At 51.0% G+C, this 558,012-nt stretch overlaps 3 protein-coding genes and 7 long non-coding RNA genes across 24 annotated transcripts, besides 4 other annotated features; 5 read left to right on the top strand and 5 right to left on the bottom strand.

Moving 5' to 3' along the window:
* Positions 32,684–33,933: an enhancer, noted in NCBI's record as "VISTA enhancer mm1090". NCBI's record gives its function as "enhancer in: limb[5/8] | branchial arch[8/8] | nose[8/8] | facial mesenchyme[8/8]" and the evidence as "EXISTENCE:transgenic organism evidence [ECO:0001131][PMID:17130149]".
* Positions 63,489–64,729: an enhancer, noted in NCBI's record as "VISTA enhancer mm1088". NCBI's record gives its function as "enhancer in: forebrain[4/7] | limb[7/7] | branchial arch[6/7]" and the evidence as "EXISTENCE:transgenic organism evidence [ECO:0001131][PMID:17130149]".
* Positions 124,672–128,419: an enhancer, noted in NCBI's record as "VISTA enhancer mm1492". NCBI's record gives its function as "enhancer in: limb[5/5] | facial mesenchyme[5/5]" and the evidence as "EXISTENCE:transgenic organism evidence [ECO:0001131][PMID:17130149]".
* Positions 167,967–169,406, top strand: Actrt2 (actin-related protein T2). The gene has a single exon (NM_028513.3). The coding sequence runs from the start codon at positions 168,157–168,159 to the stop codon at positions 169,288–169,290; it is 1,134 nt and encodes a 377-aa protein (NP_082789.1). The 5' UTR covers positions 167,967–168,156; the 3' UTR covers positions 169,291–169,406.
* Positions 169,407–180,091: 10,685 nt separating this feature from the next.
* On the top strand, positions 180,092–189,204 carry Gm13110. 2 transcript variants are annotated; one of them, XR_003955189.1, is made up of 3 exons: positions 180,092–181,045; positions 187,197–187,365; positions 188,011–189,204. It is a non-coding gene; the product is annotated as a predicted gene 13110 (long non-coding RNA). The 2 variants fall into 2 exon arrangements; XR_001784517.2 differs by having other exon boundaries at positions 187,197–189,204.
* A 1,911-nt stretch (positions 189,205–191,115) lies between these two features.
* Positions 191,116–198,254, bottom strand: Prdm16os (Prdm16 opposite strand transcript). Its single transcript, NR_168731.1, has 2 exons — positions 198,032–198,254; positions 191,116–194,424 (listed from the first exon to the last, which is right to left on the bottom strand). It is a non-coding gene; the product is annotated as a Prdm16 opposite strand transcript (long non-coding RNA).
* Positions 198,255–198,473: 219 nt separating this feature from the next.
* Positions 198,474–519,712, top strand: Prdm16 (PR domain containing 16). 11 transcript variants are annotated; one of them, XM_006539174.4, is made up of 17 exons: positions 198,474–199,111; positions 306,903–307,252; positions 359,145–359,195; positions 468,519–468,656; positions 480,485–480,587; positions 487,700–487,910; positions 489,692–489,839; positions 490,359–490,512; positions 493,697–495,113; positions 498,107–498,191; positions 500,572–500,741; positions 501,382–501,459; positions 507,001–507,170; positions 507,400–507,574; positions 512,354–512,587; positions 513,389–513,563; positions 514,912–519,712. In XM_006539174.4, exons 1-17 carry the CDS (start codon positions 199,075–199,077, stop codon positions 515,044–515,046), a joined length of 3,831 nt encoding a protein of 1,276 aa, XP_006539237.1. In that variant the 5' UTR covers positions 198,474–199,074; the 3' UTR covers positions 515,047–519,712. The 11 variants fall into 11 exon arrangements, with proteins under 11 accessions (XP_006539237.1, XP_006539238.1, XP_006539236.1 ...); XM_006539175.4 differs by having other exon boundaries at positions 198,475–199,111; positions 359,148–359,195; positions 468,522–468,656; positions 498,104–498,191; XM_006539173.4 differs by having other exon boundaries at positions 198,475–199,111; positions 359,148–359,195; positions 498,104–498,191.
* Positions 199,467–205,143, top strand: 5930403L14Rik (RIKEN cDNA 5930403L14 gene). The gene has a single exon (NR_045643.1). It is a non-coding gene; the product is annotated as an RIKEN cDNA 5930403L14 gene (long non-coding RNA).
* On the bottom strand, positions 212,795–216,676 carry Gm52689. Its single transcript, XR_003955187.1, has 3 exons — positions 215,840–216,676; positions 215,098–215,228; positions 212,795–214,250 (listed from the first exon to the last, which is right to left on the bottom strand). It is a non-coding gene; the product is annotated as a predicted gene, 52689 (long non-coding RNA).
* On the bottom strand, positions 278,189–285,552 carry Gm13133 (predicted gene 13133). Its single transcript, NR_151634.1, has 4 exons — positions 285,387–285,552; positions 279,405–279,709; positions 278,537–278,747; positions 278,189–278,242 (listed from the first exon to the last, which is right to left on the bottom strand). It is a non-coding gene; the product is annotated as a predicted gene 13133 (long non-coding RNA).
* On the bottom strand, positions 327,887–328,920 carry Gm52688 (predicted gene, 52688). The gene is made up of 3 exons (NR_168681.1): positions 328,744–328,920; positions 328,550–328,642; positions 327,887–328,460 (listed from the first exon to the last, which is right to left on the bottom strand). It is a non-coding gene; the product is annotated as a predicted gene, 52688 (long non-coding RNA).
* Positions 361,716–364,406: an enhancer, noted in NCBI's record as "VISTA enhancer mm1087". NCBI's record gives its function as "enhancer in: neural tube[5/7] | hindbrain (rhombencephalon)[5/7] | midbrain (mesencephalon)[5/7] | forebrain[5/7] | limb[5/7]" and the evidence as "EXISTENCE:transgenic organism evidence [ECO:0001131][PMID:17130149]".
* Positions 519,713–534,578: 14,866 nt separating the features above from the next.
* Positions 534,579–536,190, bottom strand: Gm52687 (predicted gene, 52687). The gene is made up of 3 exons (NR_168682.1): positions 536,109–536,190; positions 535,359–535,644; positions 534,579–534,867 (listed from the first exon to the last, which is right to left on the bottom strand). It is a non-coding gene; the product is annotated as a predicted gene, 52687 (long non-coding RNA).
* Arhgef16 (Rho guanine nucleotide exchange factor (GEF) 16) lies at positions 535,727–557,365 on the top strand. 4 transcript variants are annotated; one of them, XM_011250242.3, is made up of 16 exons: positions 535,727–536,009; positions 542,936–543,002; positions 544,281–544,898; positions 547,821–547,866; positions 548,746–548,915; positions 550,164–550,220; positions 550,689–550,849; positions 552,922–553,074; positions 553,189–553,318; positions 553,754–553,828; positions 553,918–554,010; positions 554,365–554,516; positions 554,815–555,003; positions 555,525–555,598; positions 556,035–556,136; positions 556,739–557,365. In XM_011250242.3, the coding sequence occupies exons 3-16, from the start codon at positions 544,299–544,301 to the stop codon at positions 556,876–556,878; spliced, it is 2,142 nt and encodes a 713-aa protein (XP_011248544.1). In that variant the 5' UTR covers positions 535,727–536,009; positions 542,936–543,002; positions 544,281–544,298; the 3' UTR covers positions 556,879–557,365. The 4 variants fall into 4 exon arrangements, with proteins under 4 accessions (XP_011248544.1, XP_006538892.1, XP_011248543.1 ...); XM_006538829.4 differs by having other exon boundaries at positions 542,892–543,002; XM_011250241.3 differs by lacking the exon at positions 542,936–543,002 and adding an exon at positions 538,308–538,361.
* Positions 557,366–558,012: the final 647 nt, after the last annotated feature.

Genomic DNA, 558,012 nt, shown 5'->3' with positions numbered 1-558,012 from the left:
AGTCACTGTAGCTCCCAATGTAGCTTTCTGCATACAGTGTTTAAGCAGGCCCTTGGGATGCCCTTCATTGGAAAGAGCACTGGGCTAGTGACCAGGGTCTTCTCAGATGAGCAGGGAACAGGGCAGACGTTGCGAAAACTCCGAATCAAACCTTGTTGGGTGTGGGTCTGATAATTGTGAGTTGCTGTTCTGGGACAGTACTCACAGGGCCTGTAGGGAGCTCTTTCTCAGCTCTCCAGAGGAAGAGTGGGAGTGGCTGTTCCCATGAAAAGGTCTTTATGGATCCTCTTCCCAGATCCCCAGTGTCCCCCCCAAGAGGGCTGCATTAGAAAGATCTGTTGTGGGTTGGTGAGATGGCTCAGTGGGTAAGAGCACCCGACTGCTCTTCCAAAGGTCCGGAGTTCAAATCCCAGGAACCACGTGGTGGCTCACAACCATCTGTAACAAGATCTGACGCCCTCTTCTGGAGTGTCTGAAGACAGCTACAGTGTACTTACATATAATAAATAAATAAATCTTTTAAGAAAGAAAGAAAGAAAGAAAGAAAGAAAGAAAGAAAGAAAGAAAGAAAGAAAGAAAGGAAGAAAGAAAGAAAGAAAGAAAGGAAGAAAGAAAGAAAGAGATCTGTTGCATCTTTCCAGAATTCATTTGTGTCGCCCATGCAGTGGGTAGTGGTCACCCTTTCCTGCAAAGTGCCCCTCAGATACTGATGTGTCCCTGGTGACTAGCTTTAACCCCAGGGGCTGGGAAAATGGTCCCCCTTCCTGGTGAGGACCTGAGCCCTCCTGACCCTGAAAGCTGGTAGTGGTGCTGGATACAGGGTAGAGAGGCCTTGGCTCAGTTCATAGGTGAGTTGGCCAGTTTGTCTGTCCATCCCCAAGGGAATCTGAGCATCTCTTTACCACTGACATGTTTTCCCTAAGGGCTTCCCAGGGCACTTCATCCACCTGCCTCCCATAGGGGCCTCCCATAGGGGCTCATTGTGTCTGAGCCACCAAGAATCAGAACAGGTCTGCAGCCAGGATTCCTCAAAGGGCAACCTTGGGCTCTTGGGTGCTTTTCACTCCCCACTGCCTTGAGAGCCAGGCACAACATTGGCTAATTCTATGAGCTTTGTCCCTGCTCATGCCCACCAGGGCCATCTGCACCACCAAGCATATGGAGTGTTCTTCCAGGCTGTGTAAGCTATCCCTAGCCACCAGGGCTTTGGATACCCTCCCCCATCAGGGTTCTATGTGACCCCACTCAGTAGAGGTTTCAGAAAATTTACCTGATGCAGTCTGGAAGTTACCTGGTGGAGTTTCAACCTGCCTTCTCTGTTGACAGCCAGCAGGAATTGTGCACAAATGGTAGGCCTCTCCTCTCTTCTCCTCTCTTCACCTCTCTTCACCTCTCTTCTCCTCTCTTCTCCTCTCTTCACCTCTCTTCTCCTCTCTTCTCTCTTCTCCTCTCTTCTCCTCTCTTCTCCCCTCTTCTCCCCTCTTCTCCCCTCTTCTCCCCTCTTCTCCCCTCTTCTCCCCTCTTCTCCTCTCTTCTCCTCTCTTCTCCTCTCTTCTCCTCTCTTCTCCTCTCTTCTCCTCTCTTCTCCTCTCTTCTCCTCTCTTCTCCTCTCTTCTCCTCTCTTCTCCTCTCTTCTCCTCTCTTCTCCTCTCTTCTCCCCTCTTCTCCCCTCTTCTCCCCTCCTCTCCCCTCCTCTCCCCTCCTCTCCTCTCCTCTCCTCTCCTCTCCTCTCCTCTCCTCTCCTCTCCTCTCCTCTCCTCTCCTCTCCTCTCCTCTCCTCTCCTCTCCTCTCCTCTCCTCTCCTTCCTCCTCATCAGCCTAGACCCTGCACCAGTGAAGCTCAGCTCTTGGCAGGCCCTGCAGCTGGCAGACACGCCCAATCCACACCTGCCAGGGCGCTAGCTCCTCTTGTTCCCTGGGGCTCTTGTTCCATTCTGAGATCAATAATGTAGTAGGATTGGGTTGTTCCCCTTTTCCCAGTTACCTGCCCACCTGTTTCTCCTGGCTGCTTCTGTCTCTCTTACAGGCATAGGAGACTGTACCCGGGAGGTGGGTGAAACACTTTTCCTGAATAGGGAAAGTGATACAGGGGCTATGTCTGAGCATTTGTGCAGGTTGTCCATCTGGGGATTCCAGGCTCCTCTGGCAGACAGTTCAGCTGCAGACAGGGTCGTGTTCATGGAGGGGAAGCCATGGCCCCCCACGGCTGCTTTGCTCAGCAGGCACCCCATCTTACCAATGAGAACTGGGTTATGAGGTCAAGTGGTGTGTCCAGGCCCTTAAAGGGAACGCTTGGCTCAGAAGTGTCCTGCTGGAGCATTAGATACCTGGCCACGGCATCCAGGGTCCCTCAGACAGGCCTTCCATGCAGCTCCTTTGCTCCCGCCCCCATTGCCTCATCACCATCAAAGCAAAACACATGTTCAATGGTATCAGGGTCTCAGCATCTGCGTGTCTGCAGCCCATCTGTGACACGTCCGAAGCACAGCTCACAAAGCCCACTCAGATCTCAACCTAGGGATCGGCCCTGCCCCTTCTCAGCCATCTCAGCACCTGAATTATGCAGGCCACTCACAGCAGCCCCTTGTAGGGTCCTACCACAAATGCCCAGGAAACTCTACCCTTGTCCCTTATAAGCTGGTCCTTCTCCAGTACCACTGAGTGAGGTTTCCTCCATGTATCCACCAGGCTCAGTCACCCCCACTTAGACAGACCCTCTTACATGAAATAATTTCCCTGGTTCTTTTTGCCACCGTCACCATCAGCCCTGTGCTCACTCAGATATAGTTGGCTTCCTCTCTGGGATTGCAGTTGAAGATTCCAATCACTCAATTGAGGAGGTCAGGGCTGGGTTACCATCACCCAGCAGATGCCTGGCAGGCAGCTAGAATGGAAAAGAGCAAGGGGACTAGTGAGGGAGAGAAGGAGGAAGGAAGGAAGGAAGGAAGGAAGGAAGGAAGGAAGGAAGGGAGGGAGGAAGGAAGGAAGGAAGGAAGGAAGGAAGGGAGGAAGGAAGGAAGGAAGGGACAGTATTGTACAGGTTCCATCTAAGATCTTCATGTGGCACTGTGCAGGGGACATCCTGGAATCCTTAAGTTCAGCCCTGAGACACACAGATCTCCTCAAATGTGACCGTATAAGCAAACAGTGCCCACTGTTGCTGGGCAGAGTGCATTCTGGAACCTGTCCTTTTAACACCAAGAAATACTCTGGCCCCAAGAACTGCCCAACTTTCTCCTTTGCTTCCTTTTTCCCCAGAAACTTTGTCATCTACAGGGGTTGGGGAGCTCACAAGGAGAGATTGATGGCGCTGAGCTGGGAGCCGCTCTGCAGTCTGTGTACACAGCCTAGATTGGCTAGAACTAACGAAGTTTATCAACCAGGCCACCAGGAACCATTAATCACACAGAAAAATAACAGAGTGAAATGACTTTTCAAAATGCCGTGGGTATAATGATCATCTTGGCCATTCTGCTAACTGCTGCCATTTGTGTCTGAGATACTTAAGTATGCAAACAGTAATTAACGTGGTAATGAACGGGGGCTCAGAGCCTCCCCTCCCCAAGCTCATTTGCATGTTAATTATCATCAGCGACCAGGGAAACAAGTTATAAACAGCCTAATTAGCAGCCGAATCATTTTTACAAGAAATCACATGCACTTTGACACAAGAGTCAGCATGAGATTAATGATGCTGGGCAGAGCTGCACCCCCTGCTGGGGTGTGCATGCTGGGGTGTATAGGGTGCCCTCCCTGCCATGGCCTTGGTAGTCTGGACGACAGGGAGTAGGTTGGCTGTGGGCTCAGTGTGGACCAGAAGTGTCCAGATCAGCCAGAGAGGACAAGGGCAGAGGGCAACTGGTAAGGAGATGATCCTGGTCCTGTCAAAACAGCAAGGGAGCCTGCACTTAAGGCTGGTGCCACAGCTGGAGGGAGGGAGTCTCCAGCCTGTTACAAGGACGACTTAGGTTCTTGATGGTGGAAAACAGGATGGTCCCTAGAGTTGTCTAGGGTCCATAGGGCTTTTGCTCCCGACAGCAGAGGTGACTGACTGGTGCCTCTGACTAGCAGGAGTTTGCTAAAACAATTAAGCTGGTTAGAGGCAGTATCAGTTGAGGCTTGGCCACACTGGACCTGTCTAATGTCTATCATCACAAGGTCTAAGATCTCTCTCTCTCTCTCTCTCTCTCTCTCTCTCTCTCTCTCTCTCTCTCTCTCTCTCTCTCTCTCTCTCTCTCTCTCTCTCTCTCTCTCTCTCCCTCCATGGGAATCCTAAGCCTAGCAGGCTGTGTTTGCCACCAGAAGCATCTATTGGCGTCTTGTACCAGCCTTGGCCTGTACAACAGCTCTGTGAAGTGCAAGGTAGACCCAGAATCAGCTCCTGCCCTCAGACGGCTACACTAACTCTTGCACTTTGCAAAGTTACAAAGTATCCTTGATCCTAGCAGATGTGTTACTTGGCTGGAACTTCTTCTTGATGCCCCTTCTTTAGAAAATCAGCCTGACTACCGCCCTAGATCCCCATCGCTCTGGCCTGACCTGTCTTTTCTCAGGCCCTTGCCTGTTCCCACAGTTTTGTCTGTTTTGAATCTTTCTGATGCCCTCCTTGGTACACAGTAGGTCCAGCGAATGGTGAAACTGATACTCCAGTACCATCCTGCACTGCATTCTCCTAAGAGGGGTTGGCAGATATTTCCTGGAAGGCTTCTCTTATGATGCTCACGTTTTTTTTGAGCCTTGTGGTCTCTGCAAAAGCTTTTCTTTCATTTCCACGGAGCAGAAGCCATCAGACAGCACTTGAGTGAGGGGGCCGACACACTCTGGGGCTGAGCTTTGTCTATGACAAGGTACCCTCCCCTGTCTAATCACATGGCCATAAAGCCCCTACTAACACGCTCCCCTCCCCCCAGTTCCAAACAGATCTTAGGGTCTCACATAGGTGCCACCTGATTAGTAGGAAGATTATCTCACCTCCTTTGCTCTTGTGGCTATTGAAGGGCTGTGCCCACACCTGTAGGAAAGCCACCATCCCTTGGCATGAGGAGTCGTGGGTCAGGGAACAACCATTTGTTCTTTTGTAGGCACCAAGAGGGTCCTAGCATAGGCCACTGCTCTGGTACCTACCCTACTCCCAACCCCAACCCCTGGTCCATCACACTTCCTGAGGCTGCTTCTGGACAGGAAGTGGTTCCCAAGTTTCCTCCTGTTGGGTGTTTGTGTCTCTGACCTCAGGAGGGAGGTCTGAGAGTCTTGGGTGCTGGTGGCAGTGAGAAGGTGACAACCCTGGATAGATGGTCTCAAGTAATCAGGCTGCCATCTGGCTGGCTTGGATGAGATGCAGGTGGAGGTGAGTTTCAGGAAGCTGGTCATAGTGGTCTTGTTAGGAAGGGTGGTGGCTGGCTCGCTGTTGGCTGCCTGCTTTGGAAACATGCAGAAAAACAGAGGTTTGGGAGCTCAGGATGCAATTTCTATGTACTCTACAAGCTATATGGTGTTTCCTGATGAAAACTAGGCTAGGATCCCAGGGAGCTGGGGGGGGGGCAGAGCTGCAGTGGGGAAATCAAGGTCCTAGAGCAAAGGGAAGAACCCCTAAGAAGTGAAGAGGCTCCCCAGGATCCCTGGGCAGAAGCTGCCTCACTGATATCTTGCTGCAGTTGTATGCTTGGGACGTCCAACGCAGTAGGAAACTCTCAAGCTGTCCTGTGCTTCTTAGTTCTTGCCTGTCCCTCATTTTTGGGGGGGGGGGTTGCTAGTCAGGGCCAACACATCACAGCTCATGAGTCTTAAGGATGTTTAGGCCCTGCAAGAACAGGTTCCTGCTGGAGGAGCAAGAGGGCAGTCTCAAGTGGATGGGGAACTCTGGGGCCCCTGCAGTAGTGAGCCAGCGGCAGTGGGCACAGAGGGTGCGATGTGAGGTTGAGGGCGTGCTTTGGTCCTGGGCCTGCAAGACTGTTGGGACATGAGAGAAAAGACTAGGTCATAAGGACTCTGGGAGGTGAGCATGGGCGTCAGAGAACTCAGAAAGGTCAAGGGGCACACTGCAGCAGGGCTCCTGGGCCACGGTATGGCTCCTCGCTGTGGTCAGGGTAGGTGATGCTGGTGCAGAGCTCTGCTAATGTCTTAGTGTAGGCGAGGTTGGGTATAGCACAGTAGGTACCATCCAAATGGGAGCAGAGGGGGCTGGAGAGATGGCTCAGTTGTTAAGAGCACTGACTGCTCTTCCAGAGGTCCTGAGTTCAATTCCCAGCAACCACGTGGTGACTGACAACCATCTGTAATGGGATCTGATGCCCTCTTCTGGTGGGTCTGAGAACAGCTACAGTGTATCCAAATGTGAGCTCATTGTGGTGCATGACCAAGTCCTTCTCAGTAATGGAGCCAGGAGAAACCCAAGCTCATGGCTTAGCCCACCTTTAACCTCATAGCTATACTTTGCCTGGGAGCTGCAATCTGTTTTACAGGCCTTCCTGTTTTGTTGAGACCCAGGGACAGCCATGCAGACCGTCGTGGACAAGCTGCCGTCCATAGGCAGCTGTTATTGCCTGTGGTAGTGTATCAGGACTAGAGGGTAGTCAGGCTCTGGGTGAGCCTCAGCTGGTGTTGTATTCCCATGGGATACACGTGGGGGAAGGCACCCTTGTTAAGGGTGAGGACACAGAGCCAAAGAAGAAAGGGGACCTTCAAGAGCAAAGCCACCTGCTCTGTGCCTTAAGGAGGCTGCAGCCTCCTGGGAAGTCACATGTAGCAAGGTTGGTTGGAAGTCCAGACTAGAATTTGCTTCTTGTGTCTTAAGCCTTGTCAGAAAGGTCCTGAAAGTGGATTCTCATATCAGTGAGTGTGTGTCTGGGACCCTGAATCTACATAATTGAGTGATACTCTCCAAGGAGTCTGGTGTTGATGCTCCATGCTGTCATAGAGACATGTATGGAACCCACAAAAGGTAGCGGGTCACCTATGTGGTGGGGGCTCAGCCTACAACTCCTCCTTTCTTGCAGTGGTTCAGCACTGGACTCCTGCAACAGCCAACTCCTTTTCTGATACCTCATCCTGGCTTTCCCGTTCCTCATCAAGAAACACAGAACCTTGCTCTTCTTCTTTTTTTTTTAAAAGATTTATTTATTTATTTATTTATTTATTTATTTAATATATGCAAGTACACTGTTGCTGTCTTCAGACACATCAGAAGAGAGCATCAGAACCCATTTTTTATGGTTGTGAGCCACCATGTGGTTACTGGGAATTGAACTCAGGACCTCTGGAAGAACAGTCGGTGCTCTTAACCACTGAGCCATCTCTCCAGCCTGAGGTGGCCTTCTTAATAAGCCCACTTAGCACTGTCCCTGTACCTTTCAGGCAATCTGAAGCCTTGTCCGTCCTTGCTGTGCCCCACTTGGCGGTTAGCCAATCCTCCCTTACCCCTCCCTGAGGTGGGAAGGCTGGTGGGCCCCTCAAGGTGGGGACATGTGTCTGTGCAGGAGAAATTCTCCATCCAGGCTCAGCTGAACTTCCCTCTGACCCCCGTGGGTCTGCTATTGCTTTTGCTCCTCCAACCCCCTTTAAGGCCCCCGTCTTTGTTCTCCCTGTGATGTCCCTACTCCCTGTTCAGCCTGGCAGCTTTCTTGTGGTCAGGACAATGGCCGGGATGGATGAGCGTCTGGGTGCATAGCTCACGATGAACCACAGGAGTGGCAGGGTGTGAATGACATGCCTGGGATCTGCCCCTGACTCCTCAGCCAATTGCTGCTTAAGGAGGTTGTGGCTGTAGGTCATCAGATCTGCCCACTGGAGCTTTTAGCCTGTGGCCACCTTTGCTCAGCACTAGGAGCAGTTCTGCAGGGCAGGGCGATCCTTGTCCTCTGAGCACTACCTCCAGGGAGTCATGACTTCCTCAAGAACTAGGTCTGAGCTGGCTCCTGTCTGTTCCCTTTGACCTGGCTAGTGCGTGCCATAGGATACAACAGGGCTCTTAGTGATAGGCAGGAGGCTGGGCTCTGGGACCGGGGATCTTAAGTGCAGCTTGTCCTCAAAGCTGTTCACTCTTGCCTGTGACCCTGGCCTCCCGGAGGGGTTTCCGGGTCAGACCTAGCCCAGGGCAGTATCTGAAACCGGGAGGAGTAGACTTTTGAGTGTCTGATTGTTCAGTGTCAGAAGAAGTCTCCGCTAGCTTCTGCTGCCATCACAAGATCTTAGTAACTGAAGATACCAGCTTTTCTTCTGGGTGGCATTCCCTGATGGCTGGATATCTGAGCCCTTCTGGGCTCTGTTGGATCCTCTTGTCTTTACTGAGCTCATTTTGAAGCCAGGAAACAAGGCCAGCCTCCGCACGAGGGTGATATTCTCCCCTAGCTTGGACTCAGAGGTCTTTTTATGGTTTGAGAGTCTTGTGGTTATAAAAAGCCTCAGATCATGAGAAAGGTCACGTGGACCCACAACCCATTACCCTGGGGAGCAACTGTCCCTGTCCCCTTGGAGAATGGGACTGGAGCCCAGAATTGGCACACTGAGGCAGAGCTGTTGGTTCCAATTTGGCTGTTCAGATATAATCTCTGTATTTGGCATCGTGAATATTCAGGATGCTGAAGAGGCGCTGTCTGCCGCACTGTCCAGGAGATCAGCCCGTGACTGTTGTTCAGTTATTTACTAATGTATTAGCTGAGGAATAGTTAAATTTTCAGTGGAGCAGCATAAGGCAGCTTTCCTAGGGCTGTAAAAAGTGTTGCCATTTTAAGGGAACATGAAGGTTTTCTTAGTCATTGAGGCCATCAGCATTTGGAAAGGTTTGTTTATTGAGGTAACAGAAATCATCTAGAAGGAATACATTGTATTCATAAATATCTGATGTATTTAAAGCAGCTCCCCGGCCCCACACCTGAACAAAAATAATGGTGGCAACTTTGAAATTGTAGAAGAGTCAGGTGATGGTACACAGGCTACTGTGATGGTGTTCACCTTTAACCCCAGCACTGGGGAGGCAGAGGCAGGCCAGTCTCTGAGTTTGAGAATAGCTTGGTCTACAGAGTGAGTTCCAGGACAGCCAGGGCTACACAGAGAAACCCTGTCTGGAAAAACAAAAACAAAAGCAAGGAAAAGAAAAGAAAGAAATTAGTAAAAGAACAGTGTGGCAGAGATGACTCAGCCCCTAAGCACAAAGGCTCAGAGACTCATAGGTGCCTTACAACTCTCTGAAACTCTAACTCCAAGGGATATGATGCCCTGTTTTGGTCTCTGTGGACGCTTGCATGTCTCCCTCCCCTAAGAAACAAACACAAAGGCTGGTGGGGAGCAGCAGGAAGTTCCTGTGTTGCTTAGGCTTAGAGAGGACTGGTTGCCTCACTTCACAGGAAGTTGGACCAAGGCCCAAGGAGCCAGGGAAGACCTCATGGACCCCAAGCACTGAAGTATTGGGGGAGGTGGTGGTGGGTGCCTCCTTGTAATCTGACTCCTGTCCCTGGCTAGACTGAAGGCGGAGGCTGAGACTTTCTGAGCTGCGGCCTCTATCTGGAGGATAGTGAGACTGTGTCTAACCACGTGGGACTTAGGCTCCGGAGGGCCTGGCTGGGCCTTCAGATCTCCTAAGGCTTCTAGAGATCTTATGCGTTAGAGACTACGGGTTTGGGAGCTTTTGGGAACTGGGGGATCCAGGCCCTGAGCACAGCACAGGGTCTTGACTTGGTGTGAAGCAGTCTCCATGTAGACAGTGATTTCTTGCCTGCAACTGTCTACTTTCAGACAAAATAAATCCTTATACATGCCTCGAGGCTGTGGGAAGGCGACGCCTAGTGTCCACCTGTCCTACTCAGAGTGGTTGGTCACTTGGAGGGATTTGCTTTGCTGGCTGGAGTCCATTGTGGTCATTACTCAGAGTTGCCAGCAGAGGGCAGCCACACTCCATATCCTGGGCTGCTCTTCGCACTATAAGCGGGTCTCTCCATCCCGAGGTCAGCAGAAGAGCAGGGAGGGGCTCCCATACCACAAAACTTCACCCTCTTAGGCTCAGGTGATCCTGGGCTTGGTCTTACAGGATCACCACAGAAAGGGTGAAAGGCCCAATGGTTCCTCTGGACCAGGCCTGCTCTGCAGTGTCCACAAATGGTTGTATGGGTCAGGACAGAGCGCACAGCGGGGCAGAGGGAGGCAAGATAGGTAGTAGGGCAAAGGCTCACTTGGGACTGCTTAGTCTGCTACTCAGAGGTTGCTCTGCGGACCAAGGTGGCCAATTCTGTCCTGCAGCCGTTCCTGACATTTGTCACCATCAGAATAGAGTTCCAAGGTGATTGTGTTCTGGTAGAAAACTCCCCCTTATTGTCCCTATACAGGCAGAAGAACAAGCTGGAAACAAGCTTGGATAGAGGGTGCTGGTCTCTCCCACCATGACCCCCATGACCTGGTGTGGATACCTACTTCTGGCTGGGGTACTCAGAAAGGACCAAAAGCATGGAAGCTCATCTGTCATGAGAAGGTGGAGCCTGTCCGATTCCCAGGGCAGAAGAGCCTGTGTGGAATGTGAGTATGACTGATGTTTGGGGTTGGAGGTCAGGTTTCTAGATGGTTCCTTGAGGAGTCTGGTGTCTCCAGTGTCTTTCCTGCAGGAGAGGCGGTGAGCACTGAGGAGATGTGTGCAGATTGCATGAAGGGTAGGTCAGAGCAAGGGTTGTCCTGTGGCTCCAGGGAAAGCAAGACAATCCCCTCCAAGTGTCCAGGCCAAGGTTGAAGCAAGCGGTCCTTCAAAACTGTCAAGCGCACTTGATATGTGCAGAATAACCAGCCCACCTTCCTCTCAGCTGCTGGGACAAGGCTGGGATGGTGTGACAGCCACTAAGGCTAATCCAGCAGTAGTGTTCAGACCTGGTGCTTTGCTGTTGGGACTCCAAGAAAAGGACATGCCACAGACACCCCTAGGCTCTGGGCATGAACAGAACCAGCTACTCAGCTCTGTGTATAGTGCCTGTACTCAGAAAAACAAACAAACAAACAAACAAACAAACAAACAAGCAAACACAAGCGTCAGCCCTGAAGGAAGAGCTAAGCAGGTGTGATGAGCGCCAGACAATGCTGCTTGAAAGCAGAACCAATTTATTATCTCACACTCTGGAGATCGGGGTCCTGAAATGGAGGTGTGAGCAGGACATATGCCCTCTGAGGATTCTAGCAGAGAAATAATTTTTTTTGCCCCTTCCATTGTTCAGAGGTCACCCACATCTTGTACCCCAGCAGTCGGGCCAGTGTCTTCCAATCTTCAGTTCTTTTTTTTGTTGTTGTTGTTTTTTGTTTTTTGTTTTTTGTTTTTTGTTTTTTGTTTGTTTGTTTGTTTTTCGAGACAGGGTTTCTCTGTGTAGCTCTGGCTGTCCTGGAACTCACTCTGTAGACCAGGCTGGCCTCAAACTCAGTGATCTGCCTGCCTCTGCCTCCCAAGTGCTGGGATTAAAGGCGTGTGCCACCACGCCCGGCCAATCTTCAGTTCTTGCTCCATCTGCACAGGGCCTCCTTTGCTTCTCTCCTCTCTCCCTCTCCCTCTTGCTCCCCTCCCCCTCTCTCTAGGCTTATTTGTTCATTTTTATTTTACATGTATGATGAGTGTTTTGCCTGTGTGTGTGTCTGAGCACTGAATGTGTCCCTGGTGCCCATAGAGGTCAGAAGAAGGTGTTAGGTCTCTTGGAACTGGAATTACAAATGTGGCTGTGAGCCGGGGATTGAACCCAGGTTCTCGGCAAGAGCAAATGCTTTTACCCACTGAGTCATCTTTCTAGCCATACATTTATTGTTTTAAGAGACACGTTTTCACTGTGTAGAACTTCCCTGGAATTCATGATCCTCCTGCCTCAGCCTCCTGAGTACTTGGACAACAGGCCTGACCACCAGACCCAGCTTGTCCATTTTGATCCTCCTACCTCCCTCTGGTAGGCTCTTGTGGTGGCTCTGCCCCATACAGATAATCCAGGACATTTCTCATGGCAAGGCTGTTGGCTTAGTCCCATTTGCAATGTTAATTTTGTGTTTGGCTAGGGGTGCCAGGCATTTGTAGGAAGGTCCTTCAAGCATGTCTGAGACATGAAATAAACATTTCAATCTGGGGACTGGCTGCTTATAATGTGTTGGGTCATCAATAGTCAATTGATGGTCTTAAAAGAACTAAAGGGGTTACTACCCCAAATGACGTGGCATCCACTGTGCCTTCAGATGTAAGCTCAAAAATGGGCCCTTTACAAGTCCTGAGCCAGCTGAGTTTCAGATCCGAGTGACACCTGAGGCTCTCCTGGTCTCCAGCATTCGCAGATTGCCAGCTCGTGAGTCTCCTCACATTTGCTCCTTGTCTCAAAGCTGTGGGTTCCACCTCAGGGGAGTCCCACGAGCTAGCAAGCTGGCCACATGTTCTCTGTTCTGGGATCTGGACATGGGTGTCGTGGGCACCATTATCCCACTGACCACACACAGGCAAAGCTGATCAGGGTGATCAGGACATTTCAGAGCAGAACAGGGGGCCTGTGGGAGCTTACAGTCTGTCTGTGCAGTGGAGACTGAGTTCCCTTCCTCAACACATCTAGCTTCTTTTGCCTTTTTGTCTTGGTGGAAAATTTTAATGCATACATACTGATATACTGGTTAGTTTTTATTGCTGAGCTGACCCAAAGTGTCACAGAGAAGAGAAAACTTCAATCGAGGAATTGCTTACTTCAGATTGGTTTATGGGCATGTCTGTAGGGCATCTTTGTCTTGATTGCTAATTAATGTAGGAAGGCCCACTGTGGGTGGTTCTATCCCGTGACAGGTAGTCCTGACCTGTATAAGAAAGCTAGCTGAGCAGAAGCCAGGAGTAAGCTAGTCAGCACTGTCCCATCGTGGTCCCTGCCTCTAGGTTCTTGGCTTAACGTCCCTCTTTGATAGACTATAACCTGTAAGATGAAATAAATCCCTTCATCTCAAGTTGCTTTTGGTTATGGTATTTATCACAGCGATAGGAAGCAAGGCAAGGTGCAGCAAATGCATCAGGGCCACTTGGTGGGCCAGTGTCATATTGGGCTGCCTGGTGTAACTATCTGCATGTGCGCACAGTCAGTGTTTTTCTGCCTTTTATGTCTAGATGCTCTGATGAATCCTGAGAGTTATTCTGCCAAAGAGCATTTCAGGGAGCAGGGAAGAGAAGCATTGCTAGGGTTGCTATCTCATTACCTCCCACAAGCTCTGGGCAGTTCAGTTCCTGTCTGAAGATCCCCAGGGCCAGGGCCAGGGCCAGGGCCAGGGCCAGGTTAGGGCCTCCTTGGGGAGGGACATCTTACCTGTGTTGTCATCTGCTTTAGATCAGGGATCTTAGGGGCTGAGTTCTGCTGGGCTATATACCAAGCTTGCCACTCAGGGCCAGATGTGAGTGCTGGAGGAAAGGCGGAGTGCCAGAGAGGAGCCTGGAGCCCCACCCAGTCAGCTGTAAGATACAAAGTCATAGGATTCCCCACGAAGGGAAGAGGCTGTTGAATATCGAGGAAACCGTGTCTGGCGGTGGCTCAGGTTCACACAGAAGGAATGGTGGTGAGGCCAGAGTCAAGCATCCGCTCATACGGGGCAGGCTCTGCTCAGAGCGTTCTCTGTTCTCTGTAAGCTTCAGCAGACATAGGACATAAGTGCCCAACATGTTGGTTTGGGGACATGGGAACAGACAGGGCTGTGCCCTCACAATCTGGGGTGAGGTCCAAGATCAAGGTGTTGGCCTGCTGGTTCCTCCCAAGGCCTGTCCTGCCTTGTGGTGGAGTCTTCACCCTGTGTTCTCACACAGCCTTCCACGCTGTGTATACATTGCCCTCTCTCTTCTCAGAGGTCACCCATCAGTAGGGTTGCCCAATGACCCTATTTTTCCTCAATGAACTCTTTCAAGACCCCATCTCTGAATTTAGTCATAGTCTGAGGTGCTGAGGGTGGGCGGTTCAGGATCAACATGCTTTCTGTGGGAGACCTTGATGCAAACAGGGCTTCTCTAAAGCCTGTGAGAGGCCAGCTGGTTGTGGGGCCTTTGCCTCGGTGGTCTGTGGAAAGGTCCCTTCCAGAGTTTCCTGCCTTAAAGGGCTAAGAGCCATGGAACTTTTGCTCAGGACCCTATGGGCTTCCCATGGTCTGGGGCAAGTTTTCCTGTATTGGCTTTTTGTGGTCCTTGCAAAGACATTGTCTTGTCTGTGTTGACAGCTTATGAACTGTAAACTTTTATAAAAGCTGACTATTCTATGGAAAGGAGCCGATGTAGCCTGGGACTGCTACCATCATAGCTGCTACCTTCTTGAGTTGTTTGTGGATTACAGCAGGGGCTCAAAGGCCAGGGTAGATGCTCACTGGACCGGGCTGTGTACAGAGCGAACATACTTACACTCTGGGAACAGACTAGGCAAGAGCTCCCTCCCTCCCTATGTAACCTATTCTTGCACCATGGGATTCCCTAAAGCCTGGTGGGCACCACAGAAGCCCGCCCTTGCTTCTAACCCACCTGGGCTAGAAGATCCAGCCAGATTCTTTTTCCTTGAGGAACTGTGGGAAATGGGCAAAGGTTGAGGCTTACCTGTATCTCTTGAGTTCCTGCCAGAAAACTAGAGAAATAGAGAGTGGGTGAGATGGGCCAGTTTGGTCCCCGTCTAGGCAGGAGCCCTGGCTGAAGTGTGGGATAATGAGAGGCTGGATCTGCACTAGAGAAGTTTGTGGTACCCACCCCAGCACTGGGCAATGCCCGGCACTGGTGGCAAGGTGCCTGGCTCTGAGCTGCCTCATGCTGTCCCAACTTGAAGACTGGAGTGTCCCTGGAGTGCCAGCCCCCCATGTCATATCATTGTCAACAGGGCTGAGTCTGATGTGTTGTCCAGATGGCTGCCTCTGGATCTAGTCTCACCTGGAGCTATCATGAGCCCCACTCAACATGACAGAGCCATCAGGAGACCCATCCAATGTGTCAGGGGTGGCTGGACCGCAGGCCCCGGGGATCCTGACTGGGAGAGAAAATTGTAACTACCCTGACTTAGTTCCTGTAGTAGGGCTGAAGGGAAACGGTTGTTGAAGGTAACTTCTTGTCACTGTGACAGTGCCAGGTATGGGTTCTATTTCACGGAGTGGGCCTAAAATCTGATCAGAAAGGGTTTATTACTCCCTTAATATTTGTGCTACGCTTGCTCCAGAGTAACATATAGGCAGGTTACTGCTGTGGGTCTCAGAGTATGTAACTGGGTGATGTTGATGGCTAATTTCCTACTCTGGTAGGAAAGCATACAGCATATCCACAGAAAAACCTTAAAGCACCTCTAATTCCAGTCAGCAGGGTGAAACATCTGTTTAGGTGCTGGCTCTCTTTCTCCATGATCAATGGCATAAGTGAGTTGTAGCTTCAGCAAGAGAGCCTTGCTCACAAGTTGTGGAAGGTAACCAATAGCCTTGGGCAATAGTCAGTGGTGCTTTGGAGAGTCCATAGGACCCCTTTAGCCAACAACACAGCAAGACGTACCCAGACTCGAGTTGGAGGTTCCTTGCGTTAGAGGTGGCACTCAGCAGCATAAGATGGTCCTCTAGACTCAAGATCTCTTCAGATGGCAAGAGCCAGAGGTGATGTTTGACACCAAGGAAACTATCTTCACAGAGACCACGGCAGCTTGCACAAGACCTGCACAAAGCTCAGACCAGACAGCAAACAGCACAAAGTCCCACCCCTAACCAAGAACCTATTTGCAGTTACCATTGAGAAAGGCAACTCAGTCACTGGCTATACTAAACAGGTCAGAGCAGGCACTATGCCTGGGCCAACACAAAACAAACTCCAGTTTTCTCTTTGCATGTGTGTGTGTATGAGAGTTTTTGTTGTTTTATTTATTTGTTTTGATTTCTGTTTTATTTAGTTTTTGAGTGAGACAGAGATAGAGAAACAGAGATGGGGAGATGGACAGAGAGAGACTGAGTGGAAAGGGAAGTGGGGAAGGTCTAGGAGAAGTTGGGAGAGCAGAAAGAATATGATCAAATTCTATCGCGTGTTAAATCTTCTTTCCTTTTTAAAAAGGTGGCTTCTGGTGACTAAATCAACTGGAGGGGTGTGGCTCTGTTCCCAGGGAAGTCCTGGCTTGGGGAGGAAGGGGTGTTTGGGGAACTCTCATTACTCTACATCTCAGCCACTGGAAGAGACAAGTGTGCTGAGCCCCAGACCTCAGACAGATAACAGGCCATCTATCCCATTACTCCCCGAGAGGCATTTGGGACATACGTGTGCTAGCAAATGAATCCTTGCTGACCTGATTCAATTTTCAGTGGGTAGCTGTCTCATTCGCAGCAGTTCCATCTGCAGGGAATTGGCTCACAGATGTTCCTTTTCTGCCAGGAAATCCGAAGTGACTCTCAGGAGTCCTCTCTCTGGAGTCCTCCCTCAGGAGTCCCCTCTGAGGAGTTGGTTCTGAACCATAGGCTGTGCTCCTGGAAATTCCTGCAGAGCTGGGGAAGGGAGGATGGAGGAAGCAAGGAGGGGGGGAGGAAGGAAGGAAAAAGGGGGAAAGGGAGGGATAGAAGGGGAAAGGGTGGAGGAAGGAACAAGGAAGCTCTAGAGTCAGGGATGCTGCAGCTCTACCAGTTCCTTAGGACATTCATTCAGCAACCATTTTCTGAGCATCTTGGCTGTCCTAGGTGAAACCCTCCCTGTGGAACTGCTGCCTACAGCCTGGCCCGGGTGTCCTCCAGTCCTCCAGGCCTGGCTATGGCTATGTCCTGCTCTCCCTGTCCTTCAGTGTGATGAGGGACCCAGACAGAGTCATGCCTGCATGTGACAAGGCATGTCATCTGAGGACGGGCTGTCCGGTGGGTGCTGTGTGACGGCCTCTGCGAGAGCTCAATGTCAGCGCTCAGAGTCCCCGAAAGATCTCAGGGAGGCAAAGCCCACAGGTGCACCCTAGTTACTGTCCTTAGGGTCCCCATCAGGGTCAGGGTTATGTTCCTGCAGGGCAGTTAGGCACATCAAGGTCACATGGGCACGAAGGCATCAGGCCGTATGTCTGATTCTGGTCTCTTCTCCTCATATTGGTGTCCTGGGGAAGGCACAAGGCCTTCAGCATAGCTGCTTGTCCCTCCCACACACCTCTGGGCTCTTTGGCTTAGGACCCTGGGGTCACCTGAGGTTGCCAGCTTGGGAAAGGGTCTTTAGGATTGGCAGCTACTGCCATTACAAAGGCTCTGCCTAACTAGCATAGGCCTGATCACAACTAGCACAGACCTGACCACAGCTGGCACAGGCTTGACCACAGCTGGCACAGGCTTGACCACAGCTGGCACAGGCTTGACCACAGTTGGCACAGGCTTGACCACAGCTGGCACAGGCTTGACCACAGCTGGCACAGGCTTGACCACAGCTGGCACAGGCTTGACCACAGCTGGCACAGGCTTGACCACAGTTGGCACAGGCTTGACCACAGCTCTGGTTCTGCATGTGGAGCACAAAAGTACCAATGTTTGGTGGCAACAAGAGACTCTGGCTGCTCTCCCTGGGTCCCTGCCTGGGGTCTCCTGCTCTGGCAGCAAGGGCCTTGGCATCAGAGTTTGCCAAACAGGCAGGGAGGTGTGGGTAGGTCAGCCCGTGGTTGGAGTGCAATCCAAATTCGGGTGGGAATCCAAGTCGGATTGAGAGATGCCTGTGCGTAGCAGCCATTAACTACCAGGTAACAGATTTGATTAATTTTGTGCCTGGAGGTTTTTTTTTTTTTTCTTAGTTTTTTTGCCCCCCCCTTCCTAAAGAAATCAGAGAAAACAAAATATTTTTCTAATTAAATAAATCTACGGTGCTCGCTAATGGAGCCCGTCTGTGGGCTTGTGACAGGGCAGGGGGAGCTGTGGAATAATGATTTTATTTTTTCATTAAATAGAATTATAGGCAGTTACTCAAAGCAGCGCTGAGCCTAATTGAAAGAAACCCATTTCTTCTTAATTTACTTTCACGGTTTTGGATGATAAAAGAGTGTGTTCGTTGGAAAATTAAATAAAAAACACAACACAGGGAAAGAACTCTGTTTAGGTGAGTTATTCTTTCCCCTGTCCCCAGGCTCAGGTGAGGAAAAGGGAGACGCAGGCTCTGGGGATCTATCTGGGGGTCAGTGGCTGCAGCAGGGAGGTCCCGAGTTCTCCCTGGTCTGAGGGGTTTCGGCTCAGTTCCTGGGGGGTGCTCACAGCCCCTTGCCCCAGCCAGCAGGGATTGTACCATTGCTTGGGCCTCTGTCCTGCGTCTCTAGCAGCTGGACCACCTATTGCAAGTGGTTTCCACTCCTGGGAATGGTGAACATGACTGCAGGCCTGATGTATGAGACTGTGGAGTCAGGCCTGGGTCAGCGGGGCACCTGGTGACTGGGTGTCCACTGAGAGCTCTCACCCCTGTGTCTGTGTGGATGTCCTGGCTGTGACCCATAGCCTTCTGACACTTTTGTCACCTATCCAGTTGCCATGGCTCCCCTCTTCCAGGCAGCCTTCCTGGATCAGCACCTCTCTTGCACTTATCACTAGCAATTAGTGGGTCCAGGTCACAGGGTGGTCAAGGTTACCCACCATCCTATCCTGTTCTTCCAGTTAGGTAGAGTATGTGCCTGCAAAGACAGAGAGCCTAATCACAGAGGTACTCTACAAGGCACTGTTCCAACTGTGAGCCTGCTCTGTCCTTTTCTAACCTATCAGGTTGTGGAGGCTTCAGAGGAACTGATGCAGGGCAAAGGGCTGCTCTGTCCCTGACAGCCAGTGTGATAATGCCTGGGTTCCCCGGCCCTCCTTAGTCTCTCAGGGCCACCCCAGCTCTGCTCTCTTGCAGAGTCTGCACCTGGCTGTGCCTTAGGGTCACCTCTGGGTGAGGTCCTAGCTGATTCCATGGGGGCTACAGCTGCTAAGGTCTCTTTCTGTTCACAGCTTCTGCTGCTTTCTACACTGATTACTTCTCAGGAAGGGCTAGGTGACCGAGATAATGTCTCCAGTGTGTGAAACCCTCGGGTATTCACAGTCCTCTCTTCGTCCACTCCTCTAGCCTGCAACTATCAGAGGTCCTGTCCCTTGAGGTGGTCTGAACCTGGGTTGGGGTATTGTCTTAGTTAGGGTTTTACTGCTGTGAACAGACACCATGACCAAGGCAACTCTTATGAGGACAACATTTAATTGGTGCTGGCTTATAGATTCAGAGATTCAGTCCATAATAATCAAGGCCGGAGCATGGCAGCATCCAGGCAGGCATGGTGCAGGAAGAGCTGAGAGTTCAACATCTTCATCTGAAGACTGCTAGTGGAAGACTGAGTTCCAGGCAGCTAGGACGAGGGTCTTAAAGCCCACAGTGACACAGCTATTCGAACAAGGCCACACCTACTCCAACAAAGCCCCACGTCCAAATAGTGCTACTCCCTGGGCCAAGCATGTTTAACCCACGACAGGTGACAGGTATCTTCCAGCAGACCCTGAGCATGAACACTGGAGTCTCCATTTAGGATGGCTCCTCACCCAGGCTACTTATAGGTACTTACCTGTTATATATGGGGCTGAACCCCAGAGACTCCTGGGCCCCCCTCTCTTCCCACAGCTAATTCAGCCCCAGCCAGACACTTCACTGACAGAGTGGCATTTCTGGTTATTTGGGGAGGGTTCTGTCAGGGTCTAAGTTCAGTAGCAATCGGTTAGTGATACCTGCTCTGTGTGAGATGTGCCATGGGTACCAGCGGCAGGCATCGGCCATCGGCTGACTGATTTTTGTTTTGTTTTGTTTGTTTGTTTGTTTGTTTTTGTTTTGTCTTTTGCCATGGTTAGAATGTGTCCCCCCCAAAGTCCAAGCATTGAAACACATGACCAACAGGATGGTGTTGAGTGCCTTTAAGAAGAAACTGGGAGACAGAGCCTTTCTCCCCAACAGCAGGATCCAAATGAGCCCTTACAAAAGGGCTGACCCGTGCTGTCCTTGTTCCCTGCTCTTGCCCTGTGAGGACCAGCTCTGCTGCCCCTCTGTACTGACTGGTTTTGTGTGTCAACTTGACACAGGCTGGAGTTGTCACAGAGAAAGGAGCTTCAGTTGGGGAAGTGCCTCCATGAGATCCAGCTGTAAGGCATTTTCTCAGTTGGTGGGGGGTGGGGGGAAGGGCATTGTGGGTGGTGCCATCCCTGAGCTGGTAGACCTGGGTCTGTTACAAAGCAAGCTGAGCAAGTTAGGGGAAGCAAGCCAGTAAGTAACATCCCTCCATGGCCTCTGCATCAGCTCCTGCTTCCTGACCTGCTTGAGTTCCAGTCTTGATTTCCTTTGGTGATGAACAGCAAGGTGGAAATGTAAGCCGAATAAACCATTTCCTCCCCAATTTGCTTCTTGGTCATAATGTTTGTGCAGGAATAGAAACCCTGACTAAGACCACCCTCTGGAGGACACAGACCTCTCTCCAATGCTGAGCCTTCTAGCATCTTGGTCTGGACCAGCGTATCTTTAAAATCTTCCATTTGTGACCAACCCCTTCTTGCTTAAGAAATTTTTATGTGACCCTGGGAATATAGGTGTACAAGTCAAACACTTACAGAGACTCAAAGAAATATACTGTTTTTAAACAATTCTTTGGAATAAATATAATTTTGGTAAAGGTGGGAGCACGTTTGCATACTAATGAGATATATACTAATGAAACAGATGTGTTGTTTATTTCTCTCTGTGTGTGCATGTGCACGTGTGTGTAGTATGCATGTGTATACATGTGTATATGCCCATGCACACCTTGTGTAGAGGCCTGAAGAGGATACCTCATGTCTTTCTCTGTTATTCCCCAGAGACAGGATCTCTCCCTGAACGTGGAGTGATTTGGGGGAAGTCTAGTTGGCCATTGAGCCTCAATCGATCTTCTTGCCTGCAGCCCCACCCCACTCCCAGCTAAAGGGTTATAGGTACATGGGCACACCCATCTTTTTATGTGGGTGCTGGGATTTGAACTCAAGTCTGCATGCTGTGTGGCTAGTGCTCTTATTCACAGAGCATCTCTCCTGCTCCTGGGTTACATCTACATGAATTTTGGCCGGGTATTTGCTACTGCAGGGCACATATGGCCTTCAGCATCTTTTAGAGTTGACAGACTCTTGTTTTTTATTTTTTTGTTTTTCCAATCCCCAGCGTTGAAAACCACGCTCTGCATAAATATGCAGCACAAAGAAGAGGCAGAGGAGTGTCTAGGCTCCTTTCAGAAGTCGATAGAGAGTCTGTCCTTACCCTAAGACAAAACTCACTGAATGGTTTTTTTTTCATAGAACTCATTATCAACTAAAAAAAGGGACATTTAAAATCAAACACTCTAACACAACCTAATCTAAAGAAATAGTCATTTCATACTTATGTGCTGAAGAATGAGGGTAGGAAGGTATTGAAATCTTTTTTTCTTCTTCTGCAATTAACCCTCTCTTAACAAGCTGAAGGCTAACTTCCTATGTAGCTGAGGCTGCCCTTGAACGCCTGATCCTCCTGCCTCCACTCCCAAGTTCGGAGATGACAATTGTGTATCTCCACTCGCAGCTTATTGACATGTTTCTGCAATGGCAGAAAGGGTTGTATGTGGGGTGAAAACACTCTAAGTCCTAACATCAAATACTTCCTATGCTGAGCTGAGACATTTTGGTGTGTGTGTGTGCGTGTGATCCTTGGAGATCCCTTCCATGACGGCACTCACACAAGGCCTCAGTGAAGCCTTGAGGAAACACCACCAGATACACCTTGGGTACATGACACATTTGATTTTGAATTAATTGTTGGTCTCTCCAGGACTGAGAGACAGTTTTCTCACCAGCCACCAGGCCTGGTTTGTGGCTCTGTCAGGTGGGTCTAATCAATGGGATAGCCACACCCTCTCAGCAATGTCCACCCAATTCACTGACTCACAATGACAAACATGGCTGACTAGCACTGAGTGCTAATCATGGGGTGGGGAGGGGAGGGCAGGACATCAGGGAGAAGATGAAGGCTCTTTGAAACTAGGCTCTTTTGAATAGTTGACAGGGGTGTCTGGCGTCCCTACTGCAGTGTGAGAAGTCAGGGTGAGGGGGGACCTGTGGCTACAAGGGTTGGGTGAGCTGTGGCTGGCCTCAGAGTAGACTTTGAATATTTGCCCAGTCGTACTGTCCAGGGCAGCATTGACTCTGCTTATTTTGAGCCCTCTATCAGCAACCAGCCAATCATCTTTACTCTCTGGCTTCTAGGGGGTACACCCCTGCACTCTGATCACTGCTCCCAGATTGTAAGAAAGACCCTCATTTCCCCATGGTGCCATGACACCCCACTTTCTTGTCATAAAACCGGGGGACTGGCTTTGTCTCTGTCCCATCCAGGGGTACTGAGTTACGAGGACCCTCTTTGGGTCTTGGTGCCCCTGACTCATTTGCACACTCTCCCAGGTGGCTCCATCCCCCTTCCCAGCGCTGGGGGCAATTAGGACATTCAGCTTCACTGGCCAGCTATGGGTGCTCGCCCAGGGCATGATGGATGGGAGAGACCATCTGCAGAGCTGTGACAAATGTCCCTCTCACTCACGGGCTCTCTTTGGAATCCTCTAATACTCCTCGAAGGTGAAGTTCCATTTTTCGCTGTAATCACAGTATTAAACTTTAATATCCAATATTAATAAAACATACTCTCCCTGATAGAACCCACAAGGCGGGGGCTGAATGCGATGAAGACGAGGCCCCTGCTGGGTCGGTACTGGGGGCAGCAGTGCTGGGAGAGGGCTTACGGGGGAGGGGAAGAGCTGAGGGCATCGTCTGTCCGTCTGTCTGTCTGTCTGTCTGTCTGCTGGTGCACATTCTAAACTAGGCTCTTTTGAATAGTGGGCAGAGATGTTGGACCTCATGGGTACCAGGTGTAGACCCTGCCCTGCAGCAGGGAGTGAGCCAGTGTCCGAAGCAGCCTATGTCCCCGCCGAGGGCCCCACAGAAGGAGGGTGAACCTCCTGTCCTGTCCACTGTGCCCCAGCCCTCCTGGACTGATGAACCACTTGGAGTTGCTTTGCTATGCTTTACTAAGCTGGGGTGCTGCTAACGGGGAGAGCAGCCAGCCAGTGGCTGCTCCCCAGAACACTGGTACAATGGAGACATCCAGGTACTGACTCTTCACTCAATTCCTGTGTCTGTCTCACCTGGCCTTGGCTCAGGGGGCTCTTTCCTGATGTCTGATCCCTCAGGGTTCCTCCTTTAGAGTCCTCCCCAAGTGCAGGAGCTTATGAGCCCTGGAGCTGCCCTCTGGGTTGCTGAGGGCTGATCTTAGATGTGGTCTGAGGATGCTGTCTGCCCTGTGGTCAGGAGACCAGGCAGTGGAGAAGATAGAGCAGAGCTAATGAGGGCATTGCTGTCTGCAGTGAGGACCTAGCTGGTACTGGGGGCTGGAGCAGCAGGTAGGTACCATGGAAGGGAGACCAGACGCCTTTGTGGTGGCAGTACATGCTGTCTTGATTCTAGGATGCTTCATTTTTTCCCCCAGACAAGGCTGTGGGGCAAGGAATTGTATGGAAGAGGTGTGTTATCACTCGGTTGACCCTGCCAAGGTGAGCTGTGGTAAGGAGTCAGCAGCTGGACCTTCTTATTCGCAGGTTCCTTATTTATATGCTTGCCTGTTGGCCAAAAGGCATTTATGGTCCCCAGGCCAGTTCTCCTGGTACACTGAAGGTCATTCACAGACAACTAAGGGTGGTGATAAATTTGAGTACCATTAGCTCACGTTCTCAGGTGAGGCTCTTAGTCCATAAACAAGAGCCAGCCTCCAGGTCTATCGACTGGGCGCCAAGTGGTTTGTATTTTTATGCTTTTCTGCAATGGCCCCCACAGCTGAGAGGTGGCTCAATGGATAAAGGATTTGCCGAATGAGCAAAGGGGCAACGGATCTCTAGACCCTGAGCACCCACAAAAAAGCTGTGTGAGAATGAAGGTTTGGCTGTAATCCTAGAGCTCTGGCAATGGAGATGGGCTGGGATGGAGATAAAAGATTCCAGATCAGCACCTCTCTGGCCTGACGGTTGATCAAGGAGAAATCAAGAGCAGGAGAAACCCCAGACCCTGAAGCTACCTTGGAGATACCCCCACCTATGCAAAGTGCCAGTCCACATCTGTCTGACCGCCTTTGGGGGGAGGAGCAGTTTTATTTTCTTTTGAAGATAAAGAAGTCAGGTGTAGAGGAGCCATGCCACTTCCTCTGGTTACCCGTATCCAAGACAGGTGTGTTGTCCTGCGTCAGTGTCTCCTTGGCTTCCTCTTGTCCCTTTTCCTCAAATACTGGCTTTGCATGGGTAAGTAGGTGCAGTTAGGGATATCTGCGTGTGTAAGAATATGATGTTCGCAGTTACTGACAGGCATCCTGACTCTCATCTTCGTGAGGCCTGAGACAGCTCACCTGGGAAGTGAGTTTACATCAAAGAGGAGTAGCATCCTGCTCCCCAGCAGCTTCCTGCTTCCTGCCTGGAAACCAGAGAGCCAGGCTGCAGGCCCTTGCTATGATCCTCTCCTCAGTAGGTATAAGAAGCCCTGCTTCCTCAGCTACATGGGTCCTGAGTCTCTTCAGAGTCCATCCCTCATCTACACCAGGCTGTCTCCTTTCCTAGGAGCCCCCCTACCCCCTGCCCTGCTGCCCCTCTGTCTGTCCTTGGTGTTAATAATGTGAAGAAATCCCTTATTCTGTAGTAATGCATCTCTGTGCTCCCTTGAACCACTAGCCCCAAACGGAACCTAGTGGTGAGTTCAGGGTGAAAAGGAAGAGGACGAGGACTCTCTCTATTCAGAGGTCTCTAGGCTGGCAGGTGCCCACTGAAGGATCAGAGTCTGCTGCCCACCAGCCCAGAGGTTGAGTGGGTTTTCCAGAGCTGCCTGGAGAGAGATAGGTTTGCCAGGAAGCTAGGGACAGAGTTTTGCTGGTAGGCTGAGGGAGCTGGGGTAGGGATGGGGCAGGCCTAAGGCAGGACTGGGCCAGGCTGGGGCCAGGCTGGGGTGGGGGTAGGGCAGGGTGGGCAGACAGTTAGGGCAGGGATAGGGCAGAGGTGGGGGAGGGGTGAGAGGGGGTTAAGGCAGACCGTTAGCAGTTCCCTAGAAGGAGGTATAATGGAGAAGAGAGTATTTACCCCCTCATCTTGAACCTGGGCTGGCCTTACTCTGGCCGTCTTCATGCCCACCAGGCTCAGAGCAACAGACTTTCCGAAGCCTTCCTTTCAGAAGCCTGACTTCCTTCTTGTCAGACCTGGGTTTTGTAATCATGAACGAGGGTCCCAGATCAAGGGTTCTGAATTTAAGATCGGAAGTCCGGGTATATGAGGCGTTATCCTGGTGGTTTGACTGGCTGGCCGGTGGGAGGGAGGGGCACAGATATTGGGGATCAGGAGGGGTCTGGCCACCCAGAAGTCACCAGGACACTCCCTGGAATCTGAGAATCACCTGACAAAATTCCTGAAGCTGATAGACGTTTTCACCCCGGGCTCTCAGCTGATTATTGAGCACCTGACTAAGGGGAGTTCTGGCTACTGTTTCTGTTCCCGTACCTACTAAGACATTGCTTCCCAGACTGGGCCACAGCCAACCTGAGCCCTGGAACTAAAGCCCACAGAGCCACTGAAAACTCTGACTACAAGCCCAGCTCTCTCCCTGGCTGTAATTCTTCCTTTTGGGCTCTGGGCTCCTGTTTCTTGAAGGACATCCCTGGGTCACTGGTCTCAGCCACTGGTGAGGTGGGCTTTTGGCAGCCGAGTGCTAGCGCTCTCTCTCTCTCTCTCTCTCTCTCTCTCTCTTTCTGTATGAAAAAGGTTGCTATGTATCCACTAATGTGAAGTTTAAGATTAATTATGATTCCCACAGAAACCCCATTATGTAAAACATCATTTTCCCTGGAAGGGCCTCACTGTGGTCTGGAGGTGCCTCACCCCACCGCCCCCTCCCCCATCTCCAGGGTACTCTCCCCCATCTGTTAGGAACTTTGTCAGATGCAAGCACGGAGCCCCTGAGCAGGAGAAACCCCTGTCCCCACCACATGCCTAGAGTCAGCAGCAAGGTGCCTTTCAAAACCTTGCAGAGGCTGAGAAAGAATCATAACTCCATTAATGATGGCGCAGAGCACATTGCCTTGCTTTAGTCATGGGACAGACAGACTGTGAAGACAGACCCAGGGTACAGAGCCTTTGGCACACAACCCTGTCTGCTTTATCAGGGCCAGCCTTTGTCCCCCTGACCAGTGCCTGCCCATGTCCTGAGGGGCAGGTTGGAGTCAGCGGCTCTGCTCTGTGACTCAGAATCCTCCGTTTTGTTGCTGTTGGGAACTCTGCACAGGAGAGGGCAACTTTGTTCTGTGGACAGTGTTGCCTTGGGGCCAGAGGACTGTGAGCACAGAAGAGGGAGTCAGGGGGTGGCCTGGAGGGAACAGAGTAACCGTGTCCACTGCTTTTAGTCACTGTTCTGTTGCTGTGAAGAGGCACCATGACCAAGACCGCTCTTATAAAAGAAAGCATCTAAGTGAGGCTTGCTTACAGTTTCAGAGACCATTGTCATCGTGGTAAAGCAGGAGTTAACTGTTACACCCTGGTCTGCAGGCTGAGAGGGAGTGAGCCTGGGCCTGGAACAGGCTTTTGAAACCTCAAAGCCCACCCATGGTGACACAGTTCCTCCAATATGGCCTCCCTTCCTCATCCTTCTAATCCTTTAGAATGGTGTCTTTCCCTGGTGACTAAACATCCAAATCTATGAGCCCATTGGGAATTCTCACCCCAACTACCACACTCACAGGAAGAGCAAGGCAGGCAAAGTCCCTGCTCATTTTAACGCACAGATAAAATGTGTCCAGAAATGACAGTGGAGACCCTGTGGTCACAGGGTGTTCCCCTCAGTGTGCTGCTTAGGCAGGGAGTGTGCACGGCACATGACTCTTTCACATTCACAGGCTCATGGGTCTGTGTGTGCTGGGAATGATTAATGCTTTTTCAGTAAGTTGAAGAGCCATGAGTCCATGGTGACAGTCATTCTACAGGGGGAGGTGGCAAGATCCCAGGATAGCGAAAGGAATTGAAGGAGGTAGTTACATGTGCAGAAGTGTAAAGGGAGAGGGAAGTGTGTGTACGCCCAACCTCAGACACCACCAACGCCATCACAGCACATAGGCTGTCCCACCCACAGTGGCTTCACTGTGGTTATTAATTTGCATTTCTTGGTGATTGGTGACGTTGAGTGCTTTTTCACCCAAACGTCAGCCGTTTGCATGCTTTCTTTTGAGAAATGTCTGTTTAGGTCCTTCGCCCATTTTTAAATTAGGTCATTTGTTTTCTGGCTGTTGAACTGAGTTTCTTGTATATGTTGGATGTCTGCCCCTTCACAGATGTTGTGCTATTTGCAAATGTCTTCTCTTGTTTGTCAGACAGTTTCTTTACTTGGTGGATCATTTCCTTTGTTGGGCAGAAGTTTCCTGGTTTGATGCGACCCCTTTTTAGTTGGGTATCTCTAGTTACTCATGGTTTCTGAAAAGAAAACCAGGCTGGGGAAATGACTCAGTGGGTAAAACACTTGGCGTGTAAGCATGAGGGTCCTGAGTTCAAACACCCAGGATTCAGTTGAATCTGTTACAAAATGGGCTCTCTGGAAACATTTAGGCTCAAATGACTTTTGTGAACCATTATGCTATTAGAAACAGGGAGGGGACACCACAGGGGCATATGTATGATGTTGTCACATGAGTATAAAATGCTCCCATAGGCTCAGAGGGTTGCTGGTCTCCAGATAGCAGCACTGTTGAGTCTCTCTCTCTCTGCATCTGTGTCTTTCTGTTTGTCTCTCTGTTCTCCTATCTCCTCTTTCTCTCTCTCCCACCCATATATGTGTGTATATCTTTCTGTCTGTCTCTGTCTCTGTCCCTCTCAGTCTGTCTGTTCCTCTATGTCTCTGTCTCTGTCTCTCTCTGACTCTTTCTCTGTCTGTCTGTCTCTGTCTCTGTCTCTCTCTGACCGTCTCTGTCTCTGTCTCTGTCTGTCTGTCTGTCTATCTGTCTGTCTGTCTGTCTGTCTGTCTGTCTTTCTCTCTCCTCCCTCTCTGTCTCTCTCCTTGGCTTTCATGTGGTGAGCATCCTGGTTCCACTATGATATTCTGCAATAGGGAGAAGCAGCCGAGGTCAGGGAGACTGTGGACTGAAACCTCTTTAACTCTAGACAAGATTTCTTTCTTACTTAAAACAGTTTTTCTTGGGTACCCTGTCACAGTGGTGGAAGGCTGGCTAACACTAAGATGGTCTTGGAATGGGGACATAGGTTCCTCCCTTAACCCAGCCTTGCATCTTGGCTTCACTGCCACGTTCTTCCTGATGCCCACTGGGCTGAGCTGTCCAGCTTGAGCGATCCACTATCATGGCCTTTGCTTCTTCTAGGAGATTAGCATGGTCCCTGAGGTTCCCACAACCTTCCCTAATGGAAGGAAAGAGTCACAGAGAAAACCTCCGACTTTAATCTTTTCTCCCCATTCCAGTCCCTAGTGACCTGCAGAATCTGTATCAATAGAGAAAGATCCTGCTGGGGCTTAGTCTGAGAGGAATTTGAGCTCAGTCTCCTTGAAATTCACAGAAGTCATTTGTGCCCCTACCCCTCCAAGAGAATGTGGCTCTTTTGGGTTGGTGTGGGCTGATAGTCCTGGGGACCCCTCAACCCTGGACAATTTGGGACAGCTGACCACCCCATATCTGCCTCCTTGTCCTCCTTGTCTGCTGCTCTGAAGGCATGTTCTGGAGCTCAGAATAGGGAAGGAGATTACCCTGTGCTGGCCCTGCCTGTGTACAGAAGCTTAGCTGACTCTTGTTCTTTGGGTGTTAGCTGGAGACTTTCTCCTTAGGGCTCTCCACCTGCCCCTCTTGACGTATACTCTGTCGCGTCTCTTAGGCTTGCTGATAAAGCTCATGTTGGGAGATGCAGGCACTGGTTTCCATCTCTTCAGTTCTGTGGGCTCCTGGGATCTGTTTAGCCAGCACCGTGGCCAGTAGAGCATATAGGTCTCATCTCGGGGCAGCAGTGCTGAGTCCCAGGAGGGAGGGTGAAGCTCACTGTGCCTTGAGTGGCCTGACGTGAGTCTTAGTCTTGCACTGGGAATCAGCATGCAAAGACAAGCTTGGGGTACCTGCTAATAGCACATCCAGCTCATTGTGCCGTGGCGTGTCGAAGCTGGTTGTAGCACCTCTCCAGTTGTAAGGCTCTTTCAGCCCTTGAACTTGTCAGTCCCAGTAGAGCTGTGATTGCTCAGAGGATGGGCAGTGGTCTGCCGTGGGACAAGCATCTTGCTACATTCACTCTGCGTAGCCACCACAAAGACCTGTCTCCAAGGCTTGATTTGAACACTGGGCAAGAAGAATCCAGACAAAGGTTTCCCATATCTGGTGCCACAGAAGGGATGGAGACATGGGAGGGGATAGATGGGGGCGTCTTAGCTTCTGTGAGGACATTGTCTGTGCCATGTGTCTAGAACTTTGCACTGTCTATTCAGATGCCAAAGCACCTAATAGGGCTAGAACCCCTCCCTGGGTTTAGGAATAGTGTACAGGGCTTTACTTCATCTTTCTTTTTGGTTATCTTATTGAGACATCCTTTAGTACTAAAATTATCCACTGAAATGTATTCTATTAGGGTGGCTAATTAATAGCCAGAAAGGCAAAATGCAAAACCATACTCCAAGCAGTAAGTATTAAGTGTAGTTAGGCTGTAGAAAAACTGTATCTCCTTCATATTGCTGAGGGAGATGGGTAACAAAGAAGCCAGGACAGAAGACAGCACGGTGTTCTCTCAAAAATAGCGAACAGAACTACCATGCGTGTGTGCCAGCAATCCTATTCTTTGGGTATGCACACACCAAAAAAGGCCCGAAAGGTGTCTCTCAGGCATGTTATCAGCACAGCTTCTAACACCAAAAGGAAGAAGCAATCTAAATGTCCTTGAGTAGGTAAGTAGAAAGGCAACCTGCATGGAGTCACTCAGCACTGCATGGAATATTACTCAGCAAGGGACTCACATCACAAGCTTCAACATGGAAAAGCTTTAAGTAAGAACACTAAGGATTTACAGAAACAAAAGACAGGCAGCAGAAGCTGAGGACTTCATGTTTAATGGGGACAGAGTTCCAGCTTGGGAAGATGCAAGACTCTGGAGATTGAAGGGTAGTCCTATAACATGAATGTACTGTTTGTTTGTTTGTTGAGATAGGGCCATGTTACAAAGTTCTGACTGACCCAGCGCACACTATATGGCCCTGCTTGGCTTTAGACTCTGGATAATTCTCTTGCCTTAGTTTCCCAAGAGTGAGATTACAGATGTTCATGGTCATGCTTGGCATTTGTGGATGGACTTAATGCCACTGGACTGTTTACTTAAGAATGGCCAGTGTAGTAACTTTAAAATTCTGTTTATTTTATGTGTATGGGTGTTTCGCCCATAGGTATGTTTGTGCATCACATGCGTGCAGACCCTGAGAGTGTCAGATCATCTGGAACTGGAGTTACAGACTGTTGTGGGTCATGTTGTGGGAGCTGGGAACCAAACCCAGTGCTCTGAAAGAGCAGCCAGTGTTCCTAATTGCTAAGCTATCTTGCCAGTCCTAGATACAGTAACTTTTATGTGTATTTTTTTAACCACAATTATACAATGTATCCAGTTAACTGTCCAGCTCTCTGAATTTTCTGTCCTTCAAGTTACATACTTGGCCAAATCCCTTGAAAGTTCTTCCTTCCCCTCCACCGCAGGCACCCCAAGGTCAGATTCCCACCATTTTGGATGAGTTTACATTCTTTTGGAGTTTTACAGGAGTCTAAGTGTGTCCGCTGAAGTCCGGATCCTTTTTCACAGTGTAATTGGTTTTTGATGCACTTGTGTAACTAGGTGCCGGCAAGTTTCTATTATTAAACAGTCATCCTGCCTGCCTGTGATGCACACATTGTATCTCAGAATCTCTGTGGCTCCCAACTTCTGAGCAGAATCAGTCCCACCATGGGCTTGGTTCTGCCAGATGGGTCCGGAGTGGAGTGTGGCAGAGCCTGGAGGCTAGAGAAGTGTCTAACAGACGGGAGGGACTTCTTGTGGGGTTGCTACATACTGCTAACTCAGGTCATGACTAGAAATGTGCTGCTGGCCATTCCTTTATCTGTTCCCTACCTGGCCAGGGGAGGGAGCCAAGGCCCCATATACACGTGGGAAAGCCAGACTTGGGACTAACTATATGATCAGCCTAGGGTTTCCAGGAAGGAGATACTATATAGCTCAATGGGCTTGGGACCCAGGAGGTGCCTACAACATATATCTTTATGCTGTTCAGGGCTTCCTTAGGCTCACATGTGTGTGTGTGCATGCACTGGTGTGTGTGTGTGTGTGTGTGTGTGTCTGACCTCACCTTCAGTTTCACAACTTATCTGGGAAGTCAGTATCTAGAACCCAGAACTCTACACCCTGCTCTGATTGGTGGAGGAATAGGCTTCCTAAGTTGATGGGGAAGCAGGGGTCTTGGTGGGACTTTCCCATGGGACCTTTTTGCCCTGTAGCTGCTGTGGAGAGGCTTTGCCTGGCTTCTGAAGGCTCTGCTGAGGGTGGAGGTGGGTGATGGCGTCATGACGGCCTCATGGTCAATCAATGAGGAGGTCATCAAGCAGGGTGAGCTCTTGCTCAAGATCCTCAGAGGGGCCTCACAGGACTTTGATAATGATGTCTTTTTATAGACATTAAAAAATTTTTTTAATGTTAATAGATTTTGTGTGTGTGTAAGTGTTGTATGTTGTCTCTACATGCACTGGTGTTGTGCACATGCACTGGTGTGTGTGTGTGTGTGTGTGTGTGTGAATGTGTATGTGTGTGTACATGCATTGGTGTGTGTATGTGAGTGTGTGTGTGTGAGAATGTGTGTGTATGTGAGTGTGTGTGAGTGAGTGTGAGAGTGTGTGTATGTGTGTGAGTGTATGTGAGTGTGTATATGGGAGTGTGTGAGAGTGTGTGTGTGTATGTGAGTGAGTGTGTGAGTGTGTATGTATGTGAGTGTGTGTGTATGAGTGTGTGAGTATGTGTATATGAGTGTGTGAGTGTGTGTGTATGTGAGTGTGTGTATATGAGTATGTGTGAGCATGTATGTGACTGTGTGAGTATGTGAGCGTGTATGAGTGTGTGTATATGAGTGTGTGTGAGTGTGTGTGAGTGTGTGAGTGTGAGAATGTGTGTGTATGTGAGTGTGTGTGAGTGAGTGTGAGAGTGTGTGTATGTGTGTGAGTGTATGTGAGTGTGTATATGGGAGTGTGTGAGAGTGTGTGTGTGTATGTGAGTGAGTGTGTGAGTGTGTATGTATGTGAGTGTGTGTGTATGAGTGTGTGAGTATGTGTATATGAGTGTGTGAGTGTGTGTGTATGTGAGTGTGTGTATATGAGTATGTGTGAGCATGTATGTGACTGTGTGAGTATGTGAGCGTGTATGAGTGTGTGTATATGAGTGTGTGTGAGTGTGTGTGAGTGTGTGAGTGTGAGTGAGCATGTAGGTTACAGGTCAGTATCTGTGTCATTCTTTATTACTTTCCTCCTTACTTTCCGAGATAGAATCTCTTTGGAGCCCTCTGATTTGGCTTTACTAATTGACCAGCAAGCCCGAGGGATCTCCCTCCTACTCACCGCTGCCCCTCCATAGTGCCACTATGTCAAGCTTTTTACATGGGGGTTGAGGGTTAAACTTAGGCCTTCATGGAAGTACTTCACTGCCTCATCAGTTGGCCTGTGGTCTGGGGACTGGTCAGCTCAGACCCTCCCTCCTCACCCACGGGGTCACCCTGTGGTGGTCCATTTCGTTGCTTTCTCTCCCGTAGTTCTGGAATTTGGGCCCAGATGTCTTCATTAACTAATGATTATTTCAGTTTCTTTAGAAAAAAAAAAACTAATCAGAGACATCCCAAGCTGCCAATCTGAGGTTTGATCAGCCACGATAACCAGCGTGCCCACACGGTGCTGGTGGGATTCCAGCCTGGAGCACGGAAACTTGACATTCTCGACAGCCTGGAAATGTAGGATTTCCGTTTGCCTTGTAATGTGGAGCCAGCTCAAGGGACCCCCATCTCCCACTTTGCAGCCCTCCAGCGGGGGGCCTCTTGGGACCATATGGCTTGGCGGTGGGGTAATGTGCTCTCTGGGGATACTCGATGCCCCTCTTCCCTCTTTGCTCCTCCAGGATGCTTCCAGAGCCCTTTCTGGGCTCCCCAGCCTGCAGGTTGCAAGCAGGGGATCTGAGGCCCAGGGCTGGCAGTGCCGGCCCCCTCCCCCTCGGAGCTCACCGGTTCTGCGCTATCATGCCCTCTATCGCCTTTGTGTGAAACGTAACCCACAAAATGCTTTCGTGGTAACCTTATCCATCGGCAGCCAGCGATAGCATCTTGCGGCCCGTGACGGGCAGGAACTCGAAAGCATGGAGTTAATAACGCAGACTTTCAAAAAATGAGGCTGGCAGAGGGAGACGAGGGCGGGAATAAAGGGGGCCGGTGTGGTTGTAATTGGGACCATGTGAACTTCCTCGGAGGAGGATTAGGAGGAGAGACAGGCCTTGCCCGCGAAGATTAGTTTCAATTAGATGGGCTGGAGGCGAAAGGCCGGGCTCGGTGAAAGATTAAAACAAGAAGGAGAAAGTTTCCGCGGCGGAGGCTCCGGGCCTGCAGCAGGGGCCGGCGAGATCCGCTAATTGAAGGCAAAGCGTGCACCGGGCTCGGAAGAACGCCCATTAATTGATTCGATGCTGGTCTGCTCCTAGGCCTTTCCCGCTCACCCCCATTCTTAACTTACTTCCAGATACTCATTTGTGTTTGAAATCAGGGGGGTGGGGCAGGGCCTGCCCTGCCTGAGCCCCTCAGGTAGGGGGAGGTGAGAAGGGCTGTGGTCAGTGGGCCAGACACCAGCCTGGTCATTTGGGGGTTCTTTCCTCTGCCTGGGGCCACTGGGTTTCCCAAGTGGAGGTGTGAAGGTTTATCCTGGCTGCACTCGATCAGCCACCATCAGGCTCCTGAGAGGCTTCAGTGGGACCCTCAAACAGACTGTGCCTCTGGGCTTGGGGTTTCTCTATGCTTTCAGAGCTAACCTGTATTTCTCCTTCCATGTTTCCATCTACCTACCCCCCTCACTGCCCTCCCATTCACTCAACCGTTCACCTTTCCAAAATCATGAATTCACCTTTAACCCTCTTCTCCAGTTCTCCTTCTTTCTTAACCTCTGGCCTCTATTCCTTTGAAAACAGCTTTCTCAATAAACATGTCTCCATTCGAATGTTTTCCGTCCTATGCTCTGAGTCCCCATGCATGGCTGGTGACTTGAAGCGCCATCTTGAATACTTGGGCTGAGGACAGGAGGGTGACACCCCTCTCTCTCTAGTCCCATGTTGTCTCCCCTTTTCCTTTGAGACCCAGCTATCTGCCAGGTGGTCTCCTCTATCCCAAAACCATCCGTATTTTCTTCCAGATGTTATGGAAAGGTGAAAACTATGACACGTGAGGAACTTCAGAGAGAGGAGGAGCCAAGAGCCGAGGGGTATATGGTGCCGGTGGCTCTGAAGGAGCCTGGTTCTTGGGTCTTGAGTTCTAGCTCCAGAGAGGAAGGAACAGGGATTGTCCAGGGGATGGTGTGACCTCTGTTGTCCTTGTTTCTTAAAGAGGCAGAAAAGAAACCTGGTCCCAATTCATGGTCCACAGATTCAGTCCTGCCTTCCACCTGATGAGGTACAGAGTCCAGGGGATGGCTGTGCTCTGCTGCAGGGTGCTCTCAGCAACATCCTATCCTGGCTTGGGGGTCCAAGCCAGGTGGCCAGGTGTGGCCAGCAGAATGCATTTCACAGGGAGGCCAGCTGCTTCTAGGCCTTTCCTGGACAGCTCCCCTCCAGGGCCTCAGAGCACGTTGTGTGTGCGTGTGTTTTATAAATCCTTCCCATTGTAATGACAGCTAAATTATGGAAAATGCATTTTCACAGCTGGTGAGAAAACCCATTAGCATTAATCAAGGACCAGGCCTCGTTGGGGATTCTCAGGCTGGGGCTCTGTTGGTAAAGTTATGGACGTGCTAAATAGTCATTAGTGGTACTCGTTTGCAACGGACCAATCTTTCATCTCACAGCACGTGGGTGCCTCCCTGCCTGTGACTGAGGGTGGAGCTCTATGCAGGGCTTCTGTGGCTGCTGTGGTCTCCACCTTGGTGTGGGTGGGGCCCAGGGGAGACTGTCATGGTGATGGCTATGGAGCCAGTTCAGTCACACTAAGGAGAGGTGGCCCCCTCTGTCCCTGTACCAGTGGCCCTGATGGCACCAGGCAGGCCTGTATAGAAGTCATGCAACCAGGAGCCTCACTGTCCTCTGGGCTCCTTGTATTCTGGGGGTCCATGGTCCCAAACTGACACATGTCTCTGAGCTGGACAGCCCAGTGTAGCACAGAGAATCTGGCTTGTGGGTGTAGAGTAATGGCTGAGCTGCCAGCGGAATCAAGTCTGAACACTTAGCGCTGGTCCTTGGTCCTTAAGTTCTAGCTATGAACCAGGGCACCAGAGAGGAACTGGAACTGCCCAAAGGATGGTCTGGCTCCTGCTGTCATGCCAGGGTAACTTTTTATGTGTGTGCTGTATGTGTTCATGGGCACATATGTGCACATACCACTGTGAGTACCCTTGAAGGCCTGAAGAGAACACTGGGTGTCTTCACACCTCTGCCGTATCTCCCTGAGACAGGGCCTCTCACTGAATGTAGACTCACTGATCCAGCTAGGCTGACTAACCCACTAGTATCCGGGATCCGCCCATCTCTCCCTCCCACTGCTGGGATTATATGTGCATCCCGCCACTTCTGGCTTTTACGTGATTTTACAATTGTGAACTTGGCTCCTCATGATGGCTCAGCAATCGTTCTCACTACTGAGCCATCTCCCCAGCTCCTGGGGAACTTTTAAGACAGTGTTTTATACTGAAACAACTTCAGAGAGCATAAAGAAAAAGAATAGCTGGTTTAATTCCAGTATCCCACACTTCTGGGGTTTCTCACCAATATTCGTCAACGAAGGTGACTCACAGAAACATGTTAGTTAGATCCAGGTAGGTGGCTTTTCAGGGCAGCCAGTTGGTCCTTCCAAAGACTGACTGTCTTGATATCTTCAAGGAATCTTTGTTACAATGAGGGTCAGCGTTGTGGAAGTCATAGGAAGGCATACAGTATGTCAAATACCCATGAGGCAAAGTAGCCACTGGCTCCCCGATCCTAGACTCTCCCCTTTCTTCCTCCCCATCAACACTGGGGTCTATGTTCTTGTCCAGTTCTCTAGCTTTGTCAGAGCCTTCCCCACATTCTTCCTATGGACGTATAGATATATGCATATAAATGAGTTAGTGTATACCCACACATATACATGCACAGATAGACATACCTGTATATAGATAGGTATGTCAATACATGACTACAGTCTGCACACACACACACACACACACACACAATCTATATAGGCATGCACTTGTAGTGACTTGTGCACACAGACTGGTACATGTACTTGGTCACATAGGGGCAGGTGTCCGCTCCCTTTTACTAGTTCAATATACCAAGGGCCTACAAGGTCACCCAGCAGCATAAGAACAGCAGCATCCTAGATGTCCATCATCCTGTAAGGAAGAACAGCCATCCCAGAGGTGGGGAAGGGAGCCTGGAACATCTTGTAGTGTCCAAAAAGAAGGAAACAGTTGAGTATAGACTGCTGGGCATGTTAAGGGAAATAGGCTGGAATGGAACTCCTAATTGCCTAGGCTGGGGCAGGGAGAAAGGAAGAAAAGAAAAGGGAGAGAGGGCACTGTCTGGTTGAAGGGGCAGTGTGCAGCTGTCCTATCCCTCAGAGAGGTGGATCCATCCCAAGCATCCACCAGGAGATACCTGGGGTCTTTCATCTTAAAGATGGTGGTCATGGGCTCTTCCTCCTTGGGAGAGTGCCACAGGGTCACTGTGAGGCAGTGAGGGATTCCAGAGGCTGGGTTACCTGCCTGGGTCATGCAGCAGACACCCGGGGTCCGACAGGTCTCACCTATTTATAACCAGCCACGGGGCTCACCCTTGAAGTGTCAAGAAGGGGTTGGCTAAGGAAAACGCCCAACTTAAGTGCAAGTTGGTAGCTTCTTGTGGACCGGGGGTGGGGGTCGGGGGGGGGGGGAGGGATAGCTCTGGGCTTTCAGAGCCGGTATCCTCGGGACCAGGAAGCCTGTGTGTGCAGGGCCGGGCTGGGGCCCCATCCTGAACGGGGCCTTTGTATTGGGTCCTGGATCTGAGATATAACTTACTTTCATTTCTTCATATGCAAGTTGGAGAGGCCAATACCTTCTTGCCACCCCTCTGGGCTGCTCAGGTTAGGGTTCAGGAAAACATGAGGTCTACTGAAGGGACAGTATGTGGGATTTTGTTTTTGTTTTTTGTCTTTGTAACCAAATCATCACAGTTTTAGAGATGGAGGGAAGTTTTTTTTCCCCATCTCTATTGGCAAGTGCTATTGGTCCCACATCACTGATCTCTGTTGTCCTAGGGAGTGGCCTTAACTTGCAATCACTTCACTGGGTTCAAGGGCCTTGGAGCCTCTTCGTGAGACTGTCAGTTCCCCCCTCCTGGTCATATGCTACAGCTAGAGAGGGCCCAACCTAACACATGCCAAAGTCAGAGAGAGCTTCAGTAGTTTCCTTGAAAACCTGGGTGAAGCCTCCGTGCTCAAACCAGCTCACACATGGAAACCTGCTCTGTGACTACCAGGAGGGACAGCATAAGGCCACCAACCTAGCATTGGTGATCTAAAGGCCCCTGGCAGGTCCTTCTCCCAAACCTTGAACAGCTACCGTGAAGGCGCTGCTTATCTTGTCCACTAGAGGGCAGCATAGTTACCCAGTGGGCAGGACGTCTTCCCACATCTAGGTACCTTTTGTTGGGAATCCAGGATCTCTCTCTCTCTCTCTCTCTCTCTCTCTCTCTCTCTCTCTCTCTCTCTCTCTCTCCCTCTCCCTCCCTCCCTCCCTCTCTCTCTCTCTCTCTCTCTCTCTCTCTCTCTCTCTCTCTCTCTCTCATCTGTGAACAGGGTTTGAGGTGTGTGATTGCCTAGTCTGCTAGACAGATGTTTTCTGGGGCAATGATCACTCACATCTATTCACTCTCAATAAAGCTGCATTTATCAGCCCTCCAGAGAATAGGTGTTAAGCCATCTGTGAACTCAGATGGATGTCCAAAGGGCACGGATGTGGCATCGTCCGTGTTAGGCTGGAGTGAGAGACACAATTGCCCTAATTAGGAGGTGGCACTCTGGTGGGTGCTAAGATTCACACCTGGTGGCATCAGAGCTTGTGGTGCACATGGGCACCTGGAAGGGCTGGGCACTCTGTGGAGCCAGTGGGTCAGAGATATACTCCATTTGCTAAATTTAGTGTAAACTCAGATGAGATTGATTTGAATTTTAAAGGTTCTGTTCATTTGGGGGCTGAATCTATCTATGGCTCACTGGGATTTGAGCTCAAACTCTTAAAAATCAACGTGGTAATGATCAATTTGTTAGCGATAGCCACAATGAGTACCTGGCTTTCCATCTGGCTGGTTGCTCAAAGCCTGTTGATAGTAACTAATTGCCCAGAGAGGTCCCCGCATCCCCACACCTGGTGTGTTGCTTTGGCTGGGAACAGACTCCTGCTCTGACCCAGGCCACACTGAAAGTTTCCCAGGAGACAGGAAGACGAGGCTGCCAGGAGCCCTTCCTTCAGATAGGACCAGAGGCTTGGTGGGTCTTGGAGAGAAGCCACAAAAGGTCTGTAGGACCTTACCTCCCTCAGGTGGAGTCTCTATATTTCCTAGATGAGCTGTGAGGTGACCCATCCCACAGATGAGAAACCTGTTAGAAGATTCCGAACCTCTAGTGAGTATCTCCCACAAAAGTGACATAAGAGGGCCAGCGTCCAGCTGACTCTCTAAGCTGCTTCTTGCATCTTGGGGCCACCTTCAGTCCCAGGGCCAGCATGTTCTTATCTATTACTCTCTGAAGCCTTCAGCTCTCAGGGTCTTCTCTACAGCCCAGGCTAGCTTGGAACTCTTGACTCTGTTTCCCCAAACTCCCGAGAGTTTGCTTGGGTTACAGGAGTTTTCTACCATATCTAGTTTCTCCTGAAGGTCTGGTGAAATCTGTGATCTTTATGGAGGACACATTTAATGGAAGAAGAGGAGGTGAGGGGGTTTGAGTCCAGCTGTTGAACAGTTAGGGACAGACAGACAGCTCAACAGACTAAAGCTAGACAAACAGGTGGGCTTCCTGGGATCAGCCCTGCCCTCCTCTCACCTCTTTGGCCCAAGGTTCATGAGAAATGAATCTTTGAAAGCACAGAGTGACTCCAAACTAACGAGGAAGAACAGCGAGGGACATAATCTGAGCTTTGGGGTGGGGGTTTCGGCCCTCCTCTGTTCCACTGGGATCATGAGTCTGGAGCCCTCCGTGCCACCAAGAGCCCCCTGATGATGATTCAAAGCTATCTTTCTTTGTGGAGGGGTGCATGGGGCAGCTGGAACCCAGCCGAGGGCTGAAGGCTCACTAGGCTTGGGGGTGGGGTAGTAACATCCGTCACAGCAAGAGGCCGTGACCGTGAATGGATGCTACAGAAAATGCATTTTGTTTAAGGGCATAGAAGTTAGCAGAGGGTGAGTGCTCCTCCCCAGAATCGCCAGGCTCAGGATGACATTCGAGTGATCACCTAGCTCCAAGATGGCGGCTGTTGCCGGAGAGTAAGCATCCTCTTCCAGAATGTCAAGAGAGTGTGTGCCTAGCTCCAGGCATCTTGGGCTAACCTGTGCTGCCAAGCATGGGGATGCCAAGCAAGGAAGCAGGCAAGCGCGCTTGAGCTCCACTCAGGTGGGCAATGCATCCGCTCTCTTCCTTTGCCATCTGGCTTTGAATTCTTTCAAAGGTGGGGGTGTTCTTCTGAACCCCATGAAGGGAAATGTATATCAACAATCTTCTTACATCCCGGAGACTAAGCGGCTTCTTCCCCGACACGCTGTCTCCTTGCTACGCTGACACCGATCCTCCCGCTCCCAGCCCTGCCCACAGGTGCTTTCCCCATCCAGGGACGGCTAAGGAGACCTTCAGAGAAGTGGTCGGTGGTGAAGGTGGATATGGGGTGAGTTGAGCCCTCTGTGGAGAAAGTTTAAATTTAACTTTCAAACACTGGCAGAGTCAGTGGGGTTCTCCAGGGAACAGTGGAGGAAGCTCGAGAGCCTCGGGCCTCTCCAGGCAAACCTTCTATAGTAGATCACAGACGAGAAGGCTAGCACTCTCAATTCTCATAGACCTCTCTGGTGGGACCACCTCTGTTCCTGCCCTCAGACTGACAGGTCTTATTAAGGCTCTCATGAGTCTTTGATAACATTGACTGGGTCGTCTCCCACCTGTGTGGAAGGGATGGCATCTGGCCATGCACAAACGCCCTGGGATCCAGAGTGAGAGGCTGTGTTTTCCCCTCATCCACTGTCCTGAGCATCAGTCAGGGGCACTGCTGGAGGCAGAGGAAGAAAGTCCTGGCACCTCCCCTGGGCACAATGGGAGGGGCTCCCAAGGGCTGAACTATGGGGAAGGCATGTGGTCACCATGGCCTCCCACACTTTCACAGTCCTGTCCTTTCATTTTTCTTTTCTTTTTGTTTGTTTTTCAAGACAGGGTTTCTCTGTGTAGTCCTGGCTGTCCTGGAACTCACTCTGTAGACCAGGCTGGCCTCAAACTCAGAAATCTGCCTGCCTTTGCCTCCCAAGTGCTGGGATTAAAGGCATGTGCCACTACTGCTCAGCGGTCCTGTCCTTTCTTGAGTTAGACCTTCGAAGGTGCTTGTGCCTAGGCAGAAAGCCACTCACTAGACGTTCACGCTCTGAACACACCCTGGACCCACACTGTCAGCCCAGCAGAGTGCTGTGGCTTCTATCTGGGAATGCTCCTAGTATTGGTCAGATACCATGGGCTCCTCTCTGGGCCCTGGGAAGTAGCTGAGTTCGTAGAAGGTACCAGTGGGATTTCTTGCAGATCAGCGTAGTGAGAGAGGGAGCCACAGCCCCTCCCTCCCCCAAGGCTTTGATAGTTAGCCCTCAGCCCAGGTATGTCCACCCTGGACTGGCTTTAGAGTATGGGTAAGGAGGTACAGCTGCTATCTGAAGATGAGTGGGATGAGGGAGGGATGGATGGGGACAGTGATAGGAAGAAATAAGTACAGACGTGGAGGTGCTGCTGATGGGGATGCTGATGGTGATGATGAAGGTGGAGGTGATGATGATAGCAGCCTTGAGGCCTTGCTCCAGAGTGGCACCTCCCCAGGGCTCTCCCCACAGTTCTTGTTGGGGTTAAGCATCCCAGGAAAGTTAGCTAACGCAGAGAGCTGAAAATGGCATAAATAGGCAATCAACCAGGGTGTCTGGCCATCCCACCCGCCCCGGTCCTGGTGACAGACAGGCTACCTGGTGCCATGTAGGACCGTCCTGACTCTGACAGCCACAGACATTCACAAGTATGAGCTTGGAGGGACTTGAGCCTTCTGTCACAGGCACTCTGGTCTGGAAGATGAGACTCAGCCCCATCTTCCACCCAGCGATGGAGCGGGATGCAAGTAGCGAGTGAACCTGTGGGACCGTGGCAGAGAGCTTTCTCACCATGTTCCACCGCGGTAACTCGGCACAGTGAGGGGCTTAGGAGGCCCTGTCAACCCTGCCCTGCAGCAGAGAAGTCTGATGCTGTTCATGGGGTTACCAGAGTCACCTAGGGCCCGGTCTCTGACCTTGGGGCCTCCAGGGCAGCATGCATACCCTGTCATCCAAGGCTGATGCTCAGGACCATGGAGGCCCACGGATTAGCTCTGAAGTCTGGCGCCCCATGGTGTCCTCACCCCTTCCTATGCCGGGAAGAGCCGGAGCCCTGTTTATTTAGACTTTTCCTAAAGCTGACAGCTTGAATCAGGCTAATTCACCTGAAGTATACCAACCGTCCTTATATTTATTTTAGGATACTCCACCGGTGTAACCTAACCCTGCCCTCCCCCGCCTTGTTTACACGGCTTAGGACCATGCATCTGTCTCCTATCCCTTGCAGCCCACTGCCCCACATTCCAAGGACAAGGGCAGGGAAGTTTGCACATGGGGTGGGGGTGGGGGTGGGGGCCAGCTGGTGTCGGACTGCACAAACTCCTTTAGTGTTGGCACAGGGGCCTGTGGCCTTCCGCACGGGAGGTGTGGGGCTTGTGCCTTGGGATGGTCTCAAGGTGAGCAGAGCTGGTGGCAGTGACTTGCACAGAGGGCCTTGCCTCTCCTGGGTGAGGATGGGGAGGAAGGACAGGCAGGCCCCAAAGGGATGCTGGAGCTTCATAAGGCCACGCTGTTGGTCACTGGGCATTCTGATGCTACAGGAAGGAAATGGCCACTCAGAGCAACCTGCTGACAGCAGCATCGGATGGAGCTGGATACTCGTCCAGCCCAGGCCACTCTAGAATGATGTTCCCAGGCGTGGGGGCTGAGCTGAGGGAGACCCAGAGCCTAGCAGAGGCTAGGCCTCTGTTCTGGTAGCTGAATCAGAAAGCCACAGAGGTGAGGACCCCTCCTTGAGGGGTTTTTTGCGGTTGTTATCAACAGAAAATAAAGAAGAAACAACTTCCAGGTCAGGAACATTGTTTGCTGACCTTGGTCAGTCATGGCTTGGGTACCAGTTGTCCATTAAAAGGCCATCATAGGCCACATAGGCTGTGTAGACACCAGTTTATAGATCAAAATTCTACATCTCTCTCTGAGGGCTGCGTATGCGAGGTTCTCTGGACCCTGAAAGGCAACTGCCGAGAACCCTCAAGCTTTGAGCTCACCTTCTGTCTGAGAAGTGGCCGTGACCAAGAGCAAAAGCAGAATGGACAGACATCTTTTAGAGAGCAGTTGAGGGGAAAGATGTCATAGCAAACGTGGTATGCGTGGGCCCTGGCCCTGGCAGAAGTGGCCCACGGGCAATCAGGAAGAGCTTCATGGAGAAGGTCACATTTGAAACCGAGCAAGAACTGTTTAGGACTAGCAGGCGTTCCCAGAAGAGGGATCTAAAGTAGACTGGCCTTGATTTGAAGTTGTAGCAGCCAGAGTATATTGCGAGGAGGAAGGCAGAGAGAAGTCAGGCCAACAGATATGGCAGATCCGGATCTCTGGGGCATGCTCCATCCAGACTCGGGACAAAGGCCCAGAAGCCCATGGTCCTTGGGAGGTGAGATGGTGGGTGGTTTAAAAAGAGCTCTCAAGTGGGTCTGAAGCACTCTTGGGGTGCTTTCTCTTACTCTGCTGCCAAAACCAGGAACCTCAGCCAGTGTAGCCATTCTGTTGCCACAGCTCTTCTTGCTGAGGGAGTGCCAGGTTCAGGCTGTCTCCAGCTCTCTGTGGCTCCTTTGCGGCTGCTCACAGGTCCTAGGAGATGGTGGGGACATTTGGGAGAAGGGCTTCAGACATGATCCTCTGTAACCATGGTAGGTTGGTGGCTTTATATGGCCCTACCTTCAGAGCAACTCTGAAGGGAACGATTGGTTATGTACGTGGGGAGGCGGGACTTCACCAAGGCTCTGCCTTTGGTAGAAGGAAGGACAGACTCCCCCAGGAACGGGGTCATTGAGAAGAGAGAGCAGGTTTGTCTAGGCCAGGATGAGCAAGACAGATCCAGGGGCAGTGGGAGGGGTGGGCTAGGCCCCCGATGGACTCTGGCCTGCCTCTCTGTGTAGCACTTGCTTTTCTATGCGCGTGCGCGCTCCCCTGGGCAGGGGCCACGCTGTACTGTGCCATACATCTCTGTCAAAACCCCTATGAATAAATTAACCTTTCTAAAGATTAGCACACTCTAATACCTCAGGGTTTTTAAACAGAACAAATGCTAAAAATATTTTGACAGAGCTCACAGAGTTTGCAGGCTGGCTCATCAACAAAGGCAGGGCCCAGTGTCCCTTAAAGGGCCAGTGGCCTACTGGCTGCACTTGTGAGCGCGGTTGCCACTTACAGAGGTTAGCTCCATCCCTGGACACTGAATGGAGACATAACCCTTTGAGAGGAATGGTGTCTGCCCTGTGGAGTAGGAGCCCGGAAGGGAACAAGGACATGGCCATGGCGGGGTCTCTATGGTGGCTCTGTTTCTCCATATGGATGTCCTTAGCCAGGCCACTGCAGTCCTTGCTAATAAAGCCCTTGACTCTCGGGGTTAGGTGCGGCTTGCAACACAGGTCTTCACCCCATGCCAGCTGCAGGAGACAACTCAGGCTAGTTCCAGGTTCAGGGTGTGGGCTTCTCTCTGGAAGGCAAAGAGAAGCCCGTGTCTCAGGCAGGATCTTCTTCACAAGGGCTGAGAGGAGGGAAACTGGAATTCAGCATCCACAGGGATGCTGTGAGTCTGGGCTGAGGGCATCTTGTGACCTGATCTGTAGGCCACGGTATCTCCAGGCACTGGGAGAGGGGCCTCGGGGGACACTCTGGGGAGCAGCTGGATGCAGGAGAGAAGCTAGCTTCCTGCCCTGAGCTGAAAGGGACCATTGAGGGCTGTGGAGGAGGTGACAGCATAGTCAGACCAGAAGGCACCAGGAGCAGAGGTAGCACAGCTGGTGGGGGCTACAAATGTTCCACGCGAAGCCTTGCTTCGGCATTCGGGGTCTGGAGGAGGTACTCAGACTCTTCCTTATACCAGATACTCTGCTCTATGAAGCTCCTCTTGGCTTACACTGGCCTCAGCATTCAGAGTCAGGCTGACACTGAGCATCTACCTAGGATGGAAGGAAGGCTAGGTATATGTGGGTTCTGGAACCTGGCTCCCTCCTCTGGCCCCAAACCTACCTACACTCCTGGGAGATGGGGTGACAGTGTGCAGGGGTCCTGTGTTCCTGGGGTACCTATGGTACCTCTTTCTACTGTTCAGTTGGGCTAAGGAGGGACCTGTCATTTGACCTGGTAACCAAAAACCTCTTTTCTCGGTAGCGGGCAGATGTCCTTCTAGCACACCTTAGACCCTGTCCCAGACCAGCGTAGGTAGCAGAACTTCAGAAGGTCAACGGTTTCACTGCTGCCTGCAGGAAAGCCCATGAAGCCAGACAAAATAGAGCCTAGCACCTGCCCTTGGGGGCCCCGGGTACAAATGACATCTACGGAATTGATGTTGTATAAGAAAACCAATGCTTAGGTCAGGGCCACCCTGCTGGCACTGTCAGGGCTGAGTTCAAATGCATGTGCCTAACCCTGGTCTGGCTTCCCCTCCTTGGGCTGGAGAGATAAACTCAAGACTACGAGTTTAGAGAACATTCTGATGGTGTCCGCTGGCTGAGCCCTGGTCCAGCCTTTCTGCCATGGATGGCTTTAGATGCAGCCTAGTGACTCAAGGCTGTGTCCCACCTGCCCGGGGGAAAGCCCAGCTCTGAAGCCTCTTTGGAACATTGCTCCTCCATTACATCTTTCTTGGTCTGTGTTTCCTTCTGGAACTACTTTCTACCTGTTGAACATTCTGAGGCACAAAGGGCTGCTAGAACATTCTAAGTGCTCATTGGGCTTGGGGTGGAGTCTGCCAAGAGCTTGTGGTGCTCTTATGGGAGACACCAACCGGCCTTCAGTTTGCCTCTGTGTGCCTCACATCTCATACGCTGCAGGTCCTCAGTGACACTGGGGACAAGATAACAACCCAGGTTATCAGGACAGACTCCCTGAAGTGGTCTTAGACTTTGCAAGGCCTTTATCCATCAGAAGCCCCTCACCTTGGACAGCCTGGGTTTGGTTACTGTCTGGGCTTCTCTGTAATGGTAGGACAATGGCCAGGTTCTATAACAGTACCAGGAGACTTCTGGGAGCCAGGATGGGAGAGAGGAGGCCTTCCCTAGGGCTCTAGGATGGGAAATGGTGGCAAGGCTGAGATGGATAGGTGCTTGTGGATGTGAAATAGAATCATTCAGGTATCTCTGGAACCGACCTTTTTGTCTTTCCACCAGGGACCAAGATTTAGACTCCCTAGATGCCTGAGCATATCTTCTGTGTAGGTATAACTGTCTTGGCCTCATTCTTAGTGGGTGGAGCCTTGGGATGGGATGGGGAGATGGTGATGATGGTGGTGATGGTGGTGATGGTGGTGATGGTGGTGATGGTGGTGTTGGTGTTGGTGATGATGGAGGTGGTGGTGATGGTGATGATGACCACTCTCCTTTGAGTGCTTGCTGTGTTCAGGACGAGTTCTGAGCCCTATCCCGGCTCCTCTCTATGTAATCCCATTACAACCTTTAGGGCAGGCACTGTCACTAACCCCCTTGCCTCAGAGAAATGCCCAGAAGTCCAGGAACGACATGTTTTTATACTTCTAGCTCACACAAAGTGGGACAGGGGTAGCCAGAGGACAGAGGGACAGAGAGACAGAGGGAAGCCCGGGAAAACCCACGAAATTGAAGCAAAGATGCTCCAATCAGTGTGTCCAGGCCACAAGGAGTCAGAGCTCTATAAGCCAGGAGGTCTGGGTTATGCTGGGTGGGACAAACAGGTAAAGTCCCCTCCCCACAGTGTCACCACCTTTCTCCTCAGAGTTCCATGCGGAATGTAGATTAATTTCAGTCAGCAGATGCGTACGTGAGGGTATCACGTGGAGATGCCACCCTCAGACTGGACCAAAGCAAAGCCACCAGTGATATTTTAAATGGTGACTCAAAAGCTTCGGGTAGAAGAAGGGACCATGAAGATTGCTTGGGGGCAAAATCAAATCCTGGTGCTATCCCAGAGCATCTTAGTGGAGGGAGTGGCTGCACTGAGGTGGAGTTAAACTGGGGTGCACACCCTGGGTGAGGTAACTCCGAGAAGAGAGTTTTTCCCCATGGGTAAAACTTGAGGTGGGCGGCACCACAGGCCTGAGCTTATACGACTGAGTCCCGACCGTGGGTGAGACCGTGTTGGGGTCAGCAAACCTGAGGTCTGCCGGCTTTCTGCTCCTTTGACACAGGGGTTCCCACTCTTAGCTGGCATGGTGACCAAGCAGCTGAAGGTGTCAGAAATCAGGGCTCCCCATGGTAAAGTCACAGTATAAGCAAAGGGGACAAACAGGGTCTTGGCATTTCAGAGACACAGAGGTCTAGGGAGACCTCCAGGGACTCCCCATCCCCCTTGCTCATGTCTGAGGGTGATGGGGAAAGGCTGTTTGGAGGAAGTTGGGGTGGCTAGTTTCGTGAGCTCTGACAGACCGTCCCTGCTGGCACCCCCAGGTCAGCCCCACGGCTGACAGGAGTGGTTCCTGTAGGAGTGATCATCTTGAACTCTGGAGCCAGGATGGCCCTTCTCTGGCCAGCTGGCTCCTGTCTGTTCTCAGCCTCTTTGGCTTCTGTCCTCTTGCTTGTTGTCAGAGTGCAGACACTGGCGTAGACACTGGGCCTCTGTGGGTGTCTGTGCTCTGGGGAGGGGCTCACTTTAGGAGGAGCAGACCTTGTGGGGGTACCTCAGGGGGGTGGTGGCATCCCTGGTTCTGCTCTTACCAGCACAGCCGTGTGGCAGCTTTTACAAAAAGGTAATTCAGCAAGCTTTGGAGCAAGCCCTGAGGTTTGCTCACAAGGACCTCTATTTATAGATTCCACTCCTCTCCGGGGTCGATCAGCCATCCGTACACTTCGGAGAGTTTATAACTCTGTTATTAAATTTAGAGCTGGCTTCGGCTTTAATTCAGAGTGAAAACTGCATACCGTGGGGGAATCCCGAGAATGCATTTTTGGGGAGACTGCCAACAGGCCGGTTTCTAGGACTCCTGCCCCCAGAGATGGGCAGTGGGCCCAGGAGACTCCATAATGCCTGGACACCATGCTCAAAGTGCAGCAGCCAGGTATCTCACACCAGGTGTCTGTCACCCCTCAGTAGCCAGGGGTTACAAACTAGAATCTGGTGGCTGGCCTGACATTGCTAGTGTCCTCTAGGTTGAATGGAGCCATTCACTAGCTCCTGAGATTTTTGGAGACTCTAGAGAGGGATGTTCTTATATCCCGGGAGGTGAGGACAATTTGAGGACCTGTTCATGGGACAACTTAGTATCCTTGCTATGGTGTGGAAGTCTGGGTCAGGATGCTGTGTGGGAGGGGCTCACTCTAAGCCCTTGTCCCGACAGCTACCTTCCAAAGCGCCCCTCTTGCCCTCCAGGTGATAAATACATGCTGTGTTTAGGGTGGCTTCTGATCCACACCCAATGCTATTGATGCCTGTCCTTGGGAGGAAAGCTGTGTAGACACCACCCAAGCTTTGTAATCTTAGTGGCTAGTAGGAGACAGAGGCAGCTAGAGAGGGTTTGGCAGAGTGGCCAGGACCCGTGGCCCTGCAGCTTCTGGGCACTGTTGATGGCAGAGTCCCAAGCCACACACAAACACTGTATATCCACAATACAACAGGTATCTGGGGGAGCAAGGAGCCTAGCCTAGATGTTAGGTGCTGCCAGCCACTGGCCAGCAGGTGGTGTTCCTTGCCTACTTTCCCCACCTATACACGGCTCTCCTCCGCCAAGCTGGGCCCATCTGGAAATGTTTGATTTGATAGAGTGTCGCTTTACATTGCAGAAATGAGCGTAAGCGGTTTTTTAACCCACCAAGTGAGAAATGTGATCTGGGTTTTACTGTCGACCCTTTAAATAAAAAACAGATCGCTTATTAAACCATTATCTGTTGTGGATGAGGCATTGAGAGTGGACCCTGACTGGACACCCACGCAAAGGGATGGCTCTATCTTCTGTCTGTGTGAGGGTAACCTGGGCTATTGGACACCACTCTCAGGGGACCAAGCAGGGGCTGGCACCCATCACCCAACCATTCTGCCTTTATGTGCATGTTACTGAAGCTCTCCCTTCCCATCGGGTTGTCTGAAGGAGCTATAGTCTGAATGATGGATCTCCAGAGCCATGGTCATGCATCATAGGGCTTCCTGGGGGATTCATTCCCTTGACCCCTGCTCTGGGGTGCTGGGATTCCACTGTGCTGTGACCCTGGATGGAGCTGTCTGGAAGCTAGGGAAGTGTAGCATCTAGCTTTTGCATTGTGCTGATGGACATGCACATGGTCGGTGCCCAGTATTGCACACAGGGACCTGGAGCTGCAGGCTAGTCAAGCCTCTAAGCAAGGACACAGTGGATGTGGGAGGCGAGGAAGGGGGAGATGATTGGCTCCCACTTCCTGGGCAAGACCAATGCTGAGCTGCCCTGCCTGATGTATGGGGTATCAGCTTTGATCCTCTCTGTTCCTTGAGGTCTGATGCTACATCCCGTTTTTCTGTGCTGGGAAAATGCCTCTTCATCCTGCTTGGAGGAGATGGCCCTGGAAAGCCAACAAAAGGTCTTGTCATTCCAGCATGTGGAGGACAGGTACTGGAGACACACAGTGGCTCCTCACTCCATCCATGCTCCAAGGGCATGACACTGGAGTTGTCCTCAGTGGGAGCACTGTGGGCATCGGTGCCTGTTAGGGTGGGAGTCAGTGGGCCTGGTGGCCCAGTGGCTATCTCTGCAGCAAGCCCAGGTTCTATCTCCCTCAGCCTTGTTGTCCAGTCAAGCTCTGTGTGGCATAGAGACCTGATCTGGGGCCTCACAAATGGTCACCTAAAGTCCCTTTAAGAGTGTGTGTGTGGGGGGGGCACTTCCTGATCACCAGCCTGGCTGTGTCACCTATCCACTGGCCCAAGATTCCTGGGGTTGGAGTTTCAGAGCAGTTAACAGAGAGTACCTTGAGGACTGTGGAAGCCCTTGGGGGACATGGGCAGTGGGGGAGGGAGGCTGGGACTAAGGAGGTTCTAAAGAACCTGAGTTGAGCCAGCAACCAGCAAGTCGGTGCCAGGATGAGGGATGTTATTTTGAGGTCCTGCTCAGTGTCCCAGCATAGTGAGGACAACCCGAAGCTGGTAAAAGCCTGCTGTGGCCGGCTAGCTCTTTGCTGTCCTGCTGCTGGTGCAGTGGGTTTTGTCTTAGGCTTCAACAGCAGTCACTAAGACTTGTGACCCTGCTCTGAGCATGAGAAAAGGGGGCGGGGTTCCAAAAAGACTCCAAGAGTGTCCCAGGGTCGCACAGCCACAAGTGACAGATATAAGCTGGAATTCCCAGAGTGGGGGCAGGGCAGGAGCCCAGTGGTTGGATCTCTTCACAAGCATGCTGGTGGAGTGAGAGGAGAGGTACTTAAGTTCCCAAGGGGCCAGGAAGCAGCAGCTTCCTTCTGTCTCCACGTCTGGCAGCCACTGGGTCAGTGTGAGTACAAGGTCACACACACACCCTGTCCCTACCGTTTGGTCCCCAGTAGCTCCTGCCCCTATTGGTTGTACCTTTATTGCTATGCCTTGCTGCCCATAGTTGATTGGTTGGGGACAGATTTATTTCTGCTGTCACAGCCAATAGAAATATGCTTCTGTCCGAGTTATCATGTGGTTACAGTGACCAAGCCGGGATTGGCTGCTTCAGGAATTTATGGTTCCAGCTGGAGATAGCCAGTCCAGGGAACAGACTTGCAGGCAGGCTCAAAGTCAAGGCAGGGACCCTCACATGTCATGGGTGGGTTGTGGATTACCTTCTCCTAGTGGTTATATCAAGGTGGGGAGACTAGGGTACGGCATCTCCACTCAGCCTGGTGTCCAGGTAGCTCTCAGTCTTACACACACAGCCAGAACATTTTTATTCCTCCATGCTATGACCCAAAGTGCTCTCAGCCATGGCCACCCTTATTCACACATCCTTACTTGCCACCCATCCACGGGACTCTGCTGAGAACCCAGCTCTTGTGCTCTCCTTCCTGGCTGCCTCCCTAACCATATCCTCATTAATCCACTCTCCAAAACCCTGGTGCTATTGACCAATTGGTCTTAACTAGTGTTATTCTGGATGTCTGGAGCCTTCTGGGCCTTTGGTGGCCATGAGCACTAGGCTCCTGGGAATCCCTGTGTGCTACCTTAAGCTGAGAGATAGCAAGCAAGAGTGCTTTGGCCTTGTAGCCAGAGTCACCACAAGCCACAGGAAGAGAATTAGACCTATTGTGGCTCCAGCAGCATGAGGTGAGGTGTGTGCAGGGACATCCTGCTCTGCCAGTCTTTTATTTCCCTGTCCTCTTTGACGGCCGTGTCCTCTGATCCAGGAATCCTGCGAGGCGACACGAACTTACTTCTAGAGACTAGAATCCTAAGCAGAAAGCTGAGGACGAGGCCAAGAGACACAGGGATGCTCTCAGCCTTACTGGTCATAGGCAAGGGTGTGGGGGAATCCCAGAGTACCTGGGAGTGGAGGAGGAATTGTCTGTAGGTCCCTTCCTGCCCACTGCATCCCCAGGGACCTTTGGTAGGAGAATCCTGCTATGATCCTGGCACAATGTCTTAGCTACTTGTCTATTACAGTGATAAAATCCCGTGACTCAGGCAACTCACAGGGGGAAGGGCTTACTTGGATGGCAGTCCCAGAGGGTAAGAATCCATCACCATCACCGAGGAGGGATAGTGGAGCAGCAGGCACCAGGTGCCATGGCGGGAAGAGCTGAGTGCTCTTATCCGGAAGCAGAAACAGGCAGGAAACAGAACAGCTTGAAATGGCGCAAGCTCTCAAAACCCACCCTCCATGACGTACCCTCTCAGGAACTACACACCTTTTAGTGATTCCAGGGAGTGCCACCCACTGGGGGACCAAGCACTCCAATGCTCCAGATGGAGGACACCACATTCAGATCGCCACACATGGTAATCACCACACACCCTTGCTTCCTCCGGCAGAGCCTCTTCCGTGTAGATCCTGAGCCCATGTGCAAAAGGAAACGGAGGCTCAGGGATTGGATGCTGCAGCCAGGTACAGAGGTTCCCAAGGTCAGACTCCAGTGTGAGGCTTGCTATCCTCTCCCAGGGACTGTCCTATCTGCAGGATGAGAGCCAAAGGAGACGGAACTGAGCAGGGGCTGGTGGCAGTAATCACAGTGGAAGCCTCCAGCAGTGTCTCCTCATCCCAGTGGCTCCCGTGGAGGGCATCTCCTCTGTACTCAGGTCTAGGAAGGTCCTGGGATGACTGCCACGGTATAGCCCTAGCTGTAGGCTCTGAGGCCTTGTTTACAGTAGTTGGTATTGGAGGCAGGGAAGGGGAATAGGGAAGAGAGGATAATTTCCATAAGGGCACGGGATGACCATGGCTTTGACCTTATAGAGGTTCAAGGATTGGGAGATGGGGTGTGGGGCAAAGGCCCTGGACTATGAGTGTGGTTTCTGTCCTGCAGGCTGGGTGATCACAGATGAACTCATCTAGTCTGACCTGCTGCAATGAAATCCTGAACCACCAGCATAAAAGGGCCTGGAGATGTGGGGTTAGCTTAAGCATGTGTTGGATGCAGTTACCTCTAGGACCACTTACCCTCCTCCTCTTCTGGTTTAGCAGCCCAGCTCCTGGAACCAGATGCAAGGGCATGCTTCGGCAAGCTCCAGCCTGGTAGGCAACACACATATGTGAGCTTTCACATCAGTGTCCCTAGTGCTTCTCATCTGTCTGGCTTCCAACACCATCCCAGGCTAAGAGCTGGCCTGCGTTTGGGAAAGTCGATTCTAATTAGACCAATAGAAACGGTCACTCAGCAGCACTCCTTTGCTGCTGAGGCTGTGGTGTCTGCTGTGAGACCTTGGGTGTAGCTCAGTAGTAGCATCATGCTGCAGAGCCTGGAGGGATACCTAGGGCTTCTGTCTAGAGTGGAGCACAGAGAGTTACACATGGCCCGATAGAAGGACCAGTAGACACATCTGCTTACATGGGCTTCTAAGAAGGGTAGGGATTAGGATCTGGGGCCAGCCAGACTAGGACCTGATTGTTCATGGTTCTTAACAGTAGCCTTGACATGATATTCACAGGCTTATGCAGATAGAGAGCCTCCGAGAGTTTGCAATATTACCAGCACGGCTGACTACTCAGCAAGGTCACTTGGAGAAGCTGAGGCAACCGTCCTTTGTCTAGTCTTACTGCCCAAGACACTCTGACTGTGGGAATACAGGGCCTGAGTAGTTTAAGTACTGATAGGGAAATTGTGGGGGGTCTTGTCTGGCCTGGATGAAGTTCTTGGGGCCACAGCCTGGCTGTGAAGAGGGGCCTGCTCTGCTCCAGAGCCTATCGTAGCTGAAGCTGAGGAGACTCTCTGGCTCCTGGATTTTCAGGGCTCTGCTCACCAAACCCATTGAATTTTTATTTCCTGAAGTCATGTTGTTGCTGATACCTTAAGGGACGCAGTTGCCAAGACTGGGCTCTCCACATCTTTCCCTTTTTGCTGGCCAGCAGGCAGCTTGTGGGCTATGTTTCCAGGACTGGAATCAGCTGCTCCTTAGCGTGGCACCTGGCTTCTCTGTACCCCGTGAGGGAAGAAGCTTAGATGGCAGTGCGGACAGCACGCATCCTTGACTCTCCGCCAAGCTCCTACTGCTTCCCTGACTTGCTCATTCTCAGCTCTCCAGCCCCGGTAAACACGAAACATGAGGTATCCTCATTGTATACTTAAAACCTTAGGGACCAAGGGAACCCAGTGTCTACAGATGAGAGCCCTGAGCCAGGCAAGCTCTCTAAGAGATGGGCAGAGTTTCCATAGCCCCTTTAAGCAGAGAGTCCACAACAGCATGGCGGCTTTGTGGTACCCACTGATGCCGGCAGAGGTCAGGGCCAGTCTCTTACATGGTTTGGGGCTGCTGCCACATGGGGACCTTCTACCCATCTGCACTCTCCCCAGGTCAGCTGCTATGTGGGGGCAGGGTTGGCCAGGAGAACTGGGTTTCATTAACCCCAAGTTTTCCCCAGGCCTGGAAAAACACTGCAAACTTAACCCACGCCCGTGGTGTGATCGTATCAGGCACCCAAAGGCCCAAACTGCTTCCTTCCTCTGTCTTGAAGATTCACAGCTGTGTAGACATAAAGGCATCTAGGATGTTCATCTAGGCCAGCCACATCTGGTTGGATTCTGCTCCTCGGCCTCGCCCAGAAGACAGAGGCAGGAGCATGGGGTCCTTTGCCTAAGGCATGGGGCACTCCACTGTTTTGTGTGGTGCAAACCTTGCTGGAGGCCAGAGCTGGGCGAGGGCGGGGGCGGGGGGCGCGGCTGTCCACATAGAACCACTTATGCTGCAAATGCAAACTGCAGGAGAGACCTGCTGTGGGTCTGAAGGGCCAACCTCAGCCCTGGATGTCAGTGCCTGTCACCCAGGAGGAGGAACATTCAGACCAGGATGGGTGGGTCACTGCCCACAGCCAGCCCCGTATCTGCCATGGGTACCTTGATTTACTGTCCCTGCTTCCTGACTGGCCTTCCCGCACACCCGGCCCCTCCTGCCCCCACGCTGCCCCGTGCGGCTGAGCTTGGGAAAATCTATTACCGCCAAGCCATTAATCTGGGGCTGCCGCCTCAGGCGCTTTCTGGCCCCTCTATTTAATGGCCTCTGCTTCCTGAGCTTCGGAGCCGTGCTGCTTGCCTCTCTTGATCAGCTTTGTTTAATTATCAAAATATTTGATGCAGAAAATTGACATTAGTTCTGAAGGTTCTGCCCTCCTCCCCCCACCCGGCTCCTGGTGACATTGAGCGGTTCAGCCAAGGCACCAATGGCCTTAAAATAGCAAATGGGCGCTAGCCTGTGCCGGGCTAGGTGAACGCGTGAGGATGTAGTGAAGGTTTCCCCTCCTGTTTTTCAAGTGTGTCTGACCTAGCTGCTTCTGGGAACGACTGGAGTGGGGTGTAGCTTTGCTGAGCTGTCGCGGGGACTCACACACCCTTTGTCCTGTCTGAGTTAAGCAAGCATCTGCTCTTCACACCTGGACTCAGGCCTGGCTCAACTTGGGTCCTGCTAAAATAGCTCAGAGATCCGAGGGTACACTGCCTTTTGGGTGTCCTGTGTCCCTTGACTCCTCCTGCAGAAGATTTGAGGGACCTGGTAGATACATTGAGGAGGCCTAGACAGCAGAGCCTCCTGCAGGAGAGGCAGAAGGGATCTCCCAGGACAACTGTGTACTCAGTACCTGTGATAAGTAGAACCCGTGCCTGTGCCTGTGCCTGGCAGGACTATGGGTCCATAGGTCCCAGCTGGGCTTCACTGGTGTGATGATCCCTGAAGGCTTCTGTTCTGGCTAATGCCAGAGCCAGCACCGAACACATTCTCATTAATGTTCCAGGCTATGATGGGTTTTGCTGGGAGTGTGGTCTTGGGGATTCGTGTGTGTGTGTGTGTGTGTGTGTGTGTGTGTGTGTATGTGTGTGTGTGTAGGAGGACATGGGTGCACATGTGAGCTCCTATTGCACAGGCATGTCTGTGGCATGTTTGTCTGTGACCTCATGCACAAATGTACACGTGTGACTTCCATACGTCCCCCTGCGTTTGCCTGCCTCCTCTGTGAACACATCCATAGGCCCTCTGGGTGCCGTGTGAACTTTTAGTCCTGTAATTTGAGTCCCCACCCTGTGATCTGTGTGAGCTGGTTTTTGCTTCCAGAGGTCAGTGACCACTGGAATTGGCTTCTTGGTCCAAGTGGCCAAGCTTAGAGCCCAGGACTCTGTGCTGTAACATCTGGAGTCACGGGCTTCTGAACAGGGACGGCACCAATCACGCCCTGGAGGAATATTGCTATGGTCGTCACTGCATCGGCAGACCCAGAATTCATTTATTGGCTGGCAGTCCCCTAGTCTTCCGTACACAGGTCGGCATTTGTCCTGGAATCAGCGTATTTTCAGATGTCAGATAATTTTCAAAACAGAAACTAGTTTCAAGGTTGAGAAGGTACCATTATGAAAAACAAATAGTGCTCTGGCCGAGACTCCTGGCTTTTCCCTTCCAATCGATGTCCCTGGGGGAGAGAGGGGACAAAGGGAAGGTGTCACAGGCCTGGGGGGGACAGAGCTCAGAAATGACTGCATTTTCAGGAAATGAAGAGGAGGAACAGGCAGGGATGTGGCATCAAACCAGGGCTCCCTGAACCACGCAGAAGCCAAGAGATGTTGGGGAGTCAGGGATGAGCCACTTTGCCTGGCTCTGTCCTGTTCCATTCATTGTGTCTGTGGCTGGCCAGGCCCAGAGAGACAGAGCTATCCTGTCCTGTCCACTCTATCTGGGGTGCAAGATGCCATCCTCTGCTCCCTGGTGTTAAGGGGCCGTATTAGTCAAGGATCCTTAGAGTCACAGAACTTACAGAATCTCTCTCTATATTAAGGGAATTTACCTTAATGATTTACAGTCTGTAGTCTGATTAACCCAACAACGGGAAGTCCAAAAGTTGCTCAGTCCATGAGGCTAGTTGTTTTAGCTGGTCTTAATCCTGAAGAAGCAGGCGCCAACAGGTGTGCTGGCAAGTACGTGCAAGCAGGCGAAGAAGTCTTCCTTCTTCCAGTGTCCTTACGTAGGTCTCCAGCAGAAGGTGTGACCCAGATTAAAGGTGTGTGCCACCACACCTGGATCTGGAACCTGCTTTTTCCAAGGTTGGCCTTGAACTCAGAGATAAGCTTGCCTCAGTCTCCTGGGATTAAAGGTGAGTACTACCTTGCCTGGGCCTAAGCTTTGCATGGCCACTATGCCTCAAGATCTCCATGTCAAGATCTGGGTCAGAAGCCTGTGTCCTTCCAGACTCAAGATCTAGATCACAGGTGTGCCCTCCAATTCTGGATTGTAGTTCATCCCAGATGCAGTCAAGTCCACAGCCAGGACTAGCCATCACAGGCTCTGGACATCTTTCCCATTCTGCCCCTTTCTTCTCTGGCACAGAAGTCAGCACTCTGGGGCTGCAGGGATGGCTCGGTGGATAAAAGTACATCCTGCTCTTGCAGGGGACAGGAATTCAGTTTCCAGAATCCATGCCAGGCAGCTTACAACTCACTGTAACTCCAGGTGATCCTGTCTCCCTCTTCTGGCCTTTGCTGGTACCTGCACTCATGTGGACATATCCCTGTCCACATCCCTGCACAGTACATATAAGTAAAAAAAAAAAAAAAATTTTTTTTTTTTAAGAAGTAGGGACTGGAAAGATAGCTCAGGGTTTATTGCTAATTGCTCTTGCAGAGGACAGGGGTTCAGTTCCCAAGGAATTATCTGTAACTCCAGCTTCAGGGACTCTGACGCCCTCTTCTGGCCTCGAAGGTTACTGCATGTATGTGTGTTGCAAAAATATACTTGCAGGCAAAAACCTCACATAAAGTAAAAATAAATAAATAAATAAATAAATAAATAAATTTGTTAAAAAGTGAGTCAACACTCTGTGTTTAGAACACCACCACTGATGTCCCATCCCAAATTGACTGGCTGGGTCACCTTCACATGGGACCTTCTGGGGATACCTGTTTCCTAGGATAAGGCTTTGGTCCAAGAAGCGGAGAAGGTAGGTGTGTGTGTGTGTGTGTGTGTGTGTGTGTGTGGTGGTAGGGTTGACCACAAGGTTCTCCACGTGGCTGTGGTTTGGGGAGCTTCTGGAAGACACCGATGTCAGTAGAAACCTGCACCGTGACATGGGGTCCTGGAAGCCTCAGTACCAGCCTGGACCCTTGCTGGCCAGTTCCTTGAAACTATGGCACGGATACAAATAGGTAGTAGATACTCCTTTTCTCCAGCACTTCAGTCCTGGAGTATAGGCCACAGCTCCAAGGGAGAGAGCCATCTCTTTCAGCTTCTGGCATCTCTAGATATCCCATGGCACCTGGCTACATGGCTCCAGTCTGGCTTCACTGTCTCATAGGACTCACTACACTCTACCTTTACACAGGACACCAACCATCAGACTAGAGTCACCCCAAACCCAGGGGAGTATTTTACCTTGGAGGTTCTTAGGTAAGATCTGGGTGGTATAGAAGACACCAGGCATTTGGGAGGCTACAGGTCCCTACATAAGACCTGTACTGGAAGTTCAAGATCAAACCTCAGATCAATGCCTCAGCAGCATAGGGACACATTGTTTCAAAGACAAGAAAGGAAGAAAGAAAGAAAGAAAGAAAGAAAGAAAGAAAGAAAGAAAGAAGGAAAGGAAGAAAGAAAGAAAGAAGAAAAGAAGATAAAGAAAGAAAAGAAAGAGGAAAGAAAGTAAAAGGAGGAAGAGAAAATGGACAAGGTGATTGGGAGACCGTTAACTAATCAATTATATATGTGAGTCCTTTTTCCAGCCATTCTCAGAGACTTGGGTGGACATGTTTTTGGTGAAGGTCTAGTTTGTTATTCACCACCCCAGCCTCTTCCCTGCGAGATATCGGCAGGTGTGTCAAGTCATCCAGGAAGAGCTCACTGGGGCTTAGGGGGTTGGGGAGGTGTTCTCCAGCTCTGAGCACTTGAGCCTGCACCATCCATGGGTGTGAGCTATGCACTTAGCCTGGACAGGACTTGGGCTAGGTAACTAATGCCTGATACTGTAGCCTAGCAGGAGTCAAATGAAAAAACTAATCAGTATCTGTGGAAACGACCTGCTACTGCCACCAGTGCCCTGAGGTCTTTGGTCTCATTACACCAGGTGCCTGCTTGGAGGCTGTGGGCAGGTGAACGTCCTGAATATTCACAGATACCTTTGGTTTTCTTTTTTAACTTTTATTTTTGCGGCGGATCATCTAACCTAGAACCTAGCTCACACCAGGCAAACACCATACTACTGAGCCCTCATGAACTTTAATTTCAAGACAGAGAATCACTAAGTTGAACTGGCTTTGTACCTAAGCCAGCCCTGACCTTTGGATTTTTCTGCCTCATTTCCCCAGTGACTGGGATTGCAGGCGTGTGTGTGTGTGCGTGTGTGCATGAATGTGTGTACATGAGTGTGTGTATGCGTGTATGTGTGTGCATGAGTGTGTGTATGAGTGTATGTACATGAGTGTGTGTGCATGAGTGTGTGTATGTGTGTGTATGAGTGTATTTGTATGTGTGTGTGCATGAGTATGTGTGTGCATGAGTGTGTGTATGTGTGTGCATGAGTGTATGTATGTATGTGTGTGTATGAGTGTATGTATGTGTGTGTATGAGTGTGTGTATGTGTGTGTGCATGAGTGTGTATGCATGAGTGTGTGTACATGAGTGTGTGTGCATGAGTGTGTGTGTATGAGTGTGTGTTTGTATGTGTGTGTGCATGAGTGTGTGTGTGCATGAGTGTGTGTATGTGTGTGTGCATGAGTGTGTGTATGTGTGTGTATGAGTGTATGTATGTGTGTGTATGAGTGTGTGTATGTGTGTGTGTGTGCGTGTGTGCATGAGTGTGTGTACATGAGTGTGTGTGTGCATGAGTGTGTGTGTGTGTGTGTGTGTGTGTACATCTGGGAGGCCCTTTGCATTTTCATGGCCAAGCCATGAAGGGCTGCTTCTGTGGCCAAGGTTATCCCTGTAGGTGAAGATGGCTTTGGCCTATGCTTTAACTCTCAGGGTCCTGTGTCCCACTGGCTTCCTACCTGTGTTCCTTGCTGTTCGAACCCCTACCCATTACCCTCACCCTTTCTGGGAATCAAGGCTGGGGTCTTCTGTGTCAGTAATGGGAGACTGCCAGTCTTGGCACGATGGGCCTTTCTGGTTGGAAAGATGAATGGGCAGAGGGACAAACCACTGACTTCTGTATCTCTCAGAGGTGGACCAGTGCATGTGGGCCTGCTGGCCACACCTCCCTCCCATGCACAGGGCCATAGAGCCCCAGGCAGGCCATTGTTTTCATAACTATATTTAATGTGGTCAAAGGCTGTGTCAGACCATGGTTTCCTGACACCTAGAGTCTGGTTAATATGATTATTGCCACTCTGGGAACTCATCTGTGTCGTTAGTGGGAGAGCTGGTTGGTCCTCTCTTCATTCTCCTGTCCACAAAAAGGTTGGGTCCTCCTCTTAGCCCTACCGGCTGCAGCCTCTTCTCCAAAGACCCCTAACTGTGTGACACCTGGTGCCCATTGACTAAGTAGACTGCAGAATCAGGGACCTTGCTGCCCCTCAGGCCACCCTGCTACCCGTGGCTGCTTCCCATTGTCTATCAGCAGGGACTTTCCTGGCTTCTCACATTGCCAAAGCCTTCACATATGGCCTGAGGAAGGGGGACAGGAGGAGGAGATGGGAGACACGTGTATCCACTTGGCCCTTAGCTTCTTACCTGTGCAGAAAGAGGTGCTCATTAACCCTAGCCTCCACCATACTCCCATCCTGCATCCCAACCGCCCCAATCCCACGTACGTACCGTACATACCGGATATCCACTTGGCTAGAGGAGGGGTCTGGCTAGCCCTTCCTACCTCTTAGCTTACAGGAGGGAGGCAGCATTGGTCAGGACCTTTAGTCTGTCCTTAGGGCTGACTGCTGTGACCCTGAAAGTCAGTGGCAGTTCTAGGGAGGGCACTGCCAATTGTGAAATCCCAATCTGCACTATGGATGGTGTGACCATCTCTCAAGGGGTCAGGAAAGTGCAGTCAGACCTGGCCAGCCCCTGCCACCATTGGTGAACAAAGCAGCCCGAACCAGCCCAGCACTGGAGAGCAGGTGGGCACCTCAGAGGATGGTCCTCTTTGAGGAATGGCTGACGGACAGGAGCAAGCCCTGGTCTGCCACCTTCAGTGTCTGCTTTGGCCTTCAGCCCCAATTCTGTGGCTTTTCTGATGAGCGCTGTCTACAAAGGACTGAGGCCCCTCTAATGAGCCTCAGGGTCATGACTTTCCCCATATATACATGGGGGTTCTCCTCTTATCTCAGCCACCCCTGTTACAGTGTGGGAGCCCCATGGCTGTCACATTTGTGTCCCACAGGCAAAGTGTCTTCCCAGCTGCTGAGTCCTCCTCTCCCATCTCATTTTCTTGGCTCAGGTCAGGGTAATATGATTGTTTCCTAGGCCATATACCCTGGTCCCTGCACTTATCCCAGACCTTGTCCCATGCTTACCACTACTTCCTGCTTGGACTCATGAGCCCTCAAGCCCTGCACACCAGAATCAATCTAGTTCTGCCCCAAATCTGCCTCTTTCCTGGTCTTCTAGTGGACTATCTGGTGGTCTCTCTCTCTCTCTCTCTCTCTCTCTCTCTCTCTTCCTCTCTCCATCTCCCTTCCCTTCTCCCTCTCCCTTCCTCCCCCTCCCCTCCCCCTCTTGCCCAGGGACCATCTGGGAATGACAAGGCACAGGGAGAGAACCTACACACACACACACACACACACACACACACACACACACACACACACACACAAACACACACACACATACCCCACCCCCACCCAAGGTTTTCTAGTGGTTATTAGGTCTTAAGTTCAGGACTCAAGAGACCCAGGTATGGAGAGACAGGAGTCTTGTCAAAGCTCCTGCCTGGCCCAGGGCTTGTGGGGATAGGATGTCTGCTGGGTGTTGAGACTGGGGGCAGCTTCCTGAGAATGGCCTACTATGGCTGTACCTCAGCCAACTGGCCTAGGCTGGTCCTGCCCCCCTCGGAGTCTGTTTTGATTTCCACTTAACAGTTTATGGTGTGGAGCTGCACTATGCTAATAGAGCTATACATATTCAATGAAGGTGCCCTGCAAGAGGCAGGTTGCAGTTCAGCCTCTGGCTGGCAGGTTATGAGCCCTGCAGGGGTCCCAGGCTGTGTTGCATTCATCGCTACTCAGTTTTCTGGGGAGTCTTGGCCGGATGTACCCCTAGTGGGGGACACCTTTACCTGTCCCATATGTGCACCTGTTCGGTAAGGGGACCTGGTTCTGAACTTGAGACTGGATCAGGTTCCCCCGGCTCACTTACTGGGTGATTATCATAGCAGCTTACCCCCTTTGACTCCCACATCCTGAGCCATACACACAGCAGGGCACCTGCTTCATGGGTCTGGTGTAGGAAGGAGGAGTAAGGCACCCAGTGGGCTGTTATTAGGGTCATACAAGCTCTAGCAGGCCTGGAGTGGGACTGGGTAAGGCTGGCCCTGTACCAGCCTCTAGGCATTTCCTGTGGCTTTCCTGTGGCCTTCCGACCCGGAGTGGGTGTGGGCTTGTCTGCAGACCCATGTCTCCTTGGCCATTTTAGTTCAGCCCTTTGCTGGGAGGCACAGCCAGAGCCTGGTGCTGCCACATGGAGGTTTGGCAGTGGACAGGGTTAGGTGCTGGTCTGAGGGAAGTTCTCCACCCGTCTTGGCAGTCAGTCCTTACTGGGAACACTGTGGGCTCATCCGTTGGAGAGCGGTTCCCCTCAGCGTCTGCCATGACTGTGGGGAGAGCACAAGTGTTCAGATGTCATAGAACCTACCAATCTGGGAGTGGGGTTCACATGATCTTCTGTTCCTGAACACCACCACAGGACAGACCACAGCACTCTGAGCCTCTTCTTTGGTGTAAACCCAGACCGTGTTGCTTTTGCTCCTGCAGAGACTTCCCCTTGCAAGGGGGGCTTCGGGTCAGCCCTGACCCATGCTGTAAGTGGGCAGCTGGCTCGTGGAAATCACTGTACGTTGACATAGAGTTAATGCATAAAGTGCTGTCTTATCCAGGTGTCAATGTGGCCAGTGGCCTTCACGTTACCAGTTAGGGTAGCCTCCGGCAGGGTCTGGAGGTGACCGGGCTGGTCCTGAACAGCACCAGAGTTCTGGTAGACTATTTACTGAGGGAGGCTGCTGTTGACCCCCTGGGATACCAAGAGGGCTGGAGGTCAAGGAGATGACCCTGGACTGGGAGGTTGCAGTTTCTGGAAGCCACTGATTGCAGGGCAGAGCAGGGACAAATACCTTCTCTGTTTCCTCCCTGGTAAAGTGGGAGACTTGGTCAAACACCACTGATCTTACTTGGCGAACTGGGCTCTTCTTCGATCACTCCCAACTCTAGGGCTCCAAATATGGTCTCTCTGCACGGAGGATTAGAGTTTGTGCGGTAGGGTCTAAAGGGAAACTTAAGTTGGGTGTTCTCCTAGAAGTCTCCCCCCCTGGGTAACCTCTTTCTGATCTCAGAGACAGGCAGAGTCCTCCAGCCTTTTCTGTAGATGGAAGAACCAGGGCTTCGGAGAGTGGGCTCTGCCAGGAGAGTAAGTGGGCTCCGCACGCTGCTCTGGGTGGAGGGGCTGAGGTGAGGTGCTAAGCTTAGCTCCACAGGGTGGGACAACTCTGAAGGGGGCAGAGCAGAGTGGCAGTGAAATGGGCAGACCCCTGGAGTGCTCCGGGCAGCTATCAGAAGGACTAGCTCCACTGGGGACAGACCAATTAAACCATTTCCATCTCCTCCTCCCTGCAGGCTCATGTTGCTCCTGGTAGTCTTAGAGTAGGTCTGGCACAGGTCTCAGTTTGTGAATGTCTCAAGTGAGACATGGTGAGACACACTCAAGGGAACGCTAAATCTGAAATTCTCACCAGAGTGGTGTCCTGGTGGTCCTAGGTCCAGCCACACTGACCCTATCTTGGCTCCTTGTGTCTACCCAGAACCAAAGTAGGGCCTAGAAGATAGCCTTTGATGTCAATTGTCATTTGATGACCCCTTTCCTGGGGTTGAAGTTGTGTGTTGCCCTGCTTCAGGTGGTAGGCCTTCCTCACTTCTGGAAGGGTTCTGGGGTGGCCTGGAGATATAGGAGATTGTCCCTCCAAAGGACTGGCAGTGACTGGAGTGGGGGAGGGGATGCAAGTTGGAGAACCAGAAGTCAATGTTTGGCTGGGGCCAAGGTCCTCCCCTCCTGCCACAGGCCAGAGGCTTTTCGCTCGGGGTTAGGACTGCTCACCACACACCTCCGATCATAGCCAGTTGTGGGGAAGCCAGGACTGAGCCTGTGGCTGCTGGGATGACAGGATGAGGAGCTAGCCTCATGGACCTTGTCCCTTACTGATCACCATCTAGCCTGGCTGAGAATACGTGTGTGTGGGTGTGTGTGTGTGGCAGAGTAAAAGCTGCTCTTCCATGCCAGGTCAGTGGGGCCTCACTGCATGTACCTCAAAACGCTGTGTCCGCGGGCACGGGGACCAGAGTGTAGCCGCACGTCTCAAGCTACTACTGCATTTGATCCGTGGAGCCCAGGACGTCTCTAGAAGAAAAATGTGGAAGCAATTACCCCGAAAGCCGTCGTTTGAGTAATTCCCAAAGAGACACCAGGGCCGGTGCTTGCGAAGCCTGGTGCGCGGCGCCCTAATGAAGCAATTAAGGCAAAGATCCTCTGACTTTGATCTCGATGGGGTAATTTTTACAAAAACATCACGGAGTGATAGATACCCATAACTCAGAGTCCTTAATTGTACTTAATTTGTTTGGAATACGAATGTGCATTTAATTAAACCCCAGCTCGGCCCGCATGCTTCAAGCAGGGCTGTCAAGGAAAATTAAGACCCAGTTTGCTTTGAAAGTTACTGGTTTTTATCAGGCAAGGACAGCAGTCTTCGAACAGAAGGTTCGAGATAATTAGGCCGAGAGCTACAACCCCAGAAAGCAGAGAGGGGCACCATGGTGGGGGGAAGGGCAGGTGAGATGGGGCCACTGTTGTAGGCAGCAGGGCCCCTTCTCACCCAGACCCCAGCTCAGGATGGCGCCTTGGACAAGTAGATTTGTGTGGCAGCTGGTGCAGGGATGATGGCCCTGAGTGTCCCACTTCAGGAATGTTCTCTAGGTCACACTGGCTGTGAGGACACACAGAAGACTTGGTCTGTAACTCTGAAAGGAATGCAATGATGCAGAACCCCCTTCAGAGTCCAGTGGGGAGGGGGAAACTGAGGCACCAGGCAAGCATCTGGTCTTATCCACATGGCCCAGGAAGCTCCAGCAGAGTGTGATGGTCTTCTAACCTCCCCACAGAGTCCTTGCCACCGGGCCTGTCAGCAAACATCCCTGCTTGGAGGCTATCCTGCTTAGTTTGGGGTGCTCTGTCCCTTGAAGTCGCAACTCTACAGGAGGTGGGGGTGATTCTGAGCATGGGACATGCCAGCCAATAGATTAAGGATCTCTCTAAGATGGAGGAGGGGAAGAGAGGCAGGATGCAGCCAATTTTATTATTCAGTCAGTTCCAGGATCCTGGGAATTGCCAGTCCCTGTTGGTTGAGACAGTAGAATGGTCTTATGTGACACAGCAGTCGAGGACTCAGAGTCTGTTTGTGTCTTTCTGCAGAAAGTTAGAGCATAGGCACACAGGTACACCTCTGTCAAGCACCAGACACAAAATACATGTAGCACTGGCTGATACATGTATGTAGACACACAAGCATGCCACACCATGTACATAGACACAGATGCTCGTGCACCACATGCCAGGGAATACATGCAGCACATACAAGACACAAGGTGCACATTTAACACAAGTTAGTAAATCCACACCAGAATACCCCATCATGTACACAGATATATATACATGACACATCTATATACATGTGTAAACCCCTACATAATATACATGCATATATATGCATACAAGGATGTACCTGACACATATGCACGCAAATGACACAATATTGATACTGACACATGCATAGGTACATGCACATTGCTACACATGCACACAGGCATGTGTACATGCACAAACACACATGAACACACATACATACACACGCACACATACACACAATGCACACACATGCATACATATGCACACACATGCACATACATACACATGCACACACACATACATATGCACATACACACACGCACATACACACACATGCACACACACACATACACACACTTGTGACCTTTCACTCTGCTTGTTGGCTCAGGGCCCTGACAGTCTCTTCTCTGCACCAACCCCCTACTCAAGTGTCTTCTTACAAGGTGCTGTGTTTGAGAAGATCTGAGAAGAGTCTACTCACTCTACCTAGAGCTGGCCTTACTTTCTGGTCAACTTGAAGAGGTGAAAAGGCTCACTCAAGGTCCCTGAATACACCTGGCTGGATTGCTGCTTTTCTACCTCAGGGGACAGGGATCTTCACTGTCCCACTGGATCACTTGTATCTCAGCAGGAACCCCTGGCCTTGGAGTCACCCTGGCAAGTCCCGAGTTGGCCTTGGAGAGCAAGCAATACATTTTGGCCCTGGGGTGGTAGCCTGAGGTTCATTTTAAACCTAGCAGGGGGAGAACAGGGAATTCGCTACAGTAGCTATGTTGCTTTGAGCTGTGGTTTTGCCTGCTTCCTGGGCAGTGTGTGGCTTCCTCGTTGTCCTTTGCCCCTGTTCTTAAGCTGCACGGTGTCTTTTCTTAGTAGACAGTGGGTGGCATTTGAAGGTTAATAATTTATTTAGGATGCCCACAGTGAGGGGACACACCATCTCTAAAACTGCACCTTGTGTTGTTGCTTCAGTGGGAGGCATAGTAAGGAGATGGCCCTGGAAAGCCAGAGCCCAGCACAATGTCTGACCCTCTCAGGCCCATGGCTCCTGGTAGGTGCAAACACCTCTGCTTTGGTAGAGAAACAAGGCTTGGATGTAGACACCAGAGAGGGGTTCCTTGTCCTCACCTGGACTCTCTCTCTCTCTCTCTCTCTCTCTTTCTCTCTCTCTCTCTCTCTGTGTGTGTGTGTGTGTGTATGTGTGTGTGTGTGTGTGTGTGTGTGTGTGTGTGTGTTAGTGCATCCTTGCTCTGATCTCCAGGGAGGCTCTTGTTCACTCTGACCCTTACCTTGACAAGCCGGGCATTAGCACAGGTACCACTTCTGTCCTCAGACCATCTCCACACGCCAGTCACACTGGAGTACTTCCTTACCAAGCGTAAAACCAGGTATGGAAGTATCTGTGAGTCACACTGGGTGACTCAGACATGCAGATGCCCATGGCTCTGTGAGCCACACTGGGAGACTCAGACATGCAGATGCCCACACCTGTGTTGTGCCTACAGCTAGAAAAGGTGCTGTGTGTGTGTCCTGAGACCATTGCAGCAAAGTACAGTTAACTGGAGTTAACAGACACTTCCTACTGTCAGGATTGAGGCTGGGAGGCCAAGGTAAGGAACAAGCAGGCTGGTCTCTTGTGGGCTGTGATACTGAGTGTGATGGTTTGTACATGCTTGGCCCAGGGAGTGGCACTATTAGAAGGTGTGGTCCTGTTGCAGTAGGTGTGGCTTTATTGAAGTAGGTGTGTCACCGTGGGTGTGGGCTGCAAGACCCCCAATCCTAGCTGCCTGGAAGTCAGTATTCTGCTAGCAGCCTTCAGATAAAGATGTAGAACTCTCAGCTCCTCCTGCACCATGCCTGCCTGGATGCTGCTATGTTCCTGCCTTGGTGATAATGGACTGAACCTCTGAACCTGTTAGCCAGCCCCAGTGAAATGTTGCCCTTATGAGAGAGTTGCCTTGGTCATGGTGTCTGCTCACAGCCGTGAAACCCTAAGACACTGAGTCAGCTCTGGATCCCTCTGAACTTCTTGTGTTTATGGTCTGGACTCACCCATACCTGCATCTCTCTCTCCATGGCATCCTCCCTGTAGGTCTGTGGGCAGATAGCTCCTTATAAGGGTGCCATTATACAGTGTGACCTTATATAGCCATCCTACCTGCCACAACCCTACTTTTAAATAAGGCGGGACATCAACACATCAGTGCAGAAACACAGTTCAGCGTACAGGAGTCCTCAGAGGTTGTTGTCAGGCTGCTTGAGTTGGGGTGTATTGGGGTGTTTGGAGAAGCTGTGGCATGCGCAAGGCTGCAAACTCTTTAGATATTCCCATCTGACCTCTGAATGCCTTATCAGGGCTCCTAACAATCTACTTGGGAAAAAAAAATAACCGCCTTCTTGAACTGGTGGTCACTGCCAGATCCAAAGGGGTGTCAGGATTCCTGGGAGCACAGTCATGCCAGGCATTTTGACGGATGGGCTTTAAGAAAGGCAATGATCTCAGGAGGACTGGCAGCCAAGGGACCATTAGAGCTAAGAAGCCTTTCCTAATGAGAATGGGGACAGACACCAGCTGACAGTGAGGCTACCATGCTTGCGCTGAGGACAGTCTCGCAGTTCTGGGTCACCTCTTGAGAGGGGTGCTCCTGTGGCTGGTTTTGCAAATGTCAGAGGTTAGAGGCTCAAGTCACTGGGGATGAGCCCCATGCCCTGGAACAAAACCAAAGGGGCCGAAGCAAAAAGCCCTTCTCCTAGATCCAGTGTCCCTTCCTCCTCTCAGTGCTGTCAGGGGACTCGAGGTAAGCAAGGAGAAGAAGTACCTCAAAGAGTGAAGGGTGACCTGGGATGGAGATACCAGGCTATGATAGGCACTCACTGCCTCTCAGGGCTGCGCACACATGTATGTTGGTTGCCAACACTGGAGCAGCCAGTTCACACTGGCCAGAAACACAGTGAGCAATTGTGAGACAAATGGACTATTTTTCTCTCTGGGCAAAGGGAGATGAAAGATGACAGCCAGGGTACTCACTTCCCGACAGTGTTGCAGAACTGTCGCGGGGCCTGGCTGGTTTCTGTCCAGGGTCAGGTGTGACACTGTTCACATATTCTGTAACGTGTAAATTAAACTGTCCTGCTGACCACTGTTAACTTTCACGAGACCCCAAAGCAACAGACATGTGGAGGAGCAAAGGATCATATTTGCACATGGACACGAACATGCAAACATACAATCCACACACTGGCACACAAAATGCATCTCTGCATTTGCACGAGTGCGCACACACTCTTATCTATAAGCAAATGCACACAATGTATGCACACTCACAAGAACAAGCTGCCATGAGTAAATGTGCACATACATGTGTATTCCACCACTGCACACATGCAGGCATGCATGTCTTCCTCACAAGCCTGCACACACATCTGCACATAGCCACACATCTACTCAGACATTAAAATGTATACACACGTGCACAGCAGCCGTGGTTTCACCTCCTAGAGCTGGTGGCGTGCAGTGTCCATATTTATTGTTATCTTCTATGTCTTGTATGCTCATTCTAGCATCTCCACTGACTGGAGTTCATTCCCCTTCCAGTAGCCCCAGAGAATTATTGAAGATGGGTCTGAATCTTTGGAGGTCCTAATATTCTCTTCCTTCCTCATGCTGTAAGTCTCCTTAAGAAGACCTGGCAGCACCCGGAGACACTCTGGGTGTCTCTCACCAGGATAGCAAGGACCCGTTTGTCCAGGATGTGGAGTCCATCTACTCTGCCTGACACACAGCATCCTAATGGACACTTGCTGGCCTCGGCTTTTGTTTCTACATGACCACAGCCGTGTCACTGGTGAAGTGTTCCTCTCTCCCAGGAACTAAAACTCATAAACTGCAGACTCTAAAGCCACCAGGGACAGGAGCAAGAGTCTTGGAGTGAGGGAGCTGAGAGGAAATGATTGTACATCTGAACCTGAGTTTGGCCCTGTCGAGTCTGGCCCCAGGAGGAACAGAGCCTCACCTTGCTTTCCAAAACACAAACCGTAGCAGCAGGTTACAGCAGGGTCATCCCACTGTATCATAACGATAACTGACTCCTACTAGGCTGCTGAGTGAACTACCTGGGTGGGAATCATGCTGCCTGGTTCTCATTGCAGCTAGCCTGGGCACATAACATTGTTATGCTGACATATGACAGTAGGGAGGCCTGGCAATTGGCCACATGTTTTGGCACTGCCCTGGGAAAATCTAGGGAAAATCTTAAGAGGACCTGTGACAGTGAGGATCTAGGAAAGCAACCAGAGTACAGAGGTGACTCAAATCCCAGAGGCTGCCACCAGAGGGCCTGGGGTGGTTTCTGCTTTGACAGGTGAGTCCTAGGTTAGGGCAGAGGTTGGTTGTCCCTGTGTAAAGAGGGTTGCTCTCACGGCTGAGCCTGTGCAGAGCAACTCATGTGCTGCTGGAACGAAGGCCCATGATCTGCCTGGATCAGAGATTCAGAAGTCTGGAGGCTGGAAGGCTAAGATTGAGCTGGGAACAGGGCTGTACTTACGAGGGCTCCCGAGGGGCTCCTAGAGTCCCTGTTTGTGGTTACACTATTCCAGGCTCTGCCTGGGGTATTTGTATTGCTTCTCCCAGGCCACCGTCTTCCTTTAACGTTTCCTTTTCTTAGAGACACACGAGTCACTGAGTCAGGGCCCACTTTAACCTTTTAAGTTTGATTGCACCTGTAGAGACCTTGCTTCAAAATGAGTCTCTGTCACAGGTTCTGGGGTGTAGACCTAAAGATACCTTATTGGTAGACACTGGTGACAGCTCCCATCACTGGGGCAGTACTGTGTAGCTAGGGAAAAAGAACGGGCCTTTTGCTGCGTGATTTTATCTACAGAACTCATGGAATCTGTGGATATTCCAGGCTTGTACAGGCTATAGATGTCCCCCCAAAATGCACCCCGTTCCTTCTCTAAGACAATATGAGCTTCATATCTCTAATCCCTGGATCATGCAGGCTACCTCAGACACATCCACACCTCAGGCTGGCTCTCTATCTCATGGCCTCTGCTTTTCAGGACTTTCCTAGTTAGACCGTTGATCTATTGCAATTCTTCTGGGATGGAGACAGAAAAAGGCTCAATATCCCTCTGAGTCTGGTCTGTGCTTGTCCTTCATCATAAGTCATGAGGGTATATGCTGATAGCACTGAGGTGTGGGAAAGAAAGCAGGCTACATCACAGACACTGTCTGGAGAGTCTGAGTCTGAAGTCTGAGCTGCATGGTTCACCCTGAGCTCTTGATGCCCACAGATTCCTCATCTCCGCGGTTATGGATTGCTGCTGCCATGTTTACCTTCCTGCTAACATGGAAATCTTGGGTCAGAGGGGTGAATGTGTGTGTGCTGAAGGCCTCACTCAGGTGCTGGACCTCAGGCTAACTTTCAGAAGAGTGGAAGAAAAGAAAATAGAGAGACAGACAGGCAGACAGAGACAGACAGAGAGAGGAGAGGGAAGACAGACAGAGAGACAAAGAATGAGAGAGAAGAGAATGATACACACACACACAGAGTGAGAGAGAGAGAGAGAGAGAGAGGAGAGAAGACAGACAGAGACAGAGAGAGAAAGAATGAGATACAGAGATACAGAGACAGAGAGAGAAGATAGAGACAGAGAGACAGAGACAGAGACAGAGGAGAGAGAAGACAGAAAGAGAGAGAGAGAGAGAGAGAGAGAGAGAGAGAGAGGAGAAAAGACAGATAGACAGAGACAGAGAGACAAAGAATGAGAGACAGAAACAGAGAGAGGAGAGAGAAGACAGAGAGGGGAGAGAGAAGACAGAGAGAGACAGATAAAGAGAGACAGAGAGACAAAGAATGAGAGAAATAGAATATGATACTAGGGGAAACAGTCGTGTGATATGGAGAGATCAGGGAGGCCTGTCTTTAGCAGAAATCAAAGATGTCTCCAGCCACCAGAAGCTGGATGTATACAGGATTTTCCCAGAAGCCTCTGGAGGGAGTTTGGCCCCCGTTGGCTCTTTAGTGTGGCTCGGTGAGGCTGATGGCTGACTTCCACCTCCAGAACAGTGAGAGAACGGTGTGTGTGTGTGTGTGTGTGTGTGTGTGTGTGTGTGTGTGTGTGTGTTATATTAAGATTCTCTCTGGCTGTGGGATCTGTGACAGCAGCAGCTGCGAAATCTAGGAGAGGGTGGCTCTCTGCCTCTGTCAGCCCATGGAATGCAGACAGCGGCACCTGGGCAGCTGGGCTCCTTGCCTGCTATTAGCTCTCTTTCTCCAGACAGCTGTGTCTGGGCGGGACCCTCTTCTGGACACAGAACGGTGCATGGCGCCCCTGCAAATGCACCTTACAGGACCTCTTCTCTGAGTCCTCAGCTCACATTCCCTTGTTGGCTCAGGGAAACTTTTGATCTCTGAGAACTTGACTGCTGGCCACTGGGGTCCAGGCCTGTCGATCAATCACCCAGTTTCACTGGATTCCTTTAAGCTGTGTCAGCCAGTGGAGCAGGCCCGCCATGTCTGCTGAGTGAACCCCAGGGGTGATCTCAGACAAATCAGCGCTGTGTCCTAATCCCACCACTGTCCCAGCATCCCCCACACGTGGTCTTCCAGTGCACACCCGTCTTTTAGCATTGTGCGGTCTCCTGGGTCAGATGTGCTGGCCCTCTGAGGGCCCAGAGGCAGAAGGGATAGAGGTATGTGAGATGCATGGCTGAACGGCTTAAAGAGCAGCAACCTCCCATGTGGCCACTGACAAGAGGAGGTGAAGCTGGTATCTCCCATTTGAGGGGACATCTTCTCTGACAAGAGGCCTTGGAGAAATATACAAGATCAAGAATCCTATACCAGTCCAGGTCCATTCTCCTCCACATGCCAAGGCCCGATCCTCCCGAAGAGCACCCTCCTGGACGGAGGGCTTGACAAATCCTGCAGTTCAATTTGCTCTGTTTCCACACTCGATGTGATTACATTCAGGTTTCGTTTCAGTGTTTCTATCCCTGGGGCTAAAAGGAATGAGATTATTTCAGGCCACCACTGTGGTTCTCCGGTTTTCTGACTGTAGCCAGAGTCCTTCTCCTCCTCCTGTAGGCGCTCGGGGCAACCTGAGGCAGCCTGCCCCACCTCTGTGGCTGCCATGGTAAAAGACAGCCATACTCTCTAGGGCAGCCTCCAGCTCATCCCTGCAGCACTAATCCCAGAAGGGTTAATCATTGTCCACATAAGTCTCTGCACTCCTGGGTTCCAGGACTCTGTCTCAAACAACAGCAACAGCAACAAAACAAACAAAATAAGGTAGATGGCTTACAATGTTAGGGTTAGGGTTGGGGTTCTTGAAGTTGACTTGTGGCCTTCACATGCACATACATGCCAACACATGAACACATGTGTTTATGTGCTCAAACACAAGAGAAGGCTACTGTGCTGAACAAGGCCTTCCCCTGACTTCTTGTAAATGCACTGTTCTTTAACTCTGCTCTGGTCAGTTTTCCATTGCTGTGACAAAGTACTTGAGAGAGAAGCTTGAAGGGTTCTCTTGGCCCACGGCTTCATAGTCTTCAGCCCACAGCTTATGGGCCTGTGTGTTGTGGGGGAAGAACATCATGGTGGCATGGTGTGGTAGGGGGAAGGCTGCTTACTATATCAAGGCTAAGAAGCGGAGCAAGAGATCTGTGGATAAGACAAACACTGCAAAGGCAACTTTCTCCAACTAGGTCCCTAGGACCCAGGAGCCCATCCGGTAGGCATAAATCACTGGGCTAACCTAAGACTGTTCACAGTACCATCAACCGGGGACCCAGCTGGCAACACATGAGACTTTGGGGCCATTAGTTATCCAATTAACCACAGGCCACACTAGCAGGATGTGTCATCTGTGAGATCACAGAAAGGCTAAGGCCTTTCCCCAGTGGAGCAGCTTTGGAGAGTGTGATAGTTTGAATGAGAAATGAGAAATGCCTGCCATAAGCTCATGTATTTACACTCTGAGTCCTCAGTGATGCTGTTTGGGGAGGTTATGGGGAAGTGGAGCCTTTCTGGAGAAAGCACACTGCTGGCAACAGGTGCTTTTAGCTCACTCTCTGCTTCTTCCTTGCTGTCAGACATGTTACCTCTCCATTTCCTGCCACCATGCCTTCACCCCTTCATGATTGGACTCTCCCCTAACCCCCAGAACTTTAAGTCAAAATAAAATCTCTCTTCCTTAAGTTGCCTTTGGTCCTAGTATCTTATCACAGCAACAGAAAAGTAGCTAATACAAAAAAAGCAAGAAGGGGGAACCCCAGCAGTATTCATTTACATAATTATTGGGCTCTTGGGATAATTCACTTTAATTAATTAATTAATTTATTTATCCCTCTTGCTTGAATGATGGAGGTTGGTGCCATGTGATATCCTGCCTTCCTTCTGGTGGCTGGTGGCATGAGAACCCTACAGTGGACAGGACCCAAAGGTCAATCTTTTTAAGTCAGTCTCTATCCCAGTTTTGGTGGGCTGGAACTCAAGTGGGGGAACCTACTTGAGCATTGTACATAAGCATTGTATTTATGACGTTTGTCAAAAGCACCAGGCTTGGTGAAAGTTGGGGTTGCAGCCTGAATGTCTGGACAGACGCTGTTGGGTACTGGCGAGTCCCACACGCCATGATGGTGGCAGGGTCCCTGAAGCGAGTTAGGAGGTGCCATGGATAGACAATAGGGGGAAGCAGCTACCACTAGGCTCTGTGTTCTCAGGAGGCTGCCTTGCAGGCTTCTTGCTGTGGCTACCCTCTGTCTCATGATTAGGTTTACTACAGAGGACAGACAGGAATTCCGAGGGCAGAGGAGAGTAGCCAGGGCTTTTTTTGTCTGCTTCCTTGCTAGGGCTGGGCTCCTCCTGTGAAGACCACCGAGGCTTCTGTGTCCTCTCTGGAAGTCCTCTCTCTCCTCTCCTCTAGACCCAGGGACCCGACTCTCTGGTACTGGTCCCTACTGTCCGTTTGGCTTCACAGCACCCCAGTGCCTTTGGGAACTTCCTGTTACATCTGCAAATGTCTGGGCCACTGTCCTCCACCCAGATTCTAACTCATCAAACTGGTCTTGTAAACTGTACCTCTAACCCACAACCTTCAGGAGTTGAGTGAGACACCATCCTTTCTCCCCAAAGCAGCTCATAAGCAGGTCCTCTGGTGCTCAAGGAGGACACAAGGGGCCAGAGCTGGGGAGGCCAGATGCCTCCACCATGAAGAACAATGAGTGCTTTGATGTGGGGGACATATCTGTTTCCACAGATGTGGCCCTTGAGTCCCAACAGAGACATGAGTCCTTAAAGAAGATGTTCCACTAGTTCTCAGGGTGAGCTCCTTGCCCTGAGAGATGATTAGCCAGCTGTGGCTAGGGCGGCCCAGGCCTGGGATGCTTATCTCTGTGGAGAGAGGCACTCTACTGGGGACAGCCCTCACATAATCCTGGGGATTTCCCTAGCGTGTCATTTTAATAGGTGTGATTGTGGTTTGGAGTCTGATGTGCTGGTAATTATCTTCCTGGGCTTAATCCCTGTGCCCCAGTAATGCCATTAGGGTCTCGACATGGAGTCTTAAAACAGTGATTATTTATAGTGTGCTGCTCCGTGCTGCAGGGTGGGGCTGTGGAAGCCCCACTGTCTCTTTTACAGTACTTTGATGGTGGCTGCGCTGGCTTCTGTGAGTAGCTGAGGTGGAATCAGGGTCAGACTTTCTCTCCAAGAGCTATAGTCTGAGTCCCTCTGCCCAGAACAGAGTTGTGTCTAGCCAGGCCATGTTCCCAGAGGCTTTATGTGTGCCAGCCCCACACGTGCCACTCAGAGGCCACTGGACAGTGGAGTGGTCAGGAGTGGAGTCTAGCTGGGTCCCATGATGATTATGTACAAAAGGCTGACCTGCCTTCCTTTCTCCACATCTGTAAAACAGACACAGTGGGAATACCTGCTTACAGCCTCGAGTGTGTGCAACACACTGATAGAAACTGGTACCTAGCCCAGTGGCCCCAGCTGCAGAACATTCTGATAGAGGTAAAACTGATCATAAAAGAACTGGTGATTAAGTCTTGGGGCACAGGGATTTTGAGGGCTGTGGGACTCAATTTTGATGCTACAGTGGATATATACCATTGCCCATGTGCAGCCCACCATAAGCATGTGCCATCCATCCCACCCGGATGTCAAGTGAATAACCCCGGTTTACTGTGTGCTCGTGACAATGTAGCACTGTTCTCACAATAGTGTGACTACATGACACAACAGTGTAACTGTGATAATGTAACCACAGCATCGACAATATGTATGCTACAATGTATCAAAGCACAACAAGCAATTGTGATTGTTCTTGGACTTGGTTAGAACCAGAGTCTGTATGTAGACAGGCAGAGGGGAGCTGGGTATTTCTTCTCACTCCTTTCAATTTTGTTTTGAACACAGCAAATTGCTCTCAGTAATGAGACCTAGGTTTGTTTTTAAGAAGCCTACCTTACTGGGGGCAGTGAGGCACAAATGAGGTAATATGTACAAGCTGTGTACCTGGCACTGGTCATGAACAGTGCTCAATAGCATCAGCCGTTCTGGGTTGCTTGGCTCAGACTCCAGCCCTCTCCCTGCCAAAGCTGAAGGAGAACTACAGATGTCTTCATTGCTGATGGAGTTCTTCAACCCTAGGAGGCAGGCTGGGGAGATGGAGCAATGGGCAGGGACAAAGCTCTGGCTTGATTCTGCAGGATGGCTTCTGTAGTGCTGGCCAGGCTGAGGGTGTGTGGGAGGGGCTGGTATACCCATGCCTACCTCCCCACTTGAGGCCTACCCACTTTGTACCTGGGGAGGATCTGCAGAAGGGAGTTCCCTGGGGCCTCACAAATCTGTTAGGAATCTTTGTTAACAGCTTCACATACGTCTTTTGAATTATAAATCGATAAATAGTTAATCCAGTAATAGAATTCTCCTGCATATTTCATGTGGCCTACACTCTGAGGGGCTTAGGATGCTGATGGCAAAGCAGCAGAAGACTGAGGTTCAAGCTTTTTAAACTCCTGTCAGCACTTCTGGACTCAGCTGGCAGTAGGGTGTGGAACATAGAATGACTCCTCCTGGTTCCAGATTCTTTTCCTCTGGGACCATACAGTGATGAGCCCAGATAAGATCTTGATACCTGGGGACCCTTAGGTACCATTGCTGATCAGTTACGCCCTGCTTGAAGGAAAGATAGAGGTTTATTGTGGCAGAGCTGGGTCCTCAAGTCTGAGTTTTAGAACCTCACTCAGAACACGGCTATCTTTGGACACAGGGCCTTGAAGTTTTTTGGGAACCCTGATCCAGTGTGACACATCCTTATAAGGAGTCTGAGAAGCAGACACGACACAGAAAGTGTGACCCTGGGAGGTCACAGGAAGAAGCCACCATTCATATACTGCATGTGGAGGAGAGGCCTCTGGAAGAACCAGTTCACTCTCAAACTGACCCCAAGCTTCCAGTGCTAGACATTAGGCATGAGCTGCTAAGCTGGAGCCCCTCTGTGTGCCTGGTTCACTTATGGGAGCTCCAGGAGATAGAAGCTGAGACAGTTATGATTTCCTCTTTGATTCTCTGCCCAGCCTATAATGGCTGAGCCTGGAGACTGTTGTCTCTACCACATCCCTAGTCCCCTCCCATCTTACTGTACCATACCTGCAGGGGCAGCACAAACCCAGACCAAGAGGTCTTGCTTACATTCTAAGAATCCATAGGGCAATACTTTCTTGGACACTAGCAGGAGGCCAGGTTCAGTCAAGCAGTTGGTGGCACTAGGTGGTCACCTGGTGATTTGTGCCCAGCGTTACTTGTATAACATCATCTTTAGTTATTGCTAACATCCCCATTAGGCTGACATTCCATCATGCAGGCATAGAAATGGCAGCAAGTTTCCCCCTTGTCCTCTTGGTGCAAGAGAGGGGGATCCCTTTCCAGTTCCCAGGGAGGGAAGGGAATCAAAGCCTCATCAACTTTCCCTCAGACCTCAGTGATTGATAGGTTAGAGTCTAATCAGTATCTTTTCTTCTTTATATGAAGGAATAAGTAACTGTTGCTAAAATAACAACACGAGCTTTGTTATTTGTTTCTCTGGTTACCATGGGCACCTATAAATGGAGAATGGGCAGCGGGGCTCCCTAAACTGGGAGCCCCTGTTCCATTCTAGGGTGGAATACCTAGATCCTGGAGCCTAAGGCCAATAGTATCCCACCCAATTGGCCTGAAATGCACACCTCGCTGTAAGACACATTTTGTAACTGTGATCGGAAGAACCCATACAATGCATGGACAGGATAGTGTAAGTGTCTCCTGGGAAAGTGCCCTTGGAGAGGTGTGAGGGGTTACCCTGTGGCCAATTGGGACTTCCCTGGAGCTGCAGTGGGAAGGAGAGTCTGTGGATTTGTGGGGTTTGTCACTCTCCATGCTTGGACCTTCTCTGGTGTTCTCTGAGGCAGCAAGGAAGAGATGCCATCATGCCTTCCCTCCTGTCGTACTGTGGGATGCTAGACTCTGTGCCCTGAGTGTCCTCCCTGCTTGTGTCCAGGAGTTAGGCTCTGACTACCTTGTGGATGGAGAAGAGGTTCCGGGACCCTGGGGCAGAGCAGACTTTGACCCCACACAGCATTTATAGGGCTGAGACCTTACTGGGGACTCAGGCCCTGTGCTTCACCATGGAATTCGGGCGTGAAGGACTATCAGTGGAGGAGAGATAGTCCCTGGACATCGCATCCTGTATTTGTCTCGGCCATGTCAGGATCCTCAGGAAGTGAGAGGCATGCTGGCCCTGGGCTTTGGCTTGGGAGGTGGTTCAAGACTGTGCTCACAGGCAAGCTGAAATGGTGAAGGATTCAGGGCGTCTCATTATTTTCTCTTCAAGGACACGGCTGGAGGGACCCCATGCCTTTCTGGTGGCTGGGACTTTGGAAGGGAGCATGCGATGGTCCCTCAAGGCCTTTGTATCATGGAACTTGGGTCTGAGGTTTGGGAGTAGGGATGCTATGTGCCATGATTTTCATTCAAGGTCAAAGACATAGGGGCCAGGTATGAAGAATTCTAAATGTCTGTGATGTTTGCTCAACCTGTCTTTCTGTGGCCTGTGTAGACCCAAGCCTGGTAGAAGATGCAGGGGCACTATGCACGTGGCTCCCATCCTCCTTCTGTCCAATGATAGCCTAGCACCATAAGTGAGCCTTTACTAGTTAGAGCTTCATGGAGATGTCGCATACACTTATTAGATATGCCCAGATAACTTCATGGGATGAGGATACCCAGAACCCACAAACTTTATATCTTCAAGACCAGCTATAGCTCATAATGGCTCAGAGACAGCCCAGAGCAGACCCAGCCCTTCCCAGGTGTATATGTAGCCTTGGAACACTTCCCTTTACTGCATGACTAGACCTACACAGCTGTCCCCAAGCTGCAGCCTCATCTCTGCCTCCTGTTGGCTCTCCTGGCAGCTGTGGTGGTGACAGTAGATTAATATTTCTTTAATCAGCCAAAATGAACACAGCACACTGGTGACAGTCCAATTTTCTGCTAACAGATTGTGGCCTATCTCAGCCCGGTGCTTAGTAGATTTTTATTTCTACCAGAGATAATTCAGCTCGGGAGGACCAGCCACCATCACCCCATCCGCTGCCACCCATTCAATAAATCTCGACGCTGAGTGCTCCTCACTGGCCTGTCACTGCTGCTGCTGGGGGAACTGAGCGGCCACCTGAGGCCAGACGCATTTATAGGCTGTTGCTGCGATCAATGCAGGGTCTATTCTGAGTGCCCGGCTGCTGAGTTTCTCAGAGGCAATGGGGAGGCCAGGGCTGGAGAACACGTGAGCACCTGTGAGCTCATGTGTGGGAGTGTGTTTGGCAAGATCAGTGTGTGTGTGTATGTGTGTGTGTGTGTATGTGTGTGAATATGTGTATATGTATTGTATATGTGTGTGTATGTGTGGGTGTATGCATGTGAGTTTATGTGTGTATGTGTGTATATGTGTGTGTGGGTGTATGTGTGTGTATATGTGTAAGTATTGTGTATGTATGTGTGTGTATATGTGTGTATGTGTGTGGGTGTGTATGTGTGGGTGTATGTGTGTGAGTTTATGTGTGTATTGTGTGAGTATGTATGTGTGTGTATATGTGTGTGAGTATGTGTGTGTGTGTATGTATGTATGTGTGCATGTGTGTGTATGTGTGGGTGTATGTGTGTGAGTTTATATGTGTATTGTGTGAGTATGTATGTGTGTGTATATGTATGTGTATATGTGTGTGAGTATGTGTGTATGTATGTATGTATGTGTGCATGTGTGTTTATGTGTATGAGTATATGTTTATGTGTATGACTGTGAGGGCGGCTCCTCACATATGTGTGTGTATATGTATGTGTGTATGTGTGTCAGTATATGTGTATGTATGTATGTATGTATGTGTGTGTGTGTGTGTGTGTGTGTTGGGAGTGGGATATGACCGCAACCTTCAACAGAGGTTACAGAGCTCCTGTGAAGGGTGCTATTCCCAGTGGTGGTTGACATCCTTGGTGGAGGATGCTCTTCAGTGTCATGGAGTCACCTTCATCTCCACTTGCCAGTCTCCTGTGATGGAGTAGAGATACTTTCTCAGAGACTTAGCTCGAGAGTGGCCCCTGACTGCTGGCTGGAGTTCTCAGGGACTTGAGAGGGGCTGTGAACCCACCCTGAAGTCTGGGCTTCCATTTTTATCTTCCCCATGTTTGAGGCTTATTTACAATTGTCAGGGGGAAAGAAGGCCTCTAGATCAGTGTTTCTCAACCTTATTAATGCTGTGGACCTTTAATACAGTTCCTCATGTTGTGGTGACCCCAACCATAAAATTATTTTTGTTGCTACTGTTTCAAATCAATGTAAATATCTGTGTTTTCCAATGGTCTCAAGCAAAAACATTGTTTGCACATGGGGGGTGGGGGTCGTGGCTCACAGGTTGAGAAGGCCTGCTCTAAGTTCCTGGGTCCAGGCCTGCATCACATCCACATTAGCAAAGGGCCCGATAATTCAAATTCCCTTTCAGACCATAGTCACCTTCATACGTTCTCTAGAGATGATGTATGTGAACAGGCATTTGAGGTCATGCTTCTGGAAGTTTCTATTTCACAGGGAGCTAAATCAGGAGGTTCTGATGTTGGGATTTGACACAGGCTTCAGGGTACAGGAAGATAGCACCCACCATGTCCCTGAATTTAAAGCCTCTCACTCCATAAAGGAATGCTTAGGGGCTCTCCCTCAGTGGGCCAGCTTACCTCATCATCTCAGGAAAGTACAGGGATGTACATCACAGACCTGACTCTCTGTCTCTTCCTTCCTCTGGGTTTGACTAGAAGGGGAGGATGCTGGGAGCTGTAGCCCAGCTAGCCTTGGAACACATCACTGGGCTGATGTTCAAGGACTTATTTTCTATTTTTCTCCCCCATGTCACCCTGGCTCCCTGCCTGTCACCTCACTGATTGCCACTTGATAATGCTTTCTGGAAACCAGCAGCCCCAGTTGTCACTTGCCACTGTGGACACCGGGGCATCGAGGAGAAAGTTGGTTCTTGGTGAGGTCTGATATCTACCCACTTGCTTCTTGCCAGTAGGCGGGGCTCCAACCTCATTCTACCTGCAGTGGCTCCCCACTCTCCCCAGCAGAATCTCACTAGGTGAGCTTCCCCAGTAGCCATAGCCAAGGTCCACTCTGGGAGCAACATGGCCCTTGAGCCTTCTGTTCTGGTCCTCCTCAGCAACTTGACCCCAGCATCAAAAAAGCATCTCTATGTACCGGCCAAGAGAGCCTGCCTGTTTCTCTGCAGAATCATTCTGTGAACAAGACAGGCCAATGGCGACAGCGAGGGCTTGTTCCCTGGAGGAAGGCTGGGACTCATCGCACAGGCAGAAGCCCGAGGTTCTGAGAGCGTACAGAAAGTGTGTACACTGCCTGCCCCATTCATAGCCCACAGAAAACATGTAGGACCTGCCAGGATGCTCTGGAGGGAGGCAGAGAGCTGCTGCACCAGAAAGGGCTCCCGGGAAAGACGGAGGAGCAGGTTAACCTCCAGGAGGGAAGAGTCTGTCAGCTAGCCAACCTGGCTGGAGTGGCGTGGGTGTAGGGAGCCTGCCCACACATCACCCTCAATGCCAAGCCCAGAGCAAAACATGAACTTACCCTTAATTACTTTGACTCTGGTCCAGAACCTTGAACCACATACTCAGTTCCCCCTTTCCTTGGGATTGTTTGGGGTGACACGTTCTCTTTCCCCTCAGTCAGTCTGATGTGACATGTGCCCTCCTTCTGAGTCTCTCAGGGATCTTCCAACGTGGACCCAGAGCTGGAGGTGGGAAGCACAGCAGAGTTGATAATGGCTGGAAAATGCTGAACTCAGTGTGTCCAGAACTTCTAGGAGTAAGTGTAAACTATCCAAGCCCGTCCTCAGTGACAGCTTGAGAACAGCCTGGGGTCTAGCTGCAACTGCCCGAGGCTCTGTGGAGACCTCTCCTCACGGGATCACCCCAACCTCTTCACCGTCAGTCTGTTCCTACGTGCACACGGCCATGCTCTTACATGTATACACATAGCCACACACACCACAACACATGCATGCTTTTACATGTATGCGCCTTCCTCTGAATCACACCCACCTATCTACCTGCATTTGTGAATGACCATATGTGTTTGCACACACTTGTTTCTGAGTGTCCCCTCAACGTAGGCCCAAGGCCTTCCCAGCCTTGAAACACTGTGAACTAAGTGTTTACTAAGTCCAGTCACTAAGGCTGGACTCTCTAGCAAGCAAAACCTAGCCTAGGTCGGTACTCCTGGCTGTCTCAGCCACTGTATGCACACGTGTGTGTGTGTGTGTGTGTGTGTGTGTGTGTGTGTGAACAACAGCTGTGTGTGTACATGTGTGGATGCAGAAACAGCTGGTATTAGTGTGTGTGCCTGCTTCCATGGGCACACAGCTGTATCTTCATGCTGGCATCTGTGTGCACCTGGGTCTAGCCCGTTTGGGGTCTATGGGCTGCTCTCCTTGGCTCTCTGGTCTTGCATTCAATCTGCTACTGCCATCAGCCATGGAAAATTTTGTGGTGTGTTTTCTTTGGTGCTTTGGTCCAGCCATCCTAGAATCCAGGCTCCAAGGCCCTGTCCCCACGTGGGTCCTGACCCCGGGCAGTGGCCCCGTCCCACCCCACCGTCTTCGCCCCATGTCGCCTCAGCCCATCACGGCTGGCTGGCTGACAGGCTGGCATTTCCCTTCCTGTTTGGTTCTTTCCCTCCTGTCATGTCGACAAGCACAATCGTGTTCCCTGACAGACGGAAATATCAATCCTCAAGAACAGGGACAAAGCAGGTTTTAAACTTTAACGAGAGGCTTTAATGGAAATAAAATGTAAGTTCCCCTTCAGATGGGGGGTTTCTGCTTTATCAGAGAGAAACCTCCTTTAATAATAAATCAAGGAGGCGCATTTTCATTCTTTTACATGTGTGAATATTTAAAGCATGCAAAAACGCGGGAGAGCCATTTGCTGGAACAAAAGGAAACACTTATTTACCCCTGAAAATAAATAAATGAAGGGAAGGTGTATGCTGACGGGAAAGTGGGCACCAGGACTTAGTGCAGGCAGCTGGGCGGTTGGGAGTGGCTGTCACTTCGGGAGAAGTTTGCAGTGTGAGCTGGCTGGGAGACTGGGAGACTCTGTCTCAGTCTCCTATTGTTATTTATTGTTCCCAATTTTTCTTTATGGGGTGCTAGGAGAGGCATTCAGGGCCCCACAAATACCAGACGTGTTCTACTATTGAGCTATATCCCCGGCCTTGTTTCCAGAGCTTAAAAGCCCAGGTTCCCATCTTGCTTCTTTCACTAAGCATCCTTCACTAAGGAACGCCTGGCCACTCTTCATTCATCAAGCAGCCCCTCTGTTCCCTAGCAGCTGGCTCTTACACACCAGGGTGGGGTGGGGGAATTGGTTCTAAAGCCCAGGTGGGGCGCTGCTTGCTGTGGAGGACCCTTCCTACATTCCCCAGCCTCGGGGGCATTAGCGATCCTTAGCTGTGGCCGCACCTCGCTGTTTTCTGCCTCTTCAGTACACGTCTGTCCCTTTCCAATATAGACAGCAGCCCCTGGATTGGAACCCCTAATCCTTCGTCATCCCGGTTCTATCAAATCTGCAAAGACTCTACTTCCAAATAACTTCCCCCTTTCAGATAAGGACTCCCCAAGCCTGGCTCAGTGGCAGCCGTTGGGAACCTCAGAGTCCACGGCAGAGGAGGATGTGAGTCAAAGCCATGGCTGCCACGGAGTCCCGTCCACAGCTTCCACTTCCCTGACGCACAGAGGACAGCGCCTGGACACCAGGTGCCATCCCATTCATCCCTATTTTTAAAATCATTTTTTAATGTGTGGAATTTTCAAAAAAAATAATGTGGAATCGTTGTCAGCATACAGGAGAGAGAAATGGGGAGATTTTTATGAGATTCAGGGAACAGCTTTTTGAAACACTATCACACATTTTGTTATTTTCAGGCACGGCCAGCTGTTCCTGTTCCAGGTGTGTGGGGCTTTCATTTTACAGAGACCAGAAAAGATAATGTTCTCCTTAAGACCTTGTCCTTGGTGAGACCCGAGGCCTGGGATAGGAACAGAGGGGGCAGAGCTAGAGCGAGTGGGTAGGGCCTGGGCCTAGGTTTAGGCTGTGTTCTGTCCCCTCCAGGAGGGAAGACAGGTACTAACAGATCTACATGTCCCCTCTAGTCATATAGACATGGTTGTCACAGGAGCCTGGCCATGTGCTCATTGATCTTTTTGGCCGAAGAAGACAAGCAGGTGGGAAAAAATAGAAGCTTCTAGACGGATGTCACCCCGTCTGACTGTGGCGAGGAACTTTTAAACATGGTTGAAGAAGGCGTTTCAGGATGTCTGTATGGGCTGTGACTGCTGGTGATAGTGTGTTCTAAGGACGCCACTTTTCTATCTGTGCCTGCCTGCCTGCCTGAAGCCTCAGCAGCAGGAAGCAGGCAGGGACGAAGCTTCCCTCCATGGCAGAGCCAGGACAAAGACCATGTTGCCTGCTCCCAGCTCGACCTTGGGTCTAAGTCACCCTTTCTCCGTTTCCTGGTGATTACTGGCCACTCACGCCTGTCACCTGTGCTTCACTACTACCCTGCCTTATGCAAGGCCAGCGATCATTGTTTCTAATGACGATTCCTTCCACTCACCCACCTTGGAGGTTTCACGAGTGGCCACTCAATTATTCATGCCTTGCCCACCCTGGGATGAAGGCACAGTGGGAGGCTGCGGAGCCTGGAGCAGGCTTTCTGAGGTTGGTGAATTAAATTTTAAACTGAGCCACTTGGGTGGCCAGCTTGAGGTATGCCTCTCTTGCCCTGTTTGTCAAGGTGGAGGGGTGGGGGCCGCAGTGACTGTTCCCTGTGGATGAGAACCACTGGAGAGCATCCTTGATGGAGCAGGAGCGGGCTTCATGTGGATAGCAGTTCCAGACTGACAGCGAGCGGCTTGGCCGGCCACAACTGCCCTCCCAGGATCAGAGTTCAGATCCTTGTGAGGAATGTTGGACGAGCCCAAGAGTAAGACATTGACAGCTTACGCACAGTGAATCAGATCCAGACACTATTCGGGAGGGTCTATACAGAGGTCCATCCTGTCCCCGAGCCCCTCTTAAGATTCCCAGCTCTTGGGCTAGCCCCTCCCGCTGACAGGGAATGTTTCTGCAGACGGCCAGGGTCTTGCAGACAGCCGTGTAGCTCCTGGGATGGCAGTTTGCAAGCCCCAGACCGTTCTCATTAAGGCCAGATAGGACCCTGTGAAATCATAATACTAACAACATCATTTATTTCAGCAGCACTGGGGCAAAACGGCTTTACAATGGTGTTTTATGTGCTGCATGTGCACCATAAATATTTCCATAAAAACATGCATTAAAATATAAAAGTGGGCCCCAAAATATCAAAAGTCGGGAGGGAGAAAACCCACAGCAAAGCCTGTGTAACCGCTGGCTTAGGGCTTAGCCAGCAGCTGCAGCAGGCTCCCTGTGGGTGGGGAGCCAGCAGCAGCACCTCTGCCCGCCTTCTGCTGCTGAGAGGGTGGTGAGCCCCCCGCAGGACTCGGATCTCTGCCTACATAATCAAGAGTCTGCAGAGGCATGTGTAGTATTTAGAGGTGTGGACCCCAAGCCTTGTGGACACACATAGCTTTTCCACTTATCTCTGTAGCATCCACTGACTGCATCCCGGCTATGCTTAGCCAAGCTCTACTGTGGTGGTGGACCTGTGACCCTGAGGTCATGGATTGCCTGTCTGTGGCAGCCCACCCCAAAGCCCTAAGCCTTCTGATTGGACACAGTGATCTCAGACCATGGTACTACCCAATCTGACAGCAACCCTACACTGAGTTAGGAGCAGAGGCCACAGACCCAGGAAGGGTGGGTTGGCTTGGAACTGACTGCTTAGCTACAGAATTCCAAGGCTGCCACTCCCAAATCCCTATGGTTACCAGAGACTCAGAGGTCTTCTCACAGCCATATGCCATGAGGTTCCCTGGCCTTTCCATCCTAGAGCACCCAGAGTAACTTCTCTCTAGTAACCTCTAAGCAGGGCGTCTGGAGTCTGGCCCAAGGAACAACATCTATCCTTGGACATTGCTGTCCCGGAACTGGGCACTCTGTCTGCCCTGAAGCTTCTGCCACCTGAAACCTCCTATCTTTGTGCCTTTCCTCAACTTCCCTCTTCCTGTGGAGTCAACCGAATGAGGGAGATCTCATCTGTAGCAGCCCACGGCAGTGCTCTTCACACACAGTCTTACAGGCCCACAGCTACCTGTTACTCTGTTCTTTCAGCCTTTCTGCTTAGCCTCTTCCCATGGGGAGCTGAGGTCACCCATGGGGAGCTGAGGTCACCCATGGGGAGCTGGAGGTTCGGGGGATGCAGGCAGAGTGTGGGGGTCTGTGCTGACAGATCCCATCACCACTGTGTTCAGCGGATATGGTTGGACAGGCATAGATGCCGTCAGGCTGTGTTGGGTGGTGCCACGGCTTTAGGGGGATCTAAAAACTCTTTAGAAATTGTTTTGAAGCGTGTCTATCTTTTGGAGCCTCACAGTCGAGTGTCATCAAGGTTTGGGGGTGCCCTCCCGTTTTCCTCTCTCAGCATCTGATGTAGGTGCTGAGCTCTAGGCTACACAGAGGACACTCAGGAACAAGGACAGTGCAGAGCAGAGGCCCCAGCTTCTACTCTGGTCCAGGTTCGGGGGCTTGAGCTGGCACCCAGGAAGCCTCAGTACTCAGAGCCCCCTGGTGGTAAGCAGCTGTTAAAGCAGCCACCGGTTTCAGCCTGCCCAGCTGTCCTCCTGGGACCTGTGTTCCTCAGCGTCCTGTGTGTTTGAGGGACATGATTGTGCGTGAAGTGGAAACTCAAGTGTTCTTTGGAAAGTCGGTTGCATGGTGTTTTGCTGGGGCAAACACGTGAAAAAATGTTTCGCTGATTCAGACACATGTTCTGCTAAAGCAAGCACGGGAAAGGACACGTGATGGACTCTTTGCTAACAACACGCATGTATTGGTCTGCCTTACGTTGCGTAGCTGAGCTCCATTTGTCGGTCTCCATAAAGAGAAATGCACCAAAAAAGCTGGTGGTGTGCTTCAGTTTCTTGCTACTTCCTCAGAGTCTGGCTGGTTGGCAGTGATGTCAGCTGAGACAGACAGATGCACATGCTGAGGTAAGACCCACGGGAGACACGTGATGTTTGGAGGGTATACATAGGGTTCAATGGACAGTGACAGAGATTGAGCTTGGCTTGCTGGTACAGCTAGCTGTGCAATGCTTGTGGGTCTCTCGTCTTCACTGATCTTTGCTTCCCAGAGAGAGAAACAGCCAAGAACTTCTGGTGTCCCACTCGGGTTCCTCTTGCTGACTGACTCATGCCAAGGTTGAAGTCTGGCTGTCTCTGCTAGGTCATGTCACCGCTGCTGATTCGTGTTTGCTATCCTTACTCCACTGAACTGGACTGTTGGTGTATCCATGAAGTCTTTCAAAGTGGATCAAGCTGCTGCTGCTGACCTGTGAACTAAACTGCCGATTTCCAGACAACACAGACGGGAGTTGCTCCAAAGAACCTTTCTAAACAGGTCCACTATCCCTGTATCCTTTCTTTTCCATTACCTCTGGAGGGTGGTGGGCTAAAAGGGAGGTTAAATCATTTAAGAACCATCATTAAAAATAGACTTTGAAAAAAAAATTAAAGTTACAGGTGTGGCTCATGGTGGAAGGAGAATGTACCTGATAATCCAGAATGGCACATCCAAGTTTAAATCCAGATTAACAAGGAAAAAATATTTGAGTGTAAATATGTCTATGAAATATTGAGGATATACCAACAACTTAACTATCAACCTAAACACACCCACCTACCCCACCCCACCCCACCCCGCACAGAGATTTTTAATTTTTAAGATTTATTTTATTTTATGTGTGTGATTGATATGCATGTGCCTAGCACCTGGATACCGTTGAAGCTGGAAATACAGATGGATGCGAGTTACCATGTGGGTGCTGGATACTGAATGAGGTCCCCTTAAACTTTCAACTGTAGCATGCTGTACAACCCCGCCTGGCTTGTGGCAGTTGTACTCTTTGCTCTCCTTCTGGACTCACCTGGGTGGGATCACAGGCTCTGAGACCATTTATATCTGGCTTCTCTCAAAGTGAAGGTGAGCCCAGTCACCCGTGGGATTGGGGAGGAGGTACCTGGGTGGACATTCAGGTCTGGCTCTCCATGTTTACTGGTCTTCATCTTCAGCTTGTTTCTGCCTTGACTGGCCTGCGTGTCCCCAGTTGGGACTTGACACAGTGTATTTCCTTTGCGTCCCTGCTTACCACAAAGCCTACATGGCCCGGCTGTGATGTCCCTCTCCAAGGAGCTTTTTAAGATCTCCTACTCCAAAACTAAAAGGAAACATGTCTCTCTCTGTATCTGAAGGTCGGTTAATGCAAGGGACTGAGGACCCCAAGGATTCCCATTGACATCTGAGCCACCATTGAGCTGGGCTGAGTGTGCCTGGGCAAAGGACAGGAGTGTGGGGGCTTCCTGCTCCACCAGTAGCATCTCCTTTTCCTGTGGATCTGCAGGCGGGAGACTTGTCTTTCTGTCTCAAGAGGACACTAGGGTGGGGGATGGTCATGTCCCTCCACATGCTTTGCATTGGATCATTTTTTTTTACTCTAAAACAGGGAGTGCGCATCAGAAACTTCATCACATGATTCCACTGGAAAAGCATGTAGTGCCCACAGTGAAGTCAGGAGGCCAGCTCTAGCCCAGAGCTCACCTGGAGGATTACAACACTGGATGAGTGCTCACAATCTCCCTCTCTCTCGCTCTCTTGCTCTCTCGCTCTCTTGCTCTCTCACTCTCCCCTCCTTCTTCCTCTCCTCCTCTTCCCCTCCCTCCCCTAACCCCAGTATATGTGTGCATACTGGGAGGAGGGCATGCACTGGCTACATGTAGAGGTCAGTGAACAGCCTGGGGGAGTTGGCTTTCTTCTCTACCATGTGGGGATGGAACTCAAGCTAAGCAGCAAGCATCATTATCTGCTAAGCCATGGTTAGCAGTTCCATCTCCCTTCTGTAGGCGGAGAGCGTGAAGGAAGGCTATGGTTCCGAATTTAACAAGAGGTGACACCCCACCTTGGGGTTAGGTCTACACTCTGACCCAGACATCCTGGCAGCCACCACTCACTGTAAAAGGTTAACCCAGGTGCACACAGCACTTGGCCACACAGCACTGCACCCCCGGTCGCCTCCCCAGCTACGAGCGGATGGTGCTGGCAACCTCTGCACACCCCGGCGGCAGCAATTCGACACGCCGCATAAACCTCTCAGAGCTACAGCTTCACAGTTTGTTTTATAGCAAGATGTGGTGTCAATGTTCTTCTGCTTTGAAACATTTAAGCAATGACAGTTTAGAGCCTCAGATCTTTACGGTTCAGAAGGCCGAACACTCTGCTCATGTTGCTGGCCAAATGGGTACGTTAGACTCTAGAAAATCCCATCGCATTAAAACAGCAGAGAATGTCTTGGGAAGACAGCACCCAAATCAGTCCAAGATGTTTGGAGCTTCAAGTCTCCTGTTCTCTATGGAAACATGTTGGTGTTCTTGGGCGTGGAGTCAAAACACACAGAGAGGGGCTATTTTTAGATGAGTGCATTTGGAGAGAAACGGTCTGCTTCCAGAACCTCAGAGGGCATGGAGATGCCATGCCCTGCTGGACATGGGCATAGACAGTCTCTTCCTGGTTCTTAAGTGACATTTTGGTTCCTTTTGGGTGTGTGGAGGACCACACAACTGGCCTAATCTCACATTGATGGCATGGTGGATGCTTGACAGTGGATGAAATGGCCGTGCCAGGAGCCGAGGCCTGCCGTCTGGAGCATCCCAAGTCGGCAGGACACATGAGGTGGAATAGAGAGCCTAAGAGCCCCACCCCAGAGCTCTGCTCCCTTGCAGAGAAGTTGTACTCAGAAGCAGTTAGGACTGGCTGTTCTCATCCAATCTCTCCCAGCTCCTGTGCAAGCCACTTGCTTCCTGGTTGAAGCCAGGTCGTTATAACCAAGCAGGCATGTCCAAGTGAATGCAGATGTGGGCATTGTTTGGCCCATGTTCTATACAGTGCCAGTGCTCTGGTGAAGAGCTGGTACCTCTTCAGTCATGGCATCTACTAGGACTCTGGCATGTTCTTGGTGCTGGCACCTCCTTGGCTCTGGTCTCTCCCTGGCGCTGGCACCTCCTTGACTCTGGTCTCTTCCTGGCATTGGCACCTCCCTACCTCTGGTATCTCCCAGGTTTTGGCACCTCCCTGAATCTGGTATCTCTCTGCTGGGTCTTTCCCCTAGTGCCTGGCTACACCCCAGTAAGAAAGACAGTGTTTTTACTCATAAGCACAACATGAAAACCATTGTGAGTGTAGATACAGGCACCCAAGTTGCCCCTGTGGAACCACCGCTACTTTAATCTCCGCTATAATGAATTTAAACACTGCTACAAGGAACGAAGGCTGCTGTCAGGTGTAGGTGGGCAATGTTGCTGCTACTGTGTATAGGGAACACAGCATGGGGTAGAGGTGTCCTGCTCGGCTCTGCCCTCTGAGCTGCCATTTGGCCCACGTGGAGGATTATGGAAAATCACACTTCTATGAGCTAAGGGGTCACTCATGTAAGATGTCTGTTCTCCAAACTAGAAGCTCCAGAATGAAACACTCCCCCCACTCAGGACTCTTTGCTTGTCCTGAGCCTCTGGATCACCTCTCCTCCTGGGACCAGTGGGTGTATATCCTCCTGACTCAGAAAAGGCATTGCCAGTAGAAGCCAGACATTTTGCTGGTTTCAGCTTCAGAGCTGATGGTATGGATAGCCGCAAAAGGGGCTAAGGAGGGACCTCCTTTGGAGTATTCCGTTGCAGTCTGGATGGAAGCCACAAGGTGTAACTCTGAATGGATACCTCTTCCCAAACTGGGCAGTAATCAGCCATGGGAAGAAACGTCTATACATCAGTCTACCCTGAGCTGTCAGGATATGGAAGGGACAAGTCTTGTGCCAGTAAAGAAATCATGGAGGTGGTGGTCATCAGGGCAGGTTAAAGTGAGGCTTGATATGTTAAGGTCCATACATTAGTGTTTGTAGAGGCCACCCCCATAGACCACCAACAGGGCTCACACTCCAGAGATTGTTCCTTGTGGTCCAGAAGGCTGGGCTCCAACACTAGGTGTCACAGTAGTGTCCCCTGCAAGGAGCTGGTCTCCATGGTGGACAGGCTGTCTTGTGGAGCCTCACGTGGTCATCCTCCTGTGAACCAGTGTCCTTCAGAACGAGGCCCACCTTGCTGAGTTCATTTTTTCTCTTCTCTAAAGACCCTTTCCTGTGGATTCTGGGATGAGGACTTTTCCGTGTTTCCTTGTGGCTATTGGCCCACCGTGTATCTGACACAGTTGGACTCTGGGTATTGTTGTCCAGCATCCAAACCTAGGCATCCTGCATGTTTCTTGGGTGAGCTGGGCCGCCTTCCCCCAAGAGCCTGGGTCTGAGTCCACTCTCTCTTAGTGGGTATCCATAGGATTGGTGAAGCTGGTACCACTCCACACCCCTCACATGACAGCTCAGCATGGGATGGGAACCCTCCATGTGGGAAGAGCTGTGGGTCTGCCTTCATCACATGCAAATGTGTGTGTACTTCTTGCTCACACGTGTCTTGGTGTGTCTGCATGCTCAGGGGTTGCAGTTTCTGGGGGCACCCTAAGGGGATGTGACTCCCACACACTGGGTTGTGGGTAGGTGATTAAGCAACACTCAGGAGTCCACATATAAAGGTGGTGGGGAAAAGCGACCGGTCACAAGGAGAACAGGGTCTTAATAGGGCTTTTAAAAAATCTTGTGTGTCCCTCTTGACACCCCAGCCTATAGCAGACAAGGGGTGCAGAAGAGTGGGACTCTGGATACAAGATTGTAGTAGTCAGGTAGACAAAGTGAGTGAGCCTGGGTAGGGTACCAGTGGCCATGCCACAGTGAGTGGGGGTGTGTGTGGAGCCTTTGGGGTGCTGCCACTCCCACTGGGCCCAGCCAGAAGGTCTGGAAGTGTTAGCACCAAGCACAGATTTTAGCAGAAAACCTCCGATTTATTGAGTTTCCCCCAGAAGCCAATGTGCCTGTCATTTATGCTACTTTGATCTAAAAGCTGTTTGTTTACACTTTATTGGGTTATAAATTCCTCATAAGCAGGCGTGATATTTTTATGTTGCCCACTAAGGATCCTCTGGTGAGTGCATAGAAGGCGCCAAAGGCTTTGCTACCATGCCTGCCTTCCCTTGCACGTAGGAGTTTCCTCTCTTGGGCTCTCTGCCCATCATCTGGACACAGCAGCTTGCAGATGTGTTTCTGCAGAAGGTCTGTGGAGGCTGCGCTACCATCCTGGGTTAGGGGGTGGCTTGCTGCTTCATGGAGCCCTGTGGGCTGGGGCCACCTCTGTGCAGAGTTAAAAAAAAACAACTCTCACTTGCCTGACTCCTGTGCAGGCCTGGGAAGAGTTGTCAGTGGCCTGGCTTTGGCTTGGACCTTGTGTGGCCATTCAACCTCGGTGTGAGCTTGGGACTGGTCCATCTTTGGGACCCATCCATCTTTGGGGTCCTCACAGGTGTGGAAGCCTCTGGCTTACAGCTCACAGGGGTCTTCTTTATCTCCAGTGGGATTTAACTGGAAGCAGAGAGACCAACTGAGGAGCAGGGAGACGCCAGATGCCATGGTGTCAGGCACAGCTGCTAATTGAGGACAGAGAAACAAACAGAGACAGCAGACCAGACAAGAACACAAGAGAGACAGTCAAAGTGCAGTGATACACTTAGTCAACCATATTCCATTGTGGCTGGGGAAACTGAGGCACAGGATCAGCATCTGATCTGGCTGCCAAGTATGTCTGGCTGGATCATGTCTCCAATGTTGGCCCAGCTGCGTCCAGGCCCTCATGATCAGCACTTGAAGCCACTTGGGACCTTGTTCCTAGCCTTCTGTCTCTACCCAGGGTCTTGTCTCTGGGTGAGCTCAGAAGGAGAAACAGGATGGTCAGGTGGTGGGTGTGTGCACCAGGATAGACAGTGCTGTGGATAGAGGCAGAGAATGGACCCAGGTGGCAGGGAGCATCCTTAAGAAGAAATCTGACCTTGGGAGGAGTCCCTGGGAAGGTGAGAAGCTGTGTCCCCCAGTATCTGAGCGATCATTTGAAGCAGAAGGGTGGTGTATCTGGGGGAGCCCAGGGTTCTGGTTCTGGGCAGCTAAGTTGCCAATACTGAGGGGTGATGTGGCTGGCCAAGCTGAAGGCAGCATCTGTGTCTGTCCCAAAGGGCACAGCAAGAAGTGGGTGAGGGTACAGATCTTGAATCCCAAGAGATCTGTGGCCAATGGCAGTAGCTCTTCCCCCAACTTGAGTGCACACATTAGGGCTGAGATGTGTCAGGAGTGTCTCTACACTTCATCATTATTATTATTATTATTATTTATTATATGTATGTGAGTAACCTGTTGCTCTCTTCAGAGACACCAGAAGAGGGCATGGATCCCATTACAGATGGTTGTGAGCCACCATGAATTGAACTCAGGACCTCTGGAAGAGCCAGTCAGTGCTCTTAGCCACTGAGCCATCTCTCCAGCCCCCTCTATGTTTATTATTTAGAGTTTGTTTGTTTGTTTCAGACTGAACAGCAACAGAGCTCCATTTGGTCCCCTGGTTGGCGTCATCTTGCATTAGTGAACCCCATTGGTCACAGCTGAAAAGCCACCACTGTGTGCTGTTATTCCTGGAGGCCGGGCTCCCGGCAGGTGCATCATCACCTGTGCTCCATGCTCAGCACCCGCCCTGCTTTGATTTCTGCCAATTCTTTCCCTACAAGAGCCCCAAGCTAATCCTCCAGGCTCAGGATCATGGTTCTCTCACCTCAAATGCCAAGCTGGGGGCCCCTAGTGCTGACCTCTGATGGTGCAGCCCTGCTCGTGCACGGACTCCCCAGCTGCCCATATCTCTGGTTTTCTGGGACACGGGAGGCAACAGAAAAAGACTTGAGAGTGGGTGGACCAGTTGGGGTAGACCAGTGTGGGGAGGACCTGTGTGCTTCTCCTTCGCCACTGCTTATCTAGAAGACTCTGCGTAAGCTGTTTTCCTTCCATGCGATTCAGTTTCCTCATTCATTCAAGAGCCGCTCCTGGACTCCCGGCACAAGAGGATGAAACAAGGCAGCAGAGGGTGGAGGTGTGGGTGCCCAGGAAAGGCAGTCTTCTCCCCATTCCCTGCCTGCCTCGCACAGTTTCCCGAGGATCACAGAATCCCCTGTTAAACACGGGGAGCTGTGCCCATCTCATCTCTGGACTCAAGAGGGGGCAATATCTCCAGAGCCACGGCGCGAATCAGTGAGACAGAGAACACGGCCCCTGCAGCAGCTGAAGCGGGGCTTGAACTGGGCGGGGCTTGATCTCAGTTTGGGACCCCTTTGTATGCCGGAGATTGGGCTCCACATTTAACCTTTTGCAGGAGGTTAAGCCACGTTTGGCCCAGGAGGACTTTCCCTTCGGCTTTTATGCTTGAAGATTTTCAGGTAGAAAATAAGGATAAACCTAATACTGGGTCATGAAAAGCATTTACAGCCGGAGCGACCCATCTGTGTCTGTGATCTCCTGGACCCGAGCCGGGCGAGCGCACACTCATTACCCATGGGCTTGCATCGGCTGGGCTAGGCCCCGACCTGTCATCAGCTTTCAGGAAACTGGACCCAAAGAATAAGTATCAGATGAGCTGCTAATGTTGGAAAAAACTCGAAGAACATGCTCAGGGTCTCTGTTTTATGGCTGCTCTTGAAGTCAGAATTGGCGATTGTAACCCAACGCCGGCCTCAGCAACGTGTTTTCAGTATTGTTGGGGTAATTGAAAGTCCAGGCCGGTCTGGCTATTAGGACTCTGAGCAGCTGCAGCCCTCGCTGGCCCCTGGCAGGAGGAGCCCACAGAGATCCTGCCTGGTCCCACAGCTACCATGACACTCAAAATCAGGATCTCTCATCGTCCCTTGCCACCACCACAGCTTTACTGGATAGATATGAGGGACTGGGTGCTAGTACCAGGCCTTCTGTTGAGATGTGGACTTGAGGTTTGCTCCCTTGTCAGATCAGGGCACCCAAGCTGGATGCCTTTCCAGGCTTCTGATGCCCGGGGAACTTCCTTGCCTCCTGTTATGGATGAGATTGTGCCCCTAAAAGTTCATATGTCGAATCGCTGGCCTCGAATATCTTAAAAGGAGACTTCATTTGGAAAAAAAAGTTTGTTGCAGGTGGTCAAGTTAAGATGAAGTCATTACTGCGGGCCCTTGTCCAACATGACTGCTGTCCTCGTATAAGGGAGAAATTAGACACACAGGGATGTGTAGCTATAAGGTTATTTGGCCAGAAACCCTCTGGGAGCTGAGCCAGGCCTGAAGATGATGTCTTCTTGTAGTCTAGGAAGGGGCAGCCCAACCTGCACCTCACCCTGCATCCCCAGCATCTAGGTTGGGAGAAGAGAACACCTCCCATTCAGGCTGCTGGTGTATGGCCATAGCACAGTCCCAGGTGGCCTCAATGCTGGCTACTGGGGCCACACATTTCGAGCTACTGGAAAAGTCAGGTTTGCTCTTCCACCCTGGCAGACACCTGAGTTGTGTTAGGAGCCTGGGGAATGTCCTAGTTTATAGTAATTGAGAGTGACCAGGATGGGGGTGGCACTTGGGGGGGTGGCGCTTGCTCTGTACCACACCATAGCCAGAGTCACCATTCACAGCTTCTCCTTGAAGCTGTGCAGGCATTCACCTGAGTCAGACAGAGTTGCCACGCCTGGAGGATGAGAATGAGACTCTCCCTTCTCAGCGGCTGCCTTTGCAGAAAGACACAAGCCCTGGTCACGTGGAGGGAGCAGCTTTGCCCCACGGACCCACCTACACCTACCTCCAGCTAGTCTGGCTTAAGGGCCAGTGGAGTCATGCAGTGACGGTTGGGTGTCTGAAGAAACTTGTCCTGTTGTTTCATTGGATACAACTAACGGAGGCCAGATAGTTCTGAGCGGGAGCACTCAGCAGCCAGCTTCATCTTGTTGGACCACCACAGTGGTGAGGACATTCATGGTGGAGGACATTCTCTCCCCACAACCCACTCGCCAAGACATCTGTGGAGGAGGCGAAGCCGGAGGGAAAGGATAGAGCATCCACGTCCAGCCATGCACAACCCCCTGGGTAACACCCAGCTCAGCAAGGGCAGCACTGGGAGCTCATCCTTTCATGCTCTCTGTCCCTCTTGGACCTCAGTGGCCTGTGTCATCCTGGGGCTTAGGAGGGAGATGAGCAGGCCCTCTGACCCAGCCTGACCCTGAAATGGCTGAAAATGTCCAGATCTGGCAAAGGTTAAGTGGAAATCGACTTGTCTCAGATGTGTGGTGCTATCCCTGCCGTGTCCTGGTCCTGTCCCTAAGGATCTGTATACGCCTTCTAATTTGGTGCAAGCGATGAGATGCAGGGACACACCCAGCAAACCCTCCAAGCCTTCGCAAAACAGGAGTCATGATGCTAGCCCGAGAAGGGGTAAGTGAGAGGGGGTGTGGGAAGGAGAGGCTGGCTTCTACTGTCTCTGCTCTGAGCTCCACACTGTTCCTTCCTGGCTCTGGCATCTTCCTGGAACTGGTACCTCTCCAGGCGTGGCATCTACTTGGACTCTGGCATGTTCTTGGTGCTGGCACCTCCTTGGATCTGGTATCTCCCTGATGTTGATACCTCCCTGATTCTGGTTTCTCTCTGACTCTTGTCTCTCCCTGGTGCTGGAAAGTCATTGGTGCTTGGATTTAGCCCAGGAAATCTGCTGCACAGGAGGGATTGACCCAGATGTCACGTTTGCACAATTGACCATTCTTTATACACCTGGGCTGGGGAATTCCAACGAGGACCAAGAGGCCAGGAGGAAGCAGGGTCTCATGGGGTGGTGGTTGGGTAGGAGAGGAGAGGTGGGGAGGAGAGAGAAAAGAAGGAAAGCCACAGGCCCAGGTGACTTGCAAACCCTCCCACCTGGGCCTCTGGAAAGAAATCTCTGTAGTTCAGTCCTCGGGGCCAGGTCCTCTAGTGAATCAGGCCTTTATGAATAGTGCAGCCTCGACCCGGGAGATTCATGGCCCTGCATCCTGGGCTCTGGACTATGAATAGCGGCCCTCAGCCATTTCCTTCTGAATCAATCTATCACTGTCGCTATCTTTCAACACTAGTACTGCTAGTCTTTCTGGAATGTGAGCCTGCCCAGAAATGTTCCTACAGTGAGCGGTGTACCCAGAAGACAGAGGACACTGGGTGCTGTCCCTCCTTCTGGGAGGCTGGCCCAGCATGGCCTCTCCCAAGTGATCCCACAAAGGAATACCTTGGAGGCAAGCAGTAGCCTTGGGTTCTTTGTCCTGTTATGTGCCTCATCAGCACCGGACGTGATGGTGGGAAATGACCCTGGTTCTCTGAATTTTCCATTTGGTCATCTCTACCTGTCTCCTGAGCCTTACACCACCTTTGGGTGCGTTGAACAAGCATGGTACATGTGAAACCTACACACATTATACATATACAAAGGTAGGTGTGTACACATATTACACATTCTCAGAAAAGCATACTTGTGCTGCCATACACATGTACCTATTGGGCACACACACACATACACAAACCACACACACTACACACACATACACACACACACACACACACACACCACACATACATATATACACACATGTACCCATGATGCACACACACACATACACACACACACACACACACACACACACACACACACATACATGCATCCCTCTACCACCCAACAATATAACTGAGGGGAAAATCATCGCAACATTTGGGCTTTAGAAATAGAGTCTGGCTAGCTAATCCTTTTGGGTGTGACCACTGTGCAAAGCCAAGATGTCACACTGGATCAATCTCTCCATGGATGGTCTGATGCCATCCTGGGTGTGAGTGCACAATGCCTCTACTACTAACCTTTACACTTTTAACTTGTGTGCTTCAGGGCTGGAGATGCGGCATAGTGGGGTAGTGGAGGAGATCTTGTGTAGCCTGAGCCAGACTCTGAGTTCCACCTGTAGAACTGTAAAAACCAAATGAATGCCAAACCAAATGAATGCCAGGTTGCATCTGTGTAGCTCATATAGCACTTGGAGGATTCCCTACTGGACGAATTTCTACCCTCTTCCTTTCTACCTATTCCTTCTGGCCTCCTTACGTAACCTCAGTATTGACAATGTTGGCTTTCAGGGCTGGGTTTTCCTGACAATGTTTACAGCGGAGACAGGGAGAACTGTTTTGTTTCCCTCCACCCCTCTGTGTGTTCCTGCTTGCATTCTGTTTTTCTTTTCCAAGTAGATGGCTGTCAGTAATTGATCTTGAACCATCCAACAGGACATAGCATTTCTCTAAGAATGGGAAGTGCACCAAGGCTCTGCTATTGTCACCAAGGAGCCGATCCTCTTGGAGCCCTGGTCCCCGCATTTTTCTTCCCTGTAGAATACTGGGTGCTTAACAGTGCATATCCTAATCAGGACAGTGAAAGGAATGCTGGGAGATTGGCATGGATCAGCCTGGGCACATGCACACGTGTACACACACACACACACACACACACACACACTCACACTCCTCTGTGTGTCACTGTTCTCTGAGAAACTAATTAATGAAGACTTCCATTCTGGGGACCTGTCTCTCCGTTTCAAACTCTACTGCCTGAGGCTCATTTACACAGTTTACCCCCTTTGGGTTCTATCTTTGGTTGACTGGAGCACACCCTCTGGTAGCTTTTCTGAGAAAGGGATCTAATCTTTGGAAATCTCCGTGTTGCGGCAATGCGTCTGAAGACTGGAGATAGTTGCCTTCAGAGTTCTGAGAGTTGGGTTGAGCTTCTACTTGCTCTGAGGTCAGAAAGTGTTTCTATTCCCCAGCCTCTGCCTTTTCTCCTTCTCTGGCAGCTCCTGGCGGGTGTGTGTGCCCTTTCTCCCCAACTCTCAGGCCTGAGCTGAAACCTCACCATGGGACAGCTGGGTTCTGTTTCCCTGGGTTTAACACCTTTGCACTTCTGCTAGGTTTTCTTTTATCTCCCTGGCAAGATGCCAGACTCCTGAATCTATCTTATAATTTCTCCCACTTCCCTTCTTGACAAGAAGACCGAGTGGGACTTCTGGAGGACCATGGGCTCTTTTTCATGGGTAGTGCAGCTTGTTCAGACTCTTCAGAGTCTTCCTGACTCTATCATGACCTTAGTAGGCAGATCTTTCCTTGGTGGTGCTGGGAACTATGTAGTTAATTCAAGCTGAGGGTAAAGATGAAGCTCTCAAGCGGGAACTAGGTGGGCTTTGTCCCCGTGTGGCTAGCACGGTCCACATACAACATGCACCTGTCCCCGCAGTGGCTTCCCAGCCTGCCTCCACTCTTCCTATCCTGAGGCCAGCTTCCATGCTGGGGTCATGCTCCACCTGAGATCTGAGAGCGGGTTGTACGTCCATATGTTACAATGCTCGGAGGTCTAGGTGTGTAAGCCTCCTCCTTTCATGCCTAAGAATCCAGACACTCTCTCACCTCTGCTCCATGAAGAAGGAATCTCTAGACCTCATTCACAGATGGGGACCCCAAACCCTGGCAGCCCCTCTGTGCAACCCTCTTCCCAACGGCACAATCTTTAATCAGTCCCAAGCCAACCACAAAGTCTCACTGGAGATTAATCTGTCTTGAGTCCCACCAATCGCCGAGCCCCTCTGGACTTAGACTGCCGTGGCCCTTGCTCTCTTAGGCCTCTCTACCCTGGCAGGGTGCCAGCCTCACAAGGCCCTGATTTATTGTCTTCGAAACAACCTGCAGATGTGGACTTGTCTGCTGGCTGTTGCCAATTAAAGTGCTCCTGGACACTGGCCCTTCTGGCCTGCACTGACCGCTCTCCCTGCTTAGAGGACTTCTGCATGCAAGTTTGGTATTGGATGCACCCCCAAGCAATGGGTTGGCTCTGGGTCGGCCCAGGGTGGGTCAGCTCTGGGGTTCAGTCCCCAAAGGGAAGGGTTTCGCTTTCCACATCTGTCCTTTGGTTACCAGTGGCAATGGGCAGGCCTGGAGTCCTCTTCCACCAGCATCAGGACCTACTTATTCTGATTTGGTGGCACAATCCCAGACTCTGGAAAGGTGTGTAACCGACACGGTGTGTGAATAAATCATCTGCATGAAGCTATCGTGAGAATGTAGCACACGCGCGGGCCAGTGAGGGCTGGTGCTCGCCCAGCCTTTGTCCTCTGCAGATGCGCCAAGGCAGGAAAAGCCACTAGTCGCCCAGGTATCCACTCTGAACTCCACAAATTCTGGATGTGTCTGAACTTTTGTTGAAAAAAAAATGAGAGCAACCCATCTAAAAAGCGAGTAAGTACCTTATTTAAAAACACTCGCACATTTCAGGCTAACACACACGTCAGAAGCCCCACCTTGCCAGTCCTGTGTCTTTGGTGATAGACAATTGTGCAGAGTCAGAAGGTGGGATCTACCTCAAAGCATGCCTATGCCAAGTGTAACCCCTTGGAGGACCCCTTGGAGGGTCCTTCTTGCTTGCTGAGCTGTGCCCACTGCAAGGACTCAGGTCGGGTCCCTCTGCTCAGCAGCTGTGTAGTGTGCAGCAGGATTTCTGTTTGAAGGCAGGAGATGGGCATCTGCCTTTGTCCCTCTAAAGCTCCCTCCAATGCTTTGTGTTCCATGGCCCTGGAGAGGTGACTCAGGCTGCCATGTGCTTCCCTCTGTTCGGGCTCAGACAAGCACTTTGCCCTGGATGGAGCCTGGGCTCCAGGGTCAGGTCTGAACAGTCAGGAGAGGTCCCAGGGTGCCTGGTGGCCCAGAGTATCTAGGTGCTCGGTGAGTGGGGCTGAGATCAGGATGGTGACCCGAACAGGTCATATTAGTCTTGGTAGCTTCTATACACAGGAAGTAGAGACATGAGTCTGTATATGTGTGTGAGCATGGCTGTGCTGAAGTGAATGTGAATGTGTGTGTGTGTATATATGTGAGTGTGTATGTGTGTGAGCATGGCTGTGCAGAAGTGCATGTGACTGTGTGTGTATATGTGAGTGTGTATGTGTGTGAGCATGGGTGTGCAGAGTGCATGTGAATGTGTGTGTGAGGACACATACATGTGTATGTATGCGAGTATGTGTGTGTGAAGGCATGTGAGTATGCGTGTGGAGTGTGTACGTGCATGTTTGTGAGAGAGCATGCATGCATGTGAATATTTATGCATGAGTGTGTATGTGTATGTCTGTGGGAGAATAATATGAATGTGAATATGGGAGTGTATATGAATGTACTGTGTCTATATTTCAGGGAATGTATGTGTGCATGCATGTGTGTGTGAGGGAGAAAGAATTAATATGCATGTATGTGGATGTGTGTGTTTATGTGAGTGTACATATGTGTATGAAGGTGTATATGTTGTATGTGTGTGTGTGAGTATGTGTATGTATGTGTTGTGTGAATGTACCTGCATGTGTGTGTGTATGGGGCATTTGTGTATATGAGTGTGTGTATAAGTAAGTATGTGTGAGAGTGTGTGTATATGGTTATGTGTATGTGAGTGTGTGAGTGTGTGTGCATATGTAAGTGTATGTGTGAGTGTGTGTGAGGGTATGTATGTGTGAGTGTGTGTGAGTGTGAGTGTATGTATGTGTGAGTGTGTGTGAGTGTGGGTGTATGTATGTGTGTATGAGGGTGAGTGTATGTATATGTGAGTGTGTGTATGTGGGTGAGTGTGTATGTGAGTATGCATGTGTCTATGTGAGTATGAGTGTGTCTATGTGAGGGTGTGTATGTGAGTGTATGTGTGATTGTATGTGAGGGTGAGTATGTATGTGTGTGTATGTGAGTATACATATGCATATGTGAGTGTACATGTGAGGATATGTGTGTATGTGAGTGTGTATGTGCATGTGTGAGTATATGTGAGTATGTATATGTGGGTAAGTGTGTATGTGAGTATACATGTATATATATGAGGGTGTGTATGTATATGATATATATATATATATGAGAGTGCATATGCATATGTGAGTGTATGTGTGAATGTACAGGAGAGGTTGTGTATATTTAAGTCTGTATGAGGCAAGTGTATGTGACCATGCATGTAAATATATACGAGAATGAGTGTGTATGTGAGTGTGTGTGCATATGTGAGTGTGTATATGGGTGAGTATGAGTGTGTCTATGTGAGGATGTGTGCGTGCGTGTGTGCTGTGTATATTGTGTGTATGAGTGTGAATATGCATATGTGAGTGTATATGTAAATGTACAGGCGAGGCTGTGTGTGGATGTGAGTCTGTGTGAGTGTGTGTGTGTGTGTGTGTGTGTGTGTGTGTGTATGTGGGTGTATGTGCACATCAGTTTTCAGTTCTTTGCTTTCTTGGCAGCAGAAATTTGTGGCTCACATTTCTAGAGTCTGGTTTCAAGTGTAGGCCCAGCAGCCCAGCAACGGCCAACTACTCACTGCACCCTTGTGTGACAGTGCCTCTGGGTTCTGAGTGTGTATGAGTGTGTGTGTGTGTGTGTGTGTGTGCGCACGCGCATTCGAGTATCTGCATGTTTGTCTATATATCAACATGCATGTTGGGGCACATGTTTAGACACATATGTGTTTGTGAGTGCATGTGTCAATGTGTTGGTATGTTCCTGTGTGTGAGCATCATGATGTTATCCAACAGAGGGTGTTACTGTGTTTCAGTATGCATGGGAGTTAGTGTGGGTCCACAACACCAAGAGCAAGGTGTCTTTGTGCATATGTATCAGTGAGGGTATCAGTCACTGTGTACTGGTATGCATGCATGGTGTCACTGTCTATTTGCATACACATATATGTTAGGATACGTGGCACAAGGCTTCTCCCATGAGGACCCTCTCCCTGGAGACTGGCCCTGGGACCTCACACGTGTGCTTTGGCTGGGACAGAGACGCCTTGGTTTATGTCAAATTTCAGAAGGAGTCCTCCCCAGCAGATGCCCGAAATCTGATAACCTGTCTCCACCAAAAACTTAACAGTCGTGTTAAAGGCTCTTAAAACTTTCCCTAGAGATTCACAAGTATTTTTGTTATGAAAATGTGGCTATGGACACCCATAAAGGTTTGAAAGAGCCTGGCCTTTAGCATCTACGAGTCAACAGTTAACTGGGGCACAGTAGGACTTGAGCAAGCCTCAGCCTGGTGGCCACCTTCCCGCAGACCCTCTTCCCATAGGAAAAGGGTTTTCCTGAAGTTCTGGGTCTGTGGCCAGCACCAGGGAGAGCAAGGTCCTGGGGAGAGCTAACCACTCTCAGTACATTATCCTCAAGGCAGGAAGTCTGTACGGAGTGGAGTGGGCACTTCTGTCTGCAGAGGTATGGGTGGGTGGTGGGTGAGCATCCATCTTGCCAGGTGTCATGACCTCATCTAGGTGAGGGGCCTCATTCCCAAGCTGGCCAGGGGCCACTTCAGATCTATCCATTAGAGCAGTGCAGGGTCCCCTCAGCCTCGTCTTGCTGCTACTCAGTCCTGGTGCTCTGGCTGGGCCCTTTCACACCAACAAGCTACATGCTCCCCTAGCCTGGAAGAGGAGGCCGAAGTCCTTCCAGTTCCCTGCCCCAGGGCAATCATGATGGAGACAATAGAGGGACAGGAGTAGTGAGCGTGTCAGTGGCAAGTGGTGATTGGCCATGTGCAGCCGAGACCGGAAGTGGTGACTGGCCGTGGGCAGCCAAGTCTGGACTTCTGTGGGGAATCACAGAAGAGGGTAAGGACGGATGAAACTCAGCAGCCACTACTTCTCAGCTGCAAGTCTGTGGTCCTCCCTGGCGGACACTGTGCCCTCTGTGGCCAGCACAGCTACAAGAAAGTACTTCAGTTACCCGCCGTTACTCTCTGATCATAAAGTGACCCACAGGCTGTGCTGTTGGACTTTAAAAAAACTGAATTCATTAAAAATGCACTTGCACATCCAAGGAATGTGTCCCCCAAATAGTAAATGTCACATTAAATAAGAGCAAACCACACCCCTAACACCCCAAATAGCTGAATCAGAGCCTGTCAGGCTCCCAGATCCCTGTTGTAGCATGCTCCATCATATTTACGAACTGAGCTGGTCTGTTTGAGTTTTCCTGAGGGACCCTGAACTGTGTAAGCAAGGGGTGTCCTTGCTGGCTTTGGGGACAGACAGAGGTGGTGTTTCCTCTGCCACTATACTCCATGCAGAAGCTGCATGGCTTGGCTCCTTAGCACTAGGACTTAAGCTGAAGTTAAGATAGGACCCAGCATGCTCCCTTATCCTGGTGCGCCACGGGGAAACCAGCTATGGATGCTGGAAGGCCAAGCCCACTGCCCTCTGGGCCAGGGTTTTCTTGTTGAGCGTTGCCACGCCCAGCATCTGCGGGCTGAGATGTGCCGCTGCTGCAGTGCCGCCTGCCACAGCTTCTGTCACCGATGGAGCCTTGGGCATCACGATTTAATGGATTAGTTAAAGTGATGTGAAAAACGGGCTCCTGATTTACGACCTGCAATTTTTTGCTGACTGCGGCATGTTTTTTTTCCAAGGCCCAGCTTTAAAATCACGGGTACATAAGGCGAGGTTGTTCCTCCGGCTGCCCTCAGGGCTCATCCGTGGCCCCTTTGCCCAGGGCCCCTCCAGACCTTTAAACAGGAAGTTTAATTTTATAGAATTAAAAAAGAGAAAACGGTACTTAATTATCGGGCTGTGAAACAGCGTTGCCCTTTCTTAATTTTAGTAGCTAATAAAATGCTGAGCCTGGAGTTAACTACTTCTGGTCCAAGCGCCTTACAGTTTGGGCTATTTGAATAGAATATTTTATGAACTGTTAGATATTGCACTATGGTTTTCAAACTCTGCTATGACATATTTCTCTTAAGATTTATTAGGAATTTTTATTTAAAACAATATATTAAACAGGGAAGAAAAAGTAATCTTAGGTAAAATTCAAATATTAGCAAAACATAGCACGGTTCTAAAACCTTGCTCATTTGAAGTTCTCCTCTCTCCGCCCCCACCTCTCCCCACCTACCTTCACCATTTAAAAAAAAAAAACCTGGCCCAGGGAGCAACCACCCCCACAGCTGCGTCATTAATTCAACATGTCTTCCAACCTGACTCCAATCAGGGACCAATCTCAAGGCCAGTTGCCACTTAAGTGACTTTATGGGAACAGAGCAATGAGCTATGCTGTCTAAGGACCTCTGGCCCCTTCCCACTTGCCTGCAGGTTCTGAGGATGGCCACAGAGGCCTGTGTCCGGAGATAGCCCGAGGTCGGGGACTCCTAACACTATCCATGACCCACTTCTCAACATTTGGCACTCAGTCCACAAGAAATGACTGCTTGTTTCTCTACTTTCATCATGGTCCCCTTCTGTAGAGGACCTACTATGTGCCAGCACAGGAATTTCCATCTTGGTGGAATCCATCCTTAGACACAGCAGAGGGAGGGGTGTGAGGCCCAGATCTCCCTACCTGGGAGGTAGAAAGGAGGAAGAAAGAGCTGCCAAGGCTGCCTCTTAGAGATGAGCTCAGGTAGTACAGATTAACAGAGAGAGTGAGGAAGGTTCCCAGAAGGAACAGGCCGTTCCCGGTGGATCCTGTGCTGCGTAAGGTTACCACTCTATGCTGGTTCTGGTGTTCTGGGGAGGAAAAAAGAGGAGAGGCTTGGAACATAGCCAGGTTCTGGGAGGGCCTCACGGGGTAGGAGCCTTGCAAGAAGCACAGGTGGGGACCCCAGGGATAAGTTTGGAGCCCAGGGCCTCCGGCCTCTGCGCTTTGCCCACCTAACAGTTCTCCCTGAGTGCCAGTCTTACTCAAGGCTGGAGATGGTACGAGGGGGCTGGGCAGGCCTGTCCTCATAGCATGGGTGCTAGGTAGGCAAAAAGTATGTTTACAACTTATGGTTTCACTGATAAAGCCAGAATACTGAGAACTCCTTGTTGTGGATAGCCCTGGGGCTAATTATATTTGATGTTTATTCTGTTCTCCTGTGAGGGGTTCTGAACAAGGAATGAGTCAGCACTCAGGTGATTTCCTGTAAACCTGCTTCCCACCTCAATTTGTAAAATAAAGGAGAGCTGATGATTGGACAGATAAAGGGGGGGGGTGGAGCAGAAGTTTCAGAGAGAGAAGAAGGAGAAAATGGAAGAGGGAAAGGATGCAGAGGAGGAGGAAGAAGAAAAGTGGAGCAGAAGCACATGGCTTGGAGAAACCGCAAGTTATAAGGGGTTTCATAGATGTGGAAGATGGTAGTGTCGTGGTAGATGTGCCCAATCTAGGCACACAGCATGTGTTCATATTAATTGAGTTGTGTTTTCATTGCTGGGGCATATTTGGGTTGGAGATTTACCACAACAACTCCTCTTGTGTCTCCACCGACCTGAGGCATTCCTCCTGAGACCTTAAGGCTCAGCCCAGTCTGCCGCTGTCCAGCCATGGTGGCAGGCATGTATGCCGAGAGGGATAAGGGCAGGTGCCTGATGTGAGGGTGACAGGGATTGGTAGAGGCACTGTGCCACAATATTTATGATCTTAGGGAGCCTTAGGCTCAGTCATAGCCTAGGAACAGACAAGTGCTCTGGAAGAAATCATGAATGTCTTCCTGCTCATTCCTGTTTGCACACAGTGCCTTGGAAAGCATCTGCTGCTCTCCATGGTCACTGGGTGTTGGACAGCCCTGGGCTGGCTCAGCTTCCCAACCACACCGGCAAGCTAGGAGGAAGTCATCCTTGTCAATTACAGCCCTCACTGCTTTCGAGAAGCCTCCTCACCAGCTGTGTGCCTACCCGTTAGCCGTGTGTAGCTAGCTAATTTGTGGGCATTTGAGGCTTTGAGCAAATATCAGCAATGGGAGCCTAGCGTCAGGCCCCTAGCATCCACACACAGGTTTTATTGCTCCTCAACCCCCACACACTGGTCAGCCTGCAGGCTCAATACACATAGCCCCCATCCTGCAAAGTTGATACACAGTAACAGGGCCATCTTTGTACAGAGCAGGAGGCAACAATAGCTCTGAGCTGGTACTGTGTTGCCTCTCACTTGGAAGGTGCCAGTGGCTACATAGTGAGCCACAACTGTGCAAGGGGCCTGGGCTTCAGGGGTGATCATGGCCACCTCTGCTGGGTACCCATATGCTGGGAGCTAAAAAGGAAGAGGGTTGCTCTGTTTCATCTCCCTCTGGACCAGTTCTTTCACCCCTCCTACCCTCTCCCCTTCTTTCCCCTCCCCTGCCTTCCCTTTTCCCCTCCCCTCCCCCCCTCTCTGGCCTTGTTTTTTTGTTTGTTTGATTTTGGAAACTCTATTTACTATCCTTCTGCCTTAGCTCCCAAAGCAACAGCGTTACCGTTGAATGCCACCACCCTGCCACCCTCCCGTCATCCTTATTCCTTTTGGGGCCATCAAACTGGGAATAGCCTCTCCCCAAGAAGGAAGCCATGGCACCAAGCTCTCACACACAGGAAGGGGGCTGGGCTGGATATAGGGTCAGAGCAAGGTTCCTCCAGCCGGCTGACCAGTGTCTCCTATTCCTCAATATTCACGCATACTCAGAATCTCAGGATGGGGCCTCACTCAGAAAGAGAAAAGGAGAGGCTTTTAGAAGAAATAAAGATGAGGCCATACTGGATTGGATTGGGGACACTGTCCTAACCCTCAGGACAGTGTCCCGTGACTGTGGATAGGTAGCATGGGGGTGCTATCAAGGAGGAGCTTGGTGACAACGGAGGCAGAGGGGACAGCACGGCCGCAAGCCAAGTGCTGTTGGCAGCTGGGAGAAGCTGGAGGAGGCAGGAAGGGTCCTGCATGGCACCTCAGAAGCTTTCCATCCCGTGGTTGATGTCCAGGACAAAGGTTTCACATGCTTCAGTGACCTTTGACACCCACAGTCATGTAGCTGTGAGATATTGCATAAGAGGGGTGGACTGTCTCCCCAGAGCCCCAACACAACATCTCTCTCCAGGTTGTCCTGGGTGGCAGGATGTTACTGATGTACAGATATAGCTGTCAGCCCAGCCCGATCCAGCCTCTGCCTGAGCAGACCCGAAAGCTGCCCTGCTGTCTGCCGAGGATCTGCTCCTGTGGGGTTTCAGCAGCTCAACCCACAAAGCCAGAAAGAGAGCAGCATGGAGCCTGCTGCCCCGCACTGGTCCAGGCAGGGATTGTTGTCACTTGAGAGACAAGACCATTAGTGCGGAAGCCTCCTCAGACGTGAAGTGTCCTGTGAGCTGCATGGATTTACCCTGGTGCCGGGCTGTGCCAGAGTCGCAGGATTCAAGGGATAGGAGCTTTACCTTGCTCTGGGTTGCCAGGAGGAGGGTGAAAACTTGCCTCAAGGAAGAAATGGAAGGTAGGGACACACCAGAGCTCTCCTGGGGGAGCGAACCCCCAGCAGCCAGTGTAAAGCAGCCCCACACACATCTGGCCGTCTGTGAGGGCTCCCCTTACATTCTAAAGTGCCCGGCATGCCCAGGGGATCTTCCCAAATCTCATAAATGCCCTGCTTTGTTTGGGGCAATGCCTGGGTTGGTTTTGATTTCCTTCGGGCCGGCCCTCCCATCCTCACATGGAAGTAAGTGGAGCCGTCTAGGGTCTATTTTGAGTAACCCCTGAGCTCAAAAATACTTCTGGGATGATAAAAGCCTCTCGCAGAGGCATTTAATGCTGTCTTCAAAGGCGAAATCGGGATGGAAACAGGACCCGCCACCTTGCAGGATCGAGAGAAGGGCAGGCCTTGGGGAAGTCGCAGGCCCTTAGCGAGACTTGAGGGAGATGGAGCCGAGCAACTGTGGGGCTGGAATTCTAACCGGGGCCCAGCACGTCATCTGGGATTAGAAACTTTGCAGAGGAATAGTGGCAGCCGTGGAAAAAGCGTACTTGGCTGGCCCCAACTCACTCCCCCAGGCCGCTCACTGCCATCTCCTCCAAGATCAGTCCTGTCGGAATGGAGGGTGGTGGGCTGGGCAGGAGCTGGGCTTTTGCCAGCAAGAGGATGAGGGCTGGGAAGAGCAAGAGGCAGCCAGCAGAGAGGGGGGTAGTGGGGGAGTGGGGGAGTGGGGCTATTTATAACCCAGATCTGCAGTCAAGACCAGGAGGGAGAAGCCCCCACCACAGCTCTCTCTCCTGCCCCTTCCCACCCCCTGCCACTCCCTCCCAAGCATCCGGAATGTGCTCTGTGGTCAAACATGTCAGAGAGTCTGAGAAGCAGGGGGCCAGTTCGGCAGAGATGGCAGCCCTGTCGGATCCATATGGAGGTCATTACTGGCCCTGGGAGTCTGGGTTGGGGCTCCAATGTCCAGGGTGACAGCCTGAACCATGGAGGATGTGGGGGAGGGTCAAGCAGGAACCAGCCAGGCTGGTCAGGAGCCACATGAAATGCAGTTTATGGCTAGGACAAGGCTGGCAGAAACTGGACCCAAGAGCAGAGGTCTCCATCATGGGTGCCTGGCCAGTGAGGTTGGTGTCCCCTTAGAGAGGGGACAGGAAAACCCAGTGTCCTGGATTCAGGGGAACCAGTCCTATGCAAGCACCTGGCATGTGTGCATCCCCTCTCATTCTGCCCTCTGCCTCCCTGGCTCTTCTTCCTGCACCTCTCACCACTTCCTCTCCTGAACCACTTACCTCCCTTTGGCATTTTGGTTCTGCGCACCTGCCAGGTCCCTCCCTCCCTCCCTCCCTCCCTCCCTCCCTCCCTCTTTTATCCAGTGTGCCTGACCTCTGTGCTCCCTCTCCCATAGCTGGGGCACTCAGAAATTTGGTTTAAGGGGATCTCTTGGTACCTGAGAAACCTGCTGTGGCAGGCCAGAGTATGAGCTACTGGACATTCTTCATTCTTACCACAGGAGTCCTTGTAAGCCCAAGCACACAGCCTAAGTCCAATCAGCTGCACTAACCCTGGCTACACTGCCCTTCCCCAGTACAGCTAATACTGTGTGGCCTCAGCGGGGTCACCTTCCTCTACCATCGGCTCTCCTGTCTGTGTCCCACATGGCCTTTGGGTCTGCCTCAGAGAACTGTAGCCGAGCAGGTGTGCGTTGAGGACAGACAGACAGAGCAGATGTGTGTAGAGGACAGACAGACAGTAAAGACCAACGCTTTACTGAGGACAGCTGGGGAAGGCTGGCAAAGGCGACTTGGAGAGAAATCAAGGAGAAGCAAGGTGTTGAGCAACAACTCTCAGGAGAAGACCCAATCCCAGAGAAGGGATAAAGTGGAAATGTAAGGGTTCTTTGTAAGGTTGGTTTGATGGTGTTTTACCAAGGCAAGCAGGTAAAGGGACATTTCATTAAAGTGAACATAGGTGAAAGGCTAAGGCAGACTTGTGAAGGAACATTGTACTGAAGCACAATGACACAGGAGAGAAGGTGTTCTGCTAAAGCAAGCACGTGAAAGGACACATGATGGATTCTTTGCTAATGACACGCATGTATTGGTCCACCTTACACTATGTATTTGAGCTGCATTTGTCAGGACTCCAGAGAGAGAAATGCACCAAAAACCTTCTGGTGGTGTGCTGCAGTTTCTTGTGGCTTTCTCAGACTCCAGCTGATTGGCAGAGTGATGTCAGCTGAGACAGGCACACGTGCTAAGACAAGATCCATGGAAGACACGTGATGTTTGAAGGGTATAAATAGGACTCGATGGACAGTGATGGAAGCTGAGCTTGGCTTGCTGGTACAGCTAACTGTGCAATGCTTGTGGGTCTCAAGACTTCTTTGATCTTTGCTTCGCTGAGAGAGGGACAGCTGAGAACTGCTCCTGGCATTCCTGCTGGCCTTGGTCCTTCCTGCTGATTCATGGTAAGGCTACCAGGCTACTTCTGTTAGGCAGGGTCACTGCTGCTGATTCTCGTTTGCTATCCCAACTCTACCGAACTGCACTGCTGGTGTATCCGTGAAGTGTTTGTGAGTGGATCGAGCTGCTGCTGCTGACCTGTGAACTGAACTGTCAATTTCTAGACAACATAGAAAGAAGTTGTTCCAAAGAACCTTTCTAAGCAGGTTTACTTCCCTTGTATCCTTTCTTTTCTACTACTTCAGGTAGGTAGCAGGCTAAAAGGGCGGTTAAATCATTAACCATAATTAAAAAGTAGGTTTTGAAAAAAAATTAATGTTAGAAAGGGATCTTAGCCTTGGACAACGCATACTTTATTACTCATCAAATCAACATCTCTGGCCATACACAGGTGTCCAGGTGCCCCTAGGTCCTTAATTTTCCAATTAATCACCAGCAATAAGATAGGTCCTCACTGGAAAAGGCTATCATCATTCGGTTATTTTAGTGAAACACATGATGTCTGGTCTTCAAAAACAACAAAAAATAACTAGATGTACAGAGATAAGCTAGTAACAATAAAGTCTAAGAAAGCAGCGAGCAATATAAACAGACAGAAACCCAAATATTCAGACACTATTCAGACACAAACATTATCCATGTTTAAAATGTGTGTGGATTGGACATAGTACTACCGGAGGATCCAGCAATACCTCTCCTGGGCATATATCCAGAAGAAGCCCCAACTGGTAAGAAGGACACATGCTCCACTATGTTCATAGCAGCCTTATTTATAATAGCCAGAAACTGGAAAGAACCCAGATGCCCCTCAACAGAGGAATGGATACAGAAAATGTGGTACATCTACACAATGGAGTACTACTCAGCTATTAAAAAGAATGAATTTATGAAATTCCTAGCCAAATGGATGGACCTGGAGAGCATCATCCTGAGTGAGGTAACACAATCCCAAAGGAACTCACACAATATGTACTCACTGATAAGTGGATACTAGCCCAAAACCTAGGATACCCACGATATAAGATACAATTTCCTAAACACATGAAACTCAAGAAAAATGAAGACTGAAGTGTGGACACTATGCCCCTCCTTAGAAGTGGGAACAAAACACCCATGGAAGGAGTTACAGAAACAAAGTTTGGAGCTGAGATGAAAGGATGGACCATGTAGAGACTGCCATATCCAGGGATCCACCCCATAATCAGCATCCAAACGCTGACACCATTGCATATACTAGCAAGATTTTATCGAAAGGACCCAGATGTAGCTGTCTCTTGTGAGACTATGCCGGGGCCTAGCAAACACAGAAGTGGATGCTCACAGTCAGCTAATGGATGGATCACAGGGCTCCCAATGGAGGAGCTAGAGAAAGTACCCAAGGAGCTAAAGGGATCTTCAACCCTATAGGTGGAACAACATTATGAACTAACCAGTACCCCTGAGCTCTTGACTCTAGCTGCTTATGTATCAAAAGATGGCCTAGTCGGCCATCACTGGAAAGAGAGGCCCATTGGACACGCAGACTTTGTGTGCCCCGGTACAGGGGAACGCCAGGGCCAAAGGGGGGGAGTGGGTGGGTAGGGGAGTGGGGGTGGGTGGGTAAGGGGGACTTTTGGTATAGCATTGGAAATGTAAATGAGCTAAATACCTAATAAAAAATGGAAAAAAAAAATAAAATGTGTGTGGAGATAAAGTTAATACATTGGAATTTCAATAGAAAACTATAAGCTGTAAGAAAAAAAAGACTGGACGATTGAGGACTGAAGTTTGCAGTAATCGAAATTAAGCGCTTAGTAGGTGTCTTGAACAACACAGTGGACATAGATGGAGAGAATTTAATAGGCAAGAAGGCACATGAGAAAAAAATCTAGACTGAGGCTTGTGGAATTAAAACTGTGAAAAATACAGAGAATTGAAGGTCATGGGATAAAGTGAAATTACACATTTTTCTAATCAGATGCCAAGGGAGAGGCAGGAGAGATCAGATCAGAGAGATCCATGACTGCCAACATTCACATTGGGAAATCACTGAAATTATTCTCAGATTGTTGAATCATTAAAACTTCTAATCTCATTCAAGTCTCTAGCCTCCTCACAGCTGTGAGAGTTGAGGTCTAAATGTGTGTGTGTGTGAGTGATACAGAGATGAAGAGAGAGGACCACCATGCTATGTGACCTTTTTCTATCTGGTTCATTAGACAAAGGTGACCTTTCTCCAGCTCTCTACCCTTCTTTTCTGTACCTTAGTACCTCCTGAGTCACTGTAACAAACCCTGAAAGCTAAAAAAACAAGAGGACTATTTAAACAAACAGAAAAAGAGATCCTTTGCTTTCAAAGGATCCAACTAGACCTAACGTTAATGTACAGACAGGAAGAAGAGGAGGATGAAGCAATCTCAGCTCACACACTGGGGTTCTAAGGCACGAAGATCATAAGGTCAAGACATACTTGAACTACGTAGCGAGAGCCTGTTTCAAGAATTCATCCTAGATTTCTTATTTCTTGAAGTTTGGGCTGCAAATCTCTTTAGCCTCAGCCTAGACTTCTAAGGACCACAAAGATATATTTCAAAAAGAAGCGAAACCAAGGTATTTCCAGCCAACAGAATCCGTTGTGATCATAAACACTCAAGGTTTCAATAGAAAAGGAGAGACTCTTGAAGGTCAAGCATGCAGGTAGGAATAGAAGGCATTTCTTCATTCCAGATGGCAATATGTTGTCTAGTTTATGTAAATACCAATTATTGAAACAAAGATGCTTAATGGATTTAAGAAATATACAATTAGGACCTATACTATATGAGGATATATAATACCTAACACACGTTAAATGGGTAAAATGAAATTATTATTAAACATATTTATGGTTCTGTAAGAGACATTAAATTTGGTCCAGGCAAGGCTGGATGATGTAATCTCTAAGTTAATGTCTAAGTGAGCAGAAATCTATGTGTAACTGATATCTATGCAGATAATAGAAGCTGAGAAATTAAAAAAAATTGAATCAACTCAAAATAAGGCAGGAGAAGGAAGGGAGTGCAGACTCTTCAGGGTGAATAGAAGAAGACTAAATATACAGTAATTACAGTAAGTGTCAATGCATCAAAGATCTAACTAGAGAAAGGGATGGCCACAGCCCGAGGAGACATTTTGTTTACGAAAGGCACAAAATCTAAGTAACTATCTAAAACATATTTCTAAATTTCTCTATTCCTAAAACTTATAAAGATTCAGTCCAATGAGAAGAACATGGAGGAGTTGAAATAAAGGCTAGGAATGGTTGCATTAGAAAGCTGGGGTGACTAAGTAGAGACTGGATAAAGTTATCTTCAAGGTAAAAAAAGAATTAACAGAGAAGATGAGAGAGGAGGGAAGAGAGGGAGGAAGAGAAAGGGGGTGCATAGATGGACGGATGGAGGGAGGGGGGGGGAAAGAGAGCATTTTCTATGAAGAATACCCCTGCTCACTGATCAGAATGATTACATAGTGAAAATGGCCATCCTACCAAAAGCTATCTACAGATTCAATGCAAAACCCATCAAAATTCTTTATGGACCTTAAAAGGACAATCCTAAACGTTGTAGGAAACCAAATCCCCAGGATAATAATCCTGAACAATAAAAGAATTTCTAAAGGTATCACAATCCCTGATTTCAGATGGTAATGCAGAACAACAACAAACCAACCACCCAAACAAACGACAAAGAATGTTAGATATTGTCATAAAAACATATGTATGTTGATCAATAAAATCAAATAAAAGATCCAGACATAAATCCATACACCCATGAATACCTGATCTTTGATAAGCCAGAGAAACATACTGGAGGAAAAGGACAGTATGTTCAACAAATAGTGCTGGTGTAAGTGGATGTCTGCATGGAGAAGAACGTGAATAGAACCATACTTACAAAACTCAAGTCCAGTGGGTCAGAGCCCTCAACACGAAACCAGATACACTGAACCTGAAGAGAAAGTGGGGGACAGACTTGAAGTCATTGGTACAGGAGACAACTTTCTTTTTTAACAGAACACCAATAGTGCAGGCACTAAGATCAATAATTAATAAATGGGACCTCATGAAGCTGAAAAGCTTCTGTAAAGCAAAGGACACCACCATCCATTCTGACAAAGTGGCAGCCTGCAGAATGGGAAAAGATCTTACCGACTCTGCATCTGATAGAGGACTCATATCCAAAATATATAAAGAACTCAAGAAACTTGATATCCACAAGCCAAATTATCCAATTAAAAATGGAGTACAGATCTAAAGGGAATTCTCAACCTAGGAATCTCTGCTGGCTGAGAAACACTTACACCATCCTTAGCCATCAGGAAATGGAAATCAAAAGGACTCTGAGATTCTATCTTACACCCATCAGAATGGCTAAGATCAATAACATAAATGACCGCTCATGCTGGTGAGGATGTAGAGCAAAGGGGACACTCCTCCATTACTGGCAGGTGTGCAAACTTGTAGAGCCACTATGGAAATCAATATGTTCCTCAGAAAATTGGGCATTGATCTTCCTCAAGACCCAAATATACCACTCTTTGGCTTCACCCTCCCATAGGGACACACGCTCCACTATGTTCATAGCAGCTTTATTCATAATACCAGAAACCGGAAACAACCTAGATGTCCCTCAACTGAAGAATGGATACAGAAAATGTAGTACAAAGTTATACATGCATATACACATTCTAGGCTGGAATTAAGAGAGAGAGAGAGAGAGATTGGGAAAGTGTGTCACATTCTTTTTGGGTTGTCAAGGATAAAATATGCAGGCTATAAGGTTGAGAATGCTAACATGTATAAAGTTACAGCTGTGAGATGGAAGGCCACGGGGTTACAGGATTGCTTTCTCACCCTTTACACAACTATGCCCCTTTAAGCTTTCCAACCAGTCACATAATGAGCCCTATACTATCAAAGGTATTATATTTGTCTCAAGCTCTATTGACTAGGATATATCTTGTGTAAAATATGCACTCAGTAATATTTAGGCTGTTTTTTTTTTTTTTTTTTTTTTTTTTTTTTTTTTTTGCTAAGAAACTCTTAGGTATTATGAATACCTAGCTAAATATTCAAAATATACACCTAAACATAACATCATTATGCATTAAATATATGTGCATGTGACTATGTGTGTGACTGTGTTCATTAGTGTGCAACTGTGATGTGAGTGTGTGCATTGAGTCTATATTGTTTCCTGATTTCACAGGGGTAATGTGATATCTCAAATTTTTATACGTGAGACTGTTTTACATGATATATTAATTCTTTCATACTGAAACAATAAGCAGATTACATATGGATATTGAGTAAAACACATTTGTGATATCCGATTCTGTGCCCTTTTGTTTAGGCAGTAGATATGTGATCAAACTATATTCTGGATGTCTTTGAGAGGCTATTGTTTTGGTCATTTAAATTTTCATTTTGTCCAGGAAGCAGGAGTGGGTGGGTTGGGGAACAGGGCGGGGGAGGGTATAGGGGACTTTCGGGATAACATTTGAAATGTAAATGAAGAAAATATCTAATAAAAATTGTTTTTGAAAATAAAAATAAAAATCTATCACTCAAGATAAAAAATTATTTTGGGCAAAATAGAAAATGTGCTACACTCACACAAATGGAGTATTACTCAGCTATTTTTTTTTTTAAAAAATGACATCATGAAAAATTTGCAGGCAAATGGATGGAAATAAAAAAAAAGTCATCCTGAGTGAGGTATCCTAAACTCATAAAGACAAATATGGTATGTGCTAGCTTATAAGTGGATACTAGCTGTTAAGTAAATGATAACCAGGCTGCAATCCATAGACCTGGAGAGGCTGGCTAAAGGGAAGGGCTCTAAGGGGGTCACATGGATCTCCCAGGGAAGGGGAAATAGGATAGATTTGTAGGTGGACTGGGGATAGGTGGGGATGAGAGTGTGAGGGATCACATGATGAGGGAGATGGCTGGAGGAAGAGAGCAGGGGGGAGATGGCTGGAATTGGGGGCATTTGGGGAGCAGCATGGGAACCTATTGTCATGGAAAATTCCTGGAATCTGTGTGGGGGATCCTGGGGGAAGATTCCTAGTAATGGAGGATGTGGAGTTGAACTGGCCATCTTCATGTAGCCAGGCAAGGCTTCCGCTGGGCTGGGGACTGGGTTGCATTCAGTTGAATTGTTGGCGGAGAGGCCCCCCAAACAATCCAGGTTGATGCTTTCCACAAACTGACAGCAGGGTCCCATTGCGGAGGGCAACCTCTGCATGGCTCATTGAGTCAGGAGAGGTTGAGTTGGTGCCTGCATGGAGCCTTCTCCCCTATGTCCTAGTCTCTTTGGTACAGGAAGGTACTCTAAGGCTATGGAAAGAGAAACGTGGACAAACCTGCCTCAAAACCTTTGACCTACATACAGTCTGTCTTGCCTGCAAGATGTACTGAATGGTACAGAAACGGTGGGAGTGTCCAACTACTGTCTCATTTAACTTGAAAGAGTCCATGGGAAGAGAGTCTAAATTCAAGGTCTCCATTGGGTCCCACCCCTTGAATCTTGGGGAATCCCATGGAAGAGGGGGAAGAAAGACTGTAGGATCAGAGAAGATGGAGGACACTAGGAGAACAGGACCTATCGAATCAACTAAGCAGGGTGCCTGCAGGGGTCTGCACCAGGTCCTCTGTGTGTATGTTGTAGCTGTTTGCTTGGTGTTTTCGTGGGACTCCTAACAGTCGGAGTGAGTGTCTTTGACTCTTGCCTGCTCTTGGGGCTCTTTTCAGTGTGAGGGCTTTTGCCCTGTCTTATTATTTTGTTTTGTCTATTTGTCTATTTGGCTGTTGTCTTTTAGAGGCCTCCTGCTCTTTTCTGAAGAGAGGCAGAGGGTGAGCGGATCTGGGGGAGAGCCAAGATCAAGGGGAAGCTTGGAGAAGTGGAGGCAGGGGAAACCGTGGTCATGATGCAGTATACGAGAGAAGAATCTTTTTTTTTTTTTTGATTTAAGAAACGACTTTTCCATGAAGACATGTGGATTTTTAGGTCCATATGTATGCACTCAATAATAGTTTTGGAATACACAAAGCAAAAGATAACAGGATAAAAGGAAGAGACTGATGGGTGCATAAAAAAAAAAACCAGAAGATTTTTCTAACACAAATTACTTTGCAAGTAGCAGGACAAGTAGACAAACTCTAAGGATGTAGAAGACTTAAATAACAGAGTTGCAACTTGAATTCATGAACATAAATACACCTTAGAACGGGAAAACGTCGGGGCTGAGGAGATGGCTCAGTGGTTCAGAGAGCTTGCTCCTCTTGCAGAGAACCTAAGTTCAGCTCCCAGAGCCCACACAGTGGATCACAACCACCTGTGACGACCTCTTCACCAGAGTTCATCTTCATGGGCACTGCACTCACATGTACATGCTCACGAACACACAAACACAACTCCATAAATAAAAATAAGGCCTCTTTAAAAAGAGAGAGAAAACAAAAATTTAAGTAAAGTCACACACACACAGTATTTACAAAATTAAGGTTATGCAAGAACACAAAACAAATCTCAAGCACTTTAAAGAACTGAAATCATGAAAAGAATGTGGTCTGATCACAAGGAACTATGATTATTTGAAAAGAGAAACAAATGTAACAAATACTAATCTTGAAAGACTGGGAATTTATAAAGCTATTTTTAAGAATAGCACCTCATCTAAAGAAATCACATTGGAAACCAAAGTTTTAAAATTTTAATAACAATAAAGTGTATTATACCTGGGTGGGAAGGGTTAACTCACTAAAAGAAAGACAGACAGAAAATCAGTTTATAAATGCAGGAAACCAGTTCTGAAACCAAAGGCAGTAAAAGAAATAAAATAATAAAGAGAAAAATAGATAGAAAATAAAAAGCAAGCAGAGCAGTCTCAGACAGCAGCTGAGAGATGAAAAACCTACAAAGAAAGCCTGGTCTGATCCTTAGGAATGGCTGCAGCCCCACACAAACACCTCCAGAAAATGGAGCAGGAGATGTCTGAAGCTCCATCGTGGGCTCTTCTGGACCAACGGCACTGAGGTCAAGGCTAGCCCTACTGAGGCAACTGAACAGAAGCCAAGGCTAGCTCTCTTGGAAGCCCCAGGTCTTTACCATGTGACTGTCCTTGGCCAGCTCTCTGACTGGAGATGGCCTGTGTGTCTTTCATTCAGAAGGTAGATTGTGAATCATGCTGGTGTTCCTCCTACCTGTGCTTGTGAACTATGTGGTCAGAGGCAGAGCTGGTGACATCAACCGACAGCCATTCCTCATGGGACAGCAGGTGGATCAGGCACAGGGGAGGAGGGAGTATCTATCTCTTGCATTGTCAGAGTGGCAAGGCAAAAATCATGACTTCATTAAACAAATTCCACTTTCTACTCTTGCAGGCACTCACCAACAGTGTGGATCTCCCACTCAGAGCCGTCTCCAGCTCGCATCGGCCTCGGGGAGCCTGGGAAGGGCCCTATACCATTTCTTCAGAACCCCCCTCCACTGCTGTGGTGTAGGTTGGCGATGACTATGCTCTGGTGACTTCTCAGGTAAACTCCTGAGCCTGGGCAGAACTCTAACCTTAGATATTACTTTCAGAAAAGGAGACAGATGGGGCACAGCCTAGAAACAGCTAGACATTTGCTTCCATCACTGTCATCCCCTGGGATGCCTCTTGGTGAGAGTCACTGTTGTCTGGATGCTCAGGTCCTAGGGCACACATCTGGACCTACCCTGAAGCCCCAGCTTTTATTTAAAATCTGGATAAAGGAGAGACTGTAAGGACAGGTAAGGCAAGCCTTGAAGGACTAAGGTTCATCCTACATTTCTCCTCGTAGATGTCTGAGGACTTGCTGCAAGCCCTCCTGTAGGTACCCCTCTTGGGGACATAAAGTTCCCGAAGAGGCATGATTCTAATGTATCCCCAAACAGAAAACTTCATGTCACACATGATAAAACAAAGTCTCTTCCACCAGGAGTTGCAGCAACCTGGAAGACCATGTACTTTCTCGGGGCCCGAGTCTTGCGGCTGTGGATAGCTTGTAGGCATGTGCATCGCTGGCCCTTGCTCACTCAAGGAAGATCCAGCCTCTTTGAGGTGGGTCTCTGAGTGACACTTCCATTTCCCCTGGTTGCTTACACGGCCACTTAATGTCAAGCTGCTTTGACATAGGAAGGCCTGGTTTGCATACTTCAACCATAAGTATCTGTTCCTTCAAGTTACTTTTGGCCATGAAACAAGAAATCCAATGTAGGGTGACAATCTTCATGTACTGTGATGGTCCTGGTCATGCCCTGGGTCCCACTGGTGTTGGGTTGGACACTTGTCCTCTCTCTGATGGGATGTATGGTGTGGTGGTAGTAGACCTCTGGAAACCTGCCTGGTCTATAACTCCACTAGCAAATATAGATCAAGTGGTTCTGAGACTCTCCATATCCATTTCAGGGTCAGAGGTCACCTTTCAGCGGGTTTCTTTATAATGGTCTGAAGTAAACTCCTTTGTCCACTTGCTTAAGTTCTGAACTCCCAAAACACTAGGAAATGGCTGTATTTGGAGACGATGTCCTTACAAGACTACTCTTGTTAAAACAGGCCAAACCGGGCCTGAGATTTATGTCTGTATGAGAAGAAGCCACAAGAGTATATAAGGACGGTGGGAAAAGACAGAATCTACCAGCCAAAGAAAGAGATCTTGGGAGAAGCCGGTGCCACCATGACTTGCCTGTATACTCCAAGTTGCCAGGATCTTGAGCATTCACGGTGTACAGGCAGATCACCCACCCTGCAAGGTTTCACTCTGCCTGGTCAGAGCTGACCAATGCCCCCACCTAGAGGGCCAAACAGAGGAGTCCCTGATGCTGGGCACAGCTGCCAAGGAGTGATGGTGCTGGGATGGGAGGGGTGGTGTAATCATGTAGTGTAAACAGGATCCAGACACGGGGTGTCACTCGCTGGTCAAGCAAATATTTGCTCAGAGCTTTATAAAGGTGAGTAACACACAAGCTCCCATCCTCACGGAGCAGACGGGCTATTAGTGGAATTAATAGTCACTTAGAGGAGCTAATGAGAACATATGCGATCATTAGCACTGTTGCTTAGCAGATACTTGTTGCCTCCCATTGCTGCCGGGTGGGGCAGCTTCCCTGCTGTGCACTGAGGTTCGGCCCCTGTGACTTCTCTGGCCAAAAGGGGTGCTGGTGACATGATGTGACCAGAGTTCTCTTACCTGCTGGGAGAATGTCCTGGCAAGACTTACCACTGTCCTGCAGCCAAGGCCTTAGGGGTGCACACTGCTGGGGTGTCACAAGCCCACTTATGCCCGCAGGTAGAGTTACCCTGTGGAAGCAGGTGAGGCAGGCTTTCCCTCCAACCTGCTTGGGCATGAAGACCATGGGGACCTATCTTTGAGGGACTTTGCTACAAGGGTTATTTTTACCTCATCTGGGACTCTTTTTTTTTTTTTAAGATTTATTTATTATATCTAAGTACACTTAGCTGTCTTCAGACACACAAGAAGAGGGCATCAGATCTCATTACAGATGGTTGTGAGCCACCATGTGGTTGCTGGGATTTGAACTCAGGACCTTTGGAAGAGCAGTCAGTGCTCTTACCCACTGAACCATCTCTCCAGCCCCCTCATCTGGGGACTTTTGGAGGATAAGAAGGACCATGCCAGCATCAGATCCTCCTGAAAGTCTTCCTAGAAGGAGCATGCACAGACAACATATCCTAGAATGTTAGAGACAGACTACTACTCCAAGACAGAGCCCTCAAGTGCATCCTGTCAACCCAATATAGCTCACTGCTATTCCAAATAGCTATTCCAAACAGTCATGAGCCAAGAGTGCCTTCAACAGTGTATATATGTGTGTGTGTGTGTGTGTGTGTGTGTGTGTATTCCTTGAAACTTTCATCCCATGAATTCCCTGTCTGTCATCCTTGACCACTTTCACAAGTAACATGGAATTGAGGCTTCTTTATTCACTTCCTCGGCTTTTCCAGTAAATGTGTGCCCACTATCCACCCAGCCACTCTTTCCACCAAGGGGAGGAAATCTTGAGTCCAAGCATACTATTCCCTCATCACCTGGCTACAACTTGAGACATCTGTGGCCTTGCAGAGCTCCGAGTTGATGGCATCCTAGCACAAGGAAACAAAAGCGTTTCCCCATGAACATCTTGGGGAAGGACCCTCTCTGTGTCCTGAACTTAACTATATATCTGTTGTCCTCCTCCATGCCTGCATGTCCCCTGAGCACTTTTCATATGCAGTGTGTGTGCTAAGAAGATGAAGCACAAAGACAATTGCCCACCCACCCATTCAACACATCCTTGCATCCGTTCTTCTTTCCATTCATCTGTCCATCTACCCATTCATTTGCCCACTTATCTATCCATTCACCTACCCATTCATCTACCATTCACCTATCCACATATTCACCTACCTGCCCCCCGCCCATCATGCATCTATTTACCATTCATCAATCCATGATCATCTATCATTCTACCTACTACCTAAACATCCATCCACTAATCACCTGTCCATCACACATCTATTTATCATTTATCCATCTATCTACCACTATCCACACACCCGTTCTCTTATCCATCTATCCACTCACACCACTCTTCTGTCCACACCCCATTCCTTCACACACACTACCCATCCACTCATCACTTACCCATTCATTCACTCATCGCTCATTTACCCATCATTCTCTCTCCATCTGTCCACCCACCCACTCACCCACCAGCTCACCCCAGCCATCCACACATTCATGCTCGACACATTTATTCAGCAGATGTTATTCAAGGGTCCATTTGCCAAGCTCCATGCTGGCTGGCTCAGGACACACTGCAGGACTAAGAGATGGATCTCTGCTTTGAGAAACGTATACATACGACCTATTCTGTCTTCACAAGCTAACAGAAGGGGCTGTGGAAATGGCTCAGCCCTTGTTACACAAAGGTGAGGATTGGCATCCAGATCTATAGAATCCACATAAAAGCCAGGTAGGATATAATCCAAACCTATGGGAGGTTAGAGACAGGGAAACTCTGGAGCAAGCTGGTATAGCCACATTAGCCCATTTCTCTCTCTCTCTCTCTCACTCTCTCTCTCTCTCTCTCTCTCTCTCTCTCACTCTCTCTCTCTCACTCTCTCTCTCTCTCTCTCTCTCTCTCTCTCTCTCTCTCTCTCTCTCACACACACACACACACACACACACACTAGAGAGTGACCAGGAAGACGCCCAGCACCATCTTTAGATCTTCACCCCCACATGCGTGTGGACCCCCAATGTTGACTTGCCAACATATGAGTACACATGTACACCAAATACATACATACACATACACATTTTTAAAAGCTCCCAGAAAAATTAAGAGAAAACAAACACCCCAGAGATGTCCTGATGGCTAAGGTGGAGGTTAGACCCACACCTGCTGAAGGGTGAAGTCACACAGGATGGCTAAGAGGCTGAGGCTGGACTAAAGTGACTTCTAGTCCTGGGTCAGAGGAGGGCAAAGCACAGGAAAGGCCAGGACCATGTGGAGCTGAGGCTCATGTCCATGACACATGAGTCTGTGTGCTAAAGCCGGAGCAGAGCAGAACTTCTGGAGGCTGAGTGGGGGAACTGTCCCCCATGCTCAGATAAGTAGTGTCCCTGAAAATTCACACACAGTGCGCCCTTATCTGGAACTTAGGGTGCTGCAGATGTAACTAGTTAAAAAGAGCCATGCTGGATTCAGGTGGGTATTAAAAACAGTGATGAGAATCCTTACAGGATTGACTTAGAGCTGCAGAGGAGACACAGGGAGAAGACAGAGCTCAGAGTCAAAGCACTTGCACATGCCAAATGCTGGCCAGAGCCCCAGAAGCTGGAAGGGGAGAGGAAGGAACTGCTGGCCCCGCAGATTCTTCAGTGTGTGCTGCTTCTTGTCTCCAGACTCTGGAGAACGATGGTCTGTTGTTCTAAAGCACCCGCTTTCCAGTAACTGATGCTGTGACCCCTGGGAAGCAACCCTGAGCTCAGGCTCACCTCTCCACAGACACCTTGCACGGAGCCCGCTGCTGGCCCAGGATGCAGCAGCTCATCCCTGAGACGAACTTCTTCACACTGGGAGGCAGGGGACAGAACTGGCTTAGCACAGCGTAGGTACTTTACAACTGATCTCTCCACTTACTGGAAACAAGCAATGCTCGAGTCCTTTTTATCTTGTATTTTAACTTTTCTGTATGTGGTGTGCACATGTATACACATGGATGTGTGTGCGAGTGTGGATATGTGTGTGTCAATGTGTGTGCATGTGTGTGTCCATGAGTGTGTGCACATGTATACGTGTGATTTGTGTGCAAGTGTGTGTGTGTGTGTCAATGTGTGTGTGCATATGAGTGTGCAGGCCGTACATTGATGTCTAGAATCATCTTTGATTGCCCTTCCATTTTATTTATTGAGGCAGAATTTGCCAATCAAACTCAGAGTGTGTCGACATGGTTAGTCTCGCTGACCAGCTTGCTCCTGGCCCAGTCAGCCTTTACACGGGTTTCTTGCAATCCACACTTGGGTCCTCATGTTTACACAGTAAGTTCTTTAACCATTCAGCTTTTTCCCAGTCTACATCCTCATGGTCTAAGACAATCTGCCTCTAGGGACCTTGACCTGGCCACTTCAACCCGTGCTCTGTCCTGAACCCCACAGCTTCTACCATCAAGCCCTGGCTGCTCACTCTGGCAACGCTGATGAAGGTCTTTCCCTGCTGGCTCTGAGGATAAGATGTCTCTCATGAGTTCCCTGCCTGCCTCAGCACTGAGACTTGGGGTGGGGGATGCAGTTTCCCACTCCTGCAGATGATTTAGAAGGGATTCGGAGGCCAAGGAGGTCGTCTTGGAATACTGGCTAGACAAAATAATGTATCAGAAAATTCCAAGCGGCCTTTGGTCACAGCTAGAATGTGCCTAGTGCAGTCTTTCCCAGCCAGGGATGGGGCTCTCGGGGGGTGGGGGGGTGCCTTCCAGCTGGAACTGCCTGGCTGGACTCCCACCTCTGCCATTGACTCTTAGTCCTAGCCTGGTTAAGAGCCCAGTGGATAGGCAGACAACAATCAGCTGTGCCTCAAGCAACCTCTACCCCCGTTGCTTGAAAGCATTCCGTGAGGACTTGCACCTGACAAACCAGGTGGATTTGGAGCTTTGAGGTGCCACCTGTCAGGGCCAGGATTACTGTGGACCCTGGCAGTGGGGAGCTAACAGACAGAGCAATCATTTCTCCTCATAGGAAACATGGGGCAGGAAGTTTGGGAGGAGTGGTGGCCATATCCCAGTAGCAGCGAAGTGACCTGTAGGCTGTGTTCAACCAGATGATAGCTTCCCAGTTGGACCCCACTTTTCCCCCTCTGGCTGTAAACAGCTGTGAACCGAGAGGTACCACACTTGCCCAGATGCTAGCAGCTACAGGTAGTGACTATCTGTGGGGCTGGTAGCCATCATCTTTCTGGTGAAGGGAGCGCTATGGCGTCAGGAGATCAGCAGTACCTTTAGCGTCCTCCCATCTGGGTTCGCGCAGGTAACAGTCCTCCCGGTAGAAAAGTGAACTCTACCGTCTGCACCTCTCAAGGATCCATGCCACTTGTGAAATTAGAATAAAAGTCCAGATGAGCATGGGTATGTCCTAACAAGTGGTCTGGGCCACCTGTTCTCTGACAAAATAAGATGGCACCAGGCGGGTCATCTTTGGTACCAGGTATTCCCATACCACCCTATGGTGAGTGGATGCTTAGTGCTCTCTGTGGCCTGCAGGGGCCTGGCTAGACCCTGTAACCAGATGAGTTGGGTTTCATGGCCATAATGTTTCAGGCTTACATGTACCCTGACTCTGAGGGCAGCGTGCTGTCCTCACAGGAGAAGTAAATGAACATATCTATGCCACAGTGACTCTCAGGTGAATGCCGGCTTGGAAGCCATCCCGATGGGACGGGAGGGAGTTTTAACTTAGAAAAGAGGCCCCTTTTTTCTTCTTTACATGAGTCACTTTCCTGGAGCGTGGAGAGATGGGCAGGCGGTTCTTATCTTTAAACCCCATGTACTTAACGCTTATTAAAATCAATACCGTCCATTAGCCGGCTCCGTTTCCATTTTTAATCATTTATTGATATACGGCCTGTGCTTTTATAGGACTAAGCAAATTTCCGCTCTCCGTGTTCCTCTGCAGCCCGGGGGCAGGCGGTGCGCGGCCGCGGGACGTAAATGTTTATTTACTGCCTGCTTCCTGATTGAGAACATACCTGGTCCAGGCCTTCAGATGGCTTTTACACGGGGGACTCGGGCCACTTCCTGTTCTCCAGACACACAAGGCCATTTTTAAGGAGCATAATGAAAGCAAGGCATTGTGGCCACAGTCACAGGCCGGGCAGCCAAATGGGCGGCAGAGCAGGACACAGAGGGCTTGCTATTTACCAGCCCACTTGCTTCTTGCTGGGGCTGGGTGGGGGGCAGGGGGAGCCCTTCTCAGCTGGGGCTGTGACACCTCCCTGCATATCTATTGCTCCCTCCTGAGATTCAACAGGCTCCAGCCTGTGGCTTTTTGTCTGGAAGGAACCAGGTGACCCATGGCAGGACCAGGTTTCTGCATATCCTCCGTTTACGGAGGAGGTTCGTTGGCCCTAAGGATGGTGACGTCTGTCCTCTCTCACCTTCTTCGTCACATACAACCCAGCCCGCGTCCTGTGTCTTGTCTTACCTCCCTGATTTCTCTGAGCCTCAGAGAGCTGGCCAAGAGACTGAACCCAAACTGTCTGAACACATCTTCAGATCAGATGCTGTGCTCTGTCTAGGGAAGAAATACAGAAGATTCTGCAGAGCTGGAAGTCTTCCACCATAACACCCCTCATAAGGATATATGGGTGTGAGCCAGTTGTCAGGGTGGAGAGACAGACGGATGGGACTGTCTGGCTACAGATGAGGGGCTCCAAGATCTGGGGTAGATGTTCCTCCTTCAGGGTTCCATAAGCTCTGTACCCTAATTTGTCCAGAGGTATCTTACAAGAGCTAGCCCTCAGACCAAGATGTGCTGGCCTCTAACTAGCCCAGGAGGCTGATACTCACCACTTGGCAAAACTCAGATTCACATGGCTGCAAAACCAGCCACATACCCAGATACCAGGTGGGTAGTTTCAGAGGGTATGTGACAAGATTCGTCTTCTTCCTGCTAGGAAACCCGGAGCCCACAGCTGCCCCAAGGGCTGTAGGACTCTCTGTGCCAGTGGGGGGGCTCCAGCCATAGAGCTAGAGGAGGGGCACTCAGGCCCCAACCATTTCCAGACTCCCAGGAAATCTGGGTGCTCTCAGGGCCTCCTGGAGTGGAGTGGGTGAATCTGGTGGCTGTTTTACATGTATGGAATCAGCTTTATTCCTGTATTTTGGGTTTGTTTTTATACCACTTAGTGGTTTGTGGGAAAATGCAGTTGCTGCTGAAAGACACTTGTCAGCCTGGATATCTTTTTGGCCTCACACACAGGAGACCGCGGCTTAGAATGGAGCTGGGGTCTCACAGAGGCGTGACCTAGAGATATTCTGACTTTCTTCAGGAATCTGCCCCCGATTCCCAGTTGCCCCTTCATTAAGGGCTTTGGTTTGGGGGGCAAGTATGAAAGGAGAGGGGCCCTCTCCTTGCCTGGGCATGCAGACATCACCACAGGCATGCCAAAGGCACACTGCTAGCCACCCAACTCAGGACACCAGGCCAACAGTTGTGGGTTGTATGTGCATCTGTGATCGGTGGCTTCATAAAACGCCTTCTAATGAAAGTAACACACACAGAGAGGCAGGCAGCCCAGGATGCGGGGCTGCGTGGTGAAGAAATGCGCTTGTTAAAATGTGTAATGAGAGACAGAACAAATCCCCAATATCGGCCAACGCTGTCGTTAAATCCCTTAATGATAGGGGCATTTTCTCTGGTGCGCCGCACAGTTTGTTATAAACCTCTTTGGCCTGGCGGAGTGGGGGCCAGAGGGTGGGATAAGAGGAGTTGGGGGGTGGGGTGGCTGGAAAAAGTCTTTCCTGGGGGTGGAGGCCAACTTTGCCTCGTCTATTCTCAGCTTTGCCCTCCTGTGCCTGAGCTGGTGTGTTGGGCTTCAACTCAGTCTATAGAGTTGCCAGTAGGTCACCACTGAGGCACACTGGGTGCTGGCTAGGTATTTGAACCTAGGTCTGGGGCCATCTTTTTTTTCCTCATGGCTTATCAACTCACCAGAAAAGGCTCCTGGGTCAAGTGCAGTTGTCTCAAGGGTGCAGCCCAGAACCGCCACATGAATAAAGCTCTCCTGGAGTGTGGAAACTGGCCACTGGCTGTGGAGTAGGGACAAGAAATCACCTGAGTGTTCAGAACCCGAGAGATGGGTAAGAGTCAGAGCCCGTGGTTCAGGGTGACACTTGGTTTCTGAAGCCTGCGCTGGCCACCAGCAGGTGGGGCTGGGAAGATTCACTGTAGTCAGGCTCCTGGCTTGGGAGTCTAGAAGGGAATGGGAACTTTGGCTGGATCAGTATTACTTTCTAGTATCCTTTTCCCCTCTTGGAGCATAGCCCAGTGTCCTTTGGAGGGATCGTCCATGTCCAGTCCTGACCTTTACTGCTCTGCCAAACTTCTGACACAGAGGCCATCCATGCTGTTGTAAGGCAGAAGCAGAAGCTATGCAAGGGGGGGACTATGCAGTCTTTGAACCCTAGAGTATCACCTCAGAGTTTTAACTACCCTGGTTCTTCCAAGCATAGGGTGGGGTGTGGTTCTTGCCTCTTACAACTCCAAGAGTTTGACACTGAAGGGTCTTTGCCTCTGTCCCAGCCCCATGGGTGGAAATAAGCACCATTGTGATGGCCACAAGAACAGGGCACATTTTCCTGTGAGTAGGGACATTGGTCTCAAGACAGAATGGGGTAGACTCCCAAGAGTCCCACACGTGTCCTTGGAAGGAGATGGATACATCTTTACACTGTAGGTGGCCTGAGACCGTGTGGTTGTGAGTGTTGGGTGGCTCTGTTTGGAAGTGGTAGGGCATAACAAGGAAGGAGACACTGGGGCTGACCTGGACCCTGTGGCATCTGGCTCTCACCCCAAGGCTGACGATCAGGCTTAGAATACATCAGTTACCTGTCGTGAGCCTGAGAATAGAGGCTGGGAGTGTCCAACAGAAGTCTTTGTTTATACACTTCACACACCTCTGCACCTTTTCCTAGGCACAGCCTCAAGACCAAAGAGAATATTATATTCAAATTCTTAGGAGTAGGGTACAAAATTTACACAAGGTGCCCGAGGGGCAAAACCACATTTGGGACCCCTGATGGATGTTGCAGCCTTGTGTCTTGTCTCTCCCCTGTGTCCTGCCTCTCCCCATCCTTTACCCACTCCATCACCATCATCCCATCAGCTCTGCCCAGAGCTCTGCTAGCTTCTTGTCGTCCCTCTGGAAATTCAGACCATGCCCAGGCCAAGCTGGGCTGAGTTTGCTCAGTGTCCTCATCCAGGAATTCTGCCTGGAAGAAGACATAGGTGTGTTGTGGAGAGGTGAGGGTGGGTGGGGTGTGTGTGTGCTCCTCATTGCTCTCTTTTGGGGTGTGACTGACAAGGCTCTGTCTGGGTAGGTAGGGCTGGGCTCTTGGGCTCTTGTTCTCCCATGTCCATACAGAAGTCCTCAGAATTTGATTACCCACTGGAGCAGAGCAAAATCCTCCTCACCAGAGGCTCATGAGGGACCCCACACTTCCAGGGACCACATTCTGGAAATTTTGAAGAAAGAGGCTGGTGTTTTATGTGTAACTGTGACAGCCACATGTGGGAGTTGAAAGCCAGGTGGGGTGCAAGCCCTTGCTCTTCTCTGAGGTGGTGGCTGGTTTTCTTTTGTGTCTCTGTTTCTTTGACTGCTCTGTCTACCGGGCAGAGTGGCTGGGAGATGCTGTGGAGCTGCAGCTCTGGGGTAGATGCTCTTGGTGTGGAAAGAGCCCGTGAACACAGATGGACAGGGTCCTTTTCCTTCCAGGGAGGTCAAGCCCTACTCCAGATCCAAAGGCCTGAGTCAGCTGTGGTGATAAGCCAGGGTGCAGGGTTCTGAGGGACACTAAAGTACCTCTGCTGAAGAAACTCTTTATCTATGCCATGGGTAGAATCTAGGTAAAGCTAGGATGTCCTAGCCTTCCCCCAAGCCACTCCAAACCAGAAGATTTGGCACTCCCTGCTCCTCGGGTAATTTCCTGGGCACTGGGGTTAGGAATGCCCATGCGTGCCTCAAGCCCCTTGGCAAAGGACAAGACCACATTGATGACACTAGCAGAGGACTCAGAAAGGCCAGGACAGGCTTGGTCAGGTGTCCTCTTGCCCTCATAAAACTTGCTTGGCAGGCACACGGATCCCCTGGCTGGACTCTCTGCCCAGGGCAGTGGTTAAATGGGCTGCCTGAGGGCCCAGGTGTGGATATTTTTAATAGTCTGTGACCTGCCATCCACTCTTGGCTGGGTGTTAACGGCCAAATGTTTTGCAAGTAAATTACCAGAAAGAATTATTCCTGAGAGGCAGAGATTTGTGGAAAGGTGTTAGAAAACCGGACAGCCAGGAACGTTTGTCTCTGTTCGTCCCTACAGGCGCAGAGGACAGCTGGTGTGGCCAGCTGGGCCACTCCTGAGGCCAGGGTAAGGTGCAGGTTGGAAGGAAGGGTGCTAATCTCTTCTTCATAGGAGTTGCTTTCCTAGAGTGGGGCTGTGGTGAGCTCTCTCTTCAGCCTCCTTCCCCAAGCCAGGGTTGGGGTGGGAATCTGGACAGGTGTCTTGGCAGCAGAAGTCCTTCCCTGAACATGTCCTGAGTATACCTTAGGAGTTGGTATCACTGATTCTGGAGACAGGAGCTAGAGAATCGAGGGGTATGTATGACCGCGCATGTACCTCCTCCAAAGAACAGCTGGGGCTGACCTGCATTCCAGCCAGTCCTGGAGTTCTAAGGAAGGGAGGGTACCCGGATGGAGTTGGGGATAGGCATTCTTCCTTCTAGGAGCCCCCTGGAAGCCCCCGAGAGGAGAGAAGATGTGATCAGGGGCCACTGGTTAATCTTGTGGCCAGGAAAGCTGCAGGGTGTTCCCGGAAGGAGTAGGCTCTCCTCTGTGATGTCCTTGGAGGTAGGCAATAAGGCCAGAGAGGATGGTAGTGGTATGGTTGAAAGCTGTACGAAGTGACAAAAAGGCATACTATACTGTCCCAAGGGGGGGACGCACAGGTGGGTATTCCTGATGGATGTTCCTGCAATGAAAACGTCAAACTCATGACAGGGTTGCTGACCCCAAAACTGACTGGGTAGGTAGGATGAAAGCCCTCACCTGTTGTTATTGATAAAAAGTGATATCACTTCCTAATGCCACGCCAGCGAAGACCACAGGGGTACCCACTCCTCCTGCTCTCTCCCTGGATCAGCTTTGTTCTGGACTTCAAGCACCAGGAGCCATGCTGCTGGCAGCGGGGGTGCGGGTGGCTTGGTCCTCAGCTTTCTCAGCTGCTGATCTGCTGTTTCGTGGGAAGGGAAGACAGGTCATTCTGCGAGGCAGGCCAAGGTTGGTAGCTGGGCTCCATGTTTCTGGCCAGCACTGAACATTCTGGAGAGTTCTCTAATTGCTGAGTGACCCCCTCCCTTTCCCATATGTGCAATGCAAAAGAAAACCTCCACCTTGGAGCTTCGGTGGTCAGTGAGTGATACAAGGCTCAGCACCTGACTCAACACCATACAGGACCAGTGCTGGGTGGGATATGAAACTCCCCATGGCTCCTATGGGGCCAGCTAATGTCCAGCTCCCTGAGACCCTGTCAGTACTTTCCGTGGTTAGGGTTTAATGGTTGTGGGGACACTTTAGTGCCAGGCTACTGACCTCGGTGGGTTTGTGCCCTGTGCTGGGACTGGAGGGTGGGCATTGCTGCTGTGTATAAGAGAGGCATCCTGGTAGGTAAGAACTTAACCTCTGAGGCCCTAGAAGGGGAGTGCCCTGCAGATTGTCTGCACAGCAGGAAGTTAGAGGAGAAAAGGGGGCAAGAGGGTGAGAAACGGGCATCATGAAACTATAGCGGTTCCCCCGCCCCCTCCCCCCCTACCACCACACTTTGAACAAACCCTTTGCCCTCCGCAGACTGGGCTCTGCATCTTTAAGACACTAATGGGCCCTCTTTTTTAAAAAATGACAGTTTGCTCACACACTTACAGGTTCTCGTCTGACATCAGCAGGGAATCAAAGATATTTTATTATTTGGAAATTCCATATAGGGAAGGCAGCCTCGAGGGTCTGTCATGGCTCCAAAACCCACACCTCCCCCGGGAGTTAATTATTTTCTTAAAATGCAACTTGCACTGTTGGTCTAAAACATTCCAACTGTGTTCACAGTCTTTAAATCTTCAGTAAACCTTAGAGTTTAAATCACTTGCAGATAAGAATAATTCTGTTGGGGAGAGGGAGCAAGCCTGCAGCAGAGGTGAAATCGGACGAAATGAAAAGCCCATTGACTGAGGCTCCTTGGGTACCTCCTGTCCAGCTGCTCAGAGCACGGTGGCTGTGGACAGAACCTGGCAGAGCCTGGATCCCAGCGCTCCTGCCAGGGCTTCCCACCTGCCTTCTTGGTAGGCTAGACACAGACCCTTTGGGTTGGACCTGACAGCTGGGCATTGGCTCAGGTGAGAACCTTGAAGGAAAGCTGACATATTTGTCTGATAAGAGCCTCTGTTCTCCATAGTGAATGTTCCCAGAGTGGGGCCTGGGTGTGAGCCTGAATGTCCAAGTGCAGCCTGAATTTCTCCTGGGACCTGATATTTAATTAAGACTTGGTGTCTACCGAGGTCTAGTATCTACTTGTTATATAAGTATTCACCTGGGCCCGAGTGTCCACTGGGGCTTCATATCCACTTGGGGCCTCCTATATACCTGGAGTCTGATGCTCACCTAGACACTGTCTATTGAGGCCTGGGCTTGGAGCCCGTTTGTCATATATTGGAATTGGTTTCTACCTGAAGTCTAGGTATTAACTTAGACCCTGAGGCATGGTCTGATGGGGGTTGATGGATCTTCCAGATTCCCCCAGATGTAACCTCTGACCCTGGGCCCGCCTGACCACTTCAGATCAGAACCCGAAAGGTATTCTCTTATAGTTTACACGAGGCAACTGGTCTTGGGTGGGCAGCCTTCGGGTTGTCACTTTGCCTCTGGTCCCTCTCGGCACAGGTAAGCTACCAGATCACCACGGAGGCTGGTGTTTCCTTCCAAAGGCCTCCCATATTTCAGAGAAAAAGGGAGAGCAACAGCATCCCGGGGTGAGCCAGCGGAGCAACTGGACTGCCTATGCTTTGCTCTAGATCATTCGGGTTTCTGAGGCACCAGTTCTGATGCTTGTTGTACCCATCAAATTGTTATCACCTTCAGCTGACCCTCCTAGGACACCACATCTCAAGGACATCCCTAGCCCAATCTCCAAAGTCAGGTGAAATAACTGCACCCAGTAGGGCAGGGGAAGGAGTAAACGTCATAAGAAAGCCGGCTTGTTCTGTTGGGGCTTGCTGGGTCTTCCAGAACCCTCCAGACTGCAGCCTCTAGCCCTGTGTCCTCATTCAGGGATTTCCCTACACCCTCTTTGTCCCCTCTTGGCAGAGAGGGCAATGCAGGAGGAAGGGGTAGCTAGAAAATGGCAGAGGGGGGCTGTGTGGCCACCAAAGAGCCAGCACACTGAGCACTGACGATTGCTTTCTGGAGGCAGGTGTCCACCAACTTGGCAAGAGGGGAGGTCATGTCCAGAGACAAGGGCCGTCCCTGCTAGTCCCTCCTCCCCAGTACCCACACACACTGAGGGGCGGAGCCTGTCAGCCATGGCTTCCCAGCCTCTGTATTTACAGATGCTTTCACGCCCCATTTCCAGCAGCTTTGCAGCTACTTTGGGGCGAGGGTGTGTTGGTGTCCCTCCTGGTCATCCTGCCCCCAGAGTATGGGAATGTGTTTTCTGCCTCCTCCCCTGGACCCCACCACCAGCCGGCCCTCTCCCAGCAGAGACTATTGATCAGTCTCAGCAGAACATTTGTCAAATGTAGGAGTGTGCTGCCCAGTGGGTGCTGTCTTTAGATGCCACCCAGTAGCACCGGCTACTAGTGGGCACAGGGATGTCTACCTGATGGCACCCCATCCTGGACTTCATGTACCTCTGTGGTTCCCGTTCTTCCTGAGACCATCTGCTGTGTCAAGAAGGCAGACTTCTTTTGTTGCCCATCCCCTCATACCACGTTGTGTTCTCAGCAGCCCCCCTCAACAGCTGGAGTTGGGGAAGCTATAGGGTCCAGATTCTGGGATCCCCGATTCTCTGTAGAAAAGAGGGGTTCCAACCTACATCCCCGAGGGAGCATACGTAGAGATCAGGAAGAAGCAACTCTCATGGAGTGCCACCCCCAGCCCTTTAGCATCCTCCAAGAGAGGTTGTCTGTGCCTTGCCGTGCAGCCCCTGCAAGCAGAGGCTCTACAGGCACCCTTGGTCTGGCCCTGCTCTCACCAAATAGCATTTTGATGAGTTAAGTGTGAGAGAATTAAAAACAACCCGATTAAATTTCCTTTATAAATACACATGGGTTTGGAAATCAAGGGGAAAGCGGCTTTGGGCCATAAAACTCCATGTCCACGTTCCCCAAAAGCCAAGGGCGGGCTACTGGCACGTTCTCAGCCAGTCAGTCGCTCTGTGCTTGGCCCATGCACACGGTCTAAGCCCCCTGAGTCTGAGGGAGTTCAGGCCCCTTCTCCACCCTATTCCTGCTGTGTATCTCTATACCCAGTTTGTATTGCTTGTAGACGCAGCTGGTATCTCTACACCACCCCCAACGGTGACAGTGCCCACAGCTGCCAGCACGACTGTCATTCTCACCTCCAGTGGCCAGGCCAGGCCTATCCCCACTGTTTAGGAAAGTAAACAGAGACAGAGGAGGGTGCCACCGGACACATGTCTTTTGTCCTTTTCTTGTTATGGAAGACATCGCTCACACACCAAGGAGCAGCCGGGAGCGTGGAGGGGGTGGTGTCTCGAGTCCTCGACTTCTTCGCTTGCGGTCTCTCTGGGAAGAAGAGGGCAGGGCAGTTGGGCATGGATGGCAGGAGGAGGGGTCTGGGGCAGTGGAACTTTTGAGGTCATTGGAAAGGCAAACAGAATCATTAACAGTTTCCAAAAATAACCAAGCAAGAGTGAGGTTCCCAGAGTCTTTCCAAGTGGCAGGGCTTGGACAGGGGGCACCTCGAGGGAGCTGGCATAGAGGGAGCCAGACCTGGGGTTGGCCGGATGTCTCCTAATGGACATCAGTCTTCCTGAGCTTCATCTGTAGGATGGGTCGATGCTGGAAAAGGGAACATCTCATGCATTCATTCAGCTCCTTACACAGAAGTTTGCCTGTGTGTTCAAATTTATTGGCTGTGCCTTGTGGTAGGCCAGGCACTACTGTGTGACCTTTTTTTCACTACTTAGTTGGAGTACTGTTGCCACTACTTTCCGAAGGGCTCAGAGTGTGGTTCTGTCTTTGCACTCTGCCCTCAGCATACGCTGGTGTTCGAACATCGGCCTGTGAGACACCATGGCCTGAGATGTCAGGGTGCTCACTGCCTAGCTCCTCTGACCACTGCTAGTCCTTCATCTCCGCTCTACCAGACACACAACTGCTGGTCTTCTTGTTGCTTCTGAGTTAACATTTCCTAAAACTCTGTAAAAAATGGAAGTGATAACATGCACAGCTGGGCTTTATCTGTGGGGATGCTTCTAACGCCCAGAGTATGCCAGACACTGAACACTTAATACTCTTTCTCCTGCATACATATACCACAATACAACTTAATTTCTAAGTTGGGGCTGCCAGTCCTGCTTGAGTTTCTGCCTGGCCTACAGGCTTCTGGCAGAACATTGAGTCCTTCATGGGCTGGAGACGTGGCTCAGTGGTAGAAGACTGTCTTAGCCAGGGTCTATTGCTGTGATCAGAAACCTGAGGAGGGACAGGTGAATTCAACCTACACTTCCATATCTGTTCATCACTGAAGAAAGTCAAGGCAGAGACTCAAACAGTGCAGAAACCTGGAGGCTGGAGCTGATGTAGAGGCCAGGGAGGAAAGCTTCTTACTGGCTTGCTCCCCATAGCTTGCTCAGCCTGGTTTCTTATAGAACCCAGGACCACCTGCTCAGGGGTAGCCACACCCACAATCAGCTGGGCCCTCTCCCACCAATCACTAAATAGGAAAGTGCTCTACAAGCTTGGCTAGCCCGATCTTATGGAGACATTTTCTCAGTCCAGGCTCTGCCCCCTTTCAGATGACTTCAGCTTGTGTCAAGTTGATACAAAACTATCCAGTGCAAAGGACTCACTATAGAAGCCCTCCCCACCCCCACCCCCACCCCCACATGTGTGTGTGTATGGATGCATGTGCACATATATGTCTAGTCCAAAGTTTAACATTGTATGTCATCCACTTTTTTTTGGGGCGGAGGACAGGTCTCTTACTGGTCTTATAAGTGTTGATTGTGATATGCCTACCTGGCTAACAAGCCCACAGACCTTCCTTCTCCACTTCTTCAGTGCATACCATCACACCTGACTTTTTAATGTTGTTGCTGGAGACTGAACTCAATTCATGGTTCCTGTAAGGCCAGCGTTTTGCCCACTGAGCCGCTCCCTGGCTTCCTTGTTGCTGGCTTGGAGCTGAGTCACAGCTGAAAATTTCTCTCTACCTCTGCTGAGTCACCGAGTCTCCTGAAAGTGCCGCTCAGAGTGCCTGCATGGAGTGTTATCTCATCCGGCTCACTTGTCTGGCAAGTTGTCATGAGGATTCAGGGCATGTGCTGTGCCTATAGATGTCCAACCACCCTAGCAAGATGTGCCAAGCCCAGAGTACCAGTTGTGGTTAGGGGGTGTGGGCTCCAAAAACCCAGGCCCGTCCACGAAAAGCAAGAATTTGTCCTGTACACAAATAAAATACGGAGTCCCAGAGGAGGAGAAAGGAGTTATGGGAGCCTCTACATCCATGGCATTATGGGGACAGTAAGGCCCTTGGACTAAGTTCCTGCAACCTACTCACTGGCCTGCAGGCCCACAGGTGGGTGGTAGATGCTGGGAATGTCTACAGCAAAGTTTCCCTTCCTCCAAGTCTTTTCCTACCTGTATTGTGTCAGCTTGAGCTTGCACCAAGTTGCTCTTTACCAGTTCTGATGGCTGATCAAGTCTGGAACCTACTGTGCTCCCTGAAGATGGCATCTTCTGTCCCTTTCCAGGTTACTTCAGAACAAAGAGGTAGAAAGACAAGCTGTCAGGTTACCAGGACCCCAGCCTCTCAGGACAGTCTTTCTGAGCTGCGCTCCAGGTAACAGACCAATCCCCACCCCTTTGCCTATGCTTGTGGGCTGAGGGCCCACCTTCTCTTATACTTGTGGGTCCAGGTGAGCACTACACCCTCTGGCAGGTAGAGAGCAGTGAGAGAACCCTGAGGAGAGAGAGGTGCCTTTGAGATCTTTCACTGGCTGCTCCTAGAAAGCCACTCCTGCTCTAGACACACAGGGGTCCTGGCTACTGAAGAAGGGGCAGTGAGGCCAAGATGGCTAACTGGGTGGCTTCCTTCACAGTTCTTCAGCCCAGGGAGGTGTCAGGTGTAGATGCTGGGCACCCATGATGGTAAGTGTGAATTCTAAAGTCCCAGTGAGGTGCAGGTCCACGGCCTGGGGAGGACTGGTTTGGCCCCACTGGTGCCTGGCCCTCCCTCTGCCTCTGTGTATCACTCGAGGGGTCCACATTTGCCAGTGTGCCAAGAAGTCTTTTTGGATGCAGGGTTGACTTGACCCCTCCCCTGCTGGGCCTGGTCCAGGACTACCAGCGAGCGAGACTGCACCTGAAGAGGCATCTTTGTTTCTGTAATTTTGCCCGTTGGAAAAGTCCCCGGTATTAATATTTATGAGAAATGACCTAATATCCCCGCCGCCTGCCGTGTGTTTGCTTAACATATTTAATGTGATTTGGGGGCTGTGTTACTTTTTAACTGCCTCAGCGAGGGGGCCTGACCTGTCGCTCCCCTCCTGGCCATTTTGCAAAGGCAATGCTTTCCACGATCCCTCCAAATTCCCCATTTTAATGGTTTCAGAAAAGCCCTCCGAGCGCCCTGCCTGCCTGGGCCATGGATGGCCTGGCCCTGCTCGATGGAGGCCTGGTGCTGCGTTTTGGGGGTCTAGGGTCTCTGCAGACCTAAGCAGGCACACAGGGTGGATTGGCAATGGGTTTCTGTGGGATGAGAAGGAAAAGGCATTCACGGGGTTTCTGAAAATAGCTTCCGTGTAGTTCTAAGACAGCAATTTAAATAAGTGCTTTCTCCCATTTCTCTGGAACACAAAGGTGATTGTTTTTACTCTGAAATAGATGGCCCTTCCACTGTAAATTGATTTTTTTTCCTTAGCATCCCTTTGTGTGTTGCATTAGCTAATGCAGGGCAGCAGGCAAGCTCCTGGGGGCGACTGGGACAGTGCCCTGGCCTGCACCCGACTCCAGAGAGACCATATTTTAAGCAGCAATCCTACAAGACCCCGCACTACTTTCAGAAGCTGTGTGGCATTAACTGTGTTTCTTCATTTCTCTGAGCCCAGCTCCTCCGGTGAAAAATTGAGCGCTATAACTGTTTCAGGCTCACAGAGTCATTTGGAAAGTCAGGAAATGGAGCTGGTCCTTCCTCAAAGAGGCAAAAGAAACCCCCATGGAATTAGCTGGGGCTCTCTGGAAGGTCCTGGGCCCTCCCTGGTGCACTGTGTCATGAAGCAACTCAGCTAATATTAGTGCTGAGTGCGGCCATCTGGTCACCTTGGTGACCAGGAGTGGAGAGAGTCAAGGACTTTGAAGAATAAGGGGTGTCTCTGGACCCAGCCACTGCCACATAGTCCTGAGGATCACAAGTGATCTCTCTGACAGAGGCCCCACAGAGCCATCAGGATTGTGGACTATTTATGAGAGGTCCAAGCTCTCTGCCTTTCCTGTAACAAGATGTCCATGGGCCTGGGGACTCAGGCATTGAGAACTTGGGTAATACAAAAAGTAACAGAGAATGCCCATGGCCTGTCACAGAGTGTCCAGTAGGGATGAAAAGAATGTCACGCCTACCTGGTGGAGGGAGGAGGGGGTCCTAGCTCCACCTTACAGGGACAGAGGTGACTAGTTTGGCCCCAGGTGCCAGGCAGAACCGTAAGCACACCACATGCTGCATCTAGGCATCCAGTTGATGGCTTTTGGGTGGACAGTCTCCTATTTTATACTCTGTAACTCTGAGGCTTCCAGAGAGCTCTCAAGAGCAGAGTGGGGAGATGCGCCTGAGTCTCTGAGATGCCCTGACCTGGTCCTCATAAAAATCCACTCATAATCTGACTCCAACAATGGAACAGTAAACAAGGCAGCAGCTCAGGCCTCTCTCCAGGTGTGGGTCCAGCAGCCTGGGTGGCTAGCGCCCACTGCAGGTGACTCGTAAGTTTTGCTTCAGCACCCACGGGTACCTAGACAGCCTCCCCCAGCCCTCCCTGTCTTCTGCCTTTTCTGTGAAGAAAAGACAACAACTGTAGCCCACTCAAGGAGTCAGGCAGGGAGCAGGCAGATAGAGTGGGAAGGAAGCGGGTGGAGACCTTGGGAAGGGACCATGCTCATACATGTGTTTTCTCCAGGGCTATGCCAGTCCCTAGTGTGCTTACTAGAGATGTGACATGCACTCACCAAGTTTTCTTTCCAGTTTCTAGACTGCTGAATGAAGACGCATGCAGCTCCTGTCCCTGTCACTGGTGAGAGACACAGCCAGCTGTTGTCTCAGGCTGGCCCCTCAGCCTCCTGGACACCAGCTCACAGATCAATCAGTTCCAGCACTTCCCACTGCGCTTCTCGAGTTTCACACCATGGGGATGATGTCATGGCAGCGGCTGACAGAGCAAGGGAAGAAAGAGGCCCCTCTATTTCAGACTTGAAGGCTGGGACAGACCACTTCCTGGCATTGGGTGTTGGAATTCCTTTTCCTAGATCCAGGAATGAGAGGCCAATGCTTTCACTCCAGAGTTTGGAATGAAGATTGTCTGTCTGTCTGTCTTTCTATGTCTAAATATATAGATACGTATATATGCTTATTATAGAAGCTATCTATCTATCTATCTATCTATCTATCTATCTATCTATCTACTTGCTATAGAGGACAATGGGAGGGAATAGAAAAAATTAAAAAAACCTTATCTTGTATTTTTATACAACATGTCTCTACTTATAGTTCATACAACTCATCAAATTAGCAAGCAATTGATCCATCCATCAGCCATTCATCATTTCCTTTCATTTCCTTCTTCCATTCAGCCACTTACCCACTTATCTATCATCCATCCATCTACCCACCCACCCATCCATCCACCTACCCATCTACCCACCCATCCACCGTCCCATCATCCATCTGTCCATCCATCCATCCATCCATCCATCCATCCATCCATCCATCCATCTATCAAGCCAGGCATCCATCCATCTACCATGCTTCCATCCATCCATTCATCCATCTATCCATCCATCTGTCCACCCACCCATTTACCCATCTACCCATCCACCCACCCATCTACTGTCCTGTCCATCTGTCCATGCATGCATCCACCAAGTCAGGCATCCATCCATCCATCCACCCACCCATCCATCCACCCATCTACCCATCCACCCATCTACCCATCCACCCATCTACCCATCCACCCATCACCCATCCATCCATCCATCCATCCATCCATCCATCCATCCATCCACCTACCTACCCATTCACTCATCCATCCAACAAGCCAGGCATGTAGCCAGCTCCTATCAAACTATAGGCAGTTATCTCCTTAAATCTCATTCAATCTCTTTAAGTGAGAAAAGTGGTATTTTCATATGGCTTAACCTAATATCAGTGATCTATTTACCACCCCCTCTCTATATATATATATGTATATAATGTGCAGTGCATCCATACACACTGCTGCTATACTGTCCCTTAGTGCTGTTTCTATGACAGTATGAGAACTTTTGTCCTGAGAGTTCTGCAGGAAACGCCAACCTGGCACCAAAGCAGTTGTGAAGGCCTTTGGCAGCTTAGCAGCCCGGCTGAAGCTTCCCTCTGTGGGGCACAGCCTGTGGGATGGGTGAAGGGTGTCTCATACGCTGGTCCCTTCTACTGTGCTGCAGTGGGGGATGGGGGCTAGCATGGTAGCTTTAGGTGGCACAGCGTTCCTTGAGTCAGTGTCAGGGTAAGCAACTTCTCTAAGGAGCAGCCTGAAATCCAGAGATGGGGCTTGTGCTGAGGGCAATGCACTCTGACCTGATCCTAGATTGCTATGTGGTCCTGGATGAAGACAGGCTTCCATCTGCTTAGCTGTGGAATGAGGCTGCCTGTGGCGATTACTTCCCTGGGTGAGAAGAGTTATCTAGCACAGGCTAGGACACCTCAGCAAGGGCTTCTCCAGGAGAGCTCTGCCCACCCACTCTCTACTACTCAGAGAGGTTGGGCCAGCAAATCACACACCATGACACTGGTCACAGGTGACCTGCCCAAGTCATGAAGAGCATGGATCTTAACCAAGTGCACGGTTAAGCCTACTACAGGGACGTTGGGATTCTGATGTTTAACTGGCTGTCGTGTGGGAAGGCACACATTCCCTAAGTGAGCAGCTCAGAGAACAGTCATGAACTGGGCATATGTGTCACCAGCTCCTGGATGGGAATTTCATATGTGGACTTAGCAAAGCCTTAATTTTGTCCATGAGCAAGATGCCCTGGGGTGAGGAGGATCCACAGTCTGCCCAGGCACATGGGCCTTCCAGTTCAGAAACGGGTCCACGCTGGTTCTATGAAGGGAATGTTTCAGCCTGATGAACAAAGAAAGCTGTTTGTAGACTCTGATGGCCAGGAACCTTGGAAACACCAGGTTATGCTTTTATGATTGACATTATGGTAGAAACTAGGCAGGCCATAAAGTGATGTTCTTCTAACCAGGGACACAGGCGTGCATATGGTATGATATGCACAGTGTAAATTGTATGTGTGAGCTCATGATTGGGAGTGCTAGACTGCACATGCATACATGTGAATGTGTGTGTGTGCCCATGTGCATGCCTACATTTCTGAGTGTGAGTGTGTCTGTGTGCTGCTGTGGGCATATGCTGGCTGGGTCCTGCAGCTAGCCTGGAGCCATTGGTCTGGTCTCACACACTGCTGCAGCTGCCCACCCGGCCACCACATTTGAGCAGTGGTCACTTCAAGATGGATGAGTGTCATCACGGAGCCAGGGACCTGCATGCTGAAGCCTACCTTCTCCACACATGGACCGTGTTAGTCGCCCCTCCCCCACACCATGTCTTTTCCAGTGCTGTGCCCTGGTGGTCAGCCCCTGCCCCACAGCCAGCCTACCTCCACTTCTAATTGGGCCGCAAAGCCGTTTAATGGTGTCTGAGCGTCTGCAGGGCCGCTCCGCACAGAACAATGCGCCATTCATGTTCCGAACAGAACACTAGTGATCGGACTAATATCTTTAAGCTAAAAAACAAGACTTAATTGGGACAGATGCTGCAAATTCCAGGGCGAAAGCCCCGTTCCCCTGTGATCTGAACCAGGCATGTGCCAGGGCTTCGATTTTAACAGCGGCTTTTACTTTTTTATCGGCATGCACAAAACCCACTAATGCTCTGTGCAACAGGCCAGTGGTGGGTCCCTGTGGAAACCTCCGTGGGCGCAAGGTCTGTGGAACCTTGTGGCTGGCCTTGTTTGGATGGCAATTTAAAAAATGTCATGCAGTGAACTGTTTTCCTATGGAAACGGGTGGTCTCTTCCTTCCTTCCTTAGGTCAGGGATCTGTGACTTTTGTCCAAATAGAGTTTTGGCAGAGCCTTCTCTGCTAGACCTTCCCACCCTGACTAGGAGCTTCCAGACTTCTCGGATGCGGCCTTTCCATGCTCTGCTCACTGGCTGAGCTCTTCCTCATAGAGGCTACTGCCCTGACAATACACACCTACCTTTTCCCCTATGCTATCTGTCAACACACACTCACTTTTAATACATTCCCAGGAAACTCTTAGAAGCCAGTTGCTGACTCTACTTTACTGTTTCAAATACTTGCTGGATAGTTTTTCTTTGCTTTCTATTTTTCTCCCAGAGGAGAGGAACCTGAGGGGCTGGAGAGATGGCCCAGTGGTTAAGACTGCTTGCTACTTTTGTGAAGGACTGAAATTTGGTTCCCAGGACCCTCACTGGGTGGCTCTCAATTGCCTGCATCTCAGCTCCAGAGGACCCAAAGCCTTCTGGTTTCCATGGGCAACCACATACATGTGCATGTATCCACACAAAACAAATACACATACATATAAATAATTTTTTTAAGAGCTCAAGCTGGCGACCCGAAAGCAATCTTTCCCAATTCCATCAGTCAATGGAAGTTGCTGCTGCTGGTCCTGACTTATCTTGGACACTCTGAGAATATTGTTTCTGATGGAAAGGGTAAAAATGATGAATCTTCCTGCCAGTGTAGATGCTCATTTGCTAGAATTGCTGAAGCTTAGAGAGCTGTTTGTGGGATTCCATTACACAATGAAAGATTCCAGTGGGGGCTTCAGCTTCAGGAAGAGTCCATCCCCTGTCATCCATACATTCGTCATCCACCTGTCCATTCTTCCACTCATCTACCCACCCACCCACCCACCTATCTATCCATACATCCATTCATCCATCCATACATACATACATCTATCCATTCATCTATCCAGCCACCCACCCATCCTTCCATCTATCCACCCACCCATCCTTCCATCTATCCACCCACCCATCCACCCACCCACCCACTCACCCATTCACCCACCCACCCATCCAACCATCCACCCATTCACACACCCACTCCACCCACCCATCCACCCATCCACTCATCCATCCATCTTATTTATCTGGTAATACATCAATCTATCATCCATCCATCAATTATCCATTCAAACATCCATCCATATACCCACCTATCATCCATCTGTCCATCCATCCATCTTATTCCTCTGATAATACATTAATCTATTATCCATCCATCATCCTTCATTCATCTAACCATCTACCCATACAACAACCTGTCCATTCACCCATCATCCATTCAAACATCCATCCATCTACCTACCTAGAATTCATGTGTCTATCCTCTCACCCAATCATCCATCCATTTTTCTATCGATCCATCCATCTGGCAATCCAACCATCTATCAGTCTGTCATCTCTCCATTCTATTCATTCATCTTACATTCATGTAGTCATCAAACGCTTTACCATTCATCTATCTAGTCTGTACATCATATGCTCATCTGTTCATCCACTCACCCATCTCCCTATCATCTACTCACCTATCCATCTGGTAAGCCATCCACACATTTATCTTATTATCTATTATCTACCTACTCAATCCATTCCATCTACCCATCCATTCATTCATCATCCATCCATCTGTCCACCCATTCATTCATCAATCCATCTATCTGTCCACCCATCCATCCATCTACCACCCACCCACCCACTCACCCATCTACCCATCCATCTACCTACCCACCCACCAACCCATCCATCCATCCATCCATCCATCCCTATCCAATAGAGACTTTGCTTCTGCCAAGTGTCACCTTTTTGTGTGCTCTTGTCTATTGGTATCTCCTTATACACAGAGCAGATGTGCTTTTGTGGGTTACTGGGTGGCTCTTGGGATAGGCTGGCAGCTTGAGCAGGTATCATAGAGCCAGAGGAGGCCACAGGGCCTAAACAGCCAGTAAACAAATTCTTAGTAAGACTCTGGTATTCCTTGTTGAAATGTAGGATTTATTTTTAAAACTGATGGATACTTGATGTATTTTTTTGATATATTGGTCAGATTTTAGGGACACTTGCAAATGCCCATCAAAGTGTGTATGTGTGTGTGTGTGTGTGTGTGTGTGTGTGGTGCTTTCTGCCAACACAAACAAGCACAAAGGTTGATCTGGGGTCTGAATTTGTGATACTGGGCGGTTTCTCAGACCGATTTCTCTGAAGAACGGCCGCTCTTAGGTGCTCTCCAGCTTCTCTGGCCTCTGTGTGTGGCACTAGCTCACGGCAGTCAAGCTGTCATTTTCCGCCATGTCAGCGAGGGTGAAGACTTTCTCTTGCCTGCTCCCCATTTGATCATATCCACAGAAGGATGCACCAAGCCTTTGGTGGACTTTCCATGGTGTTCCCTCTCCCTTCCTAATTGCTCTCAGTCTCTGTGAAGCGCAGAGGTGCACCTCATGTTGCCTTCATTGCTTCAGGCTTCTACACATCACACCCAGCTTCTTTTATCAACACTGTTGTCAGGAGAGGTCCTTGATTTCCTGTGATTCCACTTATCAATCTTATGCTGACTGGTAGTGCATCTCCTTTTGTAGCCTTCACAAGGTCACACGTACCCTGTGACCCTACCCCAGCACCTGCGCCCCCTCCCTTTCACATCACTTGTGGGACATCATGGGAATTTTCTCTTGTCTCCCTGTTTGCGTCTATCCAGTGGGCCCAAAATTCTCTTACTATTTTGCACTGCCACCATAAGCAGAACCCACATAAAAGGATCCATGTCCCAGACATGATTCCATCCCTTGAGTCTGAACAGACAAAATCAACCTGGGTAGAGCCTGCTCCTCTCAACAGAGAGAAAGTGTGTTGTATTTCTATGCCCAGATCCCCACAGCTTGGATACCTCCCACCTGTCTACCATCTTGTCAGTTTTACAGGTCAGCAACCAACTGTGTTCTCCGCTCAGGACCTCAGGAGCACTGCCAGTGATGTGAGGAGGGTCGTGTCACTTGCCAAACTTTGGGACCTTCTTTCAGGTTTGCGTGGCTGGTGGCAGATAGTTCCTGGGCCATGTACCTTCATCTCTGGCTTTCAGATCACTTGCTGTTTGGAACTCCTTGCTGTGTAGCCTCCTGTGTCTTCAAAGCCACCTGAAGGGCCATTCCTCATGTTTAATTTCTCATAATCAATTATCTTCCCCTGAAAGAGCCCTGCCCATCTTTAAGGGATCATCTGATTAGGCAAGGCCAGTCAAGAACAGTCTCTCCATCCACTTTTGTTGGCACCCTAATGGCACCCGCAAAGCTCTCTAGCTCCTCTCAATACAGTTAGGGGTACATTCGAGTGTATCTATTTTCTGATACTCTGTGGGGCACCATGCTCAGATCCAGAAAAAGGAGCCACATTCCTGGGATACTGCAGCTGAGAAACAAAGCCACAGTTAGATAAAAATTCAGTCTCTCAAAACAGAAGGCTGTGACCTTAGCCTACACTGGGTCTCTCTGGCAGCCACCCACAGTTGGGTGAGCACTGTCCAATTTCTGAACTGTGTGTCCTGATTTTTCCTCACACCTTCACTTTGGTTGATGTAGGATTGTGGTTGTGAGTCATCTTGGAGCAGACACCTGAGAGGAAAATCTTAGAGGTTAGGACAGAGCAGATTCCTCAGGTGACCTTGAGGGGCCTCTGTGGCTGCTGAGTAGGACATGTCCCTAGTCATCTATCAGGGGAATAAAAACAGTATACCCAGAAGCAAGTCTAATAACACTCACGGTTCCTGACTTTAACTAGACTTTATGATGTGGAATGATCCTCATAGTCCTCTGTTAAGTTTTGGACTTCGCTTGTTTCATATGGACAAGTCTAATTTTTAACAGTTTTACTTATTTAAAAATTCACTCCTACAATTAAATGTGACCTCTGCTTTCCCCCTTTTTGTAATATCCATTTCTGGTACCACATATTAAGACAATTTTAGCCATATTAAATAATTCAGAGGGCTGGGAGATGTCTCAGTGGTTAGCCCAGGACCCATGCTTGCTCTCCATTTCATAATGGCTCATGAACAACCATAACTCCAGGTCCAGAGAATCTCACACCTCATTACAATTCCTCCAGATGCCAGGCACGCATGTGGAGCAGATATATCCATGGAGGCAAAATGCTCATACACATAAAATAGATGAATCTTAGACTGATTTATTGATTGATTGATTGATTGGTTGGTTGGTTAATTATATGTAAGTATACCATAGCTGTCTTCAGATACCCCAGAAGAGGGCATCAGATCTCATAGATGGTTGTATGTCACCATGTGGTTGCTGGGATTTGAACTTAGGACCTTTGGAAGAGCAGTCAATGCTCTTAACCACTGTGCCATCTCTCCAGCCCAAAATAGATGAATCTTAAAAATTAAAAATAGTGGTAGTTGGTAAGTGGCATTTCATTCTATTATCTGGAATTTTTAGACCCAGGGCTTTATGTGTCTTTACTATTTTAGAGACTGTTACAATATTCTGTTCTAAAGAATATTTTAAATTGCCCTTTGGACCATAGTTTCAGTTGTTTACACATCTCATTTAGTCAACTTTTAAACAAAATCATGGACATCGCCTCTAATATGCTTTCCTGTGCCTGCATTCAGGTGTCATGCCCACCTGGCCGCCTTCTGCACAAGAGGTTCTTCTGTTCTTCTCTTGCTTTGTGGATGTTCCTCACTACTGCCTCCTCTGCTGCATCCTCCGCTGCCTCCTCTACTGCCTCCTCTGCTGCCTCCTCCACTGCATCCTCTGCTGCATCCCCTACTGCATCCTCTACTGCATGCTCCACTGCATCCTCTACTGCCTCATCTGCTGTCTCCTCTACTGCATCCTCCACTGCATCCTCTGCTGCATCCTCTACTGCCTCCTCTACTGCAACATCTACTGCCTCCTCTGCTGCCTCCTTTACTGAATCCTCTACTGCATCCTCCAGTGCATCCCCTACTGCATCCTCTACTGCATCCTCCAGTGCATCCCTACTGCCTCCTCCACTGCATCCTCTGCTGCATCCTCTACTGCCTCCTCCACTGCAACATCTACTGCCTCCTTTAGTGAATCCTCTACTGCATCCTTCAGTGCATCCCCTACTGCCTCCTACACTGCATCCTCCACTGCATTCTCTGCTTCATCCTCTACTGCATCCTTCACTGCAACATCTACTGCCTCCTCTGCTGCCTCCTCTACTGAATCCTCCACTGCATGCTCCACTGCATCATCTACTGCATCCTCTGCTGCATCCCCTACTGCATCCTCATGACTCAAACACAGAACAACTTAACAGAGTTTTATTTGGCTCATGTGTTCTGAGCTCAGCTGCATGTATGTATGTGGGCAGCATGCCATGGCAGCTGGGGTGTGTGGTGAGAGGATCCCAGAGTGCAATGAGAACTGAGGGCTGGGGACCACCTTCTGCAGCATGCCCACCTGTTTCACCTCCTACAGCTCCCTTCCAGTTAGAGAACCTGTAGAGGATGCTCCATCTTCCAACCATGATCATGGTCCTCCACACTTTTGAAGAGTAGAGCTCAGGTATTTTGAAGAGTGCACACAGACAAGTTCACTTTGCTTTCTTAGAATTTTGTGGTTATAGATTCTAGTCAAGAATGTCTGAGAACATCATATCCAGAACGTCATATCACTACGTCCTTTGGGTATGTTGACCTTGACCCTAGATTAAAGTGGTACTTGCCTGATTTTTTTTGTAAAGTTAGCTATTTTCCCACTTGCAATTAATTTGAGATAGAATACTTTTAGACTGTTCAAATCTGTTCTTAAAACTCTGCCTACTAACTTCATTGGAGGATATTGCCTATATAGCAATTACTTCTGTGGTTTTTAAATATAAGATTTTATTTGTGTGTGTGTTTCTGAGTCTATGTATCTGTTTCTGTCCATTTCTCTGAGTGTTTTTCTGTGTCTATCTCTGTGTGTCTGCCTTTCTCTGTGTGTGTCTCTTGTCTCTCTCTTTGTCTCTCTCTGACTTTCTCTCTCTCACTCGCTCTGTGTATGCTTCTATGTCTGCCTCTGTGTGTGTATTTGTCCTTGTCTTTCTGTTTGTATGTGTGTATGTTTCTGTGTCTGCCTCTGTCTTTCTCTCTGTGTCTCTGTCTCTCTCTGTATGTATTTGTCTCTGTCTCTCCCTGTCTCTCTGTCTCTGTCTCTCTCTGTCTCTCTGTCTCTGTATGTCTGTCTGTCTGTCTGTCTCTCTCTCTTTCTCTCTCTCTCTGTCTCTGTCTCTGTCTCTCTCTCTCTCTTTCTCTGTCTCTGTCTCTCTCTGTCTCTCTGTCTCTCTCTCTGTCTCTCTGTCTCTGTCTCTCTCTCTGTCTCTGTCTCTGTCTCTCTCTCTGTCTCTGTCTCTGTCTCTCCCTTTTCCTCTCAGCATGTGCCTGCTGGTGCAGATGGCAGATGAAACTGAAAGAGGGCAATCAGGTCCCTTGGAGCCCGAGTTACATGCTGTTGTGAGCTGCTTCATGTGCTGAGAACCAAGCTCATCTCTCCAGCCCCATTAACTGGGGTTTCTAAAAGAGACCTTTGAATTAGCATAGAGTGTCTGAGTTGGCTGCCATGTTGCTTTGGGGGGTGGTTATTGCTTCTCTCATGTTTATTCATTGTTCATGGACTGGTTGGTGTTTCCTCCTCTTGAATCACTGTTGCCAAACCGACAGCTCTGGCCAATGAGAGCTCTTCTTGCTCTGTCCTATATCCTTCAATATCCCAATTCCATTAGGAAACAAACTTCTGTTTGTGTTCATTCATGTTCTCCTCACTGGAGTCTTGGAATCAATCAGATCTCTCTCTTTTATTCCCTGGTCAACTTTTTTCCCCAAAGCTGGAGATGTATTCACTGTTGGTCTCCTGATGGCCCACTGCTGAAGTGGCGAGCTTCATGGTCTGAACCTTGTGGACCATCCTTAAGTCAGGGAACGCAAAGAGATCCAGTGGGAGGTACTAGGTGGTCATTGCTAAGCCAGGCCCTACCCGGCCATTCCAGCCTCTCAGTTCAGGATGTGTCTCCTCCCCTTCCATAAGCTCTGCCACCCACCAGGGGAGCTTCTTAGCCTCTTCCACCCTTGAAACCTGTGAGCAAATCAACCCCTCTTCCTTACAGCCCTAGGTGTTTCATTGATTTTGTATGTTGCACAGGCCGTATGGTCTTGGGCTATATCCCACTAGGTCACACGAGTTTGAGTTGTTAGGAATTTTCATCAATTCTCAGAAGGAATTCTGATCTCTAGTCCTTCCCCTCACCCTCTGCACTCGCTGGCTTTAGGTTTCAGAATAATTTTGACTTGGTGAGTGAGGGTCTGTTTTTGTCTCTCTGCCTCCGGACAGTTGTGAAGTACTCAGGTGTGGATCTCTTTGAGTTCATTCTACCGAAACTTAACCAAGCTTCTGGAATACGTAGACAAATTATTAAATTGATTTTGGAAGTTCTGATCTCAGTTTACCCAGTATCAAGTTCACCAGCTCTATTGTCAATTCAAATCTGCCGTTCATTTCATCTTGTCATTTTTTTTCATTAAGTTATATTTTTCAGCAGCAGAATGTTTATTTGTTGATTTATTGATATCCTCTAATTGGTAAGGCATCTTTCTCATGGTTTTCTTTAGTTTTTAAAACATATTTATAATAGATGACTTAAAGTTTTGCTGAATAAATTTAGTTTTGACTTCCTTGGGGACAGAATCTATAGATTAGAAAAATGCCTACATTTATTGGCTGTATTATCCTGTGTCCTTGAAGGCTTCATCAGCTTTTGCTGGAATGTGGATGTTTTGAGCAACATATTGTGAAGCTCTAGAAATCATATTTTTCCTCCCACACTCCAGAGTTTTGTCTTTTCCTATTTGGTTTTGTTGTTATGTGTTTACCTGGTGCATTTCCTGTGAGATCTGCTTTCTTTATCTTGTGTGGCCATTGAAGTATCTGCTCAGTCCTCCTAGGGCTCAGTTAATGTTGGGATATGAATGTCTTTTCTGTTTTAGACCTTTTATTTAAAGGGTGGGGGTAAGCAGAAGCATGTTGTGGGACATGTATGCAGGCTAGGAGCCAACTTCCAGGGTCTGCACTTGTCTTCCTCCTTGCTGAGACAGCCTCTGGCTGGGAGCTTCTTCACACTGAGCGACCACATCACCAACTGATGATGGCTAGCTGGCCAGAGAGCTTCTGGAAGATTCTTCTACCTCCACTTCCACCTTGCTGGTGGAGGATGGCGTGTTGAGATTACAGATGTGCACTACCACATCTGGTTTTTTTCATGGGTTCTGGGAATCAGGGTTAGGTTATCAGGCTTTGTGGAGAACACTTTTACTGAGAGGTCACCTCACCAACCCTAGATAGAGATTACTTGGAGTGAGAAGTCTTTCAGAATTTGGTGAGTGGGACTTCAGGCTCCTAGCAGGCAGACTCTAATTCCTGCTTCGGTAGGATCTCAAGATCAGTCAGAGATTGATTTTGAATGATTTATTAAGTGTTCTTGATTTCCTAGAATTACAGGATTTAGAGATCTTTAGTCCACTATTCTGGAAGTTTCTTTAGGTGAAACTTAAAAAAAAATATCTGTAACTTTAATTTCTTCAAACCCTATTGTTACTGATGGTTCTTAAATACTTTAACCTCCCTTTTAGCCCACTACCCACCAGAGGTAGTGGGAAAGAAAGGATACAGGGGAAGTGGACCTGTTCAGAGAGGTTTCCTGGAGCAACTCTCATCCGTGTTGTCTGGAAATCGGCAGTTCAGTTCACATGTGAGTTCTCAGTTCACAGCGGCAGCTCGATCCACTTGCAAACACTTCAAAGATAGTTCACTTTAGTACAGTGGGGAATCAGCAGTGGTGACAGGACCTAGCAGAGACAGTCAGGCCTCAGCCTTGGCTGGAGTCAGCAGGAGGGACCTGGAGGGACACCAGGAGAAGTTCTAGCCTATGCCTCTCTCAGGGAAGTGAAGATCAGCATTGTACAGCTGGCTGTACCAGCAAGCCTAGCTCAGCCTCCATCGCTGTCCATCGAGTCCTGTTTATACCCTCCAAACATCACGTGTTCTCTACATGTCTTGCCTCAGCACATGTCTGGCCTCAATTATCTAATCAACCTGAGTCTGTGGAGTTCCAATAAATGGAGCTCAACTACAAAATGTATGGCAGACCAATACATGTGTGCAGTTAGCAAAGAATTCTTCGTCATGTGTCCTTTCACGTGCTTGCTTTAGCAGAACATCCTCTCTCCTGTGTCTGCTTCAGCAAAATGTTCTGTGTCCACTTCAGTGAAACACTCCCTCACATGTTTCCCAAGCAAAACACCATCCAACAAAATTGACTTCCCAAAGAACCCTTAAATTTCCACTTCAATTATATTTATTTTTATTTCTTCTTCTTCTTCTTCTTCTTCTTCTTCTTCTTCTTCTTCTTCTTCTTCTTCTTCTTCTTCTTCTTCTTCTTCTTCTTCTTCTTCTTCTTCTTCTTTATATTTTATATCTATGGGTGTTTACCTGCATGTATATCTGTATACCACATGTGTACAGTCCCTGTGGAGGTTAGTAGAAGAAACTAGATCCCCTAGAATTGGAGTTATAAACACTTGTGAGTGATCATGTAGGAGCAGGGAATCAAACCTGGGTCGTCTGGAGGAGCAAGCAGCCAGTGCTCTTAACCACTTACAGCACCAGGAGACACTTTCAAAATTCCCATCTCTATGTAAGTGTGCTATTACCATGGACTATATGAGACAGGGCCCAGGCCCCATGACCTAAGCTCCTCCCACTAGGACCCCATCTCCTGAAGACTGACAGGCACTGCAAGGCACACCCAGGCTGATGCAGCTGTCAGAGCAGACAATCCTTCCTGATACTCTTTGTTCTGGGGGCAAGTCTGCTAAGTGCCCACCCTTTACTGCAGTCATGGCAGGTACAACAGCTTTATGCAGAAGTCATAGGTCTGAGCTTTGCACCTTGAGGACTAGAGAGAGGGCCTCCCTGTCCTAGGAACCCATTCTAAGTCCCTCGATACCGAGACCAGCATCTGGGAGCCAGCCTGCAGGCAGCACAGCACAGCCTTACCTCACATCATCACTACTTTGGGTTGTGTTATTCATTTTGAGACCCTGAAAATTTCCATTATTACTCTTTGCAAGCTCAGCTCTGCCGTGGAAGATGACTTCTTATCTTACCTGGCCTTTCTAAGCTTGCTTGCCTCTAAATGGGAGTGTTCTCTGGTTACCTTGATTGAAATACAATTGGCGAAAGGAATTCTCTTCTAAAAGTGACACAAGCATTCATCACTGCTTTCAAATCATGATATACAGGCTTTATTTAACACACACGTGTCTAGAGTGCTAGGTGCAAGCAGGAGACCCCGATTCTAGTACCTCAGGCACCTTGATCCCCTCTAGAAGTTTTCATGATGGGAGTGTTGGGGCTCCTCTACTGTCAGGGCTAGAGGAACCTTCCTCGTCTGTCTCATGGCCTCTGTCCAGCCAGACAGGGTCTGCCCGTCCCAGAACAATGCTCTGTTGACCAAGCCAGCAGTCAACAGGTTCTCCAGGGCAAGAGCGAGGATTAAAAAGAAAAAAAGAAAAGGCAATTAGACAACACTGTAGCATGACCCCAGCCAGTTTGAGGCTGAGGCGGGTTTTTTTTTTTTCCAGTTTGCTTTTATACCACTTTAAGTACATGCGAAATAATAAGATCAGTTCTGGGTCAAGGAACAAGCGAGGCAATAAACAAAGTCCCATAAATAACTTTCTAGGGGCGAATCAGGATGACCAAGACAAAAGGATTGCCACACATGCCTCCGCTGAGCCGCTCTGAGCTTTGCATTAACTCAAATGTAAATGTTCTCAATCTGAGCCCGGTTCCGGAGTCCTAGCCCAAAGTCAGATTTCCACCTTGAATTTACTTTGTCCTGGCCCAATGTCAAATTCCCAGCCAAGTTTCTAGAAGCGCGCGCGCGGGGGGGAGGGGGGGGGGTCTCTTCACACTCTATGCCCGAAGAGAGTCAATGGTGTCCTGGGTAATGACTGGCGGAGATGACACTTGCCAGAGTTCAGAGGCTAAACACAAAACAAAACAGAGAAGTTGTTTGTTCAGGACAACCAGACCAAGGGAGCTGTCTGAAGGAAAGGCACCCTGAAGGTAGACAGGTAAAGTATCTGACACCAGATATCAATGTTTCCAAGTTGGAAATGATAGGGGGAACTGGAGGAGCAGCACTGGGGAAGCCTGGGGTGATGGGAAAGGAACATGCCTTACCTTATGGACCTCACTATCCAGCAGGGGACCAGGGTCAGAGTGAATACATCCTCCTTGTAGCCCATGGGTCCTTAGAGAGTCACAGATTTCCCAGTCACCCACAGACACCCACCCTGCCTTACTCAGTGTTCTGCTGCTGTGAAGAGACACCATAACCACAGCTACTCTTATAAAAGAAAGCATTTCAATGAAATGCATTGGGGCTGGCTTACAGTTTCAGAGATTTCATCCATTATCAGCATGGCAGGATGCGTAGAAGCATCCAGACAGATGTGGTGCTAGAGAAGTAGCTGAGAGTTCTACATCTGGATCCATAGGCAGCAGGAAGAGAGAGACTCTGGGCTTGGCTTTTGATTTTGAAACCTCAAGCCCATCCCCAGTGACACATTTTCTCCAACAAGACCACACCCCTCTAATCATTCCAAGTTGTGCTACTCTCTGATGACTATGCATTCAAATATTTAAAATTACAGGAGCCATTCTTATTCAAATCACCACATTCCACTCCCTGGCCCCCATAGGTTTGTAGTCATATCATAATACAAAAATAAAATTTAAAAATGCATTCAGTTCAACATCAAAAGTCTCCATAGTCTGTCACAGTATCAGCACTTTTTAAAAGTCCAAAGCTCAAAGTCTTCTGAGACTCAATCTCTTCACTGTAGCCCCTGTAAAATCAAATTCAAAAAGCAGATCACATACTCACATATACAATGGCACAGGATGTATAATGGCACAGGATATACAATGGCACAGGATGTACAATGGCACAGGATATACAATGGCACAGGATATACAATGGCACAGGATATACAATGGCACAGGATATACAATGGCACAGGATATACAATGGCACAGGATATACAATGGCACAGGACATACAATGGCACAGGATGTACAATGGCACAGGGCATACAATGGCACAGGATGTACAATGGCACAGGATGTACAATGGCACAGGATGTACAATGGCACAGGACATACAATGGCACAGGATATACAATGGCACAGGACGTACAATGGCACAGGACGTACAATGGCACAGGATATACAATGGCACAGGATGTACAATGGCACAGGACGTACAATGGCACAGGATGTACAATGGCACAGGATATACAATGGCACAGGATATACAATGGCACAGGACGTACAATGGCACAGGATGTACAATGGCACAGGATATACAATGGCACAGGATGTACAATGGCACAGGACGTACAATGGCACAGGATGTGCAATGGCACAGGACATACAATGGCACAGGACATACAATGGCACAGGATGTACAATGGCACAGGACATACAATGGCACAGGATGTACAATGGCACAGGATGTACAATGGCACAGGACGTACAATGGCACAGGATGTACAATGGCACAGGACGTACAATGGCACAGGATGTACAATGGCACAGGACGTACAATGGCACAGGATGTACAATGGCACAGGACGTACAATGGCACAGGATGTACAATGGCACAGGATGTACAGTGGCACAGGGCATACAATGGCACAGGATGTACAATGGCATAGGACATACAATGGCACAGGATGTACAATGGCACAGGATGTACAATGGCACAGGACATACAATGGCACAGGATGTACAATGGCACAGGATGTACAGTGGCACAGGATGTACAGTGGCACAGGGCATACAATGGCACAGGATGTACAATGGCACAGGATGTACAATGGCACAGGATGTACATTACTGAAGAAAAGGAGCACAGTGAGGAACAAAGCAAGGCTGAGGTCCAGCAGGGCCAACTCCAAACCCTCTCCATGTTTGATGTCGAAGTTCACTTCAGATCTGTAATTCCCTTCAACCTTGTTGACTTTCAAAGTATGTTGACAACAACACTCTCTCCTCTTGACCTGTTTCTGTGCCCAGTCTGTGGTTTTCAACGACAGCACCAGCTGCTTGGACCATGTTGAGTCCAAAGAACCCTTTGCATGCTGGGAAGGGCAGTGACTTATCCTGACCTGAACCAACATGTGTTCTGGGTACCATGACCAAATGCCAGGTTTGCTCACAGTGGATCCCTGGCAGTGCCACCTCTGGTGACAAAGATGCCAAATGTGGCCAGTGGCTTCCAGCACATCAACCAGGAGATGAAGTCGCTGGTCCAGGTGGAGAGGGTGTGTGCTGATCCCTACACTGAGGTTGCTCCAGTGTTCGCGCCTCCCATAACCGAGTGTCATGGTCTGAAGGTGAAATTCCTCGAGCACTTGGCCCACTGCTCTGGTGCCATTGAAGGTTGAGGAACTTTTAGGGCTTGAAGCCTTGCTGGAGGGAACAGGGCACCGAGAGCAGACCTGGATGTTACAGCCCAGCTCTACTCCCCATTCACTCTGTGCTTCCTGGCAAGTTGAAAAGCTGCCTCCTGCTCCTGTGCCTTAGCCTTTGTGATTAATGGTAAACCCCAAAATGTAAGCCAAAGCAAACCCTCCCTTCTTCCCTCAAGCTGCCTGTCAGGTATTTTTTTTTTTCACAGTAACAGCACAAAAAAAACTAATACAGCTGCTTACTCTCATGCCACATTCCTGGCTGGCTGGACTAGTGAACAGCCCTACTCAAAGCCTGAGTCCTAGTCACTGTGCCTCAGTAAGGCACATCCCTACACTAGAGTATCAAGAGGTGCCCAGGAAGTCACATGACACAGGAACTTCCCTACCTGCTTTGCAGTAGCAGCTCAGCCCCACCCTTGTGACTGAAGTCAACAAACAATTACTGCATTTGCACCTGCTGGATGAGGCAGTGGTAACTGGATGGTCTTTCTGTGACACTTGGGTAAAGGGGACTACCTGGTGTGCAGATGGGCAGCCACCTTCTCAAAGTGAGTCACTGGGGTGATGGTGAGCAGAGCCAATGACTTTCTATACCATCTTTCACTCACCCGGGTGATTCTATACGTGAGTCCACAGCCATGTGCCACAGCCACCCCCCCTACTACACTCATGGTCTCTGTTGACAGAGGTCATGATGCTGGTACCCAGAGCATTTGTCGGCCCAGGTCAGGAGAAATTACTGCCCTTACTAGCATGCACAGGGTTCTACAGACTCAATGTGTCCCAAGCAGCTGTTGCTGGAGGCATGACAAGACTCGATCTTCTTGTGATGAGGGGACATGGGGCCTTCTGCAGAAGCAGTAGTCACATTCACTAATACAAGGAACCACCAGGCTGCTAAGTCACCTCGAGGGTTCCAACACTGCCACCATGCCCACTCTAGGAGTGAAGATTGCTCAGACCTGAGGGGGCAAGAGCAAAGCGGCTTTCCCGCTTCCCCAGGGCACTCACACACTCACACCCCTCTTTGACTTCTGGCATTTCCCCTCAGGCTTGAGATGCACAGTAAGAATTCACTGTGGCACGTGAGCTGATGTCAAGGTTCATGTCGAGCGAGAGATACTCAAGGCTGTCGATTGGGAATGTCCCTGGCCCCTGTCTGAAAGGTCTAGTTTGAGAAGAGAGTAATAGACCTTGTTTTACTTTGCAATGAAAGCCAAGTTTGTAGTTTAAACTTGCCTTTCTTTCAGGAAGTCATGGTGTGAGCCGTGTGAGGGAGATGGGACGGACGGGGATGTGGGGTTGAGACCACCCATCTGGGAAGGAGCATTGTGCCCTCTGGGCTGGCTTGAGCGTGTCTCTAGATAATCCACATCATCTGAGGTTGGTATCTAAGCTCTGACTTGATGAGTCTATCAGCTCCCAGTACTTGATGGGCCCTAAGTCACTGCAGCAGATCAGAGATGATGAACTGCTTAGGCTGCACGGTCTCTTGGTATCCTCCAGAGAGGGTTCCACGCTTGCTAGAGAATGCCAGGGGCTCTTTGGAGAGATGGTGTTAATACAGCACTGTGGGTAACTCTCTGCCTGGCAAAGAAGCACAAATACCATGGGTGAGGCTTACTAGCTGGTTTTCCAGCATCTCTCTCCTGGGAGCCTGGGCCAACAAGGAGAACGAAGCCCTCCCTCCCACCCCCACCCTCCCCTGTAGGCTGGATTCCCTCTGGAAAGCTCCAGGTCTACCTTAAACACAGGCACATGGAGGGCAGTGGTGCTCACCCCTAACAGGACATGGGGACAACCACTATGGTCATTTCTTCCTGTCTCTCTCTTCACAGTTCCAGCCCCTGTGTCACTGTGGAGCCTGAGCCACTGACACTGGCCAGAGACGGACAGCCCAGGTATCAAGCAGATGAGGAAGTAAAGGAATGGGATACCTGGTCTCTGATGCACACAGCGAGGCTGCGTGTGGAAGTGCTCTGTGGTCCTAGAGGAGCTGATCACATGACCAGCCCAACTCCATGAGATCCTGGATCCAGGAAGCACAGGGCTGTGCCTCCTACAAAGCATAGGGCTTGCTACTCAGTGTAGTGTGAGTGTGGGCAGAAGCCTGCACACAGTGTTTCTGATTATTCTGGTCATGGTGACTAGGTGGAAGCCAAACATGACATTCACTACCCTGGCTTCCAAGAGCCCTCACAAAGACAAGCATGCAGATGCAACGTGCTGAGATGCGCCTGAAGCTGGGGAGCCTAGAACCTGCCCCACACCTTCCATGTCCACATTCAGGGACTGTTGGGAGTCTAGACCAGCTGATGGGCAACTATCACCGGCAGATTCCCTCAGAAAGAACAATCCTTAACTGCTCTCTGGAGGATCCAGGGGACTAGGGCAAGGACATTGGTGGCAACATGAGGCTGCATTAGAACCCTGTCCTCACAGTCAGTGGGTGAGCTTTGGAGAGGTGTCCCTTCATCCCCTCTGACGGAGTGGCCTCTGTCCATCAACACTTACCACTCACTCCCTTCCATAAGGAGGCAGAACCAAGCTCTCTGGGAATGGTAAGTCCTTGGGAGCTGGTGAGAGCCCTAGGCATCTCATTTTGAGCTCAACACTGTCATGTTCACTTTTCCAAATCCTGAGTCTGTTGCCTTTAAAGATAGATCTAATCAGGCACAGCGGCACACACACCTTTAACTCCAGCACTCAGGAGGCAGAGGCAGGCAGATATCTGTGAAATACAGGCCAGAGTGGTCTACAAAGGGAGTTCCAGGACAGCCAGGGCAATTATACAAAGAAATTCTTATCTTGGAAAAAACTAAAACCCAAAACAAACAAAAAGCGACCACAGCTCCAACTAAAGTAGAACCTTTTATTGAGACCTCTCTCAGGTGGAGAGATAGAGAAACTGGCTTTGCTTGTTGGGATCACTGCCACTCTGCCAAGTACCTGCCAGCTGCCACACCTCACAAAAGTCCCCCTCAAGCCCTTGTCACCCACGTTGGGATAGCCTCTGGACTGAGATGTTGTCTTTTTGGTACCTTAAGTTCCCGTGGATTTTCTTTAAAAGATGATGTCAGGGCAAGGGAAGATGGCTTTGAAGGATGACCTACCTACCTGGTGTGAGGTCACAGTGAAGACACCTTCAAGAAACCTGAGCATCCAAGGCCCCTCCCAGAAGAGCACAGAATGGGAGGTGCCCTATAGAGTCTGGTGTGCCCTATACAGTCTGGTGCACGTGCATATTCACTTGTTAGATGATTGGCTCTGTGACTTAAGCAAAGAGCTGAGAATCTGATTGACAGACATGTTTCTGTGACCACTTTAACAAGAGACCAGAAATGGAGCAGCTTAGAACAGGAGGATTCCTTATGTCTGGAGTAAAAGGGTGAAAGCCAGGTCCAGGCATCCTCTGAGAATCTGGCCAGGGACTGTCTCTGTCTGTCTGTCTGTCTGTCTGTCTGTCTGTCTGTCTCTCTTTCTGTGTTTTTTTGTTTTGTTTTTTTGAGACAGGGTTTCTCTGTGTAGCCCTGACTGTCCTGGAACTCACTATGCAGACTAGGCTGGCCTCAAACTCAGAAATCCGCCTGTCTCTGCCTCCCAAGTGCTGGGATTAAAGGTGTGCGCCACCACAACCTAGCTGACTTTTCTGTCTCTTGGATACAGGATGCACCTTTGTTTGTAGTCACATGCTCGTTCTACCTTTGTTGTCAAATCCTCCCGACATATCCCTTTCCTTGCTTCTGAGGGTGCCAGAGGCACTTTTTGAGGCCCACCTAGTTCTAGCTTACTTAATTATACTGCGAAGACCCAATTTACAGGTAAATTTGTATTCTGAAATTCTGAGTGATGTAAGTTTGTGTATGTGCTGGGGGGATATAGTCCAACCTCATGAGCACACAAAGGCTTGCAAGCTCCCCGATTCTCAGCATGGTCCAGGCAAAGGCTGGGGAGGTTGCAAGCCTCTGTGTTCAGTCTCTCGGGACCCAAGCCCACTTCTGGTCTAAGACCAGACAAGAAGGAAACAGGTGGCCCCGGAGCTTCCTCCTCTGATGAGCCTTGGGCAGGCAGGGTATATCTGCCAGCCAGTGAGCCCCTGGCACACCCCTTCTCTTCTAAACTAGCAGAACTTGCATGCAGTGCAGGCAAGCCCAAGTGGGATTGCTCGATTCTGCGCCTACTATTGTCAATTTCCTAAGGGCCTCCTAGACCGTGCACATTGGGCCAGGGGGCTCCATCTCCTCTTGGCAGGGGTGGTTAGGCAGCAATCTCACCGTGGACATGGACAAAATCCTTCCACCTGGAGCTGAAACTCCATGGCGACGATAAATCTTCCCCCCCAAGCCCCCCCAACCCGCCCCCTCATCGTGTCTGGCTTTCAGAATCACAGCCTGCCATTTGTAACATGAAAAATGTTGCCGTGCAGGCTGGAAGTGGCAGGCGCATGGTAAGACAGTTAGCGCGCCTACCTCAGCCTCAAACACAAAGCCTTTTCTTTCTCCAGCTGGAAATGGGTACGGCCCGTGAATGCAAAGAGCTCTTTTCAACATTAGATTTTAAATTATTTGAATTAAACCTGGAATCCTTCCGGGCCCTGAGCTCTCTTGGTTATTCATCATTGGCTAAGTGTAGAAGTCTGTTCGGCCTCTCTGGGGACTGCCTGACTTCGAAGCCGCATCTGAAATGCTATAAACTATTTAAAACCCAAAGCTTGGCCGTGTTTAGTTGGAGGGAGCACATTAACACGCACTCCGCCACAGAGCTCTTTGGGGAAAGGACGGCTAGCTCGGCTAGTTCGTGTGTGTTTGCTTACTCGGTGGGACTCTCCTCTGGGTAATCACCGCAATACGCTTGAAAACAGACCTCATCCCCGCTGAGACAGGGTGATGCTTTCCCCTTATTTAGCAAACATTGATTCTTTTTTCTCTCTCCTAGTGTCCCGCGCTGCCCGGAAATTAACAAGCCCACTCGCTCCTGTCCAAGATTCCCCAATTCTTCCACCCCTAGACCCCGCGGCAGTTCCACACGGGCACCAGCAGGGGGCGGAAAATGCTTTTTGTAGTTTAGAGGGTCAGGACGCAGCTCCCTTGGGACTAGCCTGGGATCTTAGGTTCTGTCTTTCGAGTTGCCCCAACTGTCCAAGCTGGGGAAGGGAGGGAAGGGAGGAATCCCGCAGACAGAGTTGGGGCTAGGGACACAGAGACACCTTGAACTGAAGACCAGAAGGGAGGAATCCCATGGACACAGTAACACAGACACAGCCTGGAACTGAAGTAAAAGGAGGTGTCTCTATGAACAAAGCTGAGGCCAGTGGGGCACGAATGACCTGAGCGGAGGAGAGATTCCCACAGACAAAACTGGGACCAGGTGGGCAGGGCTTTCCCTGGGTGCTGAGAGGAAAACCCTCCTTTGTTTGGGTCAGGTCAAGAAAATTTGAAAAAGAAAGAAGTGGGCAGCAGTAGCAGTAGTCATTTAAAATAGTGAGGCCATGGACAATCACTGGGAACATTCTCACTAGGTGTGTCCCTACTGGCTGGCTGTACTCACCAGGGAAGTACTTTGCAAAGCCATATGCCCTTGCCTCCGGGGAAGCGAGGGCCAGAAAGCAGAAAGCAGGCACCTGACATACTGGGCAATGGTGTGGGCTGATGACTGGGGGTTTGGGGGAGGGGAGCAGGGTGGTATATGAGGGGTTCTAACTAGACTGGAATTGCCAAGCTGGGGGCGTAGTCGTCTCACTTCTATTCTGTAGCCCTGACCTCATAGTATGGACTAAAATGGTTTTCACAAATGACAATGAGGACACTGGTTTCCATTTCTCTCTCCATCTCCCTTTTTCTCCATTCTCTCTCCCCCTCCCCCTCCCCCTCCCCTCCCCTCCCCCCCCTCCCCTCCCCCCCCTCCCTGCCCTCAAGGTAAGTCAGATTCCACTTGGTAAAGCTTCTGTGCAGTTCAAAACAGCAATGGACAGAGCCCACGGAAGCTGAGCTCACCTCTCCCTCCCCCTTGAGCCTTACGGTCAGACTTCAGTTCCAGCTTCTATTAACCAGAGACCTCCTCACTCCTGAGGTTTCCAAATTGGGATGCCCACTCGAGTGTCTGAAAGCACGATGTAACTGGTGTCTGTTGATAATTCTAGGAGCAGGACACCTCACAAGGAGAAATCCTGGAGAGTTGCATTTCCAGCAACTCTGGAAATGGGCAGTCATAACTCTTGAGCATGCTACAGCCTGGCTCCATTTTAATAGCATTTGGAACACCCAAACATCAGTGTAGGTTTCCAGCCACACACGTCCATGGGAAAGGACCTAATAACCCATGCCTGACAGTGTTCACCTCTGTCGAGAGAGGTAGAGCCCCCAACTCTGGATGGTATACTTCTTTCAAAGTTCTGATAAATGATACACAATGCTCTCCAAAATTGAAAAGGTGGGGATAATTTCCCAGAGACCAAGCATGGAACTGGTGGTTCGGAAGGGCTGGAGAGTGTTCAGTTGGCTGTGATATATATCCCTCGAGGCTGCTGTAAGTATTCCAGTGCCTAGGCTGTGCCTGTAGGAGGTTGGAGTATCTTCAGGTTCTGTCTTGCCTGACAATGTGATAGGAACCCTAGAATTCCCGATTGCCCCCAATGTTGGTGGTGCACAGAGGTGAGTAGAGCAGCAGGCTTAATGGTCACCACAGGATATCACAATGGGGGGATGGGTAGCCTTAGGAACTCTAGAGAAGTGAGGCTGGAAGGGTAGGTGCTACAAGGGCCAAGCTTAATACACAGGATTGGGTTCCATATATGAGTAGATAGATGGATGAATGAGTGGGTGGACAGATGGGTGGATGGATGGGTGGACATATGGGTAGACAGATGTGCAGATGGATGGATGGATGGATGGATGGATGAATGAATGAATGGGTGGGTGGATAGATGCGGTGGATGGATGGATGGATGTTGGATGGATGGATGGATGGATAGATGGGTGGATGGACAGATGGGTAGACAGATGTGTGGATGGATGGATAGATGGATGGGTGGGTGGATGGATGAATGGATGGACAGGTGGATGGATGGATAGATGGATGTACAGATAAAAGGGTGGATGGGTGAGCAGATAAATGGGCATATGTGTAGGTAAGTTGAGGTATGAAAGGAAAGGTATGTGGATGGATGGATGGATGGATGGATGGATGGATGGATGGATGGATAGGTAAGTGAGGGGGTAGGTGGATAGATGGATGGGTAGGTGGAAGGGTTGGTGGGTAGACAGGAAGATGGGCTGATAGTTATGTAAATTTATAAGTCCATAGATGATTTCAGTATACCTCTGAGACTCAGGAGGGCTTAGTTGCCAGGGAATATGCTTTGGGTTTCTGCCCATTTGTGAGTACCCAGAGCATGAATTTTAAAAGTAGCCTTCCCACAGTGGAGCTATGTATGGCCTCAGAGTGACCCCCTCAGATAGCACTGATCTTACAGTGACAGTGTGTATCCTGTCACTTGAAAGGCCACCCTGTTCCCCTAGGCTGCTGACATGTGGACTGGTCCCCACAAGAGGATCTGGCCACCAGATGTTAGGTCGGCACTAATGAGCCCAGTCTGCTGGTCACTAATTGGCTAAGGCTCTGGGCACTAGTGATAGAATGAACCTCAGATGATGATAACATAGATACATAGGCCTCTCTCAGGGCTTGGGGACCCAGGCACTTCAGGACAGGCTTGTGAGAAACCTGGGATGCTTGGAAGGTCCAGGGTAATCCACTCCTACATAAGAATGCTCAGTACCTTCTCAGGTATCCCAGGGCCTGACCTCCTCCCCACTTCCACCGTGACCTTAAAATGGAGGGTAAGGTCATATGGGAGCAGGGGAAGATGGCCATTGCTACACACAGTGGAGCAGAAACAAGGGCATGTTTGCTGGGTGGAGAAGGAACAGTGGCTCTCTGGAGTGAACACTGGGGAGGGGAATGGCGTTACAGCCAGTTTGTCCATAAACTTGTTCAAGCGATTTATGAGGCTTGGCTGGCTTAGGGTAGGGGCGGCAGACTCAGGCAGCTTCTAATTGGAACTGGGAGAGGAGAGATCCCCGTGTTAATGGCAAACACACCCTTGTTGTGGCTGCCCCTGAAACTGCACTGCTGGCCAGCTACCAGAAATTTCTGTCTTACCGATAACACATCCTTGTTTCCACAGGAAGGCTGAAGGGCCTCAGCCATGCTAAGGTGCATATAGTCCTTCCAAGACACACAGACCCTGGGATTCAGGCTCAGATTCAGGGTCATAGAGTTTCCAAAACAGAGTGCCATGACCTACATCGAGGATTCTAAAGTCAGCAGAGGAGGTTCCTAGCACCTGAGAGGTGGAATTTCTGCCCCGGGGCCACTCCAAACCAGCCCAACATCACACTCACAGGCTATGGCTCATAAACCCAAATGCTTTTTTATATTCAGTAGCCATGTGGTGTTACTCCAGGAATGCCCTTGGCCCCTCCAAGCAGGGTCTTCAGAACACTCTCTGATTCTTTGTCTCTCACCCAGTTAGATGCTGGCGTCAGGACAGAGAATTTGCTGATCCTGTGCTGTCCTCTGGGCTGAACCTTAAACTCTTTGGGCTCTAACATAAACTGGGAAAGATCAGCACTTGGTCTCATCCCAGCATCCAGGAATTCCTTTTGGTGCCCGACAGAGGTATACTCCTGGCCAAGAGGCTATTCACTGTTCCATGTGGATAAGTGATTTTCCTGGGACCACTCAGCTGGGTATGTGGATCCCTGACAGCCACAGCTGTCCTGGGACAGAAAGGAGGTGGCATCATACCTAGGGTGGTGCCTCTCCTGGGCTCAGCATCAAGAATTAAGATACGTAAGGGTCTGGGAATCTGCCCATGGCTGTCTCAAGGCCTCTGCCTGGCCATTTCTGTTCTCAGCTCTTTACTCCTGGATACAGATTTGCTCTCTTAAAAGCAAGGGGATTTGGGATGGGGATAAAGAAAGACCTAGAGCTGGGTTTTTTTCAACCTTCTCAATGCTGCGACCCCTTAATACAGTTCCTCATGTTGTTGTGACCCCCACAACTATAAAATTATTTCATTGCTATTTCATAACCAATTTTGTGAATGTTATGAATCATAATATAAACATCTGACAAGGTGGTAACCCTGAAGGCACTCTGAGGTTGTCCTCTGTCCTACACATCATGTATGTGAGTGAGCACACAGACACTACACAACACACACACTATACACTCTGACACTCTACACATACTATATACCACACACAAACACATTATACACCACACACTGTGTAATACACACATGGACATACAGACACATGCACACAGACACACTATACACTGTGCAACACACAACATGCACTATGCAACACAGAGACACATACCACACACACAAAACACACTCTACACACAGACTACACACTGGGCAACACACACACATAATACAGACAAAGACACACACACACATGTACACATACACACTATACACTGTGCAACACACACCACACACTATACTACACACTGGGCAACCCACACACATAATACAGACAAAGACACACACACACATGTACACATACACACTATACACTGTGCAACACACACCACACACTATACTACACACTGTGCAACACACAGACATACACATACAACACACCAACACACATACATACATACAAACACACTACACACTAGGCAACACACACACACACACACACACACACACACACACACACACACACACACACACACACACACACACACAGTGGTACTGAGGATAAGAGAACTTAGATCAATGACCCTAACTTTGAGCCTTTAGAGGAAAGCTACATCTGGGGAGGGGACAAGGCTGGGCTGCCTGCCTGCACTCCACTGGCCCCTGGGACACTGCTATCATATGCTGTTATCTCAGCAGGGTGCCAAGGAGCCACTGCACCCCAGGACACCTGTATGAAAGGAAGCAGTACCTCCCAGGACTCCCAAAACCTCAGGTAGCCTGTGGCCACTGAGACATTGCCTCAGAGCCCCTGCCCTGAGCACTGCTTCATCCTTTCCCACCACAGACCATGGAATGTCTAGAGAGCTTTACCCCTCATCTGGTTTAGCTGGAGAGCTGTGGCAGCAGCTGGGAGATCAGCACACACACGGGCCTTTTGTGAAGCAAGCAGGATGGAGCCCCAAGTCACAGCATTATGCCACCAAGCCCACAGCAACCAGATAGGACCCTGGTCCTCAAAATGTCACCAAGCCCACAGCAACCAGATAGGACCCTGATCCTCAAAATGCCACCAAGCCCACAGCAACCAGATAGGACCCTGGTCCTCAAAATGTGGGGCTTTAAGTCTTAGGGAATCCAGCAACAAAAGCAAACAGGCAGATTATACAGAGTTGGGTCTACGTAGAAGACAGGATCAGTTCAATAGTCATGGCCACTGGGGTCTTTACAAGGTCCAGGCTGCCTGTTGGGCACGGGACAGAACAGGCCTTAAATAATAGGCAGGACATACTACTGCCAAGTAGGCTCATCTCCCCGGGCCAATATGGCACCCACAAGCATGCAGGACACTTTCACCAATGTGTCCTCAAGCCCTGGTTGAGCCTGTAGTCTGAGGACATGCAGCCTCTGTAGGAGCCTCCCGCTAAGGATATTGCTTAGCATTGCAGAGGATATTGATGCCTGGTTCATGCCTGACCTGGCCTCTGTGCGTTACTATGAGAGCCTGCAGGTGCCTGGCCCATCTCATGGTCTTGGTGAGCATAGAGGCTGGGAGGGTTATGAGCAGCAATAGAGCTGATGTTAAACATGGCTTACCGAAGAGTGAAGATCTCTCTCTGATCCATCTGACCTCAGTCTCGGATGGTTTCCTCTGGGGGTCCTTGACCACCAAAGTTTCACTAAGACTCCTGTAAGGTTCAGCGGGACTCAGAAAACCGCATCTTTAGAGTATGTCCACACTGCCAATTCATAACATGTTTGCTACACATGGCACACGTCTACTACACGTCTTCATGTGAGTCCTTGGCCCACTTCTACATTGTGTCTAGATCATGTGTCTGAATGACAAAGCCTTGTGATAGTTTTTCTTACTAATGCCTACTGATGGGTCAGCATTAAGATCCCAGGCTCTAGAAAGGATGTGACACCAGGAAGTGATACTCTGGAAGAATTTCCTGAAAGGAAGAAGAATCTAGCTTACCTGTATCTGCACACGATGCGGAGGGCGGGAGGGGGGGGACAGCTTATGAACCCACCTTTCCAAGGTTCCCTTCATCATCAGGGAAAAGGGAAACTGTGTCCAGGCTCAGCCCCCAAGTTGAGTGCCAGGTCTCAGAGCTAGCATGTGCCTCTGTGTGTGTGAGGCCATAGTAGGTGGCTCCTCCCAGACACCTCCCCAGTCTCCTCCTTAGCCTCAGCCCTTGTATAGCAGTTTCTGAACATCGTATGCCTTGACTGTCCTGTGGGCCTACACACACACGTGTTACAAATTCCAGAGGGGTCACCTCTGCATGAGCTGATCTTGAACTAGGAATTGCTCTTGGGTGCTTTATGGTGTGTAGGGGGAGACATTACACAGAGAACCAGCGCCAACTAACAGAGCGAGGAGACATTCTGAGGGCTTCCTGGATGAGTGTGTATTCAAAAAGAGATCTTCTGGGGGTCTGCTAGGTACTGCCCTTGAACCAGGGAAGTGAGATGTTCTCCTTTTACAAGGCAGGGCTCTCAGGCTCCTCCATTCTTAAATGAGACCTCTGAGGTGAGGCCCCTAGGCTTATCAACATCACCCAGGGCTTTCTCTGCTTACTACCTCACCCTTGAGAGGACACTGGTGTATAGAGCCACACTGCAGGACTCTGACACCCACTAAGGACAATTGTTACTTCACTGGATTGTTACATACTGGGCAACCACCCTTGAAAAGGCCTCTCAGGTCTGAGGCTCCTGAGAGGAAAGCAGACCACCTCGGAGGATGGAGGGTTCCCGGGCACTGGGGTGGGTTTGCTAGCTGTGCCTGGGAGGCCTCCAGGAACCCTGGAATCCTGTGAACTTCCAGGGCAACCTATTGTGACACGAACTGGTCCAAGAAAACTCACCTGGCTGTATTTTGTGTCACCAGAAGGGATTGCCGCAGACATGTTTAACCCACTGGTACTAGATTCTCCTTCTGTGATTTTTGACAACGGATCTGGACTCTGTAAGGCAGGACTGTCTGGGGAGATTGGGCCCCGTCATGTCACCAGCTCTGTCGTGGGGTACCCGAAGTTCAAGGCGCCCCCCACGGGAGCTAGTCAGAAGAAGTACTTTGTCGGGGAAGAAGCCCTGTACAAACAGGAGGCCTTGAGCCTGCACTACCCCATTGACCGGGGTCTGGTCACGAGCTGGGACGATGTGGAGAAACTCTGGAGACATCTCTTCGAATGGGAACTGGGTGTGAAGCCCTGCGAACGACCCGTGCTCGTGACGGAACCCTCCCTGAACCCCAGGGAGAATCGCGAGAAGACGGCAGAGATGATGTTTGAGACCTTCGAGGTACCTGCCTTCTACCTGTCAGACCAGGCAGTGCTGGCGCTCTACTCCTCTGCCTGTGTCACAGGCCTGGTGGTGGACAGTGGGGATGGGGTCACCTGCACTGTCCCCATCTATGAAGGTTACTCCCTGCCTCACGCAGTCAGCAAGCTTTACGTGGCCGGCAAAGACATCACAGAGCTCCTCACCCGGCTGCTGCTGGCCAGTGGACGAGCCTTTCCATGCCCACTGGAAAAGGCCCTGGCGGATGACATCAAGGAGAAGCTGTGCTATGTGGCCCTGGAGCCTGAGGAGGAGCTGTCTCGGCGGGCAGAAGATGTCTTGAGAGAGTACAAACTGCCCGACGGGAATGTCATTTACATCGGAGACCAGCTGTACCAGGCTCCTGAGGTCCTGTTCTCACCAGACCAGTTGGGCACCCATGGTCCAGGGCTGGCACAGATGGCATCTAACAGCATAACCAAGTGTGATGCTGACATACAGAAGACACTCTTTGGGGAGATTGTCTTGTCGGGGGGAAGCACGCTGTTTCAGGGGCTGGATGACAGGCTCCTGAAAGAACTGGAACAGCTGGCTTCCAAGGGGGTCCCCATCAAAATCACAGCGCCGCCCGACCGCTGGTTCTCTACGTGGATCGGGGCCTCCATTGTCACGTCTCTGAGCAGCTTTAAGCAGATGTGGATCACTGCTGCAGACTTCAAAGAGTTTGGAGTGTCCGTGGTCCAGAGGCGGTGCTTCTGAAGGGCTGCACAGTCCCAGTAGCTGCAGTGTCCCTTGCAAGGGACACCCATGGGAAGAGAGCCTCTCCCATGGCCTTTAGCACCACATTTAATTAAAGATGAATAGTGATACACTTGACCGTGGCAGACTCCATTCTTTCTCTGATATAGCAGGGCTTTTGAGTTTGAGTGTATGCTTGTCTATGTGTGCATCTGTGTGTGTGCCTGTATGTGTGTGTGCATGTTTGTGTGTCTGAGTTTGTGTGTGTGTGTGAGATCGCGTGTACATGTTACATCTGTGTGTGCGTGCAACTGGTGTGTGCACGTGTCTGTGTGTGTGTCTGTGTGACCTCAGCTATCCTTCCTCAGAAGAATCCATACCTTGTCCTCTGACACAAGAGTCTCTCACTAGGATGTGGTGTCCTGTTTCCACTTGCCAGCATGGTGTGGCAAGTACTTTACTAAGCCATTTCTCCAGGATCCTAGCAGAATCTCTGTAGGATCCCTCACCCCTGAGCTTTTTTTTGAGAGATCCCTGAGCCATAGGCCAAAGGTTCTACTCAGGAGCCCTGGAGAATCTGCATCTTAGGGGTCTCAGGTAGGACTGAGAGCTGATCTCCTGAGAGACTCGGAGGTCCAGACTCATGGTGGAGACTAGGCAAAGTTGAAGCAAGAAGATCCAGCCAAGGTGTCCCCCATGGGCCATCACACAGCACAGCTACCACCTGAATGCTACTGTTGAATTGCTTGTCTCAAGATGCTCTGGGTTGCTAAGGCTGGGGCCAGTTCTCCCGCTGCTACCTCCACGCTATCCTGAGATCCCAGCACTCCATGCAAGTTCAGAAGGACAAGACAGGTCCGGTGGCCCCACCACCTCACCCAGGTAGGGCTGGGTTCCAGGACTGCAGATGCCAGTTGATAACTGTCATGAGTGGTGTCTGCCAGAGGCTGTGCAGGAACACAGCAGGAAAACATGGCAACATACAGAGAACATAAAACCTATGGCCACCAGAGCCTCTGGAAGGAACATACCAGACTGCTTAACTTTAGGCTTCTCACGAGGGGCTGGGGTGGGGAGGAAATTCTCCCATGGTGAAGCTGCCTGATTGTGGTCCCTTGTTATAGCAGCTAGGGTGGCTCTCCCTTAAGAACTATTCTCTATTCCCAGCGACCTCATTCTCTCAGGATACCCACGCTAAGAAGCCTGGCTCATGTGCTCACTCACCCATTCACATATCCATTCATTCATACATTCATCCACGAATCCGTCACCTCGTTCACCCACTCATTTCTTCACTTGCATCCTCATCTCACCAGCACTCGAAGGAAGCCGACCGACCAGCCCAAAGCACGGGTGTGTATGCTGCAGGCCCCCGGGGGCAGAAGAGGCTTTAGAAGGCAGGGAGAAGTAACCTAAGAGGCCAGTAAGCGAGGCCGGCTGACCATAGTGGTGACTGATAGAGTAAGACTCGAGAAGCACAGAGTAGGAATCCCGCATCCCTCAGCTGGTCCCCAGCTTTTTTTTTTTTTTTTCTGTGTAGTGCGGGTGCACCCGGGGGGTTTCAGACTCTGCACACCTGTCAGGACCAGATGCTGTCCAGATGTGTGCTGTGAGAACCTAAGAGCCCCAGGTGTAAAGTTCTCCTGGCCCTGGGCCCTGGCCTCCTATGAAGTTTTAGTATCCCATTGGGGATGCTCCCAGGGGCAGAGGAGAGAGAGAGAGAGAGAGAGAGAGAGAGAGAGAGAGAGAGAGAGAGAGAGAGAGACAGAGAGACACAGAGAGAGAGACAGAGAGAGACAGAGAGACAGAGAGGGAGGGAGGGAGGGAGAGGGAAGGAGGGAGGGAGGGAGGGAGGGAGGGAGAGAGAGAGAGAGAGAGAGAGAGAGAGAGAGAGAGAGAGAGAGAACCTGCCAGGGTATGAGCCTGAGAAGCTAGTTATTCGTGTCTCTCTGGATAGAACTGGAGCTAGAATGAGACCAGGCTCTGATGCTCACCTTGAGTCACAGGGTAGGGAAGAACCTCTGGCTCTAAATGCATACCGGTACCCCTCCCCAGCTCCTTTTCCTCCTGGACAGCTGGGCAGAAGAGGACTCTTTGGGGCTTTCCAGGATCCTAGTCTCTGTGCTAGTACAGGAGTCAATGGACCTAACTCACAGCCCATCTAATTCCTCACAAGGGAGATGCTTAAGAGTTCAGGTAGATGCTTGACAATCCAACAGAGGAAAATCAGAGAGGGGGTTGCTGGGAAGCCAGGCCATGTTGATGGCCCAGTATACCGGGGGCCAGGACCTCTTCCCAGGGCTGTCCCTCCTAGGTACCCTTGCAGATTCCATGCTAACTCAGAGGTGGCTTCCATCCTTTCCAAGATGTAGGACAGGGCTATTCCCAGGTGGGCCTGGCTGCAGGAGGAACCATGGCCCTGGGGGCCAGGGCTTCCTGTTCTTCTCCAGCATGATTATTTATAGATGGCTGGCAGTCTAGAGGGAATGGGAGGCTACACGTGGATGGGCTGAATCCTTGGGTGCTGAGCTTGCTGGTCGGTGCTCTCCTACGTGGGAGTATGGGCAGGTTTCCTGGACCTCTGTGTGTGATGGAAAACTAGGGTCTATCCCCTAAATGAGTCAGCAACATGGTGCCTCCCCCACCCCAAACAGCATCCTGTGCCTTCTTTGTTCAGAGACAGAACCTGAGCAATAGGACGATTCCCAGACTCCGGAGGCAGAGACCCAACAGCTCAGCTGGCGGGAGACATCCTCTCACCTGGCCCTAGGTGAGAAATTAAAGCCCATTCCAATCTTGTTTTATCATAGGTAGAAACCTCTACAGCCCAGGACACTGGCTACCAGGGACCCTGCAGTTAGTTCCCTCTGTGCCAGGTCCTGCCTAGCTGTGTGCCTGGCTGTCACCAGGCCACTTGTATAAAACCGCTTTAATCCCTCCCCCTTCCCAGTTTTCATTTTTTCTACAGATGCCCATGGTTTCAAACGTGTGTGGTGCTTCAGGGCACTGTCATCAGATAACAATACCCCAGCAGAGGAAACAATGTGAGTATTGTCATGGCTGGCCTTGGCTCTGGGCAGAAGAAACGTAAGAGTCCTCGGTTATCGGTTATCGCACCCATGGGGAGCAGGGCTGGGCTCCAGCTCACTCGAAGACATAATAATTTTCTCCCATTATTCAAATCTCCTATTTCTCCGGCTCCACCTTTTGGCGACAGCTGTTGGGCTGTGAGGGCCCTGCACACTGGGACATCTTCACACCTGGGCCAGCTGGGCCATGTCCAGGGGCCCATTGGCATGAGGGAGCCAGTTGCTGCTCCCAAAGTTCCTTCAGGGGCCCAGGCAGCAGCAAGGGCACCCTGCAGGCCATTTCCTGAATCTGGCCCCTCCACAACACTGCTGTCTCTTGACCCAGGGCCCACAGTGCTCTGGCAGAGCCAAGGATGACGCGGAGGCTGGGAAGAGATGTGATCAGTGGGTGGAGGCAGCCCCTCGCCCGCCTACACCCACAAGAGCCAACTCTGGCCAGAGGTGGCTGCTCTTGGCTCCTGGAAGCCAAGGCACCGTGTGGCACTGCCAGCTGCTACAGGGTCAAGAGGCCCAAGAGACCCTACCCCTAGCCCGGTGGGGCCGGGTACCTCCCAGGGAGGCTGCTCCACCCAAGGAAGGCTGCCCAGGCCTTGTCGCAAGGAGGGAGCCAGTGTAAGCGGATACCTCACCATTATGCAACCCGGGGTCTGTGAGGATGGGCTGCCTGAGCTGGGCCAGCCAAAACAAGCACCATCCCGGCTCCAGAGTGTGAAATCCTCAGTCCCAATTAGAGGGGGGAGAGTGGGTGAGGGCTGGACACCAATTGCAGAGTCTTCCTTGGACGGGCAGCCTGCTGGGAGGTCTGGCCCATTCTTGCAGTCAGCCTGGCCCTGCAGCCACCCCAGCGCCTCAGGGAAGGCAGGAGGTCTCTTCCAGAGTCTTCTCCTCTTTCCCCTAGTTAGAGAGGGACATTTCACACACAAACCCTGTGCGTGGTGTGGAGGGGGAGGTGACAGCAATGCTTTCTGCTCCCTTTCTCTGCGCTAGGATTGAATGGTGGGTGACGTACTGTGCCTGGCAGTGGGTGTCAGTGATTCCCACAGGGGCCATCTCATTCCAGGTGCTGACAACATGGTTATCACTGGAGAGTTATCATGCAGAGGTGACACAAATGTGAGCCAAGAAAGCAAGACTATGCTTGTTGCGATAGCTCAGGGTATCCTCAAACCGGTCGGGGCTGAGAGCATTGTGAATACCCTGTTGCATGAGGAATGGAGGGCCCAGAGGATGTACTCAAGTTGCCGTTAGGAGCTTGCTTGCCTTTAGAGTGAGAGACTTCTGGGAAACTCTGTGGGGGAGGGGGGTGGAGAGGAGGGAGGGGGTAGACAAAGGAAGAGTGGTGTCCTTGGTGGGACCCTGTTAGAAAAGAGGATGCCAATCATCTCCAGGTACCATCCATGGTCAGCAAGAGGTGGCAGCCACAGGTGAAGGGTGCTGTGTGACAAAACCTTTCCGGGGAAGACCCTCACCTGCCTACTTGACTCAGATGAGTAACCTATAAGAGAACAATGTGAAGCGATCACCAAACTCCAACTTGGTGAGCCATGGGGTTTTTATGGGGTGGAAGGAGGGTTACTTTCAGGAACATAGAGACTGAGGGGTTACATACTGGAGCAGAAAATGACTCAAAGACAGCTATACTACCAGAGCCCACCCTAGCTTAGGTGACAGACCACAAAAGCTGGAACATGGAGAGCACTGCACAGCCTGTAGACAGCTCAACAGGTTGAAGGGTGTTTTTTCCAAGTGATTCAGTTGGTCTAACGTTCTCCTTAGGCAGATGAACTGGCTTTTGCTTCTTCCAGGCAGCTGGTTTGGTCTTGAGTCTCCTTAGCAGCTTTGCTCTTTTTGTCTGAGGGTGACTCTCAGCAGGAAGGGGCCTAGAGAGTCTAGTCAGTTTCAGGGACTTCCTGACGCTCCTTTGAGTTGTTTACCTTCCTGTTTAAGGCGTTTCCCTGTAGGATAAAATGTTTCAATCTCAGAGAAAACTGTTACACAACTAAGATGGGGGTGGGGCATATCCCTGATGGCCTTGACTGCAGAGGAGAGTCTTAAAGGCCATTCATACACGTCAGGCAGAGGTTGATGGGCAGACAGAAGCAGCTTTGTGGGAGGCCGCAGCCCGAGCCGGGAGTGAGAAGATCTATTAGGGGTGGGGTGAGTGTCTCCATCTAGCAGGAGCAGGGGCAGCCTTTTATCTTACAGGAGCTCAGAGACTGTTTCCTATAAAACTCATCCCCAGGAACATAAATCAGAGAAGAGGAAGTGGGGCTCTATAAAAGCCAGGAATATCAGCTCTAGCCAGAGTATGTAGAGGGTAAGGAGAATAGATAGAAAATCCTGTGCTTGGGACAGGCTCATCTTGGGAATAGCTAACTAAAGACAGCCTGCTCTGCAATCTCCGTCCTCCCCCGCCCCCCTCCCCCACCCCACCCCACCCCAAACTCTGTGCCTGAGTGTTCCTGCCTAGAACCAGGGAATGGCCAGAGAAATCTGGCCATGACAGCATGTGGCTCAGAAGCCCTCGGCTGAAAGCTGTAAGGGAACCATGCCAGGCCGGTAAGGAAAGATGGCACCTCCAAACCAACTGATCTTTCAGGGGTCTTCTCTGAGCCTGGGTAAAGGCACTATAATTTCCAGGTTAAAAGCTGTTCACAAGAGGAGGTGGATCCAAGTCATCTGCTTGGCTCTTGAGCACAGCCACCAGGGGCAGGGTGGCCAGAGCAGGGTGCTCCCTTCAGAAACTTTACAATCTTACCCAAAGCCCCTGCTGCTCAGGATGTGTGTGTGTGTGTGTGTGTGTGTGTGTGTGTGTGTGTGTGTTCTTATATGTAGTAGAGGCACACACTGCTCCAGTTCTCTTCCAGCAGAAAGAGGGCCATCCTAAGCCATCCTAGGTGGTCTTCGTCTCCCTGCTCTGTGTCCCCCAAAGCTCCCTGTGACTGGAGGACTTTGACCATCAGCAGACCCCGAATCTATCCATCAGGCCAAGACATAGCCCAGTCTATACATTTCAGCCTTTTCTAAGCCAGACGCCAGGGAAGAGTTTGGGGGCATTAAAGGCAAAGCTGGAGATGAGACTAGAAACAAGGCTGGTGAGCTTAGGAGACATGAGGAGCTTCTGGGATAATGTTGACTCCAGCATAGTCTGGCCCACTGCAGGTCCTGAGGCAATGGGCCCTTATGGTAGTGACCTTCACAGATTAAGAGCCCTGGGCCTCTGTCCAACCACTCATAGAAGCATTCACTCACAATTCCTTGGCTCAGAGGATAAATCCATTCTCCTTGCTTCTCTCAGGGGGCACATCCCTGCTGGGACAGCACTGTCATAGGATCTGTGAACCCTTGCTGAGGGTGCTCAAAAGCCTGAGCTGTCAGACTCCAGGCCTCCTTCTCTACTGTCCCCCTGAAGAGGTAAATGCACCATTCAGATCCAGTCAGCAGCCTGCTCTACCCTCCACCCCCAGGCCAGGCTGTTTACAGAACAGGAGCCCCTTGCTTCTCCTTTGATGGTATGGGCGGTGAGGTAGGAATGTAGTGGGTAGGTCAGGAGGGAGACAGTGCTGAGAATTCAGATTCAGCAGACAAAGGGTTTTACCCTTCACCGAAGCACATGCCAAGGATAAACTGACCATACCTCCACCTCAGTGACCCCTGTGGGGTATGTGGCAGGCCCTCTCTGTCCCTTCCCCTGACTATGTTCCGTGTGACTCGGGCATCTTTCCAGGAGACAGGTGGGCTTTTTGGAGAGAATAGTGGTAAGGCTGAATTCCATGTGACCCAAGTCACACAGGCCCGCTTCAGCTCTGTCTCTGCCCTCAGCTGTCCATGCGGCCATCACATCTCCTGTCCTCAGAGAAGACCAGATATCTTCACTCCCTCTCCTTGGAAGATGCCCCGAGTCCTGTTGGCCAGCCTGTAGGCTCTTCTGCTCCTGCAGCTCCAGGGCCCCAGCTCAAGCTCTGCCCATGAGCAGAGGAGATAAATGTTTATGGCTACATTTTATTTATTGTTTGCCATTTACTTCTTTATTTTTGTACTTTGAATGCTTAGGTAAATGTGGTGTCATCAAGCAACATCCCAGCCACAGCCTTTGTTTGTTTGTTTGCTTGCTTGCTTGTTTGTTTTAAAGAGACCACACTGCTCTCGGCTCACCTGAACCCCCAGGGAGCTGGACGTGCAGTTCCCAGGCGTTGAGGAGTTCAGAGTGATGAAAGGTGGCACCCACGTGTTGAATCAAACAGTGGTTTTGCCATTGCTGGGAAGATCTTTAAAAACATGATCAACACTCGAGTCAGTAGTCTTTGAGGAAAGCAGGGGCTCCTCTGCACTGTGGGTGGCCTCCTAACGTCAGCTGAAGGCCTCATGGGAAATGACAGAGGCCTCTCAAGAAGGAGAGATTGTCCCTTCTGACTCCAGACTGCAACCTCAGCTCTTCCGGGATTTCCATACCAGCACACCTGCCAGGGCTGCAGTCACAGGAGCCAGCTGCTTGAAATAAATCGTGCCATTCACCTGTGCAAACAGACGCATGAATGCTCAGAGTGTATACAGATTACAGCATACATATACAGACACGGAGCTGTGCATTCATGAATACACTCGCACACGCATACATGAATATATAAACTATTACACAAACATGCATGAGAATATCCAGACTATTTCACACATACAATATATACCCAGCATACAGCATACACACAGAGTTAGGCACAGAAAAATGCACCTGTGAACACACATGTACCAGAATATAGAACACGCATAAACATGAGCATATGCAAACCATAACATACACACATCCACAGAGGCACACAGGCATGTATGAACACATTTGTATACTTGTGCATATACATATACAACAATGTATATATACAGGCACATACATATGTAATAAATATGTATTGTATATATGTATAACAATATATATGCATACATACAGACACACACACATATATATAATACATGAGTATTTGAAGACTACAGCACACACATGTGCATAAATGAATAAATAGCATACATTCAATTGACTTTTTTTTTTCCTGGAAACCGGATTGGCTTTGATTTTTTGTATTTTTTTTATTTTTTATTTTTTTTTGAGGAAGAGTCTCATTGCAGTCTTTCTGTTTCAGCCTCCTAAATGCTGAGCTTATGGGTATGAGCAACCAAGTCTGGCTCCAGCTAGATTTTCTGAAACCTGGTAAAGAAGCAGTGGTAGTCAACCTTTCAAGAATACAAATAAAATTTTAATCCTTGCAACAAAACCTCAGCAAAGCCCAGACTTGGAAATCAATCCCAGGTTACCAACAGGACTCGGGTTTCAGGACCTGCTGTGAACCCCCATGTGGCTAGCTAAGCAGTTTAGAGACTCCATCAACTGCCAGATCTTGGTGTCTGGAATGGGTTGTGACTGGCTGTATGGCTGAGAGGTACGTGGAAGCAGCTCCCGAGCTGGCGTTCTGGTCATTCCCTGCTTCTTGGGGTGCTCTAGAAGTGCCAGGGTTCAGCGTGTTTTGTAGACTGGAGAAACATATCAGCTCCAGGCTGATATGCATATATACAAACACCCATACGTTGCATTCCCGCATGGGCTGGCAAGAGAGCACGCTCATTAGTGAGCACACAGGTACAATACATACATGTCAGCACCCAGAGTTATTTTAAAACAATAGCTCTGTGCTCGTTAGCCCTACCTCTACCTGGCCCCACAATGACCATTCCATAGCTGTAAAAATTAGTTCTAGTTCAAACTCAATCTTGCAGCAGGAACTCCTAAACATGGTAAGGTGGAGAGATGGGTAAGATGGGGGACCTCCCAGAGCCTGGAGGCTTCTTGGATAGTGATGTGTTAAGCCTTGGGCTCTGCTCCATTCCCACTGGACAGCATGTCTTCAGAATGCGTGCCCTCCGCTGCCTTTGTCCCCAGATCCTCAGAATGGTGACCTTAAGAAATGGGCTGAAGCCAGGCAGTGGTGGCACATGCCTTTAATCCCAGCACTTGGGAGGCAGAGGCAGGTGGATTTCTGAGTTTGAGGCCAGCCTGGTCTACAAAGTGAGTTTCAGGACAGCCAGGGCTATACAGAGAAACCCTGTCTTGAAAAACCAAAAAATAAAAAAAAAATAAAGAAAATAAAGAAATGGGCTGAAATATCAGGGTTCAGACCCCATTGGCTGTGTATTCTGTATTTGATGCCTGGTCACATATGGAGACAGCAGAATGTTAGAGTTGTCTATTCTTCTGACATGTGGGTCATCACGCCATCAGGGTGAGCCTCTAGTTTCTTGGTCTAGTTCCTCTGGAAAGAGTGAAGAATATTCTGGACCCTCTTCTTTCCCAAAGGGCTCTCTTTTTTTCTTTAGCAGGCTGCACAGAGACAGTCCAGTTGAGGGATTTGGGGAGCACAGGCTGCTCCTGGCCTGACTCCGCCCAGACTCCATCCTGAGCCATAAGCATCCAGGACCTGCACTTTTCTCATATCCAAGGCTCTCTGCTGTTTTGAGGTCAAAGGACTCACTCCAGGGACTACCTATGCAGATGGTGCCAAGAGAATCAGTCCACTCTCGCAGGAGACAGACAATGTGGTACTAATACAGACTCTATGGATGGCCCCCTCCCTTTCCCCTTCTAGTCAGTCCCTCTCTGCTCCAGACCTTAACAGAGCTAGAGTCTGAATAACTTCAGTGTTTCTACTGGGACTTCATGAAGCCAAAGCCATTTCTTCCATCAGGGTTACACAATCAATTTTAATTTCACTGTCTCCCCATTGTGGGACGAGTGAGACCTTCTACCCCTTGGCCACAGACAGAGACATTATGCAGGATAAAGCCATGGAGAAGATAAAGAGGCCTCATCTAGGAGGGTGCTGGAGACAGGGCTTCCTGCTGAGAGAGGCTGCCTGAAAGAGCTGGGCAATGGGTCTGTTCTTCCCCCGGGAAGCTGCTGCTCAAGATGCTTTCGAGACACTTGGGGATGTTCAGAGGTCGGAGTTCAGAGGGTCACTGGAAAATACGGCTAGGCAGTGGGGCCTGTGCAGCTGTGAGGCCCCACGGAAGCAGCCCGTCTTCTCAGTGGCTGCCCTCACTCTGGACAAGGATCTCTCTCTGGGTAGCCTGGCTAGACTCTGAGTGGGCATCAGACAAAGTAAAGTTCTGGCTGTGACCTCAGGGACCACTCGTGAGTGCAGAGAGGTCATGGCTGCCTGTTGTGGTGGGAAATATTTAAAAAAAAAAAAAAAAGTCTCATTCCTGCTCTTGGGTTGGCAACTCTCTGCCTCAGTGGCCTGGCTGGCCATGCACTGGTGGGCAATGGGCAACCTGTTTTTATCTCGTGGAGACTCTGACTCAGAGCTCCAAAATCTCTCCACTCAGTGCCCTAAATTCCCACTGGCGGGTCACTACCACACCAACCCCATGCTTCAAAACCCCCACGGCCTTTACGGTGTATATCTGGCAAACCTACGCTTTGCTGCCATACCTTTCTCTCTTGAACCCAGACAAGTTGCGTGAAAGAAAACACAACACAAACTTACACGATCGCTGGGCACAACTAAAATCGTAATCTTGTAAGCCTTATTAAATCTAAACCCTCCATTGAAACCGGGCCACACTAGTAATTTTATCTTGTCCTCACGCGATCTATCCCCCAATCAAAAGGACCTAACTCTTTCCTTCTTCCTCTCTTCCTCTGTCCAACCTGGAAGTCCCGCCTACTTGCCCAGTGATTGGCTCCTTTATTCATAAGGGGATTGGTTCACAAGAAGTCACCTGAGTATGATTCATTCCTTGTTCAAACCCGTCTCGGGAGAGATGAATTAACATCAAAATACAAACAACGCCAGGCCTATCCACAACACTGTGTGGAGTGACAAGGTGGCCCACAATGTGGGGCTCAGCAGGACCAGTTCTGAGGACCATTCTCAAGATGGGGAAGACGGTAGTGAGGCAACCTTGGCTTTTCACCAGTGGGAACCCTGCTAAGTGGTTTAACAAGTGCTATGATTTCAGAATGGGTTTTCTTTTGAGTGCCTGGTAAAGCCTGGCCCCAGGATGGTAGTCTGGACTGGACTGACATGCTGGAATGGACCCCTCAGGGGTGGCTGGACAAAGGTGAAGGCCTTTCCCAAGAAAGCGAGCTCTGCTGAGAACTGAGTTCACACCAGTGAGGGCAGCTGCCGGGAGAGGCTGCCAGTCCCCTGGTCCGTCTCCTCTGCAAGCTCTACTTACCCTGCCTCCTGCCAGAGGTCGGAGCAGCATGGCTGCTTGCCAGAAGCTGGACCAGTTCTCAGAGTCCCAGCTGCCAAAACCGGAAGCCAAACGAGCCTCTATGTCCACGGTCACTCAGTCTTGGGATTTCTACTCCAGTCACAGGAAACACACCAAGATGGTGGAACTGGCCTTGGACCTGAGACGAGTGGCTGATGGCTGATCCTCATTGTCTGTTTGCCTACATTTGGGAATCACCTAGGAGACTGAAGCTTTTTGGAGAGGATTAAGGGTGGGGGAAGACCCACCTGTGAACTGTGGTCCCGAGGAGAGCCAGACAAGCTCTGGAATTTGTCTGCTTTCTCTGCTCCCTGATCCGCTGAGATATGAACAAGCAGCCCTCTGTTCCTGATGCCACAGCCGCACGTCTCGCACTTCCGTGCTTCCTTTATGGAATGGATAACACCCTCGAATCATGAGCCAAAGTAAGTCATTTCCAATCACAGCAACCAGAAAAGCGGCTGATGCAAACCCCAGCTGAATGGCCCTTCGTGGTGCTCCATTGAGGCCGCCCACCCCTAGCCAACCATTCCTCCTATAAATCTTATGAGAAGCCTGAGTCCTGTCACAGGGCAGCAAGGAACCACCAGTGTGTTTGTCTCACTGGATACCCTAAGCTGGGAAACTGTCAGCTCTCCCCAGGTCTAGCCTCAGCTCAGGTACCTGAAGCCATTCCATCACAGTGTCCTGCTGCTGCTGCAGGGTTGCCCCCTGTGTGACATCTTCTGGTGCTGGTCTTTCACTTAAGTGGCCTGCAGGAGGGACCTGAGGGTAGTGAGATCTCCCCTCAACTCCCAGCTGCTCAAGTATCACCACTGTGAAGAGCTTCGGCTTCTTCCTTGGAGATCCAGAGGCAACAGCAGTGCCTCCCTCCACTCAGACCAGAGTCAATGGATGCTGCAGTGGGATTGGAGACATGGCCACCCATCATTATCACCATCCTGTGCTAGCCTGAGCATGTCAGGGAGAGAAACACAGCCCTTGTTCGCTCAGAGTCTAGCCAGGGCGGTGACAACAGGCTCACTTGAATCAATGGCCCCACTGAGAGATGTCACATGGGGAGGATAAGGGTTATTGAAGCCTGTCAGTAGAAACTTTAGCTTTGAAATGGACACAGTAGTTAAGAGCACTGACTGTTCTTCTAGAGGTCCTGAGTTCAATTCCAGGCAACCACATGGTGGCTCACAACCATCTGTAATGTGATCTGACGCCCTCTTTTGGTGTGTCTGAAGATAGCTACAGTGTACTCATATACATTAAATAAACAATATTTTAAAGAAAGAGAGAGAGAGAAAAGGAAGGAAGAAAAGAAGGAAGGAAGGAAGAAAGAGGAAGGAAGGAAGGAAGGAAGGAGGTTGAAAGAGAACTTTCTAGATGTCCCTCAGAGACCACTTATCTGGCAGGCCCTTTCCAGCGTCTGTGAATTCCAGATCTGTGTTCTCCACACTCTGAGCTGTCCCTTTCCATGAACAGGACGAAGTGAACATGTCTAAGATTCTTGTCTCAGGAGTTAGTGAATATGTACAATGGGTGTCCACAGTGAAGATCCTTAGACTCCTGGTTTCCTCCAGTGAGGATCTACAGTGGATGTCCATGGCAAAGTCCTTAGTCTCCTGGCTGCCCAAAAGGTCTTGACTCCATTTTGTCTTTTGGATTCACCCTTCTCAATGAATTGAGCTAAGTAAAATGGTTGTCCCATTAAAAACATTGTCTCAGAGCGGTGGTTTCAGCCTCTTAAGAGATTACACTTTCATTTCCTTCCAAGAACACTCAGACATGGCATCCTTCCCCAGGTCCTGACAACTAAGTTGGGCAGGAGAAGCAGGAATGACATAATTAGAGCTGGTTGACACCCTCAAACTCAGCATCCTTCAGGTGACCTTGTTCCGAGCCCCTGACCCATCTCCCTGTGTCTCCTCACTGCCACAGAGAAGTTCCCCTTCTTCATATGCCTCAGACTACCACAGACAGCATCTAAGATCCATGTGCCAAGACAGCAAACCAGTCAAGTTTCAGAGCTCAGCTCTGTGACCTTGGTAAGGGCAAGCTCCTCGTGTGGAAAACACAGACAGTGTGAAAATCTTGTTGAGAGGAAGAAGTCAGCTTAGAGACAGATGACAGGGTGGGCACATGAGAATGAAAGAGCACACTGGTGGCCAGCAGGAGGCAAGTTTCAGCTCCAGCTCCTTCCTTCAGCTGTGGAAGCCACTTCGGGAATCTAGAGTCCCCCTCAGCATACCTTGGAGGAAGCTGAAGTGGCTGGTGTGGGTTCCAGCACGAGGGTAAGACAGGACTGGAATAGGGAGGTAGAGAGGACGGGGTGGGGGGAATATCTTCTCATGGTCTCTGTCCCGCTGAGCTGCAGCTGGGACCAGCTGGTCCTTCTGCTCCTAAACCCTGAGACTGGAGGGGGCATCCCCCTGCTGCAGCCTGGGAATGCTGTGGTGTGGCTGTCAGGCTCTGTGCTTCGGGGAGGTAGCCCTGCCCCTCCCACTGGAAATCTACCAGACAGATGCACTGGCTGGAGGGCATCAGGTTTCCGGAGGAGTCAATGTAGCAGACCACCCAGACACTGGTCAAGTGCATTGGGCAAGTTAACAGGATCTGTGGCCCAGGAGCGACCCATGGGGTGGTCACGGGGAGGGAGGACATGCCCTCCTCCTTTCAGCCTTTCAGGACTCCAGGAATGCCAGATTTTGGGAGGCAAAAGGCACACAGGAGGAGAAAGAGACACAGAGACAGATGGTAATGCTGGGTAATTGAGCGCTTCCAGCCAAGCCTGAGGTGTTGTGTCTGCCCCCTGTGCCCCCACCCCCGTTAGAAAACTAAGGAGTCCAGCTACCTGAGTTCCTCACTCATGGATATGGCTGCCACTCCTCAGCACCTGCCTCTGTCATTTTTCATGATCCCATTCTTCCATTCCTCCTCTGCCTTGGGCAGCCATTCTATGGAATATGTGTATATATTATGTGTATGTATCATTACACACACACACATTCACACACACACACACATACATGATTTCTATGGGCTTATTCAATGTATGTCCTGTGCTATGTGCATGGTATGTGTTGTATGTGTGTATGTACATGTGTGTGTGTGTGTGTGTATATATATATATATGTTTTGTGTATGTATGTATACATGTGTGTATATATGTGTGTATATATATGTGTGTATATGTGTATATATGTGTGTTTGTATATGGAAGTTATACAAACAGCTATGTATATTGTATGTACATATTATATTCTCTGCATACATGTTGTGTGTATACTGTATGCTATGTGTATATGTATTCTGATCATATGTTCTGAGTATGTGTTGTGGGTACATGTATGTTATGTATACTTGTGTTGTATGTATATGTGTTATGTACTTGTGTGCTGGGTGTTCATGTGTTGACCTTTTATATAGATTAGTACTGACCTCATGATGATGATGACCATGATGACAATAATGTTTGTCATTATTTAGAATTTTTGCACAGGTCACATTTCATCTACATAAATAGGCTCTTTGTTTCTTTTAGGGATTTTGAGACAAGGTCTTGCTTATATAGGCTTAACTGGCTTTGAACTCTTAACTGGTGTTAAAGGCACAGGCCTTTATCATTTTTTTAAGATTTATTTATTTTATGTATGTAAGTACAATGTAGCTGTACAGATGATTTTGAGCCCTCATGTGGTTGTTGGAAATAGAATTTTAGGACCTTTGCTCACTCCAGTCAGGTCAACTCCGCTTGCTCAGGCCCAAAGAATTAGTTATTATTATGCATAAGTACACTGTAGCTGACTTCAGACACACCAGAAGAGGGTGGCAGATCTCATTACAGGTGGTTGTGAGCCATCATCTGGTTGCTGGGAATTGAACTCAGGACCTCTGGAAGAGCAGTTAGTGCTCTTCACCGCTGAGCCATCTCTCCAGCCCTCAGCCTGCTTTCTTATAAAACTCAGGACAACTGTAAGTGGGAATGGCCCCGCCTACAATTAGCTGGGGCCTCCCCGACCCATCACTAATTAAGAAAATGCCCTACAGCAGATCTTATGGAGGCATTTCCTCAGCTGAGGTTCCTTCCTTTTGATGACTCTAGCTTGTGTCAAGCTGACATAAAACTAGCCAGCACAGTAGCCTAAACAAAACCCCACAGAATTGGAAAGACATGCTATATTTCAAAGCATGGTACAGCTGGGATAATTTTAATCCCAGCACTCTGGAAGCAGAGGCAGAGGCAGGGGCAGGGGCAGGGGCAGGGGCAGGGGCAGGGGCAGGGGCAGGGGCAGGGGCAGGTGTATAGCCATGAGTATGAGGCTAGCCTGGTCTACAAGCTGCAGGCCAACCAGGGGATCTGATGTCTTCTTCTGACCTGGAAGGGCATGGGGTACATACACATGCAAAGCAGGCAAAACCTTCACACATATTTAATAAATAAATAGCACCTTCAACACATAAATACTAGCCCCGTAAGTTTTCCATTTTGGAAAGATCTTGTTTATGACTACGTTTGTGTGTTTATATGAGTGTGCACCCTGTGTACAAAAGAACCCAGAGAGCTCATCAGATCCCTGGACCTGGAGTTTGCAGTTGGTACACAACCACCCGATGTGGGTGCTGAGAATTGAACCCAGGACCTCAGGACCTCTATCAAGAGCAGCCAGTGTTCTTAACCACTGAGCCATTGCTCCGGCCCCTTAACTTTGTCTTAAAGATGGGCTTTCTGCTGTGCTGTCCTAACTTGCCCCCAACTTCCGGGTGCATGTGACCCCCTTGCCTCTTGAGTAGCTGGGGCCATTGATGTATATTTCAGTCTAAACATAAATACATAAGATTTTTAGAGAAAAACATAGTAGGAAGTTTTGGCTTTGTGTTAGGCAAGGATTTTTTAAAGTGTAACAGAAATGCAAACAATTTGTAAGTGAAAAAAATGTAGGGCGTGATTAAAATGTGGATTCCTTAAAAAAAAAAAAAACCACGGGGGTGGGGGAGTCGGTGCGGAGCAGGGGTGGCTTGGTTGGTACAGGTCCAGAAGATGGGAAACTCTGGGTCTGCCTGCAGCACTGAATAAATCCTGGAGGGGGTGTGTGTACTTGTGATCCTAAACACAAGGAAGTGAGTTATCTTCAGTTACAAACACAGCAGGTTCAAGGCTATCATGGGCTACATGAGACCCTCTTTTAATTGTTTTAAAAAGACATGAGAAAATGTAAAGATGGGCCAGGGTGAAGTTCCATGGTGGAGTAATTGCTTAGCACTTGTGAGACCTGGATTAACTTCCCCAGGACCAGGCTGGTGTGATGACAATCCCCAGGACCCACGCGGTAGAAGGAAAGAATAAGCTCTTAGAAACTGTCTTCCGGCTTCTGCTCGAGCGCATGACATGTGCACACCCACATGTACACATGTTAAATACGAACAATAGAAAGAAAAATTTTAATTCCACAGAATACCAAAAACAATTGAGAGAAAGGGCAAGCGGTACGCAAAGAGAACTTACCTATACTCCACGCATGCGCCTGGTGTGGTAGAGGGGAGGGGAGGGTCCTGCCTAGGATCCTTGATAATCTGTGAGAGCATCACTCAGGCTCCTCAGTCTGAGCAGACCCACATTCTGATGCTGTTCAACACAGTTTCGTCTTAATGAAATCCCACTTTCCAGGCTCCGAGCCTCTCTCCAGAGGCACATACTGGCTACAATCCTAGCTGGGCCCGCTGCCCTGCTCTGAGCTACACTCATTCTCTGGTCAAGCCCCTATCACCATTCTTGGGGCAAACTGAGTAGGGGGATCCCCTATTCCCTCACACCTCCACTGGAACGGTTGGCCAGCTGTGGGTCAGCACAAGGACTCCCGGACACAGAGCCTGTTCTCCAGGCTTCCCGAAGCCACCCATCAGGTGGACCTCCAGAAGAGGCCTTGCTCCTCACTGCTGCCAAGAACTGCACGGAGAGGCAGCTGGGCCAGTGCCTGGGCGCCTTTTGGAAGACATCCACCTTTGAGGCGAAAGGGCGAACGATCCCAGTGTGGTCACGCTGGCAGAGACGGGAAGAGAAATAGCACAGCCTTTATAGGGGAGTCAGCTGAACACTTTACGTTCTTCCCAAATTGACTAAGCCGTTTTCACAACATAAAATGAGCAAAAATGTAATTATTTCAAGGTGTCCTTCACCTCGAACTCACTCAAGGCCCACAGCTGAGGGGTTTTTTTTTTTTTTTAAGAAAAAACCATATATTTAAAGCAAATATTATCGCAAACGACTACTCTGTAATTTGAATTAATTGCTTTGGGTTTTTTCTGGAATAAAATCTTTAAGGCAAACCTATAAAAGCCTTGGAGCCTAGGGCAGCTGTTTCTGCCATGGCTCATTTGCAGGGAGTCCAGCATGACCCAACAGGTGACTGTGTGGGATCACAGGGTTATTTGGATAGAGGCTACAGAGAAGATAGCCCCCAACCCAACCACAGTGTCCCTACCACACCTGGCTGGAATCACAGTGAGCCTCAGAGTGACCCAGACTCTACCCAGGAGGGTCTCAGGAGGGGCCTGCTTCAGCTTTATCATCCTTCTTTTCCTCTGCAGGAAAAGGCTGCTTCAGCTTCCAGAGCTGCTGAATTCATCCATGAGGGTCCCATGTAGGACAGAAGACGCCAGAAGCTTGCTGGGAGAGCACTGTTCCCTGACCTACATGAAAACCTGTAGTGACTGAGCATGAGTTAAAGCAGAAGGAGGGTATTATGACAAGAGGAAGGTCTGGGAGACTCCCCTGTCCCAGGCTCCTCCCTTGAGGTCTCCTGCCCTCCTCAGAATGCCCAGGAAGCAGGAGGCTGGAAGACCGGAGTAGACAGTCACCACAAGGTCCTGGAGGGGCTCTGTCCTCTAGACCCAGATGCAAGAACTTCCGGGGGGGGGGGTGTGGTTATGGGGAGGATCACTCAGGGACCTCTGAGAGCTGTTTCACCAGAATGAGGGTGAAGAAGATTTGGGGTACAGGGCAAAGAAGTTACCTTCCCTCCATGCCTTTGGGTTACATCCCTCTGTGCCGTTGGGTTACATCTCACTTCAGTGTTTCATATTCACAGATGTGCCTGCTCCTTCCCTTGCCTGTGTTGGGGCTGGAGTATCAGGGCTGTGACTCCCTCCTACAGGAACTAGCTGGGTCTGGAATCACAGCTGAAGTCTATATAAGTCCTAGAGAACACAGAGAGCAAGAGAAAAATTGCCCTGGGCTGGAGGATAGAGCACCCTAAACTCAGGATTAATAAAAATGTTCCTGGGAGGAGTGTGGGAGTTGCTATAATCAGCAATTTAGACTGGCAGTATGCTATGAGCATATAAATCCCTAGCTCCCCTTCACTTCCCCATGGAGCAACTAACTGTCTTTCTCTTCTGTTAGCAAAAATCCCAAGGTTTATTCTCCAGAGCTGCAGAGACAGCCAGACTCCTCCAGTGGCTCTCTGGAAGATCCCCTGGGAGACCAAATGAGTTCCTCAAGATGACAGCATTCAGGATCCACCACCCAGTGATGGAGCTCAAATATGGACACAACCAGCCCTGAATCTGAGAGTCAGCCAAGGGGCGACAGACATCTGGCATATGCATGTCCTATACGAGGACAGGAAAGTACCTCAACCCTCAAGTTGCAAAATTCAAGGATGGAGAACATAAAGTGGAAGACCACCAATAGTGTGTTTTAAGAAAATTGCCAAAAGTTAAAGTTTCCTCTGCAGATGGAAAGAGATACCCACTCTAGGACACACGCTCAGGAAAACATGGAAACACCTCAGGCGGAAGATTCTACGCTTTTCCAAGAGAAAAAGCAAGTCACACAAAACCTGAGGCAGTGGAATCTCCCTTGGACTTCTCAGCTCCCCTGAAAGAAAAACAATGCTGGCCAACACTCTAGCTCTGAATGAAAAATTTGTCTCCACACACTAGAATTCTATTCCCAGCTCAACTATCCATCAGCTATTGCTGGGGAAAGATGCCTTCTGACATGTGAAGTCCTAAGAGTTATATCCTAAACTTTTCCTGGGCCAAGTCCTCACCCACTCTGTGTCCTCAGTGCACTCGAAACTTTGTAGCCTACTAGGCAAGTCATGCATTCAGCCTTGCCTTTCCATAAAGATGTGACCTCGAGGAAAACTGGAGGCCCTTCTAATTGGGTCACTGCTGTATTCTTGGGGCCTGTAACTGCATAGCACATAAGTGGTGTGCAATGACTTTTTGCCTCTGTGTATGTTTACCATGGAGGCCAGAGGAGGGCCTTAGATCCCCTAGTTACAGAAGCTTGTGAACCACCATGTGGGTGCAGCAAGTGCTCTTAAGAGCTAAGTCATCTTTCCAGCGCTTGCAGTGACTCTTGAAGAATAAAAGCCACACAGTTCAATCTGTTGGGCACCTGATCTGGGTCAGCGATATTTTCCTGTGTTTCCCCCAATGAACCTCTGCCATCGTCGTCTGGAGGCTGAAGAGACACTTGGTGTATGGCTCACCTGCTCTCAGGCCTAGAACTGCCACCTGCCACACAGGGGACATCACTACTTTCTCAGTTGTTCCTTGCAGCCAAAATCTACATTCTGTCTTGGTAGCTTTGCCTCTTCTGGACATTTTTTTTTTAAATCACACACCATGTGACCTTCAGCGACTGGCTCTATTTAACTCTTCATGGAATTGCCAGGGTTCACACACACTGGGGTCAGGGTTAGGGTTATAATAACACTCTCTTACTTGTGGCTGATTGGTAACCCACAGGGAGTGGGTGGAGGACTTTTTACTCACCCCTTAGAAACAGGTAGAAATGGTGACGGGTGTGTCCTCTCTTGCTTTGAGTTTGGTTAATTACATCCAAAGAAGGGATAGGTTAAATTCAAACCTACACAGTAGAGCCCTCCAGCTGCAGGGGTAGCCGTGAAGAATACACTCACGGGCTCACCCTTTTCCTAAGTGTTGGACCTGGTGTCCGTAGGCTACTCTCCAAACTGTTCCAGGATGCTGGGACCATTCTGTATTTGTGTGGTCACTTTGAAAGCTAAAGCTTTGAACATGAGTGTGGAGTTGTGGAGCTTTTTCCTCTGGGCAGAGTATGGACATAGCTGTCTTGAACCCAGAGCTACTGTGATTACATATTAGAAACCCAGAAACCCTTGCAAGCTTGAACCTACTAACACTCTTTCAAGGTGGGAGGGTACTCAGGACCCGTACCATAAAGGCACCATCACTCCCTTCCCGGGATACAGATGCAGTTAACCAGTGCTCAGAGGGGAAGCTTTTAAGTTGCTTGTGATCCTGCAAGCAACCTTAGCCTTGATTTTGGTGGCTCGAAACCTCTGTAACACTAGTTCTAGGGGTCCGTCCTTAGTGCCATATTTGGGGTGAATAGCATTTGTTCATGTCTGTTGGGGAAAGTTAGAAGAAGAGTTCCTTACATTTGAATGCTGATTTCTCATGGAATTATATTTTAATTAAAAAAAAAAACTCAAATGCTGAATAGTGATTTGTAAGTCACAAGTTTATTAGGGTCACACACTGCAACACTCATCTGGGAAAGTGAACGGTGACAGTTTGAATGGTACAGGCTCGACTTTGTGTAGCCTGTACCATGGCTCACTACAGAATGCCTGCATCACAGGGCCCTCCACAAGGCAGTCATCCCTTCGTCCCCCCACCTCCCCTCAATATGTCTCTCTGGATTTTCTGATTCTGGACATTTTGAACTGTGAGCCACAAGATGTGTGGCCTCTAATGACCAGAGTCATCCATTCACGCTTCGGAGGTCCATCCAATTTGTCTCATGTGGCCACACAGTAGTGCTTTAAGGTACAGCTATCCTGACTTTTCCTCTATCTCTCCATGGCTTCAAAGTCCCTCGGTCATTTCAGCAGGGTTAAGCTTCTGTAGGGGAGCCTTCCCTCGAGGGACCTCATTCTAAAACTCACCAGACCTGAGGGGCTGTGAGCAACAACCAGGAGTGGACCGAGCTCTTGGATGAAGCCCAGCCTTCTTCTTCCTCAACTGCAGAGGAAATAGATGTTCTTGCCATTTAGACCTGGCTCTGCCGGGGTGACCCAAGGCAACATTGTTTCTATGACTTGAGACAAACAAAAGAGCATCCAGAATGCTAGAGAGAGGGTGTTCTCTCCCTCCCTCCCTCCCTCCCTCCCTCCCTCCCTCCCTCCCTCCCTCCCTCCCTTCCTCCCTCCCTCCCTCCCTTCCTCCCTCCCTCCCTCCCTCCCTCTCCCTCCTCTCTCTCTCTCTCTCTCTCTCTCTCTCCCTTCCTCCCTCTCCCTCCTCTCTCTCTCTCTCTCTCTCTCTCTCTCTCTCTCTCTCTCACACACACACACACACACAGGAGGAGGGGGAAGGGGAGCAGGAGGGGGAGGGGGAGGGAGGGAGGAAGAGAGAGAGAGAGAGAGAGAGAGAGAGAGAGAGAGAGAGAGAGAACACAATCTGATTGGGAAGGCAGCCTTCAATGAATGACATCACTCCCTGAACATAAATCTTGGTTTGTATGATTTATTTATGTTAAGAAACCCACATATGATGCCGAGTTTTCAATAGCTTTGTTTAAGTGATAGTTCCCCCCCCCTTTTTTTTTAGTGAAAGTTGGAGCGATGATAAACAGCTCCAGCTGTAAAAATTAAAGATGGAAGGGAAGCCAAGGTGATTATTACAGAGAAATGCTGAGTGGGGAGGGGTATCTGGCCCTTCCATCCTCAAAAATGAAAATTACCCTCTGCCACATCGTGCCATGAACAATTACCTGCTGTTTATTAATTAACCTCTTTTTAAAAGTGCTACATTTCTTCAAGAACTGTTATTTCTCTAATGTGAAAACTGGCTTGCTCATGTTCACCAGAACCACCAGGTCCCATGTGCTCCGGGGCTTTGTGAACACTTAACGGACACTTTTTTTTTCTAGTGACATACTTTATAATTTAAAAAATGCCTTACTAGAAGCTTGAATACAGAATATATGCTAGTGTGTCCGAATGTAACCTCAGTGTGTTAGTCCCATGATGAGACCCCCAAAGCTATTGGCTCAGACATGGGGGCTTCCCTCAACCCCGGGCAGCCACAGCTCAGCCCTGAGATGGGAGGTAGGAAAAGGGGTTCCTGGATGCCCATGAATACTGGACTCAGGAAACAGAGAGCCCAAGTGGCTGAGTTTATCCAGTTACAGGCAAGCCTGCAGCTCAGGGGCTGTGAAACCCACACAGCTAAGGTTGCGACGTCTAAGATGAGTGAGACCCACTGCTGCCAGGACCATGAACCCCCACACAGGGTTCCAACTGCCAGCTCTTTGTCCAGCCAGGTGCTTTCCAGGGCTTCAGCTCAGAAGCTCTGAGGACAAACCCTAAGTTCTGCCTGCGAGAGGAATTGGGAAGTAGCAGGAGGGAAATCCTTGCCTCTGCTGTTCTTGATCTCCAGAACTACAGAGAGCTCCTGGCAAGTGTGGCCTTCACCTAAAGGCTGTTGCTAAGGTACTGCCAGGGGCACCCACCCACTCACCCCATGTTACCAGGGAACAAGGCTCTGGAGAGCTGAGGAGCTGACAGAAGGTCCCAAAGAAGTATGGTCTGATTAGATTACAGCTCCCCCCTCCCCCCCCCACACACACGTCCACACCCAGGACAACCTATCCTTAGACACAGCTCTGCCAGGTTTGAGCAGGGATGCAAGGAGTGTGTTTAAAAATCTTTCCTGGGGAGATATAAACATGTACTCCCCCTTACAGGGCTCCAAACTGAATGGAATCCCACAGAAGTTCAACTTGGGGAACCAAGGAAGCACAGGTGGGGGGTTACTTGCGAGAGTGTGACCCCAAAGTCCCACTCCCGCACGGATGATGTCTTCGGAGCTGCATAGACAGAAATGCCAGCCCCTTCAGTCCGTCACCCAGTCTTTGGATTTCAGCCCCCCTGAGACTACCTGTAATTAGGGCAGAATTCCATACAAAAGGTGGGAGTGGCCAGAATCTCCGATGTAGGGGCAATGAGCCTCCCCCATCGCACCCCACCCCCCACTCTCACCTTCCACAAGCCTGATCTCAGGCAGGGGTCTCTTGTAAGTAATCAAGCTGCTCTAATAAAATGGCTTTATGCTGGCTTAGGGATAGTTTCTTCAGCAGAGGACAGGACCCAACACACCCCTCCTCAGTAGGTGCCAGCTCCTCTGCTGATGCCTGATCTATATGTCATAATTATGAAAGCCATGACTGAGAAGATGCTCAAGCGGAGACCCGGTTATTTTTGCCCTGGTCCCTGTGCTCTATACACAGTAAATCCTCATTGAGGGCTGGAGAGAGACTGCTGAATGCGGGTGTGCCTTCTGCAGCTGGGTTACCTTCCTTTCCTGAGGATCCTCACTACCAGGCACGAAGTCAGGTTCCAGCTGTCAGGGGGACGAGGGCAGGATGCCAGCAAGTCAAGGTCACTTAGGATTCACCGTTGCCCTGTCCTAGGCTTTTCCACTTTTCAGGGACTTGGGAACACGTCCCTGAAGGGCATGGCCCACTGACTCCAGCACCTTTAGTGACTCTGCAAAACTGGTAATTTTTCCCAGCCTCGGGCCATACTGGTCTCTGCTCTTTTCTTGCCGGCTCACAGAGCATGTCTCCAGGGTGGTGTTTGGCTGTTATTGGTTTAGTAGAAAGCAGAAGGGGGAGGCAGAGTCCATTTGGGCATCTCCCTGGCCATCACAGCCCTCCCTCAGTGTCTGGATCAGAAGTCTTGGTGCAGAGGGTAGTTTTACAGAGGGAGTCCTCTTCTTTTGCTGACCAGGACTCCCACCTTCTCGCAGAGGGAGAAATTCTTTAGAAGACTAATTCTGGATTGGTCCATCTCTGTACCCACCACACATTTCAGGCCAAGGCAGTCAATGGGAGCTGGGGTGAAGTGAATGTCCGTGCAGAGGACCAGTGTTCTCTGAATAAGCTGTTTCAGCTAGAACTTTCCAGCAGCCCGCACAACCCCCACTAACCTTCTTTAGGCTATGGAGAGCTGGATGGAGAGGCCTTGTTGTTAATTTTTATTTTTTTCTGGCAACTCTATTTTGGACAAGGTCAGATTAACAGAACAAATCTTCTCCCAGGCCAAGAGGAGACACTCTCAGCTCCTCTACCCAACAAGGAATGAGGAAGGTAGAAGGGAGGGAGCCGGGAGTGCAAAGGGATATGCGCATCGCCCCACAGGCACATGGGAAAATTCCTCTCCAAGCACCACTTCTTTTGGGCTTAAACTGTGGCTCATGAGGGTAGGCTGTGCCTGCTAGCCCTCAGCCTGGCCCTGGAACTAACCGTTCTTGCCTGCCAATCACACAGAACTCTGAAGAGAACGATGAATGGCCCCAAGTCACAGAAGGGTAACCGGAGGAGGAGAATTACCTAGCGGCTCCCACCCAACAGTTGCAGCTGTGGGGTGCAGCACCACACAATTCCAAACGCAAAATTTGGTTTCCAAACTGAGTGTCTGCTGTACGGGCGAGTCGCCCCTGAATCACTAAGTAGTAGGTGACTCTGTAAAACGAAATGTAGTTTCGGATTCAACATGAGTTGAAAAGACCAGGTTGCCTTGCTCCACACAGCTTTGGACTTCACTGTGCATGGAAGGCAGGCTCCCGCACTGTGGCTCCGGAGGCTAGAAAGACTCGCAGCTTGGCACTTTCGTTGCTGCCAGGGTCCTCCTCGCTTGCGCTCGCTAAAAGCGGGAGCATCCTAGGCTGGCAGCACCCGCCCGGGAGCCGCGAGCGGGTGCCACGCGGCTTCAATGGGCTCAGCGCACTCCTGGGCTCCAGGGCTTCAAGGCATTACCTGCAACGAAGTTGCTGCTGGTGAGCATGGGTGGAGGGAAGGGAACTACTAGCTGCACTGCTGTATGGTCCGGTACTAGCACGTGCCTCAAGGACTCTCTGGGTGAGAGCCACAGATCTAGATTCGTTGGTGGGTTTTGGAAGGGTTGGGAAATAAAGGGGAAGCGTGGGAAACCGATTCCGTTTATTGCTCTCCCGGTGGCCGCAGCTCCAGTGCAGTTGTAAGAGCCCGGGGCTTCTCTGCATTGGATCCAACACAATGTGTTCTTCGGGCAGGAAGGAGTCCTTAGGGGCTTCCTATGCCTTCTGGAGAGCGTTTTCCCCGCAAGATATAAAAGCCAACTCCCTTCTTTTTTAACTCAAATGGGGAAGGGGTGAGGGAATTCAGGCCGGATCTCTGTGTTTTACAACAAAACAAAACAGTTCCCTCACCATGTCCACAGTCTACACGACCAAGTGTGCAGGCGAATCAACTCCTAATCCTCACCACTGCAGGGGCTCAGGACAGAGAAATTCTGCTGGAATCCCTTAGGCGACTGTAAGTATACCTACCTACACAGGCCTCTAGGATGTGGCCAGTGAAAAGGGGACAGGCATCATCCCTTGATACAAAGAAGTCCCTTTCTGAACATGGTTTGTTCGAAATCGGCTACAAGGTTGCATTCCTGGGAAGTCTTGGTGGAGAGCATCCCATACCTTCCAGAGAGCCACTTGGGAACCAGAAACTGGTGTTGACCTTGGGTGGTCCCAAATCTTCAGAAAGAACCCCTTGGACAGAAATTCTGAACACTTTCATTCTGTTCAGAAGGTCATCCAGGTCTCATCGAGGTTTCCTGAGCTAGGAGGGTAGACCGGCAAAGGGGAATTTGAAAATGGCTCCAGGGCAAAGCATATAAAATGGAGAGTGAGTTCTGAGGACACCCCTCCTCCCCCGCCGCTTTGGAGCCATTCCCCAGGCCTGCATGGGGTCCCAAGCACCCGGTCAGGGTCAGAACCTATCTGCAGGCAGGAAGGTGACTCCCTGCCCCTGTCTCGGCTACAAACACCACCTCCACCAAAGGCAAGGAACATGAAAACACACTCCCATGGTGATGAGACCCTCATTCATCCAGGCTTGTGCCAAGGTAGGGTGAGGACCAGCAGTCTGACAAAGATCCTACTCCCAGCTTGCCTGGAAAGCACACGTGGCAAAGCAAAGAGAGGTGCTTTTGTTTTCTTTGCTCTCGGAGGGGACCTGCGTCTTCACAGCAGGAGGTTGTGACTGAGCGCGTGGAGGCTGAAGTACGCAGAGGACAGAGGACAAGAGACTGTGGTGGTAGACACATCTAGGCAGGCTTACAAGGGGCTAGGGTGAATCCCCACCCCAATACCAGGGGCAAAGGTACCAGTTCTGACTCCTGCACCTCTCCACAGGCTGGCTTCCCCTAAGAAGCCTAGGACTGGGTGTGGCTACAGAAAGGGACTTTGTAGAGCATAGTAGTAGTAAGGAACTAGAAGAGTCGGTGCTCCCTAAGTGACAGAGGACCACTCCCTTAATCTGGTCTTTCTCCAGTCCCCAAGAATGATCTGATATGGTTCTATAGCCTCTTTCTCCATTGGCTTGAAGGGGTGGGCATCTCTGGCCTGGAGCATAACAGAAGTCGGCGGGTGGAAGTCTCTCCACTAGCATACCCCTGCCCTCCCAGCAATGAAGCTGGTTCCCTAACTTGGCCGTGTTAGCAGGGATTTACTCCAAACACAGAGCGGAGTGGGCTGTGCTTCTTACTACAGAGTCTATGGTCCCCAAACTCCCCAGAGCTTGACTGGATTTTAAAATGGTTCTTGAAACATTTAGTAATCACTGTTCCCCAAGAGGACCTCCACTACGTGTCCCCCTAAGTGTCAACTCCCAGTCCTGCCGAAAAATTTCTTGGTGGGATAGAAATACAAGGCAGCCTCCGAGGGGACCTCGGTCTGATTTTCCCTGCCTTTCCACTCTCCTTGAGGAATTCTTCATGTCTGACCGCTCAGCTTCTAAGTCTGGCCACGTGGGGGCAGGGCCTGGCCAGGGCCAGGGCCAGGGCTCTCCCAGACCCGAAGGTCCTGCACCCAGGAGTCATCGCAGCACCTGGGAGGTTCCTGGTCAGCCTTGGTTCCCAGGCAGGTCATCCCCCTAGCTCAGACAGTGGCAGCCAAAGGCAGGAAAGACTTGCTATGGTCAGTTGCCAACACCTCCACTGGCAAGGGTCAGCTCCCTGCTCTTATCTTAGTCTGATCTGGTCCACTCTGGCCAGAATTCTGTGTCCCCCTGAGCAGAGAGGGGACCAGAAGGAGGACTCAAGCAAACTGGACACCCCAGAATTAGGACTGTTATGCCTCTCTCTCTCTCTCTCTCTCTCTCTCTCTCTCTCTCTCTCTCTCTCTCTCTCTCTCTCGTGTGTGTGTGTGTGTGTGTGTGTGTGTGTGTGTGTGTGTGTGTTGGGGGGGGGGTTATGGCAGCCTTCAGGTCTAGAGTAAAAGAAGCCAGGACTGGGCTAGAGTAGAGGAAGATCAGGGTCCCTCGTTAGTAGAGCTCTTTATTAGCACCCCCCTCCCCCAGTTCTCCAAATCTCAAGGGACACCTGGGGTGCTACACCTCTAGGTGACCTTGAGCCTTCTCTGCTGTGTTACTTAAGCCAGGTTAAGCCCACGGGCTAGAGGCCACTGGGGCGGAATCTCCCGTGTAGCTGGGCTCTGTCACCACCCGGTGTGGGTGAGCAGGCCCTCCAAGACCTAACGGCTGCAGTGCTGCCTTAGTCTGCCTAGTACTATAAACGGAGTGGATCTGTGACTCGGCCCAGGTAGAGACTGAGAAAGGGGGATGAGCCAGGCCTTCCCACAACAGGGCCTCCATCTGTGCAGCCAGCTGGGTGCAGGGCTAGGCACCCAAAGCGGTGGGCTCCTCAGATGCGTCTTAATTTTCGCAGGGAAGTGACTCCTTAGGCAGTCAGCGCTGCTACCGCCAGCTCTGAGGCTTTTCTCTGGGGTAGTTTGGGCCCAGCAGCACTCTCCATTGGGTGAGGGAATCTATAGGGAGGACTCTCTGGGGGATTGCTGTTTTAACCGGATTTCGGTGTGTAGATTTCAGTACTAGGAAACCGGTGACAACAAAGAAGGGGTGAGAACTGCGAGAAGCCCCACCTGGGAGGTAGAAAGACCCAAATGGCGCCCACCCCTGCGAGGGCTCAGGTGACACCGTGACAGCTCTGAATCTTGTTGCCTTAGAGGGACCTTGGATTTCGGAGAGAGTGCCCAGGGCAGTGACCCAGCCTGGCAGCGCCTCCGTTTGTTTCCAATTCAAACTCAAATCGTAGCCGTACTCGCAGGAGGAATCCACACTCATCCCATTAGGCCTCTTAGTTGGGGCCACCCTGCTCTTGCCCAGCCAGGCCCCTCGTCGGCCTGAGCTCCGAATGTGAAGGCTTCAGGGAGAGAGCGTCGGCTAGTTTCCTGCTCGCACTCCTCCACCTGTGCCTCGGGTTCTCCAACCCGAGCGGCACCTGGCCCGGGAGGAGCCGGAGGGGAGTGTCCCGAAAGGACCCCAGCTCCTGAAAGGGGCTAGCTCCGGCGCTTCCGCACCCGGTACTCACCTGGGGGCCGCGGCTGCAGCCCAACGGGGCGCGGAGACCGGAGCGCAGCGCACGGGCCCACCCCGGAGGTGCAGAGGTGCAGGACGCCCCGAGACGCCCAGGACAAGATGCCGGCCTTCGCACGGCCGCCCCCCGACGCGGGGCGCGCTAGCCTCAGCCGCCGCGCCCGGCTGAGGACCGACGGCTCCAGCGCCACTCGGCGTCCCGGGCGGTGGCAGAGCTTGGAGCTGGAGGCGCCTCGGCTGTTTGTTTTTGAGCCGCGGAGCCCGAAGCTGCAGCCACCGGGTGGGGGCGGGGGGAGGGGCGGGGGCGGGAGGCCCGCGGGGGGCGGCGGGCGGCGGGGGCTTCGGAGGAGCCGGGTTAGGGCGCGTTGGCCCTGACACCCCCTCCGCGAGCGCGGGGTGCGGGCGGGGACCGAGGGGAGTTCGGGAGGAGAGCGCTCTGGGGCGACGGCGAACGAAAGCTTTTTAATTAGTAATAAAACGCAATAAAACGCAGCAAAAGCAGCCTGGACCCGTGTCCCAACTATCAGCGCGTTTGCGGGGAGATCCAAGGAAGTCGCGCAGAAACCCGCTGCGGGCCAGTCTTCTCTACGGCCCGGCTTGGGCAGGAGCCACAGCGCTGCGCAGCGCAGGGCCAGGGCGGGGAGACGGTCACCTCGCCTCCAGGGCTACCTGGGTCCTTTTAAAGTGTCCAGGGTGCGGGCCCCGGGCGGGAGCGACGAGCAAGGAATGTTTTCTTAAAGGGCCAGTTCCGAGCTGCGCTGAAAAGGGGGGGGGAGGGGGGAGAGAGAGAAGTGAGGTGAAGACCGAGAAGGCCTCGGAGAGCCCCCCAATCCCGCGCCGAGGCGGCGGCGGCGGCGGCGCGACGAAGAGGATGATGAACACATTGCAAAGTTTTTTTGGCCCCGGCGAGGGGTGTCAGATTGAGTGCTCTGTGCGCATGTGCGAAGGTGTCCAAACTGACAATGCTAGGGAGATGAAGATAGTGTGTAGCTGCTTCTGGGCTCAAGGAGGAGGAGAGAGATTCCGCGAGCCGACACCATGCGATCCAAGGCGAGGGCGAGGAAGCTAGCCAAAAGTAAGTCTCCCGCGCTCGACCGCGCCGCGTCGCCGGGCCCGGGCCGCGGGGCCGGGGTACCCGGGCCAGGGGTGCGCGTCGGGGCGCGGTCGGCGCGCCCGCGGCTCCGGCCCCCGGTCGACCGCGCGGTCCGGGGGCTGCTCCGCCTCCCGCGCTCCGGGGCGGCCGGGCTCCGCGCGGAGGCTCGGGGCGCCCGGGCCGCGCGCTCCCCGAAGGCGCCGGCCCCCTCCCCGCAGAACCCCCTCCCCCCCACAGTGTCAGGCGCTCGGGCCCGGGAACCCGAGGCGCGCGGTGGGGGCCGGGGAGGGGGGCCGAGGGGGAGGGCCGGGGGTGGAGGAGCGAGAAAAGCGAAAGTTAGCGAAAAGTTGACGAAAGGGGAGAGTAACTTTTCCTCTTCGCTCGCTCTCTCCCTCTCTCTCTCCGAGTGGCTCTCAGTCCTGGTCAAATCATATTCCGGGCTTTTGAAATAGTGGGCGCTAGAGCACCGCCTTTGGCGTCCGCCAGCCGGGCTCAGAGGAGGGAGACCCTGAGCCGGGGAGGGGGCGGAGGAGGGGGCGCGGGCCGGCGCCCACCCGGCTCCCCGGGAGCAAGGGCAGGACGGCCGCAGCCGCTGGGGAAGCAACATGGAGACTTTTTCCTGCGCTCGAAACTGTGCTCTTGAAGTTTATTCCCAAGTGGTGCCCCGCGTGGTGGCCGGCGCTCCTCTGTGATCCTCGCGATTCGCTCCGGCCGCCCGGTGCCGGCGCCTCCGGCAGCGGGGTCCTCACTGGCCGCTTTGCTACCCGCCGCCCTGCCTCGCTTGGCCTCGCTCCGACCCTCTCGCACATGCTGTCCCCGGCACCCGCGAGCCCCAGAGGGACCAATGTCCCGGCGAGGCTACCCGGGCCCGGGGCTTACTTTCTCTTTCGCGCCGCCTCGAGCCGTGCCTGGGGCTGTGCGCTCAGCCAGCAGCGGGCTGGTCCCCACCGCAGCCCGCCGGCTCCTGCCGTCCGCACTATGGCCACCGTGTCTCGCAGCCGCCCAGCGCGCCCTCCCGTCCCAGTGCCGGCGCCATCCGCAGGAGTCGGGCCCGGGGCTTCGTCCCTTGCAGCCAGCAGGTGGGGACCCGCTGCAGGGCGGCCGGGGGAAGCGCGGCTCGAACAGCTCGGGCCACGGTCCGGCTCCAGCGAAGCGTTGAGCGCTGTACGGAGAGGATCCGAGTCGCTCGCCCCCGCCGCCCCCTCCTCTACCACGGGCCGGCTCCAGGTCCCTGCCTGATCACCAGGCCGTTCGGTCTGCGCCTCCGGGGCAGGATCCTGCCTGGCCCGGCCTCGCGGCTTCCAGAGCCGAACTCTTAAAGAGCGTGAGTCCAGCGAGCCGGTGTGGGATCCGCGATAGTTTTCCGAAAAAGCCAGGCACTTTGAGCTCCGGACCCTACGGAACTTGGCCCCACGGCGGCCCGGCTGTCTTAGGCCGCGCGCCCACTCTGCAGGGAAAAGCAACTTCCAGCCTCCGCCAAGCTTCCCTGAGCTCCGCCGTTGGAGTTCGTGGCCCCTCGGTTAAGAGCCCCTTTCCTGCCGAGCTCCCTGGCCAGCTGCCCTTGACCTCGGCCTTCTGGGCCACCCATGACCTCTGACCCCTCTTGGTGCGAACAGTGCCAGTAGGTTCCCAGCGGATGCGAAGGGGTTGTGTGCGTGTTGGGTGACTCTCCACGACGCGTGGAACGGGTGTGCAGTGTACTGTTAGAGTCCGGTGTGTACCGTGAGCCTTTGGGAGTCTCGACCCCCTGGCTGCAGGTTGGATGGTCAGGCTCTCGCTGAGGAAAGACCAAAGCTTGAAGGAGAGAGACGTAAAGTGACTGCGCTCTTTTTGTTGCCGCCGCCTTCGCTGCAAGCGAGAGACTGGCTCAGCGCACCCAGCGCGGCCCCGGAAACTTCCCAGAGGCCCACACCCGCTCGGCGCCCTGCTGGGCCTCCTGCTCTCCCTCCACCAGGTGGGGAAGGTCACTTGGCTCCGGCCCTATGTAGGGCCAGAACGGGCGTCCAGCGACGATCTTGAGGCCTTCTCTGGAGGCCAAGAACCGAAGGACACAACCGGTGGGAGTCCACAGTTCAGGGCGTTCTTGGAAACAACCCACAGGAGCTTGCCCGACAGACCCAGGGTCTCCACTTGAGTGTCAACCTGGAGACCTGGTTTCAGGCTGTGTGACTGTTACTGCTACTACCAAAACCCCTTCAAGAAGAGGGCGAGGCGGCTCAGGATGGAAGACGGCCCAGGGCTTACTGAAGACTTTCTTATTTCTTTAGACAGCATTTTAAGGGACTGTGGAAGGCTCCTGGGAACCTGACTCAATTACCTGAAGCAAGAGTGACCAGCAGCCAGCCCAGAAGCCTCCTAACTGGCTGACAGGGTCAGGGGATAGAAGAAGGAGCAAGGTCATGGTGGTTCAGGGTTTTGTTCTGCCCTCATACTACTCGGGCCCCTGAGCTGTGACTGAGATGTCCTGAGGACAGAAGGACAGATGGGCCAATGGATGTAACGGCAGGACACAGGGCTTGGGTGTGAGGTTGTCCCAGGGGTGTGCATTTTGAGGTATAATTTCGTTTGTATTTCCTGGTGCTCCTACTCCAGACCTCTGTCTGCATGGCTTGTTTAAGCTGGACCTTTCAGTTGGCCCTTTTGGTAGAATTAGGGGCCCAGAGTAGATCCTTCTGTTGAGCTTCCTAAGGACAGAAATCTCTGAAGCTCCCCAGTGAGGACTGTGATTCAGTTGGTGGGAAGTTTAGCTAAGCCTGAGCCTGGGCAAAGTGAAGATGGTTCAGATCAGGGGTCCCCTTACTCAACCTGGGCCAGTGCTGGCCAGTAAGGACCTGAAGCTGTCTTGACCCCATATTTTAGAACGAAAAATTTAACAATAGCGTATTGTTCCAACACTGGTGTGAGCCAGGTGGGCAGTTGGGGGCTTGGTTGGTGCTGCTGCTCTTCCTATCTCCAGGAACTACACAGCACAGCTAGGATCCCCACTAGAGCCACCCTAGAGACCTGATTTCTATCGAGGTGACAGACCCGGTGGTCCCAAATACCACACATCCCACCCTCCTAGGTGTGGGACTTTGAGTGTTGCCTATGTTGGGGGTGATGAATTGCCAAAGCAGTGTGAAGGATCGGAGGCCCAGCTTAAGGCCTGCGTCCTTCCCGTCCTTCCCGTTGAGACATGCAGAGGTGCAGGTGAGGGGTGGCTAGGCTGGCTGGCTCTTGTCCTCTTTCTGTCCTCCCCAGGGAAGTGAGAGCCCAGGGGCTTTTTCTCTGGGATGGATGAGGGCTGCAAAGGCAGCAAGAACCTGTAGGCGGGAATTGATTGTCTTGCCCGCTTTAGGCGAATGGTGGAGCCCGCTTGGTGGAGGGGTGGAATGCAGGGCTGTCGGCCAGTGCCCTGAGGCTCTGCACTGTGAATGGTGTTAGAGGGACCAGAGGCCTGGTGTGTGTGTGTGTGTGTGTGTGTGTGTGTGTGTGTGTGTGTGTGTGTAGGTCTTGCCAAAGCCAGTTTGTAGACAGGTGTTGGATAGGTCTGTGGGTTGGGGGAAGGCAGCAATGCCCCAGGGTCTCAAACCATCCACTGACTTGGTGCCTGCTTCTCTAGCAGTCTGGAGGCCTGGGAAGAACAGGTGCAGGTTAGACCTCCTAGCCCCTCCTAGTCCTGCAGTTTCCACACTCCCAGCCCCCTACCTGGGCAGTGCTAGGGGCAGAGAACCAAGAGGCTAGGTTAAGGGTAGAGTGAGCGCCCTCCCCAGAGGGCGGCACTGCCTCAGCTGCGACTGCTTACAGGGTTTCTGTGGGGTGTGATTAGTCTTCTGTTTTATTCAATTAGGAGGCAATTAGGGGTCCTTGAGGGGAGGGGGCCTGGTACTGGTAATTAAGGTTATGTATAATTAAGAGTTTCAACAAAATTATCCAGGATTTAAAAAAAAATCTTTTCAGTAATTTCGCTTAAAAATTTCAAATAGCATTAAATACAACTTAACAGGGTTTGAATCAAAACCCAGTTTTAAGCCTTAGGATCGGAAGCTCTCTCCTGAGAAGGTGTGGGGGACACTGGTAGCACCTTCCTAGATCAGGAAAGAACTTCGTGAGATGGAGGGAATCTCTCCCTTTCTCTCTCCCTTCCTCTCTCTCTCTCTCTCTCTCTCACCCCACTCTGTCTGTCTCTGTGTCAATGTCTGTGTTTGTCTGTGTCTCTCTCTGTCTTTCTCTGTCTCTCTCTGTGTCTGTCTCTGTTTTTCTCTGTTCCTCTGTGTGTGTGTTTCTCTCTCTTTCTCTGTGTCTGTCTCTGTTTTTCTCTGTTCCTCTGTGTGTGTGTTTCTCTCTCTTTCTCTCTCTCTCTCTCTCTCTCTCTCTCTCTCTCTCTCTCTCTCTCTCTCTCTGCTTTGCTGAAGGCAGCCTGGGCAGACACCTGCCTAGGCGACCCCCAGCTTCTCCCAGCTCCTTTCCCAAAGTCAGAGACAACAATGGGGCAGCAGTAGTTAGGACATGTCCATACTGCATCAGCTTGTGACTCTGACCCGGTGACCCGGTGACCCGGACGGACGCTACTGCAATGAAGGTGCCTTTCTACTTGGGGGCCACCTTCTAGCTTCCTGGGTGTTCCTGCCCGAATTTTCAGACCCCTCCACCTGGTCCAGAAATCCCCAGTGCAAGGTATTGTCCCTTTACTTGTCCCCAACTTGGGATTTCCAGAGTACACACAGGTGTGCCTGCCCATCCTGGGAAGGGAAGGCGATCCCAGAAACCAAGGAGGAGGGTATCCTGCATTGCGAGTCGCTCTGCCCCTGTTCTGTATGGCAGCAGCCTTGGAAGAGACCCTCAAAGTGCCTTTGGGTGTTCTTTAGCCCTCCTGGGTAGGTGTGAACTGGCCGCTGGTCAGCATCCAGCAGCATCCGGCAGCATCCCCTCCACTGGCCCAGGGAAGGGAAGGAAGGAGTGTGGAACCTTAGACCCCCCTCCTCCAGCTGTTAGGTTAGAGAGCCTAGACAGGTGCAGTAACTCATTCCGTTGCAATCCAGTTCAAGACCTTCAGGGTTTCTTGGTCTGGTACTGCAGACTATAGTTAATTCTGTAGTGTTTTAGTTAGTTAATTAATTAATCAATTAATTAATTTAATGTGTCAGGGTTAAAGTATTTCAAGACCAGTGCTTACCATGGTCTATTCGTAAAGGACAGGTAGATTCCACGCATTATAACCTGTGAATTAAGCCGTCTGGCTTATCCCCCACTTGTCTGCAGATTGGAATTCTATTTGCTCAGGGCTGGACTCTTTCCCCCTCCAGGAAGTGATAACACAGCTTCTCCTCCTCTCGCTGTGGGTACCCTCTCCAAAGGCAGATTCTAGGTAGCCAGTATTGACCAGGAATGGGCCTTGTCTACCCCCTCTCCTCTTCTGCCAAGCACAAGTACAAAAACCTCACACAGAGAAGTGGGGGCTGCCTACTTACCCTATCCCCAAACTATCAGGGAAAAAAATCCACCTGTCTTTCTCAGGAAACTAGGGAGATGCAGTGCCCATACTGCTCCTGCTCCCCAGTAGATCCAAGCTGCAGGTCTATGCAGCATCTCTGATATTGGCCGTTGTTCCTCATGGCCAGAGCCACTGTGACCATCCTGCACCCAGAGTGCCCTCCACCCAAGTGGCCCTGAAGCAAGGAATGGGTGGTCTCTCCCTGTTCTGACCACTCCCTGTTCTCAGATCCTGTACTCTCTAGAGGTGCCTCTCACGAGAAAGAGGAACAATGAATGCCATGAGCAAGCTGAAGATAGGAGTGCTGGCCACTTGAGATACATATTTGTTTAATAGTTAACATTTTGTGTAAAAAAAAAGGGGGGGGAAGGGAAGGCAGATTCTGGTGAAGTGAAAGCTTTGCTTATTTTATATCCACTATAACTATTTCTGTCCGTGAAAATTGGCTTAATTATATCAATGGAATGTTTCTTTTTAAATTCTGTATGCAATTAGTCCATCTTGCCGGCTGCAATTTATTTTAATAAAAAAATAAACCAGTGGTGTGTTCAGTTCCTCGTCCCCTGGGGACAAATGCGATTGGTGTGTTTAATTTCATTAAGTACAATGTGGCCTACTGGAAAAAATGTCTGAAATCAGCTTTATGCAGCTTAAACACTGGCATTTGAAACAAATCATTATTGCATTAGCTGTCATACTGGTAATTCTAGAATCTAAGGAAAAAAATATATTATGGCTGTTTTTATAACCCTTTGCAAATGCACTGTTAAAATAATTTATAATCATTTTAAAACATGGCCGGTCCCAGTGAATATTTCATCTCTAAATACGGGTCTCTGCTTTCCCCGTGCACGTTCACACATCTAGGCTCCTGCGGCTTCCACCCCCAAGTGCTCATCCCTCAAAAACTAAGGCAGTGGAGTCTGTGTTTAAAGGAACCTGATGAAAACCGGGGTCTTTTTCATTGTAGCCGGAGACCCAGATTTGAGAGCACAGAGTGCTGGGCAAAGTTATCTGAAAGCCAGTGCGGCCGGCCAGAGGGCACTCCGTGGGGGCGGTTAGTTCATCCAGCCTTCTGGCTCAGGTGGAAAGGAAAATCGGTGCACATCTGTGAGGTCCTTTATAGTTATGGGAGCAGAACTGTCAGCATCCTGTTTCTGAGTGCAGCAAGCAGGGCTTGCTCTGCTCACACTGGGTTCCTGTTTGGGAAAGCAAGCAAGGCACAATTCTTGATCACTGGCTTTCTCAGAGCAGTATGAGGGTGTAGCCAAATAAACTTGATGAGGGAGTGATGCCGTTCAGTGGAAAACATACGTGCATCAGAAAACGGGTCTTACCTCTGGGTCAGTGCTCTGTGTGTGTGTGTGTGTGCGTGTGCTCGTGTATGTGCACTTCCATGTATGTGTGCTGGATCCTGGATCTACATTGCCTGTGTGAAAAGTCTGAGTTTGCAGTTGCTGGGAGGAGCTATGGATGACCCTGGTTCCCTATTCTGCATCGGAGCAGAATCAGGGGGTCTAGGAGGGAGTAAGTGGATGAGTGTGGGGGGCTTGTGAGGTTCTTGCTTCTTTTAGCTTCTGAGTTGTATGTCCAGGTGGTCTGAGGTGGTGGGTGGAAGGCAGCGCAGCAGTGGCTCAAAGGATGTGTCTCTGTGTGACAGAGCCTGGCTGCATGGAGTCGTTTCATCCTAGGGCATAGGCAGGAGAGCTGTGAGTCCTGGGGTGGTGGGTGTCCCTTTCTCTCCCCAGGCAGTGCTGTGAGACACTGTCAGGAGGAAAAAAGCATCAGGTGATGGAGTAGGACATCAGGGAGCAGGGCTGCTGGGCTGTGCTGGGGTGTGAGGTTTTCCAGGCCTTGGGGATTCCATAGGTAATTTCACAGGGACTGTCTCCTCTATGTTACATTCCTTTTCCTCATTTCCTGATGCATCGAGATGGAGCCAGACAGACTGTTTTCCTCCCTCTGTCGAGCGATATATTCTATATGAATGTCAGTATTGGTGGATTGGGTAGGGCATATGGGGGGAGACACAGCCATCTCTATGTCCCCTGGTAGGGCAGGCAGAGCGTCTGGTGCTGGTTTACACAGACCCATGGTTCTGGGAGCAACCCCTACTGAAGTGACCTCCATATGCCTGCAATTCTGCAATTTGCTTTCCAGTCGGTACATGGTGGAGCTGAGAAAGGAGTGGCTTTGTCTACTTCTCTGCTCTAGAAAGAGTAACAAAGCTGAATGCTCAGTGTCAGTATTGAAGTCTGGCCCAAGAAGCCCCGGAGGCTACCAGTGAGGTTTCATGTGGACCTCGTCTGGCTTCCCATGTCCCCACTGCACAGGCTGGGGGAACATGCTGGGGATTTGCTTCCCTGCTCTCCTGTGCTCTGTGCACTGTCTGTCTTTCTGGGATCCAGAGCCCCATTGCAGCTGGGACTTGCCATGTAAGAGGTGAGAATGCCTTAGAGGGGGAAAAAAAAAGTCAGTTTTAACTTGTGTGTAGCGTTGCAGCATCTGTATGTGTCTGACTCTGCCCCAAACACTTCAACTCCTTGCGTCACCCAGGGAGGACTACCTTGAAGGATCCTGTATTGTTTGGCCACTGCTTCTGTAAAGGAGTCGGGGCCTGTGGGCATCAGGGTATCACTCAGATCTGACAGGGAGTCAGAAATATAAATATATATTTACACACACACACACACACACACACACACACACACACACACAGAGGGAATCAGAAATATAAATATATATTTACACACACACACACACAGGGAATCAGAAATATAAATATATATTTACACACACACACATGTACACATGCACACGCACACCCACACACATACATACACATGCATGCACACATATGTGCTAGCTTCCCTGTTTGGAAATGGCTTTGCTATTCTTCAGCTTCCTACCCTGGAAGACTTTGAGGTCAGGCAGAGACTTTAGACCACCATCATCTCAGGACAGCTGTGAGTGAGAATAAAATCCAATCGTGAGGTCGTGCATGCTGTGGGCCTCTTTCTATTCCAGCACGGTCCTGTTCCGATTCCTGCCAGTTAGCCAAGTCCTGAAATGCAACACAAGATCATTTTCTATTTCTTTGGTTTTCCAACTCAGAGGCACAGGTGCCTGGGCCTGTCATGGACCCTGTGTGTGCAGAGGGGCTCACTGTGTTCAAAGCTATCTCCCTTTATCCCCCTGCCCCCTCCCATTGCCTTTCCTTCTCAGCCAAACAAGCTTTCCAACATTACATCTGTCTTTGGGGCTGAAACAGCTGTTGGCATCTGCCAGCTCTTTCCTTATCAGAGGCCTCCCAGGTTCTGCAGGGGTGGCAGCCTCTGGTTTGCTTTGGCGGTTCCATCTCTCTAAGCTCCTGTTCACCTTTCTTAGAAGTCCAGTGCAAAGTCTGTGTGTCTCCTTTGAGCTGGGCTCTGAACTTGGCTCACCTGGGGTTCGAGGACCTTCCCCGCAGAGTGCTTGCTGTCCAGGAGTTCACTCAGAGAAAGACATTGCCCTTTATTCTGGGTACCCTGTGCCAGGTACTGTCTTAGGGTTTATGCTTCCATGTTCAGTCTCCTCAGACAGGGAGAAAGCCTGAGCCAGACTAATAGCCTGCTGACCTAACCTTGTCTGTCTTGTGGACCTTGACCTGTGCTAGTGGAAGATGCCTGGGCCCTGCCCGTACTTCACACTGGGAAAGCCGGAAAAAAGAGAGAGAGGGAAGGAAGGAGGTTTGTTGGAGAACCTGGCTGGTTTTGTTGTAATGTGCTTCTCTAGCCCCTGGGCAGCAGGGCCTCAGCATCTCAGCAGAGAGCAGACTGGGTCAGCGCATGAAGAATTGGTCGTGAAAGTGATTGGGACTCTTTTCCTGCGATGCCGTTTAATCCTGTGTCTATATTCACAAGCTGACAGTCGATATTACACCAAAATACGGATTTCCATAATAGATTCAGGTTGCTCCTTGCAGCCAAGTCTCCAAGGGAAAGGGGCATGAATTGAAAAGGCTCAGACATTTATATCTGCCCAATGGGCGGCCACAGTCTCCTCAGAGAGGCCTAGTTACATCAGTCCATAAAACATTTAAACAAAGACTGAAAATTACGCTCACCGGAGGAGCCGGAGTGGTGACCACAAAGAGACCACGCTGTCCTGGGGCAAAGAGGAAGATACAGAACTGCCTCAGAAAGCCTGGGCATTAATCTCGGGCACCCCGTTGCCTCCTCCCTTCCCGGAGTCTCTATCAAAACCCTACATGGAGGAAAAGCCATGTGATGGGGTCCTGCACTGGGCTCAGAATTGACATCTCTGGTGTATGCTGGCTTGATGGCATCCCAGGCCACATTAGGAAGGGACTAGGCCTGCCCTCTAGCACACTGGCCACTCTGCCGGGTCACCCCCAGGGTCAGCAGTGGGGTTCCTGGGTTGTCACCGTGCAGGCAATCAGCATGCTTCCTACAGGTCCCTGGATCCCTTGTGGACACCTAAGAATATCTACTGATTTAAGCAGAGTAGTGTGGCTTCAGGTGGCAGCAGCCAGCAGAAAGAGGGACTGCTTGCTGGATAGGGGGAGTACCACACCATTCTCTTTGCCACCTGCATGTCTGAGTCAGTGGCCCCCTAGGAAATTTCTGGCCTTTCTTCCAGATCTCTCCCTGGCTCTTATTCCTGGAAGTGCTGACACATTCCAGAAGTACCAGAGTGCCAGAGTGTCCTGCTGGCCAGAGTCAACAGTACTGGGGGAAAAGTGGCCCCTAAAGTGGATCCTTCATGATCTGTCTCTGTACAGCATGTTGTCACACCAGGGGTGTACATGTGTGTGGCATGTGACACACACACACACACACACACACACACACGTGCACTGATATGCAGGGGAGGATCCGCTGTTTGAATGAGATTTATACTGCAGTTCAGTATATCAGAGGAATCACAAGCTTTCCTGCCCACTTAGTTTTGGGGGACCCTGTGCCTCTGGGTTTGCAAGGTGTGGAGACAGTTGTAGTCAGCAGCTGGTACCAGGCCTGCCTGGAACTGCTTGGCTGTCGCATTGGGAGAAGAGAGGCTTCAGAGATCTGTGAGTGTATATCTTTCTGCATATCTGCAGGCCTGAGGTGAAACGAAGAGGAGATGGGGCTGTTTAGACAATCCCGGGCCTCTGGTGCTCACATTGAGAAAAATTAGGCCTCTTGAAAAATTACAGAATTATGCTGCCGGTGTCAGGTTGCGAGATAATGACGTGTCTCTGTGTGAAAATATTAAATTGCAATAACATGCCGTGTGAGTACCCCTTTGAATAGGGTATTCAGTTCCCAGCTCAGACTGAACATAAGCCAGTGACTGACAGAACACAAATGGTGTCATAAGGCACGGGGGCGGGGGGCGATTTACAGCTGGCCCTGGTCTTCTTGATCGGCCTTTCTATCTCAACCTTCCCCAATGCCCTTTCATTTTATGAAACAACTCGACGATGCAGCTAATTATTTACCTATCACGTTAGCGGGAGGAGACACTATCGGGAGACAGATCAGCCTTTCCTTGGAAGTGATTCGGCATGACTTAGAACGTAATGGCTGTGTTGCTGTGCTGGGTGGCGTCCTCAGACTGCTCAGAGTTCCTTGTGGCATTGATGCTGCCACCGTCCATTTTGTGAAAATCCTGAGGGCCTGCTCCTACTCCTGCAGCTTGAACACAGACGGGTGTCTGCACAGCCAGCTGCTCTGGCAAGGCTGACTTGGCTTGGATCTGGTGCAGAGGTGCACGCTAGATGGCTTCTTCCAGGCAGGTGTCGATGGGGAAGTCAGCGTGACGGGTGGAAGATTTTTAATATCCCCGTGGAACCCGTGGGAGCCAGGCATCCCTGGGAGAAATCTGGAGCATTGATCCTTGATGCTTGAGACTTTTCCAGTCATGTATATGAGAGTGCACCTTGGAGGGGCAGTTTGGTGGCTGCACATTTGGCTGAGTGCCCTTAAGATGAAAGTTCTATAAACTGTGGAAAGTAAGTGCTCAGGAGCCTGGGCAGATAGCCCCAGGAGGCACTCTCCAGTTTCAGGACTGGGAATCAGAATTGCAAAGCAGAGGCCCTGAGGTTTAACTTTCCCTCCATCCCGAGGTGTTAATCTTACCTTTCCAAAGGTTAGGTAAAGCCCCTGAAAGCAGCAACCTGGAATTGAATCTCATCTGCTAATGATGGCGGGCAGTAGCCTCAAGTTCAGCACACCCCATCTGCCCCCCAGCTGCACTTGGTTCCTGGCATCTGCAGCATCCATGGGGAACCCTTCTCTCTCTTGTCCTAGAGCTCTTGTGGCCCAAGGTTTTAGGTTCCCTCCATCTTGACAGACTACCCTCATTCAAAGAGGAACAGGAGCTGGGGAGGAGGGGAGGAGGCTGGTCTTGCTGTTCTGGAGAGTTGCCCTCCCTGGACCACCAGATACCCCTAGGCTGCCTCTCCTGGGATCTGGATAGGTGTGTGGTCTTACCTGTACTGGAGGATGGGAAGGGATATAGACATAGTAGTCCCCATCTATGGGAAGGAGGAGTAGCCAGGTATAATCCCAACAGGGCTGTGGTGGCCATAGCAGACCAACTGAGTCTCCAGCACCCTGATCCTGTGTTGGTCACTAGGGGGTGATTGTAGAGTGTTTCAGGTACAGGGAAGGGCACTTTGAGGCCAGCCAGGTCAGCTTGTCCCCTTCTGCCTTGGATCCGATACTAAATGTGTAAAAACACAACTTAACACCAAGCACTCTCGTGTCATGTCTTACCAGATGGCTCCAGGGCCAGGGAGGACAGACCCAGGGAAGGAGCCAATCCTTGGCACCTGCCAGGCATGGGGAAGAGCCCTATGCATGTCACCCCCGACTTATATACCATCTGCCATTCCAGTGACACCTCTGTGTTGAATCCACCACCTCCAGACTCACTGATGGTCCCTGGCCTTTACTTTCTAAACTTAACCCAGGGGCCACCATCTTGGTTGACCTTGGACCCTCCAATGAGAACTAGATAGACAGGTAGCAGGCTGGCCTTGGGCCCTGGTGTGATTGAATAGTTCCCATGTAGTTAGGTGATGGTAGCCATAGAGGCTCAGCAGCTCCGCCCATCTCCAAGAGGCTATGTTCTATTCTCTGTGACATTTGGGATCTAATGGATGCCCCTCAGGACTGGGTCAGCGGCTATCCTCCATCTGGACATGCCCTTAGGCCAGAAGCTCTGTGCACTTGCTGAGAACTTAGGGAGATAGATCCTCAACTATGGCTCCCAAGCAGGCTCTGGGCAGAGGCTGGGTTTGACTGCTAGAGACAGAGCCCCAAGAATTCACTTTTCAATTATTTACTGCTTAGCTGGAAAATACTAGCCACAGCCCCAGGGCCCTCATCCCTGTAGGTCAGGACCTGGGTGTTCTGCCTCCCCTGCTGGGTCAGACAGAATACAGTGAGAGGCTCTAAGTCAGTGGGAATTTCTCCTTCCCCGGGCTTTGAGCTGGTGTCTCTAGGCAGCAGGGCATAGCCAGGGTTTCTTTCCTTTACCAGTGTGTGAAGGCTCAGACTCACCATCTCTGCCCTTACTCTAGCATCGAGAGGCACCAGGGCAGAGGGTGTGTGTGAATGAGCTGGTGCCCCAGTACTCCATAGAAGTGACGTTCGTACCCTCTTCTTTCCTCTTCCCTAGGAGCAGATGCTCATCTCTGCCTGGGGTATGACCTATCTGAACAATACAGAGGAATCATGGAAGAGGCTGCAGAGGCCTGCATAGCACTTGGCTCAGACAGAGCCTGGCTAGGCCCTGCCTGCTGTGGTAATGGCCAGAACACTTGATCAGTGCTTGTCCTCGGGTGCCAGGTTGTCATTGTTAGTAGCTATTTTGGCTTTCTGGAACACTCTTTGGCTAAGGGGAGGTATGTGTGTGTCTGTGTGTCTGTGTGTATATGAGACTGTGACTGTGTGTGTTTGTCTGACTGTGTGAGTTTGTGTGTGTGAGAGAGTGTGAGTGTCTGAGAGTGTTTGTGTGAGAGTGTATATGTGTATGACTGTGTGTGTGAGACTGCGTATGAGTGTTTGTGTGAGTGTGTGACTATATGTGTTTGACTGTCTGTGTATGTGACTATGTGTGTGTTTGTGTGAGTGTGTATTTGTTTGACAGCATGAGTGTATGACTGTGTGTGTGTTGGTGTGAGTGTGTGTGTATTTGCATGTGTCTGTGTGTGACTGACTCTGTGACTCTGTATATGTGTGTATGCATGTGGGTAGACAGAATTGGGGTACCTCCCTGAATTTCACGTCCATGCTAACACACATGTGCAAGAGCACTTGGTGAGTAGAGTTCAAAGAACAGAGACACACTGAGTCTCCAGAACCATCCCATGAGGGGTGATCTGCTGGCTGATGCTTAGAAACCCAATGTCCTGTGCCTGTGTTAGCTCGGCTCTGGCATGGAAGGAGACATTGGAAGGCCACCATTCATGCTGTGGACAGTTGGCATGAGTGTGGGGCTGGCAGGAAAGGCATCACTGTTGGATTGGGATCCATCCCAGACAAGGTTCTTCATGCTTCCACAGAAGACCATGGGTACCGTGTCAGCCTTTTGCTGAGGTACAGCAGTTTCTCGGGGACACCCGGTACCAGGGCAGATACCACTGAGTCAGAAAGGAGGTGGCCTTTAGCATCCCTGAGAGGAGGAGCAGGGCCCAAAGCTCTAGGCCTGCATCCTTCCTTCAGGGGTCACTTGTCATCTGTGTTCCAAGGGCTCAGGAGGTATGTTTTGCTGGTGTTGCCTCTGTCCCTCCAGTCTCCCTCCTGGGCTTGTGTCATGTGTGTCAGGCTTACTATCTCCTTGGCAGTCAGTTTGTGTTCACACTTGTGCACACTTGTGAATGCTTGTACATGTGAGACACATGCCAGCACATGCATTCACTACTGTGACGAATGCAAGGCACAGCCATGCACATAATGCTCAGAGTACCTTACAGAGACACAATGGCGTGAACCTGATGCGGGAGACCATTCTGTCAAATGTACAGGGTTATTGTTCAGGGAGGGTCAGCCATTCCCAGGGTCTCTATACCCGCGAGGCTGTGGACAGAGCAAGAGGAGCTTCCTGAGGGAGAAGGTGTTGGCATTTGTTGGGACATGATACGGGCCTTTCCCTCCTTTTTTCCTCCTCTCATTACAGGGACCATGGTCTTGGGGAGGCTGGTTTGTCGAGGGGGGCTGTCCTCCTCAATCATAGACCGCTAGATCTGGTGTCAGACAGACCAAGCAGAGCACGGGGGTTGCCTCTGACCCTTTCAAAGGGATATTCGATCTGAACCCTGGGGCCCAGTAAGAAGATTCCAGCAAACCCAAAGACTCCAGGCTGGAGAAAGCACTTTCCAGTGTCCAGACTCTGGCACGAGGCCCTTTGTGGGATTATCTGCCCCCCTGGGAGGCACGGAATGCCAGGGTGAGGGGCCATGGCAATGGAGAGCTGTGCAGGCTGCCGATAAAGCAGGCTGCTTTCTGTGGCTGCTCTGTCTCCGAAACCTGAGGTGCAGCCCCAGAACGGAGGCCACTGTCCCAGGACATTTGAGCCAGGGAGGCACCGACCACTCTGCACTTGCTCTTGGGAATTTGATTTGAAGCCACATCTGCCTCTACCCAAGGCTCTTGCCACCTGGAAAAAAAATGGTAGAAAGAGATCCAGACACACACACACACACACACACACACACATACACACACACACACACACACACACACACACACACACACACACACACACCAGCAGAACTTCACGTGATCACTGCCTCGGACCTCTCCTGGGGCATTTGAGCTGGGCTTGGTGGAGGGTGGACACGGTGGCCAGAGTGGGCCTATTCTTAAACTGGGGTTGGGAAGCCTAAGGGTTCCTGGGTCAAGGATGCTGAGTGGAGAGGGGGCTTATGGGTCTTTGCCCATCAGGCTTCAGGTGCTGTTCGGAGCTGTTCCTGGGAGTTGGTCCACATCCGCCCCTGTTCTTTATCCCTTCATATTTGTCAGGGGTAGCTTAAGGCATATGTAACCCCCACAAGGCTGGTGCTCAGGACCCATCTAATCTATCTGGACATGCTTGTGTGGTGGATCCTCAGGAAGAGAGGTGTTGCTGAGCCACCTGCATGCTTTGTCAGAAACTGAGAGGTGCTCTGAGCCTGGTAAAGATACAGTAACCAGGCCTCCCTGGACCAGAATCATCTTTAGTTAAGAAAGTAGCTTTGTCTTACTGCCAGCAGGACCTGGGAATACCACAGAGGCATGGCTTTCACACTCAGAGTGGCTACAAACCACAGTGGAGGACTCCTGGGACACCCCCCCACCCCCAGACCACAGAGCATCTGCTCTCAGAGTATTGCTGACAGTATACATGCATGCAGTGTAGGCTTGGGACTCAGGCGCAGTGGCTGCGATCCGGACACATCCTGTTTTAAGCTATGTACCCCAGGAAACGAGCCCCCAAATCTCCATCTTCCCAAAGAGTGACACACCTCATGAGCTTGCCTCAAGGCGGTTCCGGTCAACATCTTGTTCAAGTCAAGGGCTTGCTCTTCTCCTGGAAGCCATGATGGAAGGAAGATTCAGCAGGTGCTCTCTAGTTGTCTGACTTGACCTTTGAGGTCTGAGAGGGGGCAGGGGACAGAAGGTCTTGGGTCAGATCCCTTCTTCCAAAGACCACCGGAGCCTCACACGCCCATTGTGGCCTCAGGTGTTGCTTTCTGGTTGTGTGTCTGTGCTTCACCAAGTGCATGGACACCAGCCACCAGGACCTGGTGACAGGCATGTGACCTCTGTGGAAGGTGACAGGGGGCCTTCTGCTGAGGTGTCTCCTCTGGCTCACACATCAGGCTCCATTGCTCTAGGGCAGAAAGATGGGTGGGAGCCTGGTATCTCTGCCGGGCACTTGATTACTTTTTTTATTATGCCTAAGATGCTTGCCTGAGAAAGGGTCCTGTGCTGTCCCAGCCATGGCCTACTGCAACTCCATTTGCTGTCACCTGTTCAGATCCTAGGCTCTTGTGTCCCCACCTGCAGTTGCCGTTGAAGGCCAAGGTTTCGTTGTCTCCAGCTCTGTTCCAGGATGAAGGGAGGAACCCTGACATCCCCAGTCAGGACAGTAGCCTGGCTTCTGTCAGACATTTTCAGTCTACACAGGAGACTCTAAGCTAGCTGCGGTTGTGGGCACGCTTACTTCTCTGGCCCCCTTTCCTCCCTCCTCGCCTGCCTCTTTACCAGATCGTTCCCTGAGCTGGGCATGCGCAGCAGCGGCAGCTGTGGATGAATGAAAGTCTCTCAGGGCTGTGATGCGTACAAAGTGGGCACCTGATAAACCCAAGTTCAGGGTCCCAGTCCTCTACTTTGGGACCCTTTGAGTGTTTTTTTTTCCCCAACTACTGTTTCTTCTGCAGTGACTCAATTATTTGAAACTGGGGGATAACTCTTGGCTCAATCCGTCAGTGTTTGTTTTCCTTATTTCTATGAGTTATGGCTGTTAATTAGTCAAGAGCTCTGTAGAAATACGTCAGCCTTGGAGATTTCCACAAAAATGGGGGGTGGGTGGGGGTGGGAATCTTTCCGAAATTTCCAGGAGCAAGGCTATTAAGTAGTGGAATTCTTCGAGATAGATAGGGCATCGTTCATCTTCAGGGACAGGGGCTTTTAAAGGAGGAAGAGGAAAATCTGAAATCCAAAGTAGTTCTCATGCCAGTACCCGTGTGCTTGTATGGGAAAGCAAAAACTACCCCTGAAATACAGATAACGTTTCTGTCCTTCGTCTTGAAAGCTCTGGTTTCTTGTTGGATGATCTTGCACTCTGGGTGGGTGTCGGCCAGCCAGCCCCTCCTAGAGCTGTGAGCCCAGGCAGGTGAAGAGAGCGTGGATGGCTGGCAGCAGAGGGCACTCGGTTGAGCCAGGCCTGGAAATAAACTTCCCATCTTAGGGTCAGGTCAGCGGACTCTGCTAATGCTCCCCAGGTAACTCAACCACAGATGAGGAAATTCACATTTCTGGGGTTTCTGAGAGGCAGTTTGTAGGTCAGAGATGACCAGTTTTGATTCCTTTGAATGCACGCATGCGCGTGTGGGTATGCGCGCGCATGCGTGCTTGTGTGGATCCTTAGTCTCGAACATCCAGTAAGCCCAGTTTCTTTTCTTTTCTTTTTTCTTTTTGGTTTTTTTTTTGAGACAGGGTTTCTCTGTATAGCCCTGACTGTCCTGGAACTCACTTTGTAGACCAGGCTAGCCTCGAACTCAGAAATCCGCCTCTCTCTGCCTCTCCCAAGTGCTAGGATTAAAGGCGTGCGCCACCACCACCCGGCAATAAGCCCGGTTTCTTGAACATTGTAAGCTTAACATTTCTAAGCATCATATGAAATGCTCAGTGGTGGTTGCCACCTTTTCCAGAAGCCATCTTTTGATTGTGTAACCGTTTATTTGGTTTGCTCGCTTGTTTATTTATCGAGTGACCTTCAGATGCCCTTGGAAAAGTCTCTGGTTATTGGTAAATCATTTTCCCCCCTGGAAGTCCTATGCATTGCTGTAGTCTGGGTATATCCTCCAGTTTGAGGATTAGACTGAATTCCTTCTTGGGACACCTACTTTCCTTCCCCCGCCCTCACACTTTCCTGCTCCCTTTCCCCTCCCCCGCCCCCCATTCTTTCTGTTGTTCTGATTCAGTTTGGTAATGTCTCTCTCACCTCCCAAAGCCCGCAGTGTGGGGATCTATGAGCTCCTGCTCCCCAACAGTATTGTCTGCTTTATGGTTCTTCCCGCCCCCCCCCCCCTGCTGTGTTACTTGACCTCAGCCATGGCACAGCAAGTGTGTGCTGGAGTTTGAGTTGAGAAATCTCTTCCTGGAGGCAGAGGTGGGGTTCTCTGGAGGCTCAATTCAGGCAGGAGCAAGGGGCCTGAGTCACTGGGCTCCGTCCCGAAACCAGTAAGGAACCCCTACCACCTTTCCACATCACCGTGCCAAGTCAGAGAAAGGGGCCTGACTCTGAGCAACCCACAAGAGCAGAAAAACCCAGCAGGCTTCTCAAGCCTGTGTGTTCTTTGTGTGTTTGACCCTCTGGCGGGGTAGCCCAGCATGTGGAAGGGAAATGTAGCAGGGGGGTTTCCTTCCTCTGCTTCTTCAGGGGTAAGAAAGGACAGAGAAAAACATGGAAGCTGAGGCCAGTAGTACCTTTCTGCTGCCTTCTAAGTCCTGTTGGAGTGGGGGGAGCAGGCAGCTCTGTAGCTCTTCACTACAGAGATAGATAGATAGATAGAGAGAGAGAGAGAGAGAGAGAGATGGCGGCCACCCCCTCCCCTGCCTTGCTTCCTCTTCTTCCCTACTCACAGGGGATTGATACATTTTCTAATTCAAAACCCCAAGTCCTCTCCTGGAAATACTTGGAAATTCGGGTACTCCTAAGAATGGCCTGCCCAGCCACTAGCCACCCACTTGCCAAGGGAATTCGTCAGCCTGGCTGGCTAGAGGAGGAGTGGCTTCTGGTTAGCGCTGGAACTACCTGCTAGCTGGTTCCTGGCTAAGCCTTGCCAAGCCTGAGCGTGGACCCTATTCAGCGCTGAAGCCATGGACGGACACTACAGTTGCTTTCCTGGGGCTGGAATCAAGCTGTTGTTGAAAGATGCCAGGCCATCTACCTGGAGGGGTGGATGCCCGTCAGCATGGCAGTCTGTTGTGTGCTTGTTGAGGGAAAATTAAACCCTGCCACAGTGTCTCTAGTCCATAAAATGCATCTTGTTCAGTTGGCCTTTTTGTGGGATTGGCTTCCTCATTTGAACAGAAGCATTCCTGTGGATGTGGGGCTCCTTGGTGGCTTGGTCGGGGGTAGGTAACACCATTGAAGTGTGTGACTGAACCTCTATTGTCCCCGGTGAATTCCCCACCCCTCAAGTCCCCCAGATTCAGGACATGTGCATGAAGCTCAACTCTGCCCACCTTCTCTGTGCTTTTTCCCGTTTAGTCAAAAGCCCAGAGCATACTGGCTGCAGCGTCATTTAAAGCTAACCCATCGGACATATGCTCCATACCCTCTGTGACCCAGCACCTCATCCCGATTCTCTTGTTTGCTTGTTTATTCAGCAGCTGCTGAGGACTCTCCCCTCAAAATCCAGCCTCCCCCACCTTCCACACATATAAATGAGGTGTAAACACTCCGAATTTAGGGCTGAGGAAATGGTTCCCTTGGTAAAGTACTCACCCTGGCAGATGGTAGGACCTCAGTGTGGACTGCCAAGCCCCATGTGAAGAAACCTGGAATGGCAGGAGCAATCCTAACCCAGGGAAGGCAGCGACAACAGGGTCAGCAGAGCTTGCTGGCTATCCAACCTAGCTGAACTCGTCAACTCCAGGTTCAGTGAGAGACCCTGCCTCAAAAAATGAGAGCAAAAGAAGACCCCGCGGATGTGGTCCTACATGAAATACACACTTGTACACACACCAACACATGTACACACATACCACATGAGTACATACACGCAGAGCCAAAACAAAAACAAACAGAAAACAGAACAAAAAGATGAAACCTCATAACGAAACAAAGCAAACAACAATAACAACAAAACCCAGTTTGTGTTCAGTGGTTAGGCAAACCCAAGACTTGGGGGTAGGGGGCTGCCCCAGTCTGTGACACTGGGTGAGAAACCTGATTTTACACCAACCACTACTCTTTGGAAGTACTGCCAGTCCCACTTAACTCTGCTCACTTGTCTCATGGGGCAGGAGGGAAGAATACGTACCATTCAGGGTTACCTACCATTCAGGGTTACAGGAATCTCTCATCTCACAAACTCAGCCCAGGACTGACAGCCAAAGTGCGGGGTGAAGTTAGGGACTGTGGTATCCCCCGGGAGCTGAGGCCCCTCTGACAGAGTCCAGTTGCCAGAGTCTAGTGCCAGGTCTTGGCACACGAGTGTCTTCCCAGGTTGGGCCAAAGGTAGCCTAGGGCTCTAAAGTTGGTCTGCATGTCCTGTCTTCACCTGTGGACTTGCTTCTGCTAGCTGGGTCCTTGACGTCCCTGCTCAGCCCAGGTAAGGTAACACTAACGGTTGCCCTACTTGATCATGGCCATTGATTACCCTCTCACTGAGAACGCTTGCAAACCTGGTTCCACCTCGGATGGGTTTAGGTGAGGCTACTTCTGTATCAACTCTGCCTGGATAAGAGATATGTGCACCTCAGTATTTTCCTTTATGCTGTTCTTGTCCACATGTTGGGGAAACAATTCTCTTTTTTTCTTAAAAGACCAGAGTCCTATAGTTCCCCTGAGGTGTGTGTGTCCCCTCTAGGAGATCAGGCACCCACTCTGAGTCTCAGCCCTCGACTGTGACACAGAGCTACCATCAGATATCCCAAACCCAGCTTAGCTGCCCCCACACTGATTCCAAAGCCCCCTTCTGTCACTACCTGGGAGCCCTTTGGCTTTGGACTTCCTGAACACACGTGAAAGCTGGCGAGATCTTTCTTTGGGGCCCAAGAAGAAAAAGCAGATGTCTGTTCAGATGGCAGAAATGGCCGAAGTTACCTTGTTACTGGTGAGCGCCTAGACTTTTGGAACCTGCTCCCGAGCTTGTGAGTGGGGCAGAGGGTCCCTGAGCATAGCCCCTGGAGAGACTGTGAGGAGAAGTGTCAGCTTCAAAGAGCAAACACAACCAGTTTTCAAGCCCATATCTTGTAGGTGCCACAGGTTGAAGTTACCCTGTAGGTTGGGGCATGGAGAAGCTTCAGGCTCTGGACAAGACAGATGTTTATTCTTTTTGCTTTTCCATGTAGCCCTGGCTGTCCTAGAACTCTCTGTAGGCCAGGCTGGCCTTGAACTCACAGAGATCCACCTGCCTCTGCTACCTGAGTGCTGGGATCAAAGGTGTGTGCCACCACCGCCTGCCTGACTTGTGTTCTCTGTCTCTGTGGTAGAATATACCGTTTGGTATATTTCTAACACCCACTGTCTGTGACCACTGAGTAGACCATAGTCCCCCAGGACTGCTTGTACCTGGTGAGGGGCATGTCTGCCTGCTGGCTGGGCGGCTCCTGTTTGGTAAGAGTTGCTATACTTCCAGTTCTCACTGCTCTAAGCGTGGGGACCCGAGTGGGAGCAGAAGCTATTTCTACTAATCTCAAAGAGTTCTAAGGCCTCAAGCCCAGAGCACCAGTGTGGTCTGACTTATATCGTGGGTAAATGCACAGAAGACTGAGCTGCTGTGCGACATCTGCCCACGGCTCTCCATGGCCTGGATAGCAGTCTCTCCTGGAACTCACTGCCCACTCCCTGGTAGCCAGGAAGCAAAGAGTTTATTGATCCTCCCGTTCTGACCAGTACAGGGGACTCTCACCTTCTAACGACTCCTTCTCACCCCACTTTCCCAAGGCCCTGCTAGCTGACATCAAGAGTTGAGTTCAGACGAGCCCAGTGTGAAGAGCTGAATTTATAATAGCCCATTAGGGTCCAAGCCTGGCACTGTCTGGTCTGGGGAATATTTTAAAGCACAGACAAGTGCTTCACGTCTGCTGAACTCTGCATACGCTTGAGGTGTGCTCTACACGGCCACATAGGTAGAAGGGCAGACCTGAAGCAGAGAATCTACTCAGTTAACCGGATAATCCATGTGGGACCCTGGAGGTGCTCTGAGGAAGCAGGTAAGATGTGAGGTGGTCCAGACAGAGCAGTGCTCAGGCGTCCAGGCATCCTGTCCTTCCTTGTGTCTCAGCATCTCCAGGTGGCCACAGATACCCAGATCAGAGGGAATGAACATCTGCATTTGACAGCTGTGTTTCTGCAGAGAGGAGGGCTGTCCCTGCCCTCCTAGGAAGAGGTGATCTAGGCTTCTGTAGGGAACAGGGCCCTACCCATACCCAAGCAGGGGTCCCAGAGTGCAGACTGAAGGATTGAGTGCTCACAGGAGAGCGTGTAGGGGGCCAGGCCTGTGTACCCCAACACACCTAAGCAGAGAGAAGGTGAGACAGGGAAGGATTCCCTGCCGGCTTTCACGGAGCTCCCAAGAACTTTGTAGAAGAAGGTCACCCCAGGTTTGTGGATTTCTGTGGTCCTGTGGCCAGGTGCCGTGTTTCGGGAAGTGCCAAGCAGAAGTGGAGACTTCTGGCTAGTGACTTTGGTCTGGAGAGAGTGGTGGCTGCAGTCGGTGTGGTCTGTGGCTGCTGGTGACCCAGAAAATGAACACTTGAGGGTGCAGGGTGCAGGGTGGCTGGCTGCTATGTCAGACTGCCGGACTGGGGAATTCTGAGAAGATAGAAGCCAGCGGGCCATAAAGGCAGAAATGGGGAGCTGGGTGGGGCTGGGGCAAGAGGCTACACACAGAACGGAGAGAAAAGGGCTCAAATCTGTATACAGCATGGCTGAGCTGCTGCTATGCAGAAGAGAGGGCTCTCTGAGTCAGTGGTGGGTCCCAAGCTCCCCACTCTAGACCTTTAGGAAAGGACCTACATTCCTTAGTATGGTGTTGGAACCCGGTTTGGCAGAGGTTTATTGTGAAAGCAGGCATGTCCGGGAGAGCAGGCTTTTGGTCCCCTTGAGACTCAGTGTTGAGCCTGGGACGCTATAGTACTTGCCTGTCACTTCCCCTGGGTCATCCAGAGCTGTGATGGGAAGGTGACTTCCACACTGGGGAAACACGGAGGGAGAACACTTTGCTTATTGGTATTAAGAGACTCATTTGGTTGGAAAACATGGGCCGTCCCCTGAGCTCTGGACGACATAGGCTGTTTCAGTTTAAATGAGCAGATCTGCCCAGAGGCTCATGGTTTCTGGGATTTGGTGTAACTGGGAGGTCAGGGTCTTACGAGACCCTGTTGTTGGTGCCAAGCGGGCTCTAGGCAGTCAGCCTTGAGTCTGGGAAGGAGTCAGGATTCTCTTCTGCGTCTTCCCTCCTGTGGATTGGGCCTTGGGGGTCAGAGACCTCGGGCTTTCCATCCAGCACCTTCTGCAGCAAAGGAATACCAGGACAGAGGTAAGGCTGTTGGTCAGCACTGCTGGCTGTCCTCCGACTCTTTAAATTCCTTTCCACAATGCCATGAAATTCCCAGACCCTGTCTTCTGCCCTCACTCTCTCCAGACATGGCTGACCTTGGCACCCAAGGCACTGACCCAGACCAGTTCTCACTGCCCAGCCTGGCTAAGTAAGGAGACCCTCATACACTGGGTGGATGTAGTGGCCATTCCCGGTTGTCACCTTGACTATATCTAGAATGAACTATGACCCAATATTAAAAGGCTCACCTGTGATCCAGATCCTGAGTCTGGAAGACACAAGTTTCTGATCTGGATCTTGGCATGGAGATCTTGAGGAATAGTGGCATGAAAACCTGAGGTGTACTCAGGTGAGGTAGTACATTGCCTTTAATCCCTAGAGACTGACACAAGGAGATCTCTGAGTTCAAGGTCAGCCTGAGACAAGCAAGTCCCAGATCACGGAGTGATGGTACACACCTTTAATCTGAGACACACCTTCTGCTGACAGCCTTCATAAGGATATTGAAAGAAGAAAGACTCGTCTTTGCCTGCTTGCCCTGTGGGACTGAGCAACTGCTAGATCCTTAGACTTCCATCCACAGTTGCTGCTGACCATTGTTGAAAGTTAGACTACACACTGTAAGTCATCAAGAAATTCCCTTACTATATAGAGACTACCCATAAGTTCTGTGACTCTAGAGAACCCTGACTAATAGAGTGGAGGAAGCTTAAGCGTCCCTTTCCACGGCTTGCCCAGAGTTGCTGATGGAGGCAGTTCAGTAGCTGGCTGGGTTTGGCATCTGGGGTTGTGGAGAAGGGCTGGTAGTCACTTTAACTGATTAAAAGTTATTTGGGGGGTATATCTGAGGCTCTCTGCATCCTGGCCTCAGTTTCCCCTCAGTGAACATAGGATGGTAGTATCTTTTCATAGGGTGAGGAGTTCACACTCTTGAGTAAACAGAAACCAATTGAAGGAGTGAAGCAGGCCTGTTCTCCAGGGAGAGGAGGGAGATGGTGGAACTGAGGGACAGTCAGGGGAGATGGCATATGGTAAGACTGGGCTGACTGGCTTCTAGGGTCTGCTTACCATTCAAGGTAGGCATGACGGCTGACCAGGACAGCCTCGAAGACAGTCCCAGGGGTGAACTTTAAGGTTTCTGCTCAGCATGTGGGTTTGGCCTCATCCAGATAGGCCAGGGACCCCTGTGTGCTATAGACAGCTTTGAACTTAGGTGAGGGAGGCAGGGATGCTTTGGGGGTCTGCTCAGGGCTTTGTCCAGGCCCCATCTTCACTGTAGGACCCTGATCACTGTAGCTGATTTCACTACCCAGTGGGTTCAGTGGACCCTGCAGGGGTGGGCTCTTCTCTCACTTTCTCCAGCATACAGAGAGTTTAGCATCTTCTGGCTCAGGATGTCTACCATCCCGCAGAACTATGGGAATTGCCTGCCCCCTCACTGCCCTTCAGCCAATGTGTCTGGGGGTATGCAGTGGGCCCCTAGAAAGTCCCAGCTCCCTCAGAATTCTGAAAGGAAGGGACAGCAGCTCCCTGCCACCTCTCTGGTGCCTCTACTTGGGTTCTCACCACAGTCCCTGTTTGGAGGTTCCCACGCTGTGGCCTCCTCCCTGTCTGACCTCCCTAGCCCAGACCCCCAGCTTCCTTCTCAGCTCCCACTCAGCTTTCTCAGAGTCCCTGGAGCCCCTGTCTGCCTTGCCTCTGCAGAGCTCTGGCCAAATTGGAACCACTGGGAAAGAATGAGGTCATGGGAGGGGCGGCTGGTCGTGCGTGCAGGCCAGAGGGTCTGTTTTTAGAACCTGTACCTCTTGGCTGAAGCTAGAAAAAAAAAAAAAACTCACAAGGCCAGAGCTTCCCCTCTGCACAGCCCTGTTCCTTTTTTGACACATGGGCACCTGCCTTACCCAACCCCAGGTTCAGGGCTTGTCGTGAGTTCCCTTCGGCCCCTTGGAGCCGTCACGGGGAAAGCCGACAGGCCGAGGAACAGGGACTCTCCCTCTCCTGGACCTTGGTCACAGGACTGGCTGCTCTCGGGAGCTTCCAGAACAGTGCAAATGGTGAATGGGCTGTGTGTGTGCCTGGAGATCAAGGTGGGTGTGCCTTTGGCTTTGATTTTCCCCATTTTCCCTGACAGGCCTTCTAGAAGCTTCCAGAGGAGCCTCTTGAGTTTTCATGCTATGTCCCTTGCCCAGTACCCTCACTGAGGTGTCTGTCTTGACTGTGGGAATAGCTGCAGTAAGGCCCCTTGGCCTTTAGATGTTGTCTAATCCCTGACCTGTTTTTCACATTTTCCTGTGTGTGAATGGTGTGTATATATGGATGTGTGTGTTTGTATGTATGTATACATGTGTGTATGTGTATTTATGTGTGCATGCAGGTGTAAATATGTGTATGTATGTGTATATGTATGTATATGTGTATGGATGAGTGCTAAGTGTGTATATATGTGTGTGGATGAGTGTGTGTATATATGTTTGTGTGTGTATATATGTGAATGTATATGCATATGTGTGTTTATATGTGTGTATATATATGCATGTACACATGCATGTGTGTATATGTTTATATGTATGTATGTATATGTATGTATGTGTGCATGTTTGTGTGTATATGTATGCATGTGTGTATGCATGTTTGCATGTATATGTATGCATGTATGTGTGTATTTGCATATATATGCATATGTATGTATGCATGTGTGCATGTATGTGTATATATGTATATGTGTGCTTATATGTGTGTGTATATGTATGCATGTACATATGCATGTATGTGTGTATGTATGCATGTATATGTATGTATATGTGTGTGTAGTGTATGTGTGTGTATTATCTTTGCTCCCTTGAGGTCTTCTTTCCAAGAATGTACTTTTTGGGTGATAGGTACAGTATCAGCATTTGGGATATATGCTTAGGATGTGTGTGCCCTTTGGCAATAGTAAATTGAAACTGAGGCAGAAAGCAGACCCATTTCTCAGGTAAAGAAGAGTCATTCAGAGAACTCCCGCCCAAGTTGCTGAGGTCAGAAAGGGCCAGGGGCAGGACTGGAGACCCTTCCCGTGAGTCGAGGAAGACATCAAGGCTCCACATCGGAAGGGCTTCAGGTGCTTTGAGCTCTTCGCTGGTTATGTTACCTTGGACATCGTTCCTGACCTCTCAGAGTGAATGATGTCCACCTGGTGGGACTTAGAGGCCATGTGTTCAAGAGGACTGAAGATAACCCAGCATGCTCTGGGCCACTGCCAATGAGCCTTTCCTGATGATAACATCAGTAGTAGACAGGCAGTCATGTCTACGTCCTGGTCTATGTTCCACCTTGGGCAGAGCCAGCTGTACCTCCTACAGATTATTGACTATCAAGTCTGTCTGCTTCTCACCCGATGTGCACAGTGTAAAGTTAAAGCTCAGGGGCCTTTCCAGTGTGCAGAGAGGGCTCTCCAGGCCTAGAAAGCCCCATAGTGACCATATTGAAACCTGACCGTGCCCTGAGTCAGGCTGGACTTTGCTGCTGCTAGAGCACCCCATGAGTGGCTTTAGTGCCTTTCTGCTGGATTCAGGTTCCTAACAGATGCGTGGCTGAGGGGACAGTAAGACCTGCCTAGCCTCAGCTCAGTGGGTCTCTTCAGGGCTGTTGTCCCCCTGAAATGGCTCAGGGGCTGCTGTACAGCTACTTGTACTGCCCACCCTGGACTCCCAGAAACACTTGCTGTGCCTGGGTCAGGGGCATATTTATCACGCTCACTCAAACCTCTTCCCATGTATCTTCCCCTCAGACTCCCTTCTGGAAAGCCCAGACTTGCCAAGAACGGGAGAGGAACCAGACCTCAGAGGGCAGAGTTGTTGCATCATTGAACACAAATGACCTTCCAGGTGGCTAGAAAGATGCTGAAGGGTCTGGCTTCTCCATTGGTTCTCATGGAAGAACCACAGAAGGGAGGTATCTACCCAGAGTGGGTGCCCACACTGACCTTGTAAAAGCTATCTGAGTTTCTAAAGAGAGTAAACTGCTTCTGATACCCCGAGATACCCTGAATCCTAAAGACACCAAGGGGCTACTCAGCTGGTCTCCAAGCCCCTTCCTGCTTACCCATTGGAGCTGACCACTCCGTCACTTATACTCCAGGTTTTTGCTAGCAATGGCAGATTCTGGGCTTTTGTTAGCTTCTTCTCTGTCCTGTGTCTTGGAGAACTGGAGGGAGGAACTGTGTCCCTTCAATGGTGACATTGTCACCGTCCCACGTAAAATGGGATGGAGGGTGTTTAGCGAGTGCACGTTTGAATGTGAAGGGGGTAGAGAAGGAACTGGCTGTCCCTTGATGAGTATGGCGGGTCAGTACCCTGCTGTGACAACCCCCCCCCGCCCCGTCCCCTGTCCCCGGTCCTGTTGGCACACCCAGCATATCAGGAGACATCGTGAACGCAGCTACTTGAGATCCAGGACCTCGTGCAGTAGGAATTCCAAAGTGAGATTTCTCGGGGCTTTCTCTTTGTCCCATGAGGTGATGGACCCAGAAGAAGGCAACTTCATGAGACCTTCTCTGTATAGACTGAGATCTTCTCTGCAGCCCTGGGTCCCCAGAGCTTGCAAAATGCCTTGAAAGTATAGGTAGTGCTGCCCCCTGACCCCACCACAGGGAATCCAAGGAGATAGATCTAGATGTTTCTTGGTTCAATTTCTTTAGTAAACACCTTGATGGGCAGTGGGGGATGGGGGTGGCCCTATGCACTGTAGAGTAATTTACTTGACACTGCGACCCACTCAAAGGGGGGCTAAAAGATCGTAAGCTTCAGTACTGATTCTGCTGTGGCTGTCCCTTGGTAATTCGTGAGGCCCTGAAACGTCTTAAGTACATCTGAGGAGGCACCCCCCCCCCCCACCAACCTCAGACCTCTGAAGCCCCACAGATCTATAACTCAGAAACCTGCCACTGAGTCCAGAGAGAATCCAGGAGCAAGCACTCTTATTCCTGCACCCCAGGTGGATTTGTAGGAAATGGAAACTTCATTTGATGCTTATTCATTTACTTTTTAAGGAGTGAGTGTACATAGGTCTCTCTGTGTAGCCGTGGCTGACCCGGGACTCCTATGTAGAACAGCATGGCTTCAGATTTACAGCGGTTAGCCTGCCTCTGCCTCGTGAGTGCTGGGATTAAAGACAGGCACCACCGGAAGTGGCCTAGTGAATGTTTAAAGAAAGGAACGATGGGGGAGAGATAGAGCAGCAGTTAGGAGCATTTGCTGCCCGTGCAGAGGACTGGGATTTGGTTCCTAGTACCCATACACAACTCTCAACTATGTATAACTTAAGTTCCAGAGGATCTGATGCCCTCTCCTGGTCTTCTTGGGTACTACACACATGCCCCACACATACATGCAGGCAAACACACAAACACATAAAACATTTTAAAAAAAAAAAAAAAGAAGAATCTTAACGAAGAAAGAAAGAAAATCTTCCCACCACCCTCCAAACAAGAGGAAGCAGGTATGTCCTACAGCATGAATAATGGAGGGGAGGCAGGCCAGATAGGGGCCCCTTTCTTTTAACCATGTCTTTACTTTATCATCAGGTTAGTAATGGACCCCATAGGATACAAATGAAGCCAGGAACAGGCAGAAGGCGGTTTGCTTGGGGACTCTAGAAATTATAGCATGCTAGTCCAGTTATGTGGCTCTTTGGAGGGATTCTCCTGGGCTCTCAGACACCAGGGTGCTGCTCTCCTTAACTCTGCCCTGAGGGACCGACCCCTGGCCCGGCGGCAGTCATCTTTGTCCCCAGTAGGAAGGAAAGTTGTGAACTTAGCTTTGCTTTCTTTGTTGTTCTGCCCCACTCTAACTGAGAAGTCTGGGAGACCTAGATAGGACCCAAATACTGGCAGAGGGGCTTCCCCTAAAGCCTTCCTCCATTGCTCTTTGGATCAGGGGCCCAGGCAGTGTTGGCCTTCCTGGTTCCTGTCAGCTCCTGTCTCCAGTTACTTTCTTGGGGGTAGAGTCAGAGGTTGTTCTGTCCCTTAAGCTGGTCCTCCGACTGTCAAGTCATTTAAGGTGTGTGGGGAGAGGGGCCTTTGGTCTTACTCCCTGGCTAGACGGTGGGGGCCAGAACAGGACACCCCTGCCCAATGACTTGGCCTCTGCATCCATTCTCTGGAGGCAGGATGGGTAGACATGTGTGATTGGCCTTTCGAGCATCTTTGCAGGGGCTCTTCAGTCATGTCTGGAGTTTCTGGGGCTAGCTGTGTAGAGAGCTCTTCTTGCCTCTTGGGCAATCAAGGTCAGCTCAGCCGCTCAGTAGGCCTGGACAAGGCTGTGGACAGAAGCAACACCCCTACTTGACCACCAGACTTGATTTTTGCCCTTCCATGGGATAGGCTGAAAGTGGGCTTTGGGCTAGCGTGTCTAACACTTACTATGAGTTGAGCTGTGCAGATCTGAAATCTGAGTCAAACACCTAGCTTCAGGAGTGACCAGTGTGGAGGGAGCCCAGCTGTCCCAGTAAAGGGAAGACTGTCTATGGCAGAAGCAGCTATCCCACGGGAGCCTGAACCCCAGCCTGGAGGAACTTTGGAAGAACGATAGCAAGACAGAACTTTGGGGTTGGCAGACAGGTCAGGGAGCAGTATCATGCCTATATGTCTGACATACTTCCCCTCAATGTGCCCAAACCAGGGTTAGAGCTTGCCAGGGTCCTAAACAGCACCAACTGTTCTCTGGACAAGTTTTTTTGTTTGTTTGTTTGTTTTTTTTGTTTGTTTGTTTGTAAAGAAGCTTTCAGAGAAGAAATTCTGGGATGAGGAGATAGCTCAGTGTGTAAAGCACTTGCCATACAAGCCTGAGGTTCTGAGTTCAGATCCCGAGAACCCGTGAGAAGCCAAGCACTGTAGCACACATCTGGAATCACAGTACTCCCAGGAGAGACAGGAGGCAGTAGAGCCCCTGGACTATGTAGATTTGACAAGAGACCCAGTCTCAAACAAGGGGGAAATTGAGGCCCAGCACCTGAGGATGACCTCTGGCTTCTGACCTTTGACCCCCTCACAGCATACAGGCACACATGAGACACACAGGAAGATTTTTGACAATAAGCTTTATTTGTTTGTTTTAAAGACACTGTTGCTGTCTTCAGACACACCCTAGAGGGCATCAGATCCCATTACAGATGGTTGTGAGCCACCATGTGGTTGCTGGGAATTGAATTTGGGACCTTTGGAAGAGCAGTCAGTGCTCTTAATGGCTGAGCCAGCTCTCCAGCTCTGTAGAAAGATTTTCAAAGAGAGGAAACCCCTGTTTTCTCCCAAATATATGCTTTATCAAACAAAACTCCCACTCTTTGTACTTGGACCCTCTTTCATGGTTTTAGATTTTAGAGTGGAAGGCTTTCCTTTATGGCAGCTAAGTGGAGAGATCTCAGACTTGGTCTCTCCAGTCCTACAGGGTGGTTGGTGACCAGTGCAGACCTCGGTCTTCCCACTGGTGTGGACAGCTTAAGATTCTGCTTTTCTGACATGAACAGGGCTGAGTGTGAACCCCACAAGTTGCCTCTGAGAGGCAGCTGCCAAGTCAAATCCTAGTGTATCTGGGGATGGAATGAGGTCCTCGCAGCCGGCTTCAGAATTGACTTATGCTCAGAGACAAGGTTGTGAAGGGGAGGGAGGAGCTATAGGGGCAGCTAGGCAGGTGCATCTGTCTTTGGGGGAGGGATTCAGGTTTGATTTAGAGTCATCCTTTGGAGTTGCCTTTCCCTGTGATAATATGAACAGGCTCTAGCTCATCAGCTGCTTTGGTTTCTGTAGGCAGGTTCCTTAATGTGTCCCTCTGGCCCCAAGGATTGGCCGTTCCTACATCACTGGTCAGAGCCCAATCCAGGAGGTCGGATTTTCAGGGCTTGAGTCTGTGAGCTGAGCCTGCTGGCAGCAGAAGTGGACTATGGGGCTCTGCAGGGCATGTTTCAGGGGCCCATGTAGGGACTGTGTGCAGAGCCTTGCAGGCAGATGAGTAGGAGGAGAGCGGTCTACAGAGGCTGGATCCGGGAGATCCATGGGTTGAACGTCCCGTGGGCTGCAAGCATGTGGTGAAGGAGAGCTGGTGCTCAGGACAGATGGCAATAGAGACTATAAACTCCAAGTGGAAACTGAGTCACACCAGCAGTGCGTGTGGCTCCCACATGCTCTCCACAATTACTTCTGCGGAAACTAGCAGACAGCGTGGAGCCTTGACGATGGATTGCCCGTGCTTCTGTAGACCGGTTGCCACTCTCCCTCCATGAACAAGTCCTCCACAGGGGTCCTAAAGTATCACATGGGCCTTGGAGAACTAGATCATATTTTCCTGTGAGACCCTCAGAACTGTCTCCCCCACCTCCTTCCGTGTTCTTGGATCCCATTTCGCTGCAAGGAATAAGATGCCTCTTGGGATATTTCTGGGCTGGAAAGGTAGATGTGCATCTCTCTGTGGAGTGTCGATTGCTTTTCTTCAGGCGTCCATGGTAGACTCTGCACATCTGAGGCCTTGGCTGAAGTACCCCTGGGTTGTAGTAGGTGGAGAGAAGAAAATCACTGTGGTGACAGAGGTCACAGAGACTCCGCTGACACCCCTTCGGGAGGTGAAGTCCAAGACGTGAGGGCCAAGAGGAGGGTTAGCTTCAAGATATCTAGTCACCTGCCTGACATTCTGACGTCACTTCATGGAGGGGGGCAAGGGGATGGGACAGGTGACGTCTTAAACAGTGGAAGCTCCTGCTCTATCATGGGAGATGTAATTGGAGTTGAGGGACATGACTCTGTCTCCTGGCTGGCACCTTGTGAGGCACAGGGGACCTCCTTGCTGTGCCCCTTGATATGCTGAGATGAGATAGCTCTCTCCTCCCCACAGCCCTGGGCGGAGGAGCAAGCACTTCCTTGAGAGATAGTGGCTTCCATCCAACGCGCACCTCGGCTAATCGGCAGCCATCGTGGGAAAGCTGCGATGAGGGCCGAGAAGCAGCGCATTGTCTGGGTGAGATTAAAGCCCCAGGGCTGTATTGTCTGGCCAGGGGATAAATCTTCGTGCTGTCAGTCAGGCACTGAATTAAATTCCCCCTTGATTCTAAAGGGCTTATCTGTGCTGAATGGGCAGCCGCACCACACCACAAGGCCGAGTGGACGTCCAGGCACCTTCCAAACGGCTGGGGGAGCAGCGGCCGTCGGGGAAGCCAAGGCCGGCAGCTGGTGAGGCCTCAGCGATCCTGGCAGAAAAAAGAGTGGGCTCAGTTTGAGTCTGTCCATCATCTGCCCCCGAGTAACTCACACAGACGAGTCTAGAGCCAGTGGGGATATCTGCTGTAGGCGTGTGGAATAAAATGCTCTGCCCCCCGCAGAAGGGCGATGGAGGACTGTAGGGAGACCTGTCTGAGCTGAAGCATGTTAGCCCAGTTCAAAGGCAAGACCTGGGCCTTTCTTTGTCTGATGACGTCAGTATCAGAGCAAAGCTGGGAAATTACCTCATCCCCCTTGCTCCAGTCTCCCACAGCCTGGCCAGGCCCAGCAGTACTTGTAGGCTGGGCACCATCTCTGTTGGCCAGGCAGTGCAGCCCTTGTCAGTGCCTCCTGGGAGTGTTCAGTGGTTTCCCAGAACTTGGGCACAATGGGACATCGTTTAAGTAGAAGTTCAACTCACAGGGGAGTTAGAGGAAGAGTTGGGGGAGGACCCTCAGCTAGAGCAGAGGCTCAGGTGTCTTTGCCAGGACATCCAGGACTCATGGTCACAGTCAGAGAACACACAGCTCAGAGCAGGTAGACCAAGGTGAGTCCAAGACGCAGACGTAGTCAGGTGTAGGGAGGCAAGGCCAGATGGGAAGGAGAGGAATCTTAGCTGCCTTTAGCTGTTCCCTCTGTGTTCTTGGGGAAGGTGTAACCCAGCTCACGTGTACACAGAACCACCAGGATGGACAAATGTCCCCAAAAAGGAAGTTGAGGGAACAGAGGTTGTCCTGGAAGATACTCCAGGTGTGCAGCAATCGAGGACCTGCTTCTCCAAGACCATCCTGAGCCCTGAGCAGCATTCAGGGCCCCCTCTGCCCACACTCGGTTTGGATACAAAGCAAATTTTGGCCCTGTCTGTGGAGCTTTTCCCTGGCCCGAGGTTTGGGTAAAACTTCTAGCTAAGAAGATAGCTAATTGTCCTTTGGAAGGATCCAAAATGCTTCTATTATTCTAACAGTATTATTAGCACATATTATTCTAATACTTCTAACAAAGAAGATGCTAATTATCCTTTGGAAAGATTCAAAATGCTTTCAGGTCTGGGCTGTTAGTGGTCTCTCAGCACATCCAAGGCAGAACCAGAGCTTATTGAGGATAGGAGCCAAGGGCAGAGGCCACCCTGGGGCCCTGCAAGACTATAGCAGTGGCTTTCAATCTGTGGGTTGTGACCCCATTTGTGTTGAACAGCCCTTTCGCAGATGTTGCCTAAGACCAACGGAAGGCACAGATACTTAACACTATGATTCATAACAGTAGCAAAGTTATAGTTATGAGGTAGCAACGAAAATAATTTTATGGTTGGGGGTCACCACAGGCGAGGAACTGTATGAAAGGGTCGCAGCATTTGGAAGGTTGAGAGCCGCTGCTCTAGAGTCCAGAATGCTGGGCTCCTGTCCAGCTGGCTGCTAGCCTCTCTGAGGAGGTACAGAGGCAGAGGCAATTGTGCGCTTAGCATGTCACCGTACTTCTCCACAGACAGCAGCAATTGAGTGAGTCTAAACACACTTACTGAAGATACCAGTTTCAGACGACCTCAGATGGGACAGAGGCACCAACCTGAGTTCTGAGCATTCGAGGCCGGGGTGGGAATAGGTTGAGTGTGTCTTTCTCTTCCATGGCCTGCCTTGGGACTGTGATGGGGTCTTTCTCTTCCATGGCCTGCCTTGGGACTGTGATGGGGTCTTTCTCTTCCATGGCCTGCCTTGGGACTGTGATGGGATCACAGGAGATCCTGCCCCTCACCTTCATGCTCATGGCGGGGAATTTAGTGCTTTAGGGATTTATTATCTCAAGTCCTGGAGGCTGTAGTCTTAAGATCATGATGTGGCTGGCTCTGTCTCCTGAGACCACTCTGCTTGGCTTATAGACGGTGCCCTGTGTCCTGTGGTGGTTGCTTCCTCTCGTCTGTGTCCTGAGCATCTGTTCTTACAAAAACACTGCCCTTGGCAACCTAAAGATCATGTAATCACTCAGTAAATACCCCCCTCCAAACAGTCACATTCTTGAATATTGAGGGTTAGGGCTTCAACACAGGAGTCTTAGGGAACACAACCCAACCCTGGCAGCCTCCGCTCCATTGCTCCATCGAGAGCCACCTTTGTCTATGACTGTCTTAACGCAACCTCCGCCCCCCCTTCCCCCCAAATCACTGGCAAAGGGCCTGTAGGGCAGTACAACACACCTGAGCATCCCAGGAGTAAGGGGTACTGAGAAGAGCAAGAAAGCTGTAGTCAACCCCCACAAATTTCCTGAAAGCATCCAACCGACTTCAAAGAGAGGCCCGCAGCCTGGAAGCATCGTCTAAGGTCTGAGGAAATCAGCCAGTGCTGCTCTGGAGTGCACAATTTTTCCCATTTTGTGGGGTTGATCCTTTTCACTAAGATTTCAAGGCAGTGAAATCAACAGGCCCCAGGAAATTTGCATACGGCTACTTAACAGCAATTCTGTCTTTTTTTTTTTTTTCTTAAAGAAATAAACAAATCCACAACTCCCGATCCATTGGGCGGGAGGGACGACCCTGGGAGTTAACAGTTCAAACCTTTACAATTTTTAAAAACCCAGCAGCTTTCCATAACAAAGGGCAAAATTCGCAAACAAATTACCTTCCTCTCTGCTCCCGGCCTGGTGTTGATAACACAGTTAGGCCACCACTGAATGGCGATCCCCACAGAGCCAGGTCCCCCAAGGTCTTCAGAGAACAGCATGGCTTGGGATGTAAGAGTGCACTCTGCTTTTCAAGACTCCAGCTAACAAGTGGCATTATGGGAAACAGGGAAGGAGACTGGGCAGAGACAGCCAGGAGCTGTTGTCCTTGTGGAAAGGTCCTGGAAGAGACGGGAAGACAGGTGCATCATGGGTAGGTGTTCCTGTGCACATAGCCCAGGGGGAGACAGGGTTTGAAGACAAGACAGGCCTCTCCAGCAGGCAGTGCCCTTGGGACCTGCTTCTAGAGACTTAACAAGACTTAGGCTCAAGCTGGCCCTTAAGCAGCTCTGAGCCCAGCAAGGACAAGGAACCAGGAAGCCCAGACAACTGAGGAGGCTGAGATACATCTCTCAAAGTTCCTGGGAGCTCAGTCTAAGAGGGAGGTCCCTGTGATGCTGAACCCCAGTTCCTCTCTCCTCAAAGAACATCCTGGCTTTGACAACCCAGTGAAGCCATCTTCAGTCAGGACACACAATCCCTCTCCCATGTGCCTTGTTTCTACTGGGCGTTTCTAAGCTGTAGTCATTCTCACCAGAGCTATGATCACTGAGGGGTAAGGATAATTTTCGAGTTCCCCCCAGCTCCTAGCAGCTTCCAGTTTGTTGGTTCTCAACACATGGATGAAGGATGCTCACCAAGATGAGAGGACACATATTGGAAGATAGGGCCCTTGCAGTCGGGGGACAGATCAGAGCTGTATTACCCAAGGGGGTCTGGTTAAAAATGCCTGGGAAGTAGGAAATTTAGGGCCATTCCCAAAGAGCCAGCCCTCTCACACGCAAAGGAAGTGAATCTTCCCTAGGGGGAGGGGCCTCTGCTGCACATCAGTCTATTGAAGGGTTCGGCTAGACCGTGAGGTCAAGAGCCAGCCAGCCTGTTCTGGCTTTCCTTTTGGTGATGGGTCTCAAAGGTCAGGACCCCCTCTCTCCCACCAGTGTGCTGCAGAGAAAGTGCGATGGAGAACCCAGTTCTTGGACCTGACCGAAGGGACCGTTTAGACAGTCATCGCTCTGGATCCCAAAGGGTTAAGGAGCAAGTGCCGAGGGCTTTGTTCAGGGGCATCTCATCAGATGTTAACCTACAGCCTGTCCCCAATCCCTTCCTTATGACTGTGATTAGTGTTGCGGGGATGAATAGGCCCTCGGATTCCTATGGTAACCTTCAGAATGCATTCCTTGGGCGGGCTCTGCCTCCAACAGTAATTACATTCCTAACTCAGGCCCAAACAGCATGCTAATTAGCTGCTCGGGAGCCTGGCTTCAGGTCCCTGAGAAAGGGGCCGGAGGAGGCCACTTCTGTTTACAAGATCCTCTCCTTCCCTTCCTCATATGAGACAGGATCCTGGGAGATGCCCAGGGCACCAGGGTCAGTCTACAGGGCAGCGCAGCACCAAAGCCTCTCACACATTCTTAGTGACCCGGGGAAATCACCTTGACCATGCCCTTAGGGTGTAAGGGTCTACACAAGGCCTACCCAGCCTCTAACCCCAGGGAGTTACTGTCTGCCCGTTTTCTGATGCTAGACCCCTGGATGCAGGACCCAGGGCCAAGAAGGGACTGGAGCTTACTTTTGGCCCAGTCTCTTTCCAAGGGGTGCCAGCCCCATTCCTTACTTAGCACATTGATCCAGCTATGTTGGCTAAGCCAGGGGAGCCGAGAGCTCATTCTTGGGGGAGAACCACCCCCAGCTGACAGAAAGCCAGGCTGGAAACTGCTTGTGTGAGGGAGGGGCAGGCAGTATTTGCAGACAAGAGATTGGCTCTTCAGATAAGTTGGGGTAGGGGAACATTTTGTCTGGAACCTAAGAAAGAACGGAGGATGTAAAAGACAGGAGCCGGTGTGGCAGAGAGTAGGAGATACCGCCTGGGGGTCATTGAGAGCCTGGTGCCTCCAGAACCGAATGCAGGCCATCAGTGAGGGCTAGAGAGGGTGAGGGGTGGGGGTCAGATGGAGGGCCTGAGGCGAGCGAGTGAAAGGTAGACCTGCTTTGCTCCAGGTGTTAGGGGAGGAGTGGTCTTCAGCAAGGGAGGGGAGTGAGTCAAGTTCCGTTGGTGGAGTGAAACAGTTGGTTCTCCTGCCAGGGCCTGGGGTGCCAGGAAGGGGCAGAGGCTGGGATATTATGGGAGGGCAGGCCATTGAATGGCAGGAAGTGCTGGTGGGACATGCAGAAAGATCTGCTTCTTATTCCTGAATACCAGTCGATGGCCAGAATTGACACGGGAAGGGGCATGTTTGCTGAGCTGTAGGGCCAAATGGGCACCAGGGTGGTGGCACTGCCCATTGCTGGGCCTCCACAGGTGGGCAGCGGGCTTGTAACAGGCCAGCTCTGGCCTGGCAGGTGCTGTTTCCTGCTGGACAGGTCCAGTCCCATGATGCTTATTCTGTTCAACATAGCCTTCCTCACTGTCCCTCAGGGCAAGGACAGTGGGCATCACTGAGTGTTGATGTCTTCTGTTACCCTGTCCTCAGATGAGTGCCCAGGCTGTGGTTTCTATCACTTAGAGTTGTGGAGGGATGGCCTCTGACTGTGCTGTGCGTACAAGAGCCTGTCCAGCTTGGCTCCTGCTGGTGTTTCAGACTGCTGATCTTGGAGACCAGTCGGGTAGGTTGCAGATGGCTCGGCCTACATGCAGCAATGGGGGCTGTGGCTCCTACCTCGAGTAGCCAGGCCCCAAGGAGCTTGGATTTTGCACCCAGGTGGTTTAGCGTATGGGGCTTAAGGAAGGATTAGCTGGCTCAGGATCTGGAAGCCAGCGGATCCTCGGTGTCAGTCTGCACTGCTAATTCTACTGTAAATAGAGCAATCTCTTAAGTATATATCATTTAATGCTCGGCAGGGAGCCCACAGATCTCCCTGACAGCAGTCTCTTCTCTTCACACCTGCTGGTTAACTTCTCTGGTCTCAGCCCATTTCCCTGTGGCAGTGTTTGTGGTGAGCCTGTGAGGGTAACACAGTAATTATAGAAAGTGCTCTGGATAGATTCTCGGCTCCTATTGTCCTTTCCTGCCCGGCTAACACCTTGGCACCACCTTCCCTTGTTAGGAAGACACATGATCCCTGAGAACTCGGCTGGCCAAGTGTGGGCCACCTCCCCAGGGTGCCGGCCCCTGTTCCTAGGTCTTGGTTCCTTCTTCAGTTCAGCCAAGGTTTGGGTCTTACTCAGTTTGACATCTACCAAGCTCCTCACACAGTGGCCACTGCAGGCCCAGCCTGGCACTGGGCTCTGTTGGGTGACCTACCCACACACAGTGCAGGTCAACTTAGGCAAAATCTGAGGCTGAGAGGGGATCAGATGGTTGGGGAGCAGGTTCAGTGTGGCTGGTGACAGGAAGCAAAGAATGAGCCATACTGTCCCTGATCGTGACAAACCCGTGAGTCGGGGGCTCTTACCATCCTGGCTTTATGGCCTGATTTTACACTGAATCATGCCAAGCAGGCACACCAGCTCTGAGCTATGTCCTCAGCCCAGCTGTTGGAGTGTGATCACCACTTGCTAATAACAGGCTGATGGGTGTGTGTATACTGTGTCACCGATCTCTGCCCTGGGAGTGGACAGAGGTCCTGAGAGACCCTGGTATTGCTGTTGCTCGAGGCTTGAACTCAGAGAAACACACATACAGACTGGCTCTGGACTCGCTAATCTGGAAGCCACAGTGTAGCTAGCTCAGACCTAGGCTCCAAAGCAGTTTGATGCAGTTATAAGCCTAAGGACAGAGTACAAGACGACAGCCCTGCGCTTAAGCTCCATGGGTGGAGACGGTGACCCCTTGGTTGCTCCTGCATGGCTTCTTGGAGACAGTATTGGAAATAGAAAAAGGCAAAACAGAGACATGTCAAAAGCAGGTGTGTCTGTGTGACCTTGTGCTAGGCCAAGGGTGGAGTGGGCTCTGGAGGTGAGAATTCTCGGTCCTGGGAATGGTTCTTTCCCTGGCGTTTTGTTTGTTTGTTTGTTTGTTTTTTAAAGATGAATGGGCTGCCAGCACCTTCAGCTGGACTAAAAAACCATCAGATTCCAACGTCTGTTTATTGTCAGTGTGTTTTTACCACTGGTGAAGGGTGGCAGGCCATCCCATACCACCAAGGACACGGGCTCTGCCTTCTTCCTCATGGGTGGCTCAAAGCAGGTACAGAATGAATTCTCTCCAGCGTACCCAGAGATCAGGTGGCTTTTAATAACTGTCTGGTACTTAAAATGCTCACAGAGGCCCTAGTGAGGCGTCCCTTGCATCAGGGGAAGGGAGGTGTGGCTTGGAATTCATTGAAAGGCTGTGTGTGTGTACTCTGATAAGGTGGTCCCCATGAGCAGCCTCCACCTCAATGGAAGCAGCATCGTGTGTGTGTGTGTGTGTGTGTGTGTGTGTGTGTGTGTGTGTGTGTTGCTCCCTCTTACCTGTTACTGAAGAAGAAATCCATCATCCTGCTGTTGGGGCCAGTAGGATTTTATGCTTCTTGTTCCCTTGGACCGGAAGCAGTCATCATTTGCTCAGCAATGCTCATCTTGTGCCCTGCCGTGAACTTCAGAATGTGTTGCCTACAGGTAAAGGGGCTTCCTAGGCTGTGGCCTGATCTCTGCATATAGAAGAAACTCCAGCTGGGCTCTTTAGACATTCTCAGGTGTATTAAGACCCTGGTCCCCCATTTATCAGTCTTTCCCCATTGCTCTGGCTGAGAAGGAGGAAAGCCTGGGCATCTGGGAGTCCTAAGGGACATGAAGTCTGGGCAAAAAGTGAAATGAGGAAATCCACCCTCCGGGGTGTAGATAATTCTGTCCCGCTTTTGTACCCAGAAGGCTTCACAGAGCTTGAGCAGCCTCAGAGAAGAGGGGCTAATTTCATGAAGGTTGAGCAGACAGCAGTGTCCCTGGATGCTGACCCTCTAGACTACTGAATCCCTGGGAACAGCAGAGGTGAGGTCCCCCACATACCTTGATTCCAATCCATACCTGTACCCTGTTTTCGTCCATGTTGGTATTGGGGCAAGAATCAGGAGGCCTCAAAAGGCCACCCATCCCATAGTGTCTCTAGCTGTCTGTCAGGCCTCACCCATCTCTCCTTGACTCCTGATCCTGAAAGGAACATTTTATTTTGTTTTGTTTTAATACTTAACATTTCTTGAATGTTCATGCAGATCAGTACAAAGGCAATGGCTTCTTTCTGGGAGAATCCAGAGTAGCTTGATGTGACAGTCACTTCCTGGTTAACATCTCTGATCTGTGGGGTCCCTATGGTCCTGGATAAGGTAGCCATGGGAGCCAGAGGATTGTTAAGATGAACTGTGGGGGTGTCGTGGGGAGCACACACATGGTTAGATCCTCTGTGGGGGAGTCGGGAGCACACACCTAGAGACAGAACATGAGCTGTGTTGACAGGAACAGTTTCTGTGTTCATGTCTTTAGCAAGGCTCTGCATGCCAGGAGTGGGAGGCCCGAGAGAGAGTGACCAAATCTGTGTAAGATGGTGAACATGAGTGGTGTCTGGCTGGAATGCAAGGAAGGGCTGGGGAAACTCAGTGGGGATGCCCGGTGGAACACGGAGAGCATGGGGAGCACAATGGGGAGCACGGAGAGCACACTCGAGCTGATGAACGTGGAGGGGGTTCCTCCTTGGCTCAGTTCACAGGGCTCCAGACAGTCTTGGGGAGCCTAGCGCTCCCTCTGTTTTCACCCTCAGCTCTGGGCCCCAGTGGCCCAGGCTGGTCCTTGTGCCCACACTCTCAGCCTGCCTGCCAAGTCCCCTGGGAACAGCAGAAAGGAGGGAACAACTTTGCCCTTTGCCACCCTTGGGTGGGGGCAGGTCCTCACAGACTTCTGTGTGTTCTCTGTGCTGGGGAGGGAGGGGCAGCATGGCATGATGGGCAGGATTCTCCCTCTTTCTGAGGGCGAGGCTGAGGAGGGGAGGAATCAACACAGAGGCAGGATTCTTGTGGAAGGGCTGAGAGCCAGGCAGGGCACTGTGAGGGACCCTGGTGTGCAAGGGCCTGCTGTGGGAAGGAAGGGAGGGAGAAGGGAGGAGAGCATGGGAGGAGGGAGGAGGGAAAGATGGGGAGGTTAAGAGACTGGGAGAGCAAGAAGAGGAGGAGGAAGGGGAAGAGGGGAGGAGGGCAGAGCAGAGAGGAGAGGACAAGAAGGAGAGGAATGAGCGGAAGAGAGAAGAGAGGAAGGGGCAGGAGGTGGGGGAGCCTAAGCAAGGTGGGGGCACGGGGCACATGCAGCCACAGCCTGTTAGGGCAGTGTGCACACCCCCTCAGGGCAGGGGCTCGGCCAGCTTTCAGGTACGGCCTTTTGTCTGCTGCCCCAAGCTCGCCTGTCAGCCCCGCCGTCAGAGGCCTAATCTTTTTTCTTCACGGGCTGAAAAGGCCCAGCATCCCATCAGGCGACACACTGCTGCCTATTCTGCGTCCCCGCGGAACCCAATCACTGGACAGCGCGGCTATAATTCACTCCCGGCCCGCCCTTTGAAAAGGTGGGCCGCCTCGGAGCTGCTCCCCAGCAAGATAAATCATGTACTCGGAATTAACTTCCATTGAGAGGGAGACCGGGAAGAAAGGCCGATGGCCCAGCGCGGGCGGCCTGGAGGACGGGCGTTGATAAATGTCAGCCCAGATAATTTGGGGGCTGCGATTAAGATCTTATCTAGGTAGGAAGTGGTGGAAAAGACTGGCATCAGACTCCTGCCCACATCCACGCTTTCCGACTGGCCTTCCCTGTGGTTTTTTTTGGGTGGATTTGATGGCAGCATCAGAAAGTCTTAGAGAAAGAGAAGTTGGATGGAACCTTGGGAAGGCTGGGTTTCTCTCCTGGTGACAAAGGGCGGAGAGACATAGAAGAAAGCAAGTCCGTCTTTGTCTCCAAGTTCCCGCTTGTAAGAAATGTTTAAAATCGGGCACCAGCCCCCGTGTGTCTCAGGGACCAGCCTCCTGCCCTGGTGTTTGTCTCCCTGCCCTGAGTGTGATTTGATGCTTTAAAGTTTCTTCAGAGTACAGTGTTGCTTAAGCCCCCTGGCCCCAGCCTGTGTGTACACAGGCTCTGAAGGCTGTGTGCCGTTCACTTAGAAATGCAGGAGATGAGACATGGTCTGGAGACACACATCGAAGACCTTCTGTTGGAGGCCTGGCCTGGTGGATTTCACTTGGGTATCTGTTTTTGCTACCAGCAGCGTTGGCAACCTACAGTTCAAACTGAGGCTATGTGTGGAGAAGGGAGTGCTTGTGTAGGCTGTCCCTGTGGAGACCACTGGCTGTACTTGCCGCTCCCTTCTATACAACCACATTTGGGGCCTTCGGGAGGGAGGCTTTTGTGGACCCCCTGCCGCTGGCCAGCTGCTAGGGAATGATGGGGAGGGGTCGCGCTTTTATTAACAAACCCATATGATATTGTCAGGGTCCATAATTAGAGTCACTTGGCCTGTGTTCTGTGAGCACAGGCAGCCTGGCTTCCCCGTTCTGCGGTATCCAGAAGGAAGAGGGTGGAGGAGAGGAGGGTCAGGAAGGAATGTGTGAAAGCATCATGACCTTCCAACCCAAGGGTCAGGCCTGAAGGTGACCAAGGGTGACTAGCATACTAGTGTTCAATCAGTGTGTCGAGGAGGGAGGGACAGATGGGGAAGAGGTTAGGTCAGGAGACCAGATCCTTAGACCAAGGCAGGTACTGAGCCCACAAGGGGTGGACAGCAACCAAGGCTCACCCACCAGATACCATTCTTATGCTTTGTTTCCTCCATGCCAAGCTTGTGTACCGTGGTTTTTAATCCCACTGGTAACACACAGGGAAGTTTTGGGGGTCAGTGCTGCCCAGGTTTCAGCATGCGTCTGTGTCCAGGTGCTCATTCATAGGACTGCATTGTAATAAGATAGCAGTTTTTAGGAACACTGCCTCACAGCAAAACACCTATAGTATAGGGTGGGTGGCCTGTTCCCAGATGATCTCAAGTCTCCTGAGCCACACTGACCACTTACTCTCAGCCTCACCAGAAAAAGTTCCCAGGTCAGCTCTGGGAGGGTCACTGTGCACACACAGGACCGAGGCAGGAACCTCAGGTGTGAGAGGGGCTGCACCCCTTTCTTCTCCTGTTTCTGTGCTCACTCACAGCTTGGGCCCCCGGTGTGGGGATGTCATGGAGTTTCAGAATGTGTCCCATGGAGTCGGATTTGTTTTTTAGCCCTAGCTTGGGTGTGTCCTAAGGGAGGTGCTGCCTCTCTCTGTGCCCCTCCATTTACCCTGGATCACCGGACTTTGTCTGATGAGCGGTCAGAGGGATACTTGCTAACCATTCAACTCTTGTTAGTTCAAGACCCTCCAGTGAAGGCCTCATAACTAGGAGGAGAGGAGGGGCTGTGAGAACGGGGTGGCCCATTAGCGTCCACCAGAGAGGACTGCAGGAAAGCTTGGGAAGTGGCGGGGTAAAACAAACACCTGGCTCCTGAGCAAACCCTGCAGGACAGGAGACATGACAAATGGTGGGATTGTGTCAGCGCCGCGCAGGTCCCACTAGCGGCATGCTGGACTTTGCACTCGGAGAATCGATACTCCATCAGGCAGGAGAGCTCCAGGCCCGTGAAAGCATTTATGTAGACAAAAGGGAAGCCAGTGATAGCCTGTGCACACACTGCCCGTGGCACCAGCTTCTCCTATAAGCCAACTGAAGCCGCATGCTGCAGGGGCCTCAGGAGGTGGAAGGGCAGGCTGGTAGCTGCCCCCCTGGCATTCAGTGTCGTCCTCGTACCTCTCAGGCTGATGGGGTGCTGAAAGGGTGTTTAGGTGGCTGGTGATAGGTTCCAGGTTATGCCTTTCAAAGCTTGTCTTGGCTCTAGCTGTTCAATTGACCTACCCCACACCCCCTCCACTGGCTTTTATAAAGGTATGAGCTATGTAGTGTTGGGCAGAGACTAACACTACGGCCTCCTCCCCTGTGGCCCAGCACCTGGAATAGCTATGTGGGCTATCCAGACTTGAGACTCCCTGGCAGGATCCCAGGCAGAGTCCGATCATGGCCATTGTGTGGTATGCATATGTAGGGTGTGCACAGTAGAGGCAGAGCCAGGTCTAGAGAGATGTATATGGTCAGGGCTTCTCACACAAAAGTCCTGAGAAACCTGTAATATAGGGAGGGAGGTCAAGGCAGGCCTAGTTGAGGAGACCACTGGTAGCTAACTGCTGGTCCTGCTGGTCATCTATGGGAGCAGCTTTCATCTCTTACTAACAGCAGGCAGCAAGGGTAGGTGGCTGGCTTATAATGCAGGGGACGGTCCTGGGCCACAGGGTGCCTCAGCTTTCTGACACTGTCCTGAATTTATGCCCAGCTGTACCACACAGACTCTTGGCCCCTCCTCCTAGCTTCCCTTCTTGCTAAAACTGAAAACCAGTATTAACAACTCAGGTACCTAGGTTAGAGACCTCCATCCTCTTCCTTGGTCTTCAGAAGACCCTTACCCCCTAGCCTGGGTGTGGTCAAGTGGGTCATGGACTCAGCTTCTCCCATGTGCCTGACCCCAGGGCTGGCTATAGACACTGCACTGCCTGTCTTTAATCCACCTTAGCTTTGTACCCAGGCCCTGGCCATATGTCAACCAGGGTCTCTACAGGGTTTGTGGAGTAGGGAGGAGAGATAGTAGTGTTGCCCTGCCTGCACCCAGGTTGTGTGGGTTTGCCCTGGCTGCTGACTTAATTTAAGGCTATGGCTCTCACTGCTGATCCAGACATCTTTCCCATGCTCCAACCAGCCCCGGGAACCAGCATGTTTCCTAGCACAACAAGGCACAGTTCAAACCTTGTGTTACTGGCACGTGTGTCCTTTGGCCCACCAGGAGTCCCAGCAGAGGCCGTTCGCAAAGTTCAGAGAGGGAGTTTGAATCTTGGAAAGGGAGAATTGGCCTCCAGCAAGCTGTTGTAGAGAAAGGGGTTACAAGTGTGGGTGATAGACAAGAGTGGATCCCCAAGTAGGACCCATTGAAATACAGTAAGACAGAGTCCTCCTGTTGAGAGCAACGTGTCCTCCTCGGAGGGGGCTCCCCCTTTCTGCATCTATACTTTAAGTTTTTTGGCCACGGTTTTTAGGTTGACATCCTTTAGCATAATTCATTCCTGGTTTTTCACCTCCACCCCTGCCTCTGTGAGCTGCCCCAGGCTGGCCGGGGTTCAAGGGCACTTTAAATACAAATGTGGCAAGCGGAGGCCAGGGGTATTGGCCCCACATTCCGGTGGTCATGGCCGCGGCTTCTTTAGAGTAGGAAATCGGATTAGACCGTGCGTGAACCAGGCCAATTGAAACCAGGGATTTGAGGGTCTATGTAGAGGTGGTTGAGAGGTGGCTGGTGTGTGTGTGTGTGTGTGTGTGTGTGTGTGTATGTGTGTATGTGTGCGTGTGTATGTGTGTGTGTATGTGTGTGTGTGCGTGTGTATGTGTGTGTGTGTATGTGTGTGTGTGCGTGTGTGTGTATGTGTGTGTGTGTGTGTGTATGTGTGTGTGTGTATGTGTGTGTGTGTGTGTGTGTGTGTGTGTGTGTGTGTGTATGTGTGTGTGTGATAAACCTTTTCTCTGCTCTGACATCTGCCTCATCCCAGGAGATCCAGTGAGGTACAGGGCTGGGAGGGGTCTGGAGCGTAGGTGGCCCAAGCCTCCCACGATGGTCTTTGTTTCCCGTTCTCTTCTGCTTCAGTCCTTGAATGGACCAGACCAGAGAATGACTGAATGGCAGATGTCTCTTAGAGATCATTCCCAGTGCCAGGAAGCTACCTAGGCCTGCCTAGGACTCTGAATGTTACAGTACTCCTGATAAGTCTGGTAACATCTCAGAGCTCACAGTTAACTTGGAAATGACCAGCAATGGTTGAGCCAGGGCTACAGGCCACCCTGTCCTTTATCTGATTTCCAGGCTTTCTTTCCATGTAGATTGCAGATCACAATTTTAAGCATTTAATACTCTTCCTTAGGATGCTGAAGGAGCCTCTGTGGGTCCTTATACACACATGTACAACAGACATATAGGCACAAGTACCACACATACCACACAGACCTGTGGACCCTCCTCCTACCTCCCACACCATACACACATAGACACATGGACACCAGCAGATAGATGCACACACAAATAGATGATTTATATAAACGTTTCTACTTATCTACACAGACACATGAACACATATGCACACAGATACATATACTCATGTAAATAAATACAAGCAGACACAGACACATAAACAAACATTCACACTCAGACACACAGATACATATACAGACCCACAACATCGGCACACAGACACACACTGATACACACACACACACACAGATAGATACAGACACACATACACGCAAAGATAAATGCACTTGACACACACGTATAATACCACATTCACAAACACAGAGGTGCACATGCATACAACAAATACACACGCACATTCATACACAGACACAGGCACATATACAAACATGTATACACACAGATAAGCACACACATGTACAACACAAACACAAATACACTTATACATAGACATGGCACATTCTGAGTTGTGTTCAGATCTGCTCAGAAGTGTAGAAACACAGTTGTTCAGAAAAGAACTGGGGACCCAGCGACAAGTCCCCTATCCATTATGTGGGAAAGCACCAGCCCCTTCCAGCCCCTTGTGCTTCCCTGGGTGCCCTGATCAAGCTGAGCTGATGAGAGTACACACTGGAGAGAGATCAGGTTAGATTCTACAGCACCAGAGGATCTGCACCCCAAGTTATGAAGGTCAGTTATCTGCCATGGTGGAATAGCCACCACGGTGCAAAGGACGTGGCTTCTGCCGCAGGGATATATGTAGATGCTCCTCTGGGCGGCTGTGCCCAGGGCCTAATATGGGAAAGTCATCTAGGCTAAGACTGGAGAACTAATAAGCTAGCATGCATGCATACACATATGCACATGTAGATATGCAGGCAGGGTGGGGCAGCATGAAATATTGAAGAGTTTCTTAACAGAGAGGATAGCAGCGATTCCTTTATAACTTTTTGGAGCATTTCACCAAGAGAGGATCCTGGCAGGGTGCACTGTGAAGCCCTCAGGGCTGCCTGGCCTCAAGGTAGATAGTGAGGGGCCATTCTGCCGTTTGAGGGTGTTGGGGACAGTGTGGCCCGGACACCGTTATCCATGTCTTCCATCCATTCCTGTGCTGCCTTCATGCCCAGGGATGTTGTGACTTCCAGTTAGTTGTCCATCGACCCTAGGTCTGGTGTGGATGGTTCCCTGCTTGGCAAACCTCGCTGTTTCCTTTCAGGAACAGCCAAGCCCTTGTTGCCTCTGGACCACAGTGGGGCTCCCTTCCCAGGCGCTGGTAGAGAGCATGTTGCCTGCCTTGTGCAATGTGAGTGGAGTGGTACAGCCTGGCCCTGCACAGTGGTAGCTCTTTGTGTGGCCACACAGGTGACCTACTGCAGGCCTGGCCCTCTGGGGTCAGGTTAATTACCTCTCTCCAGACCTCAGCTTGGAAAGTCATTTTTCCTGAGAGGATGTGGTATATGGTGTGTGGGGGGCGTGGGGGGGGGGAGGATATATCACAGCCTTGGCTCCCCTGATGAAAGTAGGGAGGAGTGTACTCATGGCAGTTTTTTGGCCCAGGACCTGGGGGCATCTCATTGAGAGACTTGGGTTGCTCTTCTAGTGGGTTGTTTTTGGGACAGGGGGTAATGCTATATATGTGTGTGTGTGTGTGTGTGTGTGTGTGCATGCATATGCATGTGTTTTCTGACTCGACTGAGCAAGCACACTGTTGAGGATTCTAGATGCCTGTCTGCAGGCCATGAGGGAGTGGAAGCCCGAGGCCTGAGAGCCCAGGAGTGTTTGCCTGTGCAACATTTTTACACAATGAGATTCTTGTGACAGACTCTTTTTAAGGGAACCCAGGAGATCAGTATTTGGAAATCTCAGCCCAAGCTGAGAAAGGGCTGTCCCTGGTCATACTACCCTGACCCCACTTAGATCTGACATGGCTCATCTGTGCAACCCTAGAGAGAGGCCCCTTAGGTCTCTGCAGCCCCTAGAGTTTTCTCTCCCCACATACACACAGCAAAAGCCATTTATTATTAAGGCGGGGGGGGGGGGGGTTGCTACCCTTTATCCTAGGGAATTTGAGTCCTAGGGATTGCAGGTGCTTACAGGCCCAGAGGAGGGAAACTGAGGCAGGGGTGCTGGACCTCCCTGCTCAAGACAGGTGGAAGTGGTCACCCTGCCCTCTCTCGGCCCTGGCTCCACAGGCAGCCACAGCGATTCCGTGGGGGCATGCTAGGAAGTCGAGGGCCCAACCCAGCTGCTGTGCTGGCTGTTATCAGTGCCAGCTGGAAATCCAAACAATTAAGGAGTCTAAGTTTATAGATGTCTCTATGCTGGCCCTATATCACACTGTCACACAATGACCATGTGTCTCTTTCCCTGTGTCCCAGCCACCCCTCCCATGTCCTGGAATATTCTGGGATTGGGGCTGGGCCTCTCCAGCCTGGTCAGGGTTACTGCCTTGCTTAGGCTACCTCTAGTTGCTACAACATGACTTATATATCAAGAATAGCAGAGAGTAGTTTAAGTGTCCCTCCCTTAAAGGACATCTACATGGCCCAGGAGCTTGGCACAGAGCTGCAAGGGGAGCTCCTGGGGAGAGGAGGCGGCTTTGTTTGTGAATCTAAGGCATTACTGGGTGCCAAAAGACCATCCCAAATGTGAACTTGGCCCTTTGTTATTAGAGACTCCCTAGGGTCTGCTACAACCCTCTAAGCCCCCCACCCCACCCCCAAGAGAGGCAAAGACAAAGAGAATCCTCTGGGAATCCTCGGGCCTTCTCTCATGGCCCTGCCGGGGAGGGCATCTTCTGTAAGGGCAGGACATCTTCTGAATATTTTGTTGCAAAATGCCGATGGATTGGGGATAGGGGTCACCTGGGCAGTGGGTCTGGGGAAGCCATCCCAGCCATGTAGGGTTCTGTCTGTAGTGACCAGGAGGAGGGAAGCTGCCAGCCCAGAGAGAACCGTTGGAGGCCGGCTTCCTACTTCTGCCCAGAGCTCCTTCTGTGTTTAGATTGGAAACAGGATATAATAAACTTGTTAACATGTCAGAATCTCGTGTTGGGACAACATAAGTGGGTGTTTTCTCCTCTTTTCTTTCTGTTGTACAGGAAAACGCTGCAATTAGTGCTGAGCTCTTAGGCAGGGCTGGGGAAGCAGGGGAGACTGGAGGCCGAAGGCAGCCTGCCCTGCAAGGAGCCCGCCCAAACAGGACTGGGACCCTAAGAACTCTGCACTTCAGCAAGGCCCCACAGCAGCAAGAGCAGTAGGGAGCCGGCAGACCCTGACTGGAACAGCCAGGGTCGGGGACATCTATGAGTGGTGGAGCCTTCAGAGGCCCTACAGTGGCTGATCTGAGTTCCTTTCTAGAACTAGCAAGCACGGGACAAAGGGTGGCAGTGAAAAGTGACATGCTTCCAAATGTAGAGAAACAGATGTGAGCCTCTGCCCGTGAATGGCAGACAGGTAGCCAGGTCAGGGAGTTCTGGGCAGGAGCCTGGAAACCCTTGAGGTTGGGGAACCTTGTTTGGTTGCTTGTTTCCTAGTCCAGCTCTGTCAACTATCCACCCATGCAGGACTCTCTTCACACAGCAGTGCCCCCTCCTCTCTGAAAGAACTGAGACCCCTGGGATGTGTGACCCTGGGTGGAGCTGGGAGGGAGGAGAGGCCACATCCACATCAGTAACCCCGTGATGTAGTGAGCGAATCATCACGTGGTATGAAAGCGAGCCCTGCTGTAATCTCCCCGAACAAAGGCCCTTCAGTTGGGCCAGTGCATGGGCCTTGGCCAGGGCTATCACCAGATCTTTTATATTGAATGTGCACCCGGCAGGGTATGGATCTTATTAGGGGAACCACACTGCACCATGAGCCTCTTTCCTGCCCACGGTGACTGGGGAGGTCAGGCGTGTGACGGTTGTATCCTGGTCCGGGCGTAAGGAACCCTCAGGGTGGCACCGCTGGGAAGGCCTGTCTGAAGTTCCTGCCTACCCACCTGCCTCCTCATTTGGCATTGGGAAAAACAAAAGAGGTCTAAATGCTTCTAGGCCTTTCCTGAGACACCCTGGGTTCCATTCCCTCATAGCAGGAGAACCCCTTTGGCGGAGTTGCGGCAACTACGCCCCCCACCCCTGCCCCCAACAGTCCAGGGAAGCCAACTTGCTTAGGCGAGCCCCAGAGTGTTCCATCACGGGAAAACGGTTTTCTCAGTGAGGGCTGTGAGTGGCATCCCCTCTTGCGCCTTCAAGTTTTTCGTAAGCCTGACGCAATGTCTTTAAAAAGCTCTATCCGAGAGGCCCACAGGCCACTTGAAGGTGACCGGCTTGCCCTGGGCCCCTTTGGCAGCTCTGAGCGGCAGTGGGGAAGAGTGCAGGGTTTAGGCAAAGTAAACGAAGCTCAAGAACCTGCAGGGGAAAGAAAGGATCATTCAATGAGCGAGAAAAGTAAAGGGTTTGATTCAACAAATACCAGGACGTTGCCCTTCCTTCAGGCTCAGCCCCCCCGCGCTAAAAACAGCCCAGGAAAGGAAATCAAATTTAGAGTTTCCCTTACTGGCTAGAATTTTTAATTTAATAACAGGGGGTGGGGAGATGCTGTTCTATTTTATTTTATTCCTTCTTTGAACAGGTTGAATCTTCCTGTAGGCTCTAGGAAGGCGGCTGCCAGGGAATGAAAACCAGCCCCAGCCTTGTAAATTCAAACCAGGACTCAAGGACGGGGAGATGGGAGGCAGGAGCACCCACGTGTGGAGCTTGTGGGTCTGAGAAGCACCAGGAGTTTAGTGCTCTGGGCAGCGGGGCACAGAGGGGCAGGACCCCTCGTATCTATCGTGTCCTGGCAGAGAAACCAACCCTCTCTTACAGAGGGCTGAGGCTGAGGCCCAGCGTAGGGTGGAAGTTGAGGTTGTATGTGGTGAGCCGTACGAGAATGCAGTGGACTGACCGGAGGTCTTTAGAGCAGTTCTTGTCTGTTCTGTGGAACCCGGCGTCATTTAACCTCAGTGTTGGTCGCTTAACCTGAGGCCCTCACACAGGAAGGTTGGAGGGGTATTGCTGCAGGCCAGTGTCATGGCTGGGTTCCCAGAGGGGTTCCTGTCCCCTACCAGGGTACCCACAGAGCTGCCTGACTACTGTAGCCAGTCTCCAGTGGAAAGACAGTGGCTGAGGCAGTGTATCCCTGAGCATCTGCCAAAATTATACCCCTAAGTGTCATACTCAGGCCCACTCAAGAATGTAGGGGCCATGGTGGGGGAGGGGAGATGCTTTCCTTCAACAGAGTGGATGGGGCTACCTGCTGCCCCCTAGAGCCCTTCTGAGTTGGGTTGTAACAGATACTGCCACTGTCTCCCCATAGACCCTTCCGGTGTAGAGTCCCACTCCTAGGCTAGAGGCCCAGAATTTTCTCAGGTGGACACAGCTAGACATGGAAGGTGTGGCAGCCCATTCTAGGATCCCGGGAAGGTCAAAAGGTCAGGGCTCTACAGCCGCTGACTTCTGGGAGATGGGGGCCAACACATCTTGAGGGCTTCTTGCTTGCTTCCTGGGAAGTTGCCGAAGAGGGCCCCAAACCTAGCAGAAGCAGTTGGACCACTGACTTTTAAGCGTCTTTTGAGGGTACTTCAGGCAAGTCATGTGACCTGTTGGTTTTAGGGGGAAAGAATGAGGCCAGGCCTCTGGGATGCTTACCAAGCCTTCCTGGAAGGTTACTGTCTGGAAGTTCACGTCTCCCTAGATCCCCTGTGGTGGGGGTTGAAGTGACCTTCCTCTGTACAGATGGTAGCCTGGCCTGAGGAAGAGTCTTCCAGCATTACATCTTCCTACCGTCTCACATCTGTAAGAATCACTGGAAGTGGGAGAGCCAGGCTAGACACAGATACATCCTGAGCCTAGGCCTAATTTCTAATTTCTTCTGAGCCCCAAGTGGCCTTTTTACATCACCCATGACCAGGCTGGGTTAGTCAGGGATTTCCACCAGGGTCGATTGCTTCGCAGCCATTAAAATGTTGTTATCCAGTAAAGCACAGAATCCAGTAACCCCTCCCTGTAGTATTCCAGGTTTGGTCACTCGGGCAACTCCAGTCACACTGCCAAGGCCCTCAGAGCAGGAACCAAGAGGGCTCCATGGACAGACAAGTCTGAGCCTATGTCCCTGTCCTGCCTGGTAGCCATGCTATGTGCTAGCATGGGGGGGGGGGGTGCGATATCAACACTTTTAAGACGTATTGGTTTGAGGTACCATTGAGCATGTGCCCCACCTGAGCTTCCTTCCTCTTCAACTGGACAGGCCCCGTGAAGAAGAGAGGCTAAGGGCGTAAGTGCGGTAAGTGCGTATGCAGGCAGTGATGGCTCTGTGGGGTGCGGCTCCCAGCGCTCGGCTCCTGAAGGCCTGACTCACTCAAGTCTTCTGGCCTTTCTGTTCTCTGGGCTTCTATGCTTCTGGGAAAACCTGCCCACCAGACCAAGACGAACACACCTCTCTCGAGTTTCTCTTTGCCTGATACTCTAGGCTTTTGGTTTGCTGAGGCCAATCAGTGCCAGGGGTTGGCAGCCGTACCTCGTGGTGAAGGCCTGGGCAACCTCTGGCCCTGGTGTTTCCAAGACAGACCACTGCACCACCATACATGCCTGAGTCTGGGCCAGAGAGTCTCAGAGCTGATTGGTGCAGCCTGGGCTTGTGGGCATTGCTGTGGATGGGAGGGGAGGGCAGTTCCAGGAAGGAGCGACCTTCTTTCCTCCTGTATTTTCTGTCAACCACTGATCATGTAGGGTAAACTGAGGCATGGCACTTCTTCTCAGGGCCACTTGATTGGCTGCTGAGTCCTTAAAAGGCAGAGTAACCATTAGGCTGGTGAGCTCTGAACATCTAGGGGTTTGTGTGGCTGGTGTTGGTCCAGGGTCCAGAGGTGTAAGTCTAGGATGATGCACAGCTCTACCAAACCGGGTTGTTTTTGAAGGAGTAAAGAGAGAGTCCTTTCCCTTGGAGCTTGGCTACTGGCTGCTACCAAATCAGGCCATGTCATTTGTAACCTGCTTGGTCCACTTGAGGGGTGCTGACCCTACTGTGCCAGGCCTCTCAGAGCGTTACAGGACAGGCAAGGCGCAGGGCCAATGGAACCAGGTCCCTGCGCTGCCCCAATTCATTAAGGGCTCCAGTCCTTTGTGGGCCCTGAGCTCAGGGACCATTGCTGTCAGGCAAGCTGTTATGGGCATAATGACAGGGGCATTAGAGGCCCGGGAGCAATTAACAGGCTGCTTAATTAGCAGGAGGAATTAGAGTGTGAGCGGCTGATGTTCCCGTAAAGCCTTGCTGAGCGGGGCAGTTATCTGATTATGCATTGATCGCCCAGCGAACCTCGTCCTTAGGTAATCGTCTCTCGTCTTGCAATCTGTGAATATACAACTGTTTAAATATTCTACACTCAACTGTCTCAATCAGCGAAGGGAGAAAGGGGCCATTGTGGGCCTGGGCGCCACTGGCCTCTCTTCCCGGCCTAGCGGGTCCCCGTGGCTCCCACTGCCTGCACAGCTCATCTAGCCTGGGAAAATATCCGCCTGTCTGATGGGGTCCCGAAAACCAAGTTTCACTCCTGCTCAGCCAGTTTCTTCCTCCCTGTGCTTGGGATTCAACAAGCAGGAACGGACCCAATGTACAGATGGATACAGTGAGACCGGAGGTTTTGCTGAGGATTACAGAGTGAGCAATCACTTAGGTTACCTGCTGGCTGCATCTGGGTGTGTCTGACTGGGTGTTCAGATGATATGTCCAAGGAACTTCCAGGAAACAGCATATAGATGACCTGGCAGTTCTTCCAACACCGCAGGGTGCGGTGGAAACCCAGAGGTGAATGCCTAGTACTAAGCTGCAAAGTCCCCCATGCTCAGGAGACAGAGACATTTTCTCCTGGGCTCGTAAGGATTTTCAGGAGGCAGGATCCAGGTCTGGTAGTGGACCCAGCTCATTCCAGAACACAGATGAGCCCACAGGTAAAGGGGTGGGGGTTGCTGAAGGGAAATGCACCATGCGAGGATATAGGGATAGGGAGACACTGGGAATAATTCAGAAAGGCTTTGAATTCGGGTATAAAGGTTGAGATGGGCAGGAGACTAAGATGCCAGACTCGGCTCTCGATAGATATGTCCTATAGACCGTATACCTAGATGCGGTACATCCTGCAAATTCAGGGTAGGGACATGCTTCCCCCAATTCAGTCAGGAGCCCCTACACCTGACCATAAAGCCGCTTGTGGTACCTAGGAGCCTAGCAGCACTGCCTATCTATCTTATACACATTTGCTGAGTCCCCCTTTCATACCAGGCTCAGCCAGGCCTGTATAGGGTTGGAGTCTAGTGATGGGAACTCAGTGTAGATGTTAGTTTTAAACTGAAAGGGGAAATGGAGAGAAAGAGAGAGAGAGAGAGAGAGACTCTGAGAGAGAGAGACTCTGAGAGAGAGACCGAGAGAGACCCAGACAGTCTCTTGTTTTGCAAAACCAAAATAGATTTCAGCACTGTGCTTTTTAAAGACAAATCTTTGCACTCTTTTGCGGTCCTCGCTTGACCTCTCCTGATTCCTGGCAGGGAGAGCCTGCTACGATTTGGCACCAAGTCATTTCAAATGCATAACGGGTGCGCACACTCTGCCAAAAGCTGATATATGTTGGTTTCTTGAACTTTGCTTTTCTTGTTTGCTACATCTGATATCGTCCTACCCAGACGATGCCCCTGTGAGATAGGCCCCCACCCCTCAGCTCGGTGGGTACAGCCAGTATATTTCACTTTTTTTTTTTTCTTCTTGCACGACCCATGTGTCTGGGGAGAAAGGAAACCGGTTGCCTGTGTGACCCAACCCTGGCTTCCCCGGGCACTTGGGGAGTCTTTATCAAGCTCAAATGATTAGACCTGGTTTCTGGTTTCATTTTGGAAGACTAGCTGCTGAGCAGATCCCTTCGGCCTATAAAAGAATCCAGATGCTTTGAGCCCCTGAGCCGGGACAGTAGGCCGGGGGTCAGCAGGCCGCTCTTGGCCGTGCCCACAGCCCGTGAAGATATTGCATCTGCTTCTCTGAGTAGGTTTCCCCATGAGAGTGGGAAAGTCAGAGGGTCCCTGTGGATGTCGAGCATTCGGGGATGCCATGGAACACTGGGACAGAGGCTAGCATGGGATCACGGTGCACAGATGCGTGAGGGCTCTGGCTTCCTCTTGAAGGGCGTGGGTACCCAGAGCAGAGAGGTTTGGTGTGGGGTCCCCCGGGGAGGGTTCGGCGCCAAAGGTCAGGTTCTGGGTTTGGCAGTTACCAAGAGGCTCCTTGTGTCTAGGGACCCTTTCTGGAACCTCTACCTAAGTAGCCAATTCCTGAGAAAAGGGCCACCACACTTCTTTCCATGGAACGAATGAAGCCTTAGGATTTGCCACCAAAGTCTCAGTTCTGAGTGGTTTAAAGGGAAAAGGAAACTGAGGTATCTCTGCTGACACAGTTTGCATCACAGGGACAGATGTGCGGTGATGGAAAGAAAACAAAGAACATGAAGTCTGAAGGGCAGCAAGGGACCTAGTGTATGTCCTACATGTATTTGTTAGGGTTTTACTGCTGTGAACAGACACCATGATCAATTCAAGTCTCATAAAGAACAACATTTTATTGGGGCTGGCTTACAGGTTCAGAGGTTCAGTCCATCGTCATCAAGGCGGGAACATGGCAGCATCCAGGCAGGCATGGTACAGGAAGAGCTGAGAGTTCTACATCTTCATCTGAAGGCTGCTAGAAGACTGGCTTCCAGGCAGCTAGGATGAGGGTCTAAAAGCCCACGCCCACAATGCCATAACTACTTCAACAAGGCCATACCCACTCCAACAGGGCCATACCTTCTAATAGTGCCACTCCCTGGACTGAGCATATGCAAATCATGACATATGGTCTCTATGGCTTTCTTCTTATACCTTCACTTCCTGTTTCTGTCCACGTGAAACCGAGTCCAAACCATTTCCAGGTCACTTCTATGCATTTCTCTATTTACTGTGTTGCCTGAGTAACTGTGGAAAGTAAAGACATTGAAATAGCCCGGGCCCCAACACGCTACATGGCTGTGATAGTGAAATTTTACTCCTGATTGGCCAGGCTGTTAGCATGTTGTCCCCGTGGTATCCATGAGGCCCATCCATACAGTAATGCATAGTAGGTGCCTCTCTATACCTAGAGGCCTGGCTCAGACGCTTCTATCCTGGGTCATCTTCTCTCTATAGCTCTCCAGTTTTGCACAGTATCTCTGAACTGCTGTTCCTTCTGCCCCCAACTCTACGCTCAGGTTTCTAAGCAGTCTCCACTGCTGCTGGGGTATAAGTGGGTAAGGACAGAAAGGGTGGAGGCTGAGTCTGTTGGGATGCCTAGCTGGTAAGTTGCCTTGTGGGGCCTGGGTGGAGAGTCCTTTCTTGTTGTACTAGCCCCCTAAGGGACAATTTTGTGTCCCTGTCTTGCAGTTGCGGGCAGTGTTCTGAGCAGTTGCAGCATCAGCTGTGCCTGCGTGAGTCCCTGGATATGTTCTTCTTGATGAGATAACAGATTCTTATTCTACATAAAAATGTATAAACACACGAGAGAAAGAATCGGGGCCCCACCCTACCCCACATGGGATTAGTGCCAGGGGAGGGTTCCATCCCTGTATCCACCAATGGCTTTGGGGGCTCTTAAGGGGCCACTAGCTTTTCTAGGCAGTAGGGCTCGGAGGACATGGCCCCACCTGCTAGCTGTGGAATAGACTCCTCAAGAATCCAGGAGGGATGGGAGATACCATCTGTGGCCCAGAAAATTTTATACCACCATTTGAAAAAAAAAGAGCTAAGGCCTTAAGCCCCAGTGACATAACCAAGTGTACCTTGCAGGCCCCTGGTTGCATGCCCAATAACCCAGGGTTTTGGGGGTCTTGGGGGGAGGTAATGATGAGGCTGCTGATCTCGGTAAGAAGCTCACAGACCCCTCTGTCCTTGCCCTGACTCTGGCCTGGCCATTCCCCAAGGTCCCTTGTGTCCTAGGCATGAAGGTGTATACGAACTTTGAGGTCTCAACCTGCATGAGGCCTTATCAGTCAGGGTCCAGAGGAAAAAGGGCAGCAGGGGCCACAGGGGCCACTGTGTACTCCCTATGTCTCTCACCCCTGGGATGGTCTTTGTAAGAACACTCTAACACCACATCAATACAAGGATTCTAGAACTAGTTGGCTCCTGGTACAGTCAGGTACATAGTGGGGAGTATCGAGCTGGCTTCTAAACTTAGTTCCACCCCTCCCTACTGTGAAATATCCTGGAGATTTTTGGGGGGCTAGGGAAGTATCCCCCTTAACTCACCCCTTTTCTGCCTCCAGGGGAACCCTTGTATCTGGTTGAACAATGTGGCACCTCCTGTTTACCTTTCTAAACTTGTAGGGTAGTCTTGATTTCCCAACCACGGTGCCTGGTTTCTGGTGTGGGGGATGGGGATGTTTCGGCTCCTCTTCACCCTTGGCGGCGATGCTGTGTCCGTGTGTAGAGAGATGAGGTCTCCCTACCGCCACGCTGTTTCTCCTGTCCTTTCTGGGTTCTGTGCTTTGCTGCAGGGCTCCAGAGAGGCGGAGAAGCCTTTTTGGAACCCTGCAGGAGTCTGCTGACCAGGTTCTCTCTCTTCCAGGGTGGGTAGCTAGGTGTGGCTCACACTGCTGCTCTTACGGGTCACAGCCAAGCATCTGTAATTATTTTTGTATGTACTAACCTTGCTCTCCCCACCAGACACCCCAAAACATGTGGCGAGGCAAGGTTCCTTTTCACTTTTAAACACCCTTTTTATTGCCTACTTTGACTTTTTACCCCCTTTGAGGGAAACTTGAAAGTCTTTTTTTTTTTTCCCCAGTTTAAAGGGAAAACAAAAAGTTTTTTTTTTAATGTAATATTATCACATTACTAGATTAAAGAGAGATTGGGAGTATTATTAATTTTTATCCTTTCATGGAGGAGTGAGACATTTCTCTCTTTTTAGTCAGTTTAAGTGAAACAATTTAAACCTGTATCTCTCTCAACATGCAAATCCTTGTAATATTAGAATTAATCTAGTGGGACAATTCTAGGAACAATAGGCAAATATTCTCATACTACTGGAGGAGAGGCTCCCACGTTGGTCTCCGGTTGGTCCCTGGTAGTAAGAGATGCCCCTATTGTAGGTATGGGTGGCAGCCATACCTACCACCCTATAGGCAGGTACCTCAGTGGGTCCTGTGCAGCTCAGGCAGCCTAGGGCTCCCAACTCAGCAAACCTCAGAGCTTTGGAAGCCAACACCCCCACCCCCACGCCCCTGTGCTCTCTGAGTGATGGGCTTCCTGGAGCCCTCCCCAGTCCCAGGCTTTCAGTGGGCTCTCCCTTGCTTCTCTCCCCTCCAGACCTATGTTCCAGATAAGCTGTTAAATTAGTCCATAATACTTAAAATGCTAGTCCATTTAATATGTAAACAATGACAATTTTTTTCCAAAGGGTTTAGGATTTAAATTAGTTTTTTAAAAAACCCAATTACTGCCATTTAATTCAGAGGAGAGAGTTCTTTACATGCTAATTATATAGTTGGAAAAGAGCAATCAGGGGCACAATGGGGTGTTAAGGGCACTTTTTAAAGGTTTAAACTTACTTATCTGAGTTTAGGGTTTAGAGTCTGCGTTCTGGTTTCTGTAGCGTGGGCCGACAGGATGTTGGGATGCAGAGGGTAAAGTTTGGAACCAGAATGGAGGGCAGCGTGGATGCCCAGCAGACAGACATGGAGGATTGCATTCTGAGCAGAGAGGAAAAGCTGCTAAGTAGCCAAAGGGGATGTGGGCCTGGTCAGAGCTAGACCTAAGGCCCTTGGGGGCAGTTCTAGAACACAGAAATTTTTTTTAGAACATTCCAGACACCTGTAGAACTTTCTAGAACCTTCTAGAGTGCTACACTTATTCTGCCATGTGGTTGAGCTTCAGGGAGAGTTCTCACCATGTGTAGTTTGCCACTGCAGATCCTGGAGGCTAGTGGAGGGTGATGGTTGTATCTTTGATAGGTAAAGGTGGTAGACGTATCTTTAATCTGCTCCAGGTGCCTCTCCCATCCTTTCTGTCTTGCCGCCTTTCCTCCCATGACATCGCTCTATACATCCGGAAGCCGTGAAATCCAGGGCATTCTAGAAGCTGTACGATGCATACTGTTGTCTGGAGGCATCAACACCTCTACTTCCTGACAGAGAGTAGATGGTTCATTTAAAGTAGAATCGTTTTTACCTCTTTGGTCCAGCCTCCCTCCTTTGAGCATAGCCACGTGGGGATCTGCGAGTGGGTTCAGGGGAAACAGCAATGAATTCAGAAAGCCTGAGAAGCAGGACAGGCGAGTACACATTCAGGGTCCTGGCTGCTGGCAACTCATTTCCTACGGTGCAGGAAATGGGTCTACAGTTGACACTTCACTAACTGTACAGGACCCTGTGTATTGACAGGAAGTACCTCAGGGGGGTTAAGAGAGTTTAGCCTGTGGGTCTGTGGGGTGTCAGCGTGGGGCCTCGTGTGTCTTGACTAGAGGCCTGGGTTTGTGAGTGGTCCTGAGCCTAGAGTATCACTAAGGTTGTCTAGTCAGCTAGCAGCCCCAAGGCCCCAGTGTGTTAGCACCACAGCCTGCCTCCTCCAGTTATGCCCAGGATATACATGCCTCTAGAGAAGACACCTGTGCCAGGGCTCTAGTGGAAAGAGCTTTGTGTAACAGAGGAAGGCCGCCCCAGACTCTGACTCCAAGTATCCTAAGCCTGTTTCTGCCGCTGCCAAAGCAGGGTGAGGTGTTTTCAGGCCTGGGGAGTTCTTTCAACAATGTCTTCATACAGGCCATATTCAGGAGGGGGATCAGGAGTGGACAGGACAGCAGGCCTTGGCTCCCTGAAGCATCTCTTCAGAAACACCCAGTTACAAAACCTAGACTCTCACCTGTGCTCGATGTTCTTATAGATGCAGGGCCTTCCACGATAACTCTGCGGTCACTTGAGGCAGGGCTGTCAGGAGTTGCTTCTCAGCATCCATCACCAATGGGAGTGGTTATCAGTGACTATCCCTAGTCCTCACCGAGGCCCCCTGTAAGCCCTAAGCAATTGTGCTAAGCCCTATCTGATTTCTCTCCATTTCCCCCAGAGGCTGACTGACTGCTCATGGGGACTGCTCAGCTAGGGGTGACAAAGTCAGCTGGTGCCATTGTGTGAACCTTTTAACACTCAGAGGACAGTGGAATGAGGCTCTCAAGGAGAAGCTGTGCTGCCTGACAGGGGCAGAAGATGCGGGGGGCGGGGGTTCGGGGGAGAGAAGATGAGAGGGAAAAGACGAGGAGGGGAAGACAAGGGGCTCACAACTTTTTAATGAGAGCTCCTCCTTCCCCAGGAAGCTGGACATCATCTTGATGGGAAAATAGTCAACTTGTCTTGAGAGCAGTCCCGATCAGGAGGGCAGCCGCCATCTTGGTTCCAACTGCAGTTAGAACCTGGGTCCTGGGGGCTGAAGTGTCCTACCCTGCCTCTAGAGAGTAGATGTGGCAACAGGAAGGAAAGAAGCTGCTCTCAGGTGTCCAGCGTACCTGAAAGGCTGGAGTAAAACTAGCCTGGTGAAGAGCAATGGTGTTCTAGAAAGATCCATGGCTAAGGTAGCCATCTTGGTTTCTAAAGACAGAGTTGGTCAGCCAGCAAGTTGGGTAGACAAGGCAGCAGGTGTGACATGCTGGACGCTGTGTTGGGCTGGGGAGATGGCTATCCTTGGGCAGCACCGGGGGCAGGGGTGGGACAAAGCACTCAGCCTGCAGAACCTACCTTCCTGCCCTAGAGAAGCCAGGTCCATTGCAAGCTCAACCGTGAGGCTGTCTGAGGTCTGTGGGACCTGCCTCCCTTGAGTGGGGAAATGGGAGTAATGACTATGAGAGAAACCTAGAGAGCTTGAAGGACCTTGACCCCATCGGCAAGGTAAAGTCAGCCTGGTCACCGACAGTGTTGGGCGGACGAGGTGAGGATTAAACTTAAAGCGATCAGACAACTTATGCTTCTTTTTCAAGACATTAGCTGGTCAAAAATGAGAAAAATGTCCTTAAGCTGAGCTGAGGCAGAGGCGGAAACAGGGCCACCTTTTGTTCTGCTAAGGCCTGACCGCTGAGCCTGCGTGGGGGTATCCAGGACCCACCTCTCTCAGAGCCAGCAGAGGGGATGGACTCAAATTAGTCAAAGATTAGGCGGCCAAGCTGCTAGTGTGGCCCGGAGCCACCGACCACCCACAGGCCAGGGCCTGGGAGTCCAGTGTCCACATGTCAGTTACCAGCTGGGTCAGGGGTGGCTGGGAGAAAGGACACCTTCCCTACATGCCCGGGTCATTCTCCTATTGGAGGACGGCAGAAACCGGTTCAAGAGCAGCAAGGAGACCCCAAGGAGAGGCCCCAACCAGAGTTGAGTCTCCAACTGGGTACAAGGGAGAGGGCCCAGCAGATCCTGGAGAGGTGGGAAGGGTGGACTGGGGGTAGCCTTTTCCCTCCGCACCCAGCGCTTCCTGTCTGGCAGACACCGTCCAGGGACCTGACATTTTCTCAAGGAAAGAAAACACATGAGCCTACATTTCTTATCTGAGGGCAAACAATGAGATCTCGCCGTCCTGGGAGTGTGGGCTCGCAGCAAATTCAATGCACCCAGAGCTTCAGCAGTCATTGCCAAGGTCAGAAACCGACTCTGCCCCCCTCAGAGTGGCTGTAGTGCCCCTGGCTTCCGCAGAGCCTCCCTCTCTGCAGAGGCAGGTGACACACCAGCTGTGAGCCCGGGTAACCCGAGCCCACCTGACTCAATGCACCCTGCCATGGCAGTGGCAATTAGGGGTCTCTTCACCCAGCCTCCAAGTGTAGACATTGTGGGCCCTGCACACCCTCCCAGGGCTTAGCCATAATTACAGGGTCGGGTTACCCGGGAAACAGGTATTTGTGCCATTCAGTCCAAACTTCCACGGAGCTGGACACAGACATCCTTGGCCCTCCATAATTTGCCCCTATACCCTCTCTTCCTATACCCTCTCTGAGATTACTCATTGGTATCCCCCAGACCCAGAGTGGGGTCATGGGGACTGTAAAATACCATCCTGGGGAGCTATATGTGGGCAGCAGAGCCCAAGGATTTTCTTCTGTTTCCCCAGCAGCTGAGACAGAGAGCCCAGGTGCAGGAGCACAATCTCATTGTGTGCCCACATTGTCCAGGAGGCACAGGACACCGGGTAGGTGGGGCTGAGGCTCTCGATCTGCCCCCTGGGAGGAAGGGGGTCCTTGAATGGCTCACCGTGGGACTGCCAGCCTCAAGTCATCCTCCTGCGCAGCACTGGGCAGAGCAGCAGTGCTGATGCCTATGAGTGCAGGAGCCCCATGGTTCCCGTACCGCCCGACCTAACCTCAGCACAGGAGGCTCCTGCACCACCTGTCCCAACCCCAGCATAGGACACCCAGTAAGAGAGAGAGGTGGCACAGGCATGGGACCTGCACGGAGAAGGATCTCACACACAAAGAGGGCAGAGGAGGAAGCTGTGGTCCAGGGAGACAGGTAGATAGACTTGGATGCAGCTAAATTGCCATCTGAACCCAGCACCAGCCACATCTAGGACCCTCAGTGGTCACAGTGACCTCTATGTGGTCACTTAGTTGGAAAACAGGGAGGAACTGGTCTTTGTTGGGCCACACAATAAATTCCCCCTGGTCTCTTTGCCCATAGGTGCCAGTGGGCAGCTATTAAGGCCTCCTAAGGGCATGTAGTTTCCAGGACTAAAGGTCAGACTGGCTGGCTACTATGGACAGAGGAAGAGGTTCAGGAGCTATTTCCCAAATGACACCCCACCTTTTGGCTTCTGACAGGCTCAACTCTGCCGTAGAGATGACTGAAGCCCCCACCCCAGCACAGAAGTCCCGCCCCCTTGGGCCTCTCTTGTCACAAGTCTCATGTTGGGTGATTGGATAACCCTAGGCTCAGGGATGCTGGGAGCTGACATGGCTGTGGACCCCTGTTGGCCCAAATTCCAAGCCATTTCTCCCACTGCCCCTGTCTGGGAAGAGCGGTGCAGAGAGCAGCCGCAGTCTCAGGTGGCTTACTACGCTCTGCAAGGTAGTCTTCAGACAGACGAGGTAGCTAACACTGGTAGACAGAATCTCATCCCATTTTATAGATGGAGAAATAGAGTCAGAGAAAGGCAGTGTGGGAAGTAGGAATCCTTCTCCAGTCTAGGCTCAAGGTATGGGTGACCCTGTCTGTTCCCACGGTGTCCTTCCTAGCCTAACGATCCAGAGGATCCAGAGCAGAGGGCTGGCTCATCTCTCTCTGACCTGGCCACCACCCGGCATGTGTGATCACAAGGTGCAGATTTTGACTGAAGCCTGTCAGTCTCAGCCAGGAATGTAGGTTAGCCTGCTTCACCCTGCAGAGCTATGTGTACGAGGGAAGCTCTAGGAACTTCAGCGGTGGCTGCTGGTGAGGCCGATGGCACATGTCCCTACCTGGATCCAGGGCCTTCGGGCAGCTAGGGGCTGGAGTCAACTCAATCAAGAGGATTTATTAGAGAGACTTTGGGGAGGCAGCCTGGTGTGCATGGCTGGAGACCATGTGTGGAATAGGCTGTTTTCTTAACCCCCACACACACTGGCCCCCAACCCCAGGCATGGCTCACCCTCCCAGGCATGGCTTACCCGCCCCCCAACCCCAGGCATGGCTTACCCTCCACCCAGGTGCATGGCTTTCCACGGAAGTTAATGGAAATACTCCGGGCTAGAATGCCTGTTTCTCAGTTCTTTCTCAGCTATTCCAGAGGGCCTCAGCTCTGAGCTGGCCACCCAGCAGCCCCAGAATCTCCGGTGCTACAGACACTCCTGTAATGAGGTGCTCCGGGATCCCTTAGGTACCCGCTCTAAGGTGGCTGACCGTCTGTCCGTCCTCAGGCCATGTGAGTGATGTAAGTGTGTGGAGCTGACCAGAGAGCAGGTATCCTGCAGAGATTCTGCTAATGGCTCTTGCAGGGGGAGTCTGCCTGGCAGGCCTGGTTCCCTTCACATTGCTCATGGCCATGGGTTTGTCTGTGTTGGTTGGCAATGGACCCTGCTCTCTTTTTCAAATAATCTTTTATGTCTCTCGCCATTTCTTACTGTCACCCCCACCCTGTCCTCAACAGTCTTGGTATGTGCTGTTAGAAACACTGAATCCATATCTAACCCAACGAAGGGGCTTGCTTCACTGTTTTTGTTTTTTTGTTTTATTTATTTATTTATTTTTTAAAGACAAGCTCAAAGCTCGTGTCTGTCGGACACCGGGGCCGAAAGCAGAACCCACCAATTATACACAAAGCTGAGATCCTGGGCCTTAAAGGGACAGGACTCTATGGCTGGCCTAGGGTGACACTAATTCTGGGTCCCAAAGCTAGTTGGGGGTGTCCGTACCCACATCCTAAAGATTAGTTCACATACTCAAGAAGGGAGCGTGCTTCCCTCCCAGCACAGGGGGAAAACCCCACTCTCACGCTTGGCAGTGGGAGATGCTTGTGAGATGATGATGAGCCTGGCAAGACCCAGACCTGTGCCCTGTGAGGAGTGAGAGACGAGATTCTGGTAGGTCCTAGATAGTTACCAAAGGCCTTCTTGCCCTGGCCTCGTGGGTAGCATTTTGCTTGTGTTTGGGTGAGGTGCCTGCCTGAGAGGTCACTCAGTTTGTTTCATGTTGAGTTTTTGAAGGTTGAGCAGGGCACACCCACCACAGGTTGGTTGGCAGATTTGTAGCTCATCGACTGTGTGTTGCCGTTTCTGCGAACTTCTATAAGGAGGAAAAAGTGAGAAGGGTCCCCTGTATGGTCTTTATTTCCTCTCAGACAGTTTTCCTGTGTGTGGCGGGCGTTCATCTTTGCCCTTTGGGTTGGAAAACGGAGCCGCCGTCGAAGGAGGCTTTGGAGCCTGGACTTGAGAGATTCCAGTCTGATTTATCCGAGTAGCTTGCCTAATGCATCAGCAACTTTACAGTGTTTTGATTTTGTTACGAGGGGTGGCGGGTCACGGTGGGCTGCATGGTCTTGGGGCAGATGCCTCGGCCTGGTGGCCATTGTTTTGCTGTGGAGTGCTCTCCTGCCCAGGAGCCATGCCTGTCAGAGATGTGGCACTAGCAACTCTCCCAGCCTGTCAAAGAACCCACCCTTCCCAGGAGACCTATGGTTTGCACAAAGACCTGTGCCAGGAGCAGGGCTCTAGGCTGCTCTCCACGACCCTGGGGTGCAGAGACCCATGTTTAAATAATGAATCACGTGCCCCTTTGCCCAAAGCAGGCAGCACACTGATGGTGGCTTCTGGCTTTTGTGCACGCTGGTCTCCTAGCCGGCAGAGCCAGCTGGATGGAGCAGCCAGCAGGAGTGAAACTGGTTTGGGCTGGAGACCTCTCTATTGTGAATCCTTCTGGGACTTGGTAAGCAGTGGTCTGTCCTGGGGACAGTCAGTATGACCCGCTCACTGCTGCTATGTAACACTGCATTGTTACCCAGGGCCCTCCTCCTCTGGGCTGGGGATTAGCCCTTTCCTTTCCAGCACTGGGGGCCACAAGCACAACCAATTAGAACTGAGTGTGCCCCAGCCTGCTGCGTCTTCCATCCAGGGGGAAGGTTCCTGGGTGAGTGCGATCTGGCTGGGCAGCCAGGCATAAGTGGAGTAGCACACAGCCTCTCTCGTTTCCTGTCTCGTTGCCCTGACCCTTCTCTAGCCTGAGGATTCGTGCGCCCTGACCCCGAGCCTTGACAGGCCACTGTTAATCATGACTGTTGGTCACAAGGGTCAGCCCCGCGTTGCTGTCACTGGCCAGCTACAAATCTCTCTCCAAGAATGGTCTGCTGGAGTCTGGCTTAAACAAAACTGTCATCCGCATGGACATTTGAAATCAGTGAGTTAGGGACTCGGAGGCCCAAAGAGGGGATTATTTATTAGTATGACTAATATTATTATTACTTCTATTTCTATCATTATTTTACTTCAGTCCCGGTATGGGCTGGCAGCACCCACAGTGGCCTCTCCCCGGCGGGTGCAGTCTCCGGATGGTCACACTTGCTATATATCGTTGTTCAGGAACCTGGTTTTTATTAAATTTAATTGCTTCCTTTTCTGGCCTTAAATCAAGGGTGGCCTCAAAAACAGGGACAGCATCAATTTAATTTAATTACTCCGCGCTGCAGCCTTCAGAGCCAAAATGTGGCTACTGGAGCCTCACACGGGGGCCCTGAATTCAGGATGGGCCTAGAGGCCTTGGGAAGATGGGGAGATGTGTGGGCCCTTGAGGAAGGGAAAGCGTCTGGGATCCCAGCCTCAATCTCTCTGCCTCGGCTCCTCCCCCTAGTCCTCTGTGGAGGACCAGACCCTCTGCCACAGTTTCAGTCTCTCATTGACAAGTTTATTTTTTCATTTGCCATTAAAACCGCATCGGGGCTCTAACTCAGAGGCAATTCATTAAGGGCCATTTATTTTTTCCCCACTGATATTTTATCCGCAGAGCCTCCGCACAGGGCTGTAAAGGAGGGGACAGTATAGACATTCTACATTAATGTGTGGGGACATGTTTGTAGCTCCTTCAACCCAGGTGCAAAGGTAGACATGGGAGTGAACCCTTCACGGACCCCATGGCATGTCTGGTCCTCCTCTGGGTTCTGGAGTGTGCGTCTGAGGGCTGGATGGGCTTTATCTTCCTAGTTATGTCAAGGCATCCATCCCTTCTGTAGAAAATCTAGTCTGTCTGCAGCCAGTCCTGGCTGTTAAAGCAGCTGAGCAGGAACACGGGTATGCCCGCCGTCCTCCCTGCGTCTCTCCCTTCCCCTCAGTTCAGCGTCCCATGATCCCATGGCCAGGGCAGCCTCAGAGGCTGGTGTAATCTGGCAAGGTATAATCTGCACCTTGGATGGCGGATGTGCCGCCTGAGTGGACTAGCCTGTTGGGTCACAACAGAACTCCGAGGAAAAACACTGGAAATTATTAAGATGATTTGTTAAATAATAGAAAATGTTTTTCCATTTTTCCAATGCCCAGCTCTTGCTAAACCCATCCTCTGGCTGCCTGTTTCTCATTCCTTAATATTTAGACTTATGGGCCAATTTGAGAGTATTTTCTCTTTCCCCCGTGATTAATGCCTCCATGAAACAATGTCATCACAAGTCACCCACCTGCCCTGTCAGCTCGGCATCAATCTCGCGGGGCTGGACGGTAATTTATGACTGGTGCTGGCAATTTGCAAACCTAATGGGGAGGAGGGTATGAGGAGCCAGCTCGGAGCGCTGTCTGCAGCCTCGTCAGCCTCCCCCCATTAGCAGAACAAATGGCACGGAGATCAGACATCATCTCCAAGGCTCGATAAATATTTTATCAGCCATAATGGGAATTGTCAAATTGATCTAATTGTACAATACGTTATCAGTGAGATATCAAAGGCGGCCCGGCCTCCGTCTGGACCCTCCTCGGACGCCTGGCTGTGGAGTCGGGAGCCAGGAGTTGCTGTGTCCGTCCATCCGGACGAGATGTAAATAACACCCTGGCCACAGAGGCTCTGCCTGTTAAGGAGATGATAAATTCTGTGGAAATGAATGGCCCTATTCCCTTCTGCTTTGCCAAGCTTGGCTTTTGAGAGAGGGGAGGAGAGAGCAGGACAGGGTATGTGAGGTGAGCTCAGAACTTTCTCCAATCCCCCACTTTTAACTTGGGGACAGTGGCAGTCCTTCCTCAGTGACTCACATGGATGCCAAGGGAAGGACCTAACCTGACTGAGACTGCCCTGTGTGGAAGCAGTGCTATACTCAATCCCCCTGGCCCTCAGGAGCCAGTGGCCCTCAGGCCCACCAAGGAAGAAAACATAAACTAAGCTTGCCATTTTCTTAAAAACTGAGGGATCACACTGTATGTCACCACTCAGGGTCTCTCAGCACTAGGGACACAGAGCGGTTGGTCCAAGACAAGCCCAGGCTTCCAGCACCCAGTCTCTGGGAGCTGCCATAGGCTTACAAAGCTGAGCTGCTGAGAAACCAAAAGCCACCTTAGCATCCACCCCTCCTCCTGTCTGGGGGGCGCTCATGGGTCTGGGCTTCCAGGAGGGGGGAGGGACTCGGGGCGGGTGGCGGTCAAGTGTCTTTCGCAGCCAGGCAAGACCTTTTGATTTCTAGAACAAACAGCGACGATTAGGCCTGGAGCAGATTTGCAAAACCGAGTGGAAACATCTGGTTGCTGTAACAATGAGCGTCCCCCTGGACAGGGGAGAGGTGTCCGTGTAGTTGGGGTGAGCATTGGGCCCCCTTGATCTGTTGAACCAAATCTGACTGGAGGCCTCCTGTTCTATCTTATGCTGTCCCTTGGAAGCCTTTTTTTCTCTCTAGCAAAACTACTTCTGGGTCTCAGTATGACGCTAATGGACAGAACACAAGGAAGTCGGGGGACGAATCTCTTCCAAGGACGGTAGCCAAGGCTGATGCCCACAGTGTGCAGCATACAGGGTCTCAAGGAGGTCTAGGCATCGGGAAGAGTGGCCCCAGTCTATGCGTCTTTCTGGAATGCAGTGTGGTGTGAACACACACGGCCCAGCAACATCTGGATTCCCATGCCTCCTTCTCCCGGGAGAACGGGTATTTACCTGAATATATATATATATATATATATATATATATATATATATATATATATATATATATATATATACCTTACCAACCAGGAAGCCCAGGAAATTCATATAATTACCTGCCACCCATGCAGCTGAGAGCAAGCACCATCGGAAGGGGCAAGGGTTCTGAACAGAGGAAATTACTTTAACAGCTTGGCTGAGGCCCTGCGTATTGTATTATGTGTTGAAGAAAGAGGGTTAGCCCAGGGCACTGGGTGGCTGGAATAGCCGCCTGCCATCTCACGCTCCCCAAGCAGGGCACCCCGAGGCAGGATGAAAGTCTCTCGGCAGCAGCTTTTCCGTTAGGGAATCCTAAATGTTTTCTTGGATATAGGCTGTTTCTCATTAGATCATGCAGGGGGCTGGTGGGCTCCTGCATGCACACAGAAGCCTGAAGTCTGTCTTTCTGGTGGCCTGTCATTTTAAATAAAAATAGGAAGGGAGAGTGAGTTGGTGGCTCAGCAGCTGCAAGCACTGGTACTGGGGTCTGTGCCTCTGTAAGGAAGAATCAGTGTGGTTGCAAGGGGGACCTGAGTGTTTTAGGTTCTTGGTTCATCGGCTGCTTGGCCTCCCTGGTTGGTGTCCTGCCCTGGTTGTGACAGAGGAGTCTCCTCACCTGTCAAGGAATCAGGACTCAGAGCACTGGGTGCTCAGAGGCACTTAAGGTGGATGGAAGGCTGCAGCCTCCACTTGGCTTATGTGGCTGGCTCTTCAACTCTCTGTCCCTTTTCTTCTTACAAAAGAATATCTAAGCCTCCACCATGTCATGGTCTGTGCCCCCCAACCTTTAGCTTGAGTTGTCAGGCTCAGGGAAAGGCCCCATGTCTGTCCCCAACTTGCAAAAGGTCATCTGGGCTGCCAGGGGAAGGGATCTGAGACCTGGCCTCAGGAGGGAGCGAGGGGAGACTGTGTGGTTTACATATCTTTGGAGTTTCTCCCCAGGGTCCTGAAGTAACCAGAAATCTGTGAGAATGTTTATACGGGAAGAGAGCCTGGGGCCCCTGGGCTAGACTTGATACAGACTCACTCATGTTAGACTTTCCCCTGCCTGCCTCTCTTTTGCTTCTTCCTCCTTACTCTGGGCCCTCCAATGTCTCTGCTGGCTTCTGTGGATACAACTTAGGGGGAAGAGGTGCTCCTGCCTTCTAGACACTGGCACAATGAGGGAGGCCCAGAGGCACCATCTTTGTCCCACCTTCCTGGGACAGCACATGCCTGACCACCACTGCCCATTGAGGGACGCTGTGAGCACCTTACCCAGGAGTCAGCTTCACAGGAACCTAGAAGCTCTGGAAGGTGGGTGACCTGAGTTCCCAGGGGAAATAGGCCCTAGCCACATGCGGGGTGAACCTGGCTAAGTCTGGACTGCGACACACAGCTCCCAGAGCAGGGTCAGCAGCCCAGCCTCACAGAGCCAACATGACTGTGTGAAATAGGAAGATCCGTCAGTGTTTGTCCAGGCCACAGGTGATCCTTTTGCTAGTGCAGACCTCGATTCCATCCAGGACGATGGTGGTTGAGCCAGATGGTTGAGGGGGGTGAGGAAGAGGAGGCCACTCAGGGTATGTGTAAAGGGCAAGTAAAAACTCCCAGCTCTCCCTGCATCCATCACAGCACCCTGGCTGGACCCTGATCTGTACGCAGCCTGAGGTATAGATGGGCTGGAGTTAGCTCTTCAAAGACTATGTTCTGTTCCTCAATCTCATGGCCTCAAGAACTGCCCAGGAACAGAAATTTGGGACCCAGATATCCCATGTCACTTCAACTCCCAGGGTCCCTTCTGATGCCCACATGGTGAAGGCAGGAAATGCACAGGTAAGGTCTGGAAGCCTGTTCTCCCTTCTTGTTCCTCCCCCAGGGCTACATCAAGGTCTCAGCTGGAAAGATAAAAGCTGTGGACCGAGCTGGGGAGAAGGCTTAGCTGGTAAAGGACCTGCTGTTTGATCCCAAGAACCCATGCAAAAAAAAAAAAAAAAAAAAAAAAAAGCCAGGCCTGGTGGTATGCGCGTGTAATCCCAGGTCTGAGGCAGAGGACTGGGAGTCAGGAAGATCCCTAAGGTTCACAGCCAGCCAGCCTACTCTTATTTGGGCCAGTGAGATACCCTGTCTTAAAGGAAAAGGAGAAGAGAGGAAAGGATGGAGCCAGGAGAGTGGTACCTGGCAACTGAAGTTGTCTCCTGGGTTTTAAACACATGTACGTACATACACATGCATGAGTGCTTATAAACATACAAACACACACAAAGACATACACATACACACCCATAAAGAACCATGCATAACAGTAGAAGTCACACGGGGGAGAAAGGTTCTTTCGTTTACCTTGGCCAGATCAACCTGTAAAACCCTGTCTGAGGTCCAGACAGCTGCGGGTGACTCCCTGAATGCCATCACTGGCTGCTTGGGGAGTAACCCACACTGTGAGAACACCTGCTCTCCCTACCCACAGGAGCTGAAATCCCAAGATGCCACATAAGAAGAATCTCCTAGAGTGCCATAGTGAGTGTGCTGTGGTAGACACAGTGAGCTGATGTGTGAGACACTGGGCTAGGCACTGCTGGCCCCTCCCAGACTTGCATCTACATGGGTGACAGGTGGCTTTGGTTTTCTTTTGGGGGACACTCTCACTGTGTGGCTCATGTTGCCTTTGAACCTCTTACCTTTGCCTCCTGATTTGCCACCAATTTGATTCTGCCATGGTGCCCACTTCAGGGGTGGCGATTCAGGGTCTGGAAGCATGACTTGTGGGCATATTCTTATCAGCTGGGGGCCTCCAATACTGCAGGGGCAGAGTGGCCATGCTGTGTGTTGTGCGTGTCTCTCCAAGCCTGGGTCTCCTATGACCCTGGCAGGTAGGATAGGACTCTGTGCAGTAGCCTGGGCTGGAATCTGTAGAGAAATTTCCCAGTTGTCCTTGGGGGGAATGGGACCTCTAGTGTCCCTGAGGCAAGTGTTCGTCTCTGGGGTCAGCAGAGTCTGCTGCACCTTTCCCCACTTCCTGTCTCCCGAGTCTACCACACAGACATCATGAGAAGGATGGGCGTAGTGTGTCCCTGGGTCTCCAGGCCAACAACAGCTGGCCAGATGAAAACTGGCCCCGGTTGAGTGTGCCTTCAGCTGCGGAGACACTGAGGTCATTGCTGCCCACAAAGGTTCTTGATAATCTCATTTGCAAAGTGCAATTTATCTAGTTGGGTTCCATTTAATTATCTAATTTGTCTGAGTGAGTCCTGGCTCCCTATCGCCCCAGCACGTGAACAGCTCTGTCACCTAGGGGTCAGCTACAGTTCTGAAGGTCCCCAGACAGGCCCCTGGGTCACACAAATCATCAAGGTGTGAGCATCACCTTAGAAGACATGTTCTCGAGACTGCTGAGCTGTGCTAAGAGTGGACAGGACGCAGCTTTCTGCATTCCCGTGAGCTGATCTCCCGTGAGCTCCCCTGGGGTGTGTCGGGTTTCTAAGTGGCAAGCGCTTTACTCCCTGTGCGTTTTAGGGTTTCCCCGTCTCCCATGCACCTTGCCCTGCTTATATTGCATCCTATTCACACCTATGGATAGTTATTAACTTCACATGGAATTCAGATCCTCTCACCAGATACTCCCACCCTGAAAGATGGCTGCCTGGGAGATGGATGTGTAGTTCCTTGTGTGCCTTGAGGACCTGGGGCCCGAGTCCATTGTCTCCGGCGCACTGATGCTGAGTCTGGACCCAGGAGCTCAGGCTTCCAGGTTGTGTGCCTGTGCCCTTGCTCGGCTTTCCAGCCACTTTGCTCCTGTGAGAAGAGGGACCTTGGTGCTTAATGCTTGAGAGTGTCTTGGGAAGAAGGAGATCTCCCCAAGCATAGAGCATTGTTTACAAGTACAATATAGGGTGCTTGGAAGCTGGCACCTCAGTCCTGCGGTCCTCCTCTGTGGAATCTGAAGCAAGCTGTCTCGCCTGAAGCTTCCTGGAGTGCAACCACAGACCTGAGGCGTAGGCCAGTGAGAGGGTCTGTTATCACAAAGGCAAGTCAGAGGTTCCCCAAGGTGGTGGGGAGGTCAAGGGACAGATATTGACCAACTTGGTCCAGCTGAAACAGCGGGCTCCTTCTGTACCTCCAGCGTATTCACAGACCCAGGCCCCGAGGTGTTAGGTGGGCTGTCCTGTGTCCTGGTTGAGATGGTGTCATCAGCTCTCCTCTTGTTCTCTCCGCGGTTCTATTTGTGTCCTAGCAGCTGACACTGAGCCAAGAGCAGTGATGCAGGAGGTTGGCCCAGAGTTGGCCAGCAGGGTTCAGAGGCCCAGAAGGACCAAGTTCACATTTCCAGGTCCATTTCAGATATACTGCAGTCAACACTGCCCAGTGAGCCATGTGGACCAGGGTTAGTGCCTGCCAGAGATCCAGGAAAGACAAGGCCGAGGGCAAGGATGTGATGGGGTGGGGGCAACCACTCAGGAACAAGCCAGGACAATATGTGACAGAGGAAAGGTGGGGTGGGCAGGGCACCTCTAGGGCGTGGCCTTTGGCGCCCTCACAGCTATTCTGGGGTGGGGGGGCCCTGTAGATGTAGAGACTCTTGGTTCTGTGGAACCAGCCCTTGGGGTTGTGAGGAGACCTTGACTTTGGTATTAGGGTTGTTCAGGGTCAAGTCTTCTCCACTGTTGGGAGGGTGTATAGGAAATTACTGATGGGTAGGCAGCACAGGGGCCACCACTCACCCCAATCACCACCTCACTCCTCTACCTAGGTGACACCAGGGGGATCTACAGCCTCAAGCACTCCATACCCAGAAGCTTGGCAATAAGCTGACCACAATGTAGTTGGCATGTCCAGATGCACAATACACACATGCACACGCATGCACACACACATAGAGACACACACAGACACAGACACACACACAGACACACACACACACAGAGCTCTTCCCAAGGAACAGAGGAAGAGTCAGGACTCTGCTCAAAGGCAATTATGGCAAGTATGCCATCATCAAAGGGCAGAGGTCCATCAGGGCTAAAGCTGGGTAACCCTGGGTTTCCATGTCTTTGCTAGGTATGTTCAGGAGTGGTGCAGCATTGATCACATAGGACAGCACATGTGCTGTGTACACCAACGGCAATTGCTTGCGCCCATCTCAGATGGTGCCAGGCTTCCCAGTCAGTCTGTGCCCCGTAGCCCCTCCCTGACTCTGGGCTTCATTTCTCCCCAGACACAGCGTCTGCTACAGAGCTTCTGTGTTTTCCAGTTTAGCAAATGATTAAGAAGTGTCCCTAGCATCTTCAGGAACAGCGCATGGGGTGCCGGGGAGGTTCCTTCTGCTATTTAATTCAGAGACCTTCTTGTGAACAAGACCTTGCTTCTCTTGTCAGAAATCGTCCAAGTCAGTGTATCAGCAGTAGAGTTAGTAATCAGTCTGAGAGCTGCCGCGGTGACCAGGAAAGCCAAGCCACCTTTGAATGTCCCACTGTTCCACCATCTTCTCCTTGAAAGGCTCATGGGACCTGTGCGTCTTTCTCGCCGAGCAAATGAGTTTTCTGGGTGTGTTAACGTTGAATGACCTTGAGGTCTTCAGTGAGGAGAGAAAGTAGAGGGTTGGAACCCGCAGACACTCCTGTTCGTGTTCACCTGCACAAGGGCACCACACAGCTTCTTGCGATCCCTTCAGTGGGCTTTTCCATGACTCTCTCTGACAGAAGCAACAGCAGCTTCATGGGGGAACAACTGAAACACCCAGTGGTTGGTTGGTTTGCTCTGTGTATGTGTGTGCAGGTGAGTGTGTCTAGGTACACATGTGTATGGAGGCCAGAGGTCAGTGGTAGGTGTGTTTTTCAGTTACTCCCTTTTTATAAATAATGAATGAGTTCTATCTCTAAGGCACTTAAACATTTTACGTTAATGTGTAAGTGTATGAGAGGGTTTAGCTGCATGCATGTCTCGCACCATGCAGTTGCCTGGTGCTGCAGTTACAGCAGGCAGGTGTGAGCTGCCACGTGGGTGCTGGGTCTTGAACCTAGGTACTCTGCAGGAGCAGCCAGTGCTGTTAAGTGCTGAGCCGCTGTCCAAGCCCTTTCTACCTTATATTTTAAGATGTGGTCTCTCACTGAGCTGGAGCCTGCAGTTTGGGCTAGAGTGGCTGGCTGTGGAGCTCTGGGGATCTGCCCAGCTCTGCGTTCCTATTGCTGGGGTTATAGATGCAGGCTGCTATGCCTGGTTCTGAGGATCTGAACTCTAATCCCCGTGCTTGTACCTACTGAGCCATATCTCCAACCCTAGTGAGTGGTTAGAGTCTGGTGCTTGATTTTTATCTGTACAGGTGAGAATGGAGACCTCTCTCCTTGCCTACTATGGTCCAACATGAGGGTAGCTCGTACCCTGCTTTGATTCTAGCCTTTGTAACTATGAGAGGTAACTTACAAAAGGAATCAGGATAAAAAGGGAGCGTTCCACCCCACTTCTCTAAATATGGGGGTCACAGAGATGAGACATAGACACTGGTTAGAGCCGGGCCATCAGAGGACTTGGTATTTATAGCCGAATGCCTGGTGATTCACCTGGGGGACTAATCTGCCTCAATCCAAGAGGGCCAGCCTGACTGGTAACCTCCTGCAGCTCGGTTGTCAGGCACCCTGTGCGTTGGTTGTCATAGTGGTTTTTGCCAATCTGACACAAACCTAGAATCACCTAGGAAGAGGGGCCCTCAACTGAAGAATTGCCTTCATCAGATTGGCTGTGAGTCATTTTCTTAAATGACGGCCGATGCAGGAGGACCCAGCTCGCGGTGGCAGTACCATCCCTAGGCATGTGGTCGTGGGATGTACAAGAAAGATAGCTGAACAAGGCAGAGGAAGCAAGTCGTGAGCAGCCTTTCCGTTCCTCTGTGGTCTCTGCTTCAGCTCCTGCCTCGACTTCCCTCAGGGATGGACTGAAGCCTGCGTAAGCCACATAAACCTTTCCCTGTCTATCTTAGTCATGGCTTCTGTTCTGAGACAAAACAAAACATCATGACCAGAAAGCAAGTTGGGGAGAAAGGAGCTTATTCGGCTTATATTTCCGTATTGCTCTTCATTTTCAAAGGGCGTCAGGACAGGAACTCAACAGGCAGGAGCTGATGTGAGGCCACGGAGGGGTGCTGCTTACTGCCTTGCTCCCCATGATTGTCTCAGCCTGCTGTCCTATAGACCCCAGGTCCGAAAGCCCATGGACGGAACCACCCACAATGAACTGGGTCTTTCCTTCTTCCCTCCTTCCCTCATCAATCAGTAATCAAGAAAATGCCTTACAGCTGGATCTTGTGGAGGCATTTTCTCAATTAAGGTCCCTTCCTTTCAGATAACTCTACTCTGTGTGTCAGATTGACACTGTCCAGCACACTGTCCAAGTTGCTTTTGGTTAGTGTTTTCTCACAGGGACAGATATGAGAACTAGATAGAGCATGGCACACACAGAGGAATCTTGGTACCTTGGGGAGGGAAGACCCTCCGCTCCATGTCATCCAGTCCATGTCCTGACTCACCACGTAGCAGATTCTGGTGTCCCACCAGACCTATATCTTAGCCACAGCAGCAGCTGCTCGTGAACACCTGGAAAGCTTCACCTCCCAGCTGTGTGTCTGAGGAAGTCAGGGTCCCTAAGACATGCTTGTTCAGATTTCCCAGATCCATCCTCGACCTGATTCATGTTGGAAGCCATTTCAGAAGGCCAGCTGTTGTTACTATGTTTCCCTAGTTCGTGAGGTCACAGTTCTGACTAAGCATCTCTGGTGTGGAAAGGCAGCAGGGGATGGGTCCAGGTGTTAGTGGGAGCTCTGCTGTCATTTGTGGCTCAGCCCAGTCCTTCAGCTTATGGATTCCCCCTTTTAAGAATGCTGGGAAGCTGATGTGTGTGGACGGAGGCTGGGGACGTGTGGCGGATACAAGTGGTGGTAGGGCCAGGTGGACTTGTAGGGTGAATTAAGATGGAGACACTAAGAGACTTCTCTGGGGATAGAGATATCTGGGGGAGAGAGAAAGCCCACACCTTCAGGATAGAGAAAGCTAGCTAAGTCTACTTGCCAGAAAGGATCGCTCCTTGGGAATCAAGATTCTCCTCAAGATGGGGACAGATCCAGAACCTGGGGAGAGAAAGAGAGAGAGAGGGAGGGAGGGGGAGAGAGCAGGGAACAGGCGGATCCTGTTGTCTCTGAAATTGACCAGCTTGACCCTGGGGGTGACTGAGGAAGTGGCCTGGCTTGCGGGAGAGTGCTTATCAGCTAATCCCACACTGCCCTCTGGGGCTTGCCTCTTTTGGCTAGGCTGGTATGCATGAGCTTCAGGTGGGCACTGAGCCTCTGACAGGGAGCATTGCTTGATGCCGAGGGTTTGCTGGGGCACTGTCCCACTAAAGAAAGCCCACAAAGTCACGGACTTAGCTTTCGTTTTGCTTTGTGGATTAAAACGGAGAGGCCCTGGCCCATCCGGGACACAGTTGATTTTGGGACGCACACTTCTAAGAGGGGCCGTGGCTTTTCTGAAATGGACTCACACTCATTGTTACTTGGAAACAGCCCCTGTGTCTTAGTTAGATTGCGATGAAAAGCCATAACCAAAGAGCAAGTTGGGTGGAAAGGGTTTATCAGGTTTACGCTTCCATATTACTGTTCACCATTGAAGGAAGTCAGGGCAGAAACTCAAACCGGACAGGAACCTGGAGGCAGGAGCTGGTGGAGAGGCCATGGAGGGGTGCTGAATACTTGCTTGCACCCCATGCCTTTCTCAGCTTGCTTGCTTATAAAACCCAAGACCACCAACCTAGCAATAGCACTGTTCATAGTGGCCTGCCCCCGCCCCCCCGCCCAACAGTCATTACATGAATGCCCTACAGGCCTGCTTACAGCCTGATCTTACTGTGGCTTTTTCTCAAGGACGCTAGCTTGTGTCAAGCGGACATAAAGCAAGTCAGCACACCCTGAAACCTGGAGCAGGGATACAGTCTCTTGTAAGTAGCGTTCAGAGCTCAGGGAGGTGTTTTTCTGGACATTGCCATCCAAGAGACCAAGAGACTAAGGTCTGAACTGTGGATATGTCCAGTCTTGATGCAGTACATGGATTTTTACAACACCGTGGCCATGACAGGGAGAGAGAGGACAGTACTCTCACATAGCCAAGATGGGCTGCAGGTGTCTGCAGAGTCTATGAAAAGCCAGCAACTGCAAGAAGCTGCACTAGCCTGAAACATGCATTCCCTGGGGAGTGGCTTGAAGGAACAAGCCAACTTCCAAAAGGTGTTTGCTTCCTGTTGGACAAAGATGGCAGAATTGGACATGGCTCCTAGCTGTCCAAAGAGTAGGGCTGCAAAGATGACTCAGAGGCTCAGAGCACTTGTTGCTCTTACAAAGGAACCAGAGCCCACGTAGTGGCTCACAGCCATCTGTAACTCCGGCTCCAAGGGATCTGATGCCCACTTTATCTTCTGTGGGCACTGCACACATTTGGCACATAGGAATACAAGCCGACAAACGCTCATAGAGGAATGTTAAAATAAAAAATGTAAAATACAGAAGTTAATTTTAAGAGAAGAAAACAGTCTGTCCAGTGTTGTGGGACGGTAGCTCGGTTGGCAGAGTATGTATCTAGAATGAGCAAGGCCCCGATCTAACCCCCAGCGCTGGAATAAAATAGGTGTGGTGGTACACATCTGTAATCCCTGCACTTGGTGGGGTAAAGGCTTGAAAATAGGGAGTTCAAGGTCGTGCTTGGCTACATAGCCAAGCCTGGGCTACATGAAATACCATCAATCAGTCAATCATCAATCAGTCAATTAATAAACCAAAGTATAGTTTAAAGCATACCTGTGCTAGGGCACTAGGATATTCCTTTTTCTTCCATACTAAAGAGTCTTCAAAGGGGGAAGAAAGCAGATCCGCAGAAGGGCCTCTGTGTTGGCAAGTTATCTAGGGAGTTAAGTCAGCCTGAGCCAGCTCTTCCTCACTGCAACTTGCCCAGTGTTTTGCAGAATCTTCAGGTTTCCTTCCCCTCTCGACTTCTCTGTGTTCTCAGACCACTGCTGGAGAGAGGTGTGGGAATGGTGGGTAGGTTCCTGCCACGCGGGATCTGGGAGGGTTGAGGACCATGAGTGAGGAAGGGACAAGGGTAGAGACCTGGGCTAGGTCTGTGCACATGTGTGCACGTGTGTCTTTATCTGTAGAAGCATGCAAGCGCATGCAAGCCTGGGTGCTGAGTCTGTGTCATGTGATTTGAGTCGTGTTCTGTCCAGCTACAAGTACTGGGAATGTGGCCTGTGTACAGCTGAAGCAGACATGCAGCTGACACACAGTCAGTGAGAAATCATACGCACAGACTCCTGAGGCTCCGTTGCTCAGGGCTGACCACAAGGTTGGACCACAGCAGGCTCAGTAGAAGCGACCCGTCTTTCGCTGAAAGGAAACTGGATTGGGGAAGGTTCCTGGATGTCATTTTGGAGGCCGATCCCGACGCTGGCAGTGGTTTCTCCTGCTACCGTTTGGTCCCCGGAGAGCCCCCGATTCACCCTTCCGGAAAAGGCAGTCCTGTTTGGATCAAAAAATAATTAGCCAGGCTTTAAGTGAGGGTTTCAAGTACACATTTAATTTACGTTGATTAACAGTCAGATGTTCAGTAAACACCAGCTGAACATAACCCTTGTACCATTGAGAAGCACGGAGCGCAAAGCGATAGAGCAAAGCGCAATAAATACACCGTTTCTACAACTGGCAATTATATTAATAACACGCGGCACTTGTCTTAAAAATTCAAATTAATATGTGCATATCTGCGTTGCCATCCGCCATCGGCAACTTTTGATTTAGCGTGTTACCAGGGAGTCTTCCCTTGCTTGCTCCGCGTCAAAGAAAGCCACAGCTTCCCAAGCAATTAGGCTGATGAGGGAAATACAAAATGAAACCAGCCTAGGGATTCCTCCCGTTCCCACCGGCCTCGGCATCCCAAGCCCTTTTGTCTGTGAGTTTCTGATTTTAGAGTTGTAGGTCCCACTGGGCCCTACCACTGTTTGCCTGTGTGTGCCGCTGGGCTGTCACCGGGCTGGGTCGGTGATGAATCATTAGCATCTGCCTGACAATCCACCACTGAGTCCCTAAATGGACTGTCGGGCTGTCACTGTGGGCTGGTGCACTCTCCCACGGAGTGGGGGCTGATGAACACTTTGGGCAGAGGGAGCTCCTACTAACCCATCAATCTGGTGGGTGGGTGGCTTTAGGGACAGAGCTGTGCACTTCCTGCTGGACTTCGACGTGTTTCAGAGGAATGGCTTTAAACTTCAGAGAGGAAGATGCTGGAATGTGCGGTACACTGACTCGAGGACGCACCCTCTGCGTCCAGCATCTTTCTGACCGTTCACTTCACCCTTAGGTGGCTTGGAAGGACATGATTCCTACTTCTCTGAGCCCCCGGGGTTCAGCTGGATCCTCAGTTCTCTTGATCCCCTCAAGATGGGCCTTATTACAGCTTCCTGCAGATGAAGAGCCTTGCTGGCCTGGAGAGGAAGATAGCAGAGCCCAGGTTAGGATGCCTGCAGACACAGCCGGCCCAAAGCCCCCAGCAAGCAGTTCAGAGCCAACCCTATGGAAACTGCTGGGGGAAAAATCTTTCTAATTCACGGAGGGAAGCAAGTCTGTGCAAAAAAGAAAGGAAAGGAGGCTCTGGTTATAAACAAAACAAGTAAAATTCCCAAACTAGGTCTTCAGAACATGTGGCTGGTTGGAGGTTTTCTGTTTATCGGCTTCCTAGCCTTCCTATGGTCTTGTTTCAGACTCTATGTGCTGTGGGCTCCTGGCAGGTCCTGACCTCTCCGAGTTCTAGATCTTCTACCACCTCCTAAATCCGTGAGATGCTGCCATACCCCTATGGCTCCCAAGGAAGGTCTCTGGCAGAGATGCATTTCCAGGGAGAGAACAGGGCTGGCATGATCTCTGTGGGCATATCTTGTCTGCCAGAGGCAGGTGTTGAGATCCGGGACCCATGCTTCTTTCTTGGAGGATTTTGAAAGAAAATAGGGGAAAAGAAAAATCCAGGCTTCAGGGTTTGGCGGTGGCTGCCACGGCTGCCCTGATTCGCGTGTGGTCTCTGGGCCTGGGGATGCCTGCATTATTTCTGTTAGCTGTGCTGTTCTGGTCTTTGCAGCCAACAGGCTTGTGGTGAATTCTCTTCAGGAGAAGAAAGGGACCACTCCATTGTTACAACACCTCTGCTCGTGTGCAGCACCTTCTGCCCGCTTCCATTTTTCTCTCTCCTGGTGCGAGCAGTGTTTCTGACTCAAGGCAGGCAAGAGGAGACACCCACTCCCAGCCAGTCTCTATCGCTGTCAGAACCTGGCCTTTGCAGTTACTGAAAAATGGGGTCCTTTCAGATCACACCCGTCCTCCACTTTGCAAAATGAGATTGTGTCTGAGGGAGCAAATGTTTTCTTTTATTAACTAAAAGTGAGGTGGTCGAGAGGCTTCGGGATTTGGTGAAAGGACAGCCCGCACCCCCTCCTCAAGGGGTTGATCTTGCCTTTTCTTTCTCTGACCCCCACGGGCAGAAGCCATATTCTCCCATTACCCTGCTCTCCTCTTCAGAGCTGTTGGGTGTAATGGACTCCTTTAAATTAATAATGCGTAGAGGGAGATTTACAACACATTGCTCAAATATTGTCTTTGCCTTTTATTCATGCATTTGTCACTGTGGCCTCTAATCGAGGTGCACAGAGAAGGGATAAATAATGAAGAGAGAAAAGAGGTCTGTCACAATCCAGAGCCATTTGCAAATTCATCACCGATATTCTTGGGGAAGGAAGGACAGAGGCGATGACGAATACCCCACCACGCTAATATATCTCCTTGATTTCTTCTCCCATTTATTTAGATAACCTACTTTGAGCTGTGATAGAACGAGGGAGGGTCCGGCTGCCCTGAGCAACAGATGGGGCTGGTTGCAGTTCCCGGTAGGCAGGTCCTTGCCCTGTGTTTGGCTGCGGCGCCTTGAATTTTATTTCTTATCAGTCTGATTTTAGGTGGCTTTGGGGGAGGTGATCCTGCCAAGTGCCTATAGCTTCCGTTTTCAAGGTTAGGTTTGTGCTGGTGGCCGTCATTCGAAAGATGCCTTAGCTCAAACCCAAATCTACACCCCCAAGGATGGGCAAAATGTTTTTCTACTTTGGAGAGCTTTTGTTAACGGGTGGAAGCTGAGCTGTGCATTGAGTCGATCTCCCTCTCTGTCTCTCCCAACTGACAGGAACTGGGAAGAGGAAACATAATTCTGCTTTGAGGGTTGTTTTTTCCTTAGACCTGTCTAGTGAGGCCCCAGTCCACAGGCTCCGGGGAAGGACCCAGCGTGTAGCACTGGTTATGATAGGACCTCAGAGTCAGACCCTGGATCCTGAGCCTGACAGCAAGCTTGGTTTCTGTGCTGGGAAGAAAGCAAAGATCAGTTTCACCTGCGACGCCACACCATCCATGTGACGTTCAGGACTCAAGGGTGGGTGTTGGTGGTTCCTAAGTGTCAGGAGCGGGGAGCCGGATGGATTTAAGGCCTGACTGTTGTCCTTGCACACGGTACTATCTGGGGTCAGTAAGCCTCTGGGCAGGGCTGTGGCTAGGACTAAATAGGATGTTCAGAGCTGGCTATCGCTGCCCAGTCTCCCATACAGAGGCCTCAGCACCTGCCTAGCTGATCCACCTTGTTCGCAGAGTTAGATGAGGACACATTGTCACTGGACAATGGCTTAGCTGCAGCCCACCTCTAGGGTGGCCAGACGGAGCAGATGAGTGCAGAATACACAGTCAAATCTAAAATCCAGTAAACAGCTCATGATCTTTTGGTACTCGTATGTCCCAAATGTAGCCTGCGTGTTACGGTATTCACTGGGCCTTGCTGTGTTTTCCTGTGCTTGTGTTTTGTCTGACATTCTTCTCCCAGGCTCCCAGGCCTTTCTTTAACCCCTCAGAGGCTAGGGCATGGCTCTTCTGACTTTCCTTTTTTGTAGAAGGACTGATGTAGGAGCTAGCTACAGGGAAGAAGGTCCAGGGTGTAATGAGAGATTGTAGATGAGAGGGACCAAGCAACAGATTATAAAGTCAGGGCATCAAGTAAGTGGCATGAAGTTCTAGATTCTTCTGCTCCTGGGAATAGTGAGCCGGAACTGACTTCTGAAAGAGTCCCAGACTCAGACCTGCGGAACCCAGTCATCTGTCAGCACACATTATGTCCAGGAGGCCATGCTGAGTGGTTCTAAGTTTGTTGCCCACCAAGATGGCCACATAAAAGATGAGCAGAGTCTCTGGGCTGATTTGGGCCAGCCAATGTTGCCCCAAGCTCCTAGGTTATGCCAGGACCCACTCTGTATCCTGGCAGTAGCATTAGCCCCTTCCCACTGCTGCAGAGGTAGTCCTGTCTGCTCCACCTTCAAAGCTTCATTCCCTCCATTCTTACCATTCTTACCTTTCCTTTGACGTAAATGAAACTTACAACACTATAGACATAACGAATAAATTCCGATCGTAGGAAATGCAGGCACACGGTTCTAAAAATTAAAGCTGGGTCTCTGTCTCTTACATGCTCACGGGGATAATTCCCTTTGAGACAGCGCAGCCGCTCACACCTCAGCTCTTCTGATTTACAGAAGCACACACTGCAAGCTCCCTCATTGAGACATCAGGCTTTTGTATACTTGAAGGGCTTTTGTTCCTTGTAAACAAACTTCCCTGCCCTGGGTGGGACACGACATAGCACCAAGGCTGAAATCAGCTCCAAATGGTCAAACTCAGTCAGATTAAGCAGACACTAGTGTAGGACGCTTAGCCAAAGCTGGATTTCAGTAAACAGCCCATCATCTTTGAGTACACATAAGTCCCCAGGTCAGCCTGCACATTATGACTGTTTTTATGTCACTTGTGACGTTGTTAATTCTGTTTGTAGTGTTGTGTCTGGCAGGGGTTCCCCCAAGTTCCTTTGAGGGGTGAGAGATTTGACCCTCATCATTGTGAGCTGACTCAGGGGTGCCTTGCTTTTCAGAAGAGTCGGCCCTGGCCAGAAACAACCTGCAGATCCCCTCAAGGTGCTGTCTTCCCAAAGCCGGAGTCAGCACTAACTCGGACTTTAGGACCTACCTTGTGTTGAATATGTGGGGGATAACTTAGAGTCACTTAATTATTATTTTTTAACGTATCCTTTTTCCACCTCAGATTTTAAAATCGGTATTTTTAGATTGATCTCACAAAACCTAGAGAAAGCTATGATTTTATATTCTGATTCTAGGAGAGGCTCCAGCGCTCTGGAGGAAGAAGAAGGGGCTGAGCTGAGGGTTTGTTGAGTTTTTTTGTTTTTTTGTTTTTTCTTTAAAAAAGATTAGGAAGTTAGTCTATCTGCAACCCTTAGGGAAGCCAGCAGGCTCTGCCAGGAATGTGGACTTGGGGCCCTAGAGGCAGACAGGTAAACCCCATTGGAAAGAGCACACTGTGTCTGTTTCAGCAGCCATGAGGAACTGACCTGAACACAGGACTGTAAACAGCCCAGATATAGTTCTGGAGGTCAGAAGCCCAAGGTCTCTGGTCTGGCTCTACTGGAGGTTTCTCTCCTTGGCTTGAACATGGTACTTCCCCACATTGCCCTCACAGGACTGTCCTGTGTGGGGGCGTGTGTGTGCGTGCATGCGTGCGTGAGTGTGTCTTGATCTCTTCTTACAAAGCCACACATTATGTTAAAGTCCCCCACTGGCCTCATTCGAACGACAGCCATCTTTAACAAGTACCCCATTTTCAAACAGCCACATTCTGAGGTGTTGGAGTCAGGATTTCACACGGGAACCTGGAGTCAGCATATCTGTCACGGACAGCAAAGGACCAGAGAGAGGCACTGCCTGGAGAAGCAGCCTAGGAAAGGTGTGCTCACCAGAAGTCAGGTTGTTAAAACACAGGGCATATGGAGACATAGGCAGAATAAGCCATGGCTGCTTCTTGAGTAACAAAATACCCCACTCTTTTGTGAACACACTTGCCTAGCAGTTCTCTGCTGTTTATTACAATGTCACAGTCACCTGTGTGTGTGTGTGTGTGTATGTGTGTCTGTCTGTCTATCTATCCATCTGTCTGTCTCACCTTTTTGTTTTCTGTCTAGCTATCTAGACTGGGTGCTTAACAGACTCTACTGGGATCATCTCTGGGGAGTTCTGGGCTATAGGCAGAACTTCATGGCTAGTCTGTGGCCAATAAATGAGTGGGCCCTGCAGGGACTGGCACCCAAACACTAGCAGTGAACCTTAGGTCATTTGGATAGGACAGAAAGAGGACATATGTCCAGTGGATGGCAGGGCCTTTTCTTGGACACTGTATCGACCTCAAATCCCCTACACTCACAGTGTCCTGGATGCCCGGTGCACACCCATTCTGGTGGCATGACCAGGATGGCCTTTCCTGCCTCTCCCTCTCTGCCCCCCCCCCCATCCCCATTTACGAACTCGCCATCCGTTCCCGAATTCCCGTTATACCTACTGTGTGCACAGAAGCTGCTGGCAGTATAAAGGTCACAGTAACTTTGTGACCTTCAGAGCTGCTTTTTCCAATCCTCCTTCCCTCAGAGAACAGGCCCTAAATCTAGGGTCCCTCTCTCTCTCTAGGTGTCCTAGAGTCACATCAAGTGAAAGCTGCAGCTCTTTGTGATAGTGAGCTCTGCCCTGACACAGCCTAGAGGCCGCAGTCACCACCTGTCACCCCCACGCCCCCACACCCACACACACTGCTGTGCAGGTGAGTTCCTCCCTGGGCTTCTGGGAAGAACATCCAGATGTCAGCTGCCTCATCAGATCCAGAGCCACACAGCTGGAAAAGGCCTGAGACCCATGGTGCTATTTGTTGGTCATGATGCCTCTGTGGGCCTGAGCCTTTCCCCTATCCCATCACTGTGCCTCCTGGCAATCTAGAGATCTTAAAAGGCTCAGGAAAATACAGCCGAAATGTAGGTCTCCTGCTCTTCTTCATCACGGAGAGGGGAGCTGGGAGTGTGTTTCCTGTCATTTAAACGAAGGCCCCTTCCTCCTCGGTTCTTTAAGGTTCTAAAGCACCCAGGGTTCAAGAGAGCGGCTGACAGGTGAGGGCATGCAGTGAGAAAGGAGACGACAGGAACAGAGCAGCGTTCAGAGGTTCCTAAGAAGTGGCAAGGGAGCGTTCAGATCTTACCAGAAAATACACACAAAAACACACTTGCTTGGTGCGTCCGGAAAAGTTTACTTGAAACTTGGCCCCCGGATCCGGCGAGGGTTCTTTGTTTTCTGGTCACAGCCACACGGAGCACAAATCGAGGTGGTTTCCCACATCTTGTCAAAGGACGGCATTTCCTCTTTCCTTTCTCCCCGAGCTGATTAGCGGGTCGGGCAATGGTGTGAGGAGATGTTGGGGGTAGGAAAATGGGGGTCATTTTGGAAACCCTCTTTGTGGATGGGTCGGGAATGGGGAGAAAATGAATAGTTATAAGCTCATTTCCATAGAAACTGTCTCATTATCATGCTGGCTGCCCGCTGGACGAGGCAGGGCTTCCTGCCAGCAAACCGGCTCCACAATTAAGTGTCCCCTGCCCGCTCGGCTGCAGGAGAAGCTGGTCACCAAAGATGGCCCCCAGCCGCAAACCCACCCCAGGCCGGGAGGGAGCTGGGATGGTTTTCCTTGAATATTTGTGCAGAAATTGTACCCAGCATGTAAAAATTCACACGCAGTGGCACTTCTTGATTTTAGGCAAAAGTGGCTGCTTCTTGGTCTTGTTTACAAGTTCCGCGGTGTGCGCCTTCGCTGCACTCTCTGCGAGCAGATCTCCAGGCACCCCTAAAGACATTTAACAAAAGGAACTGGAACAATTAGGTTTAAAATCACTTTCTTGGCAGTGTCCTTTGTGTTCTCAGTGACACGGCTGGGCCGCCAGGCCGGCTCAGGAGGCACTTTGTCACGAGCCCCTGGTACACGAAGGGTCTCTGCCAGCTGCTTCCTTTCTGTGTCCCCCCCCCCCCCCCCCAGGCCCCAAGGATCCAGCCTACCCTGGACCTTCTTCATTTCTTGTGCAAAGTCACTTTGTGCTAGCTGTGTTGTCCAAAAACCAAGTGTGACTGACTGTGGCCCGCAGGAGGCCTGATCCCTGGGCCGGGAAGAAGGGCTACTTCTGAAGACCACAGGATAGGTTGTCTGTGATGTGGGGAACAGGCCCGAGAAATGGCTTTGTGTTTTGAATTCTGGAAGACTGCAAGATGTAATATATGCCAATCCAGTTTCCCGGCAGCGTGCCCTTTGGTGGCACCGAGTCTGTCCTGCGGGTTGTGTGGCCGTTACCACTCTGTTACAACAGCCCCCTTATCACATAGAGTTGCCCCCTTTAGCCTTCTCTCTCTGTGGATCTGCCAACCCATGTGTTTAGGAAGATCACTTATACCGGGGCAGCAGACAAGTTCTGAGCTCCTCAGGATTCTCTGTGGTTAGCAGCCTGCTCACTGTCAGGCTCCCCTTTGCTTTTCTGTGCTGGTTCAGGTCATAGGCCCACCAACACTGCCAGGCATCAGCCCCTTCCCCAGCTTTGCGAGTGCCTGGCTAGGAAGATGACACCATTTCCAAGAAGCAAGTCAGTGAGGCTCAATAGCAACCAGGCAGCTGGGTGGAAGGCAGTGATCACACTCAATTAGAAAGAGGTTTGCTTTCTGGTAAATACAGCTGTATCCTCTCCTCCTTTGCTTCTGCTTTGTAGAGGAGGAATGTTAGCAGTCAGAGAGCAAAGTTCAAAGGTGAAAGGGCATTTCACCCACACTTCTGGAACCCTGGGATCCCCAGAGATCTTGAAAGAAGGTATCTGTAGAAACCCCTTCCAGGTCCTCTAATGAGAGTCAGCATCACTGTTTCTACCTGGAAATCTCCAGATGGAGCACGCAGACCACCCCCCCCCCCAGCTTTGCGTAACCACCAGACTACCAAACCCCTTAGCGGCTGATACACCGGGGTTTGTTAAAAAGCTACTACACAAACCCTATCTACTGAGATTGGGGGGGATATTGGTTTTCCAGGGCTGGCTAAGCAAAGTGCCCAGACCAGGGGCCTCAAGCAGCAGGGCTTTATCCTTTGAAGTTCTAGAGTCTGACGTGCAGGTTTCCCAAGAGGCTCTGAAGGCTTCCTTTGCGTCCACGTGAGGTGAATGGTGTCTGTATTTCTCTGTTCATGATGGCACCGTCACATGGGTGACGGATCACCTTGGGAATCCACCTTCAGCCCAAGTACTCAGTCCTGCAAGCATCCTGGTGGCAGACTGAGCTGGGGATAGAGAGCCACAGGTGAACTTGGGGGACACCAGGACACAGGGGCCAGAAATATCCACTGATGTCCTATTTCTTGAGTCTCCAGGGAAGCCCCCGAGGATAGTGTGCTCCTCCCATGCTGAGACATCCTCTGACCATTCCTCTCTACTGCTGTTGCTTCTGAGACATCACCCTTTCTCATGGGCCCCAAGACCCATGTCTCCTGTGGACTTAGGCTTTGGTTTATGCACCAGTCAGACATCTAGCCAAGAGCTAAAGTGTCGTATGTGATACCTATTCTGTTTTCCTGGTTCTCTTAAGATTTAAAAAAAAAAAAATTTAAAATAACTTAGGTTGTCTGAGGTTGGCAAACAATGTAACTAGGCCACCCGAGAAGATAAAAGTTTTGTCGCCTAAAAGGTTTTGCCTCCTTGGTCCTAATTTTTGGAAACATGATCAGTGTCAGTCTTCAGGGGGCAGGAGAGGGATTGGCAGCTTGCAGGAGTGAGTTTCTTGCCTTCTGCGTCACAGACCTTACTAAGTGCGAAAGGGTGAACTCTGCACACGGGTCCTTCTGCCGGGCTCTATCCTAGCGATCCAAATGCCCTGCTGGCCACAGAGCAAGCCTCAGTGGAGGAGTGCCTGGAAGGCAGCATGGCCCATAAGAGATTGCTCTCTAAATACCCGAGGCGGGCGAGTGGCTTGCAAGAGGCATGGTCAAGTGAGCTGACCCGAGAGGGAATGAGGTCACAGCTTTGCTGTGACCGTGGGGCAAGGCTTGCATCATGGGAGGAGTCTGTGCTGTGAAGAGGGGGTACAGAGTTCTGATTTCTGAGTCCCAAGCGAGCCTCATCCTTCAGACAGGTACCCAGCTCCTACGGGGTGTGTTGTGATGAACAAGAACAGACTCTAACTCGTCCCACCCGCAGGCTAGCCCCGCCCTGGCGTTCTAGAGTTCTAGCGTCACATGCCGTCTCCCTGCAGTGTTCTTCCTCACCGTGTTCACCTTTCCTCTGCCATTGGTTGGCTCACGCTTGACAGCTTACCCAGACACAAACCACTTGGATCAATACCAAAGGCTCTGGATGCCCTCTCTGCCTGGTTCCCCTGAAGAGATTGAGACTGGAAACCTTCTGACGTGACCTACCCTCTGACCAAATGAAAGAACAGGTGGAATGGGGGCTCAGGAAGGAGTCATTGTGGGATGTGTTTGGGGTGACTTGCCTGTCTGCTTCCCATCTCCTATTCTGGATGAACACATGGGACGGGTCACCTTGCTTTCTGTTTGGGTGGCATTAATTAACTGCCAGGAAATCATGGATGTGTGGTTCTAGCTTTGCCCATCACCCTTTGCTTAACAGAGAAAATCAAACTGATGCAGGCAGGTAATGAGAAACAAATAGTTCAGGGTGCTGCTCAGTGGTGTGGTTCTTTACTGCTGGGCTGGGGACAGTGGTACCCAGAGATGTATCTCAGGGGCCCAGGGGGCCTAGCCAGGCACAGTGGGACAGGTATGTTAGGCTGAGGAGGAGCAGCACTCCAACGGTCTATGCATAGAAAATTCTAGAGACAAAACGGGCCTCCAGGCAACTCAGGGAGGAGCTCAGATGTTGGGGAACTTCGCTTCTGCTATGCATGGCTGCTTCAGGCCTCATTAAATGTAACCTTCTTGGCCACTGCCATTGCCTTGGGGAAGAGACTCCTTTAGAGGATTTAAAAGAAAGAGCTGAGGGCTCACAAGATAGGTCAATGGGTAAAGGCACTTACTGCCAAAACCCCGTGACCTGAGTTCAATCTCTGGGACGTACACGGTGGAAGGAGAGAACCAACTGCTGAACGATGTCCTCTGACCTCCACACACATATATAAGTACATGGAGAAATAAAGATAAATAATTAATTTTTAAAGAAATTATGATAAAGAAATGTAGTCTTTTTTTTTTTAAGAAAGAGTTAAGGGGATATGACCCCACCCATTACCCACGGTCTGAGTCTGTCCCACCAGCTCATTCTCCTGAACTTCATGGGCCCCTGCAATCACCAGTGGTTGGAGAGGCTGGTGGGTCGAAGCTAGAACCAAGCCTGAGGCAGTGTCTCTTTGAGCAAGCCCAAGGTTCTCCCTTGTAAAGCGAACCCCTTCTCATGCCAGGGCACACTGGGCTCTGGCTAGATGAGGGGCGTAAGTGGAAGCCACTCATTCTCAAGGTGGTCTTGCTGCAGAGATACCAGGAGGCTCAGACACCTCAAGACTCAAGTACCTACAGCTAACCCCTGGAGTAAGGGTACTTAGGCCTTGAACCAGCTTCTGTTCTTCCACTCCCTGCTTCACCCTGGAGGGACCCCTGTGGAGATAGCATGAGCCAGTTCCGATTGTGCCGTGTAAGTGGCAAGGGCTGGGTGGATGCTGGTACTACTGCCATCACCGCTGAGCTTGATAAAGTGTCGTTTTCAAAGACAAAGTGTGAGCTGAGGCGTAAGCCCACCACAGATACCCTTTTATTTGAGAACTTCTGAAGAAGATCCCATCCAAGGTCATTCTCATAACCAGCAAGTGTCCGTGCACAAAGCTGCCTCAGTTCCCTGGGAATCTAGACCTGAGGCTCCAATTCAGGCCACATGACTAGGGGGAGACATAGGTGTCAGGGGAGGGTGTCAGGGTGCTGGCCATGGGAGTCATGTTCATACCGCGGTATGGTCTGGATGAACCGTCTCCCGTCGTGAACCCCCCACAGGAAGAGAAGGGCCCCCTTTTGCCACTTCATGGGGCTTTGGAATTGTCTCTGATCCCACCCAGCATCGGCCCTGTTTTCTGGACGCTAAGAAACCAGCATCGTACAAGTGAGCAAGTGGCTATTTCCAATTTTGCAAAGTTCTCGATGAAAGGGACAGGTGGAAAGAGTGTTGAGACTTGTAAATTAGTTGCTAATGAGGAAAATTAGGAAATTTGCTGAGGCATAAAAAATGAGAAGCTCAGAGAAAGAAGACAAATGGGGGGGGGCTCCCTCCCCTCCCACCTCCCCAGCTCTTTCAAACTCTGATTTAGCCCAGACTAAGATACTGATCTGATGCCTGGGTTAATTTGAAGAAATTGGTTTAAAACGTTGAGCTGATTAATTGAGTTAACGTGGAAAATATGGCGAATGTCAGGGATCGAGGGGAGGAAGGGGCTGGTGGGTGCTGTCATCTGACCTGCCTGTGAGGGGTACTCAGAGTCCTAGAAGGTCCCAGCAGGTGGGTACCATCCCTCCCTTTTGAGGGTGAGCAGCCATGGGCATCCAGACAATTGCCGGAGCTAGTGGGTCTAGCTCTCAAGGCAGATGACTCCCAGCCGTGCTCTCAGAACATGTTTGGAGCTAGTAAGAGGGACGTGTAGCCATAGCCCTGGATCTGTGACCCTCAAAAGATGAGGTCTTGCAAGGCAGAAATCCCAAGGAATGACTGAGATGCACAGCCCTCAGGGTCTTCCTTGGAGAAAGGGTGTCCAGGGACTTTCCCCACCTGAGCCTCTGTGACCCTGCGTGCTCAGTAGAAAGCCCAGCATGCATGTGAAGAAAGTTCTCTCTCTCTCTCTCTCTCTCTCTCTCTCTCTCACACACACACACACACACACACAGAGAGAGAGAGAGAGAGAGAGAGAGAGAGAGAGAGAGAGCTTGGAAAGTAAACTCCACAAGAACAATTCCTAAGACCCTTGATCCTGGGCCTCATCATTTGGTTTAGGAGCAACATGTCTTCTTCTCTGGAAGCCCAGAGAGGAGAACACACTCCAGCCACCCAGTGCCTCCCTTCAAGGCCTCAGGGCAATTGTAAGAGCCAAGATGAGGGGCTATGAAGTCACTGGGCCTAGATAAGAATTCTGGTGACACTCCTTGGGCAGGTCCTGGTCTGTCCTCCGTGTCTGTCTCCTGAACTGCAGAATGGGATGCTAATGGCCGTGCTCCCAGGCTGTGCTCCCAGGCTGGCGGTGAGGAATAAGGGTGTGTCACTATAGCACCTGGGCAGGGAAGGTCACTGAAAAACAGGAAAAGCAGAGACCCTGCTGCTGCCTGCGCTGCCACCACACTGCCGCATCACTGTCACCAGGGCTTGGGGGCTCTCCTGCTTGCTTTGCCAAGACCTTAAGGGCGGTGCAGGGACCGGCCAGGCACCCACTACCACACTGTCACCTCCCCCAGCTCAGGGCCTTCTCCCGGGCTGCTGTGTCCGTGGGCCGTGCTCGGGTCAGTGGCGAGCTAACGCCTTTGTCAGGGTGATTAATAGTGGTGGGGACTGCTGTTAATTCACTGCCTAATGACCGCGGCCGGCGCGCTCCGAGTAATCGGGTGATGTATGTGGAGAGCGCGCACCTCGTGGCAGAGGTGAAAATCATTTCGACAAGTCAAATATTGTCACAGGGAACAAATGGCTCTCCCTGTTAATAAAAATTAATGAATTTTTTTTCTTTCTCTTTCCTTCTCCTCTCCCCCCGCCCCCCTTCTCACCACTGGCTTGCTAAATGAAGCTGCAGAGTGGCAGAGCAGAGAAGAAACAGGAGGAGTTAAGCACTTTATTTGATGGTTAAAACTATAAACGTCTTTATTAGACAGAATGGGCCAGAGGGCCAGGCGGCCATTCACCTGCAGCCTTCTGGAAGGGGAGTGGAGGAGGAGGAAGCAGCTTGGGGGTGGGCAGTAGAGGGTACCGCCCCCAGTCCCATAGGGAGGGGGCTCTGGTCTGTGGAGGGAGGGGTGCGCTCAGGCTGATCTTTCATCCCTGCAAACACCAGACTGCCCCAGCTTGTGGACATCATTTGGAGGGAGAACAGAAAAACAAACAAACAAACAAACAAACATACAAAAACAAAAAATGAAAGCATGTGCCCCCTGGGAAATGTAGCCCCCCCCCCCAACTATCTGCCTGGCCCCTGGGAGCCAGGTCACAAGGTGGCACTGTGTTCCCACAAAGCATATTGGTGGCCCCCTGCCCCAGCCCTGGTGGCAGAGAGGCTCAGCATCCTAGCTCTTTCCCCCTGGTTTGGTGGAAGGCCAGGACAGGGCACAGAGCCAGTGGCCATAGCGCCCAGAAGAGGCGGGGTCTAAGAGTATACAAGAAGGACCCTGAAGACCCAGGTCCAATGCAGACAACAGAGCCACTCCAGCTGCCCCCCTCCCCAGTATCAAGGCCGAAGGCCAGTGAACGTGCCCCTCCCTGATGCTGACCCAACTTCACCAAGCATTCACAGCCATTTGAGGACCTGGGGCTTGCCCTGTCTGCAGCCAAGGCCACAGAGGAAAAGGCTCAGAAACTGGTACCTTTCATCCTCTGCCTCATGGTGCCAATCACACAGGACCACTAATCCTCCCACTGTCCCCCCCACCCCCTGTTAAGAGAGCCTACTGGACTCACCCTACCCCTAAGAGCAGCTTGGGAAAACAGCAAGCCAATCCCAGTACCCATATTTCCAGAAGCCAGCCTTCCAGGCAGAGGGCAGCCACCCCCCTGGCCCCCGCATGCCACCTCACCCCCATTTTCTTGAGGCATACGGGTTTACTTTCGACCTTACTCTGGCCTGTGAATGGCAGCCACAGGCTGTTTGGTAGGAGCTACAGAGATAAATGTGTCTATAAATAGTTTGGTGACAGTTGTCATAGCGTTTGCTCAGCATTTAACCCCTTGCTCCTCCACCATGCTGCTGAGGGCAGAGAGGCAGGGAAACAGAGCAGAGACCAGGTGCTAGGAGAACACGTTCATCTCACCCTGGCCAAGCAACACTGCAGCACCCAGTGGCTCAGAGCCTTCTCTGGGACCCTGCAGCAGGCAGGTGTGGACTCTGGGAAAGGTGGAATTCCTGTACTCCATTTTGCAAATATTCCATCACAGCTTCTGGGTCTGTAGGCAGACAAGGGTGTATGAAGAACTCGGGTTCCCAAGCCTGACCGTGCTGAGTCCTCTCGTGTAGGCCCCTTTAGACTGAGTAGGCCCAGGTCCCTCCTGGGCTCTGGTTGACTCTGTTAAAAAAGTCCTCGAGAACTCTGAAATGCCTGAGCAAGCCTAGCTAAGTACTCAAGAGAGGCTGAGGGGAATGAAGCTTTCCCTCTGTCATGAAGGACTAGGAATCTTCCAAGCACCAAACCCCAAGATAGCAACTCAGCCAGGAGATCTGAGCTTGGGTGTCTGACCTGGGGCCACTGTGCACCAGAATGGGGTGCCCACTGTATAAGCCAGTCACCCAGGCCACTCACCCTAGGTAGCCACGTGGACAAATTGTAGGAACTGCCTAGCTAACTGTGGGAGAGGAGATCAGGCGAGGGTGGGGTGGTGAGGTGGGCATCTTCTCCTCACCTCCTCATTTCAGGAGAGCAGCAGCTGTTGGCCGGAAGCAGGCTTCACTCTGGGGGAAGAGCCTGTTAAACCAAGCGTCCAGAGATACACCTGTGTTCAGCCTTGCAGTATTCACACCAGCCAGAGGGTGGAAGCCACTGTGTCTATGGAGTCAAGCAAGGTTTTACTCACACGGTGGGGCACCACTCAGACCCAGAAAGGAAGTTAGTTACAATGCACCCTGCAACTCGGGAGGGACCTAGAGGACAAGGTGCTCGGTGAGATAAGCCGATCTGCCAAGGCCAAGTCCTGTTCCAGTCTGCTTACGACTGGCCCCTGGAGGAGTCTGCTTCATAAAGACAGATGGCAAAATGGAGGCTGCTCAGACCTGAAGAGGAAAGGGGGGTGGTTCATATTTAATGGACACAGAGTTTCAGATCCAACATGGGAAGTGTTCAAGAGAAGGGCCCACGTGAGTGCATTGTGCTTCCTGATGTGGGTGCTTAATGTCACTGATCCGTCGCTAGAGACAGCTAAGATTTTATGTGATGTGTACTCTGCCGCAACCAGTCAATTTAAAATATTTTTCTTCGCGGCTGGGTGTAGAAATCAGGGCCTTGCCCACGTTAGGCTAGGTCTGGGCCACCGAGCCCTGCTTCATCCTTACTCCAGTTGTTTCTAAACCTTCACCTGGGTTGGAGGTTCCAGAGCTGGTATCTGTAGCCAACCCTCCCAGCCTGAAATTCGAGGTGACAGCATGTTGACCGTTCAGGAGGCAAAGGGTTAAAGAGGGCACCCGCTCAGCCCGCCAACTCAGACTGGGCTCGGCGGGGCCAGGGAGCCTTGCTGTGATTTAGAAGAAAAAAAACACTAAGATTTGAGCGATCCGTGGGCTACCTCGCTGCCCCCGGGGCTCGGGGAAGTGGTATATTAACGAAGGAATAAAGGAGAGGAAGAAAAAGGCCAAATCACATCTCTCTGAAACAAAGAGGCTTTTTACCAGGAACAAGCCTTGATAAAAATTACAGAGGCATCACGGCCATTCAGTGCCTGCCTGCCCCGGGCGATGGAGGCGGCCAGGAAATGGAAGATGCGGGTTTGCCGCAGAGCTCAGTGTCCCCAGAGCATTGCAGGACAAATAATCATGTTGGAATAATGCATCAGGCCTTAAGTGGGGCCAGGTGGCCGGGGCTGGCCAGCGCCTTCCATGGCCCTCAGTAAGGGCTGGGTTCAGGTTGCTGGCCCTGGGCTCCTGGACCCTGGTAGGCTGTGTGCTGGTCCTAGGCTGTGCAGGAGTGGGGGGTGGGGCAGGGTGGGCCTGGCTGTTTACCTTCTCTTTGGATAGATTTGGTTATCTTTGAGCCCAACGCATGCATGCGATTTCTTTGAGGTAGGCTGGGGTTTGTCTGAGCAGGTGGCTCAGACACTAGGAGGAGTGGTCACAGGACACCCTACGTTAGCATGGGCTAATTGGGCTCAGCCATTGGCTTCTAGGCCTGGCTCTTCGTCCTCAACTTGTGGCCTCTTTGACTGTGAAATGGGTTGAATAGTAAATGACAGAAACCACTCAAGGCTGCGGGAAGGGGTTGCCAGCGTGGCTTTTGGAACCGGTGGAACAAACTGTCATTGCCTGGGTGATCTAAGCTGAATGTCTATAGTTCCGGTGTGTCAGGGTTGTGTTCCTCCGGAGACTCACTCTGGGTTACAGTCCGGTCTAATGCCTCATCATAAGTCCATACATTTATAAATAAATTATTTTTAAGTAAAGCCCCATTCTGAGGTATTTGGACTTGAGCTGAGCGAGCCAGCCATTAATAAGGGTAGCCAGAGATCTACTTCAAGGCTAGTGTAGGCCCCTACCAGGGACAGGCCTGGAATTGCTTCGTTCTTCATCTGTAAAGAGGAGGCAGTTCTCGGGTGGGGTCCTTGCTTCCCTTCATAATTATAACAAAGACCGAGGAGTGAATGGCCAGGTCGTGTGGGTGACTTCAGCCAGGATGGAGAAACCAAGTGGGCAGCGCAAGCTCCTTGCCAGGTCATCTCCATACACCCTATCTTTGGAGGAACGGCTCAGAGAGGCCTGTGCCACATTCAGGTCAGCCAGCGCTAACCACCAAGCCACCCAGGCTCCCCCAAGCTCTAATGGCAATTTGGGTTGCATCAGCTCTGCAGCTGGGGCCATCCCTGCGGACAGGGTTGAGAATGTAAACGGCGATTGATTATTATTAACATTTAGCATGTTTGCAGAGCCATCATTCCTTGGCTCTATTAATCTGCTGTGTTAACAGCTGCTGGGATCGGCCCGGCTCTGGAAGAATGCTGACAGGCCGCTCGCTGCAGACGAGGCAGGGCCTTGTCAGGAAGGGGGTGCACAATCTCTTACCAGGACGTACTTGAGAGTTTGAGTCCTTGGGCTTGGGACAATCAACGCAGTATCGGGTGTTTCAAAACAGAGGGCACAAGAATGTGGGATCCCATCAACTCCTGGACATCCCTCCCTAACAACCCATTTTGGGAGTGAGTCTTCGGGGAACTCCTCTGGCATCCCAGAACCCTCTGGAAGAAGTGTCCGTGTCTGGTTTGTCTGTCACAGTGGCTGTGCAGAAACTGCAGAACCCCTCCCCGTTAGGTTTAAGGACCTCTCACTGTCCCCTGAGAATAACGTACCTCAGCGGCTCCTGGAGACCAAGCGGGGTCTGCCCTTTTCCTTCAGCTCAGCAGCGCTCACAGCTCCTGGGATGTGTAGCTTTGCTGGGTTGCCTGAAGGACTTATTCACAGCCCTCCTCCTCACATGTCTCTGAGAGGGAAGAGGAGACAAAAGTTAAAGGCCAAACTCTGCCTTTTCTTCAGGTGGGAGGCAGCATCTCAGAGCCAGGCAGGCCTTGGGTTGAGACCCGTAATTCACAAGCGTAGCCGTGGCATGCTGAACCAGGCAGTCTACCCCACACAAGTGGAAAGAGGGTCAAAGGGCTGGCTTTGAAGGGACATCGAAAAAAAAAAAAAAAACCTCTGGCTCACTTTCAAGAGGAGGGGGTTGTGTGGGCAGAAAAATGTATCTTTCTAGTTTAACCAATCAGTGGAGGAGTGTACTAGTTTAGCCAATCAGAGTGGAGAAGAATGCTAGTTTAACCAATCAGAGTGGAGGAGAATGCTAGTTTAACCAATCAGAGTGGGGGAGAATGGAAGCGGACCTGTGCCAGTGAACTTCCATTCTGAGGAAAGAAAGGCAAGGTCCTGAGGTTCAGCGTCCCCACTGGGAACTTTCTCCATCAACTGAATGTGGTAGCTCACTCCTGTAATCCCTGCACTTTGGAGACAGAGACGGGTAGATTGTGACTTCCAGGAGAGTCTGGGCTACAGAGTAAGTTCACGGCCAGATGGGGGTACATAGTGAGCCTTGCCTCAAAGTCAAAACCAGAACAAACAAAATGACTTGCCTCAGGAGTCTCCCCCACTCCCACCCATTCGTCGGTAGATTCATCCACACTCTGACCTGCCCATTCATTCATATATATGCCTACCCATTCGCCACCTACATATCCATTCATAAATCTATCCACTGAAGCCTATTTACTCATTTAGCCGTCTGCCATCCACTAACTTTACCCATCCATTTAGCCATCTACTCACTCACTTCATCTGAATATCCAACCATCCACCCACCCACCTATCCATATACCCACTCATTCATCCATCCACCCACCATCCACCCATCCACCCATCCACCTACCCATCATCTATCCATCCACCCATCCATCCATCCATCCATCTATCCATCCATCCATCCACCTACCCATCATCTATCCATCCACCCATCCATCCATCCATCCATCCATCCATCTACCCATCCATCCATCCATCATCTATCCATCCATCCATCCATCCATCCACCTACCCATCATCTATCCATCCACCCATCCATCCACCCATCCATCCATCCATCCATCCATCCATCTATCTATCCATCCATCCACCTACCCATCATCTATCCATCTACCCATCCATCCATCCATCATCTATCCATCCATCCATCCACCTACCCATCATCTATCCATCCACCCATCCATCCATCCACCCATCCATCCATCCACCCACCCATTCATCCTCCCATCTACCCATCCATCCATCTGTCCATCCATCCATTTATCCACCCCTCCACTCACCCATACGTCTAACATTCATCTATCCCCTCATCCACCCACCCACTACCCAAACATTTAACATTCATTTACCCCCTCATCCACCCACCCATCCACCCATCCAGTCATCCACTCACCCAACCATCTAGCAGTCATTAAGCACCCATCCTCACCCACCCACACCCATACACTCATTCATCCAGTCTGTCCCCATGGTCAGGCCCTCCGTAAATGCCTCTTGTGAATAGAATAGCTTCTCACTGTAAATGTGGATAAAGTGTGGCTACCTTAGAATGAGTACTGTGTAGCTCCTCAGCTAGCAACATCTACACATGGTAAGTATACCACCACTCTCTAGGCTTCATGTCATTGATGTAACAATGCTGTCTGTCTTGTGGGCTCTGGGGGAATTAGATAAAGTGCAGTAAACAGCCACATATGCCATGGGCTCAGTTAGTAAACGACTCTCCAGATAGTGAGCCTAAAGTAAAGCTAGCAGTATCCAGCAGGCCTGACAGGAGCAGACAGAACCAGGGAGTGACAGCATATCGTAAGACTCCTTTGGATCATCTCAACAACCTCCTGAGTTTGATGTCATGTGGCCAGCTGGGGGCCGTTTCCTCAAAGCCTTAATGACTGAGTGTTGTCCATCCTGAAGTATGTCCTCACTTCTGTGGCCACATATATTCCATAAGTCAAGCTGAATTGATCAGTGGGTGTTAAGTTCTACTTAAGCTAACTTGAGATACCTTTGGGGTGGGGTACCCTGTGGTTGGTCATGCTATTTTATTCAAGAGCAAGCATGCCAGGAGTCCTTGATGCTGGCTTGCAGGATGGCAGCTTCAGATCGTTGCTGCCTTGCCAAGTGGCTGCTCCTCTGCAAGAAATGGTGTGTGTAGCACCTGGCCACCACCATGTTTTCTTTTAAAAAAATACAAGGCATAGCCAGGGTTGGGTTTCACTGAACCTATTGCTCATTATTCTGTGGAAAGGTGTGTGAATCTTCTCCCTGCCCACATTGTTGAGGGGGCAATGAGTAAGGAGGCCTGGGTGGTTTCTGAGACAGTTGGAATGTACCTTGTCTCAGGCAGGCTTTCTCTTCCTCAGGGCATGGGATGGCTTTTCCTTTGTTCTCAGGTCAGTTCTGGGTAATTCTGAGTAGACTCCCTTTGACCCTTCAAATCTGTACTGGACCTCTGAACCCCAGAAAGCTTGGAAAAGATCCTTCAGACTTGGGTCTGCTGTCCTGCCAAACAGGGTGGTGAGCTACCAGAAGCCTCGCGGCTTTCTGACAAGTGCAGCTGTAACTCCCACGGGGAAGGAACGTGCACTGGTCAGCGGTGCACATTACTCCTGACCGTGCCGGTGCACATTACTCCTGACCGTGCCTTCTATGTCTGGGTCAGTCAGCTTGCGCAGAGCTAGCCCTGAGCTTAGAAGGATGGGCTCCTGGGGAGAGATGGGGTGACCCAGAGCTGCTAGGAAGCCAACAGGCTGCGTCTGGCCAACCACACACCCCTCTGTGGACTCAGAGTGTGTGGTCTGACCTCAGCTGTACAGTAGGAACGTCAGAGCTCCAAAGAGCTGGCCGGGTCTAAGGGCCACTGTCACATGAGCTATTCAAATCCTCTGAGAATGACCGTGAGGGCAGTGCCCTCCATGCCCCACAGCAGTGGGCAGAGTCTGGGACAGGGACTCCTGAGGGCCTCCATTCTGTGAAGGCTATCAGGAACTCTTTCTTTCTGGGGCCCCTGGACCCCAAGGATGGTTATAATGGCTGTGGAGTATTGAGTAGGGCTGCAGCCAGCCTGCATGACCTCACCAGGAAAGGCTGTCCCTTTCCACATCCACAAGCAGAACAGGCCTATGCCACCCACCCAAGTACCCTCTGGAGCAGCTTGTCCATGCAAGAGTCTTGCCCCTCCCTTCTTCTCTCTCCCTTCTGGGAAAGACAGTAGTGGCCATTCAGAGTCATCATCCAATCAGATGAGGACAGTGGGTTGCTGACCCTCTAGCTTCGGGGCAGTGGCCAGAGGAATTGTCATAGAGACAGGGCAAATTGCTGGGTGCCCCTCAGTCCTCACTCCATCTGGCCTGTAGGACTCATCTCAAGACACCGTCCCTCTTTAGCTGCTTCGGTTTCTAAACTTACAGGATGCGGGTGAATGTGACTGAGCAAGAAAAGAAAACCCCGGGTTTTCAGTTTGTACCGAAGGACTCACTGTTCAGTCTGTGCTTCTGAATAGGCTCAGGGATTCTTCTTCGTGTGTGTGTGTGTGTGTGTGTGTGTGTGTGTGTGTGTGTGTGTGTGTGAATGTATTCCTCTGTGTGTGTGTGTGTGTGTGTGTGGTGTGTGGTGTGTGGTGTGTGGTGTGTGGTGTGTGGTGTGTGTGTGTGAATGTATTCCTCTGTGTGTGTGGTGTGTGGTGTGTGTGAATGTATTCCTGTGTGTGTGTGTGTGTGTGTGTGTGTGAATGTATTCCTGTGTGTGTGTGTGAATGTATTCCTGTGTGTGTGTGAATGTATTCCTGTGTGTGTGTGAATGTATTCCTGTGTGTGTGTGTGTGTGAATGTATTCCTGTGTGTGTGTGAATGTATTCCTGTGTGTGTGTGTGTGTGTGTGTGAGAATGTATTCGTGTGTGTGTGTGTGAATGTATTCCTCTGTGTGTGTGTGTATGTGTGTGTGTGTGTGAGAGAGAATGTATTCGTGTGTGTGTGTGTGAATGTATTCCTGTGTGTGTGTGTGTGTGTGTGTGAATGTACTTCTGTGTGTGTATGTGTATGTACTCCTGTGTGTGTATGTGTGCACACGTTTGCATACCTGTGTGTTTATGTGCATGTGTGTGTGTGCCTGAGTGCATGTATCTGTGTGTTTCTCTCTGTGCCTGCGTGTGTATATGAGTGTCTCTCTGTCCCTCTGTGTCTTGTGTGTGTGTTTCTCTCTGCATGTGTGTGTTTGTATGTGTATGAGTGTCTCTCTGTCTCTCTGTGTCTTGTGTGTGTGTGCCTGTGTGTGTAGATGTGTGTGTTTCTCTCTGCATGTGTGTGTTTGTATGTGTATGAGTGTCTCTCTGTCTCTCTGTGTCTTGTGGCCATTATGGGAGGGAGCATGGCAGTGGGGAAGTAGGCATGGTTCTAGAGCAGTAGCTGAGAGCTTACATCCTGATCTGGAAGTTGGAAGCAGAGAGCCAGAGACTGGGCCTGGCATGGGCTTTTAAAGATCCAAAGCCCATCCCCCAGTGACATACCTCCTCCTTAGTCCTTCTCAAAACAGTTCCACAAGCTCTAGAGCAAGCATTCAAATATATGAGCCAATGGGGGCTATTCTCATTCAAACCACCACACACACATATCTACTCGCAGAGCTATGCACTATGTCTTGGGCACCTTTCTACGCCATCTTGCTTGGTCTGATTTCCTTAGAGAGAAGCAAGATTATGGGCTGATCTGGTATTGCTATTTCCTGGTTCTGAGCAATACTGAGTTAATGATGAGTTAGTTGCCACAGGAACCTAGAGGGAACCAGGGGCCAGAACCCCAGCTGCTACTTACCCATACCCATTTTTGAAAATCATTCTTGCTGTGTAGACCCTCCTGGTGCCAACAGTTTCTTTTCCATGTGTGTGAAAAAAATTAGTGGAAATGTGTGGTGGTGCAGGGCTCTTAGCCCGTGGCTTTCCATCTGCCCTCTACAATATGGCCTTGAGTTTTTTCTAAAACCAAGAACACAGGCCATCGAGGCTGCTTCCACCAACCTTAGAGTTCTTTTGGGGCACCTCATTCCATCCTTGAGCACAGGTTATTGATGTAGACAATGCCTAGGGACTCATTCTTAACACGTGCCATGTATACTGATCTGCGCCCCAGGCTTGGCCTGTGTCTCCACCACAGTCAAGATGCAAATCATGACTGGCTACCTTGTCCTGACCCAAATACTCCGCACGTCCAATAAGTATTGTTGCACCTGCTTAGGACCTGTCCTGGACACCACAGATCTGAAGTTGTGTCCTCTCTAGAAGGCTCTGTCCTTTGGTCCTGACCCGCCTCTCTTCATCCTTCATTTCCAGGGGATATCTGCCTTATCATTGCTGAGCTGAGCAAATACCTAGCCTGACTTCTTCACTCTTGAGGGTAGACTTAACACTGTCAGCATGGTGTCTTCCTCTCTGGGCACAGCTGGCATGGGCTTGTGACCTATGACCTATGTATGACCTTATGCCATGGTTTGGGGGTACAGAATGAAGTCAGAATATTCCTGTAGCCATTTGGAAGTATCCTGAGATAACAATGAGTTGAAGAGTCTGGCCTGATCCTCCTGAGGGAAGTGCCAGCGAAGGCCTGTAGTTGCCTTTAGGGGAGGTCTCACCTCCCAGCAGTGAAGATCACCATAGCACCATCCAGGCCCTATCAGGGTGCCCCAGGGACCTCTCAGAGCCTCCACCTAATGCTTGCTGAGCATGTGGTTAAGGGCTTCTGGCATCCTTCCATGTCCCCCTTTTCCTCCAGGGCCCTCTAGGCAGAAGGCAATAAACTTGTAGAGGGCTGATCTGTGTAGGCCACAAGGGTCTGTGTTTAGGGTTCCCCACCATTACCTGTGCTCACAAATACACATGCTTACACAAAGCTCTCATGTGCCCACACCTCTGTACACACCACACACACACACACACACACACACACACACACACACACACACACTGCCCTGATTGCCTGATTGATGGGCAGAAGCACTTCCATTGCCCTGTGTGACTTTCACATTGCCTACTCCAAGCCTTCAAGCAAGATGATTTCTCCTTTAAACTCGACCTCACAATAAAACAAGAACTGTAGCAAAAGATCCATCGACTGAGAAAGTTCCTCAGGCTCCCTCTGGCCACTGACTAAGGTTTAAATCTGCCTGTTGGTGGCAGGACAGGCAGTCATCACCCTTTACAGATGTTACTGGCATGTCTGATGCAGAGCCCCAGCCTGGGGGATACCATGACAGGCCCTCTGCTGCTGGTTGACACTATTGTTTAACAAACTATCCCAGAGATTAGCATGTGAGCGCACTGTTTGCTGTCTCTCTGTCTCTGTCTGTCTTTGTCTCTCTCTGTCTCTACTTTTCTGTTTCTGTCTCTTTGTCTCTGTTTCTGTCTCCCCCTGTGTCTGTCTCCTTGTCTTTGTTTCTATCTCCATCTGTCTCTCTGCCTCTGCTTCTGTCTCTCTGTCTCTGTCTGTCTATCTCTCTATCCATATCTCTGTCTGTCTCTCTCTGCCTACCCCCACCTCCCCCTACTCCCCAGTTTTTCTAGGCCTTAGTTTCCCATCCATGGTTGTTCTTCAGTGGAGTTTCTGAAGACACATGGCTTGTGTTCTCAGTGAGGGGACAGAAAGCCTCCTCATGTGAGGTCAGAAGAGACCCAACACTAAAATCCTAAAACCCAGTTGGGTGGAATCCAAACCCAGTTGGGTGGAATCCAAAGCTGAGTGGAGCGCGAGGTCATGGTGGGTTCCCAGCCAGTGATGCGTCCCTGCTTCTGGGGAGGAGTTGAGGTCTGATCCCCACCATAGAGTCATGATGGTCATTGGAACAGTGGCTGGCATTATGCTTAGAGGGACTTGGTGTGGAGTTCACTAGGAACAGGCTCAGCTGGAGCCCAGGGCATCCAGCAGGGGCTTGTAATATGAAGAGCAGAGGTAGTGGCTTAGAGCCACTTGCCTCCAGGGCTAGCCAATGCTGCTCCCTGTACCCTCCCCTCCATGTTTAACATTTTGTGAATGACAGCTCCAGCCAAGAATCCCCAGCCTGAAGCCATTGCAAGGTCCAAATAAAGACTGTAGGCCTCCCAACCAATCAATGACACCGTCTCCCAGTCACAATCACAAGGGGCTCATGATCTTGGGCACTGCTCCTCTACCTGGCCGAGAACATGGTCTGGAAAATGGATCTGCCATTACAGACACGCTCTGGGAGTATGTCTGTCTACCCTGGGCAGAGGGAAGGGCTGTCACTCTGAGGACATCTTACCTGGAGCTCATGAGAAAGAAAACCTGGTCTCTACGTTGAACATAAGATTCCCCACTCCCCGCCCTCCACTCCCAAACTGAGTGACTCGTGCCTAGCTCCTCCAGGACTCCAAAATTCAGAGCAGGAGACTGGTTCTTCAGGGCCTCAGGAAATATGCTCTTCCCTCAAAATGTGCTCTGTGCACACTCATTAGGCCTCCTGGACCCTCAGTGCCCACCCATGAGCAGAGCTCTCCCCCAGCGCAGGGGAGAGGACAGCAGAATGGAAAGAAGGAAGCTGTCACTTAACCTCATGACCACCTGGGCACAGGAGGCTGGGCCGGGGCACAGGCCTACCTCTAATCCTCTAATCGACAGGAAACACTGCTTTCTCTCCAGCTGTTTGCTGGGCCTCCAGTTAGGGCCATTCTTAAAGTTGATGGTTTCTGGGAGTAGGTGAGGCGTTTGAGGAAGTTGAACTCAAACTGAAAAAAAAAAAGAAAAGGAAAAAAAAAAAAAAACAAAAGAAAGAAAAAAAAAATAGCCCTGAGGTGGCAATACACCTCACAGGGACATTGCCCTCCTTGGACCCGTTAGAGCTCCTGATGTCCTCCTCTGCTTCCTAGCCACTCTGAAGGGCAGATGGCATCGGCGCGCCGAAAGAGTTAAGGAACACTTCACGGGGAACATGGGCTTCCAGCACGACTTTGTTTGTGAGCTCTGTGCAGTTATGAGTTCCGAATAATAAGGTGGCTTGTTAATTACCCCCCTTTCTAATTTACCTTTCTGCCTCACACAGGCAATGGAAAGGTTTATGGGGGGTGTTCTTTCAAAGCTAAACACCACCAGGCTTTGGGCGGAGGGAGCTGCGCTGCCTTCATGTTGCAGAGTCCCTGAAAGGATCCCACCAGCCAATTAAAAAGGAACCGTTGCCCACTTAAAACATAGTCATTACTTCTGTGAATGCCGCTAAATTAAATAAGTGTTATCGGCATGATTTCCCCCCCCCCTCCCCGGAGACATCAGTTTCTTTTGAAAGAAAACATTTTGTTACTTCCCCAGTCAGTTTGTTTGCAGCCAACATGGGGAATCTGAAATCATTCCCCCCCCCACTCCCCCCCACCCCACCCCCCCCCGTACTTGAAAAGTTCTTGTCTCCCTGGAGGCTTCTGTTTCACCAGCCAACGTCAAGGAGCAGTGACAGGCATGAGACATGGCTCCTGGGTGACTTCCACAGGTCAACAGACCAGTGGCAGGACAGAACTGACCTGGGAGATTTGGATCAGGGGTCAGCACTCTCAGCTAGGAGCCATGCTGTGAGCCTCCACCAACCCCTCTGGCTTTCTGCACTGACTAAGGTCAGGTTCTCGGTACAGAAAGTGTCCATTCTAAAGCACGCAGCCCGGTGGCTCTTAGCACACTTTCCTGCGTTGTGCAACCAACCTCTACCTCTGTCTAATTCTGAAACACTCTCACCACCCGCAGGAGAAAGGCTCCTATCAGCCGCCACTTCCCAGCCCCTCATAACCTTTACAGATCTGCCTCTTTCGGATGCTTTGAAGAAGCATGGTGTTGGCCTTCCATCTTACAGAATATACTTTTAAAGTCTTAGCAGGCGAATCGTGATCATATGTAGTGACAAGACACAGCGGTGTTTCTAACTGTGCACATACTGGAAAAATGAGCGAGCCTTTATGGGAATAGTGATATTTACATTGGGGGATGGGTCAGAATGTACAGGCTACGGTGTGATGTTTATGGTGTGTACATGGTGTAGGCATCAGGGAATGTCCAAGTCAGGGTGACTGGGATGGCACCGCCATGGGGGAGGGGCAGAGAAAGGGAAGACGCTGGTCAGTTGGGACAGAGTTACAGCTAGAGAGGAAAAATGGATGGAGGTGTAGCAGGATGGTTCATAGCAATGTGCTGTGTATTTCAGAATAGCTACAGGACAAGGCCCCAAGCCTTCTGGGCCATGCGTATGCTTCTGACGTCTGTCTCTGTTGCAACAAAGTAGGCTTCTTGCTCCTAGTGCATAGACCCTGGTGTGGACAGAACATAATCCGGCCATTTGCTTATTCATATCGCTGGGGCCTTGAGCTGGTCTGGCCTTCTGGCTCTGTCGAGTCCTTCTTGGTTTCGCTGGATTTGCGGTGCCGTGGGGTGGATGCCAGGAACTCCCGATTCCCTTTGTGACTGATCTCTTCTTTGCCCTCTTAGACCCTTCCTGCCCAATACCATCACAGCCTTCCTGTGCCAAGGCTCCTCTGTTATATTCATCTTGATGTCAGCCTTTGGTCATGATGGGCCCTAGAGAAAGAAGCCCATCCCCACAGATAAGCTGAGGGCCTCTTCCTTTTGCTCAGTCCTGTGTCCTGCAGCTCAAGCACCATGCCCACGACCTCGGCTATCCCTGACCTGCCTTGAGGTCACTAGGAATGTACAGAAACCCTGTACATGACCTGGCCAGCCCAGTGCAGTGTCTAGAGTAGCCTTGTGCTGGGGTGGCCATTTTTAAGCAAATCTCACATGAACCCAAATTCTGAATTTTCTCAAAACCATCCCGGTTCACCAACCTCCGAGGCTACAGACAAGCGCTGGCGTTATTTTGTAGCAAACATTTCACTGTCCCCCAGGACAGCCTTGACTCCTCTGCCTCAGCTTTGCCTCTGCTTCTCTGCAGTGGAGCTGGGCAAGCAGCACACCCTCAGGTGGCTGCGGATGAAACTCCCACCTCTCACACATTTGCAAACAGTGAGCTAGTGAGGGCTGTACTGCCTGTAGCATGTTGGTCCCTCAAGGAGCCTGGTGGGATCTCCTCCCTGGGGAGGTGCTGGCACTGCATGCCCGCTGCCAGGTGTAGGATGTTGCAGAGGTGCTATCTGCTATGCAAGGGGTAGCAGCTGGATGTCTGCCGGGCCTCCAGGGCCCTTTGGTTCTACAAGGGCCACATCCCTGGGGAGTCCCTGCCACAGGCGCTGATGCTACCTTATCTCTTTAGGTGACGGTGACGTTGTAAATAATATGTATGAACCTGACCCGGACCTGCTGGCCGGCCAGAGTGCCGAGGAGGAGACCGAAGACGGCATCCTGTCCCCCATCCCCATGGGGCCACCGTCCCCCTTCCCCACCAGCGAGGACTTCACTCCCAAGGAGGGCTCGCCCTATGAGGCTCCTGTCTACATTCCTGAAGACATTCCAATCCCACCAGACTTCGAGCTACGAGAGTCCTCCATACCAGGAGCTGGCCTGGGGATCTGGGCCAAGCGGAAGATGGAAATCGGGGAGAGGTTTGGCCCCTACGTGGTGACGCCCCGGGCCGCACTGAAGGAGGCCGACTTTGGATGGGAGGTGAGTGTGCCCAGTCTGAGCATGATTGATCGTAGCCATTTATCTTGTGTTCAATCTATTTATAAAGCTGATGCAGCCACTGCCCCAGGCAGGAGGCTTGGTCTGTTGGAGAAAGAGAGAGCGAGAGAGAGCGTTCGAATGTCACATTTCCCAGGGTTATTTTATCCAGCAGCTCGCATGACGTGACTCAGAAAACATTGCAATCCCCTCGGATGCCCGTCAGCCCCGACGGCTGTGGCACCCTCTTCCCGGAAATGTGTCTTTTATGAGCTCATGTTTTAAAACATCTTGTGCCTCCTGCTGGATGGAGGTGCTAACCCAACCTCACTGTGGGGTAGCTGAATGTTCTAAAAGAAGCAGCTAAAGATGCTTCTGAAGAAGCGGCTCTAAAAGAACGCTGAGGGCTCCACTCCATCTCCATCACGCTGAGGCAGCTTGCACAGCGGGCCTGGCAGCTATGCATCCCGCATAAGCCCTACCACGGTTTGACAAGGCTCCTAATGGACCATGAGGGGACCTCATCCTCAGATCTGTGATCTGTGATCAGAAGCCTTGCCTACTTAAACACCCTTATCCATATCTCCACGGACCTTGGCGGTGTGTGTTAACCCGGGCAGAGGGTTTGAAGAGGATTGTGCGTTTGTTAGGAGAGCGAGTGTGAGCCTTGAACCAGAAGCTTTCGGAAGTGTCCACTCCGGCCATGAGGCACACTGACTGACCCCTGCTTTAAGGGGGCTTGTCGAGGTGGCCTCGTGGGAACTAAGAGTGCCACAAAAAGCACGTTTTCCTGTAGGCCCCGGCCTTCCTGCGGCCTACAGGGCTGGTTTCCAGTGGTAGTTTTGGCAGGGAGCCTGCCTGGGTGGAAAGCAGGAATGTGAACCCAGATTCCTTTTGGTGTTTCACAACCTCCGTGAGTGCCTGCACGGAGGTCAATGCCAGGAAGGGCAAATGGTCCAGGGGAGGGAGAGAGCCTGCTTGCCTGCAGTAGGGCTGAGGGTGGGTGTCAGGTGGGACAGGGGTCCACCTCTAGTCTTTCTGCCTCTCCCAGCCTCTTGACAACCTTGGGAAAGTGTTTAAGCAGATTTGTAGGTTTTCTTTGTAGAGCCAGAGCGGCTTAAGGCCTGGCGTTCTCCCCCTGGCTATTTTACATCCCCCAGGCTTTGCACGCCCAGGCTCCACAGCTGCCCAGAGACTCTGAGGAAATGTTCTCCTGCGCATAGTGTCCTCTTGCAGAGAAACTCTGGACATGCCACCAAGTACCAAGGATTTCCCTTGGTCCTGTCATGTGTAAAGCCTTTTGAGTGGGGTAGGTAGCGTGGAGATCCAAGGAGATCCGAGGGATTTGATGCATCTGCCGGGGTACCTAGATCACATTCACATGCTGTTCGTGTGTCCTGCATGCCTGAGGTTGAGTGCCTGGACCGCCACGTGTCTCAGAAAGCAGGTGGAGTGAGGTGTCTGGAGTCACAGGGCCTTTCTTGTTGGGTTCATTGTCCAGGGTGCTGGGTTTCTGATCTGGGTTTGAGCCACCCTTACTTGCTCTTCAGAGGGTTTGGAGGGTCCAGGTGACACGCTGGGCTCACCAAATGGATGAAGAGACGGTGAGTTGGGTGTCAGCATGGTGGGGTCTATAGCTCCGAAGCTGATTCGTCATGTCTCCAACCATCAGAAGTAACAGATGCAGGGTGTGGGACCATGGTTGAGATCTCCGTGCCTGACTGGCAGGAGAGGAGGGGTCTAGAATCCCATCCCTGCAGCGGGCCCATACTGTGCTCTGTGGCCCGAGGAGTGTTTCTAAACAGCATGGTATCTGAATACCTTGGGCTCAGTTGATTTGGCTTTATTGGGGGAGGGGTGGCGAGGGGGAGTCACTCCCCACTCCCCGCTGCTGTGCCAGAGAGGCAGTTGGAGGGTGTTTGTTTAAGGCACTTAAAGATCTTCATTATTTAATCAGTAGGCTAGCTTTCAGATGCTTGGAGGATAAACAAGCCTTACAGGTAACAGGTAGTTCTTTGGATGACCTTGAAGTGACTTTGTTCTTGTCTGCTCTGCCGCTGATACAGGTTTCTGTTTGATTTTGGTTTTTAGAGAAGTGCCCCGTATCATAGTGGTTCCCTGGGTGCCAGGCCTGGTACAGGCTGTCGCTACCACTCCTCAGGGCCTGTTGTTGACTTTCGAAGTACTATTTACACTCTGGGTAGGTGCTTAAGAGTGAGAGGTAGGGTGTGTGTGTGTGTGCATGTGCTTGTGTGTGTGGTGTGTACTGTGTGTGTGCATGTGTGTGTGTGTGTGTGTGCGCGAGTGTGTGTAAGGGCACGTGTGCGTGTGTGTGTGTGTGTGTGCATGTGCTTGTGTGTGTGGTCTGTACTGTGTGAGTGCATGTGTGTGTAAGGGCACATGTGTGTGTGTGTGTGTGTGTGTGTGTGTGTGTGTGTGTGTGTATGGTGTGCGCTTATGCATGTGGTGTGAGTGCATTGTGTGCATGTGTGTCTCTGTTTTTGCAGAGAGCTTTGTCCTGTGGTGGTGACCTGACCTCTGCCTTTCGAAAGGGTGCTTAGTGATAGCTGCCCCCAGGCCAATGCCCGGAAACAGAGTTCTAGGCTCACCTGAGCTACCTCCTCACCTGTTTCTGTGACTCCCGTCTGGGCACTGTGTCCTTCGGTAGCATCTGGCTGATCAGCTAGTTGTGTTCTTGGGGTTGAATTATTAAAGCCACTGGCAGAACTGTAATGGAAGCCACTACTGTCCAGGGAGAAAAGAGGAGGCAGGTGGGCGCTCTCAGTTCTAGGAGTCAAGGACTCAGTCAGCGGTGGGTTCATTGAGCTCCACAAGCTGAGTGGCCTGGGCTTGGGGACAGTAATGAGACCTCTTTTCTCCTTATAGCTTTAGGATAATTTTTCCATGTGTGAACTATACTTTTTTTTTTTCACGGACCATATGCTGTTTCTTTGTCTCCCTCAAAAGTATGAAGGTAGCTCAGCAAAGCCAGTGAGTTCTGGTGGCCCTCCTAGCTCTTCCTAACTTAGCCTACGTGCTTTATCTCCTGATCGTGGTTCAGGAAAAGAAAAACAAAAAAACAAAACAAAAACAAAAACAGGACCCAGGGCCCAGATCTCTCCATAGTCGGTCCCGAGAAAGAGGCCTTCTGTTAACCACCCCAGCCACTTACACCATGTGGCCTGGCCCACCAGCCACTCTGTTACCTCTGTGAGTGCAGAGAGAGAGAGGCTACCAGAAACTGTTCATGTGCAAGCATGTTGAAGACGGGGGACCTCAGTGAGGCTCAGGGCGGTCTGTGCCATGCCGAGGTGTAATCTCAGAATGGCCTCAGATTACATGTATAATACAGCTTCACCCTCATAATTAAGTTCTGTGAATCAGAGTAATTGAATTCTGTGATCATTAACGTGGGACTCGTTTGCTACAAGAGAGTAAGCAGTGACATTGGAGCAAAGATGACAGATGAAAGCCAAGGAGGGCCCGTTCCGTTTGGCTTCCCTGAGGATTGGCCCAGGAGTGGGGTGCACCAGTCTGTGGCAGGCTGCACTCCAGAGCTCCGGTCCTTGGGGGGGGGGGACTACAAACAGGAGGAATGACCCAGTGGTCCTCGGGTGGCCAGTTGAGAAGGAGGATCAGAGCTATCGTTTGTGGTGTCACTTGGGATGCTGTGACCATACTTTATTTCCTTTCTGGGAGGAAAGTTCTTGTTTCAGAAGACAGAACGAAAAGGCAGGTATGGAGGCATGGCTGGCATGAGGTGACTGTGGAGGAAAATGTTCTCCACACGTGAGTCAGGCTAGGGTGGCTACATAACACAGTGACCAGACAGTGACATAGGAGGGGTTTTGACTCCACATCCTGGTAGGGTTCACTCCCACCCCAGGTACACTCTCCTTTGATGGAGCAGAGCTAGAGCTGCAGCAGCTAAGCCTGCCCCTCTGATGTTCGCCTGGTACTGGATGTTCGCCTGGCCCATCCCTCGACTTTCCCTCTCCTTGCTCATGTGTGTGTTGGATATCTCCATTGTTTCTAAAGCCCCCTTCCCTGAGTTCTTTGGGACCACCAGACTCTGACTCACAGTCCGTTTGGAAGGAAACATGTCTGATGTCCTGGGCCTGGCTGATGGGGCTGTCTGAGGGTGTGGGTGTGGTTTCCATATCTGGACATCTCTGTGGACTCTGTCCCTCAAGGAGGTGGTTTCACAGAAGGGCATCCCAATTCCTAGGCTCCTCCATATGGCCACCATCTCCCCCCAACCCCCCATGCCGTGCTCTGCTAACTGACACGAAGCTTGCACTCGCCCTCCGGTGGGAATAAATCACCCCGTGATTGCATTTTATTGCCCCGGGGTCTGCAGAAGCAATGATTTTGATCATTTGTTGAGTAAATTATGACATTTATCACCGTGCTATTTATTTTGCTAATTAAGAGATGGCTGCCGTGACAGCCCAGAGGGATAGGGCTATGGATGGGCTGTTCAGTGGCCACCTGCCCCAGGCGGAGTCTGCAGCTGTGTGCCTGAGCTCGCTTGAGAAAGACACTTACGGCTCGGTACCTGGGGAGGAAGTGGAGACAGGCTTGTCGCCTACGTTGATCGTACTTCCCTGGAGTCAGACTAGGTCCTCGTCGAGGATGTCTTCAGATAGTCTGTCTCTGAGGTTGTGTTGACACAGTTGTCACTGCGGAAAGTCTCTCTCTGAGACTGTGTTGAGCCTGTGATTGACACACAAACATCATCTGCTGAATGAATGTGTCTCCCAGTGTTTAAGAGGTGTTAATGTGAAGTGATGGGGTTTCAATCATCTCAAGAATTTACTCAAGTGGGCCGCCTTAATCCCTGGAGTGAGGGTTTGAATATTAATGCATGCATTCATTTGTTCAATCAACAAACCAGCCAAGGTAACAGGACACTCTGGGGAAACGGGAGATATGGAGACCTTCTGCCTGCCGCGTTCCTCCCTCTGTGCCACAGTCTTGGGGTCTTCTGCCAGTTCCTTCACTGGGGAGGGTCAAGATTTACTGATCACTTTCAGGGACCTTTCTGATGACCAGAGAGGTCAGGGGTGTAAGCCACCTGCTGTGAGATTCTGGGAAACTTCTGTACATTTAATGTGAGCTTATCACTCCAGACACCAGCCAAGAATAGCTTTCTTGGAGGAAAGTTATGTGTGCTTGTGTAAATACGTGTTAGCATTCTTGCTTATTGCAGGCCTTTCTTTTTCTGAGGGTGGAGAATGAGCAGTGTGAGTTTTGGGGCCAAAATAGTGGGATGGCGGTGTTGGGGGCAGTCTGACTGTCGTGGTTTCACACAGTGTAGCCTTAGCTTCTAGTCTCCCAAGCCCTCTCCAGGCTAAAGCCACTGTGACTTAGCACTAAATGGCTGTACCAAGAATGAGTTTCTCCAAACACTGAGGACACAGGCACGCAGGAACCCGAAGGCTGAGTCTAAAATCAGCCCCAGAGCAAGAGAGATAAATAGGTAGGTTTGCCAGTTCTCAAGAGAGTGGCTTGGCCCGTGTGGGCGGGGAGCTAATGTCTCACTGCAGAGCCCAAGCTTGGGTCCAAGATTCAGCCTCAAGGCTTCCTTTGCCCTCTCTCCTTCAGCCTTCACAGACCCTCACATGAGGCCTTTTCCTCCTTGGACTTGCTCACAGACAGAAGCATTTCCCTCCCAGCCTAGCTGAACTTTAGGGGGATCTTCCTCTCAGCCTGGCCATGCTTCAGGGGGTACCTGCTACTTCCTGCCTAGTGTTAAAGTCCTGGCATTGGGATCTGACCACCCAGTGTACGGATCACTTGTATTTCTGCCCTGCCTGGCCCTGGCTGCTTTGGGAGACCAAGCGCAGGATACTGAGTTGGGGCGCCGTGGCAAGTCCCTGTGATGTCCCTGTGGGCTCTGAGCAGAATTCTGAGTTCAAATCCTATAAAGATCCCCTCAGGTCCTGGATCAATACCAATCTTTGAGAGAGAGGAAAGCCTAGGGGACCACCCCTCCACACACACACACACACACACACACACACACACACACACACCAGGCATGTGCATTTCTGGCAGCAAACACCCCTCCTTCAGCAGCCGCGTGCTTGGCCTGAACTACCCAGTTGGACGGCCTCTCATCATGAAGGACTTGAGCAAAGGAGTTGTGGGTCAGGTGTGTGGCTAAGGGATGTATCCTTTTAAGGGTGTATCTTGGTGGAAAAGCCCACGTGAGAAATGTCCTTCCTGAGTCCCAGGAGGGGCTGTCACAGCTCTGGAAGCAGTGAGCTCTCTCTGATGATGGAATCTGCCTGCCTTTTCTGATTCTATAATGGGTATAGGAGAAATAGAGTTTAGAGAACCATGCGTGAAGGCCCTGACTGCCCCCCCAGAGCAGCCCCCAAGTGCAGTGCTGGCCCAAGGCCTTCTGGACAAAGAGATCCACTGAGTCACCATGTGCTTTTGGACAAGATCTGTAGTGACTCATGTGTACAGCAATATTTAGGACAGACAGGCCAGGCTGGTGGAGATGGTCAGCTTGGGAAGGAGGCAGCGTACAGACTCACTGGCTTTGTCTGAGTCACCATATCCTCCCGAAGCAACCCTGAGAGACTGTAATGCCCTCTCTGCTCAAAGCCTCATGTGATTCCCTCCAGAGCACCAGACTTCTGTTTCCACAGGGGATGAGCAAACACACACACACACACACACACACACACACACACACACACACACACCCCTACAGCTTTGCCGTTACCAGCTATCACCAAGCTGCCTGCTCCAAAGCAAGGCTGGGATGTCCTGGGCCAACTGGTCAGCAGGCTGATGTCTGGAGCTGTCCATAGCTGCAAGGCCTTCAACCTCTCAGTCCTCCCAAGGTCTGGGATGGCAGAAGACACAAGCTGGGCACAGATGAAGTATATATGCAGCTCGCCCAAGAAAGTGAGTCTACCCAACTTAGCAGTGAGGTATAACAGTTCCAGCTGAAATCTTTCTTTGCAAAGAAAGATTTGGAGGCAACAAGTGAACACATCGGCCTCTGAGGGTGAGGGATGCCTCGTGGAGTTCCTCTTCGGTATCTTGGCCTGAGAACTAAAGTATAGGCTCATGACTCTCACCTGATATCACCTGATCATGGCCAGCAACACAGGAACCCAGGCTCACTCCACGTCGGAGTTGGTTATCTCTGTTCGTCAGGAACATGTGGGGTTAAGACCCAGAGTCCTCATCATCATCCATCGACAGAGCTTGTGACAGCACCCAGGGATTATAATCCTTAGTCAAGGTCCGGCACAACTGACCCAGGAAGGAAGGGGGGGGGTCCCTTCTCATGTGCCATGTCCCACCAGGAGGCCCAGCATGAGGACGTCTGTGGCAGTGTGTGTGCTATGCACCCGGCATTGAGGCCCTGAGGAACTCTGAGGGTGGACAGTGGACAACATCGAATGGCTCCTCAGGCAGTGCTGACTCAGGAACAGGTAGTTTCAGGAACTACTGGTCCTATGTGGTAGTTCAGTACCACATGGGAAGACCAGCACGCAGCACTCTGCCTTCCATACATACTCCCAGAAACACTCAGACACAGGTGGACATACACACACACACACTTAAGTACTTCCATGAACAGGACGTGCTCACCCTGTATTGCAGAGGTTCTGAAATTCTGCCTCCCAGCACAGGGATGCCATGAACCTATTGGCAGGCACCCTGATTTTCCCTTCAGCTCTTGTTATGATTCGTTCTATGGTTCCACCGGTGGGGGCGGAGGGTGGGGAGAGCCACTGAAGGTATTATACGATGTGAACCCTGAGCAGTGGATCCTGGGCCTCGAGACCAGCCAGGCCTGCTGTCCCTGGTATGGCCACACCCTGCTTAGAGCTGCAGTTCTCAACCTTCCTAATGCTGTGTGACTCTTTAATGCAATTCCTCGTGTTGTGGTGACCCCCAACCGTAAAGTTACTTTCACTGCTATTTCATAACTATAATGTTGCTACTGTTATGAATTTTGATGTAAATATCTAATAGGCAGGACATTTGATACGTGACTCCTGTGAAGGGGTCATTCAACCCCTAAAGGGGTCACGACCCACAGATTGGGAACCGCCGATCTGGGGCTTTTAAATGGTGGCTCCTGTCTAGTCTAAAAGCAAAGTCACCTTCTGATTATGCTTGCCTTCTCTGGCCCCAGCATTTTGCAGTGTTTTGCCCTTTGTCTAGCACTCCACGCACCCTTGATGCTGGGCAGCCTCTCTCTGTCTGGTGGCTGGAGAGAGTTACTGAGACTCAGGCACGCGTGGGCTTTTTCTTCCCAGTGATGATTAGAACTGTGGAGTCAGATGCAGCACCCAGAACTACTGAAGGCACCACCGAACAAACCCTCCCAGGCAGACACCATGGAGTAAGCACCCAGATCATGCAATGATGCCTTAGGGGCCCCTTCCCTGCCTCAGCCCACCACGGCTCACTTGGGAAGAGCTGAGCTCAAGACCCCCTCAAAGTGTAGGGAGAAAGCCACATATGGCCATCACTCAAGGACCACTGTGGGACCCAGTTGGCAACCTTCCCTCTGCATCTCCCGAGCTCACTGACAGCGGCCCCACATTTTCAGGCCAGGAATGCCATGGAATCCTGTACTATCTTCGTCCCAGCTCTGAATCCGGGTATATAAGGAATTTTAGAGACAAGGAGAGAGAATGACTAAGAATACCTCCCCGGTGGCTCTCCCTCACTTCCTTAAGGGGTAATAACTCAGCCGCAACCCAGCAGAGGGCACTTTCTTTAAATAGAGTGCTCTGATTCACAGGAGAAAAAAAGGGGAAATAAATGTTTTCTTTTCATATTCGAGAGACATCCGCGAATGCCAACTTCTTAAATGGTATTTTGCCATCCGCCTCACACACACACTACCCCGGTGACAGCCAGCGCCCATCCAGACTCTGGAATGCCGCCTGTGAGCTGACGTGTGGAAGTTTGGGGTTGAGGTGGAGGGGCAGTCCCAGCTGGAGAGAAGGTCAGGTTAGAGGAGAAGGTGGGCTACCGGGGCTCAGCTCTGTCTGTCTGTGGAACAGGACCTCTTAGCTCTTTCTGTCTCTCCTGTCTCCCACGTTCCTTATTTCCTTAAGGAAAATAAAATAAGATAAAATAAAATTAAAGGCTGTGTACTAACAAGTGCTCACGGAGTCACCTGGGCCGGCTGTGCCTGGCAGGCTTGATGAGCTAGGCCATTGGTCTGCCAACCGGGCAGGAGCAGAGGCCCAGCCCTAACACAGAACTCACTCATGGGGCACCTGCTCAGGTCCACATAAGGCTCTCCTACCCAGAATGCTCTCTCCTAGCCATGCTGTGATTAACACATGGCTGTCCTCCTTTGGCTGAGAGGAAACCGAGGCTGAGGGTCTGAGGAAGCCAAGCCCCACAAGCCAGGCTTAGCCGTTTACCTTCCTCCCCAGGCACTGCCCTCCTCCTCTAGCACCCGGGGCAGGAAGCTGACCTGCTAATACAGGGGAGAAAAGAAAACCTGGGGGAGTAGCCTGTGAGGAAGTGATATAAGCCCACAGGGAGGTCTGACTCTGTGGTGTGTGTGTGTGTGTGTGTGTGTGTGTGTAAGGGTGAGACCCAGGCTGAGCTGCCAGAGAAGAGTCCAGCCCTGAGTCCCAGAGCCGTGATTACCTCTTTTCTAAAGATAAGTCTTCAGCCCCTGCTCTAGGGACTGCAGCCGGGCCCATTAAAGACCACTTCATGCTCATGGTATCTGTGACATAGAATTCTTCAGACAACAGGGAGAGCCATCACTTTCCTGAAATGAGGGTGAGGGTTCTACAGCAGCCTCCAGGATGCCCGTGGCAAAGTTGGAACACTGCAGGGCACAGGGGTGTACTCAGGCAAGTCCTTGTGGGGCTCTGGCCCTGACAGCCAGTAACATGCAGTGTGCAGACCTCCCTGTCCCACAGTCTTGGAGTTTCTGAAGCAGTCTTTATAGAGAATTGCCTGATAACCTCCCCATCCAGAGCGCTTCTGGGATGCCCGTTGTAGAAGCATCTCTGTCCACGGGGCTAGGATGCCCGCGTAGGTCCTGGGAATCTGTGAATCAACAGCAGCTGAGGAGCGGGCACAGGTATAGCCTGGGCTATTCTGGGCTGACCCAGAAAGCAACCAGACCCCCACGGCTGCAGAAACTGTACCATCAGTCATCTACACTGATTTCCCAGCCGTGATTCATACGGAGCAGGATGAGCCAGGAAGAGGGCGCTCCCTGGGCATCTCCCTAGGGAGAGCCCAAGCCACCATGCTGATATCTGTCCCTTGTGAGCCCTCCCTGTCTGCTGTGCATGGGGTCAGACAAGAGCCCAGGCGTTCCAGGCCATAAAAGGTCTCCCTGGGCCTGGGTTGAGATGGGAGCCCGGGGGCTCCCTCCGCAGGCAGAGGACAGCCCTGCCTGCTTATCAGAGCTTCTCTGTGGCTTATGTCCTGGCACAGGAGTGTCCTCTCTGGTGTCACAACCACCTTGCTCCCGCCAAAGACAAGGACAACGCTGCTATTCACAGGTCACAGAGTACCTCATGGTGCACCTGTGCTGTCTGCTTGGTGGCAGGCAGGCAGGCAGAAGGCAGGCAGGCAGGCAGGCAGGCAGGCAGGCAGGAGGCAGGCAGGCAGGCAGGCAGGAGGCAGGCAGGCAGGCAGGCAGGCAGGTAGGCAGGCAGGAGGCAGGCAGGCAGGCAGGAGGCAGGCAGGAGGCAGGCAGGCAGGCAGGCAGGCAGGCAGGCAGGCAGGCAGGCAGGCAGGCAGGCAGGAGGCAGGCAGGCAGGCAGGCAGGCAGGCAGGCACATAGGCAGGCAGGCAGGCAGGCAGGCAGGCAGGCAGGCAGGAGTTGCACTACAGGACACCCTAAGTAGGTTTTCTCAGCCCTGAGACTTGAGTTATCTCTTGGTTTATTCTGAATGAAGGCAAGCAGCATAGCCAGAAAAGTGCACCCCATAGCTGTCTCTTTAGGGGGAGACTGACCCAAGTCCCGGCTGAAGTTTGGGACATGGCGACAACGGTGAACATCTTCCTGTGCAGTAGGAGGTTTGCCTGATATGGCCTGGGATTCCCCTTTCCCACAGTTTAAAAACTGTGTCTGGGACAGAGATGGGCCCACTTACCTACCATTTACAAGCTCTGGGTTCCATCCCTAGCTGCACATAGACCAGTTTGGTGGTACATGCCTATAATTCTAGCACAGGAGAGGTAGAAGCAGGGTTTTCAGACATTCAACATTTCAGACATTTATGTCATTTTTACAACATAAAAAGTTACAGACCCACCTAAGAGACTTTGTTTAAAAAAAACAAACAAGCAAGAATCTATGTGCATTTTGGTTCCAGGACATCCCTAGGCCAGCCTAGTCTTAAGGAGGAGCTGTGTACAGACTCCCCGTTATATGTAACATTGTACTGAGACCACTGCACACTGCTCCAGGGCTGGCAAGCTCTGCCATCCATACTTCGTGAAGGCCCCAGCCTTTGGCGGCAGCAACGGCAACAACACAGATGTACTCCTATGTCCTTGTCCTCCCTGCATACCCCCCCCACCACCCCCCGTCCCAGCTGCACCCCTCAGCCAGCCCATGCAGGGCAGGGACAGGGATTACCAGCCCTGAGCAGGGCCACGGGAGCCACCTTTGTCTGCCTTTCAGGCTGTTTCCCCTTCTGGGCTAATGCCCAGTTTAATTGTACATCCTATTGTGTCATCCCTGTTCAATCATGTTCAAAAATACCTACATCCACTCCTTTCCCATTTAGATCTCTCCAAAGTCCATTCTGTCTTATCAGCACAGTAATTTCACGAGCAGAGCTAAGATTTCTGCCATTTAGGCCCCAGGCATTGTCTGACGCCGTGGCAGCTAAGATAAACCCTCACCCAGAACAAAGTCGAAATGACCTTTTACAAGTAGAAGTAGTCTTGTTTCCCTCTAGACTAATTTATCAGCCTTCGCTTCAGCCTCTGCGCTCAGCAGCGGCCCGGAGTGCTGGGGAGAGTGGGGGATCAGGGGATTAGGATGTTTGGCTGGTTCCAAGCTTTCCACAGAGGCCTCTGGAGCCATTGGCTGCCAGTAGCCTCAGGAAGAGAAGGTAGGCCCACAGGCTGGAGGACTTAGCCCAAAAGTGTGCTGAAGAGGCTGGAGTGTCTGGGTCTGGGTGCCCAGGAGAGATAGCTAAGACCTCCTCTACCCTCCTTAAGTACTGAAATGCAATGGAGTAAGCCAACCTGATAGGTGTATAAGAAAGAGAACTCACGGGCCATCCTGGGTGTGCTTACAGAGCTCCAGCCAACTCTGACCTCCCTGCCCTCTCCATGAGCAGGTATCCAAGAGGGACTGCCTGGGCTGCCTGGCTAAGTTTACAGTTCTAGAAGGTTCCAGTCGGCCCACCTGCTGCAACTTAGTTCATTGGCCTCTTTGGATATTAGCATCCCATAGAGTAGGTTATGAACCCCTTGTGCGCAAAGATCTGTGCTTTCAGAGAAGTCCCCACCAGGGACAGACAGTTCAGGACTCAGTGACCAGACCTGTGGTCAAAGGATGGCCGTCTGCTGGTCCTGGCATTGACCCACTCTGTGATGTGTCCAGTACTAATGTTCTCCAGTTTGAGCCTTTAAGGACAATTTCACACCTGTCACCTTGAAAGAACAGCTCAGCAGGGTTCTCAGACAGGAGTCCATGTTTTACCTTATGCTCTTTCTTCCAGGCAGTGTTCATAGGATCTGGGTGGGGAAGGGCGTCAGGAGTCCACCCCAGACAAAGCAGTAGATTTCTGTTTTTCCTTGTAGAGGCATAGGGGTCAGCCATATTTCCAGCAGAGACTCTGCTTTAATGGCGACCTGGGACCTGGTGAGTCAGAGCGCTCACACCACAACTGAGTCAGGGCCTGGGGTGAAGAAATGTGGGACTGGAAGATGAAGGTACAGGATCTGATCAAGCCTGCTTGCTGGCAAAGATGCCAGTTGCGGGCTCTTAGACCAGAGACTGAGCTTTCAGAGGCCACCCCATATCCCTCTGCATCTGCCTGTGTGCAGTTGGCTTTCCTAGTGCTTTCAGAGCATCCTCACCTCCCTGCAGCTGAGTGAGCTGCACTTGGAATCCAGCCTTGTGGCGCTCTGACTCAGCCAGGCCAGTCCCATCCATTTGGTAGTAGGGGACATCTACTGTCTTCAGGCTGAGGTCACAAGCACCTTCCAGCTTCCCTGGACTTCATGTAGCCCAGACTGACCTCAAACTCACTCCTGATGCTCCCACCTCCTCCCACAGAGCAGGCGGGTTACATTCATGAACCACCATATCCAGTTCATGGGATGCAGGGAACCAAAACCAGGGCTTCATGCCTTCTAGTCATGCTGCCAGCTGAGCTGCATCTCCTGCCAGCTAAGTCAATGCTCAATTTGAGACACCAGAAGCTCAGAGGCAGGTCTCAGTTTCCCCACTTGTTCAATGGGGGTATTGAAATAAATTATCAAAAGATTACATCCCAGCTTGAATTTCCATACTTTGCTCATTGTTTGGATTTTTTTTTTCAAGACTTAGTTTCTCTGTGTAGCCCTGGCTGTCCTGAACTTGCTCTGTAGACCAGGCTGCCTTGAACTCGGTGATCTGCCTGCCTCTGCCTCCTAGGTACTGAGATTAAAGATGTGGGCCAGCACACCTGGCTTTTGAATTAAAATGCTTACGATATGTGAGGATGAAAAATGAGAAATAGGTGAAATATGAGATATATTCTTATAATATTAGCAGTGACTTTCCATTCCAGCTCCTCCCAAAGCTTTGCTCCTGTCTTGAGCTCCTCCCTCACTGAGGAAGTACCTGCTGAGGTTACAGAGGTGTCCCCAGCAAATGGGCTCCCAGGACCTCCCTCCTGAGAGAACTGGAAAAGGCTGCAGTCTGAAGGCATGTCCCTGGACTGTGTAGGCAGATTCTTGAAGAATCTGTACTGCTGGAGGGGGCCACAGCCTTCAGTGAGACCCTGCTGACAGTGTCTCTGATACCCGAGACAGATCTGGTAAACTAACTGTGGTCTTGCTGCCCAGTGTCTGGGTTCTGAGTCATCATCGTTTCTTGGGGGAAAGTCGTTAACTGCACAGTGGGAAATGCCTGATCCTAATGCATGTGGCTAAGGCAGGTGCCCGTTTTAAGGTCCTGAGGCTGCTGTAACAAATATTGGGCTGTGTCCTGGTGTGGATGGGATGGGATGGGGGTGGTGCATTCCGTGCCCCTCCAGCCTTCTGGGGAGTGGGGACGGCTCTCTGGGGTCACTAGCATTTTATGGCTTGTTGATCTATTACTCAAAATCCTCAGCCTTGTGCTTACGTGATCCTCCTGCATGTGTCTGTGCACTGCATGCATGTAGTGCCCTCAGGGACTGGAAGAAGAGGGCAGTGGATTACCCAGAGTTGGTGCTGCACATATGTGGGAGCTGCCATGTGTATGTGTGGGAACCAAGCCTGGATCCCTCAGAAGAGCCGACAGTGCTCTCACTTAACTGCTGAGCCACTTTTTCAGTTCTGCATGTCCCCTTCTTAGCAGGATGTCTTCAGACCAGATGAAAGGACACTATACTTATCCTAAGGCAATTCATGTCCTTGGCAGAGACTACCTCAAAACATGGCCACATTCCCTGGTGCTGGAGGCTTGGGCTTTGGTGTGCAGATTCAGGGGGTGGCACACGGTTCAGCCTGTAACAGATCCCTCAGGGATCAAGTATCTGGGCTGAGTAGTTCTCAAGTGGAAGAAATGACCACTATGCAGAGTCACACCTAAGCCAGAGTGCCCTGCAGCCATGGTGATCCCTGAGCCCCCCCCCCCCCCCCCCGACACAAAGAGTGAGCATGCCTGGCCTGGGGATGTGTGTAGTGTCCCAGGCATGGGTGAAACTTACTCCTGGTAACAAATGGACATTGAGGCCATGCCTGATGGTAGCAGTAGTGCACTATTTTAATATTAGCGGGTTTTATTTTTAGATTTATTTAATTTTATGTGTATAAGTGGTTTGCATGGAGGTCAGACAGGAGTTGGATCCTCTGGGCGTGGAGTTATGGATGGTTATAAACCAATGTGTTGGTGCTGGGAACTAGAACCTGGGTCCTTGGCAAGAGCAGCCAAGTACTATTTACTACTGAGCCATCCAGACAGCCCCAGGATTAGGATTATTATCCACTTTCCACCTTTGTTATTCTAGCAACAAAATATCCCTTGCAGACACACAGGCGGAACACAAACCTGGGAAAGTTCTAAAAACTTCTCAATTTAGGCAGGAAGATTGGCTTGTGAATAAGCTGTGGGGTATGGATTTTCAAGATAAAGGTAGAAACGAACATCAGATTCATCATCCCTCTGGTTCTGAGTTAGCAAAGGAGAAAAAAATAAAGCCCATCCAAGGTCAAACACAGGAACACCCCAATTCCTGCTGTCCAGGTAGAATCATCTAGCAGGGGTCAGACGGCCCTTGGGGGAGGGGGAGAGGTGAAACACAGAGACACGGGCGTTTATTGTTCATCTTTGAAGCTGGAGCTTTCAAACAGGTTACCGACCTGCCTGACATAAGCACACCTCGTCCATGCCTGCTGACCACTCAGGGCCTGACCCACAGCGTGAGATGCTCGCCCTTGAAGGCTCTTGGGTGTCTAATTCAAAAGGGAAATGGTTAAAAAAAAATGGGCGGGCAGACAGGAAAGGAGTGGAAAGGGACGGGCCCAGCAGTTGGCTAATTGGAACGGGGACCCCCGTGTGGGGGTGCTGCTAGGTCTGGACAATGTGCTCCGGAACGGGGGGCTGAGAAGGCCCAGTGGGATTATGATCGAATTAGTTGAAGTCAGAAGCCCCCTGAATGAGGTAAAGAGGAGAAGGGAAATGAAGGCCCTGGTATAATGCTGCCTAAATGAGGGGCCCCATTCACTGCCCTGAAAGGCCCAGAACTCCCTTTCTTGGGAAGCACAGGCAGGCTTACTTTTGTTTGGCTGGGGGGGCGGGGCGCCCCGAGGACATACTTACCTACTGCCAGTGACAGGCACAGAAGGAAAATTGAAAATAATCCCAGGGCCAGCGGTGGGAACCCACAGGCTCCAGATGCCCCCCTGAGTCCCCTTTGGTCCCCAAGTTCACCGGGGTTTGCCATTTAGAGACCTGCCCTTAGCCCCCAGTCACCAAGTTCCACCATGTAAAAGTTTGAGACTCCGTATAACTGGGTATATAGTAAAGCAACGTCCTTAAAGTTGCATTGGACAAAAAAATGGTGTTAGAATCAGTAATATAATAATAATAGTTAAATATCTATAAAATACACAAGCAGACCAGCCCAAAACTTGAATGGCTCAAAAAAAAAAATGTGAAGAGAGGGAGGTGCCACAGGATTATAAAAAGAAGAGAGCTTAACAAGAGTTCTATGCTCAGTAAATATTTGTTGAATTCATATATTAATTAATTTTCCAGATGAGATTTGCCTAATCCATCTTTTAAAGAAAGTAAGGATTAAGAGAGACTCTGAGGGCTGGGGAGGCCTGGCTGAGATGAAAGGCTTGTGCGTGAGGTTTGGGGCCCAACCCTCCTGAGGTGCAGCAGGCAGGCAGGCTGCTTTCCTGGCCAGGCCTGGCCTCCTGTAATTGCCTGTTGCACAAGCCTGTTTGCTACTGGGGCTGAACTCCATCACTGGAGAATAAGGATCAGGTTCCCATCCCCCACCAAGGAGCTCAGCTGCCGTCCGGCCTTCATATCACCCCCCACATCTTGTCTAATCTGTGAGCATTCCACCATCTTCGCCCACCCACTAGTGGAATCTGGCATGGTCCTTCCTGAAGATGCCCTTGCAGGTAATTTAAGCCAAGAGACTACAAATGGATTCAAGGCTAGCAGGCCCTCTTCCCCATTACCACTGCCACACAGGTCCTGCCCATTATTTTTGTCTCATTTCCATAGCTACACAACCAATGCATGGTGACTTCGGAGTGACAGCACCCTAATGTGGATTGCTGACTGATCCACCCAGGCCTGCCTCCCGCCCCTGTAAATCTGATTGACAGTCCTATCCAGGAAAGACCTCAGCAAACAGCAGACTTAGATCCTATCTCTGGGTGTCGAGAGAGCTCCAGTATAGCAGCAGCTCCCTGGCTTCTGGGATCAGCTCTGACACCATAGAGACAGACAACACAGAGCCCATCTGGGGACAGAGGCGCCTCCAGAGAGTCCTTGAAATCTGGGGTGGCTTGGCTGTGTGCTGAGGCAGAAACTGGACAGCATAGTAGATCTGTTTTTCTGCCTAAAGTCAGGGAAATTTCTTCTGGTGATGCTCAGCCTGTCCCACCACCTGCGTCTCCCTACCAAGTGCAGTCCCCAACATTCCACCCCAAGTCGGTCCTCTCTGGTCCTGGTGACATCATAAATGAGGGAAGGAGACAGGGCAGGCTTCCTGAACCCTGTGAGTCTGTGCAGACTGGTTTACCAACCAGCAGGATAGAGATGAGAGTTGGAAAGACCCCAAAAATTGTATCAGTGAATGAATTCCAGACATGAACTGATCCTTCCCAAGTCTGGGTCTGAGCATCCACATGACTTCTTCATGCAGACATACTGTCCTGTACACACATATTTGTACAACCCTGTTCACATTCTCTCCCCTACACACACACACACACACACACACACACACACACACACACACACACACACACACACAGGGAAACATGAATCTCAGATGTAGGTGCACATCTGTGCATTCCAGGGAAGTGTGACCTGGTCACTGTTCTAGAAGTCTGCAAAGGATAAGCCTGGCACAGCCTGGATCCCAGTGGGCCTGGAGGGAGGCTGGAAGCAGGAAGATGGGAAAGACACCCCAGCTATATAGGAATGAAGGGTGTGCTAACCAGGAACTGGGGCCACAGACGAGGACTGATGGGCCCTTTAAGAGGCTTGTGCACTGCCTACACCAGGATCTGGAGGCCATCACACTACCCACAACTCCCATGATAGCTGGTATACAGCACTACAGCCTAGTGGAGAAGGGGTCACACCCACAGAACCCAGATAGCCAGCTCCCTGGCCCGCAGCCTCTGGGAAGACTGACCACCATCTTTGCCTGAGGCCCTTCAAAAGAAATTCCTATCCGGAAAGCTCAAGTAGCAACTTGCAAGACACCTAGTCTGTCCCGACCCATACATGTCTCCCTGCAGGTGCACTGTGGAGGACGGGGTCTGTTGTTGCAAACAAGCTTTCCAGTCACAGGGCTTTGACGCCACAAACGGCGCTGCTTTGCTTTCTGGGTCCTGTGCACCTTTGTGGACAGTTTTGAAAGGAAAAGAAGGGATTTGCGTTTAAAAGCACCAGCTGATGATCACAGGTGAAGATAACCCTGTTCTCAGAGACCACCGCTCACACAGCGGCAGCAGGACAGCAGAACTTCACCCAGTTCTAGCCTCCTGTCCCCCTCCTCTTGCCTCGGCTGACAGCAATCGGCAGAAAGGCTGTCACTTGCAATCCAGTGGATCCTCTCCGAATATGACAGACAGTAGCCGTACTGTGAGTGTGGGTCGGCATGGGAAGATTCGGATGTACCGTCTTCCTGGGGACTCACAACAGGAGCTCCCTCCCTGGAATCAAGCCCTGTTCTTTATAGCCAGCTTCCTAAGGACGGAATTTTCTAGATAATTGTGAGTCCAAGTTTTGCTCAAGGCCATCGACCCCGTTCTGTCACCCCAGAACAAATTTTTAGTCACGAAGCTCAAGTAGCAGGTGGCTCTCCAGGGTGAGGCCACCTGCAGGCTTGCTGTCTCCTGCTGAGGCTTCTGGAGTTCCCAGGAACCAGTAGAGACTCAGAAAGCACTCGAGGGGTGGGTGGGGCGGCAAGCCTCAGCCCCATCCTCATAAAGTGGCTAAACCACACTGGGCAGAACTGGCCTGGGCTGGGGAAGTAGCTTTTTCACCTGCTGACTCAGTGACCTGAAGATGTGTTACTATGTTACCTCTTGCCTCAGTCTGTCTGTCTGTCAAGTGGTCCTAGCATAGACTGCCTGACTCAGCACCTGCCCATAGGTTCCATAGGTGTGTCTGCAGCCCCAGCAGGCCAGGCTACACAGTTTACCAGGGTGCCTCCCTTGGGGCCTCAGAGCAGAGGGAACCTTCTTTGCCTACTGACACATGGACCTGCTGATTCTCTGCCCTGTACCGGTCACCTGCATGCTTTACAGATTATGATAGACAGCAAGTCACCCGGCTCAAGGCCACCAGGTCAATGGTGGGAGAGTTGACCTTCATTTCCCCTCCCTCAGGGAGCTTGCTGACCCCCAAGGGCCCCATGAACAGGCAAAAGGTATCTGAGAACTGGGAGGGAAGGTGGCATTCCTTGGGCTTGTGGTGGCTTGTTTTAGCTGTTTTCCACAGACTAGTGGGGCAGTGAGAGCAAATAGGGGTAGTTCTATGTTTTTTTCTGCATGTATGTAAACTGATGTGGCGGGGGGGGGGGGGGGAGGGCAGGGGCATGGGGGGGGGCAGCCTCAGAACATGGAGTCAAAAAATATGAGAAAGTATCAGTTCCAAGGACAAGAAAAAAATTAATCATTTATCTGGTAGACGTTCATGCCTGAATGGAAAAGGAACAGGGTGATAAGGAGGAGGGATAAATCATAGATTGGGATTTATCAAGCAAGCTTAAACACGACGGAGTCCAGAGAACACCGCACCTTTCATTCCAGGAACACAGTTCTTTCATGGCCTGTCCTGACTCTCACACCCGCTCAGGGTCACCTTGGATAGACTTGGGTCAGCCCCCCAGCCCCTTCTCTGTGGAAAGGTTAGTGAAGGTCCTGTCTGCCTGTGTGTGCCAAGGACAGAGGGAGCAAGAGCAAGAACGAGGCACGGAGCAGGTTGGCGGGCTGCCGTGGGTGTGGAACCTGATCCTCCCTCCCTCGGTGGAATGTTCATATATGTTGATATATGACTTACATTAATTGCCACCTCCTTCTTGGGAGCTGAAGTTTTCAGCATTGTGAACTTGAGGGCAAGTCCGAGGTCATGAATAGGGGCCTGGGTTCCCTGAACTGGTCCATAGACCTCACCTACTTGATACATCTAGCTCTGAGCTGCTGGGATAAGGGATTCTTTCAGTGGGTCAGTGGGGAAACTGAGGCCCAGGGAGGTGTAAGACACTCGAAGATTCGTGAAGAGAGACAAGAGCAGGCTCAGAATCCAGTCTCTCAAGCAAAGGCTGCAGCTCTGATGGACCGGCCTGAAATGAGTATGCAACTTAGAGGAGAGAAGCTTTATTTTCCGCTCTGACCGGCTCCTGTGCCGCGTGTCATCCGGGCTGCTAATAAGACAGATCCCAGGCATGCTTTGAAGTGCAGGCCTGCATGGCAGGAGCTAGAGTTCTGGAAAGTTCACAAGTGACTGTGTGCCATGGGTCAGAAGGCTGGAAAGAGCCCAGAGCTGATCTCTGGGCGGACATTTGGTTCCCTTCTCATTCAGAAGATGTTCATACTTAATTGCTTTTTTTACTATTTACTTCCTTATTCATCCGCTACCAAGTAGTTTATCCATTCATTCATTAGATACGTTCTTATAAATTAACTCGTACAAAAACATCTGTCGAATCACTCACCGTTGTTAGATATTTATTCATTATTTCTCCACTCATCTTTATATTTTCATTTGTTTATTTATTCATTTAACATTTATTTATGGGTTGTGTATACACTTACATAGATATTTGTTTATTGATATTTGCATGTTGGTTAATAACACAAATTATTGTCACTCTTTAAATATTTATCCACTTGCTCATCTTTAATTAGTAGATAAATTTGCTGATTCATTCACTAGCTATGAATTCATTAGATTTATATTTATAGAGTCACTGGATATTTGCCTGTCTGTTCATTTGAGAGATTATTACAAATTCCTTAATGCATAATTTTTCCAGTTCCTCATTGGATGTATATGTGATAGCCACTCACTGGAGTTTGCTTGCTCACTGGGTGGGTTCAGGGCTGCCACCCGCCAGGTGTTCTGCAATCAACGGTGAGTGTCAGAGTCAAGCTGTCAATCTAAGTAGATGCGTCTTCCATCTCAGATGTAAAATGGAGAGAGCATTAGTGAACATCCAGTGGGGTGGAGTCAGGCTTGAAAAGGGCTCAACCTGGTGCGATGTAGACGCTAGCTAGTTGGGTTCCTGAGAAAGCCTTATTGGTAGAGCTGGGATTACAGCTGACCTGAATCCTGGAGGTAATGTCTTCCTTAGAAAGAGGTCCTGGTCCCAATGTGGAGCCATCTGCCCCACCCCTCCCCTGCCAGGGCCAAGCCAGTACCAGTTCTCAGCAGGCAGAGGCTCCATGGCTTTTATGGTGTTGAGCGAGCAGGGCAGGCGTGGGCAGGAGTCTTCTGCTGGAGACGCCTCCGGGCTGGCAACGGCAAGATGGAGGGAACATGAAAGAAGAGACAATGAATAGCTTCCTACCTTGCTTTGATAATGGGCGAGCTCTCTGGATTGATTAATCCTCACGTTGCCTCTGGAGCTTCGGTTTGGGAGTGACAGTAACGAGGCTCCCGAGGACTTGGCTAATTTGCACGCCATTCACCAGCTCCTGAAAACCCATCAGGGCTGCGGAAGGACCGCGGCGGCGCTTGACCTCGTTCAATGGGAGAGTGATACGCTGGGAAAGGGGCCAGTTTGCACAATGCCCCAAAGAGCAAATTGGCGGAGCTTTGTTCTCCAGCCTCCCTTACTCTTTCATGCAGCCCCGGGCTAGTTAAGCTCCTCCTTGTCCCACAGGGGATCAGGGCTTGGGTCACCCTTGGCTGCCTTTTCAGGTGATCCTGACACCCCCTCCCCAGTTTGATGGAGGAGGGGCACACCCAAGAATCCCTGTTGTTGCCCACTGAAGACATGCCGAGGCTCCCAAAGCTCTTCTTCCTTACTAGAACCTATCCTGCTCTGTCATGGAGGTCTCAGCTGGAACTAGCCTGTCTCTCATCTGGAGAGGAAGGACACTCCTGGACTGTCAACCCCCAGCCACTGTCATATCTGCCACAGTGTAGGGGCTCTAGCACATTAAAACACACGAGATAAGGTCCTTCTGGTTCCTGCCAGTTTTCCACAGCTACCTGCACAAGACAAATGCCCTCTTCCCTCTTCTTGGTCCCACCTTCTTGTCCCCTCTCTCAAAGTTGACCTCCAGAGATTAATATTGAGATGTGTCCTTCCTGGAAGGTAATCAGACCCTTGTGCTGGGTGGATTCCCCGAGCCTGCCCTGTTACCCTTCTTAGTGACTGTTCTCCACATACACCTAGAGATACCCTGCTAGTGGAGTTAAGTGTAAGGGATTTTCAGGCCTTCCTGGAAGTAGGACTGGTTTTTATTTCAGGAAAGAAAGACCTGTCATCCCCCTGCCCACCCACACACACTTGCACTTGTTTTCCTGGAGGGCTACACCTGCAGAAGTGGCCCAAGATCACATCCTGCATGATGGCAGCTCCCATTTGCCAGAAGGGAGCCACTATCCCTAGTAGCCACAAACATAGATTTTTGGATCCCCCAAATTAGCCAGTCAGCACCCCCTAGTCAAAGATGGGAGGAAAAGAAACAACAGGTTACTTAACCCCCGCACTCCAAATCTGCATGAATTAAACATGGCAGACCCATCCAGTCATAGGCACATGCTTTGTTTAATTTGCTGACACACAATCCCACCTGTCTTCATGAGGGCAGAGGTGTTATACACAGGGTGGGGCTGCAGGATTTCAGTAGTATGTTGACTGTCATTTGCCATTCATGTTGTGACAAGGTAGTGTGCAGGGTCTCATCTTGGGGTCCTTGATAAAACTTGTATGGTTTTACCTGAGAGCTCAAGGCTTTCGCCCAGGGGCTCAGATACTGTAAGCACCCCCATCTCGGGACTAGATATCTGTTCCAGATGCACTAAACACTGCCAGGGACACCATTCCAAGGAGGTCTGTGCTTTCTACTGCGGAAGTGGGATTTCCAGGACACTGTGATCTCTTGAGAGGTTGCCCACAGACAAGGTCACCAGCAAGGCTGGAGGCCAGGACTCTGGAGGCCAAATGCCACCCTCTCCGGGAGGCCTGGCCACCCCCCATTAATCCTACAGTTCCAGATCTTTATCAGGGCACACTGCCTGGGACATTAACTCGGAAGCATGCAGGTGAGAGGGTATGCTCTGAGCTAAATGATGGGGCCAGGAGAATATCGCCAGACAGGTGTCCAAGTCCCATAGAGTCACATGGTAAGACTGATCTGGGGCCTGTAGCTTCATCATAGCCTGCTGTACCTGGAGGTCCTGTGACTGGCCTGGCAGAAATGTCTGCTACAGATGAAAAAGCATAAGGAATAGAAAAATATTTTCTATTAGATGTAATCTAGAAACTTCTAGAATGAGGTGGGTAACTTCCAGCCTCCCTCTTTCCAAGTGAACAGTGCTGGGTTAGATGGTCTGAATGACTGAAGTGACAGAAGATTTGGGGAGCTAGTTTCCAGAGGGACTGTCCTGCTGGGCTTAGACTCCAGGCTATGGACAAGGGTCACCTCTGTAGAAACTGCAGGAATGAGAATCTGCCCATACACACACACACACACACACACACACACACACACACACACACACACACACACACACCAGATGAGTATCACTCTCAGAGACAGATGCAGCTACAGAGTTCCTTCATTGCTTGGCATAACGTGGTGGGTTCTGCCGAGCAGACATGCCTGTGGGCAGAGCTCAGCCTGACAGCCCAGGCAGCAGCACAGAGCTTCCTGGTAGGCACAAGCTTAGAAGCACCCAGAAGCATCCTCCTCAATAATTTGTGAATGTCCTGCTGTGACTGAGGTCTCTGTGCTATGCCTGGTCCTCCTCTCAAGGTTCCCTCCAATGGCTGGAGCCTGTGTAGTGAGACTAAACCTTGTTGACAAAGGCCATCCTTACAGAGTCACCACACAATCCCCTCTGCTGACCCTGGCACCACCTTTTGTCTTGAGGGCCAGTCCTGAGCTCCAGTGTCACCTTAGGGGAGGGGCTTGAGTCAAAACTAAACAAGCATCTTGCAAATTAATGCGATTATCTCTATCCCTGTCTAGCTTCCAAATGAATGAGACTCAGACTGTGATTGATTTATTTAGCTTTTTGTGCAATTACTGGGGGATTACCCCCTAATATAATTCTCTAAGGGCTAAACTGGCTACTCCCCCTACCCGTTCTCCCCCAATATTTTGTGTCTTCCAAGGTTATTTCTGTTCCACCAGCCTGTCCTCAGGATCCATTTTGCTCAGGCACAAGATCCTGGTCCATCATACCCAATGGAGACCTCCTGTACCATCCATCTTTTTTCTCCTCCTGGTCCCTTCCTGCAACCCCCCCCCCCCAGATAGGTAGCTGAAAACCCACCTACCTCTCTTCTCTCCAGTAACTGGCTGTAGCCACCTTTAATTTAGCTAATAGTTTTAAATTGGGGATCAAGGTTTGTACAACTAAAGCTGGTGGTGTACATGAGAATCTGCTGTCTTGGGGCAGACAGGTCATGGGTATTAGCACTTGACTACATAGCAGCTGCAGACCAACCCCCAAAAGCATCTCCGGTGAAAATGTAAATAGGAAAGAGAGGGTGAGATGAACTGAATCCTGCTCGGCACGCTAGTCCACTGGCACAGCCTACAAGTTCTATGCATTGGCAGATAGGATCCTTAGAATCTTGTCAGGAAGTCTGGCAGGCCCCATCCACAGGACGAGGTCCATCAGTTTCCGAAAAGCAGAGCCTCTTGGGAACGGGGCCGTTCTGTATTCAGACCCCAGAGCAGGAACGGGCACATTGGAGGAGGTGTGTATGGGGCTGAAGAAGACCAAGGCCTTGGGCAGGGCCACCCTGCTGGATCATTCTAGCAAGATGGCAGCTCCACCCGTCCTCTACCAGCTGAGCAGATGCCTGACAGGCAGGTGGGCATCGGCCCAAGGACCCCCCACCCTGGCACTGTTTTCCGTGGACCTGTTGAGTCACCCGTCCATCAGAGCTGGTGGCTCTGAGGCCACACGTCCCCCCTGTCCTTTCCCACTGGGCTTGGAGGGCAGCTGAGGGCTTCTCCCTGCCAGCCCCTGCCCTCCTCCTCGGATGCCCTCAGGTCCCGATTCCCCCTCGGCTCTCACAAATTCTGCCCGTGTCCGCACCCTCATTAATCAATGTCAGCGCGGCGTCGGCAACAAGGGCCGTATTCTTCCTCGGCCCCTCAGCCTCTTACATCCCATTGTTCTGGGCCGATTCAGATGGCAAAAAACAGCCTATGCAGCACATAAAAGAGATGAAGCAAAAATGAAAGGAATCGAGGGAGAAAAAAGAGGAGGCATTTTCCCCCTGAAACACTCGAATAAATACTCGGCAATGATAATTTAAATTATTCATACATTTATGAAAACATCCATTGAGTGCCGAAGTGTGTGATGCTCTTTGTCTCTGTCTCTTGTCTCTTGTTTGGGATTAATCTTTACTGTAACTCGGGCTGGCCGTGCCCCCCTTACAAAGGCCACACTTTCTTTCCATGGGAAAAAAATGTGTCCGCATATCACAGAGAAATGTTGGGGGAGAGAAATTTGTGCTGATGTGGCAGTTGCCAGGCCCTGGAGATGTAGGACGAGCCATGTCCAAATAGTGTCCCACCAACAAGAAAGGGCCGCGCAGTTCTCACGTTGTTGCCGCCGCCGACGCAGTGGTGACATCCGTGCCTTGGGGCTGGGCAGATGCAGAGCCGCGGCAGAGAGGAGTTCCACAGAGCATGCGTACCTCTAGCCCTGGCCCTGTACACCCCCACTGCCCCACCCTGCCTCACCCCACCCCCCGCCTCCAAGAAGGCGCTGCAAAGACTGCCCTGTGCAGCCTGCCTGGGAAGGATGGTTCAGGCATGTTCCATCAGGGTCCAGGAGCTGACAGGCTTTGGAGATATCTGAAGTGGTTCTTGCTGGCAAGCTGCTGCAGGCAGACTGTGTCCTATAGCAGGTGAAGGGGAGGGTTGAACCTTCCTAAACCTGGAGGAGCCACTGCCCTTTGATCCCTCACAAAATGGAAGTCAGCTCCGAACCCAGAAGCCAGAGACATTTAAACTGTTTAATAGCACAGAAAGTGGGACTTCACCAGGGGCCAGCAGCAGCACTGAGAACTGTGGAGGACAGAGCCTTGCTCGTCACCCCTCCATCACACTTCAGTCCTTACCCCCTTCTCCTCTGTCTCCCAGCCCCATCCACGCCTTTCCAGGGCTATGGCCAACCACAGTTGGGCTCAGGCAAGGCTTGCTCCTGTGATTAATCTCAAAGTCTGTTGCTGTTCCTGTGGCAGTGTTGTCAGGGCAGAGGAGAGACACCCGCACCTGAGCCAGTAATGTCACCCCTCCGATGGCCTCCTTTCCAAGAGTCTTGATCAGTGTTGTGGTATTTTTGAAGCTCATTCCAAAATGGGATTTCAAAAGCTTCAGTACAGTATCTCCAACACTCTCTTCCACAAGGAAGCTGGGCTTCTCCATTCTCAACTAACCAGCGGTGGTTGCTTCCTGCTGGAAATGGCCCAGGATGGCCTGGCCTTTGGAGCTGCCCTGCCAGATCATCAGCGAGGAGTTCAGGATTTGGTGAGCAATAGAGATGAGCTGGCTTGCGGGGTGGGGGTGGGGACCTGTTCAGTGACCATGGCATTTGCCTGGTACCCCATCCTCATCCAGACTTATTTGGTCTGGAATAGAAACAGGACCCCAAGGGAACAGCCCTCTAATGCAGGATTTATGGTCTCTCTGGCTCAGGCCAGGTCAGAACCAGAAAAGAAAAGCATTCTTTTCACTTCTTACTTTGGATCAAAATGAAGCTTAGGAGCCCCAGGAAATGGAATCCAGCCCCCTCTGAACCTGGCGACTTGCACAGTTTGCATTAGCTCCAGTTCACGGGTCAAAAGAGGGGTGCTCCAGCCCAAAGCAGAAAAAAACTTGTGACTCTAGGGCAAGATACCCCCACTGAAGTCTCTCATTGGCCCCAGGCTGCTGCTGCCCAGCCAGAAATCCTGGAAGGAGCAGCCTGGCTTCTTGTGACCTCTGCCGGCTGATGCCTAAAACTGTGGTGCATCAAGGGTGCTACCTGCACTCTGCCCCGCACCACCACCACCCTGCCGCCAAAATGAGTTCTGGGAATGCCCCCATCTCTTCAGCCTTCTCTCCTCTGTTACTGATGTTGAGGTCTTGGACAATAGTCAAGTGCTAGGCAGAGGGCATCCTTCACCCGTCATTTATGAGAGGGATGACCTCAGCGCTGTCACCTCTCCTCAGCCATTTCTGAGAAGACACCATTGTCACACCCAAGTGAGGAAGACTTGGCCACTCACAGAGGGCCTCAGTAGCCTCAACACAGATGGGGGGGGGCAGCCACTGGCTCCCAGCAGGGAGTGCAGGACAGTCTTCCTTCCTCTCTGGTTGATACTTTTTCCTCTCTTGTGGAGGGTTCCCCACGGCCTTTCATCCGGATTTCATATTCGCATAAAGACATCAAGAAAAGATTCTAACAGAAAGAATTATTAGGCACGGCTGTCAAAAGCTTTATCAGGGAAGGAGGAGGCTCAGTAACCCTTTGTGTGCTGGCCTGCAGCCTGGAATTCCTGATCAGCCCCTAGACATGGAGGGCAGGGTCTGTACATAGGGATGATCAGTCACACTCGTGGGCTCCGGCACTCAATTGGCCATGTACTCACATGCACACATGCGCCCACATGGGTGGACACGATGGACCTGTTTATTAGCAGACTTCTGAGATGTAGCTCTCCGGGTTTGGGTCCAGGCAGCCCTCCTAGATAATGGTTTTGGCTCCTCCGTCTGTTTCTCTTTGTTCTCCTTAAAGGACCGTGTTCATCTGCTCTCTAGACTGGGTGTCTTCACACTCTTCTCATGGGTTGGGGGGTCTCTGTACCTTGGAACTAAGATGGAGCCAGACTAGGGATGTATTCTACCCTGGACACACATTGGGCAGCATGGGTGCAGGGCAGACATCCCACACGCTACTCTGGAAGTCTCTTTACCCCCCTCCACTTCCACCCCACCCCCGGCTCTTGGGAAGATGTGTTCTGTGCTCAGGAAGGCATTAGCTACTGTGGGTCTCTCTCCTGTTTTCAGCTTCTGTTTTTCTGGTGAAGAACTTCCTCACCGGCTTGCCCCAGAAAGCTTTGCCACCTGCTGGACCCCAGTCGTTCCTCAAAGTACAGAATGGGCCTCCAGACGAAGCGTCCTGGGGACATGGGGATATTCCGCTGGTTGAGCAATAGCTTCTGGGGCTAGAACAGGGAATATCTCTGCACTGTTAACAGAAGGCCCCTCCACATTTGTAGCAAGGGGCCCCCCGGCTCCGGGGTGCACAGCGCCTTGGGATGTGTTTTCTACGCAGCCTCCCTGTGCACAGAAACCGAAAACCGCATGCCGACAAACAGCTCCCTCGGCAAACGTTTTTATTTCCAATTAGCAAAAGAAAAATTGCTAATTTGCTGTAGTTGGACCGGGCTGACGTCTCAATCTGCGGAGTGTCAGAGCAGTGAAAGAAAATGCTTCACACTGTGCTGGCGAGAGCCAGCAGCTCTAAGAGGGTCAGGGCAGCGGGCCCAGAAACCAGATTGACTGGCCACAGCGCTAAATTACTCACACAAGACACACATTGTCTGCCGTGCCAGCTCCCGGAGGACCTGCTTTCTCATTCTCTCCCCTTGGAGTGCAGTGGAGCTGGGCGGGGGAAGGGTCCAGCGTGGGAGGAGAGGGCCGGGGCCAGGCAGTGAGCCTTTGGGAGGGTGGAATCGTCTTCAGAAAGGAGCTGGCAGAAGCGGGTTAATGATTTACCCTGGCTGGTCCACATCAGTTGGGAACTGAACGGTAAAATCCCCCAAGCCCAGCCATAGCTTTGCCCCCTGAGATCAGGGTAGATAATGTCTCAAGGCTGACAGGGGACCGGGGTCGGGTGGGCGGGACATCCAGCAGGGAATTTGGAGTCTCTTTTTCTGACCTGGAGGACCTCACTCCCCTGGAAGTCTAGGCAATATCTTTCCCAGTCTGGGATTCACAGACAGGGCTATGCCTGCTTCTCGGGTTCCTCCAGTCATGGTATCTTCTTCGCAGAGTTTGGGTGGAATAAAGACCAGGAACCACTGGAGTCTCTCTCCCCTGGGGGACAGTGAGGCGGTCGTAGGGCCACAGATGTTTGTCACTCACGTAATAATGAACCTCCACACTGACCACACAACCCCTGCCAGCAGAGGCCTCCTGGGCTCTCACAGGACCTAGACAGCGTTGCCCACGGCTCCAGACAGAGGACATCCATTACATGCCCACACCAGCCTTGATAAAAGCATCCGTTCTCCCTGCTCGGCCCACACCGTCTGTCCTCCTGTATGCGACACCTCCTTCCGCATGTCTCTGTGGGTCTCAAGCCCACCCACCTCACAGGCCTGTTCCAAAAGGAGATTCCAATGCCAGGAACCACAGACTGTCTCACTATTCCAGGCAGCCAGGCAGCCCCGGGACTGCCCCAGGACTGACCCGTGCAGACTTATCCTGGGGAGATGCGCCTGGCCTCTTTCACCTCCATGTAGCTTGCACCCCCGACCAAGCAAGACCAGGGTAAAGGAGAAAGCAGCCGGGTGCAGGAGTGTGAGACCTCACTGGCTCTCAGGTCCTGGTGCGTATCTGTAATGACTGGGGTTCCCTTCCACAAACAGCACAGGGAAGGTGACCTCTCTAGAGTACTTGACCCAACTGGAAGAAGTCCCCAGTTCCCTTCCCTATCCCCTGGTGACATCTTTGTGTTGAAACCACTTTAGGTGTGCAGCCTGCTCACTCCTTGGAGGGTCTTGTGCACAGAGATGTTATCTGTGGAGTCCTAGTCAAGGGTGTCAAGAGGAGCTGAGCTGAGCCCAGCCCAGCTCTGAGAAAAACAATACCACAAGAACAAAGATACATCTGCCACTGGCACACAGCTTCAAGTGTTCCTAAGCCCAGCACATCCTGTCTGGGGAGCACATGCCATTACCCAGCCCAAGAGGATTCTTGAGACAGAGGCTGTGCCCTGGCATCAGAGCTGCCCACCGCTGATGCCTGGTTTAGAGCTGTCATCTGCAACTCTCGAGTAAAGTGATCCTGGAGAACTGGTGTTCAGCGAGGGCCTCAGAAGGGCCCACTGCTTTGCTCTAGTCTTAAGGGAAACAGACACTTCACTGGGAAAGCCCAGGGATGGATGTACTTGGGCCCTCTGGTAACAGGCAGAGCTCCCTGCTGTGTGTCTTCGAACAGTCACCTGGCCTCTCTGAGCTTCTGAATCACAATGTAAGGGACACACTCAAACCAGATAATGTATGTGGGACCCTTTTATTTATTTTTTTAACACAAGATGTAAAGAATGGCCTGGGTGTGTTGTCTTTGTGCAAGTAGAGAGGGAATGCCTACAGCTGTATTGTTGGAGAATCCTTTGTCCTGAATGGATGCAGTCTATAAGTACTATATTTTCTTCAGTAAAAATAAAGAGTTACTGCCGAGGCCATCAATCACAGAGAGACATGCAGCACTGTTCCCAAGCCAGTGAGGGCAGGACAGGCATTTGGAATTTGTCCCTTTCTCCTTGGCTCCCTTTCCTGTCTGGCTTTGAGCTATCCAGAGCGTGAGTGTGCCGGACACATGCACACAGACACATGTGCATGTAGGTATGGCATGTGTGACCTGCATGACCTCACATGCACATATGCCACCCCCCCCCCACACACACACATAAACATACATGTGTGTGGTGGGTATGGGTTCCCACCAAGGAGAACATACTCATAGCCCAGAGCACAGAACTACAGATCTCCAGTGGCAGCACTCAGACTGGGCATGGAGGCATGCCCGTGGGAAGGAGGAGCCTTAGCAGGTGCCTAGCAGGGTTGGCCTCAGCAGCAGGTGTCCTGACCTTGAGCTCAGGTTCCCTCCCACTCAGCCTCCTACACCCAAAGCAAAGAGAGCCAGGCTGACCCCACCCCCTCCCCAGGTAGGAAAGCCAATAACAATAGGCAAGATGCCCCTAGCTGCTGGCTGCTGCTTGGGAGGCCTAGGCTGTGGGATGTGGGTTTTTTCCCCCATCATTCTGAGCAGGAAGGAACCAAGCAGACCTAACAGCCCTGAGTTCCTGCATATCCTTTCCCCTGCATCTGAGGGATGAGGGTTATCAGACCAACTGTCCCACCTTTGCTCCCTGAGGAAAACTGTCTGTGGCCTCCAGCAAGCTTCAAGTGTTATACCCCACTGGGCTCTGCCCAGAGATGGGCCTGGCACGCTCTGGGCCCTGCCCATGAGGCCTTGCTCACTAGCTACTGTTCAGGGCCTGTGTTCTGTCCTGGCTGCGCTCCAGAACTGCTGGCGGCTTGGCCCAGGCAGAGCCCAGAACATGACCTCTGGCAGTGGGCGGGGCCTCGGTCCTTTGCAGAGCCCTGCCTGTTTCCCACGTGCTGCTTGGGCTGGAGACCAGCGCTCCTGCCCTTGGAGTTGTGGCTGAGTTAGAGCTCAGCTGGTCCCTTCCTGCCTCTATGAAAATGATTAGATTTTCAAACTCTAAAGCTGATATGCTTTGGGTTTAGGTGGCCCATCCGTGTGCTCTAACTCTCGATTGCAGAGCAGTAGAATCTGGCTATGTGAGCTAGCGGTAGTCCTGTCCTCACCATACCCCAAACCAGGTCTTCAGAGGGTCCCATGAAACCAGAGTGGCCCTGCTTCAACCTTAACCAAAAGTCTCTCTCTGCTATTAAGAAATTATCAAATGAGTACAACCTGGACCCATTTTGAGACGGGTACAGTTAACCACAGTGTTGATTACAGGGGCACTATCGATTTTTGAGGTGAGCAAACATTTTCCGAGTTTATAACACCTGTTATCTTCTGACTAATAAGAGCTGTGCTGTGAGCCGAAGTTCATCTTTTGTCTGGGAAGTTCCTGGGCTCAGAATGCCTTGCACACCCTACATGGGTGTGCTAGGGTCATACACAAACACAGATCTCTCCACATGTCTAGGTGAAGAGAGACTTTTTGGAAATCACAGTGTGACAAAGAGTTGGAGGCAATGCCTCAGTCGATCAAACATAAGGACCTGGGTTCAATTTCCCTGGAATCCATTTAAAGAAATAAAAATAAAAAGCAAGACACCCTTATCTTGATGCTGGGGAGACAGAGACAGGCCAATCCCTAGGGCTTATTAGCCAATCAGCCTTGCCTACTTAGTGAGCTTCAAGAGACCCCATGTCACATGCACACCCACACATGTACAAGCATGTACATCCACATACATGCATCTGTACACATAGACACAAAAGTATGCCCAAAAATCTAAAATAAGTTTGTTTGTATCTCCCCCTCCCCTTAATTTAGGTCACATTAAGCTCATCTAAAACCTGTCTTTCCTGTCATGAGTTGTGGAGAAATACAATTTGAATCAAGTATTTGGATGGTGGACATATGCTGTAACCTTAGGAACAACTTCCTTGACAAATCACGAACCTGGCACAAATGTCCCAACCCTGCACGGCTTCCTGGCTTTCTGCTCTCCTCAGCCTTAACTACCTCACATGGGTGCACGCGCAGGGCTGTTTTTCAGCTCCATCCTCAGATATTAAGACAAACGAATGTCACTTTCAAGAGCATTAAATATAATAGAAAATCCATGGAGGCAATTGAGGGATTTCTCTTCGGAGAAGCTCTTGTGTCAGGTAAAGAGGCTGCAGTATATCAGTGTGCTCCACCCTTCAAAGAGATAATCAATTTCCCTGAAAGCATCAATAATCAGAGTGGACATTTATTGCCCCTCAGATGGTTTATCTCTGGGGCTGGGGGCAGCAGAGCCATGATGAATACCTAATCTGCCAGGGAACACAATTAAATGCTATGTGAATAAAGGAGTTTATACCACGCATCAAAAAAGCAATCAAATTCATAATTGAACTCAATTGGATGAAATTGTCCAGAAATAAAAATCACACCCAAAGAATCTAACTTGAGTCCCAGTGTTCTAGGTCAGGCAACAGTGTTGCCAATATCCTGTTTGTTTAGGGCTATCCCAGCCTGCAGGTGTGACTGCTTCTCTCACCTCCCCGCACATTGCTCAGGGCTGGCACTGTAGCTTCCTGTTTTCTTTTCTTGGAGAAGGAAAAACACTTTTCTGGTATGTAGTAGCTCTCAGACTTACAGGAGAAGCGGTGTCTGCACACCTTCATGAGGGGTGCTTGCATTAAGGTTGAACAATTCAGGCCATGGTTGGGATAGAATAGTCTGAGAGTCCTACTGGACCAAAGAAAGATCTCCGTGGGAAGCAGGGAGCGTCTGGGGGCCTGCTCTGCCCTCTCTGGAGTGTCTAGATGACCCTGAGCTGGCCTAAGCAGGAGCTCTTGGGGAGGCTTAAGGTTCTGGTTCTCAGATTCTTGTCCCCAGAGAAGTTGCTGCCTCCTGCTGGATTCAGATCCGTGGGACTCTTATGGAGCCAGAGGCAGAGATAAAAGCTTCCTGCGTTGCAACATTGTATCTCCCCCTTGGGTGGGGTTGGGGAAAAGGGTATAAGAGGGCACCTTTGGTCCCAGTTCAGGTCTGCTTGGACATCAGGAACTTGATTTTCAAAAGATCCCTGAGACCGTTAGAGTTTAAGGTCATGCATGCTTGGCAGAATATGGCTTTTAGTTTGGAAGGGGAAAAAAAAGCATAAAGGGCATTTTGGATACAAAATAGCTCTTTAAAACAGCATTTTGATGAGTTAAGTATAAATAAATCAGAAACACACGGATTTCATTTCCTTTAAAATACCCGCGGGCTCAAACACTAGCGGGAAAAGTGCCTGGCAAACGGCGGTTTGGGATTTTGACAAACCCAAATATTTTGGAGAGGTTTCTGAGCTGTTTGCACCCAGTCTCCTCTTAGCTCTGCCTTTTGTGAGGTGCCCATGTTGATCAGTCCACAGCTGCCTCTGGGGGGCAGGTCCAGTGGAGGGGGCACTCCCCAGCTCTGCACTTCTAAAGATAACCAAGACACATTGCTCAGGTGTGCCCAGTGTGGGCACCTGCATATTGGTGTATACAAGTCTTCATTCAGAGGAAGGAAGAAGAGACAGTGAGAAGGGAAGTCTTTGCAATTTTATTTTGTTGTGGAATGGAAACACACACACACACACACACACACACACACAGGCACACACATACACATATACCTTTCTTGAAGTCCTGAAATTAGGCACCATCTGTACTGGTACAAAGCCAGTGTTGTCTGCTCAAGGCCCAAACCTCTGGGCTCCTATTGAGAGACTCTACCTCATAAGTGTCAGATCATAGGTCACACAGCTCCTGGAGGACGGCCAGATGTGTGGGCACAGTGAGGACAGAGCCACAACAGCTGCATCCCACTGTAAGCAACTCCTTTATCTGTGATGGAGCAGAACTGACTGGGTGGGGAGCTATTTACCTATATCCGTGGCTCAGTGTGATCCCCACAGTAAGCCAGGCCCCTAAGCAACTGCTTCAGGACAGACATCAATCTGAACTTGTGCTTAGGAAAGGCCAGAACTGCCTCGATCAGCCCCAGTGACGGCAGTCTCGCAGGACATAGAAACACCAGTGTTCTCCCTTTTCCCAGTAGCTCAGGTGCCCACAGGAACAACTTCTCACAGCTCACTATGAGTGGGACCTTCCTGCTCAGAATTCAGATCTGCCAAGAAGTGCTGAGGGAGCTCAGACTGGTAGAGCTCACTCTGCAGTTTTATAAACTAATAAAATTTAGAGGCATCCAAGGGGAACGTGGAAATGTCGTTTGCATCACGAGGCTTTCTGGTGAACCACCTGGAGTCACATCATTCAGCCAGGGGTCTCGGCATGGCTCCTTATGTGGTTCTTTGCCGGGGTGTGTGTGCTGCGCAGGGTCTCACCCAAGACCCCTGAAGCAGCAGACAGGCAGCGCTCTTATCTGAGATCTGGCCCATCGTGGTCGGCTCTGTGTCTCTCTGAGAGACATAAACAGAAACGCCACTTGGCTAGGGCTGCCTGAGACATCTTTCCCTCCACAATGTTCCTTTTGGCATCTGATTAGAAAAGAAATCTTGCAATCAATACCCAAAGTTGGATTTTGAGATTTTCTGCAGGATTGGGCTTGGAGCATTTAATAACAAGGTTCCTTACTGTACTCACCCTTTAAATTTATAACAAAAACAAATATTTCCCCTTCCTGACGCAGAAGGCCATGCCAACGGCGCGGAGGAGCCTGGATACAAGGGAGGAAGCAATTGGATCCGCTTAAATGCCACAAACATAACCCCCTGACGCTTCTTAAGGGACCAGGTCCCTTAACGGGGACCCCAGGGAACAAGAACATTCCGGCTAATCTCCGACCACTTCTCCTAATTGTACGATGTTACGCGCTAATCAACAGCCAATGCCCTTTCTCTGTAAGACCAAGACAAAGCCTCAAATTACTAATTACACAAATACAGTGTCTTTTGCTAATTGGATTGGTTAATGTTAGTTCATAAAGCTCTTTAAGGATAGGCAGTGTGGTATGAAAGAGGCAATTCATACGTTTAATAACAGGCTAATAACTGTCAGCAATGAATAATCAGCCGCTGTCGCGTGTGCAGAATGTCCTGCGCTCGCTCTTTCCAGCTCTTTGCGCGTCTGTTACAAATTAATGCCTTCGCAAGAGCCAACTGGTGTGGCAAGCCCCTGTCTCCTGCCGCTTGCGTTCCCACCTTGCCTCTGGCCTGTGAGCCTTGGAGCTCATGTCTGGCCACAAACCTGGTGGCCTCCTGGGGAGTGGTTCTCCTACATAAAATGGAGCCCTGTTACTACTTTTATTTATGAAAGAGCTGGGTGATTAGGGGCAGGATCCAGGGTCCTGCGTTCTTGTCCTGAGGCCACAGGCTAAGCTGTTTTACTCAGTGACCCTGGGCAAGCTCCCCGACCTTCCCAGGCCTCAGTCAACTCAGCTGGAAAATTGGGTAAAAAGATTGTAGTGGCCTTCAGGCACAGAGCTGCTGAGTGAAGCAGACCAGACTATGGGTAGCCACCATGATCCGGTCTGCCTTCCTCTAGAGAAGTCAGTGCTGAAAGGACTTTGGGGCCCAAATATCTGGTTGGTAAAGTGCAAAGACCAAAGTCCCCAACCCCTTGTTCACACTTCACAGTCTCGTGGGGCCTCAGACTCAAGATCACCATAAGGTACTAGAAAAAGAAGATAAGCTAACCCGGTTGTGAGAATCTTCTAGGTGTGCTGGAGGACTTGCAGGGGCAACCGAAAGCTATCACGGGAGGGGTGGGGGGGGGGCGCTTTTCCTATTTGTAGCTAAGAAGCTAATGCAGGGGCGGGAGAGAAAACTCAGCTGTTAAAAGCACCCAGGGGACCAGGGTTCAATTCTCAGCACCCACGTGGCAGCCCTCTACTGTCTAACTCCAGTGCCAGAAGTTCTGCCACCCGTACACAAACATACATGCAGGAAAAACACCAATGCATTTGAAATGAAAATAAATAAATAAATAAATATGTTTTTAAAGAAGTTGGTGGAATCTGAATGAATCAGTTGTGTCCCTCTTCCAGTCTGTTTGGAGATGTGGGCTTCCTGCTGTATCCCAATTTTTCCTGTCTTAGCTGTGTATGTTTCTATCAGGATTGATCTTTAGGACAAAAGAGAATCTTTTTACAGGTCACACAAAACACTAAGTGTGCTCTGGGGATGAGAGGCAAGTGCAGGAAAGGATGCAGAGTATTTGTGCTCGAGAGCTTGCCTGGTACTGGAGCCTTCTGGCTTGCTCTGCAGAGGTAACTTGGGAAACACCAGGTGGCCCATAGCCCTCACTAACCATGATTTAATTTTTAAAATTTCAGCTTTCTGCCAACACAAAACACTGTGTTCAGCAGAATGGGAACTTTGGATTCTGTCCTTTGTCATTTCCTGGGTCATCCACACACAGTATGACTCTTTCTTGCGCTGTGGGGCAGACACAGCCCCCAGGATGCCGTGAGATCTCCAGGGAGACAGACAGCTGGCATTCTATAGTGAGCTACGGTATGCTGTAAGCTGGCATGTTCAGAATGTGAGGTGTAGCCAGTGCATTTCCGATTCATGATATTTTCAATCTAGGATGTTTTCCTGGAACATGACCCCACAGCAAGCCCAGGGGCATCATTGTAACAGCTCATAGTAATTAACACCATTAGACCAAAATAGGCAAAATGGGCTGTAAAGAAGAAAGGGAATTTTGCATGCCCTTGCTGTGGCCCTACTGCAGGCTGGGGGGGGGGGGGAGGGGGGGGAGAATAGCACCAAACTGAGAGAGGAGTCACAAGAGAGGCAGGAGCAAAGCCTAGAGGATCTTTCTTGGTTCCTTCCTCCAGCCCAGAACTTAAAAGATGCAGCTGGCCCAAGTGTGGAGCCACCCCAGGTGGAAGCAACCTGAGGCTTGAAAAATATATGGCCCTTGATGGCTTCAGGTATCCTGGCTCCGATGCCCCTTGCCAGAGATCTCTTCTCATTAGACCCTGTATCCATCCAGACTCACCTAACGTCACTCTTGCACACATCTCCCATCTCTCCCTGCACAGAGTTCTGGGCCCTCACCCCTCTGGCCATACTTCCCAGACTCTCACGATTCACAGTTGGGCAGACTTCAGCCATCCTTTCAGTCTTGAGAGGAACAAATAAAGTGAATGGCCAAACAAATGGCCAAAGTGGCTGCAGAATCAGAGTTTCAAACCATCTGTGTTTAGCACAACTTTTTCTGTAGCTGAACCGCCCCCCCCCCTTCAGGTGCCCTTACTGGATTGGATACATTGTTTCCATCAAGTAGGGGGAAGAGCTCGGTCCAGCTGGCTGTAGAAACAGTTACTTCCCTGGAATACAAAGGTGGCAAGAGACTGCGCTGCTCTGAGCCAAGGAAAGAAGAGGCTGACATATTCCTCAGACATTTGTTGTCCAGTGTGCCCTATACAGAGGACCTAAAGGTCGGGCATGTCACAGGTGCCCCATGCTGGTCCTCCTCTTGAGCTGACGGGTCATTCTCTCTGCAGATGCTGATCCTGTCATGTTAGCTGGCAGCCCCCACTGCAGTAGGCCACAAGGTGAGATGCCTGTGCAGAGCAGATTTCATTCAGACCCCGAGGTCTGTGAACTCAGCAGCTCATTTGGCTCTTTCCCACCTGTGCCTTCTGACTCTGGCACTGGCGATAAGCGAGGGAAGGAAGGATGAAAGGGTCTTGTCTTTTCAGAACTAGAAAGAATGGAAGGCTACAGGCATGAGTGTTTTCCCAAGGCACACAGACAACAGGATGTTTCCAGAGAGCAACAGCCTTCCTTCATGAAGCATCAGGAAGCAGGGAAAGGTGACAGAGTAAAAGCCACCTCCCCCAGAACATGAAGGCCCTGGGTGTGTGGTTTGTATCAACTGTCTATGCTTCTGATACTGTTGATGAGTTTCTAGGCAGGAATCCTGGTTCTTTGCAGCAGCCTGAGATCCCCTGGACTCCCTGCAGGGTTGCTGCAAAATGAAGCTCACAGGGAACACTTGCATTTCCCCATTGACCTCTCCAGATAAGAGTTGAGAAGGGACAGATAGACCTGTTGTAACTCACTGCAGCAACCTGGTGTGCAGAGGGACAATTTGAAAGTCACTCCTGATCCCTGAGTGTACCCAGGACTTCCTGAGACTTGTTTTCAGAGTAGAGAACAAGAACCCCTGCCTCCTAGTTCCACAGCCACCTGGGCCAGAGTCCTAACCAGTTCTAACCTCTGGACTAAAAGACCTGCCTGAGGAAGGAACCTCCCTCCCCATCTCAGAGGTGGCTTACTGTCCTAGAAGGTCATGTGACTCTGGTTGGGATTTTCTTTGTGATAGTTGTTTGTGCTTCTCTCTGTTGGAAAATGACAGACAGACAGACAGACAGACAGATCCAGCAAGAGAGAGAAGGAATGAGAAAGAGGGACAGACAGAGACAGAGATGGAGAAAGACAGAGAGGGAGAGAAAGAATGAGAGAGACAGACAGAGAGACAGGGAGAGAGACAGACAGAGGGAGAGAGAGGGACAGACAGAGACAGACAGACAGAGATAGAGAGAGACAGGGAGAGAGACAGAGAGGGGGAGAAAAATGAGAGAGACAGACAGAGACACAGAGAAACAGAGACACACAGAGAGACAGACAGAGATAGAGACAGGGAGAGATAGATAGAGAGGGAGAGAAGGGGAACAGACAGAGGGAGACAGAGAGAGAGACAGACAGACAGACAGGCAGGCAGATAGAGAGGGAGAGAGAGAGGGGAGCAGAACCATTTCAGACTGCTTCCAATTTCCTACCTTTACTCAAGGGTGCCTGCAGCTGAGAATCGTGGTCTTCTAGGTCCTGTTGGGTGGGTCCCAGCAGCTGCTGGCCAGATCCAGTGTCCCACAGCATCCCGCCGTCCCAGAGAGCAAGCCCACAGGCAGTGCGAGCTCTATCCTAGGTTGTTATTGCCTCTCCCCCCACCCCCAGCATAGGATTTTTGTCTTTATCACTCATCACTGGCCATTCTGTGGTCAAGGGATAAGGCTCGATGACCCACCTCCTCCCTGCATCTAAACAGACCATGGGCTGAGTTAGGTCTGTGAGCCATAGAGTGTTGATGACTCTTGCCCAGGGCTGAGGTAGCCAAGATGGCTCTATTTCTTTACCCTGGGATTGGACTATCTGGTGTAGATTAACCTCCCCAGGGCTTGGTGGTTTTAGTGCTAGCAGTTGCAGAAGCAGTTCTCTTTGGTAATACTGATACAATAGAATAATAGTTTCTCGAGTGCCTTTATCACCCTTGGCAGCTTCAACTCATTTTCTAGCTTATATCATCCCATGCCACAGAGGCAGACGAGAGGTCTCAAGGTCATCCAAGGGCATGCATGTGCAGAGAGTATCACTGGTCTTGGGATGGACAAAGTGACCCTGATCCAGGTGCCTTGCCTCAGCCTCTGAGCCTCTCCCAACTCTGGAGGCTCCATACAGGAAGAGAGAAAATGCCTTTAGTGTCCTGGGAGCCTCTGAAGACAGGCAGTCTTAGGGGTGCACTTGAAGTCCAACCGGACTGGACAGCCCTGCAGAATCTCGTAGCATTTTTTTTACCATGCTTTGTCCCAAGCAAGGACAAAAGCCAGGCACATGAGTTCGTTTGGGAACTGGAGGCAGGGTGGGTGGGGTGAGACAAGCAATCCTGCCTTTCTCACACCAAAGAGCAGATTCAAGCCTCAGGGCTCCTGGCTACAGCCACAGTCTAGTGGAGTCTGCAAGATCCCTGAGACTGGAGCTTCAGAGCCATGCACAGAACACACACACAGCTGTTCCTGTAATTGGGCCCCATTAGGAAAGTGTGCGGTCTTGTCTGGCGGCCGCTCTCAGCCTCCCTCTGCCCCCTAACACAGTGGTCTCAAGTTAGCAATGCAGCTGTGACTAAACCCAGACATTTGAAGCTCTGCCACCCTGTCCCCTTCCAGCAGATTGGAAACATCGTTTGTGAGAGAGATGACAAAGTTCCTTACACCCTTTCCTATTTGTTTCTTCAAACGGAACCAGTTCCACAGAGGCCAAATGAGATAACAGCCCTGTGCAGGTCCTGTGGAGTCGGCAATGTGACACTGGATATGTGTCCCAGCTTCTCTTTGAGCCTCTACATTCTCTGGCATAGACAGAGATGTTTACTGAGAGCAAGGAGTAAGACCCAGGAGTGCCCCTGAGGCGGAACCTCATGGCCCTTAGTCTCCTTGTTACTTTGTTGCAGGTGGGAATGGAAATAGTGGTACCCTAGCCTCCTTGTTGCTACTTTGTGAAACTCAGAAGTGTGCATGGGCAATCTGCTTGTGAGAATCAGAGTGTGGTAAATCCAGGTGGGAACACGATGAAGGGAAAATGGGACCAGATGGGGGGGTTGGGGGAGCATTGTAAAAGGAACACCTGTGGTGGTGGTAATCTTTTCATCTCTAGAATGCACTATAGCCCCCTTTTCTCTTTTAGTGTACGTATGCATGTTCATGTGTGTGCACGAGAGTGTGTGGTTGCAGATGCACATGTCTGCACTGGCATGCAGAAGCTAGAGGCTGACACTAGGTATTTTCTCTGGCCCTCCACCTTAGTTTTTCAAGCAATCTCTCACTGAACCTTAAGCTCACTGACTTGTCTACACTAGATGGCCAGGAGATCCCTCTGTCCCTCTGCCTTTCCAACACCGGAATTACAGGTGAATCGAGCTTATTAAGATTTTTAAAGAGTGATGCGTATGCATGTATGCCCTTGTGAGTTTCTGTGCATTTATATACATGTAAGTGTCTGGGAAGGCCTACATCTTTGGATCCCTGGGAGCTGGAGTTAGAGGCAATTGTGAACTGCTTAAATATGGGTTCTGGGAACCAAATCTGGGTTCTCTTGCAAGAGCAGTGAATGCTCTTAACTGCTGAGCTATCTTTTCAGACCCTGTACCCCATATTTTTACATGAGTGCTAGGAATTTGAACTCAGGGCTTTAAGCTTATGCTTCAAACACTTTGCCAACTGAGCTAGTGGTGGCAGCAGTGGTGGAGTCGGCAGTGGCAGCTCCTCCTATTCCTCCTCTTCCTCTTCCTCCTTCTCTTCTTCCTCCCCTCCCCCTCTTCCTCTTCCTCTTCCTCTTCCTCCTTCTCTTCTTCCTCCCCTCCCCCTCTTCCTCTTCCTCTTCCTCCTTCTCTTCTTCCTCCCCTCCCCCTCTTCCTCTTCCTCTTTCTCCTTCTCTTCTTCCTCATCCTTCTCCTCTTCCTCCTTCTTCTCTGCTTCCTCCTCTTCTTTTTCTTCTTCCTCCTCTTCTTTCCCCCCCTCTTCATCTTCTTCCTCCCTCTCCTCCCCTTCCTCTTCTTCCTCCTCCTCTCCCTCCTCCTCATCTTCCTCCTTTCTCTCCTTCCCTCTCCTCCTTACAGGATCTGGACTTGTTTCACTTTGGTGCACTCCTGCCTCCAGATAATAAATAGCCCGTCAAACCCCAGTGAGAAAGTTATGTCACAGCCCCAGAGGAGCTGAGTGGCCCGGGGTCGAGCCCCTAGGGCCTCCATCATAGGAGATCTAAGAGCTTTCTCTTCACTTATGATTATTAAAGATCGCCCTAACAAACAAGCCATCGATAAGTAGGGTCAGGTTGAAGTGCATTAATATAATTCTATCAATATCAAGGTTATTTCTATAACTAGAAAGGTTGAAAGTAAAAGACAAATGTTTGTGTGGAGCCATTAGTCAGTCTGATGACTTGTTTTTCCCACCAAGGAAGCAAAGGCCCTCAGGAGACAATGAGGCTCAATGTCTATAGGACCATTGTGGGTCTCTATGGGGCTGCCATCATGGATTCCGGGTGACATCTGTGGCAACCACTGTCCTGCCAGCCTGGACGGGAGGAAGGTTGTCTGATAATATCAACTGTTTAATATCCTTGTGTGTCCTTGGGGGATTTCCAGAGCTCTCTGAAGTAAGGTGAGAGAATGACCACAGGGTCCTGGAGTGTGAGTGGATGAGCTACCTCTGGGTTTGTGATGGACCACGCTCAGAATTGGTGCAAGCAGTGGGAGACTGAACAAAGGAAGGAGGCTTGGGTGTTCCTGTCTGCAGTTGGCACAGACATCTGTTCTGAGGGCCGGGAGTGCAGGTTAGCATAGAGCGCTCTCTTAATGTGCTTCCATTCCCAGCATCAAAAAAAAAAAAAAAAAAAGGAAGGAAGACAGGAGCAGAGGCAGAAAAGAAGGAAAGGGATGGGAAAACAGAAGGAAAGGAGAGGGAAGGGAAGGAAAAGAAATGGAAAAGAAAGGAAAAGGAGAGAGTCAGGGAAAGAAGGGAGAGAACAAGGGAGGAAGAAAAGGAGAGAGAGAGGAGTGAGGGAAGGAAGGAGAAAAGGAGGGAGGGAGGGGAGGAGGGAGAGAGGGGAGGAGTAAAGGAAGGAAGGAAGGAAGGAAGGAAGGGAGGGAGGGAGGGAGGGAGGGATACAGGGAGGCTGTCCTGGTGCAGAAAGGTTTCAGACAACACAGAGCCTCCCTTACTTACCACAAATTAGTCTCTTGGAACTTGCAAGAACATTTACAGCTAGCTACCTTCCGTTTCCTGTCCAAGTCTGAATACTCCAGATTCCTCCTATAAATGCTACATCATTGAGTTCACTCCGGGCCCGGTGTAATATCTGCCAGACTCACCTGTGCCCCTCTGTCTGAATGGTTAGTGCTTTGCGGCAAGCGAAGACCTTGTTGTGTTAAGTGTTCTTATTACAGAACATCAACTATCATGAGCCTTTGGAGGTCACCGAGGCACAAGGTTGAGTATGTAGTTATGGATGTGAAGAACATGGTGTCTGCAAGCTCACTGCGTGCACGGACCCCCAGTGTGGCTTTTAGACCACCAGTCAGGTGGCTGTTGAAGAGTGTTTCCATGCACCTACTGGCCATGTCTGGCACACTGGAGCCTCCACTCCGTGAAGCTTCCATCAGGTGCCTGTAGGGCTGCTTCTGTCGATGCTGTTGGCAGTGGCTTAGGTTCCAGTGGTCCCCATCAGTGTCCAGGAGTGGCTGGTATCACAGATCTAGCCCATGACTGTTTAGTGTCTCTGGGGCCTCATGCCTGGCTTGTCTCTGCTGCTGGATGCCTTCTCTGCCTGTTGCCTTTGCCCTCTGGTGGGGCGACCAACTGCTCCAACCAGAACAGTCTAATCTCTGCTAGCCTTCACTGGGGTGAAGAGCTGGTAGAAAAATGTAGGGTAAGGGTGAAGACGGAAGAGTCAGGATCAAGGGTCAAGGTAACTTTCTGCTCGTTTGAAACTGACATCTGTCACCCTGTGCCAAGTGTCCAGCATAGGAAGGCAGGGCCTCTCTGATCAGTTCTGTGGCAGCTGAGGTGAAGTGCCCACCACTCACTCCAGCTCCTCACCTCCTACTGATTCTGGTCCCTTCTGGTCCTGGTCCTCAGCTCACTGCCTGGGAGGGGAGGGGCACGAGAACCTACCAAGCTAGACTCATCACTCTCCCCTTCCTGGGCTGTAGCCTCTATCTAGATCCCTTGGTGGCCAGGAGTGCCTTCATAGACGGTGAGGCCTCCTGACTCTTATCAGCCTCCAAGGAGGACAGAGAGAGGGGCTGGGATCTCCATAGCCTGTTGTGCTGAGGAACTCTTAAGCTGACCAGCACCTATGAAGTGAAGCTGAGCAGAAAGGCTGCCTTCCTGTGTCGGGAGGGATCACAACCTTGCAGGGTGGCCCCGCCTTAGGGGAGAGCCAACCCCTTGATTGGAAAGCTGTATACTGAATGAGGCTCAGGAAGCCCTTCATTGGGCCAATCTGCATATGCCCCTCTCTTCAAAAGGACAGCTTTCAGATTGGGAAGTCTGAGAGAACTCTTGCACATAGCCCCCAGAGGGTGGCCAGCCCAGGCCTGACCCTCCTTCTGGCCTGCTGAGGATGGTGCCGGAACATGTTAATAGGCTAGCCTTTAGGTGGCTGGGAGCAGAGGGAGATATCTTTCCCATCTGGTCCTTTTTTTGGTGGGGGGCGGATGAGATGTTTCTATAGACTCTGTGCTAGCAGATGCTGGGTGACCTGAGGTCATAGGCCAGGGCTAGACCACACCATCTTCTTGCAGTATCCCTCAGGGAAGGAACTACCCATCACCAACCACCTTTGCTGCCTCTCTTGGGGCCCTCACTGGACTCACGGCAGGGTTCACAGTATCCTCTGTCCTGACTCCACCCAAGTGCTGTGCAGATGTGAGAAGGCTCTTTTGCCTCTGTGAGCTGTTTCCTTCTCAGGAGAGCAATGACATAAGCCCTGTGACACAAGTCCTCAGCTCAGCAACCAACTCAACCCAACCCTTGGCTTTCCTCCATCCGACTGTCTGATGGTGACCCTCTTGTCTCTTAAACAGCCTCCATCTCTAGCCCCAGGAAAGCTAGACAGATTCCTGTTAGTAGTGGGGTGTCAGGCAGGTGGGACAAAGTGCACCATAGCACACCACACACAGGGTGAATGAGAAAGTCACCTGACTCTCATAGCTGACCAGGGAAGCTAGTGGCCACCCAGAACAGCATGGATATGCAGCCCCCATCCCTACAGGCCGTCCTTACTCCCTGCCTCTACCATTTGTCTGTCCCAGCTCCATCTCTGCCACCTGTCACACCGTCAGTGTCCACTTGTATTTGTTCTCAGTAAAACCCAGCTCCCTGAGCCAAGACTCCAGGCCTTCCCGCCAGGGCAGCACCTCTGTCTCTGTGGGAAAGAGCTCTTTACTCTGTCCCACCTTTGCTGGTTCTCAACTCCACTCCATCCCTGCTTACCCCCACCTCAGGATCCCTAAGTCAAGAGGAACCCAGGCTCACTGGCCCTTACCCAAGGCTTTCTCTCTTGTTAATGTTCTGAGTATAGCGAAGGAACAACTGTTTGGTGTGTTATGGTTATGTGTTATAGCTCCAAGTCACTTTCTGCTAGCCAGTGTAGACAGAGGTACTCCATGAGTGCCCACAGATAAGGCTAAGAAGGCATAGTAGCCCGAGACAGACAGACAGAGACCCTATAACCCGCGTATCTGATCCGTCTGCAATAGGCAGCCACAAGCACTAGGCAGCCTCTCCTGGACGAGGTGTCCCGACAGTGCGATCACACAACCAGAACTGCCCGTGAACAGAGTGTTCTTGGATCATCTGAGAGCAGCCAACCCGTGCCCAGGTTCTGGGTCTGCACCACTGTGCTGGCCAGGCAGCACAAGACAGGCCTGTGCCTGAAGGAAAATGGTTGGGCACGCAGCTAAGACCCACTGGCCCCAACAGGCCGTGAAAGAGGGCCGGGCACAGCCCATCCAAGTCATGATGCGTATGGGATTGGGGTTCTACCACACCCTTCACGGGGAGTGGGTTTCACGGGAGACTTCTGAGAAAAATCACCACCTCTCCTCACACAGAGCTAGAGACCAAGTGACCCAGGGTTTTTGGCCAAATAGGAGGGCTTTAGAAAGTAAAATGACGTCAGCATTCTCTAGGGACTGGTCTCTCAGAAGCAACCCCGGAGGGGGAATGGGGGTGGGAAATGCCCCTGAGGAGAGGAGGGCTGGCTGAGTGCACACAGGCAGACAAGCGTGGAGACCTCTCTGCATTTCAGGGATGGTCCTCTGCTGCCTGAAGTCCTCTGCTGCTGTGCTAGACTGTGTAAATATTTTTCTTAGGAGGGAAGAGAGCCTCCATTCATTAGACAGCTCTCGCTTGTAGGAACTGAGAAGTATCTGTTTAGGCATAAAAGCTAAAAACAGTGTCTACTGCTCTTTAAAAAAAAAATCATTTCTGCAGCTCAAACACCGCCAAGCTGGTTTTTTTTTTTTTTCAAACACAATAAATAAATAAATATGACCCCACTCTCCCAGCTGAGAGCTCAGGAGTTTGTGTCAACATGGCCGGATCCTTTGCTCTGGAAGCCAGTGCTGGCCTGGGGATTCAGAACATCTCCGGGTTCCCACTAGAACTGCCAACGGGAAGTGTCCCAGTTTAGCGCTGGCCAGCACGCCAGCTATGGGGAGTGTCCCTCTCCTAGGGAGATCCGGACAGGCGTCAGGTGTGGGACCTATCAGAAGGGAGGGACACATGGCTGTTTTCTTCAAATGTGTCTGACCCACCCTCTCTGTCCCTGCAGAGCCCAAGCGGCCTACACTCTGATGCTCCCTGCCCTCAGGCCATCTCCTTGGCTTTCCCTCTCTGCTTTCCCCCTGACTGTTTCCCAGTGACCGAGCCCAATTGTTGCCACCCCTGGGCTCTCTCATGAAGGAGAGGAGTCCCAGAAGTGTCAGACAACCCAGGAGATGACCAACTTCTGGTGTCATTGTGGTCTCCCTTGATGGGGCTCCTGTACCCCTTAGAGCTGGCAGAACGAACGTCCTGACTATAAGATGCTGGTATGGGAAGAGCATTGAGGGTGAACGTTACTCTTTAAGAACCTCGCCTCCCAGACTTTGGTGACAGCTGGGTGGTCAGTGAAGCATTTTCTGCACAGATAGGAAGACCTGAGTTCAGTCTCCCGGAACTCCTGTGTAACGAAATCCATGTGTGGCGGTACATATCTCTAATCCCTATGCTGGGGAGGTAGAGAGAGGATAAGACCCAGAGCTCACTGACCAGCCAGCCCAGCTGAGTCAGTAAGTTCCAGGACAATGAGGGACTCTACCAGCAGTATCCATTAGTCTCAAAATACATGTATGTATATGTCCTGTCATCCAGAAAGAGGCAGCTACTGACAGCACGAGGTGATTCCTCTCTAACAGCTACCTGGGTTTAAATCAAGGTAGCCCCATGTGGTCCCATTCTTTAGCTTATGAGCAGAAAACCCTGCTGTAAGGGTGGACCCCAAAGTGGTCAACGCTGCTGCTGACAGAGGAGGTCAGCAGCCACCATTCTGTATCTCTGCCTATATTGTCCCCCTAACAACCCTGAGCTCTGGAGCCCACAGCCTCCTCCAGTCAGCAAGCAAGGCTCAGAGCCAGAATAGGATGCCTGGGAGTCTCCGTCATCGCCCCCTTAATACTATCACAAACACCGTTCCCCTCTCCCCACCCAGAAGAGATCCTACAGTCAGCTTCCTGGTAGTTCTAGGCTTAGACAAATCCCTGGATCCAGAGAAAGGACTTCAAAATAGATACGGAAGAAATATGGACTACAGAGACATGGGCTATGTGCAAAGACCAGGCGACAGCTCAGAGCAAGCCGGGACCATGCTCCCAGTCTAGCTGTCTGGCTTTGGAGTAGCCTTGTGTTGGGACCCCTGCTGGCCTCCTCTCATAAGTCTGCTCCCAGATTCTTTGAAGGGAGAGACGCCTTCTGGGATCCATTTGTGACACCAAACAGAAAGTCGGCCCCCTTGGGGGACATGCCAGAGTTTCAGAGCTGTGAGCCTATGAGATGCCTGTATGTATGTGTGTACTCTTCACCAACCTCTTGGAGAACAGAGGGTATTTATTTTAAGAGTCAAAAAAGATGTTTTGAGCAACCCCACTTAGCTAAATCCTGGCACTGGTACCCGAGAGAGAGAAGCTAAATGCCGCAGGTCAAACCTCGTTTTTTTGGCTAAAATGTTCAATCAAAACACACCTAATACTTCTGCTGGGGTGCGGGGGAGACATTGAGAGCCTCGGGCAGCCACTGCCAGCGATCAGCAAGCCAGCAGTGCGTACGCCGAGGCTGAGCTAGCAACATAAAGAGGGTTTTCAGTAAACGGCAGACCAGTCAGGGAGGAAGCCAAGGCTGAGAGGCTCCGGAGTGTGTCCGGCGGTTTCTCCACCCAAGGTCAGCCGCGGGTGAGGAGGCCTCATTAAAGATATTTCTACCTGGCAAGGCTGGTATTAAACCAGATCCCAGCTCAAACCTTCCCTTGCAGGAGGGCTCTGGAAACTCATGAGGTGCCAGCTTCCTCTGAGGGTGTGATGCTCCGTGCCCCAGTGACTAAAGAAGCCTGCCATGGGGTACTTCCTGATCCTAAGCAGATCACAGTGTGTCTCAGTCCAAGCTTGTGTGCCCCATAGCACAGTAAACATCTACTCAAAAGTATGTGTGAAGAGGCCAAGGAACAGAGCCCCAGCCCCGTCCCAAGGCCAGCCAGGCCCTGTGACCTAGGAAGCACAAGGCTGTTTGTTCCCTCTTACTTGGTGACTCTTGAAGAGTTTGGGATTAGGTTGTAGGTGTCCCTGTGTGTGTCTCCGTCTGGTTGCAAACTCTAGGCTAGGTAGGAGCCATTGCCAAGGCTGTGCCGACTCCTCTGGGAGTGAAGGAGCCCACAACGACATAGCAGATGGGTTATCTTATCTCATTTGGCTACTTCTTAGCCTCTGGTGTGATCGCACTCATCTGTAGGTCCATTGGAAAACAGTTTCTATTCCACTAAGTTCAAGGATGGTTGGGAGAAGGCTGTGCGGCCACACACAAGCCATCTTGCTAGAGCTGCTGAGCATATCAGCCACTCTTGCACAGTGCGAAGCAGGCTTAGATCTCCAGACACAAGCTTTTTCCTCTTAGAAGGAAGGAATCTCTCTTAAAAAAAAAAGTTCCCTCAGAGACAGCCATATACTCCGGAATGGTGAATGCGATCACGAGCAGGTGATAAGCCTGTCCCAGGGAGCCTTGTTGGCTGCTGGTGCCCTTGCAAGGATCTGAAGCTTGACTGAGCACACAGAGAGCTAAGCAGGCAGAGCTATGCAAAGCCACAGTTCTGGCCTTGGCTCCACATTTATCAGTAACACAGGCTGCAGTTTTCCTGTCAGGAGGCTGAGCTGGGACAGGAACACCCCCTTACTTTTAGAGATTCCTTGGAGATGGGGTGGCCCATCCCTTCCAGTAAATCCAGACAGCCCCTCTTTCTTGAAGTAGCAGAACAGCCAGTGGCACCTCATACCCCACCCTGTATCCCAGTCCTCTTCAGTGTCAAGCACTGCGTTGACATCGGTGTGTTGGTACAAGGTGACTGTGGAATGCCACCAAGCAAGCTCCTTAGACTGGTCCTAAAACATCACATGGTCTCCTGTGACCTGTCTGCTGACAGGTTCAGCAAACACTGCACACTCTCAGGGAATTTGAAAGCAAGCGTGAGTGTGTGTGTGTGTGTGTGTGTGTGTGTGTGTGTGTGTGTGTGTGCGCACGCGCATGCGCATCTGTTCCCCTGAAGCTTGGGACCCTAAGAAAGAATCCTAACAGAGGAGTTGACCAGTAGAGCATCCAGCAAAGAGGACAGGCATCTCAGGATTCCTCATGCTCTGTGTCAGTATAGGGATCTCCATTCAGTAAGCTAATGGGGTTTGGAGCTATGCATTAGGTTTGGGACAGTGCCTGCTCCTTATTGAACGTATAGATAGGACACAGTTTCCACAAGTGGCATCTTCCCTATGGCTCCTCGCTACTTGCCTGTGTCTCTCCTTCTCAGTGTAAGGCAACCTTTACTAGTTTTCTCCTTCTGGCTGAAGCCAGACCATTGAAAGCCAAAAGAGCTGATGGCCAATAGGAATGGCACTCACCCTGCCCTGGGTGGGCTGCAGCACAGAACTACCACTGTGCATATATTTAACAAAGAGGTCTCCATCACTGCTGGGAACAGCACCCAGGGTACAGATTTGGATAGATTGTGTCTACGTAGCAGGAAGAGGCCTCCTAGGGTAAACTTTGCCTCTAGTGCATGAGTGGAAAAGGGCCTTTCTAGGGTTCAGTGGTCAGTCTTAATGTATCCTCCTGTCTAGATTTATAGGGTCCCCTCCAACATCCCTGGCTTTGAGAGAGGCGAGAAACCGTAGGCGGTGCACAGGCACAATGGTCCACAGCTCAGCTCCGACCGGCTTCTGTGGCTGAATCCAGCCTGGCTGAGCAGAGCCCATCACTGGTCCCTGACAGCCTCCTCTGGAGGCCTGAGTTTTGCATGGCGTTCACCTTGCCTTGCTTCAGTCTTGCTTAGAGTCACTTTCCAAACCACACTTTCAGGATTTATTAAAAGAAACATCATAAAATTCCCAATGGGTTAGAATTTCCCAACATTTAGAATATGACTTCTTGTTATTACAGCTGAGGCCCGGCAGAGCCTGTTTGGCTACACTTTGGTTCCCTGTCCGGCCTGCACAGGCACACATGGGCACCTCAGGGAAGTGTGAAGGGAGGGAAGGAAAGCCCTCAGGCCTGACACCACTCCTCATTGTATTTTTCAAGTATGGTTTTCCATCTTGGCTCCTATTTTCATGGAAGTGACATTATAATTTACGAACATGAGTCTATGTGCTTCCAGTCCAGAAGGGGAAAAGAAAGTCCGTTCTCTACCACTCCTTTGTTGTTTGTCGGTCTGCTTAGCTTCGGCACTTCACATCTGGTCACTGACATGCCAGCCCTCTGGAGCAGGGCTGGCAGCTTTCTGAGAGGATATGCCACAGATGTGCAGACACTAGTGGAGGAAAGCTCTAAGGGAGGCTCTGGATCCAAGGCTGGGGGTCTCCCTCCTCTTCTGCCAGATGTGTCTGTGAGGCTCTACGCTACTCACAGCTGGATAGGGAGGGTGTTCAGAGGTCCACCAGGCACCTTCATGATGCTTGGCACCAAAGTGAAGAGGTGCTCACATATACCACAACAAACCTTCTTCCTCCCCAGCGCAGGTCATGTCATTACAGAGCGGTGACATTCTGCTGTCTCAGACTCAGATGGAGTCCTGTGTTGTCCCCTCTGTATCTGCTGTCTCCTAAAGCAGAGCTGAACTCATTTTCCACCCCCACCCCCGAGCTCTGCCTCCTAAGCCAAACTGAAATCCCAGGAGGTCAGGGCCATGCCTGAAGCCTAACTTACCCTTTAGGGCTGGGCAGCCCGGAGCAGAGCCATTTCTACACATGGCTCTGCTTGGGTTTCTGGCAGAGCTCGGTCTGCTGACCCTTTCAAGGTCTGAGCTCCCTGCTTGATGCAATCACAGGTTGCACAGCTTGATGCCTGCCCTGAGATGCTGCGATGCCAGACCTCAGTCTGTGAGGTGGGGGTCTCACACATAGACCATGGGTTCTCAACAGAGCAACACCACAGACCCAGGCAAATGGAGGACTTCCGTTTAGGATAAGGACATTAAACAGATGATCAAGGACACGCAAATTCACTTTGCTTTTCATGGTGGATGTGATGTGACTAGCTATATGAGTCTGCCACGTGAGGGAGGAAAGGGCTAACCTGGTCTACCTATAATTGTAGGTTAGCCCTTTCCTCCCTCATGTTGCTTCAGGATATGTTATCACAAACTAAAAAGTTTTCCATGAGATCTTGCCTTTGTCCTGGCAGGGACATTGATCTGCCCATGGTTCAGAGCCCACTGAAGCTTGAAGGCAATGCCTGTCAAGTCACTAACTGCCCTTTCCAATTGCTTTGCAGCAGATGCTGACGGATACAGAGGTGTCATCCCAGGAGAGCTGCATCAAAAAGGTAGGCAAACACAACCTCACTGCCGTCACCCCAGCACCCTTTCATGCACTTCCTGGTGGGACGACTGTGTGGTCTCCGTTGTTTCTGAACTACAGGGGACAGACACAGTCCAAGCAAGAGCAGAGTGTTATCGCATGCACACGCACACACACTCTATGGATGCTGTTAGGGGAGACCCTCATTTTCACGGTGTGACCAAGGGAGTATCACCTCACCGAGCACACCCAGCTCTTGAGAACAGAGGAGAACCCTATGCCTGTGAGAACGGCTACAGGCTATGCAGACACATGGAAACCAAATAAAGGCAGGTTGTGTTTATTTAACTATCTTCAGTGGATACTCACATGAAAAGAATACCAGGGTTGGGGGCGCGGATTCAACAGATCCTTGTGCGGTGCTCTTAACTCCCAAAGAGGGCTCCAGTGTCACTTTAAGTAAGCAAACCATTAGGCAAAAGAAAAGGCATCAACTGGGTATTGTCTACGCCTTTCTGTATGGTGATGGATCATAGCTGGTTGACAGATATGGCTCTGAGAGACCCAGAGACAGACAGAGAGAGAGAGAGAGAGCTCTGCAGAGGGAAGGACCCAGATGTCCCAGGGACACGCGCAGAGGTGCAAGCATACCCGAGAGTTTACACTGTAGTCTGTATAGAAGCAAGGAGCCTCCCTGAGCTCACTCACCAGGTGCTGCATGCAATGCACATGTGCACAGGAAGACACTCATGTGCATGTGCTCAGACAAGCATCTTATGCTGTGTTCAGGATCTTCCCATGAAGACGCCCAGGAACAAAAGCGGACACAGAGCTCCGTTTACACACATCCCTACCTGGAAGTGGTGGGAGTCTTAGCTCGGGCTGCTGAGTATGCTCCTGCATCAGCAACATGCTGTCCACCGTGTTATTCACCTGGAGTCTTGCACTTGAGGGTCCCTGCCACTCAAGTGAGCAGACAAGCTCAATGTGTAGTAGGCTAGGGATGTGGGCAGAACTCTCTGTCAGGGTTGGGACCTGTCCTCCCAGGCAAACCTGGGCAGCATTTTGGGGGGAAAGTTCTGACAGTGGCCCTTTCTCCCTTTCCTTCCTCCATCTCTCCCCTCTACCTTTTACCTGTACCACAAATCAGATCCTCACTTCCCTCTTTGCCTCTTTGGATAAATTTGTGTTTTCTGAAAGGAGCACGGTAGGGGCTGAAACAGAATTCCTTAACTCAAGAATTGTGGAGTCGTGAAGCACAGTCCACTCCATGCCACAGAGCTGAGGAGTGTGGCGTTCACCGAGACCACCTTGGGGAAAGGTGGAGTCTTGAGGACCCAGCCAGCCTGAGTAGAAAGGTTAAGGCAGGAGGTCAGAGGTCTAGTTCAAATGTAAAGGGCCGGGAAAGAAAGGTGCTGGATGCTCTGCTCTTGAGAGAAAACACAGGATGGGATGAGCCTGGCCACTCTCCTCTTGCTCTGGAGTGGGAGGTAGCTGTGCTGTGTGTGATTTGAGCTCTTTTTCTCTCCCCCTCTATACAAAGTGGTTCCCATGGGGCCCTGTCTAACCTGGTCTCAGGTTATTCTGAGAGCCACTCAAATTTTAAGTACTCTACAGCCAGAGACCGACCCACTGGAAGCTTGGGCCACAGAGCTACCTCAATTGCAGGTCCTGTGATGCCTTTGAAGCCGCAGGCCAGGCTGAGTGAGAGGCTGTCTCAGAGCATCTGTGGGTCAGCACCAGAGCATGGAGAGAACCGGGCTGACTGGCTGCATCCCAGCAGGCTTCTCACAACTCAGCCCAGCCCAGCCCTCGTCCCCCTTCTGTCCTACTAGAGGAGGTTAGAGGCTGTTTCTCTGAGGGGGTTAGGGGCCGAGGAGCTGCTGAACAGGACCGTGTCAGGCATCCACAGCATTTGGGTGTTGTCTGCTTCCCCAGGGTCACAGGAGGGGAATTAAAACCTACTCTGAGGTCTGGAGCTGAGTGGTGGCAGACGAGGGGACTGAACTGGAGATGGGAGTTCTAAGTTAGTAGCAGAGGGGTCACAGGTGCCTCTGAACTTTCATCTAGCTGGAAATGTCTGCTTCACCAGCAGTTTGTCCCTAAAAGCTGTGGTTGGTGTATACTCGTGCCTTTTCCTTGCTGAGGTCACAACACACCAACGACGAAGCCATCAAGTTCCTGCTGTCTAATTTTGTAGTTTAGGTCACCTGAAGGAAGACGTGCACACTGGTATTAAAGATATGGTAGAGGATTGTGGGGGCAAAGAGGCATGTGGAGGCTGTGTGGCCTTGGGCTGGTCAGTGGCCTTCTCTGGGTTCCATCTATTTCCTGCCATCTGTCAGCTTGTGCAAAACATGGTAGATTTGAGCATTAGAGGAGAGGGTACCACAGAGGCGCTGTACTCTTCTTAATTTATTCAGAATTTACAGGAGAAAGAGCTCATGGCCACACAGGCTACACATGGATCACAGGCTACACACGGATCAGCTGTGTCAGGGTTCACATCCAAGACGACAAGCCTGCACTGAGCGAAGCTCCGGCTGGCCTAGTCTGTCTCCTTTCTCCATCCTGCTCCCCTTTGTCCCTCCCTGGACCTGGTCTCCCGTTCACCCCCATTAATCCTTCTGTCTCTTACTCTCAGCATTCCTGTGGGCCCCATTGTCCCCAACATCGTGGCCTCAGGCCCCTCAACCTCTGTGCCCATGTTCCAAACTTCCAGTGCCCAAAGCCCGGTGCCATCTCTGCTCCTGTCCTCCGTGCCCTCGGGGCATGTCACCTGAGCTTCTCCAGAAGTCACTTTGACTATGGTTGGATCCAGCCACGCCTCTTCCCACACTGGAACCCAAGACCTTTGGGGCTGCCCCTCTGCCAGCGACTCTATTTAGTCTGTTTACTTAGAGGGAAGCCCGGGGGCTCCTGGAGAGCAAACATCTGCGGGAGATAATCTAGCGAGCTGTCCATCCATCACTCGGCCGCCCGGCTCCCTGGAGAGCACGACGGAGCCCGTAATAAAAAGGCCGGGAGAAGAGGCTTTGGGGACGAATAAAGAGCCGTGTTAAGGGCTCGCAGAAAATGGATGGAAGACATTATTAAGGCTCAATGGCCGCCTTATCAAAATCCAATAGGATAGACATTTGGCAAAGGCTTAAATTTATTCTTTGACTTTCTGGAGGGTTTGAATTTATCCGTTAACAAGAGTGTAGTCCACCCGGGGAGATGGTATCAGCCGAAGGAATTTTGATTCAATCTCCTCAATGATATGAAAAGGGAAACACAGAGCCCCACGGCCTTTCCCTTTGTCCACTTTATCTTGTTTTCTTTCAGCGTCTTGCAAAGGAAGGAGGTGTTAATACAGGGCGACTGGGGAGAAAACACAAATGAAAGGAAGTGACCCTTTTCTCCTGCGTTTTTATTTCCACCTTTCCTCCCTCTCTCTGCTCCCTCTCCGCTCCCCCCGCCCCCCAAATAAAGAAATCAGGGATTTGTACCCTTCAGACTGGGACTCAGGGCCTGGAAAAGGCCCAGCCAGCATTCCTAGTCCATGGTGGGAGGCATGGAAAGAGTAAAAAATAAATCGAGAGGGTCAGCACCGGGTCCATAAATCTCTTCCAGTTATTATTTCGTACAAAATGCTACAGGTCATAAAAGCCGCCTGATAGCCCTCGAGTGGTTCAAACAGGATGATTGATTGATGTTTACGAAAATCTGTGAAATGGCTATTTGGGTGTTAGACCCCTAGCCTCTCCCACTGGGCTCGGGGACCTTTTTCCCATAGTCTGGTTGTGGATGAGACACCTCTGGTGACCGGAAGCCCAGAGGCCTCATGGCTCACGAAGGATGACTGGAGCCAGGGGTGTGAACTCAGCCTGCTGAGGAAGAGGCAGCCTGGGCAGCCGGGCAGCTACCAAGTGGCTTTGGGCAGCGATTATTTGGATGTCACACATCCGGAGATATAAACAGGGCCACAACAGAGCGAGCAGTTTGCCTCTGCAGACTGTTTCTTCACAGGGAGGCAGGGATTGGTTGATATTGTTGCTATGTAGCTGGAGGGTGAGGTGGTGGGCAGACACACACACTGGGGCTCTGCAACAAGACTCTGACCTGCAGGTCAGGATCTAGCTGGTATTATTGGAACCGGAAGGAAGGCTCTGCACCACCACCCATAGCTTGGCCATCCTGGGTTACACTAAAGGCTTTCACTGAGGTGAGCTTAGAAACCTCTCCTTCTCCTGCCCTTACCAGCCAGCTGGCAGCCCATCAAGGCGCATAACTATACTGCAGTTTGTTTGTTTGTTTTTCTACACACTCTCTTTATTTAAAAAAGCCCCTCAAAACAAAACAACCTCTCCAAAAAACAAAAAAAAAAACAAAAAAAAAACAAAAAAAAAACAACAAAAAACCAAAAAAACCCAAAACAAAACAAAAACACAACTAACACAGCAAACGCTGCGATCGAAATTATTAATTTGCATGTGGGATCAGTTATGTCTTTATGAAATCAAAGTGTGTTTGGCTGCCCCGGAGACAGCCCCGAGTTGATTTTGATAATCTCGAGCTGAATAGACTTGCCTCGTTGCAGTAAGCCAGGGACAAAAGGCTGGACAGTGGTTGAAAGCCCTTTGAGGACATGTCTCTCTTTCCATTGTTCTGGGGTTGCTGATAAAAGAACCGGGAGTCCATTAATTCAGTGAATGAGCATATAGCAAAGTCAGTCCCCTCTTGAGAACAATAATGTTGAGGTCAGCTTCAGTTGCCATGGAAACTAAGTACTCCTAAGAAGTTTGCATCCTTGATTTTGCTGAATCAAAGGCTGCAAAGTGAGGAGGTGTTACACTGCGCCAAGACAGCAGAAAGTCGGGAAGCACTGCCTCCGAGGGTCCCTCTCCCGAGAGGCCCAGGCCACTGGCCTTGGGACCCTCAGTGGCTCTTTGAAACCAGCCTACGTCTGGCTTGAGAGGCCCCTTCTAGGATTCAGTCCGGAGATAGGCAGAAAGCGGTCTGGGGGAAGGGCTGCGGCGGAAGCTCTAGCCACCCCCATCGGGGCAGCTTGGGGGCCCCAGTTGGACTCTGACCTTATCCCTTTGCGGCACTTGAACTAGCTTCTTAGGGCAGGGCCTCGAACTGTGGCCCCTTTGCAAGACGATAAGGGTGACTAATGACCCGTTAGTGTGGCCCTGGTGAGTTACGAGCAGCCCTGAGCTTGGTGATGACTGCATAAACGTACCTCCTCAGCTGAGGTGATGTTGATTGCCCCCCACCCCCACCAGAGGCTCCCTTAAATCAGCTCGAACCATCAGATTAGGTGGGCAGAAGTGCAGCTAATTAATTTCCTGGCGGTAATTTATTACCTGCTCCTGTGGGTGTTGTCTCCAGGGCCCTGCATGTTGGATGAAGGCTGAGACAGTACTCAACCAACTGGAGGTACACAGGGCTTGGGGCAGGCCGGGGGGGGGGGACTGTGTTTATTTCTACCTTTCTGTGAGAAATGTCAGGTTTTGCCTTCTCAGAAACCTCTTTATGGCACCCATGAAGGGTCTGTGGGGAAGTCTCTAGGTAAAGGTCCCAGAGGAGGTCAGGAGAGGTGCCAAGTAGTGGGAAAGCTGCCCGAGCCTACCCTCCCTGGGTTTCTATCAGGGAAGGGAGACCAAGTGCCCCCTGGGGACTCTTCTCCGGGCTCAGAAACTGTCAGCAGAGAGACTGGCCCCTTCCTCTGGAGGCCTAGAGAAGGAGACAATATCCTTTAGCTCATCCCCACCCAGGAACCCCACTCTTGCTTCAAAGCCCTTGGCTTCGAACTTTGAGATCCATCTGCAGAACCGAGTTCACGGTGACCGGCTGTCCAGCCTCACAGCAAACCTGCATCTGTGTGCATACAGGTGACCCTTGTGAGGGTTCTCAGACCCTGTCACTGTCACCCAGGCAGCCCTTGCGAGAGAGTACTGGGAAAGACAGCCAAGTGGCATGGCTTCTCCCGCACCCGGATCTAAGCAGGATTTATTGGGTGTGCTACTGGCTTTATAGGAGCCAGATGGAAGCGTCAATAAAGTCGGTCCATAATCTTCAGGTGTGTGCAATGCTGAGTTAATTAAATTGTGCTGCACTATTAGGAGAGAAATATATATTGGCTGGAGATTCTCATTAGGCTCTTCTGCCCTAAACACATAGTACCAGACGCAGCCAAGTCTTAGGCCTCGATGGGGAGGGTCAGCCATGGCCTTCATCCCTTCAGACACCTGTCTGTTGTTGTTCCTGTCATCAGCATGCATGATGTGAAGACATTCTGCGTACTGGACAGACAGGGGTATCGTGTTCCCCGGGCAGCGATGGTTGATGTCTCTCAGCTAGAGCACCACAGATACCTTGACCACTTTTTTACCTGTAGCCGATCATCTTGTCAGTGTCCTGATATCTGACAGGGCTGCATCCCTGGAGGAACGTCTCACAACAGGATACAAATGTTGAGTCTGTTTCCTCCTTGTGGTGCCGACTAAGCCTCCTAGGCCTCATGGACAGCTTCTGGGGCCCGTGGAGAGCATCAGTTTTATTTATTTATTTTAATTATGTATGTGAGTACACTGTAGCTATCTTCAGACACACCAGAAGAGGGTGTCAGATCTCCACTATGGATGGTTGTGAGCCACCATGTGGTTGCTGGGATTTGAACTCAGAACCTCTGGAAGAGCAGTCAGTGCTCTTAACCACTGAGCCATCTCTCCAGCCCCCTCGTGGAGAGCATCAGAAGCCTCGTCCTCCTGTGTCTGTGTGTTGAGAGCAGAGCCTCTTAGTGCTTTGCTTCCAGGTAGGATTTGGGTGGGCCCCGGAATTTCAGAGGTAGGAAGCTTCCCTGGACAACAGCTGTCTGGTTGGTGGGAGGTCTCTGGAGAAGGCAGGCCATTGTGGAAAGCCGTCTCATCCCTTCACTTCCAGAACCTTCTGTTAGAGAGGACACCTGCCCTGGGTTCAGGGAGGGTAGCCGTGGGTAAGGGCTGCCCAGTCCTGGGAGAAGGCATGAGCCCACTGATATCCCGAAAGTGCCTCTGCTTGCTGATTTCCTCTAGGGCAGCCGATCTCAACCTTCCCAAGGCTGCGGCCCTGTAATACAGTTAGTTCCTCATGCTATGGTGACCCCCAACCATAAAGTTATTTTGTGGTTACTTTTTAACTGTAATTTTGCTGCTGTTAAAGATTTTAATGTAAATATCTGGCATGCAGGATATCTGATACAACCTGAAGGGGTCATGACCCCCAGGTTGAGAACTGGTGTTTTACAGGGTAGCACTGGCTTCTGCATCCATCCTTGTTTTGAGGATCCCCTGCGCAGCTGCCACAGCTGTCCCAAGGTCCAAGCTCTACCTTGTAGAGCACATCTGTGCTTTTCCTGGGCCACAGTAGGGGCAGGAAAACAGTGTGAAGACAGACAGACAAACAGGCAGACAGACAAACAGGATATGGGTTCCACCTGCCTCCCTGACCCCAAAGCACTGTGTGGTAGGTGCCACACAAGCTCCATCTGTGGCTCATCTACACTTGTGGCCATTTACAGAGTGCTAGCCTCGTGACATGTTTGCTGTCACCCTGCAAACATTTGCCGAACAGGAGAGGAGGGAGACGGTGAGACAGGACCCAGTGGGACACTGTCAGATGTTAGCCAGGAGCCAGGTTGTAGCAAGGACTCAAGTGTGTGCTCAGTGGTCCCATATGGCTCCACCATGCTCTGCAGGCACTGTGGGAGGCTGATCTGGGCCCTTCTATTCTCAGAGTCAGAGTAGCTGTGCACTGTAGGCCCAGCTGAGTTCAGGACCTGGCAAGCCTGAGTGAACTTGAATCATTGAAAGTAGGTGTATCGGTAAGTTCTTGTTATGATCAGGCTAGAAGACAACGCATTCTAGGAACCAGTGACTTGAACTAGTCTCCCTTGCTCACTAAAGCAGACAAGCCATGATGTTCGTGGCCTAGCAGAGCATGACTCTCCTCTGATGGCTGGGTCCAGTATGATGTGACTATCTATTGTCACCTGTCTGGGGTGTATGACCCTGAGGCTTTGGGGGCGGAGAAGAAGAGGTAAACAGGCTCACCTCTGTGTTGAGGCACAGAGAGGGCATATGACCACTCTATCCACATTAGCATTGGCCAGCAGGACATGTGGGAAGTGAGTTATGCCTCTCAGATTTATGCCACAAAATGGATGGGGCAGTGGGCTTCCTGAAGGAGCTTGTGTCTAGGCTGACATCTGTCTAGCTTGCAGGTCACAGGTGAGGGCAGTGCCATCCATCTGGGTGTGTTTAGAATGAAGCCAAAATCAAGTAAATTTTAAGTGCAGAGACAGAAAAAATGAGGAGCACACAGCCACCCTTCCCACTGCCGTGGCTGTACCTCTCCCTGCTGGACTCAAGCCACCCTGTGGATGTGACTGTCTTATCCTCAGGTTGAGACTCTGGGCTTCCTCGGAGCTGTGACTCTTCAGGATATGTGAAGTGAATCTTCACAGGTGTCTCAGGGCCTTTTGCTTAGAGAGAACATGCCTGGGGCTGGGGAAGAAGAAATCCAGGGTAGCTAGCTTCTGGCTGGTTGCCACTGACTAATGGTTACATAGCAGAGTATGCAAATCAAATCAACCCAGTGTCCAGTGCCCCCAAAGTATTATCTAGACAACTTGACATCAAAGATTGGGTTTCCAGCCCAGCCCACAAAACCAAGAAGAACAAGTAGAAATCTTAAATGCATGTGGGCCTGTGGGTGAAGCCATCCGCAGATGAGCGTCAGCAGGATCTATATCTGTCATAATAGGCTTAATGAAAAAAGGGGCAGAATGATCAGAGGGGACGGGGCAGGGTACATAGGTTGGTCAGAGCTGGAGACGATACTTTAGGACTGTGACAAGAGATACCAGGTAGTGTCCAAATGTTCAAACCCACAGAAGGTTTTACTCAGAATTAGCCAGAATGTAAGACTGAATTCTGGTCAGTTACAATGTATCAATGTATCAACATTGGTCAGTTACAGTGTATAAGCATTGGCTTATTATTAACTGTGACAGGTATGACTGAAGCCCTAACAAGGATGGTGTGTTAACTGTCAGGAAAGCTCTGGTCCAAGCTGGAGCAGAGCCATGTGCAGCTCTGTAAGTGGTCTCATGTTTCCATAAACCAAAACTTGTTTTAAAAAAGGGGGAGGGGGGAGTCTTTATTTTCTTTTTAAAAGTTTTAAGAGCTGGGGAAGTGGCTCAATCAGTAAGGTCCTTAATGTGCAAGCATGAAGACCTAAGCTCAGAGCCATTTAAAAAGGTCAGGTTTAGCAACATGTGCCATAATCCCAGAACTGGGTAGGTAGAGACAGGAGGATCCCCAGAGCCCACTGGCTAGCCAATCGGTTAACTCCAGGTTCTGTGAGGGATGCTGAAATGGTTAGAAAGACTCCTGCTGTTAACCGCCAGCCCCCACATGTATATATGCACATATGCTGATCACGAGAAGGTGGCGCATTATTCCCATGTGTGAAGCACACACAGAGGTGCACACACAAGGAGGCTAGAAGGAAATACGCACAATGTTGGGCCGCTTCCTGATGACATCATGAGAATTGTTTTAAGTGGTAACTGCATGAGGTGGACTGCAGTCACTGATACATTAGAACACATAAAGTGAGTCACACACTGCCAGCCATGGCAGTGCGGCCCATGACGGGCATAGCATACTTATCCCTGGTGGTGATGGTCGTCAGGCTTGGCTTTTGAGTTCAAAATTTTTGTGTCTTGCCTTCAAATGGGGCCATCAGTCCCACTGGCATAGATATTGGGTGGCATTCTGCCAGCTGGGGCTGGATGGAGACACCTTGGGCAGAATAGGACATTCCTATGCGTATACGGGAATAGGACAGTCAGTCTCCATAGCCATGTCCCACAGAGCTCTTTGCCTCCCATCCTGTAGCCAGAAAGTTCCAGAGCGACATTCTGAGGAGCCACGCTGGGCTTCTGAGAAATAAAACTTTCTAGTACTTTGTAAAGTTGCTGAGTTTTCAAGGCTGCCACTGTGGTGTGACTGCTCCTCCCGACAGGCTCTAGCAGGGACTTCTTGAATGTTGGAATCCCCCAGCCTACCAGAATCCAACTTTGCTCCCTTCAACCACTGAACAAGCAAGCATCTGCTAAGCACCTACTGTGGGGAGCGGGGAGCTGTCCGGGGTGCTGATTTGCCAAGTCTCTGACTCCTGGAGTCAGGGTCTTGAGAACCCAGTCACACGTACAGAGGACCCTGCTCTCTTCTGTTCTCTGTCATACCCCATGGCACACAGGGAAACATTCCAAGACCCCCCTGTGCTGTTTTCTCTGTGCTATTTTTTATTTTTAATTTTTTGACTCCCCCCCGTTTTAAAATTTTTGCAATTTATTTGTTTTTTGAGACTTTCATAATTCTCTCTATGTCCTTCATCCAACTCTTCTCATGACCCTCCTGTGTTGCAAATACATGGCTTCTTCTTGTCTAGTGGTAATTGTTGCATATTAATGTGCATCTGTTGGTAAATACAACCTGATAAGGTCATTTAGTGTTGCCAGTGTGTCTTTAGGGCTGACCTCTTGGGATTTGCTAACCTATCATGGGGTTCATCCCTGGAGAAAGTGGGTTCTCCCTCTCCAGCAGCCATTAATTGTCTGTAATTCTCCTAGAGGTGAGCCCCATGCCTTGGCAATTTAATGTTGCTTTTTTTTTTCCTGTCTTGTTTAGGCAACCATATTTTTAAAGTGTCCTGGGTTCAGCTTCCCTGTCATATATAGAAAACTATCTCCTAGTCCACAGTCCTGATCCTTTGGCTCTTGCAATCCTCCTGCCCTCTGCTGTGATGTTTCCTGAGCCTTAGCTACTATGGTGTAGAGCTGTGCTGTCGATGTGTTGGCTGGGCCAACCCCACAGTCAGCCCTTGCTGCGTTTTGGCCAGCGTGGCTTTCTATAATGGTCTGTGTCTACTGTAATCTCTTAATTTTTAAAATTACATTTTAGTGTGTGTGTGTGTGTGTGTGTGTGTGTGTGTGTGTGTGTGTGCGCGCATGTGTGGTGTGTGTACCCACAACCATGTGTGTTCCATAGCTACAAGTGTTGGGGGAGGAAAGAGGACTTCAGGAGTCCATTCTCACTCCTTCCACTGTGTGGATCCTGGGGATCCAACTTAGGTTGTCAGGCTTAGCAATAATCACCTTTCCATGCTGAGCCATCTTGCTGGCCCTGCCCTGAGCTTTCCAGGCAGGAATGCCCCACGTGCAGACGGGCTGAGCTGTGCCTCTGAGCACCGGTGAGCCAGGAGGCCCGGCCTAGTCACAGGCGGTTCCCCCTTTTCTTCTGCCATACACAAGGAGAAACTGCAAGGCTAACAAATCGGTTTTGGTATGAGGAAGTGTGGCTCTTAATTTAACAGATTCAGCATGATGTGCCATTTTCTTATTTAATAGTCCCTTTTCCTCTGACGGATACCATCTCTCTGCCTCAGCCTCTTTGTATGCTAACAGGATTCGTTATCCACCTGACACCCACGTCCATCAGCCTGCTACACCCGGCAAACAACAGCTTCTTCTCACCCGGTTAGCAAGATGTTGCTCCAGTGTGCTTTGATAAATGAAGTCATAAAAAGCAAGACTATTATTTTATGTTGGAGCCTCAGCTCTGCTATTTCTGAGCAATGGCTGAGTCTTGGAGGATTAGCCTCAGAAATGTTTGCGTTGTCGGGGACGGAAAATTATCACCTAGACAGAGTCTGGCATGGCGTTCATCACAGACTAGTGGCGGGGTGGGGGGCTCAAAGGCTACACAATCTACTTCACAAGACTCGGGATGAGGAGGGAAGGGGTGAGCTCCTGTGTTTGCGGCATTTACTTAGAAGGTCCAGCGTGCCATGGCCAGGCCAGGGCTTCCTTCTAGCCCTTCAAACTGGGGACTTTGGGTTCCTAAGGCCCTGAAAGGGCAGATAATTATCGGAAGAGAATCTGAAGCGTGGGCACCCCAGAGCGCTACAAAAATAAACCGAGGAGGAGGGGTTTTGAATAGCTTTCCTCCTTTTGTACTTCTGTTTTGGACAAGCCGTGCAGAGGCAGGAGAGAGAAGGAACTGGCAAGGTGGAAGGAAACATCAAATTAGACCTCGGAGGGAGCAGGATTGGCGGCCGCCTGGGGCGGAGAAGGGCTGGGGGCGTGGAGCACCTCTGTCCCGTGGCTGTCCATGTGCAGCTCCCACGGGAGACCATGTCCCTGCCTGCTCAGATTACCTGAGGAGGGACAGGGCAGGCCTGAAGGAGACAAGATGGTCTGCTGCTGGAGGTGGCAGGCAAGGCAGCTGAGACTCTGTGCCGTGGTTTCAGGAGGGCTGAGCCTTTCTACTGGCTATCACACTTTGAGATGGTGATGGCAGAGACCAACCTGCTTGTTCTCGGTCCTCATCTCAGGAGCTCCAGGGGGCTCACTGCTGCTCTCCAGGGCGGTGGCTATAGTTCCTCTTTGTGTCCGCATGAGAAAGCCCGTGTGGACGAGTGCATTCACTCTCTCAAGGTTAGCCAGGTACAGAGAAGCATCCTGTTCCCAATGCAAAAAGAAAATAAAGCCATTTATCCCGTGGACTCAGGCTCTCCAGTACCCACTGTGCCCAGAGAGGACCCAGCAAGCTTTGGCCTGGCAGCAACAGCCCACCTCCTGGGCTGTTCAGGGACTACACGCCAAGGAACCCCGTGTTCCTGACCGGTCCCTCCCGGGGTGTACACCCCTCCCCCCCCCCCCCCGTCTCCATTCTTCCTTGTCTTTTGACAGTGATTGTTTTGTGACTCCATTTCCCTGACCTGGTGCTATATAGAAAGGGTAATTCCCCAATTTGCCTCCTTTTTAAACCGACAGCTCTTAATCCAGAATGGGACAGGAAGACGAGCTTACAGATGGAGCATGGGTAAAATAGCACAGGTTTATAGCATGTAGTGAGACTAAGGTTGGGGATGGTAGTTGTGAGGAGGATGATGGTGGTGATGGTGATGATGATGATATAGATGTGTGTCGGGCGTGCTGGGGTTGCATCAGGCAGTGGCTCCTTGTCTCAGGGTGGGGTTAACATGAAGTAAGTCCATCATCTGCTGACCATGCTCTCAATGGGATGTATATAGTGTCGTCTTCCTGCCCTAACACACTGCTGTTTAGTGGTGTGATACTCTGCAGTGTGAGAATCTTCCCCATATCTTTGGGGGGGGGACCGAGCCAGGAATTCTGACTAGTTGCTTCCAGCGTAAGGTGAGAGGGTGGGGCCCCAAGGACCACAGACCATCTCTGAGAAGAGACTTGAACTCAAGATCAGAAGTGTGGTTTCTATTGAGTATGAATCACTTGTGCATCTGTGGGAAGAAAGGGGAAAAAAGCCCCGCAGTGAAGCATTATAGTTGATGACTGAAACTATTTTTGTAGAATGAGAGCCCAGGATGGCCCATGTGTGAATGGCAAGGAGGTGTTTTCTAGCTGTGTCGCCTCAGGAAGAGGTGTGAACGGGGATGGGGGAGATGGAGACATTGGCTATCTTCTCAGAGAGAAGTCCAGGCTGTCTCCAGAGAATATAAAGTGGCTTGTAACAGTGTCCGAGGATAGCCCTTCTTTCCCACCCACACAGACAGCATCAACCTGTCAGGCAGGGGAGACTAGCAGGAGATTCAGCACAGTGATACCTGAAGTTGGAGGCAGAGGAAGATGGGTCCTTTAGGTCCCTGGATGACTGGTTTATTGACCTTGTGGGGGACAGAAGCCTGGTGAGCACGGAGTGGGGTCTTAGCAACATGTGTGCACGGTGTGGGCAGAGAAGGAGCTGGGGTTGCATTGGGCACAGCTAATGGCTAATGGGGTGCAGGGGAGAGGTGGATGGTTCTCTGGGGGGGTGGGGAGACTTCCTGCCAGGTTCACTATGGAGGACACAGTAGGGAAAGGGGGGGGGTGAGTCCTGGTGAAGAAGAAAGCTGGGTCACTATGAGGAGGCTGGTGCCAGCACCCTGGCACACAGATGCTTGGGGTGATGAGGAGTCACCCTGAAAATGGGCAGTGCTGCTGGCCCAGCAGGAGAGACTCTCACTGTGGACTGTCCTGCTCATCTAGGGGAGTCGAGCATGGGAGCTAAAGTGTGTCAGGGAGACGATGGTGAGATCCTGTGAATAACACAGAGGGCAGCTAGGGCCTTGTGTGTGTGCAGCACCTGCAGGAGCCCCAGGACCAGCTTCTAGTCAAGACCAAGGTCAGCAGCTGGTACCCCAAGAAGCCCAGCCCCCTTCTCAGGGATGCCCGCCATCCTGGGCGAGGCCACGGGGTCACTCTTTTCATTAAGTCCCCATTGTTTTGAGTCCAGCCAGGGCGGCATGCAGCCCAATCGCTTACTCAGCAAGAACCATCCTAGCTGCGGCCACCGTGAATGCATAGTTAATAACCACGTTCTCGAGAAACCACGCCACTTCGGAAGTTCAGGGATGGGCCTCGCTCCTGGGTTGGTAATGAGAACTTAATAAAAGTAGGATTTTGTGCAACGCTGGCCCTCTGACATCTTAATCTTTATTAAAGAGACGTAAACTTCCATGGAGCTGGCGGGGCTGCCTGGCACAGCCAGGCGCCAGGAAAGCGGGTAGAGGTGGCCATGTATGCCTAATCCAGCAAGAACAAGCGAGTGGGAGCCTCGGGTTCCCCGGGGCATCTGGTGCTTACCTCAGCAGACGTGAATTAATTACCAACCCCGAGAGACCCAGGGAGGACTGTGTGCACAGCACAGTTCGGGGACTAGAATGCTGCACAGTGGTCAGCGTCCTGCATTTCCAAAGCCTTCCTTCACCATGTGTGGAATGAGTCTGGGTTTCCTGATACCAGGCACTGCCATGCACACCTTCCATGAGGAACTGGAATAGGGGGCACCTGGAAACCTGGCTGGCACCTTTCTATATTTGGTGTGTGTTCATGTGTGTCTGGGTACATGTACATGCGTGTGCATGACTATGCATGTGGAAGTCAGAAGTCAATGCTAGGTGTCTTCTTTACCTTTCTCCACCTTATTTTTTTAAGGATTGTGTGTGTGTGTGTGTGTGTGTGTGTGTGTGTGTCTCTTGTCTGTATGTGTGTATGTGCACCACATGTTACCCTCAGAAGCCAAAAGAGGGCACTGGATGCCCTGAAACTAAAGCCACGGAACATTGTAAGCCATTTGGATGCTGGAAACCCAGCTTAGGTCCTCTGCAAAACCAGCAAGTGCTGTTAACCCATGACCCATCTCTCCAACCTTCTGCCTTCTTCCTTGAGATGCCTGGAACTGGACTGTTCACCTAAACTAACTGGCCAGCAAGCCTCGCAGCTGTGCCCAGGTCCCCGTCCCCACTACTGGGATTGTGGGTATGCTCTGCCACTCCTCACTTTTAGGGAGAGCAGCACCTAACATGTCCATTGTGTTGCGTGCTCTCTATCAGGATGCTTTCAGGAGCCCAGCAGAGCCACTGCTGCACCTGTTCATGATAACACCCGCTGCTCTTTTACTGCTCTCCTTCCTCTGACTCTCACCATGGTGCATCTGTAGTCAGACTCTGGGTTTGCCCACCGTGGTCTTTGTGTAGGAACAAAATGATACAAAATGATACATGTTTTCATTCCCTCACCTCCATGTGTTCAAGGTTTGAGCATGTGTACTGTGGCCTGTGCCGGTGGTAGATGTGCCAGGCAGGCTCCACACCTGGCCTCTCTGTTCATTCATGTTGCTGTGACTAGCGTGTGACTGCGTGAGCATGCATGTACAAGCGTGTACAAGGACCTGCTTGAGTCCTGTTTCCTGCTCTGCTTGGTGGGTGTTGCACAGAGTGACTCTTAATGCCTCTGGCTCTGCCTGACCAGGCTTGAAGGGCCTGATCTGTGACAGATAGCCCTGTGCAGTCTGTCCTCTGGTGCCACATTCGGTTACCCTCCTCTGAGCTGCTCCTGATGGGAAGGAGCTGAAGCTGCCATCCTTAGGGCACTGAGTCCTTTACTTACAGTGAGAAGGGTCTTTATCTATAAAACACTATGGGATCAATGAGTAACTGTGTCAGAGACTGAAGATTGGAGATTGGTCCAGCCCTGGGGAGCTTCACTCAGCCCAGTGTGATGGATGGTGAGGCAGACTCTGGGCCAAGGCAGAAGTGTGACTCTGGCAGCCATTGTTCCGATCTACTTTCGAAGGACAAGCTAGAGACAAGAGTGGGTGCTGACCCCAAGAACCCTCAAGCCGTGTGATACCGAGTTTCAACATAGACATGAGTACATGCATGCAGGCCCTGGATAAGCTACCCAGCACTTGCCTCCTAGGCTGCAGGTTAGAGCTCATCGAGCATCACGTCCCGTGGGTCGTGTGGAAGCGCCCGTTTGTCATCTGCTAATCCACTGGGAAGAAGGGCAGCGTCTTTGTCAGTCTCGGAGCAATTAGGATAATTAAAAAAGAAAGCTTATTGGGTAAACATGCTCTGGGATTGTGACCCCTTAATTAATGGACTGCAGGGAGAGATTACAGCGTGGTAAGGTAATTAACACGTGTTTGGGGAGGAGAGTTGCAAACAGGGGTGAGAGGACAGGGCCACTCGCTGGCACAGGGCTCTGAGGAGGGCAAGCAGGCCCACAGCCGTGAGACAGCTCTGGGGAGGGCTGAAGGAAACCTGCTCTCCGTTACTAGTGTCTGCTTCAGAAACCTGTTCCACTCAACAGGAGGTTTGGTCTTCTCCTTGGCCTTCAGGGCCCCACTGGCTACCACCGTGGGGGCTCTGGGCAGTTCACCAGAGGTTTCCTAGGTGTCTCCCTTTTCCCTCTTCAATCTTGAGGGTCCATGGTGGTACCTAGTATATTCTGATATTCAAAGGACTGTAAAGGTGGATGGGCCCAGCCTTCCCAATTAAGCATCTTCTTGAAGCCATAGAAGTTTCTACCCTCTGCATTAGGGACTGGAATAGTTTGATTTGTAAGTGGTTATCCCTGAGGTGCAAGACAGAGGCTGCCTGTGAAATACAGTAAGCTTTTTCTCATCTCCAGACCTTGTGGAGATGGCAGCTCAGGCCCTGTCCCTACCCTTTATAATGGCAGGGGACAGGGACTGGTATAAGATGTGCTCTGCTTTCTTGGAAAGATCCAGACAGTGGAGCTGGTAATATGCTGGTCTCTCACAGATAAGGGTGTCTATACCTGTGTGCCTGGATGGCTGAGAGCTAGCTGGTCAGGCCTGCGGAGGAGTAGGGCCTCCTTGCAGCTGATCCATGGTCCGGCACAGGAGTGCAAGACTGGAGGAAGTGTCTGTGATTTGTAGGGACATAGGGAGGATTGGGGGGGGGGGTCCCGATTTCAGTCCTCTGGCTCTGAGGATCAGAATTGAAAGTTCTGCTCTCTCCTGACATATACTTCTCAATAAAGCACTCAAATGTGCTACCCTACTCCCCCCTGCCCCCCCAACACAGTTACAGGGTGAAACCTGAAAGGCCTGGGCCCTGAGATCAACTGTGAGAAGCCCTGTTGGTGGCCATGGGGCTGAAGTCTCACAGGAGCAATAGGAGGGTGAGTTCAGAATATCCCTGGAGCTGGATAAAGCTGGAGCTGGTTCAATAAGCTGGAAACTGAGGCCAGCCAGGTCCCCCAGTCCTCACCCACAGTTACCTCAGGCTGAAAATGAGACAGAAGCCGGGGCTTCATGTTTTTAGCTTGAGTTTAAGACAAGGCCAACTGGAAACACCTGGCATCAGACTCCTGCCTCAGAATCAGACTGAAGTTACCAGTCATGCATCCACGAAAGCAATGGCTCCGAGCCGGGGTCCTTGACTCAGAGCCCCCCGCCCTCAGCTGCCATGCTAACAGATCTTCTCCTAGCCCCAACCCAGCCACCTGACTGCACAGTGAGTGTCTTTCCTACCAGACATGGTTCCCGTTTGGTGATATGTTTCTCTTTAGGTTGCCTGGCAGCTGTCTGCCTGGGGGCTGTCACGGTGAGGGAAGGGCTCTGGGGAATGACCGGAGGACAAGAGCTTCTAGAAGTCTCTTAAATGTTGTCCTGAGAGGACTGGTGGCCTGGATGTTCTAGTCCCGGATCCTGGTTCCACTTCCCGCAGGGCAGATGTAGAAGGACTTTGCTGTCTCAGGCCTGGGGCCTGTGATGTAATTTTTATTTGAAGCACAACCCCAGGACCAGCTATGTCACAGGAATGGGAATATAGGATTATAGTGTCTTCCACTGAAGTTCTTGGGACCCAGAAAACCTGTACCTGGCGCTCAGGAGAGCACCTGGCCCAGCCATGGGTACAGAGGCAGTGTCTCACCCATGGTACAGTTTCTACTGTCAGGATCCTTCCAGGGACCCTACTGTTCCTGCAAAGAACATCCTGATGTTCTAGATCTAGAAGTACTGACCTCCCAGCCTCCTTCCCAATGAATGTCACAGCAGTGGCCCGTGATAATCACATCAGATCTTGGCTTGCACAAGTTAGGACAGCCACTGTGTCCCAGGTACCTTCTCTCAGGTCTGAAATTTTAAGAAAGACATGAAAGCTTTTCATCTGATGCCCCACATCCTTCGGAGGCATCAGGATAGTCTCAGTCTTGATATGAGGGCTTAGAGCCACACTCCAGGCCCTGAACAAGTTACACAAGGCCCTGGGCCAGGTTCCATCTCTCTGGGTGCTGAGGAACACGGGGTAGCTAGAGTCACAACTCTGCTGGTCCCCAGCCTGGCCCTGGGCATTGTTCCAAGTAGAGTCATAGCATGGTATATGGGCTTTCTCTGAGGTTTGACTGAGCCTTTGGCCAGTGTCCTATAAAGTGGACAAAACCATGCCTGCTTTCTTGGAGCTACCCAGGAGGCTTTCCACCCTCTGTGAGTGTTGGCCTTAGAAGAGTCAAGGTTTTGGCTACACTGTGAGACGTACTACGAATGACAGAGCTATGATATCCACAAACCCTCAGAGACTGTACATGTGTGCTATGTCCAGAGCATATGAGCATGTGTGCATGATTTATATGTGTATAAACATATCTGTTTGCACATGTGGACACTTTCATGTGTGCATGTGTACAGGGAGTACACACATGCAAATATACATGTGTGGATAGGTCCGCACATGTGTCCTGTGAATGTTTATATATGGTGAGGTGCAACTGTACATGCATGTAGGTATGTGTAGTTGTGAGTGTTCGTATTTGAGAGTGTGTGTATATATGTATATAATATTTGAGAATGTATCCATGTAAGTTAGGTTTGTGTATGTGTGTGATGTGTGAATATCCGTATGCCTGAAGAGCATATATGTGTGTGTGCATTTATGCCTGTAGTATATGTGTGTACATCAGGGGCATACATGCATGCACATATGTAGGGACATCTATGTAGGCATGTATGTGTATGTGCACAGGCTGTGTGTGTGTGTGTGTGTGTGTGTGTGTGTGTGTGTGTGTGTAAGACAGAGAGGGAGAAAGGGAGTGGGTGCTGTTTGTTCCCCCAGCTGCTAAAAGTGAACCAGTCACATCGATCTGTGATTAATGAGCCAGGTCTGAGTTCTTAACTAATTAAGTACATTAAATAGAAAGTCCCTAAAAAAAAAAAAAAAAAAAAAAGCAAAGAGGGGGAAAAAAAGACGAATACGAGACACTTTTCAAAGCTTCTTTAATAAAAAGTGTATTTGGGATTTGACCGTAATAGCTGTCCTGGCTTGCCAAAACCTGACGCCCTAGCAGGTAACTTTCGTCAGGCAGATCTGAAATGGTACCTAAATGAATTAGCAATAAAATGGACTTAGGCCGAGCAGTGGGGGCCTCCATTAATCTTGGGTTAATCACTAAAGAGGTGCCATTCACTTTTCTTAAGAAGCCACATTTTTCTCCCCTTGCTGGCGACCAGATTTCATAAAGTAACATATTTCTAATGAAAGGTCTCTGCTTGAATTAAACCCTGAAGGTTTATGCAGATTTTGCGTTTGATTACTGCTGGCATGGGCTCTTAGCCGGCTGCGGAAGGAAGGTCCGTTCTGAAAGGGCCTCAGCGTGCAGTTCATAATATTCTTTGAAATAAAATAGCTCACTTGTGCTTAGTGGCTTTAATCAGCCCTGACTTTTGATAGTCAAACAATAGCTAATTACAGTAGCACCTGCCTTCCAGGCCCTGTCACGTCGGCTCCTGCCGGAGAGAGGCCTTGTCTGGAAGCTGCATGATCCCTTAGACTCTCCCTGCACAGAGTCACGAGAACTGACACTCAGCAAGTTTGGTAGCCATTAGCAAAGGGTTATTTTGCTGCTGCCGCTGTATTGCTGGCTTTTCCATTACATTTTTCTCCTTTGTATTTTTAGGGGGGTGAGGGTGAGGGCAGGGGACAGAGAAAAGAGGCCTTGGGGGTGTGAGTCCTGGGTCCTTTGAACCCAACTGTAAATGTGCTTTCTCTGAAGATTCGGGCGCCTGGCATGCCGTGTTTGAGATTTCGAATGGGGTGTTGTGACCCTGAGAGTAGACCTGACACAGAGAGCAAACTGATGCTTTCAGGTCTGCTCCAGACAGGGGCACAGATCCAGAAAGTTCTCGGGGCCAGCCTATCTCTGCCAGGCAGAGTGTTTTCTATAGGAGATGTGCCACTGATGTGTAGGGACCAGAGAGACTAGCCCAGTGGAAATCATAAATTACTATCTAATTTAGATCTTTCTTTTCTCATTAATTTTGCCTGGCAAATGAGCTTGGGTTTTCTAGAATCCAGCCAAGTGAGTAACATCAGCCCTTCAGCCATGGGCTTGACAGGCCCTGTGATGGGTTCCTGGAAATGAGCAAAGATATCGGCAGTGAGAAGTGGTGGGCACCATTCTGCAGGCATTGGAAGACCTGGCCCTCACTCCTGCACACAGCAGCTTCTGCCCACCTGGCTCCCCCAGATCCCAGACAGAAGCAGAGAAATGATGATTGGACCGGATCTACCCAAATCAGGGTAGGGCCACAGACACAAGTGATCATCCAATGTGAGACATGTTCTTGGGATCATGGTTACAATACTGTTTGTTGCTATGGGGACAGTTTTGGGCACATCAAGCCAAGCCAAAGGTCCCACTAGCCTCCAGATTCTCTCCAGAACTCCATCTAATTCCTGTCTGGAAGAATACTGAAGGGACGAAAGGGTCCTCTACCCCCACCAATTCAGGTGATTGAGGACGACGTGGAAACTTAGAGGCAGAGCTGAGGATAGGAAGAGAGCCATGGACACCCAGGGCCACAGCTGGCCACAGGGGTCCCAGCATAGGGAGCAGAGATCAGAGCTGTACTGAACTGTCTCTTCCAGAGGTGCCCTCCTGAGCTATCTCCATCACAGCCAGGGCAAAGTATCCCCTCCCCTGAGGCTGTCAGACCGTGCATGCCCGGTCAGTGGTCATACCCATTTGCCAGCAGCCCACCACGTTCCTATCACTCTGTGGGCAGCATCTCCCTTCAGCTGGCTTTGGTCTCTGACACTGCATCATGTTAACAATCACCCACTGCCAGCACTCGCCAAGATCTAGCGTTGAAAAGGCTTCTGGGAGGGAAGGAGAACTGGAAGGCTGTTTTCTGTTATGGCAGGTTTATTTTTCCTTGCAATTATGTCTGACTAAGATGTCCTCGTGCGGGGGTCACTTCCCAAAAAAAGGCTGATTCATCTTGCTTGGGACAGCGCCCCCCCCAACTCCAGGCTGCTGCCAAGGGTCTCCCTGAAAGCCCAGCCCGTGGGAGGAGACCTAGGCCCAGTGTGGCCATCCCCACCACGGGCAGCTTTGGTGGAGGGCTTCTGGACTCACCTCAGTTAAACAGCCCTTCTGCTCAGGAAGAAGGCGTGGGCTCCTTGGCTTCATGAGTTGGCCTGAACTGCTGGCAGCGTAAAGCCACCACCGACTAGGGAGTTGGCAGGAAGGCCCCCGAGTTTCATCTCCTTCCATGTCTGATCCTCGGGACACCACCTCGCAGTCTTTCACCTCCCTGTCTCTAGTCTACCCAAGGGACTATACACAAGGCCATTGATAAGAAAGGGTCCATTTCTGATCAGTTCAATTCCCTCCTTAGACAGCAGCCCCAGCATGGCCTGCTGTTCTGTCTCTTCTCATCGCCAGGGACCTGGCCCAGCTGGTGCCCTTAGCTGACCATTATTGGACAATGTTTGTACATGAAGAAGAATGGGCTTGAGTCAAGTGTAGCCTCTAGCCCACCAACCACCTTCCCTGCCCGCACCAAGAGGCCAACATCTGCCTCTCGTCTCTCGAGCATTTGCCTTCACCGATCAGTTTGATTGATCATCTCTGCAGCCACAGGTTGGTAATAAAGCTGTTTTTAGAGCCCCCTGCATTTCCCCTGGGACCCCATCGGTATGACAGGACTTGATGCTAGCCATTCGTCACCTGCTGCCTTGATCACTGTGTGCAATGACCAGCAGACAGACAAGAACCAGGCTAGGAGGGAGAACCAGTAGGGAGCTGCTCTATTTGGGACAAATGGAAGAAGCTGGCCCTGTGCCCCCTACCACCGTCAGGCTCTAGGCAGTTGGAGAGACTCCAGCATCTAGAGCAGGAGCCTGCTATGCCATCAGGGACATTACTGTGCACTGTGAGTTTTGCCCTCTCTATAGATGTACTGACTTTGGCTCTGCCAACCTCAAAGCCAGCAGGCATGCCGTTGGAAGGGTGTGGTGACCTCAGCTTGGCCACAGATCCTCTTCTTGCTACCAGGCACCTTTTGTAGACAAAGCAACAGTGTGCCAGGAGTCCAGTCTGCCCTCTGTCTCCTTCTTGGGAGAAAAAGATGAAACTCTGCTGTTGCCTCTGGGGAGAGGGCCTGTTCTCAAATACTGGGGCCTGGACACAATGAGATGCTCGCCTCAGGGAAACCCACAAAGCTTTAGAAAACATGGTATTTGGTACATCTATACACAGAGAGACAGTCCAGACACACATGCACACAAATACATAAAAATGCCAGATACACATGTACATACATGTGCAGTGATAAACCATGAGACATGTACAGAGAGACATAGCAAGCATGTATGTACAGAGACAGACTAGGCACATGAATACACAGAGATACACATACACTGCAATCACAGACACTAGAAACCTACACAGAGGCACATCAGACACATACACATGTATACACAGAAACACACACACCATACATGCATAGTGATATGAGATACATATATACACACATGCACAGATGTACAACATACATGCACATAACATGTTCACAGTGATAGGTCAGACACATGCAGAGACATCCAACCATCATGCATACATACATGGAGCCAGACAACACACACACACACACACACACACACACACACACACACACACACACACACACTTGCATATATCATACCAGATCTGAGTTCTCCATGGGGGCTAAAGTTGAGAGATTCCCAAAAACATGAAATGAGAGAAAAATCAACTTCTCATCTAGAAAAAAAAACAACCAAAAACAGTAACAACAATAAACAACAAAACAAAAATAGATTAAGAGCCAGCAGCCCTGCGTGTGTCAGGGACTCTGAGTCTAAGTCTCAGCTTGATCCCTTTTTCCTCCCAGTCCCTCCAGTCCTATCCAGGGTCCCCAACCCTGTCATTAGTTGGATTTCAAGATCTTTACTCAATCCTTAGCATTCCCACCCATTACAGAGCAAGACCTCCAGGTCCTCACTGGCCAACAGGACCCTAGATCCTCCCATGGGGAGCAGGTAAAGATCTGACTTCCCTGGGATACTTTAGCCAGAACCCTAAGCATTCTGCCATGTGGGTGACAGATGGAGACAAATCTTGCCTCTGCTATGGGGCGGGACATCAGCAGCCTCGGACACAGGGGCCTGTGCATCCATATCCAGTCAGTCTTCTGATAGCAGGGCTTTTGATGATGTGTGATTCGGAACTCCTTAGCTGAACACTACCGGAACAGTGTGCTGCTCTGCAGATGTATGCATGGCGGGGATGTTTTTATAACTGCAGTATCAGCTGCATGCACTGCAGGGTCTGCAGTGAGCCTGGATGCCCACCAGGCAGGCTGCTCTCCAGCTCATTTAGCTTCTGCCCGGAGCATTTCATTCTGGGCCCGTGCTTACCACCACCCACATCACCAGCGGCCCTTAAAAACTGTCCGCTCTCCCAGTTTTGGCGACAAGTTCACTGGTGATACTTCTCTGGAAGACATCTAAAAATCTCTGCTGATATGGTAGGAAAGATCAGACTGGGTAATGGAACCCTTACCAGACATAGAACATCCAGACATTGCCTTTCCACACTGCAAGTCGACCCCTCTCCCCGCTGCATCTCCATGCCTGGTATTTCCTGCTGGTCAGTGTTGGAAAAGAACTCAGCCAGCAACCTGTGTCTGGCAAGTTTACAGCATGTTTTCTGTCTGTCACCATCAGCCTACTTCCTTAGGGGCTGGGCTGGGTTGGATCTAGCTTTCCTGTGCATTACTTTTGCAAAGAAAGTAGGCGTGGAAATAGCTGCTAGTGTCCTACAGAACAACTCATTCCAGTTTGGGAGTACAGTGAGAGTCCAATAAAAGAAAGACCAATTTACTCCCAAATCATAATTGTGGTTTTGTCCTTTGTGAAACAAACAGAAACATTTAAATACATTTTTTCCCTCATTGACATTCAAAGCTAAGATGCAGTTCAAGATAGACACATGGCACTCTGCAAGGTATATACTCGTGCCCATGGGTATCAGCAGACTCGTAGCTGCCCTGATCATGCATGATGCATGTGTGTGTAGCAGATGGCAGGGGCTGTGGGTATCTCTCAGAAAGTGTGAGGGTTTCTGTCAGAATAACCTGATACAAGGGGTTCTGGGAAGGGACAGCTTCCTCTTGCTTTGCACATGGAAAGTGAGGGACACACACACACACACACACACACACACACACACACACACAAACATACTATGAGCATGCAGCCCTATGTGAGTGAGAACACCTCTTTCAGGGAATCCAGGTTTAGGGTCCAGAGGCCAAGGAGGCTGTTTAAGTGAAGCCCACCATCCCAGAATAGCCACGCTCAGACTGCAGGTCTTAGGACTTCCCTCATTCCTGTTTGTTGAGTGACTAGTGGAGCTGGCTTCTCATCCCAGTTCAGACCCATGGTTGAAGCTTCAAGATTTAGCCATAGTTGCCATCTAAAACCTTCTCCAAGGTCTGATAATAACTGTTTAATTTTAAAAACAGGATACTTAATAAAGAGAATCTTGAGGGGGCTGGCTCCTGGGTTAAGTAGGAAGCATGCTTCATTGATGAGCAATGATTATCATGACTGACAGTTTCATTGATGAGCTACAATCAGTCATTGATGAGTTATATCAGCTTGATGGGCTCTGTTCAAGGCTGCAGAAGAGCTGTAATAAAATGTTACACAGCTATGATTGGGCTGATAAGCTATGCTTTTAGAAAATAGAAATCAGAGATGGGGGCAGGAGTGGTGGTGGTAACTGCGGGGACAGAAGCTTTCAGACTTGCCAGGCCAACCAGATTAAACATGTGATCCGAGTTGAGCTCCCGCTAAGTATCCTGACATAATCTGTGACCATCGTAACATATCTGTCTTAGGGCCAGTGTCTCAGTCTCAATCCAGTGACCCATGCCAGATCCTCAGTCTGTGCTTTTCAAATGGGTACATGAGCTGAGGAAACGGGTGGGGCTGGGTACACTAGAAAGGTGACCCTGGGGCACAGAGTTGTCAGAGGGTCCCAAGGACTCCTCTGAAGGTAGAACGGGGCAGCATGGGGCTTATACAACCAGTGTCCTATGTAACAAGGCTATGTGCAGTGTTCACATGTGTGCTTAGCCTGTCCAGCCCCTGTGTGCGTGGAGTGGGAGCCATCCTTGCCTCTTCCAAGGAAGCCCTTTAGATTTGCAAATTAAAAGCATCTGGTTTCCAAGTTGGCCCCATTCTCTTACCTATAAACAGGCTGAGCCATGAGTTCTCAGAATGTTCTAGAAGAGGAATGTGCTTGGGGCTGGGGTAGCCAAACATTAGCATGCAGACATTTCCATGGAGAGGCCAGAAAGTGCCAGGCACTGGCTGGCACCCGCCCTGGAAACGCAGGCCGACTCTGCCAGCTGGGCAGCGCTGGCCATCAGCGTGCAGGGCAGAGAAGGGGGCTCCCTGCCTACCCCCAGGTCCTCAGCTCAGAGACGTTCGTTGACTACAACCCAGGACACGCTATAGCTGACTGCCTAGCCTTGTATACCTGTGTGCCACCTGCACCTCCAGAGCTCTGTGTTTTCGCCTGTCCAATCTTCTGATCTCTCCCTGCTCAAGGCATAGATGTCAGAGTTGAACACTCACTTCTCACAGTACAACCAAACAGGAAGGTAGCTTCCCGGAAACCAGGGAAGGGCTCTTGTAGCCCTGGCCCTTGAGATCTTGGCCTGAAAACATTTGCTTCATGAGCTAATTGCCCAGATCCTAGGACAAGTAGTCGCTCAGCCACTGGGCTGAATATTATTTTCATGGCTGCTCTGTGACCCTTGGTGACCCTGGAACTGCTTGCTCCTTTCAGAGAGTCATGTTTTATCACCTGAGGCACGGAATCTCAAGAGCAGGCCTCAGGCTTGGGTAGTACCTAGCATGTAGTTGATCAGCTACACTGAGAGACCCACTCCTGGGGTCCATCTGAAAAAGAATCCAGGTTTCTTAAAGACTCGGGTGAGAACTGCAGTCAAGTCCCTCTCTGCTCACTCTCTTTGTCCCCGAGTCACCATCCTTCAGTGACCATGGCCTGAGCTTTAGAAGGTCCCCTTATGACAGCCTCAGCAGAGGAGAAACACGTGCTTATAAGCAGGTGGGTTAGGTTCTGTTCCTCTCTGCACAGGTGGCCTCGTCCTAGTCACTGTCCCTCCCTCTCAGAACTCACTGCCCATTGGAGGTCTTCTCCAAAGTCAGGCTGTGGTAAAGGTTGAGACAGGAGAGAAAGCAGGAGTAAACCTGCCTGCCTTTCTCACCATCTCCTCCAGAGGCCTCCACACAGGCACAGCAAGGCCTGACAGTGGAGGGAGCAACTCAGATTTGCTGAGGGGAGAGAGACACTCGGCGATAGCATTGAGGGCTGAGTCTAAGGGAGACAGGTGTCCCTAGGACCTGGCCAGTGGTTACTGCCTGGAATATTCACCAGTGTCTGGTGGCACCTGGAGAGGGCTAAGGAGCCAGTCAGTTTCCTTCACTAGGCCTGTTCCTGGCCAGGGCCTATGGCCCACCTTGCTTTGAAGCTGGGGTACAGGCGCCCTCTATTGCCCAAGCTGGGACAACTTCTCAAACCAAGATGAAATGCCACAGTTCTCCTAGAGGTGATCTGCCTTTGGGAACCTTTAAAATAAAGACTGATAATGTTTTAGTTCCTCCCTGACTCCTTGTGTAAGCAAGCCACTTGTGTGGTCACGGAGACATGAGCACTTTCAGAGTGTCTGTGTGGTAAGGAGACAACCTGGTATTCACCTGATAGGCCAATGTTCACCAGGGAAAAACGTGGCTAGCATGCTAGATACCTGCTAGAAAAGACAGGGCCAGGCTGAACTGCTCTAGAGGCCTCTACTTAGCAATGCTATTTAAACCTTCCAGGGGGGCTGGGGACTCCTCTAAGCTCCTCTTTTGGGATATAACAGCAGGGTCCTTCCCTGAACCCAAGGGTAGCCATACAGGGAAGGGGACAGCTGTGTAGCACCAAGGGGACCAGGGGCTTCAGAGATATAGCAAACAGCCGTGTGCCGGTCAGTTTCCACTGTGCTCCCACCCAAAAGCCACAGCATGTTACTAGACCCTTGGAGGGAGGGAGGGAGGGCAGGCCAGAACCCCCAGACTTGGGACCTGCAAATAGCTGCTCAGCACCCCTAAAAGAAGGTTTACACCTGATGCTGGGGTGCACTGGGAGTGCTTTGTATCCAAGATGGCATCTCTGCCTCAGTGGGCACGTGGTGTCTCATTGTCAGAGCCCAGAAGTACAGCCGGCCAGGATAGAGAGGTTGGGGGTGCTAGCAGAGCTTGGGCAGCAGAAAATGGCTCCTCTCCAGGGTTAATATTAACTTACATCTTTAAAAGCCTAAAATGTCAGTGTCCTGCCTGGGACCAAACATGGACACACACACACACACACACACACACACACACACACACACACAAACACAGAGTGCGAGAGAGCATGCCAGCCCCCGGCAGTTTATCCCTGACTCACTGCAGCACAGCCATGCCCTGGGGCTCCAGTCTGGAGTTTCTGACCCAGCAAGCAGGTGCCTATACTATCTTACTACTTACTTCTCACCCAGAAGACAAATGCTCGACTGGTGCTGGGCCCTGAGGGCACTGTAGGAAGTGTGGCTGGCCTGGGAAGGCTTCTCGCAGCACAAAGGTCCTGAGAGGCAAGAGTTCTGAAACCTCTCGGAGGCCTTCCATCAGCTGGACTTCACGGGACTGACAGGTGGGGCAGGCTGGGGCTGGGCAAGTGCAGAGCCTGCGAACTACCCTGGCACTACCCATGTCAACAAACCTGTGGGGATCCCAGACCAAACTCCGGGAAGGCAGTTGGGGGAAGGAGACACTTTCCGTTTCTGAGAAGGTCCAAAGGTAGGAGACCTGTTCTGCCTTCGTGGTTCTGTCTCGGTGTCCAGAACCTCGTTTTAAAATTGTGTGGTTCCCTGAAACCTCTTGGCACATCAGGTAGAGGCCAGAAGCTGAGAAAATAGTACTTCACACACCCCAAACTGTGGGTTTATGACAGACCTGGAAACATTTCAGAGGAATGTGTGAATGATGTCACCAAATACAATTTTATGAGTCCTGAGGACAGAAGCCACTGTGGTCCTATGGGGCACCTCACCCAGCCTCCCAGAGTGCTTGTGGAGGACCTGTGATGGCCCTGGGGCATTGTCCCAGCTGTGTTTCCCTGCCCCTTGTGTCCTTTGGGAATGTGCACCGCAGAGAAAGTTCCTCGCTCTCCCATGGAGGGGTTCCAGAGAGACCAACCCTAGAGAACTGCAGGCTTGATGTACTCTGTGGATGGATTGGCAACCTTATCCTCGCCCAGGGAGTGGTCCATAAATACTGGTAGCTGGGTCTCTTAAAAGGAAGACTTTCTTATAGGTCTCCCAAGAAAGCAAAAGGGGGGTGTAAAGCATAATATGTAGGGGTTTGCTGCCCAGAGTCAGAGGAAGATGGCAGACTGGGGTCTGGAGACACAGGGGACTATGGGATGGGGTGGGGTGGGGTCTAATCTACAGCAACTGAGGGAAGCTTCCAGCTCAGTGTACTGGGTATCATGTGTCACACTGGTCCCTTCCCTTGCAGTAACTGATGTGCTCCTGGCTTGAGATGAGCTTTGGGAGTGGTGTGAGGTGGGTGGTCCTTAGTTCTAAGCCCTCTGCTTTGAGGGCCAGGGCAGAGGGCACACTCCTCAGCTATACACCCTCTGCTTTGGCACAAAGAAAGCAAACAGGTGTGAAGGAAGCAGTCTGTCCCCCACGTCCTGAGAACCCCCAAAACACTCAGGGTAAGAGGCCCAACATCTTGATGAGATTTCTAGAGCCTGCTTGGTAAACCAGGGTAGTCTAGAGTGGATGTGGGATGTGTGAAGAGCATGGGGGTAGCATGTCCCTGAGGTCCTCTTCCGTGCAGGTGGCCACCTGGACTCTTCTTGTTACCCCCTTCAGGTGTGGCTGGAGAGTCAGCTCCGTTCTCCTCGGAACCCATTGTTCCTGGGGCTGCCCTTAGCTCGGTTTACATTTTCATCTGATCCCTGTAATTCCGCAGAGCCAGCTCTGTGCAGCTGGTGACCCGTCCCCATTCACAAGGCTCAAGGCCAGCACAGGCTTTGCAGGCTGCTGTGACCAGACAGGCATACTGGGTCCCCTTCTTCTTCTCCACCAACACCCACCTGTCTCCACGGGGGCTGAGTCCTGGCCAGCCAGAGCCTGAGCACACCCGGCCCCAGTGTTTTCTCAAACTCAGTGTCCTCCAAGGGTTGATCCCAGGCAGGGACAGTCCCTTTTCTACCCTAGAAGGGGTCAGTGAAGATGAACAGCAAAGCCACTCTCAACCGGTCAGACTGCACCTACTCTGCAGAGACTCTGTATCCAGCCAGGAGGGGCATCAGGCCTCCAAACAGACTGGCACACTTCTTAGAAAGGAAGGTCTATTGGGCTTGGGCAGGTGGATGGTGGTGCTGTCTACACAGAAGCACATCCGCCCAGATGACAGGGAGCTGGTAAAGGCCCCCACGGCATGACACTGGGAAAAAAATAAATATCAAAAGAACATTTGAAAGACTCAATAAATTGATCATATTCCCCGAACCTTCACCCCATAACGAAGGGACCATTTAAATGCTAATGCTGCTTTTTAAAAGTCAATTACAGGAGTTTGCCAGGAATAGTCAGCACTCTTCGGCCTCTCTCTCCTCCTCCCGCCCCCTCCCGCACCCTCCCGCACCCTCCCGCACCCTCCCACACCCTCCCGCACCCTCCCGCACCCTCCCGCACCCTCCCGCACCCTCCTTGAGAGCGCTGAGCGTTGGCCAACCCTGGAGGGAATATTCCCGCACAGTGGTCTTAGTAATTGAATCAACTTGATACAGACACCAAAAATACTGTAAGCTGTGTGGGTAATCGGAGGCGCATGTTGATAAAGCCGGCAGTGTGTGGGTAGAGGACCAAGGCAGACATGGTTAACCCTTAGGAGAGAACCAGAGGTGCTTAAGCACTGCCCTGCCCTGCCTTCTGGATTATGCCGGATGGATCTTGATTCCACCAGCCCCCTTCTGTGTGTGTTCCCTCCACCCCACCCCCCACATAGCCAAGAGCCACTGTCCTTCCTCTTGGTGGCATTTCCTGCTACCTGGTCTCAACCGAAGGCTCAGGACCCACGGATTTTGTTCAGCGCAGGTGTCCTGAGAAACTAGATACCGTAGTGAGACCCCTCTCTCTCACCCCACCCATGGTGATGTGTGTGTAAACTGAGCATTTAACTCACAAGCTCGAGACCCTCCCAATGCATAGATGATAACCGAGGCACAGAGAGACACGGAGCTGCCACCCACTAGTGAATGGAAAAAAATTAGAACTCAATGCTAGGTTTGCTCAGCCTCACCCCACCATCCCCCCCACCAGCTGCTGAGGCAATGCACTGCTAGGCTATGGCTTCTGGAGTCCTCTCCATGATCAGCATAGGACCACCATGGTGGGGACAAGAGAAAGAATATAACAACATTGTGGGCATCTGTCTGGACTTCTGAGGGCTAAAATCATGGTTGATGCAGAATGTCTCACCCTGTCGAGGCTTCTGGATACAACAGAGTTTGTGTTGAGGCTTATATGTCCTCTCCTACCAGGCCAGCTCCTGGGTGAGGGTATTTCTGTGCTATCCTCTAGAAGCCATGAGGGAAAGCCAAGTTCCTAGGAGTCACTAATCTGCTTTCCCTGATGCTCTACAGAGAAATGGCAAAGGATGAGTCTAAGCACGAGGCCCAGGACTGGCTAAGATCAGACCTGTGAGTGTTCAGCTCTGCGAGACGTCAATGCCTGGTGTCCACCTAAAGGACACTGCCACCCATACCCAACCATCGTGGTACAGGGAACTTAATGCCTAAGAATCAGTAAGAATCCCTAAGCCTAGAGCCAGGAAGGCACCTGGCCCTTTGGGGGCCAAAGAAAAATTCAGAGCTTTAGCTATCCCAAGGGAAGGGCAAGGCCAGAGGGTCCAGATGTCCCTTGCCTGTGATGCTGGAGCACTGCCGAGCCTTCCAAAGTACTCTCCATGTGGCCGATGCTCACAGAGGTATGATCTCATCCCGCGTATCTGAACCCAAACCAGAGTCTGCCCAGCCGTCCGTCACTGAAGGACACTGGTGTTTGGCTATCACTGAGAGGCAGGTGGCCCCTATATACTGTGCTCTATGGGGTTCCTCTCTGGGACATAGGCTGGGGGTCGGCCTGGCTGCAGGAACTCCGTACCCACCCAGAGGGAATTAGTTCGGGGTGGGGGGCAGTGGGGATGCACAGAGAGAAGGAAACCTAAGACGGCCTGGGCCATGGATGGCAAAATCTTGCAAAAGTTCCTGAGGCAGCCCTGTGAGATGTCTGAAATGGGATCCACCAGTCTGAACTTGGCCACATAATACGGCTCTGTTTAGGAAGGGCAGGAGCACCCGGGCCCGAGCTGTCTTTCAAAGAGTGATAGTTACGGAAATTAGCGGCACAGAGATCCGCGCTCATCAGTCATCGGGAGCCTTATTAACTGTCTTAGGCGAGACCAGAGTGGCTTGCCCTCCTGACTTCAGGGGCCTGGGAGAGGCCATAGCCATCCTCTGCTTCCAAGAGAGGCTCTCTGGAATACAGGGAACAGATTTAATGTGCCACAATTGAGCCACAAGGCAGGAGTGGGAAGGACAGTCTGTCTGTCAAAACCACAGAATTCAGCCCACACATTCACACTGGGGCAGCTATGATAAACATCGCATGTGCAGACAGTGACCAGCTAGGCCCAGGCTAGCTTCCATTAGTTGCCCCCAACCCCTGACCCCCAATCCTGACCGTTCAGGCATCCCACTTTCACCCTTTGGGCCTCGGTTTCTCCATCTGCACCATGAGCATGACAGTGGGGTTGTTTGCACGCTTAAGGAGGCATTAGGAAAAGTACTTGACCTTTGAACAAAATCCAGTAACGATCACTGTGTTACAATTATTCTGGCAGCCCCGACAGCAGAGGGCCATCCCAGGAGTCTGTGAGCCTACTCAATCTCAGAACCCCACTTCCTCTCACCCTGGTGTCTCTTCTCAAAGGGCCAGTCTGATTTCCGAGTAGTCAGCACTGACTATGTTCTAAATGCTCAAGTCAGTGCCCCTCCAGCCCTGGGTCAAGGCTACAGAACTCCACACAACCTGAGAGCTTGTTTTAAAAAGCTGTCCCCCAGGCAGATGTACCCAAAGCGTCACACAGAACGCCAGAAATATGTAGAGTTAATTCTGTGCCAATCAAACATTTAAATATTGCAATCAAATTCTTGTCCCAGACCCAGATCTTCTGCATCTCAGCACTATGTGGGTGGCTGTGTGTCATATCGGGCAGGGGACCCTTCTCTGGTTTGGAACCCACTGAGATGGGCTCAGAGGACAAGCTCTGCTTCAAGCCCCTAGTCCCCAAAAGTCTCCATGAGGGAAGGTTAACAGACACTCTCCTACAGCCATAGAGCTAAGCCTAGAAGTCCCCAGCACCCTTTCTGGGCTTATTCCCATCACAGGGTAAGCATCTTCCCATGGGTCCTGGTGCCTGTGCAAAACCTGCCCTCTCCGAGGTGCCTTTGGGTTTGCTGAATAAAGGCGAAACTCAGAGGGAAGGGTGCAGCCCCCTCAGAAGGAAGATCTGGAGACTGAGGTCTTTTGGACTAGAGAGCCCTTGGCAGGATGTGTGCCTTTCAAGGTCATGCCAAGGACCTTGTACACATGGCAGGTTTACTGAGGGGAAACATGTTGAGCTGTGCTGTCCAATGGCATCGCTTGAAGGAATCTGCCTGGCTGGATCCTGTCTTGTTACTCAACACTCACGTTATTGCTCAGTGAAGCTGGAGGAGAGCAGAGGTGATAATGTGTAGGGGGTGCACTTTGCCTTCCCAAATCTGTTCATTTTTAGCCCCTGGAAATCAAAGTGTTGTCCGGCTCTGTCTGGCGGCCTTTGATCTTCTACCCCCGAGTCTCCAGCTTGGGAGAAGCAGAGAGCATAAAAGATAACCACACTTGAGCAGGCTGTCCTCTTCCCCAGCAGCCCTAGTGCTGAAAAGAGAGCCCTTGACGGCTGTGTACCAACTTTCACCTTGACCATGCTGCGGAGGCAGACAAATACCGAGGGCATCTGGGAGGACATGTGACCTGCTCACTCCCCTGAAGGAAAGACCGGGTCTGCTGGGAGTGACCCTGGGGGCCCCAAGGCACAGTGCCTAGCTCAGGAGCCCATGCTGAGAATCTGCAGTGACAGACAGGCTAGGGGCCTGGAATGCACTCCCACTACCAGTTTTAGAAAACTAACTTATGCAGAGGGCTTTAAAGCAGCATGGGTGAATTCTGGCTGCTAGAATTCTGGCCCTGAGGTCTTTTGCCCACCTTGGTTAAGTTTTCCTAGGCGGGTGTGACTTTCCATAGCCCAAACTTAGACCGAAACACAGGCTGCCTGAGCTCATCACAGGGTTATGAGCACATAAAGTGCAATTATTCCTTTTTAAAAAGATGTTATTTATATTTGTGTGTATGTGCATGTGTGTACATGTTTTTATTGTGTGTGTGCGTGAATGTGTGTGTACATATGGGGGTGTGTGCACATGTGTGTGTGCATGTGAGTGGGTGTGCACATGTATGTATGTGTATATGTGTTCACATGTGTGTATGTGTATATATGTGTGTATGTGTGTGCACACATGCATGTATGTATGTGCATATGTGTGTGCATGTGTGTGCCCGCGCACGCACATTTGTGTGCCATGTGCATGCAGGTGCCCCCAGAGGCCAGAAGAAGGCATCAGATCCCTGGAGCTGTAATTACAAGAGGTTGTGAATTATTGTGGATACTGGAAACCAAACTTGGGTTCTCATGAAGCAAGTGCTCTTAACTACAGAGCTATCACATCAGCCTTCCTAGGAGTGCTGGCATGCCAGTTGGAAAGGGACTCTACCAACCTCAGAACCACCCTAGAATCTAACAAGTGACCATGACTCAAAGATATCATTGATTGAAAAACTGCTACTCTGGGCAGAGAAGAAACTGCCCTCAGGCAGGGTGTTACATTAGGATGGAGGAGACCTTGGGAGAACCACCCCCCATGAATGGCAAGGCAGGTCCCATTGTCACTTGAGAAACAGTACATACTGAGTACAGTCAGGTTTCCAGGAGGAAATTTCCATAGTAGGGCCAACACTTACCTCAAAATCTGAGGCTGATCTCGTCAGCACCCCAAGCCCTTCATTGGTCAGAAGCCTTCAAACCAGCCATGGACACTGGCTTTGATAATAGTGTGTGGATAAAGGTTGTATTGCTCTCCGGGCCATGATTCATCCGTGAACCAGGACAAGGCAGTAATAGGAAGGCAGATCGCCAGGGGCAAAGTTACGACGCAAACTTATCAGAGGCGGTGAACTCCGCGCTGCGCTGTTAAATAGAATTCCATTACTGTTTCATAAATAGAGAGATTGAAGTGCCCAGGCCAGGAACGGATGATCAGGGGAGAGTACGTTTTAGCTAAACTCGTGAATAGCATTGGTTTTTGAGTAAGTGGTTGTCTAGACTAATAGTCGGGTATTTCATTGTTAAGAGCTTGTTGAACGGGATTTATGGCTGAATCCTGCATGGCTGTTGTGCGGGATGCTCAGCAGTTGCCGGGAGGTTGGGGATCGGTGGCAGTGCCGCTATGTCTCTAGTGGTCTTTTCTGCATCTCCTGGCTAATGTTGGCCCTTATAGATGTGGTGACAAGCCTAGCTCCCGCAGGAAGAGCACCTGGCGGGCACTGCTCAGAGTGTGAGCACAGCTCCAGGCAGGTGCTCGAAGCCTGTGCCTGTGAATAAATGACAGCCTCCAGGGGTTTGGCTTCTCCACAAGTCACACCCTGTCACCGCATGGCATCCCCCGCTTCTCCCAGGGTCTGGTGATCTGCTGGGTGTCCACTAGTGCTTCAGAGACTAGTGATGATGGTGTCCAACCTGGGACTGGTGAAGGAGAGGATGTAAGGCAGAGATGCTGGCTGGGAGTGACTGAGTCCCTGCCTGTGCTAGACAGGGCAGTATAAGCAGGACTTCAGGGTGAAGAGGGCTTCTCTCATCTTGTGATTCATTGATATTTCTGAACACATCCAGAGACGCTCTGTCCTGAACCATGATGCCCCTTTAAGCTTGGCTCTGGAAACCAGGTGGACAAGGACCCCAGAAAGCTTGAGTTATTCCCAAATGACCGGGTCAGGATACAACCTCTCTGCACTGACATCAGTGGCTTCCCACCCAGGGAGTCTTGTGTAATGCATTTTCCCTACCTCCACATATAGAGTCCCCAGGCCAGCTGTAGTGAGCGAGCCAGACCCAGGAGACTGAGGGACCTGGGAAGCTACTCCTATCCCTTGCCTCTCCTTACAGGGCCTGTTGAGTTAGAAGGAGCAACCATGGTTTTCCTTCCAGAACGCCATGGCAGAACAGTGCCCGATGTGGGCTACACCACCAGAGAAGCTCCATGATAGTTGTTGAGGTTGGTTTTTTTTTTTCAATAGAAAGCACTAGTCACACATACACACACATGCACATATATACACACATGCACACATACATACACACACACACATCAGCTACAGGTCCACCTGTTTTCAGAATGGTAGACTCAGGAGAGAGTGAAACAGGATATGAGGATTTTATCTGGCCCTGTGGCACTTTCACAAAGACCATAGCTCACTCCATCCCGGCATCCAGAGAGCCCAGAAGCTGCTGATGTAGGAGACCTACATGCATCTCCATTCACCGAACAAGAATCTCCATGAGATCCCTATCACTACCCCTGCCCTGGTCTCAGTTTCCCCTCTTCAAATGATGTCGGGGCTGGTCTGGGATCAGGCATGGCACTGTCCAAGAATAGGAAGAAGATATTCCAAGACTAGCTCTGGAGGCAGTGTTGCTGCCTCTGCTAACCCCTGCTGACCCCTGCTGACCCCCATGCACATCAGCGATCCATAACGGAATGGCCGCATTCTCCAGCGCAGGTGTGCAGTCCCCACACCCATCAAGTAGCTGGGGACGTGGGCCTTATGAACAAAGAGTCCTTTACAGTCAACTCTGGGCTGACGTCCGCCCACAGTCTGTGGTGCGGAACCTGTGCCGTGTCTGCTCTGTGCTGTGTCTGCATGCTCTTGCTCTCTCTCTCTCTCTCCCTCTCTCTCTCTCTCTCTCTCCCTCTCTCACCACAGCTCACCACAGCTCGCCCACCTTCGGCTTTGTTTAGTCTGGGGGCAGCTCCGTGGATGGGGCTTCTGGGTACTGGGCTCATCCCTCCTCAAGATTCTCCCAGAATCCTCTGGCTGAAAATATTACTCCCCCTGCAGGAGGATAAATTATTGCCAGAGTTGAGACATTCCTATCTCTCCTGTGGGCAGAGTGGGCAGAGCTCTGCCTGGAGAGACTCTGAGATATGACATGACTGAAGACAGTCGTGGAGACGGTTGCTTGTGGAGCACAGAGATCCAGCGGCCACCGTCCTAAGCTTAGGATCCCCCGAAAGGCAGAAGGAGCTTTGTTCAACCTCAGTCTAAACAGTCACTTGACTCCAAGTCCAGCGTCCTCACTTGCTTACATGCATGGCAGAGAATCCATGAGAAACAGCTTCCAATCTGGTTGAGCAGTTCCACTGTTGCTCATGGGCGTGGCCAGTTTTTCATCCACAGGGACAAGGATCCCGTCGCCACATTGAGAAGACGTACTTGGGGTCTGGGTGGCTGTGGGGACTCGGGGTGTCTGTACAGTTTGCCCTGTTCCCTGGCGTGGCATAGATGTGTCTGAATGGTCACCCGACAGAGACCCAGCTGCTCTTTCCTCTAGAACACTGATCTCCATGCAAGAGTGGAGAAAAGTTGCAGCCACGGCCTGTACAGAATCCACTGCAGAAATGAGCAGGCAGAGGGGGCATCTGCAGTGACTCCATAGGTCTTTGTTGCTGTGTTTCACAGGAGAAGAGGCGCCAAGAGGGAATGGGCAAGCGTTTCGTATAGGGCAGCCCGCCCCGGGGCGTCCAGGGAAATTCAGCATTCACGGTTATCTGGGGAGGATGCTCACAGTGGCAAAGGCAGGGGCCCAAGCGAATGCCAGGCAGCCTGAGCGTCGTGTGTGGGCTAGTGCGAACAGCTGCAAGGGAGGTGGAGGAGTGAGGGAAACAAGCTGGGCTGAGAGGAAGCCAGCTTGATTTCCAGGAGAGACATTTTGGGTATCACTGGTGTAATGACTTGCAATACAGCTGTGTATGGCATTACATCGTGGTCTGCACCCCATGTCACATCGGCTTGTGGCACGGCGGGAAGTCCCTGCTGCTCAGGGACAGCGTCATATCTGCCACGTCATAATGCAAGCGTGAACAGACCTGACCCTCTGTCCTTCTTCGAGTGACAATCCCACGGCACTGACTCGTGTGTCTGTCATCCGGTGGTGTCCGCCGTCAGTTTAGAGTGCAGCCGGGCTCACAAAAATACGGTGAAGCGGTCAACCATGCCACCCAGCAGCAGCCTCGTGCACCTCGGATCTCAAGTCCCTACATCTGTGTCGGTTTCATTGAGAGCCTCATCTAAGAAGCAGCTAGAACTAGTCAGATTACGCTTTACTCTGTAGCGTTTGCCCAGTGACAGAAGTTACTCCACACCTGACTTCCCAGATTCATCCCCACCATGAAGTGATTGTTGGTTGGGTGGACATGACTTTGGACTGACTTCCGTGTTCCGACTGTCTCTGTAGCATCCTGCAGGCTGCCTGCCCTGCACAGCTCTGTATCACAACACCTCTGCTGTTTGGCCATCCTGGATTAGAGTGGGGTCCAAAGGAACAGTGGCCAACTGTTCTTTTGTTCTTTCTGTCTCTCTCCAAGTGCCTGGTGGAATGAGGCTCCCGGTGGGGCCCATCCACATCTGGTGAGAGGTTTTTGAACACAGCAAGAGGCAGGAGAGCTTGAAGGAAGTGATGGTGTCAGACAGGAACATTGAGGAGAGCTAAGCTTTTGGTATCCTGTTGAGCCCAGCCACCATCTAGAAAAACAATCAGTTTGGAGGAACAGAGAATTGGGAAACACTGCGCAGGGGCAAGAAGGGAAGACTGGAATTCAGAGCCCCGCACTCCAGGGGGAATCCAGCCAGAAGCACGGTTACCAAGAACATGCACATTGCTACAGGCCATGGAGGAGGATGCAGAGGTGTAAGGAGAGGGGAGATGGAGGCCCGGGCTCTTCTTAGAGAAGATTCCTAACAGCCATACCCCTGGAACTTAGGAGCAAGTGGCCAAAAAAAAAAATCATCTATACCTCAAAATAGTAGATTCAAATCCGGCTGTATGTTGGTGGTACATAATACCTGGCAAAATCAACTTAAAAGAGGAAGGATTTATTTTGGCTCACAGTTTCAAAAGCATCAGTCCCATGGTCAGTTAGCCTCACTGCTTTGGAGCCTGCGATGAGGCGGAGCATCTGAGCACAAGGGCACAACAGAGCTACTTAGTTCACAGCGGTCAGAAAGTAGAGGAACCAAGGAAGGAACGGGTACGAACTACTTACCAGGCATAGCTCAGTGGACCACTTCCTCCTAACAGCCTACGAGGCATGACCTCATCGGTGGATTTACCCATTGATTGGAACCTTCAGGATACAATCACACACACACACACACACACACACACACACACACACACACACACACTCAGGACCATCAGATAGCAACCCAGCTTTCAACATAGTCCCTAGCAGCGCTTGCTTAGACCCTAAAGGACATGAGAAATGTTTACTGCATCTAAATCATGTTCCCACCCATCTCCTTCCCCATCCTGCTCACCAGGCCCTGAGCATCCAGGACTCAGTCCAGGCAAGGATCCACGGCAGAATCAACCATACGGGGGCAGCCCATTAGAACAGCACTGCCCACTTCAGAAGTCACGGGCAGCTTGTTGCTGCTAAGCCCTGGGGAATGCAGCCAGGACTGCAGAGGCATCTGAGATCTCCTCTCTATTAATTTTAGCTAAGTTGCATTTGAACAGAATCTTACTGAGACAGGCAGCACACACTGACTGATGGGCCCTTTAGGTGAGATGTTGGTCCACAGGGAACTCTTGTCCTCACCACACTGATCTCAGTTGACCATAGTTTGTTGTTTACACAGTGAGATCTGTTACCTTGTATCTGATTCCACCAGGATCTGTCAGAATCACAGCTTCTTAAATTTCCCTACTATAGTATATGTTTAAAAAATGTTTTTAAAAGAAATTATATTTGTGTGTATGTGTGTGTGTGTATGTGTGTATATGTGCGAGTGTGTGTGAGTGAATGAGTGTGCGAGTGTGTGTATGTGTGTTTGAATGTATGTGAGTGTGTGTATATGTATATGTATGACTTGTATGTATGTATATGTGTAAATGCATTTGTGTATACGTGAGTATGTGTGAGTGTGTATTTGTGTGTGTGACTGTGAGTATGTATGTGTGTGTGAGTGTGTGTGAGTGCATGTGTGAGTGTGTATGTGTGTGACTGGGAGTATGAATGTGTGTGTGAGTGTGTGTGAGTGCATGTGTGAGTGTGTATGTGTGTGAGTGTGTGTGAGTGCATGTGTGAGTGTGTATGTGTGTGTGAGTGTGTGTAGCACATCTGTGTGGTACCCTCAGAGGTGCCAGCGAGGGTGCCAGATCTCTTGAAACTAGAGTTACAGGTGCTTGGAATTGAACATGGATCCTTTGGAAGAGTATCAAGAGTGAAAAGGAAGCCCTTTTAACTTGAGTCTTGTCTCCAGCCCCTGATGCCATTCCATGAGTCTTTTCTACCTTTCATCCAATCCTGTTGGCACAATAAAGTAGATCACCCTGTCTGTTAAGCCAGAGACAGGCCCTGCAGATGGAAGCCTTCCCCTCTGTACAAACTCCCTCTCTGGCCTGGATGGCCCTCATTCCTTCAACAAATGCAGGAGTGTGTGGGGAGGAACAGGGGGAGACAGGACTTTGTTTCTGGGAACATGAGGGCTCTGGTTATAGTGCTGTCTGTTTGCTTTGGGAACTTATTACCCAGAATGGCTGTAACACCTTGATTCCAGCTCAGTTTAGCTGTGAAAGCTTGTCAGGGGCCAGACTCTAGGGATCAACAAAGCTTTGCCAGACAGACAGATGAAGAGTGTCTGACCACACCAGGGTCTGGGGTGTGAGCTTTAGAGGCAGAAAGTCCCCAATCAGAGATGGAGCTTAGATTTGATATTCCAGTGGCTCCTTGATGATCAAGCCCTGAGTATCTTTGGATTTTTGGTGGCCCTGGGCAAATGCTGACTCCTGACAGTCCTGTTCATGGCACCAAAGGTTTCTCTAAGATTCAACTACAGACCATGTCTAGGGCTTAAAAGCATGGTATGGCTTCTGGTAAAGAAGTCTGCTGCTAGGATATGCTCCTAATTCTGTCTCCAGGACTTAAAGCGAAAGGAGAGAAACAACTCCTGCAAGTTGTTCTCAGACCCCCATACACATGCTGTGGCATTACACACACACACACACACACACACACACACACACACACACACACACACAGACATATATACACAAACACAAACATACACACATATACACGCACACACACATATAGACATATATACACATACACAAACATACACATGCACACACACATACACATAGACACACATACACATATACACATACATACACATAGACATATATACATATACAAACATACACATGCACACACACATACACATATATACACATACACAAACACACACACACACAAATTAAGTTAAAGAAAAACATATTAGAGGGAAGACCATGTTTGTAACCAAAAAGCAACTGGGGAAGATGGGCAGAGATTGGGTCTGCACTTTGCCAGAAGGTTGATGGTTTTTTCCTAAGTAAAGCCGTTGTCATAAGTTGGCCCCCATGACCAACATCTGTCTCCCTACATGCTCTTAACTTGAAGAGTCACACCAGGTCATGGGATCCTCAGAAATGCCCGAGACTCCCTCCCCTTCAAGGCTCTGTAGAGAGTATGCTGGCCCTGCATCTGGAGGCCACAGACTTGGCTCCCGAAACACTGGAGACACTTCTGTTCCCACCTCTGTCTATTCCAGCTGTTCCTGTTTTGCTACAGGCCACTTCTATAAAGGCCCAAAACACTGAGCTGATGAGCCTTGAAGTGTTAGTCTTTGGGGCAAAGACAGGTTAGATTCCTGCAAGCTCTGGCTGCAGCATTGCCATCAATTTTAAGCAACCTTGCTCTCATATGCAACTGTTTAAAGGCACTGAAGCTAACCAGCACATAACCAGCACTTTGGGCATTATTTGGGAGTCATAAATAAAAATAAATGAAGCCAGGCAGTGGTAGTGGTGCAAGCCTTTAATCCTAGCACTTGGGAGGCAGGGGCAAGCCAGCCTGGTTTACAGAGTGAATTTCAAGACATCCAGAAGTCTACAGACTGGGGCTTCAGTCAGCTCAGATATATGTGTCTGTTACAGCAGCATAGGAACCTGAGTTTGATCCTGCAAAACCCACATTTAAAAGCAGCCAAGTATGGTGGAGCCCCAGTGCTAAGTGAGGCCGAACCAAGAGGATCTCTGGAGCCCACTGGCCAGCCAACCCAGACTGTTGGCAAGTTCCAAGCCAATAAGAGATTGTCCCAAGACATCAAGAGTGTGGGTGTAAACAGAAACATGTAACACGTGTGTGTGTTGGCTTTATTGAGATATAGTTCACGCGCTGTGAAAGAGACCCTGGTGAAGCCAGGCTTTGGGTCACAGTATCCAAGTATCAACGTCATCTAAAGTCAGACATCCATTGCTTTCCACAAGGGACCCACACCTAAGAGCTATCACTCTCTTCATCTCCTACAACTCCTGGGAATGTCAAGTTTATCAGCCTCTGTCTGTGGATTAGCCACGGCTAGGCACTTGGTTCAGGTCAAAGAGCATTTGGTGGCACAGATGGGCTACATGCCCATGTTCCATTCAGCCATGGACATTCAAGCGGTCACCACCGAGGCAAATGTGAACCGGGCTGCCGTGTGCACCTCGTAAAAGCTTCTGTGTGGCCAGGTGTCTTCATTCCTGCTGGGTGCGTCCTTGGCAGTGGGTCTCGTGGGAGCTCTGAGTTTAATGTCTCAGGGGGTACCCAGGCTGCATTCCATGGTGGCCGGCAATTTGCCTCTCAGCAGCAGTGAGCAGGGGCTGCAGTCCCCTCCACCCCTCATGTCTTTGCTGATACTTGGTGATATCCATCAGAGATGGTAGCCACTTGTCATAGGATGTGTCTCTTGCTCAGTTTCTCTGTGCTGTTTTGTTAACAGGTGTCTGCAAAAGGTGGGAGGAAGGTCATCTTTTAGACATGTGGATGACAGGGACTCCCACCCAGGTGGCTTTCGCCACATGTACAGAGATGAACAATGTATGTACATGGTGGGGCGGAGAGGAGCGATTTCCTGTGGAAACCTTCCCCTGACAGATCATCTCAGTCACTGAAACTGAGCCTGTGGTCCAGGATGGAGGCCTGCCCGTTTGTAGGAAACAAAGAAACCTTTTATATCATCCTGCAGAGCCACTGGCTGGGACCCACACTTGGGATGAAGGGCGAGACACGAGTCTCTAACTCTCAACACAGCTATAGCTATGTCAGCCTTTGTACACAGATGGTGGTGTGGGTGTGGCCCCGTATGAGCTGACCCGGTAGCCCCTGATAAAACTTGCTGTCCTTTCCCTTCCCTGAGGTGTAAGCAGGGATCTGGGCTTTTCTGTGTATAGGGAGATGTATCCTAGCATACCCCTCTATCCCTGAGATTTCCTTTCCAGCCTAAACTCCAAAGCCCAAGGAGAGAGCTTTGGGAAGAAGCCAGCCAGATGGCCCCTTCCCATCTCCCTGACTCTGTTAGGCCTAAGCCTGGGGTCTTGGTGGGAAGTTCTATCTGAAGGAGGACATGTCCTGCCTACCTCTGCAGTCCTGACTAGTTGATGAGCACTCCAGACTCGGCATAGCCAGATGAGATGATGGAGGGATGCAGGTTGCTGTCTCAGCAACATCCAACACTTCAGTCCCTTGAGAGAGCATTTCTGATGACAGTTCCTGAGGACCACCATAAGCAAGGTCTCCAAACCCCAAAAGAAAGACAACATGGCAGAAGATACGGGAACTGCAAGACCCCGATTGCAGAGCCCCTGACACAGTCATGATCCAGACAAGCATCCCTGGATACCTCACTCAGACACAGGACTCACTCAGTCCCCAGTCCCATGTCATAGGCTGTTTGGTTCTTCCTTATCCAGGGCTTGCAGGGGCAAGCATTGAGGTATACAACTCTGTGTTGGTGGCTTTGCCTTTGCTCTGTTCTGGATTCCCATTCGGGAGCTTTCTTGTTCAGAGTCTCTATCAGCCATCAAATTTTGGCTGAGGTGTGGGAGAGTAGGCGGTTTGTGAGCTCCTTTGTAGTCAGATTGCCCGAACAGCAGAAAGGGTGACCCTTCAGATATCAGGCAGCCCACAAACCTAGAGAGAAGTGCTTTGTGAGAAGAGGTGGGGAAAAAAATCAGAACCAGGACCTGCGGGCGATGCCTGCTTGTGGGCTACCCACAGTAGATGTGTGAGACTCAGAAGGCAGACAGCCTTGCCTGCAGGGACTTGCACCTGTAGCTCAAGGAGGGAGCAGAGAACTTTCTGGAAGCTAAGATACACCATCAATATTCTTGGTCATCTATTCATTCACTGCCTTATTCACCCATGATGACAGATGCCTAGACACTGAAGATAGTGGCTTACCCTTCTCACCATGGTCACATACTTCTGGGTGCAGGTTAGCACCTCCGACCCCATTTTCTGTTGGCATCCAGTGACCTCTGCTCTCTCTGCTGTGGATTTACCTCATCTGGGCATTTTACACAAGTGGGACCATGAGCTATGTCAGATTTCTTCCCTGTTTCCAAATCCATCCGTGGTATAGCCTATGTGGCTGCTTCCTTCCATTTAAAAAGCAAAGCAAAACAAAAAAGCACACGATTTTGTACATATGAGGATGTGCCGCTGTACCAGGTCACTCAGGCACACATTCACATATGTGCACACATAGACCACAGTCGCTCTTGGGTGTCATTCCTCAGGGTCTTCCAACAAGGTCTCTCACTTGCTTGGAACTCCTTAAGTAGACTAAGCTGATGAGTCAAACATCCCAGATCCTTCTGCCTCTGCCTCTGCCTCTGCCTCTGCCTCTGCCTCTGCCTCTGCCTCTGCCTCTGCCTCTGCCTCTGCCTCTGCCTCTGCCTCTGCCTCTGCCTCTGCCTCTGCCTCTGCCTCTGCCTCTGCCTCTGCCTCTGCCTCTGCCTCTGCCTCTGCCTCTGCCTCTGCCTCCCCTGCTAGGCTCACAGCTGTGCCACCACGGCCTCTTGTATGAGTTGCTGCAGACTGATCTCAGGTCCCCATGTCCCTGTGATAGATAATTTACTGAGTCACATCCCCAGACCCTCATTACTTGTACAACTACATAGTATCCCAATGTTGGATAAACCTCCTCCTTCGGTCTCTCTGGGTGTATCCTCTGCAGAGCTCTTATGAATGGAGCTGTTCCAGACGTTCCATTTCACGAGTCTGCATAGGAGTACGTCTTCCTTTCATTTAGAGACATACCTAGGATAGAATTATGAGGCATGTGATGGCCTTTCCTGTGCCGGATCAAGGTTCTATACATTCTCATGAGGTGATCCATGGACCGCTGAGCTACAGACCAGCGCTTTGTGTGGCTACAGGCTGTTCTCTACAGTGGCATCTCTTACTACCATCCCATCAGCTCTGTGAAGGGCTCCCAGGATCTCTAACATTTGGCTTCCTCCTGGCTGCATGGCAGAGCATCTTCTGGGCCTAAGATGTCTCTGACAGATGCTTCTCATGCATACAGGATCCAGGCTTCGGGCCAGTCTGGGTGTCTTCTTGGCTGTTTGACCATGACTACTCAGGGCTGCACCTAGAGGCCTCCCTCAGGCTTTGGAAGGGAGGCTTGATGGGATCGCGGTTTTAGCGGTGGAGTACCTAGGATGTTCGGATTATGTTTCCCCTTCCATGGTGCCGGTGTTTACAGGTCCATACCAGTGATAAATTCACATATTCGAAGGATTTCCCTAGCATGTCTTCATCTGTGCCCACCTCCTGTTTCCAGTATTTCTAGATGGAGCTTGTAGTAGTTTGAATATGCTTGGCCCGTAGAGAGTGGTACCGTTAGGAGGTATGGCTTTGTTGGAGGAAGTGTTTCGCTGTGGAGGTGGACTCTGAAGGGTCAGTTCTCCTGGCTGCAATCAGATCAAGATGTAGAAACTCTCATCTGCCTGGATGCTGCCATGCTTCCCACCGTGATGAAAATGAACTGAACCTCTGAACCTGTAAGCCAGCCCCAATTAAATGTTGTCCTTTATAAGAGTTGCCTTGGTCATGGTGTCTCTTCTCAGCAATGGAAACCCTAACAAGACAGAGCTTAGTGTACCCTGTGGACAATGAGTACTCTCAAAGACCCACCCCATGGACATCACTAGACTTGAACTTCCTGCTGGGTACCCCTGCCACCTGCTGCCAGCTCAGGAGGTGGCTTCTGTAGTGAGTTGGTCATATATGCTGACCCCAAACTGCTCTGTCTGACCTCAGATCTGCCCCCAGACTATCTTCTGTGTCTATGGCAAGAGCCATTCAGCATGTGAACATTTACCAATGTGTTGGAAGGACACTGCTGTCCTTCCATACCAATGTGTTGGAAGGACAGGGCTGCCGTCACAAGTCCAGTGTTCCCCAAAGTCCCCTTTGCTGGCTCCAGTCTCTTCACAGCAGGCTCTCACCCTGCACCTGGCATGGCTTCTGCAGGAATATCACCCTTCTAACCCAGAGGCGAGTGTCTTAAAATGACCTGCCCAGTGACCCTTTGAGGTGCTGCAAAGCTGTGTTGGCACAGTTCTGCCCTGTGCATTCACCCTTGCTCTGTAATTGGGGTGAGTGACCCTCCCCAAGGGCAGGGACATTCGTGACACATGCCACCACAGGGGTGAAACAAACAATGGTAGCCACCATGTGACCTCCCTGATGACCTTGGATTCTCATAAACCCAAAATTCCAGCTTCTGATCAGCATATACCCCCAGGGTCCTTAGGGTCACATCACATGGCTTGACCCTGTGTACATTTCATGGGACATCAGGCAGAGTGGTCTACCAGATAGTGTCTCCTTCCTCCAACCCAAAGCTACCCAGTTTGGGACTGTATGACACTCTGTGTGACCTGGGCCGGTAGCATGGCCAACATCTGGTTTTTCAGGGTCTTCCCAGGCTAAATACTAGCAAATTCACATCCAGGAAGTCTCACTGTCCTCTACAAAAAGAGGCTGGGTGGATCATATTGACCGGGGTACCACTGCAACCCAGGCTCCAGGGCCTTCAGGTTCCTTCTGAACTCTGAACAGGGAACCGCCCCCACCGAGATGTGATCTCTGTGATCAAGAGATAACATTTGCATAATCTCTGTTGATTCTGGGTGTGACCTGCAATTCTTTCTACCTGGCTTCCTGTGAGCGTGGCTCCTGTAAGAGCCCAGCCTGCTGCTGGTGCAACCGTGATGGATTCTTTGAAACTCTGGGGAGAAGCTGATGCCCAGTACCAGGTTCTGCCCAGTGGGTGACTAGCCCAGGTGTGAGTGCGGTCAGCCCACTGGCTTGCCTCCAGCACGGCTATTTCCTGGCCGTGGGACTGTGCTAGACACCCTAACATCCCGTACCTCCGTCTTCGTCCTCCGGCAGTAAAGATCGTGGTGCCTAGGTGATGTGCCAGTGTGTGAGAGCCATGATACCGATTGTGCCGCGCCTGGTGCAGAGCTGCTGCAGAATCACGGGGCAGACTGGGCTCATCTTCTCTAAGGGCTTCCTCTTCTGGGAAATGGGAAAACACCAGGTAGCCCTGAGCCACTCAGTCCCAACTCTGTAGACTCCAGCCTCCACTTGCCCCATCCCAGGTTCTCACCCATGGATGGAGAGAGAAACCTCATGAATGGAGAGAACACTGGGCCCTCTGCCTGCCTTTCCTCTCTCTATCCCTGACTTCTATGATCTGTTCTTCCATCCCCTCTGACTCCCCTGAGGGAGCTCCCCTGGAAGTGTCTCTTCTAGCAGGTACAACCAGCTGTTCACAGTTGCCTAAATCAAGATGGTGAAGGGTCTCAGGGAGGGACCCCTGATTCTGATCGGAGGTCGGTATTTCTAGTGTACTGAGGAGGGGCTGTTCATGTCCAAGCACCAAATGCAGGGCAGACTGATCCCACAGAATTTCCACCTGCTTTGGCCCTTGTGTGCTCCGTGGCCTTGGGCAATGTTCACACCCTCTCTGTGCTTCTTTCTCTTCCGTAAAATACTGAGGAGACATAAGGATTGAGGGAACAGGAGAAGTTTCTCAAGACAGCACGAGTCACATGACCAGCATGAGTCATGTGACCACCATCAGAGCCACCATGGGTTACTATGTGTCCATGTCCCTCCAGGGCCAGCATGCTTTATGCAGGGCTCAACTGCACAGTCAAGGGCCCATGACTCTGAAGGTCAGGGCTATACTGGGAAGGAGCAGGGAGACCCTGTAGCAGCTGCTGCTCTCAGAGGCCAAGCGGGGAAGGCTTGAGCTGAGCCCTCTGAGACAGGGACACATCATACTAGGCATTGACTGTAAGTCCCCCAGAAGAGCTCTTCTCCTCTCAGCACTCACACAGGGGCATGCCCACCCAGAGCAAGCCAGGCTTGCAGAGAGGAGCCCTCACCCCTCAGTTTGTCTAGTAGATTCACATGTCTGTGTGTATCAGCGGATTTGGCTCCAGTCATTTTTTTTTTCATACAGGGAGTGGGTGTTAGCATGCATCACTATGCAGTCACACATGTGCCCTGCAGCCTGTGACTGTCCCAGAGTGCAGGCAGTATCCTGAGCTCTGTGATTCCCCAGTTTCCACATCTGTGAAATGGGTATCAACACAACAGTGACTCCCCACTCCCTTAGGGTCTTGATGGTTCCCTGGTGATCCATGCAAAGTATACTGACAGGGCCCTTGACTGGAAGCCTGTGACAGTGTGCATATCCTCTGAAGTGAACCCCCTCCATCGCTCTCTCCCTAAAAAAGACCTAGCCCTACCTGTGCACACAATCTGATGAGCCAGGTACCAGACAGTGTTTGGAGGACATTGGTTTCATGGATCCAGGTCCTGCGCCTTCCTCTCTAGCTCAGAACAGCATCATAACTCTCAGGACTTTGAAGCTGTCAGGGATCCTTGTCAGGCCTCTTGTGGTGAGCTCAGAGTTGTTGGATACCAGATCCTTCTAAGATCATGTCTCAGGTGGGCTGTGTGGCCCCCAAACCCTTCTCACCCAAAGATAACGGTTGTGCATAGCTTCCCAGCCTCCCCACCTTTCCTCCTCTGCCCTCTGCCCTCAGCTGTGATGGTTGCAGGGAGGAATAGCTTATAGGTGCATGAATGTGTGACAAGACGAGCATGTGTCTGTGCATGTGTGAATATGCACATGGATGTGTGCTTGTGCATCTGTGAGCATGTGCATCTGTACGAATTTGCACATGTGCACGACTGTGCACCCATGAGGTTTTGCGCATGCACTTTTACATGTGTGAGAATATACACATGCATGTGTGTTCACACGTGTATAAACATGTGCACATACACGTGGTGCTCATATGTGTCCTGTGTATGGGAGACAGGGCATAAGTTGGCAGAGTGCAGGCAGTCCTCTGCTGAACCGGACACAGGGCATTTTAACTTTGGGACGCCAGCTGTGTGTGGTTAGGATGAGGTGCTGAAGGGGTTAATGCTCATGGGGCTGGGGCTGAGTCCTGTTCTGAGACCAGGCCATCTTTCTGCTAATGCAAACCAGAGTCCTGCAACAGTCACTCAATGTCTCTGCCACTGTGTGAGGCGCTCTGCTGCTCTGCTGCTCTGCCTGGGGAATGCACCAAGGACCACGGTCACCCAAGGACCACGGTCACCCTCTTACCTCCTTCCACTTTGGAAGTAGATGGGAAGCTAGAGACAGAAAGAAAGGAATTCTTGTTTTAAGTACCACGTGCATACATTCTCTCCTTCCACCTTCGAGTGGGCTCTGGGAATTGAACTTAGGTTGCCAGACTTGGGTGGCAAGCCCCTCTCCTGGCTCTGCCCTCTCATCAGCCCGTGGGAGGATTCACAGGTAGAGTGGTATTCCTCCCCTATGGCACCGCCTCCTGTGCCCACTACTCCAGCACGTAATCCTGGCTCCTGGGGAAAGCTTTCCAGTTGCAGAAGCCCAGGGCTGCTACAGGGGTGGCTGGGAAGAAGGGAGGGGATGGGGACAGAAGGAGACTTTCAGGATTACAGGACAAGGACCAGAAGCTGCCTGTGGCATAGAGGAGGTCTCATAGCCTAGCTCAGTGGCTCCAACGTGAACTACCGTGAGTACTAGATTCCTGGCCCCTGGGACTGAACTGGGGCAGTGTGGACTTGCTATGGGGCTGTTCCATGCCAGAGTTGGCCTCGTCTACCTGGAACTCTCGGCCAAGTAGGTGCCAAACCTTTGATGCTTGTTTCTGTGCCCAAGTCTCTGCCAGACTATAAATCCAGGGAGGGACTTAGAGAAGATGACATCATAGTACTAAGGACCCACAGTCTGATCACCAGGACAGGTTACCCAAGGACAACAGGCTACACCTTGCAGAATGGAAGACCAGGGCAGGACGCCATAAACCATTCCTCTGCCCAGGTCCTATCTCTGGAGGCCATCGCTGCAGATTTTATCATCAATCCTGTCAGTATGTCCTTCCAGGGACGCCTCAGGAACCTGGGGCCAGCAGTCACCGACTACTCCGATGATGTGAGGGGCTTCTGGGAAGACATCCTTCACCCTTTTCTACAAAGCCCAGCTATAGGCAGAGCTTAGAGCTGGGGCTGGGATTTCAAACTCACACACATTCCTGTTTTTTTGGAGCATGTTCCAGACACACGTTTGTGTTGGCTGAGCCAGTGTTTTCCTTTTATTGCTGTTATGAGATTCAACATTCTTCCAGAAATAATTCTGAAAAGTGTGCTTGGGTATGGAACACGTGTGACCTTAGCATGCAGGGACAAGGGCTTCTCAAGGCATGAGCGCACACACGTGCACATAGCGCGCACATCTGTGCCTTGGCGTGTGGGTTAAAAGGCAACATGTACACCGGTCATGAGAAGACCATGAGTTTGTCTATAAAGGACTAAGTTGGTGTCACGCACGTGCGGTGAAACCCACATGGGCACTCGGGGCTGTTCCTCCCTAAAGGAGCTGGTCGGTGGCAGGACTCCTGCTGTTGCTGTTCACTTCTGTTCTGCCGGGTGGGGATGAAGGAGGATGTGGTTTCTGCCGCCTCATCCACAGCCTTCAGCCCACGGAGGGTTAGACATAAAGGCGAGAATACATTTCGTTGAAAAGGAATTTAACCACTAGCTGTCTACGAAATGCTCCCGGGAGTTCCGCTTGGCTCTGGAGGGACCGGAGTTGATCCCCACACTCTGTCATGATTAGTCATCCCCGGTGCCTGAGTCAGGATGGGAAGGCTTGCCAGGCATAGGAGCGCAGTGTCCCAGGAGCCCCGGTGTGGAGGAGCAGGAGGGCCTCAGGGGTGCAGAGACTGGCTCCCACCTCTCAAATCAGGCAGGACAGAGGGCCTCAGAGGTGCAAAGTCTGCCCCCCCCCCTCCCAATGCAGGCAAAACAAGAAGCAAAACAGGGAAAAACAAAAGATTAAAACATCCACAGAAACCAGAAGCTGTCGTTTCAGGACCTTGACAGTCACGCCCTCCGGGGTCCTGCCGTGCAATCACCCCACACTCTTCTGTGTGCCCCACCTGGGTGGGAGTCATCACCCAGGGCCTTGAGGACCCATTGTGATCTCTGACCCAGGCCAACCCCAGCTGCGCCTGCACCCCTAGCATGGGTTTTGTGAATGTGTGAAAGCATTAGCTTCCAGTTAGGACTGGAAGGCAGCCCAGAGGCCTCACTCCTCCAGCGGGAAAGCTCCTCGTGCAGCCCAACTGGCTCTAGCCCGGCATCCCGACACAGGAAGCATTAATGGGAGGCAATGTGTATGCTGTTAGCACTCAGTCACGATTTATCGCCGACCGTGGGGGAAGCACGGGCTCCTGGCATACATAGACTTGCCCACTTGAAAATAAAACAGAATTGATAAGTCACCCAGTGTCAGGAGGCGAGACCACTCTCCACAGACCATCTTCACAGTAAAACCAGGAACAGGAAACAAATCCAAGCCATGTCACCTGAATCCAAGGAGAGAAGAGCCTGGGTCCTGGGTAGCCCTGGCAGTTGAAGTTGCCAGTATCTAAGGGTGATAACAAGGGTGTGTGGGACAGAAACTAGAGGTAACGAACCTGCACAGTGTTACTTTTGGTGGCTTTTCTCAACACACCACTGACAGGACTTCTTTTTAAATTGTCCCTGGAAATTTGGAGAGGGACAGAACAGGAGAGGAAGAAGAAGAGATGGGGGAGGCAGAAAGACAGAAAGTGGGCAGAAAGACAAAAGGAAAGGAGGGGAGAGAGGAGGAAAGAAAAGAGAGGAGAGATAGAAGGAAAAACTTAAGTCTCATCAGAGGCTAAAAGATGGTTTTCCTGGGGCTGATTAGATAGCTGGGTGGCAAGAGAGATGCAGGTCAGGTGCAGGTCATCTGGGAGACCAGAAGAGAGACTGGTGTCTCTTAGAACATCCTCCTGACTCCTTTTCCCCCACTCCCACCCTGGGAGTCAGTTTCATGTGCCTGTGTCTGTCTCTCTGCCTGCTTTACCCCTGCCTTACCAGTAAAGGCAGTGGGCTTTGGGGCATTCCCCCATCACTGACACCCCAGTCCCTGCTGCTTCTCAGGGCCCCTCCCCCTCCCTGTCTCCTCTTCTCCAGAGTTCTTAGTTCTTTGATCTCCTGATTCAGGTTCAGTTGCTTCATTTTTTGAAATTACCAGCCTTGGGGGAGGATGTGTTGGACCTGCAGCCTCAGTCTGGCAGACAGATGGGACAGGAAGCCGGGAGTTGACTTCAGCTTTCACCCCTCCCCATCTTGGATACATTATAACAGTAGCAGTTTTAAATGTCTCTATTGCCGGTTTACGATAAAGTGATTGTAACAACAGACACCCAGAGAAACCTGCGGATTAGCCATATCCTGAGAGAGGGAGATGGACTGTGTAGCCATACCCTGTCAGTGGAAAGCCATCCAGACAAAACCCCACAGCGAGCTGGGTGTGTGCCATCTTCTGTCTTTGTCTGTCTGTCTGTCTGTCTGTCTCGATGTCCCTTCCCTTCTCCCTGCATCCCTTACCTTTCCAAGTTTCTAAAAAAGGTTCTTATAGGGCGAACCAGGCACAGTCCCAATCAATCAAACTGCCAGGGATCCCAGTACAGGCTGGGATTTATATTCAAGTTCCAGGAAGGGGTATATCCATCGCTGAGGATGCTGTGTTCCTGGATTTGAACACTGCTGCAGCAGCCAGGGTAGCAGAGGCAGAGGTAGGCTGGGACTGAGAGCCAGGAGGAACTTCTGCTGAAAGATGTGGTGTGTGGCAGGGAGACTCGGTGAGCTTCACTCTCCCTGTTTCTGTCAGAAGTAAGCCCAGCTAGTTGTTCTTTGTTAGACTTTTTTTTTTTTTTTTTTTTTTTAACATGCCAAGAGAACATGGTGGCTGTCCCTGGCTGCCTGGAGAGGAGGGCCCCAAACGCTTTTGTCTTTTGCATTTTTCATCTTTTTACTTTACATGGAAACTGACAAGAAGTCTCCTGGTGAGGGAAAGCTGATCCATCCGAGCTGGTTTCAAAGGCTTCAATTGAGAGCATCCCCGGTGACTTCACTCTTAATCACGTTTTTACTTTTCTAACCTTCCAAGCGAAGTCTCCCCCAGCTCTCTCTAGTTTACATTGATTAGAGCGGGCCTCCAAGCCGAGGCCGGGATCCATGGGGTGGGGGTGGGGGGTGGGGGGGTGAGGAGATGCGTAGGCCAGTGGCTGTGGCTCTGCCTGCAGAGGTATCCGAGGGCTTGAATGTCATCTCAGGGGACAGTATCAGGCTTCCAGATTCCTTTCATCCATCAGATGAGAGAACAGTGGCGGCTCTCAGTGGGCTGGGGGCATCCTCCTGGAGGAGAGGGCGCGGGCCACACAGATAAAGAACCGTCCCTTCTCCTCCAGGAGTCGGGCTGCACAGGAATCCTCTGTCCCGGCAGGCAGGCAGGCAGGCAGGCAGGCTGGCTGGAGGCTCCTTTCAGTTCTGATTAAAGTCACAGGTCCAGGGCCCCAGCAGAACTTCCCAGCAACAGTCTGGCCCTTTTCTCAGGTTGACCCCATGCCACCCACGGGGTGGGGGTGGGGGGTCAGACAAGCTGGCCTCCTGAATGCAGGGAGGTCCTTCCCCCCATCCTGAAAGAGCTTTGGAATTCTTCAGGACTCCACTGCATGTTCACCGACTTCCAGGGAAGGCTCGTCGGATATTAAATGCCAGTGACATGCATTAAATACTGAGAGCAAGGAGCTGAGGAGCTGGGGGTGCAGGGGCTGCGTTGTAGTTCATAGGCAGTGGTACCATGATCCAGCCAGGCCTGAGATCTAGGCTCTTCATAGATCTGTGCACAGAAAGCACTAAACCTTGGCCAGTGACTTGCTACTGCTGGTAATGTGGCTGATGTGAAAATATCTTATCCTTTCTTTCTTTCTTTCTTTCTTTCTTTCTTTCTTTCTTTCTTTCTTTCTTTCTTTCTTTCTTCCTTCCTTCCTTCCTTCCTTCCTTTCTTTCTCTTTCTTTTTCTTTCTCTCTCTCTTTCTTCCTTCCTTTCTTCCTTCTTTCCTTCCTTTCTTCCTTCCTTTCCTCCTCCTCCTTCTTCCTTTTCTCCTCTTCCTCCTCCTCCTCCTCTTCTTTCTTCTCCTCCCTCCTCCACCTCTGTCCACATGAAAGAAAGCCAAAGGCCAACCTCAGGTGTTCTCTCTCAGGCATCACTCATCTTGGTTTTGGACGCCCAAAGCCCCAGGATCCACCTGTCACCATCTCCTTACTTATGTGATGTGTGTACCACCACACCTGGCTTTTTATGTTAGTCCTAGGGCATTGAACTCAGGTCCTCGTGCAAGCCCCTTACTTAGCTGAGTCCCCAGCCGTAGACATCTCCTGCTTGCTGTTTGATCTTAAGAGACATTTGCCACCTTGTCTTTCTTTTCCGTTGACATGAGTAGATGTCCTGTCCAGTAGACCTGAGAAAGATGACAGGAAAGAGATGGAGCCGCAGACATTCCCAGCCGGACTCTCACTAATCCTGCAAAGACCCCAGCTGACAAGGACAGACACACAAGCATGTGATCTCTTGGGACCATTCCTTGTCGTGGCTCAGCAGGACTTGGTCCTGGCCCCCATGTTCCATAGTAGAGAATGGTGAATGAGCTGTGTGAAGCCACCAGGTCTGGTGCCATTGGGCTGCCAAGAGTGTTTAGCTTGCCTTTTGAGTACTAATGTTCAAGCAGAACCATCTGTGGGCCGATCGTTCCTGCCCCCTCCCCCACGAACCACCTGGCCGTTAGATATAGCTGTTTCTGGAAGCCCTCTGAGGACAGGCATCAGGACCCACCTCTGATCTCCTGCCTCCACCACCCCTTCCCCCTCCTCCCTGGACACCCAGGTGCCATGAGGATGCCCATCGCTTAGGAGATTATTTTCTTTAATGAAGACCCCAAAAAAGTTTCCAAAAGTCAAATGACAGGCTGGTTAACTTTGTATCCTAACTCCAAAAAGATACATTTTCATCTTTGTAACGCACTAGTTAGTGGTTACTGGCACATTACATTAACTAATTTGAGATCGAATTATCAAATTTGCTCATTGCTGCTAGCGCTAATTTGAAACCTTACAATAAAGACCGGTTTGAGGAACACATGAAAGGTCGCCACCCACAGCGGCCCCGAGCGGCCCGGAGCATCGCAGCGAGTGCGCAAAGGGTTCGGGGTAATTGCAGTCATGAGTCAGGCTTGATTGAAGAAAATTATACCCCGGTTTTTCACTGCAAGGTTTTTTTTGTGTGGCTTTTCTTAAATTATGCGGTGAAACCCAATTATAAGGAAGACACGGACCGGATTTTAATAACTGTGTTAAGAGTGTCCTTGGGACTGCTTCCTGTCCTGTCTTGCCGGGTTCTTAACCCACGGCTCTCTGTCTCTCCTAGGACCTGGGCACCGTTGGATGGTTGGTTTTTTAAGAAAATTATTATGTGGTTCCAATTCTTTTTTTTTTTTCCTTCCAATGTTCTTTTTCCTTTCTTTCTTATTCTTTCACAACTTAAACCAGACAATGTGGGCAGATAGGACTCAGCACTTCACAGACATATAAAACTAATTTTCTAGCATGGGGACATTTGCTGTATCCTCACCAGATACACCTCCATAGCCTTTGAACTTCCTCAAAGGACACTGAATCCCAGTAACTACATACCAAGGTAAAAGTCACAAGAAGAATTATAAACACCGAATATCGAATATCATGTAGCTGCTTAAGGCTCACCAAGAGAGAAGACCTTCTCCCAGCTCATTGGAAGACAGGGAACAAGGGGAAAATCACAATCTCCCTAGAGCTTAGCCCACTGCATCCTTGCCTGTCCCAGGAAAGATGCAACTGCGGGTGATTGTCTGTCTCCTCTTCAGTGCCAGACATGGTATGACATTTGAAGTGACAGTAAGAAATGCCACCAGTGTGCCCACTGATTATGCTGGGGTGGTATTGCCCAGTGGCCAGGCCTTATAGGCCCCAGGTGGCCAGCCTTCCAGTCCCTTCCGGGGATAGAGAAGCCAGGGCAAGGCCTTGATGTGAACTAAGCCTGAGTCTTCTTTTTTAATGCTGCCATCGAGGGCTGAGACTTGAATAGGAGGAGGGTGTGTTTTCTTCTGCCATCCTTGGGCATCGTGCCAGAGTTTAGCATTCTCTGTCTGGGAAGGGCTGAGCTACAGGAAGACTGGTAGTTCAAGCCGATGGGATTCTGCCTTGAGTAGAGACTAAGGAGGAATCAGAAGCCATCATTGACCAGGCTGTGGAGTCAGTGGAGCAGAAGGGTGAGACACACTCAGGATGGAGTAAGGATGGAGTCAGCATACTGCTGGCTGGGCCCTGGCCCCAGGTGGGAAAGAGAGAGTGCAGGCTCTGCATTTCAGCTACTGCTTCACAGTCTTGTAAGGAACTCCTCACGTCAAGGGCAACATCAAGGCTCAGCCGGAGTCTGCTGGTCCCCAGCTTAGAGTCTTTGCCGTCTTCTATCCACACAGTCCTGAAGCTGTCATCCACAGGCAGGCACATGCATCTTTATGGCTCACATTTGCAAAAAGACAAAAGACAAGCCAAGATCAGACATGTCAGAGTCATGAGACACCTGACTCTTTGGAGACACACTGCTGAGGGCCCCAGGGACAGACATTGTCCTGGTCAACCACATATTGGCTACACACAGCAGGTCACTATGAAGACAGAAACTTGCAGAACCACTCCTGAGGAAAGGACACTTACAACCAATAGCCATGCCTAGAACACAGGGCTTGCCCAAAGACCTACTTTCTTTTCTTGGATAGAGAACCAGGCAAAACATACACCACTGCCCTCTACTGATAATTAGCAGTATAGCAGCCCCACAATAAGATAACATGCATGTGCCAAATAACAAAACAAAGAGTCTTTAAAGATTTATTCTTTTTAAGTGATGTCTATGTGTGGGTATGTGCACATGGGTGCAGTACCAGTGGAGGCCAGAAGGTGGCGCTGGAGAACTTAGAGCCGACATTGTATTTGCCATTGGGAGCCTCCCAATGTGGGTGGGTACTGAGAAGCCAACTTGGGTCCTCTGCAAGAGCTGGTACACACTCTTGACTGCTGAGCCATCACTCCACAGCCCAGACAAGGAATTTAAACTGAGACAGGAAAATCAATCACTGTTGAGACCAGACCTTATAGATCCCTGGGGATTTGTGTGTGAGACTCTGGGATTTGCAGTGGCAAAACATTCCCTTCTTCCCTCCCTTCCCCACCCTCTCTCCTCCCTCCCCCTCCCCCTCCTCATCCCCTCTCCCTCTCCCTCTCCTTCTTCCTCCCTCCCCCCTCTCTCTATGAGGTAGGCCTCTTTGAAGCTATGTGCTGAAGACTGCCTCTGAGGTGCAGAGACAGGAAGCAGGTGGCCAAAGAACCTGCAAACTGGCTAGGGCTGGCCTTCTTGAACAGCAGGCCTTGTTTATCAGGTCACTGTTACTATCTCTCCAAGGCCAAAGTCTGCATTGGTCCCCCTGACTCAGAGCAGAGAAAATAGAAGAATCAATAATGTACTTGTTTAAATGAAGTCCTCACTCTTTTAGAAAGCCCCATTACCTTCCTGCTGAACCTGTCCCCTGGCACTGCACAAAGGTCCTCCTGAGATAAGACAGGGTTCTTTGATCTCCATTGATTCCCCTCGTGGAAGTGAGTCAGAGGCCCTGTGCCCCACCCAGCCACCGGCAAGGAGGTAAGAGCTCCCGAGCTACACCTATTCTGTCTGTGTCCCTTGAGACCAGAGAGAAGCTGGGTTCGGTCAGGTCTTGGTAGACAGGGACCTGCTCCTGCTTCCTCCAGCCAGGTGGCCCAGCTGAGCCAAACACTGGAGAGAGACGCCTGCCTTGCTTTGTCTGCAGTGCACACTGTGTTAGCCTTGAGAGGGACAAAGGCTGGACAGGAGTTTGCCCATTCTACACACATGGGCGGGTGCAATTCAGAGCATTTTGTTCAACACCACACACTCGCAGAGGCACACAAAGACATACACTCAAGCGCGCGCACACACACACACACACACATATTACCACCACAGAGAGAGAGAGACAGAGACAGAGACAGAGGCAGAGACAGAGACAGAGACAGAGACAGAGACAGAGACAGAGACAGAGAACAGCAGGAAGCTGAGAAGAGCACTTGCCGCTGTCCTGAAGGACAAGGGTTCAGTTCCCGGCATCCACACTGGGAAGGTCACAACCACCTGCATCTCCAGCTCCTGGGAATCTGACACCCTCATCCACCCTCTGTAGGCATTGGTAGTCATAAAAATGATTTTTATTGTTTAAGTAAAAGCAAAAAATTGGAGAAGGGAAGAGTTTGAAGTACACACCAAGGTAGCCATCACTCAGCTGCTGACCTCATAGACAGCTCCATGCTGTAAGTGTGTGTGTGTGTGTGTGTGTGTGTGTGTGTGTGGTGTGTGTGGTGTGTGGTGTGTGTGTGGTGTGTGGTGTGTGGTGTGTGGTGTGTGTGTGTGTGTGTGTGTGGTGTGTGGTGTGTGGTGTGTGTGGTGTGTGTGGTGTGGGGTGTGTGTGTGTGTGTGTGTGTAGTGTGTGTGTGTGTGTGTGTGTGGTGTGTGTGTGGTGTGTGTGGTGTGTGTGTGTATGTGTGTGGTGTGTGGTGTGTGTGGTGTGGGGTGTGTGTGTGTGTGTGTGTGTGTGTGTAGTGTGTGTATGTGTGTGTGTGGTGTGTGTGTGGTGTGTGTGGTGTGTGTGTGTATGTGGGGTGTGTGTGTGGTGTGGGGTGTGTGTGGTGTGGTGTGTGGTGTGTGTGTGTGGGGTGTGGGGTGTGTGTGTGTGTGTGTGTGACAACGTGAGTGGGTGCTTCTGATCATGAACTAAGCCTGTAGGAGCGTGTGCATCTGTGTGTGCACACATGAGCTGCTTATGCATTTCTATATGCATGTGTCTAAGTTTGTGTGTTGCACATAGGTATGTATGTTTCTTTATCTGAGTGCATGTGGGTTCGTGTGGTATTTGTATGTAGATACTCTGACATATGTGTGGGTATATTCATGTGAGGGGTATGTGGGCATCCGCATGTGGTGTAGGTGAGTGTGGCCTTTATCGCAGCCTAGGGCACAGTAATCATGGGCAGTGTCTCTCCTCAGACCTGGTACTCAGCGCCCTCTGGCAGACTCTGAGAGAGAAGCCAGCCCGGCATGAACTGCTAAACTGACTGACTCAGGTTACACTATTTTCTTCCCCTCCAGAGCCTGTAAATCTCACACTCCTTGTAAAAACAGAATTAAAGACAACAGAGCCTCCAGGCACCCTTGGTCCAATGCCTGTAGCCAGATCTTGTAGAAGGGCCAGGTTCCCAAGACGGACCTTCCCTGTCTCTCTCCTGGACCTGGGACCCCTGGGCCACCCTACTCTAAGCAGGCAGAGGAGAACCACATCGGCTCAGTAGACCAGTGCCCCAAGTGGGTGGAGGGGGCTCAGAAAGCACCTGTCTTTCACAGTGGGCACTGATATCCATTTACCCTGTTTTTGAACTTGGAATTTCCATGCTGTTGGGGTCACTTACATATCTACATGCAAATACCATGTGAACCCACCTATGCTCACATAGAGAAACACATACATATCTATATGCAACATACAAACTTACACACATGTGCACAGAAATACATAAGCAGTTCATGTGTGCACACACAGATACACACGCTCCTACAGGCTTAGTCCATGCACAGAAGCACCCACTCATGTTGTGAAACACACACACACACACACACACACACATTCTTGCATTCATACACACAGTATGTACACACACACACATATACACACACCGCACACCTGCACATAATACCTGGACACACACACATCCCCTACCCCACACACACACACAACACACACACACACCTGCGCACATACACACAGCACACACATGAGCATACACATGCATGCACACACACAGGCATGCATGCTTATAGCACATAGCTGCCTATGCGGAAGCCCAGCTGAGTGATGTCTCCCTTGGCGTGTACTTCAAACCCTTCCTTTTCCCCGATTTTTTCTTTCACTTTTCCCACATCCTATCTTGTTCCCAGTGCTTTTCAGTAGCAGGCAGAAATGAAACACAAAAGCATCTTAATGTCAGGGTGTGAGGGGGTTCCAGGCTGGGACCCCAGGATCTAGACCTCCTCAGGTTTCTGTCTCTTCTCATACATACCCCAGGCTTTGTCAGGTTCAGATAGTAGATACACCTTGTGGGTGTGGCTCTCTGTTACCACCTTCCAGACAGCCCTGACTCACAGGGAGTTTTACAGCACGTTGCCATCCTTGGCCCTGACATGGCCAATACCTGGGCAGTGATACCCTAGCATCCTATGAGCTCTGTTGCAGGTCTGCATGTGCCCTTTGCTGGTGTCTCCTGCATGCTGTTGTCAGATCTGGTGTTTCCTGGATATCTTGGGAGTGTCAGGGCTCGCGCTGCATAAGGACCCACCGACCTTGCTGGTTCTGGCTAAGACAACCTTACACACACACACACACACACACACACACACACACACACACACACATCCTTCACGCCCAAGTCTACCCCTGAGCTCAGAGCAACTCAGGAGATAGTGGGCAATGCTCAGCCTAAGCTTAGCAAGGCGGGCACAAATTCAATCCCTACCTTCTTGCTATGCGAGGCAGCCAGCCCTGAGCACATAAGCTGACGGGGCGGCCTGTCCCAGCACCTGTAGAGAGTCCTCTTTCTACTCCCAGGAGCACCCTGCTGTCATGTAGCCTCCAGAACCAACCAAGAGAGCTGGCAGTTTGTAGGCTTGGACAGGTAGGGCTCTCAGCCTGGGCGAATACCCATAAGTCTTAGGCCAGAGGCTCCCTATTCTCCTCCACCGTGCAGGTATTAGGAATGGAAATACAGCCTGCCACACTGTCAGGAGCTGCTTGGCTGGGAGCAACGTACTTTCCAGCAGGCTTGATTGCCCTTAATCCAGAGCAGTAAAAACTGCAGGCCTCATATCCCTGAACCTCATCAGCAAAGAGGGCTTTCCCTCCAGTATTTACAACCTCTGGCCCCTGCAGGGAACAATGAAACAACTTAGTAATGATGTCAAAGAGGCCTTCCAAGTTTAGGGCACTCAGTGCCCCAGCTCTGAATCCTGCCTCCCCTGGGCTGCTCATGCAGGCAGCAGGAGCAGATTTTTCACTGGGAAAAGAGGAAGGGGGTTCTCTGCAGTGCGGGCATCCACTTCCCTGTTTCATGGATGGGAGGAAGAGGCCCTGGCTCAAGGAGGACTCTCCAGCCAGATGCTGGCAGGAAATGGCCATAGCTCCTCCCTCCTTCCTTCCTCCCTCCTTCTTCCTCTTCTTCCTCCTCTTTTCTTCCTTCTTTATTTCCTCCCCCTTCACTCCCTTCTTCCCTCCATCCTTCCCTTTTCCTTCCTTCCTCTCTCCCTCCCTTCCTCCTCCCTCCCTCCATTCACCCTTTTTCCCTTCTTCCTTCTCTCCTTCTTCCCTCCCTCCCTCTATCCATTCTCCTTTCCTTCCTCCCTCCCTTCCTCCTTCTTCCCTTCCTCCCTCCCTTCCTTCTTCCTCCCTTTTTCCTCCCTCCATCCATCCTTCTTCCTTCCCTCTTTCCTCCCTCCGTCCCTTCCTTCTTTCCTCCTTCCTTTGTCTTTCCCTCACTCTTCCTTCCTTTCATCCCCCTCTTTCCTCCTCCCTCACACCTTAATAGAGTCTCTCTCGATAACTAAGCACCAGGATTAAGGCCCAGCATCCTGGTCCATAACTGTAACTGCACGGTTGAGAGTCATGGGCTTGCTTCTTGATTAGACACATGCCCACCCCAGCATAAGCCCCCTGGCCTGGGTCTGGGGTCTGAGCATGGTCTGGATTTAGGCGACAGGGCTGCCCCTCCCAGTCACTGTGGCTTGGTAAGTGGTGCGACCCTCTAGAGCATGGCACATTGAGGCCGCAGACAGCAGGGTAGGCACTTCCAGAGTGGTCAGGGCCACCATCCTTACCACCAGCCTGGCATCCCCATCTCCAGACACCTGTGTTAATCAGAGGTGCCAGGGCCAACCAGAGGAATGAGAGCCAGAGCAAAGAGCACATCCAGGTGCCCGCTGACGGTCCCTCGCCTGGGGTCTGTCAACAAAAGCAGGCTGCTTTGTCTGGAGGCTGGGGACAGAGGTGTCCCCCGCCCCCGCACAGGCCACGCTTGGCATCACTTAGGCACAATGTCTCCTCTGTTTCAGACAGAAAACTTGCTCCTCGCAGGAGTCGGCTTTCAGTCCTGCCAGGCGGGGCCTCCGCAGGTAACTGGCCTGTAAGGACCGTGCAGACAGGCTGAAGCGGCTGAATGGCCCTCAGACCCCAAGCTGGTGGTAAGGCCCCAGCCTGTACAGAGAGCAGGGAAACCCCAGCAGTATCACGTGTGTCTGTACCTACATCTGGTCTTTCTCCATTTTGAATTCTCACCTGGCAAGGTGTCCCATGGAACCTCAAGTTATAGCCCTCTAAACCTTCAAGGGACAAGGTCTTAATCCAAGGTTACTGATCTGTGCTGGACCCCTTGGCTTAAGGAGGAGACAAAACTGTGACTGGTGGGGCAGTCTATGACTGTTCTCAACCGGGAAGCCTGGGGGTTCCACTGACAGTATCTGGGCAGACACATCTCTGCTATCCTTTGGTTCCACTGCAGCATCTCAGCAGACACACCCCTGCTAGCCTGGCATCCACTGCAGCATCTCGGCAGACACACCCCTGCCTCCCTATTCATTCTCTCCCTAGTCCCTGCCCTCCACCCCTGCCTCTCACCACTTCCCCTCACCCTTCTCCAGCCATGCCCCCAGAGTCATCTTTTAGTGACATCCCCAGTTAGGACCAACAGTGGGTGGCTGTGGTGGGTCCCAGATGGGCTGTCATTCCAATGCTGTTATCTGACCAAGCACTGCACCATTTACTGGTGTGCAGAGTATCAGCTGCTGCTCATGGCTGCTTCCCATGGATACCTGGGTCCCATGGATACCTGGGTGGCAAAGCTGAGCCTTTTTCAGAGGCTGAGGTCATAGCAGGGAGGAAGGCAGCCAGGTGGGTGCATGGTGCCCACAGTGGTACCCAGTGAAGAAACACTGGGCTTCCTGGACACTGGAGTGTGGGAAAGTGCTCAGTGGGGTGAAGGGGCACAGCCAAGCCTGAAAGATTCTCCAAGGCACCTTGAGCTAGTCCCTGCTTGGGCTCTCAGCTGTTTAGTTGACCCTAGCGGGATAATAGTGCTTCCTGGTCAAGGGCTGTCAGCCACAGAACTGCTAGTGTTTAGGGTTAAGTTCTGTCACAGGGAGCTGTCTCGGTGCGGTGCGGTGTCTTTGCCACCCACTAAATGACAATGAGAACTGAAACTGTCCCCCTGAATGGGTAACAACTCCCTGGCTATGTCAACTGGCCTTATGGGGGGTGGGGCGATGGAGAAGCTGACACTGGTCTAGCAGTTCATCACTCCTCTGGCAGCTGGGCTCCTTACAGAGCGGGGGTAGGAATGTGCAGCCGCCCTCTTGAATCAAAGGCTTTGGTCTCTGTCACTGGGTTGAGAGACAAAGCCAAAACTGGCCGCAGACAGCACAGGCCTCCCTACAGGACAAGGAAGGCTGCTGGAAGAGCCACTGCTGTGCCCGAAGCATGTCTCTACAGACCTGGGAATGAGCCCCAATCCTGTGGCAAACCAGGCTCAGGTATCAGAACCCAAGAAGGACCCTAGAACACACAGTCAGCTCCAGCTGTGTCTACACAGCTGTGGGATCCTGGTTCATTGTCTAGCTCTCATACTGCAGTTTCCTTAGTAAGGGAGAGAAGTATACACCCACCCAGATTCATGCTCAGAGTCTCAGGTTCAGGGTTCCCAGCATATGGGCCCACTCCATAGCACTAGAGGACTTTGGGTCCTATTCCTGTGGCCTAGAAGGAGACCCTTCTCCTTGATGTTGAAAGGGTTCTCCTTCCCTGGGCCAGTTCTATCAAAAATAAGGAAGATCTTGCAGCCCCTCCACCATCCCTAGAAGCCAGCCCCCTTCCGTGAAGGCCTCCAGAACAGTACAAGGCAGGACAGTGTAAGGCAGATATGGGGCAGACCATCCAGGGCTCAGCAGCTCCAAGGTAGTGTGATACTCGGGGTATTTTTCCTGGTGCTCAAAGCTCCCACTGAATGGACCCCACTCCTGGGTCCTCTATACTCTTAATCATGTGGCATCCTGGCATCATGTGGCCTGTGGCACTGGGACCTGGAGGCTGGTCCCAGGTACGCTGGAGATGAGCGCATGGAAGGACAGGTGAAGTCAGCCCCAGCAGAGGCCATGGTTCTGCCCTGCAGATTTTGATCTTTGGGCTTTTCATAGGAAGGTGTCAGCATAGAGCTTGTTTTCAGGGATTGAGAGTGACCCTGGCTGTAAGAAAAAAATCAGCATTACAGCGGAAGAAAGCAGGGAGACCCAGAGAATCAGCCATTGCGAACGCTTTGAAGACCCAGTGCTTGCGCAGCCAGGACTCCACTAGGAACTTTATATGCTTCTGAGCTGAGTCTGTCCAGCAGGGAAGAAGTACACACAGGAGGTGAGCCAGGGGAGTAAGCGAGATCCAGGAGGAGGCTTGGAGGTCTGTCCCTTTAAGAATGCAGCTCTGTGTTCAGGGGTCTCTGATCCATATCACAGGTGATAAAGGCAGAGCCTGTCCAGAGGGCTGCGAAATTTCTCAGCCAAGAGGGGTTAAGGATGCCTGGGAGACATCTGGCCACCCACTTCACCTTGGACTTGTCAAATCACACAGAAGCACTTAACCCCTGCCTGGCCAGAGCTAAGCAGCCACGCTGACTGTTGGCAACAGTCTTGTGAATGCAGACGAGCAGTCCTGGGCACACACCCCCTCTCCCGTGCTTCGTTTATTCCTTGGCCCTCGGACACGCTGGACTGGACCCCCAGCTCAGCTTCCAAGTTAATTCTGCCCTTCCTCTGACGCTCTCAGTGAAAGCAGAGGGCTGCTGAGCTTCAGGCTGGGGAAAGCAAACACCTTCCCATCCCCAAGGGCATCCGGTTTATAATCCCTTGTAGGCCCTGGGGCTGAGCCTAGAGCCAAAGGTAGAAAGACTCAGGGCCTTCCAGAGGGCTGTGAGCTTTCTCAGCCAAGAGGGGTTAAGGATGTCTCTAAGAACGGGGCCCCCGCTTCACCTTGGAGCGAAGAGGTCACACACTGCTGCTTTCCAGCCTTCTTGCTGCTCCACACCACCCACTCGCCACTCGCTCCCTCACCAGAGCCTCGCTTCCCCTGCACCAGGGACCGGCTGGCTCACCTGTTGAAATGAGAGCTGCCCAGGGGCGTGTGCATCTAAGGTCAGGGGTGCTGAGATAAGGGCCAACCCTTTGTGTCTGGAGCATGGCTTTCAGTTCACAGGAAGTAGACCTGAATGCTGGGAATTGAAGCAACTCCATCAGATAAGGAGGGGGCTGAGCCCACACAACAGACAGCACCTGCCCACCAGGGGCTCCTGGGGAATAGCCTGGAACAGGTATTCCCCCAGGGAGAGGACTCACTTCTGGGTGGGCCTGGGCCCCCCTGTGGGTTGAGAGGGTGGGCACTGCCTGTATCCCAGGTTGTAGCTCCCTGTACTAGCCTGGTGGGACTACATAGAAGCTCTGGACATGGGAGGAGACTTAGGGGACCATCTCAACCAACCCCTACATACCAGAGCATACTGATTGGATAGGACCATCTCCTCAGGGGGCAAAGCTTAGTGCAAAACTCTGTATCTGGCTGAGGCACAAGTGGGGGAACAGCCTGAGCGGATAAGTGAACGAGTGGAGGAGGGGTGTGTGTTCAATACTAGCTGAAGAGAAGTAGAAGAGCGTTAATCGTCAACAAGCCATCTGTTGGTAGGGTCCTCACCAGAGCCCTGACCCCCATCAGCAGCTGGATGGTGCAGACTGCTGCTGGCCTTGCACCTTCCATGTGGGAGGGTCAGAAAGAAGCTTTTCTTCCCTTTACCAGCCCTTGGGCTGAGACCTGGGCTAGAGTATACAGCTGTGGTCCCAGTTCCTGCGCCTGCGCAGAGAGGACTTACAGCTTGCGGCAGCCAGATCTGAACAGCCTGGAGGATTCTGGGACTTTAGGTTCACTTGATGCAGATGTGATGGGTGACGCTGCCGAGGGGCTGAGTGGCCGAGGCTGATGAGAGGGGTTGACCAAGGTCGCATAGGGAGAAGCGCCTGGAGGTGCTCCAGGAGGGTGGGTCTTTCAGACAGGACCCCCTCCCCCAAGTCTGCTGAGAATATGTGTGGATACCTGGGCGCAAGAGCCGTCGCGTGTAAGAATTGAGGCGCAGTCCTCCTGCCCACGTGAACCTGTTTTGGGAGGAATGTAATTGTAGAGACTTCATGCGAGTGCTTGTGGAGATGGAGTGTCCCCGCGGAAGCCGTCCATGTGCCCGCGGAAACCGTAATGCGATTCCGCCTCTCCTTGTGTACCCTTTTGGAGAAAATCACGAATTAATTGGTGCCAATTAGTCTTAATTGTTTCTCATACATTTCAATTAGGGAGCCTGTTGTTTCAGCGGGAGCTGGATTAGACAAGCCATCCTCTTGCTGCTAATCGCAGGGCAGGGGGGAACCTTGGTGGAGGACGGCAAGAAGACAAGGCAAGGCTAGCCCCACTCCCCAGGCAAGGCTAGCCCCCCTTCCCTTCCCAGCTTCCTGGACAGCGTGGCTCTCACTGCTTCTCAAAGCTTCTGTCTCCACTCTGGGGCAGAGTCTCCTCTCGCGAGAGGCGAGGGGTTCTTGGGCTTGTCTCAGCGATACTCACCTTGCCAAGTGAACGCCCTACCCCACCCCACCCCACAGCTGCCACAGAAGTGCCCTGCCCCAGGGGACAGGAGAAGATAGCTGACAGAAAGGGGATCCCGAGGCTCTGGTGTAACTGGTTTGGTTTTGTTTAGTATTTGTTTGTTTCTTTCTTCCTGTTCTAAACCAACTTAAGTGTCAAGGGTTTGCTTATTTTGGTAAATTGTGGCAAAATACATATGTTTAGCATTTAAGCCAGTTAGCACTCCCGCAGGGCTGTGCAGCCAGGCTCTCAACTTCCCCAGCAGACTCCTCTCCCCAGAAGCAACTCTAAAGCAGCCTCTGCTCCTGTCTCTGCTCCTGCCTCTGCTCCTGCCTCTGCTCCCGCCCCTGCCCGGTCCCCAAGCTCCTGTCCTTGGTTCTCTGCCTCGTTTACTTAGCCTGAGCGTCTCACAGGAAAAGAAGCAAGCCTGAATGTGCGTACCCTTTCACTGCTGGCTCTTGTTCTCAGGCGTGTCGTGCCCAGAGCCTCAGTCCTTGAGTGTGGCTGGACCTTGCTTTGTTTACAGCTCACACCTGCTGATGCATGTGGGATCAGTCCCACCCCACAGACACAGATGCTGCCGTACAGGTATTTAAGTGACTGTCGAAACTGTCAGCCCTTTAGAAATATATGAGTCAAGCCATCAGCCACAGGGGCTTGCTGAGTGTGAGCACTCTTGGGACGCAGAGGTGATGAGGAAAGTTTGGGAGAGGTGGGCATCTCTTTTCTCAGACACAGGGACATACTCAAGGGGGAAAAAAGCTAGCTTAAATGTGGCAGAGTCAGCAAGGACTCTCCATTGAGCAAGGAAACCCTGAGTGCCCACAGAAGACACAGGACTCAAAACTGGAGCGACAGGATAAGGGAAGAAAGGCCTGCCCGGTGTGAGCACAACAGACCTCTATCCCCGAGTATAAGCCTTCCAGCAGAGGCTTCTGGGAGCTTCTCTGAGATGTGATAGCCACTGGCAAGGAGTCAATGGCCAGGAGTATACCTCAGTGAGAGCGACATAAGACTAGGAAGAGCCATGGCACCCGTGTGTCCATTTCTTGTTGTCTGGTAGACACTGGCCATAGGACAACCTTGACCTAAGGGCAGACAGAACTGCTGTGGCCCGGTGCCTGGTGGAGCCTTTGAGAAACAGACACACTGAGCATCCCAGGAAAAAGACTACTGACTGGAACTCACCCTGACCCACCCAGGGGTAGGGAAGTTTGGATGCAGGTATAGCTGCTAGCCCCCAGTGTGAGTTGGGGACAGAGATGCCCATGAAGAAAGGCATGAGAGCTCACAAGACAACAACAAAATGTTTTCCCTGAAACATACTGTTCTTGGGTCATCTCCTATGGCTGGAAGCCTGGTCCTCAGACTCTGCCCACTGCAGAGGCTTTGAGTTCCCTGGCTTGCCCTCAGTCAATGGCAGCTCACCAGCTCCTCTCCTGCTCACTGGAGCATTCCATCTTGTGGGGAAAGAAAACAAGACACAGAACAAACTCAAGATAATGGCTGTTCTTGGAGTTAGAGGCAATGGTGCTGGAGGATTGTGGGACGCTTCTCCCAACAGTCTCATCAAGACCTCTGTCTCTCCAGAGTCCCCCGCATCTTCCTAACTCCTCTCTGCTCTTCCCATCCATGGTTTCAAGACCGGAGCTCCCAGACCTCTGCTTCAGTAACATAGCGGGATGTGAGCTCTGGGCTTAGCAGGAAGGTGCGCCTCTGTCTGTAACCCCCAACCTCCCCAAGCGTATAAGGCTTCGCCCTTGTGAGCAGCAAAGCATCTTCTTGTGGTCCAGCTATTGCAACCTGGAGGGGAGGAGGTGCTATGGAGACCCAGGAACCCGGCCTGAGAAGATGCAGAACTCACTGTGAGATCCCCAGCCAGACCCGGAAGAGGAGCAATGTATGATGGTGTCTACCTGCCAAGCCTTCAGAGCCCAAGAAGGCACCTCAGGGTGTTCCCACAACAACACAGCAGAAAGTGGGTGAGGGAACGGAATAGATCAGGGCAGAGGCGTGGAGAAGCAAGGCAGGGGGAAATCCCTCCCTATGTCATCAACAAAGAGCCCCTTCTTAGTCGGTCCCAGGCAGCAGGTCGCATGTCCAGAGTGTGCTGAGCAAGATCCTAAAAGGAGCGGAGTTTATTTATTTTAACTTCTGACTGGCCAATCCAAACAAATAAACAGAACTTCAAGCAGACAGAGTCAGCGGAGGATATCTGAAATCCAACCTCTGGCTGAGACTTAAAGAAAACACACCCTTGGATGCAAATCTGCAAATGAACTTTCCGAAGGAAAGCATCTACTCCATTAGGAACCCACCCTTAGTCCATGCTCCGCCCTGCCTTCCAGAGAAGCCAGTGGCCTGTGCAGGGAGGGGGTCACCAGAGCTGGCAAACCAACCCAATAATGAGGCCTGAGACTCCTCGTCCAGGGTCACAGGTTACTGGGGCCAGGCCAGAGCAGCAGACTGGGCAAGAGGACCCCCAGCTACTTCCTGTAAACTCCCCTTGCTCTCATCTCCAGAACTTGACATCAGTACAGATCCTGTAGCATAATTCTAGGTCTTGTCAGCAGACTGTGGTGTCTCTATCCACTGAGGGAGAGGAGAGGGTTAGCAAGGAATCTGACTGACAGGCCAAGCTCCTTTGGTTGGGCTTTAAGACTCAACAATATCCTGAGGCAGGTATGAGTGAACATGTAATATATATAAAACACAACATGGTCTGTGTATTTTGTGTGCACATATGTATGTCCCAAGCCTGTGTGATTGACTGGAAGCTTGCTTGTGTGTGCACATAAATGGAGGTATGATTGAGGGTGCTATGTCACACGCTTATGTGTTACTGTGTATTTCTCCATATGTGTATACTCGTCTGTGACAGGTGTCTAAGAGCAAGGCCTCTCAGTGTGGCCTGGCGTCCCTGCAGCTGAGGCTCCCAGGTTCTGCCTGGTCAAAAGCTCCCATGAATGTCTATCTCTCTCAGCCTGTGAGGCTGGAGTTGCTGTATTTTGATTCTTGGGAGGACCAAACTATACATTGTTGTCTTGGGTCACCAAGTCACCAGATGTGACCATTGTGTTTTTATATTTTTATTTTTAATTGACACATATGGCACAGATTTATAGGCTAGCACTCTGACGTGACATGTGATGACCGACCGGGTCAGGTGACCAGGTCAGGTGACTGGCTTAGCTATCATCTCCAACACTGATGTTTCTTTGTGTTAGGACCTTTCTGAATTAGATACTTTGCATCACACAACTAACTGCCATCAGCTACTGTTACACTGTTGCAGCTGAGCATCAGTCAGACATTACTGTTCATTTTCAATCAGCCACCTTCTCTCCCACCCTTCCCCACTTCAGCAACCACTGGCTACTGAACAGAAGCTGGTTGTAGCTTCTCCATGTGAACAAAAGATTCAGTCTTTGTCTTTCCGTGCTCAGCTCACTTAACATGGTTTGTTCTGTGCTTGTCCGTGTCCCTGCACGTGACAGAGCTTCTTATCTTCCTATTTTTCTTTTCCTTTTGTTTTTGTTTTTGTTTTTTGTTTTGTCCAGACAAGGAGGTTTCTTTGTTGCTCTGGATATCTTGGAACTCACTCTGTAGACCACCAGGCTGGCTCGGAACTAACAGAGATCCACCTGCCTTTGCCTCCCAAGTGCTGGGATTAAAGGTGTGCCTAGCTAGAGCTTCATCTCTTTACTGCTAAATTATGCTGTGTGGATTAATGTGGGTGCATATATATGTATGTGCGTGCACCAATCAGAGGTTAGCCTCAGGTGTCCTTCCTCGGGATGCTGTTCTTGTTTTTTGAGAACAGGCTGCTCTCATTTGCCTGGAGCTGAGGCCGAGAATCTGCCTATCCCTGCCTTTCTAGTACTGGTGCGTCGGGCACATGCCGCAGTGCCCGGCTTTTTTATATAGATTCTGAAGACCAACCTCAGGTCCTCACGCTTGCAAGGCACACATTTTACTGTCTCCGCCACCCCAAGCTGAATGTTGTATCACACACATCCCACTCTCCCCACTGATCTTTCAGTGGCCACCTCCCTGACATGACCACAGTCCTCAAGAGCAATGGTAAAGCAGACATGGGCAGCAGGTGTCTCTTTGATGTATGGATGTCTGTGCCTTTGCATGCATGCCCAACAGTGAGATTGCTGGCCTGTAAATAGTTCCCGTCTTACTGTTTTCATAATGGCCGTGCCATCTAAGCTCCCATCAGCACAGTGAGTCTTTTCTCTCTACATCTTTAGCAACAGTTGCTAATATCTGACCTGTTGATAATGGTCATTCTAGGTGGAGTGAGGCAGTCTCTCGGGGTGGCTTCATTTGTACTTCCTGGATGGTTGGTGATGTTGAACACTTTTTACACGCGTCTTGGCCATTTAGATATCTTCTTTTGAAAAATGTCTCTTCGGATCATTTGCCCGTCTTTGGATCCAGTTTCTGGGTCTGGCTGGGTTTGGGTTCTTATGTGTTCTTCGTATTACTTGATGGGTGGAGTCTCTTCCACCCCACAGGCTCTCTTTGCTCTGTTCCTTTGGTTGCTGTTCAGGTTCCTCTTTTAACTGGAGATGACCCTGTTCATCATCTGTTGCTTTTCATTGCCTGTGCTTCTGGGGGGTCACATATAAAGGCTTTTCAGGATTCACCTTCAGTTCCTTTATTGTTATTTGCCTTTGTGTTTTGACTTTATATCATTCCCCTCTACGAATCCGTTCTGACGTTTTCTTGGTGGAATCTCTCAGGTTTCTCTGGGAATGTATCATCTGTTCATTGCAACACCAGGGATTCTTCTGTGCTTTCTTCTAGTACTTCTGCACTTTTCAGCTCTTGTGTTTAAGTCTGTGACCTATTGTCAATTGTCCTATAAGTGAGGAGAGATCAGAGTCTCCTCTGTTATGGATACTCCCTTTCCCCACAACCATTTATAGAATAGACTGGCATCTCCAATATATGTTCATGTGTCTTTGTCAAAAATCAGTTCTCTATGGCTAGAGATACAGTTCAGTTGGTGCAGTGCTTGTATAGCACGCTTGGGATTGGAGGCCCAGCACTACTAAAACTAGGTGCGGTGGATTCCATGCCTCTAATCCCAGCACTCTGGAGGTAGCGGCAGGAGGATCCAGAATTCAAAGTCGTCCTCAGCTACACAGCAAGTACAAGGCAAGCCTAAGATGCATGAGAACATAGAGCTTATGTTCAAACCAAACCAACCAACAGACAAAAAGCAAAAACATCCTCTAAGTTGGCTATAAAGACATGCATTTATTTCTGGATTTTTCAGTCCTGTTCCATTAGACTCTATTTGTTCTTATGCAAGTGTGTTTGGGGCTTTAGTTTCTGAAGTGGGGTTTGCAGTCAGGTACTATGATGGATGCCTCCGCTTTGTTCTCTTTGCTCAGGGTAGTTCTGGGTGTTTGGGGGTCTTTATGGATACGTTAGAATTTTAGGAGTGTTAATCGTATGTTTGTGGCACATGCGTTAGTGGTTTTGGTAAGAATTGCACTGAGTCAGTAGGCTGCTTTCAGTAGTGTGAACACTTAACATTGCTGATCTTTCAAATCCACAACCATAGGGCACCCCCTCCCCCCGGTGTTTTATAATTGTCATTATATAGATACCTCACTTCCTTGATTAAATGTATTTCTGGGTATTTAGTTGTAGCCATTACAAGTGGGATTTCCCTCTTGACCTGCAGGTTGTTACTGGTGTATAGAAACACCACTGACCATCATGTGATGGTTTTATATCAAATGACTTTACTAAATTTATCAGCTAATGACTCTACAAATTTTTCTATAGGTTTTGGTGCTTTTTGGGCATCTCTAGGTTTCTTTGTAATAGAATCATAACATGTGCAAGCAGGGCTGTTTGACTCCTTGTTCCAGCTTGGATGGCCTCACTTTAAAAAAAAAAAAAAAAACCTAACTGGCTGGGCTAGGACTTCCAGGATCATCATTTCTATGAGAAAAGTCCTCTTTACCTGAGGCCTCCATGGAGGACAGCTAAGGGAGACCAGCCGACATAGCAAAGAAGAATGGTTGGCTGGACTCTGTTAGCTTGGGCAGAGCTGTGCACACACGGAGCAGGCCTCTCACTCACTCACTCGGCACTGACTTGGCTGTGTGTAAACTCCCTGCAGTTTGCATCTTTTCTCTCAAGCCTGGGGATTCCAAGAGACAATGGGACACAATTTCTCACTGATTCCGTGTCTGTCCCCATCACCCTGGCAACCTAGAGCCCCACACCCTGGAAAACATGCTAGAGAGAAAGAAGGGGGGAAAAACCCAAATGCATATGTCCTAGCCCCCTTACAAGCTGACATGCGTGTGCACAGAGTTATATATGCCTTTGTGTGTACCCATGTACACACTAGAAAAACATCCCACTTAGCGAGGGTGGCTTGGTTAAGAAAATCAAACAGAGCTGAATTCTCTCTGGGGTTAAAGGTGGCTCCTGAGGGAGAGAATAGAAAGCTGACCTTAAAGGAAGAAAAGCAAGCTCGGCCAGCTGCCAGGAGGTGAGAGCTTCCTTCCAAACCTAGCCAGAAGCTCGCCTGACTCACAAGTGGACAGACCAGAGGAGACCCCTGGATATTTAGCCTTCAGTGTCATCATCAACACACTCCAAAATGCCCAGTTCAGCCCAGATACCTAAACAGCAAACCAAGAATCAGGGATGCAGTAGGTACTCCTTGCTCTGACCCAATTGCTGACTTCAGTTCTCTTTCAGAGTTAGAGAGTGGGCTGTCCCATCTGTCCATGGAGTTTCCTGGCTCTATCTCTTGAAGACACAGACCAGCGCAGCAGAGGCAGCCTTGTTGGGGGAGGGGCATGCCCCTAGAGATGTCAAGATGCCCAGGGCAGGAGGCGGTTGAGTGTCTCCAGAATTTACCTGTGGATACCACTAGACCAGAAGGACTCAGTGTGGGTAGGATGAGAATCCTCTCTAGACAGAGGTCACTGCAACATACGAGCTGAGTCCTGTTTTCCTTGAGGCTGTGGTATTTTGCCAAACTGACTGTGATTGAGAGCAGTTGAAAAGTCCAGAGGGAACAGTAGCCAAACCATTTCTCCCCCCGGTTGTGGGACTGTGCCAGCCTCTCCAAACCTGGCATGTATCACCGATTCCTTTATGAGAATACTAGGAAGTCCCTGGCTGCTGGCGTGCAGGTCAAATAGAAGTGGTGTGGAGCCTTATCTCTTTGGTAGGATTATAATTTCAAGGCTGTTAATGGGGAGTTTCTGAGCCCTCAGCTAGGTAGGGGTATCCTGGTCTCTATCCCCATGGCACATTCTGTGGAATGTCACCTAGATGAAACATAGCTTCCACTCACTCTTTAAAGACAGCTGTGCCAGCCAGCCTTGCCATCCCCAGGTCCTGCCCAGGATAGGATGGAGGTTAGCTTCAGCACATTAGTGATGGACAGGTGGACAGGCACCACTGACAGACTGACAGACACAGGCCTAGGAATGTTGAGAGTGGAGTGGGAAGGATGTGAGTCTCCACCCGGTGACCCTCCGGTGGCATCTTGGGAGAAGCACTCTTTGAATAAACATTGAAAAAAAAAAAAAATCAAGGCCTTGGGCAGCAGGCCAGACAGAGTGTAGGAGGCATTGCTGAGGGACTCCCACCTTCCCAGTGTCTCCTGCTAAGGCAGGGAGGACCAGCTGCAGAGGGGAGGCCAGAGCTCTACAGAACTGTACAAAGAACACAGCAGCAAACTCCCACCCACCCCCATACCGCTGCTTCCACAGTGCAAGAGGAAGGAGCAATCCATCTGCTGCAGCTCGGCGGTGGGAACAGCTACCTCAGTCTCTCAGGATGATGAGACTTGTGTGGACCAGATGGACACCCCATTAGGCAGGCTGGGGCCCTAGGGTCCTGGAACAATCTTCCCTCTTCAGGATTCTCTGTGAAATGCCTGTGGAATTTTGGTCCACAGTGATACCCCATGCTTCCCCAGGGTTAAGAAGTCCACCCTCTGGAATCCGTTGTCCAATGGCCTTGTCGGTGGTGAATGACCCCATTTTTTTCCTGGTAGAGTACTTGGTGGGGGGCCATGTCTGGGTCCTAGAGCATCTGGCAGGATAGCTGAGTTCTTATGGGGTCCCGCCCATGCAGTATCCCAAGCTTCCACCTGGCTCCTCATGAGGCCAGGAGAGGGGTGCAGGCAGCTGCCTCTCTCCCCGTGCCCCTCCCGAAATGGTATTGGGGTGAATGGTGACAGAGGAGGCACACGCACGCCTGATCGCCCTCCTAGGAGGTGGGCGTCACAAAGCCGATCGACGCCCGCGAGCTTGCTGCTCCTAGAGGGCCCGTGTTATGGATCAGCGCATCTGGGGGCTCTAAAACACTCCCAGGGAAATAAAACAATTATTTTTGACAACCCACATCAATACCATCTACATTTCCGTCCCCTCACGGCACCCCTCCCCCAACAAGGCTGCCTCTTCTGCACTGGCCTGTGTCTTCAGGAAATAGAGCCAGGAAACCCCATACTCCAATTGTTAGCTCCATTGATCTCATTGGGGGCCTGAAAATTCAGCAGAGAGCACAGTGTTAAATTATTAACTAAATGTTTCCACTCGCCGGGGACATGCTTCATAAAGATCATCCAGAGGAACAACGGCCTATTTATGAAATTAACAGCTGGAGGGGTTGGCGGGATAGGGGGCAGAAGTCACTGCATGGCCAATGAAGGCAGCACTGTACCCCCCCCCGGAAGAAATGAGGCAAAGCTGAGCCCTGGGGGTGCCGTGCTTTGGGAGAGAGGAGCTGTCTGAGGGCTGCCATGGATGATGTAAGCCACCTGTCTGTTAGCTTCAGGTCTGTTAGCACCTTTCAGCAGGACAGTGGTGAGCCAAGGCTTCAGGTTGGGACGTGGGACATGTCCCACTGTGTAACCAGTAAGCTACAGCTTCCACCTGGCTGATATGGGATGGACACCCAGCAAGGGCTAAGTCAACTGTCACAGCCACGGTGTCTGGCAGGGTGTGACAAACCATTTTTCTTAGCAGGGTTCCCACCCCAGTTGACAGGTAGGATCTCAGAGGTGTTGGTAGGCCCAGCCAAGCCACACACTGGGCATACAGACCAGGGCTGGAGTCTTGCAGGCAACGCACAAGGCTGTTCCCTCTGGAGCTTCCAGTAGAGAGGACATAGATGACACTCAGGATCTGTGCCTGAGATGAACAGTCAGAGGGCCTAGCGGACCCAGGTCAGCTGGTGCGGCCTGCCATGGGAGCCAGGTAACTGAGATGCCCAGCATCTCAACACACGTGCCTCAAACCAGAGACTAGATATGCCGTAATGAAGGTCCCAAGAGTGTCTCGCTGGTCTCCGATCCTGCCAGCTTGCCCGGCACAAGGCGTGGAGAAGCCATGACACAGCAGCCTCCAGAAGGGCAGCTCACCCCACCCCCACCCACCACGCTGCCCACAGCCTTTCCGTCAAACCCCGAGGCAGTCTTGCAGTCCCTTTTAGTCCATTCCAAGTTTCTGGAGAGCAAGAATGTTGCCTGGGAAAACCTCACCAGTGCAAGCAGGAACAGTCAGGGCCACAATCTAGGGTTACCAATGCATCCATCGGTTCTCTGCCTGCAGGGAGGGCAGCAGGAGGGTGTGTGTCTGGGCTGGGTCTGTTACAGCAAAGTGGGCGACTCCATCAGAGAGAGGAGCTACTGAGAAAAACAAGTCAGAAGGCATTTCCATAGCTCTGGACTCTTGAGACCCTAGAGGGGTCTCACCTGCTTCTGACCTTCACACAGACTTCCATGGTCTGAGCACCCACTACAGTGACGTCTGCAGTCTGTCTGAGTTGGTGTGCACATCTTGTTCAGCTTTTATTGCAGAGTTGTAGTACCCATCCTTGCTATGAACTGGCCACAAGCTGTTATTCAGCATCGCAGGAATGAACATTCTGGATCGTTTCCCATTTAGGCAAAATATAAAATTCCTGCTATCCTTTTAGGAGCCTAAGCTGTATTATTATCATTATTATTATTTTATTATTATGTGAATTAGGAGTGATGTTGTTGAATGTGGAAGGCATGGTTGTTCCCCAGCACCATGCTCCTTCAGAGTTCCAGTTGCTTCTGCCCTAGCGGACAGCCTGTGTTCCCCATCATTTCAATGTCAACTGTTGCAGTGGGTATGATGTAACATCTCACGCAGGTGTGGTATGCATGTCCCTGGTGGCTGATGTGTACCTGTGTGCCTACTACCCTCTGGCATGACTGCTCTTATGACGTGTTTGCTCCAGGTTTTCATACACTTTGCAATTGGGTTGTTGGCCTTTTACTGTTGTTGTTGTTGTTGTTATATAGGGTGTCACTATGTAGCTCTGACTAGCCTGGAACTCTTTATACAGACCAGGCTGGCCTTGAACTCATGGAGATCCACCTGTCTCTGCCTCCTGTGTGCTGGGATTAAAGGAATGCATCACCAAGCCTGGATGCTTTTACATCTTATACCTATAGTATAAATACAACTACCTGGTGACTCTCCATATTGCAATAATTTTCTCCTGTTTTTTTCAAGACTGGGTTTCTCTCTATAGCCCTGGCTGTCCTGGAACTCACTCTGTAGGCCAGGCTCGCCTTGAAATCAGAGATCTACCTGCCTCTGCCTCCTGAGTGCTGGGATTAAAGCCTGTGGTTTGCTACCTTGTTTCCTTAACTGGGTCTTTTGTTCTCTCTGGATTCCTTACCTCTTCAGCCAGCATCTCTTCCTTTTGTAACTATGCCTAGCCTCTGAAACCCTAGCTACACATCCCCCAGATACAGGTCATGGGGGCTCTGTCCACTTTGTCTCAGTATTTCCTGGGTGATTCCAGTGGACCTCTCCTGAGGGCCACTCTCCTTTGTCTCCCATCTCCATCTTACTGTTAAAAAGCCTAGTTGGGTACTTGCTGATTTCATGCAAGGTCCTATTCAGTTTTAGAATCAAGTTTGTTTCTTAGCTCTTGTCTCTGCTGGTGTTTTCAGTGTGTTTTATTTCTTTTTTAAAATTTATTTAATTGTATGTGCATTGATGTGAAGGTGTCATATTCCTTGGAACTGGAGTTACAGACAGTTGTGAGCTGCCATATGGGTGCCAGGAATTGAACCCATGTCTTTTGGAAGAGCAGGCAGTGCTCTTAACCATTGAGCCATCTCTCCAGCCCCTCTCCAGCCCCATGTTTTGTTTCTTATGATCATCTTTTCCTTTAAGTCTTCTGATGTATTTAGATTAATTACTTTCAAATGTGCTAATTCGAGTGTCTGGTTGCTGCAGTTACTTGAATTGACTCATATCCTATTAGGGCCATATTTCCTGGGGTATATATATATATATACACACACACACATACATAAGTACGTACGTATGTATGTATGTATGTATGTATGTATGTATGTATGTGTGTATACATTTACTAACTTTTGTGCACTACATTGAATACTAGCTGATGCAGTGTATAAACTCTGGATTCTGTGGTGTTTCAATAAAGAATGTCATTTTCCATCTAGTAGGCATTTTAATCCCCAGCTGCTCACCTTGACCTTGACAAAGCCAGAAGGTCACCTGACTAGGATGAGCCCCTGCTGTCATGTCCTTAGTCTTTGTCCTTGATTCATACCCTTCTGTGGTTATCAAGGAAAGTCAAAAAAAAGTTTTACCAAGCCCCTCTATGCTGACAAGATTCCAAGTCCAAATTTCCCTGCCCTGCTATGGTGAGTGACCTATGAGCCTTTGCTCAACATCCTCTATCCTACAAGGTCCAGTTCTAGCTGGCCCAGGCCTGCTTCACAGTGGCCTCGAGAGAAAAGCCAAATGGTTGCCCAGTTCTCTAATGCTCTTCCTTTTAAGGGCCTTATCCTGCCTGCTTGAACCTGACTTTCTTTCTCTAGTGCCTCCAAATCTCTTAAAAAGTATTTCACACATAGCATAGAATGATCTTTGTTGTAGGAGAGCAGATCTAACACAAACTCTCCCGCCATCATGGTGGCCCCATCTCTTTATCATACCAGTTACAGCACGTGCTAAGCCAATACGAATGTAGGTTTCCTATGTGTGCCCATTACATCATCCTCATCACAGACCTGGGAGACAGACACCTTCTCATTTTACAGTTGGCAATGATGAGGGTCACGCTGGCCAGCTGGCTCAACTAAGAACCCTCAGCCAGCAAGAAAGGGCTTGGGCCATGGATCCTGCTATGCCACTCCCTGCTCCTTAAGTTATTAATTCCAGGTGCACCGTGTGACAAGCCTCCCTCTGCCGATCCCCCGATCCTCCCATGCTGCCTCCTGAACCCTGAATTTTTCTTGGCATCCTTTTTGCTCCACCCAAGCCTGCTCAGTACCCCCACCCCATCCTGAGCTCCAGGGAACTGACAAGAGACCCACAGAGGCCACGTGGCGGTGGTCCAGGGTCTCCACCACGCCGGGTAGTCTGAGGGGCTGCCTGTGGACAGCAGTATAAAAGGGGGCATTGAGGGGCGGACTCCAAGGAGACTCATTCTCCATCAGCACCCCACAATGTGGGCTTTGTGAGACCTGCCAGGGCTGAGCGGAGCGGGAACTTTCCCTTTTCTCCTAGGGAGAGATTATTTAATTTAAAAATAATCGAATGTGGAAAATGTTGGAGATGGAAACTGTTTATCAGTTTTCCTTTTCGGTTTCCCCCCTTGGCTTCGTTTGCCCCTGAGTGGCAGTGGCTTTGCCTCCCCTAGTGTGTCAGCAGAGGTGTTTATGCTCTGGTCACTGTGTGAAGCTGTTCCCTGTAGCAGGGCCGTTATGGCCAAGAGGGTCCTGAGTGAGGTGCTCAGGCTTGCTCAACATGATGGCGCTCTTGCATTCTAGAGGCATAGCTGTCCCAAAAATACAATGTTACATCTGGCATTCTAGAGGTACACCCCCCCCCCCCCCGCCCAAGAATACAATGTTTCCACCTTACTCTTGCCTCTGGCCTTCTTTTTCTTGTCCTTACCTGTTCCAGTCTCTTAAAATACACCCCTACTTTAAATGACATCTGTGGGACAGACCAGCTCCCTCTGTCCTCACCAAACAATATCCACTACCCTCCAAACATGCGTGGTTGACGTGTCCACTCACCAGATGGCTCTGAAGCCTGTCTGTATCCAGGTAGTGCCCACTCACTATGAAGTTTAGGTCGTTGGATCTGTGGAACCCAGGCCTCCCTCTCACACACAGCCATCTATGTCCCATTGGTGCCCTGACATATCTGTTGAATGTCTAGAGAGACTGGGTGATTGTTCAGTGCATCTCTTGACTCTCCAGACATCCTTGCTTCCAGTTTATGTGTGGTCTTATTATCATCCCTAAGAAAGGAGGTAGATTGTCAGCTTTAGTTGTCAGTTGACACAACCTGCCAAGAGAATCTCAGTGAGGGATTGTTTCCATTGGATTGGCTTCTGAGCATATCTATGAAGATTGTCTTAAGTTCATTAATATGGGAAGACTCAGTCCTCTGTGGGCAACACCATTCCCTAGGCAAGGGGTTCTGAAGTATTTGAATAGGAAGACTCAGCTGGGCACAAGCAAGCAAGAAAGCAGATAGGTATGTGTTTATTTTTCACTCTTGATCGTGGATGCTGTGACCAGCTGCTTCAAGTACCCACCATTCTGACTTCCCACAATAATGCACTGTAACTTAGAATTGTGAGCTAAAATAAACCCCCTTTCCCTAGTTGGCTTTTTGCAGGCTATTGCATCATAGAAATCAGGAGCAGGGGTGGGGATTAAGGATACAAAGGCCCCTGCATTAGAGATGCAAGTTCTTGGTGCAGGCCTTGGGGATGCTTCGGAACTTCACCTTAAGCTGAGCGTCTCAGCTGGAGGCCCATCCAGCCTCTCCAGAAAGACAGAGAGGTCTCAACTATAGAGGCCCCTAGCCTGTGGCACTGAGAACAGGAGTTTGTAACAGGGTCAGGACTATGTTTCCTGATCGCATGATGACTGTTCTGTGAGTTTCTGCCATGGACAGATGCCTAGAATAAGGCAGGCGCTTTGAGGGACCTCAGCCCAATGCCTGTGTGTAGATCTGGCCCTAGAATGGACCTGGAGTCTTTGGGTACTCTGGCATTGACTTAGAAACAGCTCAGAACCCTGCATATGCCTGCCTGCTGCCGGATTTGCCCTGCCTTGCTGGACTAGGTAGGGCTCTGCATGCACACAGATAATCAAGTGCCTGGGGCAATAAGGACCACAGGGCCCAGACAGCAGCAGGTAATCAGAGTTGTCTCCATTCCTGAGCAGAGTGAGATCTCAGAGGAGTTCTGGACAGTGGGCTCCAAAGATCTGATATAACCTGGCAATTCTGGGACTTGTAAGAATCCCACGGGTTAAAGAGTTAAACCCAAGCCTGTGCTCCCTAAAGTTGACTCTGTAACTGCTCTGATTCCTGGAGGACCCTGGGCTGGGCAAGGGAAGGGAAGCCAGAGCCTGGTCTTATGGTTAGAGAGACTCATTCCTTGTAGCTTTGGCATCTTGGCATTACGTCTAGTCATCCTTGGGGCCACTATTGAGTTCTGGGTCCCCATGGATACCTGGATGCTGAGGCTTTGTGGCAGTGGCTTCATCTGTTCCAGAAGAGACCAGAACCAGGCTGCCAGTCAGGCCACTGGGCCTCTGGCAAGACCATAGGCCGGAAGGCTGGGACCCAGAGCAGGGTGAGTCACCCCAGCTCCAGGTCTCTGGTGTGACCCTAGCATGCCCAAGGGACTCCCGGCTGTTGTGTTTGCTGTGCTGTCCATCCTCACTGCTCTCATGCAGGGCCCCGGGGCTTCCTGGAGGCTATGATCCAGCCGTTGCTTGGCCCCTGGCCGGGTCACTTTTTAGTATTCTGTGTGATGCCCTGAAACAAGCAGAAAAGTAGAAAGAGAAACGGGGGGGGGGGGGGACTATTCAGCACCATCCCCAAAACACACAGCCAAGGACACTGGGACAAAGGGCAGTCTTCATTCAGACCAGTGGGCATGGCTTCTGCTGCTCACAAAGGATGCTGCTAAATGTTCAGAGCAGTGGGAGGGACCCCCACTTTGAGTACTGCTCAAAGACACCCTCCTCTGCTGGCCTCCAACAGAGAGGACAGACAGAACGGGCTGCCCCAGAGCCTTTGAACTCATGAAGCCCCATTTGGGAGGTGACCTTGAATGTCAGGTGCCACTGAGCCCTGTCCTGGCTCCTGACACCAGCCTTTCGGCTCTTCCCAGGATGGTGTGGATTCCCCTCCTCCCACTGGGCCAGCCTCTCCCACTGCTCCAACAAGCCAGTGCTCTGAGCCCGCCCCCTATCGGCAGCAGGCTGTTTCCCTGCTCAGGCCCTCCAAAGATGTTGATTTGGGGAATATGATAGTCAGAGACGATGCTCCCACAACACACTGTCCGTGAATAATTACTGCAGTGATCATTGAGTTATTGGAGCCAGAAATCAATGTGTTGCTGCAGAATTTCACCAGCAAGAAATCACACTGGCTCCCCCTGCCCCACCCCCACCGTGTCAACACCTGATGGCCTGGCTGTCTGGATTCAGCATTCCTAGGCCTGCTCCCTGGCTCCCACAAGGGTCCCCACCCGAAAGAGATAAGATAGAGCCCGTGTCGGGGAGGAGGTGTGGACGCGGCTGCACCAGCTTGGCCCGCTGTGAGTGATAAAAGGGGCTTTGGAAAGGTGCTGACGTGGCCACCGTGCTTAATGAGGTCATCGCCAAAGCTACTGCCCTCCTAACCTGGAGGTCAGGTTCCCAAAGTGACAGCCACGGGAAGTGGGGCCATCTGCCACTGCCTGTCAACACCCAGCACCCCATCACAGCAGCCAGCTCCAATGCCTGCAGGGGCTGGGCTCCAGACTCATTTCAGGGCTGTCATCTTAAGCCCTAGGGCATCCTGAGAAAGCTGAAAGGGACCTGGGGCCCTGTGCTAGAAGAGAGGGAGGGCAGCTGTTGGTGGGGAGGGGGCACTCGGGCCCCTTGTCAAAGCCAGCCTCGGGCAGTACATCCTGTGGCTCCCACTCAGGTTTCAGCTTTGAGGCTTCTTAGCTGAGGTTCCTCCTGTACTGCCCTAAGCATTCCGGGAGGCCTGGACTCTGCCCTCCACCATACTGGCTTGGAGGCCTACTGTGTGACCCTAGCTTGCTCAGGTACCTGCAAGAGGCTTCCCAATGGGGCAGAAGAATGCCCTCAGACCAGACTGAACTAGGTGTCTGTCTAGGTGTCTGTTTTTGAGCAGGGAGTAGGGGAGAAAAATCTGAGAGCAAAAGGAGGCTAGGCTCTGCTCCCAGCAGCCTCCCTATGGCTCCCTGCTTGGTTACCATCTCTGTTTGAAGCCAGGCTTCATGGTGGGTCAGGACCCCATCTGGAGATATCCAGTCCAAGTGTAATATATGTTAAAGTCCCCAGGGGGCAGCATGGCCTCTTGGGACCAAGAGCCCTGGGCTACAGATTTGCATATCAGATATCCTGCATATCAGATATTTACATTACAATTCATAACCATCGCAAAATGGCAGTTATGAAGTCACAATGAAATAATTGTATGGGGCATCACCACAACAGGAGGAATCTTATGTTAAAGGGTTGCAGCCTTAGGAAGGTTGAGAACCACTGCAGTAGTTATCACTAGGATGAATTCCTGCCAGGACCAGGGGGAGCAACTAGGGGAGCCTGAGCCTCCAGACAGCCTCATCTAGGAACAGCTGAAGGCTGAGTCTTTTTAGAACACTGCTTCCCAGAGGTCTGGCTTCCCTCCCTCCCTCCCTCCCTCCCTCCCTCCCTCCCTCCCTCCCAGGATAAGAACTTTACATCTGTGAAATTTCTTAATTTAGTATCTAGTTCTCTCTTTCTGGCCTCAATCTTTCTTTGTGTCAGAATAGGTAGGACACTTGTGGGGAGCATGACCCCCCCACACACACACACACCCAGTCTTGCAGACCCGCCCTGAAAGTTGCTCAGGGTAACATTCAGCTCTTGATGATGATGATGATGGTGGTGGTGGTGATGATGATGGAGCCTGGGAGAAAAAAAAAAGTCAGAAAATCATTTCCAAAAATAGACAGCAGGAAATGTGTGGTATGGCTGGTTGGCGGCACTCTGGGTTGGGGCACAGGCTGGCCAGGCCAGCTCTGTGTTCTGGGAATGGCCATCACCCATTTGTAGAGCAGGTCCATTGGAGGACATTCATGGAGCCCATTCAGGCCTCTGAGTTTAGCCTTAACAGAGGTGTGTGCTCCTCGGAGACCCCAGCCAGTGCTAGCTCACACCCCTAGATTACCAGAGCTACCGGTAGGGCATGGCTACAGAGTCACTCTGGCTTTTCTGAATAGAAAGGACTCTGCTTGGCACAGGTGTTCCGAAGGCACCCTAGAGAGCTCTGAGCACTATGTGCTCCGGACTGCTATGTTTAGGGAGGAAACTGTATAGCCAGCCCTCAAGAGGCAGGCCGGGGCTTCTGCAGGACCCTTGGTGATAACACAGAGGAAGGCGTGTCAGGTATAGAAGAAGGATGGTCAGTCTTAACCTTTGTTGGTCACTAGCTGTCTGATGACCACAGGCTTGACATAAGTACCACAGATCAAACACCGTTCAGAAAGGCCAGGGAACTGGTAGGAAAATTCAGAGGTTCCCTGATAACCTTAGACTAGTTTTTCCTAACTCCATAGCTACAGTGAGGTCAGGACCCCTACAGACACCCTGGAAGCAGGAGCAAGGCTGGGCTAGTCTTCTGCCATGAGCCATTTGATGTTAGGTAGAGGTCCAACTGGCGCTGAGCCCTTCTTTCTGGTCTCCAGACTTCCTTGCACAATTAATACTCAGAAGCCCTCATGATTCCATAGAACAGTCCTTGACAGAGCAGGGCTCTCTGATGGTGCACAAAATGGGAAGAAGGCCAGCCCAGCAGAGCCACAGCTGCTCTGAGCATCATCTGCAGGCACCTGATTGCACCAGCAAGTCTGTATTTGACACCCCTGCCTTTCACTCTCTTGCCCCTACCCTGAGCCCATTTAGGAGGCACAGGGAGAGAGACAGATGGAGACACACAGACACAGACACAGACCGAGAGAAGAGATAGAGACAGACAGACAGAATCAGAGAGACAAAGACAGAGAAAATACATACATACGCATACCCAAACTAGGAGGGACCCTGTTGTGTCTGAGCTTTGGTGAAAGCTGGGAGCAGAGAGGGTAAATGCATATACCCCCAGAGTAGTTAAATAGATGGTAGGTCTGGCCTTCTTCCCAGACACACCACCCCAAGTCAAGACTTCCCCAAAGATAAAGATGAACGCATGTACCACATCAATGATCAGGATAGGGAAACACACAGTGAATGACTCCACCAGATAGCAGATGAACCCAGGCAGCCCTGGACAGTCAGGACAGTGGCATCCTTGGGTGGATGGCAAGCCAGAGGCCATCTCCGCGGATATCCCTTGCTCTGGCTCCTGACCACGTCCCTCTTTGTTCCCTCCATGCCCTGGCTCCCCTCTGCCCCTGCCCACGGCTGATTTATTTCAGCCAGTGACACCCACCCCTTGCAAGACTTCCCACGGCAGAGTTGTGGTCTCTGGCGGCCGGCTGCAGTTTTTTAATTGTTTTTCTCCCCCTCTGCTGGCTCCCTCCTGGTTGCTGGCAGTGACTGGGGGAGGGGTCAGGGTTCCAGTAGCATTTCCGGCCCTCTCGATTTGTTCCCTTCCCCTTCCCTTTCTTCTCCCTCCACGGGCCCAGCCTCTGTGATTAAGCCTGGAGGCCGCCTGCTGGTTCTAATAGGCCCGCGGGCTTGACCATCTGATGAGAACCGCGCGGGCACAGCTTGTTCCCGAATGCTTGCACTGGAGTCTCCTCATGCACGGTATTAATCATCACTGTCAGGCCGCTCAGGCCTAAACACATCCACCCAGTATAAAATTATACTAAACAGAAGAAAGAGAGGCCGTGATTGGCTACATATTGAAAACAGACATTAGACGGCCCCCGTCCCCCAGCTTGCCCACCCCCTCCTCATTTCAAATCCCCTACCAAGGCCTCTGCCCAGTTTAATGAACAATAGATGGCTCAGGGTGTTGATCCGGCCATGCTTGCTACCCATCAAGTTCTGAGTCCTGTGCACAGTGACAGAAGCAAGGTGGGAGTTCACCTCTGTAACAAGGGCCTGGGTGTCCACCTTGGGAGTCTCTCACCATAGTGCTATCTGGGCTCTTAAGAGCATGCTAAAGGCAGAGGAATTCTGGCCAAGGCTGAAGCTATTTGCCCCCAAAGGGAGGGGAAGAGCCAGTGAGGTGTGGAGCCCCAGGGCTTCATGAGGGATAGGTAAAGGTAGACAGAGATGGCAAGAGCTAGAAAGCTGGCCCTGGCCCAGACTCCCTGTGTCCAGAGCCTAGCCTAGAGGCTGGGATTTGGCTGCCCCAAGGGCAAGCACCTTCCTGTTCCCCAGCAAGCAAGGCTGCTCATAAAAGTTAACTGTGTGTGAAATGCCTGAGGTTGGTAGAAAGGCATGAGATGGGCTGCCTGGGACTCTTGCTCAGAGTCATAGCCTGCAGCCAAAGAGCCTCAGGGCCGACAGGCAGAAGCTAGGGATGTTTCTTGTCACGCCTTGAAGATTGACAGGGCCCCAGAAGGAGCCTTTCCAGGTAGCGGTTCAGAGGTCCTCTGCATTTGCCTTGGTGTCTCAAAATGCCTTGCTGGAGAATCTTAAGTGTAACCTCTAGCAGGCACTGCTATTCCCCTGGTTGCGTCCCTGCAACCTACATCATTGCTCAAGGTCTTTATCCACAGGGACTAGTCTGGGTCCCATTGGGCACAACCCACCTGTGTGTGGGGAAGGAAGCTCTTCTCCAATGCTGCACTTTACCTAAAGTGACAGAGGACAAGATGAATTCAGCTGATGGTGAGATTTCAGGCCATGCAGGTGGTTCATGGTCTTTGAGGCCAGACTCTTTGACCTCACAAGCTTCCCTGTGTCCCTCACTGCCTGGACTGACTTCCCCCAGAGGTCACCCTGGAGAGAACCCACCAGGGCCCAGAGAACAGGAACCACATGTCTGTGATGGCTCGATGGCAGCCCAACTGCCCGCCTTACAATCTGTTAGATCAACTGGAGGGAGCAACATCTGTTTAGTGACAGAAGAGAGAAGCTGCTTTTGAACCCTCCCTGGATAGCTGGGAGAACATAAGGTCCTGTTGAAACCAGACATGGTGATGCACTCATGAACTCCCAGCACTTGGGAGGCAGAGGCGGGAGGATCAGAAACCGTCCTTGGTTTTGTAATGAGTTGGAGACCAGCCTGGTTTATACGAGATCCTGACTCAAAAGACAAAAAGCAGAACAGCACCCATAAGTGTGAGGTAGCCATTACCTTCTGACATCAGATACCTGCTGGGTCTGGGCGTAGACCTGTGCTTCCTGAGGACTTTGTGGGCGGGTCAGTAAGCCAAGAAATGGTGAAGCTGCCGGTGGCCGCCATTCGGGAGAGGAGCTACCCTCACTTCAGGCAGCTGAGCTTCAGACACGGAGGGCTTTGATTTCAGTCAGTTTCTCTCACTGAGTGCTAAGGTGCCAGTCTGTGCTTTGCCCAGGGGCAAGGCTGGTTTGCTCCCTGCAGCCTGAGCAGTGTCTCTAGGGCACTCAGTTCTGGTCCTGTCAGATGCAGCGACAGGTGGCTGGGCTACGAAGAAGGCTGGGGCTGGGTCATCTCTGCTGTCTACAGTCAGCCCTGCGCAGCCCTCAAGTTGGCCAGCCCAGCGAGTGAGTAGACCTGGCTCCTGTGCCACAGGACTGTGTAATCCTACCTGGGCTGTGAACAAGGCCTGGCGAATCTCACCTGGGCCTGGTCTGCCAACACCTGTGCTTGTTTAATGAAACACTTTCTTCAGAGACCTGTGGCAGCGGGACACATGCGGTAGGGGAGCCGTCTCCTAATGCCAGCTAACCCATACCCAGCCTACCCCACAGCTCCAAGCCCTGGCTCCGACCAAGGGAAATTAAACACTGTGGTATTAGCACAACTGAGAAATACAACTGAGGTGCCTGGGCAGAGCCCTCCAAGTGGTTGTCATGTACTGTCAGCATTGTCTCCACTGTGGCTGTCTCTCTCACCTTCCTCTTCTTCTGGGGACCCAAGAAGCACAGGACTCTGGCTAGGGCCCAGGGAACTGGCACAAACTGACTTCCCACTGTCCTTCCGTGATACGCCTGCCTCTTCTTGGTGTTCTTGAAGGCAAGCAGCAATGGCTAAGAGATTTCCTGCCTTTAAAGTGGCTAGTTAGTAGTCTCCAACTAGAGCCATTGTGTCCCCGCCGGTCCCCATTCCAACACTAGAAATATCTGCACTGCAGATGGTTGTGGTGGTCACCAGTAGAAGTACTGCTAGGTAGAGCCCAGGGAACTTGATGGGCATTCTACAGTGTCCAGGACAAGACCCCTTTAGTGGAAAGCAACACAGACCCAGAGGTCCATGCAGTGAAGGTTGAAGTGAGATCATCCTTTTTTGATTGACTGATTTATTTATATGCGTGTGGTGTGTGTATATGGTTCTTTTGTGAGTATATATGTCTGTGTAGTGTATGTGCCTGTGGTGTGTATATGTGCATATTGTATGATATGTGTGGTTTGTGTGTGGTGTGTGTATGTATGTGTATGGTGTGTGTGATATATGTGTATATGTGTGTGATGGTATGTATGGTGTGTTTGTTCTCTGTGTGTGTGTAGTATGTGTATGAGTATATGTGTCTGTAGTCTGTGTGGTGTGTGTATGTGTGGTTGTATATGTGTTGTGTATGTCTATGTGTCTTCGTGTGCCTATGTGTCTGTGTATGAGATGTGTGTGGTTTGTGTGTGGTGTGTATGTATGTGTGGTGTGTATGTGTGTGCATGCACACGCACGTGCTTTTTTTGAAATGAAAAAGCTTTCTAGCTACAGAGCATTGAGAGCTGCCTCAAAGACCTGTCATCCAGCCCTTTGTCTTGGGGAGCAGGGCTCAGGGCTCAGCCTTCCCTGGCTTCCACATCAGACTCAGTGGGGATCCCCTGGGTCTCAGGCTGAGGCCAGTGTTCCAGGAAGAGGCCTGAGCAGCAGGATCCAAGGCCCCAGTCAGAAGCAGAGTGGCCCGTGGCTTCCTGACATGAGACCCGTCCACACCATCTGCACCAAATCTCTTGGCAGTTACTGTGGAGCTCAGATTTCAGCCCCCCTCCACCTGCCACCCTTGTTTATCCTCACCGGAGCTCACGGCTCCATCCTCAGCCTCCCTCAGAGACCTCCAGAGAGCTGCTGGCAATCTTCACTTCTCTGCCCTGAGGAAAAGAACAGTGTCCTCTGTGTGGGCGTAAAAAACACATGAGACTTGTCTATCAGCAGCAACCTGAGCTCAGAGGCAGAGGACGCGCCATCAGACACAACGCCCTCACTCCAAAGTGATGTTTATTTAGCAGTTGGCATGAGACAAGGGCTGCAAACGTGAGCAGTCTTTGAAAGAGGATGCCCTGTGCATGTACATGTGTCCGGCCTTGGGGTAATCTGCACTGTGTATATCCTTGTACTCATACAGGCCTGCCAAGCCTGGGGACAGCAAAGAGCTTGCCATGCAAGTATAAGAACATGAATTCAGTGTCAGAACCCATGTAAAAGCCAGGCATGGTGGTAAATTGTACCTATAAGCCCAAGACTGGGAAGATAGGAGGTGCCTGGGGCCCACAAACTAATCCGGTTCATCTCAGGTTCCAGTGAGAGACTCTGTTATACAAGAGTAGGGGTGAAGAGATGGTTCATTTGTTAAGAGCATGTACCTCACAGAGGACCCACGTTCTATTCCTAGCACCCACATCAGATGGCTCGTAACTACCTGTAACTCAGCAGCGGGGGATCTGACACCCTCTTCTGGACTCTGTGGGTGCATGAGTGTGTGTGGCGCGCGCGCATGCGAGCAAGCATGCATATGTGTAAAGGGAAAGAGAAAGGAACACAGACAGACAGACAGACAGACAGACACTACCTTGTAGGACAGGGTCCCCTTGGCTGTCTGGCTCACTGGTCCCTGCATCCTATTAGCCCCATGCATCCTGTTAGCAGGCCACTGTCCTCGACACTAATTGTCACATGGTCAAAAGCTCTGCCAAATAAGCCAAACACTTCTTTTATCTGTCATCTTGGACATGACGCCTTAATGGTGACCATATGTGCAGTGCTTATATGTTACTGGTCAGGGACTTCAGGCCAGGAGATTCCTGCCTGGATGTGGTATAGATGATACTCATAGGAGAGAAAAGTAGGTCCCCTCTGGAAGCCCCAGATGGGGCCAAACTGGCCTTTTGTGCTCAGAGGGCAGCTCACCTCTAGGTTATGCACAGTCCCTCTGTCAAGTAAGCCACAGGTTCTTGACCAAAAATAGAGACCAGGAACCTTGTGCACCAGGGTCAAAAGGGACCAAATTCAGTGAATTGTCTTTGGATGCTAGCTTCCCATTAGCACAGGAGTTCACTGCTAGAGAGAGGCACCCACTGCTGTGTGGTGGCCAAACCACTAGCAGCCACCTCTACAACACCACCTTACAGCTGGCCACTGAGCCAGGCACAGACCTAAATGCCTCCCTGAGTTCTCTGGGGACATGACCTCTAAGGAGAATCCAGCAAGACTAGAGCTGTGCCAGGCAAAGCCACCAGGGCCGGGGTCTGCTGCAGCTGCAGCATAGTGGGGTTGACAAGAAGAGCCAGAGGAGTTGGAAGCTGCCCCAGCTTCTCTCAGGACTCCCTCCCAGGTCCCACTTGGAACCAGAGTGGAACCTCCCTGGAAAGTCACAAAAACAGAGCCAGATGTGCAGTGCGGTCCAGAGGCAGGAAGGAGGGGCGGGCTGCCGGCTGGGGCTCTATGGCACTTTCATTTCTTCGGCAGAGCCACTTGTGTGTGATTGAGCGAAGACACGGTAGTAACAATGGCGGCAGTGTCTGCAGAACAGAGTTCTATTGAGCACCATGAAAGCCTTTTTGAAGTGGGGGAACAGTTTGAAGACATGGCATTCCTCACCCCATGTTTTGACTCAGAGAAGCCAATGGACAGAGCCTTAGACGCCTCCAGAGAGGCGCTGGTCCACCTTTGAAGCATGCATCTGTTTTTGCTGCCAGACTGAGAACCTTCTTCCCTGGGCTTATTCCAGTGCCTGTGCTTCCCTGGCAGCCCAGCACCAAGCAGGGTTAGAGAGGGGTCTCTGTGAAAGATCTACAGATGTCTGGATCCAGAGGCAGGGCCAGACACTCATTATCAGGAGCTTACCAGATGCCATAGCTGTGGGGTGCCATGTTCAGTGTATGGAAGCCAAAAGCAAAGTACATTTGCCCAGCACAGACACTTACTCACTGGTAATCCTGGATCTCTAAACCCTCTCTCATGGATGAGGAACAAGTGTCCTGGGGCCTTTGAGAGGGGGCCAGGAATGAATAGATTGAAGAGTAGACCTACGACCACAGCAGGAGGGGGGAGCATCTGCTGCTGGCTTGGTCCTGGGTTTGGGGTAATTCAAGAAGGTGCTCAGGTTTGTGCCCCCTCCCAGGAGTGTGGAGTGGCTTTGAGCAGCCCCGGCTTGGCCTTTGTCTTTGTGTTAGCTCTAGGGACGTGGCCATTCTGTCTTCAGATGCCCCCACCTGGCATTTATTAAACTTGATTGAAAACTCCGAAAGAGGTAAAGTAATGGCAGGCAGCCTGTACACTCTTTCTCCCAAGAGGTTGAAGAAGGTATGGGCTTGTGCCCTGCAGTATGAAAGAGCTGAGAAACTGAGATGTCTCCACGCTGGCTGGAAAGGCTCACCAGAAGGAGGACAGAATGTAGTTGGGATGGACCAAGAGAGTCAGCGAATGGCAACAAGGGGGTACAGGCACAGCATGGGCTTAGACAGCCATCAAGAGATGCATATAGGGTCACTCGGGTGAAACCACAAAAACCTGTGTGTGTGTGTGGGGGGGGGTGGTTAGAGAACTCATTTTGGATTGCCAAAGCCATGGGGAGCTTGAGATGAATATATTCCTCTCCAAAGAGCAGGCATGACTTTCCTCAGATTGGAAGCCACTAACACAGATTCCAGAGGTGAAGAACATTGGCTCAGGGATGCCTCACCTTAAACCCTGCACAAAGTAGATGCTCCTGGATCCAAATAATCCCCACCATTGTAGGACTGTCCCTTACTGCTGCCCCAACCAAAAGTGGAGAGTGTCAAGGAGCACATGACCCAAGAGCTGTCCCCTATGGCTGCACTTAGCTCCCAGGTCAGATGGAACTGCACCTCCACCATGATGCCCACATAAGCTAGGAGTCCATTGAGACGTACGTACAGCCTCATCACATCAGTCTATCAAATCACCTCTCCCAGCTGTGATCCACAAGTCTGTGGTGCAGATCTGGCTGGGAAAGTCCACTCAAAGATAGTCTTGTCTGCTCTGGGAGAATCTAGGCAGCTATGACTTCAGAGTCTTCTACCCAGCCTGCACAGACCACTGCCTCTCAGCATCAAGGCTGGGTTTCCTAGGAGTCCCCAAAGGGTCATTCATAGATGAAACCTCCCTGGGAAGTCACATAAACAGAGCCATCTTACAGCAGGAAGGAGGGACTAGATGGGGCTATGGAGTAATTATTACCCATGACAGAGAGTCTGATCTACACTTAAGTTCATGAATATGAAATTTGGGGGTCCCTTTCAGTCCTCCATAAAGCTGCCTTCCAAACAAGCCACCAGAAGACCACTACTGCTCAGGATTGGCCACAAAACCACCTATCTTCTTGATGGTCTCTTTCCACAGTGATAATATTCACCCATGAAGAAAAGCCCAGACACAGAGATGTTGGGACCAAACTCTTCCAAAGGGTGGAGATGATAAGTTATGTGGAAAGAAGCCCAGCACAAAGCAGCAAAGTCAAAGCAGCTCCTACCTCCAGAGGAACAGTAGCTAATGCATTTGCCTCTGGAGGCAGAGGTCTCTGAAGGGCTCAGGCCGGCTCAAGCTCCTGCTGTAACATCAACCTGGAGGGTCTGTATTAATATGTCTTCTCTGTTGAGTGCAGATGATCTCTGGCCACTGTGCTCTCTTACCTCATGTGGCTTTGTGGGGAGTAAGCCCATGAGATGCAAACAGAGGCTCCTACCAACCAGTCTGCCATGCAGGTCAAGATTCTGTAAGTTCTGGATATTCTGAAAGATCATGAAGCTGGACCACCAAATTCCTACCACTCACTGTCGTGTGGTAGTGAATGATAAGCGATAAAAATTTGATAATAGTAATAGAGACAGGACTCAAGGCTGTTTCCCCCCTTCCCCCCACTAAGAGGGCTGGTCTGTAGAATTGTGTTCTAGTGGGTTACTGGTTTAAGTAGGTCCTGGTTTTGCTACAAAGTAGATACTGTATCAACCTGTGCTGCTTTTGCTATAAAGTAGACACTGTATCAACCCATGCTGCTTTTTGCTACAAAGTAGAAACTGTATCAACTTGTGCTGCTTTTGCTACAAAGTAGACACTGTATCAACCTGAGCCTTAGCCTCACTTGAACATTTAAACTTAAAAGCCCTGGGGCACAAGAAAAGCCTTTCTAAATCCTAAAGGGACACCCCATGGACCTACCTGATGCAGGCTGCTTTCTGGATAGGCCTGACTGGGGTCCCTGACAAGGCCTTCCCTCCCTTCCTCCCCTGCACATCCCATCCCCTTTCCAACCCACCCTTCTCAAAGGCACATGGCCATCTGCAGCCAGACAACTATTTGCTCCCCATTTGGATGCTATGGAAGACAGGTAGGCTGAATTGAAACTAGAGCCAGATCACAATTTTAATTATCATATCCTCCAGGATGGCCAGAAGCCTGAAGCGTAGGCACCTGTGTTTCCAGTCCCTGGGCATGTCTATTGTTGCTGACGAAATTGAGTGTATGGAGCCTGACTTTGTAGGAGCCTATCCTACCTCAGCCTAAGGGATGTTTGTTCAGTGCTCTGGGAAATACTCAGGGAAGAAATGTACCAGGGATCCCCAAGTGGGGGAAAAAGAACTAGGTTCGTCTGAGCTAGGAAATTACATGGCCTGTGAGCAAAAGCACATGTTGTAGTCAGAGCTGTGGCCTCAGTGAGCGTGTGTTTTGAGCTGATTTGTGTAGTCTCAAAGGGCTGGGCAGTGACAGGGGACATCAGGGATACTGGTTCATGGGCTTCATGCCTGCCTTTCTCCTAACCACTCAGCCATGGGGGCCTGTGAACATCCACTGACCTCCTGTGGGTGGGATGAAGGGTCAAGGTCAGATGCTGTTCTGACTCTGGGTTATAAACTGGTAGGGAAAAGAAATGGGGTACACCAGTATATATGGGAGGGGGAGATAGTAGAGAGTAGTACTTCCTGGCTGATATGGGATCCACCCCTTATTCTTTCTCCTCATGTGTGAGGCAGCTACCAGTACCCAAAGTCATTACTTAGGACTGCTGTTGGACATAAAGCCATACCACTTCCAAGTTGTGGGTAATGAGGATCCCATGAGGTGGTATCCCCTAAATCAGACAAGGAGGAGAGACATTGACATGATCTGCACCAGGCATCTGACACACTTGCGACCTGATGTCAGTGCACAGGCCCACTGTGTATTGGGGCACAGTGTCGACTGCCACCACACACACAAGTCATAAATACATCCAAGTGATCCCTGACCACAACCGTGTTCCCATCCTGCAACAGTCAAGGGTGATTAATGGGAATTATCATTAGTGCTAATCAGAGCCATTTGGAAGAGACTGAAGTAGAGGGAAATACCCTAGTGAAGATCCTGAGACCACTTTGAAGAATTTCAGTTGTGTGTATGTGCATGCTTAGGTATATGCATGCACTCATGTGCAGCCCATGGGGCTGGCTACTAGGAGAGGATCTGAGTAGATGGGATGAAGATGAAGATAGAACATAGCTCCATCTTATCCAAGGAGTCCAATTATTATCCTGACCTGGTGCTCCTGTAGCCAGAGAACACAGACTTCACACAGATTGGTGTGACCAAAATGAACTTCCTCCTCCAACATCTGTGATTGCCTGGCGGCTGCATGGAGACTACACAGACTGGGCCAAAATTAGTACAGGGGGCTGATTCCCTGTCAAAAGGGTGCCATCCTCTGTGCACTCCATTTTCTCTCCCCACCAAGCACAAGGCCTTGACCCATGGGCCAGTCACACCAGGAATGCCCTTTCCTCATAGGCCACAAGGAAGGTAGACAGGCTGCGCAGCAGTCTTCCTGGGCCAGTATGGCTTCCAGATACAAAGTGTCCTTGTATTGGGAATATCAATTCAGAAAGGGGCTAGTAGTAAGCTGAGAATATTTGGATAAACTTGACAGCCCCAAAGACTGAAAAAGCCCTTTTGTTCGCCACAAGAAGGCAGTCCTGCCACCCTGGGCTCCCTGGAGCCGCTCCAGAGAAAACTGAGTTGGAGCAGGGAAATGATTATGGTGTCGTGAAAGATCTATGCTCTGCACTTGGTGTTTATTATTATTTATTTCATTTTTTTCATTAGAATGTGTGGCTAACATCCTATTGCATAATGCCAGGCTGCAACCATGCCTGCAAATACCACAGCTCCGTCCACTGGGCTCTCCAAGCACACAAAGACCAGTAGTCTCGCCTCTCCTAGGCCCCATGTTTCAGCTGTCACTGGAGCAGAGGGTCAGTCCTTGAACAGGTAGATCCCCTGGAGAGAACACACAGGGTCACCTCTGGAAGTATCCCAACACAGGAATGCTAAGGCAGGTACTCACAAGACCACATCTGATTCTCTGGGATTGTTTGCTTTTCCTGTGGGCTTTTGTTCATACCTGATAATATCAATGGAAGCAGATCTATCAGAGCAGGTGTCACTGGGCCCATTGGTGTCATCTGCAGCATAAAAACTAAAATACGGAGAAGAGTCCTGAGGAAACGTGCCTTGCCTCCTATACGCTCACCCCATTAAACTCTGGGTAAGAGGCCGTGGGGTGAGCAGACATTTTCAGGATCACTGGGGCACGGATGCCATGAGATGGAGGGAAACGACTCGGCTGCTGAAGAGCTTGGTGTGTAAACATGATGAACTGAGTTTGATCCCCAGCACCTATGTCAAAAGCTGGGCGCTGCAGCCTGCACCTGTGATCCCAGCACTAGGGAAGGGGAGATAGGTGAACCCCTGGAGCTCCCTGACCTAATGGTGAGCCCCCCCCCCTTCAGTGAGAGACCTTTCTCAAAATTCAGTGAGCGACTGAGGAAGACGCCCAGAGTTACCTTTGACCTGCACACATACACCTACATGTACACAATACACACAGAAAGGTAGAAACAGATACACAGAGATACACATAGACACACAGATACAAACACACACACACACACACACACACACAGAGAGAGAGAGAGAGAGAGAGAGAGAGAGAGAGAGAGAGAGAGAGAGAGAGAGAGAGAGAGGCTGCTTACAGTCCACATCCTAGACTTGAGGAGACCGGGGAGCCCAAAGAGACCCAGGCAGATGGCAGAGGGCACCCTTCATTTTGTTTCATACATTTGCTCAGCAGTGGCACTGGAGCACAGGGCTGATACATTGGGTGGCTCCTGTCTGGTGTGCAAGGCTGACTTGGCTGGGCATTGTCTGTGAGTCGCCTCAAACCTGCCCATCCTAAGGCAGAAGCCTCAGGTCAGGCTCACAGCCAAGGGCAAGATTAATATGCAGCCCGAAGCCCATCACCAGTGTGCGCGGAAGCTAATCTGAAATACCTCGTGTCTCGGTCCCTTCCCCTCAGGTGCCAGGAGGGCTGGGCGTGGGGAGAAAGGATGGCTCAGTTGGATTGTGGTCAATGGACTCTAAGGCCCATCTCTTCCCCACCAGCTGGGCAATGGCCAAGGCCCAGTCTCACTAAGAAAAAAATGGATCATGGGAAGCCGAGCCATCCCAAAACATTTGGAGGAAAAGCTCCTCACGCAATGAGGGCCCAGCCTGGCCAGCATCCTCTCGTGCGCACATACCTGGGTCTGCTCAGGGAAGGAACTGGCGTTGGCCCTTTGCAGAACCTCCAAAGACAACATAGTCTGCACCAAGAATCTCTTGCCAATGACCATTTTTGTATGTCAGAGAGCACCAAGAACTGCTCTTTGTGGAGATTGGCAAAGTATTTGCTTAGACTTGAGCTATTTCCAAGACTTGACCTCAAAACATCAGGCTGATACAGAAGGGGGTGAGTCACTGTGCTCCTCTGTGCCCATGTGTTCCAGTGAGAGGGATGGGTGCCCAGGGATGGTGTCTGCTGCAAGAGAGGCACCAGCTCTAACCTAGTGGGCTTCTCTAAGCACCTACTCATGTCACATCACAAGCCAACCACAGCCTCTGTGGTGGGGATAGAGGTCACCATTCTGTTAAGCCTCAGGAAACAGATTCAGGGTCATGATTCAGCAACATTGTCCTGGGAAAGATTATAATTCTGGTTTCCAGAGAGGACCAACTAAGAGGATTAGCAGGCTCTTCAGCAGAGCACAGAGAGAGATGAGGGGAAAATGACTCAGTCTGAAAAGGAGAGATGAAGAAAGAAAGGTATGGGGCAGTGTAAGCATCTGCCTCCATGATCTTGGAACTCCCTCTCTCATCCATTTGCTCCCATCCTTCTCTGAACACCTACTGTCTGCATGGCTCGAGGATTCAGCCACATGAAATCCTCAAGAACTTTGCCATTTGAGGGAGGAGATGTAACACAGAAAATGACCATTATGGTCCAGTCAGTCTAAACTGCAGAGGATCCTGATGTGAGACTTCAGAGTTGCCTCCCAGGAGAGGTTATCCTCTGGTCCGGTTCCCCAAATTACTGGAAAGATGTTCTCTTTTGGCTCACTGTGGGAGCTGAGGAAACCAGAGAGGTCATCATCCATCAGTCCATCCATCTACCCATTCAGCATCCATCTGTCTGTTCAACATCCACTCAGCCACCCATTCAACAGCCACCCATTCACATCCACCCAGCCACCCATTCAACATCCACCCAGCCACCCATTCAACATCTTTCTATCTACCCATTCAACATCCATCAACCCACCCATTCAACATCCATCCCTCTACCCATTCAACATCCATCCATCCACCCATTCAACATCCATCCCTCTACCCATTCAACATCCATCCATCCACCCATTCAACATCCATCCATCCACCCATTCAACATCCATCCATCCACCCATTCAACATCCATCTATCCACCCATTCAGCATCCATCTGTCTGTTCAACATCCACTCAGCCACCCATTCAACAGCCACCCAGCCACCCATTCAACATTTATCCACCCAGTCACCCGTTCAACATCTTTCTATCTACCCATTCAACATCCATCCATCCACCCATTCAACATCCATCCAGCCACCCATTCAACAGCCACCCATTCAACATCCATCCAGCCACCCATTCAACAGCCATCCAGCCATCCATTCAACAGCCACCCATTCAACATCTATCCACCCAGCCACCCATTCAACAGCCACCCATTCAACATCTATCCACCCAGCCACCCATTCAACATCTTTCTATCTACCCATTCAACATCCATCCCTCTACCCATTCAACATCCATCTATCCACCCATTCAACATCCTTCTATCTACCCATTCAACATCCAACTGTCTGTTCAACATCCACCCAGCCACCCATTCAACATCTTTCTATCTACCCATTCAGCATCTATCAACCCACCCATTCAACATCCATCCACCTATCCAACATCCATCCCTCTACCCATTCAACATCCATCCCTCTACCCATTCAACATCCATCTATCCACCCATTCAACATCCATCCAGCCACTCATTCAACATCCATCTGTCTATCCATCCATCCCCTTGTAGATGCATCCAACATTAGTCAAAAACCTATCTACCCATCTGATCCATATGTCTTCACTCATCATCCACATACATCCAGCATCAGCCCATCCCACTCATCCGTCCAAAATCCATCCCAGCCAACACCTATCTATTTATCTACTCATGAAGACATTCAGTGGGCCTCGTCTATTCCAGACCTTAGAGAAGCTTCAGTTGCCTTAGGCAACTCTGGTATTGTGAGACCTTAAGGAAAGATAGAAGAGATGGTAGCTGGGGTGTCTAACTCATCCAGACTCAGTATGAGTGCTGCTGATAAACAGCCTATCTCTGCCTTTCTATCTGTACAGCCTGTAGCACATTTCTAGGTCACTTTGTGCCTCATATGTAGATCCCTTGGGAAAACGTGCTTTCAAAGACTGGATGGCCAGTCTCATTGGTTTCCATCGATCACAGCATCCACAGCCTGTAGGGAGATGACCTTCCTGCTGAGGGTATAATAAGAAAGGCCAGAACCATCATGGTGGCCTGGGCTCTGTATTTCACTGCCCTCTCTAAGGAGCAAAGGAGCGGGAGACGGCCATTCATAGCCAAGCTGCTCCAGATTCTCCTGAAGTTCCACCCAAGAGAGGCCTCTCACATGCTGTCTGCAATGGCTGCTGTGGTAGGGATGAGCATGAAGGAGAGGGAGGCTGTAACTGCCCTATCCTGAAGTTGTGTGGTGAGCTTCAGACGTCCCACTGGACAGAGCAAAGATCTATCCCAGCAAGCTGGGTGGGGAGGCTGAGTGCTGCTCATGGTAAGCTCCACAGTCTTTGCATTCAGCTCCCATGTATGGGGGCTTTTGTCGAACAGAGAAAGATCTGGGCTAACACCAGGGCCCTGCTCCCACAGGCCTGAGATCTCATGTGGCCCCAACCACGTGTCAGTGGCTAGCCGGTGGTGGGGAACCCCTCCCGCATCCGCTGTGGGGGTTGCTGTGTTCACAGGCACTGCAGTTTGTCACCATCTAAAAGCCAAAGAAAGGTTATGTGTGTGACACCTCCCAGGCCCTGGCTGCCCTCAGAAGAGCCACTTCCTGCGGCAAACCTAACACTGAGCAGGGGTGTGGCCGCAAGCATTTGGTTTGGGGTTGTGGGATCGTAATATATTTTATGATTAAAAGAAGGAGGATGAGGAGGAGGAGGAAGAAGAGGAGGAAGAAGAAGAAGAAAAGCACAGTGCCTTTCTTGCTTTGGAAGGTCAGGGCCAGGTCTGTGCCAGCATGCAAGCTTTGGACTTGGGACTCTGCCTGGTCTGTAGTTGACTCAGAGCAAACTTAGATTTGAAATATTGCTGGACTTGTTTGAGTTTGGGTCGCACCAACACTGTTCTGGAGAGACCAGCCTAGCAACAGCAGCAGCCTGTCCGTGTCCTTCCTTCTACCAACACTCTGAGTTGGGGTCCAACCATCCTGAGGACAGTTGTATGCAATGTGGGGGAGGCTCCATGTTCAGGGAGACCCTGAGCACTCAGGAGTATTCAAGCCACCTGGGAACTTGGAGGATTTCTTCAGAGGACCTTTGTAAAGGGCATGGACCCAGATGTAGCTGTGCTTGTGGGTCTGGAGTCAGCCGACAGTGGCAGAACCAGAGCTGGGTGTTCCTACTATGTGAGGAACAGAGCATCAAGGGTGGGCTGCACTCAGCTGTGCAGAAGAGGCCTCTCTGAGCTGGGGCTTAGTTGGGAACATCATGGGGGAGGCAGAGCAGCTATACCCATAATGCCTTAGAGCAGTGGGTCTCAACCCGTATCGGGTATGAACAACACTTTCAAAGGGATTACTTACTGAAGACCATCAGAAAACATTGATTATTTACATTATGACTCAAGACAGTAACAAAATAATAGTTATGAAGTAGCAACAGAAATAATTTTATGGCTGGGGGTCTCCACAACATGAGGAACTGTATTAAAGGGCCACAGCGTTAGGAAGGTTGAGAAACACTGTATTTACTAAAGTATGTGTACCACTGCAGTTTGGAAACTGGTCACTTGTTGGTGAGATCCAAGGAGTCTCTACAGGGCTTACATCTGGGTAACTAGATACTGTGAGTCCAGTACTCTCTGTGAGCTGCAGGGAGGGTGGATCCCAGAGTTCATAGTCACTCTCCTCACAGGTTCAGGCTCACCACCTCCGACAAATCCTAGCTTTGACCTTGTCCTCTGTGGACCCGCTGAAATCCTGTGTGCATGCTGTTAGGATCTGCTTGTGACATTTGATGTTTGTCTCTGAAGAACTGCCTATGGACTGGACTTCTGCAAAGGACTTGAGTTCACCACAGCATCCTCTTTGAGAGTTTGTTATGTCACAATCAGGTGGGGTCACTGCCGCCACTTAGACTCTCAGCCTTGGCTTTGAGGAGTTGAGGCAGGGTATAGAAGGCCCTTGTGATGAGAGTCACCAGTTCTGCTTCGTGGGAGAAATGGGGGGTAGCAGCAGTGTAGAGAAACTTACCCCACAGCCCCCAACCCCAAGATCCTGAGAGTCATGCCCAGTGCTAATCACTGTACTACACTGTCCACAGAGAAAACACATTTGCTTGTGCTGTGATGACAGATGTACGGACTGTCCACTGAGGAACATTTCACGCATCCCAAAGACCTAAAACATACACACTTAACTCGCTGCCAACACCCTTCTCGGAACTATTTTGGTTTTGTAAGTCTGATCACACTGCAAATTTGTTATGTTCAACTTCGCACTGTCTACCAGTCAGACTCATTTGCTGGTAGAACCCTGCAGGACCCCTGCCGAGGCCCTCAGACTGCCCACTCCATCCCCTTCCTGAAAACACAGGGCATCTCCAGCATGACGTGCCAGAACCAGCCAGTGTCTCTGGGATGTCAGTATGGCAGCATGGTTTCTGAGTACCTTCCTTTTTTCTGAATGCCTCTCTGCCTTTCTCACTAAGACCCAAGTAGAGGGAGTTTATCACACGGGATCAGGCCATGCTGCAGCTCTCTAATGTTGACTCAATTACTTGTCCCACCCCAAGACAGCATTTGAGATCATAGTCCCTGTCCCACCTAGAGGGAGAGCCCCCCATCACACCAGGTTTCCCGGCCCTCCTTTACAATCTTGCTGAGCCTAGTCATATTCACCTTCAGGGAATGGGCCACGGCAGCTATTCATCCCACAGGACTATTGCTCGAGAAAGACCCAGGGCTCCTCCTCACAAGGAACCCCCAGCTCCACAGGCTACTTAGCAGAAGGTCTGTCCTGTCAAGAGCACTAGGCTAGGTGTGCAGTGACCGTGCACTTTCTGTAGGGGAACTTGCACACATCCAACTGTTACAGTGAAGATGCCCACAGGTGGGACAGGCATTCTGGCAGAAGGGCACAGAGTGGAGATCGATACTTGGTACCCTGCTCCCTATGAGGACTGCTTGTCCCCTTTTGCTTGTGTCTCAGAGTCCCCACTGAAGGGCTTTTAAATGGCCAGAAATAGCTGTTCTTCTTGTATATTCTGAAGGCTGGGGAAGGGCCCTGCTCTGAGCATCTGTGGTGGCGGGCTCTAGTCTCAAGAGCAGACATACACAGGCTCAGCTTGCCCTAGAGTCACCATGGATGTTCAGAAATACATACATGGCAAGAGTGCTGACACCCAGAGCTCACAATCTGTGCAGGTAGCTGTGGACTGGAGAGCAGAAAGGAGACTCTGTGGTTTCCTAAGTGGACACTGAGGCCGGACCCAGACAGGTGGCATTACCCAGCTCAGGATAATGAATGGTCCATGTCAGCTTCCCAGGGGGAGAGGTGGTCACCCAAACCTTGTATTCCCATGGTGGCAGCACACTCATTTCTGAGGGTCCTCATTCTCCCAAAAGGCTTGTGGTAGGGGTATCTGACCTGCCAGCTCCTAGGTTTCAGCAGACCCTGTTCCCACCAGTCGTTGCTGATCACCCCATCTGTGTCTCGTGCCTCTCTCCTGCTTTGTGTAAGGCACAGGATGCTATCATGAATTATGAAGCTGATCTTTTATTTCATTATAGCTCAGGGTTGCTGTCCATGACCAACAAGACAAACCCGCAGTTGCCAAGATGGGTGAGCCATTTGCCCCACCTCAAATACCCCACTCAGGCTGCAGTGCCTACACTGAGGATGGTGCCAGGGCTGCTGAAAGACACTCTTGATGTGTTTGTAGTAAGTTCATAGGAAAGGCTGGTGACCCAGCTTCTGCAACCAAAGCAAGGAAGAGCCCTGGCAGCCCCAGGCTTCCAATGCCCCTCTTCTCTTCTGTTGTTTCCTTGAGATATGTAAGTCGCCTAGAGGCTTGAGTCACTCGGGCAAGGCACACAGTCGATAGTCCTTTCCCACTTTACCATCCTTCCCTCTTCCTTCAGTTCATAGATACTGGTGGGAGAATCATCCTCTGCCAGGAGGAGCCAGGACCAAAAAGAGCAAAGAGGGAAGGCAAGAGATGAGGTTCGCGTAGTACGGAGGGTGGGAGAAAGTTTAAAGTGGAGGTGAGAATCCCACTGGACGCTCAAGGCTATACCCTGTGACCCCATCAAACAGGGTGACTAAGGACATAGGAGAGAACAGCTGTGTGCCTGAGATGTTTGCTCACAACCCAGAGTCTAAGCATTGAGTGAGGGAATGCTGGGAATCCCAGAGTGTTCACAAGGATGTCTGAGTAACTTCTGGTGTGTGGCTTTCTTCAGATCTTCAAAGGCCTGTGTGGGGACCAAATGCTGAGAGAGAGAGAGGAGAGAGAGAGAGAGAGAGAGAGAGAGACAGACAGACAGAGAGAAAGAGAGACAGAGAGAGAGAGAGAGAGGAGACAGAGAGAGAGACAGAGAGAGAGAGGAGAGGAGAGAAGAGGAGAGGAGAGGAGAGGTGAGGAGAGAGGAAAATAAATAAAATGTAGAATTCTGTGACTTTTTTATGACATGCTTTTCTTGGTGTGGCTCTGAGCTGAGAGGATCTGCCTGTGACGTCATAGGAGCCAAGTTCTCCAGGTGAGGAGGAATTAGGATGTCACCAGAACCTGTCAGCAGAGTCCCTGCTCAGACAGCACCCCTCCCTCGGCAGCATCCAAACCCTGTGCTCTGGGGTCTCCCTGTAACTCTCTCCCATACCTCCATTGTGTACCCCTAGCCTGGCAGCTGTCCAGTGGAGGCCCAGGTCAGAGGGGACAGACAGACCCAGACAACACACTCTACCACTCTCTGCCTCCTAGTCTTCGATTGCCTCCCTCTCAGCTTGAGCAGATGGGCCCCTGACCTCCCAGTCCCTGCAGCCAAGCTCCTGTCTGCTGGCAGCAATAGACTCCATCCCACCGCGAGTTTCTGCTTAGCACTTGGTCATGTCACCACCAAGCCCATAATGAGCGTCAGGACCCGATTTATGAGCTCATTCAGGCTCCATGTCCGCCACACTGAGGTGTCTCCAGAAGGCCTGCCCTCCTCTTTCTGTCCCAAGAATGGACTTTCTGTTTTGGCTCCCCGTGAATGTCATAAATCATAGCTATTGCACGTGTGCTCACACATGTGCCTCTGTGTATCTATGTGTGTGCATACGTGTTCGCGTTGTTGTGTGTGCCTAAGTGTGTGTGAAAGTGTGGAGGAGGGTAGTAGAGGACATGTGTGATGGTCTTGCAGACACCCAACACAACATGAGCTTCTGGGGAGCATGCTGCAGCTGTAAGGCACAGGCCAACAGGGTGACTCCTAGGCCTCACTCCTTCCTGCGGGGCCAGGAATCCATTAGGTGAGCTGACGACAGATGCCTCTGTATTCCTGCCTGTGTGCACATCCCATATGGAGCCAGCCTCTGGCCATACCCATTAAATGTGAAAGAGTTTAGCCCAGCAGAGAACCACAAATTAAAAGTGCAGGAAACCTCAAATGATGTGCAAAAAAAATTGTCAAGGTTATGAGGATTTTTTTTTCCATCTCTTCCCTCCTTAACTCGGTATTCCTGATGGGAGTGATTGATGAGCTGGGGAAGCTGGCAGGGACGTGGGGGCCGAGAGGCCAAGTGGGGGCAAATGGGCAAAAGGGCCACTTCCGCCGGCAATTATGGGAGTCCACAGGCTGAATTCCAGCAACCCCAGAGCCAGGTTTTCAAGTGGGTAGGTACTGAACTCCAAATCTGGATGGCATTCCGCCCCACAGCCATAGCCAAACAGCCACGGCAACACTGCTACCCTCAATCACGACCCTTCCTGTCTCCTGTCTGAGGAGTGCCTAACACATGAGCCCTCACTCTCTCCACCCCTGGAAGCTCTCAGACATCCTTGGAACTAACAGAGCTACACAGCTCCCAATGGAGCTTAGGTGCAAGCAGAGGCCAGACTCAAGACCAGAAAAGCTGGGCCGTCGCTGTCGCCTCTGGCATCGGGTCCTTGTTACCCCAGTGCAGTGAGGGACACGTGCTCAGCGGCCTGTGGCTGTGGCTGTGGCCTTGATGATCTGACCCCCAGGCCTTCCTCTCAGCATCCCAGGAACCCTCAGAGTGCAGCACATGTTGGTCGGAGTCCCAGTGGGCCACCTGAGGGCCCCTCAGCTAGGAAGCATTGCTGAGGCTGAAGGATCAATGTAGGTAAAAGCCTGCTTCAGAGGCAGCAACGCCAGGGACCTGTGAGGAGCCAGGCCTGCTTGGTGGATTGGAGAACGTATAGAATGCCACCTCTCCCCTAGTATGTCCACTGCTGTTCAGGCCAGAGACAGGAGCTCTTCCTCCCTGGGAGGGAGCTTAGTATTCAACCCCTCAGACACTGGAAGCCTGGTCTCTGAAAGGAGAAACAACAGGCCCACAGTGACCACATGGAGAAGGGAACACTCTCAGATCTTTGGGGACTACCAGGAAAGCAATTGTTCAGAGGCTCAGGAGCTAATGAGAGACAGAAGGAGACCTGGGCAGGTCACAGACTAGGATCAACATCTGCCTAGGTCACTTTCTCATAGGAGTGAATTTGTCTTTTTAAAAAATACCCCACACTATGACTATGACCACCGAAGGCATGCACACACACACACATGCACACATGCACACATGCACATATGTGTACACATATAAGTAAAGATTCTTGTGTATACACACAGATACATATATATATGCACATGTGCACATACATGCATATGCACATATGTGTAAACATATAAGTAAAGATTCTTGTATATACATATAGACATATGTGTATGTGCACATGTGCATACCCACATACCCACATAGCTATATATGTATACCCATAAGCATGTGCATGCATGTACATACCTTGCATGCACACATACATAACCATATGGCTAGGTGGATCTCAACAGGCTCCCAGACATTTTACCACAGTTGTTACTAGCTAATTAGTCAAGATTGTCCTTGGGGGAAATTGGCCTCAACTCTAAGAAATCAACAGCCAAATGCCAGAAAAGTCCTTGATACAGAGAGCACTGTGTAGAGACCTGGTCATTCACGGCACCACTAACTAGCTCCCCGAGGCTCTGCGTTATAAAAATAAAAACAGAGACAGAAAGATGAGAAAGAGGGAGGCACACAGAATGAGGACAGGGAGACAGACAAGACCTAGGATTCTGCACCATCAGCTCAGAGGTCTATGTAGCAGGGGTCCACAGGAAGTCCCTGACCCTCAGACAGGGAGAGAGGGGTCCATTGATCTCTCAGCAGCGAAGCCCGTCTCAGTCCCTGTCTCGGGAAGGGGCTGAGGTGCTCTACTAGGAGGAAGTCCCACTAACCTGTAGGCTGCCCTCCCCAACAGTTTCCAGCACGTCAGCGGCTGGGAAGAGCCTCTGAGATCCTGAGTGCCTGAAGACACTCCCTATTGGGTTTGGTGACCTGAGCCCACTTCTTGGAGAATGGGAGGCCTGCCCGCCTTAGTATCAGCCCTCATGCCCTCAATGTGTAGCTTCTCTGCCTTCACCCCCACCAGGCTGTGGGGTCACTGGGTAGTGTTTGGATTGGGCTGCCTTTGGATTGAAGTACAGCAGTCGGCGGGCAATGGCCTCCAAGGATATGCAAGAAGCAGGAAAGGCTCCATCTAATCCCTGAGTTGCAGGTCCTTGAGTAAACTCCAGATGGACTGACTCTCATGTCCTGGCTAGGGTGGGACAGCCTCTGCTGAGCTCAGACCCCTGGGGAGATCTCCCCAGGGCACAGAGGAAGCCACACCTGTATCCTAACGCCTCGAGAGTTGAAGGTCAGGCCTCTGAGAAAGCAGCCTGACATCCACCCACCTACCCCCCACCCCCCACCCCCGTTGCCTGCTCCCTAAGCTCAGAGAATAGAGTTGGATTCCATGCTTTGCTAGCAGTGTGTGAATCCTAGTGTTTGAGTTCTGAAAGTCGGGGTCGCAAGGTGGGCGGCTGAGCTGTGCACAGCGTGAAGCTCTGTTTGCTCCACCATCTACACCTGGGCATCTCTTCACCCCCTACCTTCTTCAGGCACAAAATATAGTTGCTTCATGGCCTCATCCACAGCCAGCCTGGAGTGGTGAAGCCCTTGAGCTGATTGTCAGCTAAGAGGGAATATGGGGGCAAGTGGGTGAAGGACTCAGCCACTTAACCCATGTCTCTGTTTAACAGAGTCAAGCTTACAAAAGCATCCAGGGAATCTGCTTGTCACCCAAGGGAACACACAGGGTCCTGGGAGCAGACATTAAGAGTGTCACAAGGGGCCTGGGACAAGCCATGAGTGAGCTGCATGGTTTCCTGCTCCATATTCTAAGTTGCTTCTACCTCGTACCTTCAGACGTTCATTGCCACCCTTCGTCAGGAACCCAGGGGCTCACTGATAGGTGTCCAATGGGAGACAGAGCAAGCTAAGGGGGAGAAAGACTGAAGACCCACTTCCTATCAAGTGCTCAGGGTCAGACTTTGCTGCAAAGTCCTTGGGGAAGAGGGAACAGGCACAAAGCACTTGGTTTCATTGCTTTGTGCTGACACTAACTTTTCAAAAGGATTCTTCCAGTGTCTGCCCCGGGTGTACAAGGATCTTGAAAAGTACATGCTGAGTGTGAAGTGTTGATGTGAACAGAGCCCCTCCTGCCACTTTTGGTGGGTCCATCAGACTCCATCACTCCTGCCTGCTTGGATGGATGCTGAGTGTGAAACATCTATCTGAATGGAGGCCCTCTGCCACCTCTGATGAGTCCATCAGACTCGATCACTCCTGCCTGCTTGCACGCTATCCTACCCACCTTGACATACCTACTCCCCTGGTCACCCTTCCCACCTAGAAACGCCTTCCCCAGGACATCCCTGCCCCAGGAGACCCCGACCACCAACCTCCTTTCAGCCACCCCTGCCTTTTGCATGCCTGGTTAGCCACCCCAGTTGCTGCTGACTTCAAATTCTTTAGATTAGAGCTTACCATAGGCACTGAGCAAAGCAGGCAAGAGCTGGAAAGGTCTATTGCACCTAAAGCTGCCAGCCCGTGGTCCAGGTCTTCTTACAAGCAACCTCGGGGTGGGGGTGGGGAGACAGAGATCAGCAAACCAGTCTCTGCAGCTAAGTTCAGAAGATAGCATCAACAACAAAGAGAATGAGCAGAACACGGTGAGGAAGCTGAGCATCTGTGTGCTGGCCAGGGCCAAACTGAGACTTTCCAGTTGAAAGGAAACAATGTTTTCTGGCATTCAGGTGGTGTGATGTCCGACAGGAGCAGGTACACTCAGGCAAAAGTGTTGTGCACGCACAGGCTCACACACCAGGACTTGGGTGCAGCCACACACCCTCATAACACCTTTAGCTTCAGACATGCTCTTTCTAGGTCAACACCCCACTGTCTTTGGGGGGGGGGGTCATGTCAGACACAAGAAGGCTCTGCTTTCTCACACCTGGACAGCCTACTGGAAGGTTTTACTGTGCTAGAGACTCGTCATTGCCTAACCTGACTGAAAGCTATTCTCTACGAACTAGAAAGGCCACCTGCTTCTCTCCTCCAATCTCCTGGAGGTTCCTAGGACCAGGTGGCCTGGGTGGACAGAGTCTCTCCTTGCCTAGAACTGGGTGAGGTCTTAGACAACCTGCCATCCTGCCTGACCCCCGAGGCCAGTACAGCGTGATATAACACACACAGGACAGGCACCTCTGACCTCAGGTGTGTTTCTTCCCCAGCAGATCTCTGAAGACTTGGGTAGCGAGAAGTTCTGCGTGGATGCCAATCAGGCGGGGTCTGGCAGCTGGCTCAAGTACATCCGTGTAGCGTGTTCCTGTGATGACCAAAACCTCGCCATGTGTCAGATCAACGAACAGGTAGGTCTAGGCTGCTCACTGGGCTTCTGTCCCTGTGAACTGTCCTTGGATACAGCACCAGGGTGGTCGGGTGTTAAGATGAGGATCAGCAAAGCCTCTAATAAGGTCATGGGTCACCTGCTAAGCTCTGTCCTGCCACAAGGGGTAGCCATTTGACACCTGCCCAGGATGGGCTACCTGGAAAACTTAGCTGCCCCAGAACACTTCACAAGAACAAAGACTACAAATCAAGGGACAGGAGAATGTGTCTGAGGCTGATGGCGATGGAGAACTGAAGGCTTGGTTTTAAAGACCAGCAGGAGTACACAGGCCCTCAAGTCACAGGACCCACATTCCCTACCAATGCCAGGAGATATGGGAAGAGCAGTGGATGGGGAAAAATGGGAAACAGTTTTGCCTAAACAGCCCTGGTCAAACAAGGTTTCCAAAAGGGTCGGCGCTGGCCAGTCTACCGCCACACAGGTGCCTTCTACGCCAGGCTAAAGGAAAATATCCAAAGCCCACAAGTCATAATCGTGGCCTGACCTACTGCCAAGAAAGCGGTCTGCGTTGGCATGGCCTCCCTTCTCTCTAGGAGTAAACTGAGCTGAGCTATCCTGACTTCAATCCCCCCATGGGCCCAGGAACCTCCAGTTCTGAGCTCAGTATCTCAGAGCAGAAACTCTCGTAAGTTCACTGTCTCCTCCAGCTTCATGGCTTGTCAGTGCGCTCGTTCGCAAGGCCTGAGTCCAGACCTGGAAGCCCATCAGGAGAGAAGACTTCAGTTTCTTTCCACTCCACCAGCGCTGTAATCGGCACCGTGTGGTCCTTTCTGTAGCCTCAAGTTTGACACTGCAGACTCTTGGTACTCCAGCAAAGTTGCCTCCTGTTCTCAGAGCACGGGTGGTTTCCTCTGGCTCCCAGCTCCCAGCTGTCTGGACAGAGCAGTTTATTCTGCCTGTGTCTTAGGGCTACATGGGAGATTTTGTTGAGAGAGAGAGAGAGAGAGAGAGAGAGAGAGAGAGAGAGAGAGAGAGAGAGAAAGGCTCCATTTACTCTTAAAAAACAATTCCTGAAGACCACGTAACAAAGGCCCCATTCTTGTGTGGCCTCTGCGAGCTGTCTAAAGTAGTTTGAGGCTCTTGACTCTAGAGAAATATTTTGCATTTAAAAAGACAACAAGGAAGCTGTGGGGAGACCCCTGACCCTGCACACTGCCGGATGGAGCTCCTCGAGAAATTAGTCGACTTAGCTCTTGGGCTCAGTTTGGACCCAGCAGTGGAACTACTGGACACCAGGCACCTGCTGGTTCCAGACAACCAGGACCAGCGTCTCTGTTACCAAGACTTCCAAGACCTTAACCAAAACCATAACACTGAGAGCAGAGAAAAAGGACTTCGTGACGACTGAAGAAATAAATAACCGTGATTAAAATGGAACAGAGAAGGAAAAATAAAGACAGAGCAACACAACACTGGATTCAAGGCACACAGAGCTTGGTCATGCTCCGTCTGAAGCTCAGGTCTGCAGAGCACCCTAGCCTGGGAAGCACTGGAGGAGGGGTGCAGCTGGGTGCAGGAGTGCCGGTAGAGCGGAGAGGGTACGGGTTTTGTTACTTAGGAAACAGATGCTAGAACTCAGCTACCCTAAGCAGTGAGGCTTTACTGTATCTTTGTGGGGCAAACTTTTTAGGAAGCACAGAAAAGGATCCTCTCAAAGGAACACTGGTCTTCAGAAACCTTTATAAAAGCCACTTCAAGGAAGTTTACTTTAAACTACCTTGTGGGTGAGAGAAGAGATTGCCTGGCAGGAAATTCTCCTTTCATTTCAGACCATGGGCAAGAAAATGGTCCTCCAGGATAAGGTGATTTACAGCCTTTCACTCAAAGCTACTGCATCCCCAGCCTTGCCCTGCCCTGTGCCTGTGCTCTTTGGCCTTTTCCCTGTGCCCTGTGCCCGCACACCAGGCTAGCATCAAGTCAGACTTGCCTGGATCCTCACCTGCTGGTTGTCTCTCTCCCATGTGACCTTGCAGGATGAATTCTCCCTGGTTTAAGCCCATACCAGGACAAATAATAGCCTCACATTCAGAAAGAACTGGAGAGTTAAGCACACACACACACACACACACACACACACACACACACAGACAGACACACCTGTTCCTCTATTCCTCCCTCTCCTTTCCACTCTCCTTCTCTTTCCTCCCAGATGGCCACAGCCCCCACATAAGCACTTCTTTTCCTGGCCATCCAGTGGAGACAGTTGTTCCCACAGAGTAGCGCTTTGGTCCTCTCTGTGGCTGAATAAAATTTCCTAGAGATCCAGGACTGAAAAGGATGCCTGCGGACAAGCTTCTCTTTGAGAAGGGAACACTAAAAAATGTCAGTAGTGGTTCTCAGATTATGTTCCCCCTCCCAAGAGTGTCCCAAAGACTTCTAGGCAGTTAAGGATGCCAGATACAGACATATACATGCACATGCATGTGTGTTCACATGGGGACATGTACATACCTAAACATACAACCACATGTATGAACACATGTACTGTGAGCATATACACACATCACATGTACTGTGAGCACACACACACACATGCACACACACACACAGCACTCCCAGGACAGCACAGACCCTGAAGGGAAGGAACCCATGACCCAACACCTGCATTACAGCAATGGTGTTGTACTATCCAGGACATTCAGTGAGGAAAATGCATCAAATTAGAAACGAATAGGCCTTGTTTCAAGATTCAAGATGCATGACTTCAGTATCTCCCATATCCAAAAGAGACACAAGGACAGAAGAAGCTACCAGCATCTTAAGAGAAAATTGTGGGAGTTACAATTATCAGAAGAGATGAGCTGTCACATGCAGAGGGGAGGTGGCTCTAAACTGAAGACACAGGTCAGTATGGAGAACAGGAACTCAGCATCCCTAAACCTTGTGCTCATAATGGTCAGGACTTGGGCTTGAGTTAACTCAGAAGCCTGGATTTCTGGTGTCCTGTGTCCTGTGTGCTTGGGAGAGACGACATGTCAACTGTACATAAGAAACTGAGAAAAGTGGTCTCTTGAACCATCACGGGGCCACACCTGTCCCTGTGCAGCACGGGGCTGTGACCCAGATAGGCTCTGGAAGCTGTAGCCGCCCACCTTTCTCCTGATGCTGAGAGTCCTCTCAACCCGGCCCTGTGCCCTCCTCGCTCCAGCCTTGCCTGACACATCCAGACCTGCCTCTGGCTAGAGGACAAAGGTTATCTTATGTGATCATCTGCAGCCCTTCGGATCTGGAGACATGGGCAGGAGAAGAGAACCGGAGGCTCCAAGGGACTCAGTTCCCATCTAGCTTTCGTGAAACTTCCCTCCAGTGTGTAGCCTCCTGGTGCCTTGGCTGTGGGTGGATGTGAAGCCAATGGCCCTTCTCTCCAGTGGGGCTAACCAGTGCCATGTGCCTATCCTTCTCAGATCCCATGCCTAGTGACAACACAGGAAAGTGCTCATTGCCCTGCACCCAAGTTACCACCTGGGCTGTGAGATTCCCTTCCTGGTGCTCTGTGGTTCTAAGAGTCCTCTTTCTGGGGGGGAGGTGACCTCATGCTCATGAGAAGGGATTGGTCTCGCCTCATGTCTACCTAGGAATCTTATGGTTCTGAAAAAGGGAGGCAGGCAGCTGAGGAAATCCATGCTAGGCCATGAATATTCCTCCGGGTACACACAGAGAGGTCACGGTGGCCTTTGGTCAGCAGTACACCTGGCCCCTAAAGATCATGCATTCGAAAAACAAAGGTGTGGGGCCGGTCCATCTGGTCAGAACAACATGGCCACTGAAGAAGTCCGGGAGGAGGGCTATGCCCTGGTGTTTGGGGGTGGGGGCAGCGAAGTTACAGCCTTAGAGCACTCCCAGATGCCAAGCGGTTGGGAGCAACCATTTCTGGGTACTTCTGCTGTCCCTTCTGAGGACAAACAGGCACTCAAAGGCATCCCAGTTCACTCTGGACACCTCAGGTGGAGCCCCCACCAAGCCCTTCCGACAAGTCTCTCTTTGGAAAATTCAAAACATCCAGGTCACCCCTGGGTGGTTTTTTTTTTTTTTTTTCCTCCTGCAATTATGAGCAAATGGGTTGGTTTGAAGCATTGAGGAGACACAAGCCGGGTCTGTTACTGAGTTTGTTTTAATGTTAAGCAAGTAAAAGAAAGCTTGGAGATGCTGTGCCCACAGGAAGAGGCAGGGGCAAGCAGAGCTCTACTCACAGAGGGGCTATTTTCTCTTTTCTGTACACTGCCTCAGAACGGGGGGGATGTGGGTAGAGAAAAGAGCATTTACTGATCAGCAGGCTGAGGTTGGAGGACGGAGTGAGGGCGTCCTTTCCAGCAGCTCTGGGAGAGGCCATGAGGCTGCTCCGGCTTCTTACCTCTCTTTTCATCTATAAGAACAGCCTAAACCTGTGCTGTCTGCATAACACCCTGGTAGTCCAAGGCAGGGTGAGCAGCCAGGATGCCATGCCTAGCCTGGGGCTGGAAGGCGGAGCCCACCATAGCAATAGAGCTCAAAGAGCAGGTCTGCCCACAGCAGAGGAGCAGCCCCTCTTGAACAAGGTGTTTGAGCAGAAGGCCTGGCAAGGAGCTGTGCATTCGGGCATCCATAGAGCCGGCCCTGAATCTTAACAAAAACCTTGTGCTGCTAAGCCCAGTCAAGCCTAGTGGCCGACGGCTGGTCTCTTGCTTTCTTTTCCCTCTCCATCCACAGAACCTGCTTTACCTCCAGGGTACGTGATCCATCCGCTAGGGCTGGTATTTCAAGCAGGGTCATCAGACTCCGAGCCCCTGACCTTCCTGGCTCCTTTTCCTTTCTCCCTACATTGTTTTAAATTAAAAATCATAAATTTTTTGCTTTAGTCCTTTGGAAGGGTAAGCTCCAAATAGGAAAACACTCTTTTCTCTTTGAAAACAAGTAAAGTGTGATTAGGGAATTTGTTGAGCCTTTCTTAACCATCGAACAAAACACTTAAACTACCTAATGCAGGACAGCAGGGTCTCAGCAGGAAAAACACTGGTCACCCAACTTGATGACCTGAGTTCAATACCTGCAACCCAGTGGTGAAAGGAAATAACAAACTTCTCCAAGTTGTGCTCAGACCTACACACACAGACACACACACACACTCACAGAAACAATACAGACACATACTCTCACAACACTTCTCACACACACGTTCATACTCACACACACTGTCTCTCACACACACACACACACTCTCACACCACACACACACTCTCTCTCTCTCTCTCTTACACACACACACAAACACACAGGAACATACACACCACACACACTCTCACAACACTTCTCACACACTCTTATGCACACCACACATACACGCTGACACACATCACACCATGTACTTTCACACACACCACACACACTCACACACACACTCTCTCACACACACACATACTCACACCCACCACACACATACACTCACACCCATGCACACATGATGCAATTTAGATTTTTTTTTAAAGCCTTAAAAAATTAATGTCAAAATTTGTTTTGATTCAGGAAAAACATCAGGGCCTCTGTGGTCCAGGAGGATCCTCTATTTTGAAAAGCAGTTAAGTGTGAACTCAGCCTTCTACTGTGGTGGTGTCATAATGCAGCTGTGTGTCATAGTGGATCTTCCATTAACTAAATGCAGTGCCTGTTGGAGGCCATCTCATGGTGCTGATTACTTAGTTATGGGCTAATACTTGGTGTTTTTATAACCCTCATTCAAACTTTGCAACCAAGGAAGAGATAAATGTGTTAAGGTTTTTTAAGTTTGTTCGGGTTTTTTTTTTTTTTTTTTTTTTGAGTGACAAACTTATTGTAACAAGATTATAAAGGCTTGGGCACAGAGGAAGCTGCCCCAGCCAGGCGTGTGGAGCGAGGACCATATAAATACAGGGCTACCGATGAATTTTATCTTGGCCAAAGAAAGGAACTACCTGCATGTCTACCAGTTTTAAAACCCAGGCTTTGTTCATTTCCTTCCTACGTCACCTGCTGGGGATTTCGTTGGTTAAAATGGTAGGATGCTAAGATGAAGCAGGCCTGGGAGGGAACTCTGGGGCTTTGGTCTTAATCACTTAGTGTTTTTTGTATGGGCCCAGGGCTCTTGGGAGCTGAGAGCTGACAGTCATTGTGGACTGTAATGAGTGTTCATTTGCATGAAAATCTCCTGGGCTTGGGCCTGATCTCCAAACAGGTGTCTATCTTTGGGTGAGACAGTCACAGGCTCTTTGTTTGTTTGTTTGTTTGTTTGTTTGTTTTTTGAGACAGGGTTTCTCTGTATAGCCCTGGCTGTCCTGGAACTCACTTTGTAGACCAGGTTGGCCTCCAACTCAGAAATCCGCCTGCCTCTGCCTCCTGAGTGCTGGGATTAAAGGCGTGCACCACCACACCCGGCTGTCACATGCTCTCTTTACCTGCGTGGAACCAGGTCTTTGTGTCTAGAATGTGGCCGAGGAATTTGGGCTGAGTGAAGTATAGTCACAAGTGAGGGTGTTGGCCCAACCTCTGCTGCCCCTGCTGGATGAGGGAAGCTGCGGGGGGGGGGGGGGGGGGGGGGGGGGAGAACCTGAGACTCCACTTCAGGCCCTGCCTGCCTCTGTGTGTCCCTATTGCAGAGAGTCACAGACAGAAGTTTGTCAACTCAGCTGTCGGGGAGAAGGTCCCTACCCTCAGGTTCTTAGAAAAGGAGAAGCCACCAGACCTTGGGTGACAGGTCCCCAGGACTCGTGTGTACCTAAAACTTGGGGTGCTGTGTTTTAGAAAGAAGGCAGATTGCTTCTTCTCTGCGGCCCTGCACCCCAGGATGCTTGGGGAGGGGGTGGCTAGAGGGTATCAGACTCCTAGCTGCTACTGCTTCTCCTGTTGTATGTGAGACTCCTGAAACGCTAACGGCCAAGCGGCCAGAGCATTCAAGATGGAAACTATGTAATAAACCAAGTATAAGAACCTTAAGGGTTAAGCACAGAAGGGGCCTAAGCATACAGTGGACAGCAGTGTGTAAGCATAGGATACCCCACCCCGTCCCCCTCAACCTGGCACCCCCGCCAACACCCCCAGTTCCCACCGAAGTTGGCCTTTGTTAAGGGAAGTCACCCAGCCCCACAGACCAGGAACCGGCTTTCTCAGAATTCCTGGCTGATAAGGCCTTTGTGCCACTTGAAACAGGTCATAAAAGCATGGGCTGGCTTCTGTGTGCACCTCCTGTGGTTGCCTAAGGCAGGGCGGAGACTCCAGGAAAGGCTGCGAAGATTCCTGTTCTCTTTCTTAGCCTCCCAGGTGGAGGCTAGAGGAGATACCTCAACCCCACCCTGGCCTCTGCAATTAGTGCTAATAGAGACTAATTAATTACTGATTAGGGGGCTCAAAGTCCTACAGCCACAGCTACTGAGCTTAGTGCCTTGTGTCCCCAACATGCCCCTGGCAGGGGCCCCGGTGGCCATCCTGTGAGGGTGAGGAAGGGACGGTTGTAGCCCTACTGTGGCTCTTGTTGCCGTGTGCATGCCGGTGGGAGGGTCCCAGGAGGCTCCTGTCTTCAGAACTGGAGTGGAGGCCCATGGAGCCCCGGTGAGCCCAGGAGCAAAGGTGTGGAAGGGTATGGATTCCCGTCCTCTGAGGGGATCAGAGAAGGGACTCTGGGAAGTCTGGAGCCAAAGTGGGGGTCAGGAGGCCTCATGTCCCCAGAAACAGGGGCTTGGGGTGGGTCCCAGGAGGACTGGCTACCTTCCGAGGAATCAGGAAGGAAAGCGGTGGCCGTGTAGCTCCCAGATTCAGAACTGGGTGGCAGAGCTCCAGGTTCCTGCAGCCCAGAGAGAAAGGAGTGGGGTGTATGTGGAGAGGAGCCTTGGAGGTCAGTCAGCCTAACCAGGGGTGATGTGAGAGGCAGGCAGCCTGGGAGGGGTGTGGGGGGAAGGGAAGGGAACTCTCCCCTCTGCCTTTCACCTCTCGGATTAGGCACCCAGAAGCCTGGTGAGAACACACTCGGCTGCCATGGCTGCCATGGCTTTGTGCATTCTGGGTAATCACAGATTACAGGTGGGAGGAAGGCCGGTTGGTGGCAAGTTCTGACTCTAACCAGGACCTCCAGGGACCACGCCTTCATTCTCTTCTCTTTCAGCCCTGTCCCCAACACCAAGTCACCCAGCACGCTGGGGCTGAGCCATAGGCATGACGCCTGTGTTTGCCGACCGCTTCAGTATGCACTCTGCTGTCAGAGGGAAATGTGAGCAAGCTTGTTAACGGTCGATGCACACCCTCCAGCTCAGGGGGCTCCCGTGTGGCCACAGCAACTCACTCTGGGGCAGCTGTGGGTGTATCCTTTTCTGAAGCAAAGCCGGCTCACGTCTGACCTTCAAAAGGATAAGCTACTCAGCCGCCCGCCGTGTGGTGACGTAAAACTGAGATCTTAGAAACCACTGGTTTTATTCAAGAACTCTGTTTGATCCCATTTCTGGCCTCCATTTTAAGATCTCTTTGTAGTACCAACCTCCCTGAGAATAACTCCCAAGCTACTACCGTGCACTGCTGTGTGAAGGAATGCCAACCACACTGATAAGATTCCTGTGTCTACCTGCAGGCTCCCGACTGTGCACTTCCGCTATCTGGTGTTCTGGGAGGGACAGCCAAAGGGCACTGGGAACCCAGTGCAGTTCCTCTGTGGCCTTTAGTGACACCCAGGAGTCACTCTGGAGCTATAGCCCTAAGAAGGGCTGTCTTCCTGGGAAGGAAGCAGCTGCCCCAGGCAGGGCAAACCTCTGCCAGGACCAGTAAGAGCCAGCAGAAGTGTTGTTTACTGTTTGTGGCCTGGAGAGTCACCTCCCCTCTTGTCCCTTGCTTAAGCTGGTTTGTCTTCTCTTAAAATGCTCTTTCTTCTGCCCTTCCTCCTGTCTCAAACCCTCCAGCAATGCTGGAGGCTAGCCTGGGCCGGCTGGGCCTCTGCTAGGCCTCCCCAGAGCAGCAGGTGTCTCTGGGGTATCTCTCTCACATCAACAGCCCTAACATCAGAACAGAGTCCCATAGTGGGCAGTGAATTACTGTGACAGAGGAGGAGAGATTCCACACGTCTGACACTTCCAGATAAAAGAGGTGCTTTCCTGAGCCAGCTGTGTTCCTGGGAGGAGGCCCAGGACCCACACAAGGGCTTTGGGCCTCTGGTGTCTTTGAGGCAGAGTGAAGTGGAAATGTAAGAGTTCTTTGGAAAGTCAGTTGTGTTGCATGGTGTTTTGCTGGGGCAAACACGTGAAGGAACATTTACCTGAAGTGGACACAGGTGAAAGGCTAAAGCAGACTGGTGAAGGAACGTTGTTTTGCTGAAGTGGACACAGGTGAAAGAATGGTATGCTAAAGAAAGCACGTGAAAGGACACATGATGAAGGATTCTTCGCTAGCAACATGCATGTATTGGTCCACCTTACATTGAGTAGTTGAGCTGCATTTGTTGAGATTCCACAGAGAGAAAATGCACCAAAAATCTTCTGGTGGTGTGCCGCAGTTTCTTGCCACTTCCACAGACTCGAGCTGATTGGCAGAGGGATGTCAGCTGAGATAGACACACGTGCTGAGGCAAAGCACGTGAAGGACACGTGATGTTTGGAGGGTATAAATAGGACTCCATGGACAGTGGTGGAGGCTGAGCTTGGCTCGCTTATAGAGCCAGCTGGGCAATGCTTGTGGGCCTCGAGTCTTCATTGGTCTTCGGTTTGCTGAGAGGGGCATAGCTGAGAACTTCTGGCGTTTGTGTTAGCCTTGGTCTCTCTTGCTGACTCCAGCCTGGCTTTCTTTGCTAAGTTGTGCCGCTGCTGCTGATTCGTGTTTGCTATCCCGACTCTACTGAACTGGACTGTTGGTAGATCCGTTAAGTGTTTGGAAGTGGATCGAGCTGTTGCTGCTGACTCCTGTGAACTGAACTGCTGATTTCCTGATAAGATTTGTTCTGAAGAACCTTTCTAAACAGGTCCACTTCCCCTGTATCCTTTCTTTCTCACTACCTCTGGTGGGAGATGGGCTAGAAGGGAGGTTAAAGCATTTAAGAACCATCATTAAAAATAGGGCTTAAAAATTTCAAGTTACAGGAGAGTCTGAGCAAAGTCAAGAAAGACACCTCCGCCAATCACCCAGACCTGTGGTGCTCTGGTGACGTATCCTCCCCAAATGAACAATCTTCATCTCGGCCACCAAAGCAGGCATGGCTCAGCCCTGGGGAGACATGACAGCAAGATGCTCTCTGTGCTTCTATGTTTCAGACCACGATGCTGAACTGAGTACATCAAATGTCTCCGCTCCAGGCATAGAACCTAGACACACACACATAGGTCCATGCACCTGCACACACAGCACATATACACATACCACAGACATACACACACACAGAGACACACGCACAAATATACTACACATACATACATACACACCACACACACATACACATGCACACACATACCACACATATACACAGACACACATGCATGCACATATACCACACACACACACACATGCACACACATACCACACATACACACAAAGACACACAGACACACATGCATTTACATACACCACACATACACACACCAAAGTCTCCAAACCCCTGCCATTGGGGGATGCAGATCATGACAGACATTCATTCCATCCCACTCCTGGTCTTTCTGACTCATGGCTGCCACTCTGGTGTAAAAGTCACAGCCTGGCATCCTCACCCACAGAGCCTGTGCCCAGCTGTAAAGTACCCTTACAAGCAATGGCCACTCTGAGTCCCACCCTGCCCCCAACCCATCCCCCTATAGCCAGGTGTCTCCTGCTCACGTTGACAAAGGAGATTTGAAAACAGACCAAAGCGCTCTCACTGGGAAGTCACTCCAAACTGGGGTGTTTCCTGGGAACCCCTGGTCGGGATCTTGACTCAAGTACATACACATATACACACCTTTCCTTTCCATCAGAGCAGAATACAAACTCAAATGGACTCAGTTTCTTTCCCTTCCTCAAACGTGCCTGCGTAAACCACCTTCTCTGTAGTTAGCCACTAGAGCAGGCCAGTGTGATGGCTGAGCAGACTCCACCAAGCCTGAGGACCTGAATTAAATCCTTAAGATACATACGGTGGGAGGAAGGAACTGACTCGCAAAAGTGGTCCTGTGAGCTCCACTCTTTACCCGCCCCCAATATACACAAAAATAAATATAATAAAATTTGTTTTAATTTTAAAATAAACAGTTTGGGGGCTGAGGAGATAGGCCAGCAGTGAAGAGTACTTGCTGTTATAGATCAGTTGTTCTCAACCTCCCTAACCCCTGAATCTTTAGTATACTTCCTTATGTCGTGGTGACCCCCAACCATAAAGTCACTTTCGCTGCTACTTTCATTGTTTCATAACTGTAATTTCGCTACTGTTATGAATTACAATGTAACTATCTGATATGCAGGCTATCTGATAGTGACTCCTATGAAAAGGTTGTTCAACCCCCAAAGGGTCAGGACCCCCAGGTTGAGTTCCTCTGTTCTAAAGGATATGAGCACCCACCTGGCAGCTTTGAAATTCAGTTCCAGGGGATCCAGCACCCTCTTCTGGCCTTCTTGGGCACTGCATACATGTGGTATATATACATGCGGGTAAAAAAAAAATACACATAAAATAAAAATAATTCTTTTAAAAAATTAAAACATAAGTCAAGTGGCCACCTCAGGCCAGCCCTCTCTATGGGTAGCAGTGCAGCGGTGGGGCAGAGGCTCCATGGGCGCCTCTATGATGACACCATGCAACATGAGAGTGTTCACCGCTGTCTTTAATCTCTCTCTCTCTCCTAGATTTACTATAAAGTCATTAAGGACATCGAGCCTGGAGAGGAACTGTTGGTGCATGTGAAAGAAGGTGCCTACTCCTTGGGTGTCATGGCCCCCAGCTTGGATGGTAAGACCCTACTGAGCTGTGGCTCACACCACCACCACCACCACCACCTAGACGAGCACACATGCTATCCCACTCCTGCATGCCACCTGCTAGGACCGGGTATTCATGGCTGATGCCCTGGCTGAGTTTCTACAGACCACAGGTGTATTACTCAAGCATCCGTTGCTGTGATAAAAGCCCATGACCAAAAGCAACTTGGGAAGAAGAGCTGGATTGTCTTATATTTCCCAAGTCACAGTCCATTGAGGGAAGCTGAGGCACGGAATAAAGGAACAGCACCATGGAGGGGTGCTGCTTGCTGGCTTGCTCAACCTGCTCTCTTATACAGCCCAGACCACCTGCTCCGGGGTAGCACCACCCACTGTGGGCTGGGCCCTCCCTCATCAATCATTAATTAGGAAAATACCGCCACAGGCTTGCCTGGGGGCCAGTCTGATGGAGGCATTCTCTCAGTTGAGATCCCCTCTTCCCAGATGACTTGGCCTTGTATGAGTTAAACAAAAGCCAACCAGCACACCAGGCTATCAGACCCTCGAGGACCCCTGAGACTAGGGATTTCTCCTTTTCCCTGAGGCCTCAGAGCACATCCTGAATTTAAGAGGGGCTTGAGGCAAGCTCAAGGGGGATATAGGCAAATTGGCCATTATGCCGAATTATATCTATAGAGAGTTAGTGACCCACAAAAGGAATTTCTTGTGTGTATGTGTATATGTCTGTTTATGTACACATATGCATGTGTGTGTGCACACATGTGGGGTTTCCATGTGTGCTTAAGCATATAGACGCATATAGTTGATGCTGAGCATCTCCTCTGATCACTTTCTGCTTTATTTATTGAGGTTCTCTTTGGAACCTGGAGCTCACCCGTCTGGCTTGTCTGCCTGGCCAGCTTGACCTGGGGAACACTCTCTCAGCCTCCTGGGACCTGGAGTTACAGGAGGCTGGCTTTTACCTGGGTGCTGGGGATCCGAACTCTGGCCCTCATGCTTGTAAGGCAGGCAAGCCTTTTATCCACGGAAACTTCCCCCAGCCCCTGGGTGATGCTTCAAGTGTATTACAGACTCTCTGTAGTAAAAGGACCCCAACCTAGTTTGGTACTTGGGAGAGAATCTTGTTCATGTAAGACGGGAATCAGCCAGGCTCTTTATAGGAGCCCATCAGTAGTTACAAGTCCTAGAGAGATACAGAGGGGATGTTTGGTCAGAACAAGTATGGGTTCAGCTCCAACAGGCTCTCCTGCCTGACCGTCTCTATCTGAGCATCTCTGAGGCGAGGGTAGAGAGGAAGCCAGTTTTACACACTCTGAGCATTCTGACAGGTGGATTTATACTCTATGTGGACTGCTTGGGGCCCTGACACAACTGTTTTCAAGAAGGCCATGTCGGCAGTGAAGTGTGGGTCTGTTGGTATTGCTCGCCAAGGGACTCCAGGGTTCATGTCTAATTTCTTGTGGAGCTTGGGTCAGGGAGCTGTGTTCTTGGGTGTACAGGAGAAGTACACGTGTGTGGGCATGCATCTAAAGGTCAGAGATCAACCATGGCTATTGTCCATCTGGTGCTGTCTCTCTTGTTTTGAAGATAAAGTCTCTTGCTAGCCTGGAGCTTACAACAATTAGGTAGGGCTAGATGGCCAGCAAGCCCCAGGGATCCTCCTGTTCCAGCCTACCAGCTCTAGAATTGGTAGAGATCATTTCATTCTAGAGATCAGACTCGGGGCCGGGGGGATGCAGCGAGCACATTGCTGAGTTCTCTTCCTGACTTGTGTGTCGGCGGCTTCCTCCTCCTCCTCCTCCTCCTCCTCCTCCTCTTCCTCCTTCTTCTACTTCTTCTACTTCTTCTACTTCTTCTTCTTTGGATGGGCTGCCAGTCTGACAGTGAACAGGAAAACATTGGCCCCTAGATGTTTCTAGAATCTAGAATAAATCCCATTGCCATCTCTGGGAGGCAGTGCCTTGGATCCCTGAGGAGACTCAAGGATTCCTCGGTGAAGACCAGGGAGCTGGATGCTCCCTGGAAAACTCTGTGACCACACCTGTGGACTCAGCCTCAGTTTATCTGTTGACCCTGGAAGCCTGCCAGTGGCCTGAGTGCCTCTTTTCGGTGATGTGATGGTGGTAGCTTTGTTTTCTGCAGCAATACATACCTCTAAGTTGTCAGACCAGAAATTGGGGCAGGAGGACCATTTTACCAGCCAGATCCTCTCTGACTCTAATTTCATTTTAATTGGGTGAATGAGAAAACAAAAAAACAAATTGCCAAGACTTGTACAGCAAGAGGGAGGTTTCCATTTCCCTAAGGTGGTCCTTGAGAGGACCTGTGAATCTTAGCCAACACCGGAGACCCACAGAGGATAAATATTTTGAACCCAGAGGAGAATCCTGAGCCGTCGTTGTGTTTGTATGTTGAAATTCCTTTCTTCCAAAAGGTTCTTTTTAGAGCTTTGATTCTTGTCCCCCTACACACTCACACCCTACCCCCTGATATTAAATAACCCACTCTACATTTTTCCTAATAACTGATCAAACATTTGGGAGTTAATTACTTTCCACACATAATAGTCTGACATCAAATATTTGACTTCCCTAACCTCTGCTGTCAAGATCACTTCTTCACCACCCCAACAGCTACTACCCGCCCCCCCCCCAAGCACACACCCTAGTTAAATTCAGAACCTCACAGAAAGGAAATGCAAACTCGTCCCTCACTAAGATAATTATCATAAAAAAATCTTTTATCCCAGCCCCGGCTAAATGCAGCCAGCCCCTTATCGCCGCAGGAATTTGGAGTAGACTCTTGAGCGCTTTTGAGCTGCGGTTGTAGATTAGGATGCGGGTGCCGTGTAATTGTGAGCTCCTCGGTCTTCAAGCCATTAGGCAGGGATTTATTTTTCTGTTGCGTTCCTGTTCAGCCGGGAAAGTTGCTGATGGAACCCGAGCTTGGTGCAGGTTGACAGACAGGTGCTGGGATGGGGTAATTTGATGGAAGGTTAATCTACCCAGCCCAAGACCCCCACCACATTTAGAGTTTCTTCCCCAGTGGTTCTCTTTTGTGCTTTTGTGGGGGATCTGGAGGTCTGGGTCAGGGGTGGGGAACAACACTGTTCCCCCAGAGTTGGAGACCTGTACAGAGATGCAGCTCAGCATCCTCACAGGTGGCCAAAAGGACGACGGCACAGCCCACTCCCTTGTCACGAGACCCTATTATGTTTTGATTATTGGACGGAGGGGGAATATTTCTCTTTTTTTCTCTTTTTCTGAGAAGTACTTGCTCTTTGGAGGAAAGCAGCCGTTTGCATTCAAACCCTTTCTTCATTTAGAAAGCCTCCTGAGGATCCACTTCCCCTCTCCAGAATGGGGCCATTGTGTCGTGGGTACAGAAAAGACGCAGGCTGTGACGGGCTGTAAGAGACGTAACATCACTAACTATAAACTGCCTGTCAGTGGTTCCTTACATGGAATTTTCTGTGCTGGGAAAATGTCTTGTAGAGTGTGCCCCAGGTGTGTCCCCAAGGCCACCCTCCCTGCCTAGAAAAATCTCAGGGGCTCTCCCACCGCACTCACCTGGGAAGACTAGGCCCAGGCATGTCCTCTTCTCAGCTCTGTCCTTCTACAGACACACGCTGAAGTCCAGAAGACATAAGGCCAGAGGAGAAGGGTAGCATAGCCGCCGAGGTCATTGCCACCCTCCAGGGTGACCTTTAAATTATCCCAGTAAGAACCAACCTGAATTTTCTTACTGAATCCCTACATTTAAATATATGTCTAAGCACAGGCCTGATACAGTGGCACATGACTTTAATCCCAATGCCTGGTGCTGAGCCAGATGGATCTCTGTGAGTTCAAGACCAGCCTGGTCCACATAGAGAATTCTAGGCCAAGCAGGGCTACATGGTAAGACGCTGCCTAAAGACAACTTTTTAAATTTAATTTAAAAATAAAATAGTTTTTAAGGCCAAATTCCCAGTCAGAACCATAAGCCTTGGCCAGCGAGAGAGATGGCTAGTGATGTCAGGTTCCTCGTTAACTACAGAGACTCTCTGAGTCTAGAAAGACTGACAGACACAAGCATGTCTCATTCCTGACTCCGGGATCCTCACGTCCATTCCCTTTTGGTTCTCAGGAGCAGCTCTGTAGAGCCACACGGATTCTGTGATAGCATATACCTGGGGTGCCCAGACATGGGGTCCTTTCTTGTGCGGTTTTTACTCTGAAGACCAGGGGTGGCGTGAACACCTTCGAATTCTCATAGGATCTGACTGTTGCCCTCATAGCCCTCTGTGGGAAGTCAGAGCCCTGGTACCCTGCATCTCACTCCCAAATAGTGAAAAAGGCCAACTACAGCTGTGCACAAGTGATTCCGTGGGATTTCTCTTCACCCACGTTTGCTCCCGAGTAACAACAGGGCGTTTCCGTGCCTGCTCTAGCCCGTTTTAGCTATTGAATGAATGACACAGAGACCTAATAAGTTCATTAACAAGCTGCAGGCACTGTGCTGGGCAGATATTTGGCTATCTAACCACCTATGGCTGCGGACTTCCCAGCCACATGGTCTGGTCCTTCACCTGCAACCCTGGTGCACTCTGCTCCCTGTGTGTCCTCATGGCGACTCCCCTGACGATCTGCGTGTCTATCCTCCAGGTCCTTCTCTTCTTCTCTCTCTTCTTTCTTGCCTCTCTCTTCTTGCTTGGGACCCCCCCCCCCAACACTCTGGAATCAGAAGGCCTGCTCTATTCTCCTCTGCCTGACTGACTATAGGTTGAATCGGCTCTTTACTAACTAGTCAGAAATGATGGAAATGATTTTTATACATCTCTGAGACAGGAGAGGCTCCAGGTAATCGTGACAACAGCAACATCCAGACTGCAACAGTGCACAGAGCCATCCCCCAACACAGCTAACCACCTCCGGTGGAGGGTCCACCTTGGGTGGAGGGTCTTGGCATATTGCCTGCCCTGAGAGAGCCCAGCAAGCCTCCTCATGGGCATTATTACGGTTCACAGTTTTCACACCGTGCTGCTCTGAGAAGAGCTCCTTTGAACTGTATTTGATTCCTCTGTAGACATGGAAAGTGGTTACTGTGTGTGTGAGTCACCTGTGCCTGCCTCCTCCCCACCCCAAACAGTGAGTTGTGTTGTCCCACTCTGACACCTAAGAAGGAGTTCAGGGCCTTCCCTAGAGATGTTAGGGGTGGAGATCTCCAAGCCAAGGCAAGAATACAATCCTTGTTTTCCCAGCTCAGCAGAGAAGGGCACAGCACAGCACAGTACAGCACAGCACAGCACAGCACAGCACAGCACAGCACAGCACAGCACAGCACAGCACAGCACAGTACAGCACAGCAGGATTTTATGTAGGAAGGAATTCCACTTACCCAAAGGACCCATAGCACTTCCTTCCATAGTTTCATTTCCCCCACCCCCAAAAAGAGATATGGCTAAGGTAAGCCAGTGAGGCCAGGCTGTCTAGCCCCTGGCAAAAATTGGATTATCTGGGTCAGAAGTACTGTCCACCCAGTCATCCCTAAGCATACACATGTCCGTTCCCTGCCACCCAGATATGACCAGTAAGCATGGTGTCACATGGGTATCAGTGCATAGGCTCAGCTGTGCCTCTGACACCTGGCTCTGCAGGGGACCCGGTGTTAGGATTGCCGGATACAGCCCAGGACTACGACGCTTCCATGGAGGAGAGGTTCCCTCCTCAAAACTCCATGTTGTTCCGGGCACAGAGAAGCGAACCATGTCCTGCAGAGACGGAAAACATTCTGTGGTTATGGTGGGAGTCTCTCTCTGGTGAGAAGTGGGGTCGGGAGCAGCACGCCCGCCCCTGCCCTGACGTAAGTCCCTGCTCAGTGCCGGGTACCAGGCCAGTCCTTATGACCTTCCCACACAGTTGCACATGCACACAGATGCAAGCATACCTCCCACATACAAGCATTCATAAACACAGGTGCACATATTCACACACAAATGCAGATCCCTAATACATGCCCATTCACACACATGCAAACATAGACCTGCATATTCACAGATGCATACATGTACACACAAACACCTCACAAATAATCATCTGTGTCTTCAGATGTGTAGAACACATACACACGTGCACACATAGCCCACAAACAGACATATACAGAATCACACATAGGTGTTCGTGAATGCATACATGCCCAGTTTTAATGCATATATATATATATATATATATATACACACACACACACATATGCTACATGTGTGTTCAAATATAAAAACATGCTAACACATCACACATGTAGTTATATACATAAACATGTACCCACACTGACAAGTAGGCACACAGATGTACACATACTAATGTCTGAGTGCAGATGCCCAGGCACGCACTCTCGTCCACATGTGGCTTTGCAAACATGGATGCAGTTCGTGTGAGACACTCCCGCAAACACAGTAGTGTGTGAGCGTGCACATCCACATGCAACGTCAGAGTGTGCCCAAAATGCACACACTCATGCTCACATGTGCACATAAGCCCTCTTTGTGCGAGATCTGAGAGCAGGTGTTCTCTCTCCAGGCAGGGGTGAAAGCTGAAGGGCCTGCAGCCGCAGGAAGGCGGGGCAGGGCACAGAGACCCCGCCCCGGTTACAGCTCCAGGCTAATTGTTTGCTTTGGCACTGTGCTCGGGATGCTGCCTCATAAACTTAATAATAGCTGCCCCCCTTTAATTTGTTTGACCTTGACGACAATAATTTATTATATGCGATGGAGTTCTGCCTTCTTTCTTTTTTTCCTCCTAATTCATAAACAAAGCTCTTTGGCCTGACTTCCTTCTCTGCTCTGAGGCAGGGCCTCCTTGAATCCACAGTGGCCGCTAGGGAGGCAGGGAGGAGCCTGACTTTGCTCAGTGTTTCCACGATGGAGGGATGGGGTCCTCCTGCGTGGCTTCATCTGTCCTGTGATCTCTGCACCCCTGGGCAGCCAGGACAAGGGCTGGAAGGAAGCTGGTTAGGAGTAGCCCAGGGTGGATGGAAGCCCTGGGGAGGCAGGCAATGGGGATGGGCTGGGTCTCTGTGGTCCCCTGTGGATCCAGGCGTGGGTGTCTGGCTCTCTGGCCCACCTCTTTGCCCTCTGTCTTGCAGAGGACCCCACATTCCGCTGTGATGAGTGTGATGAGCTCTTCCAGTGCAGGCTGGACCTGAGGCGCCACAAGAAGTACGCGTGCAGCTCTGCAGGAGCCCAGCTCTACGAGGGCCTAGGGGAGGAACTCAAGCCCGAGGGCCTTGGCGTGGGCAGCGACGGGCAAGCGCATGAGTGCAAGGATTGCGAGCGGATGTTCCCCAACAAGTACAGGTGCCACCCGCCCCACCTCCCACACCTCCAGTTGGCAGCCCCTGTGATTCCCCAGCCCACCTCCCTGTCAGGCCTGGGCTCTAGGGCTGAGAGACTAAGGGCTCCTGTGTGCCACCTCCCTGAACTGGGAACCATGTGGGGTGCACATGGCTGGAAGCCACAGACGTTTTCTGATTCTTACCATAAAGGTCCTGGTCCGCTGGCACCACTGCCCTACACAATCAGGGCTGTGGAGACAGCCTGGAAGACAGAAAAAGCACAGATCAGTATGGGTCTGGCCATCTGGCTGGCCCCAGTGCTACTTCTGCAATAAGGCCCCAGGCTGGGAGTTGCAAGGCCACAGTAACCCACTGTGGAGGGGATATAAGCCAGCCTGGCTCTCTGGACATGCACAGACCTTCTTAGTGAACCCAGGACACAATCATGCAAGGTTTTCCTTTGTGAGGTTTGCCCACCCCCACCCCATGGCAGCTACCTGCCTGGGGTGACGTCAGAGGTAGCCGCAAAGGGAACTTCAGGATGAGTGGCAGCCAGACTCAGGCAGCTGGAGCAATCCCAACCTGCCCTTCTCTGTACTGAGGCCAGGCAGGGTTGAGGACCCAAGCACTGGGGGCCTTGGGACCTATATGACCCCTGGGACAAAAGAGCATCCTCAGCTGGGGGTAGAAGAGCTGAGAGCTCTGGCCCCAGTGCTCCGGGGAGTGGAGGAGTCTGGTAACTTCTCCAGGCTAAGTGCCCCTGCGTTGAAGAGTTTGCTCTGGACAACCTTGCAAAGTCAGAGCAAAATCCCATCAGGCCGCTAACAGGTCTGTGATTACAAGGGATTTACCACCAATCCCATCACAGACTCCCCGGGGACAGCAGACCCTCCACCCTGAACAGATGACTGTGAATAAATGCGTGGGCAGATCCCTGCCTGAGCGCTTAGCAAGAGAGCAGGGCTGAGGAGGGTCCGTGTTTTCTTTACATAAACACATAAATCACAATTAACAACAGGGAAAAGATACAATCTCTGAGAGCTAGAGGAGCAGGCGTTTCTGCTCTACGCGGATGGCTGGGCCCCGTAATTAACGGGCCGTGATATATTACTGCTTTGCTCATGAAGATTAACGGTCATCCCGGGGACAGAAGAGGTAGAGTCCCCAGGGAGGAGGGGATTAGGAGTTGCTAGTGCCGCCAAGAGGAGCGCCCCCCCACCCCCAGCAGCTGTTTTACCACTGTGACATATCTCATTTAAGACCCTCTCTAGCATTCCCCACCGTGCCTCGATTGTATGTACTCAGCCGGCAAGCTTCTCAGAGGGCTGCCTTGAACCATGGCCCTGTCTTACTGTTGCCACCCTGAAGCTCTTACTCCTAGGCCCAAGCTGAGATTTTTATTGTTATTTATTTTTTCAAGGTAGGGTCTTGATGTGTGGTACTGGATGGCCTCAAGCTCCAAACTGACCTGCCTCAGCCTCCTGGGTGTTAGAATTATAGTTGTGTACCACAGCATCAGACTCAAACTTAGCCCTAAAGTTGGGATCACCTAACAAGTGATGATTCTGCCCCTGGCTGGCTAGGGAGTGGGGTAGCCTTGAGTGAAGGTAGCTCAGGCACTGGCTTCTTCCTCTGCCCTCGTCCCAGTGACCTGACAGAGGTAGAGTTTGCACGCATTCCAATCTCCCTGCAGTGTGATGGGGCCTCCAAGGGGCCACATACAGGAGAACAAGCCATACAGGGTAGAGGACCTCCTCTTCCAGACAAACGGACCCTATAGTGATTCCCATCCCCTGTACACAGCTTGGAGCAACACATGATCGTCCACACGGAAGAGCGTGAGTACAAATGTGACCAGTGTCCCAAGGCCTTCAACTGGAAGTCCAACCTCATCCGCCACCAGATGTCTCACGACAGTGGCAAGCGCTTCGAATGTGAAAACTGTGTCAAGGTACCAGGCGCCCACCCCATGGAGCATGCGCTGCTCACCTCCCTCCACCCTGCTGTGAAATGAGATGAGGTGTGGTGGATTAGATGTCCTGAGGTCCTTAGGTTCCTCTTTGTTAGTGGAAAGGACAGGAAGTCCCTGAAACCAAACAGCCCTGCAGGAAACAGAGGCAAGACCAGTGTCTTCTCCAGGACAGTCCTGTGCCCCTACCAGTGTGCAATGACAAGGTTTGCGGGGTGAAGCCCCCAGACCAAAGACCACCCAGGATAGTGTTCTACAAAAACAATGTGTATCTTTCGGAGCCTTGGGGCCACGGTATTCTGAGGCCACTGGCAGAGTAACTGAGACCGGAGAGATCCAGCACCCTGCTAAGGCCCTCTGGTAATAACTACTACAGCAAGAGGTATCCTGGCCAGCTCAGTATAAGAGCAGCAAGAAAGAGGGGCAGGGCCCCGCCTTCATACCACTAGGCTTACGGTGGAGTTAAGGAGGGGCATTCGCTAATGGCTTGAATCTCCCCAGGTGTTCACGGACCCCAGCAACCTCCAGCGTCACATCCGCTCACAGCATGTCGGTGCCCGGGCCCATGCCTGCCCTGACTGTGGCAAGACCTTCGCCACATCCTCTGGCCTCAAACAGCACAAGCATATCCACAGCACGGTGAAGCCATTCATATGTGAGTGCCCGGCCTGGCCCCTCTGGCCCCCCCTGAGGACCCTCCTCCATCCAGATGCCTTTATGGCTGGTCCTAGTTTGGTAGAGGGAATGTGACACCACGCCGTTACTCTGTTAGCTGGCCGCCTCCTCTCCCCTTCCCACATCCCACGTTCTCCCCATACCTCTAGATTTCTTTGCAATAACTAGAGGAAGATAGTAGGCGAGGGACAGTCTAATAATGATGGAGATTTCTGCAGAAGGGGCTAGTTATTGTCCTCAGGTGTTTTCACCCAGCTCTCCCTGGTATCCCATGCTGGCCAAGCCCCAGCTGGATCTCTGAGCATGACTATCCCAGCTGACATGCTCTGAGCAGTGTTTCTCCTAGGGAACTCCCGAATGCACCCATCCACAGGTGGCATGTGCTGAACATGGTATCTCCTAGGGATCTCCTGGCATCTTTGACCCCTCCTTTGTCTGTGGTCTAGCCCATCTCTGCAACCTTGCTTTGACCATGGAGTATGCCTGAGGGATGTAGGAAACATGGGGGTGGGGGAGACTACAGTCCAGTAAAGGGGTGTCCAGTGATACGGCCTTCCAAAAAAAGATCTGTTACATGCAGAAAAGGTCCGGGTGGCCAGGCACCACCTGCTTATCAGCAAACTCTGCGTCTACCTGACGACTGAAACCTGGGTGTACAACCAGTGTCTGGACCCCCCCACATCCTCACTTCACTGAGCAGAGACGGAGAGAGCACATTTCTGATCAGGAAGCTCAGATGTGCATGTGTGAATGAGAGGGCAGCAAAGAGAGCGAGAGTCTGGGTCACAGAGCCATTCCCGTGATTACTTTCCAGAAAAGAACCTTTGAAGGCATACGTACCCGTGTGTGAGAGTGTGTGGTATGAGCTAGTGAGTTGACACTATTACCTGCCCCCAAATACACACAAGTGTGTGTTGGTGTGCACACATGTGCAAGCATGCATACATGCCTATGCTTGTGCATGCCTACACACATGTCCCAGAGGTAAAGTGAGCTCTGACCAGGGTCCCTTCCTGTTCTTGTAGGTGCACTGGGCTCTGCTCCTCAAACCTAGCATAATGCGGCAGCCAGGACTTCCTCCCCATTCCTGAAACAGCCACCTTCTTTGGATGGCTCTGAGCTGCCTGGCAGTCATTCTTAATGTCTAGCTAGGACCTACCCTTCTTGGGACCTGCCCAGGTGTCTCTGCAACCCACATACCACAGACCCCTCGTCCTCAGTTTGAGTAGTAGGTGGGAACCAAGGGTCCCTCTGTCCCAGAAGGCCCTTAAGGGGGAGGCTTGCTTTCAGTGACGGTAGCAGGAGATGTCTAGGAATATAACAGAGGTCTCAGGGGTGTTGCTTGTCTGTTCTGTCTAAGTAGCCTGAGCTTGGGATCTGCCTTGTGGTTCCCTGTGGGCAACCAGGAATGGGGGAAGGTTATTTATAGCCCACCTAAATGTGGTGCCTCTCCCAGAACAGTATCCCCAAAAGGGAAGATTTGATTAAATGAAGCGAAATTTGTCTCCTTTCAGCCAGAAAATGTCCTGCCATGATGACCAGGAGGGCAGGGCAGCTAGTATAAATAGATATTGTGATTAAAGTGTGTGATAACCTCAGAGAAAAAGACAGCCCGGCTGAAGCCACGGATGGGGGTTTGCAGAGGGCAGGAGAGCAAGAGACAGGCTAAGATCACTGTTTCTACCATGCTACAGAAAGCAAGCTGTCCTGTGTGGAGAGTCACAAAGGGTGTGTGTGTGGGGGAGTGTATTGTGTGGGGGTGTATATGTGTGTGTGTGTATGTGTGGGGGTGTACTGGGGGGGGTAGGGGAAAAATGAGGATATACAGAGTGTGTGTATGTGTGTGTGTGTGTTTGTGGGGGGCAGGGGAGAGATGAGGATAGACAGAGTGTGTGTGTGTGGGTATGTGTGTGTAAGTGTGAGTGTGTCAGTGGGAAGAGAGATGAGTAGACAGAGTGTAAGTGTATGAAAGAATGCAACATAAACACATATACCTCCTTTTCTTTTGGTGGAGAAGGAAAAAGGACAGGTAAGGGCTTTGCTGGCCTTCAGCTCCCAGGCTTCAGGAAGATGACTGTGAAGTATTCCAAGCCTCTGGGCGAGGGTGACATCTGGCTGGTGTTCCCCCGCCCTGTAAGATCACCTGGTGTCTGTCAGCCAGAGCAGACCCTGCTGGACGCCCCAGGATGGAAGCTCTTAGCTAGTAGGGCTTCCATGTTTGAGAGCATAGATACCTAGCCCCTTCCCTGAAGGACATAGACAGAGCCTCACCTATTGTTAGCCAGTCCCCAAACTTGTCAGTCACAACCAGGAGCCCAGGCCCTAACTCTAGGGTCCCTGAGGACTACTGGGACATCCTGGTGGCATCTAGGACAGAAAGGCAGAAAGCAAGGACACTTTAGTCAAGGAAGCAGGACTGCTTACCTTGTAGAAATAGCTATCACTGAGGTCACTACCTTGAGGCAAGTCTTGTAGACATTCTGAGCTAGTCCTCTCCTAGCCACCAGTGAGACTGGTGCTGTGGACCCTCGCTCTGCCCTCAGCCTGGACCGCACAGACAGTGTCTCAGTCAGGGTCTTACTGCTCTGAACAGACACCGTGACCAAGGCAACTCTTATCCAGCACAACATGTAATTGGTTTTGGCTCACAGGTTCAGGGGTTCAATCCATTATCATCAAGGTGGGAGTATGGCAGCATCCAGGCAGGCATGGTGCAGGCAGAAGTGAGAGTTCTGCATCTTCATTTGAAGGTCACTGGGAGAAGACTGGCTTCCAGGCAGCTAGGATGAGGGTCCTAAAGCCCACACCCACAGTGACACACCCTACTCCAACAAGGCCTTACCTCCTAGTAATGCCACTCCCTGGGCCAAGCATATTCAAACCATGACAGGCAGCCTCCCCAAGCTTAGTGTATCCGTTAGCCATATTCGAGAGTGAGAATCAGCAACCAATAAAGATGCCGAGCTTCCCACCACAGAAGGCTGAGGTGCCATGGTTCACATGGTCAAGACCACAGAGAAAGGCATGGTTATTGCCAGTCCCGTCTGGTCCCTGGGGGACAGCCTCGGGATGGAATGCCTGGGCACCACCCCTACCTTCCTCTGTCTGTGGGGTTCCTCGTGATCTCATTCTGCATCTGTGTTTGCCTCCTGTGGGTGCTGTAGGCGAGGTCTGCCACAAGTCCTACACGCAGTTCTCCAACCTGTGCCGGCACAAGCGGATGCACGCCGACTGCAGGACGCAGATCAAGTGCAAGGACTGTGGGCAGATGTTCAGCACTACCTCCTCCCTCAACAAGCATCGGAGATTCTGCGAGGGCAAGAACCATTACACGCCTGGCAGCATCTTCACCCCAGGCCTGCCCTTGACCCCCAGCCCCATGATGGACAAGACAAAACCCTCCCCGACCCTCAACCACGGGGGCCTAGGCTTCAGCGAGTACTTCCCCTCCAGACCTCATCCTGGGAGCCTGCCCTTCTCGGCTGCTCCTCCGGCCTTCCCCGCACTCACTCCGGGCTTCCCGGGCATCTTTCCTCCATCCCTGTACCCACGACCACCTCTGCTACCTCCCACGCCGCTGCTCAAGAGCCCCCTGAACCACGCGCAGGACGCCAAGCTACCCAGCCCGCTGGGAAACCCAGCCCTGCCCCTTGTCTCCGCGGTCAGCAATAGCAGCCAGGGTGCCACAGCGGCCACCGGGTCAGAGGAGAAATTTGATGGCCGCTTGGAAGACGCATATGCGGAGAAGGTCAAAAATAGGAGCCCTGACATGTCGGATGGCAGTGACTTTGAGGATATCAACACCACGACCGGGACAGACTTGGACACTACCACGGGCACGGGGTCAGACCTGGACAGCGACCTGGACAGTGACAGAGACAAAGGCAAGGACAAGGGGAAGCCAGTGGAGAGCAAACCTGAGTTTGGGGGTGCATCTGTGCCCCCTGGGGCCATGAACAGTGTGGCCGAGGTACCGGCCTTCTACTCACAGCATTCCTTCTTCCCGCCACCCGAGGAACAGCTGCTGACGGCCTCGGGAGCTGCCGGCGACTCCATCAAGGCCATCGCGTCCATCGCGGAGAAATACTTCGGTCCTGGCTTCATGAGCATGCAGGAGAAGAAGCTGGGCTCACTACCCTACCACTCCGTGTTCCCCTTCCAGTTCCTGCCTAACTTTCCCCACTCCCTCTACCCCTTTACGGACCGAGCCCTCGCCCACAACTTGCTGGTCAAGGCTGAGCCAAAGTCACCCCGGGATGCCCTCAAGGTGGGCGGCCCCAGTGCGGAGTGCCCCTTCGACCTCACCACCAAACCAAAAGAGGCCAAACCCGCCCTGCTCGCACCCAAGGTCCCCCTCATCCCCTCATCTGGCGAGGAACAGCCACTGGACCTGAGCATCGGCAGCAGGGCCAGGGCAAGCCAGAACGGAGGTGGCCGTGAGCCGCGGAAGAACCACGTCTACGGTGAACGGAAGCCGGGGGTCAGCGAGGGGCTGCCTAAGGTGTGCCCAGCACAGCTGCCCCAGCAGCCCTCCTTGCATTATGCTAAGCCTTCACCGTTCTTCATGGATCCCATCTACAGGTATTAACATGGCCCTCCCTCGCTCTCCACGGGGCACCAGGTGATATCTATGGAGCTAGGCAGGGACACTGCTTATCTTGCTTTTTCAACCTCTTAACTCAAGGCTCTTCTGTGTGCATTTGCTGGCATCAGGGAGATGCCTATGGGGATTCCATGCTCCTTCAGGTGGAGCCCCTGCTAGGAAGGCCACCTTTAGGACATGTGTGGTTCCCTTGCACTGATTACAACTCAGGCATCTTCTAACCTACCTTGAGGTTCTCGGTTAGACCCCATCCAGAGCACCTCCCCCATCTTTTCTGGAGCAGGTCTCTGCCTCCCACCAAAGCCAGGGCACTTGACTCTGCCTTGAGCACTTGTCAATCTCCCTGCAGCTCTGCCTTCTGAGAGACTGCCCTGTGGCCTCACCCGACCCTGGAGCCACACTGGGTGGGGGTGGGAGGGAGGTCTGGTAGCCCAGAGCAAATCAAAGGAGTTGCTGGTCCTGGTAGGGTGGAATTCTTGCCTCTCTGATACTGGTTCCAATGAAGGGCAAGTCTAAGTCTGCTCCCTGATGTATGGAAAAGTGTTGAGCCTCCCAAAGAGGCAAGTGGGCTTAGAATGCAGGCATGGGTTCCATGTCTGGACAGCACTCCTGCAAGTATATGTCACCTGCTTAGCCATGTGAGGGAGTCCCAGGGAGTACGAAGCGGGTGGTCTAGCAGAGGGTTGTGTACTTGATATTGACCTTGTGTGCTTTGTCAAGCACAAAGTGCATCTGTGTGAGCATGCGTGGAGAGATGTTCAGGGAACAGGCCTGGGTGCCTGCTGTCTCCTTGGAGCTGGCCATGGTGTGAGGTTGGGGCCGAGGGGGTGATGGATTCACAGTTCTTAAAAAGGTAAGCAGGTGAGGAGGAGATAAAATTGTGAGGAAATCCCAAGTGAGGCAAACTACACAGTACCACCCACAGGACACAACCACCTCTGCCCACAGGTACCCACCCAGGGGACACAGCTACCTTCCCTCAGATACCCACCCAAGGGACACGGCTACCTCTCCACAGGTACCCACTCTGGCCCCAGGCTGTACCTTCCCCACCCAGACCAAGCTTCTAGTTTCTATAGGATTCTGGCTTTGTAATCCCAGGAAACAAGAAAGATACCCATCAAGGTGTTTCTTTAAAATCGTGCCCCCAACAGTTTACATAAGGAAGTGTCAAGGCTCCAGAGAGGGAAAGAGAGGAGGGAGGCTGGCATTTCACTGAGACAGGAAGCAAGAGGTACCTGCTGCCCCTTGGGTTTGTACAGACATAGGTAGTTAGAGACAAAGACTTCTGGTTAGATCCCATGACCGAGGGAACTTTGCCTAAGCCTCCTCTCAGCCTTTCCTTCTGCCCCCTGCCCACCCCTTCTACCAAATTGGTTAGACCCTCCTACATTTTCCCATAAGCTGCAAGGAACTATGGTCAGCCTGGGAAAAGAGAGTCATGGCAACTGATCACAGGACCCCAGAGCCCCCTTTATCTTCTCATGTGGTCTCTACTCATAATGTCCAGAGGCTAGGCTGAACAGCTGTCCTTAGGACCTGAGGTCTGTGGGCACTGGAGAGCTGGCTGGACACGCCTCTGCAGAAGGTCCTCTGCAAAATGGGTCCAGTCCAGGTGGGCAAATAAGTGTTCCCAGGGTCCCCTGAGGTGATGGCAGATGCAGCCTGACCTTAAGGAGGGCCCTGAGCTGCCTGCCACATACTGGGTTCAGACAGACTCATAGCTCAGCCTGCATCTGCTACCATCACTGGGGCCCTCCTCCTGCCACTTGGGTCCCTTTCTCTGCCACTGCCGGCATCCCTAGATAATTCAAAGGCGGAACTCGTGCCATGAGAGACCCCCTCCCTGCAATGGGCTGGCCCTGGCTACCCGAGTGCAGCCCCAGGCTGGCCACTGTTGCCAAGAGCCAAGTGTCTCAGGGTTCATTTCCATCCCATAGTCACCCCAGTTCTTTGCCTGATATCCTCACTGTCCCTGCATCATGACTTGGGTCTCCCCTGGGAACCCAGGGCTGCTGTGACCCTCTGGCAGTCACATTGCCATGTCTGCTGCTGTCCCCCAGAAGGCAGGGAGGCAAAGGCTTCAACTGGTAGAAGGAAGCAAAATGAGTCAAAGCCGGGGCCCAGGTGGGGTACAGGTGAGCAACCTAGGAACGGCTTATTCTGTTCCTGCGTCCTCAGCAGCAAGAGGATAGGAACAGCTTGTTCTGGCGTCCTTGGGAGCAAGAGGGTCAGCAGGTTTGAACAAAACACCTCATGGACTTCTACCAACCATGGGGGCGAAAGAAAGGACCCGGCTACCACCTGCACTGACCACGGAGATTTGTTTAGCAAGTTGTCGCCGACACTTGAGGAAGATTCTAGCATTGCAGTCTCCAGCAGCCATTGAAGGTTTTCAGGTACAACCTGACTGGCTGCTGTAGGGAGTCTCTGGTAACTTCCCCAGAACAGAAATCTGTCACCCGCATCTGTCAGCAAAATAGGCAAAGTGTACCCTGCCAGTTTCTGGCAGGGACAGGGTATTTGGGGTGCAGGCAATAAGCCCTGGGGTGATGCAGAGTAACTTGTGGGTATGCTGGAGACCTTGAGGGAAGCACCTACCATACAGGTGTGCAAGCCAGCAAGCAGGAGGCTGGTGCACACAGAGCCTTCAAAGAACATTCTAGACTCCAGCATAAAAAACGTTCCAACAAACACAGGAGGTGGTAACTGTTTGAGGGGACATGGGGTGTGTGGAAAAATCACTGATTAGATAAAGATGCAGTTGAGGAGCTGAGGAGTCTGGGTAAATGAGCAGCTGCGGCTTGCCCCACTGGCCTGGAGGCCCATTGAAGTTCAGGTAGGAGTTAGCTGGATAGCCCCATCGCCACCTCCATATATAATTGGTCTGACTGTCAATCCAGCACAGGTGTGGTACTGAGGAGCAAGTGGCTCGGTGGGGTATGTAACCCTCTGTGTTGCCGTCCAGCAGGGTAGAAAAGCGGAAGGTGGCAGACCCTGTGGGAGTCCTGAAAGAGAAGTACCTGCGGCCGTCCCCACTTCTGTTCCACCCCCAGGTAACAACCACTATGGGCCTCTGAGATGGGAGTACTTAGAGACGCTGTGTGAACAGGCTCTGGGACTTAGGTTTCTGGTTCCCAAGAGGCAGAGGGGACTTTCTGAGATCCCACAGGTCATTGTGGACCCGGAACACATAGGGAAGGGTTGCTCTCATAAGGAAGCACTTGGGTCTGTCTAAAGGCCTCTTGCCCAAAGGAGCCCCACAGTTGCAAGGACCCCAGGCCCTAAGAAGGGATGCATTACTGATACAGGTGCCAAGAGGAGCAGAGTTTTGGACACAAGGAAACAGATGTTGGGGCTAGTATTCCTGCAGTAGGCCATACCTTAGCATTCTTCAGTGAAAGGACCAGAGCAGGTCTTCGTGAGAAGGGGCAGGGGGGAGACTGAGCAGGAAGGAACCGTCCTAGGGACTGGAAGGGAAGGCTAGCAGTCTACAAGTCAGGTATAGTGCCCTCTATCCTGCTAATGTCCCTGCCTGTGCCCCCAGGCCACATGCCTCCTGGGGAACCCACAGCCCAAGGCAAAGTCCTTCAAGTATCCCAGACCCCAGTCCTCACTGCATGAGGTCTGGCCCCCCTCCTGTGAGCTGCAGGTCACCGCCCTTAAGCCTCCCTCACCAACAGGGAATCTTCAGGCCAAAAAACCTGCATGGGGCATTGTTCTTCTCTGAGCTTCCCGCCTTGGGTAAGCCCCAGCCTGAAACCTGTACCCTGGCTGAGTTCACAGCTAAACTTAGAGCCTCCCATTGTTCCATGGGGCCGCGGAGTTTGGTTAATAGCTTCCCCCAATTTTCCCAGGGCCGGCTGGAAAAAGCCGACCAGGCAGCCAGGCGTATCCGGTGTTTGTGTTTGTACTAGGAGCTCACGGGAATGTCTGATGGGGCAGAGCAGGCCAGGCAGGCAGGACCCACCCCACCCGGCCTGAGGAAGAGAGGCCTGTGGGGGGCCAGCTGCCCATTGTCCCTCCTGCCCACTGCTCCCATGGGCCAACCTCCTCTGCCTGCCCTTGTGTCCCAGGCCAGGACGAAGAGGCAGAAAGGTGGTGACTTGTGGTCACCAATTAAATGGTCTGAGGCTAGCTTGGCTGCCTGTGTCACTCAGATAGAAGAGCCTGGCAACCATGCAAAGAAGGTTTCCACAAAACAGGCATCCGTGCTATATCCATAAGCTATCATTAAGACTTATGGCCAAGAGCCTCAGTGTCACCCTGAGAACCTACCTTTCAGGTGTTGAAAAAGGCACTAGAGAGGCCAGGTAGCAGCCTAGAGAGCCAGGCAGTTCCATCTCCAGTGAGCATGGACGCAGAAAGTGTATGTGGTATGTTCTGATGAGGGTCATGTGTCAGTCCTCTATTAACAAGGCAAAGCCTGCATCTCTGTTGCCTGCACAGAGCCGTCCAGTGGCCATGGGGAGGTCTCACCAGGGTGGCTGGGCAAAGTGTCCATCCATTCGCCGCTTTCTGTGGGCTTCTGTTACAGCTGTACTGCTGTTTCCCCAGATACCAAATGTCTCCGCCACTGTGTTATGAGGCTTCCAAGTAGCGGCAGTACAAAGCCCTCCCTTCCCTGTTGTCAGTGCCCAGCAAACAGCCCACAACGATGCGTTGGGCATCCCAACAAGGTGCCGAAGGGCTTCGTGGCTGGAGTCGTGCAGAAGGATTACAGTCATGTGACATGCAGCCTTTGTTCAACCATGGGCAGCTGGGTCCTGGATTCTGACATCAGTGAACAAGTGCCTTGTGTTTGGCGCTAGCACTAAGCAATAAACACTCCCGGGAGGCAGCTGGCCATGGACGGGAGCCTGGATCGGGAGGTGATACCTTGTCTGCTCATTCGTCCATGTCCCCCTGGTGTGTGCAGTGGGGTCTTCATCTAGGCTCAGTTTCTCCCAACACTCACGGCACTCTGAGAGGCTGAACCCTTTCCCTCTGTCTTCAGTGGTACCTGCCCCACCCCGTCTTCTTTTGCCTCTCTCACCTGCCCCCATCTCTGTGGTCTGCCAGATAAAACGTGCCTTCCGGGATAGACATTTAGCAGAGGTATGAAGAGAGCCTCTCATGGTTCCCTTGGCACAGGTGGGGAGAGGTACAGCTTCAAGGTCCCTGTCACCAAAGCCTTAAGTCTCAATGGAGCCTGCATAGCCTGGGGTTTTAACCAATTTCTGCCTACCATACTGAAAAGACCACTCACTCCAGATGACCCTGGATTATAGTCCCAATCCTAAGAAGGACAAGAGCAGAGTAAGCTGTGGCTGTAATTCCAATGGCCATCCAGAGGTTATTGATAATAATTAGACACAGGGACCCCCGGGTGCACGCTCTCTGAAGACAGACGGCAGTTATGCTGAGTCATCGATCTCTCCCTCCCTGTGCCCGCAGATGTCAGCCATAGAAACCATGACGGAGAAGCTGGAGAGCTTTGCAGCCATGAAGGCCGACTCAGGCAGCTCCCTGCAGCCCCTGCCTCACCACCCGTTCAACTTCCGCTCCCCACCCCCAACGCTCTCGGATCCCATCCTCAGGAAGGGGAAGGAGAGATACACGTGCAGGTGAAACACCGAGGGTCCCTTGGGGGCTGGTGGGAAGGGGCCGCGCGCGCGTGCACACACACACACACACACACACACACACACACGCACGCACGCACGCACGCACGCACGCACGCACGCACGCACGCGCGCGCGCGCGAACTTGCTTCTGGAAAAGCCCAGAGTTGCAGTTCCAGTGAAGCAGAGGTTGAGCGGACAGGCGCCCCATCCGCCCGAGGCCGTGTTTGCGCATGCGTGATCTGGGTAGGCTTCTAGAACTGTCCTCTCGGCTGTGTTATCTGGGCCCCGCGTGCAGCTTAGTTAAGTTCAGAGGCCAGAGAGCAGCTGCGCAGCCTGGGCACAGTATTAGGAAGGATGGTGAGCCTGGTGCTGAAGCCATTGCTCGCGGTTTTGGGAGTTCATGCTCCCGGGCTCCCTAGCTGATCCCAGCCACTGTGGCTCCCAGGACTGAGGGCATGACGCTGGTCCCTCCACTCTGTGCTTTGTGAGATGTCTGGGCTCAAGGCAGAGTAGAGATGGTAAGGATGCTGGCGAGACCCCAGTAGGAAGCCTCAGAGTTGAGCTCTGGATGAACAGAAATCTGGAAAGGGGCCGTGTGGACTACCCTAAAACCTCTCCTCCTCTCTTCCCTCTGCCTCAGGTACTGTGGCAAGATCTTCCCCAGATCTGCAAATCTCACAAGACATCTGAGGACACACACAGGGGAGCAGCCATACAGGTAGGATCAACGTCGTGTTGGTATCTGAGGGATTCCCCCTACTAGTTTGTGTGCACCCGTAGTCCCATTCTTTCAAGGAAATGCCTATAAGATCCACCCACAGGGCTGGGGCCACCAGAAAGACAGTGGACAGAGGCCTGGCTCTGACACTTTCTGCCTCCATCTCCTGGCCCACCACCCTCCATCTCTAATGTAAGGAGAAGGCAGGGACTATCCAGGAAATTGATGGAAGTCTCCTTCCATACTCCCAAAAGAGGATGTGAGAGAGCCTGTCTCCTGTATCCAAAGTGTCAACCAGGGCAGGCATTCAAAATCAGGGAGGGGTGTGACTTGAAGCTAGAGTCTCCACAGGTCTCTGGGAGAACCTTAGCTAGCCAGTCCCCCACCTAGTCCTATCTCTGTCACGACAACCATTAAGCCACCCCCTCCCCACGTGTGAGCTCTTAACAAATATGGGGTATCCTTGATTCCCTAGGGGAGCCCTGAGTGGGGAGACTACGCATGTGTTACCAAAGTATCTTGGGACATGGACAACCTCCCAGGGGATCCCTGTGTCAAAAACGAGGGGCTATAGCTTAAACACGGCCTGAGATTCTTCAAGGGTTGGAACCGAAGGCCACTTCTGCCTACTCTTCTGACCCCAGTCCCTGTCCTCTTTGTCCTTGAGCCTTTGTTTTTGCTCAAGAAGGTCTGAGGAGGACGCCTTTTCTTGTCATGCTCTCCCCTTCAGGGAGTAGGCCTTTTAAAACCGAACTTGGGCAATTGTCACCCTGAGACAAACAGGGAAATGGCCACTTCTCTGCCAGGACCAGTTTAGCAACACATTCTGGGGTGTGTCTGGCTGGCTAGGGCTTTGGGAAACAAAGAGTCTGGCTTGCTTTTAGACCGATGACATTAGACTCCTGTACCGTGCCCACACATAGCTTGTGCCACCAGGAAGTAGCCACGTGATGATAGAGCCCTGAGGACTCCTCTTGTGCCCCTCCTTGTGGCAGGGATCCCATGTGGGTGTGATCCCCAAGCCCCGCTGGGGTACACAGAGCATCCCTGGTGGCCACGGGCCCACATCTGCGCCGGTAAATGACCGCTCTTTCTAGTTCTGTGTCCCATGCTCCCCAGCCGTCCCTGACACGCAGCCCCCCTTGTCTGCTCTCTGAAAATAGTGACTTACAACTTAACAAAGGCAAGCAACAGAAAGATTTATTTGGTCTGGTCCTCGCCCAGAAACGAGCCCTGTGTTTTTTCTGTAATGAGAGCCGACTCCTGGACAACGTGTCGCGCTAAGAGCCCCCAGAGGGTAGGGGCCGTGTTTATAGAAGAATTTAATTATCATTGATTTCTTTTGCTCCCTCCAATCTGAGAGTTTCGACTTTGGTAACAATAATTGCTTTGCAAGTTTGTGTTGCAAATCCTGGCTTTATCTGGCTCGAGGCAGGCCTTCGCCAAGGGGTTTAAAGCGTGCAGCGTGCCTCTTGATACTGCTAGGGACCTTGCCTAGTCTTTCTTTGATAACTGGAAAGAGTTTAAGTTGGAACTGGAGAATGTATAGCCCAACCTAGGAATCCATTGCACAGGGCTTGGCAAGGATGCTCAACTCCCACCTAGGTATGATACCTACCTTAGTGTCAGTATGCATATGCACGGTCACTGTGTGTGCATGTCGGTATATGTATCCTGCAGAGGCTGGGGCCCTCCAAAAGGCAGATGAAGAGGGTTACCTTGAGTTATCAGGACGCTGTTGGAAATTTCTCAGTTTCTCACATGTCCCCTGTGTCCTGACCTCTGGGATGGCCTCTGCTTTTCCTACACATTCTAGACAGGGAACAGCCCTTTACACACAACTTACCCTGGCTTTGGCGTCTTCTCCTGGAGTTGGAGAAAACATACCTAAAGACACTCTTACGTCCTAAAACACCAGCATGCAAGTTTTACAGAACTTAGATCGCAGAGGTAGAAAGACCTGACCAACTGAGGCTGGAGAAGACCGTCTTGCAAACGTGAGACCTGCACTCACATCCCAGTACCCACATAAGAGCTGAGCAAGGCCGTGTGGCCCTTTAGTTCCAGTGCCAGGTGGGCTGAGACAGGAGGATCCCTGGAACTTTCTGGCTAGCCAGTCTAGCCAAATCGCTGTGCCTTAGACCCAATGAGAGACCCTCAAAAACAAAGTGTGTGTGGGGAAGCAATAATGGACGACACTCTACACATAACACAGGAATGCACACACACATATGTACATATGCATGCATGCACACACCCTACACATTTACATTTTTAATTAAGATTTTTAAATAGAAAAATTAAGAATTGAGAACAAAAGGACTGAACCCCCAGTATGCCTCCTTCCAACTTTGATATAGAGGCTTTCCTGGCTGCCGGGCGTAGCCTGTGTCATACTTGGATGCCGGCCTTCCAGGACCAACCTGGAGCTCCTGAGCAGGCCTGTGACTCCTGCTTTGTGGACGCACGCCTCCCATCTCCTCCCCATCTCCTGTTCTGTGTCTTATATGAAGAAAGCCGACTTGGTGTCCAGCGGGGGCTACAGGTGGCTCCTGCAAGACTCCTCCTCATTTGTTTTTATTCTTAGAACATTTTTAATTCTCTTCTTTCCTTATCTGTCCTCACTTTTAAAATGATGTAGCAGTGGTGGCTGGCTGTAGCCCTCCTATGTCTCAAGAAAGATGCTACTCGGCCCAGAAACCAGGATGAGAGGTCTGGTTTCACCCTCTCCTGCCCTGTGCATCCCTCACGTCTCTGCAACGGCCACAGGCATGGTCACAGCAAGGTCCTCCCAAAGCTGTCTGCTGGGCTGCCCGTGCCCTCTCCTCTCTGCGAGCACAATGGCGTGTTGCTTTATGCGGCACAGCTGTAAATTTCCCTAGCCGCCTGTCAGCTTATTCACAGTGCAGAGCCCAGCTGCTGAGCGAACTCTGCTCCCTCGCAGCCCTGGGGCTCTCTGCTCCCCTAAATTTCAAGTGGACGTCTCTGCCTGGGCCATTTATTTAGATTAGAACAAGGAGAGGCTACATTCAGCACCCTGCAAGCAGAGCTCTGCGAAGGCCTCTGCCGCTCCAACCTCCCTCCCCATCCCAGCATTCCCATGCCGGTGCTGCTGCATAGGAAGAGGGGCTGTCAGAGGTCTCTGCAGTTCCCGAGGAACCAAAACAAAAGGAAAAAAAAGAGCTATATGTACGTGCTTCCGAGGGACGGGCAGGCCAGACCAGGGCTGCCTGGGTGACCTGTGGCATCTGCAGGGGACTCGTGCTGTTGAGGGAACTCCTAGTCCCATGAGCAGCTTAGCCTTGGCTTTACTCCGCAGATACAAATCAAGGTTTCTTTTCCTGAGCAATCACCCTCCCCGCCCCCCCCCCAAAAAAAAAGCAGGAAGAGCTGGGCCTGGCCCTGTCAAGGTGTCGCTATGTTTTAGGGTGTGTGGGGAGAGCAGGTGAGAGGTGAAATTCCTTCCGAAATGTTGCATCCACAGGGGGTTATAGAGCAAGCAGGACCGAGACCTGATATTGCTCAGGCTGTGCAACATCAGGTGTGCGAACCAACAGTCACATCCGGGCATATTTTGCAGGTGGTCATGTGAGTCACATTGTGTCCCAGACTGTGGAAGAAAGGCTGTGTCCAAGGACACCTATGTGCCCCAGAGGCCACTCAGGACTCCCTAGGATACAGTAGAGGCCCAGACCTGTGATAAACAAGTCTGGTGAGGCAGTTAAAAGTATAGCAGGAGCAAGGGGAGCCTGGCCTCAGACAAGGCTGGAGGCTGAAGGGACCTACTGAAGAAGGGAACCATACACAAGGGGGCGACACAAGAGTTCAAGGTTGGAAGGTCACATGCCTGAACGAAGGGCCTGGACAGGAGGAAGGGCCCCTCTCAGAGTAGCATCCCTTTCTCTGGGGCCTTAAACTTCCTTGGTTTTTATGGGGCATCCAAGGACCAGAGGATTCGCAGGCTCTGAGAGTCCAAGGGCAAAGTTAATAAATGCGGCCCTGAGTATTCTAAGCTCAACAGGGACAGAAACACAGTCAGACACCCTGGGCAGGGGCCCACACAGACCTCCAGGGTCCATCCAGAGCCTGGCTCCTCCTGTACTGGATAGTACAGTGCTATAAAAACTGCTTTGACACAGCCCCTCCTGGCTGTGCCCCTGCTGTCCTCGGGCACGTCCGCAACCACATGACAGAGGCTCGTGACCAGTGTGCTACTCTAGAGCCTGCCACCAGCCCCAAATCGCAGTGGGGCAGAGCCCATAGGAATGCAAGCCTGCTGTATTTAGAACAATCACACATCCATGTGGGTGAAAAAAATTTTAAAAGCCCCCCCCCCATCTTTGCCCTCACGGAGGCTGACATAGCAGGCTCTGGCTCTAGAGAGGAAGGCAGCCTGTCTCACAGCACTGGCGCTGGAAATCTTGTGTGTTGTGTTGTCACCTAGCAGGGCTCATTTCCCAAATATGAAAGTATATACTCGCACAAACACGGTTTTCAAGTGCTGTGTGTGTGCCTCCGAGATCCAGATAAGCGCCCAAAGGCGTTCTGACGACTGTTTTGCATATGTGTGCTCATATACCTGAGCACACACATGCACTTATACTAAACACACACTGCATGGATGCACATGGATGCAGAAAAAAATACACCACGGAGACAGAATCCCTGCTGCAGGGTCCGTCTGTGTGTACAGCCCTCGGGGAAGCCCTGTCAGCTCAGACTCCCACAATGCACCGCAGCTCAGACTCCCACAAGGCACAGCTCGCTCCTTTCCAGGGCGCCTCACATGTGCTGCGGAGCCTGGAAGGTCCCTTCTTAAATCACGCACTGTTCTTTGTTTTGGGCCTGGTTTCTTTATTGTGGGTATTGCTTGGGCCCTGTTATAAAACTGGGAGAGAGCCGGCCTCTGTTCTCTGCTGTTAGGGCCAACGAGGCCACGCCTGGAGGGCAGCCACACAGCAGACGTCTCTCACTGACCACAGCTTCTAACTGCGCCATGCTCTCTGGTAAAATGGTTTCCCAAGTGCTTGGTCAACCTAGTGGGGGTGTGGCAGGCAATACTCTGAGCACACAGGAGCCCATAGTAGCTTGAAGGATTCAATATGGCTACTAGCTGGCCTCAGCATCGAAACCACAGTCCCAAAATCCCCCCACCTGACCTCCAGGGTTACTAAGAGCATTAGATAGCCACCACGAGCCCCCAAGTGAAATGGGGCTGGTTCAGGGTCTTCAGTCAGCAGAGGGCTGCTTTCCCATCTCAGGGTAACCAGCCAGAACAGCTTTCTGTATCTTTCGGTGGCTCAAGGCTGCCCTCTTGAGGCTGAATAAAGAATGTCACCTCGCACTATCTCAGCATCTTACTCCCTCCAGTATAGAGCTCAGGGATAGTTAAAACCTGGCCTAGATGTCTCTAAGAATAGAATCCTAGGACATGTCTGAACTCTCCAGCTGGGTAGTCAGGTGACCTCGGGGACTCCACAGTGGACACAGCTCCCACGGCACTTGATCTCTCCTCTGAGGCAAGGCGCACCTGTTTTCCAGGTGCAAGTACTGTGACCGGTCATTCAGCATCTCCTCCAACCTCCAGCGGCACGTGAGGAACATCCACAACAAAGAGAAGCCGTTCAAGTGCCATCTGTGCAACCGCTGCTTCGGGCAGCAGACCAACCTAGACCGGCACCTGAAGAAGCACGAACACGAGGGCGCACCAGGTGGGTGGGGTGTTGGGCGTGGCGGCGGAGGGGCGTGGCGGAGGAGGGGCGTGGCGGCAGAGGGCGTGGCGGAGGAGGGGCGAGGGAAGAGACCTGGCAAGCAAGGGCAACATCACCCCTCAAACAACTTTCTAAGAAACAGTTCCCTGAGATCACCCCAAGTGCACATTGGCACTGAGTGAGGGCTGGATGCCCCCAAGAATGCCCCTGACACTCAGCCCATCCACAGTGAGCCAGCACTCCGGGGTGCTCACGAACCACCTGGGCACCAGCGCCTCCTCCCCCACCTCCGAGTCGGACAACCATGCACTTTTAGATGAGAAGGAAGATTCTTACTTCTCCGAGATCCGAAACTTCATCGCCAACAGCGAGATGAACCAGGCATCCACTCGAATGGACAAACGGTAAGAAAAATAAGCCAACCCAGGCAGGTCTAGACTCAGCTCCTCTAATGGTATTGTCCAGGATGCATGAATCTCCACCCCTGGATGGTACTAGGTCCCATATGAAGGAGGTCCCAAAACAAGCAGAGTCCTCCCTACCAACCTCCCCATGTGCACACCTGCAACCACTTTTCCACTAAGAGGGAGAGGGAGACAGAGACAGACAGAGACATAGAAACAGAGAGAGGGGGAATTCAGCCAGGCTACAGAGGTGTTCTCTGACACCTCACATCCAAATGTCAGTGTCTCCTTTACGTGGGGACTCTCCCTTCGGCACGGACACCTCCATATCCCAGGAAATGAAACTGATCAGAGAAGTCATTGAAATATAGAAGTTCTCTAAACCCTAAGAAATTTCAAGAAGGGTCTCCAGTTTTGAAGAGGAGAACCAGAGGCTCATAGAAGTGGCATGACTTGCCAGTGCACGCCTTTAATCCCAGCAGTTGGGAGGCAGAAGCAGGCGATTTCTGAGTTCAAGGCAGCTTGGTCTATAGATTGAGTTCCTGGACAGCCAGAGCTACACAGAGAAACCCTGTCTCAAAAAAATAAAAAATAAAAACAAGGGGCTGGCGAGATGGCTCAGTGGGTAAGAGCACCCAACTGCTCTTCTGAAGGTCCGGAGTTCAAATCCCAGCAACCACATGGTGGCTCACAACCATCCATAAAGAGATCTGACTCCCTCTTCTGGAGTGTCTAAAGACAGCTACAATGTACTTACATATAATGAATAAATAAATCTTTAAAAAAAAAAAAAGAAATACTATAAAAAAAAGGGGGGGTGGCATGACTTGCTGACTCAAAACTGGCCCAGAACCTAGAGCCAGGACCCATCCCTTATTGCATGAGCCATCATGGGCCACAGCTCTGTGCCACCAGGGTCTAGCTTGCTCCCATCCACTTTGAAGAAATGAGGGAGGGTTCTCCAGAGATGTGTTTCTTCAGACACTTGTCTGTACCTCCAAGGCAGGCTGCACCTCCCTTGTCTCTGGTGCTTTGGGGAAACTGTGAAGACCAGACCAGTCCACACCATCAGTAAGGATGTCTTAAACTCTTTTACTGCTCACAAGTCTTTGGTCTTGCTGGCAGTCCCTAATTACACATGAGGGCCCAGGCTGCAGCCCACCAAATGCCCTGGCTTACCCTCATCCTGGCCTTAGGCACAGTGCTCTGAATGGAACCAGCCCTGTCCTTCAAGATGCAGTGTCTGAGAGCCACTCACTTGTTCAACAGCTTGATGCCCTCCCTGTCAGAGGAAGCTGTGTGTGAGAAGGTACCTCCACAGCAGGCCTTCCCTGACCCCTCAGAGAGCTAGAGAGTATGCCCCTGTTGTTGAGACAAGCTCAAAATGTAGCTTCCTCAGACCCCAAAGCAGAACCACTTAAAGAACCATGAAGACTCGTCCTCACTGGGATGGACAGGACCCAAGTATACATGGATTCCCAGGGTCCTGGGTACCCAGAAGACTGCAAGACATGCCCCTTCATTCTGAGCCATAGTGGCAGGCCAGAGGACCCCACACACATGTCCAGAAGAACAGGGGGCATTTGTGGAAGGAAGAGGAAAAACTGCTCCCCATCCTTGCAACCCTAACCAAATCATGGGTGCTCTGACAGAGCTCCCCGCCGTCTCCTCCCTCACATTCAATATTAATGATAAGAACATAGTTGGACCAAGAGAGGGCCATCCCCTCCCAAGCCCAGCCCATTTTGTTGAAGTGATGTCTCCAAGGTCCAGCCAGCTTTGTCCTGAGAGCTGAGGAACCAAAGGGGGGTTCCCCCACAGTTGTCACCACAGTTGTAAGAGCAAGTGTGTGTGAGGTTGCCACGACTTGGCAGTCTAGTGGGAAGGACAGCAGACTCAGCTAGGGCCGGTACCCACATTCTCTGGGTCTTTCTCTGTTGAGTCCCCCCTTTAGTGATCAGTGAGAACCCAGTGCCTGCCAGGCCAACCCAAAGGATTGTCTGTGTGCTGAACTGTTTCCTCAAGGACCACATGTGAAATCTAACCCCATCCCTCAGATGGTGACCTGGGGCAGGGTCCCCCTAGAGGTGTCAGAGTTACAGCAGAGTCCTACTGGATTTTGGTGGTGATACTTCCACATGCAACATGCACACGCGCGCACGCACACACACACACTCACACACACACACGAGGAGATAGATACAGGTGAAGGGCCAAGGACTGTGGGAGACACCAGATCTTCCCTCAGAACTCCCAGCTGTGATGTATCTTGATCTCTCAGCCTTTTGCTTCTCTGACCCTGGGACTGTCCCTTCCTGCTGCTGCTGTGAGCCATGTCAGTCAGCATGCTAAGCATAGCTGCCTCTAAGGCAGCGTTCCTGCCTCCACCAGAGAAGCTGCCCTCCTTCTTGAAGCTGACACCAATCCGCTAGGGTCCCTGCTGGGCAGCACATACCAGAGAGTGAGCAGGCAAGAAAAGAAAGCATAAAATCTGCTTCCAAACAGCAGGATTCCTCTAGCCCCGCCCAAGACCAGCCAGCAGGGCTAGCTTTACCACCCCAGCTACCCAGTGAGTGTGGCACCCAGGGCTCTTCCTGTCCTTGGATCTGTCAGGACTGAATTCTCTTCCACTGCCACTGCAGGGTGACAGGATCCAGACCCACCACCTAGCTAGAGCCTTCCGGTGCCAGGAGGTGAACTTAACATAGGCTTGGCTGGCCCCCAACACAAGTGACTAGAAGCCAGGGACATAGGAAGCCTCAAGATCTGTCAAGATTCTGCCTGTCTGGGAAGCATGGCGGGAGGTAGCGTCATGGGTGGAGTCAGCCTGCAACTGCAACAGAATGACACCACTGTGCAAGTCAGTCCACTAAAATGCCACCTTCAGTGATAATGACTGGACCCCTCTCTCCCCCAAGACCACAGGCACTGCCCAGTCAGGCCCCCAGAGCTGAGTAGAAATGAAGGCCAGAAAGAACTAGGAGCTCTAGACATGGGATTCAAGAACTGGTTGCCTTTTGCTGTGTCCATTGCTGGTGTGGACCCTGGCAAGATGGCCATGTCCTGGCCCACAAGTTATGGTCATTGACTTGAACAGGAACCAAACTGGTGGTGTTCCTTGAAGGAACTAGATCTGGCTGCTCACTCTCGTTAGTAAGGAACCAGTGCACAGAAGTCTTTCCCAGAGCCTAGATAGGAGACTCATGATTAGGAATCAAGCTGATCTTGCAGAGGACTAGAGTTTGCTTCCCAAAACTCATACCAAGCAGTTCACAGTCGCCTGTAACTCCAGCTCCATCCGATTCAACACTCTCTTTCGGGATCTGTGGGCATCCACACATCTACAAACAGAAAAAGATAAAATCTTTTTAAAAAAAAAAAATCTCACCCAGAGGCTTGAACACATGGCTCAGTTGGTAGAGCATTTGTTTTGCAAGCATAGGGGTCTGAGTTCAAGCCTCAAAATCCGTGTGTGTGTGTGTGTGTGTGTGTGTGTGTGTGTGTGTGTGTGTGTTTAAGGGGGTGGGAGCTGAAGAGATAGTTCAATGGATAAGAACACTAGCTGCTCTTCCAGAGGTTCTGAGTTCAATTTCCAGCAACCACATGGTGGCTCACAACCATCTGTAATGGGATCAGATGCCCTCTTCTGGTGTGTCTGAAGAGAGCAACAGTGAACTCATATACATAAAATAAATAAATACACCTTAAAAAAAAAAAAAGAATAAGCAGCAGGCAGTGGTAGCGCATGCCTTTAATCCCAGCACTTGGGAGGCAGAGGCAGGCAGATTTCTGAGTTCGAGGCCAGTCTGGTCTACAGAGTGAGTTCCAGGACAGCCAGGGCTACACAAATAAGTCCTATTTCAAAAAAATGAATGAATGAATGAATGAGCATAGTATAACACATATACCACATGCCCAGTGCAGGTCAGATACCCCTGGGGCTTGCTGGTCACCCAGTAGCTAAATAAGTAAGCCCAGACCAGTGAGAGACCCTCACGGTGGATAGTGACCAAGGAGGACACAGGTGATTGACCTTTGACCTCTGTGTACACACATATGATTACACTCATAGACCCTGTGTGTGTGTGTGTGTGTGTGTGTCTTTGTGTGTAAGAGAAAAAGAGGGGGAGGGAGGAAGAAGGGGGAAGGGAGAAGGAAAGAGAGAGGGAAAGGGGAAAAGACACACACACATACACACACACCCTGAGGACAAAGGACCAAGGTCTGAGAGAGACTCAAAGACATTAAGAAAATGTCAGAAATCTGTGGAGGCTCCAGAGACCCTAGAGGCTCTTGAGTTAGAGCCTGGGCTGCAAGGCCTGACCAACATTCCCTGATGCCAGCCCTCCTTGACCATGTGTCCTGTAAGCAGCAACAGCAGCAGCCTAAACCCAGCCCTCACTCCCCAGGTTCTGCAACCTTAAATCATTATCCCCTTGGGCGGTGCAAGCACAGATGGGTATCACAGATGGGTATCACAGATGGGTATCACAGAGTCCCGAGCAGGATGGGACCTGGACATTCTCTCACACCAGTGTCCTAGGGGCACGTGTGTGTAGCATCCAAGTGGCCTGGTATCCACTCCTCAGGGACCCTACCCTGAATCCCATCTCTCTGTCTCTCACTCCTCAGGGACTGAGGGAGTGGACAGTTGCCTTTGGACCCGTAACCACGGATGCCAGCTCCTTTTGGAGGGCCGGGAAGGCAAACGGGGATAGCCACCTTTAGTGAGAAGGAAGACCCCCTGAACACGGCCAATTTCTTCACCTGTCATTACAGGCCTGAGATCCAAGACCTGGACAGCAACCCACCGTGTCCAGGCTCAGCCAGTGCAAAGCCAGAGGACGTAGAGGAGGAGGAAGAGGAGGAGCTGGAGGAAGAGGATGATGACAGCTTAGCCGGGAAGTCACAGGAGGACACGGTGTCCCCCACACCTGAGCCCCAAGGAGTCTATGAAGATGAAGAGGATGAGGAACCACCCAGCCTGACCATGGGCTTTGACCATACCCGGAGGTGGGCGTGGCCAAGTGCTGGGGGATGGGCTGGGAGGGAGAACCTGAATACAGGGTGACCATTCAGTAGCCATCTCCTCCAGCCTGGTCTCACCTCTGCTCAGAAGGTGCTACTACCACAAGGCTTTGGCACTAGGCTTAGGGTGATGCTAGCCAGAGTTCAGGACCCTGGGTCTATGCTCCCGGTAGGGTGTCCAGAAGCTTCGAGTGGGGAAAAGGAAGGGAAGGGTGTACTCTGCTGACCCTGACTCGGGAGCCTGGCTCTGCTGTGCAGATGTCCACATCCACTTGGGGCAGCAGGGTCCAGCCTCTGGCGGGGCTGTAGCCCAGCACCCATGATTTTAGAAGTTGGCCAGGCCAGAGCTACTTCTTATGTCCTAACTGTTTACCAGTTACTTTCAGCAACGGTTAACATTCCCAGCATTTGAGATGCCTTGGGCTGGCCCTCTGGAGCCAGCATTTTTTTCCCCAGCACCTTGGTCCTGGGGGTGGGTAGGGCAGCCAGGACCCTCTCAGAAAATGAAAGTCTCCTTCTGAACCCTTCATCCCTAAGCCCAGCTTGCCTGCTGCCTGTGACGTGTGCACCCACTCACCCTTCCTGCTCGCGCCTGTCCGCTCTCCTACATCTGTGTGGCTTCCCATCTAGGTGTCTGTGTGTCAGTGTGTCTGTCTCCTTGTGCATGTGGCTCGTGGAGACCCGTGGCATGCATGCAGGCACGGGGACCAGCCATGAAGCACCAGAGAGATGCCACCAGTGGCCAAAGAGCTGACCCCAGGCCCCTCTCCCTGGTCCTTGGCGCAGGTGTGTTGAGGAGCGAGGAGGCGGCCTGTTAGCTTTGGAGCCGACGCCGACCTTTGGGAAGGGGCTGGATCTCCGCAGAGCAGCTGAGGAAGCATTTGAAGTTAAAGATGTGCTTAATTCCACCTTAGATTCTGAGGTTTTAAAACAAACCCTGTACAGGCAGGCTAAGAACCAGGTAGGTACCCAGCAGAGCCCTCGTCCCTCCTCCCATTCCCACTTGGCTTAGACAGCAGGCAGCCGCCATGCCTCCTCACCATAGGATACCTGAGAACTCTGGCTGTAGCTCTCCCATGGCTGGAGGACGGACATTCCGATCCACAGCCCCCATGCCCACTTCATTGTCTGAAGAGACAGCCCGTAGCTGTGAGCCTCCAGCAGCCTGGTGGAGAGCAGATGGGGCTTGGAAGACGGATTAGCGTGAGATAGCTCTCATATCATGAGTGAGGGCCGTTTTCCTGGTCTTCCTATCCCAGCCCCAGTCCGGAGCATCTCTATCGGGTTCTGTTCCCTCCTCCAGCTTCTGGGTCTCCCCATCTCTGGTCTGAACCAGGATGGGTGACTACCTTGCTGTTTTAGGAAAAGTCTCCATCAGGTGGTCCCGGTTTCTAAGCTGGAGCTAACACAGGGTCCTTGAGGGTATGTGCAGGCTTGTCCTGGGCACTCCTGTGTTCACATCTCAGGGACAGTGGCTACAGGACTCTAGACCCCATTGTTGGGACATCAAAAGGGGCTTGGCTCTCATTCCAGCCTTCCCAGCACCACCTAAATACTTTCACCCCAATTCGTCTGCGTGTCTGTCTTCGTCTCTAACTACTTCTGTCTAGTGTTTGCTCAGAGGTATGGGGGATCTATACTGGGCATCCCCAGCGCCCACCTGTAACTCACATACTATGCTGCACACAGCCTTCAGCCCTGGCACCTCCTGTCCTGAGTTTGAGGCAGGAGGATGCCCCATGATTGTCCCAAACTAGCAAACACAACAGATTACCTTAGAATTGCAACAGCTCAGAGACACTACCCACTCTGCTCCAAACAGCAGCCCACCACGGTCATTCAGAGTCCCACTAGACAATGGCAGTCTCACTAGCACAGAATCAGGAATAACTCCTGCCAATCCCCAGGATGTCCCGTAGCAGACATCTGTTCATCAGCTTTTGCCAGTCACTAGGCAGAGAAACCAAGGGTCGGGGGGAGGTGGAGATGCAATTGCAAGGGAGCATCCCAAGAGGTCAAGAGATCCCCGCAGGCACAGAGACCTCTAGAGGGACTACTGTGTGTCCTGGTGTCACTCTGGGCAGGAAAGGTCCCCTCTCCTCTCATGTACTCCTGTCTCCCTCTCCCAAGCCAGAGGAGTCTGAGCCTCTCTAATGCCTTTGCTTCTCTTTCTCTATCTAGACTGGGTGGGGTGAGGGAGGAGAGGGCAGGGGCGGAGCTGGACAGGTTGGGTACAGCTGGTGAGGCAAGGCTCAGGCCTACCTATCTAGGATGCCCCTCACCTGTCCTGTGTGTGCTGTGTCCCCCAGGCATATGCAATGATGCTGTCCCTCTCTGAAGACACTCCTCTCCACGCCCCCTCCCAGAGCTCACTGGATGCTTGGTTGAACATCACAGGACCCTCGTCAGAGTCCGGAGCCTTTAACCCCATCAACCACCTCTGAGGTCCTGGAGGCCCCAGGGCCAGAGTCCAAAGCCAGGGTACCAGCTGCAGGAGATGGAGAAGGGGCCAGGGAGCAGCCCCCCACCCTCAACACCTCCACTTTGCAAAGTCCAGCTTCTCCATTGAAACTCAGAACCCGAAGGTCCCTTGAGTAGCCGCTGGCCTTCATCACCTCTCAGAACTGGCCTCAAGGACACGATCTGCAGTGGGTGCGGTGCACGGGCCACCCAGGAGCTGCTCACAGGAGCCATGGATCAGAAAACTCGTGGGCAAGGGTGGGGTCTCTATCCCAGCAGGAGCCAGTTGGCCACATCCAGGCAACTGCATGGTATGAAAGAGGAAATCGGAAAGACGTGGGCAAGTGCTATGGAGAGAGACCTCATCAATGATTTTTATAATGAGAATCACATGATTAAGCCTTTTGGTAATCTTATTGACTATAGAGTCTATTTAAGCATGTGGGTTTTAAAAAAAATAGACGGTATTTTTTAAAAATCAAAAAAAAAAAAAAAAGACTTGCAAAATGTTTTTTTAAAAGTAATTTTGCATCGCTTTGGAATTTCAGCTTATTGGCAAACCCACACCTGCCAGGACATCGAGTACGGCTCGGGTGTGCCCTTTATAATGTAAATAATGGAGAATTTTTTTTCTATCTCTGACCTGTTTGTATAAGCCAAGGTGATTCCAGTGTGCCCGACACAGGATAAGGGGCATGGAGCCACTCTGCTAAGTCAGATGCTGACTACACAAGAATTCATGGACGTGGTGCCTGGCTGCAGGTTTGCAGAGGGAGGCCAGGAGAAAGAGGTCGCCTTGCCCTGTGTGCTCTGCAGAGGAATCCACGGGTCCCACCCAAGACCCTCCCCAATTGTATGGGGAAGTCGGGAGCCAGTGGCTCAGGTCTTCCATGCTGGACACCTAAGGATCTTCCCCTTCAGCAGCAGCACTGGCCTTGACTGCTGCTCTTCTGAAGGCAGGGCTCTGGGCCATGTGGAGGCCTCCAGCCTTCTACCCTCCCCAACCCTGGCAGGCTGATGCCCTCCCCATGGCCACTGAGTGTGGGACGCCTGCCCACCTGCTACTCCACTCCAGGACACCAAGCACTACCTGTGCCTAAGACTCCAGATCAATCACACAGTCGCCACTTCTGCTCTTTGTGTGGGTTCCTGGTGAGAATAGGACGGGGACAGGAGGAAGATCCAGGGGACCTGCCACAGCAAAGAACAGAGACAGTACAGACCCCAAGACCGGATGCCTCACTCATTTGGGACGGTCAGAACGTGTCTACTTCTCTGCTTGGATGGGCTTTAAATTATCCCATAGGGGCCAATTTCAAATAATTTCTTTTCCTGATGGAATTTACCTTAATCTGTATATAACTTGTAATTTTTTTTTCTAATTCATTTCTTTCCTTATTTTATTTCTTCCTTAACAGTATTTTTGGCATTGGACAACTTATTCTGAAGAAATGATGTTAATATAAGTATGTAGTGAAGGACCAAACCGTGTGATAAGGTTGTGTGCTGTGTGATCGGTACCCAGGGAGCGGGGCGGTGTTAATGTGCCAAATACCCCTGTGTCCCTCCCTCCAGGAGTTCCACGGTCACCACTGCCCACTTACCAGACAATCATATGATTTTGTTAAATTTGAGTTTCAGTTACATTTTAAGACAAGTGTTCTATTTATTTTATTGTTTGGAAGGAGGGGGGCATATCCCAACAAGATAAGAAGGAACAGAGACCGCCTGGGTTGTCATTTAAAACTACAAGAGATTGTGATTGTGTGAGCGTCAGCAAACTCGGAGCACGCGTGTCATGCCGTGGGCCTGTCAGCGGTTCCCTCTGGGAGCAACTTAAACATCCAAGCACAGATCTTTTATATTTGCTAAGGCCGTTCTGGGACAAAGACCGTCATCTTTGCTGATGCTCAGTGGTCCAGGCTACGCTGGGATCCGTGATGGGGATATCCCAGAAGACACCATTCCCCTGCAGGTTGCGGTGAATCTCAGTGACATAGCATGGAACAGTCAGTCCTGTGCCGTGCTCAGAAGCACACTCTCGAGTGCACACTGGACGGCCTGAGGCAGCAGGGACACTCTGCAGAGGAACTTGCCATGGTCCAGTGGTAAGGATTCGTAGGTCTAACTGCTCATGCTTCTCATGGGTTCGTGACATCATCTCCATGGCGGGCCAGGCCTCGGCTTGAGAATCCCAGTTTCCTCTAGGTGGGAGCTAGTCCTGTGTAAGTTCAACCTCAGATATACATGCCCCACTTTTGTAAACCCCAAATTATATGCTTTCTTCTCAGAAAGAGCAAGGTGTGTGCTTTTTTTTTCCCCCGCGGTATGACTTTCTCTCTCCGGTACGGGGAGTCTATCTGGATGGGGATCTTCTGTGGACCTTTTTGACAGCAGCAGAGCAGCTAAAGGCTCCCTTCTCATCCTCTGGCACGCACAACCCCTGTCCATCTCTAACCCAAGAGTCCCATCTGTGCTGAGTTAAATGCTTTGCCCCCACAAAGTGATGATTCCAAACTCAGGTTATCCTGAACAGTCATCCCCTTGGGCCCAGCACTTGGAATTTGAAGGACTCCGTCCTTGCTTGCCACCCCCGACAAAGACAGCACTTGATTTTCTGCACTGAGTTCCAGATATTCTGCCTCTACTCTGCATTGCCCTCAACCAGTGAGCTCTGCCCACCTGGCGTCTCTGCAGTCTTAATAGTGCCCAGCTGGCTCAAGCAAGCATCAGATCAGGTACAGGAGACCCTCTCAGAGTCAGGAAGCTGGACCAGGTGTGAGTTCAAAGGTCTTGGCCACTGGAGAACCAGACCATTAACTTGGCTCTCTTGCCTGTTGCTGTGCAGGATAGAGGGGCAGGGCAGAGGTTCAGCCACGATTGTTTCCCAATGATACTTTCCATTGTTTGCACTTGCCTCCTCAAATAGAAATTCATTCATCGGGAGGCCACCTAGCTTGCATTCCCTCTAGCCCCGGGCAAGGCCACACTTAGGCCCTGTCATTGCTGCCACACCTAGGATGATCAGGTAGGAAACGCAGGGCTTCACTGTCCTGCAGGAAGGTAGATCCTGCATGAGTAAGACCCCGTACATCCCTGTGCAAACCCAGGGTGTAAACCTCAGTAATGGGAGAGCATGACATGGCCAAGCCTGTGGGGCCCTACTCTCCAAGGCCGGGGAGAGCAGGTAATCTACCCAGACCCAGACTGACCTGACCCCTCTGCCTCCCAGGGTCCAGACCCAGAGCTCTTGGCTTCCTCTCCCTCATCTGCCTCCACAGTGAGTGTCTGCGAAGCACTTGCTTAAATACATATCACGTGTTTTAGACTCGAAGCTCAAAGCACTGGATTGTGGTCCCTGTCCCTGCCCAAGTGGCTGAGACCTACTGAGCTGTTCACTGTGCCGTTCGAGGTAGGGAAGAAAAGGCCTCCGAGCTGTTGCTGGGACAGGAGGGTGGAGAGGCCTGGGACAGACAGCGCTCCCTCCTGCCAGTAGACACTGGGACATCCCTGTCCACGGAGATCAGCCGGGTATCGAAAGCCATGAAGACTGTCCCTAGCCCTGAGCGATACTGTGACAAGACATTCTTGAATTCTCCCCAGACAAGGTCACTTCCCCCACCATTCCAGCCATTGTCTGTCTGTCACCAATTCACATCCTCACTTCTAGGAGGGGGAAAGGTTGAGTCTTTAGATGTGCGATTGATCCCCTTGCAACTGGGGGAAGCTGGGGGTTTCCTCAGTGTCTCCCACAGCGCAGCTACTCTCTTCAGTGTGGGGAAAGGGGGGCCCTGGTGTCAGAATACGTAACTTAAAGCCTGTGCGTGTGGTGGTGCGTGGTGTGTGTGTGTGTGCATGTGTGCTGTATGTGTGTACTTTGAACCAATAGTATATAAATATAAATATAAATATATATATATATCCCTGACACCCGCGAGAATCTCCACCCTGTATGAGAGTTGCCATTGTTACATTCAGATCGGATTCAGTTCGTTTCTGTTTCTGTTTTTGTTGTTGTTGGGTTTTTTTTTTTTTCCTTTTAGAACTATATAGTGTTGAGAAAGGAATCAAATGTAAATGTCTGGTTTCCATATAACGTTAAAAAAGAAAATTAAAAAACCATTAAGGAGGGGGCTGGTGTCTGCCCTGCCCCCTTCCCTGTAAATTGCTGTTGTGTTGATAAAGCTGTGCATGGCTCGTGTTTAGCGGTCATTATTGTGTCTGTTTGTGGAATTCTTATGATGAGGAAAATCCCGTAGATGCACTTATTGAATATGTGATTAGGTCTAAGTCAGGGCCAGGAGTCCCAAAACGCCCACAAGAAAAAGATAAAAAGAAAAAAAAATGGACCACAGTTCCTGGTGACTATGGAAATCGCCGTGAGAGAATCGTGAATCGAGAAGACGCGGCTTGAGAATAGTCAAATGTGATTTTTTTTTTTTTTTTTTTTTTTTGCAGATCTCATTCTGAGGCTTATGGCAAAGACAAATGTACTTGTGTAGAGGTTTCTGTGAGGTAAAAGCCAGGAGGGCCTGGCTTTGAGGTCAATGCTGTAGAATAGGACTGACTGGATACCAAATGTAATCTTTCCGATGCTACAATGAATTTATACACGAGATTGATATGCAATAAATCTGTGTGTTTTTCTAAGCCTCGGTGCCTGCAAGCTTCATTAAGGGAACCCCTGTCCTCTGGAGGATAGGAGGGCTGTGACCCCCTCAAGCTTAGACTTAGTGGGTCTGAGCACTATACAAAGCCATCCTTTCCACTCGGGCACACACCCTGGGTGCGCTCACTCCGTTTGTATTTCACCCAGCTAGGCCTGGAGCTGCCCCAGCAGATGAATGGGGAGAGCAAAAACCCTAGGGCTACTGGGGAGCAGGGGGGCTCTCCTGACTCACCCAGAATGCCTCTCTTATGGAGGCCCAGGGATATCCCCCTGCAGTCTGCCTCCTCCACCGTCTGATCCCCAACTTGATCCTGCCCTGGTGGAGAAGCCTTGGGATGAACTAACCTGAAAAGGTAAATGCCAAGGTCCAAGTGCAGCTGCCCCAAGTCCGCGTGGCACGCTCCGCGCTCCTGCTCCCACTCCTTCTGCACCTTGTAAGGCTGGGGCTAGCTCACATCTCTGGTGAATAGTCACAACAGCCACCATCCATCTCTGCCCAGGGGCTCTGGTTTTCTCCCTGGCTCTTGGCTCCTCCTTGCCCCAGGCGAGTTACCCATTCTCTCTCTCTTTTCTTCCAAAGCAAGTCTGGCTGTTTTGGGGCAGTAGTGCCAAGCAGTAAATGCTTTTGATGCAACACCAAGGTTGCAGGTCTGCCTTCCAGCAGCTATCCAGGGTGACCTCTTAAGAGCACTTGTTCAGGGCTGCTGAGAAAGCTCAGAGGTAAAGGTGCTTGATCCCCGAGGAGCCACAGGATAGCAGGAAAGAGTTGACTACCTCAAGTTTTCCTTTAACCTCCACACATATGCCACTGCATGCACACACTCATAGACATGCACACATAAATGATGTTGCTTATTTAAAAGACCCTGTATTGAGTGGCCTGGGCTAATGAAATTGACCTTGAAAATGCATGACACCTGGAGCTGCCCTTTGACCTCCCACCACTCTTTGCCTTCTGTGTCCTTTTCCCTACCTTGAATATCCAGCTGCCTCCGCACTCACTCTAGCCACTGGCCTCACCTTTGGCTTTTCCTCTTCCATCAGACTTCAGTGATGGGTCACATGAGCCTCACACCTCCCACCCCACCCCACCAAGTCACCATCCTTCCCCAAGTGTTACACCAATACACTGTTGGACACAAGACAGGTATCTAGACTCTAATCAACAGCTTAGAAGTGCTTGCAGGTGATTGGGCCTCAAGACAGAAAGGATCTCCTGACTCATGGCATCCTCTGCTCTGGAAGAGGGTCCTCCATGCAGAGCTCTTGGTGCCTGCACCAGCCTAGATACAGACAGAGGAAGGCTACTGCACCAGGGAATAAGTGGGTGGGGGAGTGAATGATGGCAGGGGGTGAATGAATAGATGGTAGGTGAAGGGATGGGATGGGCAGGGCAGTGGAGAAGTGGATGGGTGGATGGATGGATGGATGGATGGATGGATGGATGGATGGATGGATGGGTGGAAGGACAGATTGAGGATGGATTTATATATGGATGGGTAGGTGGTGGATGGGAGGATAAATGGTAAGTGGATGGATGGATAGATGAATGGGTGAATAAGTAGATGGATGGATAGATGGATGGATGGATGGATGGATGAATAGGTAGATGGGTGAATGGGTTGTAGATAGATGGATGGATAGATGGATGATGGGTGATTGATGGATGAATGTATGGGTAGGTGGATGGATGGGTGGATAGGTGGCTCAATGGATAGGATAGGTGGATTGATCAATGGATGGATGGATGGATGGATGGGTGGGTGGGTGGATGGATGATGGATGGATGGGTGGATATGGATGGATGGATGGGTGGGTGGGTGGATGGATGATGGATGGATGGGTGGATATGGATGGATGGATGGATGGGTGGGTGGATGGATGGGTGGATGAATGGATGGATATGGATGGATGGATATGGATGGATGGATATGGATGGATGGGTGGATGGATGGATATGGATGGATGGATGGATGGATGGATGGATGGGTGGATGGATATGGATGGATGGATGGAGGGGTGAATGGTTTGCTCTTTGAACCTTCCCTAAACAATGATTCTCCGACTCTCGAGATTTCCAAAATCTCTCCTAGGGACCAGGACAGGCTCTGAAACATATCTCCAGGAGCAGGGCTCTGAGGTTCCCTCATCAGCAGTTCCTTGAGGCTGCCAGAAAAGAAGAAATGGAAGTTGATCTTGGCATAAGATCCTCAACCCAAATCAGGGGTGCCGAGCCCTTATATTTTCTTAACACCACCAAGTGGAGTGCAGTGGGCGTGGGTGGAGTGCAGGTTGTTTCCTCCCCACCGTGATTGACGAACTGCCAGTGAGATCATAAGCCTGGATGGTCAGCGTTGGCGCTTGCCCAGGATCCTGAAGCCCAGGGTGGCGTGAAACGCTCTTGGGAAGTACATTTCCGTTCACCGTGAATCTCAAAGCTAACTGAAGACCACACCCCCAAAAGTGCCTCTCCCAAACGCCATGATAGTGACCCACAGATCCCCCATAATGGTGTTTCCCAGAGCTCACCACTCTGGGGCTCCAGTGGAGTGAAAACTGTCCCATTTTGTCCAACCTGGCAGCCTTGCTCCTCATTAGCCCTGGAGAGAGAGGAAAACTCAATGGAATCTGAGAGGGGCCGATAATGGCTGTATTGTTGAGAGAACCCCAGAGGGAACGGGAACAGGGGCTGACAGAAGATTGCTGACAAGTGGACTCTGTCTTCTCACAGCCCAGTCCCCACATAAAAGACTGAGGAAAAAGGCCCCATTTTGGAAAAGGGGGATGGGGCATTAAGAGGAGAAAAAAAATGTGTCAAAGAAGAATCTGTTTTCTGGGAAGAGAGGGGCTTTTCATTCCCCTTCGGCTCCCCTCTGGGCCAAGGAACTGCTGGCCATTTGCAGGGAAGCTATTTTAGGGATCCTTAAACCTTATTTCTCATGCAGCAAAAGTTTCCACTGCACAAGCTGTGTCATGCTTTGGGGTACAATAGCCAGGGCCAGGGCTGTGTCTTTCTGCAATAGAGAAAGCAAAGGCCTGTTATGTAGATTGCCCAATGGGCTCTGAGACATTAGGGGTCCCCAGCCATGAGCCTAGACTACAGCCCTGATGGGGAAAACATCACATCTTCCTGCCACGTTGGACAAGGCCATTCCACAACTCCACCTACTCCAAGGGCAAAGGGCAGAGGAGGCTAGAACCACAGAGGCTAGATTCCACAGATCCAAGGTGGGGCCAATGGCCTTGCAGAGGGGCTGGAGCACCCATGAGTAGGAGTAGACCCTAGGTAGGTTTTGTAGCTCCTGTATTCCTAACCCCCACCCCAGGAAACCAGGTTACAGAAACAGAGGTGGCAGAGTGGGATCAGGGTTTTCAATGCAAATTCTTCAGCCAAAACTCTGCAGTGTATAGTGTGCTGTGTATGCATGACCCCAAAGCTCTGCAGTGCAGTGTACTGTGCATGACCATGACCTTAGGCTCTGCAGTGCAGTATGCTGTGTGTGCATGACCCCAAGCCTGCAGTGCAGTGTGCTGTGTGTGCATGATCCCAGACTCTGTAGTGCACTGTACTGTGTGTGTAAGACCCCAAAGCTCTGCAGTGCAGTGTGCTGTGTGTGCCTGACCTCAGGCTATGCAGTGCAGTGTGCTGTATGTGCATGATCCCAGGCTCTGCAGTGCAGTGTGCGGTGTGTGCATGATCCCAGGCTCTGCAGTGCATTGTACTGTGTGTTCCTGACCCCAGGCTCTGCAGAGCAGTATACTGTGTGTGCATGACCCCAGGTTCTGCAGTGCACTGTACTGTGTGTGCATGATCGCAGGCTCTGCAGTGCAGTATACTGTGTGTGCATGATCCCAGGCTCTGAAGTGCAGTGTGCTGTATGTGCATGATCCCAGGCTCTGCAGTGCAGTGTGCTGTGTGTGCATGACCCCAGGCTCTGCAGTGCACTGTACTGTGTGTGCCTGACCCCAGGCTCTGCCGTGCAGTGTGGTATGTGTGCATGACCATGACCTCAGGCTCTGCAGTGCAGTGTGCTGTGTGTGCCTGACCCCAGGCTCTGCAGAGCAGTATACTGTGTGTGCATGACCCCAGGCTCTGCAGTACAGTGTGGTATGTGTGCATGACCATGACCTTAGGCTCTGCAGTGCAGTGTGCGGTGTGTGCATGATCCCAGGCTCTGCAATGCAGTATACTGTGTGTGCATGATCCCAGACTCTGCAGTGCAGTATACTGTGTGTGCATGATTCCAGGCTTTGTAATGCCGTGTGCTGTGTGTGCATGGTTCCAGGCTCTTTAGTGCACTGGACTGTGTGTGCATGACCCCAAAGCTGTGCAGTACTATGAATTTAACTCAGGTCCTCTGTAAGAACAAGTGCTTTTAAACACTGTGCCATCTCTCCAGACCCAGGAATTAATATTTTTAGAGCCATTTTAGGCTCACAACAAAGTTGCTCAGAAATAAGAGAGGTTTAGCTCATACCCAGGCCCCTGAGCAGTCCCCAGGATGGACCTAAGACCTATCAGTGATTAGTTTGTTACAAACATGGACAAACACTGCCACAATGTCACCTGTACCTACTGTGTGGTTCTGCTGCTAATGTAAGGCCTGTGGACTCTGACAACTGTCTCAGGGCCATGCTTTCTGGGAACCCTATAGCAACTCCTCTCCATAATCTCTGGCGACACTGGCCTTTTCATTTTTCTCTATAATTCCACCTTTTCAGATCATCACAGTGTGCTGTTCACACAGCATGCAGCCAAGCAGCCTGGCCTCTTGCACTTAGCAGCACACATTAAGATTCCCTGGTATTTTCTCATAGATTGACAACGCATATCTTTTGAGCACTGAATGATATTCCACACTGGGATATTCCACAGTTTACTCAGCCTCCCACCTGTTGAAGGACACCTTGGCTGCCTCCCATGTAGGCAATTATAAATAATGATAACATAAACCCTTGAGAACAGGGTTTTACATGAGTGGACGTTTCCAACACTGTTATAATAATGGGAGTAAATAATGGGAGTCACAACTGCTAGATCAAATGGTGGACAGATGTTTCCCATCACAGCTGCACACATCTGTAGCATGGGAGTCTGTCGGGTTTTTGGGTCCTGAGTCTGTGCCACCACAGGGCATGGTCCGCTCATGGAGCCAGAATGCAAGAGTTGACTGCACTTACCCCACACTGTCTCCAGGTGGGTGCTTGGCCATAAGGAAGCCCAAGGACACCGCTCCTGGGGTGGGGAAGCTTAGTCTGAGGCACAGGACAGCCGGAGCTGGTTCAGGAGTCCCCCAGCCTGCGACGAGACTGAAGCCATCTGGTTCTCAGATTCTGGGACATCCAGGAGCTGCTGGGAGTCACGAAAGAGCTGAGGGCAGAGTGAGAGCCTTTGGACTGGATCTGGCTGGGGCGTGGGGTGAGGGGACTTCAGCTGGTCCCACAGGGACAGTCCTTGGCTTGATGTGCAGTGGCAGGCTTGGGCTTGGTGGCAGTCATAGCTGGGAGTTCAGAGAAGCCTACAGGAGACTAGACAGTAACTCTATAGGCAAAGGCCTTCTCCATGGCTCTCTGCAGTGGGTCCCAATGAAAAGAGGCAGTCTATGGTTTTAAGGCATTAACTGTCATGGCAGAAAGTGGATGAGTAAAACCATACCCACTTCTCAGGGTGGGCCTGAGATTAAATACCCTTTGCAGGGAGGAACAGCTGGGAAGGAAAGCTTATTGGCTAAGCTCTCCAGGCCTTTAGGTGTCTCATTAAAATGGAGATCTGTCTTGAGCCTACAGGACTACAGTCCCGTCCTTTGCCTGTGGAGGGTCTTGGGGCCTTGCCTTCACATGATTGATGGCCACAAATCTATGGGGAGGGGAGGGGCTGTGGCTAATGACAGAGACCTGGTGCTCAAGAGCGGACAAAGTTCCTACCATCCCTTCTGGGTCTCCAGGACTTCTGGCCTTAGTTCAACCAGGGACCACACTACCTTTCACAGTCCCATAGGAGTCTCTACTGGCCCACACCCTCGTCAGCACTTGGTTTTGTCAGTGCTCCGACTTTGGCCATTTGGTAGCACACAAAGCTATCTCACTGATGGTATGTATGATTTGTAGTTTCTTCTCTCATGGAATGGAACGAGTTTGAGTCAGCACAGTGTGGCTGAATCTCATGTGATGTTGAGTTGAAGGAGGGGGCAATGCCATTCATATGACCCTCTGAAAAGGGCAGTATGTGAATAGTTACCATGGGGAGGGGCAGGCTGGACTTCAAGGGGGTAGAAGGGAATGCCCAAGATGACCAATATGCTTTACTTCAAAACTGTGTGTCTGTGGAAAGCTGAACATCTTCAATGGAGGATTCATTGCACAAAAAACGGGGTCTTGACCCCACCCCCAGGAACAGTGTGTACCACCCAGTCCTCCTATTAGAAAGGAGTCCAGGCCAGCCCTAGAATTCACAGAGTTTCTAGTGTGACTATAAGGTTTATGCCAGGTTATCAGGGGTCTGCTGACCCTTGGTCTTGTTCCCCTAGCAAACCATTCAGTCCTCTCTGGAGGATCCCTGCACCCCTGAAAGCCCAAGCTACCCAGAAACTAATCAGCAATCCCTTGAGATAGACAGTCAGAAGGATAAAGAAGGACAAAGGAGATGGTGGAGGGACATACGGGAAGAGGAAGTGTGAAGACCATGGAGAAGTGGAAGATGGAGACCATGGGAGGATGGGAGGAAAGGGGAAGCAGTGATCAGTCGGCCATACAGTTCTGAGAAGCCAGCTTGGCAGCATCCCAGAATAGCTCACCATTGGCTACCTGTGTTCTGCCAGGATTCAGCCAACACAGAGCTTATGTGCAGATATTTTCTGTCTGGTATCATCTACAGAGTTCCAAAATAGTACAAGCAAGAACATAGACTTTATGGGCACATGTAAAAGAAAGCCTAAGAACAAAGCCATGTGTGAGATGGATAAGTTCAATGTGTGTGTGTGGGGGGGGGGGGAGAAGTTGAAACTGGAGAGTGTGGGGGAAGGGTTCAAAGTCATTCTAACGCATTCAGGGCATAGGGGAGGGGAAGGAACTATCTTGCACTTGCTTTATCACGTTGTAACAGCTACAAACCCCACTAGTCAAAAATGGCCAGTGGACATCTTGGTCTTGCTAGAGCCTAAGAACGCCTTTCATCATTATTTGATGTTAACTATGCCTGCCCTCATCAGGATTCCCTTGTGTTTACATATCGCTGAGATTTTCATCATTAACAGCTGCTGGGTTATACCGAATGCCTTTTCTCCACCTATGCAAAATAGCTCACGACAAATAGCTCACGACTCGTCTCCTTTATTGGGAATATGGTGAATGATGTTGATTTTTAAACATCAAACTACCCTTGTGTGGGAAGCCACATGTGCCGTTGCAGAGTGGCACTGACTACTGCTGGCCACCACGCATAAGTTTGGACAAACAACCAATGTGTACATATGCAGTAAAGTTTTTTGCAAAGACACTGCCTGGCCCGGTCATGATAATGAGGCTTTGAGAGTATAACCAATCAGATGTGAGACATGCAAATGAGGTATGATAATGAGGCTCTGTGAGGTACAGAGAGAGAGAGAGAGTAGCCAATCAGATGAGGAACATGCAAATGAGGTGTAGTGCATAACCAATCCGGGTGTGAGACGCACCTCTCCTAGGCCTATAAAAGCAGCACCAGTTCTGGGCTCGGGGTCTCTTCGCCTCTGCAATCAAACTCTCCCAATAAACGTGTGCAGAAGGATCCTGTTGCAGTGTCATTACTGCTGGCCAGTCCGGCACGCGCAAGACCCTTGCATTTGAAAAGCAAAGCCAGACTTATGATTATCATCTACCACATACACGACCAGATTTGACTCATTAATATTTTGTAAAAGTCTCTATGTTCATGTAATATATTAGCCTACAGTTCTATGGGCATTTTCATGATGTGGTTAGAGTTGCCTTTAGGGTAACAGTAGATACATGAAGTGTAACATCTGCTTCCTGGAGTCCTTGATACATTCAGTATGCCCAATGACATATATGTCCCCCACACTAAGTAAACAAATAAATGTGACTTAACCTTTAACTCTAATTCTTTAATATATACAATTCCATTTAGATAATCTATTTGTGCTTGTACTCAGTTTGATGAATAGCACCTTTAGAGGTGCTTGGCTGTTTTCTATAAGCTGTTGAATCTCCTTGACTGTCTGTATGATCTGTAGTGATGACTCTCTCTCTCTCTCTCTCTCTCTCTCCCTCCCTCCCTCCCTCCCTCCACCCCTCCCTCCCACTCACCTGTCTTTTTGAGAAATCTAGGGATATCAATTCTATTGAGCTTTTCAAATAATGTTTTTATGTTACAGACCAATTTCCTATCATAGTAGCTTCTGATAATCTATTCTTTTATTTCTTCTATGTATTTTAATTTTAACCTGTGTTAATTTTTAAAAATATTTGAAGACAAATGTGTAGATAGTGAATTTAAAACATGCCTTATTTTTCAAACACAAGCATTTGAAACTAAGCATTTCTTTGGAGGAGCCAGGGGTCGTGGTCCCTCCCTGTCTTGCTATTGCTCTGATAAGACACTGTCTGACCAAAAGCATCTTGGGGAATGAAGGGCTTATTTCCTTTTACAACTTATAGTCCAGGGAAGTTGGGGCAGGCCCTCAGTCAGGACAGACCCTCTCTTGTGTTTGAGCTTTTGCTGTGATTCCCAGATACCAGAGTTATTTTTTGTTTTTAAAATTAATATTATTTATTTATATATTTAAAATACCATTATTTTTGTTTTTAAAACCATTCTTCAAAAACAATTTAAAGCACAAGAAAAAATATTTCTTAGCATTTATGCACATGCTTGTGTTACCTGGTGGGCTTCTATCCCTGGTTCAGATCTGAGATTCTGTGGGGTATCATCTCCTTTAGTCTGAAAACACTCCCAACATCTCTTGCCCAGTGGGTGTGTTGCAATAACTTCTCTCAGCTTCTGTCTTAAAAACATCATTATTCTCTTCTCATTTTTTTTGAAGGAAATTTTCACTAGAAAGAGACATCTTGGTCAACAGGATTGTTCTTTTGAGCATGAGAGGTGTCTATCCTGCCCTTGGTGTGTAGACTCTGACACCAGGTTGAGTTTTTCTCTATCCCTAAAGACTCAGCCTGGTTGTTATCCATCTACCCAGCATGCTTTGCCTTGAACGTCTGCTGTTCTGAGGCTCTTTGATTGGAGGATCTGTGATTTTTACTGTTGTAATGATGGATGTCGTCACTTGGAAGAGCCCAGAAGCACTTGGAGGCAGGCCCGCACATACGTGTGAAGATGTTTCTAGACTGGGGAGGGGGGAGTTTGTTAGGAAGACCACTTGACTGGGATCCCAACCTACATAAAGTAGAAAGGGAGCTGAGGACCAGCATTCATTGCTCTCTGCTTTATGACTCTGGCTGTTATGTGAAGCTGCCTCACACCCCCGCCGCCATGACTTCTCTACCATGACAAACTGACCCCCGAAACTGTGAGCCAAAGTAGGTCCCCCATTCCTTAAGTTGCTTTTGTTGGGCATTTTGTCCAGCAATGAGGACAGTAACTAATGCAACTGTAATTTGAAGGTTTTAGAAGATTTGTGTATTTGTATTTATGTGTGTGGGTGTGTTGGTGTATGTTGCAGGTGTGCAGGTACCCTCAGGAACCAGAGGAGATTGGATCTCTTCAAACTGACATTACAGGCACCCTGACACCGGTGCTGGGAACCCAATTCAGATCCTCTGGGCGAGTAGCAAGTGATCTTAAGCGCTGAGCCATTTCTCCAGGCATGATATTTTGATTTTTTTTCTCATTTTTTATTGAAAATATATTCTTTCATACAATACATACCAATCATAGTTTTCCCTCCTTCCACTTCTCCCAGCTCTCCCCTTCCCTTCCCTCTCCCCTCAAGCCACTCCCATTCCACCTCCTGTAATGGTTTATAAATGCATGGCCCAGGGAGTGGCACTCTTTGGAGATGTGGCCTTGTTGGAGTAGGTATGTCACTGTGGGTGTGGCTTTGAGACCCTCATCCTAGCTGCCTGGAAGCCACTATTCTCCTAGCAATCTTTACATGAAGATATGGAACTCTCAACCCCTCCTGCACCATGCCTGCCTAGATGCTGCCATGCTCCCACCTTGATGATAAATGAACCTCTGAACCTGTAAACCAGCCCCAATTAAATGTTATCCTAATAAGACTTGCCTTGGTCATGGTATCTGTTCACAGCAGTAAAAACCTAACTGAGACAAAAATTAGTACCAGGGAGTAGGGTATGCTGTGATAGGTCTCACCATGCTTTTGTTTGGAAGAATGTAGATTTGGGGACTTTGGATTTGGAAAGCAGTGGAATGCTTTAAATGGGGCTTAATGGGCTATCCTAGTAAGAATATGGAAGACTTTGTTACTGAGAGTGATTTGAAATGTGCAGACATGGCCCAAGAGGTTTCAGTGGGGAAGAATTTCAGTATGTGGCCTAGAGACTATTTTTGTGGTATTTTGGTGAAGAATGTGGCTGCTTTTTGCCTTTGTCTAAGAGTCTTGCCTGAGGCTAAGGTGAAGAGACTCAGATTAATTGCATTGACAAAGGAAGTCTCAGAAATGCCCATCATGGACTTTGTTCTCTGGTTAAGTCTCATGAAGAGTGTTTTAAGCAGGTATAGCAAACGAGAAAGGAAAAATATAAACTATATGGTTTGAGCATTAAAGCGGCACCAAGAAGTGAAATGGAGCTGAATCCTGTGCTCAAGGATATTAAATTGAATTAAGGGAGTGGTGACCTTGGGGCAAAATCCCACCCAGCTAAATTTAGGTCCAGGCATGTTAATATGATCCTTTAATCCCAGTAGGTAAAGACAAGCAACTCTCTGAGTTCAAGGCCAGCCTGGAACAGAGCAGGTTCTAGGTGAAGAAAAGCTTAAATCCAGACTTGGTGGTACACATCTTTAATCCAATATTCAGGAGATAGAGCCATGCAGATCTCTGAGTTCAAGGTTAATCTACAGAGCAAGTTCCAGGACAGACAAGCTTAGGCAGTGAAGGAGTTGGAAAACAGAAAGCTGGTGATAACGGAATAGAACAAGGGGGCCATGTTCCAGCCCCAGCAAGCAGCATAACTGGACAGCTTTGGCCACATGGCTCTGGCTTTAGAGTCAAGAATAGAAGGGACTACTGGGACAATTGATCCTGATTAGCTAGAGCTAAGAAATGAGTGGTGATTAAGAAGAGACCAGAATCGCCGGGTGGTGGCAGTGCACGCCTTTAATCCCAGCACTTGGGAGGCAGAGGCAGGCAGATTTCTGAGTTCGAGGCCAGCCTGGTCTACAGAGTGAGTTCCAGGACAGCCAGGGCTACATAGAGAAACCCTGTCTCAAACAAACAAACAAACAAACAAACAAACAAACAAAACAAAGAAGAGACCAGAATCACTGGGGTGAAATGTTCTGGGCAGTGTTTTCTGAGAGCACAAAGAAGCCTTGTTCCAGAGAGAGCCAAGGTTGTACCTTGTGCTGCATCTGGTCTTGATAATGTGTAAGAACCACCCAGGTGGTACTGGTTTTGAAGGCATGAAGGGGTCATGAGCATCAGCTGAGCCTTGGCACTGTAAGTGGCCAGGAAAGGCTATTGGTGAAGGTGCAGCCTCAGTTGCAGATGATGGCCCAGAACTGAAGGGGTCATGCAAAGGAGCTGAGGTTAGGCACCATGAAGAGAGCCTTTGAGAGGTTATTGGTGAAGCCTAGTTGCATTTCGAGACCCCAGTGTATTGGAGATACCAATACCATGGGATGATCACCAAGAACAGCAGCAGCAATGGAGTAGAATCAACTAGAGCCTAGAGTGCTACACAGGGCAGACCTGGAGAAGTGACCCAAGCCCAGAAGATCATGTGTGGATCCAAGACATTGGAACAAGAATCTGAAAAGCTGAAGTTGACTTGGAGAACCTAAGATGTTTGAGATGTCAGAGCCATGGGCTATCTGTTGAGAAAAGCTGCTAGAAGGGAGTGAACCCAGCCCAGGAGAAAGAAGTTTGTTGCAGTCAACAAAGATGAAAAAGGAGTGGAGATCTGAAGACCGCTTTGTTATCAGCCATGGAGATGTAGAGTTTGGAGTTTGCCCAGCTGGTTTCCTGTCTTGCTCTGGGGATTGCAGTTAAGTGATTGATTAGATGGATCTTTGGATTTTTAACGTCATTGAGACTTCTGTAGGCTATGGAGCTTTGGAATTTGGACTAAATGGACTTTTTTATTATGCTATGCTTAGGTATGTTCTCCTATAGATTTATGTGTTTGAATAAGCCTATGGGGGGGCCAGAGAGTGGAATGTGATGGTTTGTATCGGCTTAGCCCAGCCAGTGGCACTATTAGGTGTGGCCTTGTTGGAGTGGGTGTGGCCTTGTTGACGGAAGTGTGTTACTGTGGGATGGGCAATGTGAATCTCCTCCTAACCAATTAGGAGCCAGTCTCCTAGTAGCCTTTACATGAAGATATAGAACTCTTTTTTTAAAGATTTATTATTATTATTATTATTATTATTATTATTATTATTATTATATCTATGTACACTGTAACTGTCTTCAGATGCACCAGAAGAGGGCGTCAGATCTCATTACGGATGGTTGTGACCCACCATGTGGTGCTGGGATTTGAAGTCAGGACCTTCAGAAGAGCAGTCAGTGCCATCTCTCCAACCCGATATAGAACTCTTAACCCCTTCTGCACCATGCCTGCCTGGATGCTGCCATGCTCCCACCTTGATAATAATGGATCGAATCTCTAAACCTGTAAGCCAGCCACAATTAAATGTTGTCCTTATAAGAGTTGCCTTGGTCATGATGTCCGTTCACATCAATAAAGCCCTAACCAAGATCCCTTCAGAAAAGAGCAGGCCTCCAAGAGACAAAAACCAAACAGACAAAACAACATCCAATTAGACAAGGCAAAGGCCCTCACACTGAACCTGGACAAGGAAACCCAACAGGAGGAAAAGAGCCCTGAGAGCAAGTAAAGGACACACCAGCTCTCACAGAAGCCCCATAGAAACACCAAGCTAAACAGCCAGAACACATACACAGAGCGCCTGGTGCAGTCTCCTGCAGGCTCTGCGCTTGCAGCTTCAGTCTCTGTGAGCCCTTGTGAGCATTGCTTAGCTGACTCGGTGGGCCCTATTTTCCTGGTGCTCTCCATCCCCTCTGACTCCTACAGTCTTTACCCCACTCTCTCACAGGACTTCCACGCTCTGAGGAAGGGGCCCTGTGGAGACCTCCAATCTCCCCGTGTAATGTCTGGCTGTGGATCTCTGCATCCACTCCCATCTGCTGCTGGAGGAAGCCTCTTTGATGATGACTGGACAAAACACTGTGTCCTTTTCCACATCCTTGTCCTGCTTGCCCTTCCTGAGCCTCCAGTCACACAGGTTAGATAGTCCAACACCGTCTCCCTTTGGCTTTTTCACTACACTTTAGATTGCTCTTTTTATTTCATTAGATTCCTGGACAGAGCTGGGTACAGCTTGGCAGCAGAGCCTTTAGCATGCACAGGGACTAGGAGTTAGATCTCTGGCAGGCAGGCAGGCAGACAGACAGGGATAGACACAGAAAGAGGATTACAGGCTTCTTCCTTGCCCTCAAGACCTGAAACAGAAGGCCTGGCAGCTTGAGACAAAGGCATGCAAGTCTTTTCCTAAAGAAAGAAAGGTGTCCCCAATTCCAGCCTAGCACCCCCTTTAAAAAACCAATAGTCCTCCAGGAGAAGGTTAGACTTTGACATCTGAGTCCCACACCCGCAGTGTGTTTTGCAAGGGGGGAGGGCTTTCTCTGTGTGTGCCTTGCTATGTGCATTTCTGCTCCCCTGGCCTGTTTTGCAGGGGGCCTTTCTCTGTCCCTACCTTGCATTTCTGTTAGGCATAGTGCTGATACCTTTCGTTCCAGCACTTTCAAGGCAGAAGCAGCCAGGTCTCTATGAGTTTAAGCCAACTTGGTATGCATAGTGATTTCAGGCCAGCCTGGGCTACACAGTGAGACCCTGCTCCTAGAAAAAAAGGAGGGGGGGTGTTTTTCATCTGTTGATTCTGCCTGCAGAGTCTGCGTTTTCCCCTGATGTTAACTGTCTTGTGTTTGAGGGTCCCCCCCCCCGTCTTTTAATTCTTTAGAAGTCAGATACTAAGGGGGGCAGGGCGTGATGAGACCTTGCCAAGCAAGAGCTGACATGCTGCAAACTGAGGATGGGCTTGGTGGGGTGCAATACCTCATAATGGCCTCAAGGGGTCAGCAACAAGTCGCCTTTCCCAGGAGCAGTCTACCGCAGACAGCTGAGACCCAGAGAGTTCTGGGTCCCAGGTCTCAGTCCACAGGTCACTCTGAGCTCCTCTCCTCCATCCAGTGTGACTGACGCCCATTTGAGCCTGGATCTGTGGCCAACTCGTGCCCTGCCCAGAAGATATCACACCGGAAAGAGCAGAGGAACCACCCAGCTTCGGGGCTGAGGTTGGAAGCATAGGAAGACCAGGGCACAGGCAGTAAGTAGCTAGACAGGAGTGTCACCAGGGCATACAACCCCACACTGTTGGCCAAGAAAGTGAAAGTGCCAACCCAGAGTCTCCGGCATCACCTCTGTCAGAGCAAGCTCTGGGGCTACACTGCATGAACCGTGTGTGAGGGCCGTGGTGTGAGGTCACAGCTCTTTCCTGAAAAACAGATGACAGAGGTGGGTCAGGATGGGGACTAGTACTGGCTGTGTCTCAGGACCTCGGGTTACACCCAGGTCATGTCCCTGTCACGCACAGCCTAGTGAGCCAGGCAGAGCAAGCCACAGTGAGAGGCAGCTGTTTTTATTTTAATATTTACTTATTTATTTATTATATGTAAGTACACTGTAGCTGTCTTCAGACACTCCAGAAGAGAGCATCAGATTTTGTTACGGTTGGTTGTGAGCCACCATGTGGTTGCTGGGATTTGAACTCAGGACCTTTGGAAGAACAGTCGGCGCTCTTAACTGCTGAGCCATTTCATCAGCCCGAGAGGTGGCTGTTTTAACAGATACGGTCTCTCTTCTTGTCCCAGAGTGGTTGAGGTTCTGCTCTGATGGCCATGCCCTGAGGGGTCTTGGGGATAACAAACCATCTGAATACAATGTTGCATCATCAAAAAAAAAAAGAAAAAGAAAAAAATAGCTGTAATGGTGTCTGCCTGTAACCCCAGCTCCCAGGAACCTGGGACAGCCTGGGGAAGGTGAGTCTGGACTAAACATACCTGGCAGAGTCAGGATGGTCAGGGCCGTGTCAGCCCAGTCCTGACCCCCCTGCCTTTAAGAGGACCCCACTCTCCAATGGGAACTGGGCACTTCCAGCCTCCGCCTCCAATCCACCCTGCTCTGTGTTCTCTGTGCCTCCGCCTCAGGCTACCCTCCTGGACGTGTTCCCTCGTTTCTTGGCTCTTACACTCACTATGCCTCTTGCCTACCCTCCTCTTCTCACCTTGATCAGAGCCACCCTTGGGATCTCAGGTTTGATTAGCACTTCGGAGGGCAATGGTGCAGACCCCATCCTTTTCCACATGAGGAGCCTGACCCCCTAAACATGGGGGTCGTTATTACCTCCTCATTCTTGAGGACACTACATAGACTTGGTAGCTGTTTTCCTGAGATCTGGAGACTCGCGGCCAGATCTGTGTGGCTAGCAGAATTTCCAGCCTTCAGAGTTCTCAGTAAAATGAGGTTGTGGTGGATAGGTTAAACCATGAAAGGTGTTCTGGGAGATCCTGGCCAGGGCTGCCATGAAGCAGCCAGCTGCAAAGAATGCAGAGGGCGGGGCTTTCTTTCAACAAACAGGTTCCCGCAGGCCCGGGATTTCTCCGAAGGCTTCCTGGAGGAGGCGGCGGACCTGGGAGTGAGGCACAGAAGGAAGCGGGCGTAGGAGCGGGAGGGAGGGTAGACAGTACCCGAGGGCGGACTCCCGCCCGAACCACCAGACGGGTCACGTGAACGCAGGCGGACCCAGGTAGAGCGGTGACGCAGCCGGCGCGGCCAGGTGAGGCGGTGGTGGTGCAGCAGGTGCCCAGGGCGCGTCCCGCCCTCCGGCCGCGCAGCCGCTGGCGGAGCCCACCTGGCCCCGGCTCCGCCCGACCGCTCGCCCGACCGCCCACCGCGCAGGAAGTAGAGAGGGCGGGACCGGCCGGCCCCGGGACGCGGGGACCCAGCGGCACTGCAGGCTACACCCTCCCGGCCGACCCTCGGTTGCGCGCACAGGTGAGTCTGGGGACTGGAGAGTCAGCCAAGGGGAAGACCACCTGGGGCGCCCGGAGCACCTCTGCTCCATTCCCCTCTCCGCTCCCGCCCCTCCTGTACCTCGGCGACTTCATCGCGCCCCGCCCTCTCTCTTGGGCTGAAAGCCGGGGATCTGGAGCCTAGCTGCCCTGAGCCACAGTCCAAGGGACACTTTGCAGTGGACCTGGTTAGACACTTGAACGCAGAGACTCCTGGGAAGTCCCGGGAGGGGGGGGCGTGGAAGTGACTCTTCCGGGAGCTAGAAAGACGATCTGTTTAGATAGGCTGAGTGGCCTGACCCCCTCGTGCCCTTATCCCACCTTGGTGGCTTTGGTGTCTAGTCCTCTAGCCAGGCTCCGCAGTGCCTTCCAGAGGGAGAGGGCTGTCCCAGAAAGCAGAGGGCGGCACTTATAGACTGGACGGTGGTGAGCACCTGTCCCCAACCCACTACCTTGGTTCCCATATCTGTAAATAAGGAGCAGAGATCTATTTTGAGGTTGAGCGAGAAAGATGAATTTGGGCATGGGCCTGGTCCCAGGGGCCGAGATCTGAGTTGGTAGCCACCAAGATGAGATTTTAGCGGCCTCCACATCATGCCTGGAGCCCAGACAGGATTTGGTAGCTCCTAAGTAGATGCTTGGGTGTGTTTGTCACTTGAGTGACCAGCTGCAGGGTCCCAGGTACTGTGTGGAGCCATTCGTGACTGCATGCCAGTATGCCCTGATAGCAATGGCTCCCTACCCAGGTGTGTGGGCACCAAGCTTGAAAGTTGCTGTTTGTGGATTCAGGCAAGCTGCTCCAGCCTCCGGGCCTTGAGCCTCTGGGCCTCTGTTTATCCATCAGAGTTCATTGATTGAATGCACCTCTGCTGTGTTCCCTTCTGGGGACAGACCCTTCTTTCTGCCCATGGTCCAGAGAGAAGCCTCGGACCATGCGCTCACAGCACGGCCTGAGAGAGGGAAGGGTCTCAGGGCTTTGAAAAAGTAAAGACTCAGCCAGAGAACAGGGTGTCGAGAGCTAGGTAGAGGCTCCCTGCCACCCTTCTCCAAACACCTAAAGCTAGAAATCTCTGGTTAGTTGGTTTGTTTTTTAAGATATATTTATTGTATGTATTTAAGTGTTGTGCCTGTGTGTATGTATGTATGTATGTGCGCCACAGGCATGTCATGCCTGGTGCCCATGGAAGTCTTAAGAGGTCATTGGATTCCCCAGGGGTTATGAGGAGTTACAGATAGTTATGAGCTAGCATGTGGGTGCTGGGACTTGAACCCAGGGCGTCTGCAAGAGCAGTTGGAGCTCTTTTCTGTTGAGCCATCTCTCCAGCCCAGTAGCAAGAAACTTGTTAGTGTTAAGAGTTATTCTGGAGCCGGGCGTGGTGGCGCATGCCTTTAATCCCAGCACTCGGGAGGCAGAGGCAGGTGGATTTCTGAGTTCGAGGCCAGCCTGGTCTACAGAGTGAGTTCCAGGATCAGCCAGGAGTATACAGAGAAACCCTGTCTCAAAAAAAAAAAAAAAAAAAAAAGTTATTCCGGGAAGTTGTCTCCAGCGAGACACCTCCCACAGGGCGCGCCTTCTTCACCCTCGCGCAAGGAAGCTGAGTCCACAGAGGTGAGGCAGCAGCATGAAGTTCCCATAGCTTGTCTCTGCAGACAGACAGGCCGGTGCGCTCCGCGGAAGATGTTGGCGGCCTTTCTATTTGACCACCTGGTCTGGATGTTTGGTTTTGGTTTTGGTTTCCAGATCCATCCTGCCATTGCCTTAACTCACTCATTCTCTGTGACATCCTGCTCAGGTGACTGCCCCTCCGTAGCATCCTGAGTCCAGAATCCTGTCATCGCATCCAGTTCCTGGTTTGAGGACAACCATCTAGGTCAAGATAGGGCCTCAGAGCTTGACTCCTCCCCCTGTGCTCTCACCAGCTAGGGCTTGACCCAGGCAGGTCGCTTTCCCTGGGCTTCTCACTGCCTGCCAGAGAAGAAGTTAGGGGAGGGGCTGAAGTCAGAGCCGGCTAGAGGGTGTCTTCTGTGGACCAGTTTTTTTCAGCTGGTAAACTGGACTGTGGAGGCCTGGCCCTAGGCTCCCGTCAGGTCAGGACTCTGGCTGCCCCCCAACTTAGAAGCCTTCCCTGCTTGGGATGGTTGGGTTTATGGAACTTGCAGGAGTGATAGGTGGGTGTCTTGGGCCAAGACTGGATGCACTAGGTAGGTGAAGAACGGCTAGCTATGATCCAGTTTTCCCCACCTCAGCTCTGGAAGCTTTTGTTCCAATTGGCTGTTACAGGCTGCTTTGTGCCCTGCGGCTCCTGGCGTCCTGGCCTCTGGCCTCAGAATGCAGGTGGGTGTGATCAACGATGTCTTCAGCTGTTACTAAGTTGTCTCCAGGTGGGCAAAACTGCTCTCCCCCGCCAGGCAACACACACCTAACAAATGGAGCTAGCTGGTATGCGTTACAAACAAATTTGGACTCCAAGTCTCCTGCTCAGCCAGGCAGGGTCACCCAGGCACAAGGCCACCAATGTGGGTTGGCTGAGGCAGATCCTGCCAGGCAGAGATGGCCCAGGCACAGAGCTGATGATGGAGGGCCTCCAGCAGGGCTTAAAAATCTCAGATTCACAGTGGTTTGGGTTCCTATGACCAGCTGTAACCAGCTGCAACAGGCTCAGGCTAGGAAGAAATCAGGCTTAGGGGGACTAGAAGGCAGCATAGGTACCCCACAAGATTTGTGGGAAGCGATCTGCCTGAAAGGGGAGGGGGCAGAGAACCAGAGGCAGAGAAACCCACTCATCCAGGACCACACCCACAGTGGTCCCCTGAGATGTCTGTCAAGATCTCACTGGTGCTAATGGGATCCTGCCTCATGGTTCTGTGACCCGTGTGCCCCAGGATTTGTTCCCACTTAGGGTTATTTAGTGTGGCAAAGAGAACATGGGCTATAGGTTCTAAGGCCTCAAACACGGGGCCATTTTCAGCCCACCCTGAGCAGAAGCAGCTAAGAGTCACCTTCACTATGGCATGTAGGTCTGCTGAGTGGCTCTGACCCAGTTTCCGCTCATTTTTGTCAGGACCTCTGGGCAAGTTGGTTCTCACAGAGCACCAGAGCCTCATCAGTGAGACACGAGGTGGGCCCAGGACAGAGAAAGTACCAGCATCAGTTTGTGAATTGAACCCCAGTGTTTGTGGGGTTACTTGGAAGGAACTGTCCCTGCATCCCAAAAGCTCAGACTTAGGGAGAGGGTGGTCACCGTAGAAGGTGACTTTGGGGGTGCTTCCATCCCCCTATCCTGTGAGCCTGGGGTGCCTAGGATATGGAGAAGGCATAGCTGTGGCCCATAAGGAGCCTGCAAGGCCTTACGTCTGGCTGTTGGTATTCCCTGGAGCCCACTAGGAGACTCTGAGGCCCCCGTGTGCCAGTGTCTTAGTGAACCAAGATGAGAAGTCTGCCAGTCTAGAGGAAAGACTACCCCTTGGAGACATGGGCTGGAGCAAGGAGTCTATGACCCCCCCCCCTTGTGTCCCATGGGCCTCCCATCCACAGCAGAAGCCAAAGCAGCTTTTGTAAAGTTCCATGTCTGAGAGACCAAGACCAAGGGAAAACAAGACAAAGCAAGACAAGCGATGTCTTGCCCTCTAGGTTAACAGGAGATGTTGCATTTGCGGCAACAAGAACGGGATGCTAGGATTGGAGCCCAGTGAGGGGTGGGAGGGAGCGAGAAAGGTGGACGGTGGACGGGAAAAGCAAGAAACTAGGGGCAGCGATTAGTGCTGTTACAGAAGGAGTGTTACAGTGTTACAGAAGGAAAGGACAGTGCAAGGAATTGTGCATTAAACAAAATTGCCAGGCTCAGTGCGCAGGCCTAGAATCCCAGGCACTTGAGAGGTTCAAACAGGAGGATTCAGGAGCTGCCTGGGCCGCAGAGTGGATTCAAGACCAAGCTGTGCAGTCTAGTAAGACCCCATCTCAAACAAACCAAAATTAATCTTCATAAGGTGAGGGCCCGGGTATGTATGTATATGTGTGTGTGTGTGTGTGTGTGATATATATATATATCAGTGGTGTGGCAGCCTTCTGGCGTGGGTGAGGTGAGGGAAGGAAAATTATCCAGGAAATAATATTAAGACACATGCAGACACAGGCATAAAAATGAGGGACAAGCTGGCTGGGAAGTCTATCTAGCACCTTAGTCAGTCAGTGGATATAAAACCCATTTACAGGGCTGGGCTAGGGTAGAGAGGAGGACAGGTCACCGTCTGAGGAAGGGAAGTCTGGAGGCCTTAACAGCAGCAAGAAGAGAAGATTCTAAATTCGAGAGGGACGACATCCCCAGTAGGAAAGCTAGACCTTCCCAGCCACCAGTCCAGGGAGGAAGAGAGAAAGACCCCCGTTCTGACCATCAAAAATCTACCCCCTGTCACAGGGTACACACCTTTACTCCCAGCACTCAGGAGGGAGAGGCAGGTGGATCTCTGAGTTTGAGGCCAGCCTGGTCTAATATATAAAATCCAGACCAGCCAGGGATACACAGTGAGACCGTATCTCAAAAATTAAAAACAAACAAAGAAAATCTGAGGCTGGACAGATTGTTCAGTAAAGATCACCACCCATTCCTGCAAAGGACCTGGGGTTGGTTCCCGGCACAGACATGGTGGCTCACAATCATCTTTAACTGCAGTTTCAGCTGATCTTACCCCCCTTCTGACCTTTGCAGGCACTGAGCATGCATGGGATATGCATGCATACATACATGCATACATACATACAAACATACATACATGTATGCATGCATACATGCATGCATGCAAATACACCTAAAATAAGTAAATATTTTAAAAATGTTTAAAGAATTAAAAATCCGCCCCCAGCTCCTTCCTGAGACAATGCCTGGGGTTGTTTTAGAGGATAGCCCCCGTGGCCAGAGGATAGCCAGAGCCAAGCCTAAGGGACACCACCCACCCACCCAACCCTGACCCTGAGCTACGGGAGTGCCTGGAAAGACCCTGAAGTGTCTCCTGCTCAGAGGAGCCAGACCCTCAAGGAGCATGGAGCCGCACAACTGGACAGCTGGGAGCGGAAATTAACAAGGGAGCTGGCTGTGGAAGGCGTAGAAATGATTAACAAGCAGGTCAGCCTCGCGTCCCCTGAGCGTGGAGCCCTGCAGCTATCCTACCTATGGCTGTACAGCCCAGCCCCCTCCAGACAGTGGAGATCAGAAGAGCTCCCCAGGGACTGGGCAGCTTCCGGATGTGTCCAGCAGGCATTGCAGTGCTGTTTGACAGGACAGGTACCCGAAGTCATCACCCTGCTCTCTGCCTCCTAGGCAGGCTGTTTGCCAGGCCTGTGGGTGTGGTGCCAGCCTGGAAACAAAAGTCACTCCCAGGAATGGCTCACAGGACAGGTTCCCTTTGGGCACCTTCTGGCCCTGTAATGGACTTTGCCCTCTGCTGGGCAAGGCCACCGCCTGCCAGGGGCCATGCTATTCTGCAAGCCTAAGCTCAGAAGGGGTGGATGTTTGCTGGTAGGAGGAGGCAGACTAAAAACACCCGGCCTTCCATGTGGTCTGTTCTTTCTGATTGAAATGATCCCTGTGTAAACAGATCGGTGAGAAGTCCGTTCTAGGCCATTGGACGACAGCTAAACTAACCTCTCAGGCTTAGATAAACCAGACAAATTAATTAAGGGTGTGGGACCCCACACCACACATGTGTAACAGATGCCACTCTGGGGGAGGCCTGGTGTGACTGTGACTGCTATCATCCTCAGCCAGTTTGGAATGTCCTTAGGAATGTACCCTCCCTTGGGGTACTAGGCCCCAGCCTGCCCCTCCCTGGGGCCAGCTAGGCTCAGTCACACTCAACTTCTTGGGATAATTTTAGCCAAGAGCTAAATGCTAAAAGAACCCAGGGCTTCTGGAGGTGAGCTGGGACACGGCCAGTTTCCTGGGTGCTTGCACTTGGTGTAGCAGTGTGGCCCAATGTGAGCAATGTGGCCAGTCCACGTGTCCCCTCCAAGGAGGGACTTATAGGAAGTCTTGGCACCATTCTGGGGTCTGGAATGTGGGGTAGGATGCAGCTGTGTGACATGCCTGGAGCTCCAGGGTGGGTATGAGCTTCCTGAAGGTCAGAGAGTCACCAGTTCCTGAGGCCCTGGACCCATCCAAACAGCCCTGGTCCCCACCCAGACTCTGGTAACCCTAAGGGTAGCTGCCCCTTCCCGTCCAGTTCAGTCCATCTGTCAGGCAGAGCAGGTAGGTACCACACCCTGAGAGCTGACCCTGGGACAGTGCCCAGGGCAAATGACAAGGGGTCAGTGTGAGCCTTGAGCCTCACCCCTGACGTAGGCAAGTGACGTGGGTTCCTTTAACCAAGACTCTTTCTCATCAACTGGGACTCGGAGTTGTTGGCTTTTGATGAGATGGTCTCACTGTGTATGTGACCCAGGCTGGCCTCGAACTCAAGAGCCTCCTGCCCCAGCCTGTTCGGTGCTGAGGTTTTATGGGGTGTCTCTAGGGTCCTCTTAGGCTCAAGTCATTTCAACCTATACAGAGTTCTGAGCATATAAAAGGCTTCCTCTATGCTGGCTCCTTTGTTATTAGAAAAAAATAAAGGGAATTTTTTTTCAAGAGGCAGTTTCCCCCTGGAAACTTTACATTAGGGTCCTATAGAGTTCCTTGACTCTTGCTGGCCTGTCTTAAGTGCAGCGTCAGATGCCAGAGATGCCAGGAATTCTGTTTGGTTCAGAAAAGCCTTGGCTGCTGCTTTACAGCCCTTCCAGCCAGTCAGGGATGTTTGACTGGACTCTGCAGGTCATTTAGGAACCTGTTAGATATCCTCAGGTGAGGGCCTTGTTCTTACTGAGCCCATTTTGCAGATTTGAAGACTGAAACTGAGTGGTGGCATCTTTTAATCATTAAGGACCCCAGGTTTCCAGGCCCCCAACAGGGCAACTCCTGACAAGTGTGGAGGACCCCCAGTCACGGAGGTAAGTGGACAGCTGACCCTAAGCAGATTGGTCAGTCTTGCTGACTGGTCCCCACACAATGTTTCTTCCACACCAGCCTTTACGCTGGCTCTTGCTGTATCTAGACCATAGCTCTGTTCATTTCAGTCTCTCAGGCCTGCAGGATTCCCTGCCCGGGAGGGTCACCCCTTCCTCTTAGTTAGCCAAAGCTCAGCCTTAGACTGTGTGGTACCAAGGGAACAGAAAATGCTAATGCTGTAGGAGGAGATAGAACATTCTGGAAACCACCACTCAAGGCTGCCTGCTGTTGACAGGCTATGACTCAATGATTAAAGATGCCACCACTCAAATTCAGTCTTCAAATCTGCAAAATGGGCTCAGTAAGAACAATGCCCTCACCTGAGGATATCCTAACAGGTTCCTAATGGGCCACGGTGGCAGACAGGGGTGGGGGAGACAATGCTAAGGGTAAAGGAGTCAGAGACGGGCCTCAGGCACATGCGCTGCTCTGCTGGGATGCACGGGTGGAGTGGCTGAGGAATCGCATGTTGGCGGTGGCTTTCGGTCGCCAGGCTATGACTCAGGCTGATTGAAGATCCTGCCACTGCCTCCCTCACCTGCACTGTGACCCAGGGTTCACCTTGGGACTCCCAAGATGGGGATTATGAACCCCCAACTTCTGAAAGTACAAATGTGTGTTGGAGAGTGCTGTGAGGAGAGTCTTCTTAGCCAGCCTTGGAAACTCTGCCTGGCCAGGAGAGGGGAGGCAGCCGGCTCCACTCAGATCCTGGCTCTGCTGCTTCTGTGGTGGACGCCACTGAGCAGGAGGGCCATGGTCAGGTGGAAAGTGTCCTCTCTTTCTGCCTCCATCCTGCTTGCTCTTCCTCATGATCTCAGGGTCAGATGGCCCCTTAACAAGAAGGCAGAGCCAGGCAGGGCCATGGTCTCATCCACAGCATTTGCTGCAGTCTCAAGAAACCATCATTAACTCCAGGAAAACCATACACAAAATACCCATACATCAATAAGGGGCCTAGCCAGGATTCTGGTCCTGGTCTCTGTTGCTTCTGGGCCCAGCCACGGATCTTCCCTTAGTTGCTAAGTCCTGCCCAGGACTTAGCAGTTGTGTCAGAGAAATCAGGGTGGTCCCCCAGGCTCATTCCAGCCACTCTCTGCTCCCACCAAGTCTTTGATCTCAGAGAAGAGCAGTTATACAAGGATCAGGGTTGGGCCCAGGGAGGCTGTATGCAGATATCCCCCTTCTCCCCAGCCTTTCACCTCTTGCTTGCCTCTCTCTAGGCCTCCTCTGTCACCAGCATGTCCCAGAGACATTCTGACAGCTCTCTGGATGAGAAACTACTGGAGTATCGCTTCCACGCAGAGCTGCGCCTCGATGCCAACGGGAACCCTATCCCTGGACTCCCCATGGTCCGGAGCTCCTTGAAAGCCAGAGCCAATGCTGCCTTTGAGCCAGATGCCTCAGAACCCCTGCCGCCACCTCCGTCACCAGAAGACGAAGAGCCTCCTCGGCCCATCGTCCTTAGCACGCAAAGCCCCGCGGCCCTCAAGATGGGCACGCAGCAGCTCATCCCCAAAAGTCTGGCTGTGGCCAGCAAGGCCAAGACCAAGTCCCCAGCCCGCCACCAGAGCTTTGGGGCGGCTGTGCTCAGCAAGGAGGCTGCCAGGCGGAATCCTCAGCTCTTCTCAGCCCCCAGCTTCTCGTTGGATGACATGGATATGGACATGGTTACTACCGGGAACCTGAGGCGCAACCTGAGGAACCAGTCCTACAGGGCAGCCATGAAGGGGCCGGGGCCACCCAGTAGCAAGGGGGACTCAGTCCAGCTTGGCCCCAAGCTCCAGGCTCTCGCTGAGGAGGCTGCTCAGCCTCCCTCCCGGTATCCAGCCAAAAATAAGGTAGGGACCTGCCCCGACAGCAGGGTGGGCAGTGTGTCTAGGAGCTCTGGGGTTCACAGGCAGGGAGCCAGCTTGGTCCTGCGTCTTTCACATTTGGCATCATGAATGGCCGCTATTACTGAGCCTTGCCGGGTGCAGGCTCCTGACCATCTTGGTTTAACCGAATCCATTTGAATCTCATTGCTGTGGCTGGAGGAGGTTGACTCAGGCTCTTGGGAGTCCTCCATCCCTGCTTCCATCCAGAGTGGACAGCAGAAGGAACCAACCCAAGCATGGAGCCAGCCTGTCTGATGACACTTTCAGCAGGGCCAGGCTCAGGCTGCCAGTGGGATAAGGAGGGTCAGTGGGTAGCCCTCACCACCTGTCCCCCAGCCCTGCCCCGGGTGAGCAGAGCTCATTCCTGAGCTATGGTGTAGACCCAGCTGTTCAGAACAGAATGGGGTCCTGGCTCTCTGGGTCTCCAGGTATCTGCTACAGATAGCCACTGGGCAGGAAGACCATGATCAGATAGTAGTAGCCTTTCCTTCCCCCATCCGTTCTGCTTATCAGGTCAGATGGGAGAACCTCTGTTTAACAGCCATTCAAGGCAGTTGATTCCCAGGATAGGGAGCTAGGAGGTCTCTGGGCCTAAGGTGCTTCCCTCAGACTCAGGGGCATCCCAGTCACAGGGTTCAGTCAGCTTCCATGAAGGGCCTAAGATGGGCCTTTGTGGCTTTTTTTTTTTTTTTTTTTTTTTTTTTTTTTATGAGACAGGGTTTCTCTGTATAGCCCTGGCTGTCCTGGAACTCACTCTGTAGACCAGGCTGGCCTCGATCTCAGAAATCCACCTGCCTCTGCCTCCCGAGTGCTGGGATTAAAGGCATGCGCCACCACGCCCGGCCCTTTGTGGCTTTTTGACCCCTAACAAATTACCTAATACTTCTGAGCCTCAGTTTCCCCATATATATAAGTGAAGGCTGCCATCCAGCTGTAGCGTACTCCAAAGATGAGTACATGCCCTCTGTCGCCTAGGGCTGCACTCAGCATCATGGGAAGAGCATGCTTAGGGCTGTATGCGGCATTGCAGGAAGAGCACACTTAGAGCTACATGCAGAATCATGGGAAGAACATGCTTGGAGCTGCATGCAGCAGCATGAGAAGGGCATGCTTAGAGCTGCATGAGGCATTGTGGGAAAAGCATACTTAGAGCTGCACTCAGCATCATGGGAAGAGTATGCTTAGAGAGAGCTACATGCAGCATCATGGGAAGAACATGCTTAGAGCTGCATACGGCATCATGGGAAGACCATAGGAAGAGCATGCTTAGAGCTGCACTCAGCATCATGGGAAAAGCATGCTTACTTGGGCATCAGAATGATAGCCCCCAGCATGCTGCATGGTCACCACAAGCTTCTGTGAAAGCCAATAATGGCTAAGGCAAAGCCTCTGTCTATGGTGCCAGTTGCTGTCCTTTATCCCAGATCCCATGTCACATCTACCTGAGATGCCTGGTTCTCAGGAGTGGGACTGGCAGCACCACCACCTCTTAGAAACAGGCCTGCCATGGTCTCACTCGTCCATGGCTCAACTCAATAGTGAGTCCACCTTCAGTACCCATCCTTGAGTATCTGTTGCATGTCCCATGCTGGTGTGCCAACCTGTGGCTGCTCCCATGCCACGGGGGCACTGGGAGGGTGTCAAGGGCTGGTGACCATGTAGGAGGCACAAGGAGCCTCCTAGATGAGAGGGCTCCCCACAGTATCAGGACCAGGAGTGCTTAGATAGAGACTGGGGAAAGATTCAGAATGGAGATGAGTGAAAAGGAGCTAAGCCAGGCTCAGCTGGGAGTGTCACACTCAGACACAGAGACAGAGACACTCATGGAGAGACACACAGAGACAGGCGCACACCTACACAGAGTCACAGCACACAGACACAGGCACACATAGACAAATACATACACACAGAGACACAGCCACACACAAACACAGACATGTACACACATAGAGACAGGTACATAGACACAACACACATAAAAACACTCATATGGAGAGGCACACAGACACACAGACACAACACAATACACAGACAGACACAACACAGAGACACAAGCACACACAGACATGTACACACATAGAGCAGATACATAAACACAACGCACATAGAAACACTCATATGGAGAGGCACACAGACACATAGACATAATACACACACACACGTAGACACAACACACACAGAGACACAGGCACACACAAACACACAGACATGTACACACATAGAGATAGATACATAACTACAACATACACAGAGACACTCATGTGGAGAGGCACACAGACACATAGATATAATACACACAGACACACATAAAGATACAACATACACAGGCACACACAAACACAGACATGTACACACACAGACACATAGACACAACACACACACACACAAAGGATACACATGTAAGGGGAGTTTTCAGGCCCCAACTGATTCTAAGGAACCAGAAGCAACTTTCTTCCCTGAAACCAGTGTGTCTGTGAAAACCTAGTGTCCCAGCCAAGAGTGGGGTTTCCCCAGAGCTCAGTCCTTCCAGTCCCTTCCTTAGTTGGGACCCCCAACCAGTATCAGGGCCAGACTTTAACCAGCAGGAGTCTCCAGACCCCTGCTCCATTCCCACCATGCCCCACTATGCAGGGAACTCCTCTCAACTGGATTCACCCCTCCCTAGGCAGTCTTCCTGCAGTAGGCCCCAGCTCTGAGCACCAACTTTTTCCTGTCTTGGTCTCTATCTTGTGCAGCTAACATTTAGTAAGTATCTTCTCGAGTCAGCAAAGCCCCCTCCCATTGGGTGATCTCTTACAACCTCTGGGCTACCGTAGCAACAGAAAGGAAGCTGACTCCCACACCCCCTCTCTACTGACGGCAGGGGTTTCTGTTTCTTGTCTGCAGAAAACTCTCGGTCGGAAACGTGCGCACAAGGGCTCTTTCAAAGATGGTAAGTGGTTCCTGGGGAAGCTAAGGGCTCAGCATGGCCAGGAAGGGCCAACCTGGGGACCGTGTGGGTCTGAGAAGATGAGGTAAGGCTGGGCAGGACATTGAACACAGACCCCAGTTGTTGATGTGACTGTTGCAGCTAGTAGAGGTCCTTCGGGTCACTTTGTAACCCAAGGACTGGACAGAGCAGCTTCCCACTATCTTGAGTATCCGATGAGACCCAGGTTTCATTATAGGCATCAGACCTCCAGAGAGGTGGACACGCATCTCTGTTCTTGGCATGGAATATTCCTAGTCCAAAGAGAGTGTCCTGGGTACTGCAGCTTGTGTGGAAGAAATAGCCTGGGTTGTTGTGTCTACCTTGTCCCCCCGAGGCTGTAAGGCTTGGAAGCTAAGCGGATCCAAGACACAGTGACTCCAGTGAGAGTATCCTCCCCTCCTGGCCATGTTAGCTCCGAGCCCCTGCAGAATCTCTGGGAAACTCCCTGTATGGAGCAGAAGCACTGTTCTAGTCTCTGATGATAGCAGCTGCACAGGCTCAGAAGTGCCCTCAACTGGGCTGGCCCATGCCAGACTAGGCTGGTGGTATTGTCGGCTTTGGGCGGCAACCAGCACACTCAGGCCCCACCTGAGTACCCCAGCCTTCCTCTCTCAGACCAGACACAGCCAGCCGTGCACAGCTCTGATTGGCCCGCTTGGCCTGACCTACAGTGCCACATTCTACACTGGGCTGCTACACTCTTCCAGGCTGGCTGTGCCCCACTGTAGGACCCAGTGAGCCACAGCGGAGCCTGCATGTTTTTGAGAGCTTTGTGGGGCCCTTGGGAGGGCCATGCCACCCCCAAATCCTCCTGCAGACAGGTGGCTCTTCTCTCCCGAGACCCCCAGCTGTATCAGGAGATCCGAGAGCGGGGTTTGAACACCAGTCACGAGTCCGATGATGACATTCTTGATGAGCCCTCCGGCCCAGTGGGAACTCAGAGAGCGGACACCACCATCGTGGTCAAGAGCTATCGGCCTGCTCAGCTCACCTGGAGCCAGCTCCCAGAGGTAAGCCGTCCCACTCCCATCCTGAACATCCAGGGGGACCCAGGTACAGCAGGAGGCCCAATGGCCTTCCTTTCCCCAACTTATGGTGGCTCAGGCCCTTAACAGATTTTAGAGCCACGGGGATACACAGTTTGCCTTGTGTCTTCTGTCTATGTAGCAGGAGGCCCTGCTCAGTCTGACCCAAAAGGAGTCCCTTTCCTAGGACCCTCATCTCACTAGGGCAGGAAAGGGTCACAAAGAAACAGAGACGTAAGGAGAGCAGCCTCTCCTCTCTCCCCATATTCTCCACATCCAAAAATTGGGTCCTGGCAAGCTTTGAGGGCTCAGTCAAAAGCAGAGACAGGATGGTAACCCTGGCACATAGGGGCTACGGCATGAGGGACATGACTGGCTGCTGTTAGAGGCATGTGACTCCTGTCCTCTGCAGCCTGTGGGTGTGGCAGGCAGAGGGATGATAGACCCAGCTTTTCCTTCATTTCAGTACAATGGAGCTTCTTGTTTGCTTGCTTGCCATGGGGTTGAGGGAACCCCCTTGAGAACGGGACCCCAGCCAGGGAGGTCTACAGCAGGGCAGATTCTGTGCCCCACAAGTGGAAATGTCCAGAGCTATACATTTATTATCCTGCTAGATGCTAGAAACAGGGGGGCAGGGGGAGGTGATTCCCCCGATCTGGGATGGGGCCCAGCACACTGTACTCTATAACACTGCCCAATATTTAGAGCCTGGCCTATCCAAGCTTGGACTTTTGACAGTGCCTCTCCCCAGCCTATGGGTAGGAAAGCACAAATGGATCCAGTTCTATATCCTGCAGAGGCCAGGCATTGTGGCGGTCCAGCCTGCCCTGACTTGCTCTATAGCTGTAGGTGTGAAGGAGCCACTCTAAGGCAGCCTGGGGACCACTGGCCCCAAGGGATGAAGAGTGCAAGTGATAACAGGCTGTACCTCCCCTGACAAGCCTCTGACTCAGCCGCCCAGGTGGAGTCTGACTCACTGTCCCTCTGGACTCCCTGTCTGTCTTCCTGACCTGGCCCTAGGGCTCTATAGATGGAGGAGCATTGTCCATGGGGAGGAAGATAGGCTGAGGAGACACAGCTGAAGGCTACTGATGGAAGCGGCTCTGCCTGGGCTCTTCCCTTTCTCCTCCGGGATGCTCTGTCTTCCTGGCCCAGAGGAGGATGGATAGAGGGGGGAACCACTTCATCTGTAGGACCTGTGATGCATAGCTCGTTGGCCCATGTTCTCCTCAGGTGCTGGAGTCAGGTGTCCTGGACACGCTGTCAACGGAAGAACGGAAGAGGCAGGAGGTAAGACCACCGGGTGGGGTGTGCTGAGCAGGATATAGCCCGAGCTGTCCCTAGACACAGAATGGATCACACAGTGCCCTGGGAATTAGAAACAAGAGTGTTACCCTCCCTCACCTACCATACTGGCTACCTTATGGGCCAGGTATAACGATGGCTGAGGACTGAGCCCTTTCACTGCCTTGTAAGCAGCATCAGGGAAGGACCAGAGTTCTAGCCAAGGAGGAGGGATGTGGCTCAGTGGTAGAAGGTTTGCTCAGCATGTGTTAAGCCCTGAGTTTACTCTTCCCCCAGAAAGCAAAGTCCCAGACACCGCCTCCACGCAGCTGGAGTTGGCGAGCCAGAGAACACAGGGATATGGGCTTGTAGCCTATGCGGCCGTCACGACGGCCCTCTGAAGGAGCCCCACACCCCGGCCTTCCCTCCCCCCTAGAGCTCATCCATCACTCTGAGCATCGTCTTCTCATGCAGGCCATCTTCGAGATCCTCACTTCTGAGTTCTCGTATCTGCACAGCCTGAGCATCCTGGTGACTGAGTTCCTGCAGTCCCGGGAGCTGAGGGCCACTATGACCCAGACGGAACACCACCACCTCTTCTCCAACATCTTGGATGTGATGTCTGCCAGTCAGAAGTGAGCCACCCTGTCCTTCCACACCTAGGTCCCCTGGGTCCCCAAAGATGTCACTTTAAACCCTGCCTGCAGGTGGTCATCTCTGTAGTGATATCAGTAAGCTCTGGGTGGGCCCTGGGTTGCACCCGTGGTGGCAAGCTTGGAGCAGCCGTTGGCTTGAGAGAAGGTATGGCAACCTGTAAACGCCATTGAGGGTAGGCTGTGGGGACACACTGTGGTAGAAGGCATCCTAGACTCTCTCTCAGGAGAAGGGGAACACTTCTCTTGTGTATAACCCTATACTACCAATGGGTATCTCACCTCAGCCCTGGGCAGCAGGAGTGCCCACAGTATCCTCACCCAGTCAGGTGATAGCCTCGAGTTGCAGCCCCAGGTCATGTTCTACCCTGCAGTGTCTGGTGGCCAGACTGGGCTCTAATTCCAGGGCCTAAAATCAGAGGAGGGCCAGGCGTGCAGCTGCAGGCTGAGGAGGGCATGTCTGCCTTGTGTGTATGTGTGAGTACTTCTGTGAATGCGTGCATGAGTGCTTTGTACATGTGCACACCTGTGTATCATTGCACACTACCGATGGATCTCTCACCCCAGCACTGAGCATGGTGTCGTCTTATACGTGTTTGCACACACTTATGTGCACATGGCCTTGCTACTGCTGCGATCCAGGAGACCCCAGGCCTCCCAATTCCTTTTGCCTGGGCTTCACTGTTTGTCCAATGAGGCTGGTGCCTGGGCCTCGGTGGGGTCAGAAAGAGTAGGTCACAGAGTGCTAGCTCACAGGCTGGGCTCTCCAAACAGAACGCTGGCTCCTGCATGTCAGGGTCAGCCTGGCACTTGCTGAGCCCACACAGCCTGCTGCCATGGGTGCCCTCTCCCTTAGGAAGTTTCAGGGAAATTTAGACAGGGAACAGGACTGTCGTATCTCTGGAGACAGAGGCTTCCTGTAAGAGGTTCAGTGGCCGGCTGTGGGAACTACCCACACAATTCACTGGAGGGGAGGGGGGTCCCGGGAAGTGAGTGACCCTCATGCAGATTCCTGGCCCCAGTGTGGTCCCTTGATGCTGTGCAGCCTCTGATTGCTCAGCATGGCCATTGCTGCCCTGGGCTGCGACTCTCTAGCCTCCCCCCTAGCCATTCACAGTGGTCTCCTCTGAGAATTGGCGCTATTTTGGGCCAGTATCGGGAGACTGGCCCTTCTAGACCTTTCCAGGAAACGCTAGGAATTATGCATTTCAGCTGAGGGGTCTAGCCTGCCAGCTTGTGCATGATGGGCCTGTGTCCAGACAGCCTTAACTTCTGTTCATTTATGGGGCCATGCGCTTCTGAGCCTCCTTACTGTTAGACGGCTTCCCGAGGGCCACTGGCTCTCAGAGTGCACTTGCTTATAGGAAATGAGGTCCATGCAGATAGAGGGTCTGTCAGGTCCTAAGGCCTGGGAAGGGTCTACTCAGACAGGTGGAGCCACGGCCTTGAGAGGTGGGCATAGCTCAGGATCACCCACTGGCCTCACATACCAGGCGGCCATGACCTAGAGAACCCTCGGCCGACCTCTGATGTCGTTTGCTCACATTGTTACCACCCTGCCGGACTCATCGGAGTCAGACTAGCAGTTTCTCTGGAACCTCTGACAAGAGCCCGGGCCTCCCAGCTCATTCCCGTACGGGCTGGACTCCATGCGTGTTGGACGTTTTGTGAAACCTTGCAGGGAACTTGGCTGGCAGAATCACCTTCGTTTCAAGACTCATCCCTAGGGAGACGTGGGTCTCCCTAGGTCCCTCAAGGCCCCATTGCATCATAGGATATCTGTCCTTGAGCTCACAGCCAGGGACAGGCATAGGGGTCGTGTTGGTACAAAGGCAGTGTGAAGAGCTGATCGGTCACAGAATCCCCTGAGGGTTGTGGGACAGCCCTCTGCAGGGAAATGTGGGCTAGCCTCTACAAGGTTCTGCCTGACCCACTGGGCACCTGGTACATACTGCCTCCAAGAGTGGTCTGTGTGGACTTTTTGTCTATATGCATGTGTCTGTGTCAAAAGTGAGCCTTTGCTTCCCCACCCACGCCTCCCTTTGATGCCGCAGGTTCTTTGAAGCCCTGGAGCAGCGGCACAAAGCTCAGGTGTGCGTGGAGGACATCAGCGACATCTTGGAGGACCATGCTCAGCATCATTTCCACCCTTACATCGCCTACTGCTCCAACGAGGTCTATCAACAGCGCACCCTGCAGAAGCTGTCGTGAGTGGGTCCTCTACACCCTGAGCCTACCCACGAAGGTCCCACCCACCCACCCGCCCACCCACCCACCCACCCCACCTGACCTCTTTCCAAAGTCTGTGCCCCACATTGCAGGAACAGCAACGCAGCCTTCCGGGACGTTCTGAAGGAGATCGAGAAGCGGCCTGCGTGTGGGGGCCTGCCCATGATCTCTTTCCTGATTCTCCCCATGCAGAGAGTGACCCGGCTGCCGCTGCTGACAGATGTGAGCATTGGGGGAGGCTTGGGTGTTGCCATGAAAACCCACCTGGAGGCCCCGCCTGCCTCTCTGACCTCTTTCCTTACACTCACAGATCTGTAATTGGGTAATTAACAACACATATTAAGGCGGTGTGATTAATCTTGCTCACTTTGCGGTTACTAACAGGATGCTGTAGCCTGCAGACACACACTTAGGCATGTACACACACACCCTGGGCCCTGCAGAAATAATGCTTCTGGGTCCCACAGTGCTATTTCCCAGGGTGGCAGAAGCAGTATGTGTGGTACCAGATCTCCTTGCCTGAGGTGCAGAGGCCATCTGTGGGCTGTAGACATACCGGTGGGCCCCAACAGGACCCTCTCCCACACTTCCAGATTTTGCCCCACTTAGGCCCTCCTGGGAGGGGCCCGGGTGCTTCCCAACTACTCTCTCCCCCAGACACTCTGCCTGAAGACGCAAGGCCATCCCGAACGGTATAAAGCTGCCAGCCAAGCCCTGAAGGCCATCAGCAAGGTGAGGCAGCTTCTCTGCTAAGAGAGACCCTGGGTGGGGCACAGGGGAGGCACCCTATGGACCAATCCGTGTTAAACTGAACCCTGCAGCTGGTGAAGCAGTGTAACGAGGGAGCTCACAAGATGGAGCGCACAGAGCAGATATACACACTGAACATGCAGCTGGACTTCGGCAAGGTCAAGGTAGGTACTGGGCCAACCCCACACCTTACTCTGCTGTCCGTATCTTAGGAGTCACAGGCTAGAGCAAGAGTTCTAGGGGCATGTGGGAATCTGCCTGGTGGGGTCGGGGGCAAGCTAGGGCTGTTGATCTTCTTGGGCCTTGGATTCCCTGTGGGAAAGGAGGCCCTTGAGCCTCCCTGACTCAAGGGCAAAGAAGTGTCAAGGCCTCTCCATGACTGTCCCCAGAAAATCAGGGCTGGCCACGGCTGTATAGGTAGAGAATGGATCCTGTGGGGCAACTCAGTGGCCATTCCTTAGGGAGTATCCCTTCCACGCCACCCTCACCTCGCCCCGTCCCATCGCCTTTTTCCCTAGTCCCTCCCGCTCATCTCCGCCTCTCGCTGGCTGCTGAAGCGTGGGGAGCTCTTCCTCTTGGAGGAATCCAGTATCTTTAGGAAAATCGCCAGCCGACCCACGTGTTATCTGTTCCTGTTCAATGATGTCCTGGTTGTCACCAAGAAGAAAAGGTAGGCACTGGTCTTCAGGTGCCAGGCTACAGAGCAGCTGGGGGTTAGGAGGTATGGGGAGCGGCTCTGAACCCCTCCGCTCCGACCTTGGCATTCAAGGCTATATATACCTCAGTTAATCGGGGGTGGCCGGCGGCTCTTCAGGACTCTGCTCTCTACGGGCTGGGGTTTCCCTCCTTGGCCACGGAAGCTCCAGGAAGTTCTGTCTCCAGGCCCAGGGGGACAAGTGTTAGGAGCACTCTTGTGGTCAACTGACCCTGGCAGGAAAAGCCCTGGTGAGTCTCCCGTGTCCCCACAGTGAGGAAAGCTACCTGGTCCAAGACTACGCGCAGCTAGACCACGTACAGGTCAGGAAACTGGAACCCTCGGAGCCCTTGCTGCCAGGAGGCAGCAGCCGCAGCTCCTCCGTGCCCTACCCATTCCAGGTGAACCTGCTACATAACAGCGAGGGCCGCCAGGAGCAGATACTGCTGTCGTCCGACTCTGCGTAAGATGTGGGACCTAACTGGAGGGGAGTGCGTGCGTGCGTGCGTGCGTGCGTGCCTGCATGGAGCTCGAGTCCCGTGAGGATGGGATGTGCTAAACTCTTTTCTGAGAGCTTACTTGTCAATGCCATGCAGGGCCATAAGCAAAACGCAAAAAGGAAATGAATTGCTGTACTGTCCAGTAACTGGGGTGAAAGCTTTAAGCAGAAAAGGGACGAGTGTCCACGTGATCAGTGGGCATGCTGTTGTTGTCAAGGTAGTGCATGGGTCAAAACTCCAAGGGAGGGAGGGAACGAAGCGGCAAACACAGAGAGGGGAGCAGTGCTCAACCAGAGCATGGCCATGCAAAGGCCCCGAGGCAGGAGCATCTTGCCATCAGGCACCAACATTGATGCCAGCACAGCAAACCTCAGGACAGTAGGTGAGGTCAGAATAGTCAGTGATCATAGAACAGTTTCCGGTACTCTCGGACCCCAAGAAGGAAGGAGGGGCCTCAACTACATGCTCTGTGGCCTCCCTCCAGGAGTGACCGGGCCCGGTGGATCACAGCACTCACCTACAAGGAGAGACAGTGGCAGGGCATCACCAACAAAGGAGGTGAGTGTGGGTTACAGTCCTGGGGTTGAGCTGGTTGGAACCCAGGCCACACCGCAGCATCGCCAGGGTGCCTCACTCGGCAGCTGGACCTTGGCCTGCTGTACACACTGTGACTAGGTTAACCTTATTTGTCCTTCTTAGGAAGCCTGAGGTCCAAGGAATAGAATAGGGCTGGACCATCAAAATGTCACCTCTGGCCCTGGATGGCTCTTAAGGGGGAAAAGTAGATCTGTGGGTGCCAGATGTCTAGCCTTGTATCCCTGGAAGGCCAGTCTTTATCCAAGGGAAGCTGTCTATCTTGTGCTGAGACAGCTGGTGCCATGTGTCTGTGGGAGGAGTACTGCAGGAGGGAGGACTACCGCGGGCAGAGTACTACTGCCCCTCCCCAAGGGCAACAGAGCACTCCTGGCTTAGCTGTCTTTCCATTTCCCCCCAGAACTCCCCCAGGTAGAGGTCACCAAGGCGTACTTTGCCAAGCAGGCTGATGAGATCACACTGCAACAGGCTGACATCGTCCTGGTCCTGCAGGAAGAGGACGGTGAGTGTGGGTGGGGCCACCCCTGAGTGGGTGTCAACCAGACACAGCTGCAGAGTGTACTGGGCTGTGGCAACCAGCACACACTCGGCCTGCCTCGTGCCCCCCTAAGAACTTCCTCAGAGGCGGGAACTGGGGAGCTGGCTCGGTTGGCATAAGGACCTGATTGGGGTATGGTGGCACATGGCTTGTGGCATCTCATTGCCAGAGAAGCAAAGACATGCAAATTTTAAGGGCCCCTTGATCAGCCAGCCTAGCTTCATTAGCAAGCTCCAAGGTGACGAGAGACAGAGTGGACAGCACCTGAGGAACTGTCATGACGACTATGGGTGCACATGTATGTGAATCCACATGTATACTCCACACATACACACCACACTCAGTACCTCCAAAGGGAGAATACTGGAATCACGGGATCGAAATGAGTTCATCACTCTGGGCCCTAAGTGAAGCACGTGGGTATCCACGTGTGGCCTTGGGCAAGGCCCCCTTGGCTCTCTTGAGTCAGGAGGGGCAGTCAGTTCCAACAGTCACCCATGCCCTAGAACCCTCCAGAGCAAAGGAGGAGACGAGAGGGCTCCCTCTCATCTGCTGTCTGCATTCAGGTTGGCTACACGGGGAGCGGCTTCGGGACGGAGAGACCGGCTGGTTTCCCGAGAGCTTTGCTCACTCCATCACCAGCCGTGTGGCCGTGGAAGGCAACGTGCGCAGGATGGAGCGGCTGCGGGTGGAGACGGATGTGTAGCTGGACCGACTGCTCAAAGGCCAAGCCATGGTGGACACAGCTTCAGTCCCCCGACCAGCAAGTGGTCCTGCCTGCCCCCAAGGAGTATGAGGGGTTTGTCATGGGAAGCCCTTCCCCTGGGCTCACGGTTGAGTGCAGAACACTGAACATCTATAGATCCGGCTTGCTTAGACATCTTTGAGGCAAGTCCCAGAGGCTCACATTCTGGAAGGAGCCTAGCCTGGCCTCTTACAGGACACCTGAGCTACACCGGGTAACAGTGTCATTGAAGACACCATAGGGTTACCTCCCAGCTGCACCCCTCCATCCCAGGTGGGACAAAAAGGGCTGGTGTTCTGAGAGGACGGTGCTGGTGGCAGGTGACCTGAGGTGCCAGCAGGGATATTGTGATTACAGATCTAAATAACATAAAAGTATTTCTTTAAAATTTTGTTTTACATGTGAGCCACCTGTTTCAGTGAAATATAACATATAACAGGTAGGTGGAGACTGGTCTCATGTTCTGTCCTTAGTTCTTGCACAAGGCTCCGCTTGTGTGGTCAGGGATGGTAGCAGCTGGATCTTGCATGCTTAGCCTGGCCACAGGGCTCTGAGAACTGGGACACAATGGGGACGCTCTGGTGTGGTGATCTTAGGCCCTGTATACCTCCCGGCCAGAAAGGCAGCCTCTGAGCTGACTAGGGCTGGGCTAGGAGCGAACACGGTTGGTCTGGCTGTTCAGGTCTCTCCAACAATCCCTTCAGTCTGGTACTGAAACCTGTGTCTTTGCTTGGCTAGCGCCAGATCAGGACGGAGCACCCAACATGTACTATAGAATCTGCCTCCCTTCCCACCGGGCTCTACCTTGCTATAGATGTGACAGGCACAGACGGTGATATCTCTCAGGCCTGAGGAAGAGCTGTGCATCCAAAAATCAAGGGCCCAAGGCAGCCAGAAGGGCCAAGTCTAGGCTCAGCCTGACATCAGTCCTCAGCAGAACGAGTGCTCACCCACTTACCTGAGGGCCAGGCCAGAGTTCAGTAGGCATAGCTGGGTTGACTCTGAGATGGGGCCTAGTACCTCCTTCAACCTAAAAGGGATAAATATCTTCATCTTCACCCCAGTGCAGCTGCTCTGTGTGTGTGTGTGTGTGTG

This window comes from Mus musculus, chromosome 4, assembly GCF_000001635.26.
Source record: "Mus musculus strain C57BL/6J chromosome 4, GRCm38.p6 C57BL/6J".
In the NCBI taxonomy this organism is placed as follows: Eukaryota; Metazoa; Chordata; class Mammalia; order Rodentia; family Muridae; genus Mus; species Mus musculus.
This window is presented reverse-complemented; position numbering and strand designations above follow the sequence as displayed.

Excerpts from the sequence above, each read along its gene's own strand:
- Arhgef16 (XM_011250241.3), top strand. Across the intron at positions 553,075-553,188 it reads CGCACCCTGCAGAAGCTGTC|GAACAGCAACGCAGCCTTCC; the intron begins GTGAGTGGGTCC and ends CCCACATTGCAG. Across the intron at positions 555,004-555,524 it reads CTGCTGTCGTCCGACTCTGC|GAGTGACCGGGCCCGGTGGA; the intron begins GTAAGATGTGGG and ends GCCTCCCTCCAG.
- Prdm16 (XM_006539171.4), top strand. The coding sequence starts at position 199,075 with ATGCGATCCAAGGCGAGGGCGAGGAAGCTAGCCAAAA. Across the intron at positions 500,742-501,381 it reads AAGGAGAGATACACGTGCAG|GTACTGTGGCAAGATCTTCC; the intron begins GTGAAACACCGA and ends CCTCTGCCTCAG. Across the intron at positions 512,588-513,388 it reads GGCTTTGACCATACCCGGAG|GTGTGTTGAGGAGCGAGGAG; the intron begins GTGGGCGTGGCC and ends TCCTTGGCGCAG.
- Actrt2 (NM_028513.3), top strand. The coding sequence starts at position 168,157 with ATGTTTAACCCACTGGTACTAGATTCTCCTTCTGTGATTTTTGACAAC.